The 534,640-nt window shown below is 40.3% G+C and overlaps 8 protein-coding genes and 1 long non-coding RNA gene across 49 annotated transcripts; 2 read left to right on the top strand and 7 right to left on the bottom strand.

Moving 5' to 3' along the window:
• Positions 1-6,332: 6,332 nt before the first annotated feature.
• FBXL22 (F-box and leucine rich repeat protein 22) lies at positions 6,333-13,476 on the bottom strand. 2 transcript variants are annotated; one of them, XM_064456698.1, is made up of 2 exons: positions 9,559-13,476; positions 6,333-6,706 (listed from the first exon to the last, which is right to left on the bottom strand). In XM_064456698.1, exons 1-2 carry the CDS (start codon positions 9,891-9,893, stop codon positions 6,361-6,363), a joined length of 681 nt encoding a protein of 226 aa, XP_064312768.1. In that variant the 5' UTR covers positions 9,894-13,476; the 3' UTR covers positions 6,333-6,360. The 2 variants fall into 2 exon arrangements, 1 of the variants encoding a protein (XP_064312768.1); XR_010373777.1 differs by lacking the exon at positions 9,559-13,476 and adding an exon at positions 6,902-9,542 and having other exon boundaries at positions 6,571-6,706.
• A 1,463-nt stretch (positions 13,477-14,939) lies between these two features.
• On the bottom strand, positions 14,940-90,050 carry USP3 (ubiquitin specific peptidase 3). Of its 8 annotated transcripts, none has more exons than XM_064456694.1 (15): positions 89,921-90,050; positions 41,539-41,599; positions 39,075-39,206; positions 31,779-31,862; positions 30,076-30,157; positions 27,389-27,471; positions 26,389-26,502; positions 25,595-25,708; positions 21,218-21,364; positions 19,164-19,270; positions 18,919-18,999; positions 17,852-17,970; positions 17,565-17,678; positions 17,382-17,449; positions 14,940-15,783 (listed from the first exon to the last, which is right to left on the bottom strand). In XM_064456694.1, the coding sequence occupies exons 3-15, from the start codon at positions 39,155-39,157 to the stop codon at positions 15,618-15,620; spliced, it is 1,362 nt and encodes a 453-aa protein (XP_064312764.1). In that variant the 5' UTR covers positions 39,158-39,206; positions 41,539-41,599; positions 89,921-90,050; the 3' UTR covers positions 14,940-15,617. The 8 variants fall into 8 exon arrangements, with proteins under 8 accessions (XP_064312764.1, XP_064312759.1, XP_064312766.1 ...); XM_064456689.1 differs by lacking the exon at positions 89,921-90,050 and adding an exon at positions 58,409-58,699; XM_064456696.1 differs by lacking the exon at positions 89,921-90,050 and adding an exon at positions 57,605-57,999.
• Positions 81,695-109,014, top strand: CA12 (carbonic anhydrase 12). Its single transcript, XM_064456701.1, has 10 exons — positions 81,695-81,999; positions 86,422-86,442; positions 93,075-93,254; positions 97,291-97,433; positions 98,267-98,362; positions 100,066-100,129; positions 100,591-100,748; positions 101,855-101,981; positions 107,850-107,934; positions 108,919-109,014. Exons 1-10 carry the CDS (start codon positions 81,810-81,812, stop codon positions 108,998-109,000), a joined length of 1,146 nt encoding a protein of 381 aa, XP_064312771.1. The 5' UTR covers positions 81,695-81,809; the 3' UTR covers positions 109,001-109,014.
• Positions 109,015-110,419: 1,405 nt separating this feature from the next.
• On the bottom strand, positions 110,420-121,088 carry LOC135314301 (uncharacterized). The gene is made up of 3 exons (XR_010373778.1): positions 121,016-121,088; positions 112,364-112,506; positions 110,420-110,741 (listed from the first exon to the last, which is right to left on the bottom strand). It is a non-coding gene; the product is annotated as an uncharacterized LOC135314301 (long non-coding RNA).
• Positions 121,089-123,897: 2,809 nt separating this feature from the next.
• Positions 123,898-159,837, bottom strand: RAB8B (RAB8B, member RAS oncogene family). Its single transcript, XM_064456699.1, has 8 exons — positions 159,463-159,837; positions 135,596-135,656; positions 134,355-134,415; positions 132,924-133,001; positions 131,736-131,825; positions 130,887-130,952; positions 128,592-128,642; positions 123,898-128,097 (listed from the first exon to the last, which is right to left on the bottom strand). The coding sequence occupies exons 1-8, from the start codon at positions 159,584-159,586 to the stop codon at positions 128,005-128,007; spliced, it is 624 nt and encodes a 207-aa protein (XP_064312769.1). The 5' UTR covers positions 159,587-159,837; the 3' UTR covers positions 123,898-128,004.
• A 6,401-nt stretch (positions 159,838-166,238) lies between these two features.
• Positions 166,239-170,668, top strand: RPS27L (ribosomal protein S27 like). 2 transcript variants are annotated; one of them, XM_064456700.1, is made up of 4 exons: positions 166,239-166,333; positions 166,895-167,003; positions 168,991-169,101; positions 170,159-170,668. In XM_064456700.1, exons 1-4 carry the CDS (start codon positions 166,328-166,330, stop codon positions 170,185-170,187), a joined length of 255 nt encoding a protein of 84 aa, XP_064312770.1. In that variant the 5' UTR covers positions 166,239-166,327; the 3' UTR covers positions 170,188-170,668. The 2 variants fall into 2 exon arrangements, with proteins under 2 accessions (XP_064312770.1, XP_009503188.2); XM_009504893.2 differs by lacking the exon at positions 166,239-166,333 and having other exon boundaries at positions 166,613-167,003.
• A 544-nt stretch (positions 170,669-171,212) lies between these two features.
• LACTB (lactamase beta) lies at positions 171,213-181,953 on the bottom strand. Its single transcript, XM_064456688.1, has 6 exons — positions 181,671-181,953; positions 180,803-180,869; positions 178,381-178,571; positions 177,669-178,014; positions 175,889-176,054; positions 171,213-174,673 (listed from the first exon to the last, which is right to left on the bottom strand). The coding sequence occupies exons 1-6, from the start codon at positions 181,926-181,928 to the stop codon at positions 174,130-174,132; spliced, it is 1,572 nt and encodes a 523-aa protein (XP_064312758.1). The 5' UTR covers positions 181,929-181,953; the 3' UTR covers positions 171,213-174,129.
• A 16,999-nt stretch (positions 181,954-198,952) lies between these two features.
• On the bottom strand, positions 198,953-219,339 carry TPM1 (tropomyosin 1). 28 transcript variants are annotated; one of them, XM_064456654.1, is made up of 11 exons: positions 218,972-219,333; positions 217,897-218,022; positions 211,498-211,631; positions 210,116-210,233; positions 209,611-209,681; positions 209,284-209,359; positions 208,111-208,173; positions 207,786-207,855; positions 206,454-206,532; positions 206,288-206,362; positions 204,767-204,976 (listed from the first exon to the last, which is right to left on the bottom strand). In XM_064456654.1, the coding sequence occupies exons 1-11, from the start codon at positions 219,083-219,085 to the stop codon at positions 204,973-204,975; spliced, it is 930 nt and encodes a 309-aa protein (XP_064312724.1). In that variant the 5' UTR covers positions 219,086-219,333; the 3' UTR covers positions 204,767-204,972. The 28 variants fall into 28 exon arrangements, 25 of the variants coding, with proteins under 25 accessions (XP_064312738.1, XP_064312731.1, XP_064312730.1 ...); XM_064456655.1 differs by lacking the exon at positions 209,284-209,359 and adding an exon at positions 208,720-208,795; XM_064456668.1 differs by lacking the exons at positions 204,767-204,976; positions 206,288-206,362; positions 206,454-206,532; positions 209,284-209,359 and adding exons at positions 198,953-199,884; positions 208,720-208,795; positions 218,200-218,325 and having other exon boundaries at positions 218,972-219,332.
• Positions 219,340-299,310: 79,971 nt separating this feature from the next.
• TLN2 (talin 2) lies at positions 299,311-529,299 on the bottom strand. 5 transcript variants are annotated; one of them, XM_064456646.1, is made up of 59 exons: positions 529,208-529,297; positions 470,746-470,834; positions 443,858-443,940; positions 420,408-420,578; positions 417,566-417,663; positions 416,779-416,908; positions 415,145-415,297; positions 412,238-412,380; positions 410,614-410,741; positions 405,352-405,415; positions 403,085-403,189; positions 401,079-401,234; positions 400,082-400,183; positions 397,430-397,506; positions 395,336-395,516; positions 393,287-393,400; positions 392,548-392,656; positions 391,648-391,856; positions 390,718-390,816; positions 388,196-388,363; positions 386,429-386,723; positions 383,953-384,119; positions 382,693-382,821; positions 380,980-381,093; positions 378,965-379,078; positions 377,487-377,621; positions 376,380-376,508; positions 375,641-375,743; positions 372,957-373,165; positions 372,033-372,152; positions 370,814-371,011; positions 368,446-368,585; positions 364,325-364,418; positions 361,336-361,425; positions 360,068-360,190; positions 358,982-359,125; positions 358,631-358,792; positions 357,358-357,498; positions 356,007-356,188; positions 353,736-353,868; positions 352,053-352,154; positions 349,175-349,345; positions 346,214-346,360; positions 345,256-345,357; positions 343,752-343,871; positions 341,096-341,242; positions 339,430-339,596; positions 337,889-338,072; positions 335,669-335,794; positions 334,869-334,985; positions 332,464-332,649; positions 326,994-327,101; positions 323,094-323,199; positions 322,172-322,296; positions 315,196-315,321; positions 311,854-311,916; positions 311,573-311,755; positions 307,068-307,193; positions 299,311-306,105 (listed from the first exon to the last, which is right to left on the bottom strand). In XM_064456646.1, exons 4-59 carry the CDS (start codon positions 420,541-420,543, stop codon positions 305,977-305,979), a joined length of 7,629 nt encoding a protein of 2,542 aa, XP_064312716.1. In that variant the 5' UTR covers positions 420,544-420,578; positions 443,858-443,940; positions 470,746-470,834; positions 529,208-529,297; the 3' UTR covers positions 299,311-305,976. The 5 variants fall into 5 exon arrangements, with proteins under 5 accessions (XP_064312716.1, XP_064312714.1, XP_064312715.1 ...); XM_064456644.1 differs by lacking the exon at positions 470,746-470,834 and having other exon boundaries at positions 529,208-529,299; XM_064456645.1 differs by lacking the exons at positions 470,746-470,834; positions 529,208-529,297 and adding an exon at positions 528,967-529,059.
• Between the last annotated feature and the right edge of the window lie 5,341 nt (positions 529,300-534,640).

The following is a 534,640-nucleotide window of genomic DNA, read 5'->3' as shown; positions in this document are numbered from 1 at the left end:
ATTAATTTAAATTCACCTGGGACAAGACTGGTCCATCTGAGTCTGGAGAAGAGGGTAGAAATTCCTGTTGTTCTCCCTCGTGTGATTGTTGTACGTTAGCAGGGATTGATAGAGAAACTTCCTGGTTGTCCAAGACTGAACTGGTAGTGTATTGCTGCCAGTTAATAGTGGTCAAAGGGCTGACTTGATAGATAAGCTGTAAAAATTTGTAGATCCAGGTTTTATCCGCTGAAGTTCTTTTGATTAGGACTAGTTGTTGGCTCATGAAAAAGGCATGACGAAGAACCAGACTGAAACATGAAACATCTAGTGGGGGGGCTTTCACAGTTGTGGGGAAGGGGAGACTTGGGCCTCTGAAATCATGCAGGCTTAGTTTCCTGCCTCATTATGTATTATGGTTCCAAATTGGACTGAGATTTTGATGTCCCATCACTCTGTTGTGGGAGAGTATATTCACATCTTGGTCTAAATTTGTAGGTGTAATACAGGAAAAAGATAAGGTTTTAAATAAAAGGGAAAACTCTAGGGGGAAACTGCTATATAAAGTCCTGTATTATTGCCTACTAGACTTCATGTACGTGTCCAAATTAGTGCTACTAATTTGTCAGTCTGTTTCAATCAGGCACGGAAAATAATAGAACTGGCCTAAAAATTAGTTTTGTAGACTCTGCAGTTGGCTTCTTGGATAATGGGGGCATTTTTGGAGGCAGTTTACAGTAAAGTGAAAGAGGATGTTTATACTGGTAAATACTGATGTTGATGAAAGGATTGTGCTTGATTGCTTTAATGGAGACTTTTTAAATTTATTGTGCTTGTCCTTAGAATATTCTATCTTAGCATCATTAAAACTATCAAGTGCTTAATTATTTTTATTTGATCCTACTCTTTGTTTTTACCATAATTATATTGTGCCTACCTTCCTTTTAACCTGATGATTGCCATTTTTCTGTTGCTCAGGCATCTGAGTGAGACTGGAATCGTGTTCAAGTTTCTTACAAAGATAAAGAATGTACAGCACTGATAATGTCCTACTATTCGAGACCATCTGAGAAAGATCTAACTTTATGTCAGTTTAAGGCTATTTTAGGTATGCAAACCTCTCTCTATATAGACATGGGAATAAGATTACCAGTGCTGTAGTGTAAGTAGGTCATAGGTGCAGTTATTCAGAGAAAAAAATACACAACTCTTATCTTGTAACAAACCTCCCAGTGGCAGCATTGTTGCAGTAGGCAGTTGGCTGTAGCAAGGTGGACTACAAGGGATTTCCAAACGTCATGCCTCATTTCCTTTCCGCCTTTCAGCATTGGATGGGACATGTGTGTATGACTGAAGCAGGGAGTATCAGGACTAACAAATGCATGTAAGAGGTAAGAACAAGTGTGTGACAATGCATTAATCTAGACCTGTTTCAAATTAATATAACATATGGAGGCACAGTAAGCATGGAAGTGTTGAATTCTAAACATAACTGGAGAAAACCAGCTTGAAAAGCTTTAGCTACAAAAGTAATGTGCTGGGTAGGTATTATATAGGAAAGCCCTTAGAAGCCAAAAGCCTGTGTTTCTTGTTGAATGTGACTACTATTTGCTGCTGCTTATTTTTTTGCGGTACATGAGTAGTGCCTAACCTTTTCCTTACACCTCAAATAAATCTCAAGAAGCACTTGCTCTCTCTGGTTTATAGGGCTGTTGCTTCTTGAAGCCTGTAATTTCTGTTTCTTATCCTGGTTTTGTCCTGGGAGTAGATAATTTCTTCCTTACCACCTTTGGTATTTCCAATTGCTTTTTCCTACCCTTTTACAGAGCTGGAATGTAGCAGTAGGTGGAATGCATGTCTGTCATGCTTAGAGGGGACTGGTAAGAGCAGAATGTGTTCTTGAACAGTAGTATTCTCCAGAGAAGAGGTGAACAAGTGATTGGGACAGGTCTGAAAGTTTGATTTAGATCTGTCATATAGCTCTTTTGACTGGGTGGTGAAGTTTAACGGTAAAAAAATACCACTGCTTCTAAGTAAGCAATTTTACTGTGCTGCAGGACTTTGTTTAACTTCCTTTTACCTTACTGCCAAGCTGAGCTATCTTATCACAGTTGAAATCTGAAGGGTCTTCAGGATGTTGCTTTTCCCCTTTTGTGTAGGAAAAGGCACAAACTTCTGATAACAAAGGCTTGTTTGCCACTTGCATCTGATAACCTGATGCAGCTTCTAAGTAGGCATCTTGGTTTATGTCACCTTTCTTTTAGTACTTAGATAAAATGATAGATCACAAGCCTTCCTCCCTCTATACCTGGTAAGTTAGAGTCTGTGAAGAGTGAAAAATGTTTCAGTAATATTAAGAGAACTTTGACAGAACTCAAACAGCTTGGAAATAAGGAAAACTGTTAACATGCTTCCATCCTTATGTAATATCCTAAGTAAAATGTAATAATACACTCAATTTTTCGGTTGGTTTGCTAAGTAGGAAAATGTATTATTGATGCTGAAAAAAATTACCAACACAACTGTGTTCAGAGTTTACTGTGTCGCTAACAAATATCATAATTCAAGGAGGGGAAGAGCAAAGTAATGTGACGCTGGGCATCTGTACACAAATAGGCAAAGAAACTGAGTGTGAGAGTGTTCCAAGGCCCTTTTTAGGCCTATAAAGTAAAAAACAACAAAAAACACACGACCACTGTCCCCCCTCCCTCCCTCAAAACAGTACTGATAGAAAACTGGCAAAAAGGTATAAATAATATGTAGACAAATGCAAACCCACTTACGTATCTTGTAGCTACTAGAAAGTCTATGAGGTGTTACATCTACAGAGATGTATCTTTCATCACAGAGTGCATAGAGAGCTGGCATCAAGAGAAGGTCTTTGGTTACTAACGGTTACTAATGGGACTGTATCGAATTCCTACTTTGGTTTGGCTTGTCAGCAACTGGTGTGTTTTCACCAGTCGTGTATCCAAGGTAAGAATTGCGTCAACGTCCCAATTTCCACATCACAGTGAGTTTGTTCAGCCCAACAATCTCATTTTCAAATTGTAAATGATGTTTTAGGATCGCTGTTTGCCCTTCCTGTGTGTGCTTCCAGTTTTATTCCTTACTTTGTAGTGCATAGGGGCCCTACTTAAATTTTAGGAATGCATTAATGAAATGCCACAATATTACAGTGTCATGCTGTTAAATATCTCGAAGTTGTGAAGATGCAATAATGAAATTGTTTTCTTTAGTTGTCTTCTGGGTAAGTGTTTCTTACGATACTCATACCGATCCAGTATTTCTCTAGAATTTCAGTTCTGTTTGACTAAGTTTCTGTAATGCGGTGATTTATTTCTTAGCCAAATTAGAGAGTGCCAAAGGGTATCTGTGGATCAATTAACCAAGATGGAAAGGAGGAGTAAGTGCATTCACTTAATGTTGAGAGCTGTAAAGTCCTCTCTCCATTTTTGATGCACCACATAAAGAATTTTTTCAGTTCATAGCTAGCTCATCATTTCTTGCAGAAGAATAAGCCGTAGCAATGTAGTCCATTAAAATATTTCCGCTGAGATTGTTTGAAACTTACCTTCCTAGAGAAACTGATTAGGAATACGATTTTACAGTACTACTCTTGCAGTAAAATTGGCTTCAAGTGGAATTTGATAGCGTGTTTCCTTTCTTTCTGTTCAGACATGAACAAAAGACAGTGTATCACTTGAAATAAATCTTTCTTTCAAGACCACCTGAGGCATCAGAGCCAGGTTCTACCTTACAATGCCCCAAGCTTTTTTTCCACATAATAAAAGGAGCAACACTGTTGTAAAAAGCATACAGTGAGAAATTGGAAAATCAAACCAGTTATTCCTAAGTAACTGAGGCCTAACTTTGGAGCTTTTTTTCTACAGCTTAGCTGCCAGTGAGAGGGGAAAAAGGTCTGCTTCACTTCAATAGTATTTTTTCACACATTCTTTTTGTTTTAGAAGTACTACAGTCACGCTCTCCTCTAAATTTAAAGGAAAACTTGTATCGTATTAGGTATTTGTGACAATCTGTAATGAATTGTTAAAAAGCAATTTAAGAAGTCGCAAATTGTATTCCTTAGAGGAAATGCTAGGTCTTGTAGTCCTACAGTTATATAAGATTAAAATGCAGGCAAGTAGTAAGTCTGCAAAGCTATAGCTGTAGATAAATCTGTTGAAATGCAACAAAGCTATCAGATTATTTTAAACCATGATAGTCTTGATATGCTTGAATTCCAGCAATGCAAGTTCCAGTTAATGTGGTTTTAACTAGGAAAGTTCATCAGTGTTCTGTTACCAGTGCAGTAAGGTTAGTTATCGACAATTGCAGAGCCCGTCATGTATATGAGAAACAGGCTTGCCTATGGTATATGCACGTAGATTGCTGTAGTGAGAGTGTCTTGAATAATTGTTCTGTAATGGAACAGGAATGTTGACTGACTTTTTGGAAATACTGTTCTATCCCATAAGCTAATATTTCTAAATTTGCTTTAAGGATACATATGCACACTCAGGTATTCCTACTCTGTGTAAGGTTTTAAGTTAAAGTGAAATACTTCATTGTGATTTAAGCTAGAACTATTCAGGATCCGCAGTTTGTCAGACTGATCTGTATGCAGCTTTCTGTTTGATGTCTAAGCTGAACTGACATCTGGTCCTCTAGGGAAAACTAAATTATCAATAGCCAGATAACCATCTGTCCTTCGAAAGTGTAAAGTTATTCAGGGGATGGTATTGAGTGGGAGAGGGATTTAAGGTAAATACAAGTTCAGCTGCAGAGTCAGTAATGGGCAGGATATTATGATGTGCTCTCTAGGAGACAGAATTCTGAATTCATGTCAGAATTGTTGAATAAAATGGAAAATAACAGAAAGCAGAATTTGAGGATATGCTCCCACATAGAGTAAAGCACAAGGTTTGAGACAGGGTGCTTTTTAAAAAAAAAACATGCTATAAAGAACAAAAACCTGTGAACTTGGTGTTCACAATGCTTTTTCTGTATTATTATGCTGAGGCAGACAACAAATAAAACTTTTGCCAGGTAACTGCAGTACAGGTGACACAGTAAGGTAGCACTCAGAAATGTGTGCCTTTCCTCAGGCAAAAATCTGTAAGTGCATAAAGAGTCTTGGAAGGTGGTGTCCTGAGTACGCTATACCATGACCAAATCCCAGTGTGTTGTAGCAAGGCAAATGTTATTCAGCAGGACAAAATTGTGCCAACCTTGGTGTCACATTTTGTAGACAATGCCATAGCAACCCTTCATTAAAAACAGCTGTTTCACCGCCATGTAACAGAGCAGCATGCAGGAAAGCGACAGCCTTGTGGTTTGGGATGAAAATAGCTATTTGTTTTGTACTTTGCGGCGAGAAACAGGTGTTTATATAGATCTGTACTGTAGTGTGTTCCTACTTAAGTATTTAAAGCTACAGGCTGTAAGTCACTGTCTTTTCCTGTAGGTTAGTTATGTAAACTAGCATTTGTTCATACGGCGCTTCCTTTAACATCAACTTTAAGAAATACCTTGGTGTAGCATGTCAAAGTCAATAATGCAAAGGGTCAGACTGTGTTTTGCGTGTCTCTGCTGTGGCTTCATGCCCTTTCCTGTAAGATAAGGAGTTTAGAAAGCAAGGGGTTCCACTCCAAACCTTGTGACTCAATGGGAGGGTCCTCCTTACTCTTTGTATCTCTACCATTAGACATAAACCGTTGGCCAAGTCAGAGACTAAAACTGGATCCAGCCGCCCCTACTCCATCGTTCCATACAGAGTTTAGAAAGCAAGGGGGTCCACTCTGAACCTCGTGACTCAATGGGACGGTCTTCCTTACTCTTTGCAGCTCCGGCCTATGTGTGAATCATTCTAGCTCAATTCTAACTCGGTTTTCCTTTGTGTGTTTCTTCCATGCAGTAATTAATAAGGTGAACATTGCCATCAAATGTACTGAACTTTGTCAACCCATTGTTAAACTTTGTTTAAAAATCCATCGAATTTATTGAACTCTGTCAAGTTATTTTACTGCCATAAACCATGGTGCTGCTTCTCTCTTCTGAGTGAGGTGCAGTCCACTCATCCATGACAAGTGGGTATAAAAATTGAAGTTTTCAGCCTTAATCAGTCAGGCTTAGCATTTTGTGACAGCAATGCAGGGTTTTCCAGTTTCAAGGAACAACCGACAGCAAACAGGTTTTTCTCCTTAAGAGCAATGCATGCCTTTTCCCAGTGCAGCCTTTACAAAACATAGCAACCATTTGTTTGGACTTAAACCAGAACGCATGAAAGTAGCCATGATTCACTGAAGCAATGCTACGCAGGAGGAGAGTGGAAGTAAAGTAAAACACCCATATTGACTGAGTTTATACAATTCATTGCACTTAAAGGTGACCCAATTTCCTTGATGCTTTTTCAAGCATCAACTTTTTTCCTGGTTTATTGTCTGGAATCATGGTAGCACTTCTCTCTGCTCTCAGCACTACCGAAGGACATTTTTCCCTGACTCTCTCTAGACCAGTTTGTGTTATGTTCCGGCAGAAATCCACGTGGAGCGTTTGCAGTGATCCTCCGTAGAGGGTCACTGCTTCTAGTGTCTGGTCAGTGATCCGCACACAGTTTTCCAGCTTAAGTGTCTTTAGGTTTGGGCAGTTCTTGAGAAGAAGCAAGATGCAATCGTCTGTAACATGGCCGCATCCCGAGAGGGTCAGCGATAGCAGGTTTGGACATCTGAAAACATGATCATTACAGGTGAGATGAGGGGAAAAATAACTAATAGAGCTTAGAGAAGCTAGTATTGTTAAGACTAAATATGAAAGTGAGGGAAATATCTATCTCCCCTTCCATCAGGAGGGCTAATTAAAAATGAGTAGGTGGGGGGTTATGTAGATCTTAATGCTCAGCTTTACTAATTGCAAAACTTACCTTTTTTGCTTTTTCTATTGGTAGCAACATCTGTAGCTCAGTTGGCATAGTGGAGAAGGGGACACAGATGTCTATTTAAGCTGCAGCTACATTGTTTTTCTTAAGGAGCTGCAAAGTGCTGCACTTCTCCAACTGCAGTGAATGAAGACCCAGTAGAGAAGAGATTCAAGCCAGGATGAATCTGAGGGCAATTGAGTGAAGAGGCTGCTGTGTAGACATGCTGAGCATGGGCGAGCAAGACACTTCCACCCTTGATTTTATGGGGATTAATGGGTGTATTTCAGCTCCTGGATTTACTAAATAGGTGCCCCTACTACCTGTGTTCATGTTTGAACCCCACGCAACTCTTAAACCTCCCTACAAATCATTGAAACTGGCAAGAACTCTAATATTAAACAATGATTAAGCAAATTTTAAAAAGCTTTTGGTTTTGTTGCTTGGGTAGACCTGGGAAAGTACAGAAAAGGCCTGTTCTAAGTCAGTGTGTTGATGACTCAGCCTAACTGGCCTTGCGCAGAAAACTGGAGGAGACCAGCTATTACAAGCTGTTGTGCAGACCAGGCATGTTTGCAAGGACCCTTGTGCACCAACCTGCAAAGCTTTTCATAGAAAGTGATGGGCTTCTGGCTTATGCCTCTCCAAGGTGCACCAGTTCAGCTAGCTATTTAGCTAAATGCAGCTTCATGTTTCTCATGAGCACCAGCGTTCTTTAGGCTCTGTTGTTGCAGGGAAAAATAGTTACAGCAATGCCACTGTTGAGCTTGTGACACCTTTGGACAGAACTATTAACTTGCCTCCATCCCATAAGAACCGCAAGGTGTCCATAAGCACTTCCATGTAAAGATTCGTGCTTACAGCCTGTATCAGCATTTTAGGTGTACAACAGCAGTGGAGGCAAACAAGGGGCGCTGCCATGACTGCAGCATTTTCTTTGGTCCTTAAAAACTGGTACCCAGTAGAATCCTCTTTCTCTACACCCCACTCCATCCCCCTGCAGCTGCTGCTTGACTTCACCTTTTGAGCAGAGGTAATAAAGTGAGATCATGTCAGCTACATGATCCTTTTTTCTACTCTTTTCCTTTACATATACGACCAGTTAGCAAGCCAAATGTTTTAAAGCAGGCCTGGTCAAGAAGGGCGCCAACCTGCCATCTCTTATGCCTTCATTAACAGATTAAAAGTACTCCAAACTCGGGGAGAAAAGCTGTGTATCTGTTTAATTTGCATTTCATTTTGCACAGTATGCTAGGAATTTTGTTTGGATGGAAATGCTTTCAATGGCTTGCTGCAAAAAAAAAAAAGGCAGGAACTTGTCTTAGGAAGGCTAAAATGGATGAAGTGCAGGGGAGGTAGCAATAAAAACTGTCATTTTTTTTAAGAGGTCAGTTGAACTTGTGGAAACAAGTCCATGTAAGGCTGAATTTTTATGGACTTTGCGATTGCTTACTACCCAGGCTTTGCTTTGAATTTTGTCCAGCAACCAGTTTGATGTTACGGCTTCTGCAGAGGAGAAAGGCACATAAGCCATTTCTGCACAGCTGTGTCCTCTTTCGGAATCCTAATTTGTGATGGCAAAAAAAAATGGAAACAAGTGTGGCTTCATAGTAGACAGTCCAGTGCCAAAATGAGAGAATATTTCCTCCTGTGCCTTCCGTTGTAGGCACAGATGTGCCTCCTAATGATACTTTGCTAATTAATCAAAATTTTTATCAGTTGTTCTAATAGTTACTTCTGAAATTTTGTACTTGCAACTTAATGTCCTGTTCCAAACCTACATTTCAGGCCTTTTTTTGAGGTTGCATTGTTGCTGGTTCTCAGCAAGACACTGTGTCCTGTCAGCATCCTGTAATTTCCTGGGTTTTTTAAATTGTTACTTCCAAAGAGAACTTTCTGCCTTCCATGTTGTGGCACAAAGCTGAGGGCTGGCTGCAGCACAAAGGTGTACCATTTCAGGATAGACACTGACTTGCCCCTTTCAGCTCTAATCTAGGACACCGCAGCCATCCTTGGTGTTACTAAAACAGTAGGCTTGGCTCTACCCCCTTTGCTATTAACTTTTTTTTTTCTCTTAGAGCTGCTTTGCTTTGTAGCAGTGAAGCTGTTACAAGATATGGTAACAGACCTGCTTTTCCATAGTGGTATTTCTTTTCCTTTACTGTAGTTTATGAAAAAGCTTTGATAAATTTCTGTATGAAAACAATACTTATTTCTTAGAATGAAACAAAGGTGGTGTTTAGTAACACATTTAATGAACTTGGTTTCGTTATGACATATGGTCACTATTTGAAAGCACGTCTTTCCTCTAGCCCCTCCCCCCCACACCCCCTGACAATGCTTTGTACTGCCAGAAGGGTACATGTCAGTTAAGCAGCACCTCAGGAGGCAGCATTGCACTTTCCTCTCCTAATTATTAATTTAAATAATTTTAAAAAAAAAAAAGACATAGTCTTAAGGAAAGTCAATATGAAGCATACACTATTGCCACTATAAAACCAACTTACTTACTTAACATGGTATTACAACTGTAGAGTCAAAGCACTCACATACTTAATGCTCCATTTCAGGTAGGCTGGATGGAGTAAATAGCTCTCAATTGTCTCATTTCAAGGCATTTAACCTTTCCAGTCCCTGTAAAGTTTCACACACAAAGAACATACCTGTTGCAAACGCCTAGTAAAAAATCATTGACAGTGTTTTCATGCCTGTTACAGAAGTCTTTCTGGAAATTGTTTTTCATCCAGTCCTCAATGTTACACACCTTCACTCTCTCTGAATACCAGCAGATGGATAAGTATTTTAAAGCAGGTCCCAGGAGAAAATTATCCTTCTTTAGTTCCGCTGGAGAATGAAAGTTCAACAAAGACCACAGTAAAGGATCCTGAAACACTTCTAGCAGCTTGTGACATGTTCTTGCTAGATTTTTCCTGCTATTTTTGTCCAGAAAAGAAAACAGATGTAAAAGACATTCCTGATTCAGCTGGGTTATATGCATTGTATGTCAGAGTGTGTCAGAAAGAAGACAGCCTCCTGGCCTTGTGGGGTAACAGCAGTCCTGGAGAGGGCTCAGAAGCACCAGAAGGCTGTTACACATATATGGTTGTGGAATGGTGTTTATTTTTGGCGACCAACTGGGGCAGAAGCTAAGAACAGGGAAAGGAAAAGAAACAGCTGTACATGAAACTTTTGTTGTTTCTACAAGGGAATGGAATGGGACTGTAGAATAGCAGCACTTGACTGTCACAAAACACTGCCTTAAAAGGGATTTCTTTCCTTTTAGTCACTTGTGAAGTTTAGCAAAGTTCTTGTGACATGTTATTGGGGGGGGAGAGGGGGCACAGAGCAGGGCATAGTTACTGCTGCACAGAATAGCTTTGCCAGCCTCTCAAGTTCAGAGGATTTGGCTTGCTGAGCAGAAGTTTGCTTTTGCAGTATATCACAATTTTAGCCTTGATTTGGTCTTTGGGGTTTTTTTTTTTTTTCCTAAGGTTGCACTCTTGCTTCATGTTGAAGGACTGGATAATGAACATTCACAACCAGCTTGTAAAATGAGTTTGGAAATTCCCTGGGCGCTTTGTGTTTGCCCATTTTGAAGTCTGCAGCTTCAATTTACAAGCCTCAGGCTTACGGGCAGTTTCCTGCACACTGTTATTTGAATAAACACTGCTAGCTGTTTCCCCACATATTGCATGAGGAAAGTAATGATAAGCAGGAAGAGCAAGTCTACAGTTGGCGGCCTGTAGGCTTGTGCTTTTACTAGATGTTTTCTATTAGCTGATGTTTTACAAGTTTTCTTGTGGTGTTTAAATTTTTGCAGGTTTAGTTGTTACTGTAGATTTGGCACTTTTGGTAGGAAAATGAGATACAGAAGTGGTTTTAGGAATAAAAGTGTGTGTTTTCCAGTAATAAGAGAAACTTTAGCAAAACTTCTCTCCTAAAAGAAAAAATAAAGCTACAGCAAATGACAGGTTGGAAGTAAAAGCCACAATGAACAGCCCTGTAACTGATGCCATGAAAAGACTCTCAGGTTTGTGAAATACAAATGCTTGACAGTAGTGTAATTCGTGCCTATCTTCTGGCTGGTGTTAATACAGGAAAATAATACATTTAACTAATGAGTAGATATTAACAGGAAAAAAGCCCTGCAGGAATTTCTGAAGTAGCTTGCACATTTTTAGTAGCTGGGAGATTTTATGTACCTATGCATTTTATTTGGGTTTGTTTCAATACGTGATAAGGTTGAAAAGAACCAAAGTTCATCTTTTCCTTCTTACCCTGAGAATGTAGTTTGAAATGCAACTCTGAAAAATAAGATTTGAAACTCATTTGCAGTCTGCAACAATTATTTTAGCTTCTTATCTGTGCTTGAGTAACGTGCATGTCTACACAGAGTGACTCAAAAAAATGGCAAATGCAGATCTGTTTAATTCTTTAGCGTTAGCAATTTTCTATCAATCATATACAGTAAACTGTGCTTAACAGTTGCCAGGCTTTTGGGTTTCATATCCTTGTCATTTAATATTCTCCTTGAAATGAGGAGATCTCTGCTCCCTACCCCTGCTCAGAAACAGGCTATGGACTATGGCATGAGTGCTTTCTGAAGCCACGAAAGGGATGAAAAGAATAGATGAATTCACATACCAGGTAAGGCAATCACTGGAAAACAGCTTAAATGGTGTGCCAGCAGTGGTTGTTCTTCATTCTCAGACTAACATTTGCAACACCCGCTCTGTCCCTTCCTCTTTTTCAGATTTTACCTTCATTTTTGAGCAGGTTTAAATAGTCAAGACTGCTCAGACTTGTAATAAACACAGGAGTATTATTTACAAAAAAAACCAAACAACAAGCAAACTTGAATGACAAGGTTGGTTACCGTTGTGAGGAGAGACACTAACCACACACAGGACACACACCACAATCTGACCCAAAAATTAACAGCTGTTGGGTGACAAAGCCCTTTAAAACTGAACAGCAGGGCCTCTTTGGGTTTAGATGCTGTTTTGGTAGAGGTGTTAAATAGTGGGAACACTTCAATTTCCTTTATTTTCTCCAGAACAAGCTAAAATACTCTGCCATCCGTGTTCATAATATTTACACTAGTGATATTCTGCAAGCCTGTGGAAGGACAAGAGGAATTTCATTTTCTAAGGAAAGGAGACACTTTAATGGCACATTTTCCATAAACACACTGTGTGAATGAGATATAATTCACATTCAACCTGGAAATGCTCCAGAAACACATAAGATGAGCACAGTCAGTAATCCTCACTGATAATTACACACTAGATTTTAATGGTAAAACAATTACAACTATGGCACTACAGTACTTGAGGTTATCCTAAAGCACACTGGAATCAGTTTTCAAGGTGCTGATGACCTCATCAGTAAGACACAGACATATCAGTAATGGAACGCTGTGGAAACCTTTGACCAGCACGTTATGCTTGCCATTGATTTAGCAAAATCCTTAGAAAAGTCCACTGTCCCTGCCTGCCTGGAAGTTTTCAGCTCTCAGGCAGACACCTGTCACCACCTGGCAAGCACCTTCTGAGAAGGAGCTCTCTTTGTCAGCGCCTTAGGGTTTTGCATAATGAGCACTTAACAGCTCCCTATACAACACACTAAAGCAGAAGTAGTCGGAGAGCTGGACGTCTTGCAGTTTTTTTTCTACATAGATCTCATCTCTAGTTGTATACCTGGCTAAACAATTACTAGCAAAAGGACAACCTTTGATCAGACAAATTTTGGTAAAAAATATGCAAGTCTCTTGAACTGTAGAGAGCAGTTGTTGCTTGCAGTGCAGTCACAAGCAAGAAAAAAAATTCTTGCCAGTTCATGTGTACTATGATCAGCAGTCAGTAGAAACAAAACATTTGGCTTAAATGAAATCAGATATTCCACACACACCCCCACCCCCCCAAGCTAGTAGATAAATATAGGCTATACAAGTAAGGTTAAAAATGTAATGCTAGACCAGGTGCAGTATATGTTACTGGTTCAGTGCTCAGTTTCTTTTTTCTTTTTTTTTTTTTTTTTTTTGACACCACACTGACTAGAATACAGTGGATAAGCAAAGTTCTCCACCAGGAAGAGAAATACTTGTGTTGCCACAACAAACTGGCAGTTTTGGGTTTGCAGTTGGAGAAAGTTAAATTAGGAAAGGCTTTATAATGTACTTGTTCCAGCAATGCATATGGCTGAGTCCTTACCACCACCTGCTGCAAGAACAAGACTGACATGATTGCATTGTGATCCCATGGCCATGTCTCAAAGGGACCATGCTGGATACCATTGCCCAAGACCTTAATGTTACAGAGCGAACGCTACTGAAAGGAAATTGAGAAGTAGAAGCTGCTTGAAGTAAGCAAATGTTGCTGAAGATTACAAATTTAAGTTTCCAAAAAATACAAAAAGGCACATTTACATCACTGGTTTGCAAGAACACTGCGTGCACCTAAGTTAAACTGCTTCTGGCCCATAGCTAGTTGCATATTTCAAGCTTTGTAGTCTCAAAAAACTAAAATTCTAAAGCAATCCAATTCAAGTAGCATGCAGATGAAACGCAGCTAACCCGACCAACTGAGCAGGGTAAGATACTTGACCTGCCCTGCACACCAATGAAGTCTGTCAAATACCTTTTTCAGCCTGTGGAAATGATAAAAGTTACCTATTTGGATTGGAAAAAAAGGCTCTCGCTGCGAGAAACAGAAATGGTAGGTGACAAACTATCTGCAAATCAAAGCAATGAATAGTTCTGTTTATTGTTCAACTTAAGTGAAAGAAGACATCCTTATATATGTTGCTTAATGTATCAAATAACAGTATCTTAACTAGTGTACAGTTTACATATTCATACACCATTAGCAATGCTGAATGCTTTCTGCAGTTTTATATTAAGCCAATTTCTGTCTTTCCTGGTTTAAGATGCTGTGAGAAAAGCTATGAAGAGTGACATTTTAAAAAACATCTGATTGTGATTTCTGTTTATACTTGTCAGCATACAGCTAACAGGTAACCCAGAGCAAAGAAACTGATGCGTACTCCATATGCGTCAGATTGAGCTATGGTACAATCTGTAGGGAAAATTTTTACTGTGTGGTACAATGTCTTTCAGAAGCATTAACTGAAACGAGTAATCACATCTTACTTGAGTTCTTGTGTGTTTTCAGACTCCTGTATTTTACTGTTATCACAACTTAAAAGGCCATGTTTGATTGTGTGACTCCACATGAAGCAAATTCTACTCTTACTGCCATGCTTTTGAGTCTTTAGGTGTGTGCAGTTCCTTGCTAGGCACATGGGGCTAGGTAGAAAGGATTGGCTGGGGGGAAGAGAACTGCAATGTAGCATTTGTCAAATTTGAGATTTTTTGGGGGACTCCTGGCTTCTGCAGTAGTGGTTTTCCTGTCCACCTTTTTTAAATCTTACTAGCTGAATTCCACTCTCCAGAACAGCAGTACAGCTAGAATTCAACTTTTTTTTAACAGATTACATAGCCAAGTTTTAGAAATTGTGCCATACCTCCAGTGTTAGTCTAGAGACCATAAATAAAGCTCCCCCACTGGCCAATGCGTAAATCTTACAACTACCTGAGTCTACTTCAGTCAACAAGCAGCCTTGGCTCATCAACTCCCATTGGGCAGGCTATGCTGTGAGACTGAGCATCCTCCCTTTAGTTCGCATCTGAACTGGTAAAAAAATTATCATGCGGAGCAACTGGAACACCAGTTCAGTTTTAAGTGAACTGCAGGCATTTAGTGGACAAAAGCTATATTCAGACCTACGACTCTTCTCACAAACCCCAAGCCTCAGGGCTGTACTCCCAATTCCCACCAGGAAGGAGGGCTGGGGTCCCACTGCCAGGAAATCTACAAGTTTTAAAGCAAGTAAGTGTTCATGATCAAATTTCAGGATGACTGTCTAAAACAAGAGATGTCTAAGGCAATTTGGGTTTGGTTAGAAAAACAAAATCTCAACACAATTTAGACAGGTATATATTGTAAGATATTTTTGGAAAAAAAAAATTTGAAGGGGGAGGGCAGAGCATTGAGGAATACTTTAATTCAACTGCAGTATAGATACAATTGAACCAACCGTTTATTTACAATGATTCCTGAAAGTCAGCAGCCTGAACACACACTAATATAGCAGCAATTACCTGGTCTATTTAATGATGTCACATCTCCTGTCTTCTGCAGACAAGGAATGATTGTTCAGAGGTCACTGTTTAGGTTCTTGCACGAGGGAAAACAGCACGTGCGAACAATTCCTTGATTTAAAGAGATTAAATCATATCTACATAAGAGCTGTAAGAACAGCATGAAGTTGTATTGCTCTTCATAATCAGAAGCACATTTATCTTGCTTGTAAGGGTGACAGAAAGCTTCTCTGATGTAAATGTGCCTTTAGAAAGTGAGAACTGGAAACATTAATATAAAAAAGTCATATAAGTATTTCATGAAACTATATATATAAAAATTGAGTTATCACAACTAAAGCAGCAAATCAAAATCTGCTGAGGTTTTCTGGTATAACTAAAAAAAGTTAGTTTGTGTCCAAGTTCAATAAGTCAAATGCTACCATCGACACAACAAAACTAAAACCCACAAGAGGAAATTGGAAAGTGCACAATGAAATTAATAGTCTTGGATCAAGTATTTATGGAAAAATGGAAATGTTCTGTCTAGTGAACTTGATAAGTGAGAATTAAAAGGAGGTATTAAAGTTTATCTGATCCAGATTTGGCTTGCCGTTCCACATAGAAGAGGATATAGGCCTTGGCCTTTACCACAGTCTCCTCGTCGGTCAAAGTTACAGTACTGTCGTTGAAATGGAACCAACGGCCTTCGTGAGCTGCATAGGCGGTGTAATGTCCAGAGCCGACGCTGTCAGCAGGGGGAGGCGAGGGAAAGAAAGGACAATCAGAAGACAACAGAGCACCTTGTTCTCTGATGCATTTTCTGTTAGTGCTAAGAGACTGCCAGGAACCAGAGGGAGAAAGGAATTGAGCCTTCCACGACAGTTTGTAACATGCTTCCCTTCTTAATCTGTGGGGCTCAAACGTTTATGTTAAGTAAAATATTCGCTTACTGGGGATGAGTCAAAAGACTTTTCTCTGTGAACTTACTAGCATTCCATAGCTTTTGTGCAAGCAAGGCTTCTTGCAACACTGAACTTCCATGTTTGCCTACGTAAATATCATGCCTATTACCTCTTATTATTCAAGCAGTAGCCATAAAAATTTATCTATGCTTTTTCAGAGATCTTCCCCCTTTAGGTCTAGAGAGAGACTCACATAGTCTAAATACAATCAAAAGCACTCACAGAAAAACTAATCCCAGAATATTTTTCAAGAAGAAAATTTTTCAAGTTCATCTTAAACAGATCCACATCTTGGAGCCATATTTCTTTAATCTAACATACCAGAACTACACGCCCATCCATGTTCCTTACCCTGTCACTCCAAGATAAGGCCTGCTTTTGCTTGCTTACGTGTTATAACACACACTACATGTTTCCAACCATCTAATTCCATTCTAATCATGACAGGCTTTCCTTTGCTGTCCATACATTTTTCCTATGACTTTGAAGCACCAGTCAGATGGACTGTTGTGCTGCAAGGGCTACCTTTAGTAGTCAAATCTTTCTAAGAGTCCAGACTACTCCTCAAGAGAAAGCAAAAGGAGGGGCTTTCCAGACAGAACTCTTTTGGTTTGTGTCTTTGAATTAAATTCAGGTATCAGCAAGGTTTTGATTAAGAAAACTCCTTTCACTGTTCACACCCAGAGTGTGATTCCCTAAACAACAATACCAGGTTCCTCTCAGGATAAACAGTTGTCTCGTCCCTACTACTGTTACTCTCAACAGACTGTCCAGGGCTGGGGAAAGGAAAAAACAAAACAAAACCACACCCAGCAACTTTACTTCACAATACCAACAGGAGCTAGCCTTGTGACATGCCTGTTAGCATTCACTTTGAAGTTCACTCCTGTAGGAAAGAAATTAAATACAGGGTAATTACTTTCACTATGCCCATCTTAACACTACACTTGTTCCAAACAGGCACACGTGCTCTTTTGGCATAAATGCACATGTGCCTTTCAAAGTGAATAAAAGGAAAAAAAAACAACAACACTTTGGCTTTGTACTAAAAATTTCAAAACAAGGCATTAACTTTGGGAAGGCCCCTTGATTCACTCTTGGCTTAGGGCTTTCCATCCCTAGGAAACTGTACAGTTTTCATTCCGTCTCACACTCCTAGGCATTACCCCCAAAGACTGCCAGTCGGCATTCACAGGAATAACTGTACGGATCTATCTGAAGTTAATTCAGCTTTCCTCCACATAAGCTTATAAGTTACTGCTTATTTCCACCAGTAAAAACACAGACATTCACTAGGGACTGAAAAACCTTAATTAACCCTGCATGTCCTTCAGTGGGGAGAAGGTGCCTGCTAAGAAGCAGGCTCGGTCTGGGTACTCACCCTGAACCATGATGCACAACAACAGCTGCAAGGTCATACAGGCAGCTTTCTGGGCCACTGTTTTCAGGCTGTGGGTAAAAAGATAGAAAACGCTTCAGATCCCAATAGCACCTACTACAATTTGTAACACAGACATATGTCATGGAACACATTTCTACAGAAAGTAGCAGTCAGTGTTCATACCTCTAACAAGTAGCATTTCATGTCTAGGCCTCGTAAGGGAAACTCAACATATGTATCAACCTTGTTTCTCAGATACGCTGTCCAGTGAAATCGTTTCAAGTGTAAGCATAGCACCTACAGGTTTTGAGAAAAAAAAAAAAAAAAAAGATGTATTAGAGGAAAAGCTTGAACTTCATGCTAAACACCTGCAATAGCCTATGGGAGGGTTAAGTGTTAGTCTACTAATGATGACATCGTTACTTCCTTTGATATAGTGTCACCCTGTTACTTTTCATGCTTACACGAACCTTTGGTAGTTTCTGAATCCAGAATTTTTTGGTGGACTTCTGTTTCTTTTTGCATTTGTGACACATATACAGCTCTGTCTCATCAAGTTCTTCCAGGTCTGTAAAACTGCGAAGACAATCTAAAAAAGCAAAAGATAAAAAAACCCAAAACACCCACACAAAGAAACCTAATTCAAGATGACATTGAGTGATTTTTATAACACGAAGTACAGCTATATAGAGAATGTGTGCACATCTGCTGCAGACGTTCTAGTGACTAAATACATTTGTGCAAAACACTGTGTAATAATGTTTTAATACAGTAAAACTTGTAACATGCAGCATTCCCTGTTCCTGAAAACACAGCTATAAGCAGTTCAAGAGAAAAAAAGCATTCACAAAATTTCCATTTTTCAAACAAGATTCTGTCCAACATTCAACACAACTGTTTTCAACAGAAACTAAATGGCTTTCTAACATAGCATATTCAACTTTTAAAGGTGATTTGGTTTTAGGCGCAAAGAAAACAGGAAATAATGGGGTTTTGATTAGTATTTCATAATCTGCAGCAAGTATATGCATAAATCTCTAAGAATTAAAATCCTTTAAAACAAGGTCAACAACAGTACTACTACCCAACTGTGCAGGATAGATTTATGTTGTTTAAAAAGCAGAACCCCCAAGAGCCATCCTTACTCTGCACAAGGGGGTATCCTAGGCACAGAGCCTTAGCAAATGCCAGTAGGTACCACTACAGATCAGTGATGGTTGGAAAGACTGTAATACATTAGAAATACTCTGACCATGAAGTAAAACCTCTGCTGGAATCCTCGTTCATATTTAGCTGACGACCTGAAGCACTTCTCAGCCCCAGTTTATCATAGAGGCGTGTGAATACACAGTGACTGGGGTAAAACCTGCGTAGAAAAATATTTTGGTGCTGCCTTCTACCACAGAATCCCATAGAATTAGGTGGCACGTGGTACCAAGTCACACCCTAGGTGAAAGCTTGGCTCCTCTGAAATAGCTACCCTGGAAAGTATATACTCCTAGTTCCAGCAATTATTTCATTATCCAAGCACTCTTACCTCGTAGTGTGCACATTGGTCCATTTTCTTGATTTTTAGTACGTTTATTTCTGAACTGACTTGGAATATCTAGTGAAAGGTCTAGAAAAAGAAAGATTTTTTTTAAAAGTTAGGGCTGAATAAAACAATGCCTAATTATTTCACGCTAAAATGCTGGTTCAGTCATGTAACATCAATATATCAAGTTTCAGATTTATTTTTCTGCCTTAAGTCACCCAGTGTTCTGAAAGCAAGAGGCACCTTACCGAGGAATGGGTCAAACTTTCTAGATTCAGTCCCACATATTAGGCAGTTGACTTCATTTTGAAGAATGCCTCCAAAAATTGCTGTGACAACAGTAGATGCTCCATTTCTAGACAAACCACATCAGAAAAGTAAAGTCAGCCAGAATGTCTGAGCTTAACTTTCAATACCTGTTACATGTTTACTGCTACTAGGCAGAGTAGTTTTGTCCATGTGTAACAGTGGCTGAGGTCAGCCACTGGGCATTCCATTCACCCCAGAACTGTACAGTGCAAGTGTTCAGCTGCTATAATTCTTTTGCTTTATTTTGTACCTGAAGAAAGCGTGAACTGCATATGCTCTAAGCAGATGCTCAAAATTTTGGCACTGAAAGTATTCCACTCAACTGCATTTCTGTAGTGGAAAGCTGATGCTCACAGGGGTACAGTACTTTAACCCTGCAATTAAGGCTCCTCATGAAACAAAAAAATTCTTCCCTCTTAGGTAGGGTAAGCATTTTTTTTTATTCTATACCCTTTGTTACAAGTAATTTTAATTTCATGTGTATTTCTGCACTTCACTTCCAAAGACACCTTAAGTTGCATTAAGATATAATAAACAATATGCATTGCCATCATCATTCCCCATGCTTTCGTTACTCTCAATCTTTTCAGCAGGTTAAGTAATGGACTTACTTCTCATAGTCCAATTGAAAACCAAAAACCACCAACACTTTTAAGTTATAATACAACTTCTAAACTTGCTCATTTGTGCTTGCAGATCTGACACAAGTCTGCAGAAACCTGCGTTCCTTATCTGCACTCCACCTACATCTTTACAGTTAACTTGAATGCTTCTTGTTGAGCGGAAGGAAACGGCTACCCAATAAACCAGTGCTCAAGAAGAGAGCATTCACAGTGTATCTATTACTTTGCTGTAGGCAGTTAAGTGTACATCACCTTAATCTGCCCTTGACAGAAGGCTTACTCTACCTCACCATGCACTCGAACAGCCATTCTAAAACCCAATTTACTGTAGATATGTGAACAAAGTTTAAATGCTCCTTGGGCTTCAACAACCAAAACATTGACAAAACAAAAATTGTTTAGTTTTGAAATACATTTTAATTCTAAGAACATTTTAGTATTCTTTTGTGAGATTTTTTTAAGCATCAGCAAATCAACATAAATGTGGTAAGGAGCACATAAACTCTAGGCTTTTCCTAATGAAGCATCTATAAAATCCTGCACCTTTCAAGACCTGCTTACTATGTCCTAATTGGTACAGGATGGGAAAACTCACTCGACTCACACAGAGAATCCAAGGACTTACAGACCAAATGTGCAGGCTGAACTGCCTTAACATTCCTTCGTGAAGCAAATGAAAATGTTTTCTCTCCGTGACAGTTTCAATCTGAGAGAAAACACACCTGGCACAGAATTCAGGAACAAAAGTATTTTGAGAAGTAAAGAAAGAAGAGTGAAACGCATGGATTTCCTCTGTTTCAAGACACACAGCAACATGGAAATTAAAATTACCAGCGAAAAAAAAAGCAACAGCTTTAACTGTGTCAAGTGATATGCAGATATAGCAAGATCACTGGCAGGTAACTTGATTTCAAACTGTAACTGCATTGCTTACTCATTAATCCAGAAGACCTGCTGACAATTGAAACCTACAAATACCCAGCTACCTTTTTTGCTCCTGTATGATTCAGGTCATCTGTCACCCTAAGACAATGCAATTGTCTGAACAAAGAATTCTATGTGGGTACAGGATAGAAAATAGAAGTTTGATCTTTTTATTTCTCAAATATTTATGAATTAAAATGTGTTTACAATTTTGCCTAGATGCTCACTCACCTATGAAAGATGTCCATCCTTTTGAAAGGAAGTATGTCCTATAGGATGCTAATCCTTTATAACCTGCAGCTTTGTAACTCCTAACATTACAGAGGCACAAAAGAGAACTTAAACAAGGAACCACGAATTTGAAATTTCAGATCCACCACACACAAAACAATACAAAGGCACCAAGGTTTTGAAAAAAATTAAAACAAAAAAACCCCACTTCTTACATGCAACATTTGTTGCTTGCAGACAGACTAGAATTTTCTTGCAAAATTACTGAACGTGAAACACCATTGAAGCCACCCTGGAGTTCCAGGTGTAGATGGTCCAAAAGGTAACGCATGAACTCGTGGGCATCCTGTTGCTGGTATCCCCTTAAGAGAAAAGGAAACAACAGCAACAAAATCACCAACTATACAGGTTGCTTTAGTGCCGACACACAGAGAGCACCAGGGTCACATGAAAGAACCTCTGCTTGTTTAATAATACTAAACAGACTTTACTGAGACATACATATTTGGTACCAAAAAAATTTGCCAAGTAGCCTTTGGAAACATACAGCTATGTCGAGACAAACTAAGCGACTTTGGTCCTTCACAGCTTGCACTGTCCCCTCTCTGTGTCTCTCTTATTGGGGATGGAGAACTATTTAGGAATGCACATTTGGATAGGAAGAGACCTTTCAGAAAACAAAAGGGAGCAGCAGAGACGTAACATTTGCTCATGTACTAGGGTAATGTTAATTGGCCTCACCAAACTCAAGTCTGTGCTAGTAACATCCTAGGACTCACATACATGTTAAAAATACACAGTGGTAGCAGTGACTGCCCCTCATTCACACAAAACATTTCTTTTTTGTTGTTGTTGTTGACTATATTTGGTTAGTACTTCTGCAGAATTGTTAGGAATCAGATTCAGGCGGCACACTATTCATCCCTACTTTGAAACTACTATAAGTTATGGTCAATATATTGACATCTGAAACCTGGTAAGATTCAAAAGAAAGACACTGCAAAATGTATTGTTCACATGGGATTCAGAGTCAGTATTTCCAAGTGGTTTTCATTCAGCTGCTGATCCCACTCACTTTGGCAGTTCCAGGCATTTGCTTGCCTGTTTGTTCCCCTCCCCACCAAAGCCAGGAATTTGATCTTTGGGTTTGTTTTCCACACGCATCTTTCAGCAACAATATGAAGTGTGAAATAATTAGGATAAAAAGAGAGATTTCTTTCCTCTTCTGGGATGAGAGCTATAGCCATGCTCAGAATGGCACGCCTCCCCTTCGTAACCCACACACCATTTGTTGGGAGAGGGAGGTAATGGTGGGGTATCTAGAGCACCTCTTGAGCATTTGGATTGGGCAGGATAGGGCTCCAGTCACAGATGTGTCACACCATCAGCAGCAATACTGCTCTAAGAGTCATCGTTATTATTTCACCACTAACAAACCTGATCAAAGGGCACAGTGAAGCCAACAGGGTAAAACATGCCTTTAAAGTTATTTAAACTAAATCATGCATCAAACTGAACGAACAACTGCTATTCACTTGCCATAAGATGTATACTGAGAAGTCGGAAAGCATATATAGTGAAACAGTGAAAGCTTTATACAACACTGACATAATTACCTGCAAGTCTTTGTAGGCCTAGTTACAAAAATCCCTACATAGCAGAGTTGGCTTTCACTCTTCCTCTTGTCCGTTCTTTTAAGCTGCTCTATCATGCCTCCCCTGCCCCTTTTCCTCCTCACTATTCCACCTAAGTATTGGCAGTAACTGTCACAGAGGAACAGCTGTCAAAGAATAACAGAGGTGTTTTTTACACTACTGCTCAGGGGAGGGAAAACATTTGTAAGGCTTACAGCACAGTACCAAGAGCTGGAGAGAAATGAGAACAGACTCGTGCAAAGGAAGTATGCAAGGTGAGGCTGATCTGCTTAGTGAAGAACATAGGTTCATCCTACAAAAGTATTGCTAGGAAGTAACAAAATAAAAAGGAAATAAAACCTTTTCAACTTGTAGAATTACAGTACTGGTTTCTTCCAAACTAGCAGCTTGAAAAGCAATCACCGAGTTTGTGTGTAGATCTTACAGCACTACCTACCTTTTACAACAGAAAAACTGGCACACAGAAACACTGCTGTGCTTCAAGAGGCCAGAGTCCTGTACAGCCGAAACTAGGATGACTTCTCCCAAAGTTGCAAAATATTATACATTAGTATGAAACATGGAAATATTATACATTAACATGGTAGGAAAACCTTCAAATGAAAAGGAAAAGCTTCAAAGCTTCATGTTAACTGTACACACTGTAGGATAATTTTGAAGTTGCTGAGATAACACAGGATTTGCTTAGTTTACTGAATATAGGTATCTTCAATTTAATAAACATCTAGGCAATCATAATAAACAGCAGAAGATGAAATTTATGGAAAGTCTTTGCTTCAGACACGTTTTCAACATTAAATTCCTAATAAAAGAGCTCTAGAGTATATGGTACCCTTGCTCTGCAATAAATTTGATGAAATGACCTTTGGAATCATTCCACATTGTTGGTTGTGTTCCTGGTGCATGTGTTTATATTTGCATATAAATATGTTAATTATCAATGGAAGATTCTTTGGATTTGTTAAAAAGCCTAAGCATAGATACAGATCTTTAGAAGAACATGGTGATCTGGATGACACACTGTTTAAAATAAACTATGATCTAAAAGCCCGTCAGCAAAAAGCATAGTTTCTCTGATAGCCCGCTTGTGTAATAAAACTCATCTCCATCCACCTGAAGCAATTCAGTTCAAGCCTGCCTCTGACATTCCTTTTCCTACTGGCAACAAGAAAGGATACAAACAGGAACAATTACTAGGAAAACAAAGCATACTATTCATACAGCATTAAATCAGCAAAATACACATCTTGCAACTCAGCATGAGGCTATAGAACTATCTCGGCACGCAGCGGAACAGCAGCAGCAGACTGTCCAACAGTCAAGGAGCAGGGCTTCCAGAGCAGCACTGGAGCTCAGAGGCACTCCAGCTGTGCTCACAGTAACTATAAATTATATTCTCTACTCCCTGTGTGCAATATGAGACAGAGGGCCACAGAGTGCATCTATAACCTTCTGTTAGAAGAGCACTTGGAGTCATTGGAGACATGCCTTTAACAACTAAAATCTCTTTGGGCTGAACCAATTAAACCATGTTCCCAACCATGAACATCACTTCAGGCTTCACAGCACAAGCCAAAGTGGCTGGTTTGCTGTTAACATGCTACTAGCTCCAGCTTTCTTTCACCTGTATGTCCATCTACCTCCTCCCAGTCTCACAAGAAGCACACAAGGCAGAACTAGATTTGTAGCATCATTAGCTTCTACAGGGTACAATTAAGCACTGAACAAATTCAAATTTTCTTCCTGGATCACATGGGAGCAGGGATCTACTGAGCAGCTGACTCTATTCTCCATGTGATTTAATGAGTTCTCTTATCAATTAATCATAGACATGTCCCCAGCTAACAGAACAAAAAGGGGAGGAGGAAAACCCCAACAAACAGCACTTTTTCTTTTGAAAGCTGTGATAAGACCCACAGTGCTGAAAATTTGCTTGAGAAACTTTCATGAACTGGTTTCTTACTTAGTCTAACAAGATTTATAGGGAAGACTATAATAGGAAGACTGGTCAAGGACATTATGGACTATGTTCATTTGCCTATAATGTTTTGGTCGCTGCTTGCAACTACTGGTATTAAACTTCCTTGATTCTCATAATCCAAGTGAAACGTAGTTGGCAGTGTGAAGAACAGAATAAATAGATTTGTGTTATTCAGGTTACTCGTTAAGCGGGTGTGTTCACAGCATCTTTTCAGCACTGCTGGAAATGTAACAGATAACTTACTACCTGATAACATGGAGCAACTTACCTTCATCACAATAAATCCTAACAGGTTTCAGTGCTCCTTTGAAAGAGGTTCAGGGGCCAGGACAGGGAGACCTTGGAGAGGAATGATACTTCGATTTACTCGGGTAACCTTCTTTTCCTTTTCTTTTTATTGTCTTATTTGTCAGTATGGGCACAAACTGCCTATTATGTGCAGGATTTTTTTTCTTATAGCCCTTATTTCATGTCCATCTGGTGACTACACTATTTTGAGAGAATCAAGGAAGTTTCAGCCAGTATGTTTGCATTTAGGACTGTAGGTGCTTAGGTGCTCCACCTTTTTTAATCTGACTACATCACTTTCTCATTGCAGCCAAGCTTGGGTTCTGTCAACACCACACACTTGGCACTTACCTACTAGTCATCACCTTGATTCTTCTGCCCTTTGGAGCACTGGCTCAAAGGTACAACTACTACTATTTTAGTATGTGAGATGTTTGTCCTCTCCAACAGTGCTACATGTAGCATGTGGTAGAAGGGTGGGGAAAGAAAAGTATTACTCATGAACACAAAGCCGTCAATCAAAGCAAAGATCCTTTTCAAAGCATATCTGTGGGCATATGGGGGAAAGATGCAGAGAGCACATCCGGCAGATTCAGCATGTTTTAGAGTAGGACACCAGCAACACAAGGTTGCAATCAAGAAGATTGTTCTTATTCTACAAAACTTACCTAAAATTTGGCATGATTTTCCAAACAACGTAAAATAAAGACTCTGGACTAAATGCAGTTTGGCTTCCTTGCCATAAAGCACAGAGTGTCTTTCTGAATTCTTCCACCAATGAACTGGAAAGAAAGTAAAAGCTGGTGATTAATGTGGGTTTGTGTTACAGCCCTTACAAGCTTACTAGCTCAGTGGTACAAATATCAGGCATTACTCTGGTTAAGATTGTAACGATTGGGTAAATATCCTTTCCAGTACCTCAAAGATTTTATGTCCAAAAACCTACCCTTAATGCTGGAGACACACAGGTTAGGAAAATTACATTTCAGATGTTGAGGACTCACCTGCAAATCTATCCACCTGCTGCCATTTTATGAAGACTCTGCTAACATCATCCCTTTAACACTTGCTCAAACAAGCAACAGATTGTGAATCGCTTACTCTGATTTTTTTTTTTTAATACATTCACTTGCAGACATGGCCCCATGACCATATTTTAGCTGTAATGAAGTAACAAAGTCTGTAGTACATGTAACTAGCACTTCTTAACCTTACTTTAAATGCAGTTAACCTCAGAAAGCACTGGAGTGATCTGACTGCTTCCCCCTGCAGCACCAGGCCTATAAGCCAACTGCAAGTGATACAAGTTTCTTTTTTTGTATAGCCAATTGTTTTTCTATGACTCTTTCCTCCCCAAATCATTTTTCTATGATTTAACAACACTGAAAGCTTATAGTGGCTCTACTACCCAAGCATTTGCTGTTTTCCGTAAAGATCAGTGCTAAAGGAACGTGCCACTTACACATTGTTATCCCCCTGGCTCCTGGTATGGTAAGTTCGCCGGCCTGCCGTCTTCCCATTCCTCAGCTCCACAGCAGGCAACTCTTTGAAGTAACAACAAAACTGTTGAATGTTACTATGGAAAAAGGAAAAATGAATGAAGTCCTTAAAGGGCAAAGAACAAAGAGCCTGTTCTTTGAAATGCAAACACAACTTCATGCAGTGATAGAGGATGGCAATCATGAACAGTTCAAGATACAAAAAATACTGTAGCAAATACTCCTCTTCTGTAAACGACTGAGTAGATCTGTAAATACCAGCATCACCCCAAATACCTGAAATATAATTATGTTTTGACTCTGCTTTGACTAAGAGATACCATGACAGGCAGAGGTATCAGAAGGCATTCTCTAACAAATCAGACTGCATCTGCTGAGGAAGTTAACTCTGTGCCTGCTGCCACCTAGCAATCCTAACCTCCGCTACCACAGTCCCAGTAATGGAACGTAAGAAACATGTGCCTCAACTCCCGCCAGTGAACCCTGAACAATGGAGAAGAAAACTGAGACCTATTAGTCCTGCTATAAACTGACTCAGTATCCTCCCAGTGAAGCAGGCAAATTCAGAAATGCAAAAGGAAAACTACAGAGCAGTGGTGGTCTTGGCAGCAATGAAATGAGGTCTAACATCTCAGCACTGCAGAAACTGTTCTCCTACCCACTTCCACGAGACCCCATCCCTCAAAGCGCTGCCTCTGCTTTCACAGCGACCACAAGCATCAACATGTTTCTACATCCTTGGCAATGGAAGGGCTGTCTCCTTTTCCACTGAGGATACAGCAGCCTTCCTCTGGAATGCTGCATCACAGCAAGTCCCTCACGATGCAAAACACAACTTTACGGTACCTGCACACACCCATTCCTGCGAATCCCAATATGCTTCCTTACAGTGGTAAATTCCCTTGCCTAATGCTACCGCACACAACCACTCTCGCAGTGGCATGGGGAAAGCTTCAGAGGTACCTGAGCGACTGAAGGATTGCGTTCATGAAACATGTATTCCCCAGGTTCCGCAGGCCTGTGGCACAAAGGGCAGTGGTGCTTCCCTGGAAATGAGAATGGTTAAGTTAAAGACTTGCTCCCCCGCTTTCTCCCTACAGAGCTGCTACTGTTATATCAGCGTAGGCTTAACAATAATATCTGTGCTGTTTGAGAAGTGCAGTTTCAAAGCCAAAGCAACCACCTCACCAGCACAAACTGCCTTAAAGCTCCATCATGTCATGAAACCTGTTTCTTACTCATTCCTGTCAACAGAAAACTATACAACATCTTTTCCTGTGCAAATAAATCTAGAATAGGCCAACCCAGAATTAATCACAGGCTTTTATTGCAAAGTATCTGTGTGTGCGTGTATATATGTTAAATAGTCACACTCCAACAAAGGTCAGCGAAAACCAGACTGCAATTTCCCTAAAGTGCCTTCAAAAAATGAAAATACCAATCCTTATCCATCTGGTCCCATGTCTAACATGCACAGTGCGGCAGCCTGCAGGTTGATTTTAAGTCACCAGCAGTAGCCCGCTGTCTTGGTGGGGTTCTGTGATGGCCAGGAGGGTTTTTGAAAGACAGTCAACAGCATTTATTTGGGAAAGAAACAGTCAAGTTAGGCTGTGCAAAGAAAAAGCAATGTGTTGAATGAAGAGAAGCAAAATATACACCATTTATAGTCTAGAAGTTTCAACCGGTTACAGCATGTTACCCACAGATTAGCTTCCTTTTTGCCAAATAATCTTCAGAGTGGGCCAGGAGGACAGGGAAGAAAAATGTGGACAGTGCTGCATTTATGATTTCTGGAATCCGTAACACTTGCACACATTCCATTGCCTACAAAATATCACACTGAGGGCTCATCAAATTTTGGGACATTCTTCATTGTTCTAACAGAATTTAAAAACTAGACTATCTTTTAGTAATAGTATCTCAAAATGAACATATTACATGAAAGACTGCATGCAAATCCAAGTTACCAAATACATATTCAGAGTGTTCCAATAAAACTTTTGGGGAGGATAAAATCTACCACAAACATCATCTCTGTGAAGAACTAATGACAGCAGGATATTTGTGTATATGTTGTTAAAAAAAAGTATTATTTACATAAGCAATTTACCGACTCAGTAAGATTTGTTTAAAGAGAGACCTGTTTTCCAGTAAAGGAAGAAAACTTTTAAGTACAAACACCACAGTGTCCTTAGCGTATTCTTTTCCCACTCTTGCCCAGGGTGAGACAGCAGGGTATTAAGGCAAACAGCAGTGCCCTGTCTTCCAGATAAGGATCCAATGCACCAAAAATAAAAAGATCCTCTATTGCCATGGGCAATATTCAAGTATTAATAAAACTGAGAAAACAGCACAGACTAAGAAGAATAAAAGCAGCATTAAGTTCATGTTTCTAATTCTATAATTCTGTCTTCTCTGTATCTAAATGCTGCCTAGTATTTTCCTTCTGGCTTCTACTGGCTTTGAGTTTTCCAGACAACGATGCTGTGTGTTGCCATAAAAACAAAAAACCAACCACCCACCCAAAACCTACTGTTTCTCCCAGACTTCCTCAATCACCCCAAGATTGGGACAGTACAGGAAGCATACACAGCACATTCAGAGGACCCTAAATTGACTGTAGGTAGTGCATTTTTAAAGTAACTAAACTCCTACAGGCTTCACAGAACAGCAACTGACTGCTTTGCTCTCACCCCACCCTCCGATTTCCATTCATACTCCTCTCAAGAACCTCTCTTCATAATCAGGTAATTGTTCCTCACAGCTGAAGACAGCCATTACTTCAGCTCCCCTTGACTACTACATTGCTGTCCTGCAGCCCCAAGGTCTGAGGAGGAATAGCTCTGGTCTACCACTGCTCCTGGGCAGGGGTGGAAATGAAGCAGTTGCATACAGCTGGGTCAGTATCTCCCCTCTCTCACCCTCCTTACAATCTGGGAGAAATTATGAAGATAAACTCCTTCAACCCAAACTGTGGAAAACAGAGACATTTTGTTTGGGGCATTCTTTGTCTGGAAGAAACTATGTAGCCCTTCAGCTATGTAGCAAGGGCCAGATCGTCCTCTCCTGGGTGCTATTCTGTAGACGTGAACTTAAAATAGGAAGAAGATGAGAGCGAGAAAAGCTTTCAGAATAGTCCACAGTTCCTTTTGAAAGCAAGTTTCCCAAGCTGTTTTAAAACTTAAAATTTTTTACTTTTTCTTGACAAATACTCTTATACCCCTAGAAAAAGACCACACATCTGCTTCTCTGTCTTCTCCACTGTTAAAAGAAGAAAAAAAGGACAAAAACCCCTTGTCTGCTTGGAAAAGTAGAGTCCTATGTCTACCCATGTTTTAATCCCAATAGGTACTAGCTCCTTCTGATTTCACTGATCCCACAAAGCTTAAAGTGCCCTAATGCTCCATCTTGACACAAAACCCTTCTTAAGCACAGGGAGGCTCAAAGTCTAGGTCAACAGCAACACAGCAGAGTATCAAACATTCTTTTGTGAAAAGGGGCTCAGCATGTGTGGTCAGCAGAGTACAAAGACAAAGCACACCAAGCCAAATTTGGGTAACCGAAAGTTATTTCACGTCTAGGCCAACTGTAAGCTTCAACAGGTTTAGAAAGACCCCTTAAACTCACTGTACCAGATCCGTCATACTTACATTTACTTTTAATAACTTGCTGTTCAAAGATGAGTTTTCCAATAGTTTTCGTTTCCTATGTCTGTCTGATGTAAAGGCTGAACTGTTGGAAAGTAATTAAAAGAGGTTTCTTACTATAAAAACAAAATGTTGTGTGAAACGGACAATAGATAATCATCCTAATGTTTGACATGGTGATTACATGTGCCATCAGTTGTCATTAAGACAGCAAAGAGCTTCCTGACTGCAACATACACTTTTCATAGTCTTAAAACAGACTGCATCTCCCGTATTTTCAACACTAATGTCCAAGTTAATTGCATTAAGTTATGCATGCTACCGCATGCGCCTGGAAGAGTGGGGCTTATTAGAGCAATACTTTAGATGAAAAGTAGCATGCTTTTTCCTTAATCAAAGGAATATTTAATACATAATTTCCCATGCAGTACTTCTGTCAGAAGACTCACCTAAGCCTTTAGAAAGACAACTTCAAAAAAAGTCAGGACAAACTAAAGTTGCCAAAAATTAAAAATATCTAAAGTGCTAGCACTTTAGTCTTACAGCTGACTTCTCTTACTTTGTGTAACACTACAAAGTTACAAGAACAATTGTTCTTTTCCACATCACTGGAAATTACTGGCCCCTCAATTCTACCAGTTTATAACTTCTTTCTAATCTAACAGCAAAACCATAACTTGTTCTAGATTTTAGGACTGGGTTGTTGGTTGGTTGGGGGGTTTTTTTCCACTTTATTAATTAAAAAGCCCTCCAAACATTCAAAACCTATCATTACACACAACAGAAGCCTCCACAGTATCATTTACCTCCCAAAAAGCTAAATCTCCTGATATGCCCAAAATACTCATGCACTTCTCATGCTTAAACATCTTTACATCTCATTACATACCTGAGAAGCCCATCAAAAAGAGAACGGAAAACAATGAAAATGTTAACATTACCAGAGTGACACACTTAACTCAGGGAAGACTGACAGACGTCCCAAAATCACAACAATTTCTTAGCAGGGGTCCTATTTGAACCTGGGGCATTCAAATGTCTTTGGAAGCACTGTATGCACATGTACTTCTACTTAGTATTATACAAGATTTCCAAGCAAACTGTGAAAAGACTCTTTGCTATCCAGTACTGACCACAGCATCCGCATCACAAAGACGGTAATATCTATTTTTCAGTGGAACAGTGCCAGATAAAGGCAGAGTAAAAACATGTCTCTTCTGTACAATTCCAAGTTCAGAAGCCTTCTTTTTCTTTTTGTTTGGAAACCAAACTATGCATTAACACGAAGACTACTTGCACCTGCATTTTTACTTCCCTTTCTCTTGTCCAGAAACTTATGCCAGCTTTGACAAAACTGTGATTCTGTTCTGAAAATTCTCTCCCATATATATGGAAAAAGGACATAATTATTGGCTAGGTAGCAAGACAGTTAATCAGCATCTAAAATCCTGTATCACCATACATACCTGCTTCTACAAGACTCACTGTATAAGAAACAAAACATACGAGATCAGCCAAATCCATCCATTCTGCACCTCTGCTTCTCAGTGATGAAAAGGATATTTAAACATACACAGTATCACACACACAGATAGACTAAAATATAGATATTAAATACATATATACATATAAACCAGAAACACCGCTTAAATGATGCGATATTACAAGTCCACCCAAAGCAGTCTGGATGTAAACAAGCTACTTACTTTTCCAAGTTCTGTAGGTGCTCTCTGACCTTCTGTACCAGGCCCAGCTTGGTATCATTGACTACAAAATCATCACAGCGATAACTGCAAGAAAAACATTTATCAGAACATGCAAAGGATTTCAATGAAGTACTCCAAAAGTCATGCAAGCCTACGTGCAGGAAGCACTGAAGTGATTCAGTGGAAGATTACGAGGGGAACAAGGGAGCAGAACACCTACACACTGAGCTTGGTTCCCCCTGAAAACTACCCTATAAACAAGAGAAGGTACAGGTACTGTCTTATTACATGTTTTTCTTCTAGCTCAGTTTTGTTAGAAATCAGAAGCATGATGTACTGCTTGCCTCAATGCAGAATCCCAGTTCAACAAAAATTCAAACATATGGTGTAACCAAAAGCAGCGTTAGTAGATAATCCACAGAATATTTATCAGAAAAGATCAACTGACATCAGATAGAGAATACAGAGGTTTTATTAATGTACAGCATAAATCTATTTGTTTTAATACTGTAAAGCTGTCATTATCTTTTTTCATAGCAGAAACTTTTACATTATGTGTGTGTCTGGCACCTCAGGTTTTAAACTAAGAGATTGTGATTTCTCCAAAGTCACACCAGAAGTCTGTGGCAACTCATATCTTGTGCTTTAACCACAAATATCCCTCAAACTCTCTCTATATATAAAAACTGTATGAAACTCTTATAATACTTAAGCTAGTATTTTGAGCTTTTTCAGGATAGGGTGCAAAAGTGAGCTGAAAAAGAGACAGCAGCTGATCCTCCCCCTGCCTCAAAGCAAATGTAAAGCCAGATCAAAATGGCCTCTCAGCAGAAGCAAAGGTTACGAACGTCTACAATCCTATAACATTCTACAAAGATCTCACACTTCCCAAGAAGCAAAGATGTTCACTATAATTTAATATTCAAACTGTGGGCTTACAGTGCACAAAGCCAAAGGTTACAGACCATTTCTAAAGGGGGGGGAGGGGAAGGGTCGTTTAGTGAATGCTGGGGAAAAAAAAAAAAACAAACCCACACCTTGTTTCACTGTTTTCCTAAGCTCATGTAAATCCACAGTGCACATGTCGATTTGAGGAAATGAAAGAGTTGCAAAGAAAGCTGTCACAAGGAAAACACTGTTGCAAGATGGCATTAGGTCTGCAGCTTTGCTGTATTTTAAGTCCCTTACACGTCTTGCCCTCACAAAAAGGGGGAATAGAGGTCCCAGATTGATGCGGACCCTCTTATTCACGCTCTTTTCTTCTGTTTGTGAAGGCAAGATGATGTCTGTATACAGGGGTGAGGTAGTGGAAAGGGGAGGGGAAGGACAAAAATCCCTTAAAACTAAGAAGTAGAAATGCTGCAGTCAGTAAGGAAGCCCAGCCCCACAGAATCCACACCTGCACATCGGTAAACCAAGAACTCTGTGCAACCTCCTCAAGTCTCTCTCAGAGGAGGCAGTCAGCAGAGCAGCACCGTTACTGCTGTGCACAGGAGCTGCAGGTGACATTTCACAGTACTCTCACAGGGTTAGCCAAGAGCTAGCTCAAGAAATAGATAACCCATATTCTGGGCATGAGAAACAGGAAGGTAAGAAAAGACTTAACACCACTTGCACCAGGCCTTTTGAGAGCACTGCGACAGAAAGGGAGCAGAGACTTGTCACAACTTCCTGTCCCCCACATCCCTCAAAGGTAACTCATCTCTGAGCAGCATTTGTCAGTCCTGTGCTTACTGTGAAGCATCAGATTGCAGCTTTGAATTCTGGCAGGCAACTGAACGCTTCCCATGAAGAAAATTAACTTACTTTGGGTATGTTTAATATCAGAACTGTAGCTATTTCTCTGCTTTTCCTTTGGCACAGGGCTGACTCAAATGCAAAATACATCCTCATCGTCTCAAGTTACTCCTCTGTTGGAATAGATCCATACTTTGTAAGTTAATGAAGGTACAGACTTCAGGCAAATCTGGAATTTACAACATTCTTTATTGTGTAACTCTGAGATGTAGTTCAAAGGCAACAGTATTGCTAGTGTTAATTCAAACACTGAATGCTCGAAGAGACTACAGAGTTGAAAAAGCAAAAGCCCTGCTACTGAAAGGAGTCTGTAAGACCAGTCTGTCCAGGATCTCTGTTAATTTTTGGCTCTGAGAAATTAATACGACTCAAGATTTCCAAACACTGAATACAGCAGTTATAGATACTCACACAAGGTCTAGAAAATATAAAGATAGCTATTGCAAGTGATAGATTTTTTTTTTTTAAAGGTTGCCACAGTCCTAGTTAGTTTGGAGGGGGAAGAAGTCTGTAAATGTGCTTATTTTTCAGCCATGTTTTAAGTAGTCCTGCTCAGCTTTATCAGCCACCTACAATTACCTAATGAAGTGTTCCTGCACTTGCCACTCTCACAGGACACCACACCTCAAGGACAGCCATCAGAGCAAACTACCCAGGCGAGCTTTGGTGTGAGGTAAATATGATGCAGGTGGATACAGTAAACTCAGACTCCTCAATACCACGCGTGTCCACACCCCCAGGTATACTAGCACAATTACACTGCTACCCCAGTTGTGTAGTTACTAACATTTATAAATGGGGAATAAAAGTGGATGCAAGCTCAATGAAAGCCTCTAAGCAATTTATTGCTGAAAGATGATTTAATCCTTGCTCCCATGCCCTAAAGATCATGCTAACCTTATTTTCAGCTTAATATCACACACCAGTTACATCTTTACATAAAATTGCAAGCTTGCACTTTCCCCAAGATGAAAGAATAAAACCAAATATATCATTAAATGTCAGGGTCCTTGCAACAGTGGAAAAGTCTTTAAGATTCACTTAAAAACAAGAGGAGCTGCTTCTATTTCTCTTTTTAATGGGCAGGTTTCTTAAACCACCTCCCTTGCAACAGAGGATTCAGCACTACTACCAATCTATTTTGGATAAATGAAGTAAAGAGAATAGGAAATAGTTTATGCTTTAATAGCTTAAAATTTGCTAAGCCCCCACACTGTAAAGGTAAACTGCTGAGACATTACTTCCTGTATGTGAAGCTGACATTCAAAACAGATTTTTAATTCCTGACCCTCAGGGTTATCACAAATGAACAATAAACCTTATTACATACAACAGTTCTACAGTGTGCTTTTAACAGCAATCATACAGAACAAATTCTATACTGTGGGGAGGGTCCCTTATGTGGATTAGCATAATATTTTCCTCTCTTTACACTTACTATTTTCAGCACCTCTGCCACCTCCAAGGCCCTGTCTTTTCTGGCCTCCTTTGCTGTTAAAATGCCAGCAAGCCAGTGAATATATGCACTGCTCTGGGGAACACTTATGCTTAGCACTGGCTGTTTCTGTAGGCTGCAAAATTTCATGCCATGTTTAAAAGCCCTGATTGGATTTGAAGAATTACAGGACAAGCAAAATTTAAAAAATCCCAATCCAAGTTTCCTTAGTTGTGCTAACACTTTAAATGAGTAAACTAAGAACTCTAATTTTACTGTCTGGATAAAAGGCATCATAATGGTCCTAAGCAACCTCTTTTTTGTATGTACATGCACTAGCACAGTAAGTCTGTTTTTTAAACAGAACCACCAGCACAAAAAGAAAGACTAAGAATTTTTTTGAAGTCCCTGGCACTTATTTATTTTTACATCAGCCCAGGGAGGGCAGCTGGGGGTGGACATGACAACATTAGCACAACCATGTCTCCTTAACAGATAACAAGGAGGCTAATGGGCCAGAAATCTGACCTGCAAATTGTGCCTGAGATTAAATGAACACGGGAAACATATTATGCAAATACATAAACAGGACAGCCTTTCTTCTTCTGTGCTAACAAACTGTCTGCGCACTAGCCCAGAGAAAACAAATTTTCAAGAGCCCTCTTTCCGGAAATGGTACTTCAGAAAGCAGGCTTCTTAAACAGATCATTTTACTTCTCGAGCACAGAAAAACAACCAGCAGAAGAAAGCATCGTATGATAGGTTGGCAAGAAAAAAGAGATCTGTAGTTCTTGTAAACTCTTTGTGCTTATTTTAGAACTAACTGAAAGGCTGATTACCTCCAAAAAGTGGAATTCAGGAGTCTGTTTTTCTAAGTGATTTAGTATTGCATCTACTGTCTCAAAAGCAACCAAAGAATCAAGAAGAGAGTCATACTCTCATAATAAATAAAAGATTAACACTCTCTCAACTTTTTCACTGTGAAGAGTGAACAGACGATAGGAGGACATAGAAGAAAGATCAAAACCCTCTGGAAAGCAAATCCCTGGCTGCCCAATACTTAATGATAACTCAAGCATGCCTGTATTTTTCAAAACATTACCAAACTCAAATACAATAAAAACCTCATCTCATAATTAAAAAAAAAACAAACCCACAACCACCGTCCCACCAGAACTGAAACATTTTCCTTTCAAAGCTACATTGAAAGCTTGTGATCACTTAAAAGAAAACATACACACCTGAAGAAAAGAAAACATACACACCTGAAATGCAATTACAGGAGCCTGCTTGATCTGATTCTGGTTTACAGCAAGATTGCATGCGAACTAGAAATAAAATTCAATAAGCTATGGTAGCTTCAACAGTCACATAGTAGTTCTTCCCCTTGGACTGACAAGAATAGCTAAGGCAAACCCTGGTCTGGCCTCTCATGACTGCATGAAAGTTTACGTCATGGCCAAAGAAAAGCAAAGGATTAAATGCCTTCTGCTTAGAAAAGAGCCCATACAGGCCTGTTCACTGCTATTATGCAAGCTAAGCAACACAGTAAATTAGGATCCATAGAATAAATATGGAACAAGAGTTTTCTACTCAACTCTGTAGTAAACAAAATTGCAAATAAAAATATAAAAGCCAGCACTGCATCAAAATATCTCCATTATTTTTACGATAGAAGTAGAATTCAATTAAGTCCTAGGATGGTATTTTAATCACTTTCGAATTATTGGTCACCCACATTGCTAGCATAAAATATTAACCTTTAAATAAATGTTCACTTAAAAGAAACATTATAGCATAAACATAGCACCGTCTACTGGATTCATGTCTACACTGAAGAAGCTAACAAATAACATTTCAAAAGTCTATCTCCACTGTAACTAGTTATGACTAATTCACCCAACTATTTGCTTTAACTGGCAAGCACTATTCGATAGCAGCCCCTACAGTACCTTCTGAAATAAAGGGGCAGAATTGGGTCTTTACACCTCTAATGCTTTCTGCTGCATCTTTACACATCTAAAATCATTTCCACTGGAAAAAAAAGGGGTGCAATAACAAATCCAGGTATCTTTTTCTGATTATCAGGTAGGAAAAACCTGAAATATCCTAAGTGACAGCAAAGATACACTGCTTTTGAAACTTGTTCAGCTTCACATTAGCACAGGATAGTTATAATTTGCTAGTGAATTATACACAACAGGAACACCCCAAGGCAAAGCTCTCTACCATTAGTTCCAATTCATCCATAGATGACTCAGCCTTCTACTTTGATTACAGCAAAGACATCACATGCTAAACTGCTTCTCATCTGTCCTACTACAAATACAAAGCTCACTGGTGTTTCACAGCATAAGTGCATGCCTTCCTGCTCCTCATAAGCATAGTTTCAGAAATAGAGCCCCCAGTCCTCAGTTTGGCTGTTGTCATTTTGCAATGCCCATATTGCATTTGGGATAAGGTCAGCAGGGTGCTCTGACTTGCCAGTATTACTCATCAAGCCTCAGCAAGTTGGGCACACTATTTGTCATAGTAAATGGAGATATAATCAAGACTTCAAATAAGCTGCTAGAATTCCTCCACACATTATTACCTTCAAAGTGACTAGAAGACAGGTCATACTTCAAACAAAACAAAAAGCCACAATGTAGAACTCAGTTGTTAACAGCATTAATTGGCAAAGTGGAATTAGCTTCCCACAGCTGTTCCAATGCTGGTAACCTGTGCATATGCATCACTTAGAAAAATTGTATGTCTTCACATAGAGGCAGATAAAAATGCTGGTTATTTAAATAAAACATAAATAGATGCAAAATCCCCATACATCACAAAGCTACTCAACCCTTTCTTCTACACTTAACACACGTACAGTTTTTGTCATTGCTGCACACGCCATCTGAATAATTTTTGAGTTCCTCCAAACAAAATTTCTTCAGGTGAGACCACTTAACTGTGATTTTACTAGCAGGGGATAAAACTGTTTGCTACAGAAGTATTCCTCATAAAACTGGATACCCAGACTTCAGAAAACAGCTTTTTCCCTGATGATGTATGCAAAAGATATCCAATTATTTGACCAAAATACCCATCAGTGGAGCTATATACTCAGTAATTTTACAAGACTATAACACGCATTTCCCTGAGATTTGCACTGTTCAAATTCTGCACTGCCACACCACACAAGTAATGACACACATGGGAAACCATGAAGCTAACAGGAAATGGGGAAGCAGCTGTGAACAGTTTTGCTTAGGGGTGAAGAGGACAGAAGATGCTGAACACACAAACATGTTGCTTTCAGCAGACTTCCAGTCTTAGCTCTCTGAGGAACAAGGAAGATCGGGAACCTGACATTATCAGCATAACTATTAAGTCTCCCTAAACGATGCTCATACGTCACTCTAAGAGCCTGATAGAATAAATCAGCCCAGGCCACTCTTCTGTTAAAAGAATCACTTCTGTGATTCTGCTAATTAATCATGCCAGAGGGTTGATGCTGCTTCCTGACAGGATCCATCACTTTCCCAAACAGGTTGCCCCAAATCTCCAAAAGAAAGAAGCCTTTCTTTCAGTGTGAAGAAAACAATTAATGCTGGAAAAGAACCCAAACAAAATACACATACACACCTCAAGTTCTCATCTCTTGGGCAGGATCTATAGCATATTACTTTACTTTCTGATATTCTGACAAATAAAGGATATGTGAAAGGCTCACCAATTTGATGGAAGGAGTAACTACAACCAAACAGCAGCTTTTGCAATTAAAAGGTTAGGTTCTCAAAATAACCCAAAGCAAACAGAAGCAACTCTAAACCACATAAATAGCATTTATTTCAAAAAGTTTCTGCTCAGCCATTTGAAATGCAGCAGTTTAGCTGCAATCAGTGCTACAATACACATGCAAAGGCAAGAGCGTTATTTCATTATTGTTTTTAAACAGCCAAGTCTGGAAATCAAGTGATAAAGTGCTCAGAAATGTGTGTAATATAATGCTTCACAAGAGTCTGAAGTTTTCACCTTCTAGTATATAAGGCGTTGTCAAATTACAGCATTTAAACCCTTACCAGTATGTACTGTAACTACTGCAATCCATACACACAGTATGCTGAACTTTCTCTTGTTTTTCTGTTTTCTTATGATTGGTCATAGGAATCTGTGCATCTTCATAATGCTTTTTTGCATGGCCATTCACATATCTAAAATAAATAAAAAAATTAAAAAAAAGTCTTACACTTTTAAACAGTTACTCTAACCAACATTCACTGAAAATAAAAAGTAAAAAGGCAGCCTAATATGCATCCACTATTTATACAGGCATTAAAATAGGAAGTTCACCTGTGTGAAAACATTGGTTAAACTGTCTAACTTTTAACCCTTTTATTCTCTTACATTGTCCAAATTAATCTCTCCATATCCTTCACAGCAACCACAAACTGACATCCTTGTACCAAACCCCTGGATCTGGCACCTGAACAGACCAATCCACCTTTGCAACTGAGAAAATCATTAGCTTCCTTTCTCCATACCTGTAATGTGTTTAGTTCTCCATATTGCTTTCCCATATACTTTTTTTATAGCTCTATGTTTTTCTCCACCCAGCGCTCATCATGTTTGTTATTACTTTAACAGTGTGCTGACCCCCATATGAAAGCACATTCATTCTGCAGCATATTAGAGCATTCTACGTTTTATGAATTTCATGAATTTGAGAGGCTCTAGGGCTTGGGGTCACACAACTTAAAAAGAAATCCAAAATCCTACAGCTCTTTTGCTGACACAATGAGCATTTTCACACTCAAAATTTAAGATCTAGAAAAGTAAGCACCTTTAATTAAAAAAAGTGTCATAACAAATGGAAGAACTCTTAAGTATGAGCTGAAAGTCATTAACACTTAGAACTGTGTGGCCAGACCTCAGGTGAATTATCTCCCCCCTTATTTCCTGCTTGTTGAATTCAGTAATGCTAACCAATGGGAACTCTGCACATGCTCACATGAACACTTGCTCTCACATGCAGGTGTAAACAGTTCTGATAACGTGGCTGTGCTAGTTAAGGCACTGTAGCCACACAGTTCCTGACATTGCTGTACTGGCAGAATCCTACAGCAATTACATCATAATACAAACAAGACTGTTGTTCTTGCAGGAGTTGACTTTCTGCTTAACAGTGCAAATGACAGGTTTATAAAGCCTTGCTCCCCCCCAGAAATGCTCTAGTCCTACAATGTGGTCAGTATGTTCCCAATGACTCTAACCTGTACATCCATACTTCAAGTGAAAGTCTGAAAAGCTTTATTTCTCTTCCTTTAATTTCAAACATTATCTGAACAGAAGAATATGCTGTATGCTTTCATGATCAAAAGTGCTCCCATTACAAGGTATATTACATTCTTCTCATTGTTATTATTTTCCATTCTAAGGATGGGAACAGTTTGAAAAGTCAAAACAAACTGCATAAATAACCGACTCAATGGCTACTAACTGTCCACAAGAAAGGTCCTATGTGGACAGTAGTATTTTTTTTAAATTGATAACAAAAATTCCAAACTATTTATTTCACACCATCACATAACATGAATTAGCTCCCCCTCTCCTAGCTCTCGGCAAGTATAAATTTATAAAATTAATGAAGAGAAAAAAGGGGTTTGTGCTGAAAACTGACAGAGACATAATTAAAATTGTGGCACATACTGCTGTACAGATTTAAGAAACAAAACCTAGAGTTTATTGAACCCACTTTAAAAGAGAAAGTCACTAAGTTTAATAATGCTTTTCCAGAACAAAACCACGCCAGCACAGCTGTTACCCTACAGATGAAAACATGTTCACATCTCAGATACAGTCTAAATGGCAATGCTAACTGCATTCTCATTAATACATGCATCTCAAACATTTATGTAGCAGTGAATTTTCTACAATTGTCCTGACATATAAATAACAGCACTGATTGTGTCATAGCTCTACACATTATTTTGGTGTACTTCAACTAACACAGACAAAAACAAGGTGTACTCTGGAGGAATTGTGATGGTAGCTAGTCCTTCTACGTTACAGCAGTAACTTTGTTCCAAAACTACACTACAATATACTTAAGGTATTTTTCTGTCTAAGCTGGACAGTTGCTGTTTTCCCTCAAAATAAGCTGTGCCAACTTTGCATTTGTGGGTTTCCAAGAATTCTTATTGGTTTAATCTTATTATGATAAAAACATCTTTTACAGAATGGAACTTTACAATAATCCACTGATTTAGCAGTTCTCCAGGCACTTTTTGAGCTGAGCAATCACATTCGCTGTACACTTTTCTTTGAGAGGAAAAAAAAGTTGAGTATAATCTATGGACTCTCATAAGGTAGCAAAGAAGTGTGTTCAGTATAAACATACAATGCTAAATGAGATCATGAAAGGTTTATTTCAGGGAATTATAAGGCATTCAGGAAAATTTTGAATGCACTGCCCCAGAGTTGAGCAACAAGAGAAAAAGACAAAGGTCTGATTAAAAGATTTGCGCACTAATGCTTTGTACCCACCTTCCACAATGGACACTTGAGCACGTCAGACAGACCCATGGACTTTTATTTGACCGGCACACTATAAAAGATTAAAAGAACAAAAAAGCATCAAATGAATTGGCTCTGATATTACAGTTGTATAACACATCCTGAGCACTAGCAATAGCTCTGATGACTCCACCTTAGCAGCACAGTTATATAAAATAGGTGGTCATGTTCACTAACCTATATTAGGGACTAAACTAAGACTGAGGACCTACTGACACTAAAGCACATTAGCCGCCTTCTGGCTTGGGTTTTAGTTGCAGGCTACACATTTATGTGTTACTTTCCATGAATAATTTTTTTTTTAATTACATCCACATGAGGTCTACTTGATTTTGAAATATAATACAGAAATAACAGAAGCACAAGTAGCAAACACACTGGTAAAGTTTAAAACCTTTTCTTTTGGCTTTTAGTAAGAAGTCCACCAAACACAGGAAAAAAAGCCACAGCACTTCACTTCTGTTTCGTAAAACTAGTTATACAGGAAGCCATTTTAAAGAAGATATTGCAAGAAAGCCTGGCAATCTGATAAGAAGTACACAGAATAGATTACTGTGCAATGCATGATACGCACCATCTATACAATACATATTTCTATGCTGCAGTGCTGGTAAAGGCTTTATCCATATATATTTTACACTTTTAGTCATGTCCAAGAAGCTGAAAGGTTAAAATGTAACACAGTGCTGTGCTTCACAATCCATTCAAGACACCAGAAGATGTTAGCTAATTCTTTAGCTGTCTTTTAAGTCTAGAAAACTTAAGTTAAATAAACATAGATGTTTTTAAGCTACAGGGCTTAAAAGGATAAAACAGCAGATACTGGAAAATTATGAAACACCATCCCAGGGTAGGGTCATAGAAACAGGATATTCCAACTCCTACCCCAACCCAGTAACAAACTCTGCAAATTCAGATCAGAAACAAAATCTCAATAAATACCCCATGTAGACAGAACACAGTAAAACAGGCAAGCAGAGCAAAATTTCCATTAGTCAAGTCAAGAAAAAGTATATGCATCTTTATAAAGAATAGGAATTTTGGAACTACAACTAAATTGTTACTGAACCCTCAAATTTTGTGAGGAATTCCCATTTGGATCATGTCATTGAAGAAGGGATGCTGAGATATACAACACAAATTTGAACAAAGTAAAATTGTAAACAACTATCCATTACCACAGTATTTACAGAAAGAGGATCACACTTTCAAATACCCAAATAATGTCATGAGAAAAGAAAAATTAAATGCTAAGTGCACTTCTGCAAGGGCAGAAAACAATAAGACAGTGACTTCAATTATCCCAAAAACACAAAAGGCTATGATGCCACCTAATTTTTCTATGTGCTATAAATAACTGCTTCTTGGCGCAGCCAGTTAAGAGTAACAGAGGAAAAATAAACCATCAGAAACACAAGGGTTTGTGAGGCCAGAGGGAAGAAGGGACAAAGAGAAGAGGATTAAACCCTAGCATACATGTAAATCATTTATATTGCTGTTTATTGTGGAAAGCTTAAGAACAGCCTTCTCTATCTGGAGTCACACCTTAGAGAAAGGAACTGGGAAAAATGAAGCATGTGCAGAAGCTGCTCCAGGACTGGATCACCTGAGCAGGCTAATTCAGGACTTCTAGCAAAACTCAAAAATACATTCACCAAGCTACAAACCATGGTACATATCAAACTGTTAAGATCAGAGGATACCAGGAAAAACTAAGCTAACAATAATAAAAGAAGTTTCTTTATCAAATTAAAGGCTAATTAAAAAGAAAAAGCAAGGAGGGGGTCAATTTTTAACCGGGGTAAAAAAGCAACTAGCTTACCTGTATAATAGCTGTTTCAAACTTTTCCACCATTAGAATTTGCCTTTTTTATTTAAATCAGATGGAAAATTAAGCTAGCTAACACTGCTTCTTAAAGAATTCTTTTCTGGATTTGAATTCATTATTACAAATAGCTGTTGTATTTCAATTCACAGGCCCAACCCAAGGAATGTTTAACACTAGGAATTTTACTATGTTCACCAGGAAAAAAAGCACATTCCACAGAAATATTATTTGAAGTAACTACTTTAAACTCTTTACTAAAGACTCCAGAATTGTTTTCTTCAGCTGCTGCAATTATTGCTTCACTTGAAAAACACATTTTCTCACATGATTCAGTTTTCTGGTTTTGGTTTTCCAAAACCAAATTTTCCTATTTCTAAAGTTGATAGGTTCCCACAACTGTGATGGTAATCTTGCAATAGTCAAATGATAGCCAGGTAGAGCTGTTTTGGCCCTACATTTCTAGTTAGAAAAGTGGAAGAAGTTTGTCTCATTTGACCAAAATGTTAGTGAGAAAACCAATGCTTGGCACTGGCAAACAGAAGAGAAAGGGAAGCCCTTAAATAGCCATCAGTTAAAAACAGGCTAAATGGACCACCAGTTTAACCTAATACAATTTTATTTTCCTGTATTACACAAACTGAAAGGTAAAAATTAACCAGAAGGAAACAGAAGCCAAAACCATTCATGCGCTTAAACACAGATTAAGTGCTGCATGAACAAACTACTACCCTACACTTTCCTTGCCAGGAACATGTAACCACCTTCATAGAATTAAAATCCCAGCAGAAATCTCCCACTTTGAAATAGCATTTTTTCCTTTCAATATGTTATCGTCTGTGTACAGAACTGGTTCTCAACCAGTAGGTCAAAGCATTACAATGTAAGCTCTTATTTTTACCTTCCACCATGTACCAGACAATTACAGTTTCACATTCAGGTGTTTTAAATGCCAGCACTACTTGCTTCTCAAGTGTTAAATTACACTGAAGCAGTGCTCACTCTGCAGAGTTCACACAAGGTTTAAGTGTTCTGCACAAAGCCAGCAAATGAGTCCACTAATTGCACAATGCCAAAAAGTTAGTGTCCACTAAAATGTTCCATCTTTCATATCAGGGAATAGGAAAAGATGGCTCATTTGTTTGCTTTAGCTTTTAGGAAGATTTTTGCTCCTATTGCATCACATTAGAAATGTGTAGTTTATATCTTCTGCACAAACATCTCCTCCCACAAAGAACTTGAATAACATCGAAGTGACTCCCACTAAGATTAAACACAGAAGCCAGTATTAAATTTGTGACCTGCAGTTGTTCTGTTCTGAGAGGATTACACAATTGATTTTTTTAAAGGTTGCTAAAGATTGCATTCTGTATTTCTCTGAGGTTGGCTCAGTAGATACCTGTATTAAAGCTTGGCTCTCTACGTATTCCTCAATTCAGATCTTGAAGCAGTTACCATCTGTTACTTGCTATTAATAAATTAGATTAGGCCAGGAGCTTCAGGCATTAGTCAGGACTCTAACAAAGGCAGGCACCATGGAGTGCGCAGCAAAAGCAGAGTCACTGCCCTGAACTGCTGATAATTTAAGTTAAAGGTAGACACTTTGGCTTCATCTGTAAAGAAAGTCCACATTATTCCTTTCAGATGTGGTACTGACATGAAGGCACTAGGCTTAAAAGTAGACCAGAAACAAGAGACAGATCCACAGCAAATCCCTTCTCAATTCAAAGCACATTACACAGCCCTAGAACTTGGCCCTTAAAACAGACCTGGGCTTTCAGGTCTTTCAGGTCAGACAGTTACACAGAATCATGAGGAAAGACTCTCAAACCCATTTGTACAGGTACGTATGTCTTCCCTCAATAATCAGTATTCCAATTGGGATTTGGTGGGGTTTTTTAGTGATATTTAAAAAAAAAAAAGGAGGAAGGGCGCACTTCCTACTTTGGAATAAAGTTATATTCAACAAACATCTTAACCACATTAAAAAACCTCAATTATCTGTATTTGTTACACTTTATTTAGTGGTATACAGGCTAAGAAACACTGGCTGCTTTCTCAGCTTGAACTAAAGTGGCTACTGCAATGGTTACCAACTGCCTCATTTTGCTATACTTTTAGAATCACTTGAAGCAGTTAGGCAAAAATGATACTAGCACAGTCAAAAGAAAAGGGAAAGCAAATCTGCAATGCCACAGTGTTGCCTGAAACAGTAAGTCAATTGCCATTTTACATCAGTATCAGCTTATTCAGAAGCTTATAAACTTATTTTTTCATTATGTAACAGGAAGGAGGAATACAATCTTTTACAGAACTACTTCCCTAAGTGAAATCTGAATACTCCTTTGTTATACAGCCTACAAAGCCCTCTGTAAAGGAAGAGAAGTATCAATCCATTCCCAAGAGAACAAACAACCAAACACCACTACATACAGACTCGTACATAACTATGGGAACTTTCTGAGACAACCCTCTCCCCTCCAGGCTCCACTCGCTGTAAATCATCCTGATAAATAATTTTCATCGAGTTATGCCAAGAAGAATCAGTAAGATATGGCTAAGCAGTTTGGCACTCTCATCACATGGCCCTCACCCCATCTTACTGTCACAATCGCTGAGATGTGTACTACTTAATCTTGACTTTATTTTTCGTATTGAAAAGTGACTCCAAGTGCAGTCTTGTGAAGCATGAAAATGCCTGGCAAACACTGCATTCCTTACAGAACAAAACTTCAGATTTCCACTGTAGGAAAGTTACAATTATGTAAAAGTATACAGACAACCGCTGAAACAAATAGTTCTGTTTAAATAGCACACTGCATAATTTAGAAACTGGCAAAAGAAAAAAGAAGCAGGAAGAGGAGGAGACCAACAGGAAGCAGCTTCTGTAAGGCAGCCAAGTTAAGAAACCTGCAAGATACAGTGTCCACCAGATATCTGGCTGTAGCAAGCCATGTGATCAATGCAAAGTGGCAGCTTTGCCGCTCACGGGAGCACTAGTGACCTGAGGCCATAGCTACTACAGAACTGTGCTTAAATCCAAGAGTTAAAATAGTCCTTTACTACATCGCTAAAGAAAAGCCCACAAAATATCAGCACAATAAGAGCAATACTTGGGTCCTTCTGTTAAGAGCACACAATGGAAACAAGATTAGGGTCATTAAAGTATTTCCAATCCTCTCCACAGCCTTTACACTTTGGACTTTGTTCTCAAAAGGAGCTGTACCAACACTACTATCTTACTTGTATAATTATATGGTTAAACTACAATAACATAATGACCTGCCCAGAAACACCCTTGGACTAAGTTACTTTATTCCAGTTCAGTTTATGTTAACATAGAAGGTCAGCTACACTGATACAAGCTAAACTGAAAAAGGCCGCTGTTACTCCACACAGCATCTGCACAAGGAACAATATTTATATAGTTGTGGCTCCACTGGTATACTGATGCTGCTCTGAGCAAACTGTCCCACAAATGTAAGCACTTGGTGACAGAACACATATAAGTGCTACATATGTATAGCATACTGTATGTGTAGCATGTATACACATGCTATGTGTGTGTACACACACACACGTGTATCTCAAAAAAAAAGCAAGAATATCATTAAAGTATTCTAGAGAAATAGATTTACTTTTCCTTTCTCATACCTTTAACTTCATTTTGCCTAACAATCCCTCCATGCCCTGTTTAATTAAGATTTGGTAGCAGGGCAATGTTACTCTACAGTTTGCTCCTAAAAGAACCTGACAAATCCAGCAAAAAAAAAAAGAGCCGGGCAGTCTCCATTAACAACATTTGAAGAGAAAAGCAGCAACAAGCAGCATACCAAAATGTGAAACCCCTGCTTTGTGAAGCACAATTCTTCTGTCTGTGACACACCAGGCCTAAGGAATCAGACTAAAAGCTGCCTCCTCCAAAGACCTGGGAGTAAAGGTGAGAGAAACTTGCATGCAAAAAATTCTAGGAAATGATCACAAGTGGTAGGAATACAAAACTCTAAACATCTAAGCAAAATTATGCAAACCCCTTTAGTAGCAACATCTCAAATTCAGTTTTTCAGTCACAGGATTCAGAGCATTTCTCAGAGATCCGACTCCCATTTTACAGACTGACAAATGGAGAATGAGAGATCAAATAATTTACCAAAAGAATTTTATCAGCATAGACCAGAATCAAGCTTACTAGCCCTAATACCTTAGTCCTTTATGTCATTTTACTTGCAGGTAAGGATAAGGCACCCCAAAACTCTACACAAAACTTATAAGGTCACTTGCCAAAACAGCTCTAAATTAAACACCTAGAACTTCCCATATACAATATACAAGAAGTATCAGGCATCTGAGAGAGTCATCTATCAAAGCCAGTACTCTAAGTATGGAATTGCTCACGTCATTAGCTTATGAGAAATATCAAGAAGACAAACATGTTGCATGTTGTCGCTCCTCTGGGCTTACGTGTTGGGGTTGCAAAAAGGCTCTGCCCACCAGGGGAATTTACAGCTCTGGAACTCCCTCTGGATGCAGGCACAATGTCTTTTCAAAGCCTGAATAAATCAGCTGAAGAGCTTTCTCCATGCAATACCATTCATTCAAGACGTGAATGCCTCAGGTTTAATACGCACACCTCGTACCCTTGGAAGGCCTTCCTTCCAGACTACTACTAAATGCTGAGGGAGGACTGACAGTTCGCTTTTGTTAAAGATGGCACTTCCCATAAATAAATAGTTACTCAGGGCAACAGTGAGACAAAGCAAGAGAGTACAACTTTCACCACACCTAGCATTTACAGCTTTTACCTAGGCTGCAGTTTCTGCAGCAATGAATATCCATGCGTTCTATATTCAAAATCCACGAAACATTCAGTCATTAGAATTGAGACTGGAACGAAGGATTTTCCACTTACAATGAACTGTCCAAATCACAATATTACAGAGCCATGTGTACTCATTCCTTCTGGCCCATAAACTCAGTTAGAAACCCGCACATACAATAAAACAGCTTCTCAGGGCAAAACCGAGAAGTCTTTCTCATCACAAAACTTCAGTCAAGACTGCAGAACGTCTGGATATGTGCAGAATCTGACACTCTGGCACTGAAAAAAACCACTTTATTAGCAGAATCTAAGAAGCCTAAAAAAACATAGATGTCCTCCAAGGTAAGTCAGCATTTTTACAGGCATCATGTAAAAATTCATAACAGGCAACAAAAGTTACTTAATACTAAGTACACATGTATTAACACAACTGATCATGTTCCCAGTTTTTGACTTTGCATTCTTTCATGTATTTAGAACAGGCAGTTACTACAAGCATACATGCAGGCTTTATTATTTGACTCTATTGGCTGTTTACATTCAGGAGAAATACAAAATACTGAAATTAGTATCTCAGCTAAACATATTGGTAAAAATCATAAGTCAGGGCAGGCATTAACATTCACAGAAGTGCACTAAGTCCAAGCAGAATGCTAACATTATTTTATAATCTAGAAGTAGGCTCCAGAACTCAAATACTGAGTTAAAAGTCTATGGTTGTTGATTATAGGGGGTTTTTTGTTTGGGGTTGAGTTTTTTTGGGGGGCTGGGGAATGGTGTGTTTAAACTGTATATGCATCTGGTAAAAGTATCTGCTCTACATTTTAAGAACTTAAGGCTAGTCAATTCCAGATGAGTAACTGTAATGAAAACCAGGTGACTGAAAAAGGAAGTAAATGTTAACAAGAGTGTTTTTTAAACCTTTGCACAGTTAGCCCCATTCTGGACAGAGAATGCAGGAGAAAGGAATGTTACAGGCTCTGAAAACTAGAGACTATGTTCTATACCTTACAAGCCAGCTGTTTTACTGTTTAGGTTTTAAAGAGTATTCCCATTTGTTTTCAAACTTCATTTCACATAAAGCACTTCTTTCTATATCCTATCGTCGGCCCCATTACAAGTGCATAAATGGACCGAATTTGTTCTAAACTGTCTGGTATTAGAAAAATATTCTATTTAACAATATTTTACATAAGTGTTATTTGGTAGACATCTTTATTGCCCATTTTAGAAAAACAGCATTCTAGTAAAAATGAAACCAGACAGAAGGGGAAATGGTTTTTAATTATATTATTTAAAATGTTTTGTTTTTTTAAAAAAATGAGCTAACACCCACGTACTAGAGGAAAAGATACAAAAAGATGAAATTTAAATTACATTTAAACCAAAGCAAGAGAATTTACAAGGAAGTAAGTTTCTTGGTAAGCATTACTAACACCACAAAAATTTTAATCATTCTTTTGGTGTTTCATACCCTCATAACAGAGAGATGCACAAGGAATAGAAGTCTCAACAGCATCAAGTCTTAGCCTAACTCAAATCACATTCAAATGTAAGAGAATTCAAACAGACTCTGAAGAACATTTAAAGGAAGAATCACCTCACCTTATAGCTATGGAAAAAAAAGCCAAACAGTTATTTTTTCTGCTATTATCTTTCAACCAAAACCAGAAAGATTAAGATTTTTTTGTGAGAAAACAATAAGTCATTTTGTGATATTGAATAAACTTATGAAATCAAGTAATATTTGTGCTCAAGTGTAACAGTGCATGTGGTTTCCTCCTTTTTGTCACTAAATAAAAGCATTGCTCAGTCTCACGTAAAAAATTTCAGATGGTTACAGTGAACCACTCCATTGCAATGGAAAACCATATATAATTCAGACATACTGAACAACAACTGAGTAAGAATATAGAACACAGGTACGTGAACAATTTCTCATAGAATAAATAGGTCATCGAAGTCCCCAACACATTCCAAACACTGAAAAATATTTGTCAGAGAACAATGTGATTAGCTTCATCTGCATGTAATTCACCAACCACATTGGCTTACAGTTCGGTATTTTGATTATGCAATCAGAATTCCACATTGAAAAACTTGGAAGTTAAAAAATGCGTGCTCTTTTGTCTGCCTATATTCTTAATTCAGTAGTGGAAAAAGCGGACAGATAGGTAAGAAACACTTCCTTCAACCAGTGTAAAGACATGTCAGTTCCCGAGGAAGTGGTTAAACAAACTGGGGGGAGGTGAGAGAGGGTAGAAAAAAAGAGGAGGAAGAAAAAAAGAAGGTGCAAAACCCAAGACAGATCACCTCTAGCAACAACGTACAAAGATACACAGCAGCAGCACAGCGTACTCTTTCATTATGGTAAAGAAATACGGTCACTTAGCACTACCAATCACACACAGAGATGCTCAGCTCTCAGGCTACAGTAGTGCTATATTTTTTGATAATTTAGTCTTTACGTGTCAAGTCAAACTTTAGGTCAAGAAATGTACATGGGAAGATTAACTGCTGACACCACATAAATCACATCCTACCTGAAAGCAACAGTGACAAAATATACATTATTTAGAAGGAAGAAAAAAAAAAAAAGGTAGTAACACATCAGGAACAGGCTTATTTTATGAATAATCACAGCCAAAAGCATTTGCTAAAAAATTATTGCCTCCATTTCTCCTTTACATTCTAAGAACAATTTCTAGTGGTTTGGCTACTTTGATAACTAGTTAGTATCTAAATTTAAATACATACATACACACACATTTCTATATTCTAAAATTAAATGCTTTCTAGCCCTCACTGATATTGTTCCTCATTCCAGTTGTAGCATGCCAAGAAAAAAAAGAAATTATTCAATCTCTGTTAGAGCAAGACATAAATATTCATTTTCAGACAGCAGCCAGAAAAAGCACAGCAAAGCCAACAGTGTAACATAATTTCTAAACCCTTAAGGAAAGGAATCTTCTTGAGTCAGTTAGCAATCAATCTCAGGTCAAAAGAGTCAAGCTAGAAATAGGAGGGAAAAGAAAGCAAGAAGGATTCTTGCCTTCTTTATATAACCTAGTCATTAACTTACTTTTTGTAGTCCCCACTATTTCATTCCTACTTCCCCAATACTAGCAAAAGACACATTACTAACTATCCCTGTCAACAAAAAAAATAAAGAAATGAAATGCTCTGTGGACAAAAACATTACCAAATGAAAAACTTATGAACCAAAGGTTAAAAAAAAAAAGTTTTTAAAAGGGTTGTGGCTATCTTGAGAAAATGCACCTGTATTTTGACATGGACAAGCAGATGCCCACTGTCACGCAGAATACTAAATGATGTTCTCATGAGTCAGCCCGTTTGGTATTGGTAAGGACCTCCAACCCCCACCCCCAAGCCTGAGTGTACCATGTGACTTTAAAGTTATAAAGCTGTCTGCCTGCAATACTTGGGAGGGGGGCTAACTTCCAGAAGAATCACCTTATTTTGCCAGGTTGCCTTTGGGTATTGCAATTAGATTCAAATGGGTAATAAAATCTATCAATGAAATTTCATAGCTACATTTACAAGATATTCCAAAGTGGGGGGGGGAACCCCAACTACTAGAGGATTGCTTTCACATACCACTTAAGACTGCTGAAAGGTAAGTGTATTTATCACATCATGTACAGTTTACAACACCCTCTGATAATCAAGGAAATTAATCATTAAGGACACAAAATCTTACACTGCTCCCATAACAAGAACACCATAAAGCAATGAATATTTTCATCAGCTATTATTCTAATTCACTCTACAATAGAAACTGCTTCCTCCAATAACCTCAACGTAAAAGTCAGAAAAGCCTTAAATATTTTTCAGATCTAAACTTCTGATTAAGCTGCACTTTCTAACCTCCATGGATTATTTTAATTAATGGCCTTTAACCACTTTTCACCTAGGTAATGAATGTTTGTTAAAACAGAAAGGGAAGCATAAGCAGGTTACTAAATGAAGTGAATGGCAATGATCAAATGAGAAATGGCTCAAAGCTTAATTCCTTTCCAAACATCAGGTATGAAACTTTCACTCTATGAACCTCAGACACAGATGCAACAAAAAAAATTAACTAGTCTCACTCTGTTGGCCTTAACACCTTGCAACAATCAGAAAAACAGAGTAGGAATAATGCAATGATCTTGTTTAACACCTGCACATCTTGAAGGGCTTGGGAAAGGTGGGTGAAAATTATTATCCTGCTTACATTTAAACCAGCTATAATGTGACTTGCACTAATCTGTGGATAAATCAAGAGTCTCTCTCCTACACAGTTGTGTGTGGCTTATATATCCCACTTCCCCAATGCCTCAGACTATCCTGTCTCCTTACCATATGGTACACTTCAAAGAGTCATTCCAAAACATTTTTTTTAATTAGACTATAAAATACTTCAAAACAGTGAGTAGTAAAATCTGTCCTTCAAAAATTTATCTTCAAAATCATCATGAACATTAGATCTAGTTTCTAAGCAAAGGCTATGTATTGAATGTCTGACAACTACTTTCTGCTGAAGTAGTCTTTCTTCAGCTAACCTTCAAGTTTTGCGACAGCATGTGATTTGTTGAGTAAAGAGTATAAACAAATACTGGGAAAGAGAATCTAGAAAATATTAATCACCAGCAATTTATGTTTACTGACTTTTAAAAGATCCAAGTATTTAAAAAAAAAAAAGACTCCCCTTTTCTGTAATTAAAAAGAAAATTAGGTCTAGCTTATGATACCAAAATTGAGACCCTCACCCCACCTCAGTAAACATGCACCTTCTAATAGCATCAGTTCCAAAGCACTACACTCTATCACACAGGCAAAGATAACTACTGCCCCCATGGCTGGCTCATACATCAGTAACTGATTCAAATGGGGAAAAAAAATATTAACCGTTTTAAGGAAAACAAGACTGAGTCTAAAAACACGCCAAGTCTAACAAGCTTTAAATTCATTCCCTGGCTGTCTTTTTAAGTAAAGAGGTATAACAAGCTATCAAGTCTGTAGAGTTACTAACAAGCATTCCTGCATTGCAGTGTCCCAGAGAAACAGCTGAAAGACTACCCAGCTTTGAAATTAAATTTAGGTGACTGAATAAAAAAGGTAAAAATTTTTACATACTTATTTCGTGGTTTAAGATTCAGAATAAATATGGTAATTTCCAGGCAAAATTCATTTTCCAGATGTAGGGTGACAAATAGCCCTCCTACATACAGACCATTAGGCCCACACACTGTTCATGAGCTTACCCTGAGTCTACATGCAGCTGACTGAAAAGAATTTTTCACGGGAAGAAGGTCCTACCTACCCCTCTCCAGTTTCAGTGAGTTCCTGCTCCTCCTACAATCTAGTAAGAACGGAAGGAAAGAGGAAATGAGGACTCACAGTAATAAAAAGGAAAAAGCAAAAGGAGAGAGAAATACTCACTGAGGTGGAAAAGAAACACTAATAAGGAGCTAAGATGGTTAAAGTCTGTGTACCTGAGCTTTCACAGTGTATTTGTTTTGGCACTGACTGCAACAGTCCAAGGCCAAAAAACAGTGTGGCAGAATGCTGTTACCTATCCCATGAAAAGAGAACAGTGTAACTGATTTAACTGAGAAAAAAATGGATGGGAGGGCAGGGAGGGGAGCAAACAAAACATCAAAAGCAGTGTAACCTAGTATAGTCATGTTCTTGAAAGTTCTGCTGGGCCCAAAACATTTGCTGTCACATATAAATAAAGCATTCAGTGATATTTGGGGTTAGTCTGAACTAACTGAATTTACCAAGTAATTTAGAAAATTACTTCAAACCCAGAAAAAATGTCATTAATTCAGCATATGGATTTCCATCATAATCATCATTCACTAGGTCTTAAACAGCTTCCTCATGCTAGCTCTCCTCTGTACTTTTCATGGTCCCAGGGTCATTTGCAAATGCCACAATGTATGTTTCTGGCCAACTGTGAAATTACAGCTCTTATTCAACAGAAGTCAGAATGCAAGAAACAGATGCTACACAAATATATTTTGCTTTTGCAGGAAATACCAGTCTACAGTCAGAATTGCTCTTCAATATCTAACAAAATTACATTATTTACGAAAAATATTTAGCCAACTGACAGTGAACTGAAAAGCAACAGTTTTAAGCATACTTCAGAAGTACAATTCCCCTTTAAAAAAAAAATCACTAAATCCCCATTTCGGCAGGTACAGTCCTGTCTACAGGTGTTCTTCTAAAGAACGAACTTCAGATTCTACATTGAACCACCAGTGAGTCCAGTGAGAACTAATGAAACCTCAACCATGCAGAAGAAAGAGCTGTAAAAACTCTTCAGACTTGCACAGGTATGCTTAGAAGATTGCAATCTCACTTAGGTGAGGCATGGCTCCCTGTGGTCTCATGAGTCTATGAAAAGTTGTTGATAAATACCACATCTGAGCAGTTCCAGAGTACTTTTCATAATTACAGGATTTGCACAACAGTGCTGAAGGTGCGGCACATCATACAAATTCAACTGATTCAGTCTGTGACACTGCAGTCTTGCCAACGCCTGTAACTACTCTGCTTCCAAATTCAGCAGAGGTTTCAGAAATTAAAGTGCATGGAAAGACTGCACTCTAATTGGAATTAGCAGACATCTGCGTGTAGTATTTCACATGGCAGCACTGATTAAAAGCCACTTTCGGTTTCTGTACAATTCCTACTCCTTATATTCATCTCGTCTCCTCTTAAATGCCCAATTACAACAACAAACTGCCTCTGGATCTGCAAAAAGGCATTCTGTGCTCTCTTTTCATAGTCTTAAAGCTCCTCAAAGCAAATGTGTGCTGCTTTCTGCATCGCTTACTGTACAGAGCACGCTTGACTAGATTAAATACTCTGGGAAAGCATACCATCTTCTAAACAGGAGTGCTTAAACTCTCAGACTTCCAAACTACACAACAGTGACATAACAGACATTCTAGAGACACTTAAAAGTGAACATACACCATTACTCTTTAATTTGGAGCAAAAATATTCGTACCTGAGTCAACACATTTGTTGTCAATACTTCCTCTTACTGCTTTCTAAGAGTATTCCTTCATAACAAGACCTCTATAACAACTCTGTCAGGTAGCCTCAAGGGGAAGAGATTTAGTCCAAAAAAGCAATTCAGGCTGGTGCACATGCTCTCCTAATCAATTCCTGACCTCAGTAAAGCAACTTTCAAATATCAGTGTCAAATGCAACACCCCTCCATTATACACTGACACAACATTCAGTATCAAATAACAATATTCGAAAGTGCCTCCATATTACCTTGTGAAGTTATTGCTGCAGTCAGGAGTTTTTGCAGAGAGGCGAGGAAAAGGTACTTAACCAATATGGATCACTCAGTCATCGTGACAATTCCAGCTCCTCAAATAGCAGAAATGCAAGATAATGATGAAAATAGCCACTGGCAGGCTGAACTAAGAACTTGCTCTCCAACCTATTCTGCAGTGTTTTGCTATCACTGGCAGGTCACATGGCTGCCAGAAAGCTTCCTTTATCAGTATCTTACTCTCCTTTTCTGGAAAGGTCAGCAGCAACTCAGCACAGGACTGATGACAAGTTCTGAGTGATTTTAAGACAACATGCTTGATGAGAGATGCCTCATTATTACAGACTGCAGATTGCCTTCTAAATATTTTTCTCCAACTGAGGCACCACCACCACCAAAAAGAACTGAGCTCACAGAACCTCAGCAAAGAGCATCAAAAGCAATAGAAAGTGCATTACATTTTGGCAACATATTAATTTATACATGGCATGTTCTCATTTTAATTTTATATTACCAAGTTGCAGTAAAACCAGCAAATAAGAAACAGTATTTATTATGAATTGACAGAAACCAGTATCCCATCTCTTTAAAAAATTTATCTCACTAAAATGAGCACAAACAAGAAAAAGACAGTACTCTACATACCATTAGGGAGTTAATGTAACAATAATCACATATTACTAATACTGGAACTGAAAAGGGAGACACATTTTCCTATACTAGTAGGAATGCAAACTCCTTTTTAAAAAGAACAATTTTCATTTGCTTTAAATTAACAAGAGCCTGATTGTTGGAATGTTTTAAGTTCAATGTACATACTTTTTTCTCTAGCCACTTGTTAAGAATCCAATAGTTATCTATGTGAGTACTGTGTGTCTTATTACCTTAATTTTCTTAAAAAGCATAGCAAACAGAGACACTCCCCTAGACACAGTATCTTCAACAATCTATTGAAGTTCCTCAAAGTGTCCTGCACCTTCTTCCTGCCTCTCAGCTGTAATAAATCAGTTGATTGCCCAGAAAATGGCTCTCCCTGTAAGTGTTGGTTTGGGACAAACACCTCTGAACAACAAAGAAAAATTGGTTCTAATTGCTGAACTTCTTTATGGAGAAACAGCAGACCTAACAGGGTCCTGTAGCTGTACACCGGCTAATTTTTGGAGAAGTTACCTTAATATTTGAGCATATATTTTTAGTTTTGGCAATTTTATCTTTCTAAACGGTGGTTCCCTACTGCCGTATGCTTCTGGTTGACAACTTTGCTTACCCTTGATACTCTGAAGATAACAGCTGGACCTACAGAGTTAGACTTCTTGTCATTAATTTTTTTTTCAGCAAAGAAACATTAGGGACAACAGATTTTCACATACTCCTCCTTCCCTCTAATCATTCTCCACATTATTCCACTGTAAAGTGTACCCCCTCTAAAATCAAAAGCATTACAGAGTAAAATAACTGGTTTTGCCAAAGGAAGCAACAGCACTACCACACCTTGGCTCCAGGAAATTGCAATCAGGGAAGAACTCAAGTAAGCAGCAGCCTTCCCACACGAAAGCACAAATACTGCGAGACAAAGGACAACCATTTTCCCTTTAAAAAAAGGAACACCTTAAAAATGTATCTAGCGTTTCAGTGCTCCCTGATAGCCTCATTCAGGAAAGACCTTTCTCCAGTGCCCACGGGCATAAAAGTCACGCTGCTGCTCTAAGTGGAGCCTACTTCCTACTTTAAATGTACTTGGTTGCTTCTACTTTCAAACCGAGCATAACTAAACACATTGCAGTTATAGCAAATAAAAACACGTACCAAAAATGACAGCAATCATTGGAGATTATCTGTGTAGAAGCATGCAATGATCTATTCAGAAGCTAAATTTAAAACACCTTGGGCACAGCACCTTTAAAGGGAAAGCCCCCCTGAACACGCAAAATCCTGCAAGGGACAGTACTGAAGACAGGATACGTTTCAAAGACAGTGATTTACATTATTAAATCGGTGAGCAAGTACTAAAAAAAGATGACCTCTACACTCCTACCGACCCACACAGCAGAGTGGGTGAGCGGGATTCCCAGACACCCCCAGAGACCGTTGCACGCAGCTGCTCCTTGGGTTTAAGAGGGGGCCCCAAGCGTCGCCTTTAGCCTCAGCAATCCAATTAAAACTCCATTCTCTAAAGTCCTTTCAAAAATGCACATTAAAAAAAAATATAATCTCAAACTGATTTAAAGAACACGCTGACACTGCAGCAGCCACCGGGTCCTCTCAGCCCCGGTCCCCGCGGCCAGGCTTCCCCTGGGCAGGGCTCAGCACGCCGCTCCTCCGGCAGACAAAAGGAGCAAGGAGCCCACGATCCCGCATTCCTTCGCGCCCGGCGGGGCTTGGGGAGCCGGCGCCCGACCGAGACAAAGTCTGCTGCCCGGCGCGGCCGGCAGCGCTCCCCCGCCGGACAAGGCTGCGCAGGCAAAACCGGGGCAGCGGTAGGAGTAGGGGCGGCCCCACGTCCCCCTCCCCGTCCCCCCCCCGCCTCCGAGACATGTGGCGGCCGCTCCGCGGCAAGCTGAGGGGGTGGAAGAAGCAGCGCCACAACACTGCCTGCCCGCCCCCTCCCCCCGCCCCGCTCCGTGCCCCCGGAGCGGGGTCCCGCGGGGCGGCCCCCGGCGGGGTGGGGGACCGGAGCAGCCCCCCTTCCTCCCCCGTGCCCTCCCCCAGCCGTAGGGCGCCCTCCCGCCAAGGGGCTGCAACGCCCCGCGAAGCCGCGGCGGCCGCGGGGAACAAAGGAGCGGCCGGCGGCGGCGAGTAGCGGCCGCCCGCCGCGGGAGGGCCGCGGGTCGGCCGGGCCCCCTCAAGCCGGGCAGGCCGGCGCAGCCTAGGCCGCGCCGGGCGCACTCACCGCTGCAGCACCAGGAGGAGGGCGAGCCCTGCGGGAACTTGGCCGAGTCGGGTGCGATGCAGACGCTGGAGCCGAGGTGTGGGCACTCCATGGCGGGCGAAGTGGCGGATCGCGGGGCGGGCAGCTCCTCGCGGCACTACAGCAACGGCGCCCCGCGCACAACAGCCATCTTAGGGCCAACCGCGCGATCCGCCCGCCGGGTTTTGCAGGCAGCCGCCCTTCCCGTCCGCGCCCAACGACTCCCTCACCCCGCCTCCCGCCGGGCTTTCCGAGGAGCCGGCCTCCCGTCCGGCACTCCGCATGCCGGGCTTTCCGAGGAGCCGCTTTCCGTCGGGGCGGGGTGGTACCGCGCCGCGCCCTACGGCGGGGGCGCTTGGCTCCCCGCGGCACCGCCCCGGTCACCGCCTTAATGGGTAGGGCGGGCACGAGAGGCCCTGCTCTGGCAAGGCCCGGCTGCCGCCGCGGGGACGGGCAGGCTGGAAGGGGCTGCAGGGCTGTTTATCGTCGTAGCAAAGGCCAGCGCTGTCCCCCCCCCATCTCCTCCTCCGAAGTGTTTCACACAGCACTCTGCCGCAGGTTTCCGGTCCGACGTGCGGTGTCAGACCCAAATTCTGTCCTAGTTAGTCGGGGCGTGAATGGCAGGCCAGAGCTGCTGGATCTGCCTGCGACAGGCCTGTGCCACCCACCCGCGGGCAGCACCCACGGCTGCACGGGTCCCCTGCGCGCAAAACTGCCACAGCTCTCTGCATGTGAAGGGAGTCCAAGTGAAACTGGTATGTGGTCAGGCAGATGCTCTGTTCAAGCAATCTCTTCCGTAAGATGCACAGCCTACGGCGCACACTTACTTCCCGCGCTCTGTCTTTAAAAGCTCCCTGGTTTAACTTCTCCCTACAGACAATGGGAAGCCATAGTAATCTCGTGTCTCTGCTGATTATTTGCACACTTTTTTAAAAGAGTCACCTGGCCTCAAATTTAGCTTGTTACTGAATTTCCTACTCTATGACTGTAACCTTTAAGTTAAGGGGTAATATAAGTACAGATGTTGTATTACACCTTTTCCAGACAACGCAGAATATCAATCTTATGGCTCAGCAATTCACGTGCTTATGCTGATCAATACAAAGGTTCTGTTGAAAATACTCGGTTCCCTTTCAAATGTAGCAAATAAAGTCCACCACCATAATATCTGAAAAAGTGGGGATTTTTTAAATCTAAGGAACTGTGACTCCTCCTGCATGTTAGAGTTTTAGACCTTTTCTCTTGCTATAACTAACGTGACAAATACAGTTTTGCCACTGGTTTTGCCTGTCATATGACCTGCATACAACATGAGAAGCATCTATCTCAATGTATTTTACATGGCACACCACTATTTGGTGGAAGATTATTTTATAAACTGACAGTTCTGTATGGATTTTCAGATTAGATACTTTAAATATTCATATTGCAGATGTCTTGGTGGTTACGAATCTCCTTCGCAGAACACTGTTCTTTACCTCCTTTGTTCTTTTTCACCCTGTTTACACTTGGGGATAAAACTCAGAGCATGAAAGATCCAATTTTCCACAGCATCAGAAAGTACTTCGACTACAGTCAGTGTGGAGTTAGTTTGTATTTCTAGCTGTGTAGTTAGAAGCAGAAGTAGCTCATAGATACCAAACTGTGAATTAAATGGCTGCAAATGTTATCTTGACACAAAACCGTGGAGCTATCTCACATATCCTCCATCCTTCAAAACTGTCACATTTGACTGATCAAGTAACATTCCCAACATATATTTTACAGGTTCTACAGAAAGCATGTATTTATATAGTTTTCTAACAAATACTGTATAAATAGAGCAAAAATTAATTGCGAAGACAGAATTTTAAAAATTGTTTCATGCAACACAACTTGGATATACATGTAAGAATTAGTCATACAAGTTTAAGGAGCAAAAAGGTGGTCCTGTTAGCATGTTTATATATTAGCCAAGGGGTCCTTTTGTTTCTTCACCCTCTGCCCTCCACCCTCTGCCGCAATGTATAATGAAGACATACATTAAATTAAAGCAGCAGTTTGACTGCAGTTGCCTTCTGTCTTTTCTAACCAATGCATATGTTTAATTCTTTTGTTGTACCCCACCCATCCTTACACAAACAATGAGAAAGAAACCTCAGTTGGATCTGCCGTTCTCATTTTTCCCTCCATAGTGTTGTCACTCTGCCTTCTTACAGTAGCATTTTGCAGCCAGAGCTTAACTAAAACAGCCCATTCTTATCTCACTGTGCAGATTATTTTAGCAGTGTATTTATTCTTTCAGAAGTAAAGAACTGGTTAACAAGGATTAAATATGGTAAAATAAACATGTTTAAATACTGTTGTTTATCTACTTTCATTTTAGCACTCCGATTCATGACTTTACAGTTGATACCTGGAGAGGAGAACTGATTCCTAAGTAAACAAAACCAGGGTCTGTCTCAGTATGGCCTTGTACAGTCACTGAACTAAACCCCTGCCAATATGAACTATTACACCTCTACTAAAGGCAATGTACTTAAATCAGGAGAGCTACTATACTTTATATTAGAAGAGTTTTTATAAGCATAGCGATGTTGGAAGAGTATCTCCTGGCAAGATACCAACAGATCCAAGTATAAGGTAAGAGTCAACAGGAGGCAGGCATCTTGTTTCCTCACACCCCTCATGGACTTAACAGAGTAACAGTCAGAACCGGGTAGCAGATGGGAATGAGTGTTACTATTTTGGGCGGTAGGGTGGCAGGGGGATGTAGAAGGCTAGTCATATTTTTAAGAGAAGATGAAGACGAAAAGGCATGATCAATTGCAGCAAAACTGTAATGAACATAACAGACTATGAAAGACATCCTCAGAAATGTCTAGAGATACAAGGCCTATGTACTGCTTTCTCTTAGAGTTCCTCTTTTTAGTCCGGAAGGCTGCAAACTTGCAGACTTCTCAGAGAAAAAATCCCATTACTTTGGTTTAAGAGGCCTTTGACCATCATCTATTACTTTTATTTTAAGATGCAACTATTCAACTTGCACTATTACACACAAAGAAAAATGTCCTCTCTCTATTGCTGTGGAGTTATTAAGATCCCCATAACAAAAGAACAAATGGTGCTTGGAACAGCAAGGAGGCTGGGAGGGACTGTGTAACTCTGCTAAGCACAGCACTTCCTACAATGACAGACACCAGCTATAACTTCTCTGAGCAGCATTTAGCTGTGAAAAACTACTAAATAAAAATGTGTCACCTTACCAAGATAGTCCCTTCATCTTCTATCCTTGATGTTTCCTGTTAGGAGCCAAAACCATCCACACTATGACACCTTGTTCCTTTGCAAGATAATAATGCCGTTTTATTCCTCCTTTCATTTGCAGGTTGACAGCCATTCAGGGAAACTCTTTACAGTGTAATTTTGCCCAAATAGTTGCATATTTCTTCATTTTAGTTGCCATGCCCACAGCAAATGTGGTAGCCTTCACATTTTTTATCTCTGGTTGCCAAGGTAAATACCTAAGTAAGGATGATTCAATCTGTTAGGGAGTCATGATACATAGCAGTTATCCCATATATGAGGATGTATAAGGACAATTTAGAAGAGCCGTAAATGTATCCGTAATGCAGCCTCTTTGCCTACTGAAAAATAATTGATCAATAATGCAACTCCGTGAGCACTTGGATCGCAAAAGCACTACTACAACAAGGGTAGTTTTAAGTGGCTTGCAGTGAGGTATACATGTTGAATGCAGAGCAAAACTGGAGTAGAAGCTCTGGGTATAACCTTCAGTTTGCTTTTTCAGTAAGATTTCTTGAGTACTAATCACTTGATTTGGAACCGGAGTCCTACCTCTTGCTCCCATCCTTCCTCAGATCAGAATAATTTAGGTAAGACCTAAGAGAAATCCTAAGGCATGCTCATAATGGGTGCAGTCAGTCCAGAACAGAGGCCTGTGAATTAGCATTATAAATTAGAAATTTCTATGTAATACAGCACATCATTGTCTCTACTACAACAGAGAGATTCCACACAACACCCTCTTGTGGGACATATGTAGTCATCCACCTATGCTATAGGCTCCATCTGAGAGTATCTGAGCTTAGAATTTGGCCCTGAACTGGTATTTTGCATATATATTAACAATTGACAGAGGGGGAGTTTGCCTGGAGGGTTCTGCAGTTCTGCTGTATTTCTCAGAAATAAAATCTGTGGTCTTAAGTACTTGAAAACATTAACTTGCCTCCCTTTTTTATGTATTATGATATGGTCTAATGACACAGTAGCAGAATTTTCCATGGCTTCCTTCAAAATCACTAGATGAACATCACTCAGTGGATCAAGTGAAGCAGACTGATGCCTTCCTTATTTGCTGTGGAAATTGGAGAGCTTGGAATGAAGAAGGGACGCTGGAGGAGTAGCATGAATGCTAACCTGAAGAACTAATTCGGTCTTTGCCAGACAATTCTTGCATGCCATCTGGCAAGTTATTTAAACCAATTTCTTTACTAAGTAGACCTCCATCTCAACCACAGATGAGTAAAAGAGGCCAGCTCTGCTCAGAGCACACATTAGAGTCTTCCTGTCTCATGTTATATTATCTCTGTGCATAAAGATAGAAGTAATATTGTCTCCCATGGCACGTTTCTTCTTTTTAAGTGGTAAACTCAGAATGTGTGGAATGAGATTGGGAGATGCCCTGAATACTCAACTGAAAAGGATAAGCAAGCCTTTTGCTCTGAACCCATAAAGCAGTAAACACGCTGAAGACACTATGTGCCAATCCAGACCTAGTAGAAACTTGATAAGTTGGGCTTTAACCTCTTATTTCCCAAAGATGTAGAAGTGAAACATTTAGATACGATGGCGATAGCAATGGAGACTACACAGAAACCCACCACAAGGAAATTAGTTCTTTACTCAGTGCAGATGCAACTCTGAGGCAGACAACTGGCATAGAAAATATCAACAGAAAGCATCAGAATATAGGTAAGTTCTAATACAGGGTCTCGGCTTAATAAAACCTTTACTAGGGGCTGGCCAGCTTTGTGAGTTATATGCCATCTCTGCAGCTGACAGAAGCTTAGATGCACGCATCTGTGTATGAAAGTACGCTACAGCACATTAAATACCACAAGCACATTTCTGGCAGCACGTTGTCTCATTAACAAATCTATTTCCATTTCCTGCACATCCTATGAAAATAAAGGTCACACACTTTTTCAGTGTTTGATCATAACACCACAAGCAACTCCCTTTACAAGGTTCAAGATTCTTCTCTAAAAGGCAAGATGCTAAAGATGAAGGACAAAAATTTAAACTAGGCAAATGCCCAGAGCAAGCATCTGTGACAGTATTTAGAATGTAAGATTAAAGCATGTAAATAGGCATGACTCCCTTCAAAGCATGTCCACGACACTTCTGTACACATACCTTGAGGGGGCGGTGTGACACAAAGTATTGTGCAAAGGTACCGGGTAGTGCCAAAGAACAGAAGTGTTCTTCATTCTGCCCCTGCTTACACATCACTGTAAGAAATTACCTGAAATTCTGCTTCCATAGGATTAATGGCTTTCTCCAGTGCTAAGGAGGGGTCTCTCATTTCTTAATGGGTGGCTTCTTGTGGGGAATAATGTTGACTACAGCAGTACAATTGTATTAGGCTGATACAGATTCCATCAGAACAGAAGATTACTCTTTTTTCTTTTTAAGTCTAATTCAAGTATGTATCTGAGATATACAGAGCAGCTGTGTTCCCTAAAACACACAGAAAAGAAGGAAACTGGCCAAAGAAATTGTATGCTATCAATAGGATCCATGTGGGCTGGATTGTGTGCAAGCATGCACACACACACAGTTTTTCTTTGCCTTGTGTATTTCTCTGTGTGTGTGTGTGTATGTTTCTCTAGAAGGATGTTCCTTCACAGCATCAGAACTATGGGTCAGATACCCCACGTGGTATACACTGGAATTGTTCTATTAACTTGAGTTCAGACTAGCTGAGAAGCTGCCTTTGTGTGTTTCTTTCAAATTAAATCAACAGGTTGTTTCACTCTCCTTTAAGCCCATGAGTCAGAGTGGGCCAAAGGCACAATATTTTAATTTGCTACGGTCAAAAAAGAACATGCAATTTTCCACAGTTTATGTTTGCCCGAAGAGATAGAGCATTTTCTGGGCCTTGACAACAACTTGGTATTCCATGAAGTCTGTTTTAACAGATTTGATTTTCCCATTGCTGAGCATGCCTCAAAATGGAAAATCCATTCAAATGAAAAATCCAGTTCCTAGAAGTGGACACTTTGGAGAGGGTCCTTTAAGGTGATGCAGCCCTCTAGACTGGATACTCCTCTGCAGAAACCAAAGAGTACTTTAGTATTAAAAGCTGTCCAAAATAATCTTGTCATTTGCAACACAGTGTTAAGAGTGCTAAGTAGGAATGCAAAAAGTGGGAAATCTGCTGCAGCCTGATCTCCCAGATGAGTGGGTTGAAAACCTGAGGACATGGCTCTAGTTCACTGTATTCTGAGAGCTGTAGCTGGGGAAAAGAGAGCAGTAGTAGAACGAAGAGAGTAGTGCAACAGAGAAGCAAAGAGCTGTAGTTTTTTTACCAGCATTCCCATGATCTTCTAGTGCTTTGATTTCTGAGAGCCTATGCTAATTTTACATCACTTTTCCAAGGATTCCAGAAGCATCTTACTGAACAAAAGCAATGGGCAATGCTTTAACTCTCATCCAAACTTTGCCTTGTCTCCACTATCACAGCTTGGTTACAGTGCGAGATATAAATAAAGGTGCATGTGACTATTCTGTGTGGTTGGTTTTTTGAACAAACCAAGGGAGATGTGAAAAATTATACAAATAAAGTGCATGCTTTTTAAATTCTCCCCATTGTCTTCTTAAGGTATTATTTGTACAGACAAAGGCTTATTTTTAATTCATGCTTTAAACAAATGCCTGAAAGTTCTCTTATATCTGGCAGCTTTCAACACTAGCTTCATCAGTTGTGTCCTCCAGAGTCTGTTCAATAACGCAAGTGCATCAGGGCGACATCAAGCAGCATGATTTCATGCCACTGGCATTTAGCTTCTACTGTAATCAATTATGTAAATTTTGTATTCTGTTTTTTCCAAATGCAGTCTTGAAAATATAATAATGATTCTGTACTTGTGCTTAAGATACTTTTAAGATTAGCAGGCTTTATTTCATCCTATCTTAATCAAAATAGAACATTTTATAGCCAACAAAACTAATTTCTCTTTACCACAACTGAACAAGGCTTACTTACTAATTTTTGACAAACAAGGGAACGCCAGGCATATCTTAAAAAAAAATAATAGGCAGATCAGTTTACATACTGTATCAGAGCACAGAGAAGAACCCCCAAGCATCCTGCTGAAAGAAAACATAGTAATACCTATTTGCCCGGAAAATGTGATAGCTGGCACCAGCCTATCCGCCTATCTGTTTGATCAAGGAAGGGAAAACTGCTCAAAAGCACTTGAGCAATTCCAGAATCTAAAACTCACCAGTACTATTTCTTATGTCACACAGGGCAAAACCATAGACGTTTTTAAGCCACAAACACTGCACGTTTAAATGACATGCAGGTTTTAAATTTCACCACTATGATTAGCTTATTAACAAATCTGAGGAAAATAGACAATAATCCAGCCACAAAAATTAAAAGAAGAATTGCTCTGATGCAAAAATTAAAAGAAGAATTGCTCTGATGATAGTCTGTGAGGATTGGGAAGAGAATGAGATGGTACAGAATGATACTATTTCAGATAAAAATCAGGAATGAGAATGTGAAATCTATTTGCCTGTGTAAAGAACATGTAAAGAAAATATTGTAAAAGAAGTGTTTAAGTTAATTCCTAAAGCCCCATTTCAAACACTTAAAAATGGTATGATGGGAAAGTCCCAGGATGAACTGGATGAACTAATATGACCTTTTTCACCTCTAACATCTGTTATTTCTATGTAGAATATTACCACAGTAAAAGTATCATATGAATCTGTGAACTGTAACTGCACACAAACTATATCACTTTTCCCTCTACATTAAACAAGACTGTTGATAGACAAAATACCCTACAAGCTATTTTTGCTTCTTTGTTTGCTGTAAGCTACAAAGGCATCCCACCTGTCTCTCTGCTGCACGTACTTGCTTCTAGTTTTGTACAAAGAATTTTGTACTGTACTGCACACATATTCTATCCTGATCCTACTTTTCTGACCCAAAGAACATAAATATTAACACAGAAGGTGGCAATGTCTCAGAGCATTTTGATTCTGAAGTGTTTTGACTCCAAAGCAAAGTATCCCTGGGAAAAACTTGCCATTGTACATGAAGACAGTATATACACTTCACTGATAACTGAGTTGAATGAGACTTGTGTTAGCACATAAACAACAGCATTTTATCCTGTTTGGAGATCAGCTCATTACCAGAGAAGCAGGAGTTCCTTGCCGTGTCACTAGGATTGTATTATTTGTTATTATGTTATTCTTCAGGCTCAGTTATTCACAATGTTGAGTAGCAATCTGAATTTGAAAACGCAGACCATTGGTTCAGATTTTTTTTCCTCACTCACTTTGTTTAACATCTGCTAATTCAAGGACTGAACAAGGCCAGCTGAAATTTTTCTGCTCTAGCTAAAACTTGAAACTGAGATGGCAAAATACAGTGAGAGAGAAAGATTCAGCTTATTCTGAAATAAGAAGCCACCAGGACACCCTATGAGTAGTACCAGATCTTTCAAAGCAGTGTTGCTAAGCTCCAAACACCAACCGATATACGTATTATAGCAAAAGGTAAATGTGCCAACAGCTATTCAGTGCCATAATCAAAGAGCTTCCATGAACTGCTGACACATATAGCCCTGAATTTTGAAGAACAGAGACGTAGCTGAGTTTTCTGGGATTTTTACTTGCTTCACACTAAAGGTCAGCACTCAAATATATCTTTAATCATTTAAATGCATGGCATTTTGTAGATGGGGAGGGTCAGGAAGTTAGTACGTAGTGTGATACAATTCACATTCAGGAAAACTATCTGAAAACCTTCTATAGAATTTTAAATATGCGATGCCTATTATTTTTTTCACTCAAGAGCCTTGTACAATTAGACTAAATACACCTAAGGCAACTATTTGAAAATATCTACAGGTCTACATTGCTACTGCTCTACCTGCTAGATTCTAGAATTTACCCAGGCTGATTTCTGTAATGCCTGTGTGGCCAGGAATTTATGGTGCACCACAAAAAATTATTTATTTGCACTCCCTCAGGAAGTGCAAAGTAACTCATCCACGCTCACATAATGCAACCAGCCCAATTCACTGTGACACTGTACCATGTTAACATGGACTTCTGTATGTTCTGAGATCTGTGTGTCTAAAAGAATCTAAGGTGACACGTAACTGCAGTAAAACCTTTCATTACCGTGATTCCATTTTGTTAAAAATGTGCTTTAATAGCAGGGACCAGAATAGATGTTCCAGTCAGTAAATGAGTAAGCTTGATAAGACCCGCTGCATTTTGTGGTCCCTCTCCTTGGCCCATCACTAGTCACTTAAAGATAGTTAAGCAGCAGCTGCATAACTATATTCTGATGTCTTTACTGATTAACATATCCTTACCAACATCATTCCATATTTCATTTGACCTACTTCCCATTGTTAAAACATGCAAGCAATGTAAAATAGGCTAAAACCAGTTGACTAATCACCATCCATCCCTACTGCATGTTAACACAGTTTTGTAAAGTAGCGAGCAGCTGAAAAAATTATGCAGGGATCTCATCATAGTGATCCTTTCATTAAATTATTATTGTTTCAGTAGATCACACTGAATATTCTATCATGTCCTAAAAATTACTGAAACCTAAGCAATGTGAGACTTCATTCTGTACTGTCTCTACCCAAAGCATGGTATTCAAAGTAGGTAGAGACACACAGGCCTGCATTTAGAGCATAATGAGATTTCACTCTTGTAAACATGACCGAGTATCCAAGCCCAATAGATTATTAAACTTGTGTGGCATGTACTGTAGTTTAAAAAAAGGGCTTTTAATACAGGGCACCCAGTTCTCGTTTGTCTCACTTAATGCCACTTCATGCAAGCCCAAGGGAAAATGGCAGGCTGAACATCTTTCAGGTACACAAGGGCCAAAACTTTGAAGTACAGGTTAACCAAGACATGCTTGCCAAACTTAGGATAATTTTCTTTTGATGGGTAAATGTAACAGGTGCAGTCGATCAAAAGGTATAAAGGATAATAGCCAGAGCATTTAGGTACTCATCAGCATGGCATGTAAACATGAATCTTGCTCCCAGATTCAGGGCTTAAGCTGTACACCATTGCTATCAGTATTTCTGCATGAAGGTAAGCTTCTCATTACAGTCTTTCTCCAAGTAAACAGAGGTTAACAAGCCTGACTTCTCATTACAGCTTCTCAACCACATAGACAACACTGAATTTTGCCATTCTTAGCATAAAAGGCTGGGACAGAGCCACTCCCACCATGAAGACAGGAAGGAAAGAAAAGAACCTGAAAACAGCAACTTCAGTGGCTGGGCTGCTGATCAGTCTGACTCCAAATTTTGCCATCCTGTCTCCTTCTGCCTAAACACCCACCATAGCCGCAATCAGACTGGTTGTCTAGGGTTGTGGCATAGGCATTTCTGCTGCCAGGAGGCTGCTATTCCAGGCAGCTATTTTGCTAAGGTCTACAGTCAACCCTGGCTGTTAGCTACAGAAAGAGAACTGGTACATCACCTTGTCACGTGGGAAAATGAGCAGATATTGTTGATGGTGCTGTAAACCCATTAGCAATATGAAACCACAATGTATGTACAAGGAAGGTATGACTTAGGACTATCTTCAGGCTTTACTTCTTCCTGCAACTATATGCATTGTGTACTCTTTGTATGTGTTGTTGGCACATGCTGCTTATATTGTTTGCAAATTATTCTGTTCTCAGAGAGACCTTCAAGCATGTCAAAGTTTTAGCAGCTTGAGGTTGTATTTACTTAGCTGGCTGCAAGTGGTCAGGGATTGTGAAGATGCATCACTAAGGGCTGAAATTAAGGGCTGAAATTAAAAAAACATCTGATTTACCATCATCTGGACAGATTTGTGCAGCAAATGTGGGAAAACTCTTCATGCATTGCCTGTCAGTGAGGAAGTCATTCCCATTCCCAGCAGCACCTCTATAAGCAAATGGTTTGAAGCAGTACACAATTCTGTAATAGGAGAGGTCATTCAGAAATGCTTACATCTACAGTGACAGTGCTAGGTTATGCTGGTCCCCTTTTACCCTATTTGCTATGATAATGTGGTTATCGCTATGTATGAAATATCACATTGCAGCTCTGGACACAAGACTGCTGTAGTAGACAAGCTGGTGGAAGAACTCCAACAGCCCCATGTTCTATGGGCTGCATGAAAAATCCCCTTGTGGGGAGGTTTCAAACCAGCAGCTGCACCACTGGTGCACTGCCCTCCCAAAGGGAGTACAGGCCAGGAGATGTGGACTCCCTGTGTTCCTGGATAATAGTTAATATTTTTAAAGATTTTTGGAACATATTATTAAAATATAAGCAGAATACATTCCATTTAAAAAAAACACCATTTTTCATGCTTTCATGCAAAGAACTGGCACCCATTTCCCTCTCCTTCCCCTGCCCCTAACTCCCTGGCTTTTGTGGTCACTATTAAGAGATTTACAATTTTGGAAAACTACAACACTGAATTCTTTCACATTGGCTTTTAAAGCCAACATATGACTGGCAAAGTGTTTACCAGCAAGACAAGCTAATAAAATACTGCTTGAAGCACAGCTTGCCTTGAGTTTCTACATAAGCAGAGCTCATTCTGCAAGCCCAACATGAGGAGATGGCTATTTTAATCATCCTGTAGTTGCTTAAGCATAGGTTCTTCTGTTGATTTAGAACAGTGTCAAGCCAGAACACTAAGCCATAAATACATCTGGAGCTGAGGCTGAAGAAGAGTTAATATTCATCTCTCTAGTTTTATTTTAAAATATACCTTTAGCTCTCTTGATGTGTAGCAGACATCAGTGAGTCACTCCAGACAGCTTAAAGATATTTTGGAAAAAGCTGTAAAGTGAGTTTTTGAGTTTGTTTTTCTTCCCCCCCCCCCCCCCCCCCCCCCCAGTCACAAGCAGACTTGGCTTAGTTATTTGGGTTTGTTTTGTAACAGAAGGAGAACTAGAGTTGCAAAGAAGTTAATGAGCACATAACGTGCCTCAGCCACATAGACACTCCAAGAGAAACAAAAGGACTCCTAGTCTGACTCTAGCCAGCTATCCTGTGTTGATGAAGCTAGTGGAGTGGTGACAAGGGGCCTTTGCATTCATCCTCTGTGCAGCAGCAGCATCCACTGTAGTGAACTTCTATGCTCAGAGCAAAGAGCACAACTCCACCAGTGGCAGGAGGAAACAGAGCAGTGAGGCCATTTTTCCAGACTTCCCCAGTTCATACTGCTTTATGGGTCTGGCTGGCTGCCATGTGGAAAGTATGCAGCATCTAGAGATAATTTACAAAGGTTTAGAGGCAGAAATTAAGCAGAAGGAAGTCAGCCACAGTCAGAAACTGAAATCCAGACTGGAGACTCCTGGTACCCTCTCTAGATCACTCCCTTCTATCCTGCCAGCTTAGAACCTACACAAGGCCAGAACTGAAAATGTAAGCATCTGAATGTGTCTTCCCTATAGCAAGACTTTTGTCTGGCTACTCTTTCAGTGTCTCACATTTAAGGTCTTGAGACAACACCATGACCATGTGTGGTGAATGAAGCAGACAGAGCAGAGGCCAGCAACAAAAATGATCCTGTTATTCTGAGGTGTATTTCTGGTAGGATCCAGGAGTGCAAAGAAATTAGGAGAAAGCTGTGTTCCATCTTTAGCAGAATGCCTCACTTTGCTGTACTCTGCTTCTTGACTTGTTTGCTTGAGTCTTTTTTTAACCACACTTTTGGGCTTCCCAGTGTGTGGAGACAGGACAAATATAGCGCCCCAAGTGTATACCTATCATTTAGTTGTTATATAAAGCCCACCTGAGAGCACTAATAATTCACATTTTAGGTTTGCTGGAAACTTTTGGTGGAAATTTGTTCTGGTCTGGTGCCACCTTGCAGGGGTCCCTTCTCATCCACCCCCACAAGCAAATCCTCAACATGTTTTTAAGGAAGTACAGAGAAACCCTGTTAGCCACAGCAGTGACCACAGAAAAGGTTTTGCCTTTAAGATTCTTTTGTTATTTCATACATCTTTACTAGGTAACCTTTCATAACATAGGATACCATTTGTGCTTTTCATGTGGTGGCAGGGGTCACCATCCAGGCAGGTGACAAGAAAATTTATTGGAGCCTATTTTAGATACCAATTCTTGTTGCACATCATTCACATAGTCATAATTCTCCTCCATTCCCCCATTCAGTGACTTAGGTCCTCAGCTCCACTCTAATGACAGGGAAAGATCTGAGTTCCTGATAAAGTGGAACCTATGACAGGCTGATAAATGAAAGATTGTAATGAAAAGAAGCAACTGATCTTTCTCTAGAGGTGTAATGCTGTTATTTGGATAAACACAACAGATGAAGAGAGCTAACATTTAATGTTTCTCCTCTTTTTGCCTTACAAACCCCATTTTAACATGCTTCAGAACATAATCACAGTGCAATATTCTCAGCTTTATGCCCCATCATTACTGCTTAATCAGTACTGCAATACAGCACCTCAGAAGAGACAGTGCTCTGAGCCAAAGTCCAAATTCATGCATCTCCACGCATCAGGCTGGAAAAGCAGAGAGGTACTGTTGAGTGAGCTCCCCTCCCTTCTGCCCCCAGCCATGAGGTAAAGACAAGTTGCATAATATAAAAAGAACATCTCTGCTTTTTTTCCAAAAAGGAAACTAAATGGTCATGCCCAGCATTCCTCCCAAAGTTTTCACATTAGTTTCTGGAAATTCTGCAAAGAACCTGGTGTCCTACTGAGGCATGCTGGGGAGGGGGAAAGGGCACCCTGGAGAATGCACTGATGCAGAAAATGGGAAGCAGGAAGGTGGGCACATGGTACCCCAGGCCTTAAGTTACCAACAGTTGGGATTGTAATGACTGGCTCAAGCTCATTAAAGGAGCTTATTGTTGAATTACTGGCAGAGAAGCAGGAAAACGCTCTGATGTGCAGAGTGTTGATTCCCTGGCCATGTCTTCAAAGCCCAGGATCCTCACCAGGCTGTCTGCCTTATTAGAGATGGGCTGCTTTTGGTTTAAGCTGACCAGTTCTGTCCTCAGTGTTCCCCACCTACATCTAGGCCTTCTGCAAATCTCAGGTCTTCCTGTTTTCTTTGCCAAACCCTAAAAAGGCAAACATTGCAACACTGCAGGGATGTAGCACAATATTAAAACATAGATTTCAATAGTAATGACTTAGGCTTAATGGCCTGTCTGCAGAGCTCATTTTTCTCCTGCCAGCTCCCTCTACCCCTGCAGTTCGCAGTTCCTAGAAGGCTGAATGGGTTTAGGAACCAACAGTATATTTATAAAGGAATACTTTGACTACAAAAGGCTAGAGAGGCTATTATAATTATTTTCTCTTTTCAAGCAAAAGCCAATCCCAAATATTGTTTACTGAAGATAGACAGCCAGCAGTTTTCTACAATCTTTGGGAAACTTTCCACAGGCCCACTGCAGAATGTTGCTGTTCTAGGGAATGACACACCTAGGACCAGTGTCAGTCACTCCCCTGAAAGGTTCTGGAAACTCACTTGCATACAAGGTGATCCTAATGTCTGAAGGGTGATATAAAAGAAGCCATACCCTTACAGAGCACGCAGCAACCATGGCCAGTCCCTACACCTACAGTTTATTATATATTCCCCACATGCAACTAAGTAGATACTTGACAGGTATTTTTCTCAGAAACTGAATGTAATGCCTTGAAATTAACTGGCAATATATTTGGACTTTTGACTTGCATGCCAAGATTAGATATACTTCTAACTGGTTATAGTTACAGCCACTGTAAATACAGCATTCATTCTGCTTCTCTTATGGGTGCTGCTTAACCTATTCTAAGCATCACAGTTTAGTCTGCCTGTATTTACAAGTTGAGTTTTCCAACAGCTGGGACCTGAGGCCAAGCTGCTTTGCCATCATGTTTTACTGTAATAGACTAAATTCTACCCAGCACTTCAAGAGAAATGAATCCTTCTGAAAACATACTCTGAACAAACCAATATATGTACTTGGAGGGAGTTTCAGTTCTGTGCCTGATGTGATCTTACATGCTCCTGTAAATCTGTTTGAGAGCTGACTTCAGGGAAGACTAGTTTGAACAGAAAAAAAGGTTGGGGAAATTGATTTGAATTTGTACAAGTGGCCACACACAGTAGTGCCTGGCCTCCTCATATAGGAAACACTGGAGTGCTGCTCTGCTCAGTCTGCCAGTTCCCAGCCCATTTAGCATATACTTCAGAATATGCAAGAACCCTTGAATCTGGCTTCATTGGGATATTCTGCCATAGCAGAAATTTCTTCCATATAATACTTCTGGGAGGGCAGATGGAAAATCATTAACATAAAGGCAATTTCAGAGAGGCAGAATATAATTTAGAGGACACAGCATCAGATTTATGAATTCCTGCCCTAACTCTGTGGCTTGTAATGACCAGTGATCAGTATCTTGGTTTTGTGCATCATCCCCAAGATGAAGGATTTTTAAAAAAGTAGTTCTTACCTTTCAAACTTGCTGATGTAATGAAAATGAGGCAAGAACAAATGAAAACACAGCAGAAAAATAATCTACCACTACACATTGTGCCTCAGGATGCACATTCAGTGGCTTTACCAAGAAAGAGGTTATCTACTGTCCCCACAGTTTATCTCATAAAGCAAGGTTCACTTCAAAGCCTGATCTCTGCCAATAAGGATCTAACATGCATTTATCTTTATTAGCTAGCTACCTAGTAATGAGTTTACCTTGATGTAACCTTTCAAAAAATTAAATTAATATGTCCATCTCCTCCTAGTTGTTTTATTACATATTTATTATAGATTCTTACTCTGAGACACCCAAAATATTATTAGCAGGTTGTTTTTTTAAGGGCTCCCTCTCATATACAAGTTTTCTGGGATCTCTTCATCCTCATCTATTGATTCCTAAGGTGAGAGGCCTAGTTCTACAGCCAAGAAGACTAAATACTCATTTCCAGGGATGAAATTACAGTTATCCCTAGTTCCCACTTTCCAAATGCCTTTTGAAGAGCCATCTGATGCCAGCAAGACCTAAGTTTTGGAAAAGAACAAAACAAGACATCTGCTGTTTCTGCAGGCTAATGGCTTGTCACTGGAAAACAAATGCAAGACTCAAAATGAATTTCTGGAACTTCCACTAAAATTCCTTTTTGTCCCCACTGGAGTGCTTCTGGGTTCATTTTTAAGTAAGAGTCACACTGAACTGCATATGCATGCCTGAACTGGAACTGGACATATGCATGCCTGTGTGACACTGAGCCATAGGATTAAAGCCACAAAAGTCCAACAGTAGAAACTATGGCGCTTAAGTTTAGGAGGCAGAAAACAGACCTATGATCTAATCAGAGTAAGCTGTGGATTTCCAAGAAAGCTAACCCATGGCTGCTCCTGTGTCTCCAGTTCCTTCCTGCCTGGCTGGTTGTGCCACACCAACCAAGACCAGGATTCAGCTCCTGAAATTGAGATATGTAGATCCAGGGCTTTGGGTTAATATCTCCTGAATCTAATGGACCATAAGCCCCTTAAGCTCTCTTAGATATGCTCCTATGGCCAAACATAAGTGTGGTTCAGGCCTTCACACTGGAAGGCAGGCAGAACTGGGATGGCCATACGTGACAATTGACAGTGTACAGTCCAGCATTTCCATCTATTATTGTATCTACCAATTCTGCTGCTCTCCCTCCCCTCACTCTTTGGTAACCCTAAGCATATTAATTTGTACATCTAAACTGCTCACTAAAGAGTAACAAGTGGTTCAGCAGCTGTCTATGTTTCCATAAAGAAGAACTTGGCTATCACAAATTGCTTCTGCCAAACATGTAGGAAGCACTTGTAACAATCCCAGCAACTGGAGCAAACTGGTGCCAGATAGTCCCATGGTTTTCACCTTGCCTGTGCACAACATTGTGAAGAAGGCATTCCTAGAACTAAGGTTTAGCTGTGAAAGGCAGACAGGCAATACCTAGTAGGGTTAACTATTCTCAGCTTCATCTGCTTGTCAAACAACTAACTGAAAGTATGTAACCTTTCAGTAAGGTAGAGATACAAGCAGAGATACTGAACAGTTTACTGCATTGCATAGTAATTTACAGATGCAGTTCTGAGAGATTGAAAGGCCTGAAGGAAGATCATGTCAAGGAAACAAGGAACTTGCCTGAGATAAAAATATCACTCATCAAATCCCATAACATGGAAATAGCCAGTTTAACAATAGAGTGTCCTTTCTACGGGAGCTAGTGTCAAAAAGAAGACAACAAATATTAGAGCTCTGAACAACCTGTTTTACCTGTACAACTAGATACTCCAAGAAGATGGACTTAATAATGGCAGTGTGCACTAACATGTCAAACAGAGACATCAAGGTTTATACTCCAGCATAGCTCAAGCATGAAAACAGGACTCAGTTTAAAGACTGCTGTCTTGGGTCAGTGATGCAAACTGCCTGACAGCCAAGACTCCTCAAGCATTATTAGGGTTTCTGAGACAACTAGACTACATCTGTCTGTCAGTGCTGTGCCCTTGGTCTCCAAAATTTCTCAGACAGTCCTGGGGTTAGAACTTTTGCTTACACACAGCAGGTTACCAGTAAACCAGCATGGGTTTGTATCATTTGTGCCACAGCAGGCTGCAACAGAGCCTTGCACCCACCCACTCTCCCTGGGCCTCATTGCCAGTGATCACGCCAACACATGCCAGCCTCACAAACGCGGTGGGGGCAGATGGGCGAGACCCCACTGGATGGCACTACAACCCAGACTGATTTTAGTTATTGCAGACATTGAGTTAATTTCTTATTTTGGATCCAGCTGACCTTGATTTCTTTCTGTTTCAAGTATGCATGATACTCCACAAAGAGTCTGTTTGTTCTGGCCACTTATCCATATGTCTGCTAAAATGTTTTTTAAAGAAAAGTACCCATGCAGTATCAGCACCTCCCCTGTCCTTTGACGCTGCTCACATGAAAGCCTTCTTTTCCATTTCATTTCAGCTTCATCTTTGAAGCTAAACAAAACAGGAAGAGCGAGCCAGGGTGGTCAGTCAAATAATGACAAAATTTGCAAGTGAAAACTCCAAATGTACTCCCTTATGAGAAGGCCTCATCTCATCCATTTAATGGGCAGGGAGTATCAAATATTTAATAGCATAACTTGTGCATACTGACTGATCAGCCTCCAGGCTTGCAATAAAATAGACAAAAAAAACATTCCCATTAACATTGCAGAGAGCTCTCATAGGCACTAGAAGTTAACTCTTCTATACCTGCTCATCAACTCATGTGTTGACACTCCTTGAAGAACACCTCAAAGCCCACATTCCCAATCTGATTTCTTGCTAGAATAGATGACTTTTCATTTGATTCCTGCATAACTGGGATGTTACGGCCCTCTTCCATGCTCTAGCATGGGAAACACTTAAGGAATTAATTTGTAAAAAAAAAAAAAAAAAATCCAGAAGACATAACAAGGTCTATACAGTAATGGCCATACAGCATTTACTCTGCAGGAAAAACAAAATAGGGCAAAGCACAATGAAGATAGGAAAAACACAAAAGACATTTCAGCTGAGCATATGTCGGATGATGCTGACAAAACTGTGCAAGCAATGCCAAAGCAATCATAAAGATACAGGGAGTACTTCTAATTTCTTGCAATCTGGAATTGCTGGAAGTGTATCAGCTTTATTTCCTTTTTCCAAAACTCTTGAGTCCACCATTGTGAAATGTATCTGTTTGACAACAGCAGAATTTGATTTAGTAAATAAATTTGGCAATTTGCATGTCAGAAATACAGATATTCCTGGCAGCCTTGAACCTCAAATGCAGAGCTGCTTTGACTTTTTTCCATATAGTTTGGAAATATGGCTGTTCTGGCTCATTTATAATATGAACAGCTTTCATTAAAAGACCTACACAACTATTTCATATATTGTGTAGTCATTAAAGGTCTATTGACATATTGCAAATGGTGACAGCATACTTGTTATCTACATTTTTAATTTCTTCTTCCTGTGTCTCATTCTTATACCTACTGTGATCATAGTAAATGGCATTGCCATGATGAAGTAGTTCTTGCAATAACAAGTACAAACAGACTATTTATTAATCCAGAAATGAAGGACAAATTAGAACACATGAGCTAAGAGGAAGTAGTTTCCCCGATATGGGAGCCAAGTGTCATTGTTATGCTTGTCAATCCATACCTGGAGTTTGGAGTTTGTTCTGCATGTGGTGTGTTACGGGCTGGACAAAATGAATAGATGGGAATGGGCTAATTTTGAGGAAAGGCCAGTGGGAACCCCAGAAGTCTTTGGGTTTGTAATCAGGTTAGCAGAACTCAAATGTAAGTGCGATAGAGCAGAATTTCCTCTGCTGATGAATCGCACAACATGTGCTGGACAACTAAATGTGCATAGCCCTTTTCAAAACAAGGATATTTACACATGAAGATGTTTACCCTTGTCTGTCTACTTGCAATACTCAGCCTGTGTGTCTACTACAACTGCTACCATACCGAAAGTACAAACATGAGCAAGGAGCTGCTCTTTCTAGCATACTTAAGCCTGAGCACTGCACAAAGCAGCGGTAATAATCTTGGCTGGTGGTCATAACAGTCTCAGTGTACTACATTCAACAGAGCTCATGTACATATCTCCTGAAGGACAGCACATGTTCAGATGTATCATGGAAACAACAAAAGAGTAAATCTTCAAACTAAATTAGTATTTTCTTAATCTAAGTTACTCAGTAAGATGGTCCGCAGTGAGATTGCTTCATATTTCCTGAGGCACAGAAGAAACACATAGCTCTTGAACCAGATATATTAGAGGGCTGACTTGGTTATGGACTTGGTTATAGCACTGCCCAGCTCTAATCATAAATCTCTCCACGCAGGTGTGTTCTTTTCTAATTTTCCTTACCTAATGGCCATTTACCCTATTAATGTCTCATTTCTATAGCACTGTGCCCTGGGAAGCAATGTCCTGCCTTTTTTTCTGTTCCCAGTTCTACACAGAGAGACTGGGAAGAAAAGTCAGCACAGAAGAATTTGACTGAAAGTAACTGTGCTGATAACAATGCATCTTCTGCCCTTTGAAATATACCTCAGTAGAGGGAATTATCTGTTTTTAAAGCAGTTCTGTTCATACCCTGTGAGACTGAGGTAGTGTTTAATACTTCATTGTGTTTGTCATGTTGAGGTCCCATAGAAGCCAAAGTTGCAGTGTAATGCAGAGAAAATCAGCCTGTACAGCAAACTCCTGGTTAGCTAGATCACAGTTGGATGGTGATAATAATTTTGTACCACTGCTACAGGGAACTCTTGTAGCATAAGCCAGCCAAGCTCCACCTTCTCAGCTGTGAACAGCAGAACTTAGTTTTGCAATTAACTGCTCTAGACAAAAACAGGTAAAAAACCTGAGAAGCAGTAATAATGGAACTACTGAGCAAATCTATATTCAGGCCAGACAGCACCCTGCACTTGATCCTGCTTTTAAAAAGGATTCGTGATCCTTAATCACATCAGGTGGGGAGTGCTGCCTGCTAACTGGGGCAGGGCATCAAACTCTGGGGACTGTATGCTCCATTTTTCTCCAACATTGGGACATTAGGCAACCTATCATTCATCCCTTGCATTCTTTTGTCCCAGCTTTAAAATGGGAAATCATGACTAGGAAAAAACAGGATATGGAATAATCTTATATTACAGTATAATTGCACTTCTGCAGTTCCATTCAGAAGGGACTCTCATAGCAACACTGAGTCTGTTCTGAAGCCCATGGTCCTGCTGGGTGGTCGTGTTTTGTTTTTTTTTCTCCATTATCCACATCATCTTTCACCTTCCCTGTTCTTAGCTCTATTTACTGCATACTGCATTGTAAACATGTATTTTAATATGGGAAACATCCACATTGAGGGAAGACATTTTTCAGCAATGAGTTGCCTTAAACTTGTCCTACGCACTTTCCGGGATGACTGTCACATTAGTCTGTATGTTACTGCCGCCTTGGTACCACAAACACCACTAAAGTTAAGAGATGGTGCAAGTTAAAGATTGATAAACCCACACAACAGAATTTCAACCTGACACTGAAACTGACACCACTTCCCCATTCACACTGGGCATCCACATCTACTACTTCTCATGAGCCCCACCAATCCATGAAAATCCTGCTCTGTCTCCACCTTGGACCGATGCTGACATGAAAACCAACCTAAAATTTCTTAAAGATAAAATAAAATGGCAAGGCCTGTGTGGTTTGTGCAGAATACAGGCAGGTAACTGCCGCGGAGCTTTTTTTCTTCCTTTTTCTGTGGGTTGTGTTTTGCAAGCAAAGATTCTATCCAGCTAGCATTGAAAGTACAAGCACTCCCACGGATGTGAAGCAAAACTATAGCAGAAACTGGGGAAGGAGAAGTGTACACTGTGAAAATGCAAGAAAGAGCTGAGGGAGATTCTAAGAATCAGAGCATACTTCAGCCTTGTTAGGTTTTCAAGAACACTGGCAGAAAAAAGGAGGGGAAAAGATATGAAAAAACAGTTTGGCAGATAGCTCAGTCCACACCCTCTTACACAACAGGGCCTTTTTGTAGAGGAGGTAATTTTCAACTGTATCTGGTACCAGCCTTAGCAGCTTGTCAGACAGGTTGCCAGTGATGTGAAGGCTGATGACAAAATAATTTCTTCTACAGAAACCTATAAAATTGTATTTCCAAACTTCTGGCACGTTAGGAAAACTCCTGTGTGCAGCAACAACTGTGTGCTGATAGCCTGCATCCTTCAACACACTCAGTATGTCCCTCTGTACGAACATGGTAGACAGCTTCCCTCTTTTTCAGACAATGGCACTTAAAAAGCCATGTTAAAAACATTTTCACTATAGCTCACATCCTCTCCCTCTAGATTACATCTGGCTGAACTAAAACAAGCAGAATGACAATCTAGGTTTACAAAATACTAAGAAGTATGAGAGAGGAACTGTACTCAACAACAACTGCTTTCTAAAAGGCTATAAGACATTAATTAGCTTTGTTAGTTATTAATTAATTAGCTACTGCTCTCTGCAGCCTGCCTCTGCATAGCTTGGGAGGATAGGGCTACAGATGAACAGCAGCAAGAGGCCAGAATCTTGTTCTACAGCAGGTCTCTGGGATCCTCTGGCATATAGACAGAAGTGAGCCATGTTCCAGCCAATTTTCCTTTCCCTTTATCAGCCTCATAAATGATGGTAGGAAAAAGTTAGCATGTCTAGTAACACTGAGCAATTAAATAGCAGTTGATAAATAAAGATGCTGAAAATAAAGTTCGACCAATCAAAACTAATACATGCTACAAAGCTGCTACTGAGATGTAGTAAGCAGTTAATAACAATTATAAATAATAACGTACTCAACTAAAATAGCCTCTCCAATCCTGCCCTCCACTCCACAGCTATCCATAGTGCCCTCAGTTTAAGAGGTTATTCCTCAATAACCTTCAGAAGAGGGCATTAACTTATACCCTGTGCTCCTCTTTATGCCACTCCATACATGTCCTGAAAGTAGTATTAGACTCTGGGTCTGTTTCTTCATTAATTTTCACTCCTTCCTGCTTCATGTGTTCTCCCAGTTCCAAGAGCTTTCAGCTTAAAAAAAAATCCCCTCCTGACAAGTTGAACAGTTTTCATGGCAAGTGTCCATGGTCCCTCTGAGTTATTAACAGTCACACACACAGCCTCACTTCCCTTCCCTCCAGTCCTCACAGTGGTCCATTATGCTAAATCACACTGATCCAAAAATGGGAGTTGAGGGAGACACTCTGAAATAGGCTAGAAAAACTCTACTGTGGTATGGCCCATAAGAGGACAGCTTTTTTAAGTGTTTGTCTCTCTACTAAATAATTGCTGAATTTCCACATTTAAATTCCCTCCCTAAGTGCTGGAGTCTGCCCTGTGAGGAGCTCACTAAAACTGAGGTAATAAAGGATATGATCCGTTTTCTGAGGGTGCTGTGACCTAGAGGCAGGTCTGATTACATCATTTGTTTAGGGTTGAGTCTCAGGAGCTTTATAAAAAGCAGTCCTAAAAGGAAGGAGAGCGCCAAGGGGACAGAAGGGCAGTAACTCATTAGCAGAAGCTCTATATGTGTGCATTCTGCTATTTGCCACATATCTACACAGGAGTTTCTTCAGAGTGCAGAGAAATCTGTGAACTGTCGGAATATTATAAGTCTTTCCTTGAGATGTCAGCCAAGAGCTTCAGTGTAGTCACAGTCGCTACTGTGCTTATTTTCTTCCTAAAGATACAACTCTCAATGCAAGCGCCGTTGAATGGTAAAGTCTTTCAGCTTTCTATTTTATTGTCATATGTAACTTAGGGCAGCTAATGTATGCAGAAAACTGGCATCTTTTATTTATTACTATTTCAGTAGCATGCTCAAAGTTGTATATTTTGCAGTCTGCTGTTTGGAGTTAGTATCCCTATTTCAATTTCTCAGAATAGATAACCTGATATATACAGAAAAAAAGAAATTTGTCCTCTGATTTAGTTTGTGTTACAGACTTCTTGCATGCTTAGTATGCCTTGCTTTGTGATGTTTTTGTTTCTCATAGAACGAAGCAGAAACTGGCTCTTCTCAGAGTCAGTGGAAGCATCACACCTTTCCCTCTGCCCTGTTTATTTTTAAACCAGAGGAAAAGAATACCTTCCCTGTGAAGTGCCCCATATACTAGACCTCATTCTCTTATATTTAAACATGACCAGTTTCAGGACATCAGTGCTCCTCACCCTCTTTTTAGCAGTTGATGTTCATCTATTCAAGCTGATTATAACAAATTTTCATCCATTCAAGCTAATCATAATCATAATCCATCTACTGTGATTATAGGATATGAGGGAGAATCATTGTAAAGCGAGATGAATTACTCAGCACATATATTCATGGGATGAAAATCCTGAAGGCTCAAGCATAATCCAGAGCAGTCAGCTTCATATAGAGCTCTGCCAAGACAAACATTTTACTCTATTTTTTGCATGAGCTACATAAGGGGTGGAATTCAAACTTTTAAGGTCACCACCTCATTTCAGGCATATATACTATGAAAAATGGCTATATTCTCTAACAGAATCTGCCACCTGAAGGGCAGAGGTTCCTAGAACTTGGTGCTTTCCCCAATAACAGAATAAAGCTTGGTGCTTTCCACATGCTTCCTCTGACAACACAGAAGGTTTGAAATTGAAAGGATGTGTTGAAAAGATATGTCTTACAATATGTCCTGAAGGGAATGCTGGAGAATTACTGTCTTAGAATTAGACACCCAGTACCAAGAAATGGCAAAAGCTACAGCATCTGCCTCTCACTGACATCTCCCAAGTCAGAGACACAACTAACATAGATTACCACAACTAAAACCATTCCCGCTTCCCCAGCTCCCAAGTGACACTGGAAACATACTTGTTCCCTGGATATCAATTTGTGAAACACAGGTACACTAGCTCTAGGAACCTCCTCTGCCATGCATGGGCATGTACCTGTGTTACTCATCAGCACTCATCCCAACATGAACAAAGAGGCAGGAGAGGGCTCACAGGTATGGAGCTGTTGATAGTTCCCTTCTAGATGTGAATCAGACACTGCATTGACCCTCCTCCAATTTTGGGAGACTGTGTGACAGTCCACCTCATCCTCACTTCATTATCATAGAATCATTAAGGTTGGAAAAGACCCTTAAGATCGAGTCCAACCACTAACGTATCACTGCCAAGTCCACCACTAAACCATATCCTCAAGCACCACGTCTACCCTTCTTTTAAATACCTCCAGGGATGGAGACTCAACCACTTCCCTGGGCAGCCTGTTCCAATGTTTGACAGCCCTTTCAGTTGCCCCTGGCACAGCTTGAGGCCATTTCCTCTCATCCTATTGATTGTTACTAGGGAGAAGAGACCGACCCCCGCCTTGCTACAACCTCCTTTCAGGTAGGGGCCAAGTACAAGGGCACGATCACCTCCCTGCTCCTGCTGGCCACACTATCCCTGACACATACCAGGATGCCGTTGGCCTTCTTGGCACACTTCTGGGCACACTGCTGGTTCATGTTCAGCTGGCTGTTGACCAACACCCCCAGGTCCTTTCCCTCCAGGCAGCTCTCCAGCCACTCCTCCCCAAGCCTGTAGCGTTGCATGGGGTTGTTGTGACCAAAGTGCAGCACCCAGCACTTGGCCTTGTTGAATCTCTTACCGTTGGCTCCGGCCCTACAATCCAGCCTGTCCAGGTCCCTTTGTAGGGCCTTCCTGCCCTCCAGCAGATCAACACTTCCACCCAGCTTGGTGTCATCTGCAAACTTACTGAGGGTGCACTCAATCCCCTCATCCAGATCATCAATGAAGATATTGAACAGGACCAGCCCCAACACTGAGCCCTGAGGAACACCACTCGTGACCGGCCACCAACTGGATTTGACTCCATTCACACCACTCTCTGGGCTTGGCCATCCAGCCAGTTTTTAACCCAGTGCAGAGTGCACTTGTCCAAGCCATGAGCAGCCAGCTTCTTCAGAAGAATGCTGTGGGAGACAGTGTCAAAGGCCTTACTAAAGTCCAAGTAGACAACATCCACAGCCCTCCCCTCATCCACTAAGTGGGTTACCTTATCACAGAAGGAGACCAAGTTAGTGAGACAGGACCTCCCTTTCATAAACCCATGCTGGCTGAGCCCGATCCCCTGGTTGTCCCGCATGTGCTGCATAATGGCATTCAAGATAATCTGCTCCATGACCTTTCTCAGCACTGAGGTCAGGCTGACAGGCCTGTAGTTCCCCAGATACTACTTCCAACCCTTCTTGTAGAGGGGCATCACATTTGCCCCTCTACAAGAGGGCGCCACATTATCAAGCAGATAAAGGGTAATAGCAACCTGTTCACAGTCTGAGGATGGCAGCAAATCACTTTTGCAGCTCCGTATGTTCATTCAGACAAAATCAAGAAGATTCTGCCATCTGGTCATCTATTCATCTCCTGATCTAAGTTAGATAAAATAAGTGTTAAATGTGCCTCAGCCCTGCCTACACAAGTTGCTCTTACTGTGCTCATCAGTAAAGTCAGAATGGTAGTGAACTGCAGATCATCGAAATGCTCACAGGCTAAGGAAGATTTCACTTGGCAAAAGACTTTAAGCTTTCATTTATTTTTGTTTCAATTGGAATAAATACCAAAAATTTTGAAAGTCTTTGACATTGGCTCTTTTAAGGTTGTTCTACATTATAAAAATCATAGTTTTGCCACTTCATACACATTTTAATGGGCATGAACAGAGAGTAGCTATTATAGTTAAGCCAATATTTCTTCAAACTCTGTTCAGATGAAGATGTGTTGATTCTACAACTTGTTGACAGTCACTCACTATCTTCATGCAAGTTCTACCTACGGAACATGCTGACCAGAGGACACAAGCACCTCCAAAACAAACTCAGTAAGAGATAATCCCCTGCAGAGAGAAGGAGAGAGGAGAATTATGTTTCTCATCTTGAGATCTAAGACAGTGCATGAATTCTACTACATGAGGAACCCGGGGACTTCAGCCAGGGTGATTCCACAGACCTTGTTTTGAAAACTCCAGTGTAAAAGAACAAGGCACATTGGTCCCAGTGAACTGAGAGCAGAGCGCTTAGTGTTCCCAGCACACATCAATACAAAAGAGCTAAGTGCAGCTGTTTTGCACATCCCTACAAATTAATCCCAAACATTTCACTTGACATTCTTTGGAGAAGAGCTGTATCTGTGACCACGCTTCAGAGTACAGAAATGCAGCCAAGAATCATGTACTGAACAGACATGTGCATGTAAGGACAAATATTTGCCTGCATGAATGCATTCATACCCAGGCACACTGATTGTTTGCAAGACTTGAAATTCACTACTGTTTTCTAAGCAGAAATAAAATTAAATTTGTGGAGAGTAAAGATCTGCATTAGCCCCATAACCAAAACTCTTCAGGTCTGTCAGGACAAGCATCTCTAACTACAGAGCAAGCTGAATGACTGTAAGTAGGTTTCAGGACAAAAAAACCCCAAACTTAAAAAGAGCATTTAATAAGTAAAGACATTTCCAAAGACACGCAGAGACACTGTCCCCAGTTCAGTTCCTTAAGCAATGGATGAATATTGATCATTTTAACACTCACTCAACCCCCCAGGATTCCCTGAGTTATATGGGTTTGTGTATCATACTCCCTTTTTTTCAAAGTCCATCTATTCCCACCTGTTTCAGTTGGAAAAACCCAGAGCCACTGTACAGAAATGATTGTCCATCATTTCTCAGCATAGCAACTGGCAATCAACCAGTGTTTTTCAAACTCCTCAACTAGGCGTGAGGGGGTTCATTATAGCTATACCCCATTTATATTCCTTAGTTTCCTAACCAGAAAAAAATCAGGGATGCCCCTACGTACAAAGTCTGTGGCTATTCCACAAAAAAAAAAAAAAAAGAAAGACTGACAAAAGTTTCACTTCAGGATTTAAGTGACCACAAAAAAGTCAAGCCCTACGGGCAGGATCACAGGTATAATTATAGTTATAACCTAGGTGAGAAGGGATCATAATATTTGAAAGCATCTATGTTTTGCTCAACATCTGGGTTTAGAAACACAGGTAAAATTATTGCAAAATCCAGTACATGGGTTTAAGTGGCAATTTGTTTCTTTACAGAGGAGGATCAATTTCAAATATTCACAGTAATTTTCCTTTGTCTTTAAACAGGGTCAAAATGGTCTTATATTGGTAAGTACTAACTAATTTGTACATACTAAGTTGTGGCTTTGTTCTGTATTTTAAGGACAACATGCCAAATGTATTCTGGTGAGAACCTGCTGGGTTCACTATCTTTACCCAGGTTTGGATCTGGCCCACCATCATTGAAATCTGTTATTCATCTATCAGGTTTCATATCTGGGTGATTGAGAGTCAGTTATTGGGTTCTAAATTGCCTTGCAGAATTACAGGAACTTCAGCAGACTAAGATGGGCCCTACAACTGCAGAGATTCCCCAAAGCCCTCTGTTTCCCCACCAGTCATGTTTCAGCCTAGTTCTGCAAAGGGCATACCTCTCCCTACCCACATGGGTCTTCATTTTTAAGTAGAGTCAGAGTTCAGCAAGTCACCCGTATCATGTTACTGGAGACTCAGCTCCCTGAAAATCCCAGCACTGACAAGGTAGAATAGATCACATTCAGGTAAGCAGTGTTATTTTGTACACTAGTCCTTTAAGTCAGCTATTAAATCTGATGGTTGCTCAGGGAGAATAATTATCTAGAGATTTTCTTGTAATTGATCAAATCTTCTGGCCAGTTATTTCCTCACTGAGTAGTGTTTTATATGCTACATGCCTACAGAGAAGCAGGCAGTACTGAGAATCTCAGCAAAAAATGCTTGTTCTTAAGCCTTTGGTGCTGCTCCAAGACAACACAAAGAATCTCTGAGATTGAACTTGCTGCTAGTAACTACTCCCTTTGGCTGTGCTCCAGTTTACCTGATTTGCTTCACAAAAGCAAACAGAAACTGTCAGCTGCATGTCTATAGGTATTAATCTAATTGCCAGTATGTGAACCTATACTTCACATTCTCATTAAGAAAAAAAGCACCGTTTGAATAACAAAAGCCTGGGTTTTCCACCGTGACAGAAGCCATCAGATGAACCTAACCCTGCTGGGAAGTAAGGAAAGCAAGACTTCTTTTACTACCATCGAAGAAGAAGTTTTGCCTTCCTTCCCAGGGTAATGCTTGTTTAGCTACTTCTCCCTTTCCGGGAATTTGGGTACCAGTGTTTATTTCAGGGTATGTTATTCTCAGTGCCCAACTTCATCAGTTCCTGTCAAGTGTTGCCATACTGCAGTCGATTTCAAACATGTACTGGAAGATAGAGGGAAGGTTCACAAAACAAATTCTTATTTTTTTCCTTCAACTACTGATTTTCAAATATATCTAGAAAAACATATAAAAGCAACTTCAAAAATTAAAGAGGCAACTGAACTTGTACAGAATAGTTCTTTTCATATACCTGGAAAAAAGCAGAGGTACAACACTGGTGTACACAGAGGAAAAACAGCAATTAGAGAGACTGCCATCAGCCAGAAAAGAGCCTCTCCATACTCTCCTACTGATCCTGGTTCCTTATAGCAGCCTACACCTTCCACCATTTACCTTTATCCCTGCAACACTTTGCAATATCTCCCACTAAAATTAAGTCAACGGGAAAGGAAAGGAAATTAAGCCATACGCTGCAGACTGATGTCAAGATGAACGTCAACGTAAAAGATTAAGGGTGGAGGAGAAATCCAGGTACGGATTCTCAATCAGAGTTTTATTTGTTCAGTATGACAACATGTAAAACCGAACGTTGGTATAGCACTAGCAGCTCAGGGCATGGTGGCAAAGCAAGATGACACTGCATGTGATCAGGCCTTGTTTTCAGCATAAGTTTTCCAAAGAAATGAGCATTTGGCTTGGCTATAATAGAAACAACTGCATTAGATATAATAAATAAAAAGGCTAAACCTCTCCTTTATTTGCCTCTTCCTTAGCCAAACTGCAGCAGTGGTATTTGTTCTTCCTGATTTTACTACTCTTGTATATAGCCCAAGAAAAGTGCCTGGAAGAAACAGCAGAGGCCAGTAAGCTGGGGCATGAGCCTTCAGACCCCTCTGACACAGGCTTGCTTTGTGTCCTCTGATGGGCTGCTCTACCTTCTGTAAAATGGACGAAGTACATTAAGTATATAATGAGAAAAGTGTTTTCAGTAAAAGAACTAGAAGAATTTTTCCGATGCCCATAGCTTATGACTGCATTTGCATGCAGCTTTTGGCCATGTTGCTCTGTGGCTGGAAGGTGGAAACCTGAAGTCCTTTGCCCCAGAAGAGAACTGGTAGAATTGGAGAGCTGGGCTTCAATTCTTTGGATTCTGGCTTTCTGCATCTGTAATATAAGAGGGCTGGAATGAAATCAAAGAACCAGAATCACACCTTGAGAGTGGACAAGCAGCTACAACAGAGAAAACCCGCTTTACAGCCAAGTATAAAGTAATAGTGCCAACGGAATTATTAGTGTGCTTTAGCATGTGAGGAGATAACTTCATGTTACATAGACACAAGAACTGTTGTGCCTAATGTCTAAGGCTAATTGAACTTGCAAACTCTTTCGTTTTACTGTTGCCAAATGCTCTATTTCATTTTAGTGAGGTGCTAACTACTTGTGCTAAGACCCCTCCACTTCCCCTTAGGAAATGCCAGCTTGAGTGAACACACTAGAACTTGCCCAAAATTTCTCATACAGCACTTGAATGGAGTAGCAGGGGAGCTACAGCCCTTGGCAATTCCTCTATGTTACAAGCTTCCCTCTAGACACATATGTGGAAGATGCACACATATTGGATATGTGTACACAGAATGGTATGACTGAGTTCTGCCTGTGCTCTGAGCCAAATGGAAACCATGTAGTCATGTTATTGCGGCCGGGAGCCTGGACTCTCAGCCTTCACTGCTAACTCAGCCCTGGGCTAACGGCAGCTGTGCCGCTTCCAGCTGGCTGAAAACAGGACAGAGCGCTGCCTGGCTGCAAAAACACTGCACATATTCCCTGTTACTCACCCAATGCATTTTACTACGTTAGTTTACTTCAGATCAAAAGAACTTGGATACCCTGTGAGAAGCTCAAGCAACATGAATATTAATTGGTCATCAGAGCAAAAGTCTGTTAGTAACACTGGTGTCTCATAGGCCTGTTTTCTTCTTTTTTTAAGTCAGCAAATGTACATATCCTGGGAGCAGACACTACTGTTATTTCTAAAGAAACATCTGTCCTGCATCACCCAGCCACACCAGGGCTGTGGGCTGGCTGAAGGCTTAGGCAAGGAAAGCTAAAAGCTGTCAAAGGATGTGATACAATGGACACATGCAGCTGTGGTGCTGAGGGTATTTTGCTCAGCTGACTGTGCAGCGGGGCAGCAACACTATCCAAAGAATTATTACTACTTTATTTACAGGCATCTCTTATAAAATAGCCATGAGGGCACAGCCAGGCTCAGGGTTATTTACAGTGTGGTAGGGGAACATGGCCCTGGAAACTCATGTAAAAGAAGGCAGCCCACCAGCTGGATATGAGCAACCTGAGTTTGCACTCCCTACAGCAGGAAGTGTTCATGGCTGCACTGGGAGAGGTGGTAGCAGAAGGGGTCATGCTTCCATCCATAGCAACAGCTCCATACCTTAATTAGCTCACTCCAACAGCTGAGTAGTACTGTTCAGTGGGTAGGACAGGCCCATGGCACAATTATTGCTCTGCTGACAGAGTCCTGATGGGGTCCTCATAGCAGCAAACATCATCTGAGATGCCTGGGTCTTGCCCCTTGTCACAAAATCTGTCACAAAAGCAGAAAATTAACTACTAAGATATTTTTGCAATACTTCTTAAGTTAATACCTTTTGGGTCTTGTAGTACAGGCCAATCTTCATATATGCACATGCTATTCTTTATTCAGTAGGTATCAGAGAGAACCTTTGTAAACACAATGTGATTTCCACTGAATTTATCTGAATGTGCTGGCACAGAAAAAGGAAAATCTGGTTCACAATCAATCATTCATTTTCAACAGAGCTAGCTGAGAAATGCCTTCCAGCTGTGTGGTTTATCTACTGTGGAAATCTCAATTTCACATATGCAAACACAAGATGCAGTGCAGGAGTTTTGAGGCACTGAAATTAGGAAGACTACGTGGCAGAATTTCTAGAAAAAACAGTTTTGTACCAAAAAAAGGTTTTTTGTTTGGTTGGGATTCTTTTAATTAAGCAGGAGTAAGACACAAGTGAAAGCTGCTGTAGCTTAGAGGCCTGTGAGTGGGGTTGCAGATTTATGTCAAGGAAAGAATAACTGCTAGTAAAGATCAAGGTACATAAAGGCTGCAGTAACTACAGCATTTTACAGAAAAGACAAAAACTTCCCTTCTGAAATGCTGATGTTGGGGTGGAGGTTCCCATACTCTGTGCCAACTCTTAAGGGCATTCAATTCATCCAAACATAGTACTGAAAGAGTGAGTGGTACTTCATGAAATACTTTCCACTGGCCGCGACTAGACTTCTATTTTATGCATCAATTAAAAATCACCTATTTAATTACCAAGTCTCCAAACCTATGATATGTAATATATTAAAGTCTTCTTGCAAATTCACTATCTTATCAGTGCACAGAAACCCCAAACCTTTTAAAATTACTGAAGTCTTTTTACAATAAAGGCTTCCTACCAATTTTTCTGACACTGCTGTAGTCTTGCTCCCTGGAAAGTGTTAAATTTCAGTGTCATTGTCTTGCACATCAAGTTACACCCTTGGGAAACTATCATGTCCTGGTATATCCTGATATATATTTTCCTGGGAAATATTTTTGTGTATGTATATCCCACAGTATGGAAATTATGCTCTTTTGGGTGGATTTATTATTTGCCAAAAAAATAGGTAAAGGGTAGTATACAGTCTTCCATAATGTCAGCATAACATTTACTAGCTTTTAAAAGCAATTTCAATAAATTTAAGATAGTACCAGGAAGATCTAAGAGGAGAGAAATTAATGTAACTGGCAGTGAACTGGAGTCAACAATGTAAATTACAGCAACATCTATCTATAGATAGATATCTATCTATAGATAGATAGATAGGCCTATCTATACTGAAAAGCACTGATCGAGCCTGAGTATCCACACTCCAAACAATGTCACATCCTAACCTGTGTCTTGAATAATCTTAAAGAACTTTAACAAGGAAGTAAGGCTGTCTTTGGGCACTAGAATTGAACTTGACATTCTGTGACATGCACTATGTTTAAGTCAGACTCACCTTCACTATCCGTATCCTTAGAAACTGTCTTTCACATAAGTGAGCCTCTAATAATATTCTCCTGACTGTTAATTTTCCTTCAGAAAAGATCTGAACTTGCTTTGCCACTGATGACCCGATCTAACATTAGATTCTGGCATTCATGATTCACAGAAGATGTAAGCATACTGGAAAGACTTCAGAGAAACCACAAGGAATATTATAGGTTTGGAAAAGATGCTTTCTAACCAAAGGCTCAAAGAACGCAATCTATTTAGTTTAAGAGAAGTGAGAAACTATGTCCTTTATGTTACAAGTACTTCAGTGAGGAACAGAGGTATGCTAACAGGAGGCTCAATTTCTACACAAAGGATTAAAAGCAATCACTATCTAAAGGAAGCCAAAGCTAAACAAACTCAGTGAAAAGAAAGTTGCCAAGGAGAGTAATTATCCATTCAGCACTGATGAAATATCTTTTACCTGCAGTGCTTAAAGGAAGAGTAGAAGTTTCTTCCCTTGTGAAAGACATGGCCTCTTTAGAGGTAGAAATTAATCCAGGGAGGTCCAATGGCCTGTGTGATACAGATCAGACTGGGTGATCCCAAAAGACCTTCCTGCCTTAGAAAGAATCATGATGAATCTTCAGAGTCAAGGAGAAACAAGTTTCAAGTACCTCTTTTGGTATTTAAATCCAAATTATCTCATCTTACAGCTTGTGGACATCTGTTAGATATTAATGTGTAATTAAATCAAAGACACAATTAAAAATCTCTTGATATTATCTATTCTTTGTAGATCCTACCTAGGGCAAATTACTTTGATGGCCTACCTAGGGCAAATGACTGCGATGAAGAAAAGTTTCACCAGAGTTTGAGCAAGTTATTACAGGTCAAATTATCATAACACCTTCCAATTTTGCAAGTTAGCTTTTCACTGTAAGTTATGCAATATTGCTAGATAGAGCCAGATAGTTTGTGTGACAACAAACAGTTTATAAGGGTCTGGCTTTCTGTGTACTGAAAAGTATGGAAGCTTTTCTCTGCCTACATGAAGTCACTTCTTTCAGCAATTCTCTTCAGAAGGCTAGAATAGCTGCATGGCTGTGCATATGCCTATTACTTCCATACGGAAAAGTAATTCATGTTAGTAAATAATCCAAATACCGTTACAGATCCAAACCCTAGTTGTCACACTTGTGGGCTCTGAAGAGAGACAATACCATCACAAGAGGGTCAGAGGCAATGTGGCCGGCTGTGGTGCTGCTGCCTGCAGGCCTAACCTGGTGAGCTACCAGGCCTGCAGTGATTATAAAAAAATCAAGGGGTGGTAAAGTGTCTCTCTGTGAGATTTTTGTTGGCATTTGGCCCTTTTCCATCTAATGGCACACTGGAAAGATGAAATAAAGTTAAAAGAAAAAAAAAAGTCTTAAAATTTCAGAAAAGGCTCCTTTCCCCTCCTTTTCCAAATTTTGGGTCAAGGCTGAAACAGGGGAGTTTTTATAATAATTGCAGAGTTAAGGCTTGACAAATGTGTGTCTCTGTTAATTTACACAGGTCCTGATGGAGAGAAGGCCTGGCCAAAGAAGTACCCATTTTGTGGAGGAGTATTCCAATCGCCAATAGATTTGCACAAAGATATTCTCCAGTATGATTCTAATCTCTTGCCTTTAGAATTCATAGGCTATAATGTGCCCTCCACTGACCAGTTTACATTAACCAATAATGGTCATTCAGGTAAGGGAGCTCAATAACAGCACGGGATTGTGAAGGAAATGGTTGCTGGAGCTTGTGATTTTTTTCATGAGTAAACTACTTTGGTTATCAGATAAAATTAAGCTGTGATGATGAAGTCTTCACATCAGCATACCTACATCTAGAGAACAGGCTAGGGAAACTTGGGAATGTACTAAGTACAAACAGACTCACGGTAAGCCAAATTGACTGTGGTTTTTAAATAAACTCTAGGCGTGTCAGAATTAATTCCTGAGCTTTTCTTATTACTTTGGTTGGAGTGCTCTGAAACAGAAACAGACTTTGTGATTCTGTTAAAAAGAGATAAATTGATAAAATATGGGTGCAATGGGTCTCTGTCATTCCAGTCTAATCACAACAGCTCAGCTGAATTATTTGAGGGAGGAGGGGAAATAAAATAAAAAAAGATAGGAGCACCATTCTGTTCCTTTGGCTTGAGATAGAAACCTCTTCAGTGTATGACAAGACAGGTAGAGGAAAAGACAGAAAAATTAGAAATAGCATACAAACATGCCCTCCACTGTAGTACTAAATCAATGTGTCAGTACAGTAGGTAAAAGCAGAGAAGATGCAGTCTCATAAAGGTCTACTATATTGACACAGTATACAATACCAGTAAACTAGTCCCACCATATTTTGTTCCTTCCTGAAACATTTGACGACATAGAAATAAGAACAGCCCTCCTTCTTTGTATCCTGCCCTATAGCATAAGCATCAAAAGAACCTGTGTTTTAAAATGGCCTCTGCTATTCTCTGGCATGCTTGGTTAAAAGATGCCCAACATGCAAACACCTCTTTTTTTCCTCACTCTTTCAGTGGGGTAAACCTGCTCTGTAGAACATCATAAGCCTATTCTTCAGAAAGGGCCAACCTCTGGCATGGTTCCTGGTTTTCCTCTTGACCAATTCCTCCATCAAAACCAGGCTGATTCCTTGTGAACCTTCTTTTCCTAAGAGCCTTTCTTGGTCCTGAGTGAAAGATTGTACTGTCACACTTGAATGCATTAGGCTGATGTAAGTGACAGGCAATTGGCAGAGAAGGAAACATTGTCATTGCGGACTTTACAGTGCCAGAGGGCAGGTGGAGACAATAGAACAACATTGAAAGCCTGTCCCTCACATAATAATCACACAGGTAAAAGCAAATTTGTGACAGAGCCTACATCATTAACATTGCCAGATCTTGGCCCTGAAACAAGAAGTTAAATGACTTCCTAATGAAGGCCAAGACAAAAACATACACACACCCCCCCAGTAAAAATGGGAATTCACTGCTAAGGTCAGTGCCCTCCTAGAAAGCAGAGGACATGAGACCCACTCTAGAAACCTCACTTAGATACAAACCTTAATTGATCTGAGTAATGAAAAATTAGCCTCTGTTAGAATGATCATTACGCCACTTGCTGCAATATTCTCTGATGGCTAGAGAGGAAATTAGTAGGATGCTTAGTATTGTGGTATGAGTCTTTCCTACATATAATTAATGTGCTTCACCGGCCAGTTAATCCAGATACAATTACCTACTTCAGCTAGACTGAAAACAGTAGAGCTCACAAAAAGCTTTTTAGGTTTACATAGGTTTACAGCTATGTTTACATAGGTTTACAGCTGTTCCTTCATTAAGGTTTTGAGCCTTCTTTCCCCTGCAATACATGTCTGGGACACTCCAGAAACAAATTGTATTCACAGTGGAAAATAATAAATTGCAAAGGAATTTCTCTGTTCTTTACATAACCCATTGCTTTATGAAGTACCAAACTTCTCAAGTGAACAACTCCGTTTCGGCTGAGTTGAGAATTATTACTGTAATTTCTACACAAATAAAATAACCCAGACTCTCTTCCACACTGGAGAGTGTTAGTGAGCAAAAGGGAGGATAATGCATACGAAGGTCTCCCTCCAGCATGTCAGGAGAGGAAACACTAGTTCTTAAGGCCTGTGATTATCTTGCTGCTTGACATCAATGCTCTGGGTTTTGGGGGAGTAGGGAGAAGGGAAAGTTTATTTGGTTTTCCCATATGCTCCTAAGAGAAGATTAAGAGGCAGAGGAGTTCAATATAACAAGAGTTTAAAAATACTGTGAAAAATATTAATTTATTAAGCCATTTTCAACCATTATAAGGGGATTGAAAGAAGGCACATGCACCTAATCACAGAATCACAGGTTGGAAGGGACCTCAGGGATCATCTAGTCCAACCTTTCTAGTAACAGCAGAGTCTAGACAAGATGGCCCAGCACCCTTGTCCAGACAACTCTTAAAGGTGTCCAATGTGGCCAAGTCAACCACTTCCCTGGGGAGATTTTTCCAGTGGTTGACTGTCCTCACTGTGAAAAATTTTCCTCTCGTATCCAATCGGGATCTCCCCAAGGGCAACTTGTGTCCATTCCCCCTTGTCCTCTCCATGTGACTCTGCGTAAAAAGGGAGTCTCCATCTTCTTTGTAGCTACCCCTTAAGTACCTGTACATGGTGATGAGATCCCTTCTAAGCCTCCTTTTCTCAAGGCTGAACAAACCCACTTCTCCCAGCCTATCCTCGTATGGCAGGCTTCCCAGTCCTTTGACCATCTTCGTGGCCCTTCTCTGGACCCCTTCCAGCCTGTCCACATCCTTTTTGTATAGTGGGGACCAGAACTGTGCACAGTACTCCAGGTGTGGCCTGACAAGCACCGAGTAGAGTGGGATAATGACTTCTTTGTCTCTGCTGGCGATGCCCTTTTCGATGCAACCCAGCATCCTGTCAGCCTGTTCATTCACGTTGAGCTTTCTGTCCACCAGGATCGCCAGGTCCCTTTCCACAGAGCTGCTCTCCAGCCAGGTGGATCCCAGTCTGTGCTGCACTCCCAGATTATGTTTTCCCAGGTGCATGACCATACACTTCTCCTTGCTGAACCTCATAAGATTCTTGCTGGCCTACTCTTCCAGCCTATCCAGGTCTTCCTGCAGAGCAGCTCTCCCTTCTGGAGTGTCTACTTCCCCACTCAACTTGGTGTCATCAGCACACTTCATCAGGCTACACTTGATCCTGTTACCCAGATCACTTATAAAGACACTGAATAACATTGGGCCCAATATTGATCCCTGGGGACTCCACTAGTGACAGGTTGCCACTTGGAGAAGGAGCTATTTATCACCACCCTTTGGGTGCGGCCTGTCAGCCAGTTCCCCACCCACTGCACAGACCACTTGTCCAGGCCATAACACAACAATTTCTCCAGGAGGGTGTGGGGGACCATATCAAAGGCCTTGGAGAAGTCCAGGTAGACAATGTCCACCGCCCGCCCCATGTCAACCAGGCAAGTCACTTTGTCGTAGAAGGCCACGAGGTTTGTCAAGCACAATCTGCCTTTAGTGAAGCCATGCTGGCTTTTCCCAATCACATGCTTCATTTGACTCGTAGTGGGCGACTCTGTGTTGAAGGGTACTGGGGCACCCATCTGCCAACCTGACAGGGAGTCACAAGAGTTATGCTGCCTTCCAGGAGCCAAGGTCCAAGACATTGCTGAGAGGATGCCACAACTCATCAGGAGAACAGACTACTATCCACTACTACTATTTCATGTAGGCATGAATGACACTGAGAGCCGTAACCTGGGTAAAATCAGGAAGACTTTCGAGCAAGACTGGGGGAGCAAGTAAAAAACATTTTGCGCCCAAGTGATCTTCTCTTCCATTTTGCCTAAGTTTTGCTTCAACACATCAATACCGTCTTGTCAATAAGACTGAGATAATTTTGCATTTTTCAGGGAGAAGAAAGATTTCCATTAGCAATAATTTTCACATTAAATATCTTTAAGAAAAAAAGAAAAAGGATATATTCTAAATTCTCCTGAATTGTCTAGAATGGGTTAAAGACAACTAAGGTGTTTATCTCCCTCCACAGACTGACATGGATTTGAGTTAAGAATTTGCTTTGTTCATTCTCCACACATAATATACTTAGACACAATAGCTTTATTTGCCCTGTGCTTGAAAGCTGTGGTATCATTTGCTCCCATCTGGTTTTGGTCTGCTTACAGTGAAAATGTATCTGTTGCCTACTATGTACATCAGAAACCTCCCATTTGAATACACTGCATCTCAACTTCACCTTCACTGGGGAAACAGAAACAAGTCAGAAGGCTCAGAACACACCATCAGTGGGAAGCATTTTGCAGCAGAGGTAAGACAAGCTCAGATCAGGAAAGAAACAAAGAAGGTTCGGCAGGTCCCATTGTTTCAAAGGGGGATCTTTACCTTGGGTACATGACTGTAAAAGGCTGCAGGGTTCTAACCCAAGTATTTATGATCTGAGTATACACTAAAAAAATGCATTATGCATGGCAGAAGGGATGGACTTAGATGTACTTTCATGAATATGCCACAAGTCAGGGAGTTAGAATTTAGGTTCTAAACTCAGGGCTGGCACTGAGTCACTTGAGTAATTTCAAGCAAATTGCTAGGTATTTGACACCTTGGTTCTTCTCTGTAAAACAGGTATATCTCTTAGCTGCACAGCATTGCTTCTCTGTCTACCTTTACTCACCTTCCTCTATCCAGTAAAGAACTATTTGTTATCTTTGAAAAGCACTACCAATCAGATATTTACCCCAAAATGATTACAAAATAAATCAGTCAGAATAATTTGCTTGCATAACAGCACTTTAGGAATACATTTCTTCTCCAGTTACATTCAACAGTGGGTTTTGCATTCTAAATATCAGAGAGCCCCAAGAGTGGTGAAATGTTACTTTTTTTAAAAAAAAATTTACTAGTACTACATTCAAGATGCCTTCAAGCTGAAGTGATCGATCCTCTTTCCCCCCCGTTATGTAGACGAGGGGAAGTAACTCAGCTACAGCAGGGCTAGGAGTGGGAGTTCCAAGACCTTTTGCTTTTCTCTAAAAAGAATCTTGACCTTAGCCTGAGGTGGCTGAACTGGTCCTTTTTAGCTGTCAACCAGAAATGTGAGCATGCCCCAGATGTTACCATAACATAATATCTCCTTCTTTGTAGCTGCATATTGTACATTATAACTCTGAGAAATATCCAGATATAACAGCAGCAATGGACAAAGCGGATGGGCTGGCGGTTTTGGCTATTCTTCTTGAGGTAGGATGCAGTACGGGTTTTTTTTTGTTTAGAATATGGTTTCAATCATTAAGTCATCAGAGACCTTTAACGGACAAAATTACCTAGGTTATTTAACGATGCTGTGACTGAATAAAGGTTCTTCCTCTTCTCTTTCACAAAAAAGGGCCAGATTCCAGGAGCAAATACATAAACAGGCACAAAGTTTAAGAAAAGAGGAATTCTGAATATTTCCTCATGTTTTTCAGTAAATTAACTTAAGCTACGTTAAATCAATTTTTGCATTCAGTTACTAACTAAGGATTGGTAGACTTTATCAAATAACAAGACAACAGTGAATTTCAAGATTAAAAGCTGCCTATTGGAGCATGAAGCAGTTTTAACATAGCAGAGAGGCATAGGAAGACACAACCCTGGCTTTGGCTGCTATATGAAATTGGGATTTGTACACAGTCTTCAGGTCACAAACTTCCTAGATTCTTTGAGTCATAGATTACAGTAAAGTAAATTCAGTGCCCTTTTTAAGATGACAGAAGGTCAGCTTTCCAATTTTCCCTTTAAAACATTACATACAAGCAAAGATAATAATGATGTGAAAGAAAAATTTTTAGAAGCTTGTACATATATAACTCTCCTTTTTCTTGAGGATTAAAACTCCTCAATATGATAACTATAAAGATTACTTTTAAATGTGAGGATTTTCTGCAGCATAAGAAAACACAAACACCTACATTTTCACATTTCCATCAAAAAAGTGAAAATGTTCTAGTTTGCAGACAAAGCTCTAATTCTCATTACTATTATCCAACTTCACTTTGTAGCAGCTCGAAGACTTTGACAATAATTTTATATTAAATTTCAGTTCATTTGGAAGTTGCAGCTATGAAAAGTGTCAGAATATTGTATATTATGCTGGGGAACAAATCTGGGATTATAGTTATTTCTAAGCAATGGTGTTTAAAAATCAAATAAGGGAACAATGGAGGTTAGGTCTTTGAAAAACATTCAGCCAGCTGGTGGCTATTACAGTTGATCTAAGGAGACCAGTTTACTATGTCTAGTTGTCAGAGGAGTTGCTAAGCACCAACTCTAAACAACTCATTAAAAAGGCACTGATTATTAGACTGAAAAGCTGCTTGTAGCAGTTGAAAAACATGGTCTTGTTTGATAGTTGAGTTATATCCCTTGCCAGATAGTTGAGTTATAGCCCTTGGCAGTGGTCCTGTGGTACCCAATAGTGTCATTTTTTTCTTCCTGGACTGGGAGGAGCGGTAGACCAAAAAATGTTTGTGGGTAGAAAAATGTGGCTTTGACTAGAAACCAGCAGATGATCTGAGAAGCCTGTCAGTTGAGAACTTATGCCTGCAATGTTCTCGGAGGAACTGGTTTATCTTCATTTGCATAGCACGCTGAACAGGCAAGGGCAATAAAGTCTTTCAAGTGAACACACGAGGTCTACACTGCAGTTTGTTAAGATAGCATTATGACAAAGCAGCTCTGATAGCTCTGGAGAGAGTAAGAGCATTACTGAGGTTCTGAGGAGAGAGTTAATGTTTTGAGTAAAAAGAGTACTTATGCCATTCTAGTATATGAATATTTGGCCAATGAAGACACTCGTCTTATGACAGAGGCCATCAAATACTGCTGTCTGCTGTGTGCAGAAGCAAAGATTCATATTAAGACTGTGGTGATTTGCACAGCTGTTAATAGTATGCTCATTACAGATCGGGCCCTTCAACCCATCCTATGAAAAGATCTTCAGGCACTTCAAGAATGTGAAATACAAGGGTGAGTGGTTATAAGCCTACAGTGGATTCAGAATGGCTATGAGTATCAGATGTCACCCTGAGAGGGATTGAACCGGCTGAAGAAGCAGTCCAGAAATCCCAGACAAACCCATCACAAACTGTAAAAGGCTTACAAATGCAGTGCATTTCTGTGAAGAGCGTATGGCTAGCACACACCACGTGTTTCTGACTGGGCCTTCTTTCTTGCACATAGTGTTTTTTGGTTAATATGGCCACAGCTTATCTTAAAGAATTCTGATTTGGTATCTAAAACAAGATTTGTACATAGGAAACCTAAAAAGCTGTATTCCTTATTAAACTGGGATCATCTCTGTTAAAATGTATTTTTCTTTTCCTAGTGATATGACTGAAAGCATCCTACTTACTGAAAAGAAAATTCACTTCACTGATAGGCTACCTGTGTAGTAATGATGCAGCATCTAACACGATATCCTATTTTAGATGAGATGGTCCAAGTCCCTGGTTTCAATATTCAAGAACTGCTTCCTGACAGACTGGATGAGTATTATCGCTATGAAGGATCACTGACAACTCCTCCTTGCTACCCCAGTGTTCTCTGGACAGTTTTCCGACACCCTGTTAAAATTTCACAAGAGCAGGCAAGTTTAAATACAGCATGTTTTCCTGATTGCTGTCTGCCAAAGAACAGTAAACACATATTCTCATTTCCCGGATTTCTGTTATGTTCCTGTAAAACTGAAAGATGACCATTGCTAAAATCCTTTAAGTGGGAAGAACAGCTCAGAACTGACATAAATCAATATCCTATTCTGTTTGTAGTTAGCACGTTTTCAGCTGACTAGAGTAAATGAAGGACAGACAACTGCATACGAATTGGTTTAGTATCAGTTTGAAAAATCACAGTCAAGTGAGATTAATTTCTGTTTTCACTATGAATTTATTCCCTGCTTTGAGACTTTCAGTAACCCACTTCCAGATCATTTTTGTTCAGGCTTCATGACTGAACCCTATTCACTAATTATTTTAGTGCTACTTTGATCCTGACTCACTTAGGTATGATAGATTGGGTAGATGTTAAGTTTCTGAAAAGCATGTAATGTGTTATTGGTAAATCTTGAATCCCCTGGCTTTTCTCCAACTTATATTTTTTTGTGCTCGACTAATCAACTTTTTTTGTTCTTAGGTGGCCACTTACATAGACTATAAACTCCCCATTACTACCTTCTGATTCACCTAATCATAAACACAGGGGGAAAATGTTATTAGCAAAATCCCTGATCAAATTACTGCATGCTCCTTCTCATGAAAGTCCATTCTTAACTTTGTCCGCTCTCCCAGACCACGCCTTTACAAAAGTAGAGAGTTCTTTCATAAAGCTGGAAAAGGAACATGTATAAATTTATATATGTTTGAAAAACAGCTTTTAGTACTTCTTAGAGGACTGTGCTAGGGAGAACACACTGCAAAGGGCCACCATGTTTCCTCCCATCCAGTTTTCCTGGTGGACAATTGATTAATTTTATCAGGGCGTAAAAAAAATACAGGTATGGGTTTGGAGATGTCACACTGCACATTATTATGTATTTGGGCTCATAGGCCACACAAGACTTAAGTAATACTTAAGTAATATGTACACTCTTCCCTTTGACTACCCCTTTGATTTCTAAAACATGTTCTCAATGATCATACACTGGCATTGGTTTTTCTGTATTCTGGGAGTTGAACAGGGTGCCTCCCTTTATAGTTACTGGCACTGGAAACAGCCATGTACTGCACAGAGAGTGATGACCCAGAACCCCTGGAAATGGTCAATAACTTCCGAAATGTTCAGGAATTTCATGAAAGACTGGTTTTTATCTCCTTCCATGAAGGTAAGTTGTATGAATGCTTCTATGCAATGAAACAGTGCACAGTGATTTGTGTAAACTTGAAATACTGAAGTGGCACTGTACCACTACAAAAATACAGCAATCTCACTTTCCTGCAGTTCCCTTTGTTCCCTTTTCTTCTCTTACTGCATTGTTGCATGGGCAACTGTATGAGAATAAGGTATTCAGACAGCATATAACAAGGTTTTTTTCCACAATGGGTATCAGGCATGGCCCACAACCCTTCTGATCAAAGGCAAGGAGATAAAAGAAGGAAGACATGTTTGGCCTTGTCATGCTAGGCAGAAATATTTGCTGCCACTCCAAGCATTAAGCAGTTCTCTACAGCTGAGCTGTTTCAGTCAGCATAAGTGCTTGAGCTGGCCTTGTCTCACTAGGGACATTTGCTGGTTCTCAGCAATATCAGGATTGGTTTTTATGCAGACCACACATTTAAAGGGAATCACAGCTTTGCCTTTCAGGGAGACTGTTTATGGGATATTACATAGAATCAGAAGAGGTCGCTGAGGAATTCAAACTTGACAAATAAATTCGTAACACTGGATTGTATGATCCAGTGTCACAAATGAAATAAAAAGGTAAAAATTGCCATCTTACGAGGAAGAACTGATTTAAAAGCTTGATTATGCAGCATTACACAATGACAGTGCATAGGGTTGGGGGGGTGGGGGCGGATGTTGCACAAAAACCTGCATCTGTGGTAAGAAGCTTAGCTGAGCCCCAAAGTAAGGCATTTGAGTATATTTTTTTGTGCAAAATGTATTGTTCCAATTTCTGTGTTCTCTTGCAAATACTCAAGCATTTGTGAAGCTGGTACATACACTGAAGGCAGATGAATCTAGGCAAGCCACTATACTATTTGAAATCAGGAGTGAAAGTTTTTTAAAGAAAAAGCAGACTTCACAAAAAAACATTGGCCAAGCAGTAAACTTTCAAATTAATAAAACATGTCAGCACATCATTTCAACTTTGCCTGCTAGCTTCTCCACTGTTTAGATAAAAGAATGAATAACACAGAAGTCTATATTGGGAAATTTCACACAACAGTCACTGCAGGGAACAGTTCTCCCTGCTGGCATACTGCAGTAGCTGTTCTTGCCATTCCCTTCTGCAGACAGCCCCTTTCATAATAAATCTCTTCTAATATAAATCTATAAAGGAGAAAAGTGAAAATTAGCAATCAGCCAAAACAAATGCCAGGCAAAACATTTCTCTGAAATCAGAGATGGTTTAAATTTGTAACCAAAAGTTGGCTGGTCTCTTTGTCAGATTAGCTGTGCCAAAACTCCCAACCAGAGCAGCGTGGAGCATCAGCAGCATTTGGCTCTTACTTGAAGCAAATCTCCATCCTTGAGACAATTTCAGAAGTCATTCTGTGGCTGGGGACCATTTCAGTTCTCACAGAAACATTTTTAAATTGTTCTAAAAATTCCCACAAGAGGAACATAATTCTACCACAAAGTTTCTTTTGAGTGCCTTCTCTGGAATTATTGCACATAGCTTAGTAATTATTTAAGTAAGTATGTTGATGCTACAGTCCTTGCTACTTAAGGACATTTCTCTCATTGAGTTCTAATGATTTAGATATTAATTTATCTGTATTTTTATTGGAGTGAAAAATATTTAACAGTTCAAGCTGACCAACTATATGGCTTGACCCACAAGCCATGACTTCCCATTCTCCAGCTCTGCATTACATCTCTACATTTCATAAGCTCCAAAGCTCAAGGCTACATCTCCTTAACTGCTGCATCTCTTGTCTTTTTTTTTATTAACCATTCTATCTGCAGTTAACGTAGTGGATCCTCAGGAGAAGCCTTATGGACCAGGTGTATAAGGGCAAGCTGTATAAGAAGGGCAAAGTGTATAAGAAGGGCAATAGTTCTTTCCAGTCAAGTGGCTGAAGTACTTTTCTGCTTTCATTGTCATTTCTCCATTTATCTCCTTACTTATGTGCTGCCAAAGGTATCCTATTGTCTTTCCCATTACTAGCAGCAGAGCACTAAATATTTAAGTCTAAACTAGTTTAGTTTAGTTATATCTTTCTTCTATTTAAAGCTGCCATTTTCGGTCTTGAATTACTGCTGGGAGAAGTTACTCTGATCAATTGCCTTTTTTCACATTTTAATTTGTTTATAGTTTGGAGCCCAGTTTCAAGATCTGACTGAAACAAAATACTGAGTACCACTGGCTACCAAAATTTTGTATCAGTCTGCACCAGCTCACATGTTAACAAAAAATAAGATTTTTCCCTTTTTGAAAGATCATTAATACCTTTCTGTTATGCATGATGAAGAGTCTCTGCAACCTCTGCTTATGTGTAGTTCTCTGCAGTAAGCAATAACCTTAATCTTAGTGCTTCAGAGTCAAGAGTAAGTAACAAAACAACCTCCCTATCAATTTATCAGCTAAGAAAACTGATTTGTTTGTATTATGTTGGTAACAAGTGGAAACCTTGACTGTAATATGACTCTGCTTTAGACAAAAGTTATTCCTGTGACTACATACAATTCACATACAGGGCATACACAAGTCACATTTGGGATTTTGCTGGTTCTGTTCCTTGATTTCTCATTGTATACTGTACAAAGCCATAGTCATAATATTCTATCTTCATGCTTCTTATCAAGTCGCGATGACACCACTTGCAGAGTATAATGGTTATAGAACAACGCCTCAATTTAATCTAATTTTAAAATGAGAATTACACTAGTAGTTCTCTTGTTGCTAGATTCTACCAAAACGTATAAGAAAATTACAAGTTTAACAAATCATCAACAGTCCTTAATAGCCCCATGATTAATGTACAAACTGGTTATTAGTTGCACAAACAATATTTTGAGTAAACTAAAAGGTGGCTAAATAGTGAAGAAGGAAAAGAACTAGAGTATGTCAGTCCTTCTTCTGCTTTTGTGGATTAGCCAACTAGAAATATCCCTCTCCTCCACAGCATTCTTACATGACCAGGAAGAGGGTTAAAACTTTCTTCCCAAACCTCTAATCTCAAACACTGGCTGCCAACTAGAGAACTAGTTGGGTCTTCTAGAATGGCTATTTTAGTAATCCCCTTCAAATTTCTGCTCAAGTCAGATTATGTATAATGATTTTAAACAACAGAATCAGGATTTGCAATACAGCTGCCAAGTTCCTGAGACTGTAAGGCTTCCTCTGCAGGTTCTGTCTTAAATCCATGCACAAACAATCTACTGTAGCAATGCCACTGCAGAAACACTTACTGAAGTAACAGAAGTTCTAGAGTGAGCAGCTACCTTACGTTTAAGACTGGTTCACTGTGGAATCCTAGAGACTGAACTTTTACTTTTTCTACCCTCTCAATTCATCAAGATTCAATACCTGGTGGACTTGGTGAGGGTATGCTGCTCATTGCTAGCCGCATCTTGAGCCAGTGATTTTCTGAGTCAGACTGGTCAGTCAGAAATTAGAAATGCAGTTTTCTGTCTGTTTCTAAAGCTGACCATTCGCACCTGACTAGCTTCTCTCTGTAAATCACATTCAATACTTACAAGTAGAAGGCAGAGAGTTACAATCCATGATCCCAGCAACTGAAAATCAGATACTATGCTTTTCATCCAGGAATCTCTAAACACTTCACAGAAATAGTGTAAGCATTATTATTTCCATCTATGGGGGAAAATTTGACCCAGATGTGACTTCCTCAAAATTGTTGCTGTGAACCAGTGCCAAACCCAAGAATAACATTTGGCTGTCCCTCTGCTAAGCCACATTATTTGGCTCCCATGCAGAGGTGACACGAGCTATAAATGCATTTTCAAAGTATCTTTAATGTTGGCATGACTTACCAGAGTTGAATTTTATGGGTTATTGCCCATCCTGCTGTTCTTACCCAAGAACTGGTCTCTATGGCTACGAAAGGCATTGCTCAGTGCTACTTTAATAGAACCCCCATTCAGTCTAAATACATTTAATTACAAAAGCTCATTGACTTTATCAGTGAACCACAGAAAAATGTTCTACCCCTTTCAAAAAAGGTATTCATCACCACTGTAATCTCATATTCCAACTACTACAGTCACAAAGGCCCCCTCACAGGTGCAGCCTCTCACTTCAAGGAAGGGAAGGAAAAAAAAAAAAAAAAAAAAAAAATAAAAGGAAGGGAAGAAATAAAAAGGTTCCTGTCAAGCACAATTAAAATGCACCTGGCTGCTGGCTGCAATTGCCCAGCCTGATGAAGCCAACTGTACTGCAGGTAGGAACAGAGCACACTTATTAAGAAGGAAGAAGAGGCCATACACAGAATCATGGCTCGGGCTGGGTGACCAGAGATTTCTGAAAGAAATTCTGTTGTACATACCCTAGACCCCTACTAAAGCAGTTTTTCAGGGCAACTTTTCTGCCTTTTCAGAGTTAAGACAGATGGCTGCTGTCTTCACCTGAGCACACATGCCACAAGATGGGTCTATTGAGCTATGTGTTGTATCAAAAATCCAAATGACTGATGTGTTTGGTCATCCACATTCTGATGCCAATAATTAAAATCTAAATTGATGCTGTTAAGAAGTGCTACATTTCAAAATGTCTCTAATTTTAAAGGATTATTCCTCAAAAACCAAACATATTTATAACATATTTTGCCTGTGAGCAATCTATTCCAATAAAAACAGCTTCACATACATGCAGCTGAAATTTATTATGATGTTCAAACCTCCTACTGCCCACAAGTTAAATGGGAACTGGTGTCTAGTTTTTATTATAGCACCATGCTGAAATACTATCTGACTAAACTGTGCAAGGTCTTATCTTCAAACAGAAATGCCCCTTACCCTTCCTCTTCAAAATACAAGCTTTTTCTACAATTATCTATTTGGTATTATATTTTGTTGTCCATTTGATGCACCTTTACTATAACAAAATATTTTTGTTATAGTAAGCATAAAGTAACATTTCGTTATATGTAAAAAATTTTTTAAAATACAGTTTTTCTTCAACTCCATGGATTGTAAGCTTCTTCTAGTCAGTTGGACTTAAAATTAATAAGGCATCTAATGGGTTAAATGGGATAAGGTTAAACCCCGAATTTTACGTTTCTGCTTTCTCAACAGCTGATTTAATAAGAGAAAATATTTAGATGGAATACATGGAACCTGTCAGCTTTACTCTGGAAGGGTTCTGATGTTGCTTAGAGAGAATAATTTGATAAAATATAAAAAACAATATGTAAATTAATTATGAAAATGCAGTTAAGAAAAGAGTGCTCATCTTCAGGATCTCTGGAAGGCCAAAATAAATTATTTTCATTGCCAAAAATATGTATGAATGTCATTATCAAAGGTGGCATTATAATGACAATGCTTAACATCTCAATGCAAACATGAGATCACTTAGTTCTTCATACTAATATCCTCAATTCATTCTTACTTTCTTAGATGCCTTTAAGCAATGTTTTCAGCAGCAAAGCTTATCAGTCCAGCTGTCCACATTTAGTGGTCGTTTTCTGCCTTGAAAAAACAAAAGGCATCAAATTTAACATCCTTACTTGCCTGGGTTGAGTTCTTAAGTTTTGCTTATGCTCTCTTACACATTATGGCACTGAAATCCAGAGTTTCTGATCTGCTACGCCTGTGCCTGCATGTTGGCTTTGTGACTTCAGTGGGGTCTAAATTCACAGGATTGTGAACTGTGGATCCAGTTGTGGGATTAGGACCTTCCAGTATACTATGCAAAGTTATCCATTCCAAAATTGCAAAAGGGTATAAGCAGGCTGTAGGAAAGTTGCAGATGCAGAATGCAAACATTATGACAGATTAGAGACTAACCTTCTCTCAAGTAAATGAAATTAACTGGTTTGTACATTCTCCCCTCTTCTCCTAGGTTTTGTTGTTTCTGTTGTGATAGCCTGCATTGTGGGAGTTCTCATCATTCTTGCAGTAGCCTTCTGGCTACTGAAGAGGAAAAGGTAAGATTCTGGCTGTCACATCACAGGAAAAGAAGTCAAACCAAATTTTTCTTCTGACACAAAGAAGTGCTTTTGTGTCCAAAACCTTGCGCATTTTTTGTAGTGGTAATGTTTGATCTGTTATAAGATACGATCTCTTCCTACAAGCTTTGATTAATCACTGTAGATGTTATTTTTCCTGTATCATATACTCCAAAGTTATTCTATTTTATTGCTAGCAAAATATGTTTATATGGCTAAAATGTCTCTACTTACTGTGACTTTGTGCCACAGTGGCCACCATTGTGCCACTGTAACCATATAAGGTTGTTTTTCCACAAAATAATAATTACTGGAACAGTGTGCTCATATAAACCCTTAAAAGATACAAGGACAGGAAATAGGGAATTTTATGTGAGTACCTGGGAGAACACAAACCCACTTTCCACTCTAGGTACTGACTGCTCCCACAAGCAGTAAGGAAATGAGACTCCTTTTCCAGACTAAGCAGGACAAGCAGGCTGGACTGATAACAGACTTATCCAGTTTTTCTCTGTCTCAGTTGTCATATGTTCTTTTTCTTGTTCTTTTTGCTAGCTTTACTCCTCCTAATTGTTTTTCAAATCCTTTAAATTTTTTTCATAGAACAGTAAGTGGAACAAGAGGGGAATGGAGTTTTAGAAAAAAACTCTCCCAGAGGTCACATAATTTAAGGGGAAGAAATCTATAGTTACAAGAGATCATTTAGCCAGACTGTTTGCCACCAAAGCCAAATTCCGGAAAAAGATTACAAACTTTCCTACAGGCTGACCCCTTTGCAATCAGCATTGACTCTGCAACACAGAATGTGCTCTCCTGAAATATTTGTAACAATAAGCTACTGTGACATTTGCACTGGTATGGAGAAAAATCATGTCATGCATGCATAATGAATCATTTTAAGTAACCAACGGTACTTTTCCTTCATTGGAATTACAATTATTTAATATATTTGTTTTATTTCAGCTGCAAAAAGGGAGGCGAAGACAAGAGGGGAGTCATCTACAAACCAGGCACGTACAAGGAAGAAGACATCTCCAAACTTTGACGCCCTGCTATGTCACAAAAGCCTCTTTTCACTCATAGCACTGATTTATTTTGCATTGGTGGAACACACCTCTTGTTCTTGGGTAATGATAAGCCTCAAGAGTGTTCTAAAAATGTACCAGCCAAGTTTTCTGTAGTCCTTGTTCTCTTGTTTTCCAGGGAGATATGATCAGTGAATACTCCTGAGCTAAATTCCTCCCCACATTCTTTTACTGCTTGCTGCTTACTGAGTCTGGGTCTTTTAATTGATTTTACAGTTAATCCTAACTCCAATTTTATGGTTTGTTTAACACAGATTTTCCCACAGGTATTCAAACCTGAAGACACTCATCAAGCTACAAGCACTCTTCCCTGCTAAATCAATTTATTGGTTTTAGCATCATGAATATAAAAAAGATAAAGGGCAATGTGTATTTGAGATCAGAATTTGAACTAGGTTGCTCAGTGGATACAGTTTTTAAAATCACAGAAAATAATGCTAGTACATTCACCAGTGGCTCTGTAACAGAAATACTAGCGGAAAAGACAAGTGTAAACGCAACGAGCACCACATGAATTGTTAATGGGGTTCAGAGCCAGGAACTCAGTGCTGAAATAACACTACTGCTAGAGGAACGTCTCACTTTCCAGTTATTACACAGCCTCACAAATCTGTTATGGAGGTCAAGCTCTGTCTGTTATTTGAATTAGAGAAGCATCTTGTCTTATTATCCTGCTGTTATTTATAGTGTGTGTATGGATGATGTGAAGATAATGCAGTTGCTGCCGCTTTTAAGTGGACTTGCCATTTAATTATGAAATCTTGATTGATTTTACAGTATATATTACAACTGCAATTATACAGTAGATGTTTCACTGATTTAGTTCTCTGAATTTAGTAATTTAATTATTAGAAAGTAATCAAAATTATATTTTCAAATCTCATAAGCCAGATGCTCTTCAGTCTCATTATGCATTTTTGAAAGTGAGAAGCATAAACCTAACTCTGTTTCCACTGAAGACAATGTGAAAAGTCATTGACTTCAGCAAGAACAAGGTTTAGTCAGCCTAGCCGCAGATGTGTACATAATTCCTCTTGAATTTGATATCTAAAGTGAAGCTCTGAAATACTTACACTTCAGTATAGAGGCAGAAAGTGACTGAGCACAGGCTTATACCTAAATAACTTCAGGTCTGAATGCTGCTAAACACTACTGCGGAAACTCGAGTCTGAACTTTACACTTAGATCCATTTTACATTCCTAGCACCACCACCACATTTGTGATTTTAAATAAATAAGTTATTTTATGTGTTTTCTCCTTTAAAGATGGCAGATGCATACTTATTTTTTAGATTCTTCCCCTTCTACCCCCAAGAAGACTGATGTCAAAAGCAAGCTTCTGAGTGAAAGGAGAAACAACTTATTAGTACTTACTGTACATTAAATTCAGGAGCATAATCTTACACCTAAGTACATGGCATTTGTCAGGATTTTTATCTCACATAAACAAGCACAGAAAGATTACTTGTTGAAATGCTTGAAATTACTTAAAAAGCAGCATTTGTGTGCTATGGGGAACATTACTTACTCTTTGAATACAGGTGTTTAAAGACAAGAATAGATAATAAAGTTTTATTATGTTTCTTCAGTTTCTCTTATTTCTTCTTGAAAAGTAACATTTTAATTAGCATTGTAACCTTCAGCTCAGCTGATTAGGAACTTTGATCAGTCACTCTCTTTTGCATGCAACATCCTTGGCATCTGTAAAAAGAAGCATAAAAACCTCAGCCAAGTACTATATGCTTACTGTGAGGAAAAGTCTCATATTACTAGCAAAGAAAACATGTTGCACATTAGGCAAAAAATATCTCCTTCAGAACTGTTTCTTAAGCAAAGCAAAACAAACTGAAGAGGGATTCACACAAATCATATTCCTGCTACTCACACTTGTAACACACTCTAATTTCATGGGGTCCTCCGATGAAATCCATGCTGCCTTTGAAAATGCAAATACAAAGGAATTTTTCCTTAATACCGTATAACCAGTTTGCACTGCCAGTGGTCCCTGAGCTGAAAGAATCTAAATGCACATATTTTCTGGGCTCTTTAGCCACTACCATTTAATAAACCTATTGAAGTATCACATTAATTTAATACTTTCCAGGACATTTCTTTTATCATTCTTAATGCATAGCATTTCAGATGCCCAGAAAAAATGAAGCATGATCAGAAAGACTGATGCAGTTAACACACTACCATAATAAATTAAATCAAGTTACAAAAATCACAGTTCGCTCCTTTTTAAAATGGAATCACCCATTTTTTGAGGCTCCAGTAGCAGAAATGAAGCCTAAATAACTTAAGCCAGAAAAGAAATGAGAGAGTTAGATGCCACAAGGGGTGTAGAGCTTCCCTTCCATTTCCTTGTGATATCAGGAAACCATTGCTTTGTGTTACAACGCACCTAGAGCATGACTCTGTAATCTCAAGTCCGAACTCAAGAGTATTCACTTCCTGAAAGCAAATATGAATATCCTCACAGAGTTGCTTTACTGACTGCCGTATTTCCTGGTTTAGTCAAGAACTTCTCCTCCCAGGAAGAGGTTATCTAAATAGCAGCTACCACGTTTTCTTTTTTCTTCAGAAAGGAGCACTTACTTTAGGACATCCTATCATAGTTTATATAACAAAGTTTGAAGTCAGCTTGGTACAACTTTGTCCAAACTACTCTGCTAAAAGGTGTGTACAGTGGGATCTTGATAAATAACTTATTTTTACATTTTCTCCACTGTGAACAGTGACGGGGTACAACACATTTTGCACAACTAAGTGTATTTCAAAATTTGCACAGGAAGCATTGAGTCACAAAAACTTCTGTGTGTACCATATGTAATGGACAAAGACAAACCCCAAAGGATTACTTTTAATATACATACCTATGCCCAACAAAAGTAACTTTTAACTTCTCAAAAAGTATGTTAAATACAGAAGCTTCAAAAAAAGGCTCTTGAATTCAGCTAAAGTGGTGGAAGAAAATGGAGGTGTTTTGCTATTGCAAAGCTTATTGTGTTGAAACAAAATGTTATTTTCATTAATTCTGTAGCAAGACCAATACATTAATTCTCATCTAAGTTTAAGACCTAGTCCTCAACTTTAAATCTGTATCCGTCATTAAACATATGAAGTTAATATTTAATCATTTGTGTTATTCTTGCAGAAAGCTACAGCTGAACTACTAAGTTCTCAGATGTGTGCATTTCAAACAGCTGTCTGACAAAAGCCAAGTTATAAAGTAAACAAATACAGATTTTTTCCTCCCCTAAATTCAAGACGGCATCAGTTGCTCCAAATGTGTAGAGATTATAGAGGATATTAGACACTACCTGGGGTGCTGACGAGCTAAAAGGAAGTCACTGTCCCTGTATAACAAGCAGTGTTGCAGATTTTGCAGGGAGTCACCTGCAGTGAAGAAAGTCTAAGTCCCAGTGAGGATCAGGGTAGTAAAGGAGTGAGGATGCAGGAAAGTCTGCAAAAATAAAAGATAGTTCACCCAAGTAGCAGGAATATAAGTAACATCCAGAGTTCTTCACATGAGAAGAGATGGTGGTGTCAAACAGCTGGGGAGGTGAAATGAAAAGGTGTCATTTTAAAGAAACTAGAGCTTTTAAAAAACCCAGAGTCCTCTAATATGCAGTGTGTTAGCAGCAGCTGCCTGTTCCAGGCTTTCATCCATTTCAGTGCTCAGGATCAGCACACCCAATAACCCCAAACTGAAGGAACACAGCAAACTACAAAGACACATGGGAAAATTAATTACATCCCACGGCTGCGTAGCTGGATACCCAGGACTGGACAACGATTGGGTAGAATATTCCTCTCAGCTTTCACACTACAAATAAATCAGTTTGTACCTCTGCTCATTTTATAGTGGCCTGATAATCTGCCCCACTTTCCACTTCTCCTGATGGCAATGAAATGAAACTGACAGGTGAACTCACGAGATGCAATGCCATCAAGTAGCTCAGAACAACCAGCACCACTGCCAACCATTGCTTTTTATTATTTCTAAGTAATCAAATTTTCTGAAATTCTAAAAGAAAACTGTAAACAGTTATTCTTACTCATTGGGTATACTTTGAAAAATCAGTTTATGACTTAATTGTGGTGTGGGGTTTTTTTTAACCACAAATACAGCTTGGGACACAAAAATTCAAAAAGAGACTGAGGTTTCTATTATTACCTTGCAAGGAATATTTAAATCTTATTAACACTTTCACTCTATTTTATTTTCCTTGTTTTTCCTTCTACTTAAAAAAAGACAAACATTTTTCTTCATCACTAGAAAATGTAAACTGGACCTTAACCTACTCCACAGACCTCTTTAAAAGAAGGTGATATTTATATGTTCTACATTTCAAAAATGTGATAATCAGGAACCTTACAGAAAAGTAAAATCTGACACTTTTAGTTTTGGCAGCCTATTCAACAAGTAAATGGTTACACACAGATTCCCTGTACTTTAATTAAGCCCAACAAAAGCAAACAAAAGACTTTGTAACATACACACACAAAACTTCCCACCATGTTCATCTTTTGGAGTTGATGAAAAAACACCAGTGACTGCTGGATGGCCTTACATGGCTGTAAAACACTTGAGTGGAGCTATCCAACTGCTAAGAACAGTGCAGGCTGACACAACTAAGTATGCAGCACCCGGATATGATATGCTGAAGTCTCAATTTCTTTAACATGAACTTTTAATAAGTGTTTGGCTCTTCACAAAATAAGTAAGAAGTGACAAAAAGATGGTGACTTGGAAGCCTTGGGGAACCAAGCAGCTCACACAACCAGTTAACTGTTTTGGTGGTACCGGTTTTAGATCATTTGATTACATTAAAAGCCTTTCTTGAGCGTCCCATAGTCCCTCTCACATGTTCTAACCTGGAATCATAACCCACCTACTACACAGCTTTAGACAACTTATGTATTCACTATTTTTTCCAAAACTTATAAAGTTGTTCTATAACTAACCTGACTCATTGCACCTTGTCCACTCATAAAAAGACTTTCTACCACAATATGGCAGCTACAGTTTTAGCACATTGTTCCTCACTGAGAAAAGACTACTGGCCCACAAATCAACACCTAATATTAGGATCATTCAAAAGAAGTAATTTTATTAATAAAAAGCATTCCTGTAAATGTTACTTTCTACTTTGCCGTTTTCTCAATTTGAGCTATTACAAAAAAGCATCAAAGCCATTTTCCAATAATGGTTTTGCAAGCCATCCTATTTCTGACCAGCTAAACAGAAAAGTAAGTGGTTAAACTTAGAAATAATACCTATCACTTGTACCTAACTCTTAATCAGTACACGAGTTGTGGCAATACACTAAAATACCGCATAGTTTTTTAATGTGAAATTATGAAACAGAAGTTCCCTGGACAGCTTTTAGGCTGTTACACAGAACTGCACAAAGTTGCTTCTGTGGTATCCTAGGGCTACAGTAAGATATATAAATGAGCCACTGTTACCTCTTTTCTTAATTCTTAGTAGAGTCATAGAGAAATACAGAGCAATTGTCTGTGGATGAAAATCACTATACATCAGCTGAAGTAATCCTTTTCATAATTCTCATTAGCTGCAGATACCTACCTAGACATCAGGAAGAAAAGGAAAAAAGACCCTCAAACAATTCTACATTTAAAACGTGCACTTTTATCAAATCAGGTCTCATTATTAAAATCAGTAAACTATATGTAAACAACTGCAAAACTGAAAGTTTATGAGAGTTTAAAAGAACAGAACTTGGAAATTTTTCACATTTTCATTAATACATTAGTTTTATTTGAGCAAAGTACATATATTGCATAGTCTCAAAGAACTCAGAAGTCCAATTATTTAATTTTCTTTTAAAAACATAAATAACAACTGCTACTGAAAATAATTTGCAAGACAGTTTCTGATTCCAGAGAAGTGAAATGGCACCATCTAGTGACTTAGAAAATCAAGTCAGGAAAGTTCTCACTTCCTCACAACACCATACATTCAAGTTTGGAAACAATAGCGAGAGGAAATGTAAAAATAAACATGAATGCTGGAACACTTATTATGGAACAAGGAATTGAAAGTCAAGTGCTATTACTCAAGGATTATTTTTCTACCAAACTAGGTACCTATAGTCTTTAGTATATTAAAATGTTTTTGGAGACACACACAATATAAATTTAATAGTCACATACTACTACTGACTTAGATACGTGCCCAGAAAAGCCAAACACTTTTTAAGCAATGGAAACAATAGCTTATTAAGGAGTTTTCTATCAATTAATGATAAGACACATAGCCACAAAAATTTATGAAAAAAAAAATCAAGTAACTTTGGATACATTTAACTTGTCACTGATGAAATCAAGTAAGGCAGCAGTCTCTTCTCTTCAGTTAATAGCAACACATCATATTTGCACAGGCACCATGATCCTATGTGTATATGTTCACTGATTCAATTTCCAGCAGATTGCCTAAAAACTGCCAGCATAGAACATTTCTAACCTATTTTTACAGAACTAAACTTTAACTGCTTCTGTACAGATTGTATACATTTTATAAAATCTTCTAGGGATCCATCCACTAGAAAAAATATACACAAAAGCAGAATGTTTGCTACTTTTTATATTTTTTCCTCTGTGCTTTTCTTAAAGGAATATATTGAAAAAAAACTTAGTCACATTTTTCTCAACAAGAAGTCATATGCCCTCTGGAGGACTATGATGGAGGGCTTCTCCTTTAGGAATTGCTGTACAAAAAGTGAAAGAGTGAAGGAGGTTGCACAGTGAAGATTCTATACTCTTCAGACATTTTTCACAAATGTTTCCTCTTTTGTTCTTTGTTTTCTGTGTGTATTTAATAAATACAAAGAACAGTTTCTTGCTTTGCTAGAAAAGTTAAGTCTCTAGCAACTCAAAAAAAACCCCACCAAAACCCACCACTCAACTTTTAGGGTGTCCCACCCTAAAAAGTGGGACAGGCTGAAATTATAGCATCAGAGAATTATCTTTTTTTACACACCGAGAGACTGAAAATACTTTATGAAGAACAATACAGTGATGTGTAGCTCTGCTGGCTTCTTGCTTATCCATAGCTCTTTGGCAGAGCAAAGAATACTACTCATTCCTAATAAAAACAAGATAAATAAGGTTAACTGTTTATTGTAACAGGGTCAAAAGCCATTAAGAAAAGCAACAGAAAGGAGAGCTGGCATTGCTCCATACGTTCTTCAGCAAGAATAATTAAAAAAAAAAAAATCATCAGGGAAATCACAGAAGAGCAAGCTATTACCAGCTGTTACAGGTATGGACCATATTCCAAGAACATATGGACAAAATCCTTTCTGTTTAGAACAAACACTGGGTCAAACAACTTAATTTTATCCACTAACTTCGACATATGCAGCTGGCCCAGATCATATTATTTTTCTATTTCTATGAACCACTTCATCACACTGATACCTTTTTTAGCTTTAGCAGAGCACAGAAATGTGTATTTGAACAGACCAACCTCCCTCTTTCATAACTGATTTCAGTTCAAGCTGAGATTTCTGCCTGCAAGAATGGTTTTCAGCTGACACACAGTAAAAATGGGACTTCTGAGACTACCTGCAGAGCTCACTTCAAAATTTACAAAAACCTGTATGATTTTCAAAATGTGACTTTTAAAAAGCTTTATTTGGAAATATGTGGCAGTATTATTTATAAAAATTGTCACTTGTTTTAACCATCATGGAGACAAACATAGTGGAAGTCCACAGACTCCCATTTGAAATTATGGATTTTCCAATCTCAGCTACAGATACCGTCATGGGACTAAACCAGCAAATGCTTCTGGTCACAAAAAGCAGTAAATAAGGAAAAGACACGCTAGAGTATCTTCTGATTCCAAAAATTTGTATGAGTACCCTGAAGGAAAAGGCATGCAAATAATTCAAATAGAATACATGCCTTTCTAGAACTAGCTGTTACTGTATCTGTCTTTAATTTGGTTGCACTAACTTCTGATAACCTAATATTTACCCACTGAATTAGTTATACAATTAAAAAGAGATACATTAAAATGCTCCCTAAAATTAAAAGGAAAAAAGATAATTTCTACTACTTAAAGCCTAAAAATGAGGGACTTCACTAACATTTAAATTTTAGGACCCTGCACATCTCAAAATAGAAGTAGCAGAAAATTTCCAAGTAAAACTTGCTTGCACTCTAAACCTCGCTTTTGATACAGGTGAACCTCTGCAGGAGACACTGAGCTCACTTGTTGGAAACCACTGCTCTAGATCAGGATTGACAGACTTGCCATGGAGCCTTTCAAGAGGCACTTAAGCACCTGACATCTCCTTTAAAAACAGAAGGAGCATGAACCTTTAGATCTCGAATTAGTGAAACTAGTGAGAGTGGTAGTATATTTATCAAGGTATGGGTGGGTGTTCAGCGACCAACTAAAAATTAGAAGCACAGACCAATTTTATTAAGAGATGGTATAACTTAAAATATTCTAACTACAGTAAACACAGAAAGATGATCAACACCTCTGTATGTTGACCTCAGCCACCTCTACAGCTGAATCTTTTATTATAAATGTAATCTAAGAATTGGCATAATTATCATAACACAGTCTTCATCTTGGTCACACAGGAAATGCTTAGGGCACTCTGACTGACTTCATACTTCTTTGCACGCTACAGACACAATCATGTCTCCACACAAGACATGTGATTAACCCACATGTGTCTGTCAAAAAGCTGTCAAAAGTCCAGTAGAACCAGGTATCTGATTCACAGAATCACAGAATGGTAGGGGTTGGAAAGGACCTCTAGAGATCATCTTGTCCAACCCCCCTGCTTGAGCAGGCACACCTAGAGCAGGGGGCACAGGAATACATCCAGGCAGATTTTGAATGTCTCCAAGGAAGGAGACTCCACAACCTTCCCGGGCAGCCTGTTCCACTGCTCTGTCACCCTCACAGTAAAGAAGTTTTTTCTTTGGTATGGAGAAACATACACTACTAAAAATCAGTGGTGGTCCCGTTTCCCCAAAGCAACAAGATTTTGGAAAGAATTTTAGAACATACGACACAGTTTACACTTGTTATTTAGAAACTGAAAATAAAAAAATATTTTTTCCTCTTGGTTTAACATAAGAAACCAACATCTTGAAAGATAACTGGCAAAAACAACCTCATTATTGTTTTGCAGATACCACCTCAATATAAGAAGCTACCCATAAAGGACATCTACTGTTTGGGTTATTAAAGATTACATTTCTGTCCTAAAATGGTAATTACAGGGTAAGGCAAGTATCAGAGAATGCTACGCATGCAATTCCATGTCAGTGAAGCAAGCTGTTGCTTTTGCACTCAACCATAGTCACTCATCTGACATTTTATATAGCAGTCACAAGACGATGTATCATGATATCAAAGGCTACCATATAACACTGCAAGCAACTTCTCAGAAAACTTACCTGACTCTATCAATTTCATGTTCTCATTTAGACAGAATTTAAATAAAGGAAAAAAACACTTTTAAAGGTCAAATTAAATATTTCATTCTATATCCTTAAGCAAAAAGCAGGTTGGAAAGTTTATTATCGTTTAATCACTTTCATCTTTACAGAAGGAGCTGCAGTGTAATAAGTTGAAGAAAACTGGCAGGCAGTAATAACAATAACTCATTAAAACTCCCAAATCAATGGTTGAAAGGCAGTTTGCTCTCACTAATACTAACTTTTAATGAAAAGCCATGATAAATGAAATACAAGCTACTTTGTTTAAAATTCTTTTTTTTTTCCAAGAGGTGGTCCTTACTATGGAAGGAAGTTCACGGGTTAATTATAGGGTTAACCCTATTAGCTGTGTTTGATCTCCAATTTGCATCACAGACTCAAATTTAAAAATTAAAGTTCCTATGTTTATTTGCTTTAAGGCTGCAATAATTTTATTTTCTATTATTAAATCTAACTCTTGAGAAAGTATGTTGCCACAAGAGAACTGCTGATATTGAATACTTTTATCTATTTTGTCCAATATGACTCCATGCTTAAGGAATCTCCACTGAATGGGAAATATTATACAGCTTACTTCAAAAGTCTGTCGTCAGTAAATCGTAATATCTCCTGGAGCAAAAAGAGAAAACACCACTCCAAAGACGTGCCCATTTTCCCATACTGATACTTAATGGCTACCAGCAATTTGCACAGCAACAAACCACACAAGGGAAGAAAGCAGCAGGGAGACCAGCCAGACGAAAGCCCTTGAATCAAAGAGCAGGGAAAAAACCCAAAGAACTGTTATTCATAGTGCATTTTCCACTAGCATCTGAAATTTCTAATGAGGATCTCCATGAGGCAAATAAATCGGTTAGAGTTGCAAAGTAAATACCACAAAAGAAATACATTCTAAAGAAGGGTGCATTTCCCATGACAGTAAACCTTTTTTTAATTTTAAGAAATATTAAACTAGCAATTATGTCTCTGATGTGGAAAAGGCAGTTAAAAACCAGTTAAATAACTCTACCCATTTATGCAAACTACATTACCGCTGAAAGAGGAAGGACTAGCCTAATTACACCATGTGAGAAAATACAGAAAAGCAGGACAAGCTTCTAAAAACACTTTTGATGAAGTCTGTTTCCTACTGTAGCTACAGTTCTTGGGAATACCTGCTAGGCACCAAAAATGAAACAGCAGTGAATTGAAGTTAATTTAAAAGTGCATATGAAAATGGAGAGCCTGCCTAAACTTCAGAGCTGGAACAGGCTCAAGCTGGCAGCACAGGGCTGTGTACAGTGGGAGCTTGGGGTCAGGTCTTCCCTGGGCAGATCACCCTGGGCACCACTGCAGGGCACACCAGCCCTCTGGGGCAGCTGGAGCAGGACAGAAACTGTACACCCCTGCACGCAGGGGGTCTCACATGCCCACTTACTGTAATACAGTATTGGGAGCTGCCTCACAAGTGCCCCAGGAGTAACTGAACCTCAGCCACCACCACGTAGAGCTCCCTGTTTTTTTACCCCCAAGCGCTGCAGGACAGCAGCGGGGTGTCCACACGGCACAGCTTGTACCAGGTAGCCATCCCCAGCGCTCTGGGTGTCTGAGGACATGGGGCACGGGTGTGACGCGGGGCTGGGGACATCCACTGCCAACGGGCGCAGGTGCTGTTGGGAGCCTGGGCCTGCGAGGCCATTCTCCGGGACCATGCGAGGGCTGGCTTTCTGGGCCAGATGTGCCCGGAGCCACCCGGCTGGTGGGCGTGGGGTACCCGAGGGGCGGCCCCAGAGAAACAGCTGAGGAGAGACCGAATGAACTGCCGTCGCCATCTCAGAAAACCGCTTCACCCACAGGAAGGGCCTGGCTGGGCGACGGTGAGACGGCGACACGGCCGCTACCCTGCCGCTGCCGGCTGCTCACGCCTCAGCCGGCCGGCAGCCAAAACGGGCCGGCTGCCGCCCAGGGCGGCCCCCGTCCCCGCCGCTGCGCCGCGCCCACCCGGCGAGGAGGGAGGCGGCGGACGGCTGCAGAGCACCGGCCCAAGGACGCTGAGCCCGCACCCGGGGAAGGCGGCCCCTCTTACAGCGCGGCGCCCGCCCCGACCCCAACAGCCCTTGAGGCGAAGGGCAGCTGCCGGCGGCTCGGCCTTGCCCGGCCCCGGGGAGAGCGCCCAGCGCCGCCCCCTCCCCCAGCAGCGCCGTGAGGCGGTCGGTGACTGACGACCGGCCCCACCGGGTCCACTGCCGCGACCCCACTTTACAGGAAGCCGTGCTGAGATCCCGACACCCGGCGTGTGCGCGGAAAGCACCGGGCTTTGTGCCAGAAAGGCGGACGTGCGGTGACAGCCCCGCCTGCGGTGCCAGGGCTGCGGCACTTGCCCCCCCTCACACCCTAGAGCGCGCCTGAAGACAGGTGATTCCCGCCGCCTCTGCCGGTACACCCACAGCTCGGGAGGCTCCCTTGCACCGGGTGAGTGCCTGCCCGCCGGGACCAACCTGCCGCCCCGGCCGCGAGGAGGGGGGGCGTCGGGGTCCCCAGGCTCCGCGGGATGGCGCCGCTCCCCTCAGGCGGCGCTGGGCAGGAAGTGCGGTCGCGCCACACCTACTCAGGGAGGCAGGGAGGGATAAGGGGTGCTGGTCTACCTTCCGCTTCACGGGCTTTTTCCTCCCTTCCCCTGAAAGAGGTAAAATAGCTGCAGAGTGATGTAGCAGGAGATAGGACACGGCACTCAAGGAATAGTTACTTAACTGAATAGTATTTTTAAAGGATTGCCCATCCTCACGCTTACCCATTTCCAAATATCAAGTACACTTACCCCGGCTCCTCTGGAAAATAACTTACAAACAGTATTTAAGACACATGTGGTTGCCTTCTCCCTTTATTTTATTGGTTCAGAGCATAAATATGAGCTTTGCAGAGTCATTTCAGGTGAATAAGCTCAGAAATAGTGTGCAGCAATGTAAGACACAAATCTCATGGACAGAACTTGCTCAGGCTTCTTGGAAAAATTCCATCCTTCATGTAGAATACATAGAAGAGATAGTAGCTACGTTGCGGGGAGGGGGAGAAAAAGTAAAGTAACACTAAGGATATGCAAACAGCCTTGAAAATAAACATTCGACTTTCCTTAAAAAAAAGGGGGGGGGCATTATTGATATAATTTGCACTTCACTTGTAGTTAATTGGGTAACTAAAGACTTCATGTTAGAGATAAGCACATTGCTAGTAGTCCAACAAAAGTATATATGTGGATGAAATAGTGCTGAAAGTATCACAAACTGGGAATGTAAGCAGTTGAGAAAGGTGCCAGCTCAGCAGTTCTAGAGCCTGCCATTTTCTATCCCAATGTAAGTACGTTCACAGTAGCATCATCTCTTTATGCTGTTCGGCAAAGGTGTTAAACCAGGTCAGAAAGGTTAGTGAACACAATGGTAACATTTCCCTGAGAAATCAGAAACCATTTTGAAACAAGTCCATCAATCTGAGACCACTGTGTAACACAAGGACTTGGAATACCAGTCATAACTGTGTATCATGGACATGCCTTTGGAGCAGTGGCATAAGCACAAAAAGTCACAACTACAGTATGTCATCTCAATCATCTACTCAAGGAAGGGGATTTAAGACTAAATAGTGTGAAATTCTTGACATTTAATATTTACAAAATCCTTGTTCACTTTGAATTCAGTACAATGTATTCAGCAGTGGAGTTCAAGTTACACATGCTTTCCACAATTCACTGAACATGTTAATTCCTCAGATGAGGAGAATGCTCGTATCCTGCTCAAAACTTAGAACTTTATTTCACAAATTGAAGGAACAATATGTACTGAATATGTGCTCAGAGGAATTTATGTAGCATTTGTTCACACCAAAAGCTTAGTGCTGATGTGCTCTGGAGAAGGCAGTACAAAGATTTTTAAGCAACTACAAAACATCCTAGAGCACTAAAAATTCCCTTCGGTATGTTTTGCATTCAATTCCATGCCTTTTCTTTAAACCTCTAGATGGCGAGAATAACATTATACAATATAAAATCTTCATTTATGTATCTCTTGAAGACTAGAATCTTTCTAAAGAAAAACTATTTTGAAACCTTACGTTATATTGATGCCTTCAGCATAGTTCAAGAATTCTCAAGAGCTGCTAGTCAACCAAGTTGGAAAAAGAATCATTTAGGAAAGAGGAAATCTACCGGATTGCAAAAGCTGGATACATTCTACACACATACCAACAACTTGCCTCTGGTCTACAAGTGTGCATTATTTGTACAGTAACTGGCTAGTCAGCAATCAAAAACAGATCCAGGAACTGTAATAAATCACCATTTTTATGCAGTGTAAGGATGCCTGCTATTTCCTTTTAACAAATGGAGAATGTAAATGTATTTTAAATGTTATTGAGATTCAGATGCATGCCACTAACTCCTGTGAGAACTGAAGGACGTGCAGAACTGGTTTTAGGACTGCTGAGCATCTAGAGCCAGTTCAGATCAAGGGGATCTGCAAGATAGTGTTTAAACAGCTGGTCCTAAAGCAGCACACTTGTCTGCCAGAAGCAGTCTGAAAATAAATACACAACAAAACAAACTAACACCAACAAATATAAATAAGGTGTAACAAGAATGTAACCCTACCCTTCTGTTGCTTAAGGTAAAGAGACAATGCATCCTTTCAGCTAAATACAGTTTATTAGATGAACATGTAAAAATCACAGACTTCAGAAACTACTTATGATGCATTTCCCATTTATTCCTTAGGGTACCCACTGGGGTGGCTCAGCCATTAATCTGCATTTCTCCTGCGCAGACAAAACCATTTTTTCCTTAGGTTTGCTAATTCTTATGTGAATTACTGCCAAATCACAATAATTTGGAAGTCAAGAACTATTGCTAATACAATAGCCAACAAATATTTCTGTCAAATCCCTCAATACTCAGTGTTGAAGGAAGCTGGAGCAACAATATTTGCTATATTAATTCATGGTATTTGTGCCTTGGGTTACTTAAGAGTCATACCTTTCACATAACGCTGATTTAAAACAACTAACAGCTTAAGTGAGTAGGTAATTCTAATAAAATTGGAGATTGTGTCTTACTTTTAGTGGCGTTGCTCAGAAGTTACTTTGGAAGGCTATTTCACCACACGAAATGACTGGATAAATGGTTCCTTATGAAGCTGACAGTCACTGAAATAATAGATTTAAGCAATCACTAGAGGAATAGAGGGTGTTTCAAGGAGCTACCCAAATAACAGTCAAGTAAAGCTTTAGCGATGCAACTCAGCTAGACACCTTTCCACAACAGATGCATCTTAATAGAGTGGAAATAACAACTGTATAAAACCTACACGGAATATTTCATACAAAATACTCCAAATACTTTTTGTTATATATCTTTTATTTGAGACACGCATTGTTGTAAAAAAGTTCACATGGAATAATAAAACCATTGCAGTATGAAGGTTCTTTTAGGGGTTGGATTTTTTGTCTCTACACATCAATACACAATTAATGATTAGGATTTACATGTTAACCACAGGACAAGTTCACTTATCTGCAGGAGCTTTTCACATTACACCTTTGTATCAGTGAGAAAATGTGTTTAAACACAGAGAGTAGAACACTTCTATTTCAAAATTAAGCATTTTCTCAAGGACTATATTTTTTATTCTGAATTTAGTAGCTATATAGAATTAAAATAACTGTAATTGAAGTTTTATTTGCAAAAATGTTCGTAAGGCCATAGGAATGCACTAATACACTTAGGTTCACCAGAAACAAGAAAAATCAATGGAAATTCTGCTTTTGTGGAAGAAGGAAATACAAGTTTTATTTATAAGAATGAGAATGGCATAAGCAGTTCAGTGAATGGAAGAGAAGACAGACCTATTATCACCTACAGACCAATCCTTATGAAGTTTAACATTGCAAAATTTCAGTTACATTAATAACCAAATAACAGATGCATTTTCACAAATAACACATTTATGCATTTTACATATTATTCATGTATTTTCAAATCATTATCCATTCACAATATTTTAACGTGATATGTATATTCAAGACTCCTTTATTCACTTGTGAAAATGATCCACATAATTCACATGACTTCAGCAGACTAGTATGGTAAAGGTAATTACAATGGGAAATGCTTTCTGTAGAAAGAACTACAGGTCTGAAAAGGCAATTAACATCTTTGAGACTGCCCTCCAAACAGAAACGTGAGCTGCATGAAGTTTCATGAGTGGTTTAAGCTTCAGCAATAATAGAACTTCCAGATAGTAAGTAAATCAAATATTCTATATACACTCAACAAAAACTCCTTGTGCATGTTTTGCTGAGCACAGACTGAAAGCTAAAATTGCAAAGCACTGAGACTGGGGTGTGGGGGTGTGGGGGTGTGTGTTTTAAACCATTTAGAAAAATATTTGTCAAGATATAGTGCACAGACATGGGGTTGAGGGAAAGATTTCATAAAACTCAATAGCATAAGCAGCATTTTTGTTTTATCCAAATCCACCAAAAAATGTCTGCCTTTCCTGAAAGGTTAATGGCAATTTCTGAAACAAAACAGAAATACATTTGCTGCTTAATGAATAATAATTATATGACTTTCATTCTAACGGACATTAGAATACTAACTAGTTGACTGAGGTATAGTTAAAAGTCCTTCAAAATTTAGATTATATAGTCTTGAGCAAAATAACAACAGAGACTGCACAAAACAATCATAGTGATATTAGGAAAGCCTGTAGTACCCAGCATGTGATGAGTAGGCAGAACCTACTATTTATCATCACCTGCCTGTCTAAAGGAAAATATAGCTAAAAAAATATCCCAGTAAAACATACAGCTGATTTGCACGCTAAGATACAGCACATTTTTCAATGTCTGACAAGGCAGACTGTACACAGAAAGAGGTCTACACTGACCAAAAGTTAGCACACCGATAAAGTGCAGCCACTCAGCCATTTAATACTGCCGGAGAAGAGGGATGGGGGCAAAACAACAAAGAAAGAGATAAATTTGCATTTTACCTTATCCATAAGACCACATGAAATTAGAATTCTTCAGTTTCAGCAGAGGACAACAAAATTGCATTAAATTCTTCTACAAATAGAAAAAGATGAACTTCACATGAACATTAAGCAAAGTGAAATATTTACTGCATTTACTGTATTTACCATGCATAAAGTGAATTACCTATGGTCTTACCTCACATTTATGTACAGTTTAGCACAGCTAAATGTAAGAAAATAGCAAGGTTTTTTTTCTCTCCCCCCTCCCCCCCCATACAGAGCAGATACCCCAATTCGCTGCTGCTTCAAGAAGCACTTCACAGACTCTACTACTTACAGGCCCTTTCAAAGGGAAGATCATGGAGACTAATATTGAATGAATATCTAACCACACAGCAAAGACAGGAAAACCAATACAAAGCGTTCTGTAAACGGTGGCAAACACAGAACATGTCAGTTTTGGTTTGCAAACAACCCCTGAGATAAAAATCAAAGTATTACGACACCAAGTAAGTCAGAGGTAAATTACTGAAAATAAACAACTTTCATAATTGGTGTCACAACACTTTCTGTATAGAAGCACTTTTTTTAACCATACAGAAAACAACTGCTTTAGCTTGTCCGAGAAAAACATCAAGGGTAGACAACAGAGCAGTTAGGGTTGCTTTGTTTTTTCAGTAAACCTCGTTGCCATGAAGATTTTTCTATTTTAGTGCAGCAACAGCAATTTATGAGATTAATCATCTAGTTACGATAACTATTTCTATTAAACTACATGTGGGGACAGGTTGATAATAATTTAAAACTTTATGGAACCACCTACTAATGTTAAACGTTTTAAAATCAGAAGTCTTTAAATCTAACACTATTGGCCTGTTCACTTTCAAAATGTTTACAACAGACCCAGAGATGACAAATTCAGTACCTGACACCACAAAATGAAGTGGTTATCTGTGGTAAAAAACAACTCACTGTTTACAACTCTAAACAAATGTAGTGAAGCAAAAGCAAGCACATCAGACATTAGCTTTGACAATGACAGAATGCACCTATCCCCTAATAACAAACATGCTGGACACAAACTTGTAGTTAAAGCTTACAATGGTCCACGTTTGGCACATCAACAGAACTAAAGCACCTCTTAATTGCTCATTGAGGAAATTTTTCAGAAGACAATAAAAGAGTAGTAGAACAAAGACTAGGTTATACAATGCTCAGTTGAGTAAAAAAGGCAACTACATTTCAACTCTGCTTCTAACAGTCTGGGTCACTGTACCAGTTTTTGATGAAAAAAATATCTTAACTGCTTGAGCAGACGAAAGAGGGCTTCACACATTCAGCATGAACTGCGTAAGTAATAGTACATCATAGCCCTAATGTGGCCAGTTCCTTAGTGCCAGAACTTGACAGATTTTAGCAACTGCACAGGAAGCTAGTTTTTGGACACCTCTGTTGTCAAGGGTCGACGCTTACAGACATTAACAAACCATCCTTAGAATTACAGTAGAAATGGAAGTCACTTTTAGAAGCAGTCATTTCTGAACAAATGAATCCACAAAAAGAGGTTACTCAAAGCTCATGCATTCAGCTTCCACAAGCCACTTAAGTGATAGTGATGAGGCCAATTTGTGACGATGATTTCAACTCCAGAGTGTACTTCTTCATCAGAAACAAAAAAAAATAGTGCAGGCAGTTTGAGCTAACAAAGAGAATTCAAGTGAGGAAAGACACTGTGTTTATTCAAATAACTGAAAGGTGCGTCTGTGAATCAGTGACTGGCAATTTGGAACACAACTTTGCTGAGTCTGGTAAAGAAAGAAAAGCAACATACTACATTCAGAATAGAAGCCATAGCTTCTGCATGAACAGATTTGTGCATCTAAGAAACAGAACCCATAGAAATTGTTAAATGCCAATTGTTACAGTAACTCTCATCACTAGAGTGTCAACATCCATACTGCAGTCATGGCCACAAATATACAGCATAGAGAATAATTGACAAGACTTTTTTTTGCCTGGGCCTTCTGCTTGAAAGTAAATTTGTTTAAAAGGAGAAAGAAAAACCTGCACAAATCTGTTAAGAATCTTACTTACAAGTCGAACTGTGCAAATACAAATGTAAGATTGTGCTGTAACAGGCAATAAGAGGCCAATATGGATGTGCAAAGTTAAAAGAAACATAGCAGCTTTTGCAACAGGCAATAAAACAGAAAGTAAAAAAGGAAAACAAGTTAACTCTTGCATTTGTGTCTCCACTTCATAGCTTCCATATCTGAGAAAGAAGAGCCTGACAGGTCAATAGGCTTAGTGAGCAAAATCCACTTGGTATTTTGTGTATTGCAGTCTACGTTCAATGGAGCTCTCAGCAGCAGCTTGGTGGTATTATTTCTGAGGCTTTGTGACCCTGTGCTTTCAAAGAAGCAGAAAAGGTTCTAAGTGTGCTGCAGTCTATCATTAGAAGTTCATCAAAGTAGCGTGCATCGAAAGAAGCTGCTCTTCTTAGATCGATTTTCTGTTATTTTTACTGGCCCACCTGCCCCTGATGAACTGTTGTCATTCTGAAAGAGAAGAGTATCAACATCATAAAATGCAGAAAAAAAATAAGTCTAGCTTTCCTAGTTTCCCTCCCTGCTTCTCCCCCTTGCAAAGCAATAACCAGGGCAGAGGTTTGTTGCAGCCTGAGCTCCTCAATTATCCAGACTCTGCTAATCACTCAGTAAAACTGCCTACTTTAAAAAGAAACATTTATCCAACTATCCAGATCTCAAGCATTAGCTGAAGGAGTGACTACGTAACCTGACAGTTAATAAAGCAAGGATCACACTGTTACATTTCAAAAGAACACACCAGTTTCAGGCTGCCCAATCTTAATGTTCATGCGAAATAAAGAACAACTACACTGATGGGTAATGAAGCGTGATAAAGCACTGTTTGCTCAAATTAGATCTAGCATCCACTGTAATCCCAAGTTTTTTGGTAGGGCTACTACTCAGCCAGTTATCACAGCAGTCATTTCATGTATCTAGTTTGTATGCCAATTGAAAATACAAACCATTTTTCTGTTGAGCTTTGTCATAATGTCCCGTGCAAGTGTGAAAAATGCCTGGGGAGGAGCAGAAATAAAAAAAGTTACTCACAATACACATTAAAGACAAGATAGATTTGGAGTAGCCAGACACATTAACAATACAGTACTCTGTAGGCCACCGCAGTTTGAGATGCAAGGCACTCTACATACAATAGCTGTTTACTTAATACTGCAATAGGCATGCTTTAGAAGAAAAACACTATTTTTAGACTCTATCCCTCCAATCTTTAAAGCAAACCAACAGACTTTCCCATCGCATACATCTTGGGGGGTGGGGTGGGGAATCTGCCAAAGAGAAGGCTGTATACATTAATACTTTTTTTTTTTTTGCCAAACAGTACTGTGCATCACAACTAGAAACCCACAGATAGGTTTGAGGATGGCATGCCTGGGAATTCACATTAAGGTTAGCTTGCTTTCTGCCCTCCAAACGTTTTGCTCCTGGACTATCTATAATGCCGTTTTTGCTTCCAATATCCCTATTAAAAACAAAATTAAAAAAAAAATACACAACCAAAATACAAAGTAAAACCACCACATAAAATACAAAATAAAACCACCAAATTAAAATTAAATTAAATTAAATTAAACTAAATTAAAAAAAACCCACTGGCAAATCTCAGCATCTCAGACTTTGATGTATGAAGGAGCAAAAGGAACTTCTGTAGCAGAAAAATTCTGCAGTTCTCCAGAAGCAAGAAAAAGCAAGATTTTAGGCTAGAGATATCAACAATCCAAGGACAGCTGCAGAATGTAAAAAAACTGTAAACATTTCCCCTCCCATTGTGTTTAGAATATATCCAAAAACAGAAACTCACTTAATGCAAATAAATCACAACAAATAAATTAATTCACTTCTGATCACAAGAATATCACAACTATGTCACTTCCCACAAGTTAAGCATTTGGTGGAAAGAAGACTAAATAGTTACTTGCTGAATGCCTATACCAGCTGCATTTTTTAAGGCTTTCTTCACTCATTCATGTGACAATTTAAAAAAAATATTCAGAGAGCCAAGTCATTTGGAGTGAGCACAAACTAATGCTGTACATTTAGTGACCTAGAGGAGTTAAAATGAAATTGCAGGGCATGTCATGAAAGAGCAAGTCAACCATCTGGAGGAACTAATGAAGAAGAATGGTACTTTTTATGAGGACACTATTGCTAACCACCATTGGCAATAGCTGCTAATGTTCACACTTCCATTGTCTGCTGTAAGAATCATAATAACACTGTGAAAATCAGGTCAAGCACTATTCCAGATGCAGCACAATGCAAGTAAGTCCACTCTAACTATATTGTATAACAATCATCCTGCAATCAGAAAAAAAAATGCTTGGCTGGCACGGCATCAGTCATGTTATTTTAAAGTAACAATCTCTTTAGTTTCTAGTTAATTTGCTAGCTGCATGATCTGAATTAAGTACGTGGTTTGAGGACTTTTAAAAGGTATCCCATCAATACACATGGAAAGACTTTTAGATCATTAGGTACAGGAACAACATTTAAGAACAAGTCTGCCTTATCTGAATGAATGAATGAATCTTATTGTAACTGCCTTTTGGTATCATAGGATTTTCTTGTCCACACTTTTCATAGAGTTAAGATGATCTTCTCACTGACAAAAGCAAATCATGGTAAGACAGGCTGGAGTCAAGCCACTCTTCCTTCTGATTCTATTTCCTTATGCTCTCATAAATAGGGATCTTGTGTTTCTAGCATAAAAATTTATTTGCAGGAAAACAGATTGCAAGTCTACAGATAGAGTATTATAGCCATCTTCCTCCTCTAACATCAGCTTATGACAGTCTAAGCTGATGTTCCAGGTTAACATCTTCATCTACACAGCACATACTTAGTAGTAACCTGAAGGCTCCTTGACACAGTAGCATGTTATTCTGAAAGTAAAGAACCTTGAATCCAATTTCCTGCACAAAGTATTGTTCTAAAATTGTACCTATTCCCTGTCCAAAAGTACTTGCAATTCAAGTAGCAAGGCATGGAAGTCAAAGGTAACTGTTTGCTATACTAATAGTAAACCATGCTGTTACCATCCATTTAAATAACTCTCCAGACATTACCAGAAAACTAGAAATGCTGGATTTTACAGTAGCTTTCTAAATATAACAAGATTGGTGACCCAGGAACACAGTTGGGACTTCAGGTTCCAGATCAGGTCAGAAAGCCCCACAGATCATGAAATGTACCTCTGCAGTGTAGTCCAAGAAACACATGTAAGCTTAATACCCATCTCTTACCTCTTCCACATTTATGCTGGATTTTGCACTTGTCTCCAAAAATTTGATTCCGTAATCAATTGCTAACTGGAAGAAAGGTTAAAGTTTTTCACTGTTTTTGAAGCTCCTTTGTAAGAGAAATGTTTCACATAGGCTCATAACAAAACAGATGCTGTATGCTGCCACAAGCTTTAAAAACAAAACTAAACAAGCTTCATTTCTACTTCTCTCTTGAAAAACATTAAAGTTACTGGAAAATTAGACAAAATATTAGAACAGGCCATACCCTCACGTAAATTCAAAACGACAAAGATATTAATTGCTCACAAAAAGACTTATTTAGGACCTAAAAGTATGTTGAGATTGAATCTTCATTGACTTTGATTTATGGACCAGATAACTACATACAATCATCCCATAAGTTGTGTTACTAGCAACTACACTATTTTAGCTGTGCACATGATAAATTACATAGTATACTTATTTGCTTGTTTGTTCTGTGGAACGACTAATTACTTCAGCTTTAGTAACAGTGCTTACAACAAGAGCAAGTAACCACCATTGTGAATCGAGTACAACATGATCAAACTATATACAAAGCTTTATACTGAGATTTAGCAAAGGTCAACATTCCTTACGCCATCTTCCCCTCAAGATAACAGTACCATTAAGTTTATTCGACTTGAAGACAGTCAAGTACTATTTAAAAAGCAAAAAACCCCAAACCTGGCATCCTATAATATAGAAAAGTTTCTGAAACAAGAGGTGTGAGGCCTATTATCTCTCACATGCCTAAAGCATACCGAATATCCAGCAGCTAAAATCCTAAGAAAAGTAGGCTTCTAAATAAGGTAAGTCACCAAAGCTCACCTTCTCCCCTTTTTCTTTTGAGACTTGTCTTTTTTCATTCATATCACATTTGTTACCCAGGATCATTCTTTCTACATCTGAAGAGGCATGCTGAAAGAAGGAAAAGTAATCTCTCAGAAACAAAGCACATCATTATTTAAAAGAAACTTATGTGGCAAACTCATCCACAAATGAATATTTTATTTTTTAAAAGTTATCTAATGTAAAGGCATTACTGAGAAAGAGACTGACTTTTGAAACAGGCAATTTAATATTTAATTATTAAAATAGGTTGGAATAAATCCTCTAGATTAAATTTGCCTGAGTATTTTTACAGATCAAATACAGTATCACGAGCTTTGTACCAGGTTGTGCACGCATTTGGCTATTCTGGAAATGTAACAGTACACACTTCACTTCAAAGTGGTGCATGGACACCTGGGTATTTGTTTGGACTATCATTATGTGAAACGTTTATAAATAATGTATTTTAAAAATGCAAAAGACTTTTTAAGTAGCAATCACTTCAGCAATAGATCTTCAACAAGAGAATTTGTTTAGCCCTGTCGCTATTAGATCAAATTGGTCACTAACACAGGAATTTTGAGTAAGAGCCAAAGAACAATACTAAAGAAAAACCCATGGATTATGTGTTTAAGGGAAAAAAAACCCCAGTAAAATTCTGTTACCTAACTACAGTTTCACTAAAATTGATGTTTATCCTCTTAACTTCATTATGGTCTATCCCTACTTGACAGCATGTCCCATTAAATAATTTACAAAATGTTAGCAGGAAGGAAGCTTACCCAAGACCAAATGAAAAGGTCAAAAATCTCTAATCTGACAAACACACAACACAGTAACAACTGAAATTAGGCAGATCTGTTATCATCTCAGCGAAAGGCAGACACCCTAAAGATCTTGCTCCCTCCCATTCCTTAGACACACACAAAAGCAAAAATAACAATAGAAGTCATACAGTAAGAGCAGTTTTGAAACATTTTATGATTACTTTTTAAACTTTTCTACCTTCTATCCCTAGATGAACAAGATAATATTGTCCCCATTAATAACCACTGTTGCATTCACTGCGCAGTCTAACTTGGCCATATATGCTGGCTATTGTAATGAAAGTGAATAATTATTTGATAATTATTTGTCCCAGAGAAATCATAAGATGGAACAAGAAGTATGTTCCAAAGCACCCACCTCCTCTATGTTTCTTATCCAGTTTTTTATGTTGTCAAAAGACTTTTCATTTGTGATGTCATACACCAGCATAATTCCCTGTATAAAATTAAGAAAATCTGGTTAGATGAGCTAGCACTATTGGTTGACTTTTGATATATGCACCTATAATTCTTTCTCAAAGCATTATGCCACTGCTGAGAATTTACCCAAAATATTACTATTTAACATATTTAACATATTTTGCCGCTGTTAGAGGTCAAAGACCCCGCCTACATGAAGTTTTAAATTATTAGCCTATAGTCAGCAGAAGTTTAGAGTTCTACTACAACAGCAACCAGGACTCAAATTTTGGAAGCAGCAGCTTTAAGAAAAGATGACAAACCTTTGAGATCCAATATTCTGGGTCCAGCAGACACTTAGAGCAAAGCTAACACTACGTGCTCTCCCAAAAGCTTTAGGTCTTTCAGACAGTTATGTATGCATACTAGTGTGGGCTCCCAACAATTAGCAAGGCATGGGAAACCACACAACAGCTGCATTAAGCACAGATTTCCAGGTTCACCTCCGTTCCTTATTGCCTTTCCAGTCATTCCTCATAGGACAAAGAAAAGTCTTTGGCCATGGACCAGGAGGTGTGGAGAAGACCATGTCACTGCCAAAACCTTTTTAAGTTCTAGAAAGCTCTAACACAGAGCCACAATCATTACCAATTCTCCCCATCTGCATTCTTTAACAAGTGGAGTTATTTGGACCCGCAGCCAGCCTATGAATGGAATGGACCTGTTCATACAGAGCAGTAAGAACATGTAGTAGCAGCATAGCTAGTAATCAGCAAGTTGAAATTAACAGCGTCCCAACATAAGGTATCTCAAATCATAGCATTAAGAACCATTAGAAGCAGTGGTACCACAAAGTATAGGCTCTAAGTCAGTTACTTGACCTCAAGTCATTCTCAGAGGAAAGAATAACAGTAGTTTTTGTAGGTGACTTTATTTCTAGCCCAGATTTTGCATTCTCTACTAGCTGAAGGAAAAACAATTCAGTGAAATACACTTTTAATATTAAAATCATTCATTACCTATTTTTCAAATATTTCAAACGTTTAAAGGAGCGGATTACATTAAAAAAACCTTTGCCTGGTTAAAGCTTGGCAACTTAGCTTATTATAATCTGCAGAAATTGTAATCATATTCAAGACAACAAGAGGACTTGAAGTTTCATCACAAAAACAGGACTAGACAAAGTACCAGCAGGTTTAGAAAATGAAAACAAACCCCCCCAAAAAAACATCAAACAAAAAAAAGCCCAACCAAACCACAAACTTAATTCCCTGCATCTCCAGCCACAATTATCCAGTCCTCCAGTTGAAGGTTTATATGATAAAACCTTAAGAACAGCAAACCAGTTACACTAGTCGTGCCTATTTTTTTTTCAAGTGAGAGCACTCACCATGGCTCCTCTGTAGTAAGCTGTTGTGATTGTGCGGAATCTCTCCTGGCCTGCTGTATCCCTAGAATTCAGTGAAAACAAGTATTTGTTGGAAGTCATCTTTACACTCTTCTGAGAGTACAGAAGATTTTTTGTCTTTTTAAATAGAGTATTAATATATTGTTACTCATTAAGAAAAAAATACCACTTAGAAGTTGTTTGCACAAGTTTCTTCAGCCCTCAACATCTTCCTCACTCCCAAGCTACCCTACTTACATCAGTGGTTATAGCAGCACCATAAATATGGCACAAAAGCATTTAAATTTTCATGCAAGCAATAAAACTCAGCACTACACAGCCTTCCCTAGAATAATTTAAAAAGGCAGCTCTGATGCATCCAAGTCCTGCATTGAACAAAAATTAAAACATGCAGCAGTAAAACATTTTAGGATAGTGCATTTTCACATACAGTTAGCTATTAAAATCAGCCGCTATACCTTAGTGTGCTGATATTTTATCCTAGATGACTTCAAAGCAGTATCTGTCTGTGAGTGAACAAGAGGACCAAAGCGTTTGGCTATTAGTCACACCTAGGGGGAGCTGAACCCCAAAGGCCTGACAAAAACCAGCTTTTTGACTTACATTACAGACAAAATTTGTAGCAACCACTTCTGGCACTTTACTTCTCTAGTCACAAGAATTCTGGCTTTCATGCAAGTATCACAACTATCTCTTCTAGAACTTGAGAAATTAGCAAGAGCCCTACATTCACCAGTAGCATTTAAAGAGTTTTGCATGTGTAATAATGCTACTCCAGAAACACTCATCTGCTGCTGTCAGGAGGCTCAGTCTCTGCTAACCCACCATGCAAGGAATGGGAGCATTATCACTCACCTGTGCCTCTGTGAGTACAGCTAGGTATCGAAGCATCAGAGGAGATTACATTTTATTAGGTCGCATATTTTACTTTACAGCTGTGAAATTAATACTCCTCTTCCACACTGAATAGCTAAAAGTGCATTTAAAAGGACAGCTTTTCATAAAATGGGAAGGCGCTATAATGTCCGCATGTGAACAGGCTATTTCCCGTGCTGCTGAAACAGAACCACTCCAAGAGCAAGCCAGAAGAAAGCATAAACCTTATGGAGAGTCAATGACTAAAAGGTATGAAACTTCTAGTACACCCAGGTTCAAAAGATATGAAGTATTCCTGCTCAAAGATTACGTCAATACTCACTGAAAACTTACTTTGGAATACTTACCATATTTGTAGTTTGATTTTCTTTCCCTCTAATTCTATTGTTCTGATCTTAAAGTCAATTCCTGCCAGAGAAAGAGATACTCTAAGTTTTGCAATAAATGAAAAGGAAATATTCTGTTTCCTTTTGACAATTTGGTAAGAGCAAACTTAGGCAAAAGAATTATTCTGAAGTTGTCATTTCTTCCAAACACTAGGAAGTGCTGAGGATGCACAAAGGTTTCGAAGGTTTTCAGCTGCATCCAACATGTCAAGGATAAACTCTCCTGCACAATGAAAACAGACCAAACTCAGACTCACTACTAGAGTTAGTCAAGATTATGAGAGGAAGAATTAATCCCAAAATTCTTCCATCTTACACCAATAAAGGTCACTAGTTTGAACGTACATTTTTCTCAACTTTTGACCAGCCCCTGCAGTTCACGTCAGTTCCCTAGAAACTCTGCTGGCTCTGAGGAAAAAAGTAGATGCTATGACCCCTTAGTTCCTTTCCAAAACTGGCATCTACTTTTGAAAACTGATGTTTAATGCAATCTAATCAGACACCACAGAAAATGGTAAAGATCACAAGAGATAAAAGCTATACAGATAGTTACTGAAGGAGCCTGAAGTAGATCACACATGGGACTTTTTCAAGAACACCAATTTAAGAGTAACTTAGATTTTCTAGGAAGCTCCAAAGGTATCAGGAAAATGCTTCTCTCCTTCAGAGGGCTTCATAATGTCTTTTAAGGTTTAAAGGGATCAAATGAATGTATAAATCAAGGCCAAGATTTCCAAACAGACTAGCCTTTACCGTGGACTATATTAACTTTCGTGTCTCTCAACCTATACTATTACATAGCTCTAACTGAGACTGCTCAAGTCCCACTACGTGACTGCCAGATTTTTGAATCCCAGGACAGCCACTGCCATGTACCCCCGACTAATCTGTTCTGAAACTAATGGCCCATTTTTTCTTCACTGAATCTTAAATAGTTTGATATTTAGTTATAGTTTGTAAAAGATTGGGGGGGGACGACACATAGTAGGTTATTTTGTTAACTTAATTTCTTCTTTTCTCAGATGTAATTTAAGTGACAATTATCAAGAGTATCTTAATTGGGAAAATGCTGTTTCTAGCTTTAAGAATTCATCTATCACTTAAACACGAAGCTATGTGATTTTTTAATATACTAAGTAGCATTTGAATATGAAATATGGACATTCATTAACTATTTGACTTTCATTCTTCTCGCATGTGATATTAATATTTTAATATACTGAAAATATCTAGTTTCATTCACTTAATCTTGATGTGCTATGGATACGTAGCTTAGCCCATTAGTTAGAATACAAGTTATGAGCAGAAATATCACATCAGTACTTTTAACAGCATATGAAATTAACTACATTAATTTAAAATGCTATGACTACTGCTACATTTGCAATTTCCCAGATTCACTAGTAGATTTACAGGCAGAAAGATACTGTCATTAATTTGCATTCTTCTAAAAATGACATAAGAATGTGTACCTTAAAAAAATCTTTATTATATGTAACAGAAGTTTGGCAAGTGTTTCCATTTTTCATTTGAGAGCATTTTGTGTCTCCCTTGTAAAGATTTTTCTCCTAACTAGGTGCAACACCTGCTGAAATCACAGGCAACTGTATTCAGGTCTGAGAACAAGTGACCTTTGATCTGAAAATATTTTCTTTTGGCCTTAAAGGTTATAAAGCACAAATACAGATTTTTCTGGAAAGGGTATTGCATCATAGACAATAGCAAATTAAATCAGTTTTAGAAGTTCCTTTGTGTCTAGGCCTGAAGTCGTAAAATTAAGTATAATAACTGTCGGGAAACCTAGGTTCAGAGACTACTGTAGTTTAATTCTGTGTGTACTGTCAACTACCGAAGCTAAGACACATCAGCATGAACAGTAGAAGACTCCAGTAGGCATGACTCCTGTAAGCAAGCTTACACTGTAGTTAGATATCTATGTGCACCAATCCATACCTTGCACAGACTGGTTTCCTGTGGTTAGTCATCTCCCTTGCAGCACCAAGACGATTTATATTATCATTCCTTTGATCACTTCTAAAACTCGGGATCTGCACAAAAAGTATCTTTTCAGAACTTAGGACTTCTAGTAGGAACTTCACCAAAATTCTCAAATAAAGATGAATTTCAAAGGTAAAAGAAGAATACAAAGGGGAAGGCCATAAATACTTCTGTTATGATACTAAGAAGTTTAACAAATGCAACTGCAACTTTTTACAGGCTAAAATGAACTAGAAACTGGTTTTTCTTTTGTTCTTTCACTTCAGTAACAGGAAGTGGTGAGCTGCAAACATTCGTAGAGCAAGCCTGGTGACATGTGCTACCACTTCCTGCAAAGTACACTTGCATGGATAAGTATGAGCATTGTTTTGGTTACTGATAAACTTTAATTACAGCATTTAAAACACTCCAGCGACTACAGCATTTAAGGAGTAATTCTTGACAGAAACTTTCCTTTATTAATTAATTCTTATTTTGTGAAGTCACACACTGGGATAGAAAAGTTTGAAGAGACACTTGGGTCTAATAAAGAAGAGTCATCTGTGAATCACACAGCTTTCCCAGTTTTAAAATGCAAGGTGCCATGTTGTTCTCCAGTAGGGAGAAAAAGCCCAGAAACATTGGATGTCCACCTAAGGTTAAGTTTTAGATGCCACACAGCCAAATTAATTCTTGCAATGCAAAGGCTAATAGGGTAATTGTTTTTAACTGCTAAAGCGGAGGTTGCTGCACAAAAGTCTGACAAACTGCTGTACACCTATGAAGTCAGCATGTATTAAATATGGATACAAGAGCATCTGTTGCAGGAAACACACACTTTCAGTCTGCAAGGATGAAGTCCGAGCTGAGACCCAAACTATGCGTTGGTTAGGACTGTAATTGCTTGCATTTCCCTTGCAGCATAGGGTAAAAGTAGCTGAGGGCTTATTGTTCTTCAAACCCCTTTTCAGATCCTTGCTAACTATAGGCCAGGGATGCATCCTCTCTCCTCACTTTACTGAGGCTATTTTCTCCCATAGCTTCCCACAAAACTCTGTCAAATAACACACCAAGCAGAGAAATCCACACACTAAGAAAAAGCCAGTGTCATTAGTGCCACACAAAGACTTACATAAAATGTGAGAGCTGCATGTTGCCATATTTACCTTGTATCACTACACAAAGCTAATAAAATTCACCAGCTAGGATATACCATTGTCCAGCACCATGTAGCCAAATATCAGAAGTCAGGGAGACTGGCCTCACCTAGGCCTCTTTTGGTTTAAGCCAAGAAGTCATGTTCATTTCACACACCAAAATCTCTTCTGCCACTACTACTTCTTCCACCACTCCACTCCCTAGCTACATGTTCCTTCTTATTCCAGCCAACCTAGGCAGATTTTACCCATAATTAAGCTGTAATGCAATAATTTGAAAGAGACATGAGGAAATGTTCCAAAGAGCTGCATTATAATACTAAATATACAGGACTGCCTGGCAGTAAATATTGAGAGGTTCCTTTTCCAGCTTTAGTACCAATGGCTTTCTACTATAAACCTTAACAAAACTAGTCGGACACAATTCTTACAGGAATGTAATGACAAACAGCAGAGATACTGAAACAGTTCATTTTGCTACTTTAGTTTTCAGAACAGTAGCTTACTCTCAAGGCATGACTGTTACTCTTTTGCTCTCCCCTCATCTGTGGTTTTAAGTCTGTAGTTAGAGCTAGTATGTCAGGTTTTTCAGTGCTACAGAATCAGTTTCAGCTAGGTCTCCTCTACAACTTTTCCCCACACAGCACCACTGTTGGGACTTGCAAATAGTCCTGCTCCTTCTTTTAAAGAAAATCTGTCCCAGAAAATGTTACAGCACAAAGAAACCAAACGAAAGTATTCTGGCTGGAGCACGTAAAATGTTACAACATTACCAGCAAATACTTCCTGAAGGTAAAGGTTTCTCTAGTCTTCACTCTACTTAGCGAAAGGTACTGAAAGGGATGTGTTCTTCAGTAATATAAGCAGTGAAAGACAGACAGAAAAGAAGCACCTACAAATTAATGCAAAAAAAAAAAATCAATTAGTAGCCACTGGCAATCAAATATTAGAATTCTTAATATTTACTTTTATTACACAGTTAACCAGTATTTTAAGTTAATTTTTCATGTAGCTCAACATTAGTTTCTCGCAGCTGGACCTTACATGCGAGAAAGCTGTATGATAAAATGACAATTCCTCTTGACTTTAACTCAAGGTGATTTAATAGGTTTCCCATTTCACTAAGTTCATAGACTCTGTATATTTAGTAACGTATTTCTGGTGAAGCTGTACCACGAAATCAGTCAGGAAATCAACCCCTTTCAGAATGCAAATAAATGTCAATCTCTGGTAGTGTACATTAGCCTGTCTATCTACCACAGTAGAATATTTCTCCATCTCTGGCAAAGCAATACTTTATTAAAAAAAAAAAATACTCAATGTACTAGCATTTTAGATGGTTTAATTTAGTTTTGTTTGGGTTTTTTTTTCAATACACAAGCCAAGGAAATCTAAAAAAAATATTAAACACCAAACATCGGCAAAGAACTTATGAAAAAATTAATACCCAATTTGCTTGCTATCGAAATAAAATATTTTTCCAGTGGAATTACCTGATAAAAAGAAACTTTATGGCACTTAGCACCATTGGACGTCGATCACAATAAAAAGGGATTTATTACAAAACAGGGAAAGGAGTCAAAGTACAAAGTCTCGTTACACTTTTCAGAGAAGCACAGAATCACAGGTTGGAAGGGACTTCAGGGATCATCTAGTCCAACCTTTCTAGTAACAGCAGAGTCTAGACAAGATGGCCCAGCACCCTGTCCAGACAACTCTTAAAGGTGTCCAATGTGGCCAAGTCAACCACTTCCCTGGGGAGATTTTTCCAGTGGTTGACTGTCCTCACTGTGAAAAATTTTCCTCTCGTGTCCAATCGGAATCTCCCCAAGGGCAACTTGTGTCCATTCCCCCTTGTCCTCTCCATGTGACTCTGCGTAAAAAGGGAGTCTCCATCTTCTTTGTAGCTACCCCTTAAGTACTGGTACATGGTGATGAGATCCCTTCTAAGCCTCCTTTTCTCAAGGCTGAACAAACCCACTTCTCCCAGCCTATCCTCGTATGGCAGGCTTCCCAGTCCTTTGATCATCTTCGTGGCCCTTCTCTGGACCCATTCCAGCCTGTCCACATCCTTTTTGTATAGTGGGGACCAGAACTGTGCACAGTACTCCAGGTGTGGCCTGACAAGCACCGAGTAGAGTGGGATAATGACTTCTTTGTCTCTGCTGACGATGCCCTTTTCAATGCAACCCAGCATCCTGTCGGCCTGTTCACCAGGACCCCCAGGTCCCTCTCCACAGAGCTGCTCTCCAGCCAGGTGGATCCCAGTCTGTACTGCACTCCCAGATTATGTTTTCCCAGGTGCATGACCATACACTTCTCCTTGCTGAACCTCATAAGATTCTTGCTGGCCTACTCTTCCAGCCTATCCAGGTCTTCCTGCAGAGCAGCTCTCCCTTCTGGAGTGTCTACTTCCCCACTCAACTTGGTGTCATCAGCACACTTCATCAGGCTACACTTGATCCTGTTACCCAGATCACTTATAAAGACACTGAATAACATTGGGCCCAATATTGATCCCTGGGGACTCCACTAGTGACAGGTTGCCACTTGGAGAAGGAGCTATTTATCACCACCCTTTGGGTGCGGCCTGTCAGCCAGTTCCCCACCCACTGCACAGACCACTTGTCCAGGCCATAACACATTAATTTCTTCAGAAGGAGGGTGTGGGGGACCGTATCAAAGGCCTTGGAGAAGTCCAGGTAGACAATATCCACCGCCCGCCCCATGTCAACCAGGCAAGTCACTTTGTCGTAGAAGGCCACGAGGTTTGTCAAGCACAATCTGCCTTTAGTGAAGCCGTGTTGGCTTTTCCCAATCATGTGCTTCATTTGACTTGTGAGGGCCCCCAGGAGGATTCGTTCCATAATTTTCCCAGGGACTGAAGTAAGGCTGATGGGCCTATAGTTACCCGGATCCTCCCTTGAGCCTTTCTTGTAGATAGGGAACATTTGCCTTCCTCCAGTCCTCTGGGACATCCCCTGTTCTCCATGACTTCTCGAAGATTATGGAGAGTGGCCTTGCAATGATGTCAGCCAGCTCTCTCATCACCCTTGGGTGGATGGTGTTCAGGGCCCAATGATTTGTAAGGGTCAAGATCCTGTAATAATTCACGTACTAACTCTTCCTTCACTGATGATGGGTCGGTGTTTGGATCAACCGGCAATTTCTTTCCTAAAGCCTGGGACCCAACAGTGTTGGCAAAGACAGAGGTGAAGAAGGTGTTGAGGACCTCTGCCTTTTCAGCATCGTTGGTGATTGACTCTCCTTTTCTGTTTAACAGTGGGCCTATGTTTTCCTTCTTTTTCTGCTTGTGGTTGACATGTCTGAAGAAACCTTTCTTGCTATTTTTCACGTCTACAGCCAGTGTAGGGGAATAGACAGGGATCGGCGACCGGAAGATTACGGGATGTGACGGAAAGATAGACTCCTCCCCATAGGAGTGGCAGGAACAGGAAGCGCAAGAGCTATATAAGCGTGTGACGCAGCTAAATAAACGGACATTTTGTATCCATCATATTGATGTCTGTGCATCACTGTCCCCAGGGTGGGTAGAGCCCTGTGTCCCGGAGATATGCGGCCCAAGATAAGTTCTCCCGTAGAAGCATACAGCTCAAAGCCAGTTTCAATTCAAGTCGGGCTTTTGCTTTTCTAACTACATCTCTGCACGCTCCGGCAATGCCCTTGCAGTTTTCGGCAGATAATCCTCCACTCCTCCATCTCTAGTATGCTTCCCTTTTGGATTTCAGTAGACCCAGGAGGTCGTGGTTGAGCAATGGGGGCCTCTTGCTCCACTTACTTCCCTTTCCTTTGTAGGGGATAAATTGGCTTTGTGCTTCCAAGAGAGAGTTCTTGAAGAACTCCCAGCACTCACTAGCTCCTTTGTCTTCCATGGAAGCTTCCCATCGAATCCCTCCCAACTGAGCCCTGAGTGAACTGAAGTTTGCTCTTCTAAAATCCAGAACCCTTGTCTTAGAGCTGACCTTCAGCACACTCAGCAGGATCCTGAACTCCACAATATTGTGGTCACTGCAACCAAGGCTATCACTAACTGAGATATTACAAAGCACACTTTCTCGGTCCAGCAGCGCCTCCTTCCTGGTTGGCACGTCTAACATTTGTATGAGGAAGCAGTCCTCTATGCATTCATTCTAGGCACTTGGTGGATGACATGCGTGCTGCCGTATGGTTCTTCCAGCAGATGCCTGGGTAGTTGAAGTCACGCATCAGGACCAGGTTCTGTTGGCCAGAAGCTTGCTTTAGCGCCCAAATATCGCTTTGTCGGCTTCGTCATCGTGGTTAGGAGGTCAACAGCAGATGCCCACTGTGAGGTCCTGCTTGAAGATGACCCTTTTGACTTTAACCCAGAGACATTCGATAGAGCAGTCGCAATCACCATAGTTGACTTCGATACATTCAAGGTGTTCCTTGATGTAGAGTGCAACTCCTCCACCTCTTCTACCCTGCCTGTCCTTACGAAAGAGCCTGCAACCGTCCATTGCGATCCCCCAGTCATTTCAGTTGTCCCACCATGTTTCAGTTACTCCTATGATGTCATACCCTTCTTAGCAGGCACGGAGCTCCAGTTCCTCCTGTTTGTTACCTAGACTGCGTGCATTTGTATACACACACTTGAGGTGATTCCTCTTCTGTTTCACCTCTTGGGAGACAGCTAAGGAACCTTTATCACCACAGTGCTTGGCCTGACATGCTGGCGTGAGCGTTTTTGCAATGGATCCCACCCCCTAAGTTCTTCAGTTTAAAGCCCGCCTCACCAGATTAGCCAGCCTACTGCTGAAGATTCCCTTACCCCTTTTAGACAGATGGATTCCATCCCTCCCTAGCATGTTGTCATCATTGAAGAACACCCCATTGTCATAAAAGACAAACCCCTCACAGTGGCACCAGCCACGTAGCCAGGAGTTGATACACATTATGCACCTGTTTCTGGCTGCTCCCTTCCCTCAAACTGGCAAAATGGAAGAGAAGATCACCTGGGCACCAATGTTTTTCACTTGCTCCCCCAGGGCTCAAAAGTCTTCCTTGATTTTACCCAGGTTGCGGCTCTCAGTGTCGTTCATGCCTACATTAAATAGTAATAGCGGATAGTGGTCTGTTTTCCTGATCAGTTGTGGCACCCTCTCGGCCACGTCTTGAACCTTGGCTCCTGGAAGGCAGCATAACTCTTGTGACTCCCTGTCAGGTTGGCAGATGGGTGCCTCAGTACCCTTCAACAGAGAGTCACCCACCACAAGCACTCGTCGTTTCTTTTTACGATGTCCACTGTGTGTTGCTGGTACAGTTTCCCCTTGCAGGGGACTTCGCAGACCTTGCTCATGGGTGTCCTCAGTCGTTAAGGCTTCATATCTGTTCCTGATTGTGATGGTGGAGGGTGCAGGCTGATGTGGAATCCTGCTCCTGTGAGTCACCAGGGTCCACGGTGCCTCATTCTCGGCGGTGTCTGCCACAGGAACATGATTCTGAAACCACCTGTCTATCTTTGCCTCAGCTCTTCTAATACTGCGCAGCCTCTTAACTGTTTCCTGCAGTTCAGCCTCCTGACGTAACAGGTCATCAACCTGTGCACGCCTCGTGCAGGTACTCACCTCATCATCAGGAGAGGGGTTTGGGCAGTTGCCGCAACCCACTGCCTGTACTGATGTGTCCTTTCTTACCAGACCCGTCTGGGTGGATGAGTCTGACATCTCGGGGGTTTTTGCTGAACGAACAGTGGTTTTAGCTCTGAGGCAAGTGCCCACCATTCCGCCTGAGACCAAAGCACTTGCCTGAGCTGTGGACCTACAAGTGGGCTGTGGCGTCCCTCCTGCTCGCCCTGCCTGTGCAAAATGCCGCGCAAACTGCCGTGCCACGCCCTTCTGCCGCGTCACGCCCTGTTTGCCCATCCTGTTCACCGCGCTCCCTAGGGGCCATTTAAATCTCCCGCCGTTGCTTCTGGCAGCGCCCCACGCCACAGCAGCTGCATGTCAGCCTCACTCGTGAGAGCTGCCTGCTCCTGACGGGTCCCTCTGCTCACCCTCGGGCTTCTCGGGTACAAGGAACCACCTTGCCTGCCCCGATCTAGCGCTGAGCCACAGGACTTGCCCTTGCTGCTGCTGTGCTCCTCGCTGACTGAGTGCTGTTCGGAGTTAGGCCGTGTTTGGTCAGCATCATCATTCAGAATTAGATGGGGTAGACAAATCTTTAGATTTTGAGTAATGCAGCATCAGAACAGCTGGAATTTATGCATTAACTTTCAAGCTGGGCTTGCTCCAGCTTCACAGCATTAGTCCTTCCTATCCTACTGTGTTTATATGTGGGGTTGTGGGGGCTTTCATTTTTTTCAATGGGCAGAGCTGGAGAGGGAGAAAATTTTGCAATTTCTCTACTGCAAGACACAATACACAAGACTTCTCAAAATACACAGAAGGACAGGAAATATTTTCCTGCAGTCACTTGGAGTTAAGGCTGAATTAAAACCACCTCAGAAATGAGCAAGCAGGTTTGTAATCCACCTTCAAAAAAAAGGAAGTGAGAAGAGGGGCATAACTGAAAATCAATATGCTTCACCTTCAGTTTGTTGAATTCTGGGAGAGGATTACTTGGAAAGTACTCCTCCCTATAGGCTTTGCTTCTTGTGAACTGGAAATGACTAAGTTGCATAGATGAACATCAGAACTCGCAAGCGGTAGTACTTCTATAGCATAGCTATAACAGCTGGTATTGTTCTGCTGTTTTCTCCCAAGCATGGGTCTGAATTTGAGAGCGCTGTCACAAGCCTGTAATCGCCAAAATACTGCAGCAGTAAGTGTTTCAGAATCAACTGCTGCCAATGCATTTGCTCTTCATTATACTTTGAAGAGTTGTAAGCAATAGGTACTGAAGGACACCAAAGCACTCTTTTACACACCTTGCTCACTGTAAAATGACAAACATGCAGATATCAGCACTGATCACACACACAGGCTTTGCATGGACACAAGTGAACTGAGCTGAAGAGTTTTAACATCTTCCGTGCAGATTCCAAGCATGGAAAGACCTATAGAACAACACTCTTCCAGAAACTTGTTCTTTTCCATACACATCCAACAGCTGAGGGACTTCAATTTGTTCCCATAGATTTTCCCCACAAGCTTACCCAGGGATCACTTTTTTTTTTTTTCTCTCAGCAATAGGTATTGCAGGATTTGGATTAAATACACAATTATTTTTTAGTGGTGTTTTTAAGCAAATATTTTCCTGTGTTACATCAGTATAATGTCTCAATCTGCAAAGGCAGATAAATGAAGCCTCAGAAATTTGCTTTTCTATTAGATCTTTCTTGAAGGGTTTCAGTAAACATAAATTACCAAGTAGGAAGCAAAATCAGTGTAAAAGGCAGGGTGGGGAACACTTGCAACACACCAGTGTGTCATACAGCTTCACGTAAAGGAACAAAGTCTAACCATTTTGAATGTGAAAGTTTGGCTTTAGCCTCTAGTAACATCTGCAAGGCATTTTCAGACAATCTCAGCAATGTATCGCTATGTAAATTAAAGATGCAGTAGCCTTTTATTGTGACCATTCAAAATACAGCAGATTAACATGAAGAAACACACCAGTGTGAAGGTCAGCATTTTTAAAGTGTTGCAAGATAAAATTTATTTTAGAACTATACACAAGTGCAACCAGATTTATTCATCCTTCCACAACTTAAAGGGACAAAGCTGTATTCTATTCCTTCCGGACAGCCCAAAAGAATCCATGAAACACTACTAAATTCAGAGTGGGCTGAATAGGCTCCTTCCAGTTATCTGCCCTTTCTTTATCTTACTATTCACCCATACAAAGAATGTAATACAAGTATCATATACAATGATAGACAGTGTCTTGCACCTTGAAAGATATTAATACAGTAAGGTTCTTCAGGTTTAAACACACTACACTGACAAAATAAATATATACAAATGGCTAATGTAGGTAAGTCAATAAAGAATGCAGGTGCCACATGTATACATATGTCCTGGTTTCAGCTGGGGTAGAGTTAAATTTCTTCGTAGTGGCTAGTATGGGGCTATGTTTTGGATTTTTGCTGGAAACAGTGGCGATAATGTGGAGATGTTTTGGCTGTTGCTAAGTAGCACATACACTGGTCAAGGACTTTTTCAGCTCCCCATGCTCTGCCCGGTACACAAGAAGCTGGGAGGGGACACAGCCAGGACAGCTGACCCAAACTGACCAACAGGATATTCCATACCATATGACGTCATGCTCAGTATATAAAGCTGGGGCAAGAAGAAGGAAGGGAGGATGTTTGAAGTAATGGTGTTTGTCTTCCCAAGTAACTGTTACGCGTGATGGAGCCCTGCTTTCCTGGAGATGGCTGAGCACCTGCCTGCCCATGGGAAGCAGTGAATGAATTCCTTGTTTTTCTTTGCTTCCGCGCGCAGCTTTTGCTTTACCTGTTAAACTGTCTTTATCTCAGACCATGAGTTGCCTCACTTTTACTCTTCTGAGTCTCTCCCCCATCCCACCGGGGGGAGTGAGCGAGCAGCTGCATGTTTAGTTGCTGACTGGGCTAAACCACAACAGTCCATTTTGGTGCCCAACGTGGGGCCTGAAGGGTTTGATATAACGACAGATTTGATTGGAATGTGCTAGATGGAATGTATAGCGGTTATTGCTGTTTAGGTATTAATTGGCAGGCTTCTGTGCTTGCTATGGGGCTTGCCTGACTTACTGTATGCCTTAAAATCTAGCGCTCATTAGTGGTGCTTTTTGCTTTCGCTGCTTGCTGTACTGCTTATCACCTTACCCTGCTGGGCCTTGGGAACATTCCGATAATACCCATGGCAATGCGCCTGGGCTGGCAGATGGCCAGGGCCCCGCTGCTGTGTGTGTGCTGCTATACTGGACAGGCTGGAACTCCAGTGTGAACTCAAGTCCAAGTCAAGGGGACTGTGACCTGTGGATGAGTCCATGTGGGAGCAAGACACCCCAAAGCATCTGTGTCTCTGTATAAGCCCATGCCAGAGCAGGTATATCTCAAAGCATCTGTGGCCTTGGTTATGTCTGTGCCACAGCAGGTACACCTCTGAGGCAATTGTGGCCCAAGGATAAATCCATCTTGGAGAAGGTGCACCTCAAAGCGTCTGTGGCTGTAGATAAGTCTGTGCTGCAGCAGGTACACCTTGAAGCATCAGTGGTGTGCATGAGTTCATGCCAGAGCACCTCAAAGTACATGGCCATGGATAAGCCCACAACAGAGCAGGCTTACTTCTCGAGGGACTGCAGCCATGGGGCAAAGCCATGTTGGAGCAGGTTTACTTCCAGAGGGACTGCAGCTGTGGGTAAGGCCATGCTGGAGCAGGTATAGCTCTGAAAGCATTGAGGCCCATGCAGAAGGCCATGCTGGAACAGGCATACCTCAAAGCGACTGTGGCTCTAGATAAGTCTATGCTGCAGCAGGTGTGCCCCTGGAGAGACTGTGGCTCCCAGGTAAGGCTCCACTTGGAGCAGGTACAACCCTAAAGGACTACAGTCTGTGGATAAGTCCACACTGGAGCAGGGGCAAGGGGAGGAGTTCATTACAATGTTAAACCTGATGGTCTGATCCAAATGGACCAGGAGCAGAGACTGTAATGGAAATACCTTTAAATTGTTCTAACCCAGGATTTGAGTTACATATTATGGAAATTACTATAGCAGAAACCCCTTGTTGCTAGCCAGGCTGGGAGCAAGGGGAGGAGTTCATGGCAATGTTAAAACCTATAACCTGGCCCAAAGGGGTCAGGGGTGGAGATTGTAATGGGTATACCTTTAAATTGTGGTAACCTGTGATTTGAGTTGCATGTTATAGGAATTACCACAGCAGGAACCACCCGAACCAATGGAGGACAAGCCTTTCAAGAAGCAGTGCAAGTGCCGCAGTGACCCAACCTGAGCTGGTTTTGGTGCCCAGTAACTCCACACAAGATACCACCTCTCCTATCCTGCGTGACCACAAGAACAGATGGAGACCAAAGCCATGGACTAAATGATATCCATGTATTTTGTCAAAGGATGGGAAGGGGGGTGGAGGTTAACGAGGTTGTACTGGATAGTGTGGAACCTGAGCATGATGTAAATGGTATGGAATAAGGGGCCACGTGTATACATATGTCCTGGTTTCACCTGGGGTAGAGTTAAATTTCTTCGTAGTGGCTAGTATGGGGCTATGTTTTGGATTTTTGCTGGAAACAGTGGCGATAATGTGGAGATGTTTTGGCTGTTGCTAAGTAGCACATACACTGGTCAAGGACTTTTTCAGCTCCCCATGCTCTGCCCGGTACACAAGAAGCTGGGAGGGGACACAGCCAGGACAGCTGACCCAAACTGACCAACAGGATATTCCATACCATATGACGTCATGCTCAGTATATAAAGCTGGGGCAAGAAGAAGGAAGGGAGGATGTTTGGAGTAATGGTGTTTGTCTTCCCAAGTAACTGTTACGCGTGATGGAGCCCTGCTTTCCTGGAGATGGCTGAGCACCTGCCTGCCCATGGGAAGTAGCGAATGAATTCCTTGTTTTTCTTTGCTTCCGCGCGCAGCTTTTGCTTTACCTGTTAAACTGTCTTTATCTCAAACCATGAGTTGCCTCACTTTTACTCTTCCAATTCTCTCCCCCATCCCACCAGGGGGGAGTGAGCGAGCGGCTGCATGGTGCTTGGTTGCTGACTGGGGCTAAACCACTACAACATAACATAGGGCAGTTTCCTGGTCATGAGACTTTGGAACTTACTACCAAGATCAAATCAATGCTCATAATGCGAAGCAAACTGCCGCTTCCTTCAGCATGTGTCTCCTCAGCTACGGCACAGCTACAACTATAAGCTTCCTTTCTTGAGATAAACTACTTTCTATTTAAAAAGAGAACAATGGATTCAGAGTACAACTTAAAATCATCAGAATTAGACCAACCTACACTTCGAAACATTGTTTTGACAGCTCAGTAACCTATAGAGTAATACGATTATCACGCTAAGACTTGAATCCAATGCTCTTCAGCCACTTGTTCATAAGAGTGCTCCTCTGAGTTCTGCCACCACAACTGTACATTACAGTCCTTCAGTGCCAACAGTGTACTACATCCAGCTCTGGACCCCTCAGCACAAGAAGGACATGGAACTGTCAGAGTGGGTTCAGAGGAGGGCCACAAAAATGATCTGAGAGCTGGAGCATCTCTCCTATGAAGAAAGGCTGAGAGAGTTGGGTTTGTTCAGCCTGGAGAACAGAAGGCTGTGGGGAGACCTTATTGCAGCCTTCCAGTACTTAAAGAGGGCCTATAGGAAATATGGGGCAACCTCTTTAGCAAAGCCTGTTTTGAGAGGACAAGGGATAATGGTTTTAAACTAAAGGAGGGTAGATTTACACTGGATAAGAATTTTTACACTGGGGGTGGTGAAACACTGGAACAGGTTGGCCAGAGAGGCCGTGTAGGCCCTAAAAACATTCAAGGTCAGGTTAGATGGGGCTCTGATCAACCTGATCAAACTAAAGATGTCCCTGCTCACTGCAGGGGGGTTGGACTAGGAGACCTCTAAAGGTCCCCTCCAACCCAAACCATTCTACAGTTCTATGAATCTATGAACACTAGAAAATCCTGCAAAGTGAAATTCTCTTTTCAGCATTCTGAATTCAGAATTTTCAGATTGCTTTCAGCAGCCTTTGAATTACATGATTTTGAACACCAAATACACTCAATCCAAATTTAAAGACTATAAAACAACACAATAGTAGAAACTTATTACTGCTTGACATGAGTAAAATTACCACCTGTCACAACAGCCCAACTTTAAAATGGCTGGGTCCCTGCAGAACATCTTTTTGAGTTTACAACCTCAGCACTGCAGCTCTGTGAAATTGCACAGGAATTAACCTATGTCTACCCCTTGTTCTATTTTGAATGTACAATTACACTTGGTGGTAACTCAGTTTCATGTACAGTAATTTTGAAATAGATTAAAATTGCACTACTGATACAGAGAGCAAAGTTTGTTTATTTTAAGGATTATTTATAGACTGACTATCTCTAAGAGGAATGCACTAACTTAGCTGCTTTGAGAATATATTCCTTTCAAGCCAACGTGCAACTGGTGAGCAGCAAATGTTAAAATCAGCCAACAGACTTGAGTTAAGGCTACAGTTTCACAGCTAGCTGAAACTAGGGTAGGTGCTGCCACTGAAGAGTCATGAGCAAATCCTCTTCTCTTTTGATCATGTTAGTTTTCATCTGGGCGAGTTCCATAATTCAGCTTACCATCATCTGTAATGACAACTGATGGCATAGCTTAGAGAACATGTACGCACAGTCACAGCTCTTCTCCCTTTGAGCAGCAGAACACAGACTCTGTTGAATCAATCATTAAAGCCCCAGTTAATACAAACCAAAAGGTGGCCCACAAATAGCTGCCACAAGCAGCTCCAGTGTGGATCCTACACCAGGATATCACCTGACCAGCTGCAGCTCCATGCTAGTACAAGAATTACTCTGTATTTCACACTCCAACTATGGTTAAATATGGAATAGAAACAGCTGTAGCAATATCCCAAGGACCCAGCCCCATACTCACTTAACCTGTAATGAGATTTGTGCACCTGTCATCTACTTTGAAGCTCCTCTTTCCCTCAGGTCTCTGTGATGTGCAGCATATGGCTTTCTACTGCACGAGAAACAAAAACTTTGCCACATGTTTTAATGGCTAAGGACACCAGACTTTCCCATTTAGGAGGTGCTTTATATGAGATGACATGATTAGTCTTTATTAAAATCATCATTTGATAGGTAAAACCAAAAAAAATTGAAAGTGGAACCCCCCCAAAAAGATGATCCTGAATCTCCTGCCTGTAAAGCAGATATGTTTGTAGATGTAGAAAACACAGAAAATGCTGTCTTTAACCAAGATTACTACTTTGCCACAATGATTTAAAGTTTATTGTTCAGTATTCGTATACTACACTTCAGTTGTGATGTAGGTTTGGTTTTGTTCAGTAATTTTTGGTCCAAATGAACCTATATGACTGTCCAGCAAGAAAAGGAGATGCCACTTCTTTTTTAAAAAGCCTCTTGAAGTTTTAGGGCTCCCACTTGATCTGCAAGTCTATACTGAACTGATTATTCAGAGCGAAGAAATAAAGACTTTTGGGGGCATACTATTGTCTGTTTAGAACAGAAGAGCTGCTACATGAAAAGCAAGCATACAGAGCGTCCCAGAATTCACAAAGCAAAGGAAGAATTGGTAAGTTACTGCCACTTAGATAAAACACCCTTGCACGGTACAATCACTTTGTACCTTTTATTCCAGCAGTACCTATGATAGGTACTGCATACATATCCCATCAGCTGCAGATTTAAGACAGGTATGGAAGACTTGATGGGAACAGTTAGTATGTACGTTATACACTTCTATAGCCCAACAACTTGGACTGCCAAGCACCTCCTTGAGAGATTCAGGAATATCAAGACTGGGTCAGAGGCAGAGGAAAAAAATAAAGTTAAATTGAATAATGTTAGACAGAGCAGGTATAAATTATGCATGACCACTATAAAGATAGAAATTATTTAAAAAATGAGCAGTGATGAAATTTTTCTAAGTTTTACAGGAACATCCCACTCATTAAACAGATGAGACTTCAGAAGACACAGACCTCCTAAAACTGGAAGGAAAATGGGTATTACCAGCAACATAAACAGAGATAAAAATGAAAAAAAAAAAGCACTCGTCAACAATAGTAAGACAGTTCATAGCTTTGTAACTGATACTCTGGCTGAAAGGATCTTGGTTATCTATGAAGATCAAAATGTCTCATCCAGTAAGAATTATCTTTGTTAAGATAAAACATCTGATCTAGGAATTTCAGTTAGAGTCTGAAATATGGTCATGTTTTAGAAGCAAGTGTGTAAAGTACCAAGTGAGGCAGCAAAATCAGGCCAAAAGTCAAAGCAGAAAGTTTGAAGTTGCCGAAGTTAAACATGGAACTTTCAACAGACTTTGGGAATATCATTTTTATCAGAGGCTTTTTTAAACCCATGTTTTTACACGGGGGTAAGTATGCGGGGATTTTTTTGTTTGGGAAGCAAAGGGAATGAGGGAAGAAGGCCTTCTCTGAAAGACTCTTACTGCCTAAATTAACAGGCAAATCCAAAAAACTTATTAACAAAGGCCATACTTTTATTTCTTGCCCATAACAGTTTTCCTACATTATGCCAGGTTCTTTTAATGGCCACTTAATCTCTTTTTCCTGCATTCCATATTCTAAGTACTCCTCTCTAGTCACTTGGGCTAAACCGGAGAAGTTCTCCCAGCCAGCAGTTACGCTGACTTACTGTATCTTCCTGCTTTCTTCCACACTTGCATTAACACAGATACCTGATTTCATCTTTAATCCCATCAGAAGTCACACCATACAGACCAGAAATTTTGTTTCGGTAAAGGAAAGTTATTTCCCTCTGGCAGATGAAACAAAGAAAGAAGGGGGGGGGGGGGGGGGGGGGGGGCAGGCAGGAAGCCGTGTATGTGTTCGCTTGCTGGCAGCCACTCTAGCTTTGCCCAATTTCTTCAACTCAACCTGTTCTTCCTGAGTTCCAGATTTGGTGCCAGACTCCTATTAGTGACCAGTCTGCTTTACACATTCTTAGATGTTGCCATACATATAAGAGAAGGTCACTGATATTCAGCATCAGTTTTTTTTCCACTGGTGCCCAAAACAATAGAGTCTGCACAGTAGCAGCAAAACTAATACAGATCATCTTAAATTTCATCAACTGTTTGCTCTCCCTTGCAGAAGAGAAGTGTTCTGAAACATGCGGTAGTTCAGTTGCCTTTCAAACTACATACAGTCTAATCAAAAGTGTCATAGCTTACATTTCAGAGGAAATCTTACTATAAACCACAAGATTAAACTGATATTACATGCAATTATTGGTCAAAAACCCTTTAAGAGGCACTAAATTACACCCCACTGCAACCTCTGTTGGGACAGGAAGTGGCTGCCTTAAGTTTTGAGTTGCAAGTCCAGCAACTAAAAGCCTCTGGATCAACTCTGCTTGTACAAGAGTCTTACACAGTGCAACTCCATTCAAGTTACTATTATTCATAGTTCATTCACATTAGAAAAGGATCAGATCTATTTTATATCTCTACAGTCAGCTTGATGGACTTGGTACTTAAGCTACCATAACATCTGGTTAAAGCTAAAAAGCAATACTATCCTTTGAATGACAAACACCTGATTTCTATCACAAAACATGAAATAAAGCACTTCTATAAATACTGCATGTATTCTACATCACCTATTATGAATTTCTGTTAAATTCTGAAATAAGTCAGTTCAAGATCTATTTCTACTAAAAGGATTCCCTATTGCAGAAGGACTAGGAAATCCTTCCCAAAAAGTAAATAAAAAATTCCCAGACAAAAGCTATGTCTTCAATACCTCTCTCAAAGCCTGTATCAACCAATCAATATATTTGTTCCTCCATTCATTCCATGTTAGTCTGTGTTCTTAACTTTGCATTCAAACTAAGTCACAAGAACAGCTCTAAGCTGCCCTCCTGTCACTCAAATAACCAGATGACACATAACCAAGACAGACCTCCATCTGCCAGTTAGGAATAAGCATAAAACAGTGAGACATCTGTCACACTGTTTCAGAGTAGCATGCAGAAAGAAAGCTCCAACAACATTTTTAATAAAAGCCAAACAATTTCAATTACATTGTTGGCCTGTTGCAGAATACAGTAGGGTAATACAATCTCATCGGGAGATGAAAATCAAAGTCTAAGATGTCTTTTGTTACTAGCTAGGTGTTAGCATCAAATTCAAGGTCACCAAAGACAAACTTTAATGCTTTTAAGGTACGATGTCTCCAACTACAATGCTTTCTGATCAGCATCAGGATAACATCTTGCTGACCTCCCATCACGTACCTTGAAAACAGAATCATTCTTCCAGTTTCATATTTACCTCCATAACGCTGTCTGCCCCTATTCCCATGTAAACCCTTGGCCTCCTTCTCGCACTGCACTGTGTCTTGGATCCTACAAACCTTGACCATGCACTTCCATATTGTCCCTATGAATAATGGTGCCACCTGAGACACTACCCTCAGTCACTTTAAAGTCTTACTTACAACTCATTTATTACAACAACCATTAATAAAGTACTACCGACAACACCTTCCTGACTCTTCCCTCCCTTTGCTCATCTGTCATTGACATGTGTTGTCTTCTACAGCTCCTACCATTTGGAGAAGCCCAAAAGAAATTGACTGAATGAGGATAAGGAATGCTGAAGCTTAATGGGAGGGTGAAAAGAAACCCAACAAACCAACAACCAATCTTTTGTCTTCCCTAAGTTTACTGTATGATAGAAGAGTAGAAACATTCAGTGAGGCATAACTTGACTTGAGTATACTAAACCAATTTCCATTACACATTATAGACATGGAAACTTCACTGCCAAAGGGAAGTTGATAATTTTGCTTTTCAAAGGATTTTCATCGAAGTGTTCAAAGGTCAGCATACATGTGCTTGATTGCCAGAGTGGTATCCTATTTTGCAAGATGTAGGCTAAGGAAAAGTTAGTTCTGTAAAATCAACAAATTGTTTCAGCTCTCAGATACAGCGCTATCTTGTGTGGGCAACTTCCTCCCAAATGCTGATAACATCTTGGACTGAAAAAATAAATACGACAAATTTTGTTTCAGAGTCAGCAAGCCTTCGTACCAAGTCAGAAATGCTATCAGCTACAAGATATTACTTTACTCTCCTAGCAACCAGTTTAAACAAAAAGTTGAAAGGAATGCAAAGAATAAACCTTATTATTATTTAGAATTATAAACCCAATTCAGTTTTACCAGACAGCACTAGTTAAACAGCAGGTTAGAAACTGCTAAATTAATGCCTCTTATTCTTGTACACTGCACTGAAACTACCAGCAAAATGCACAAGAGATACTCCAAGATAAGTTTTGCTTTAGGTGCTGCTGAAGTGTGAAGATGAGCTGACTCAACTGCATTTTACTTCCCATGCAGAGCTGTGCAAAAGCAGAAGTTTCCACTCAGGAAGCAAACTACACAACATAACCTTACGTAACACACTGCCATTTTAAAAAGGTTTTATCCCATGTTAACAGTGAAAAGCTGGTTCTCACTAGGGACCACAGCAGTATTATGACTTGCCAACCCTTTTAGAAATTTTCCAGAGCTACAGAGCTCTACATAAAAAATTTAAAGTCGCTGAAGGCAAAGGCCCTACCTTGCCTAAAGTAGCTGAAGGCCAATCTGTGTTTTCACAGACTGAAAACACATCACTTATAATAATCAAAAGGATCATCTTAGAGAAAGATTCCTGGTTCACTTCTCGTAACAGGTAGCAAAGTTTGCTGAAAGTATTAGTTACACCAGCTAGTCAAGACAAAGACAGAAAGACTCTTGCACCAAGAGTCGCCCAAAAAAAGAATAAAAAAAATATGATAAGTATATATGCAGTGTAATTTTATCCTACTTCTTTGGCAACTGTTGGCCACAGGACACCAGTTACTTACTGTCTGAATCAGTACAGCCATCATTACAGCTTGACCAAAGTCTTGAGGAAAAAGGTCAAGGGACCATTTGCAAACCTCCAAGCAATCTACAAGGATGTAGCCTTACAGGCATGTTTTGCATGACAGCAGAAGAGAAGGGAATCTATAAAGTACAACACAAGTATATCTTGCAAGATGACAAAGGAGCTACAATTAACTATTGACTCACTTCTATAGTATGAACACTGAGGCTATGTAAAACAAATATTCTATAGTAAAGCAATATTTCCATATCCCCTTCCTACGTTCTTTTTTCCCTTTTGGAAAGTGTTTCCATAGCTCTGGTGACTGAAGGGCTGCAGTTTAACCTACTAAACAACAATAGGAGTGGGAAATTATAAGAAAGATATTTGGTGCTTAGACATGATGTGGGCCCTTTCATCATGGCAACAGAGTTTGCTTTATTTTCTGGATGTAGAATCTAAGAAGGAGTTTAATCAGTTAAAAGTGTAACCCCATGTAGTTAAGAAGAACCTCTAAATTACTCGCCTCACTCACAAATAGCATTTACATATATAAGATTAAACAATAAAATTTGATGTCAACATATCTCAAGCCTTCTCAGACTTCTACAGTTAAACCAATTCTGATCTCGTTAGCAGGGAGACAGACCAGAGGAGAATTAGGGCACCACTAAGGGCACATGATATTGTGCATGCTAATTAAAATCACTGTGAATTGAACACACATTGTAAAAGTACCATCACACTGCAGAATCCACTTTTTGCAGAATGTGTAAACAAAACAGCCTGGCAGTTTATACCTCAGGAAGACTCAGTGTACTCAATTGGGAACGCTAATCTGGAAACCTTAAAACTTCAGCTGGCAGAGGGCCTGTTTTAGGAAAAGCATTGCAACCCCATGTCTCCCTCCACACAATGATCAGCTGTACTTTATTGGTCAAGAAAAAAAAAAAATCAGAATTGTTAAAAGTGGAATGCCCCATAGCTCATCAGACCTATCAGTTATGATTGTAAAACCAAGTAGTAATAAGCAGTCAGCATGCATTCACAAAGAAAAAAGCAAGCATGTGCATCTTCAAAAGCAAACAGATGAGATTTACGTGATTGACCTAAAAGTAATAAGCAATACATGAGGAAGACTTAAAAAAAAACAACAAGTATTTTTATTTAAGCATACATCAGCACTTTATGAACAGTTTCACTATCTCCTGCATTGTCAACTTTCCTGTTTGTAGGTCTTCTGCTAAAAAAATAAAACGGTTTGGAAGAAACAAATTTTAAGAAGGAAAACGTAACTGTGAAATCACAAATACTAGCTATGGAATCAGAAGTATGCCTCAATTATTCATAAGTTTCTTCAAGTTTAACAGTGTTGAAAATAAGACACTTGTGAAAGCAAATATAAAGGAAGGAAATTAGAGCAAATCTATATTTACTGAATAAGGTAAGAGAAAACAGCATCGCATTCACAATCCTCAGGACTTCAAAGTGAATCAGGGAGAAAAAGAAATATTGAGGGACTAAGCAGTTCAAGAAACTCTAAGAAAATGGTTGGAAGACAGATGCGTCCATTTGTGTTAGCTATGTCTTTAAAAGTAAAGAGATGTTTTGTATTTAGCACAGTACCAATGTAGGCTTTAAATAAAAAAAGCCAAACCCTATACAGCATTTATTAAAGTTTATTAAGCCTTTAAGCAGAAAAATACCTTTTTAGGTAAAAATGCTACTCAGGCCTTGATTAGCTGGTGTTACTAATACAGCATTTTGAAATTGGCTGCAGAGAGAAAAGTAATGTGCCATTTTAATTCTTCTGAAATCTTTTTCTGAAATGCAGAAAATCGGTTCCTAAAGCATTAGAAATACTAGCCATACTTCATTTAGTCAACCACATCTGCACCAAGTTCAGCACAATAAAATGTCTGAAGAGGATACAGCATTTCAGATTTCAATTCAGCAATATCTCAGTGAAGAACTTCAAAATTTTTCTTATGTTTAGCTCAGCAGAAAGTATTTTAAGACTGACAAATCCTACAGAAATATAAGCCACGGTAGTCTGTTTTGATATATCATACCTCATTGTCATTAACAGAGGTTAGCTGAGCTTTAGAATCCCTCTTCACCACCAAATTTTATAACCAAACTCAACTTTTGCCAAGGAGGTTCCTCTATCTAGTCGCTAAGGAGCTTCTAACTCTAGTCGACTAAGGAGCTTGAACTACTCCAAATCCCAGAAGCGTGAGCTACACGTATACGAACACATGGACACATTCAAAAGAGTTGTGGAAAGAAGAGTTAAATTATCTGCCGAGCGCGGTTTAGTCGCTATGGCTACGCGGCTGAGTACGAGCCACAGTCAGCTTCAGCAGCCCGAGCCCTCTTCCACTTTCTGAAAATCTACATCTAAACATGAAGCGACCGATAATAAAAGAGCGAGAAAAACTGTCAGAAAGATCATCCCGCAACTCGGAGAGCGCAACATGCCGGACTTCGCGCAGGACCCGTAACGGGCGCAGCCCTGGACACGCCATCTCTCACACAGCCCCACAGGAGCACCGCTTCCACCTCCAGCAGGAACAACAGGCGGGCGGCCCCGACGCTGCGCCCCGCCGGGGCCGAGACAACTGTTGCTGCCGCTGGGGCGCGCATAAAGCAATAGCTCTTCGCTGTCATTTTAAAGTGTTTCAGTAATGCAATTTATTTTTATAGTGCAGCAGGCCGCACCCTTGTGCTGCGGGTCCCTGGCAGGGGCCGCGCCGCCGAGCCGCCCCCGGCCCCGGGGACGAGCCGCCCCCCGCCCCGGCGCGGCCTGCCCACCCCGGGGCCCTCACCAGGTCCCCCACCGCCTCTGGGAGTGGGGCGTCCCGGGTCGGGCGGGCTGGGCTCCTGCTCCCCCCCGCGGCGGCCGCGTAACGGCGGCGGGGCTCCCGCCCACTCCCCCGCAGCGGCCAGGCACAGGCCGCCGAGCGCGGCCCCAGCCCCGGCGGGCGGCGCCCCCCAGCCCTGCCCCCCATCCAATCCCCTCCACTCCCCTCCTTCCCGCCCGCCCGGCGACTCCTCTCCCGGCGGGAGGGCACGGCCAGGACCCCTCTCGCCCCCGGGATGGCAGCGGCGGCCGGCCCCAGCCTCTCACCGATGGTGGAGATGAACGTGGTGTTGAAGGCGTCCTCGCTGAAGCGGAAGAGCAGGCAGGTCTTGCCCACGCCCGAGTCCCCGATCAGCAGCAGCTTGAACAGGTAGTCGTAAGTCTTCGCCATCTTCCCTCGGCCTCAGACTCGCCGCCGCCGCCGCAGGAGGAGGAGGAGGAGGAGGAGGCGGCGACCGAGGGAGGGAACGAGGCAGCGCCGCGCCGGAAGCGCCCCGGCCCGACGGGACGTGTAGTCTGCGGGCAGAGGCGGTGAGCGGGGCCCCGGGCGGCCCTGCGGCGCCTCCGCCCCCACCGCCGGCTGCGGCCCCCGCGGGGAGTGGGGCGGCACAGTCTCAAGCAGCACTGAAAAGGGGAGCATTCTAGAACAACATGGCTATTCTAGAGCACACCAATAAATACTTTTCCCCATCTTTTTCCACTGATAATTATCGCTTGGTGTGAAGCAACCTTATTATATATTCATTGTGCTGCGTTCCTCACAGGATGTCACAAGGCACTATAAAAATAAATAGCATTACTGAAACACTTTAAAATGACAGCGAAGAGCTGTTGCTTCAGTTTAAAAATCGTAGCCTTTAGACAAACTATATAAACAGAAATCTCTAACACTATGAATCACGACAACAGTTCTCACTTCCCTCTCAGGAAAATAAAAGAACCGTTTCCCCCAAATCGCTTATTAAGGGATTATCATCCTGCAAGGCCTGAGCCACCAGCACCCTTTGCAGCTCCCTCCAGGCTTCCCCCCAGCTCCGTGCAGGAATGGTCCGTGGCAATCGCTGACCGGGGCACCGCTCCTGCCGGTCACCCAGCGGGGCACCGTGTTCAACACCCGCCTGGAGTAAGGCAGGAATCAGGTGCACCCTTAGGAGGCCCTGAGGGCCCCTGTGATTTCTCCTTAGCCGCAAGTGTTTCAAGCACCTTCTAGATGGGATTGGGGGTGCAAATGTCATTCAACCACCCCTAACAGCAGTCCACAGATACCTGCACATAAGTACCTCTCACCTACAGCCAGATCTGTTAGTTATAACCTAGCCTACAACTGTAAAAGGTCCTTTCTCACTTTTTTTTTTTTGTTAAATAGGCAAATATATATGCTGAGTTTTATACAAGATGCGTTTTGAATATTAAAGCTGTGCCAAACATGGTTAGCCTCCATATTCCAAGCACACAAAAAAAATCACTCCATGACAATAACGTACAATTTGGTGGGGTGAAATAGGGCTAAACTGGCTTAACGCCTGGCTACTGCTGTATTTGTGCAAAGTATTCTGAGGAATCACTCCAAACAAATACCTTCAGGCATTATAAACCTTGGAAAAGCAAAAGCTGTTCTGCTCCAAATTATTAATTATTCCAAATCTTCCTTATTAAGAGTCTTAATTTGGTGGTGTTCCTGTCCAATATATGGTTGTGACAACAAACCATCAAAAATCCAATGACGGATCTGATGTGAAATTCTGTACAGGGTGAATTCAGTAAGAGCTTCTCATGAATGCAAATCTAACTTCCAGCTAATTTTATCAAAATCTAATTTTATATCATAGATACTGTGCTGTGATTCAAGTAAAAATTTTCATTGTTTGATTGAGACCTCTGGGAGACTAAGATATCATCTGACAGAGCAGAATCAAGGCAGTAAAACAAGGATGGGGCATAAATTGCCAGTTCATTTCTTATTTTTTTTTAACACACTTGGAGACCGCTGCCCAGTTCAGGGTAGAATTTGGAAACATGGCCAATTGGTTCATTTTTGTACTGTATAATTAGCAGTTGGGCTGTTCAGCTGTTAAGATGGGTTGTTACAATACTTATTACAAGATTTAAACTTATAAGTGATAATGGCAACCTGGCACTGAAGCAGTCAAACCAAACCAAATTGGTTAATTATTATAGCATGAGTAATCAGATTATAGGAAACTGCAAATGAAAAACTAATCTCTAAAACATTTCCCTGTATCTGTATATTCAGAGACATGAGTTGCTATGTAGTGTAATTATGGCCATACTGAAGATTACTACACAATCATATTTCAGCATTGAAGAGAGTAATTTTGGGGTTAATATTTATTCTTGAGTTTTATGGAACAAATAGGCTTCCATATGTCTCTGGAGCAATATGTTTGTGATTGCCATCTGTTACACAAGAGTAAGTTTCATACAAAAAATAATGCAAATTACTTCCCTCTTTAATTACACCGCTGCTTTGCAATACTGTGTTCTGTTCTGATTTGGAAAAGAGCCAGTTTGCCAGATTCAAGGGACAGATGTTTACTTAACCATCAACTTTAAAAACAAGATATAAAAATTAAGAGTTATATTTTTTTATTTTCTACAGTATGGAAAAACTGTAATTGTACAATTGTATACCTTGCAATCTGTTAGTAAAACTTTGAGGAGTACTGTCAAAGCTGTTAAAGCTCAATAACCAAGCCACTAGGATACCTGTTCCATGGAAATACTTTGAAGCCAGTCTTTGTTATTGTACTAAATTGGAAAAGGTAACATTTGTTTTATATTGCACTACAGTCAAATAGATCAACTGGAGTTAAACATTTCCTTTTCTTCTGACATGGGAGAACCACTGAGGGGAACACTGAACCGGTAGGAAATAGAAAATGTTTGATTCTATGGTTTACCTTTTGTCACTATATAAAAGCAGGTAGCACTGTAGCAGTGTGCTGCTGATTTGTACATTTCAAAAAAGCAGAATTTTAAAACCCCTTACTACCCCTACATGACTGCTCTAACAGTTTTGCCCAAATATCACAGTTGAAGCTCACCAAATAAACAGATATTGAGTCCCAACCAAGATACGGCAGAACTGCATTAGTCACTCAGGTGATTGTTAAATCACTCAGTTTGAGAAAGGCACTAATATGAATAGTTAAATGCAATTACTCCCTCTATTCATATGCAATAAATGAAATAATCTTTACATACAAATTAAAAAAAAAAAAAAACCAACAGAAATACTTGTGACTAGTTTACCAACACCTACATTTTTAAGAAAAAAAACCACATTACATTGCTACTTCATTCTCACTCTCATTTTTACTTTTTCTAATGATAGACATCATTACTTCTGGCTTTCAAAAATGCTTTTTTTCCCCTCAGTTCAAAGGTGAGACTGGTTAAGTAAAATGAGAACTGTGTGAAAATCTCTCTTTAATCAAGCTCTTCTGTTCAATGCATACAAAATTGTAGGAACTTCTACATCTTAATTTTTTATGTACAGGGTTTCAAAGAAGCAATAGAATTTAAAACATGTCAGTAGAACCAGGATCCTGTTATTTTGGCACTAATTGGAATCCACAGGTCCAAGTCCTACAAAAGATCATGTTATGAGGCAGTCTTGTTCTGAATGCCACCTAACCGCAAATCATTAACTTGAGTTTTGCTTCTCAGCTTTTGGACTCTGCTACCTAATGTGATAATATTTTCATGCATATCTTTAACAACTCTGATTTTGGCAGATGCCCCTGCTATTTATTACTGTTTGATGACCATCATGTGACACTCCTTTAAAAAAAATTCACTTGTTCCCCAGTTCCAGTAAATAGGTCTTTTACTGCAGAGAGATATTTCTACGTTCATTCTACACTTTGTCTTACTGCATGCGCTATGTCACTATGTCCTGCTTTTAAGTCCTAGTTTTAAGAAGATCAATGCATAGGTTTAATTTTTTTGGTCTTTACAAAGAACAGTACTTTCCCTTATGCTAGTGATCTGAATGTATGAATTTTCCGTATGTATATGCTGTAGAACTTTATGTAGAAGAGGTTAAATCAAGTCATCACTGGAAAGAAATTGTTTAAAATATGTACAGTTCAATAACAGAAGGGAAAATCACTCTAAGTCTCTTTCCTATAAGTTCCATTAATTTAAAGATTTGCTAAAAGTGCTAAAAGTGGACCTTCTTCAAGTTCCAGTGCTAACCTAAACTACCTCAGCACAAGCATATTTAAACCGAACAACTACACGCCATGGTTTACACCATTAATTTATAATTAATTAGAATTATAATACTTAATTCTGCAAAACAAGCAAAACCACAGGCAGACTGTGTTCCAGATCAAACATACCACTTGAAGCAAACCTATTTGAGTGCAGCTTAGAGCTGGTATGGAAATCTAATGGTCTTAATGATAGTACTACAGATACACCCATCCACATTTTACTACAAACATTGTTAGGGTGAACTTGTTTTTTTAAAATCCGTCAGTACTCACTTCCTCAGTGACCACAATCAGTTTAAACAAGGTTTTGTAGTAAAACCCCCAAAAAGCCTGTATTCTTACACCATCAGATAGCAAGTCCTAAGCACCCACCCAAACCCAGCTGCAGAAGGCTACAAGTGGAGCAGAACAGAGTAGCACTGGGTGTCAGCAGGTGCTCTGCTGCTACCTCCCTGATCGCAGGGAGGGCTTGCTGTCTGTACCAGCCCAGCAGGAGACCACCACAATGCACATCATCAGAGACAGAGATTCTGCTTTTCAATAGCAAGAGACTGCCACTTGCAATGTAGAAAAAAACCCCCAACTGTCATTATGTTGGTATTAAACATCTCCTGATCAGCTTTTGGAAATTTTCTGTTGTCATTCTAGCAGACAAATAATGTTTCTTGCTCTTTTATCTAAAATGAGATCAAAGTCTTCATTTGCTGGGAGAAGGCTAGAAAGGGGAAGTCATTCTCTTAGACCTGAATCTATCTCTGCGTCTAGGCCACACCACTGCAGTACAGATTGCATTTCTCTCCTCGTTAACTTGAAACTTAAACTCAGTGCTGCATTTCTGTTTTCTAAAGAGTATACTTCAAAAAAAGTGTCAATCATAAGATTGAAAGTAATGCATTAGACTTGACTGATTCAGCAGGTCACTGAACTACAAGCGGTCATGAAAAGGAAATGAATCTCCAAGTAAAACCAAAATAGAGAACCAAACAGAGGAATGTTTCCAAAACACATCCTGTTTTCAAATCATCCTGTGTGCCCCTCCTTCCACAGAAACCAATTTTTAATGTAAACCATGACTCTAAAGTCTTTTTTCAAGCACCAGAAGCTCCTCGCAGGAAAGACATTTAAGAAGGAAAAGCTAGGGGCAAGAGGTGAAGGAGGATGGCACTACAGAGGTTCTGGGTTTTTGTTGTTGGTGCTTTATACACTGTGAATTTCTTTTCTTAAAGAAAGACATAATTCGCCTTCAGATTCTGAATCAACTGGCTTAACAGATTCTCCCATTTTCCTTCTGCTTGCAGATAAATAACATACATTTGAAAAAGACTGAAAGCTAGTAGAAACAGCTAAGACTCAAGAACTGACTACGCTGATAACCGGTTTATGTTCCTGGCTTCACAGGACAGCATGCAGGGGAAAGTATGAGTCAGAGCTTTCCACATTGAATTCCCCATGATATAACAAGAAATACTTCCAAAATACCTCTATCTCTGTGTCATTGCCACTCCAGCGCATAAGGGAAGAATGCTAACATAGATTACAATGTTAAAGACAATGGTTGTGATTTTGAGAAGAGGAAAACCAATATAATGGCTTGGAGTACTACAACGCATGGGTCTATTCTTGCAGAATAATGTAGGGTTTTGGGGTGGGAAGAAAGTATTTTGAAAGTTGTGTACAGTGTCAGCACTGGAGAGGCCATCCCAGCTTTGAGAGTATTGTTGTCAGAAAGATATACCTCTACATAGCTCACAGCTTCACTTGTGCTCTTGACAAACTTTTAAAATAATTTTTGCTAAATGCATCAGTTCTTGCTTCAAAAAGGACCTGGCTCAACATGCTGCCCTTTGTATCTTTTGGAAGACTTTTCATACTAAGCAATTTCCATGAGGTCTGTTTGTGCCACTTAGTGGACTTCTAGTGAATTACACTTTTAAATGTTCCAGGCTTGATGAAATAAACTCCAAGAATCTTTACAGATTATATTTGTGATTATTTTTATTGACTTATGGAAAAAAACACTGAACATCTTACTAAAAAAATTAAGGAAAATTTTTTTTTCATTCCCACTCTCAGCAATATTTTTGTTTCTCGTAGGTTCTCAAATTGGTTTAAACACATAAATGATAACTGAAATTCTTCTGCATTTTTCTTTCAGACTGGGGTGGGAAACCGCAAAAGAATATGCACATAGGTATGGCTTCACGTAATGTGCCATTTAGTATGAAATGACATATGAGGGACAATTTAGTCAGCACCTGATGTAAAAGCAGATGGGTCTTCTAGATTCCATTTATTACCTGAAAATACCTGTGATGTGTATTAATCTGTTAGAGGGAAAAATGAACAGGTTTTCTGAAACGAGAACTGCAATCATATTAAGACTCTGTCTTTCTCTGTGCTTAATCAGTTTTGGAATGCCCGTGAGAGACTGTATCGTGGTGCTGCCCTACCATAAACACTGTACCGGCCATTATAAAAGGTCTCACGCTGCTTGTTCCTGTAAGTGCCATTTTGTCTATGAGAAAGCAGCAGACGCGTCGCTGCCGGCTCGTGCAGAAACCGTCTCCAGGAAGGTGACTGAAGGCACACATGCTCTCCGCACCAATTTCCTCATCAGCTAGAGCTAAACAAATGAAGCGACATGCGAGGAAAAGGTACGATGGCATTTTTGCAAGTACCGCAAAGAAGGTGGCGATGAGGATGGGGCTCCCGCCCGGTTTCTGGCGGCCCGTGAGACACCGCCAGCGGCGCCGCAGCAGCCTCCGGCCCGAGCGTCCGGGTGTCCCGCCGGCTAGCCGCCGCCCCCGCCCCAAGCCCCTCCTCCCGGCGGAAGCGGGCGGGGAAGGGGCGGGCTGGCGGCGCAGCGCGGGGCCGGCAGGTCCGCGGCAGACATGCCTGTGAGTTGTTTACCAGTGGCGGCCGGGCCTTTCGGCGGGGCAGGGACTGGGTCGGTGGCCTAAAGTCCCTCCCCGGGGGGGCCGCTGCCGGCCTGCCCTCGGGCCTCCTCCCGTGCGGGGGCACGGCGTGAGGGGAGCCGTCCCGGCACCGCGGCCTTCGGGGCGGCGGGGGGATCGGAGCTGAGCGAGGCCGGGCCGGGCGGAGGGGGCGGGGCGGGGCGGGGCGGGGCGCGCCCGCCTGCGGCCGCCGCCCCCGGAGGGACCTGGGGGCGCCGCGTCTCGTGCCCGGCGGGGATGGGCGGACGAGCTGCCGCTGGAGGAGGGGGCGGCGGCGGCTGGCGCTCAGGTTTCCCGCGGCCTGCGCCTCCCGGGCACGCTGCCGGTGTAGCGTGGCCGGAGGTGGGGGTCTCGCCGCCCCCGCCAGCCTCACCCCGCCGGAGGCTGGCTCCAGCGCCGCGGCCCTGCGCGGGCGCAGGCTGCGGGCGGCTTGGCGGCACCCGCTTTGCCCGCCGAGAGCGAGCGCTCTTTAACACGCAGTGCCTTTTTCCTCGTCCTACGCAGCTGGCTAAAGACCTAGTGCATCCCTCCCTGGAGGATGAGAAGAGAAAGCACAAAAAGAAGCGACTCGTGCAGAGCCCAAACTCCTATTTTATGGATGTGAAATGTCCAGGTAAATACTTAAAATGCATCTTACAGAAGGAACAGAATGAATCTTTTATGAGGGTCTGCTTCATAAAAGGTCTGATTTTGTGGTTTTGTTGTTTTTTTTTTTTTTTAAAATCTAAATGTCTTTTATCTGTTCTGTAGGGAAAAAATGTGTATTGGTTTGGGTATTTTTAACAATAAAAGTGTTTTCAACCTTTTTCAAAAGTTAAACAATAGGCTTTTTGTTTTCTTTTCTGGAGGTCTGGCATGAGACTTTTTTTCCTTTATGAAATCCTGGCAAGTAGGGGAAAAAAAACAAACCCCCAGAAGTGCACATATGAGAAGTGAGATGAAATGGATGCCTTAAAGTATCCATGGCATCACTTTCAATTAGAAGACAACATTGTTTTCCCCCTTTTGTAAGTCGGTTAATTCCAGAAGAACAACCAGAAAAAATTTCACAAGGATATATGCATGCATGCTGGGACTTAAGACAGTAAAACATGAACAACTGCCTTTTTCACGTGTTGCTGTTTAGCTCACATATAAAGGAGTTATATTTAAGGTGTTGCCTGTGTCCGCTTTTCACAGATTTTTCCATTACTTTGGTCATACAGATGTTTCAGCACCAACTTCTCTTTTATAAACTAAAACATGGGATTTTCTAGCACAATTACAGGAGCATGCTCTACCAGTGAACAGCTTCTTCAATCAGCACAGCTACATCTGCATCGAGGCACAGAAATTGTCAAGTGTGGTAACTTATCTCCTAGAAACTACTGCCCTATAAGAAGATCATAGCAGTAAGAAAATGCACAGGCTTACTTACAATAGCAATTATCCTGACTAGAAGCAGGGAATGGTTGCTGTATTTGGGTTTTCTTGTTATGTTATTCCTTCTTAGTAGCTTAGATTTCTAAGAAGCTCTGAGACATTTTCCCCCATCTGAAAGTGAGGTAAATTAATTAAAACTGAAAGTAGAGTATGGTTACTTTAAAAAAAACATGGCTGAAGGCTAAGCCAGTGGTTTTTTTTTTTATTTTCTTCAAACCAGTGTCCATGCATGCATATACTAAGATACAGTTAATGTGAACATAGGCCCATAGGTCATTGGCTATCTTCATTAGTGTTGGATTAATTGGTTACTGAGTTTGAGGGATATATAGAACAAAGCAGGAGAGCTTCAATAATGAGAAGGTCCTAAGCATGAGGCGCTGAAAAGATCAGATGGCTTTATGCATGGTTCAGCGTTGGAAGTTGCTGCCTAGTTACTGAAATGGATTGGGCTCCTTTCCCTGCAAAATCCACAAAATGAAAAACTCATCAGTGTAGAAGTTCACATTCATGGGGGAAAACAACATTTGCTATGGTTACATTTTAGCTGCTGGCAGTTTTTTGCAAACAAAGATTTGTGCAGTTACTATTTGTGATTTAAACAAAGCAGAAAACTGTTATTCCGTCTAACAGGAGTTCTCTTTACCAACCAGTTCTCTTGTGAGAGAGCTTTCTGAGGACCATCCTCACAACGAACATTCTATCTTATCTTTCTGGTCCACACATGCTGAAAATGGAATCTATGCTCACTTTTATCTAGTTGCCTAGTTCCTATATCCACATCTAGATTAAGTCTTTCACAAGTTTTCTCTCTTCAAAAATTCCTCTTGACTAATTAAAAATACTTTACAAGGAAAAGAATGAAAGCAGTGAAAATCCCTTTGTCTAAGCCATTTATGAGAATGATTTCTTGGCAGCCATCAGGCTGTGCTGATTTTCATATGGGGAGTCATAATAGTTTCAGTTAACTAACTTGCTTTCATATGCATGTTAGTAAAAGCAAGTACTTCAGACCACAGTTACAGTGTTTTGCTTTGTCTTACTTGGTATGCTGTGTAATGAGCTAGAGATCCATTTTTGGACAAGTGTATTTAGAGGATCTGATTCAATTACACAGACAACTAAAAAAAGTAATGCTAGAAATACTCAATGGAAAGCTTAATAATGCTGTTTTCCAGGATGTTACAAGATAACCACTGTATTCAGCCATGCTCAGACAGTTGTTCTGTGTGTAGGGTGCTCAACTGTCCTGTGTCAGCCTACTGGGGGGAAAGCCAGGCTCACAGAAGGTAAGGGGCAATGTTTAGCAGTCTAAATATTCCATTTAGATAAAGGCATCTATGTATTTATAGCCTGCAAATATCTTAGCTTTGATTTTGAAAACTGTTGGAATGCTTGTTTTACAAATTGCTTAGAGTTGGCTAGTAAAAGCAGTGTCAATGGGCCCTGAATTGCATTTTTTGTTCATATTCTTGTTTTTAAATGGCTATACAAATATGCCAGGCAGGTAAGCTAAGCTACATCTTGACCACACACACTTGATTTTAGGTGCTTTGACTTGTTGTTTTCTTTAGCCTATCTGTAATAAATACTGCCTATTTGATTCTGAGCTAAGTTTAGACCTTTAAAGGAGTAGGGTGCTTTTGCCAGGCTAAAGAGATTCTGTGCCACTCCTAGTCAGCGGTGGCTTGCCTGTTTGTTTTTAAACAGTAGTAAAGCAAAGCAGTTCTCTGGCTCATGTTACTTAATCAAAATTTGTTTTGTATAAATTATAAGGGAACAAATAACTAATGGTAATTATATACAGATAACTGGCGTAGCACCAGTATCTTGAAACACAACAGTGTCTGGGGTTTGTGAAAAACGTTGGAAACACTTGAGGGTTTAAAAAAGAATTAAAAACCAAATTCAGATTTTATTAATGTAAATTCAGGACAAAACGTAAATAAGATATGCAAATGACACATATTAGTGCTTATACAATATGCTACTGTATGGGATGTAGTTTATGTGAGGACAGAACACCTGAAGTAAGGCTGTTGAGTAACTGAAAAAGTATCAACACTCCTAGCAGCTGTTTCAGTCTGGGCTTTGTATCACTAAAGGATTGAGCAGTAGACCGAATTTTTAAAACATCTGGAGGAAAGAAATAGTAAATCTTGTATGACAGCCATGTTATTCTGGTTGAGTTAGAGAAGACTCAAAGTGCTACATTTTCACCTCTTGTGGTAGATGAAATTTACATTTATTGCATGGGTTTTTCTCCTTAAGTTGGGTGGGCAATTTCCAAGGCAGTCTAACAATTTAAGGACTATTCATATCTATAATCATGTGATTTCTTTACAGGCTGTTCATTTAGAAGAAAGCAACACTGAACACTTCAGCATGTGGTTCTGGATCTGTGTTCCTGAAAGCCTTACCCATTTAAAAATGCCTGTTAATACAATATGTAATTACAATTAATTTTGTAAAAATTATGTGCTACTGGTGACTAACGAGCTGCAATCTCTTTTTCAATAAACGAAGTACAAGTTTCTCCTGCAAGTTTGCAGGCAGCTGAGCTTTATCTTTATAATTTTACTTTAAACTGCCTTGTTAATTGAGTGGTGTCATTTAATGTAAAAACCTTGGACTGGCTGTGTTCTTCCCCTTGTTACTCACCAGCTACAGAAGTGTAATGCATATAGTGACAGCAACTGCTATAAGAATGTATTTTGTATTCCTTACTACTGCAGCTACCCTAACTGTAAGGACTGCAAAATCTAGACAGATTTAATACTGCTCATTTGCTTTCAACATTGCTTTAGTCCCTTTACCATGTTGAATAATGTAGTGATAAATAAAAATATAAAGTTACTCACTGATGTCAGTTGTTCTTCTGGAATGCATGGTTTTTTTCCTCCCTCTACTCTGGTCTCAAAACTCCATTTGATACTCTATACTGACATTTCTATAAAAAAAAAAAAAAGTCCCTTGGAAAACACTGAAAGCATTCAGTATAGAGAAGGCATATGGTACATAAGCAACCCTAAGTCAGCAAACTATATTAACAGCTGTAAATGGTATCCAGTTTTTAAAAAGCAAGTACAGCAAAAGCATGCATGTTTTCAGTAATACTTACTTTTTTTGCAATGAGAAAGCAGGGCTTTTGTTTGGCTTTTAAAAGCCATCCTTTTCTAATTGGCTGTTAAAAAGTGGATTTTTTTTTTTTTAAACCATGAGAAAACATTCAGTCTTACAAGTAATTTTGCTCAACAATATCTTCAGTTATGTATCAATGTCTTTCAAAGTATCAGGTGTCTTGGTGAGTTAATTACTGTTGGGAATTTCTATTTAACCTGTATTCTTTTTATGACTTTTAAATGTTTGTCAAGAAAAAAAACCCCAAACCTGAAATTACAGTTTGTTGCATTTACAAGCTTTATTTCAGTTAATTCAAACAGTGAACGCTTAAAATTACCATATGCAAAAAGCAGGTGTTCAAAACAAAAATAGACACACCAATTTAGTATACAAGTCTTTTAAGAAAAGTACAGTTTTTATGTCCGTGCCATACTGTGTTTTCACAATAAAGGTTGATTTAAGAGCAAGTTTATCATGAAAGCTGCTCTTAATTGACAAGACAGTTTCCCACACTTAATGCCAGTCCATCAAATAACTTGTTTCAGAACAAAGATCAAAGTAGCAATATTAATTCAGTTGTGACCACGTGTATTCAGGTGAGGCCAGACTAATTTCTCTGCCTTCTCTTCTTCCACCCTAAAAGATAAGAACTCATGATTAAGTGAATATCAAATCAGAGAAAGTCAGTGACCCATTTTGTTCCATGTACTGGAAGATGAAATTTAGATATCATAGCATCTTCAATACTGTCCATGTGACAGAGTGGTTGGGTTGTTTTGGTGTTTATAAAGCCTGAAGTTACAGAAGATACAGTATAAATAACATGGTATGCACATAAAAAGTTGGTGACTAAACATTCTATGAGGGGAGTGAGACACTATCATTAATATCTTGGTGTTAAGAAATGCCTTAGGCACTTCATTATTCACTTTCACACATACTACAATTATTTACATTTATTAGTGTTTGGTCATATGCAGACAAGCATAATGGTAAACCTATACCTTCTACATTCTCTCTCTTTGCCTAAATCCAAACACAATGGTCAGTGAGTGAAGCCTGCTTTGTCTCAAGTATGCAAAATGGTTTTCAGGAATAAATACTGTTTGTAAAACATGCGTCATACAAGAAAAGTATGTTATAAATCCTAAAATAAGTGTTACTTTTCACATTTTCTATGTTTAAAACACTGTATTTGGTCTATTGTTATTCATGTATTCTTCAACATGAAAACAACTCAGAACTAATTACTCTTGTTACCTGTGTAAAACAGGCAATGACTTCTGCTGCTGCATGTTTACCCAGATAGCAGGTGCTCAAGAATGGAAAAAAAATTGCTGCTATTGTAGAAGACACTCACCTCCAGTACTTTAGTATTGGAACTGTCAAACAATATCAAAGACTTCAGTGGAAGAGTAGGTAATTTATTTCCTGACCAAATCAAAGTTTGTTCAGAAAGGTTCTCTCTGTTGTCTCTACTGATTTGCTATTACTGCGATAAAGACAGCCCATTATTAATTATTTTAAAAAGTGAGGTTTTGGTGAGTGGGCTTGAAAACCTAAGCAAATAGTTTAGGTGTGAGCTTTTACTGTTTTAAGGCACAAGAATGGTTATAATTATGACGAGTACTAAACCAGTCCTGCTAGCGTCAATTAAAAATGTAGGTAAAATACCGACACCTCAAAACATGAAATTTTCTGGTTTGTCACTCTTAGGTAATAAGTGTTATTATAGGCAAACTGGTAACAGACATGATAGGATGTTGTTTCATCACAGGGCAGGTAACAACTATGAAGTTAATACTAAAAGCACTAACTTGGGAAAGAGGCAGGTAAGACTATCTTCTGCTAGCTGTGATACAAGACATCTTGCTCCTTAAATTCAGAGAAGCAGAGCTGCTAAAGAGTGCAGGGATACAAGTATTCAAACCTTTGCTGAACGGTATTTTGTTCTGCCTCAGCCTGGAAATACTGTCTGATGTAACTGCACAGGAAGTGGGCTGGGGTTAAAACTTGGCAATCATAGAGATCTTCCGTGCCATTATGGAATATACAAAATCAGCAAATTCAGATGTTAATGTATTCTTATAGTAAAACTGAAGATTAGAAAATGCTTCTTTGGAACTCTTATCACAATTTCTTGTTCAACCTTGTGCAAAACTAACTCCTTGAGGCAGGTCTCCAAATGGAAAAAAGGATAGTTTTCAAAATAACCTCTCAAAAGTCTGCAAGACTTCTGCTGCTGGCTTCAAGAACGGGCTTTAAACGTTACTGCATTGAGTTCATATATCCTGTATCTAAAGCAATATGCACATTACAGAATACAGCGCCATTTCTGTCTACCAAAGTTAGCACGTGTATCTCTCAAAACCAATGAGACAGTTTGACAGCTCACCGTGTTGTGCTGTTCAGGCACGTACAACTGCGGAAATAATACCCTTATTTCACAGTGAACTAGTTTCACACATTCTCTGTGTCCAATAAAAATGGAAGAGAGGACATCTAAATAACAAAAAGAATTGTACTTACATTACTTTAGCTTCATTCTTTCTAATAATTAACAATCCACAGCTCTGACAAAAACATACTTCCAGTATAAATCTGCATTCTGGAGGTAGCTTCAAGATTTGGGTTTTGTTGGTTTGGGTTTTTTTTGTTTGTTTTTTTTTTTTGCTTTTTAAGCAAATAAGAAAAGCACTATGTGAAAATATAAAAATCAACAAAATTATTTTTCTTTAAAAAGTAATACCGAACAGTTTTGGCAGACTGGAACTGTGAGAATAACGAATTATGTCTTTGTGTGCTCAAGTCAAGATGTAACATTTTTCAAAAATTTAATATTTAAGGTAAATAATTCTGTTGTTATACTTCTCAGTGCAAGAAAACAATGTTATTTTTTTTAATCTTGGCCAAGTGCTTGACTGGATGAGAAAAAAACCCAGCTAATATAATTTACACACGTACTACAGGAAGTCAAATTTGACTGTTACATTCTCCTTTCCTGTAAGTTACGGACTTCCCTGAGGGATGAATTCCAGTTACACGTAAGTTTAGCACCACTAGCAGAAGTTAATAAGTGAATTTTTGATGCTTTTTGTTCACATGTTCTTAGTGATCTTAGCCTCCAATTACACCCTTCTCCATTTGTTTTTCATGTTTCAGTACAGTGAGTTTAGTTACATGTATCTTTTTTTTTAATCTATATATTGTGCCCGTTTTTCTTTATCAAATTCTCTTGCAATCTTTAAGGCAGTGCTGTTGAGTGATACTGACTGCATATTACAGATAATACTAACAATTACTCCTCTAGGTGGTGCCACTAGTCCAGTATCTATAGCTTCAGAGTCCTGCTCTTCAGGAAGAATTAGGAGGACACTACTTGCCCCCACTGCACCACCTGTATGAGATGCATAGTGTCTCTGCTGTCTGCAACAGCCATATTGTTGTTTTTTCTCTACTACAGCCCAAGCCATTGCGTATTTACCATCCCTGTCCCACGATACTTCCGTTTTTGGCACTGGGGTCCACATCATTGCAACTGTGTCTGGTTTGAGGTACCCAGGAAGAAGTTTGCCATCAGAGCTTTTAAATCGTCCAGCTTGATAACTGTATAACAAGGCATTTCCAAATTTCAGAAGATCACCTACTGATGACACAAAGCCACCACCAGCCCACTTGTAAGAGTTGTCCACGTACGGTGCGTTTACCAGCCGTCCCTTTTTGTTGTAAACATAACACCTAGAATTCAAGAAAATTCAACTTGTCATTCTCAGATACTATGCACAACTATTTTAGGCTGCCATACATTAGAAGAGCAAACTGAGCACGCATTAGCTTGTTCTCATGAAACATTGGAATTTTTAAAAATCTGGTTTTTTAAGTATATTTCTTGCAGAAAAATCAACAAGAATTTCAGACGGGAAAACAAAAATTAAGGTGACTTCTGAGGTTTGAAGCTTAGTTTCAATAAAAGTACTAATCATTCTACTTATTCTTCAGATATACTAAGAGTAAAGGCAATATACAAATGTGACAGAAATCTATAGATCAGCTAGCACCAGATTTTTCTTGAATTGCCGTACTAGATCTAAAGTGTTTTAAGAAAGAGGAATCCTACTACTACCCTATGATTAACAGGCACTGAGCTGAAATTTCACTGAAGTCTTAGGTGACTGCTCTGAGACAGCAGTTTCCATTTATGATTGATTTACCCCCAGTGCCCCATTTCAGTTGCCATATACTATGACAACTGAATATTCTGGAACTACCAAGAAAGTGAGAAGCATGAAAGTCTTGCAAAACCTATTATTAAAATACAAATTAGAAACTACCAATCAGAATTGCAGAATGAACTATCGGGAACAACACAGCAGGAGTGCAGACTGCATTAAGCTTTTGAAAGAAGCAGTCCAATCATGACTGGATTCCTTTTCATATGTTGCATGAAATTTATGTTGAGTAAGTATATAATCTGATGAATTTCAACCTTTGGCCTTTAGACCACAAAAGGTCCATGTACTACTTGGAGAGCTGTGAAAAGGAACCATAAAGAAAAAAAAAGGGGGGGGGGGGGGGGGCATGCAGGCAGGGCAAGCCTACTATCAAACGGTACAGAGATCCATTCCCTATCTACTCTGCACTTATACTGGAAAACTTTTAGGGAACTTCTGAAAGCCATAATGCCGAAAATCAGAAGTTGGCGCAAAGGAAGAGAGCTAAATGGTCCATCATCACCATCAGCTCTGCTAGTGACTCAATTTTCTCAGTGTCCCTACAGTCAGTTCTTTTGATCACAATAAAACCTGTTATGACACTAAAATGCTTGGCTTACACCTCTAGAAGATCTAGAACATGAATTTTTAAACATTTTCACATCAGTGAAATATAGTATAACCAGACCATTAAACAAACCACAACATGTCAGTATGTTCTAATTTGAGGCACCAAGTTTACCTTGCTCTGTTATAGATCATTGCTTCATTGTCATCTAGTACAGTCGATAGCATATCCAAATCACGAAACATTTTTAGCATATAATCTGTAAATTTTTGTCCCGAAGCTCTCTCCACAACGGCACTTAAAAGAGTAAAGCCATAAGTTGAATACAAGAACTGACTACCTTGAAAAAACACAAGAAAGAAGGGGGGAAGAAAAAAAGTTAGACACGTGAGGCTTAAATGGAATCTGAAGAATAAAATATAAGTAATCACATGTGCAAATAAAACTATATATAGCAATGAATAATCAATTAAAGGACTCCCCCCTCTATCCCCATTTTAATATGATGTGCATCACAAGCTTATGATACTGGGCCCTAGGAATTTCTGTTCTGCAGCAGACACAGATGCTTCCTAAGTGCAGATAGCTCTGAGAACAGCGCTAAAAAATTTTCAGGGATCTCTATGTACAGCCAGGTTTCAAGCCAAGATGTGAAGACTGACATTTAACATCCTTTCCACAAGGTTTACTGTACCAGTTCTAACAAGAAAGTCTAGATTTGGAAAGCTGAAGCAACCATACCATTACTTCTTAAAAGATGCTCACCTACCGTGACTTGTTTGTGTGTCTATATGCTAGAGATGGAATGAGAAGGGTAGTACTCGCTCAAGGTTGGCAAAAATCTTGATCACTTTTATCAGTGTTTCTAGTTCTAGTTTTCTAGTTCTAGAATATCCTGAAAGATTATATGAGCACTAACATGCATATTATTTAAGATAATTTATAAAACAATGTTTCTTTTTTAAAAAAATCTCATTCTTGTGCTAACACCTCTCATGGAACATGCTGAACTGCCTCCAGTTGAGACATCGCTTACTTGAAATGGTTCCTAGAACATTACAAGACTATGTCATTAACTTCTCTCCCTTCCTACCCTTTTCCCCCTTAAATGCACGTTATTTACTCTCTATTAGCAATGTGCATCATTTGCCTGTTAACCTAACTCATATAGAACTTAGACATGAAGCTCCTCAAAGTCCTCTCCAGAATTAATTTAAAGAATTCCAAGAATAAATAACCTCAACAATTCTGTGATTCTATGGTCTTTCTGTAGAATTCTTTTAACTAAAAATTTTGCTTTTGGTTTGTATCTGGAAGGCCCAGAGCATGAATACAGCAGGTTCGTATCTGCTTACAAAATACTTTGTAGACACAGATTTGTTACCAAAATCATAATCTGCTTTAGCATTTATAAATTCAGTAACTGGTATGTTTCATAGCACATATTGCACTACCTAGAGCTCATGGACAAAAAGTCTTATTTCAACCTGAGTCCAACTTTCTCTTCTCCCCTGCATTACCTGGGACTCTTTGTATTACTTTAAGTCTTGGTTACATCACATTTTGAACCTGGTGGATTATGGTGCAGATACAGCATTAGAAGGTATCTATATAAGCATAATTCTTTAAAGTCAATAGATTGGTAGAGATATCTGTACAACACTGTTATATAAAATTGAACTGATAAAATCCTGATCAGTTCAGTCTTCAAAAGTTACATCAGTTTTAAGACAATTACATAACCAGATGGTTTGTACAGAACAGCCCAAATACTTCTCCATTGAGCTTTTCAAGGGGCACAAGAAGACAAAAAGCGGGGGAGGAAAGTAGAACAAAACAAATACCCACACAAACACTCTTTACTGGGCTCTACTTTCCTTGCTGCACGTAAATCAATTTGAAACAAAAATTTCACTAGAAGAGCACATTTTGGTCTAAATTAATAGAAACTCACCTGGTTTAAAGAATAAAGGATCATTTTTAAATATCTTCAGTGATTCAACCACGCTTTCAAATTTTTCCTTCAAATAATACTCCTCTTGCTCAAATTCCTTGTCTCTCCTGCCAGGTTTTAAATTTAGGCTTTTTACCTCACCTTCATGTTCTTCCCTTGGTTTGACAGAATCCATCTTTTCAATCCCTTTGCCTTCTTTTTCTTTTTGTTCTTTATCCTGATAGGGTTTTGTTAGTTTAAATGCTCTGTTTGCCTTTTCCTTTTCTTCCTTTACTTTTGTAATATCTTTTTCATAGTGACGAATCCCACTTAAGTGTGAAACTAACTGTCTGGTAGTAATAGCGACCTAGGTAGAAAGGACAATATTTAAATGTGAGCTCTTTCACTAAAGATCTGATGCACACTAGATCACGAGAAAAGTAAAATTCAACATGACAAGGAACAAAGATATAAGACCTTTTATATATCATGTATTAAACCTACTTAAAATATATACACATGTATGCACACACTACACACTTGATATAAAACTCTGATATAAAAAGATCCAAATTTCCAGCATTGATTTTTCGAGCAACAAATAACAATACTTGTCTAAATGATCTGTGATGTTTTACAGGAATAGGTCCAGATACAGGCACCTGTACACACATGGCTATGCAATGACAGGAACAAAAATCCAAAAAAGTGTTACCAGTAAACAACTACATACCTTTTCACCCTCGTACACTTTTTCTGGAAATTCAGGGACATATTTCTGCACCGGGGCATCTAAATCCAGTTTCCCCTCTTCCCACAATTTAGCAACAGCCATCATTGTAAGACACTTGCTAATACTAGCAATTCGCATGATCGTCTCTGGCTTACATACTACGCGATTCTCTATGTCAGCATAACCCAAACCTTTAAGAAAATTAAAAAAACTGTGGTAAATATTTTGCAAAGAGACATGCTGAATTAATTATGTGCAATTAACTTGATTTTCTGGCTCTTTAAAATGTTTTTCCTCTAGCTAAGCTGGGACGTGAAGCATTGGATTATCCCTGCTCCTGCTTCAACTAAGTTAATAACATTTTAATGTAGTAGGAACAGTTAATCAAAGCCCATTGTCTTGGCCAATGGCATCCCAAGTTACTGATTAAGGCTAAAAAACAAATCTAATGATAAATGAAATTGAAGATTAAGTCAAAATTTACACTCCTGAGGTCAAATATTCAATCTAGAAAAACAAGAGAGACCAATATCTAGACTGTAAAATAACAGACCAACAGTCATAAATACTCCTTTTACCATTCTGAAGTAATGGTTGAAACAGTAAAGGGTCTTATTTTATCAATACAGAAATTGAGAATGGAAATCACTCACAAACTCATAGGAATTACCTAAGCCGTAAAGTTTCACAGACCGGTTATGTTTCAACATCACTCAGCATGACTTCAATTAAAAGACAGCCTAATGGCCTCCGTACCAGTGTTTTCCTGTGTGACCAACTCACAAGTCTCGTAGCAATAATCAGAATTAATAAGGCATTATGAAGTTCCCACACTAGTCTTCAGTTTGAGCTAGGTTTGAAGAAACTGTGCAATTGATGTTGCAGCACAAAAAGTAATGGAATGAAATAATGACATATTTGCAGTTTTCAGTACAAGCAAGGCCAGCAAGTAATGCATGTCTGGCTATATGAAACTGTAGTCTCAGTTATGAACTAGTCAGCAAAAAAAAAACCTTGCCAAAACACAAGAAATAAAATAGATGATATGTCAGTTGCCCATGACACTTTATTTTATGTAAAGTTGCTTCTCAAGTGCTTGCATGATGCTTGTGAATGCAGAAGCTGTACCCCTCAGTGAAAATACCTTCCAAATCTCAAATCACTCCCACCAGTTTAGCAAGAAAGCAGGTTTAGTACTGTGGTCACAGAATGCATGCAACTTACAAGTGTTCCTATTTTTTTCCCCCCCATGAAAAAGGGAGGAAGACAACAAAATGAGCCAGAAGTCTGCTAGAGCAGTGTTACCCATCTCCCAGCTGCTTTACTCAAGGCAGTGTTGTTCTCTGTATCCATATGCAGCAGGGTACAGAAAGTTCTGCCATACCTATGCTCCCACATATAGTTGTCTTGCTACTGGATCTGGCAGTCCTGGTGATAAACCACAACGCTGGCACTAGTTCCCTCAGGCACTTTCCTGCATGTCAAGGAAGGGATTCTGCAGAAGTCTTATAAAAACTTCTGCTTTCATGGATAGGTAATTTGAGACCAGAAAAAGCTGTCTGATTTGAGAAAGTTTGTGATTAAGTTTCTAGCACGATTTTCTTATTAGGTCACATTACTAAAGGTACCAGAGGCTATCCAACTCACTTCTCTCATGACGAAAGAGAAATGAAAACCTATAATCAGAGTTATATATACACAAAAGTTAATGCAACAACAGGCTGTGTCAGAAGAAAGTCAGAAACAATCTTACAAAGATTTTTTTTTTCAAATTCTATGAAGTATGTTGCCATTTACTACTACTACTTACGTTGTCCAAAAAACCCAAACCAGATTATGAAAATGTTTCTGAAAAAAGACACACAGGTTGGATGTTTTTCTAAATAAACAGCAAATCTCTACATGATACGAGCAGTACTAACGGGCTCTCTGAACTGTGTAACCAGAAAAATCACTTCCAATTTCTGGAAGGATAACACCTGTTAAATCTCAGCACCTTCCCAATAAAAATCTACACCTCGGTCCACAAATGGCAGACAGATGACCAAATGTGAGCCATTATTACTTTGACTATTAAGCAAGTTCCTGTGGGGAGAACAGTTTTATACCTTGTGTATACCATTCCACCTGACCACTGTACAGCTGTATGCCTAGAGTGTAAGTATATTCAAAGACCAATCTGACAAATTAATGGAAGAAAGGTTCTTAAACATAACTGCAGAGATATACTAGCACATTCAGGAAGTTAGTAAATTACCGATCCCTGGAAATTATTGAAGTTTAGCAATGAAAGTATCACTTCATACTCCCCAGGCACCTGTTTCTGGCCACTGTCTGGAGATGGGACATCCAATCGGTGTGTCAAAATCGTTCGTTCATTGCTTCCAAACAGCATGCACAACTACTACTCCCACATACTAACCTTCTGACCAGACTTCCTTTCCATCTACAGAAACTCCAACTAGTATACCTGGGATTCCTGCTTCATCCTGTCAAAAAATGGACATTAGACATTAAGAAGGATCTTCACAGTTAAAAAACATCTTCTCCCAAACCCTAAAAATGCAAAAGCAATCCTACAAAATACACCTGCATATTGTTGTCACATTACAATTTAAATTTTGTTAAATACTAGTTGGGTTGAACTGATATATACTGCTTTTGAAAAGCAGACATTTTAATCCAGCAACTGGGAAAAATACAACAATTTAAATAAAATAATTGATTTAATGGCGCAATTATATTAGCAATCAGGACATGTAAGGAAAACGGCATAGAAACAAAACATTATTAAGTTAATATGCAACACATAGACTGCATCATCTATAAGCAAGTAGAATTTCAAAGGACCTGCAGTTAGATTTTTAAGGCAACTATAACGTGCTTTTTAAGCACTCCTCTTGCCTCTCTCTCCTTCCTACAGCCTTTAAGGCCTTCCCCGTTCCCCGGTGCCCCGGCACTGCACCCCACTTCCACCAGCTCCCGCACCAGGCTCCGCCTGGCCTAAGCCCCCCAACACCGCCGGCCCTCGCTGACACTACGTTAAGAAGAAAAACATGGATATATTCCGTAAGACAGCTCCCGTGACACCCTGCGATCCATCTGCGACCGCTCAGCGGGAACCCAAGGAGCACCCGCCAGAGCGGGTTTTGGGGGTTTTCCCCCCAAAAAACGTTCCCCTCAGATAACGCTTGACCGAAATCTCCCGCAGCCGCCGTGTGGGAAGGAGACACAAGCCCCCGCCTCTGAGAGGTGAGGGCTGGCTCCCCGCCAGCCCCCCGGCTCAGCACCTTAACCCTCCGCAGCAGATCCCGGCTCCTCTCGATGGCGGCGCCGAAGCCCCGAGGGGGCAGCCGCGGATCCGCCTCCGCCTCCTGCCCGCCGCCAGCCCCGCAGCCCGCCGCCGTCGGCACCTTCACCCCCAGCGCCAGCCCCAGCGTCAGCCCCCAGCCCCAGGACCGCGCCCCGCCACCGCCGCCCCCTCGCCGTGGCGCCGTGGGCCGCCCGGCCGCCGCCGCCCGCCGCAGAGTCCGCGCCAGGCCTTGCATGGCCGCGCAGCGCCTCCCGCCGCCGCCGCACCGGAGTCCTGCCAGGCAGCTGCAGCCGCTCCCGAGCGCTCGCTCCACCCGAGCTCCGAGCGCATCGAGCCAGGGCGGCCGCTCACCTTAGAGCGAAATCCCGAATCGGTCAAATCCCTGCGAAACCTTTCCAAACCCTTAAAAAGAAAGAATCCTTAAAAGGAAAGATGTTAAAGCACGACTCCTCCCCTCGGCCGGGTAACTGGAGCCCCAGCGATCCCAGCACCGCCCGCCCCACCTCCTGATGGAAGCGCGTTTGTAACTGCCGCCAGCACGGAGGCGGCGCCGAGGGAGCCAGCGGGTTTTGACCAGCACTTTCATTGTACTGATGTATACACAAGAAGGATAGAGGGAAGACGAAGGATACTTCAAGCCACGACATGATTTCTGATCTTAGCTCTGCGCTCCACAGCAGATGACTGCGGGATCAAATTTAAAAAGCCTGTTGTTAAATGTGTGCCAGGCAGAAGTAAAGCAGGGCAAGAGAGGCTAACACCAAGATAAAACCTTTTAACTGCAAGATGAGCATATTTGATCTAGATTAGTGAGGAATTACTTACAAACGTTGAATTTTCCAATGCTGCTTTATAGTCAAGTTCCAACCTAGAACAGTGCTGAGGACACAGCATGCATTTGCTCGCAGAAATAATTTTTCCATGTAGTTGCTCTCTTTAGCCCTAGACCACAGAGAGATGACAGTGCCATCCCATCGATACTTTTAAAATATCTCAAAACCTTCCACATATTTGGTTTCCAATAAACTTTTAATAGCTCTCTCTAATGGTTTGAATGTTGACCGAGCAGCAAGCTAAAGAGACTGAAGAGTGACCAAATAGTGATAATATTAGGAAGGCAGAAGGAAAGAAGGATCTTCAGTGCATCAGCAGATTCAGACTGACACGTAGGCAGCATGTCAGCTAGGTCCAAGTCCCATCCAACGACACGTCCAATAACCAGGACTCTTGTGAGCTTTGCCAAGCGGAGGATTCTGCAGATTTGGGATCCTCATATCAGCCTTCAATGACAAAGAGATCATATGTGCCTAATGCAAAGGCAAATCCAGAGCCACTCCATGCTGTCAGCAGAATTGTTAGTCCACATGTCTAACTGGAGCATCAAAATATCTTCATTAGTATGAAGATACTCGGTGATCCCCTTCCTATATGTCATTGCTGTGAAATCACTAATTGCTGTAATGCTAGAGCAGATGGTTAGGTCCAAAGAAAGTAAAAAAAAAAAAAAACCTCAATAACAGTTAATTTCAGGGGGTTTTTAGCACTCTTGTTACACTTCTTTTGGATTTCAGATTACCTAGTCGAATAGTCCAAGTGCAAGAGGGGAGAGCTGGGAGGGACTAGTTTATATGAACTAAGCAGGCCATGGTCCAAGACAAGTAGAAAATTCTAGAGGCAATACCAAAAGCACCAGAGCCCTTGGCATACTATGGAGAATGCAGTGGCACCCGAACAGTTGAGAAATGTTTATAGTAGTCTTTCTTTTTAACTGTTCAAAGTCAGACCTCTCAAGGGAATGCCTTAGACTGGACTGTTCTAAGGACCTTAAACCCTGCAAATTACAAATAGATTGTTTAGGATGTAGCATTACTTAGCAATGCAGAAATCTCCCTGTGCAGAAAGCTCAGAGTGTCCAGTTTGATGGATTGTGCAGGGGTCTGCCATTTCATTCTTGGAGATTTTTCTGGGGTATTTAGCAAATGGCTTAAAACCCAATGTACACATGTTGAAGGATTTTTGAACAACAGCTAACAGCCTTGAATAATGTCGACTCCATAAATGTTATAGATGTTGACAGAGAATACAACAGCTTAAAAGAATGCAAAAAAATGAGCCATACTTGTAAGCAAAAGTGGGAGTCTGTCTTTTTAGAACTCCACATATGCTCTGCTAGGAGAAAATTTTGAGATGCTAACCTAGGGAGTTCAATCTCCTTCATATCTGATGAGCTAAAAAACTGCAGGATTTGGCAGGAAGTCAGGCCAAATAGCTTTCATGCATGAAGTCAAATGCAGACCAGATGCTACACTTTTCACTGCAGGCATTTATTTCTCATTAGTATTTTCTCAATAAAACTCCATTGCTTATCACAGTACAACTTCATACTCAGCTGGTACAAGAGGCTGTATTTACTTTCTCGTAACTCACTTTCACTGTGTTAAACTGCCTCTGGAAGCATTTTGCAGAAGGATTCTCTGCATTCTTACATTAACCTACTTAGTAGGAACACTCTTTGACATCACACTTTTGAATGGGCCTAATCTAGAAATGGATCTTACAATTTTTCTCTGATTGCCTTAATGAAGAGCTTTGCATTATATCCAGTAGCATACCATGGCCTGCTGTTATCTCTTCTAACTTCCTCTAAACTGCTGGTTTTTTTAACTTTGAGTTGAGATATCAGGCTTATATGGTTTTGAGAATTTTCTGCTCCCACTGACAGCAACAGAAAATGAGGACAGCAAGCACTAGGCTAATACAACTCCAAATTTAAGAAACCCCCCCAATGTTTTTCTTCTGTCCTTATCCATCGGTCACTTAGAAGTACAGGCACAGACTGTCAGCTATAATCCATCTTCCTTATGTAACACAGCCAGAAAAGTCCATCTGGCATGGTGGAAAAACTCCACACGGTTTAGCACTAAACAAACTGACTTTTCCTCTGGTCTGCCTCCTTGCCAAGTTGTACTTACCAGATTTGAAGAGCCTGTTGTCGTGGTTTAGCGGCAGCTCAGCCCCACACAGTCGCTCTCTCACTGCCCCACCGGTAGATGGGGGAGAGAATCAGAAGGGTAACGCTCGTGGGTTGGGATAAGAACAGTTTAATAATTAAAATTAAAAGAAACAACAACAGAAACGCAATGTAAAGGAGAACAACGAGAGGCGCAAAACCCCGGTGGGGGGGGGGGGGGGAAGGGGGGACGAGCCGCCGAAACAAACCTCCCGCGACGCAGCCACGCGCCGCCCGCCGACCCGACGCCGCGCCGCTCCCGACCCGCAACCTGCCCCTCCTCAATATACTGGTCACGGTGTCACATGGTATGGAATGAACCTGTCATTGGCCAGTCGGGGTCAGCCGCCCCCACCACGGCCCTGCCCCTCCCAGCCCCCCCCGCCACGCGGCAGAGCGCGGGAAGATGGAAAGGTAGCCGACCCCCACAGGCACTACAGTGAGGAGAATTAACCCCTTCTCAGCCAAAACCAGCACATTCTCCACCCCTTATTCCATACCATTTACACAATGCCCAGGTCCCATACGATGCAATACAACCGTACCAACCACCACCCCTCCCCTTCCCATCCTTTAACATAATACACAGACATCATTCCCTTCATTCCCATCATTATGGGCTGTAGTTGTACGCTTCTACGGGAGAACTTATCTTGGGCCGCATATCTCCGGGACACAGGGCTCTACCCACCCTGGGGACAGTGATGCACAGACATCAATATGATGGATACAAAATGTCCGTTTATTTAGCTGCGTCACACGCTTATATAGCTCTTGCGCTTCCTGTTCCTGCCACTCCTATGGGGAGGAGTCTATCTTTCCGTCACAGCCTGTGGTCTTCCGGTCGCCGATCCCTGTCTATTCCCCTACATTGGGCCTTCCCTGCAAAATGTCCATTGAGTTCACCCAGTCCATGACTCTGGTCTCCATCTGTCGTATCAGTCTTTCAGGTTGGGAGAGATAGTGTGTGGCGTTGGGTTGCTGCATACCGAGTCAGTCATCGTTCCATCACTGCTGCACGGCTTGTTTCACAGTCTATCTTCCATGGGTTGGGAGGCTCGTACTCTGATATCATTGAAACAACACAGAGGTGACACACAATATTATATAGCAGTTTGCATTGTGCCATTCAGTTCATTGATTGTTTTCACCCAAAATCAAATCCTCTTGAGGCACACATCGGATTTCTCCATCCTCCCGCATCACCCACCAGGTGCACCCAGGTCCTCGAGCAAAAGCAATCCCATGAAAGGGTTTGCCTTTGCCTGAGGCAGGAAGAACCCAGACTCTTTTGCCCAGCATACTTTTTGTGTGCACTACAAGGACTCTGTCCCCTTCCACAGTATGTAGGATTTCTGACTGGGCAGGGCCAGCTTGATTGGCAGATCTCCTCGTGTTGACTAACCATGTGGCTTTTGCTAAATGTGTATCCCAGTGCTTGAATGTCCCACCCCCCATCGCTCTCAGTGTAGTTTTTAACAGTCCATTGTACTGTTCAATTTTCCCAGAGGCTGGTGTGTGACAGGGGATGTGATACACCCACTCAATACCGTGCTCTTTGGCCCAGCTGTCTATGAGGTTATTTCAGAAATGAGTCCCGTTGTCTGACTCAATTCTCTCTGGGATGACATGTCGCCACAGGACTTGTTTCTCAAGACCCAGGATAGTGTTCCGGGCAGTGGCGTGGGGGACAGGATATGTTTCCAGCCAGCCAGTCGTTGTTTCTACCATTGTAAGCACATGGCGCTTGCCTTGGTGGGTCTGTGGGAGTGTGATATAGTCAATTTGCCAGGCCTCCCCATATTTATATTTCAGCCATCGTCCCCCGTACCACAGAGGCTTTACCCGCTTCACTTGCTTGATTGCGGCGTGTGTTTCACATTTGTGGATAGCCTGTGCAATAACATCCATGGTCAAGTCCACCCCTCGATCACGAGCCCACCTGTATGTTGCATCTCTCCCTTGATGGCCTGAGGTGTCATGGGCCCACCGAGCTAGAAATAGTTCACCCTTATGCTGCCAGTCCAGATCCACCTCAGCCACTTCAATCTTGGCAGCCTGATCTACCTGCTGGTTGTTCCGATGTTCTTCAGTGGCCCGACTCTTGGGGACGTGAGCATCCACATGACGTACCTTTACAACCAGGTTCTCTACCCGGGCAGCAATATCTTGCCACAATGTGACAGCCCAGATGGGTTTGCGTCTACGCTGCCAGTTGCTTTGCTTCCACTGCTGTAACTAGCCCCACAGGGCATTTGCCACCATCCAGGAGTCAGTATAGAGATAGAGCACTGGCCACTTTTCCCATTCAGCAATGTCTAAGGCCAGCTGGATGGCCTTACCTCTGCACACTGGCTCAATTCACCTTCTCCTTCAGCAGTTTCTGCTACTTGTTGTATAGGACTCCATACAGCAGCCTTCCATCTCCGGTGCTTTCCCACAAGGCGACAGGACCCATCAGTGAACAGGGCACACTGCTTTTCATCTTCTGACAGTTTGTTGTACAGTGGGGCTTCTTCAGCACGTGTCACCTCCTCCTCTGGTGATAATCCAAAATCTTTGCCTTCTGGCCAGTCCGTAATCACTTCCAAGACTCCTGGGCGACTGGGGTTTCCTACTCAAGCCCGCTGGGTGATCAGTGCAACCCATTTACTCCACGTAGCATCACTTGCATCGTGTGTAGAGGGGACGTTTCCTTTGAACATCCAGCCCAGCACTGGCAGTCGGGGTGCCAGGAGCAACTGTGCCTCAGTACCAACCACTTCTGAAGCAGCTCGAACCCATTCATATGCTGCCAATATCTCTTTTTCAGTTGGAGTATAGCGGGCTTCGGACCCTCTTTATCCCCCACTCCAAAACCCTAGCGGTTGACCTCTGGTCTCCCCATGTGCTTTCTGCCAGAGGCTCCAGGTAGGGCCGTTCTCCCCGGCTCCAGGGTAGAGCACATTTTTTACATCTTGTCCTGCCCGGACTGGCCCAAGGGCTACTGCATGAACTATTTCCTGTTTAATCTGTTCAAAGGCTTGTCGTTGCTCAGGGCCCCGTTTGAAATCATTCTTCTTCCGGGTCACTTGACAGAGGAATGAACCTGCCATTGGCCAGTCGGGGTCAGCCGCCCCCGCCATGGCCCCGCCCCTCCCAGCCTCCCGCCACGCGGCAGAGCTCGGGAAGATGGAAAGGTAGCCGACCCCCCACGGTGAGGAGAATTAACCCCTTCTCAGCCAAAACCAGCACACCTGTGTGAAGAGATATGCCTTATTCAGATGATAAAGAATGGAGCGACACAATGGGTCTCAATAAAGCAGGGCTGCGCTCACTCATCTCAATGAGGGCCAGCTTTAGAGTCTCACCATAAAGAATCCTTTAAGGCTTTATAGCCTTTGAGTAAGACAAACACTAAAGGTTCAGTAACACCAGACCTTAAAACAAAGTGCTTATGTATCGTCCTAGTCATCTTGCTCTTGCAGTTGTATGCTAACTGCTTTCAATGGCTTTTTCAGAATACTATTACTGAGTGAGCTGCGGAACAAAACAAGGTAAGCAGTAGCTTTTATACTGTTCTGCAGTGGTGTAGTCCACTATCAAGAGGTATAATATGCTCATTTTGCTGCTGGTGATCAGCAGGATGTGGAAACATCAGGTATTTGCAAATCATAGAATCATAGAATCATTAGGGTTGGAAAAGTCCCTTAAGATCATCGCGGCCAACCGCTAACCTATCACTGCCAAGTCCACCACTAAACCATATCCTCAAGCACCACATCTACCCTTCTTTTAAGTACCTCCAGGGATGGAGACTCAACCACTTCCCTGGGCAGCCTATTCCAATGCTTGAAATCATGAGGCTCCATCAGTATATCCTAAAACATGACTCTCTAAAAAATTAAATGTACAGGCATTTAGAAAAACAAATTTAATCACTTCTGTCAGTCCTCCTCCATTTCTGCAAGTGCTTTTGTGGATCCTGATGTCTCAGCAATGTTTAACATGTTATTATGGCCACCTCTGCATGTAGGTCTGGACTTTGCTGTCAGTATTTTTGCTGTGATGATCTTGTTTGCTTTTCTAGCTCACCAATGCAGCAAAATTCTACAGTTACATGCCCCCAGATTTAAGATTTCAATTGAAATTTAGAAGATGGGTAATTTTTTTAACAAACAACAGCTAAGGTTCGAATAATAGGAAACAAGCAATGCCTATTGGTATTCCCCTGATAAAGGGTTGGTCCATTCTGAAATCGTGAGCCCAGCTCTGCGCTTTCATCCTATTAAGTACCATTTAGAACTGCCACAGACCATAACCAAAGCTCGCGGGTTGAGTTTATAGGAAGGGGCCTTTAAAAATTTAGGAAGTAGCAGTGTAAGGAAAACCCTTTGTTTTCTTTGTTTGGATTTATTGTGAAACAATTAAATGTTCCGTTAATCCAATGGTCTCCAATTATTCCAACTGGATTCCAATAATTAAAGATTGTAACTTTTGTAAAGACTTCTAGATCTAAAAATATTGAATCTAATGCAAAATAACTAACAGTCAAATGCTAAAATTGTCAAAAGGACTGATTTGTATTTATGCTAGATAAAATGAAGAAAAATAGGAAAGTAGCAATTAAAAATATTATCTATGTTTGTATGCATAGATATAGGTGAAAGTGACATTGATGGAAAATGCAAAGAGTAAAGGGATAATGGTTCCCTTGATCACACCTGATGTTTCTACTCTCAGTACAGGAAAGATTTAAAAAAAAACCCAACAAACATATTCTTTCTGAATTTGAAAAGACGAAAAACAAAGGGAATGTTAGATGTAGAGAGAAATCAAGCTCTGCTTTTTCTCTCTCAGAAGCAATTTCATTTATTTGAGAACCAAGAGAGAGAATTTTTATTCTCCTTCAGCTTGAGGCATTCTTACAGTAGATGGCAGTAAGAAACCTTACCAGTTTAGCCCGTTGATAGCAAAAGGGGTGGTTCCACTGCAGTGGAGTATCTCTTGGTTGTCACAGTCTTACTGAACTGTGTTGTTATTACAGATTCCTCACCCACGTACATTTTTTTGTTTGGTCTTTGTCAGTATAGTGGTTCTCAGAGTATTATTATTTGCTTATCAAGTAAGGTAACACCTGCATGATTACAGCATCTGTACCATTTCAGTAACAGTGCTAACCCTACCAATGTGCACCAATAATGTTCTATGTTAGGACAGTTAGACCCAGCCAAAACCCAGGCATCCCTTCCCCGAAAGGTACATAAATAGGTGCATACTCAAAGCTTTAAGAGTAAAATCTTCCCAGAGTTGTTTTGTTTTTCCTAAACTAAGGTCACGCGGGGGTGAATTCTCCAACAACTTAGCTGAGAGATATTACTTAGGAACAAATCTCTAAACATGTAAGGTGTTTGGACCAGGAGAAAAAGGTAGCATTAAAAACAGTAGGTTGTTAGACACTGACATCAACGTTTTCATCATCAGCTCTGCTTTTTCATTTCAACAAATTCAGATATTTGTTAATTTTAGCTTCTTGAGGAGTTTAGTTAAACATGATTTACTTTTTCTACACTACACAGGAACACTGATCTTGTGGTCACACCAGCAGCACAGTCATGCCATGTCCCTGTCCCCATCACAAGTTAACAGACACGGCAGCAGCGGTGGTCCTCAAGCTCAACTAGGAGCCCAGCAGGGCTGGCCCTGCCCTCCAAGCAGCAGCTCATACCTGGAGACTTGTGCAGCACCACAGGCTGGTGGCTTTATAATCCTCCCCCCCAACACACACCCCATACAATGAACATGACTCTCCTTAAATTACTCAACTTTCTGTGTACTTGGAATGTGTCGCCTGCCAATTGTTTACTTTCAATAAAATAGAAAGGGTTTTATAGTGCCACATTGTTACAGTCTTAGTTTCACAAGTTGCATACAGTCTGACACAGATCCTAGAAACAACAGGATGGGAGTTTGGGAAATACTTTGCATGTCAGGGAAAGGAATGCTGAGAAGAGCATGCTGTGGTTACAGACCAGCCAAAGGGCGCACACATTTCTTCTTCTTTGCAAAACATTAGTTTTGAAACTCCAGTTTCTCAGTGGTGATTTCCTCATGCTTTTAATTCAGGGCCCACTCAACCTCTTGGGACTCAGAGGAAGAATAATTGTCACCAACTGAAAGTAAGTACTGAAGGAACATTTGTGAAGTATATGAGTGTAAAATAAAGAAAACCACCACCCCCACCAATAAAAAAAAAAGAAAGAAAAAAACCACCCATACAGAATTATTTCCTGTTTTTCCAGAAGTTACTCTCCAGAGAACAATCTCTTCTGGTAGAAAACTGAGCACAGAGAGGACTGAACAATTTTGTCCCTGAGAATGGCTTCACATTTATCATTAGAATTCAGTTGCTGTGTATTACCCTCTCCGGCTTTTCTCCCCACTCAGTACATAGAAGTAAAATATGCCATGGAAAATGATGACTTGCATAACCGCTACTCACAAAATGCTATAGGTACCAGACAGCATCACTGTCTTTGACTTTTCCAAGCGTATCTTTTCAGACTGAAGTATGTTGCTTCAAAACAAGTAACAAATCATGGAAGGTGTAAAACATCTAAAAGATTAAACATATTAACCAGAAGGTATCATTCTAAAGCTCATATGCCCAAAGATACAATTATGAAAAGCAGAGGTTAACCTCTCTTTCCACCCTTTCTCCCCAAAATATAAAATGCAACAAAATTAAGAAGTCCCAGATAAGTATGCATGAAGAAATGTGGCAGTGAGAACTCTGACTGCCTGACACAGACTTAACTTACTTGGGAAAGAAGCAGACCAAACAACTGCATTCAGTCATCCTGAAGTGCCAGGGTGGAGTGCCACCTCCACAGCAGGTGTCTACAAGTCAGGAGGAAAAACAACAAGCATGTTTCTTTGACAGATTCAGCAGCAGGAGGAAGAATGTGTTTCCAAATTTTGTATGTGAATCAGCCAGCACATCCCTGTGTGAAGAATACAGTCCTGATTTGCATTTACTGACTTATCTTTTCTTCTAGATAGGACACTGGAGATCCTTCCCAGTATCTATTTTTCTAGCAGTTTTTCCAAAACATTCAACAGTATTTGAATAATAATATTTTGTCCAGCATGTGTTTTTACTGATAACTACTGTCATAAGCAAATGCTTCTCTGCAGTTCACACCAAATACTCACCCAGCTATATGTGCATGCTGATTGCCAGCCCCTTTTCCGCACATTCACTGCTATGACTATCTGTTCTAGTGTGGTTTCACGTACCTGTGCTGCAATTACACCTTCATTTTGCTCTGCAGACATGTTGTGTGCCACTAAAAGTTCTCTTTGTGAGAACTGAGCACAGAGAGCTTGAGAAACTGCACAGGCTAGTAAAAAAAAACAACAGGAAAAGGCCTCTTATCAAATTAGTAACATCTCGGACATTTGGGTGGAGGCGTTTGGCACTGGGTTTGTGTATTCTTATGGGAGCGAGCCCATGCATACTACAAACTCCATTCCTTTGCTTCATATTGTTGTTCCCAAGTTGAGGCATGTTTCTGAAGAGCCTCTCTAAAGATGTGTAAGTGCACAATTACCATATGCGACACAGAGCAGTAAAAGGGATTTTACTCTATCCCCTTTCCATACATGTAAAATCAAGTTAATGACATTTACACAGATTTGTGCTGCAATAGGATCATTGCAAAAAGTAAGATAGGTATTTCTTTTGTACCTTTGCATGCAGAGCCTCTGGAAACAACTAAGAAAATTTGAAAAAGTTCACTACTGAGGGAAGATGACTGCCTGGGATATCTGAATTCTGCAGTAAGCACTAGTGTGAGACAGTTTGTCCCTCCTGCTGCTTGGAGTAACCCACCAACAGCTTGAGTTGGAAATACTATCATTTATTTCTTTGACCTTGAACCAAACTAAAACCATTTTCATGTTTTAGATGCTATGCATACTTTCTGGTGTATAGCAGTGTTTATCAGGTACACATACACACACTTGCAGTTATACTTTAGCATGATTAACATTACTCAGAAGAACAGTTTTACTACCTGCATACTCATTTTAATGTCTGCCACTCAGCTTGGATTCTTTTCATCCCTTCATCTCCCATAAAAACAAACTTGTAGTGAGATGCTAAGCAAGCTGTTGATGCATGAATCAGAAGAGCATCAAGCTCAAGGTGTACTGATGCTGGAGGGGAAGCTGTGCTCTACTTAATGGATGATGACATTTTTTCCAAGTGGTGTAATGAAAGCTAACAAGTTCCTATTCGACTCGGTGCCTGTCAAATTTAAACAACAGGTGTGAGTAAAAAGCATTTTCTATAGACATCTGGTGTTCTTGTAAATTGTCAAACAGGAAAATGAAATATAAACTAAGAGAAATCCTCATGTCATCTGAGAAACATATCTGTAATTGAAACAAAGTGACACAGTTTTGCTGTTCATACTGCAGTGGAGAGAGTAGTTTCTTCATTATTGCTGCAAAGGCAAAACAGACATGGGGAAAAGAGGAATGGGTAAAACAAATTTCTGAGCTTTCTGATTTTACAGTAGGTTATATAGGGATTCTGCAATATCATCTTTAATACAGTACTCAGGTGTCTTACTCAGATCAAAAAGAACTGCTCAGCACCTTTGAACATCAGTTTCTTTAGAAACTGAAATAAAGCATTTCAATCCGTACTGGGAACAGCCATTTGTTTTTTAAACCTACATACCAAATGTCATAGCAGCTAAAGACCCAGCAGCTTTGACGCAAGAGAACTCCTCATTGTGCAATGACTCTATAAAGCTCGATTCTACAACACTGAGGCTTTGCTCTAATGGAACTGTTTGTTTGACTAAGGCTTAGTCAAACTGGCAGGCCTTAGTTGTATATACTCCATATACGTGTATGACCATAGTTGTATATGCACTTTTGTGGTTTGGTAAAATGATAATCTTTAAAACAACTTAGCTAAAATGACACAAACCCTATACAATCTGCACTCAATTTAAACCTGGATTTTTTTTTTATTTCCCTTAATTAAATCCAAACTGTAAATAGCAAGTGATTTATAAAAATAATGGATCCAGAGTAAACCCTTCATATCAGTTCTTTTGCTAGCTGCAGTGTTCCTAGTGCTAGCAGCACATACACTGACGGGGAAGCAGAGGGAGGAGTCAATAACTTAATTGCTCAAAACGGCAATAATTTCTGCTGCACCTCCACAGACAGAGGAACATATGCCTGTGTACTTTTCATTTCAGTTTACAACAGTAAGTCTCAGCAGAACACCTCCCATGGATTAACAACCAGTTTGGGTCCTTTGGGCTGCCTCTTGTATCCACAATCCTTCCCACCCAGCTGTTAATCTCCAGGAAATGCCTTGCACTCAGACAGGGCTGCATGTGAATGGAATAAAAGCACACGCACATTTGCTACATGTTTGCTAACTGACGAAAAGCAGCAAAAAGTGGTGGATTTGTCTTTTTTTTTTATTTGTAATAATTTCCTGGTTAAGGTAATCGATAATAAAGTCATAGCATAGAGAAGTTTCACCCAGATTCTGTTGGTGTGGCAAGAACCACCGAGAGAAAGAATTTTTATGGGAAAAGCTCCTGCATATTGTACTTTAAACCCAGATAAGGAGTGACAAAGAATCCGCTGCTACCTGGACTTTGCCAGTCACCTTTCTCTGTGGCAGAGGAATGTGGTGGCTGCAGGAACACAAGTGGAGGCTACAGGAACAGGACAAAGTGTAACTACATGGTAGCATTTAGAGGAGGAGAATTCACTGTTCTGTAGATCACCTTCGTGCTGTCTATACCCTCCTGACTGGCCATTAGCCTCCGTGCACAAGTATATCTTATTGTTTCACTTTTAGCTGCTTTCTCACTTAGTTGTTCTTCTACATACTTTTTTTTTCTGGACAGCCTACACAAGTTACCTCATCCCTTTTGCCTATTTTATAGTCTATGTGTGTACAATAAACAAATAATCTGGATTGCTACACTACTTCCTTAAGTGGGAAAAAGTCTGGTACGCTCCTTCTTGCTGGCTACAGAAAACCATAACGCAGAAAAGATTTTGAAGCATTTTCCCAGGCTCTTTCTCCAACCAGTATTCTTGTCAAGAAAAACATGCAAACTACTGGTGGACCCGCAAAGAAATGCTATATTTTAAAACTGGAAACTACACAGATCTCCATGTTAATATCAATACCAGTGTGTCCTAAGCAAGTTAGAACTTACCAGAGCTTTGCAGTTGCACCTTCCTGATTATTCTTTCACAAATTCTACTGTAGAGACACCAGACCTGCATCATCTTCCTCGGTGGCATGGACAACTATCACTAGGTGTTAGGCCTTCGCAGGTTTTACTCACATAAACACTGACTGCCATGAGCTTTGGCTGAGACAGATCACACAGACACCTCCTTGTAATTTCTGCTTCCATCTCAGGGCAAAAAAATGAAAACGACATTGATTAAAGGAATAATCCTGAGAAGTAGATCATGGTCAGGCCCTGGAATAGATAGCATTCAAAATACTTTCCAGAATCACAGCCCCAAACATATTTAATCCTTTTATACCCATGATCCATATATGCTTGCTGCACACAAGTAAGAAATGTTCCACAGTCATGCATGCCAGCATGTTATGACATGTGGTACTGTCAGTGGCACCTAGGTCTGCAGGAACTGTTCTTTTTTTGCTGTCGGCTCTGGTTTGGTTTTTTTTTTTAATTAAAAAGATGCTGTTTAATCTTTATCCAGCCATTCCTCAAACCAACAAAGAGATAGGAAGAAGCCAGTGCTGAGGTGCCCTTAAAGGCCACAATATAAAAATCTTAAATATTTTGTAATGCCCCTTCATTTCAGCACATTATGAGTCAAGAAATAACAAATGGGAAGGAATAGTTTTTTTATGTGTCTGTAAGACCTCTCTCTGCTTCTGTTTCCCATTGTTTCTACTCTCATGTAAATTAACTAAGTGGGATATCTAGATTGCTCACTAAGCTGCTGTCATTGTGAGGGGTATTCTGCATTTATGCAATTCTCAGCAACAGCTTATAAATTGGCAAGGCTGACTTACAGAAAACCAGATAGGTTCAGAACTGAAGCCAAGATGATTATGCAAACTTGTACAGATTTTCCATACCTTGGAAAGAATACAACACACACTGAAGAAAGTAAGTTACACAGCTTCCCTCTATTAAAAGGAACTATCCCTTTGTGCATTTAAGAAAAAATTCCATGAAAATAAAAAGCATTATTCTTGTTTTCTCTACTGCCTTGACCATTTTGCTGTAATTCCCTCTTAATCTTTTTACTGATGCTCCTGTTTTATTATTAAAAAACTCAGAAATTAAAAAAAAACCAAACAAAAAACAAACCACCAACCACCAACATGAACTCCTGAAGAAAAAAATACTCTATTTTCCCAAGTGCTGAGCCGTGTAAAAAGTATTTCCCCACTCTTTGTTTTTAAATGTTTTAGCTGGCTAATCACTTTCTTCTGCTGCTGCCACTAACAGACATTACAGCAGTCACAGACAGCCCAGTGTAACAGATATTCCTACAATATTAACAGTATAGTGAAGTTTGCCAACTTAATGCAGATTTTGAGTAGCATCAGTGACAGCAGAAATTGGTTAATATGCATAATACCTTCCAGATTCTGACTTCTCATTCAGGTGTTAGAGCCCTGAGAGACAGTGCTCTATAGATGCAGGCTACTGCTTTAGCCTTGTTTCTTAAAGAAAAGGGACTTACATGTCATTTTTATCTCTATCTTGCATCCCATTCAACAACTCTTGAACTGAATGACTAGCTTTGACCACGTAACTCTAAAAGGAAAATGACATTTCTGCAAGTTTTGCAAATGTAAGGAACCATTAAGATAGAAAGCATGCCTATGAGTGTCCTGATGGAAGGAAAAGCACACCCTGCAGCATGCCTTGCATATTGTTAGACATCAGAGAAATCCCATGAGGGAGCAAGAGACAACACAAATGTCTTGGTATCTGTAAAAATCTTCATTGCAAGTTACAACCAACCACGAGACATGAATCTACAAGAAGGCAGGTTTTGTTAGTTCTGGTGCTCTCAGAACTACTCATTTCATTGAGAGAGAACAACTCAAAAACCAACCAAGACTGTTACATAGCATGGCTGCACAATAATGGTGTATTTCAAACAGCCAAAAATATTTTTGCATTGAAGAAAAGGGTGAATAACTCTCCAAACCAGGACACACATCTCAAGGAATGCTGAATGACGCAGGGTTCTGTAATTTAACAAATTTTTAGAGTTAACATTACAGGCAAAGTAGCTGCAAGAGGGAAAAATTCTGATTTGTTTAGAATAGTTAAATCAGAGCCCAATTTAGTTTTACAAGCCAATGCTTTCTAGCTCTACTGAGTTTTGCCCAGCTAGGCATTACATGCAAAGAAGGCATTATGGGTAGTGGCTTATGATATATGGTAGAAACAGATTTTCCTGCTTCAGCAAATACATCATATGCCTATTTCTGTCTGTTGCTAGTCAGCAAAAAAAGCCACTTGGTGTGATTCACCATTATGTTCACTGCTCCCTTCAGCTCTCCTTGGAAATGGAAAGCCTTTATTTACTTATTATGAAGCTTTATGGATTCATTTCCAGCAGTGTACTTTGGGGAAATCTATTCTACAAGTTGGTTGTTGTTTTTTTTCAGATTAATTCTTATCTTCTTGCTTGCATATGCTTGCCCTATTAATGGTGACATGATCTCATTACGAGACTTTAAAACCACAGCCTCCTCCTTACCCTTACACGCAGTAAGAGGTGAATTCAGATTCCCCAAACGACAAAGCAGTTTGTGGTCTCCTGGAAAGCAAGCAATTTTAAGCAGCAAACAAAGGGTCTGAACTCACTCAGACACATTGTTTAGGAATCCAAGCACAGACCATGGGACCATACAAGCAATTCAGTGGAGCAGGCAGCACACTCAGCTGTGTAAGGCTCATGGCCAAGTGCCAGGAACTCCTCTGTTTGGCTCTCAGCACAGCCTCCAACTCTCTGGGTGGCCTCTTGGACCCTATCCTACAAACCATAACTCAGTACAGCACTTCTTACTGGAAGCAGTCCTACTGATTCCAGCAGCACCATTCAAACCCCTGAGTACATGGAGGCTTGAAGTCTTGGAACCCAATTTCCTAACATTTAATTCTTGTGCTAAGGAAGGAGAAATATATTAGAATAACTTACCTCTGCACAACTTAATTGGAGCTTTAGACTGTCACCCTCCAGTACAAGCTTAACGTACTGTAGCAGCCTTGTAACATACATTTTGCTTCCCAAAAACACTTAAAGGGAAACATGAAGCCAGGGATCACCATGATGACTTGGCAGCAAGCAAAGAACCATGCAAAAGCTTGCAATGTTACTAAGTTCTCCCCTTCATAACACAATTAAAAAAGCCAGGGACTCATACCAGTACATCTTCAGTCTTTGACTCCCATTTAACCTGAAATTATTATGTATTACTTTACCCTTTCACCACTACACCAGCTATTGAGAAAGTCACTTGTTTTCAGTTGCTTGCTAAGGGTCCACTAGTAGAGACTCTTTGGTGATCTGGAAGGTTATCTATACCTGTCTCCTACCAAGCTCCTTGCTGCTAGAAGGATGGAATAAGAATTATTTTTGAAGTTCTGAACTTGCTCATTGACAGACATTGTAATCCAATAAAGATACCTACACATGTAGAAATTAGCAACCAGTAGTGAAAATTGGGCGAAAGGATCTCTCATGAACTTGACACATCATTTTGGAAGGTTCATCACTGTATTGAAGTAAATTAGCAGGTTTATTAACAGGTAAGATACACAAATACATGGTAGCATTTCCAAGAGCACGGCCTTTAGGGCTCGTTCCTACAGAAGTCTATGGGAGTTCTGCAACGATCTTACTGAAAACAGTTTTAGTCAACAATGAATAATTTTGGAAAGCTCCATCGCCCTTTAGAAGATAGTTGCATTCTGCACCCATCTGGGAATACAATCAAGTAACGGGGACAGGTTCCTGCAATATGGCCACATCAGTCCGAACCACTGCCTTTCACTGCATTTTTATACATCAGCCTAACAGCATGGAAGAGACTGAAAGCCAATGTGTTAATAGTGTATCCCAATGAGAGACACTGCACATGTGCATATTTTACTCAGCAGTAACACAGAAAGCTAATGTGATGAAAAACAAATCACAGGAGAGCAAAATTTAAAAAATGTCCTAAAATGTGCATTTTATTCCATATCATTATACAATGTTTACATACAGGTATACTTTTAAAACTGCTCAAAGAAAGTGTGAAAAAAAAGTGAGGCAAATATTGATTTATAAATTCCTCCCCCTCCCCAAAATCCACACAAATAAAATACATTTTAAAACAATCTCTTCCAAATTTGTTTTCTCCTGAATTTATTGAATCTTTCATTTCAACATGAAAAATACAATCAAATGAATACTTAAGGTGAAATGCTGACCTACACTTCTGTATTGAGTTGCAAGAACACAATTTAAAACCTCCAGAAGCCTTCACTTTTCTCTGTTGCTTACATACCTTTGTTTTATTGAATTAGAAGGCACAGAAAAGCCAAATCCTCACAGATCAATAAAATTCTGATAAAAATAAATTACTGTGCTTGACAGCTCCTGACTTGTCTGATATCAAACAAAAGACTTCAGTAGAATGTTTTGTTCAAAATAGCACCATTTCACCCGATCTCTCTTGAACATGAATTATTCTTCTTGTTAAAAATTGCAGTTGGCACTTGAGGTGGGACACTTTCTGCCACAGCCAGGGTTCTTGACTAAGCATACTGAACTCCTGAACTCTCTACAAAGTGTAGGTAACATTTTTGTTGGGCAATGGCACATTTAAACCATAATGTAGCTTAACCCGCATATGGCTTGCCCTTTTTGGTGTTTCCCTGACCCCTGCCTGATAATTTAGCAGATGTTCTTGTGCATGTGGTGAACTAAAATAAAGACAAGTTTATGGGGTTTCATGGCAAGCAGGTGTAAAAATAATAAAACAAATAATGTGGTTGCTGCTAAGAAGGTTTTCACATGTTGTTTAACTCCAGTAAAGTTTGATCCAGCATCTGATGCATACTAAGGTTTTCTTCTTTGGCATGCGCCACTTTCTCTGTTGTGGAATTAGAAAATTAAAACATCAATAGCAGTTCTTTGGAGGCACTGATTCTCAGAACATAAAGGCATGCAATCATCATTTCTATTGGAGGGTTTAGAAAGTTAAGAAACGTACATGCTCATAAATACTGATGGCCTCAGATAACACAACTAGAGAGAATTCCAAATTAATAAAACAAACAGCAAGTAATATAAGTTTAGAACTGTTTACAGCTGCATTTGTTAAAAAAATGCACTGCCATCAGAGATGCAATTCTTGCATGTTTTGGAAGCTCTTTGCTTATAGGAATGTGGGATGGTGATTTTTTTTTTAAAGTAGGGCAATAAAGAAAATAATGAAGTTCTTTGCAGATTCATACTTTTAAGATTCATGTAATCCAGAATTTGCAAAGAACAAAAAAATTACAACCAATCTCTTCAGTGAAATGACCTTTAAGAAATCTATTTCTTCTAGAAAATAAATAAAACCAAAGTTGTTAGCATTATGTGGCATGCGCACTTTTATAGGACAGTCATTTAACACACTTCTTTGATACAATAAATCAGCACAATGTTTTAGAGCTGCATCTACCAGAATCCAGTAATAGTAACTTCATACTAATGCAAGCATACCTTTAAACTGACCAGGTATTTTCAGATGGAGCTCCCAGTCCTAGCCTTTTTTTTTTGTTGTTGTTGTAAGTCAAATACAAGCCCAGTTCATAGTAACACAAAATTAATGCATTAAAGTCTCCAGAAAACAAAGCAGCTATAAGTATTCTTTATGTTGGTTTTGAAATAAGGAAATATGAATCCTGGTGAACATTTTTCTCTCATCCACATTCCAGTAAAAATCTCAGGGCCAGTTCATGATGTCATGTAAACTGTCTCATTTCAAGACAGGCTGTTACTGTTTGGATACTGTTAGCTAAATGCTGTAGCTGTTTACTGAAGAGGAAAGGAGCTATTGCATAGCCAAAGAGCTTACTGCTCCTCCAAAGTAGGTCTGCATACAGATAATTAAAAGCCTCATCCAGAAGAAGCATTTTCATATCTTTCCAATGGAAACTGAGAATCTCATCCATTAATTTGCCACAGAATCAACAGCCTGAAAAAAATAAATTTCTAGGTTTCTTGCTTACTTCTACATTTACTCATTCTTAAGGAAATTTGGAAGAAGCAGTTTTTAAACAAGGTAGCAACATAATCACACTCTAAGTTTAATCCTCATTCAATGCCAGCTTTAGTTCATTAGTTAGGCGACTGTTTTGCTCAAGTTGCTGGTAGAGTTGGTCTGTACGGGCAGCAAGCAGGTTAGAAGGGAAAAAAAAAGAGGCAGAATGAAGACAGATTAGACAGAGAAAACAGTTAGGTAAGAGTTAATAAAGAAACTGGTCACACCACAGACAGTTCAGTAACATACAGAGAAACATTTTACCTTTGTTTCTAGAACTCTAGTAATTAAATAGCTACTCCAAGGAACAGCTATTATAACCTACGAGGAACAGGCTGAGACTCCTGTTGCGGGGAACAGCTGTGAGACAGGTAAGTGGGAATAGAAATGGAAGAACTGCAGCTATATCCCTGGAAGAACAAAGTCCTGCTTCAATCTTTATGTACGTGTGGAAGATGTTTTGAGAGCCATTTTAATTTGTAAGCTATTGTAAGATGTGGTAGAATGTCATCTGTCAGTGGAGGGAAAGCAACTGCATCACAACCAGGGTAAGTAACAGCAGGGGAGATGCTGGTAGCTAATTACTAGTAGGTCTGACTCAGTCTGCACTCATTTCCAGGGGAATCTGACAGCTGAAATGGTATTTTTGGCAGGGAAACATATTTTTGTTACTGGCATCAACATACTTCAATACCTTTAAATTGTCCAGTTGTACTTCATAAGAAAGCAAACCCAAACATTCAGTGAAAATGAAATGGAAGCATGAAAACCCATGTTGCTCAGATACAGCAAACAGGATGGTTCACATTCACAGCCAAAGATAACAGCCAACAGCTATGTTGTGCCAGTGCATTTAGTTGAGAATTGTTCTGCGGAGTGAAAGAACATTCCGTGATAGTCTTTGACTGTCTTGTTTCTCAATTTGCCCATATTCTTCTCAATAGCCTAGATTCAAACTGTACTCCTGACCTCTTGACCCCAGATTATTCTCCTACAGGAAATGACTGTTTCTGTGGAAGCTGTTAAGAAGCTCGTGGAAAAGAGTCAGAAATCCTCTTCCCCTGCAGGCTCTGCACACAGCAACGGCAAAGCTATGCAGAGATGGTCTGTAGGACATACTTGTGCGGTAAGCAGCAACTCCTCACAGCTTCCTCCCCAGCCCAAACTCCAACAGCCAGCTCAGTAAAACCAGGGCACATTTCAGAACTCATCCTGGACCAGTAACAACTGGGTCTTTTCTCTCTTATCAGGATAATGTCACATATACGTGGAAGAAATATTGAAATCTTAGAGTAACTAAAAATGTCACTTTGTTTGGCAAATTGTATTTAGTTGTTATTCAAACATGACAACATAATTTGAACTAAGAACTTGATGCTTACCTTCATCACAAAAATCTTCTCTTTAATTGAAGCAAATATTTACAGTATTTCTCAACATCCAAAATGAGACTAAAACCCCCAGGTAAAGCATGGAAAGCACTTACCGAGTGTATAGCCAGCTCTTGATTACCCATAGGCAGTCTGTCTAAGTTGCGATTTACCATAGAGGTAAAGCTAAGGGCTGGCTCTGTAGGCAGCCACGTTAGGCTAAGCAGGGAGCTCAAGCTCTGGTACAGACCCAGTGAGGCTCAGCCTTAGCACAGCAGAGCACTCAGGCACATGAAACATCAGAGCCAGCCTTGCACTCCTGTCAACAAGCCTCATGTACATGACTACCCACACAAGGCCAGACCTTGTGGGATGTACAACATAATGCAGAGGTCAGGCCCAGAGATAACAAGAACACTGAAATATGCTGCTGTGGAAACCACAACAGCTCAGTGTATAGGAATTCTGTACAGATACCTGGGTATCTGCATTGCATTGCCCATTTCCAGTAGTCAGTCCAGCAATTCATCACCCTACAGTGCAGAGCGCCAATTAGGTGTGTTTGAAGGAAAAGGGAAGATTTAAATACTGATGTTCAAAATTATTGTGTTAAAAGTTACCAGGTTCCTGCATTGGATTTTGCTTTTTTAAACTTCTCTTAAGAAACAACAGTATTGCAAGGAATTGAGGGGCAAAACAACAGTGCTGACACAATAAACCAAAACACACAATACATTAAGAGGTTGGAGTTGCTGCAGTGCAAGTTACTCTGGCTCAGCTGACAAGTGACAGCTGACCACGTGCCCCATAACTCTTGCATTTGTGAAGTTAAACATGTTAGCTTCAGTCATTTTACAGATGCTCATCCCATTATATTTGGTTAATCTTCACCCTAAAAATTTTACTTTTCAGTTGCAATACACACAGCGTATAAACCCACTTACTGTATCTCAACTGATGAATAGTAAGTTATTGAACTTTATTATCTGGACTACCTGTGACTGCTAAAACATATCCTGTCCTTGGGCTTCTCCCCATAGTGAGTAACATTAGGACATGTGTCATGGGATAAAAACTAGGATGAGACAAAATTATCTGAGGACAGCAGGGGGGAAGATGATGCATCCATTTGCAAGCCTCATTTGGAAACCAGGTTTTGAAGAGGGGAGGAAATCTAGCCTGGACTGTACTGCTGAATAATCCTGAGGTTGAACAAGAAAGCCACATTTACATTATTCTACAAGCAAACCACTAAAACTCAGCTACACTATGATGAGCTTATTTTAGCTGTGGTGACTTCAGAACTTCAGCAATATACACAGTAACAGGCATAATCAGAAATCCATCCAGTTAAAACTGATTCACTTTAATATGAACTGGGAAAGAACTTCTTTCACTGTGAAGCAAATGAAGTTAAAATAATGCAATAAACTCTCTAGTTGCAGATAGCAGTACAAAAAAGCAAGGTGACAGTATTTAATGCTTCCTCCTTAATTAGGTACAACCAAACCAGCTGAAAGCAATGTTTAGGCTTTCAAACCTGAAATCTGTAAGTTCTCCTTTGTAGCACAATCATTTTATTACTAGTGTAATGATGAATTTCCCAACTCCAGTTCTGAAACATTTCTTATGAGTCTGCAATTCACACTCACAAGTCTGAGTTAAGCACGAGAGTGGAAAGCTATTGAAATTTCCCTGCTGAACTTCCAATCCTACCATGCCACTCAAGAGAATTATATTACAAAAAGTTATCAAGCAACATCTTTGCTAAGTAATCGAGGTGCGAAGGAGGGGAAAACTTTTTTGCAAGACATTTAGAAGACTGGTTTTGGGTGAAAAAAGAATTCAAAGTTTTTGATATTGCTTCTTTAAATCTGTCTTAAATATTCAAGTTAACACACACATTTGTGTGAAGACAGGAAGTTTGCATCATCAAGCTAGGAGAAAATTTCAAACTTTAAAGTGAAAAATCTGGTATCAGGGACTTAACCGCTCTCTCGGCCATGCTCCCACAACCAAGTGACCCCAAGGAAGTGGTGTCTTTGCCGATTTTGGCCTAACAATGACAACTGAAAAAATTCCCATTACGTCTATTTGTCATTTTATCTGCATCAGCTTTTGAGAAAGGCTAAGATTGTAACTGTCAGTTTTGACCTCAAAATACCAAGAGTATTATTCTCATCCCATAGACTGCTATCACTGGCTTTGCGTTGTCAACATTCAGGCAAAAGTGTTTGCAGAAACAAATAGAAACGCCAAAAAAATTTAAATCCCTAATGGCAAAAAAAGCAATTTTTATTAATAACTGAAATAGTTATTTGAATAAATAAAAGGCAAGGGAATAGCAAAAGGGATACAGCTGGGATGTTTATTTTACATTGAGAGATGTAGAGTTTCTGTACAGCAGAGCACAAACAGAGCATGTTCTGAGACAGGTGCCAGAGGAATAGAATCAACTAAGCTAGAAGACAGGACAATGAACCCATGAAACATCCAAAGCTTGGAAAGATGTTTTATCCAACCTGATGAAGATGTCTTTGGAGAAGTGAAGCAAAGAAAATTATCTGCATGAAAAGAAAAAGTGAGATAAGGTAGGAAATAAAAAAGGTGCAGTAAAGACTTCCAAAAAAGCAGCAACAGCACAGCAGAGCCTAGCATGCCAAGATGACTACTAGAGAAACACCACACCATGCTGGGACTGGAATGCTACAGTAATGTCCTCATGTACCAGTAGAGTACATTTTAAAATGTTTTCCATTTAGAAATATCCCCAATTGAAGAAATACTGTAATCTCTGTACACAGAGGAGGAAAAAAAGAAATCCATTTGCTTGATAAGCCACTGAGCAAGAACATATGTTGGGGGGATGGTGGGAATAATGATTTAAAAAATGTTAAAAGCATACAAAGCAGACATTAGACCCCTACTAAAAAGTTGGGGGAGAGAGAGAGAGGGAGGGAAGTAATGAACAGATATAGGGCTGAAAAAAAGCAATGAAAACACATTTAAAATACCAGTGCATGCAAAACACATTTCAAGCTCTGAGCAAAGCTTATGCCTTGCTGAAAGCATGCTAGCTTCCAAAAAGAAATGCTGGGACTAGGCATCACACTTCATAAGCACCTGAGAGCCACAACTCTTCCTCTTTCCCATGTCAACCCTACAGGGTTCATGCAAGTGAAAGGTGTGAGCATGGGAAGGTAGATTTAGCATAGCTGACCTCTGTTCAGGGTTTTAAGTTGATGGAATAAGAGTCAGTTTGCATCGAACACTAGTCACACCTTACAATTGATCACACTCGTACTTTCCTGCTGCCTAATACACTCTTTATTTTTCTCCTTATTACTAAAGTTGATAGTACCACATTTCTGGCCTATGCAAATTAAATTACTACTACCCTCCAACAAAAAAAAAAATGCAGAAGCAACCTACAATTCAGTTGTCACTTTTATGGCTTTAAATGACAAAATATTTTAAATCAATTTAACTTAATTTAGTGATAAAAGATGAAGTTATCAGAGCAGTTGAGAAAAATTTAGATAAACACTTTCCACTGTCATTAGTAGAAAATATAGCTAAATCTAAACTTCTTTGAAACTTTTGTGGGAACTTTGCCAAAGAAAAACTGTGACAGCAGAAGACTATGCTCTGAATGCAACACGCACTGAGGCAATTTTCTTCGGTAAACTGAACATGATATGCCTAGTAGACAATGCTTTAACAGAGGTGAACTGAAAGGATAAACACAGAGCTACAAACAAAGGGCAGCCACAAGACACAAGGATTGCAGATACAGAATGAAAGAGTAAACACAAGCTCATTAGGCAGCTTACAAAATCACCATGAGTATTTACCAGGCTAGGCACAACACTCACCCACACTCTGCCACGGTAAAGAAATTGTTCATGGTATTTTGTACACCTAGTCTCACTAAAGGAATGCGTCTCCCGCTACAGAGGGAGTATAATTTCACAAGGCTGGAACCGTGCAATCAATGAGGGCAGGGAAGCAGGTGCAGGCACAAGCTGAGGAGACATTTACATGGAAGTCATATCGTTGAGAGCGTGGTCCAGCTCCTCACTGATGGCTTTGTACTTCAGTTTCTGAGCATAAAGCTCATCTAACATTCCCCCAAGGGAAGGCAGAGGTGTAGCAAGGAAATTGAATATGATCACGGGATGGAAGGTGAAGGTGGTGGCATGGGATACCATCCAAAAGCCGTAGGAAAGGGGAAGAGCACACAGAAAGGTGGTGTTGTGACAGACAAAAAACAAACAAATAAACAAAATCAACAGTCAATAGTTTTATGTGGAAAGTTCATTAACTGCGCTGCCAGTGGGCCAACCTCTAATATAGACACAATGAAGGAAAGAGAGTGTACAAGAGAAGTAAAATCCATGTTTCGCTGCCCTGGATTTTTGTTTTAACACACATTGGGAGGGCACAAAGGAGCTAGGAAGAAAAGATCTAAAAATACGGCTCAAGGAGGATGCTACCATTTCTTTTCTACCACTTTTTTTTTTTTTTAAACACCACTCTGGTTTTTGTGATGTCATAAACTCAGTTTCTTACAGCAACTTTTGTTCCTTCTAAACACTTATCTTCCTTCTCTGTTTCCTTCCTGAGTCAGTGATCATAAATTTTCAGCAACTACCTAGATATTTCATACCATTTATGCAGAAGTCAGCATGCCATGCCAAGCAATCAAGCTTCTTAAAACCCTAACTTAGTGTAATGCATCTAAATAATAAAGTCCATATAACTTTTAATTACAAAGCACTACTGAATTATTTCTCTGGAGGGAGAAAGCACATTCTATGATTCTACTGCAGTTCTGAAAGATTTATCAAAACCTTAAAACAAACTCTCAGAAGTTAAATAAGCTGTCCTGATTATGTATACAATCCATTAGCTCTACTGAAAACCAGCAACTGGTCTATGTCACAGAATGCCTGCCTTGACCCACACTTATCACAGTAACAAATTAGGTTAGCCTACTACATTCCTATTATCACAAACATAACACAGCTCTTCAGCTTTTTAGTAGAATAGTACTTATCATCTAATAATTTACCCTATACATTTATGTACCTCCAAGTCGAAGAATATAAAGAAGAAAGTGAAAGGAAGCTTGAGAACGTGAGAGAAAAAGGAACAGGCAAGAGCAAAATACTGTTCACCTGAAGAATTTAAGTTATTAACCCATTTCAACCAGAAAACGTTTTGCCTATTTTACTCTTTAGGCAGACCCATTTATATAAGCAGGACAAATCAGGTGAGTAGAACTGGTACTGAAAAAAAGAATCCCAAACCCCAACAGGGGAATAAAAGATCTGTATTTCTACAGTAAGTGAGAGAAACAAAACCCCATACCTTCTAGGTCATCAATGCTCTTCTCCAGCTTGGTAACTGACCTCTCAGCAAATTCAGCACGGGTCTCAGCCTGAAGTTGAGACAAATACAGCCTACTTTAGGAAACACACACATAGTACTTACAAATACAGGAGCAACAATTCCAACGAGGAGAGAAGTACAACGAGAAGAGGCAAATAAGGCAATACTATTTTTCAGGAGAGACATTTAACGCTAAACCATCTTCAAAATCACGTGTTCATCCTTAAAGCATCAAAATAGTGTTTGTATTAAAAGAATCAAAGTTGCATTGAAGATCCATTGTAAAGAGCAGCTCTAATTTTACCTCCTTCAGTTTGTCAGTCAAGACTTTAATCTCCTCTTCATATTTGTCTTCTTTCTGTGAGTACTGTAATTAGAGGATCAGTCATATTAGACAAGGTATTCTAAATATACCAAAAATACCACATTTGAGACTCTCTAATAGATCAACTGTATACAAGAAATTAATATGTGTATAACTTAATTAATTCCACTTACCAGACTGTAGAAATACACAGTTTATAACAAGGGCCAAACTTCCCTTGAGTTACATTCCAGTGCTATACGGTAGGAACTTTGAGTAGAAATTAGTACTACAGTTTTAAAGAGGAGTGGCATTTGGAGAATTTTAATGTTAGCATACAAGTGCCATTTTGAGGGACATTCTATAAATAATATTTAATCCTGTCAGACTACTTACAGAACATGTGTTCAAATAATACTGACCTATTTGGAACTAGAAGGAATGCTAGGTTCTGATAAGAGCCAAATACAAGTTGAGCAGTAAGCCCAAATGCTTCTACTGAAAACGGCCTTGCTGAAATGCTGCAAAGTGATCAGCATATAAAAAAAAACCCAGAGGCCAATCCGGATGACAGTGTAAGGGACACATTCTCACATGTCTCTAGCCTACCTTCTCAGCCTGAGCCTCCAGCGACTTCAGGTTGTTGGTCACAGTTTTCAACTCCTCTTCAAGCTCAGCACATTTGCTGTTATTTCGGAAGGAAGGCAGGAAAGGGGCGGATGGAAGATTCAGTCAAGCAAAAGAAACAGGAGTAAATAGGGGGAAAAGATAGAGAAAAATGAAAACAATTACAGAGCAAAAGAATGGCCTCAAAAGCAGCTGAATCCATCACAGATTGAAAGCAACTCTTTACAATGCCCAATTTCATTTCAAGTGTACATTAAGACGATGACCAGACAGAAATTACCTACAGCCCTTGGCTTACACAGAAATATTTACATAGCCTTTACATGTGAGACAGTTCAGCTTCTTTTTGGCCACACAAGAGAAGTTTTAAAGGTAAAAAAGGATAAATAAACAAAAAAGACCAAAGAAAACCATTGAAGCAAGACGCAAAGACAGTAAAGAGCATAGTGAGGGCATACTTGTTACGACTGAGTGAGCTAACTGGCTATGGAAGCTGAAAGACTTGCGTTGCAGTTAAACCTAAAAACTGTTTATTAGTATCAGTACCTTATCCTCTGCAGCCATTAATGCTTTCAAGGTTTGATCCATTATTCTTAACTGTTCTTCCAGCTGTCGGACTTGGCTGTTAGTGAACACATGAAATGCACAAAAGCCATTCACAAAATCAGTGTGCTGGTACAGCATGCAGTGACAAAACACACGCGCACACACATATGAACACATTTACTTCGGCATTGACCATTTACTTCAACCATTAGAGTAAATGAGCAAAACATAGCTTTGAGCTGAACAGACAGTGTACTGCCAATGTTTCATGCTGTTACAGTTGTCTCGTAGCACCTCACACACATCTTGGGGCAGTCCAACACTTACCTTTCTGAAAGTTCAGCACGTTCCTCAGCCCGCTCCAGGTCACTCTCAATGATCACAAGCTTACGAGCCACCTATCAGAAAGGGCAAATGACAGTCAGGGATATTGTGATGTGTGCTGCAGCAACAGGTTTCTAGAACCTACAAAGCAGGGAGTTGGGCCTCTCTCCATTTTTTGGTCAATGTGCCAGTTTTGATTATGTGACATCTTCATTATTCATTTGAGTCTTTGTTATCTGACATTTTTCATTCACCAAAAGGCAACCTAAAACTCTTTTTGTCTCTAAGAGACCAGGGAATACTCTCAACCATTTTAGTGCAAAGATCTGAGCACAGATCTCCTGCCACCTTGTCCCCTGAGGTATACAGGTGCCCATTTTTCCTTCTACAGCTGAGAAGAGTGGTGTTTATGATCTTTTGAACTTAAAAGGCAAAGGAGAAGAAACAAAAAATTACAGGCACAGCCTAAAGGGCTTTAAAAACAGATGACCTGCACTCAAGAACTGACCTCTTCATACTTGCGGTCAGCCTCTTCAGCAATGTGCTTAGCTTCTTTAAGCTGGATCTCTTGGATTTCCATCTTCTCTTCATCCTTCTGGGCTCTATTTTCAATGACTTTCATTCCTCTGAAAGACGTGAAAAACAGCAAATTCAAGGATCAGGGCTTGTCATTTATCTCCAGCTCTGCTGCTACTGGAGTGCGACTTTCAGACAGGTGTATTAAGGTGAATGAAGCAGGTCAGATACTTGATTCTTCATACCACAGATCTAGTCCTGTGCATTCACGCTTCAGAAGTTCAAAGGAAAGAAGCGTGTCTTAGGAAGAAAGAAAATTTAATTTGTTTAGCTCTTAGCAGAGTTCAGTTGTACTATTCTTTTTCATTTTAAATTGAAAGAGAACTGATCTTGTAGAGAGGTAACTAAAGGGTCTTGCTCCTGAAGACCTAGTAAGACGACTAAAGACATCTGTGCTTTTACACTCATTGTGAAACAGCATGTTACAACCCCTGCAGGACTGACAGGCGTTATGTTTATGGGCCAAACAGATACCTGTGAGTTTTGTCATGTCAGAACCCTAGGGCACTGAAGCTCTCTGTGCTCTGCAAACGCAAAATTTAACTCCTTCATAACAGGAAACATTGCATATTGACACTTCTATGCATGTTTGACCCAAATTCTCTTCACTAGTTCACAATGCACTGTGAGTCTCAAGCGCTTTTCTTTTGAACAGGCTGCATCGTTAGCAAGGTAGAAATACATATGCAGAATATGTAGGATTCTTTCCCAATAAAAGATAATCATCACAGATATAAAATACAATTCATAGAAGTAAAAAGATAGTATCTTCCAAAGCCACGAACCTTGAGTTCCTAATTTACATTAGGAGGACTTCTGGAAATCCCAGCCTAAATCTGAAGGGATTATCATGCTCTCTCTTCCTTTGCTCACCTTCATGTACTAATCTCGCCAACAGAAGAACCAAAGCCTTTTCCAGCACTTTGCTGTTCTCCAGGTGATATTTTCTACCCACAACGAAATCAAGAATCACCAGACAGTACGAGAGTGCACATCACCCTCAAAAAGTTGTCATCCAAATAGAGAAGCCTGGGCTGAGCTAAGCAGTTTTCCCAAGATGTGGCATGATACATCAAAAACCCTATCCCACTTAAATCTTATCTTTGCGACTGAGATATGAAAAAGAATTCAAGCCTACACATTTTGGACATCTCTATAGAAAAGCTGTAACTGAAGTCCATGTAGGTAAAGGAAGAGTGGATTACACATGTTCAGAGACATAGGAGTGGTTTAATTTATTTCCCTAACCCACACCCTGGCAATTATCATCTTTGTCATAAGGGTAAAGATCCATTCAAGAGTAGCCCCACCCACCTTTCGCTCTCATCTGCAGCCTTCTCTGCCTCCTCCAGCTTCTGCAGAGCAGTAGCCAAGCGCTCCTGAGCCCGATCCAACTCCTCCTCAACCAGCTGGATGCGTCTGTTCAGAGAAGCTACTTCGCTCTCAGCCTAGGCACAGGAAGTACAGAAATTAATTCATAATAAGGCACACACCAGCTCTTGTATAAGATTATCCCATGTACCTGCTAGTGCCATTTAACAGCACTTCAGTAATCATCCACTAAAAAGCCCATACACAGAGATATACATGTCCTTATTAAATTGTGAAGTTATTGCTTAAACAGAGGAAAAGCTATTAATGATTCCTTTAAACAAAGCACATTAAGGACTGTACAATTTGTACTAGGAAGAACTGCGCTGGAAGAATTATGCATCATTCCCCAAATATTTTCTGTTATTGTATTTGCAGACAATAACCAGGCATAGTCCCCCCACTTTTTAAAAATCAAACTAATTACCCAATTCTATGTTATCCCAAATCCTTTATTTATGACCGTCTGCACTATTTTGATAAGAATTGTCCCAACTTGAGTTCCATAAGAAGGGTTCAGCATAAACATGCAAAAATACACCTAGATCAGCATTTGCAATGAGACAGCTGACAGAGAGAGAGCATGAGAACATTTAAGAAATGCCCGAATACTCAAAGTTTTGTTTACAGGCAAGCTATGCAAGAGCTGACAAAGGCGGCACCAGCAGAGGCTACATGTCGGAAGGGCCCTGGTACAGGCAACAATCATTTAGAACAGCTGTTTCTTCCCCCCCCATACTGCCATCCTTAAACTTCCCCCAGATTTACCCCTCTTGCATTACCTGTTCAATTAATCTTCCGTGTAACTCTTGCAACAAATCCGCCTCTTATCATTAAAAGCTTTTACTTCTGACATTCTCAAATCTACCCTTGCTTAACATGCAGAGTAAGCTCTAAAACACCCTTCTCATAGTAACCTCATTATTAAACTTTTTCTTTCAAAAGAATATTAAGTGCAAAATAGATATAAAAAGGTCATTATTCTAAAAATTAATTAATTCCAAGAAGAACAGTTACTCTTAATTAGTACTGAAAACAATCTTACTATATATGAGGAAGTAGACATCTGAATTTCCTATGATGCCTAGTGGGGGGCAGGGTGGAAACCAACTCTCTATCAAAAGCAGAAATCAAAACTATCCGTCTGGTACTTTAATTAAAAATTTAAGGGATTGTTATCTGTTGCTTTTACTAACCAGAGGCAGCTGGATACAGTTGGGCACAGCTAAAATTTTGTTGTACATAACACAAGGAAGAATAACTTACACACCAGGCAAGTAAACCAGCCTTTGACATAACAGTAACATTGCCCCACTAGAATGATTGAATGTAACACAAACAGGGAAGCAAATATGTATTTGGACATCAATGAGCATTGGCAGTGAACATGTAGAACCAGGAGTACAAGAGACTTCATCCTTAGAAATCCACATTAACCCAAATATAAAATCTTTAGCTATGTAATCAAGCAGTAGTACTCCAAACCTGTACTTTCAGACTTCTAGCTTTAAATAGTAAGAAGTTGAACATTCTGATTTGAGAAAGAAAGCAACCTTTCATAAATGTTACCCTTGGGAAATCTGTAATGTTACAAGTTAATTATTATCATGTCAAGACTCCTCATCATGATAACAGCATACAATATGCTTCAAAAACACAGGGTGACTGAAGTTCAAGTTTTTACTTCCTGCTCTGGTAACTCAATAAGGGTTTACCAAGCAGCCTTATATAGCCCAAGTTATTCTTCTGCGGAGCAGGACTTCTCTCCTTATATGGTAAGGAAGGAAAAAACCCCAGTGACATTAAGGGGCACTCCCACAGCTAACAGACAAACATAGCCTTCTACGTTTTTGCCACACCACTTATATGCCACGTATTTTTACAATGAGCGATGACATGGATAAGTTACCATTGGGTGTTAATCATTACTGTTGTAAGAGAGATTCTGTTTTCCAGAAGAAGGAAGAAAAGTGCATTCTGAAAATGTGATTACCCACAGCCCTTGAGATGCATGCACTCAAAACAGAAGAGATTCTTTTTTAAGGCAATGGCTGCTAGTCAGTCTTGAAACTTTTAACAATCTGGTTTAACAATCAAAAGCTGTTTGCTGTGGTATGTTTTGGCCACAGCTTTAGCTTTTTCATTGTTTGCATATCTGTACCTTCCACAGGAAGAAAGAAAAACCCAAAACAACCCTAGCTGGTCAGATGCTATACATGTAAGGCATTACACTAGGAGAAAGGTCAGATTCACACCTCAGCTTGTTTGTGGCAATGTTCTCAAAGCCTCCCTCCTCAAGTATGCAGAAATACAGCTGCATCAATTAAAAAATTCCATACATAGCTAGCATTATAGAAGAGGCACAGGTCTACATGTGCCTGTGAGTTCAGTTTTCTGCCTCTATTCACCCCAATGCTGAACCATCCAAACACAAACTTAAATACCATTAAATGTACTCTGCAAAATTCCACATCATCCACATAAGCAAACTTCAGGAAAGAGACAAATGTTAACCTTTAGAATCATGAGCCTTATAGCAATGTGGATGAGCTCTAATGGGAAGACTTCACCAGCAAGCTGTAATCACTCTTCCAGCACTACTCCTTCTGCCACAAAAGGTAACAACAAAGCTTCCCATTTTAACAGGAATCCCTTAATACATTGTTTAGAACAATATATATTACTGAAAGTAGGAAAATTGGTGTCCTTTACTACACAAAGCTTAGAAAATGAGTAAATTTTTTTCTAAAAACAGAAACCCTTATGAAACAAGTTACTGACTGTGACATGATCCCTCACTGAAAAAAAAATGGATAAGTGATTTGCAAGAATGCAGTAGTTACACAAGCAGCCATATTTTGCTCCTTGGGAAGATCACCTGCAAGTAATCAGAAGGCTCTTCCTTTGAACTTGCTGCCCAGAATATGCACAAAGCCCCTTATTATAAGGAAATGCAATAATCGGCATTTTTTTCTACAGTAATAAACTACATGAATACGAATTTGTTGTTTTGCGTCACTTCTATGCAACCAGTGAAGACACTAAAACTGCCACAAAGGACACTATATGTTTTATAGCAGGAAACATTAAGTTACAGCTGCTAGAATTCCCCAAGGTCAGTGGTGAGGCAAACAACAGCCCTATCAGTTTTTTGCTGTAGCTGCCACCCATAACCACATCTCTCCACCACATAAGTCTGTGCTGCTCACACCTGATCTTGCGTCTGCCTAAAACCATGCCTACTGTTCTTTTCCCATCTTGCCTAGGAGTTTTGACATACTGAGCATACTACAGATGTAAAGCGACTGGGGCCATATAATCACATTAATGTGGTATTTCCAGGTACTGTGGATAAGTGCTCAGACATGGCCATCTCAGATTCAGTCCCAAGTTCATAACCTCTTAACAGTCAGCATGCTGACTACCGAGAGTTGAACTGCGTTGGATAGGATAAGCAAACAACTAGCACTTGCAAAAAAAAAAAAAAAAAAATCACAAAAGCTTGCTCAGAACCTAATACAAAGCACCTAATCTCAAACATCTCACCCAAGTTCAACCTCATTCCAGCTCAGCATTTTGCTGTTGGCCAGCAGACCTAGCGCGATTCACTTACACGCTGCAGCTCCGTCTGCCCCACGCCCCGGTTGGGCACTGAATCTGAGAACACAGCACTCCAGGCCGAAGACCGCAGTGACCCCCTCTTCACCTGCAGCCACGGGCCTGCCCGCCGGGAAGAGCGGCCTCTGCCCGCAGCCCCGGGAGGGCGGTGCCGCAGCGGCCGGCAGGTAACCATTTTGTGGGAGGGCGCCGAAGGAAGCAGCCGCCCGACCCGCCGGCCGAGGAGCGGCGAGGGTCAGCCGTCCCCCGGGGCCCATGTGCGGCGCCCCTGCCCGCTCCCACCGGGCCACAGCCCCCGGGCCAAGCCGGGCCCGTCCGGGCCGAGCCGGCGGCCCTACCTCCTCCCGCAGGCCCCGCTCCTGGTCCACCTCCCGCTGCAGCCGGCCTGCCCGCTCCTCGGCAGCATCCGCCTGCTCCTGCAGGCTCCGGATCTTCCTCCGCACAGCCTCCAGCGAGCTCATCGCCGCCATACCCGCGTCTCTGCCGGGCTGCGCCGCCTCCCTCCGCCCGCCTCAGCCCCGGAAGTCCCCCCGCGCCGCAACGCACCGCGCACCGGGGCGGGGCTGCCGGCACCGGACTGGGAGCGGCGCGGCGCACCGGCGGGGCGGGCAGGGAGGCTGGCCGCGGGTAGATGCCGGCCGCAGCCGGGAGAGGGCTCTGCGGCGGGGCCGGGCCGTGGGGACCAGCGGCCGTGGCCAGGTGGGCGCGCTGGGGCAGGAGCGTCCCCTGGCGGCACAGTTCCCGCGGGGAACTGCGCCGCCTCCCCCCAAAAAAAACCGCCCCGGTATGAGCGTAGTAAAGCGACACCGAGCAACCTGCCCCCACCAGCTGCTGCTGCACCTGGCCTAGCTCCTGAGACACGGGGAGGGGAGAGGGAGCTACGGCTCCCTCCTCCCGCGGCGTGGTTCTAGGGCTCCGGGGATGCGCCCGGCTTTTGTGAACTAAGTAATATTGGCGAGGTAACGACTCCTCATCCCCTTGTGTGAGATGAGTCCACCCCAGGGAGCCGGCACTCCCATCCTGCCCATGCCTTTTATCCTAAGGCTTGGAACCATCCAAACCAGTAGAGCAAATACTGGGTCAACTGCAATGCCCCCAAGATAACTCCACATCGCCAAAAAAATAAAGACATCCTTAAGATGTCAGACATGTTCCTTGCATACCATTAAATACAGCATTTACCTTGATGAGAACAAGCCAGACACTTGCCTACCCTCCGCCCGAGGGATGACTGCAAATAAAATTGCCCTCAACTAGCTTCCAAATGCTGTTTTCCAGCACAGGAAAATGGCATGGGGATTGGTTAGGAAGATCTTTCATTTCAAAAGGCAATCTAGCAGCATTTCTTCTGCCTTCATCCTAGGCAAGCTATTTCCAAATAGTCTGCATACTTTTCCTTATAAGGAATATCTCCCCTGGATCTATATGCAGTTCCTTTGAACAAGTTAAATAAACGTCCTGCTAGGAAGCTGCCTCTCATCTACGCAGCCATGCACAGAAGACAACAGACATCTGATCCACATTATACACAAAACCCCTCTCTCCTGTTCCTATGCACATTTATGTTTGTTGAGTTCTCTTTCAAAGCTATACAACTTAATTGCCATATTGAAGTTAAACCTTCTTTATGCTTTGTTAATTTTAGAAGTAAAATAAGATAAAAGCACATTGTCCTTCATGCAAACTTCGTTTTTGTAACATTTCCCCTTCTAAAAATATCCTTCCTCCCCCTGAAATACTTTGCTTGCTTCATCCGTGGCAACTCCTCTTTTTATTATGGCTTTGGGGTTAATTTTTAAAGCTGAGTTGTAGGGAAAGGATGCTCATTGCTTCAGAAATACTGGGGTTTCACCTAATCCTGTAATTCAGACCTAGGATTCACTCAGAGAGAATTGGATTGTACAGCAGCAGCCATAGAGAGCTGGATCTTAACTGCAGAGACAGTAAACTCACATAGTTCCATGCATGCAATACATGAAATGCATGTCAGGGGCAGACAGGTGGGTGGGATGTGGGCTTGGGAGAGGCACAAGCTCTTGCATTATTACCATATAAAGTGCTGAGCTATATATATCTCCCAGCTTGCTCCCAGGATCCCTGTCCTCTGAACTGCAACCCTAGCGAGTATCACCTTCCAGACAATTTTCTCTCACATGAGACAGAACTCTTCTTTGACAAGTGAAACAGTTCCAGTGATTTCCAGGAAAAAAAAATAACCTAGGAGAGGATCTTTTATCTCTGGGACCAAAGAGTGAGCCAAACTACTATCTAGCAGCAGTTCTAATGCATGCATGCCTAGGAACAGCTCTCTTGAAGACAGAGCTAGCAGCCCTTGCTCTTCTGGATCTCCCTCTCCTGGATCTACTTGCTATTAACTCTCTAATTCTGCTTCACTATCAATATAGTGTTGTTCCAACCTGAGCCATTTTCCCCATAACCTGAACAGACAATCCACCCTTTCTTTACTTCCACATCTAGAGAGCAAAGTATACATGAAAAGCATGTGTCAAGTGAGCAGAAACCCAATCAAAGGCCTCTGATAGTGTGCAAACCTCATGCAAGGAGGTAGTGCTGTGCTTCCCACCTCCCTGCCCAGGAGGTGCCTGGACCCTGCCCTCAGCAAAGCTTTGGAACGCTGCTTGGTAGGAGTCCTGGCTGTCCTGTGCAGAGGGAGTGTGTGGTTTCTGTACTGGGGTGGTGGCAAAAGGGATGGGGGTAACTTACATCTGTGGCCTTTTTGTCAGCCAGTTCCAACTTTTCCTGTGCATCTTTAAGGGACTCGGAGTATTTGTCCAGTTCATCCTCAGTGCCCTTCAGCTTCTTTTGTAGAGCCACCAGCTCGTCCTCCAGCTGTGATATGGGTGGAAAGTGGTGGAGAGGGGAGGGCGGGCAGGAAAAGGTGCAGCAGGCAACGTGATCGTGCAAATGGAGAAGTGTGAGTGCAGAAGAGACAGAAAAGGACAGACGGACAGAGAGAGAGAAGGAGAGACAGTTAGATTCTCTTTGCTTGTGGCAAGGGCACGATACCTTGGCAGCATTCTCCTCTGCGGAGAGGAGGCTATCCTCAGACTTGTGAAGCTCTTCCAGCACTTGGTCCCTTGCATCCTCTGTTACATGCAATTGCTTTTCCAATTGCACAATGTCATCCTCTAACTAGGTGCACAAGAGGAAACAGAATGCACAAATATGTTTCTCCCTGGGCTTAGAAAAGTGGGAAGTTAATTTTTAAATCCCTCTCCCTTCCGCCCTCCTCCTTCAGGATCTCCCAGAAACGTGCAACCAATGTGCCCCCCTCCCCCAAACGAATAAAGCCTCAGGTGTAAAGGAGGGGCGTTGGAGAAGGCCAGGAAAATGGGACACATCTGGAAGGGGAGGTGGGGGCAGATAGAATCGGACAAGTCTGCTGGGTGGTGCTGGTGGGGGTGAACACAGCTTCAAGTGGCCTTTACCAAATCACAGCACGTGTACCTATTGCTAACCAGATGCTCGAGGCAGCCTCTCCCAGCCATGCCCCTATGACAAAGACACAGAGGCTGTGCGGCTGTCCCAGGTCCCCGCTCCCCAGCAGGGGTGCTTGGGGGAACGACCTCCTGCCGGGCCCCTTGGAACCTCCTGCCAGGGGCTGCCAGGGTGAAGCTCTGCTTTAGGAAAAGTTCAACTAGTTCTGCGGGTGGAGGCGGGGAACGGTGGGTAATACAACAAGGTACAACAAAGAGGGGGGGAAGGAAAGAGAGAGACAGGAGTCGTCTAGAAAGACGTGCGCCCCGGCGCTGGCCGCGCCCGGGTCCTCGGTGCAGACCTGCTTGCTTCTCTCCTCCGCTGCCTTCTTGTCTGCTTCGGCTTGCTCAGCTCTGTCCAAGGCGTTCTCCTTGTCCAGCTTCAGCATCTGCATCTTCTTCTTGATGGCATCCATGGCGGCGGTGGGCTAGGGCGCGTCCCCGCGCGAATTACAACCGAAAGCAACAGTTGAAAAGCTGCGGGACAGCCCCGAGTCCGAGACCCAGCCGCGGCCCCCGAGGGAGCGGAGCGGAGCTGCCGGGCGGCGGGGCTGATCTGTGCGGGACGGGGCGCCGGCGGAGTGCAAGCAGCGGGCAGGCAGCGCCTCACAGATATGTACTTTCCCAGGGGGCTGACTGCATTCCTCAAGACATCCAATACTTTTTTGGAAAGGGCTTTTTTTTTTTCTCCCTCCCTCCTCCGTTCGTCCCTACCCCTTTCCCTCTCTCACTCCCCCCGTCTTTCTTCGGAGGTTCAGCGCTCCCATTCGCTGCTGCCTGCCATTTGACCGTACATATGACTATATATGGGATGCGATGGGCGAGGTAAGGCGGGGGAGCAATTTGTTCCCATTTCTAAATAGGCAGGACGGGACGTTTCGCTGCTACTCCTGGGAAGAAAAAAAAAACAAAAAAAAGGCAGCAAGGAGGAGCCGGGGGGAGCGGAGGGGGCGGCCGTGCAGGCTGCTTGGGGCGGGAAGGGACTCGGGGTGACACCAGCCCCGTGCTGGAGCCGTCCCCACCCGTGGAAATCAATCCGTTTTAAAGAAGGATGGTGGCGGAGCCGGCCGCGCTACGCGGCAGGGGAACACGTGGGGCTGCTGGAGGGGCACTAAGGCGTTAACTGCATGCACGTACGGAACGAATGCATTTTAAGACCTTCCCCCACGGCAGCCAGAGGCAGGAGAGGAGGAGGGGGCATCTCTACAGAACGGTCAGGCTGCAGCAAGTGCGGGCGGCGGGGTGCTGGGCTGACTTCTACAGCGCCGAGCACGAAGACCAGACTTCGCGGCGAGGCCGTGGCCAGGCTGCGCGCAGGGCAGGGCTTCCGCCGGGACCCACACCGAAGGGGAAGGGGCTGAGGTGCGACCCAGATCCCCGGGGACGCAGGAGGGCTCTCCACTCCTCCCCAGGCAGTGCCGGGGCAGAACAGAGCTACCAGCGGCTGTCAATGCTTCCCAGGTCTACCGACCTCCTCTGCAGCACAGCGCTGGGGCTTCCGGCTCTGCAGGGAGACGTGTCTCATTGCTGCACATGCATGGGGTGCAAACACTGAACTGGAAAGGGAAGTTGGAGGAGAGTTAACAGTGCCCCTCAACTGGGGCAGAGGCAGGGCAGCTGCCCTCTTGGGGGTAGCCGGAGCTGAGAGGGACGGCGCCCAGGAGAAGCTGGGACAGAGAAATTGGCTAGAGAGCCACCCTCAACCTGCAACACCAGCAAGAGACAGGCAGCAGAGAGAGACAATTAACAAAATAACATATAATTAAGTGGAGACCTGTTTTCACTTCTGGCGGGTCTCTCCCAGTCTCATCAGCAGAACCAGCAAGACACAACATGTTGTGCCCCATGATGCACACTCCCTTGTACAGTGCAGAAAGTACAGATGTGCACAAGTGCCACATGATTTGGGTTGCACAAAGAGAAAATGAAGCAGCCTCTTTGCACTTGTTACTTGCAGCAGAAAATTCCTCCCTAGTGCTGTCACTGGATCAGATGAACTGATGTTACTTTGCAGCAGAAGGGAACGTCCTACGGCTTCCGCCTCCTGTACTTGCCAGGGCAATAGGGGCTGGATTTGCAAAGCAGCCTTGGAGGCTAGCTCCTGGAGAGCTTAAGCTGCAGCATGAAGCTTCAGCTCTACAAGATAGCAAAGCCCTCTGACCAGAGTACAGACCAACAGTCATCTTCCCCTACTCCTGAGAAAGGCCATACTCTGGATTCAGTTAGGAACTGTATGAAGTTCAGGCAGGCTCACAACTAGGTGCAGGGTTTCATGTGCATTGCTACTAAAGAGCATGGAAGACCACTGGGAAAGCAGAAGTTTTCCTTACACCTACTTAAAGCGTAGAGTATCATGGCTGGGAATTCACTGAGGTAGCTCTTCTGGCTTTGGGAAAAGCAAGTGTCTTGCGAAATTAAATAAACAGTATCCTGTCTGGCTAATCTGGGAGTGGTGCTGATAGGCTCTTAAAGAATTCATGCGCAGCTCCATTTTTCTAAAAGAATGTTAGTCACAACATGGGAGCCTCTGGGATACATGAGAAAGTATGAGATCTAGGGAGAAGGAAAGAAACTCAAAAGTTTTTTAAAAAAATACCTGGAGGATGCTATCACCTCCATAGAAAAATAAAATCTTGAGGTTCCACTTACATGAAAATGTTCACTTAGTAAGCTTTGTTTATATCCAGATGAGCATGTACCCATGGGGCTGAACTGGCTGATGGTGATTTAATTTTTTTTTCCTTGTAGAGAGAATATGAAAAGTACAGACACGTGTGAACATGCTTGCTATAACTTTCATTAATTATTTCAATTGCTTGGAAATTTCTGTTCTAGCTGGCTAAGAAAGATAGGCTTGGAAATCAAATAGCTTGTATAGTCTCTCCCTCTTTAATTGATATGTGAAGAAAGATTGTATACAAATTATTTTTGCATACTGAGAAAAGTAGGCAGCACCAATTTTTCTTTTCTGACATAATACCAATTCTGTAATGTCACTTGTTACCTTTTTTTGTTTTTCACCACAGCAGCTATCTCATCTCCCACTGACAAATGGTGCAGGAACTCCCTAGCAGCAGTTTTACTTGCTTCTGGGGAGTATCTACTGCACTCATTTTGAATTCTGTTAATTTTATCAGGCTTTTTAGAAAATCAAGGCAGCCAACACAAAGAACCAGAGAACAATATCCTGTTTTTGAGATCCACTACTTCTCCTGTGAGTAGGTGATGTTGCACTTCAGGCTTACTGGCAATATGGTATTGTTTCCCAGAGTAAGGCTGGAACACATTTATATCATGATGTTTCTGTCATGTCATATATCCCTTGACATAGGCAGAAATTTGCCTTGAGAAGGACCTGCTTTTTCGTGCATGATCTGGTCTGGTCAAAGGGGTTCACACTGTTGATTCTGGTAACAGACAAAAGGGTAGGTGGATACATTCATTTGGAAAAACTTCAAACATACCCTTGGAGTTACTTTTCAATTTTTTTCTGCTGCTTTTTTTTCTTTCTAAAGGAATATGCAGGAAATGACACCTAACTTTATACTACATGTAACTGGTTCTGCCAGTTCTACGAAGACATGCCTCTTAAAAGGTGATTAAGGATTCAAATTAGGTCAGTCAGCATGAACTCATAGGCCTGTATGTGTAATCTGAAAAGTGGAGTGTTCCCCTCATAAGGAGGCAAATATAAATGAAATACAAACTAATTTCTCAGAGGTCTCTGAGACTTCTGCAGCCCTGGTAAAACTGGAAGGTCCATTTTGGACAAAGGTAGCAGCAACATGAATGTGGCATATCATCAAAATATAGAAAATTGAAAACATCTGTATTTACCTGAAAAACAATTAAAACAATAGATACTGATGAAATTAGGCAGGTTTTACCACTACAGTTAGAGTATTTTATCCTGTAAGGATCTCTGAGAGCTTTCCACTAAGGGAGCTGAAGGACAATATTTCTGAGAAGTGTATAAATGGCAAAACTTCCCCTGAGGGAATTGGTCATATGCGCTCCAGCCATAATGCAAAAGAAGGCACTAAAATAGAAGGTAGGAATCCTGATGGTCAGTTCTCTGCACAGCTCAGTAGGCAGCAGATGAGTACAGAAATACCCCTGAACATGCCAGTCATGCTTAATAAATACATGCTGTAACTCTGTAGAAGGTTTTCCATAACATTTCTAAGGTAAGTGTGAAGAACATTTTAGCTTTTGTGATTAAGAACTATGGGATGACTTGTTGGAAAATAAAGCTTTAAATTCTTCTAAAATTATTTTAATAATTTTCCTCGTCAGAACTACTATGTTTGTGTCCGGTTTGTCATTCAAGAAATTTGTGAACTCCTTAGGGGAAAAGTATTTATAGTACAGTCTTCTGCACCTGCCCTGATCTATAATCCAAGGGTCTACTCAGATACCACACCAAATGCTAAGAAGCTCATGACCTACTAACTCATGACCTAAGATCTTATAATAGCTCTGAGACGGTCTTTTTTTTCTTTTTTTTTTGCCAAGACTCCTTTCACCCTAATTACACTACTGTTATTCACTACTTTTCAAACATGACTTCCAAGGTTTTATATTGTGTTTCTTTTTTAAAGCAGATTTGCTTTACCTGGTAGTTATGAATCACTAATGTACTTCTCTGAAAAAATAATAAAAAAAAAACAACTAATGGAAAGACAAAAAAAATTTACTTTTAGTAAAATGTTTTCCCACCTCCTTCTTTTTATAGCTTCAGAGAGTTGTAGGCCAAAAAATATATATAGATAATTTAAAACTGTTTGCTTGTATTTATGCATTGTTGTATTCATGTTCCATTCAGTGAAGTCTCTACTGAAGTCACTTACTTGAATTTGACTACAGTAATCTGGTCTTTAAAATAAGTCTTGCAAAAAACCAGCCAGTCCAAAAGCATGCTATCATGAAAAGAGAAAAGAAGAGGACAAGTAACAGGAACGGGCAAGTAATATGTAATGTGGGGGAAAGAAAAAAGGAAGACTAAAATCAAGTGTACCCAAACACCAAACTGAAAAGAACCATGAGTCAACAAACCCAAAAGGAAGTGACCTCTCCTTGTGAAAGAGCCCAGTCATAACCTTACACTGGTGCAGAAATTGCATTAAATTTTGTGGATGTCCTTTGATTTACACTATGCCAAATGATATCAGACCCAGTTCTACTGAATGCAAGGATAGAAAAAAGTTGTAGAAAGACCCACCAACCTGGACAACAAGAAGCCCTATACCTTCGAAAGACATAGCTCCATCCTTGTTAAGCAGTTCGTTTGCCAGTGCTTTGAACTATATATAGACAAATACACTACCGTTGTAACATCTACTGCCACATCCACACGATTACAAGCTGTACTGAAGTATAGCTTTGCAGTTTTGTTGGGGATTCTTTTTTTTGCCTGGCAGAACAAGGAACAGTTACCATTACTTATCCGTAACAGATTTATGTTACTGATCTTACTGGCACAGCAACATATGATGACAGTAGATAGTGGAGCAGAGCAGGAATATGAAAAAGGAGACAAGAGATGTAATGATATTTCTGATGCCTACCCCTTCACACAACAGTACAGAGGGAGATGCTGTAGAGACATGTCAGAGCAGACAGCTATTTCCCTTCTCTTGGCTGCAACAGAGGAAACTGAAAGTGTTTTAGGAATGTCATGAAATCATATAGCAGGAAAAGTACAGCAGTAGCTACTCCTGCAGTACAGAAGGCTAGAAAAGAAAAAGCTGCTCTATTAAGTGAATCGGCAAGAGGCTGTACATGTGAGCACTCCTTTCCTGCCAGGAATTAGTATTTGGTTTGTGGAGGTTCTCAGCTGTCACACAAGGCATTAGTCTGAATTTGGACAGGATGTAGGAAAATATGTCCTCATTCATGCAGCCTAAATTCAACCTACCTGCCTATGACCGATGACCTAGGGAACTAGATAGAAGTCTTCAGGGATTCCTAGCCAAGAAGAAATACCAGCATGGGGAATATCTGCTGTGTGAGTCTGGCTCTGGGAAAAGCAAATTTTCTGATAGCAAATAGAGCTATCGTTACACTTGCTATTCAGCAGTTATTCCATTTCAAACAAATGTTGTATAGCTCAAGAAAATAAGCGAGTAATTAAATTGTCAAAATGCATTATATAAGCCTACAAGGTAAAGAGGTTCCTTCTGGAAGACAGTAAACTTCCTTATCTGATCTGAATATTCACCGTTCTGGTGGAATGGTCCTGACAGCCTAACTGACTGTGCCTTTAAACTGTAATTTTTGTCAACAGCTAACCCCACCAGATCTGGCCAAAGTTTTCTTATTGCCATCAAGATTACACCCACTGTGGAAAAAAAAATTAAAAAATGAAAGGAAAATTCTCTACTGAAACCTAGAGAAGTTTCTTTTTTTTTTTCTCTGATCTCTTCCGAGTCTTTTTCTGGGAGGGAAGAAAGATGCATTCAGCCTTATTTTATAAACAGTCATTCATCATATAGCAGAACAAATAATACTTTATTCCTTTAATTTTAGACCTTATATTTGTACAGCCTGAAACTTGCTGCCACAGCAAGAGAACTGTGAAAGTGTTTAGTCTCACTTCAGGAAATGAGTGTAGCCCAGGTGCTAACTCTATCCTTCCCACATCTATCTCCATGCATCCCACAACCGTAGCTTGTTCTTTCCTTTCTTCCATGATGGCAAACATGCATTTCATATCACCAAGGTCTTTGAGCTGGCAATCTGACATGTTATTAACATGACAGATGAGATTCTGCAGTAGTAAACACAATAAATCCAATCCACTGGAATAACAAATACATATTAATCTGTCCTCTCATTAGTTCCTTATCCTTTTTCTTTGTGACTCTGAAACCTTTCACTAATTACTTGGTAGTTAATGCTTTTCTAATTAAACTTACTTGATGTTCCCATTAGTCTTCATTCTGTTTTTGCTATGGAAAGCTGTCTGGACAGACTTCATGGGTCTGTATAATTTACATATATACACTCCTCCTTACCCCAATGAAATAGAAAAAATAAATTCCCAGATCATTTTCCTGGAATGAATCCCGATTTGAATGTAATTCCTCAAACCTCAGAAGACATTTATGTCCCAATGTAAGAACCAAATTACCAGATGCTGAGGGAGTATCTGAAATAACAAGTGGTCAAATTCAATGAAGAATACCATTTTTCTTCATGTAAAAATTATTTTTTAGTTAATTAAAATTATCTCACGTACCATGATGGCAAAATGAATGGCTTACCTTTACTTGGGAAAGATACACAAGAATGTTGGATACAAGACTGCCACGGGATTGCCATACAACAGCCCCTGGGTAATAGCAGATCAGAGCAGAAGTGCCTCTGCATGCCCATCTCAAAAGTACTGGAATAGTTAATACAGTATATCACATTATTAGAGCTCACAGCTCCTTTTCATTCTGAGGGTAAAATAGCCTCCATATTTCAAACCTCCAGATCAATCCTACTGAGCAACACATTGCTTTGAAATCTGTCTAGACCCTGGTGTCACACCTCTTCCAACTCATCAGTGGCACTGTAACAACAGTTAGCCAAACAGCAGCTTGCAGGTGTCAACAATAAAACCATCTGAAGTGGTAATCCTCTGCATGTCCATGTGTTTAACATCCATCTCAACCATCCCATGGTCTGCATGAATTGTTAATCAAGTAGAGTTGAAAACTGGCACTCAAATGGCATAGCTGCTACAGCTGGGTAACAGGCTAGGAGCCAGCCAGAAGCTGAAGTTTCATTAGAAGCTATTTTAACATTAGTCTACAGGGACAACAGGCTTAGCAAACAATTGCGCTTTTACTAGAGCCCTCTACCAGAGTGACTCTTGAAAGTTCATGGCTGAAGTTAACATTTTACAAAGAATCAACTACATGCTTTTCCAGTGCAGCCAACAGTGAGCTTAAACAGAGGCAGAATTCCCCAGTTGCCTTTTTGCAAAAGTTTTACTTTGTTGATTACAATTTCACTTCAGCTGTTTATGAGAAAGGATGATAATTTCTAACAGAGGCTGCATGGCTTTATGTTCTACTTCTGACACCAGCATATCAAACACAAATCCTGTAGAAGCTGAAGGCTGCTCACAGCTTTTCTTCTTTAGCATGCAGCTGAAGAGTAAAGGCTTCAAAAATACAACTGCTGAGACTTAGTGAGGTTTAAATATTCTGCACTTATTCATCTGGGCTGTAGAGATGAGTGGGACTGCACATTCTGTCTCATTTCATCACTAACAGAATGAGGTTCTGCATGCCAACAGCTATTCCTTCTAAAGACCTTGTTGAAAACTGACAACTGCTATAAGTCTAAGCTGTGTAAAACAAGATGCAGTTTTTGGGTCCCTGACAAGTTGCCAGTTCAACTTTTGTATAGACAGATTTTAGTTTTTGCTATTGCCTCTGATAGCCTGAACAGTCCTCGAGGAAAGATCTGGCCAGCATTCACTCACCTTGTCCCACTTGTATTAATGAACCTGGTAGCACAGCAGATATGTAACATGTGCACACTGATGCCAAGTAAACACTAAGGAAAAAAGGGTCAGTTTTTAAACATTTTACTACTGTATTTGAATTTGAGCATATAACAAGTAAGTTGCATTTTAAGATCTGATGGTTTGCTGAAATAAATCCTGTGTCAGAAGCTGGGGTTCATGGTGAGTAGCTAAACCTTAACTTGTACTAGAAAAACAATCTGCCATGTTTTTGTAAGGGCTGTTGGACAAAACAGAATTGTTTCACATTATTATCCTTGCAAAAGCAGAGCACTGATTTAATTCTGTTTTTCTCCACGACCACTTGAATCAGGAAAGTACAGTGTACACATCATACATGAGTCCTTCTTGTTCACACTAAGTACTTTCCAAATTACTTTGCTGTAAAGCAAGATAGAGCTGCCCGTTTCTATAATACTCCAGGGTATACATGCATTTCCTACTCAAGACAATGATACATTTAAAACTTACTAGTATTGTTATTATTTTTTTTCCCTTCCCACAGCATCACTTACTACCAGGTTCACTTTGCAGATCCTTTGGGCATATACTTATCTCATAATGAGCACCTTGTAAAAATCCCCAAGCAAGTGTTAAACAAGTTAGTGTCAGAACTGAAAGAAGTTTAGCTGCATTAGTACACAAAGGTATATAGGCTAATTAGCACTTAGAGCACTGCCAGGACAAAACTATGCTTAGTATCTCTGTTTTCGCTAATTAAACAGGGTATCTGCAGGACCTCCTCTGTTCTGCAAAATACAACCTCAGGATGGATGTAGAGGAAAAATGCCTAGCTCTGTCTGTTGAGTGCTCTACAAACAGGGAAGATAATATACTTCTGTACCATATGTTAAAAATAGAAATAATAAAAGATAACTTGGTCTGAAGTGTTATGTATGTATGTTTCATTTTAGTGAAAAATATATTTTAAAATAGAAACAGTGGGATCCTTCTGCCTCCAATCTGAGGTGAGGTAATTCTTAGTATTAGTGTAGGATCTTGGCATTGAGAATAAGTTCTCTGTATTTCTTTTTATCCTTTTTGAACTTTGTATGACTTTCAATTTCACTCTTCCCTGCACATAGTTTATTTTAACAACTGGTTTTCAAAGCATGAAGACCTTAAGCTTTCAAGAATTCTGACAGAATTGTTGGGGCAGAATGTGTGTGTGGGTTTCCCCTAAATAAACAATGTATTCAATAAATGACAATGTCAGTATTTGTAAGAGCTTTGAATCTTGTTCTTTAAATTTAAATATGGTAAACTAAGGTCAAATGTAACTGTTTTGATGGATTGGATTCTAAAAATATTACATAATTTTCTTAAGTGAAAGAGAAGTTTTATAAAAGCTCATGTAACATTGCAGGGATCAGAAGGAAGGAAGGAACCCTATTCTAAGTCAGAGCTTGTACTGATACCCAGTTGGTGGCTTTGCTGTGTCACTTATCTGCTTTATGCCTCTGGTTCTGAGTCTGTGTACTGTGAAAAGGTTTGAAACTGGTCAAAGAATGGCTATTTGTGAAGCACTATGGGAACTGTACACAAAATAAATACATTGCTATCTTCCACTACACTGCTTGTTATGAAGGATATATCCTAACTATGTCTAGCAATCTATAGAGCACATCTTAGCATCAGTATCAAGAGGGAGAAAATTGTACTAAAAATTAAAAACATCAACATGAAGTATCATTAAAATAACTGGAACTAGAAACCATATGGAATCACACCAGTTCCTTTAACAGAGTCTTGTCTTTGAGGTAATACATCTGGTGACAAGAGGCTTGGACTAACAAGGCATTAGACTACAAGGCCAGACCCTGGTCAGCTTTGCCACAGACTAGCCGAGCAATCACTGACAAAGCAAACATACTCACTCTGGGTCTCAGTAAAACAGGGAATACAGTATCGCTCTTTCTCTTTTATGATTCAAATATGATCACACATCCCTCAGTGCATTTATTTCCCCAGATCTAAGGGCAATAGAGCCCCATGTTGCACCAAAGACAGCAAAAGAGTAATAAGTAATACTGTGAGTTCAGAGGCAATGTACAAAGCAAAACTCAGACCCAGAATAGCGGATTCTTTGTTACCTCATGGCACATTTTTTGTTTGAACTTACAAAAAAGTCTTAGGGTTTATGTTACTCAGTACTGGAATTCTGCATAGAACCTACACTGCTTGTTTTTAAAGCAAAACTACACACTCAAGATAAAAAGAAAAATTAACAAGTCACTGAGTGATTTTTCCCTGCCAGTTGAGCATTTTGCAGCTCACAAAATCTTGAGTGAATTATCCATTTGGGGATTCTTAATTTATAATTAAGAAAATTTCCTAATTTTCTTTTTATTAATCTCTCTCTAAATTAAGAAGATATTTTCTTAACATTCTAAAGATTCTACCTCTTCCTCTTCTGAGTTCCCTTGTTATTTTCAATTAAGTCATGAAGTATTTGCTCTGTAAAAGCTAAATTCTTCTTCCCCAGTCTTGCAGAAATTTGGCCGTAGATACATGGCTGTAAGAGCATTGGGATTAGATACATTTCTGCTGCTACTGTCTTCACAATAGGTTGTTTACTCCTGAAATAGCTGAAAACCTATCTATTGGAAAGCAGTTATGATGACTGGGGAAAGACAATTACTTTCATGACATCGTGGGGTGCTCAATTTATCTTACAGGTGAGCATAGAAAGCACTCACTGAGGACACAACAGATAACCAAGATGTAATTTTCCAGAAGTTCCCAAAGAAACCCTCCTCAACTGCTATCAAAAGTCAACAGGCATAACCAGTCATGGGCTTTTGCCAAATACCTAAATGAATGAAAGAAAAAAATGAGGAAGAATAAACCTACAACTACACTTTCATCTGTCCCTATCATAGGCTGTGATAAAGTGCAAAAACATAACAACAAGAAATAGGTTTGCTGAAGAGAGGCAGAATGGGGGCAAGGTAGGAGGCAGAGAACCGTGGCCCCTGTTAGTTCCATAAATATTCCCTCTGAAACCAGAACTATGTTAGGAATCTCTACCTTCAAAAACACAAAGTGTTTTTCCTACTTAAAAAAGGCCAAATGTATTAAATTCAAATTTAAGGAAAAAAAAATCCTGGACTGCATCTTTTAATGCCAAGTTTCTGCCTGGAACAAATTTTTGTGGTTACATATTAATCCCCTAAAAACAGCATAGAAATGCTGACAGCTGTAATAATTATTCATACTGGTCTTTTACTTCCACAAAGTTGGCAGAATCTTATATTTAATTATCCATGCCCACTTATCATGCCAAAATTAAAAAAACCCCAAAATTCCCACTCCATTAATTTTCAAGAAAAACACTCAGTATCTGTCTATTACACCAACATGCATGATCTTTGGCCACAGACCCCCAAGCTCTTAATCAGTGAAATGCAAAAATGCAGGACTGGGTTCAGGGATGCTGGTGGCACAAAGACATCTTGTTCCACTGGGAGCCAGCTGCTCCCAGTGGAAAAGGGGCCTCACTGCTCTATTTCTGCCTTTGAAAATTTGCACATGACCTAATTCAGCATCCAGGTGATGACTACATAGAAGCTTGTGGTATATGAATTAGCCTAAAATACTGCTGAAAACAACGTTCAACAGAATAAAGGATTCAAGACACTACAAATTTTTGATATGAAAAACCCAATGTAAGTCAATTTTAGCCTATAGGTGATGGGGCCAGATTACATTTGATTACCAGCAGGGAGTTCTCCAAGTTGCTGACATCCCCCTCGAGAATAGCTGATTCAGAGTTCTTCTTAGATAAGGTTTTGGTGTACATCACTAGAACTGCTTTAACATATGCCACTTATCTGCTATGTTGCCATTTAACTACACAGACTGGTAAAACAAAGTATTTCTTTACTTATCATATGTGGCTTCAGGTTAGAAACAGGAAAATGAGTGTACAGTGTTAAAGCTATTATGCAAGCAAGTTTAATAAAACAATGTGGAGGGCCAGGAGTCTTCCGTTCTTTATTATTAACTCATTTCAAAGCACACCCAAAGGAGCAGGGGATACAGAGCTTATACAGAGAAACTGCATCAGTGTCCATTAGTTATGGGGATAGGAATTTCCAGATTTCAGGCTAAGCTGATACGAGAAAGCAGGAGCAGGATGGGGTAGGGATACACCTACTGGAAACAGTCTGGGATGTTAATGGATAGTGTGAGCAAACCACATTAAACAGCTTCCAGCAGAAATCCAGTAATGGTAAGTTAATTTTTTTCTGAACATAAGCTACAGACGATGCAGTGAGGGTTGACAATTCAAAACCTTAGATGTTATAATTCCTAATTGTAGAGTACAACAGAATATACACTGTTTTAACTTGTATTTGTTAACACAGAGCAGTTAGAGTAAAACAAAACCAAACCAAAAATTAAGCAGCCCTCTCTTGGTGGAATTGTAACCAAACTTTTTACAGAGGAGGTTACCACAAGATAGTGCAACTGAAATCTGAAAGGTCTGCAGGAATATATAAATTATTAAAAAATAAAACTATTTTCTTCCTGTTTTCCATTGTTATTTTAATACCACCAATATTTTACAATATTATGAAAGATCATCACTATTTCTTTTCATTCTGCTGGAAATTTCAAAATCCCCCTTTTTTTGTCCAATTTGATTATTCTTTTTACTTTGAAACTTTTCTACAGAACAAAAAATTCTATAACAGCATTTCTGTTTACAAACAGGCTAACAATGGTTCCAGTTTGACTGTTAAGGGAGAAATCCTATTAAAACAGAATTTCAGAAAACAGATTGAAAAATTAGGGAGCTGATAATCAAAGAATACTGATTCTGAAAAATATGAAATTATTGTGACTCATAATCCTGAATTCAGAATGATTAAAAGCCTTTGGATTCAGCTGCTTCTACAATGACAACTTATTCACATAAATCATCAGAAATTATTAAAGATATCCCAGCTAAAGGTTCCCTCCTGTAATTTTAACTGGGTAGAAATGAGAAAAGTGGACAGATTAACATTCTTTACTTTTCAGAGAGAAGTTATGGGCTTTGGAAAAAATGTTCTGGATTTCACCTATTAGTAACCAAGTATAACTGCTCATAGGGGCTAATGTTGACAGTTCTGTTAAAATTTCTGTTCATTGGGCTGATGAGGTTCGAAAGGTTAACAGTCAAGTGGAAAAGAAAATAATTACAATATTAAAGGGCTATTTGAAAGTGAAAGGGGTACCTTCACCTGTATTAGTGGCTTCAGTTCTGGTAAGCAAGCGGGCAATAGCAAAGCTGAGAAGAGAGACTGGTGAAGGAACTAGATGAAGAAAAGGAAAGACTTCTCTTTGGAAAAAAGCATGGATGAAAGGAATATAAGTTTATTTTAGGAAGGAGACTAACAATAATTAGGCTATATAAAAATAATAAATGGTGCAGGAAAAATGACAGGAATTTCTTTTTGGCTACTCTCATGTTAAAAGAAAAATGAGACATTCAGTAAGCAACTGGAAGACAGAAAATTTAAAATGGATGAAAAGAAACCTTGGATAAAATGTGGTTAATCCATGAAACTTACTGCTGCAGATAAAATTGAGGCTAATACTTCAGCAGATACAAGTTAAGACAAGTTATGAGATCATCAGGAATCCAAACACCATGGGAATTCTGCACAGCACAGTTTTTTAGCTCTCCAGTCTGCCCCTTTCCCCTCTTCAAAGAAACAAAATCAAACAAAACCCAAACCAAACGGAATATAAAGGCCCATGCTTCAGGAAGGAAAACCCATAATTAAAAAGAAATCTAAGGTTATGTCAGAATTGTACTTTACAGATTTTAGGTATTCTCTTTGAAACATCTGGCTCAGGCTATTGAGACAGACTTCTGGACTACGTTCCTCTGAGCTAGCATGGCAAGTTTAGCTTTTGCCTTTATATTGTGTGTATTTTGCTTTCCTGTCTCCCTATCTGTTAGAGACACAGTCAAAGCTTCCTGTGTTTATGGAATGTCTGCAAAACTACTAGTTTTTTGGGTGAGGAAAACTGACCACAAGTGCTAAATGTTCAGAAGTTGTCTCAAAATTCATCTGATGATTAAAAACAGGCTTTTGGAACAGAAATCTCTCTCCCTTCCTCCCCCCAAATCAGTGTGCTTATTTAAATGCATACATTTTTTTGAAAGGAAGATGAGTGTTTGGTGGTGTGTTTTTTTGTTGTTTGTTTTTTTTAAATAAAGGAAAAACAGAGGAACTTTTTTTGCCTAGTAGCAAGAACTTGGATTGTGTCAGCTTTGAACTTTGCAAGTTCTGTTTCATTTGTGTTTGGATCTCAGTTGGGCATCTTCTTCTCCCACTGTGCACATACATGCAAGTAATCTCCAGCGTTTTGTGTGGAGAAGGAGAAATAGCAAGCAAAAACCCAAACACCCTCCCACTCTGTCCAAAATACTCACCAACTCTTTGACCAGTCCTCTGAAAAAGAACCACCTCACCAGCTCGGGTCTCTCCCTTTCTTAAACTCTCTGACCAGAAAAGTGAGAATTGAGTGAAGTCTGGAATAGCATTTGCTACAACCACAGTCCAACATCCTCAGCAAAAAAAGAGGAGCACTGGTGCTGCAATGATTCCTACCGAGTGGATATCCCCTTGAAATCAGAGTGAGCTGGTATTCACTATAACAAGCTCTAGCAAGGCAATGCTGTTAGTAAGACTGAGTAAGACTAACTGTAAAACTGAGGAGTTGAGGTGCAGAAAAGTAAAACCACTTGCCTACTATAGAAATTCGCCTGAGAGAAGGGACTTCTGCTCAGGTGTTCTAAACATGAAAATAGTGATCCAGTTGCTGGAACATCTCTTACTGGAAATTCTATTCACTCCCTACCTTGCTTTCATGACTTCTATATTTAGCTGAAGACTCCAGCCACATACAGAAAACCTTCATGTAACAGAATCACAGAAGCACAGAAGCACAGAATGGTAGGGGTGGGAAGGGACCTCTGAAGATCATCTTATCCAACCCCCCTGCCTAAGCAGAGACACCTACAGCAGGGTGCACAGGAACACATCCTGGCAGGTTTTGAATGTCTCCAGGGAAGGAGACTCCACAATCTCCCTGGGCAGCCTGTTCCACTGCTCTGTCACCCTCAAGCATTGAAAAAATAACCATTCCTCTTTCCTTTGTACTATTTTTTTATGTAGTGGCAAAAAAAGAAAAAAGAGAGAAGCCATTTTCCTTTGTAAGCATTTGACAATACAAAGCTCAGCACAGAAGTGCTGTAGGACAAATTCTGATGAGACAGTGAGTCCAGTAGCTTTCTTTCCTCATGACAGTTGATCACAAAACAAACCTCAACTAGATGCTGCCCAATGTATTTCTTTCTCATTGCAATGATGTTGTGTGTTAGACTCTATACAGAGCCATAGGGAATAGCACTACAAACTAAATTTATAGGGACAAATATTGTCCAGGTTGGATGGGGCTGTGAGCAATCTGGTCTAGTGGAATGTGTCCCTGGCCATGGCAGGGGGGTTGGAACTAGATGACCTTTAAGTTCCCTTCCAATCCAAACTGTTCTATGATTCCCTCTCTCCTCTTTCTCAGAGAGGTTTGCTCATCCAAACAGAGCTAAGAGTTGGCACTTGCCATTTGGCATTTATGGGCTGTACAATTTAACTTGGGAAGTGAAGAACATGTTCAAAGAAAACTATAGCGGAATTTTAGGTGGGAAGAATATAGTTACAGTAGACTTCAGCTAGAAGACTGGAGTTATCAGCACTTGCTGATAGAAGGTAGTAGTAGTAAGTAGCTTATAAAGAGATATTGTATGTGACATGAAACAGAAGTCTTTCAGAGTCTTCAGTAATGACATGCCAAAGAAGGAAGACACAGGAATTTCAGCTTCACATTTGTTGTTGGCTCAATTTTCCAACTCTTGCTATTACTGTCTTTGTTTCTATAAAAAACCCCAAACCCAAACTTTAAAAGTGGTGGAGTACAATCAACAAAGTACACAAAATCAGCAGCAACAGTAAAAACTCTGGAGCCGAAGTAGTCTAGTTCAATTGCTCAAAAACAGAAGAGGGCTTTGGCACATAAAGCTTACCCTGAGGGTAAAGTAATTTGTGTAGGGCCCTCCTGCTAGGATGGTTCCATATTCCCTTTAACAGCTTTGAAAAAAAGGTTGCAGAAGCCAAAAGTATAATTTGTTAGAAGCTAAGGCGAAAGCAACTTCGATTATTAAAGGGTGGAGTTAGGAGGGGCGGGGGGGAAACAATCCTTCCATTTTCCAAGTACTGCTTTTTAAAAAATCAGTTTTACTAAACTCCAGGCATTGCTCCCTTAGCAGACTGCCTGTGGAGCCATTCACTAACCAAGAGTATTTTGGAGCAGCTGGTTTCCTTTAATACGTGCATGTGTAAGAAATTGGTGTTACTCCCTTCCTTTCTCACTGCGACTTGTCTTTGAGCTATTCCCAAGTGCCTCAGCCAATTTAATTAGTCCAGTCAGTCCAGGCTCATTTCTCTGGCACCAGCATTTAATAGCTCTGGTCAGCAGTCAGATATCTGGGGGTAGGTTTCATGTGGCTTAATTTTGAAACAATGAGAGAGGGAGATTAAAAAAAAAAAAAAAAAGCCAGGCTAGCCTGTGGAGGTGGTGCCATCCATCCATTTGAGACGTAAGCAGGATACACAGTGACTTGATCCCATACTTCACACTTTCACTCCCATAATGCTAGAGCTAATGTGACAACTGACAACAGTAAGGGTTGTGTTTTCTGCAATAACAAACTGCAGAATAGCAGTTTAGTTGGAGATGTGGAAAGAGACAACAGTCATGGAAGAGTGTTCTTAGGCTATGGCATGCCAGTAGATGCAATGCTGTTTTTTTAAAAGGCATGAGCTCAGTAGAGTAATTCTTCAACTGCATGAGCTACCAATTTATTACATTAATTTTATTTCCCATTTATAATTATGTGAAAGGACAAGACAGAACACACCCTGAAGATCACAGATATTCCACAATGGCCATGCTGTTTTACATGGAATATGTTCACATTCTGTGGTGATGGGCAGCAGCATAGGCCTCTAATAACTTAATATTTTTTAACACCTTACAGCCTTTGTTCTTACAAACATATTTTTTAGAATACAGGCATTCTTTCAAACACTTGTGCTTCTGGAAAGTATAAGGAAAGAATAACAGAATCAGATCTTTAAACTGATAGGCCTTCACAATGGGAAGACAGATTAAAATAATGAGAGGTTATACTTCCGGAACAATCACCAAGGGTAAGAAAGAGAAACCCATGAAAGAAGCAGTAATGAAGAAGGGCTAGGAAACCAACAATAGGATATATTTGTGGTGATGAATTTTTTAGACACTTCAGTTAGATTATTCCCAAAGAAAAACTGTCTGGTAAACAAAATTATGAGTAATTAGATTATCTCATGATAAATTCCTGTTGAAAGAAACCAGTTCTGTAACTCAATTAGCAATGAAAAGACAAGAATGGTCCTCCCATCTGTGAACCAGACAGGTTCCACTGAATTTGTCTTCCAAACACAAAACTCTTTCCTTTTAGCTGTTCTGAGGGCGATGCTATGTTTTCAAGCACTACAAGTAATTTATTGAAATAGCAATGGGATTTTGTGCCAGACAGCTTTTAGTAACTGATGGCTTGAGCAATACAAGGAGGGAAATTATGAAGCCACAATATACTAAAGACCTAATTGGAACATTTCTCTTCTTCAAATATTCAAGTGCAAAATTCTCTTTTGGGATTCAGAGATTTTTATGCCATACTGTTGACCTTAATGACAGACTATAGTAGGCAGAATTATTTCAGTTTTCTCATTATTCTTTGCATATATAAGGATAGTGCAGAGCAAATACAATCAAAAGTTCTTTGCTCTGACATTGACTGCAGTACTGTCAGCCACTGGGAGACATAACAGGTGAGTCAGAAAGAACACCGACAAAGGAGACAGAAGTGGAGAATTTTTCTAGTAATCTGAAAGCACTCAGAAGCCTTCAGGCACAGAGGTCTCTATAAAATAACAGGGTATTACATTCAAACTAGAAGCTACAAGAATGTGTATATTTAAAATCCTGCTAGAACTGTTAAAAGGTTTTACCCCTAGTGTCTTTTGGATATGGACTGCGTGATACGGTGTTTTATCAAAATGTAAGCCAGTTCAGATCTTGGAAGTGATAAAACTTGCATTGTCCTGAACCACACCAGCTAATAAACTGTTTCTCTCACCACAGCTAATACGCTTGGAGGAGTGCAGCCTTCTTGTGGCTATATTGCATCATCATGCTGTGTGGGTGCATCCTTTACCTCAGACAGGCTGAACTTACGAAGGAGAGAACAGGAGTTTTTGCACCCAGCTCACAGAGCAAAGTGGACAATGCCAGAGCTGGGACTCAGAGCTGTGCCCCAGGAGAATCTCATTTCCACTGCACTGATTTCTCTCAAGCCAAACCCACACTTTGATATTGCTTTTTAACACCAGTAGGTTGAATAAAGTGACTTTAGGCACATGAATGTGGTAGCTAGTTAATTAATGCAGGCTTTAGGACAGAGAACAAATTATAAGGCAAGCTACTGTTCCTTTAAATCTTGTGATCCAGGTAACCATAAATGAAGTTTCACGTGAGCAAGAACAGTGAGAGGAAGGCTGGGGAAAAAAGTGTGTAACGTTTCTCTCTTCCTCCCTCCACCCCAAATCTAAAGTTAAGATTATAGAAATCACTTGAAAAAAGCACAGCAAATGTGCCAGTTCTCTATGAATAAGGTACCTTAAATCAAAGTGCTATAAAACAGCGTCTCCTGTAGAAATGTCACAGCTGGATAAGAAAGATATATCTTGCCTGAGGCTCTTCCTGGCTTAAGACTTTCTAGCAATCCCAGCACTTGACACAGTGATCCTATGAGTTTCCCACAGCAGGCAGTGGGAATGACAAACATTCTTTTCAAGGCTATCCCCAGCAGTGGACCCCTCGTACAGACTGCTAAAAACAATCCCTTAATCCCCTCCACTCAATGCTGACCTAAAGGAACAGAGGATCAAAACCTCTGGAATGTCCTTAGCTTGCTCTGTAACACCTCACCAAGGGCCAGAGATGCCAAACAGCTCCCCGCGGGCCCTTGCTGTTCTCTAAGGAATGTGCTTTTTATCAGATAATCAAGAAAGCTCCTTTATAAATATGTAACTCACACACATAAGGACTAATGGACATCTTCTTTATGAGACCTACATGCAAAGCAGAAGGCAAAAATTACATGTATACAACCAACTTAACAAGGCCACAGTTATTCAATGCTTACTGCCTAAATATTCTTCAAATAATTTCTGTAATTTCTCAATTTCCCAAAATGTAGCAGAAGACACTGAAAAAACACCTGCACAAATCTGGAGTTGAAAAAAGAAAACATCTCACATTTGCAGCAGCAGCAGCAGCAGACTGCTTAAATGTACTGTTCTCCATTTTTAAGCCTTAAAGACATGGAATAATGCCTAGAACACAAGTGCAGAGGACTCTATTTCTGTATAGTTGTATCATATGAATGACAATATGTATCATTCTATACCCAGAAGACAACAGAGAGAGATGCAGATTTCCTCCTGTTCCTTCATGCATGGGGTCAGAAGAGAGGGAGTTAATTTAAGCAGTTTGGTAAATATAACTAAAATGGCTCTGGCAAAAACCTCTGTTCAACTTGGTTGTCTTGAAGCTAAACAAAGTTGATTCACTTTTAGGAAAACTACGAAGAAGCTGTTTGATTAATTATCCCATTAATTATGTCTCTCTCTAAATTCAGTGACAGCAACAGAGGCACATGAATGTGGTGGCAAAAATGCTTTACTTATTCCCTTTGAGGTATTTAAGTTAACTTACTAGGTATTTATGGCTTTGAAGATAATCACTTATCTTTTGGCATAATTTTCTGTTACATTGTCAGGGTTCTCTAGCAAGAGATTTTTTTTACTAAAGACATAAAAGAGAAAACCTGGATCTTTTAAATCAATTATCAAGATTTTGATCTGTTTCAGATAGTTTATTGCATACAGAGCCTGTGACAAAGCTCAGGTAAATGAGCAACTACTGCACTAAAAAAATCCCATACCTGCATGTGGAAGAACTCCTCAGTATTCAGACTCCATTCCAAAATGGAATTTGTAGGTAGCTAGAGGGACTCAGGGAGACAGACAGAAAAACAGAAGTTAATTCTGAAAAAAAAGAAGAGGAATGGAACTAACATCACTGAAAAAAAAAAATCTCAGGAGCTTATCACTGCTCTATTGCTTATCAGGTTTCTTTTGTTTATCACAGAAGCACACTTTTACACCAGTGCTTTTTAACCCATATTCTCCAGACCACTGGCAGTCTAGGGTAGACAGGAGAAGAAAATCTGCAAAACAACGGGAAGAAAAAAACCCACAAAACAGAATATGCACATGCTCATTGCCATGCCTCCTTACTTGAGGGAGGCACCAAACAAAATCAAGAGCACTATAAATTACAGAAGAACAGTTCAAATTTAGCCTCATTTTTAACATGGTGACAGTGTGTTTGTTGTGTGAGATGGTCCTTCTGTTGTTTTCAAAACAAATTGGCAGTCTTTGGACAAACAGAAAAACCTGCTCTAGAGCGCTGTTATGTCCTAGGATTTGCCAGCATGGTGGGGAGATGCAGCTGAGTGTACCAGGTACTCTTTGTATATGGTGTATGTAATGCCAGAGCACATGGCTTGTTTTGTCAGTTCAAGGGAGTGTAGAGCCATGCTGATTCTGCTGCACCCCTGCAGAGGCACCAGTCATCTACCTGCTTGATGTCAGTCTTTACTCCAGCCCTACAGGCAAAAGACAACAATTTCCACCTGGATCTGTCTGCTGATCACCAGAGGACAGATAGGCTGTAGTATTCCTTTCTCCAGCAAGTGTCTCAGTGTGACCAAGGAGATTAAAGCGAATTCACCATGATGCAAACTAAAGCTTTGGAGACAGAAGATCACAGAGGGGTCTTGTATATTTTTCATGGCTTACATATTCAGGAAACATGGAGATGCAGTGTGGAAGTCATTTCCACACAGTTTGCAGAGCAAACCTTTAAGGGTTCGAAAGCAACTAGGCGAACTCATAGGAAAAAAACCCTGCTGTTACTGAACACAAAAAGCACTGTCTTTGATTAAGGTGATCTCTACACCACAAATTACTGGAGACTGGGGAAACACCTGGGAAATGATCTCTACAATTGTATCTTGTTCTTCTATTTTCTCCCAGGTATCCACTATTATGGAGAGGACCTTAGGCTCAAGGTTGGAAGAGTGTGGCCACTCTTCCACCATTATTACAGCAAACCACAACTGCTGACCAGAAAAGCATTTCTAGACAAAGGACAACCTTGGTGGAATGTAGAGAAAGCAGGGAATGTCAGTATCTTTTGAAAGGAATTTCCTTTGCTACTTCCACAAAGAGTAAGGATAAAGGAAGCTGTTAGTGGATTTGGAATCCTGCTGGGATATTTTTATATCTTTATTAAAACAAGTACAGAGCCTCTTTAAAAATGGGAGGGGGTTATATAAGCACATTGAGCAAATGGTCGTAGAACCCACCTTGGAATTAAGATATTTATATCATCTAGAGAAGATTATTTCAGATTAAATCCGGAATATGAACTGGCAATAAAGAATGGAAGCCCAATGCAGCTTGGCATCTAATTATCTGCCATAAACCCAAAATTCATAAAAGGTCAAAGCAGGGGGAAAAAAAAAGGCATAATTCTAAACTACAATACTAATCATCCCAAAATTTGCCCTGGTAAGCCACCATTCTGTTATTTACCCTGCCTGCATCTTTGGCTACTGTTACAATAAACCTGAGGAAGAGCTGTTATATAGCCCATACAGGAGAGTCTTCTCCTTGGCCAGTTCCTGGGCATCACTCTTATCCAGATTAGAGGAATAACTGAACACTTCATTTTGGCGTGACGAGACTTTATAAACTGTTTCCATAAATAACCAATGATGGTGTAATGCAGCACAAGCACTGCTAGATACAAACTTCAGCATCAGATAAAGAACAAAATGCTGCAACAGCTCTATGAATGTGATCAAATATTACATTATTGCACAAAAAAAGGATACCCCAGCCTTCCTGCTAATACTGGGAGAGAATGCTTAAGGCTCCAGTTCTACCTGTTAAGTTGAAGGAGAATAATTTTTTTACTGTCTCAGGATATGGGATGAGGTGGACAATTCTGATTCTAGTCCATAAGGAACAACAAAGCACAATATATCATTATGCTACAGAATGATTGAATGAATGAATAACAAAATCTGAAAGTTTTTCTTTCTTCTCAGCTCACTAGCAGCTAAGCAATACACAAAATCTTCTCAGTACAAAATGTTTGGATCTCTTGAACTCTGTTCAAAGGACAGGAGATTGACATAATAGAAAGGGCAAACATGCTGTATTGGACACCTAGAGCTGTGAGGTTCACCACTAAAACAAAGAGATCAAGGGGAAGTTTCTGCCTGTAGGATTTTACTGCTCTTCCACTGGGGTTTCTAGTAAAACAAACCAATCACAAAGACCCCAGCAAAGCCTACAGCCTAGGACTTGTTCCGTGCTCTTACTATCCCTATCATGTTTTCTAGAATAAAACTAGTTGAGATGAACTGTATAAAAACTATATTAAAAAAAGGGTAGCATTAGGTTTGTGTCACTGCTCTGGCACATCCTGCTCTCTTCCAAGTATGGATATATTTGCATTGACCCAAGAAGCAGAAGTCAAGGAATGCTAACCTTGACCCTGGAAAGCTTTCAAGGCTTCCAGAGCAATTCCCTTTTCTATCACACTTTGGTGTCAGAAGGAATTTAAAAACAGATCACCATGTCCACTGGACTTAGGGTCTCCACTGGCAGAGTAGCAAATAGCATAATCTACCTCCAAAAATCAACTTCTGGATCAGCTGACAGAACACCAAGGGGAGCTGCTGCTTTAGATACTGTTGCTTCTGGAGATGGTGCAAAGCTCTGCAGTCAGGCTGGGCCTGCATATCTGAAGCGTTTGATAAGATCAAAGTCCAGAAGAGTAAGGTAAAGAACATTCCAAGTGCAATATCAACTTATCACAAAACTCAGCAATCTGAGATGATCTGACTGCTGATCATAAGCCACTGGAATAAATATTCCTGTGTTGCTCCTTCCTACCTGATTATATGCCAGTCTGAATTTACTGGAAGTCCTAATTTAAGATCACATTTGCATCATAGCATTTTTCTCAAGTCAGGTTACTTGTTTCTGAAAGAGGCAGTTGCCACTAGACTCAAGAGCTGCTACTTTCTTCCCTTAGTCATGCCAACTCACAACAAACAGAAGAAATTAAAATCTAGATCTTCCTCAGCAGCTCCCACATGCCTTATCTTTCTGATGTCCATCTAAGTCCAAAACCAGCTGGCTTATTCGCTCACTGACTGTGTTTTGAAGTGCTGAGTGGCCTCAGAAATATTCAGGCTATTTCTTGGGATGTCTTGTTTGATTCACTGAAAGGACACTGCCTGTCTGGCAGGGAGGAAGCCTGTGGGCTATGTTGCCATCATTCCTATGGCATCAGTTCCCACAAATACATCTGAGCTAGCTTGGTAGTGCTGTTGCCATGGTGGTACGAACCTAACTGAAGACCATGGCGTATGTATTTAGCCAGCTTCTTAAATGGATTTTACAGCCTATTTTGCCTTAGCTATAGTACTCCCAGTGGTGAAAGAGCCTGTTTAAGGACAGAAGTATTAAACCTTCAGGCACTGCCTTCCATTCTAATTATATTTTCTGCTCTAGTCTAGTCTCTGGAAGGAAATGTCTCCAAGAAGGCCATTTTCTATGCATTTTCTTTTTAAAATATAGAAAGCAGAGATGGAGAAGCAGAATCATGCTTAAAGCAGCTTAGAAGGAAATGCTGGGATCCACAGAGGGGCTGGGAAACATGTGGGTTTGGGATGAAAAGAACAAAGCCAAGAGCTTGCTGGCTACTTCCAGCTTTCACACCATAAATTGTTACATTCCTTAATGGCCAGCCAGCTTTTACATGTAGAAAGAAACTGAAAGAAACTGAATACAGTAGGATGTATCAGACAAGATACAGCTTAGTCAAGGGCACACTGTATCACGGGTCCTTTCGTACTCTAGCAGCAGCATAAGGAAAAAACTGGCACAAGGCCCAGCATTTCTGTAAATCAATACAGCTGTTTATTTAAACCAAATGCCTGGCAAGGATATCAAACTTTGATTGTTGTAGCCATTTCCAAAAGGAAATTAATAACATTTCAGGAGATGACAGCAAACCCATGTAAGAACAAAAGAATTCTTTCCAACTAAGTTTTCATTCATTATAGGGCATGCTTTCTGTTCACTGCTTGAAGCCCAGTAACAGACAGCACCCATTATTAGCAGAACTGATTATCGTAAAACCCAACAGAAGGCCAGACAGATATTCCTCTCCAGGTGTTCCTGACAGCAGAAAGTTTCTAAATGTATTTGTAGTAATGAATGGCATGGGTTTAAGCTTCTTGGTAATGTGTGGGAATCAAATCCCTAGATTTAACTGCTGAGTGTATTAAAGACTGGCATAGACATATGCTGCTGCAATGATACATAATCCATTGGGTGAGAAGCCAGACTTGGCATGACTTTAGCCCAATGTTCTTTCTGTGTACAGGGGTAACTGCAGCAAGAACACTAATTTTCTGCAATGTGATATCTTGCTCTAATCCATTTTTTCCCCTTTGTGGCCACAGCAGCATATACATAAATCTCTCTGCTACAAAAAAGTAGGAAAAAAATGAGAGAGGAGAATTTGCATCTTTAACTTCCCCTCCCACCCTATCCTGGATCACACAAATGTTGGGTTTTTTTTTGTTGTTATTTTTTAAAGAGATTGCTTTTCATTGTACAGGTTCTCCCTTTCTATCTGTTTTCAAGATTGTTATTAATTTTTTTTAATAACCTAAGAGATGGAAATAAATGCTCTTAAAAAAGCTATGACCTTTGACATTTTTAAGCTATGTTGTCACACTTCATTGGAAAGAATTTAAGATGACAGGGCAGGATAAATTTGACAACTTCAAGTGAGCACTGGGAACATGAGACTAAAGTCTCTTCTTTTTTACACTGTACACTCCTTGACCATTGATAATTAAGTGCTAGAGGATTTCTAGTTTGAGAAGCACTGAAAGAGTGAGAAAGCGTGTATAAATTTTTCTTTAGCCTGCATTTTGTCATAGCTGTTGCAGAAGTCACAGATTCCAACATATTCATATAATTTTTTAAAAAATCTGTAATTCTGACACACAGGATGCTTTGCCTATGAATAAGGTAGCAGAACTGAGGTATTTTCACAAGAGGCCTCATGAGCTGAAAGCAGGCAACATTAGGAAGTTAAGAACAACTACTATAATAGCAAGGGCCAATAATCAGCTCTACAGAGACAGGATTCCTTTCATGCAGTGCTAGCCCACTTGATCAAGAACCATGAGCACAATCTTACTAATTTTAAGTCTGGTTTTGCAGAGAAATAAAACCTATGTGGCTGAGGATTGCAGACTGCTAAAAGATGGCAGGAAAAAAAGCTCTTTGACACTGTATTGTGGAGATTTGTAGGGCATAACAGCCAACGGGCAGAGTTAGGAAGTTAAGTGTTTGGTAGTTCTGTAATTCGCTCCTGCACTTTCATATATTGCTGGAGCTTCTTGGACACAGTGATGATCCTACATTTGGTCCTTCAATTCTCAGTAGAAGATACTTACAACTTAGATGCAACTCAGAGACTTATGGTGAGAGGTGCCAGAGAAGCAGTATTTTGCTCTGCATTTTTTTCCATTACTGTAATGTTATTAGTAGAAATTTTGGACAATCAGTACAAACATATTCCTTTGGCATTTTAAGCTCGATTACAGCCAGGGTAATCTAAGAGAGAAGGAGCACTGAAGACTTTCCCATAGGTGAGAGTGCTCCAGCTAGCAGCCTGCAGGACTCTCTCTAACCTGTCCCTTTCTCTTGCAGAAGCTTCTGCATCCATACTGATGGGCAGATGCCCTACTGCACCTGTGCACAGCTAAGAACCATCAACCGCTGTCTCACACAGGCTGTAACTGAGGTCTGAATTCCATCAGTAAATGATTGTTCTGCCCTACATAACACACAGTCCGCAAACATATGCACTCTGTACCACAAAATCTTATGTTACATCTTGCCTTCTCTAATGCTTCAGTCACGGATTAATCTTTGTCTGTTTCAAGAAAAGAAGCCGGAACAGGAAATAAGCCCTATGTTGCTTCAGGCACTACCTGAGCTTGTACTCAAAATCACAGTGCTTACTTAAGTAAAGCCAAAACTGTATCAACAAAAAGAGATCAGAATATTAAGCGATTAAGAACAGAGATTCAGAATCTGATTTCAGACACCACACCATCAATCTGGAAATGAGTGAGATTACTCCCTTACTTGGCTCACAATAATAGTAATGCTAGGCAACACAAACCTTGTCGAGCTTCATGGTAGAGACTGTAATACCTTCCCTGCCCAATACAGTAATGCATAATTAAGTACAATAGTGCATAATTATGTTTTGTATTATAGACAGGAAAGCAGTCTATATCTCTTCTGGGTTAGAAGTTATGTCCTGAAGAATCTGACTATTGCTTTCAGAAGTCTACTCCCTCAGAAAAAATGTGCTTGTTCTGGTCTTTGGTGGGGCTGTTGCAGTACTCTTAACCCTATAATCAACAATGAAGTACAGACATAACCTTACTGCTCGTCCGAAGATATGGACTCATGATACTGTACATATGATAAAGCACATGCAAAATTCTGCTTCTCAGTATCCTGAAAAGTACTTACAATCAACAAGAACAGAAATTATATATATAGTACCAGGAATATTGAGTGATCTTGGCCACTAAAACACTGAGTAGGTCCTCACATTTAACTTTTTCAACTCCTTTCCTAACAATGATTTTCAGAACATGTCACATCTACCATGCAAGGGTACTTCAATTACAACACAACAACTTGGGAAAGATCACATCACTCCAACAACTTCAGTCTCTGAAGTCTAAATCTCAGGATCTGACTAACATGGTCAAAACCATACTGTGATTACAAACCAACAGCATAAGGGTAATTCACAGATGAAGGACATTCATCTTTCAGTGTTTAGACAGCACAGGGGGAAAGATGGCAGGAAATGTTACCCACGCATCTTTGCATCGAAGCAAGCACATTGCTTCCACTCAAACAGGAGAGAAAAAGAGGAGGCCTGGAACATTTCAATATACATATTCTTTAACAAAGGGACCATAGGAAATTTTAGCCCAACTCTTCAGAAATCCAGTTCTAAAAGTAGCATGAGCATCTGTCTTGCTGTACATGTGTGTCTTTTACGCTCAAATTTCTCCTGATGTTTATGCTAAGGATATGATATCATCCCTGCAAGACATCTTGTAAGGATTGTTACAAAAATAAGAGCAAAGAAGACTCTTAGTTCAATTCTAACATGTTTTCAATGGAAACAAGCTCATTCTTACACCCATTGGGCAGCTGAAGTTAAGTACTGTAGCCAAGAGCAAAAGGATGCTATCTGCTTTTTAACTGTACAAAATGCTTCAGGGTTTGGCAAGCTCTCTGTTCCTATTTCTATCACACCTCTGTATGCTTTCTCAGTCTTTCATCACTTTAAAGCTGAATGCCAACAGTTACAATGTGAAACTCAGAAGTCGTCAAACATGGGTATTCAGAGGCATGGGCTGTGCACACTATGCAAATAGTTATTTTCATAAGAAACATCAAGTAGGGGCCCTGCCTCCCATCCCAGACAAAACAAGACAGCATTTTCAAAGGCAACAGGTAGTAATTTGGGTTTCAACAGCATGACTTTTTCAAGTACTACAGAACACATGGAAGACGTATAATGTTGCTCTGCCTTCAGGAAATTCCACCAGTGACGAATGGCATGCTGCTTCGAGAAGGGGGGAGGGGAGGAGGGGAAGAGTCAGAGGATAAAAGAAAAGAAGAACAGGAGCTGGCTTCGCAAAATACTGTTTCTGGATTCTACACTAACAGATGCATTAGAACCGCACAACTGTACTGGAGATGTGCGCATCTGAACACACTCTAGCTTGAGAGACGTGTGGGAAGTGTACAGAAACTGTAAAGCTTGATTTTGAAAAAAATGGAAAAAATAGCTCATGTCATATTTTCATAGTATAACAAATAAAAACATCTGTCATCATTTATCTAGAAGGTTGTTTAGATTTCCTAAACTTTAGTAAGAATCATAGAATCATTAAGGTTGGAAAAGACCTGTAGGATCACCAAGTCCAACCATCAACCCAAAGCTACCGTGTCTCCTAAACCATGCCCTGAAGTGCTGCGTCTCTTAAATACCTCCAGGGATGGCAACTCCACCACCTCTATGGGCAGCCTGTTCCAATGCCTGACCACTCTTTCAGTAAAGAAATTTTTCATAATATCCAATCTAAACCTCCCCTGATGCAGCTTGAAGCCATTTCCTCTCATTCTATCACTAGTGACCTGGGAGAAGAGACCAACACCCACCTCACTACAACCTCCTTTCAGGTAGTTGTAGAGAGCAATAATGTGTCCCCCCAGCCTCCTCTTCTCCAGGCTAAACAACCCCAGCTCCCTCAGCCTCTCCTCATAAGACCTGCTCTCCAGACCCTTCACCAGCTTTGTTGTCCTTTTATGGAAATGCTCCAGCAACTCAATGTCCTTCTTGTACTGAAGGGCCCAAAACTGCATGCAGTATTCAAGGTGTGGCCTCACCAGTGTTGAGTACAGGGGCATGATCACTTCCCTACTCCTGCTGCCCACACTATTCCTGATACAAGCCAGGATGCTGTTGCCCTTCCTGTCCACCTGGGCACACTGCTGGCTCATGTTCAGCCATCTGTCAACCAACGCCCCCAGGTCCTTCGCCTCCGTGCAGCTTTCCAGCCACTCCTCCCCAAGCTTGTAGCTTTGCATGGGTTTTTTGTGACCGAAGTGCAGGACCCAGCACTTGGCCTTGTTAAACCTCATACAATTGGCCTCGGCTCATCTATCCCGCCAGTCCAGGTCCCTCTGTAGACCCTTCTTACCCTCGAGCAGATCAACACTCCCGCCCAGCTTGGTGTCGTCTGGAAACTTACTGAGGGTGCACTCGATCCCTCATCCAGATCATTGATAGAGATATTAAATAAGGCTGGGCCCAACAATGAGCCCTGGGGAACCCTGCTTGTGACCAGCCACCAACTGGCTTTAGCTCCGTTCACCACAACTCTCTGGGCTTGGCCATCCAGCCAGTTTTTTAACCAGCAAAGAGTACACCTGTCCAAGCCATGAGCCGCCAGCTTCTCTAGGAGGATGCTGTGGGAGAGAATATCAAAGGCTTTGCTAAAGTCCAGGCAGACAACATGCACAGCCTTTCCCTCATCCACTACACAGTTCACCCAGTCATAGAAAGAGATCAGGTTGGTCTGGCAGGACCTGCCTTTCATGAAGCCATGCTGGCTGGGCCTGATCCCCTGTTGTCCTGCAGATGCATGTTGAGCTCACTCAAGACGAACCACTCCATAACCTTCCTCAGTACCGAAGTCAAGCTGACAGGCCTGTAGTTCCCTGGATCCTCCTTCTGGCCCTTGTAGATGGGCTTCACATTGGCAAGCCTCCAGTCATCTGGGACCTGCCCTGTTAACCAGGACTGCTGGTAAATGATGGACAATGGCCTGACAAGCTCCTCCGCCAGCTCCCTCAATACTCTCTGGTGGATCCCATCCAGCTCCATAGACTTAGTGGAACAATTGATTGTAGTTATGAAAAACAGATTTCCATGCTTATGAAACTAGTATTCTCAACAGGAAGATTTTCAAATCTGGAGTTAGTTCTTGCATTGGCAACTGTGCTTTCTTTTTGTATTTCCTGTAGCTGAAAAAAGAAAGCAGCATTCTCTAGACCAGGGCACTGCTGTGCACTAGTGTATTAGGGCAAAGTTTCTTGCAAAAACTGGATTTTTTCTTGAATTAAACATTTGCACCATGCTTTTTGAAAAAGCTGTTGATTTAAAAACAAAACAAAACACCATTGTTTATCCCTTTATCTCTTGCCCGACGCCTTTTACACATGGCTACTCCCTAGCCTATTTACTTGTATTTCCCTTCATAAATCCAGGAAACAGAAAGACTCATGTTGAGCTAATGATCAACTAAGTCTGATGCTTATCCCCCAAGCTCCCTAACGGTTAAGCAATGATCAATACAAATGGTTGCATTATTGCCCAGTGTCATGGTTCAGCCTCAGCTGGCAACTAAACACCACACAGCCGCTCGCTCACTCCCCCCCACCCCTGTGGGATGGGGAAGAGAATCGAAAGAGCAAAAGAACCTGTGGGTTGAGATAAGCACAGTTTAATAATTACAATAAAATAATTATTATAATAATGATTATGATAATAATGACAATAATGTTAATATAATAAAATGGAAAAGGAAGGGAAAGAAAAAAGCCGGAAAAAACCCACAGAAACAAGAACGATACAACCGCTCACCACCTGCCGACTGATGATGCCTGTCCCCGAGCTGCGATTGCTGCCTCCCTCCCCCGGCCAGCTCCTCCCAGTTAACATACTGGGCATGATGTTACATGATATGGAATATCCCTTTGGTCAGTTTGAATCTGCTCTCTTAGCTGTGCCCCCTCCCCTCCCGGCTTCTTGTGCACCCGGCAGAGCATGGGAAGCTGGAAATGTCCTTGACTAGTACAAGCACTACCCAGGAACAGCCAAAACATCTGTGTGTTATCTCAACATTTTTTTTCATGCTAAGTTCAAAGCACAGCTAGAGTGAAGAAAATTAACTCTATCCCAGCTAAAACCACGACACCCAGTTACTAATTTAAAAAAAAAAAGAAGAAAAAATAGAGCAGCTGAAGATTCTGCCAGATCCAGCTCAAGAAAGAAACAATTCTCTGGTCTCCAGTGCAACATAGCCTCGAAGATATTTTGGATCTCAAAGCAAAAACTGCATAAATACGTTGTGACTTCTACTGTCTTTTGACAGGTGTTGTATCAAGCTCTGCAAAGTTATCTTGGTGCTTTGGGATTTGGGCCATAATGTTTGGTGGCAGTCCTTCTTAACATCTCCTTCCAACATTATCACCTTTATCTTTCTAGATGAAGTCTGTGACTTTTTCACCAATGTATCTAACTCAGTCTTCACACAAAGACACTACAGACTTGGTATTTGGAGGTGTCAAAGAGAGAAAACAGAACTGTTTATATTTGTTTTCAGTATCTACGTTCACACTGCTTTAGGCTCTCTAATACGGGCAGCCACAACAATAAAAGCTAAGTGCCTGGAAACAGAGCTGTAAATTCCACACTAACTGGTTTGAAAGGAAAGGACACAGGCAGCTTAGTCACATGTGTATAGTTATCTTCTTACTCACAGATGAAATAATTGGATAGTTTTTGGCTGAACATCCACCTGGTCACTGTTAGAGAGCAAGAAAGACACAGATACCAGCAAATGGCAAGGGCGATGACAGGATTCAGCAGCATGCATCAATAAATTTTATAACTTTTTGACACAGCAGTGATTTAGGTGATGCTGATGAAAGCTTTTTCCTACCACTTCATAACCATTCGAAGCACTTCTGGTTATGGAAGATCTAAGCTACAATACCTGCATAGAGAAAAGATGCCTTACATGTAATGGTATTCTGCCTCTTCTGATGCTCTGGCTGGATATAATCACAGAATCACAGAATGGTAGGAGTTGGAAGGGACCTCTGAAGATCATCTTGTCCAACCCCCCTACTTGAGCAGGTACACCTAAAGCAGGGTGCACAGGACCACCTCCAGGTGGGTTTTGAAGTCTCCAAGGAAGGAGACCCCACAACCTCCCTGGGCAGCCTGTTCCACTGCTCTGTCACACCCTTACAGTAAAGAAGTTTTTTCTCATATTTAGGTGGAACTTCCTATGTTCCAATTTGTGCCCATTGCCCCTTGTCCTGTAGTTGGGCACCACTGAAAGGTCTGCCTCCATCCTCTTGACACCCACCCTTTAGATATTTAGAAACATTGATAAGATCCCCCTCAGTCTCTTCTTCTCCAGGCTAAACAAACCCAGGTCTCTCAGCCTTTTCTCATAAGAGAGATGCTCCAGTCCCCTGATCATCTTTGTAGCTCTCTGCTGGACTCTCTCCAGCAGTTCCCTGTCTTTATTGAGCTGGGGAGCCCAGAACTGGATGCAGTACTCCAGATGTGGCCTCACCAGGGCAGAGTAGAGGGGGGGATAACCTCCCTTGACCTGCTGGCCACACTTCTTTTAATGCAGCCCAGGATACCGTTGGCCTTTTTTGGCCATAAGGGCCCATTGCAGGCTCAGGGTCACCTTGCTGTCCACTAGCACTCCCAGGTCCTTCTCAACCGAGCCACTTTCCAGCAGGTCAAGCCCCAACCTGTACTGGTGCATGGGATTGTTCCTCCCCAGGTGCAGGAACCTGCACTTGCTTTTGTTGAATTTCATCAGGTTCCCCTTGGCCCAGCACTCCAGCATGTCTAGGTCTCGTCGGATGGCAGCACAGCCTTTTGGTGTATCAGCCACTCCTCCCAGATTTGTGTTATCAGTGAACTTGCTCAGGGTATATTCTGTCCCTTCGTCCAGGTCACTGATGAATATGTTGAACAGGACTGGACCCAGTACAGACCCTTGGGGAACACCGCTAGTTACAGGTTTCCAACCAGACCCTGCGCTGTTGATCACAACCCTCTAAGCTCTGCCCTTCAGCCAGTTCCCTATGCACCCAGTGATCTAACCCACACTTGATGAACTTACCTCTGAGGATGTTATGGGAGACAGTGTCAAAAGCCTTGCTGAAGTTGAAGTAAACAATGTCCACTGCTCTCCCTTCACCTACACAGCCAGTCATGCCATTGTAGAATGCTATCATGTTGGTCAAGCATGATCTCCCCTTGGTGAATCCATGTTGATTGCTGCTGATCACGTTCTTTTCCTCTACATGCCTAGAGATGACCTCCAGGATGAACTGCTCCATCACCTTTCTGGGGATGGAGGTGAGGCTGACTGGCCTGTATTTTCTTGCCCTTTTTAAGGCTGGAGCGACACTGGCTACCCTCCAGCCCTTGGGCACCTCTCCTCTCCTCTATGACCTCTCAAAGATGATGGAGAGTGGCTCAGCAAGAACATCCACCAGCTTCCTCAGCACTCATGGGTGCATCCCATCAGGGCCCGTGGATTTGTGAGGATGCAGTTTGCATAGGAGATCTCTGTCCCAGTCCTCTTCAACCAAGGGCAAGTTTTCTTTTCTCCAGATTTTCTCTCTCACCTCTGGGGGCTGAGGTGTCTGAGGGCCAGCCTTAGCAGTAAAGACTGAAGCAAAGAATGCATTCAGTAACTCTGACTTCTCTGCATCCTGCATCACCAGGGCACCCATCTCATTCAGCAGTGCGTCCACCGTATCCCCAGTCTTTCTTTTACTGCTGGCATATTTGAGGAAGCCCTTCTTGTTATCTTTGACATCTCTTGCCAGATTTAATTCCAAGCGGGCCTCAGCCTCCCTTGTTGCATCACTGCATACCCTGACAGCATCCCTGTATTTGTCCCAAGTGGCCAGTCCCTTTTGCCACATACTGTGAACCTCCTTCTTCCATTTGAGTTTTTCTAGAAGCTCTTTGCTCATCCATGTGGGTCTCCTGGCTCATTTGCCGGGATGGACCGGTCCTGAGCTTGGAGGAAGTGGTACATGAATATTGACCAGCTCTCTTGGACCCCCCCTACCTTCTAGATCCCATGGGATTCCCCCAAGCAGGTCTTTGAAAAGGCCAAAGTTAGCTATCCTAATAATACTGTCATCTTTCCAGTCATTGCAAAATTTAAGGGTGGATAGCCTAAGCAACCTCCATTTATATGGCACACGCACACATCACAGGACTCCACCTGAGTGTGAAGCAGCACTGAGAGCAGTCACTAACACATGGTAATAGTCTAGGTTTTATGAAACACTGTGTAGTGTTAAAAGCATTTCCTTTGTCCACAGTGAACAACAATCTGCAAGGTTATCACCTCTGGATATGAAATGCATGGAGGCTTTTAGCCCTGGAGACCAAAACCCCTATGACAGTGTAGCCATCTGTCTACCAACAAAGGAAGCCATTAGAATTGTGTGCACAATTTTCCATCAAACTGTCTGGCAAGAGCTTAAAGTTTTAACCCCCTCTGTGGGCACCATGTATATGTCAAGGAACCAAGTATTCCTTATGTGACCAAAACAGTGCCAAAGAGTGACAAAGTAGGGAACAAAAGAAAAAAAACCAAACAAAAACTGTCCTAGGGGAGAAAAAGGAGAAAGACACTATCAGCCAACAGAAATCTGCTGAGTTGCAGCCCAAGTGGCTTTCAATTACAGCAAAGCAGGGCTTTTTAAGAACTCACGTCCCAAGTTCCTTTCTTTCAAGAACATGTTGTCTTTTGATAAAAATATTATGCATGTCATATCTGAAGCAGTTGAGAGGATTGATTTTTCTGAAAAATTTCATGTTTATATTTCAGAGCTTTATAGAGCTTTATATTTCAGAGTTTATATTTCAACAACTAAATTTCTGATTATACTACATCATAATCAACAGACAGTCTCTATAAAGACCTGTAAAGAAGTCTTTTGTGTAATACAACCTGCTAATTTTACTAAACTACTTTTGCTCTAGTAATATTGATCGTTCTGGAAAGTGGACTTAATTTCTTGGGGACATGCTAGCTGTCCAGAGGGACCTGGACAAGATCAAGAAGTGGGCCCGTATGAATCTCATGAGGTTCAATAAGGCCAAGTGCAAGGCCCTGCACCTGGGTCAGGGCAACCCCCGGTGTCAATACAGGCTGGGGAATGAAGGGATTGAAAGCAGCCCTGTGGAGGAGGACTTGGGGCCACTGATGGACAAAAAGCTGGACATAAGCCAACAATGTAAGGTCACAGCCCAGAAAGTTAACTGGGCTGCCCCAAAAGAAGCGTGACCAGCAGGTTGAGGGAGGTGATTCTGCCCTTCTACTCTGCTCTGGTGAGACCCCAGCTGGAGTGCTGCATCCAGCTCTGGAGCCCTCAGCACAAGAAGGACATGGAACTGTTGGAGCGGGTCCAGAGGAGAGCCTCAAAAATGATCTAAGGGATGGAACACCTCTCTTATGAGGAAAGGCTGGGAAAGTTGGTGGTGTTCAGCCTGGAGAAGAGAAGGCTGCGGGGAGACCTTATTGCAGCTTTTCAGTACATAAAGGGGCTTATAAAAAACATAGGTACAGGCTTTTTAGTAAGGCCTGTTGTGAGAGGACAAGGAGTAATGGTTTTAAGCTAGAAGATGGTAGATTCAGACTAGATATAAGGAAGAAATATTTTACAGTGAGGGTGGTGAAACACTGGAGCAGGTTGCCCAGAATGGTTGTGGAGGCCCATCCCTGGAAACATTCAAGGTCAGGCTGCACAGGGCTCTAAGCAACCTGATTTAGTTGAAGATATGCCTGCCCACTGCAGGGGGTTTAGACTAGATGACCTTTAGAAGTCCCTTTCAACCTAAACTATTCTATGATATTATGCTGAACTTAAACTGTTGTGTGAGCTTAAACTGTTGTAGTAGCAAACATATAATGAATTAAAGGAAGCACTTCACAGATTCTCCACTGAGGAGTTACCTTGTTAAAGGCTGGAGGGAAGACACAATGGGGAAAAGACAGATATAATTCTTGTGTCCTTCTGTCCCTGGACACATCCACCTTTTATTCAGAGGTAGGAGGCCACTCTGTTTGATAGGCCTTTTGTTTCTGACACAGTAGTCATGCTGGCTGGCACTCTGCATATTGAACGTCAAGTCTCCCAAACTAAACACACGAGCTACCACAACCTGAATGAAGGAGCTAACACTTTCTGGCTGGGGCAACAGCTGACTAATAACATTTTGTGGGTTGGGCACAGAGGGAGACTTACACCACAGCCTCACTGACAAGTTTCATTTGTACAGTTTTTTAGTTTACTGCTGGTAAATCTACATAAAAAGAATGTGCTGAGGAAAATTTCTGCCAAGTTGCTGTCGGTAAAACCAGAGCCCTTGCAATAAAACCTGAAGCTGGAGCAGGCAATGTATATTCCAGTCTAAAAGCCCAGTGAATTTTCTCTGTCATCCTTCCAGCCCAGTCATGCTACAGGCATTTATTTTAACATGCAGCTTGAGATATACATTTAAAACATGTATTTGCCTCAATCAAAAATTATGGGATCAAGGCTTCTCATTTAATGCTGGGGAATGACTCATTGTGCCTTAAATGTTTGACATGTTGAGGCATTATTTACTAAAGAGTTGTAACTAGTAACACTATATAAATACACATATGAATTACAAGAAGTGTTTGCTCTGCAAATGCAGGGAGGGGTCTCAGATTTCCGGTAATTCCCCTCCACCCAGTTCTACATGCTCACCAGGTCTTTATTATTACAGCTCCAGGGATTCCACACATTCAGACCCTGATAACAAGAGGATGGGTTAGTGATGAGACCAAAGAGAGGTGGAAGCCAGTGTTCCAACATGCTTCTCTGCTTGGGGCTAACATTAATTCTAAAGACTTGGTATCAATTAAATCACGTTTTTAAACACATAGGTAGCAGCATGCTAGTTATTCCCCTCCAGAAAGCTCTTCTGCAGTCTGCCTGCTGGTCACAAATGCATTAATTGACAGGCAATATATTGATTGCCTCTGACGCTTTTCCATCCTACTGGAGAACTCTAGGTCTACGAAGGGGGCGCTCTATGTGTGTTATTTGGAAGCTGCTCTCTAATGGTTTGCTAGATCTTCAGCCTGATGAACTTAGCTCTAAACACAATTGTTTTCAAGGTTTTAATCAATTGATTAGTATTTCCATAGGCTCTGTCAAAGCAGTATGGCAGGGATCCTGCCCTAGAAGCAGTAATGCATTTTGTCTCTGGGAAGATCTCCAGATGCCAGTGCTATAGATAACAGTAGTAGGCTTTTAGAAAAGGATCTTCCCCTTGGGTATCAATATGTGCTTATAGAAGGCCAGATCAACCTGAAATAATTTGCTTTGGTAGTCTGAATATGTTTGCACAATGCCTATCTACATTATACCTGGCTCATACCAACACAATGAGCTACTTAGTTTCATTATCACTAAATACATTACCAAGCTTGAAAGAATGTAACTGTTGGAAATCAAGGAGGATCCCATAGTGCTCCTCTGTCAAGAGCAATACATTTTCCTCTGCAAAGCACCTCTACTTTTTTTAAACCTCAAAACCCAGAGCCAGCCTGAACTGCGATAGGGGAAAGGGGATGTACAACACGAAGCCAATACAATTAGGCATTAGCAAACACCATTCACACAGGCTTGTGAACTGGAAGGCTGCATTCATTCTACCTGCCAACTCAAGCTTCCTAGCTTGCTTCCACAAAACGTAAAACTCATCTGCCGAAATCTTCTGCAAGGGTTATGTCATCTCCATCCAAACATCACCTATTTCCCATATTGAGCTTACAAAATTCCAAGAATACCTGAACATTTCAAAGGCAAGTACCTATTTCAACACAAGTAATTAATGAAAGTACAGGTTCTAGACAAATAAGTTGAGAGTTATATATTCAATCTGTTTTGTAATTAGCGTTTCCCCATTAACAACTGGCCTATGGTTTACTTGGTCCTCAATATATTTAAAAGGTTTGCCACCCAAACGTCTTAAGGTAAGTTAAGTCTATGACATGTTTTTAACAAATAGTTATTTGTGATGAGGTCAGAAAGTGTACTTAATTCCTGAGTCTTTCTGTACATGGAGAAAGACACAGTATATGATATGGCATCTATTGTATCTGGCACTGAACTGGCCTGATGAAGATCTGGACTCCCTTCCTTACTTGACTGCATGCCTACAGACTGCATCACGTCAGTTCTTCTGCCTATTAAGTAAGTTAAGTTTACTGGTGTTTGCATAAGCTCCTCTAAACTCAGTGTTTCTACAGCCCTGAAGTGAAGGGTTCTCTTCCTTTGTAATTGGTTCCTCTGCATGTAACCATAAAGTAAGTAATGTATGACTAGTGACCTTGCAAAAACAGATCGAGGCAAGACTTGTAGAGTGTATTTCGTCCTCTCATCTGTTTTTGAATGACTTCACGTACCTGAAGAACAGATTCAGTGATGGACATACATTCTAAGGCTTTCTAAAGAATGGAAGGCAGTTAACTCAGTTCTGATTTTCTAGATTGTGGACTAGCTGTGCACATGCACCCTTCCCTTCTACATCAGTCTCATGACAGATTTGTTTAACATGATTTCTATGTTTTGCATTATCTGGGTTTTTATTTGTGTGAACCTATATGCATCCTAAATAAGAGTGGGCTGGATATATGGAAAAGAATTAATTGCATGAGATTATGGAGATATTGTTGATCCTCCTAAATCATGACTCAGACTCTCCCAAAGTGGTGAATATTCTAATTTCTAATTTCTACAGTTTCATAGAAATAATAAATTGATGTTGGGTTTCTTTCCAGATTCTGAATTTACACGACACTTCCAAGCCTTAATTTAAATAAACAATCTTACGCTTTCCCTGCCAAATCTGAGATTCTCACACACTCACATTAACTAACCTAGAAGCTGGGTCTTATATCCTCTAGCAATTGGGTCTGACTGAAAATCATCCTGTAATGCATGACTCATGCTCAAACTGAGCAAGCTGGGAGACCTGGTACAATAGGGGGAAACGGTCTATGTTTCAGCTGTGCTCTTTATTGCTTACTGGTCACAACAGGCTATGAATCTCTCAACACGGGTTTATTACATACTGAAGAAATAGGAGTGTTGCACTGCTATTTCCACGGGTTGTGAATGGGACCTAGACAAAAAATTGGCATCCCAGAAACAAGCAGATCGCACGTTTCCATGTCAGAGAGGAGACCTCTGACATATTCACAGCATGCAAGTGCATTATCCAACATATCAGTTTATTTCGTGCACTGTAATTATTTGGGAGATTTCACTCATGGGAATTCTGTTGTTTGTCATCCCAGGCATAAAGGGTATTAAACAAAATAAACAACTGAATGAGCTCAGAAATACAGGATGCTTTATCACATCAAAACCACATATTGCTGTAATTATCTCTCTCAGAAACAACAAAAGTTTGTCTGTGAACATTGCAGGTGAAATACCAGTGGAGTGGAGATTACGTTTTAAAAATTCTTGGACAGAGATCTGATAGGAATGTTTCCATTTGCTATATTTTTTTTTTCATTTGTTATACAATTATTTTACTTTTTTTTAATAGAAGGTGCTACGAGGGTTCATCTGTTTGCTCACTGTTCACTGGGGTCACGGACACAAACACTGGTTAGACTTCAAAAGCAGTAAAGCAGCACTGACTTTATTTCCTTTGAATACATCTGGAAATATATGGAGCAATTTCTATTTCCTCTGCAAGTGTGAGATCTTGCAATTTTGCCACTCTGAGCAAAACACAGGGTTTTTTTTACCATCGCTCAACGCAGACAAGAAGTCAAGTAGAGCAGAGATGATGTGCCAGAAGGACAAGAAGCAACATACTTAAATACCTTATCCACTATAGTCACAGTGGTGTTCATGAATACATAATCACTAGCTAGCTCAAACTTACAACTGCCTGGTTTGCTATCAACTCAGTTGTTCTTGAACTAAGAACAGGTGTGGAACAGTGGAAGCCTACTCACTTAAAGAAAAAGGGGGGGAAAAAAGGTAACTTTCAAAGGTGTGAAAGGGAAGCTTAAACCCCCATATTCATATTTATTCTTATCTCTAAGCAGTGCTATTAGCTCATTTTACTAAGCATTCACCTTGCTTGAAGCAATGTAAATAAACAAGATCCTCAAACTGCATTAAGGCCAAATTTTCATTAAACAATTTTTTTGGTCCTTATTTAACATCCTGTTCTGCAGGGTATAGGTGTGGCTGCCTTCCCTCACAAAAAATATTGTCACCACATTCTTCATTTTTCTGCAGTCCTTGCACCATTACTCTGGGGTCTGCTAGCATTAACTAATTATGAGTGTTACTGACTGTGATTTTTGTAATTACAGCCCTCAGCGTTTAAATTTTTAACGTGAACTCCAGTGTCTGAATCAATCTTAATTCCTACTGTATGAAACAATTGTGGCTTTGTAGCATACTGCAGGACACGGTGCCCATTTTGTTGAGATTAATAAAACCAGGTATGCTTTCCTGGTTATCTTCATTCACCTGCAGGAATTACCACTTTCTACTACAATTCTAAGAGCCTTCCTGACTGCAGTGACTAGCTCTACTCAGCGCTGAAAAAGCACCATAAATGTGATTCCATGAAATAAATCAATACCTATTCCTAAAATATTTGCTCAACAAATTTAAAAAAAAGACCTCAGCAAAAAGCAGTCCTCTAGACTTAGATGGAAAAATTAAAAACTGTTGAGAATTGGGAAAGTCAGGGCCTCCCTCACTAAGTCTATATTTTGCTGTCCTTACTCAGATACATGATCAAACTACATCAACTCTGTAACTTTTTGCTCATCAGCTGAACCATGGAGACTGTCTGTAGTATCTGGTTTTAGCCTATAGTACACAATTTAAATTAAACATCATACATTGGCCAGGTTTGGTGTTGACCAAGTCAACAGCTGCAGGGCAGCTTGTTAACTTGCTGCAGCTTGATTGTGGAGCTAAGCCTTACATAGCAATTGCGTATGGGAGAGTTATCTATCTGCCAAGGAATTCTCTGAACTCTGCAGAAGTGGGCCTTAAATCAGCTTTAATAACAGTAATGAAATAACATTAATAAAAACCAAGAATGGGAAGAGTAGCAGCTAGCACTTATGTTTAGAGTAGCTTAGACAAAGCTTAATCAACAAAGCAATATACTCCAAACCAAAGAACAGTTTGCTGTCATAAAGTGATCACAGTACAGGACCGAATTCATTAAACCAGCTATCCATGGAATTGTGCTGACACTGCTCCTTATGACTGTAGCATTTTATCCTCCAACTGATACTACCAGCATCTATCGCACAAGGTTCATTCTCTTACTCTGCCAGGTACCCTTATCACTCTGGAACTCACACACCCAGACTCCACTGGTAACTAACTTGATGCCAGCTGCTCCACAATTCTGGCCTCCTTAAGAACTTTTGTAAATAGCATTTAAACTGTAAATGTATTGTTTCTAGTGTCTTCTCTCTTGTGAAAACAAACACACAACGGAAAAGCAAAAAAACCAAACCCCACAAACCCCCAAACAAAAACCTCAAAAAAGCCTTGTCACAATATCTGAAAAAGCCGTACTTATTTTAACAACTATCATCCTGAATCAAAGTTTGTCTTACTGCATCTACTCAGTGCTAAATTGTACCTCTGTGTTCAGAAAAGCAACTCCTATAACTGACCAAGATGATACAGATGGCAGCACTGGGTACCAGCAGCATACAATTTACATTCCAAATCCCTGGGGAAGGGGGCTGTGAAGGGTAGAGACACACTCGTCTCTCCTTATCTCTGACTACCTTTAAATTCAGAATTTGTAACTGAAATATCACAAGAACAGCTAGAGCTAGTCATTTACTGGTGTTTCATTATTTCCAGCTGAGTTCCTCTACTGCATAGCATGAGCAGAAAGCTTCCACAAATTACCTGAAAAGTGAGAGTGTGCAGATTTTCATCTCATACATATTGTACAGAGAGGTGTACCTAAGTATCGTACTTTTCTTGTGTATAACTGATGATTCTGTGAGTTTTTGTTTTTGAAGGGCAGAAGGAAGAAATACTAAACATGCAAGAGGGTCAGATTCTTCTTCCTGTCATGCAGAATAAGGATCCCAATCCCTTCAGCATTTTTTGAAGGGTGACAAGGAAACTCATGCCCAGCTCCTAAAACTCTTTCTGGATCTAGTTTCCAGCCTGAAAAGAACATTTTATATAGCTTTATTTTGCCTGTCTCTAAAGATCTTTAAGTACTGTTTCTACCACAATAGAACCAAAGTGACAGAAATTTCATAGCCCCATCTCATTTTCTGTTTGGGAATGGAGTCTCAAAACTATATCTGAATTTGTAGGGTCATCAGATCTGCCATAACTAGCTCCCACCTTTGACCTCATCAGCTACTCAAATTCCTGTCTGAACACTTTCTGGATAGTTTGCATGCATGTGTAGAACTTTGTTTCCTGTTAAGTACAACACAGAATGCAACTCCCTCTTATATTTGATTACAGAGAGCTGCACGCATGATCACAAAACAAGAAGAAAAAAAACCAAAACAAAACACCAAAAAAACAAGTACAAGTGATACTACAGCCCTTTAGTCTTGAACAGAGTGCTGTTCACCAGTTTTATCTGCAGCTATACTAACTGGATTTAGTTCCCCACACTGTGAGATTTAGAAACACTTATTTCCTTTGTCATTGTTGAAGGACTGTCACTGTCTGCAATTCATAAATGCCAAAAGCCAAGCTCCTCTTGCTTCTAACCTGCCCCATGGCATTGAAATTTGCTCCTCAAACTTCTGAAGAAAGGGAAGCTCCCAAAAAGTCACTTAAGTTCTGGAAGATGAGTGTCTCATTGATCCCTTCTCCTGTTCCTCATCTCAGAAAGCTTGTTCATATGGCACTGCTCTGAAAGACATGAAGCACATACTCTACATGGTCTCTTACATTTGGCTAAGGCTGCTAGGACCCTGTAGAGGCTTCTGTTCCCAGTGACTTTCATGCTTTTCTGGATCAGGAAGTTAGAAGAATTGACTCCCTCACTCTTCCCCTTGGTTCCATCAGCCCTGGAACCAACTTTTTTGCAGATATTTAGAAAAACTGATGTGTTGCTTTTACGTGACACTCCAATGCAGTCACTGTGAATCACATTTCATCGGAGTAAAAAGCTATTGCAAAATCCAATGCACAGCATTGCACTGAATTATTTTGATTAAATGTTAATGATATTGAACTATTGCAATGAAATGCTCTGATATTTCTTGTTTCAAAACCAGCATTCTGCACTAGAGGTTACTGGAATACACAATCTAAAAAAAATGAGATTGAACACAGTGTTTCAATATGTTCATAAGGATCCTTCATCATCTTCTCTCTCTAGCTTCTCAACAAAGCGTTGTGGGGACAACACTACTGGATAAGCCTAAATCCCTAGATAGAAATGTGTCTTCATATTTCAAATGATAAATAGAGGGTCACAAACATATGAAAAAAAATGTATTGTCACTTCAACTGCCTGTCTGCAGTTGCAGGTATAGAATGTCAATTTTTCACTCAGCAGTGTTTCAGACATCCTCCTTGGAACATCACACTTGTTTTCTGACCACTGCATGAGTATGTTTACTTTATAATGCTCTGACATCTAAATTGTGAGCTACCCTGGAGCACAAAATGCTCTCTGAATTACTCAATCTTGTTCAGGTTTTCCTAGCATGACTACAACAGCAGTTCAGGAACCAAAATGTCAAAGCATATAGAAGTCTTACTTCTAGGGAAGGAAGTTACTACACCAGAATAATACGCATTTCTTATTGCATTCCTGGACAGGAAGCTAATCTGTTGCTGAACACGAGATACATTGAACACAACATGACTTGAAAAAAATCCTGTTTTCAAAGGTGAAAAAAAAGAAGCAGGGCAAATTCTGGCAGATTCTGTAAGACTTTAAAATCTGTCATGCCCTGCAACTTTCTGCATCTTCTACAGGGGAAAGGCAAGAATGGAGAATATTTCAAACTTTGTCCAAGTTACCTCTGTGTTTTCAGCCTTTTTAACTTCACTGATGCAGAAGCTGTAAAACGTCATAATTTCTTCTGGGAACCTGTGCCTACTTCATGTTGACGCTAGCAGATAGAAATAGCCGTGAGCTGTATCGATAGCTATTTTCAGAATGGATAGAGTCAGGCATAGTGGTATTAATTCATGAAAGCAGGAAAGGGAGGCAGCATAATTAGCCCAAATGAAATATGATAAATCCTTCATGTAAGAAAGGCTGGACAATGTCTTGTAAGGAAAAGCTGACCCATGCAACTTCTCATAGTGAGGCAAGATCAACAATTCTGTCTTGAATCCCAGGTCTCTGACATCACCAGCTCTTTAAATCACAGCGAGCTGAGAGAAAGTAAAATGCTGGCAATGCTTTCATGACATCCTTGAATATGGTTTCCTCTTGTGACTTGCCTTCCCTAAAGCATATAGAGGACAAGACTCATTCCATTTTAAAAGAAGAATGCTACATTCCTATCCACGTCCTACATTTTTGCTTTCTCCCTTGAGAGCAGGCATATATATAACGACTCCTGCTTGATGCATTGCTGAAACAAACTCCCAAGTTCTGGTTCAGCAGTAGTTAGTATAAAGGCTGAAACTTCCACAGAAAGCCTTCTGCTCCTTCCTCACATTTCCCCTAATTCCTGTCTTCTTTCAGACTAGCAATACCTGATTATGGTTCTGTACCTCCTAGTCAGAATTTGGGAGGACACAGAATTAAAAGGTCCTGAAAGATGAAAGCTAACTGAATGTGGCTGACTTGAGGTTTTACTTATGGTTTCTGAATAGTTTTTGTTTCAATTATACTCCATTGTTTGTTGCACAGTGATGCCTACAAATGCCAGTTCAGAAGTCAAAATCCCACATCATGGCTGGTGTTGCCTCAGCATATATGAGTTTCTGCTCAATACTGTTTTAGTTAAAAATGAAAGAATCAAGCAGAGATTTAGTGGTATTAGCATGCAAACACTAACATTCTCATGCTATTCTCTACTTCTGCCTTGCTGCAGCAGAAACAAGATTGAAGGAGGTAATTAGAAAGGTAAATCAAAAGGGAAAAGTATGCCTGACATACTGCTGCTTCTGAAGCCTGAGAAGCAGAGTACTATTTTGGCACAAATGATGTTAACCCAATAGACTGGTGTTCATTGCCGCGTTCCGCCTCTGCTTGCGGTATTGGGAAGGGCAACAGGATGGATGTGGCAGGGAGGCAAGAACAAATTCCCAGTCCTAAACCCAGTTTTATATCAGCCTCAGTAGCCCTGAGAGCAGCCTGATGATGCTAACTCCCCAAGGGCTGTAATCACAGGGGTAGTTAGACTGGAGATACTGTCCACTTCTCTCACTTTTCTCCCTAGACAGCAAATACAAAGGCATAGGACCAACTGTGCTGAATCTACGTCCACTAAGTATCTCTGGCATGTGGTAAGTTTGTGCTTTGAGATGTTTTCAAAATATATAGCTGGAGGAGAGGTGTGGTTTGTACATCATTGAAAGTGGTCTACATATCGTTTGTGCTGACAGATATTGGACCTAAGGAATTCAAACTTGTTTACCCATCTACATCAACAAATTTCCTAAATTTTCTATGGATACCTCTACTTTTATATCCACCTTCTACATTCTGCTTTACTCAGTTTTTCAGTTTTTCAGCTGAACACTGAAAAACTGTTCTGTAATTCCCTGTGTATTCCAGGAGCTTGCTCTTTAATCTGCAGAAGCAACAAAAGATGCAATACATTTTTCTCTAAGGCCATCCCCAGAAAGCTGGAACAATTATAGAGCCATCTCTTCAGTCTGTTTTATACAGCATTTAGCACTACATAGAGGTCTCTCTAACCCCGTTCATGCAAATTAATGACTGTAGGAGAGCTAAAAAAGATGTAGGATACATTCCATGCAGCCTCTATGCAGAAAATAGATATAGTATTTATGAAGTTTTCTGTATCTACCCAGCAAACCTAACAGAAGGTCACAAAATAGTTGAAAGTTTCTGTCAGGCATAAATTTTTCTGTGCATCTGTGACTATGTTCTGCTTCAGCAAAATCATTGTAAATGAACTCCGCAAAAGCTAAGTACAGACAAAGCAATAAAAGCATGTAGCAGAAAAATCAGGTCAGTAGCTTCTTTCATCAATACTTTCAGGGATACTGTGGAAAATCAGCATCTCATAACACCATCCCCCATCAGCCTAAAAAGGAATCCCCAAACAAGCTGGCTGAGAGCAAAATAACAAGAGGCTATGCAATTTAGACCTTCCAAACATCCTGGAGAACTACTTGACAGAAAAATGTTACAAATGTCATTGCCACTGAGCTTGTCCGCTTTTATGTTTGTCACTGCAGTAAAGTGGAACTCCCAGTGAGTTCCTGAAGATTTATGCTCTGTTTGGGACAAAGCAGGCTAATTGCTTGAACTACTCAACTCAGATGCCCAGAAAACAATAGCAACTTGTGCAAACAATTACCAGGAAACAGGTGCAAACTGTGAATATCTGGAGATCTGTGATGGTCCAAAAAAATACAGATAAGATTTCTAACATGTACCCACAATGGAGGCCCAGAAATAAAAATCATACAAGACACCAAAAATTATTATTGTCATACGATTTACAGACAACCTTACAGGACATTGTCTTTACTTGAGTAATATTGACTGCTTCCCTATGTTTCCTTTCCATTACTGTTTACTGTCTATATATTATAGAGATCAATGTCTTGATGCTGTTTGTGCTGATAAATAAATTACACGTGGTTCACCTCTGATGACCTACACCATACAGGGTAACAGTGTTATGCTGCACTTCAGAGATATACAGAGAAATAAAAAAAATCCTGTAAGAGTCCAAACGGACTGTGAAGCTGGAAGTCATTCCACATTATCCCTGTAGTTACATGCTATCCTAACCTATTTAGCTGTACCAAGGGTTCCTTTCACTGAAGTAAAGGAAAAGCAGCACAGCACCTATCATCGTCTGGCTGAACTTAACAGTTCAGTCACAGAAATCAGAATCTTTGTTCTATTCTATACCAGTGATTTATACAGGATATATTCTACATTCTATTCAAATATACTGCACAGAATATTCTATTCTCTACCATATTCTATGGCAGTGGTCTAGTCAAGTTGTCAGTTCTGTTCCCTCATGGCTGCACAGCTGAGCTCAGGGAACTCCTCCTTACTTCCACATTCATCCATAACTTGAAAAGACATAGCAAGGAGGCCATTCAAAAGGTTCACTAGCCAGGGCAGGGAAAAGAAAAATCCTAACTACAAACCATTTCCCAACCCTTTCCTCAGGGTCTACTTCCAAACTCCATATTCAAATCTAAACCAAGCCAATTCAGAGGGCAGAGCAACAAATTCCCTCACCAACCCTTCCTGCCTAGTGATCTGGAAGGAAAGGGGAACACCCTTTTGATAACCTCAGCTCCAGCTTCCCCTCTGGCCTTACAGCTGGGCCCAGATCTGCCAGGTCACCAGCAAGAATGGTAACTGCTTACTTGCCAAAACACCTTTAACTTGACTATGACATACAGCACACTGACTATTGGCTGTGAAGCCACTGGCTTAGGTCCTGAGCAGGAATACAAATGCGTGAATAATATCTAGGATCTTTAGCTTAATCATTCAGCCATGTAGACACAGCATCCTTACAAGCAAACCGTTCTGGACAGAGTAAGAGAGGAGACTTAATACTCTTCTTTCCTACAAACACAACTAGAGATGTTTCCTCTAGAAAAATGAACATTCTTGCCTATAACTAGAACATAATACAGTAATTTTTATTTTTGAAATTAATTTGTATGGTCAAGCTATAGCTTTGAAAGGAAACCTAATCCATATAAGGTTAGGAAAAATGTGAAACATAACGTAAGAACTTTTTCCAAAGCAGAGGCTAGATCAAAAGAGAAATTCTCCAGGACAGAAAAAGCCTGTGAGGAATCAGTGGTGATCCATGAAGCAGCTCAGTTTGATTCATTATGTACATATCATAACAATACTTTGCAATTCTGGCACAAGGATGAAATAGCATTTTGCAAATTCTGACTAATAAGTTTGAAAATACTTAACAACAACACAGGCATGTAACAAACTGGGGGTCTGAAGTTTGTTTTGTTTTGAAATAAACTTTTCCAAACTAAACAAGGAATCTCTGGAAGGGAACTTGGGAAATCTGCTTTGGTGGCCCCAGTTTGAGATGGCCAGCATGACCTCTGCATTGTTTACATTTCATATAAAATTATGCATTTGAAAAGAAATTAAAGCTCTACCTGAAGAAAAAAAGAGAAGTGAGAGAACCGCTTAATTACAAGACATGATGAAAGAGTTAATTAATCCTGCTATGTAGCTCTGAAGAAATTTCAGTATCATTACTATCCTAATTTACAGATATATCTCAATATATGATCCAAACCAAACCATTAATAACTAAACAAAAAGTATTCCAAGCGAAACTCTCTGAAAAGAACTAAAATTCTTAGAGCCAAAGTAAAGAAGTGTCTCTGGAATTTGAGGTTTAATTTATGAGTCTATTACCATGTTATGAATTATTGCGTATGCCTCCTGAAAAGAGGATAGACCTGTTACACCCCTAGTGATAGGACAGAAGCATAGCACATTAGTAGTCATTCAAACAGAGACTTGTCATTAACTATGCACAAACAGAAGCAGCTAACCTAACACTGACACACCTTAAGGAAAATCTGTGATTCACAGATGAACTATGATGCAACCCCAGCTGCTCTGCTCCCAGTTCATAATGACAGTCTCAGGTATACTGCACAAAAATGAAGTCTAGTATCTTGTTCCACTGTTACTTTTTCAACTCACCATGGTTTATAATGGTAGTCCTGGAACAGCCTCAGGGCTGAAGAACAGGCTGTTACAGATGATGCTCTGTCTACAACAGGCTTTCTAGGATTTACAAGATTTTGTCTTGTCTGTCTGAGGAAATCAACTGGAATAGATATTTGAAAAGAGCTGACTGACTGTGAACTGATGAGTATCCTACACAGACATTAAAATAGCTCAATTATCTTATCCTAGGATTTGAAGAACAGGAAGAATATCAGTCCAAAGAAGACTGAGAGGAGGTTAACCAGGCATGAAGAATTGGTAGCAAGGGGGCTAAAAATTTTTTTGCTGTGTAGTTTTGCCTGACAGTTTTCACTTAAGATTCTTTTTCCCAGGAAATCCAAATACACATACCTTACCTCCTCTATAAGTGTCAGCAATTCGAGTTGCTTGCGTGATTTCTGAAAGCCTCCCCCTTTATCCTTCTCAACTTCCACAATACAGTATTGATGTAGTTTGAATTAAACCTTCTAGATAGCATTTAAAGTTCTCTTTGATGCAGAGCAAGTCTTGCTGATTATATTTTAATGACATCTTGTAATTTCTCTAGGTGGCATAAGTGTATTTTTGATTCATCCATTTGTTTATTGGAGTTTCGATCTAAGCATGGAGTAACTGAACTTGTGAACAGAGTAAACAAAAGCATATGCCTGTCAGGATTTAAAGGCACCACTGCGCTCAGCAAATGTGCTCTGCCTTTCTCCTCTTGTTTAATATTTTTAAAAAATTTTTAACAACTGGTCTTCTACCTATAAGCTAAATAGAGGCTCTGAAAATAAATATTTGGGAAATTTTGATCCATTTTAGGTCCATCTCTGCCCACACCTTACTTTTCAGATGTGTCATAGACATTAGCTATGACATTCTAGGTTCCCCTCTTTCCTCAGTGAGAGACCTCTGAAGCTGGTGCTGTACATGTACAGCAGCCAGGTCACTACACTGACAAAAGACACCAGCACCATTCATACCTTACTGCGGAGCCGCATCCTTTTAACCAGCCCACTCGCTTTTAGTAGGGTGGTTCAGTTCCTAGTCAGGCAACAATGCTGCCTGTCTTGGTAATTTTTCTGCTATCAATAAGGCCTCCCTCCAACTGCTAACCTTATGCCAACATTATCCACTCACTTTTCCCTGGAATGTTTATCCTCTGCCATTGCTTGGAGCAGTAATCCATACTCCCTACAGGCTGAGAAAAACAGATCCTAAATCACTGCTCCTTGCTGGCAATTTCTGAAGGTGTTGCTTAGCATCGAACAAGATATACCAGTAAGCTGTGCTCGGCACCAAATCTCAACAACTGACAATGGAGGAAAACGGACATCTCATTATCTTATCGTTTTCTTTGAATTTGAGGTATGTCAGAACTCAAATAAAGGGTTTCATTCCTAGAAAAATAAATCAAGTGACTTGCCTGACAGCAGATCCTGATTCTATGCTACTTTTCCTCTACAAAAATACTCCCAAGCTCACAAGCACACTGGATGCAGGGTTGTATGCAGCCCACTCAGCTAACTCATTCTTGTCTTGCTTGGGACAATACATTGGGAAGGATATTATGGCGCTGAGCCAACACACAGCCTGCTGTTATGAAGGATATGTACTTAAAACTATCATCAAGATCCTCACCTCACAGCTCAAGGGAAAAGTGCCCGCCCAAATGGCCACTTACTAAGGAGAGTGGTATGAAGTGTACAACAGGAACAATGATTCAGTTCCCTGATGTCACAGCTTTGAGGTTGGGTTTAGTTGGGGTTTTTTGGTTGGGTGTTTTTTGTTGTTTTTTTTTTTAAATAAAGGGCAATTGAAGAGCTGCAACCAAGCACAGCTTCTCTGAATGCAGAGCATCAATCTGTGACCATGGCATAGCAGAAACAGATGGGACAGCTTTCTGTTCAGGTCATAATTTTCCTTTTAATTAACCATTTGTTAAGAAATCTATTTCCTACTCTGACTCAATGCACCTTCAATCAGTAACAAAATCTTTCACTTGTCTTCAGCAGACTGACCTCAACCTTATATGGAATTTAAACAGCTCACAAAGAATGCAGTAAACCTCCTGCTCCTTCTTGGTTTGAGGCAACTGTTTTTTAAGTGCTTAGCAGAATGATGCTAGAGATCCTTTAAGAAATGCAGGAATTTCAAGCTCAAGCTACAGCCTGGTTTGTAACTAAGAAGGGAAAATTCAGTTCTAATGTCTAGGAATTTTTCCAAAAGTGTACTTTTTACAGTGGTAAATAAAACTTGTTTTGAAATACTAAGAGGACATGACAATTTATTCAGGGGCCCAGTAAAATTAAGTTTCATGGCCTAAGTTTTAGTAGTACAAAGAAGATGACCTTGAACATCATTGGGTTAATCTGGGAAATAGACTGTAGGCTTCCTACACAGCCCAACACAGCACATGCCTTTTGCATGCTGAATCTCACAGAAGCAAGATCATGGGGCTGCTCACTCCAGAGACTTCCCCAGGAAATCCCTGACCATACAATTCATTTCTGCTAACAAATGGGGTCATCAGCAGACTAGACTTTTAGGGTTCACCTTTGGCAATGGTGGGGCTATCAAAAATCCAGGCAATTTAAGTGCAGGAGCTGGCTGCAGGCTGGTTGGACTCAGCAGATGGACTTGGCAGGGGCAAGTACTGCCTGCTGCCAGGAAAGGGGATCCCATTTCACCGGTCTTTGCAAAAAGACCTGTCACAGCCCAGCTGTATGAGCACTCTGAAAAAAAGTTAGGGCAGTCAACTTCTACCCAGACATTAAAAGAAGAGTTTGGACTGCAAAAAGCTCAACCAAACAACCTTTTTTTTGTGTGGGTCCCGTCCCCCCGTCCCCCCCCCCCTCCCCGTATCAGAGGTAGCTTTTGCAACAAAGTGACCTTTCGGAGCTGGATTCATCAATGCATTCATACAGAGAGTCTAAGTAATCCTATGTTCACCCAGAACAACTCCTGCCTTACCTTCAGTGATAGAAGCAAGACGTGGGGTAAGCAAGCCTGATTTAAACTAAATACTGACTCTTTTCGGAAGGGCATTTCACAGCAGGGCTTGTTTGGACTGCATGTTCATAAGCAAACTAGAGGTACAAACACTCAAACCTTAGTTGCCAGATTAAAACTTACATTTCAAAATAGAATGAAGGTGGAGGTAAAAAGCCTCAATATTTATGTTCCACAGTAAGAGATGCACTGGCTTGTGTGACTGTTAAAGGATATGTATGCTTGATCTGTAGATAGAAAATTTCTGAAAATGAAAGGAGGCATAGGATAGTCTTTATAAACTTGTGACAAAAACATCTGCCTAAAGCCTCCCCTTTTCAGCCCTTTCTAACAATTAGTCATTCAAACTGAAAATCCCCTTTGCACTTTGACAGCCTGCCTATGAGACATTGCTTTTCACCACCTTTCAGTGATCGGTATGTAGCAAAATGCAGTGTGCTTGGCAGGTCTGTGGGAGAGGGAGGTCATTTTACTGAGGAGGCTGAACACACATTTCAGATATGGCATTCTGAAAATCTGCAAGTTGCTTTGGAGATGAGAGAAAAAAACTTCACCTCTTTGTCCAGCTGTTTGCCCTGCAGGTAGACTGATAGACCTTCTAGGGAAAAGCTGCTCAAACAGTGGATGGGAGGAATGAAGTCTAGGATTTCTGGCACTGCAGACCAGTCCTTCAGTTCGGCCTGCCTCCTGTTAAACAGGCATAGGCTTTTAGAGCTTCTGGCTGATACTTAGGGGGCCACTCATAGGAAAGGAAAGTAGAAGCTTGACAGAATTTAATTTCAAGGCTCTCCCAAAACAAACACTTTGTAAAGAACAAGACCCAGTGTAGAAAGGTACTTAGTATTGACTCAGGAATGTTTTTTCTCTCCCCTTGTCACATTCCAAGATAAGTGAAGGCACCCCGAGAAAGAGGGCCCAATGCAAACTAGAAGATCCTAATCAGTCCGAATAATTTGGAGGGAGTTCTGTAACAGAGGGTGTGCACAAATGCTCTCCTGTGAGCTGTCTGTAACACTGAATTTTTATCCTGTCAAAGCCTACCATCCACAGAAGACCCAAAGCAGTGAAACAGCTTAAACTAGCACATTAGGAGCAGGCAGAGCTCCAGAACACTATATGACACAAGAAGGAAGCAGGCAAATAAACCAGCAAAAAAGTGCACTATATCAAGGGTAGGGATGGGCCAAAAAAACCCCAATTGAGTCTTACAAAGATTCTGACACTATCTCTCAAAAGATATAATCGTACTGATTTTTCAGACCCTTAAGTCAGACAAAAAGAACAATGGTTTGGGGGGGCACTTCTGTTCAGAGGTCAGCTCGCATGATTCTCTTGTCAGAAGCCTGTGGTGTTCAGTCAAAGTCTGATCTCACCAGGGAAGCTTGCAATCTTGTTCTTCAGGACTATGCTGCAAAGCAGAGGATGTGGAACTGCACCTCCCATTTCCCTAGCTCTCTGCAGGATGGGATCTCCAGGCCCAAGAACATCCATAGCATGGCAAAGTGCCTAAGCACAGAAGACCTCAGCTGGCTGGAGAGAAGGGAACACAGCAAGCCTCCAGCCTCTTAGACATCACAACTCTAACAGGAGGCTGGTGGCACTCAGCCCTAACATCACAGGCAGAACACTGTAACAATAATATCTTTCTGTTTGCTATTCTAAAATTGTAATTTTGAAATTGATAGTACATACATTCATTCAGAATCACAATATCAGCGTGGTCTTAGCACCACTATTAAGCGAAGTAGAATCATGAGACAGATACCCAACCTGAAATTTACTCCACCCAACTAAATTACCTCTCATCTCCTCCTTACAAAAGGCCTATTCCAATGTCTACTGAAATCTGCCAGAGTCTTTGCTGTAGCTTTGAAGGTTTCATAATATTTCAAAGCTTCCCAGGAAATCTGTATAAGAAATGTCTTAACTGTAATGGAAGCTGAAAGTAAGCTCCAAAACTCAAATCCAATTTTTAGGAAAAACTCGGTGCTGGGAAATGTTAAGAACTGGGGTCTTTACCTGGGGCCTGTTTGGGTCAGAACATGTTTGGCAAAGGAGAAAAGAGGTGAAGAAAAGGTGGCTTGGGCTTGGCTAAGATTTGGGCTTGGTTTAGGTCCACTCCTGGTTTCAGGACTTTTCTATTTCTCCTCAAAAAAGTAAATTCATGTATCAAACCCAGGATGGCACTTCAGACAAAACCCACAGTTTAAATATAATACTGGAGGTGCTTCCACTGAACAATACATACTGAAAATGCATTTCTACCTGCAAAGGCTGCCAGTGCAGGCTGCTGCTCTGAACCCAAATCAGAGACACTGTTTATTTGGCATGAAGTCACTGCTCAAGGTTGTTTTAATTCTTTCATACAACTTCATTTTATTTGGCATGTGATATTTAGTGAATCATATGATATTAATGGTATGAATTCCTTAATGGGGAGAAGGGGTTAGATCAGTACTGGAACTGCTCTCCAAAACCAGCCCTTACCAAATGGAAAGGGCACATGTTTCAAATACAGCTAACACTCTTCACTAAAATGCTGTTAAGTTAAACAGTATGTATTTTCTTCCATTAGAAATCATATCTTCCTAAAGCTTTGATAAGGTAACAAAGGAAGATAACAAGAGAACAAAGAATGCCTTGAGTTTTTCTCTTCTAGGCTTTCTCTTCCAGGAAACTACGTAACTTCTGCCTTCAGAAAGCCACTCCTTTTTTCCTTATATAACTAACGTGTAACAATTAAAGAGACACCTGCCTCAGTAGGAGTCTGCAAAATGACTTGGACTATTCCTCCCTCAACTAGATCAACACCTGTTAAGAGGGTGGAGAATTTCTGGTAGCCATAGCCAGCCTGTTACAGCTTGTTATCTGCTGGTTCAGGGACCATAACCAAAGAGCAATAAGTTTGTTTCTGTGAGAATTTCTGCTATGGTACAAATCCTGCACTGCTCACTCCTGAAGTACACTTATACTCTGGAACTCCAGGGACAGTGCAAGTTAGCACACCTCCAGCATTTGCAGTGAGTGTGCAAGAAACAGCTCTAGCCTAGAAGTAGCAGAACAAGTCACAGTGCAGGGAAAGAAGTCTTCCTCATAGCAATTCCAAGCAGAAACCAGAATTGCTTTGCTAGTGCCCTGGGTAGGGATTTGTGTCAGAAAAGAGCAATAAATATCCTGTTTTCACATGGTAAATCAGGCAGCAGTAAACAGCTCTGCATCTGACAGTTGATCCTATGTTTTCCTTTTATTCTTACCTTCTGTATTTTACCAGTTCAGTGTCTGCTGCACTCCTTCCTTAGGGGCCTGAATTTGCTCTGTTGTGAATAACAAACATTCAGCCAGACAGGAGAGCAGCAGCAGCCTCCTGTAGTAACTTTACTGAGTGGTGTGCTGCTCTTTCTTTATGCTCTTTTTTTCTGTTAAATTACATAAAGTAAGTAATCTATGGAACACCTTTATAATGGCCTCAGTTCACCGTATGCCCAGTTTGTAGAATAGGGATCTGCCTACAGGTGGGCCTGGGCTTAGGAAAACCCCAGCACGCACAAACTTAGAAATCAGCTCTGCCCCAGTAGCCCACAAAAGTGTTAACAGTGCCTGCCACCACATACAAAAATCCCAGTATAGCATTTTATTAATCAGAAGCCTACCCTGATCCTGTAAGGCTGATGCACCTGGGCTGTTGGGCCAAAACTTGCCCTGCTCAATGGCAGCCATTTTAGGTGTACAGCCTCCGTGAAGCGAGCTGGGAGGACTTTCTCCCCTTTCTTCACAGGAGCACTGCAAATGCCGGGGGTGGAGAAGACGACAGGTCTGCCAGCTTGAAGGGCTCCCTCAGGAGCTGGAAACCGCAGAGAAGGCCAGTGGGTCAGCAAGGAGCCAGCCCTGCCGTCCTGGGGCCTCACCTCACGCCTGCCCTTCAGCTCGTGCTGTGGAGAGGCCACTCAGGTGAAGGTGGCACCACCTGTCATGCAGCACCGAGGTGGGAATGAGGCCTGATACCCTCCAGGCTGGGCAGCCCTTGAGTCTGGCCGCCTCCTGCTGCTGCTGGCAGCTGTGCTGAGAGCTGTGGCATGGAGGGGCACCAGCGGCTGAGGTGACCCTGGATCCCCTTGCCGTGCACCCTCCTTTTTCTCCTGTGGTTTCTGCCCCACCCTGAAAAGGGAGGGGAAAGCGCTGAATCCAGTCAAGCAGGGATATAAAAGGTGGGAGGAAATTGTGGCTCAGCAAAGACTGTTTTTCACCTCAGTAAGAGAAAAGGAGAAAAAATCTGGGAGAAGAGGTGTCAGACCTCTTTTCAGTGAAGCTTGAAAAGAGATTAGAAGAAGGTAACTGCTGCCAAATCCCCTTCCTCACACCAGCAGAAATAACGGAGCGTTTGACTGAGGAGCCCTGGGAGGCTGGGTACACCATGCCTGTGGGCAGCCAGTCCTCACTGCCCTGTCTCACGCCCCATCCAGAGCCTGCCAAAGGCAGCACCGGGCCTATGTGCACACCTTGAGCTATGCGAGCTGTGAGTAAACACCAAGGCGTTTACATACATGCCTGCATAGTGACATTGTAGCATAATGTAATTATATTCACACAGAAAGACTGGCGTGCCAAAACCCACAAAGGAAGGGGGAGTGAAAGTGCCATTTTGTTCAGCAACATGTGGGTTGTATTATACAGTGTGAGCCACAAAATCTTCCTAATGTGTATAGATAAAGCAGGCTATTGTGCTGTTTTAAAGATCAGAGCTCAGTGGCACAGGGAGGTTATGAAATGGACCCAAAGGCTTTGACTGCGGCCCAGACACTCTCGCCACAGCTGTTTGAAACATTATCAGCCCCATCCAAGTGCCCTTCCTCCATGCCAGCGCTGGCATCCCCCACAGCATGGAGAGCAGATAAGGAGAGATGCTCCTGAACTTCAGCAGCTCAAGTACGTAATCCAGCCTAGTTTACCACAAAAATGAAAGCTGATGGAACAACAATACCAACCTATGCAAGGAAAGGGCTCAAGCACAGCATGTTCCTTTCTGATGGCTCTGTCATGAGGGCAGTAAGCTTTAGCAGATGGGCAGAGTGGACAGCAGGAACAATCACCGCTTACAAGGCTTTAGTGAGGTGTGTCCTTACCTTGCTTTAGTGAGATGAGTTGATGCTTGCCTAAGCTCTCAGTCAGGTAAAATATGCCAGGCCTTGCAAGGAGCAGAGCCACAATGCGGCTCACCTGGAGTCACCTCTGAGACACTTACTTACCTGCAGGGAAATAAAAGCTGAGGTAAGATTTTGAATTCCAGACATAAAAATCCCATGATTTGTTCCTTATAAACTTGAGACAGTGGCTATAAGCCTAGCTTATCTTCCCTTTCTCTGCTCTGGAGTAACTTCCTTAACTGTGTTTCCTGTGAGGTAGGATAAATCTCACCTTAAGGGTCCTGAACTTGCAGAGAGTTTTGATCATATGTGGCAGCTCAAAAAGTTGTACTTAAATCATCTGCTTATATCAGAGCAATATGATGACCCACAAGTTTATATTCATCTAGCTGGCTAGCTTAGAGAGAACAGTGATGGGTCCTCAGAGTTGGTAGGATAGACATTGAAACAATATCAGGTATTTATCTGCTGGCCACTCTGCAAGTCTGAGTAAAGACTTTTCTAATGTCAGGACCAACAAAAAATAAAGCTTTTCTATAATATATTAGGGTTACTAAAACCAGTATCTGTGCAGAACAGAATAATTGTCTGGTATCTGTAGAATTACAGAATACAAAACCTCCTACAAACATAGGGTAGGCTAGAGTTTTAACACCAAAATGCAAAGATTTTTTTCATTATTAAGTACAGTTTTACAAACAGTTTTGCCCAAACATGCCCACATACAATTTACTAAGTAAGAGGTAGTGTGACTTACAGTGTCATAAAAAAAAAGTTGTTAGAGCATTATGTGAATATAACAATACACTCACATATTTCTCAAGTGAGGCAAGCAAACAACTCTAGATAAGGGCCTGTTAGCCTTCTGCATTCTCTCTTTTAGTAGCTGGAAAAGCAGCAGCACACAATGTGTTCAACCTTGCTCCGTGCAAAGTTTGCAAGGGGAGACAGGTTAGCTCCGTTCTTAAAAACCCTTGGATAGCCTTCTGTCTCACAGAAGCATAGGGGTAGATTCAGCGAGACGCTGAACAACCTCTGGGAGAATTGCAGGTTATGTATACGGCAGAGATAACAGACAAGGTGCCAGCAGATGGCACTCAAGAATGTGAGCAGCACTCCTGGGCTCATCGGAGCTGCAACACCACTGGTTGTGTGATGCACTCCAAGGTACTTGCATGCAGGCTGTAACAAGCCCAGTATGTTTCTAGACTGAACTCATGCAAAATAAAAAGTGCTTTCAGTGTTTCACATTTTTCATCAGGGATCTAATTCCTGTCTCCAGTTTAGGAAATCTTTGTGTGTGTGCTGCATGTGACCAAAGTACTCCATAAAATAGCCTCTTTCTCGCTTTAGATTAGGGCCAAGTTTTTTTTGCTGTGTTACTGATAATAAGCAGACCTGCTTCTTGTCTTCCCCCCCTCCCTTTTCATTTTCTTGCCTCTTCCTTGGGTCCTGGCAGTTGGGTTAAGGAAATGGAACTTGAATGGTTACAGGTTAAGAGCTCTTTTTTAAACGAAAGCTTTAAAAAAGCCCACCATTCTTTACTAAGATCACTGCAGTACATTACTCCTACTGGTCTCAGGAAACAAGTCAATTATCTTGTATAGCTGGATTTTAATTAACAGCACTAGATAGGCTCTGTCCACTAGAATTTTACTATTGGAGTCTAGGAAATGCTTGAAAGGAAAAATCGGGCTTTGCCTGCTTACGTCACTGAGATTAACCCTCCTCAGGTCTACCAGCCAAACTTCTACTTGCAGGAGCTAAAGACATCAGTTGATGTGGAAGATAAAGTAACACCTTAGAAGAGAGACTTTAAGTAAGGAAGGGAGTCTTGTTACTTCATAATTCATGAAGTTAGCCTCTCAGTATGCTGACAAGAACTTTGTTCTATGATTTATACCTGGACTCTAGGGAATTAAGAGGGCTTTTTCCCTTCCTTTTTACACCATGACTGTGTTGAATATATCCAACAGTCTTACACTCTGGAGTTTTCAAAGTGCCTGAGTCATACTTTTTGCCAGTGGTTCTTTGGTCTAATATGGGCAGGTAAGAAAGAAGAGTGTCACTGCCAAAAGCATTTTCCAGAACTCTCCCTGTAAGGCTTCAGACTGAATATTAAAATCTGGGCTGAAGTCCAGCACACTGAATCCACAGACATTTCATAAGCTAAATGGAAGAATTAAACAACATTTCTGCAGTTTCAAGTATATCCATAGCACCATGGGACTGAGTGTGGCATGCATCTGAAGCTCTTTGAAAGGGTCAAATGCAATTTCCAGTATAAATATAGTTGTACAGTGGTTAATAACTTAGCATTTAAATTGTGTCTGCTGAAAGCTTGGTATACAAGTTAACATGACAGTATTTTTCTTTTGGTCTCAAAAAATGGTTTAAATTGGTAATACCATTTCAAAATATTTTTGTGGCTTATTTTGTGGGTTTTTTGTTTGTTTAATAACCCATGAAAGTGGGGCTTAATTAGGAAGCTGATATTTGCATACCGATCTGTTCGTCCATGACAAAACCAGAGAAGTGAGATCTCTACATATGTATGCATGCAAACACGCAGCAGCTCTGGCTTCTAGCCCACTGTGACATGAGCTGGCACAAAAAAATTTATTGCCAATTTCTAGAGATTTCATGTGCTACTCATTAATGTCTTAATTATTTGGGTTTAATTACCACAGCTCCAGTTGGGATACACTTGTGTGTGGCTTTTCATCTGAACTGTGCAGCTGTCCGGATTGAAGGAACAGTGGTTCAAAAACAAGGGACTGAACTAATTACCAGAAAATAAAAATACATAGCTGAGAATGACATATCTATGATTATACTTTAGTTAATAGGTAAGATAGTGGCCTGGAAACATTTGCACTGAGATTCAACTCCAAATCCAGCTTTCTGCTTACCTTCTGACTTTTAGCAAGTCCTGGTTCTGAGTTTTCTTTTCCCCATCTGAGTTTTGGCTGGTAGTTCTAGTTAAACCAAACAGATTTACTAGGGGTATTCAAAAAGCTTTTAAGCTCTTCTGTTAACATTGGTTTGTGTAGTACATATCACACAGAATCGTATGGGTTGGAAAAGACCTTTAAGATGATTGAGGCCAACTGTATGCTTGTATTACGCATTACCGCCTGTGCTTTGTGGCTCCAAGGCCCTTATAGTCAGATTGAGAGTTAAAACGGCCTCTGTCCTGAAGACCTGACCTCTCTTGGAGGCAGCTGATCCTTGTGGAGCCTCTAGGACCACTAGAATGCTAACACCAGTTTTGATGCAGTGTTAAACAGAGACTTTCAAAAGGAAGTTCAGGGCCTCTGTAATGTTCAGTTATTTTTCTCTCTACTACTTCTGCAGTCTTGACCTAATTTTTCTCTTACAATGAGAGTCTTGGTTGAAGCAAAGGCAGTAGGTGAAACAGGAAATGGAGTGGAAAAGTAAATGAAAAGCCAGAAAAGAATGGAATCTCACTTGGTAGATGAAGATGGAAGAACTATTAGATAGACATTGAAACATAGATACACTTTGGCTATAAGAATGGAGTTTTAGGACAGCAATGAGAACTTATGGGTCTCAAGTGGAGAATGTATCTATACTAAAAATCAGAAACATAGAATGTTAATGTTGAAGGTAAGCACTTCAGGGCTATCATGCAGTCGGGGAAAAGACAAGACAAAAGAGGGGATGGAGTGAGATATAACAAGCACAAGTAGCGATACGAACAGGGCCAGTTAAGAGGCATGGCGAGTAAAGCTGCAGCAATAGAAAGCAAGCAGAGAGGACCAGATGCTGCTCCTGAAAGGGCAACCATCTCTCAGAATGTGTAACACCACGATTGTTGCCATTAAAGGAATAAAAGAGCATAGAAGTTCAGCCAAAACTTGCTGAGAAAAGCAAAATGTTTTGTAAGTCATATTGGATTCTGTAGAAGAGAAACAATTCATAGAAATGGGATGCATGTTCCACAGTGGCAGGAAAGGAGACCTGCAAGACAACTATATGCATGTTTTCCCAAATGCAATTCCCTTGCATAGTCAATAATCACATGTAGTCTATGGATTGATCTTTAAGGATTTAGCCAAAATGTCACTTAAGGCAAATGATAGCTTGACTGGAACTCATAGTGGACAGGAGGAGTCCAACACTTGATTCAGAAGCTGACTCGCCCTGGTCTAAATATGAAACAAGCTAATTATTTCCTAAGGTAGAAAAAGAAATCCAGGTCTTTCAGGATGTTTGCTTGAAGCAGAGTTTTGCCCTTGTTTTCATTTTACTTCCCTTCTGAACTGAAGTATCTCCAGTTAAAATGCCTTAATGACAAAGGAAAAGTCTTGATTCTGATCTGACAAGCCATTTCATGCCAGGATGACTTCACAGACTTCAGCTGAATTACTTTCAATTATACTTGGGTAAATGACTTTATATTAGGCCCAGGGTGTCCATGACTTCACACTACTCTGGGATCCTGAAGATGCAGGTTTTGTATAATTGACACAGGTATGTGCAGAAGTTGGAACATACATGGAGATCTCTCCCACTTCAAAACAATTGCTACAGTGGAAGAAGAGATTACAGACAGCCATGGGTCATTCCACCTGTGTGTTCTCCCCTTTCTGAAAGCTAAAAGGTGCTTGCCTACATTAAAGCTGCTGTTGGCTGCATACATAATTCAGTGTTACTTTAACTAGAAATGGCAACTTACGTGATCATCAAAGTAAGTGAATGTCAAACGTGCACATAAGGGAACAGCATACTTTGATGGAATTCTGTCTTAATGAGACAGCCAGGAGTCACACAGCCCTCCATCTTGCCTCTAGGACACCAGTGTGATAGGTCTTGGCAGGCAGCTTCTGAAGAGAGGCAAAAGCATCAGACTGAGCTCACAGCTGCACTCAGTCCTGGCAGATATGATTTCATAGCCATACTTGGGATTTCTCACTGGGTCGAAGTTCTGGCTGCTCTCTCAAGCTGAATAAGGAAGAGTGAGTGAACACTGTCCCACGTTACCCTTCTCATATTGGGAGTATTTGAAATGTCAACCTAGACAATGACAGGACAGGTCAAAACTGTAGCAAAATACTGTGATGGAAATTTAAATTTTGACCACTTTCTTTCTCTTCCTGTCTGAAATTACTTTTTTGAAGGTATTTCTCCATAGTAGTTTGAGCAGAAAAGCTGTAAATATCAGAGAAAGTTAGACTACATCCAAAGTTAAACAGGTATCCTCAAAACCTGCTGTTGTGGAAAACTTCAGGGAAAGCAAGACTGTGGTCTTCTGTCATTAACCCCATTTATAAATTGCAGTCTCGCACCTTCCTAGATCTCCTTTTCCCATGTTAACTTCACTTTTAAAAGGATAGTGAATGTGCTCCTATTCATGTAACTAGGCACTAATGACAAATATTAGCTCATCTATTTCTAACATCCCACTTTGTGAGCTTTATTTTTAATATGTCCCTTAATACGGAAATACTTTTATTCCTTCTGAAGGTTCATCTGGTATTCCTGTGACAGGGTTTAATCTTTGCATTACTTTTTGTATACAATTAAACCATTTAATGGGTATTTTTATGAGAGGTTGAAGAAACATTATACTGAACTACCCATCTCAGTCCACGTGAAGAGATGGACACCTACACACTCTGCATTCCACCTTGACATGACTAGCAAAGAAGCAATCAGAATACATATTTCTCTGCCAACCACATTCTTTGAATTTAGGTTTCCTCAGCTTTGCGATTGAGAATCTTGCTACTTAGAACAGCTCCAGCTATCTATCCGTGGACTTGCTGCAGCACATATTTTGAAGTATATGGAACAGTAGCTGACTATAAAGCTACTGTAATATTTAGGAAATACTATTTACTGATAGTAGCAGGTTTCAGTGAAACGGAACTGACTTGTGCTAGCTAGATATCCAACCAAATAAATCTAAAAGCATGATTAAGGAAAGCTATTTATATACGTACATATACATATATGAGAGTGTACTGAACGTCAAGTACAATTGTACCTACATTAGCAAGCAGAGTGGTGTAAAAGTAACAGATTTGTAGAGCAAATCATTTGGTACTAAGGACAAAGTTTGCCCTATATACATTTTAGGGAGTTTTATTTAAGTTTTTCTCTAGTCTTATGCGGACTGAATGCCTATTTGTGGTCTGATCACATCTTCTTGCTTCATCTGAAAGGTACACAGTTTTTGCACCTCAAAGCCACCCAACAAAACAAACAAAAGCATAGAAAGTAAGGTTAACAGAACTACAATCCTGAACTAATCAAAATTGCAATGAAGATAGGTGTTATGTCCCATTGGCAGTGCCTAGTACAAAAGGGTGATGCAGTCAGTGCTGTACCATTCTTCTGATAACTGTTCGCAGAGAAACCTTGAACACCATTAGATGTCTATACCAGTAATTTCTCTTACGAGCATGCAGCCTGACTTTTTCTTGTGCTTAAATGCCATTTTGAGTTTATTGCTTGCTAGCGTGGCTTTATATCATGATTAACTTTCTTGTGGCACCTGAAGCTTGTAATACCAACACCACAAATGTACTGTGTTGCCCATTGTCTGCAGAGCTGAGAAACTGTTTGCGTCCCATTTTTTTTTAATGAACTGTCTCTAAGTCATTAGTCAACTTGGTCGATCTCTATTTTCCACTGGCCTGTAAATTAGAAGGGAAAATAAAATATGCTAAGTTGATGCTAAAATACCATGACATACTTCACTGATTTACTAGGGAATAAACAAAGGACAGATCTTGCCTTTTATAGATGCAAGCTTCTCCGTGCCAGAGTCGTATAATCTGCCTTTGCCAAAGTTTCATCACAAAGTTTGTGGGCCTTTGGAATCACAACCTCAGTTAACTTCCATCAAAAAATAAATCTCTGTTTAAGTACCTCACAGAAGAATTTTTCCATCATGGGCAGACTGTCATAAAGGAATCAACTGCAAAATAATATATAACCTATGAATACAGATGGTCTGCCTCCTCCCAAGAGACAGTATATATATGTAGACATTTCTGATCCATCATAGCAAATACCTTGCTCCATCAATCACAAGGACAGTAAGATAAATTCTGATGCCCAGGGCTGGCCTGATTATTTAGAAAAGAACAATGAATTCCAAGATGTCAAAACTGCCTGAATGCTGTAATAGTCAGGATCCACAGCAGTTGGGACTGGGAAGAGAGGGATTATCTGAAGTTACTTACACTGTAAGCTCAGGACACCACAAACACAATGGTTTAGTCTAGTCAGCATTACTACCGAGCATCATAATGCCATGTACTTAGGTAAACTTCACACACGAGGATGCCTGGTGTATGTCAGAATGCCATAAAGCCCTGTTTATATTTAAAACAAAAATTAAAAAATAACTTATTCAGTAACCTTTAATCTAAAGGTACACATCAAAGAACAGATTATCTCTCCTATACACGGCCACTCAAAATTAAGCGGTTTCTGCTCCATTTGGCAAACATTTCTTCTTATCACCATTCTGCTTCAGATACAGATAGAACTGAGGCTGTAGTTTAAATTTAACTATCCAGGCTTCCCAAGCACAACACAGGCATTGCCAAAACCCTCAACTGGTAGAATTTTCCAGGCCAGACAGAGAATTTTTGGGCAATTTGAGTAGCTCTTTTTTCAAATGCCTCTTTCCCAGCTCCCTGTATAGTCATTTGGTGGCTGCCACCAGCTACTGAAGAGGACCGAGGTTTGGCTGTTCTGGAGGCAAGTGGCAACAGTAAGTAGGATCTGGCTGATAGCTAGATGATGTAAGTTTTGGAGTGCTGCTTTCTGGCCACTGGAACAAGCTAGAGAATGGAGCTTTAATCAAAACCCACTAGTCTGGAGCTATTTTAAAGCTGCCTTGCCAGCTCACCTGGCAACAGCCTTACACATATGCCTTATTATTGCAAAACATATTATCCTACTGTGCACTGATTGTGCCCACAAAATTATGGTGATAACTATCTCTGTTGGATTTCTACTGCTGAGGCAAGAGCACAACTGGAATGCTAGCTGTGGAGATATTAATGAAAGACAATCTCTGGGTGATGCCGTCTGAGCTATCAAAAAAAGATTATCTGTTTTATAGAATTCCAATATATTCTTGAATCTGGAAGACTCTATTTATCCAAACTGTTGTTTTAAGATATACAGGCCCCATTACTTAAAATGAGAATCCTGGCTGCATTGCTAGTAAAGCTAAACAGTAGCTAAACATGTTTAACTCTCCACGTGATTTCACCCAATCTTGTGCTTACTGGTTATAGGAATTTTACCCACTGAGGAGCTGCCTCCTGCCTTTGTTCACATCAGTTCCAGTGGAATTTAAGGATATTGGACTCTCATGCAGGATAGAAGCCAAACGTTACAGGAACTTGTATAGCAACAGATGGTGGTGCAGTTTGGATGATTAGCCCCCAGCTCTGTCTGGCCTATGGACATGAACAAGAAAAAATATGTTTTTGCAGATTATTTGACATTTCTTGCAGGATAACACTGTGTTGCTGAGCTCATGGTTTATATTTACATGCCTATTCCTGAGGTCAGACATCCATACTTGCCCAGGAATAGCCACTGACTACTGACATTGAAAACTCAGTTACAAGACCCTGCACTATTGGAATCAGCTGGGAATTTGAAGCTATGTCTCCCACATCTGAACTGACTGCTCTAAATACAGTGCTGTTGACTGTATCATGATTTTGACCTTGCGATGTCAAAGTAGTTGCTAACCACAAAGAAAGAGTCCCAACCTGAAAAATGACAATGTATGTATGAGAAGGAGCAGGGGAATTGGAAGAAGGTGGTGATAAGCATAATTTATTACAGAGCAAACCAGCTGCTTGGGAGGAAACTCTGTAGATTTCAATGCATTTCTGAAGGCATCAGCTGCGCTGAGAGAAGGGTACATTTGGTACATTGCAGAGCAGGAGGTGCCAAAATTTGAATGTTGTGCTGTATCACAAGTTTGCATGGTTGCATTTTCTCTATTATTGAAACTGTTTCTGCCTGTCAAAGAAGCGAGAGTTACCAAATTTGGCCAGTGGCCCTGCACTTTTCTTCATACCCCACTAATGACATGGGGGCTTGAACAGATTTCATCTTTATATTTTTCCAAAATCTGATTTATATTTTCCTTTTCTCTTTCAAGAGCAGGTACTAAAGGACTGATTCAGTGGGTCAGATCTCCAGGATGGCATAAACTAGCATGACCTGTGGAAGGTGATTCTAATGAAGCCATTTCAGTTTACACTGGTTGAACGTCTCGCCAAAAATCTTACCCCAAAATAGGCATTATTTGATTTTGGCACATTTGCATTCCTGTGCTCCTCCAGATGGCTAATGTTGGTGTGAGGAATTGGGGAAAGGAAGAAAAACCATCTGACTACCTCTGTTCAAAACTAGACATTCATAACTCGTTTATGTTCCCAAATCACTCATTCTTGTAGGGGCAGGGAATTTTCCTTGCTTTGGATTCTTAGCCTTGTGGTCTAGAACTTATTGTCTAAAAATTAAAAAGCAGGGAACCAGGAATGTCATGGCTTCTTGTTTGTTGGTACTGGGCAATGCAGATCCCCTATCCTGGCAGAAGGGACATATATCTCAACAGAGGAAACATGCAGACAATCAGTAGCCCATAACATTTACAACTAGCAGATTAGGTACTTGCTGTCCCCAGTAACACATCTGAAGCACTTGACACAAGCGAGTGCCAGACAAAGTGTGTTACTGCCCTGTGGATGATAAGTGTATCTCCAACAGCAATAACTGCTGTAACTTACCCAACACATTCCCATACCAATTAACGTCTTAACTGCACACGCGTTGCCTAAAGGATATAGGGAATTTGATGAGGGATTAGCTTAGATAACTTGGCATTATTTTTATGGTGATCCTACCAGTGTTGTATCTTCCCTCTATAAAGATATGCTGAACAGTGTTGTCTGGTAGGGAGAAAGCTTCAGTTTCTTACTGTTGCCTCCAGGTTAAGTTTTTAAATCTTGGCAAGTGGAAATGGGGACATTTCTGAGTAATACTAATACAGCAGTCCGTTCCCTCACACTGACCTGATAGACATTCAGTGTGCTGTAGAAATGCTTCCAGTAGAGATGCCCAGATAGAACTGGGCTGGGATGTCCTTTCCAATCCTGTTTACCTGCAATTATCTGTAGAGCTAAAAACATGACTACAAGTTAGAGGCTGCTTTGAACTCCTTCATAAAATGTGGACAAACCTTAAACAAAAAGGCAAGTCAACTGTCCAGCATGGTCCACTGGGGCTCCTCTTCTGCTGGAGAGTTGGTTGGTGTCGTTCCAAGTTAGATTCATATTCACACTCCTGCAAAGCTCTCTAGGAACTAGACCAGCGAAGATCAAAGCACCTCTCAGTCTTAGTGCATTTAATCTTGCCATCTATCCTTGTAAGGTTTATGTGCAATTAGCCCATTTTACAGATGGGGTAGAAAGTGTAGAGGCTAAAAGACTTGACTAAGGTCATACAGGAAATCTGTGGGAGGATGAGGTATTGAACTGGCTAACATCATCTCCTGAGTGAGACACCATTTCCAGTGTGGCACTGGAGGCTTGCCTTTCTCACTGCAATGGACTCTGAAAGGACACAAAGAGAATCTCTGCTGACAGTGAATGCATCTACGTGAACACATAATGGGAAGGAATGAAGGGAATTGTATGGGAGGGTTTACAGCTTTGATCAGTTTGTGTATGGTGCTGTGATAAGATGTTAGTAGAGAAAAGCAAATCTCTTTGGGAAACTTAAAAAGAATGCAGCTCCTCTCTCTGCCATGATGGGCTTTGAAACCCCTTGGGGTGAAAAATCTTAGTTAAAGCTGTAGAATATTTATTGATTAAAAGTAATAGCTGATGCTTTTTCAGTGCCTTTGATTCTAATACACTTTGCATGCTAGTGCTAGGAGTGATACTTCTGACATGCTGATACTTGAAGAGTTCCATGCAGAGCAGCATGCCACACCACTCTTGCTGAGGGGAGGAAATGTGGTGAGAATTAAGAATGCAATTATTCAGCTTGGAATTTTGCCAGAATACAAAGAACACCACCCAGGTTCTTACAAAAAAAGAAACCCATTAGATCTTTAGTTACAAAATATGGAAAGATTAAAAAACCTTAACACAATAAGCTTTTCATACTTCAAGGCAAGGACTGGGAATTTCTCAGAATGTAATAGCTATTATGAAGACTCATTCAAATTTATCATTGTACTTTCAGAAGTGCTACCCTATGACACCTCTAGGCCAACATACAGCATATCCCTCAGTCAGAGGCACCATCCCTTAGTTTCTTGCAAAGAGAGAAGAGTATCCAAGTCTTACGTGTGACAAGTGTTCTGTTCCTATACTCTTCCTCTTCAAAGCCTGTAGGCCTGTCAGTCTCCTGGCAAGAGCTGCATGGAGCTGTGGAGCACATCCTGAAGCATCTGTATCAGACTGGGTAGCACAGGCCAGACCAGACTGCTCACAGCTCTGGCACCAACTCTGCCTTCATTCTGGGAACTGAGTGAAATTGAAGACTTAAGCACTGGTGCACCATGTTACTGGAAATTTCCCAACCCTGCTGGCATTTCTATATAAAGAGGCATGACATGGTTTCAGATTTATCCATGTATCTATCTCAATAACAAGGCAATCTTACAAATGTCTGCTTCATTGAAGTGGCAGGTTAAAGCTTGTAGATGGCCACAAAACTGAACATTGCTGTGAGATGACAGGATAACATGCGTCACCTTTTCTGTGGTGAATTAAGAATTCCTTTTTCTGTGGTCAGCCTTTCCCTATGCCTGAAGAGAACACTCTGCGTAGTTTTTGTTTAGTTTAAAGAAAACCAAACCGACCAAATGAGAAACCCCAGCCCTTCAAACAGTGCTTTTATAGGCCCACTGCATCTTTTTGTCTGGTCTTTAAGGGCGCAGAATCTTCTTGGAAAGCTATTCCCTAGCATCAGACTACATCATCTACTCTTGCAACCAGGAGGCTTTCAAAACTGCTCTGGATTAGAAAGGCAAAGAAAGTCATTAGTCTTTTCAACTGCATAGCTCTTAAGAGAGCCAAAACTTTTCAGGTATAACACTGAAGCTACTAGTGCTGCCCTGTAGCTTTGACTCAGCCAAGGGAAATCCTATCGCAGAAGGTGAGCAGTGCAGATAGGAATAATGTTAAATTGCTGTTCTCCTTCCTTGTGAATCACAGATGACAGCACAGAACCCACCCCAAAAGAAGGAAGGGAGTCAAACATGCTCACTTACATTGTTTAGTTCATGGAGAAATCACCAAAAGATTTCTTTGTCCTTCCTCTGAAACATGTGGAATTGGCTGCTGCCTGAGATGTGACACCAGCCTGGATTGAGGAGATACCAGGCTTGATTGAGATGTGCAGTTCCAGAGGACTGAGAAGGGTTTGCATCCTAATGGGAGTAGGGTGCCAGACAGGGACTCCTTTCCCAGCACTGTACCCTGGAGCAAGAGAATTGAGATGTACCTCTGTGGTCAAAATCTCTCCCATTCTTTCAGGAAAATGCTGCATTTTTATTCATGTAAAAGATGACAACTGGGGCTCCAGGGAACTACAGCAACCAATAAATAGCAAACAGGTACTAAAAATGTGGCTGGTATGAATATTGGCAAGTAGACATTTATTTCTAAAGCTAAACATGAATTTTAAAGAGACATCTCATGAAATTACTGAGGAAAATTACTTGGTCTATTAAGCGTAAAAAAAAAAATCTATGAGATTAAGCAAATCTCCAGCTTTGTTTTCCATTAGATTTTAGGGGCAGATAAACAGATTTATATATACTTGCTACTTACTTTTCTCTGCCCTGTCTCCATCACTTACCCTTTTTAGCATGGAAAGCTTTAAGACTGCTGTAGTTAAATTCTGAATTTTCTGCTTTCTTTATTGAGCACTTTAGGCACACAATATGATGCTCTGTTTCCTAGCATACACCCTAATTTCCTCAGGGATTTGGTAATCCCAATGTGTTGCTAAAAATGTTTCTTCAAGGCCGTTCAACATGACATACTGCTGCTCCAGGCCTTCCCCTATGACAAGCTGCTCTTGTTGAATGACACCCTCTTTTCTTTACACACCAAATTTACCTGGGATGGAAGTTTAAACTCTCAAAACAATGACGGAAAATTACAACACTTAAGAATAGTTTAGCTGCACAAACTGCAAAGTATCCTGGAGCTCAGATAATTCAGAGATTACTATGCACTTCTGTCATTTGGAGCAGCCCCTAAAAATGTTATGTATGCAAGCAAATATGATACACACAAGTACAAAGCTGAAAAATGAGAGAACATATTATCTGGGTGGGAGAAAAGTGCATAGAGACTGACTTAAGTTGTTTTGAAAGTCTCTTTTTCTTTTTCAAAACAGCCAGCATCTCTTTAAAGCGGTTTGACAACTCTGAAGATTGAAAGCAGAGCTTTCTAATGCACGTTTAGCAGCAGTCTGGGAATGCTAGTAGGATGCAAAAGCCTTCACTGCAACCAGACAGGGACTATGAAGAGAAGTGGCCAAATATGGTACTGCTTCAGCATCCAAAAATGCCTTTGCAGATACATGTGCCTGAGTAGCAGCAAGTTTTCATCACCACACACAAGAACTGGATTATAATAGAGAACCTTTTTGATGCTGGATTTTTACTGCAAAATCTGAAAGTAGTTCCCCCCCCCTTTTTTTTTTTTAAATTTAAGATAGTGGCTCCTAAAGTCCTGGTGTGGTAGCCAGAGAAGGCTCCTTCAGCACTAGTGCAACAGAGCCCCTGCCAGAGGATCTGTCTGATGGCACGTGTGAAGGAGCAAGTCTACACAGCCCTGCTTTTGGAAGGGTTTCACAGCTTGTGCAGAGCTCCCTGGTGCTGCAAGATCACAATTGCTTGCATCCAAGTTGGCAGTTAAAGGCCATTTGGAGTGGTCAGTGCTTCACTGTGGGCATATCAGATACATTAAATATGGACAGAGGAGGTGTGTTGTGGGGATCGCAGTTCCAGTGATTCTGACAATGGAGAAAAGAGTTAACAATTTCATTTTTGTGTACAAAGTGTACCTCTGCCTGCCGTATCACAGCAATGATTTGTACCTCAAAGAATTATCCTGACAAGAAGGAACACATAGACTTGGTGTAAGCTTATTCCATTTGTAGAACTCAATTTCTCACAGCAACATAACACAGAGGTAGTCAAATTAGTCCTAAATGAGAGATTGGACACTAGAAGCAGTCATATGAAAAATAAAATACTTCCAAGGAATACCTTCCCTTCTCTTTGTACAGCTAATGCTGCAGCTTACCACGACTGAGAAATTTCCCCTATTTTGTTTCCTTTTTGTGATGAGAGTAGTTGATTCTGCACCAAACATAGCAAGAATAAGAAAAACTATAACAGTTCAGTTAGAATTTGGGGGAAGGGAAATGGGAAGAAGCTTGCTATCATTTCACGTTCTGGGCCTTATGCCTCTGTGCAGTACTGTTCTGAATGGATTTTATTTAAAAATGGTTTAAACAGAACTGTCTGCAACAATTTGAAACCTAAATTAAGAGAAATTATTTTGTTGACCATTCTTACATTGCAGTTCAGTAGTGTTTTGTGCCAAAACAGGTGGTTTACCCCAAATCCTACTTACCTTAGATTCCTGAAGAAGGATGTTTCTCTAATTTAAAACAAACAAACAAAACCCCAAACAAACCAACCTTTTCCCAGGTTATAGGAGAAGTTCTCCACAGGGATGTGAAATAATTTTCCTATCTCCCCATGCCTGATGGGTACTGGTTCTACTTCTTGTGCTTCTGTGGATTTAAGAGGTGTGAGTAGAACTCTTTCCACAAGATGGGGGCAGGAATGGTGCTGAGCTGTGCTGCTGGTAAGTTTGGGTTAGTGTTGTGCTGGATCTGAATTGTGGCTATTCCAAGGAATGTTTAGAGATGATGATGGTCATTGGTTGATCAACTTCACCCAAATGTCTTTAGGGGATATAAATAAAGAAGCAAAGTAAATTAAAAGATGATCTAAAAAGAGGTGAAATTAGCATTGACATTTATCTCATTTTTCAGATTATTATGTCATCATTTTTATTTAAGAACAGTTTAGAAGCGATGCCAAAGTAACTCTTTGCCCAAGTTAACCCTAAATATCCATCTCTACTGAGAAAAATGAATGCCATTATCTACATTCAGTAAGAAAACTGAGAGAAAATTGCCAAGAGTGATGTAGCTCAATGGTAAAAGAAATTCAGCTCTCAGGCTCAAGGGCTATAGATCATTAATGGAAGTTTTGAACAATGGAATAGCGAAAGTACAATTTCTGCTTAGTGATAGTGACAACAAGTATGGGGGAAAGTTTGGCATATTAAAGCAGATGCATGAATTCCACCCAGCTCTTTGTTCTTTTGTTTCCCAACATTTGTTGAATTCTTCCCACTTTCCATGGTTTATTTAAGAGCTCTTGCAGATGTTTTAGATTTCTTCTAATCACAGTTAAGCACTACTTACATTTTTTTAAAAACAATATGCAATATATAATTTTGTATTAAGCTCCATTTTCCAAAGCTTATGTTCCCCTGCGCCTTCTGTTCCCAGATGTTACCCATTATAAAAATGGTCTTGTTAACCAGAAATTATTCCACAAATATTTTCAAGCTTTGATCATTCTGTCTATAGACATTTCATCTATCTCTGCAGTACAAGGATACTGTGTGGAATTGTGTTCACTAGTATATTTGCAGTTTCACATTTTGCCTGAAGAAAACCTGTGATACAGTTCAGCATTGCTTGATGAAGAAGAAGTGAACAGTAGTCATGGTGTGGGATCAAGTGATGGAGCACAAGCAGCAGCTTTTCTAGGCATAGAACCAGCTGACATTGCAAGACCCAAATGGGAGAAATCAGAAACACTTCCTGGAGAAGACTACTCTTATTGCTTTCCACTGCATAGCGCTACAGCTGGACAGTGCAAACAGCACCTACACTGTGAGTTAGCTGTGCAGAAGCATCATACATCTCTGTGCTCCCTGTCTAGGATGAAGCTCTACCGTAGCCCAAACCCTGCCTTGAAGACTCTGCAGGCTTCAGACCACCTTTGTGCCAGCGAGGTGCTAACAAATCAAAACAGCTTTAAGAGGAGGCAAGAAGCCTGGAGCAACATTAACAAAGCTCATTTGGCTTGTGAGGCTGAGTTGGACTGTGAAGAGCAGCTGGGAGAAAAAGCCTCCAGAAATCAATCATATGAGGAGGAAGTTTTCCTACTTTCTTCCTTCCTCCTTCCCTTCAGTCTCTCAACTACTTTCAAACAAAGCCCAATTAAGTGGTCCCAAGCACCAGTATGCCAGAAACACCAGTTAGAATTAATAGAGCTTTTCTCTTATGTTCAGTCCACAGGCAAGGAACAAGTGGAAAATGGAAAAGTGAAGCTTCACCCAAAATCACTTCCTCATCAACGCAACTCTCTCCTGTGGGCAAAGAGAGAGTGTGAACAGATGAACGTGAGCAGGAAATGCTTTCCAGTCAAACGCTCCCACGGTGATCAAGTGCAAAGGCAGCAGATGTGGGTCATTCATGCAGGCACAGAGGAACTGCCAGCACCAGGTAAGCACAGCTGAGTAAACAGGAGCTCTGGAGAAGACCTTGGGAACAGCCTCCAAGCTCACAGTCAAATCATCGCCTGAGCAAGTGGAAAGAGAGCCTGAGATTGCACAGTGCAACTTATCTGGGTTTCTGGAGTGACAGCACTTTTCTGCTATCAGTAAGTTGAATCTTGTCTGTGATGGTGTTTGCCCAGTAGGTGTGAGGTTTCCTTAAATACCAGGGTCCGTTCCCTGGTGAAACGGTGCAAGCCAATTGGAGAACAAAGCCATTGAATTGTCCCTTATGGTCTGGCACACAATCCAGAGAAAGCAGGTACTGTTCTGTCCCTCAAAAGAAAGGACTCATATACAGCACTCGCAAGGGAAGAGGCAGAACTGTTTTGGATGAAGTTTCAGCCATACCTGTACTCCAGGGTGCAGTTTGCATGTAGACTAAGTGACTGTGTAAGAGAAGTTTGCCTGACATATTCTGGAGGCAAACAGGATCAAGAAATCTTGACACCAATTTTTCTCCATTTAGCACAGGCCCATATGTTAAGAAAGGTGAGTAACAAAGCTAAGCTAGTAGCAAAGTCATCTGGACTCTTCCTCAGCTATTTCTCTCCATGGTTCCTGGAAGCAGCTGGTTTAAGTGATGTTTACAGAGAGGTTGTGCTGCTAACTCATCCAACCGGTAGGCCTCCTGCAAACTTTTAAGAGGTCTCTGCTTGTAGCAGGCATAATTTTCCAGACCTTGTTAAATGTTATTCTGGGCATTCATCTATACCCTTGGGAAATTCCTTACTGAGCAGATTATAAGGGCAGCCAGTGACCCAATGACCTTCATTTTCCTGGAATGATGCAATGGCTGATTTATGATCAGGAAGTACAGAGGGCTGAGCAGAATGTGAAATGAGCTGCTGAAATTCCCAAGTCAGCGTTTTGTTTCCATGCCATCAAGGGTAAGATTTCAAAGTGCAGAACGGTCCTTTAAGTTCTCTCTTTTATGAGGTCAAGCTAAATGCTTCCCTTTTATATATGAAGAGAGGGGGATCTTTGCCAGAGTCCACACTGGGTTAGCTCTTGTTTTGATTTCTGCTTTGGTTGAGAGCTCTGCGTAGCAGGAAATGCAGCTTTCAACAGCTGTTCAGACTTTGCTGGAAAGTGGCCCCTGCAAGAAACAGTGGGCTGCAAAAGCATCAAAGCAATTTAGCAGCAGCCGAGAGACTCTGTGCTACAACCACATTCTGTCTGCAGGCTCCGACACTCAAATACCCTTCCTTTCTGCCCAGTCCTCAACTTCAAGACTCTACGTTTGATTTGGGCAGTGAATAACATGAATGAAGGAATAACACTGAAAATCTCGGAAGAGTTGGCCATGCTGTGAGAGAAGGGTAAAGATTTCAGCATAAACCTGATTGTGAGGCAGTGAAGGGCAGGTTATAAACACCTAGGACTGCATGAGAGGAATCCTGTAAGATATTATATAGTCCTATTTCCATCTTCTTCATTTAATCAAGTACAGTTGACTTGACAAGAAAAAAACAACTGCCCAAACGGCCTACAGGGATCTCCAGGAAAGCATTAGAAAGCATATTAAAACTAGTAAATTGGATGAAAGCACTGGAAAGTGCTCTATATTGGTAGTACTTGCAATACCAGAGAAATTAACTGGATGAACTAACACACTGTACATGGGTTGGCTTGACTGCAGACACAAGCAGGGACTTGAGGTCTGTACAAGAGTGCTTTTAAAGTACAGCAGCCAGCAGAAGTGGCTTAGACACTAACTGCAGCCATGACGAGCCATAGTTGTATCTGACCTTACAGTATCTCTCACATGATACACGCTTGAGAAGCATATCACAGTGAAATACAGTCCTACTGGAGAAAACACAGCATTGTGCTGGAACACAGTTCCCAGAAAGTTCAGATCAGTTTCCCCAGACAGCAGTAGTCTGGGCAATTGTTTAGATTAAATGGTTCAGACTGATTAACCTGTAACCCTAGCACTGGGTTCCCATCACAAATTTCAGTAACACTTTGTAAGGGACAGAGAGAGAAGGCCCCTGAGGCCAAACCCTTACTGTGACTGTATAAGCCTGTTTCTCATTCTTGATGTCAAAAGCGGGTGGATTGCTACTCCCCTCTAGTCACACTTAAAGACTAGTCCAGAATTGCCTTCCTGCCTAAACTAATTCAGGACCAATACATACCAATTCCTCTTATGCCAACAGTGTTGTGAATTTAAATAGCTCCCTATCTCCCAAATCTGCACTTGCCTTCTTGCCATTTTTTATGCAGAGGTGCCATACCTGCTCTCAGACTCAAGCTTAAACAAAACACTTCTCCCTTTGGCTCCTGGGGACAGACTCTCCTTTCCTTTCAGTTTCAGAATTTCTACCCTTTGAAACGCTGTGCACTTTGACAGCTCGAGATTTCAGATCACAGAATAGTTTCTGTAAGGGGAAAAAAGCCATTGGGCATTCAGAACCAGCACCTAGAATTAGTTCTGCAGGAACTAGCTTCTTTACAGAGCTCCCTGGGGCTCTGTGGAAGCAGTTAGGTTGAAGAGCTGCCAAGTGCATTTTCAGTGAACAGATGCCTTTTTCTTTGAAAATCCAAATGAAACAAGAGGAACCCGCTGCTGATGGAAGGGGCTGGACATGAGATTGGACAAATACTGCTAATGCAGTCAAATTTTCTAGGGGCCATATAACATGTGTGGAAACAAAGCTGCAGTGGGATGCATGGTTTCTCCTTAGGGCTGCAACATTAAGAATAGTCTTAGTCTACAGGGAAACAAAATCAGAGGAATTTGATCCCAAGTAGTGAACCAAAAAATGCTAGGCATTTTCTGGATGTCTGTGTTATTACAGGGACCAGCCAGGGATGAATTATTTGTCTTTGAGCTATACAGCTGTTAAAGTTCTAAGAAATGAAGTCATGGCTTTCAACATGCCCTGGTTATGGCATGTATTTCTGTTTGAACACTGACGGTGGCCTGGACTCTCAGAAATGCATTGACATCTCAAAAGCCACCACCTACTTGTCTGCAAGATCAAAACGGACAAAAGCAACATCTGAGTTTACCTAATTTTAAACATGATTCTGTAATTCACCATCAATAATGTCACTGCAGGTCTGACTTACCCTTTCAACACTACCATTTTTACTGGCAGGTAGCAACTACTTGGAAGCAAATATCTGAAACAAACCTCAAGTGGTCTGCTTGCTGTCTCAATTTATGTATTTTCAGAGTTTTGGTAGGAATTTGAAGGTAAGCCAGAATTCACCTGTTACAGGAAAATCCAAGTATAGCCCCCCCCAATCCTTATCCTGTTTCCCTTTTGCAACGCGGTAGAGATGCAGCAATATCGTTCATTGCGTCTATAAAGAGGTGGAAAGCTGTTATCTCATGTCTTGTCCCCCTGCTCTTGCTTACAGTGAATTTTTTTCTCCAGTACAGGATTTAGACTTGCTTCTGCTGTGGTGTTTGGCCAGCCCCATTTCCAGTACACATTCACATATATCCAAAGCTGTGCTGGAATCTCAATTCCACGCAGTAATGTGACCCACCAGACTTAGAAAGACCTCTCTGCAACTCCCAAAGCCACTTCCTAACCTGTGCCTTGCAGTCCCAGAAGAATAGGCAACTTTGTAGTCTGTATCCAGCAGCTCTCCCCTCCACTCAAAGGCAATTAGTATGTTAGGAACCACCCAGCATGTTAAGCAGGGAGGAAAAAGGATGTCAAACAACAAAATAAAAGGGAATACCTGTTATTTTCATCAATGGACATTACAAATCTACTCATTATGAATCTATATGGGGACCAAACAGTGTGAACTCTGCTGCTAGCAAATACTTTTGAAAAAGGACTATAGGTTGAAGGTTCTCTTTCTAGTGGGTGTTATCCTTAAGATAGGGAAGAAGATCTGAATAGGCTCTGACCTCTTCTGAGATCGGTGCACTGGCAGCCTGTTTTATTTTACAAAGCATTTAGCCTCTAGAAGATATTCAGCATATCTAGGAGAGGAACAGGACACCCTTAAAGAGAGATTTTTGCATCTAGCCTTTTTTCAGAATACAAGACCTTGGACAAACCAAAATATCAGTGATCTGGTCATGTAATAAAGAGCTACTCCCATGATTTGGAAGAGACCCGAGATGACCCATGAACAGTCAAGAAACTAACCAGAAAATTCTCTCTGTGGCTTAAGTTGTGGGCTACAGGATCTGGAAGCATCACAGGCATGTCACAGCAGTGGTTTGGCTTGAGAATTACCCTAAACAGCCTTATTATCATGACCAAATGATGGAGGACGGCAACTTGACTGCAAGCCAAGCACAATGGAATGACCAATGAAGCTGTTTTTCTGAGGTCATATTTTTAATTCATATTTTTCCCCCCCACAGTTTTCATATGTGAAATCTCAGTAACGCAAAGTCCCAGAGCAGAAGAGATCAGCAATATAAATGAGATCAGCAAGAACAGCAATGTGTTCATAGTAAAGTTCTCACTTTCTTTTTTTTCTGAGGCAAAAAGAAACATACTCAAAGTTACGCTGGCACACAGACATTTAGCTAAAATCAATACTGATTTAATGAAGCAAAAGTTCAGTCTAGGCTTGAAGAATATATCCGATTTGTTTCCTAATACTCCACCGTTTGAAGTTATAACATGGATATTCCTACAATGTCTGGTTGCTTGCACTCACTAATTTTCAAATCTATTTAAGAGAATGTGATTATTCATATTTATTGACCATATGTATGAGGACACAAATTCAGTTCCTGTACTGTAGTTTCATGAATTTAGGGACTGGGTGTCCTGTACTAATGACAGTTGATAAATACCACTGGACAATTTGATCTTGTTTTGCAGGAGACACTGTTCCTGATTTTGGTAGTAAATCTTTATCTTAAGACCCGTTCTCTTCATAGATAGACACAATTGTAACTAAACCTGCACATACTGAAACATACTGACTTTCAAGGAAAAAAGACCGCCATGAGCAGATGAAAGAAGGAAAAACCAATAACCAAAAAGAGAAAAGAAAGAAACATTTAGCTGAAGTCCCCAATGATTTCATGACACAGAAGTTCAGTCTAGGCTTGAAGAACATACCCATTTTGTTTCCCAACATGCCTCTATCTTAGGTCATAACTCAAACATTCCCACAGTGACTGTGTTGTTTCAACTCCCTAAATTTCAAATGACAAAAAATAACAATCTTTAAATCATTAGTAAAGCAATGCACATTCCCCCTCAGTAAAAGATAAAAAAACTGTCTCAAGTATAAGCGTTTAATATGCACTCAAGCTACTAGAGGTTTCACACCAACTTTGCCATGCATGCCACCTTTTTATTCTTTTTTAAAAAACCCTAACAATTTACACAGAAAAAAGAATTAAACATAATCCTCAAACTAGATCTTGAGAAACTGTGCTAACATTTTAGAAATATAGTGTAATTTCAACTCATTTATCATTAAAAAATGCAAACAAAAGATGAATATTTAGAAGAGACAAAATACTCATGCTTATATAGCTGAAGGCAAAAAGTAAGTAATTGCAGACAGACCGGAATCATTAGTCTGGCGTTCTCAATGTCTAAGTCTCATGTAACTGCAGATGACTAAAGGCATCTCTGAGTAAACTTCAAAACTGGTTTCATGGCTAAAAGTGTCACGCTAAAGGCTTCAATGCCTCAGGATTTTAATCATATTTTGCAGGAAGTTTTGGTAAAACAGGAGGCTGATTTAAATAAGCTGCAAGAGCTTTGTGCAAAATATTAAAGCTGTCGCTTCTCTTGCAGAAAAACTCAGAGAGAAACACTGTGTTAAGTCTGTCCTTACTGGAAGAGAACTGAGGCTGGTGCCTTAACAGAAGTGGTTACAACATAAGGCAAAGTCAAGGCACTGAGCAGAGATTCGTGCAGATTAAATTAAACTCTGGAAGACAGAATGTTTGCCTAAAGCACTGGCAGTGAAAGATGGTTGTTCTTGGCACTAATCACAATCACTGTTTAAGTCCCTCTTCTGTGCAGTTACTGAAAAAGAATGCATTTGATTTCTTGGGAACTGAAAGAGTACAGAAACATTAATGCAAAAAATAATGTAAGCAGTGACTCAATGGGAATATAAATATTAACCCTTTCCTGCTTTCCTGGATATGGCTACTACTGATCTAGTTCTTGGATCACAGGAACTTGCCCAGCTATTACATTCAGTCCAGCCTGCCCTGTGGATTTGAACAAACTATTTCCCTTCTTGCAACAAAATTTTGCCATCTGTAAAATAGAAGTGACTCATTTATAGTGCTTTATCAACCACAAATAAGAAATGGTTTCTAAGAGCAGAGTGTTCTTATTAACACTTAAAACCCACTATGGTGATCTTGGAATGAATATGATGGAGAAGGTGGTTCTAACTAGTAGCATGAAGTAAAGCATATGGGCCGTGCATTGCCCAAGTGTCTGAAACACTCTCATTTGACAAATCCCTTAAGCATGAGCTCAATCCCATTTAAGTCAAGTTGAGGTAAGTATTTTTTTAAGTACTGTAAGTATATGCTACAGCATTTGGTGATCTGGCACATAAATACCTTTTCTGTTTCAGAAGCAAGGCTGATAAAACTAGTATCTGACAGTACATCCTTAATAAAATGCAATGTATTTATTGTCAAACTGGAAAATGTACAAGACAGTACAAGCATGTATTTATAATATCTGACCACTCTTTCAAAGACTTAATCAGGTCAACAGTTCAGTGACTTATGTTCACGTATTTTAATAAATAACTTTGAATATACAATGCAATTTTAATGCAAAGATCATCAACTATAATGCTGGAAGAAACCTTTTTACTCAGTAAATTCCACCTTACAAAATACAAACAGCCACAAAGATGACTGATTTTGAACCATATTCAGAGAAGATGGAGCATAGTACAGGCAATTACTCTAAAACAAAATGGTTATATTAACAGCCTAGCAAGCACTGAATATGAATATTGGTCAGTGTGGGGCTGAAAATTTCAAGCAGTATTATTAAATTCAGCACTTTAAGAGCAGAACTGTATGAAGAAAATAGCCAGCAGTATTTTCTCACTGTCCTAATGCAATATCGTTCCCACAGACTTCAGAATGCTTCCAAGGCTGCTAAATTAACATTTCATTCAGTACCATGACTGAATTTTCATCTTCAAAAGTTCTGAACTTCTGAACTTAATGTTCCATGCATTTTTTTTAATAAACAGATTTTGACTTTATAGCAATACCAGTTATGGGTCAACATGCTGAAAGAAACCCTCTTCACCTGGGATAAACCCTCACAGTGGACATTCTAGGATGTTAAGAAGTCACCAGCCCCTACTATCCTTTTTAAAAAAAAAATCCAGTGGGAAAATAAAATCATGTTTGTTATATAAGCTTTACATTAGCCAAATTAGGCATGGATAAACCCCACATATTAGTATTTCTCTTGCCACACTAAACATAACTGACTGACTTGCACAGGTGGAAAACTTAGTGGATATATTGTTAAAAGATGCTTGAGGACAAGAGTCCAACTCTCATAAATGCTCAGAACAAAAGGGAAAGGGAAAAGCAAAGGAACTTGTAGCGAGATAAAGTCAAAAGGGACCCAAGCATGACAAACATTGTGGTTTAGTTTTCAAGTCTTTAGGCATTACTGTGCAAGCACAAAGAATTAACTTCTCTAGAGTCTCTAAAGTAGTGGCTAGAATGTTTTCAAGACAAATTAAAATTGGGCTGCACAGAAAATAAGAACAGACAGCAAACTCACCAAATGTTTTTTTCTAGTAGTTTAAAATATCTATTTTAAATATCTTAATAGATATTTTAAAATATTTTAGCCTAAAACATGCCTAGGGCCACTATAGCCTCCATTTAAATATTCAGCTAATCAACCCTAAAAGAGGAGCTTTTTCAATCTTGTTTCTGTTACGGAGAATACACGGAAGAAAGCCACCATATAATCAGAGACATGATATGCACATCTGGTGATGGATCCACTTGATGAGCACACAGAATGCCAAAAAGATCCCACTTTGACATGAATGCAGTCATGGCAGAAACAGCCCCTGCTGGTAGCAACATCAAACTAGTTATAATGCAACTGATCAGTAACAATATTTCTGGTATAGATTTCATATGGAGAATTGAAGTAGTATGTACACACAGAGTTGTATTTGACATGGAAAAATACTGAATGAAATGGAAACAGTAACATATATATAAAAGCAAAACTAGCCTTCCCCCAAAAAAACACCACCAACCATCAAACACACTTGACTAACTGCTGTTTGACTTCTGTATATATTTATGTGTGGTTAACATGTGCTTTAAGGATATTGAACAGCCACTGAAATACATCAGAAAGTAAGCATTCCTGGTTTCGTCTATGCAGCAGAACTTTAAATAGAGCATTCCTCTTGGTCACCTGGGAATTCTGCCTTTTCCCAGCCTTGCAGATAGGTACAACTTCTGCCTTACTTGGTTTCAGGAGCAAAATGATCCTGTGCATGACCACCAGTGCAACAAAAGTCACAAATACCTACATGCAGGAAAAAAAAGAATTTCTTCAAGGACTTACTGTTGGTGAAGACAAAAAAAAAAAAAATTATTTATTTATTTTTGTGGCCAGATAAATATTATACATGAGTGTGTGGCAGCATGACTACAAACTTGTTTGTGCCTTTCTTGGGTTTAAAACTTTAGCAAGAAGGGAAGACATTACAGTTCAACCCCCTAGAAGCTCCAGTGCAGAATTACAAAACTGTCTTGAACAGAAGGTTCTTCCACTGCAACAAAGTGTACTAATTTGGGAGAGAAGTCTTTACTGCTTTATTATTTTGAAAAAGTTAAAAAAGAGACAAAATGGCACTTCTTTGTAGGTCAAGAAATGACAGATAATAACCTTTAGGCAAAATGACTCATGTTGTCAGATGTGAACTGTCATGGGTTCAGCATTTCCATACTCTAGAGCTCTGCGTTGCTTCAGCCTTCCCCTTGAACTAGGCCACGTCTAGTTTAGCTTGATTCTCTTGTTGTTAAATTTCTCTGGTGCTCAAATATTGCAGCCTAGAACTTTTCTGTAGCATCTGCTTTCTGCAGTGGCTAGGCCGATTACACAGAGTTTGGCATAATCTTTACCATGCCTTCTGGACACCTCTCTAAAGCTCACATGCAACAGGCTGAAAACAGCAATATACAAAGTTCAGCACTGTTGAGTTTGTTGACTCCAACCAGGAAGTACCAGATTCAGGGGCTTAATCTGATATCAGGCAGCTGACATAGGTGATACTCTGCCAGAATTACTGAAACTACCAGCTACTGAAGAAATGAATGCTGCTTGTGTTGTGCCTCACTAACAGGTCCTCCTTCTGCCCAGTGCTGGCTGAGGCACTGTGAGTTTGGCAGTGTGTCCCCCTGGCTACTCTAATGGAAGTAATGATGTTGCCTCTTGGGCTGAAGTACACCTGTGTGCTCTGCCCAGTGCTGTGGGTGCTCAGTGCCATTCACTCAAGGATCTCTGCATCGCTCTCCACTGAACGATGCACTGTGCCCAAGGACAGAGCTCACCCATTAAAGGAAGAGTAGCTCATGAGCCAGAACCAGTCTGCGCATCTGCCTACCTCCGAACTAATTTATCAGACTTCATTGCAGGAAGTATGATCAGGCAAAACAGCAATTTGTAACAGATTTGTAACTCACATGACCAAACAGTTTCTGCATTTGGTGTCATAAACTTTGTGCCACAGAAATGTGTCATTCCATTAACATTAACCACCACAATATGTTTGATGTATACTACGCTGGATACGGAAAAGCAGGTATGATGACAGTTATGGGAAGATAACTCTCTCTTTGTTAATCATGATGCAGTCACATAAGGACAACACTTTTACAGTATAAGGCAACAACAACAAAAAAACCCCAAACCCAGAGATTAAAAAAAAAGTAGGGAAGATAAATGTAGTGATAGCACATGCCATTCTCCTGGGGTGAATATCAGTTTGGACTGATTAAAAGCAAAAATGTGATCATGAGCAAAACATATTTACGTTGAGAAGGTTCCTAGATTATGTATTCATCCCTTCATTAGGAATTAAGTAATGAAGATGCAGAAAAATCAAAGGGAAAGGGACAGATCAAACAAGAGTCTAGCCTTCAATTTTTGTTTTAAAACTTTTCTCACTTTGAGGCTTCTGATGTAGAAAAGTTTAGACAAATGATAAAATGTTCAAAATAATTTCTGAATAGTTGGGGAAACAACACTAGACTATTTGTACACAAACAACTTCCAGGCATTTTGCTTTTAATTTGCATACAATTCCTTAAAGCGGATTCCACATGAAGAACAGTGGGATACAACAGAGCTTGTTTACCATTTCACAACAGAACAAAGTAAACATCTGTCCATCTTATCAACTAGCTTCCATCCCTTACTCCAACTTGTCACTTCCTGCTGCAAGTCTCCATGCCAGATAGACACAGACACATGGACTAGTTCCAAACTCCACAGACGTTATGTGGATTTCAGTGGTATTGCAAATTAAAATAGCAAGAAAAAATTGAAATAGAAAGACTATATATGAGCTTATATTCTCTTAATGTTTCCCAAATGAAGACCCAAAACTCAGAGTAAACAAGTACTTCAGTTGTTCAGCTCAATTACTCATCTGACTGTAGTTCCTCTATGGAGCACATAGCTAAGGAGAAAAAAGAACACTATTTTCTGTCAAATAAGAGGGGGGCATTAAATCAGAAATAGAGAGGTCTCAAAATAACTGTGGTAAAATGGACTTTCCAAACAAATTTATCTGGAACATAAAAAAATTTGAGCATGCTCTTTCCTTCTACATACCAATAAAGTTTTCTAGCTATACAATTTCCATACGTACTTGCATTTGACCAGGCTTTTGGCTTCTTTCAAACTGGCAAATACCGACCTGATCAAAATATATTACAACATTATACACCTACAATAAAATACTGGCATGGTGCAAAGGACAGCATCATCTTTCTTCATGCTTTAATGAGACCAAATAATGGGTTAAACACGGGTTGAAAGGGAAGCAGTAACAAATCTGTCTTGCAGATCTTTCAAAAAAAAAAAAGATGGGAATGTGAGGCTTTTCCAGGTAAAAAAAACAAGAGAAAGAGCCATAAGTTCCAAAGAAGCTGGGCCTATCAACAGCAGCAGCAAATCCCTATCACTGCAACTGTCTTTAGGTCTTACAGCCTTCTGCCTAAAAATTTAGAGGAAGCCTTTCTTTTTCTGTAGGAATTCTTAACATCGAGATCCTGTGATGCTGCTCACAGTGTATTGAGTAAAAAAAATCAATTGTGCTGAAGTGGAAATTACAGATCTCGGTATTGGATGTCTCTGCTAATAAGGGTTTGCATATGCACACAAGCCTCCACATCACAGCACATCTGTCAATGCCGGGATTCCATTTGGGATTTGCCAATTTTTTCCTCTCACGAGTGCGGATTCTTCAGCAACTCTACCGAGTCTGAAATACATCAGTACCAGAGAAGAGACTTTAACAATAGAAATCTTTGTACACTTTAATATTTATTAATTCTCTACCCATTTTTTCTATATATTTAACACTAGTGTGACAAAATTCCTGATAATTATATCTCATGCAGGTAACTTAAATGAGGAGTTAGCACTATCTAAACTGGTAAACCTACCACTAGGGGGTGTTACTTTTGAGTCTACAAGACAAGTATTTCTGCAACAATGACAACTAGGTGGGTATGCATATAACGTAACAGGCTCAGCTGAATGTACTTGGCAAGTATCTAAGTGACAGCACAGTCTTCAGAAGGACTGGAGTGGCAACATCCTTTGACCTAAATAGACTTGGCATTATTGTTTAAGAGGGCTTGAGTGGAGTTGAAGGTGTGTTGGAAATTGTTAGGAGAGGTTGTGTTTCTGTAGTTCATCAAATAGTTTAGCTTTTGCTAGTTAAAGCTGCTGTGAATTGTGTTCTTTCTTTGACAGGGTAAAATGTGTTACTCACTTTACCCATATTGCTATTGTTTAGGTCACAAGAGAGATATTGAGAGCATACTGTACTTTTCTGCAGCTGAAGACAAAGATTGCTGATAGATCGCTGCTATTCCTTCTCTGCAATTCCTTGGTGAGCACATTTTCATCAATACCAACTATGAAAACAAACTCCCTAGAGTCCAGATTTTTAAAAAATATATTACAGGAAAAGTCTACTTGTAAATCACTTATTCTTTTCTCCTACAATACCCACAGGTTTCAAAACAAAATAATTATAAATGAAATTATTAAAAGATAACAAGAGTTGTGATAGTCTTTTGTTGTACTGGGCATTTCCCTTTTTAACTAACATACATTCTAACAGAAATCCCACAGTACAAACGAGATAACTTCAATTAGAAACAAAATTAAAACTGTTCAGTCCAATGTTAGAGCATGTGTATGTGTGTATAATACTGTAAAAGTAGTCACACATTAGAGGTATATAATTGAAACAGCATTTTCCTTCATGAACCTGCTATTATTGAGGCAGTGACAAGGTTTCCATTTCTTTGTTTTCTGAGCTCTTTAAAGAATGGCTATTGCCACATTTTGTAAACCTAAATACTGTACAAGCAGAAGCTTGTTGGTATCAGGTAAGGAGTAATATTACTAGTGCAAACAGGTGCAGAGACAATTCCTCCAGTTTTGGGGTGAACCAGCTATATAACACTGAAAGAGGACAGGCATCTTCTTCAAACCCACACTCATGCATGTTTCTCCACTCAGACATACATCCTTCTCTGTCTTGGTCTTCTTTTTACAAGGGTATATGGGGGAGAACCACCAGCTCATGTGATATTTATCATATGACAGATTTCTTGACTGTTTTCCTATTAATATTATGAATGTTTTATAACAAGTCAAGGAATGATAAATACCTCAAACATCAGGAAATTTACAATAACACTGACTTAGTATCTTTAGTAAAAAGTAAAACATTCTCTCCTGAGATATAAGTCAAGGAAGGAACAGGAATGATGAACCTAACACTCTACCATTATTTGATCATCAAGCACCTCAGCTGACCAGATGAGAAGGAACAAGTGTTTATTGCCCTCTGCTCATCCAAAGCTATGACAGGCAGTTTATTTAGGTAAGTGCTTGGCATACCAGAATGTTGTCAGAGCAGTTCTCACTGTACTGTCCCCCTTTAGCTTATTTCTTTGAAAGAAAAGGAAAAAAAAAAAAAAGAGGGAAAAATAAAGGGGGGGGGGAAAAAATCTCAGCAGGTTAACCCTCATCTTCTCTCAGCTCTGTGGGTAGGAATTTGTATTGCTGTTGGCGGATCTGAGCCAGTTTTTTCCTTGCCTCTTCCAGCTCTCTTTCCTTCTTCAGCATTTCTTCTTGGGCTGCAATGATCTAGAAAACAGAAGCATGAATTATGACAGCGAGGAATACTGTCTGTAAAACAAGACTTTTTTCTCTCTGACACCAGTCACAGCTAGGTCTTGAGCATTCTCCACAGAAGGACCAAATGTCAATTACTTTGTCAGGAAGTGTTCAAATTTTTCCAGGTTCCAGGACTATGCCATTAAGAACAGTATTGTTTTCCCACTTGTTAAAGTGGATTGAAAAAAGAAGAAAAGAATCTACCAGCATAGTTTTACCATACAGCCGTGATGGATTTTATAATGCTGTATACCCCCAACATTCATTGGGGTGAAGGGGTAGAACATGCAGGATAAGCCCCATGTATTAACGTGATGTTTGAGTGACAGTAAAATTGAACACTTATTACTGCAGGTATCCACAGTATTCTCCTGCGTCTCAGAATGCCAAAGGAAAAATGACAGTACTACAGACATACAGAAATGATAAATTTCAGTATCTTTTAAGTAGTGACCACAGTATATGGTGCTCCTCATTCATAACAGTGAATCCAGAAGTTGGTACAACCTAAAGCCTTGGAATCTATTTTTAAATATTGTTATTATTTCCCCATATTTATTATGGTTACAGTAATACAATGTCATCAGTTCTTACCTTGCACTATTTCTTTGATTATATACATACAAAACTAGTATTCCATTAAGATTTGGGAATGTTTAAAGTACCATTAACTTAATCAGAACAATAATAAAAGATATTGGACAACGGTAACTGCTATTATGGTAAATGCTCAATGAAGAAGCATAGATATCTCACAACATATCACTTTGCTGTTATGTCAGTGGTTACCTAACAGTGAGGCATCAAGTACTTCATCATAGATTTCTACATAGATTTGTCCAGCCTGCAATGCAGCAGATGGACATTGTAACACTATGCTGCATTTCTGTGATATTTTTTCTCTCCTTTACTTCTTGTGTGATTGTACCAACCTGAGCAATGCCACCCACAAACTTTGTTTTGACCACAACATCATCGTCTTCTGGTTTCCCAAATGCTGCTTTTTGGGCTGCCCTGACAAGATTGTCTGATGCTCGCTTGACAGCGTTTCCTGCCGCCTTTGAAAAATACAAGAAGGTTAGTAATAACAAATATGCATCACCAACATGGATTCATCTGAGCATAGAAACTGAAACACCTTTACTTGACTACACAGGAAAGGTGTTTTTTGGTTTGGTTTTTTTTTTTTTTTTTTTCCCAGTGAAAAGCAAATTAATCGTTCAAAATCAATGGTACAGAGAGGAACTATTTAAGAAGCTGGAAGTTGGGAAAGGCACAAATGAGATTTCTTTTCCCTACAGTTTGAAAAAAACAGTGAATGAAATTGCAGATTATGTCACGCCCAACACTGATCAGATTTTTTTTTTGAGGAAGAAGAACAGAAAATGAAAGCTAGTGTATAAAGAAACATTTTAAGGCAATGAAGTGTTAAAATTAATGGACTTTCATCAGGGCAAATTAGGCACTTACATGGCCATGATTATCTCACATTTAAACTTTTATTTACTTAAAAATCTCTGATTTCTAAAAGCAAACAAACATTGGTAATACATCTTTTGCTCCTTAAACTGAGTAGTGCATCAGAGCAATTGTGCATCAAAAAGAAAAAGGTAACTAAGCTACCTGCATTCTAACATTGACTAAGCTATCTTTGCTATACTGAAATACAGTTGGCAGGGATTCCACACTGCATGCTCAGTAATGACTGTGTCCACAAGCACTGGTTTAATGGTTACAGAGGACAGTACCAGAGGAGTGGCCTTGGAATCTCCTACTGTGATCCCCATGGAGATGAGTGGCAGAAGAGTCCTTGTCACAAACAGAATGCAAACCTCTCTTCTACTAAAGCTAAAAGATGGAGTTGGCACCTTTTTTGAAGCACTTGGTCTTGAGGTCTTGAAGACCATTGGCTAGGAAAGACCCTGTGCAGACAGGGCTCAGCATAATAAGATCTGGCACTGAATTTGCTCCGGTGTACTAAGATCTGGTGAAAGTGGTGGAAAGCTGGCCCTGGGAAAAGAGTGATCCATGGTTTAATGGGGTGCACTTGGAGGTGTGAATGAGATCTTTTGCATACCACTGGCAGTCCTTCAAATTTGTTAGTCCCAGATAAGTCTTACGTCTGATATTTTGTATTTTAAATTGGTTGATACACCAAAATTTGACCTACGCCTCCTTCTTGGTTCTTACTGGAATCTTCCTCCTTTCCACCTCTTCATCTATTCATCAATGTCAGGACAGAGGCAGGAAAAGAAAATTCTGGGCTGATGTAGACTTAGCGCTAAGAAGGGTCATGGGTCACTCATTCTGAGGGACTGACTGGGAGACCTAGCTATATGTTTTCTACCCAATTATACATACAAGTATTGAAAGGTGGGCCCCCAAATATATTTCAAGTGCTTTAGCAAAGAAACAACTTTAGAGAATGGGACAGAGCACCATTCAAAGATATTTCCACCCCCTGAACAAGAGGAACACCTAGATCACCTGTTACCATGGGTAAGTCAGTCTTCAGGGCACAGTGAAATGCTATGGAGAGATATCTTCCTTAATTGTGAAGAATTTAGCTGAGATACCAGAAGCAAAGTGTTATCAACACTCCTGCAGTAACATAGCCTGGTCAGGGTGACATGAACTTATTGCTACTCAGACTGACTTCCGTAATGCTGCACAGCATGACTTTGTACCAGGTACTCTCAAGCGCAACTGAATACATCATGAAGAGAAGGATGTGAATGGTTAAATCTTGCTAGAATCCCTGCACTGGGAAGGTGCCTATCCTGTAATTGACATTTGAGACCTGTGTGCTACAGCAGTCGATTTGCATGTCATTCAGCTATTCATACTGACTGCATTTAAACCAGCAGAAGCAGGTTGGAACCAACATAGGTACAGCTGTCCTAGCCTAATCTGCTGCCAAAGAAGTGTTAATTAGACTCTATAAGTTTACATGGGTTCAAGGAGGACTGCATAAATTATGAGGAGAAAACCATTGAGGGTTACTAAACATACAGAATCTGCATCTGACTTGGAAAGTTCCCAAGCTGAAAATGTTGGGAACCTAAGAACATAGCAAAGAATAGTATCATCATATGCTTACCCTGTTCTTACTTGCTTCTGTAAGCATTTCCTAGTGGCCACTGCTGGGATCAGATTGGGCTTAATGAACTTTTGGTCTGATCCAGTAAGACTGTTTGCATATTAAAACCTAAACCCCAGTATCTAACAGCAAATCAGTCAACATCACCAATAAACAACATTAATGCTTTCACAATGTGCAGAAAAATGGTAGCTACTTGCAGCATTGTGACAGGCCATGAGAGAGAACAGGAATAGAGTTCTCTGTCCCATGGTTCCCAATATCCCCAGGTGTCATGTGTGCTGAGAACACTCGTTCCCACACAGGCCACTGGCCAAGACAGCCTGCTCTTACGTGCTGGAGACACACCGGCACTCGGAGGGAAAGCCCATGGACCAGCACTGAACCTGGCCCCCATTTCCCCCCCAGTCCTATTCCATATTTCCAGCTTTGTCTCTGTTTCAACTTAACTCTCTTCCCACCTGAAATGACCCAAGGACATATTATTTGAAATTTGCTCTGCTCAGTCTGGAGCTCATCCAAAGAGAAGGGAAACATTCCCATTTGTTTCATTAACTTTTGGAACAGACTCTGTAAAAGTGCATTCCAATTCAGCATTCATGGGAAACACAGTTCAAATGTCTTCTCCCAAAGCTTGCAGTTGTTTGTGGGGTAGGAAAGAGAAAACCAATACACTCCAACTCCTGAACCTAAGCTATTGATTAAAGCTATGTGAAAACATTTGTACTGGGGGCAGAGCCAGCTGAAAAGCCTCAGTTTTTGGCAAATCCACCAGTAAAAATATTTGGTAGACATCAACCTACCAGATTTTGCTATGGTAAAGGACATTATTTCCAAGTGCAAACTGCTTTTCCCTTCCTTATTAATTTTGGGACTAATATGAAGCTCGGTAAGGTGGGAAAGTTCAATTCAGTCCAAGCTTGGGCTTGTTTCCTTTTCACATTCCCTCCCAACTTTTCACATTCAATGTCTATTTAGTAATATTTGCCTACAGTGACTGAGTACCCTGAATTTCCTGGCAGAGATGTGAAAACACTGTCTCTAATACTTTGATTTGGTTCCTGTTTCTATTGTTGTTCTGCATTTAAAATTCCTTCAGACACATCCTGGCATTTAGATACTGAAGTGCAGCTTGCATTACAGTCAGGACTATCTTCCAGTTACTGATACCTCCCCCCCCAGACCCTTGACAAAGTCAATCTACATGAATCCACTATAAAGCACTAAAACCATCTCAACCCTAGAGATAACATTAACACACCACTGTTTTCTATGGAAACAAACACATTTTTCACACGCTCATACATTTATTTTTTTCCTCCTAAATATTTAACCCACTCTTCTACTTTGAAAAAAATGATAACATCAATTCCTCTTACTCAGATACTTAAGTCATATGTATGTCTGTTGGACTTGGTTCTACCTATCCATACATGAACTGTTATATTGAGTGTCCATTAGTAGCATCCGTGCAAAGAAGAGACAAAGGGGAAATTTCACTATCACCAAAGACACTCCATGTTGATGGTATGAAAAAGGGAGCTGAAATAGTTCTTTCATTCCAGGCTCAGCCTGCAGGACAGGATATCAGAGAAGGCTGTCACCATTTTTAAAATGAAAACCCTTAAACAAAACTTCTGGAGACATTAGATTTTATGTGCCATAACACAGTGTTAATTCAATAATAGTTCAGAGAAGCTCAGCATGAATGGACATTTCATGTATAAAAGTTAAAATCAGACTTCAGTTGAGATGTTGCATCAGCTTCTGTTCTTGTTTTTGTCGGGCAATGATTCTCCATTTTAGACATGTTCTATCTACAATTGCTGTTTCTTGAACCCTAGAAACAAAGGAAAACTGACCACAACCCAGGCTGGCACTTAGGCAAGTACTTTGTTTGTATACATAATCTTGCAGAGGTCAGGAGGATACTCGTGTATTGCAGAGAAACCAACTATACTCAAGTTGCTATAAAAATGCATGTAGTAAACATTCTCAGCTCATGTCTTCCTGTGGCTTATTGTGAATACGAATCTACCATTACTGCACCTAAACCAGGGCTTGGCACAGGCCAGTCAACATTTGCATCTTGCAACATCTTTTAAAAAAGAATAAAACAAGCGATGAAGTGAGATGTAGCCACTGCTGAATAATAAGAAATGCACAATCACTTCACCCTTGATGTATGAAAGCGCCCCAGAATCCCACAAGAAAGAAAAGCTGAACAGAATTCTGAAAATTCAAGAAATTATTCCTAAAATTCAGGGTTTGTTCACGCAGCGCTAAAACAGTGTTTACATAGCACTAAGGGTTTTCAGTAATTAAGAACACAAGTACCTGTAGCCTCCTCATGGCTTCAGAGTCATGATCAGCCTTCACTTTGCAAGCCACAAGCAACTGTGCTGTAGAAGCTGCCACTTGTTTGGCAGATGAGATGAGCTTCTCTTCACTAGCGTGGCCTTGTACGGAGGCATTAGCTGCTTCACAGAGATTGCTGGTTGCAGCTGCCACCATTCGGGCCTAGGAGACAGTAAAAAAAAAAAGTCACTGTGTATTCTCACAGGATATTATTTCTTCAGAGAAGGCGCTGGTTTTCTTTAAGAGAAGTAGTTACTCACAGCAGAAATAAGTCCCTGAGACCACTGTCCATCGTCAGCTGCATTTGCAGGGATTGCTCCAACCTGAGAAAACAGTTCAGAGATGGCTTACAATGAAACAGAAAACACAATTGCTTTGTCTCAGATTTAGACAAACAGTAATCCATGAAAAAAGAAAACACCTGAACCTGTGACTGTGCCCAGCACATACAGGAGCAGAAAATCCAGCTGAAAGTTAGTTGTCAGAGTAAGTGTGCTTCCAGCACACATCTGCCTGCTCATGTAGTGTCCAGCTTGCTATGCTGCTTGACTTGCCCCATCCTTGGAACATGTGTAGAAGTCCCAGAGCAATGACTGTTGCAGCTGAGACTTTGGCCTCAGCAACAGTTGAAGCAGTAGTTCCTAATCTCCTGGGCTTTAAAATAACTTTTTTCTGTCTCCACAACACATAATTTCTGAATCTTTTCTGATTCTGGCACTATGGGAAGGTACAAACCAGCAAGCTCCTGGGAGGGAGTTAGGGAAGCCCCCTAACTGCCTTTGTGCCTAATAATGGCATTTGAGGAAAGCAGCCCATTTTTCCGTGTGGCTCATCCACTGAAGCGTTCATGGCATCAGCAGTACTGGCAACACCAAGGAAACAGTTTTCTTCCCACATCAGATGAAAGTAATGAAACAAAATTCTACAAGTTGGTTGCCAGGCCCACACCCCAAGCTGCCTGGGTCTGGGAGTTTTGGGGAAAGAAGTTGTAAGATATGAAATGTAAATATAATCCAGAAACTTGTTGTATTTTTAAAGAAATGGAAACAGGGATTTGTGCATAATGAGGATTCCAGGGATCAGAATTGAATCCTTATGTGTAGCATCAACATAAGCAGAAGGTGTGCTCTCTCATAGCTATGGTGACACTTTTGTATAACTGAGAAATCAGTTATTCACAAGAACGCACCAGGTCCCCAGACTCTTCGGGTTTCAAGGTCTTCTTGCCTAACCATCCCCAGAATATGTATTTTAAGTAGACCACAGATGCAGGAGTCTTGTTAGCGGTGTCTGAATTTTGCATAAGTGCACGTGTGAGTGAGTGAATAGGGGAGTGGTGTGGAAGAAGATAGATCAGGTCCAACTTCCCAGACTTCATCTATACTACAGAAATAGAGATGGTTGCCTAACATCAAATTAATACTTTTATAACAATTCCACAAGGGAAAGTAGTTTCACTTAAAATTTCTTTAGCAAACTCTTCAACAATATTGCACCAATTTGCCCTATAAGATGGTTTCACAGCCTTTACCAAGTGGTGTTGGAAATTTATATGGGGCAAGATTGTGCCTGGTTCACACACATCCATGTGGTTGGGTAAGAGTTTCCCACTGCCTCCATACCAAATAAAAAGGTCAGTGAGGAATCTAAGCCAACAGTCAGTACTAAAGCGATGGATGTGGGACAGATCAAACCAGTCCTTCCTGCCTACATGCCAGCCATGCTTTTCTGGAGTCCATACCACATGCCTCAGAAGGCTTCTTACAAAAGCAAAACACTTCCCCCAATATCAATAATGTAATCCTCCCACCAAGCAGGTTGGAGATATTCACTGCGGGCAAGAATTTTAGAAGCCAGCTTCCTGTACTTCAGGCTGACCTGGAGATACAGGCTACCACAGCAGTCAGAGGATACCCCATAGTGACAATTACCTAAGCACTAGTAAATAGTAAAGAAAGAAGGAAAATGGCTTAGGGCTTCATTATTTCAGAAGTATCTTTAATGGCTTTATTTATTTGTGAGAAGTACATAATGAGTAGACGTGCCTCAAACAATTCTGAAGTTTGATGTTTCATTAAATTTTGACTTTGGTTGGGATTCATTCCTTCTCTTGAAGACCTCAGTATTACCTGCAGATCCCCCAAGCAGGCAAGAAACTATCAGTAAAAGCCATTCACTGCAAAAATTCCTGATCTTTCAGCAAGTTACTATAGAATAGTGATGGATAAAGCAAAACGGCTAAATTCAGTAAAGCAGGCTGAATAGATCTGCTAATATGGCACTTTGACAGGTGTGCCCCTATTAGAATAGCAAGCTAAAGCTTTCTTCAGAGAGACAGATTAAAGTGGTTTTAGCAATTATCTGAACTTGGATGGAATAGGATGCAAGCACTGTTAGCCTCAATTTGAAAGATGCAAGTAGAAAAAGTAGCTGTGGGAGCAAAGAAGCCAAAACTACCTGAGGGAGATTCAGGGCTAATACCAGGATAGAAATACATTCTGTATAACTTTACAGAGGTGGTGGTGAGGAAACTAAAGCAAGCTGTATGTCATAATGAAACTAAATAACAACAGGTCTTATCACGTAAAAGCAGACCGCACCATAATCTAAGCGAAGCAATAAGGTAAAAATTCTCATTTTTTTTGGACTGTCTCCACAGCCAGATTTCAATATCATCTTGTTTTATGCATTATTGGTAAGTTCCATAGCGACAGCTTGTGGTGGGTGTTTTCAAACAGTTACATCACTATTGTTCTGAAACAAGTCTTCTGTGCTCCTACTGGAACTAAAAGGACAAGCTCCCGGGAATCCTAGCTGAAGTAGGCATCATAGAACTTTTATGACAGGATCAATGACACAGTCTGCTCAGAATAAAGAATTAGGTGGAATTGGAAACCATAACTATACACAACAATGATCCTATAACAAATCGTTCTCACATCTGTTTGATGTTCAGATTTTAAGTTTCAAAGTGTATTAAAAGTGGGGGAAAAAAAAGCAGTGATGGATATGAAATGAATTACAAAGACCTCAATCCTGACCAGACCAAAAGGATGACATGTTATAAGCACTCTTTCCATTGGTCCCAGCAATAATTACAAGCACACTCACTTAAATGTACTCAATTTGCCTGCAGGACTGTGTCCCCATTGAATCACACTGGAAAACATGGAAGGCACAATTAGAGAGGCTCTTTGCTATTCTGGTCCAGAGTGGCATTGTATACTGTGACACTTGGTTTTGGATCCCCAAGCTGTCCTGTGTACATTACTAGCTTGAATCACAGATCTTCACAAAATGAAAAAAAAAAAAACCAAAAAAACACACGACAACCCCACAAACACAAGAGCTCTCCACAGCTGAAACATCTGAAGAGCCAAATACTTCATTACACTTGCGAGGTTTAAACAAACATAACTGGGCTTTTTTTTAAACAGAACCAGGCCTGGGCCATGTATTGTGATGAGTAATGAAAAGCTTTACATTTTCATTAGTCATTCCCAAGCTCTTTTCCTACTGTCTTAACAGAGAACAGTTAAGAGACTAGATTCCATTTTGATTCTTCCCCCCCCTTACTGTTGCTACTTGTCCCGTTTACCCACCTTTCCCTGTGCCACCAGTTCTCTCTGGGCTGCTGAAGCTGACTTCACAAGGGCACTGGTAGCAGCTGCAATGGACTTAGCTGCTTCCAGGATCTGTTCTTCAAAATCCAGAGTCTCATCTGCTTGCTATAACCAAGAAAGAATATTGTCACACATTATTCACCTGAAAGCAGTTGTATGTTCAAGATTGAGGACATATATGAAGTGAGACAAGAAGATTTTGGAACACATCAGTAAATTCAATGAGACCTACAACATAATTTTCTGCAAAGGAGTTTCACATGGACTAAAGCTGGGAGTCAACATAAGTGAATTTAAATATTGAGTTGCCCTTGTGGCTGCTCGCATCTGAAACTGAGTATCACGCAAGATACTTAAAGGCTTGCCTTCAACTTTCTAATACATTCTCTCCACTGGGCTACTCAAAACTACATTCAGAAAAGTGCAGGTCTGAAAAGAAATTCTTGTTTTTCCATATCAAGATTATCTTTGTAGTGCTATAATACTGGCTTCCAGGATTGCTAAAGTAGGTAAAGCATTTTCTAATACTTAAAGACTTAGAGCATTAAAAAAGAACAGTGATAAATGTATATTGTCTCATTCACCTGTACTAAGAAATATAATGTTGATACCAAGCAAGTGCACAGATTTAACAGCTTTTAAGGGCATTGTGAAGCAGTCCATCATCTTGGAGTTATGAATTTCCAAAGGTCTGGAACACTTCAGTTGTCCAAACGTGTCTTGCAACAAGCATGTGCAGAGAGATCAGCTGTTCCTAATGAGGTTTCTTGCTATTTAAAATGCAAATCTATCATTCCATAAAACGACAACTTCCCTAACTTTCTAATAATTTAAACAAATACTGAGAACATTTATCCATCGAAGCACACTTACTAGCTTCTGAACAGTTAACAAAATAGATAAAGAGTTATTGTTATTTTAAACAAAACCTGGCCTGGGCCATGTATTGTGATTGGTTTTTATACAAAAGAAAACAACAGAAGGTACTTTTTTTATGATCAAATCACAAGCCTACCAGAATCCGATGCAGTATGACCAATAGGGCTAGTGGATACAATACCAGAACAGACCACCTTATGAGAGATGAGGCTTTTGAAATACAGGTTTCTTCCAACTTATGCAACCATGGCATTGTTGTGTCAAATAACTAACTTTAGGCACACCAACTATATGGGCTTTGAGTTAGAAGATGGAGCACTTCATTTGCAAGTTTAAGTGCATTCATCTAAGTTTAAGTCAGGTTTAGTTCTCCTGTTACTGCAATCTGATGAAATAGTAGTCAATTATAAAATAATAAAAGATAATTATGAGTAATGACAAATCATTACAATATGGCACGTCAAGCACTGCTCAGTCCTACAGCAATTCATATAATTGCCATGTAACTAGAAAAAAGTCCTGGAGATGAAACCATGCATCCATAGACACCAGCAAAACTGAATGATTTGGAAATAAAAACTGATGTGTAGATGAAGTTGTTGGCACTTAAAAGTTTTTCTTATCCTTTAGGAAAAGCCACCTAATTCAAGGGAAAGTATTTGTCTTGCCCTGCTATTGGGCTAACCCCATCAACTGAAGCATATGTCTCTGTAATAAGAGTATAAGAAATTGCTTTGTAAAGTGAGCAAATCATGTTCCACATGAATTTTTGGCAATGCTTGCAATGTAACATCATGACCATCATTATATCTAAGTAGTAATCACTTTGGTCCTAAATTTATGCAAAAGGCCTCAAGTCTTATTTATAAAACTCTTACTTCAATCATGACATCACAAAACCAAAATGACTCAATGGAATTCAGTATAGTCACTATCAGATTTCTCTTCATTATGAGAATAGATGCATTGTTGACTTTGACTGAAGCTGATTAAAGACTTAAACTGAAATATCAACAAAAGTACCACTGGATGATAGTCAATTTAACAGACCGTTACTGCACTTTTACTTTTAACAGACTGTTATTGCGTTTTTACTTTTGTCCAAGGCTCCCTGTTATTGAGAGCTTTTAAGTTTTCATTTCCAACAAAACAAAATATATTGTGTGTCTTTTTCTTTATATGTCAGTGTTGTTAAGAATTCAAACTCAAGCGAGTGAGCATTTCAGTATCTGCTTATTTATTATAAAGGAGGCGTCATTCTTTCATAAGTTTAAGAAAATGCCCATGGCCATACCATGACCTGTTAGGTAGCTGTGTACGTGCCCAGTTGGTATTCAATTTGCGAAAATCCAGCCACCAGATAGAGACTGGAGAAAAGCAGTTGTTTGAACTCAGTTCAGCTTAGTGAGTGGACTAAATATTGCACATAAGTGCTAAGCAAAAATGACTAATTTCAAAGGGAATGCAGAGAAATAAAATCTTGCGTTACTGAGAATGATATTATACAATGGATGGATTAACTTCTACCATGGAGCAGCAGGTAAAGCTCAGCAGGAAAATGGATAGCTAAACCTTAGTACCTCATCAGATAATCGATTTTTTTCCCCCCGTGTACCAAATTAATTTCTTTCCAATTATATTGAAATTTGGGTAGTGGGGAGAAGAAACCACTGAGTTTCTCAAACTTCCAAATCCTACATTTCCTGTCATCTCATAACTTCTTTTATTTCTGGAAAAAAAGAAAAAAAGTTTTCTGTTGACAGTTGATCCTTTCTGTGGAAAATTTATTTCTGAAGCAGCCCTACATAGCATTCAGAATGTGGAACTTCTGTTGAGTTGTCATATTTCTAACAAATCCTTGTTTTCTAGTCCTTCCCTGCAGTTGTCCCTTCAGCATTCTCAGGTATGACATCTAAGGGCTGGTTACTCATGTTTGAAGTGGGGAAGTAGGCACAATGCTCAGTCAGTGCTGTGGGTACATTTACCTGCCTGTACTCTCCAAAGCGCATTCCTTAGCAATAAGGACATGTAAGAGTCCAACCTGAACACAGCAAAGTGCCCTAAAGGAGAAGTAATTCTTCTACCCATTCCCATTATTAAAGAGTGTGTCCTGAACTGTCTTAAGTTCATACTCATCAACACTACCCTCAGAACATGTGTCAGTTCACAGCCTTCATGAACAAAGTTGGGAACAATGATGTGATACATGGCAGAAAATGTCACCTTGTAAGATCCTAGTTAGCCCTGAGAGGGCTACTTGGGCTTCTTTAGAAAAACAGATCTATGAGACAAGTGACTAGCTTCTCCTTCCCGAAGTAGTCCCCCATGAAGATCAGTATCTTTTTTTACACAAGCTTAAACTAATAAGCTGTTATTGACTATGTATGGGTATAAATGGATTGGAAAATGAGGTCACTGGAACAGACAAACCAAAATTATTAAGCTAGCTACAAAGTCTGTAACATGAAATATCCTGAAAATGTTGACTGTGCCATTAAAAAAATGTAATTTGAGATGGTTTTGTACTATATTTTAACCAGTTTTCTATAGAATCTCCATTGTTAGGGCAGCATAAATAAAGCCAGGGTTAACAGGATAACAGATGAGGCCCCAACCTCATTGGTAAACAGTAGAAAAAAAAACCTACAAAAGACGAACCATTTTATTTTGAAGCAGCTCTCATCTTCTGTTTCATAAAGAGAAAACCAATATGGGTGAGGTACTGCACTGAGCCATGGAAAACACAATAACCACTTCAGTGAAAGTCAGTTCTTGGCACAGCTGCTGCTCACTGTCGTGCAAGGCCCTACACAGTTTAAAAGCATCTCCAAGAGCAACTCTACTGATAAAGGAGCCCTTCATATATATACTATAAATCAGATTAAATTAGGAATCTGCAGGAAGTCTTCTAAACCTGCTTGTGAGTGAATGTACTCCTTCATATTGCCTTCAACTATGTTAAAACCCCCGGAGACAGGGCAGGACACTGTAGGAATATGTTTGATATATAGTTGGATTAAATAACAACCTAATATATCAAACATATCACACAGAGTCCTGCAGAAAAAGGCATCCAGGTTTGATTCATCTTGGGAGATAAAAAAAAGGACAAACTGCTGAAAGCTAACAGCAGGGAACTCTTACTGACTGCTGAAGGTATAAGCCTGCATAGAAGCATGAAGAGCATACCAACAGAAAAGGGTAGGTACAGCAATGCTCTCTGCTGTTGTACCTCATCTACCACACCTTCTTCCTTAGAAGTGGGGTTTTTCCAGTATTCGTGAAGCATATAGGTTTGACTAGACAAAATGTTTTTCTTCTTAAAAAAATTACTAATTTGGGGGGGTTGTTATTTTACAGGCAATGGCATATTTGCATAACAGGAGGAATATGTGGCTGCATTGTAAGACACTTGACCCTCCAAAAATGGAAAACAGAGAAAAAGTCCACACTCAGGAAAAATACAATTGTATTTCAAGGAAATATGACAGCCAAAACTTGCTTAATAAACAATAAAGATCTCATTGCGTCACAGATCATTCCCCACATTGAACACTGCAGTGAGAATACTGAACAGGTTTTATGTTATGGGGAGGAGTAACAACACCTACTTAGGAGAGTCCTTAAGGTGCTTGCAAGACATAAGCTCAGAAGACAGATATTAACAGGGTATCAATGGGGCAGTGGACTAGAGGACTAAGCATTTTAGGAGCACATTCACCAGCAGCCAAATGACCAGGATTTAGACCAAACAGAATATGCATCATACAAGAAAACATGGGCAGCAGTTAGCAGGTCTGTGTCTTATTAGAGATTGTTCTCTGGGATGATTCCCGGTAGTGGAAAATGAAGACATCTTACTCTGTTGGTCTCAGTCGAAGACATCAAGGGGGTATGATAGGTGCAAAAATATGAAGAGAAAACAAGGAAAAGAAGAGTTTAAAAAAAAAAAAAGCCAAAAGTATATAAAAAAATTAAGATAGTGGAACAAATGAGAAAAACCCTACCTTCAACTATTGATTTTTTTCTTTAGAGGTAATAGGCAAACTGTAACACATAAAGACAAAATTTCAAGCCTAAATCAAATGACTCCCGCTGCCTGCCCCAATAACAGAAGCTTATCCAAAAATAGAGAATCAGCTACCAATTAATAATGATGAAGATGATGGATTTCCTGCAGGCATATTTTCTAAAATTACCAGCTAAGAACTTCTCTGCAAGTTCACTTGATGATGATTACTGTTAACCACAGCAGGCGATTGGTCTAGCTGGACCAGCAGTCTGTTCCACTGTAGAAGATAGCTCCTATTCCTGCATTTCATAGACTAAGCATAAAAAAAATCAGTTGTATCAACCCCCTTACCTAGTCTTGGCATTCACACTGCAACACTATGTATGCTGTCAAAGACAAGCATCAGAAAGACAGAGACTGTTCAAAGCAGGAAATCCTACTCTGGGAGGATGTGAGTTACAAGTCATCAGCAGAAAAAGTGGTATTTTAGCCACTCTGTCATCTTCCTAGTACCTTTGATGTGTATGACAATCCATATTGTGAAAGGGATTAAACATCTAAAACAGGATGTAAAGTCTGTTTAAATCCCAAATTAAGCAAAGAGTTGGATATGAATTTCAGTTTCAGAAAATGGCAAATAAACAGACCAATAAATCACAGGCAGACAGGATACTCAAATTAACATGTTAAATGAGGAGCAGGTGTGAGATCTGTATTCACTGGGAAATTACAATGACCCTGGAGTGGTTTAGATGTTGAAGGAAACTGCTCCATGGTTACTAGGCAACATACATATGCTATTGTGCAGTGATTGTATAGAAAAGGTGATGGAGGACTCTTCCTCTCCTCAGACTCAGCCTGTGTCCTCTTGCTCTGTAGAATTGCATTATAAAGGACCATTTTTCTTTATAAACAAAATGGATGTACTTGTTAAAAAATGCAGGACAAAGAGCATTTCTTTTTCATGAGCTAATTTATTCCCATCACTGAGCAGGGGGGGTGGGTGGGTGTGTGGGAAGTCCTCAAAGAGTGAAGCTACCAAGAACTATTTCATCTGATGTTCCTGAATGACAAAATACCACCCTGCACTGAAAACAATCATCCAACACTGAATGTTCTTTAGGCCCTGCTTTTCAGAAAGACTTCTTATTAGAAAACAGTTTTGCACCTACAAAGGAGCATAAAGAGAGAAATAGATACATAGTCCTTTCCTGAAGGGAATTGCCAGCCAAAGCATGATTTTCATTTTAAAGAGATGCAATCCTGGGCAACATGGTAATTTCTTCTAAAACCTGCCTGTTACTCCACACCAGGCAAAAGGTAGCAATTCTCTGTGATCCAGTCTTGTGAGCTATGCATACAACCATAGGTTACAACAGTTTCATATATTCCCTCTGTACCATGCATGAAAACAGTTGGCTTAATTTTATATAATATATTCAGAGACATGTTTGAAATGACCTGGTAACATGCAGCACTACTTCCTTTCATAATGAACTGTAATTTATTTTCCCTCAGAAAAATTAAACAGAAATGGTCATACTACATATCTGATTTGATACTGAAGCAGCTAGTCTTCTAGCAGGGCATAAAATGCTATACTTTTAATCTTAGAAAATCCTGAAGGTCTTTTGCATTTTGCTGAATCTCTTCTGTGTTGCTGCTGCTTTCTCCTGCTATACTATACACATTCAGATGAGAACAAAGGGTCTTCAAAGGAAAGCAACCGAGAATGACTTGTCACATCAGTGAGATGTGTTTGGAAACAGGAAAGAGGAAAGTAAATAATCAACAGTAATGATACTGTAACTCTTAAAAGCATTTCGCTTTTCTTCCTTTGCTTGCTCATGGCTGGTGTTTGACTCACTCCCTGAAAAGCATTTTTTAACCTTCCTCCTTCAGGGCTAAGTCCCATCCAGTGCAGTGTCTAGTGGCACTGAGACTGATGCAAGGCTTGATTGTTTATACCATTATCATGGACAGTACGAAGTATACACCACTATATGGGCTATATGCATCTTCTGCTTTATTAACTTCAAAGAAACAATGGGGATGGACACTCACCTTTGGCTTGGCTCTTGGTTTCAGCTGCTCTAACTTCTTTGCTGCAGCCTCAATTGATGCTGCTGCCCCTAGTAGCTCTGTCTCTGCAATGACTGTTGGGTCTTCTGGATCCACCCACTCTGTCCCTGAAATTAATGGAGACGAAGACAATAACTTCAGTGCCTCTGTGAGCTGCCATTCAAACAGGGTGATTTACAATCACACTTCAAGTGTCAAACATGGAACGCACATCGTAGAAATCTGATTTTAGTACCATAATGGCAAGAAACCACTGTAGTTTATGCAACTGAGAGCAAAATGTCACAGTGAAAAAAGTATTTAGCAGGATTATTCTGTTATGAAAGTAACTTAATTAAGAAGTGTGTAAGCAAAGTAGCTTCAAAAAGGATACCATCCATACTGGGAACAAAACTAGCTGTCACTCAACTTTCATTTATCAGAGCTCTTACTAAGATGGTTTCTAACTTGAGCAAGTTGTAAGGTACATTGAGAAGTCTGACAGAATGGTAAAGAGGACATGTTATAGACAACAGATAATCATCCACAGCACACTTCTCAGAGTCTCATTTTTGGCAGTGGTTAGAGATGAAGCTAGTACTAACTGATATTGTATTTTGTTTTCTGCTACTGTGGCTCTTGAGTCTTCTGCTTGATGGTTCCATCTTCAGAGGCCACATGATTTACAGATGACTTATGACCAAGCATAGGAAGTGGGAGAAGGACAGACATGCTTACCAACACTGTAAACAAGTGAATACCAGCAGAGAAATTAAAAGAATGGAAGCAAATGGTACCAAGACACCTAGAACATACCGAAAGGAGTTTTGTTAGTTTTGGGGTTTGTTTTAAACGACCAAAATTACAGACCACCATCTCTGGAGTGAAAACCACACTGTACTGACAGCCAGGCTGCCCAACTCACCTTTCATTGCTTCTGCTGATTGGATGAGCTCTGTAACAGCACCAGCAACCCGCTTGGAGAAAGAGGCCAACTGATGCTTTAGTTCTGGAGTTGGTTTTTGAAGGATCTAGAGAAAAAGATAAAATGTAATAATGCATATTAGTAGGGATTCCAGAGAACCCTGGAACATTCCCAAGTGAAAGATTTATTTTATACAGCAATCGGCTGAGAGAAGTCCAGTGAGAGAAATACAACTGTCAACCAATCACTAGGAGCAAAGGCTTACACTGCAATGTCTGATGTATACTAGGAAAGTGGCACTGCCTTGCATTTCTATAGGAACTGACAATATTGTCTGGAAGTTCTCAGTACTAAAACTAGGACAGAATTCTCCAAAGCAGAGGCGGATGTGTGAATATGTGGGAGCAATATGCAGCTTTAGCACTCCATTCTCAGATATTATAGTCATTATACTTATGTATCAGGCTTAGTCTTTCTAAACTGCTAGAGGGGAGCTGATTTTCTAGTATTAACAAACTGGTTGGTCACTATTTCTAAGAAATAGAATTATAGAGTTCTGCAAGCTGGCGCTAGCTGCCTGTTCTGGAAAAAATCAGCAGTAGTGAACACCGTGGAAATGCCAACCCTGGGCAACACCCTTAAACAGAAGGGAAAGAAAGACACCTCTGAACTGAATTTGCATCAAGTGTTAAACTGCTGTTAATGGAAAACAGTCATACATTCAGACAGTGAGGTTGAATTCTGCCCTGAACAGGAACCACATTTGCATTTTAATTACCATTTTGTAAGGAGAAATAAGATTAAGTTCTGGAAATTCACATATACTCAGAAACTACTTCTGAGAGGAGAGTGACAGATATACAGAGAGATTTAAGAGCAAAAGAAGAGGTTGAGTCTCGAAAGTCACATTCAGGTGTGCATTTCCTTAATGTTTTAAAAAACTCCCCCACAAGGCAGCTCTAAAAACTAGGTGCACGTTGAAAATACATTTTATCTTTTTGTAAGCATGTTTCCCATTTTGCAGTCAAATGCCTAACCCTTTACTCTGACAGACTAAACTAAACTGATTTTTTTTCTGAACTTTGCCTGGTGAGAACTCTGCCACACAAGAATCCTATCTCTGTAGAACTGCCATGTCAATATATGGGTGGACTGGTGTCCTGCTTCCTAAAGATGGTCTTTAGTCAACTAGTTTCCGTAATAAACAGAAGTACACGAATCCTCAATAGCTAAACAATCTGCAATGCTAACAAAATGTAACAGCACAGTTATAACCAAGGTTTGTACACTGCATAATGCCTTAGTATGGCAGAAATTGAGCATTGAACATCTCAATGGTTATCTTCCCACACAAGCAATGATGTTGAAAAAATACAAGAACGTGGTTAAGACTACAGTAAAGTATGACATTTTCTGCTCCAGCAACTGTGACACTAGTGCTACCTATGATAGTGGTGACAATGTTGGAATTGAACAAATGTATGCAGATCTTAAAAGTAGGCAATTTACAAACTGCACTATTTTAAAGCCAATTTAGAATTCACAGCAGATCCTCATCCCCTGCAGAGTCATGTACAGACATGGCATGAGAACAACAACAAAAGCCTCAGACTTCCCCTCAACTCAGAATGCATCAATACTGACTGAGATGGACCATACGAATACATAAGAGGGCAGGTCAGTCTAACCTTGCTAAGAATACAGCTAACAAGTTGTTTTATATGCATTTGTGCATACCCAACAGCTTTAATCAGTGCGTTCCCGCACCTTACTCCTAGCTAGGTGATTAGAGGAATATTCCTTTGAGCAATCAAGTCAGTTTTGTGCCGCTTGCCCAACACAACCTCTGCACAAGTCAATATGTTGTCTTAAGAAATCTTAGCTGTTGCATCTCAACTCTTGCACCTAAAAAGTATCATCCTCAAATAAAGATGGCTGCTGGATAGTACTCCTTGGCACCCCTGTGTTGAAGCGCCCATGCAATCATCCCTAGCCTGACTACCACGGGCATGACTGAACTTACTAGCAACCATATCACAAGGTGCCACGTGGACTAATTAGAGATTTCTAATCTGAGATGATCTGTGTTTCTGGAGGTTATAAATTAAATAAGGCTGTAGACCTAGGGGTTCTAAACTACCAGAGTAACAGGGATTGTCTGATGCTGAAACCATCTTACTGTCATTTTCTTTTATCTGAGCAAAACAAACCTGAGCTATGATGTTAAGTTAGCAAGATTGTGTATGGCAGGAGAACAGCTCAGGTAACCACAGAACAAGCAAACAAATCACTTGGATTACATCTAGACTGTGTTCTGCTTCTGCCACAACTCACAGGAGTTAGAACTCAGGGGAAAGGGGGCAAAAGTCCCTAGAGCAAAAAGTCTGTCATTTACCTAGTTGAATGCTCCTCCGAAAGTGATCTTTTCTTCATCTACCTTCCAAATCCTGTTTACATTTATGGAGTACGGCATGGATGTATTATGTGTGTATGTGACTAGTTCTAGACAGACTTCAGCAAAGAGTCAAAACGAAATTATCATTCATTATATCTTTTTTCCATGCAGGCATTATGCTCTTCAATTGTGGTTGTAATCTGGGTCACAGTCAGTTTTCTAAGGCAGCAAACATGGAGTGGGGTGGGGGCGGGATTTTCTCATGGCTTTAGAGCCCTGAAAGTAAAGCAGCTGAAGGTGAGGAAGGCCTTTTCCACCTATTGAAGGAACAGGCCTTTTTCACCTTAAGCTTCTTTCCTTAAGCAGAGAGAGAAAAATAAAATGAGCAAAAATTGAGTCAAGTCCTTGGTCTGTTCTGGCATATAATCTGAAACAAGTACTATGACTGAGTTTGGGAGACCAAACCTGAAAAGTCCCTGAAGTACCTCTAAACTAAAAATGGATCACACATCTAAAGCTAAATTACTGATTGCTATGCCGCTCTAGAAATTACATTGACAAGTTCAGTCGTCTTCAACTATTTTCTCTGCTAGTGACAAGCATAACCATGACTTTAGTTCTGTGTTATGTGTATTTCAGGGAGTTGATGTAAACGATTAGACATACTGTATTCTCAGCAGTAAAGCTGACTTGGATTTCCTAATCTGTAATTAGTGGCTGCAAATTTCAGTTTCAGATACTTTAATATGTCAGCTTAAAGCCACTTAAAAGAAATCTCTGGGCATCCAGGAAGCTGATAGTTGATTTAAACCACCTTCAAACACTTTAGTATCTCACAAATGGTAGTTCGAGCCCACATTATTGCTTCCTACAAATGTAATAGCAACAGGAAAACTATATATTTATTATCTAATAATTATGTATGGTCAAGAAAAGCCAACTGAAAGTAGGATTCATGAGTTTGGATTTAAGTGGAGAAGTTTTATGCAGAACTTTGGGGTTGTCATGTCTGGCATGAGTTGGAGAGCTCTTTGTGAGGCAGTGCTGACTTGGGGTTTTGGGATGGCACTGAGTAGGTGACTCTTATTTTCCTGGAATGAGGACTGCAAAAGGCATGTAAAAGTGCTTTAATAAAGATTTTGTTACCTCTTTGGTCCTGGGGACAGGAGTGTGCCTAATATGTCTAATGCTTATAGTGGGCTTAAAGAATACTGATGTGTCTTATTGTAACTTCTTTGTCAGGGACAATTTTTAGGTCAGGATCTTTATGGCCTCCAAGATCTGATCCAGAATTCAGTCCAGTTTAAGTACTTCCAGTCTTCCTTCTCTCTCGCAGTTTCAGCTGAAGTATTGAGTTTATTTCAGCTTGCTTTTCCTAAATAACAAAACTGTTCATAATCTTGTGAAAACCTGATAAAAACATGCCACTATCAGCCACTACAGAAAGAGGTCAGAGAGATTATTCTTGGAAGGGATCCAGTATGTGCATGCAGATGACTCCTTACCATGAGAACATGTTCCAGGAGTTCCAAGTATCCCAGGGTACATTCTGTTCCAAAGCGCAGAGCTCTTTCTCGAACTTCTTCGCTCACATCTGGGTGATATGATGCTTGCTGAGGACGCAAAACAACATTAGTATTCCAAAACCGCTCCTACAAGAGGAGGTCAACACAGAGAAGAAAGAGAAGGGAAGAGATTTTTCATAGCAGGCAAATGACATATGAGTTCGAGGGCCAGCCGTTTCTGTTGTAAAGGTGTAAGCAAACTGTGCTCAAAAAGCAGAAGAGCTCCAGTTCTGAGAATGCCACTGTGAACACTTTTGCTTTTATCAGCACATCCTCCTGTCTGGGTGTGCGTCTGCAGGCTTTCTTACTGTCCTTCCTCAGGTATTGACAGCAGTAGTACTACTTCTTTCTTCCAGTTGAGAACATGAGATATTTTTCATGAGAACATGAGATATTTATAACATTCCAATAGAGAAAACCTTGGAAAACAATCTGAAAATACAGGAGGATTTAAGATTTCTTCTCATGAAAATATATCACTTGGAAAACATCTTGGGGATGGAATGGGCTCTTGGATTATGTATATATACTGTTCTACAGTGCAAAGATTATGCTACTGTGGCTCTTCTTTTTTACTGATACCAAAAAAAAAAAATTGTAAGTGTAGTTTTGCCACGCACAAATGGCCATTTATATCTTACAGGTTAGAAATATGCTAAAACCAGTTTTTACTATAAGCCTGTACAGCCTACCATCATGGAATGAACACAGAAATGGCCATCTGGTTTAGAGACCAAAGCACAGGGCTGGCCCCAGAAGACTTTGGGCCAATCAGAGACCAACCACCAGCCCATTGCGTGGGTTAAATGTGGGTCTCTCACTTTTCCTTCTCCATTCCTCAAGACAAAGATAATGGCTTGCTCCCTACAGAAAGTTTTGCAAATGGCAGATGAAAAGTGCTATGGAAGTACCAGGATATGGTTACTCTACCCAAGAGAGACAAAACCCAAACCAATCAACCAACTCACCCACCCACGCAAAAAAGCATTAGCTACTTCTTGTTATCTGGTAACACATTGTATGTAAAAGCTTATTAATGGCTTTAGTTTGACATAAGGATTTGACACAGCAATAGGCAGTGCTGGAACTATCTGTTTAAATACAGAGAAGCAGCAGCAGAGTCAGTTCTTTGACTCCTTAAGGATTTCTACTAAGTATAATGTCTGACATCTGACATAAGCCTAATTCAACCATTTTATTTTTAATAAAAAGTAAAAACTGCAGCTTCTTCCTTTTATTTTCTAAAATAAACATATAGGGAACTTTTTTATTGAACAGAAGTGCTAGTTGTTGACTAGTGAAAGTTCCTAAAAATTTTTAAAATTAGTATTTCCTCTCACAGAACAGGTGCTTCCACTGCTGCAGCCTCATATCATCCACTGGGACAGGGGATTATCTCACTGCTCGCTCATTTTGAGCCCTTCCTGCAACCCTGAACATCCCGAGCAAGCGCTGCTGTCAGCTGGGCCTGGAGCTGGTGTCTGGGCTCCCTCTGCTGGGAAGTTCAAGATCAGCAGAGCACAAAACCGGCTCTCACCAGCCACCTCCTTCTTCTTCATCTTGTCAACAAATAATCTGAAGGGAAAGGAGATGGGAGAAAACAGGACGGGATTCTCCCCATCTCCATCATACTTCAAACAAGCTCCAGAACAGCTTATTTTTAATTTTCAAATAGGGCAGAAGGATCCCCGAATGTTTCATATGAATACTGTAAGCACTGCAATATGCCTCTTCTGCACTTAAATATTGTTATACACGCATTTAGAGCAAACATGTGTAGGAGAGAAATACAGACTTTATTTTATGCGTTGCATACATAGCCAAGACTGATATCAGAATATTTTGGGAGCATTTTTAAGGTTCAATGAGTCTTAAAACAAACCACATACTTCACAGCAGAGTAAAGAGGTGATAAAATCATTTTAGGAAGACATTTTTGTAACCCAGAAACATTCCAAGAGAAATGTCACTACACCAGTTAGGACTCACTGCAGAAATGTTTCCTTCTCCATATTTGCACAGAAAGCCTGCCAAAGCACCTCAAACTGAAACTTGTGTCTGAAGAACCGGAGTACACATTTATTTCCTCATGCCGAGGCTTCTCTTCACTATCAGCTCTTACTTTATCTTCATGTGCTTTCAAAACAGTAAGACAGCAAGCACTACTTGACCATAGTACTACAACTTCTAGCCCACTAGCACTGGTGGAAGTATAATGTACTGAGACAGTCAGAGTCAAAAAATCAGCGCTATTTGAAGGAACCTGGAGAGTTCACGTAGTCCAACCTCCTGCCTAAAACTGGGTCAACATTACATTCTAACGAGATCACTTAGGTCTTTGAAAATCTCCAAAGATGGAGATTAGATATCCTCTTTAGGCCCCTGTCCCAGTGCTTAAGTATCCCCACAGTGGAATAATTGGAAGTTGCTATGTTTCAATTTTTGACCGTTGTGTTTTGTTCCCCTGCCATGCCCCTCATGTAAATAGCCTGACCCTGCCTCCTCTCAGCAATTTGCCAGTAGGTTTTAGAGGGCTGCTGTGAGGTCCCCTCAAAGCCATCTCTTCTCCAGGCTGAACAGACAGTTCTTCAGCATCTCCTCACAGGGCCTGTGCTCTAGCCCCAACTGTCTGGATGGGCCCTGCTGAGCCTGCTCCAGTTTGATCAGTTCCTTTCTTCTTTTGGGGAGCCCAAAACTGGACATAGTATTCTAGATGCAGTCTGATGAGTGCTGAGAAAAGGTGAATAATTGTTTCCCTCAACCTACTGGCTATGTAATGATTTAAGTCATTATTCACTTCAATTATTTTCTATGCTTTTGACGGATGTTTCGACCTGTTTCCTTTTCAACAGCAATCTTTAAAAATTGTGATATTATGCACAGGTTACTTACTGCATAGTCATTATTTTATACAAATAGGTAATAAAGACAAATCGTTATTATCTTAGGGCCTGCTCTAACCTTCAGTAAATGTAATTACAGCATTTCCACTGACTTTAATGAGAGTTGTCTTAATTCGTTATATCCCACAGTAATCAACCTCATTGTCTTTTGAAATGGCATCTACTTATAGGATAGAATTAGTAATGACCACTGTAAATTCATGTATAGCAGAACAAGCACGAGGGTATAAATATAACTGCTAGTAAGTCAAATCCCTTATACTACTTGCCTTAGGCAGCTGGCAATGAAATAAAACTTAAATTTAAATTCCTGACACCAGGGAAGTCTGAGCTATGTTCTATACTATTCTACCATAGATCACATATACGTACTTTTGTCTTAGCCTAAAGGACATCAAAATCCGATTATTTGTCAGTGGTTATTGTACAGACTAGCTTAATCACACTGGAAACCCCTCCAGTATTTGTCAAGTATCACAAAACCCAAGTTGCATTGCATTGCACAGCTTTTATGGCATAGTGAGGCTAAGACTGCTGGTTCCTATCCCTAAAATTCATGGTATGTGACTTATGAAATACCATGTACAGTTTGTAGAAATTAATTGCATAAGATTTTTAAGTCTCTGAGCAAAATTTGTAGAAGCAAGATTTTCTAAATAAAGTGTGGTAGAAACTGTATATTTAAAAGCTGTGCTAAGTTACATGGCTATTTTGTCACACATTTTAGATAGTGCATCAAATTAGTATACCTGGAGACTTTTATTCCTGTTTGCCCAATAACCACTCTTGATTTTAGGAAAGCTAGACAAGACAAAATTAGATTTTACTGCTTGTCAGTGTACCATTACAGGTAAGTAAAATGATTCCCAGCCATCTGCCATCCATAGATTGCTTTCTTTGTGAAGGTAATTCCCTGGGAGATCACAAATGCTTTTCCAGCATCCCACACCTCCACTGTGCAGTTTGCAGGAATTTTCATCACGTCGTCCGCTTGTAATGCAGGAACTCTGAAACCATTAAATTAACTGGGAGCAAATGTAAACATAAAAAGATGAATGTTCATAATTAAATGTTCAAAATTACGTATTGGGCTGTATACTGTGATTGTGAGTGCGTTTGTAACATTTCTGGAAACAGAGGATTCTGTTTCTGAGCATTTGCTGCCTGTTTGGAGAGATCAGAACAAAAATGTGCCTGCAATAGCCACTGTCAAATGACAAAGGATGTATAACGTGCCTCAGCATCTGAATTCATGCCTGAATTGATTTGTCAGAATGTTGCACAACTCTGAACTGTTCTTAGCCTCCCTGAGAAGTTTCAATGAACTGGATTGTACCTGAGACATACCAGGCTAGGGTAGTTCTCATATAAGTAGCACAGTTGTTTAATTTTCCCATGCAAATTAGAGCTGCGTTGTTTTGTTGACCTTCTGAGTTTATGAAGCAGAGAGAACAGAATCAAAATCTGAAGCATGCAGAGCAGTCAAGAACTGTCACATACTGAAAACCCTGCCAGCAAACTAAGTCAAAATAAAAAGTTTCATTCAACGTTCTGTATAAATCCAGTTCCAAGTTAAATTAGAACTTGTACTTTTGCACGAGGAACATTTTAAAAACAAAATTAACCCTTCCACCTGGGCAGGATTAGGCTAAATATTAATCTGTGACTGACGTAGGCAGTTAGGATTTGACCAAATACTGAAAATCAGACACATCTCAGAGAGCACCGTTACTTTACTGTCATGTTCTGTCCATATAAAGGCAAAAATCAATAAATATCATTTACAGGCAATGGCATTTTTGTGTTACTACTGAAAATCAAAAGGAATGAGATCTTTATAGTCCCTTTTTAAAAAATTTATGCCTAGATTTTTTTTATCATCAGAACAAAGCCAAATGGCTTAACTGTAATTTATACAACACATACTTGCCCCCCCCAGTTTTGCAGGGCAGTATTTGAAAGTTGTCAAGCTCAAGCAAGCGTAAGAAGCAGGGTACCAATATTTTTAGGGCAAAGGTAAAACATAGTTTTGCAAACCACAGAAGAAACTGACCAAACTGACAGGTTTGGTTAGGGGGGAAAGACCCAAGTGACTCCTTTCATCATTCCTGCACTGTTCCTAGGAACAGTGAAATCATATTAATTTATTTTTTAATATTTATACGTATTTATTTAAATTATTCATATATTCTACTACTTGCACAGATTGTTTATCTTCCAGTTTAATAGGAGACTGAAAAGTAGCAAATTTCAGGTCAAACAAAACTTCTCTTTTTCACAGAAAGAAAATAGTCAGTATTAGTGCTGCTTCTTTTTTTGTGCATAGCACAGAAAATCCTTTCTGAGATGTTCCCATAAAATTATCATAACCATTAACTTTATAATCTGAAAAGTAGACCATTAATACAAAGAAGCTGAACAGAAACTATAACAACTGAGGGATTTAGAGGCACACACACCCCAAAAAAAGAAAAAAATCACTTTTAGGCAACAAAGTGAATCTTTACCTTACAAGCTGTTAGCATGTCAGCTACTGCTTTGCGGCTCAGATTTGCTGTAGCAATCACATCCTCCTGTCTGCATGAGTTCCCAGCTGCAACAGCTTTTGCAGTTGCCATGGTGATTCCTTTCGTCATCCGGATTGATTCTTCAGGTGATGATGTCTTTTCTGGAACCTCGCTTGACTGAAACACCTAAAAGTGAAAGCAGAAGGAAAGCCTGATACCATTCAAGTCAAAGCAGAACAATCATGAGAAAGAGACAGCAAGTGGAAGCAGGCTTCGAACAGCAGGAAATCAGAAACATATTCAGAGTACTTGAATAGAATCCTTGCTTGTTATAAGCCTGGTCCTGGTAAACGTGCTCACCTACAGACAGCAGAGAGAAACAATAAGCTGAAGGAAGCATACGAGAAAAGGTTAACCCATTCATCTTATCTGCCATTTAACTGACTGGATGACAGTTTATTACAGGCAGCTATTCCGAATGTTACAGAATCAAAAGAATCACTGTTGCTTTAATTATATTCTTTGTGTCATCCTGACTGCTGCTTAGGCTGGCCTACTCACATGAGGAGATCCTTTCCCTGCAAAGGCTGGGCCCAACCAAGCCCTTATTGATAGCACAGTGCAGGAGAGACTGAAAACATCACTAAAATATTCCAATGTCTCTTAAAAGAGTGGAGGTGGAGCATTGTCTCTTACACTACACTTAGTGTACCTTAGAAACCTAAAGATATAATTTTGCAGTGTGAATCATGTGAAAATAGTTCAAATTATCTGACAGTACACACTGCTCCCACGAATACTTGAATACATGAACTGTGGTAAGATTTAGGTAATAAGAGCTACACTTTTGTATTTCCTTTTCCCAATCTTTAGTCTGCATTTGCTTGCCATTCTTTTACTGTGCAGGGGCAATATGGAGTACACAATTAATCAGGAGAGGTTTCCTGCCTACACACAATGCAACATAAGCAGACTAGTGGTTACAGATGCAAATGTCTGGACAGAAATGAGCCTGGTCTATCCCACGCTCCCGGTTCGTCAGTTTTCCACTTCCTCTTTCCAGAAACAGACGTGATGTTAAAAAATAAAGTCTAGTTAAATATGTGAAGGACATCCTTCAATGTTGCTCAGGTTCAGTCCCTGGAGTTCCAAGTCAAGCTTGATGCATTTTTTTGAGCACATAACGTGCCATCCTCGGTTCCTCTCAACCCTCTCCTAGGACTCCACTTTTCTCCCCATGAGATGACAACACCATGACCGCAGACCCATTCCTAAGCAACGCTGACAAAAAAAAAAGGAAGAGGTGGGACATTTCAAAGAGATACCAACCAAACAGAAAGCAGATGTGATAATGCACAATCCTTCAGTGACAGATCTGGACAGGTTTTAGATCAGAGTTATGGGAAAGAATGTAACTTAGCCAGGCCTTCATGAGGATACATGACAGTAATGTGCATTAGATATCATACAGCACATTACTGATCAAGAGTTTTTATCACTGCAGATGCTGAATGAATTCCCACCAACTATATACACATACTAAAAAAACTAAACCAAAACCAAACTAAACAAAACCCAAAAAACCAAGAGTTATTTCTTCATTACAACAGCTTTGCTCACACAATGAAAACACATGTTTTATGGAGAGCACTTGGCAAGGCAGAACTGTGCCAGTGCAGTTACAGTGTAAGAATTTCTAATCCACAGACTATACAACAGAATATTTTCTGCTGAAGACTGTGCCTATACGTTTTTAATAAAAATGGACTGTAAGTAAAGGAAGGGAAAAAATCAGGCTCCTACACAAACATGTAGGTATTAATTTATGTCACTGACTAGCGTACTAGTGAAAAAAATAACTGAAAGCTGCAGCTGGAGGCTATACTTTTATATCTTACAGAACAAGGAAAACAATTGTCATGGTTTAACACTTAGTTCGGGAGAGAATTCCATGCTGTTGTTAATTCCTGCTCAGACAGAATATCATATAGGAGGCTATGGACCTCTGGCAGTATTGTTTCATAATGAAGGAAAAATAGGAACAAGATTAAACTGCAGGTGCAATATGGCTATGATGCTGAGGAGACACTACCAAAGCCAGAATCAAAAAAAAGTGAACACTATTGGACTCACAAAAGAATATCTGTAGCGAAAGCTTAATGTCTAAAGAACAAAGAAGCTGTTGCTTCCAGATTTGTACATGACAGTATCTCAAATCTCAAAGAGGGCACTAGTAACATCTGAAAGTAGATAGGCTGAAGTGGCAATGTAATTGTCCTTTCAGAGATGACCTGCAACTGCATTGCATGCAATGCACCACCAGGCAGTAAAGCACAGCTTGAGGAAAAGAGCTTGGGCAAGCTGGTTTCAGTGTAAGAGCCACGTATGGCTATTTTGTTCTGTACCGTGAGTTCCTGTTTGATGTACTCAATTGTAGCCTCAAGAGCTCTTGTCCCTCGAGTAGCTTCATCTTCTACTGCTTTAACAGTCTTCAAAAGCGATGTGACATTTGTTACCATCACCTGAAGAAGAGAGAGGTGAAGACAAAAATAAGTGATTCCTTCCTCCCATTTTTCAGGGATATCAGAGTGTGAAGCAAGGCAAATTAAGCTAGGTAGCATTATTACTTCTAATAGGGCCTAAGAGGCTTCATGAACTGTACCTGTTATGGGACTAAATACCAGCTCTCCTGTCAGCCAGTTTCTGAAAGCTCCCTGTAAGTTGCAGAAATGTAGCACAACTAACTGTGGAGCGATGCCATCTTAAGTGTGAGTGTTCTGGCAAAAATTTTACAAAAAATTTCAAAACTCACAACATTTCCAGGGTACTGGATTCAGGCATTCTGAGCATATGTTGTTGATTAGAATGCAGTATTTAGGTACCATTTTATATTGGATAAATTTTAGTCTATAACTTTATTAAAGGAGAACCTGCTCTCAGACATGGGCTTGCAAAAGAAAGAAGTTTCTCTTCAGAAAGATTACGGTTCTTTCATCAAAAGTCATCTGACAGCCTACAAAAATGGATAGCTTCATGGAAACTCAATAGTGCCTTCTTATTTTTCCGTATTATCCCAGGATGGTAATGAAACAAAGAAAGAGACGAGATTTCAGGCAATCAGAAATTGCTGAAATCCAAACTTAGCATGTCTGTCAAGTGTGATTGCATAGATACTTTAAAATAAAATGTGAGAATAAGGTTTTACCTTGGCAGCACCTTTCAGCTGGTACATGGATGGATCATCTGCTGGTTTGCTGGCAGCTCCTTTGGTAGCACCAATGAGATCAGAAAGGGCCTTTGCAACATCCTTGATAGCATTGATCAGGACAACCTATAGGAATGAGAAATAGCTGTAAGACTCATGCAAGAAACAGTAGCCTGGATGAGGGCGTGATTTTTAGGACACACACAAAAAAAAAATCTACTACTGGTACACAAATAGTACTGCTCTCCCTCCTCCCCAGTAAAACACATAATATTCTAGAAGAGGAGAAGCTGTGTTGATAGCTACAGTATTTCATACAACCAGTCAGAATCTATAAAAGTGACTATTTCCTGTGAAGAAATTGAAATGCTGATTGCAGGTAGGATTTCCTTCTTCTGAGCTTCCCTAAGAGGAGGTTTACTCTTCTCCATGTTCTTTACCCTTTGGGTGAAAGTGGCATGAGAGTAAGAAAAGAGACTGATTATAAGCTTACAGACTAATGCTACACCTAAGTACCAATTCTGAAATCACCTGCTTGAAAGAACAAATGTACTTGCTATGGCTAGGTGTTAGAGGGAGACATTCTTTCAGGGAAAAGGAAGTTGAACCTCTGTGGAAGGCTATACAGAATTAAATGCTGAATAACCTGATTGGCCTTAAAGTCAGGAGAAGTAAAATCTGGAGATATTGTCTCTTAAACCTGAGCTCAAAGACAGAAGTCCTAGACAAAACACAGGCACTACAACAGGCTTCTTAATTATTTTAGGGTATTATTGGAATAATTCTCTCCTCCAAAGCCTTCTCCTTTGCTCTTTCCATTAGCAGAAAAATTAAATGGTTTTAATATTTTGCTGTTAATTCAAGAGAGTTCATTTTAAGGAAAATGTTGAAAGATGCATGAAAATTGAGAAAGCTCAGGAAAAAAAAAAGGTGTGGAACAGAACAATCACTTCTCAATAACTGCATTTCTGTAGCATTATAAATAATAAGAAAATAACTTCATTCCTTAATGTTTGTAGTTCACTGTAACTTATATAGAAGCCAAGTCTTTGCTTTTCCTGAAACGTTTATTTACCTTTTGGTAGGTCAGAAGTTCTTTGACCATGGAAATAAGAAAAAAAACCCGAGACTGATGTGATTGTTGTCCAACTGCCTACATTGTGTGGCAACTTGATGTATGAGACGTCTGAAACTGTATTGCACCAGGTAAAGCAAGTGTTGCTGCTATGGAAAAATCATATGCTGAAGTATCGTGTACAGAAGCTATTAGAAATGCTCCATTTAGGACACGTGATGCACCTATGATTTCAAACTGGCAGTATAAAATTGCTCCAAATAAAAAGTTACTTGTACACAATAGGGTTTATTCTAGGTACTGTATTTTTGGCCTTTACTTATAGAGAAAACCAACATATGATAAATGTTTTGCAAATGTTGCTAGTTTATGAAAATCATTCTGTTTAAAAACAACGACAACAACAATAAAAAAACCCAACAAAAACCAACCAACCAAACAAAAAAGACATGTTAAAAAAAAAAGCGCTTCCAGCAGTATTTTCCTAGGGAGGACCATCTTGGAAGTTTAGTCCATCATACAGGTCAGGCAAAACAGAACACGCATCTCTTTTCAGAGCATTATGCAAATGAGCAGGCTTTTTCAACCTAATTTGGTACCACCACAGGCACATCTGCAATATGCTTGCCAACCTCCATTTCACCAAGATCCAAACAAACAACTGAACAAATATTTTACATAATCGACACTGAAGGCTGAAGTTACTGATTTAAATGAAAATTAACTCAGATATAGCTAGAGAATGGCAACAGCTTGTTAGCTTACACAAGGAACACATAGTGAAAGCCCAGCTGCAAGCTGGATAAGTAGGTTTAAAGTCACACAAGCTCTTTAGAACAAAATTGGGATGAGTCACAGGTCCAACCACAACTTAGTAAAAATGAGACAAATACTTTGCCAAAAGCATCCCAGCCAGAACACACCCATGAAATAAAAGCAGAAGTATTATACAAAGGCCTGTCTAGTTCCACTCAATGGTTTAACCTCTTGATTGTTTCTAAAAGGAGAGTGATGTCTGAGTAAATCCAACAAAGTCCCGGAAGAGATGAACCCTACTGTGTTGCTTAAAAGCAGAAGTCTCACAAAGTCTTATCAATTGAAAATAGTCTCTGGTTTCTCTATGAGAAAATCTTAAAACATCTCACCTGTGTTTCAGGATCATCGGATCCCAAGCTAGCCGCTCCCAATTTTACTACCTCAGCAAGTTGAGTGATTGTATTAGCTGATGACTGAGCTGCTTGGGCCAGTTTGTCCTGACTCGAGGCAGCACCAGAAACCAACAATTTTGTGTCTTCAACTAAAGCTTTTGCTGTCTTCAGGATATTTTCCCTGTAGCAAAAAATAAAAAAAGGGGGAAGCAGGGAAGGACGTGGAAAAGGAGAAGAGGAAAAAAACGTGGTTTTTAATGTTATGGTGACTAACAGCTACGTAACAGAGCTGATGTAAGTCATCACACCAGTGTCTATTAAAATGGTAGTATTATCTTTTGGGCTAGATGCAAAGCAATTTATTAAAATGACCCCATCTTGAAAAGAAATGAGGTAGGGTAGTAGCAGAAGAGAGCACTGCATTTTAACATGGAAAGAAAATCTGGCTGTGCTGTGAGGAAAGTAACAGCTGTCAAACCTCCATCTTAATTAGCATATTGCAAGGAAACTAAAATAATTTTTTGTGAGGAAGGCAGTAGCAAGAATGGCAAAAGGAACAGACAATCTGACCTAGTCATAGTTCCCCCCCACCATATACATGTTTCGATGTGTCAGGACAACAAATCCAAAGCAACATTTGGGTAAAAGAAGAAACCATTTTGACTATGCACTTCACAAATAAGTCGCATTAACTGAGAACTAAAACCATATTAATGTAAAATGTCAGCCTGGAAATTAATGGCACTTGTATGAAAAACCCAGACTTTCAGTCTGCAGAATGGCACCAACTTACACAGCACTGCATCTTTCCTCTTTCTTGGGCAAATGGCAAGGCAGGAAATAAATGCTGACCACACAATTGCCACCTAGGCTGCGAAGCAGTAAGTCATTGTCTTGGCTGTGAAGCCCTGGATTTTACTGCAAAGGAAGTAACAATCAGACACTGCCAACCTCTTAACGTGGTGAAAAATGCTGTGGGATTATTTTGTTGCAGATGCTACTTGAAGGGAAAATGGGCTTATCTCTGCTGAAGGGGAAAATGCGTGGCATAGCTGGGCTGTTTCTATCACTGCTGTCCACAACAGCATTAACCATAAGCACGATTTAGCAAGACAAATAGCCAGACAGTCGAGACAGCTGTTGGATAAAAGCATACAGAAGATTCCTCTTCAATGTCATGGATAGCTAATTTTTGCAACTGGAATAACAGTGCATGGTGGTCTGTGCAATGACATGGCTTGAATAAAACAAAAAAAAAGCCAAAATAGTGCTACAGTTGTGGTCTTCTGCTGGAAATGCTCTCGGCAGATGTTCCCCAGCTTTTTATAATTCTTTCCTCATAGAAATAACCAATGTGAAGTGTGCTGTCCTCTATCAATATCCCAATTTTCCTATTTCTCTTCTCACTCCTCTGCCTCATTTAATTTCATTCATGGGAATCTAGAAAAGTAAAAATTTATCCCCACATGCCAGTCACTTCTGCCAGTTCTACTGTTCCCCTGTGCACGTGCTCTTCCGTCCTTTTCAGTTACACCGACCTGTGGTCTGCAAATGATTCGTTGTTCTCGGCATTAAGGGTTCCAGCAGTAGCGAACATGATAGTGGTGTCTAGATCTGCAATTATCCCAGACACAGCACTAGCTGCAGTAATACAGGCTTGCGTGCCTTTGTTTCCTGCTTGAAGGGCAGATAAAACTAAGGAGACCTGGAAACAACATAAAGCAACACAGTGGTCATTGAAAGAAAGCCTCATTACGGGATGTTGAGTTAAGCAAGCTCGTTAACATGACAAAACAACAATGGAAATTTCATTCCACAGCATCATTTTTCAAACTTTAATAAAACTTTCTTTCCCCTTTCCCTTATTTGCTCTCTTTGTGCAGCATTCATGATGATGACTAAAGATTGTCTCAAATTAAAGGGGACTTCAGGTGGGAAGTCTACTTTTCAGACAGAATGAAGTGATCTGTTCATCATAGGATGACACACATCAGTTAAAACTTCTTTGAAATACAGCCAGAGATAAAGTAGTGAACTTTTGTCAGGATAAATGTCAAAGCCAAGAGCTACTGCTTTCTCCCTAACACTTGCAAATAAACACTGGCCTCAAGCACCCCAGGAGGCACGTACAGTACATGGATATAAACTTTAACATCAGAGAAATAGAAAGTATAGATTCTCTAAATCCAGATACTAAATATTTATAGAAAATTATAAATTATATAAAGGCAATATATGGCTTTATATCTAGCAACATTTCTGATAATTAAAAAAGCTAGGAGATGTCCATTTAATCTAATTAACATTGTACTTGCAAAGCTCCACAGCTGGGATGCTGTTCTCATACCAGACTGTGGTCCTGAATTCTGCTTTTGCAAGATATATGTATACTGACTTCTAACAGTACAGTTCTTCCTGAGGTTCTGTTCAGATTCAGAGTTGTCACCGAATAGGTTGTCCCTGTGATCCATTATTAGTCTTCTTACCAGCTTTAACTCTTCTTACAAGATACTGTCTACCCCTGCCTAAATTTGAAATTGCTTATATTCCTGGCGCATGACACAGTGGAAAATCTGTGCAGCTGAGAGCACACTAACAAGGCAGAACAAGTGAAGTTTGGTGAAATCTGAAAGTAACTGACATTTGACTCTCAGTGTTTGTCCCCAGCAAAAGATGAGAGAGGCCACAAAAAAGGTTTAGCAAAGCCAAACTACCCAGGCCATCTGTTTCAAGTGGAAGTTTCCAAAGACCAAGAAGCCCCAGACAGTTTGAAGATGCAGTTCCAAGTGCATTAGCTTGGCCCAGTCCTAAAAGGGGAGGACATCGCTACATGAAATCACGTGTCATCAACCAACCTCATATCAGTAACTGTGGCCATATACGTGGACTTAGTATTTCCAAGGGAGTGCCTCATAAGGCACAAGTGCCATGTCATGTCTTAGGGATTAGCTATCGACCAGTCTCCCCCTGATATGAGGCTGAAGTTTTATTATGAGACATGAGAAAGGGCTAATCACAGGCTAAGCTAGCACATGAAGTGCATCAAACACTTGAAAGAAAAGTAAGAACTTAGTGTAATTCTGCCAGTATTGTACTATAATGGGAAGTTAAAAAAAAATAATTCCTGAACCCAAATAATTTGCCTGGTGTTGCTCCCAGGGGAAGCTCACTACATAAACACTGTGGGGCAACATAGAGTCTCACCTTTTCTGTGACAGCACGAGCACATTCTATCAACTCCCTTTTGGTGTAGCTGTCTGTAGGGCAAATCTGGAGAGCTCCAGCTTTTTGCACAAGAAAGATACAGCCATGGCCAAGTTCTTGCACCCGAGTCCTGATCTGGAACCCTATCTAGATGGTAAAGGAGTTACAGGGAGAAAGGAAACAAGATCAAAGTGAATAAATAAATGTCATGCTGGCACATTGTGTCAACACAAACGGAAACATGGTCACTCTGTTGATTCTTTATTACCAATATTCTGCCCATCACTATGCTCTCTACAGAGATCAAGAAAAAAAGGACAGATGTAATACCATCTACTCATGTAGCATAGCTGATGAAACAGGAGCACCAGTGAAACAGACCCTGGGAAAGAGAAGGCAGAAAGTGTGTACGTAAGTCAAGCATATGTAATTCAAGCACACACAATTTCACCATGCTCGAATAATGCTGCTTCATATCCCAGAACTGTACCGTCAGCGTCAAACATATTCAAGGTATGCACAATGTGAAAAGTATGCATTTATTCTACACTGCTGAAACGGTGTCAAAAAGTACATGACTCTGTTTGTTTTTGAATCTTGTAGAGAGTCTCAGCTCTCCAGAACTGGCCACATACATGCAGAGCACTGAAACGTGGAAAATCCTGCCCTTACCACTTCTGATTTATTAATAATCCTACAGCATAATCTGCACAGTCCCTGTTTAGAAACGTGAAAGTTTTAGTACCTGTGTGTACTTAGATTTATAGGTGTGTATTGGGATTAATAAATAAATAGGAATCACAGCCATTAGTATCACAAATGGAATTATTTCAACTTCAGGCAGAAAGCAACGTGCAAAAATGGTAATTCAGTTTAACAATATCAAGCTGAATGCAAGCCATTGCTTTTCACGTAGCTACTAAGCACGAAACACTCAAGTAGTCTAACAGCGGCAGAACATAATAAAAGTCAAAAACTCTTTGAAGATCTAGATAATCTGATAGATCTGCTGATGGTGAGATACCCTCTCACACCATCTCGACAAAACTTGCCTACGCTCCATAACCAGAGGCATGCAATGAGAAGAGAGAGGTGAAAGGATTTCTGTAGTTGTGCTCAGAGAATATGAAGCAGCTACTCTAACAGGTTAATGCAACCAAGGCAAATAGTCTGTATTCCTTTGTTAGCATGTGGCGTGTAAGACTGAATGTCCCATCAGCAAGAGATACTTGTGCTCCTACTGGTTGCCTGCATCTCACTATCAGGATGGCAAGTTATACCTGAAATTGCTACAGGCTAGATAAAAAAGCATATATGTATTTGTAATTCATCAAAACACATGAGATAGAAGGAAAGCTATATAGTAAATAATTAAAAGTTTTCTTTGTATTTGCAAGTTGTCTGTAAGCGAAAGCCCCAAGTAATTTAAGGAGGTTCTATCTTGGTCTATGGAATTACCCACTATAATCACAAGCTGCTTCTTTCTGAGGCTGGACTGAGGTTTTGACAAAAGGTAATTTGATTGGGTAATTTTGTAACAAGGCTTATAGCATAAAAAGCCGTGCTTACGAAGTAAAAAGTTACATCTTTTGCATTGTCCCCAAGTGTTGTTAAAAATCTGCTGGTTCATAGCACTCCTAGCAGAAAACTTGTTCCGTAGACAATTCACATGTATGGAGAGCAATGAAAGGGCTGAAGAGACTCAGGAGCGAAGCCAGTTTGAAGTTTTGAACATTCACTGAAAAAATTTTGCTGTAAATCCTAACTCCTACTGTTATACACCCGTGAATGTGAGCAGTGGTAAAATTGAGCCGTGTTCTCAGTAAACATGTACTCAGTAGTACTATGTGCAGCTCTGCCCCAACTGTGAAGGCACACTGAATAGAGAGTATATTTGGAGAAGGGAAAGCTTGACATCAAAGCCCAAAGACGACATGTCTTCACAAATTTTAAGAAGGAAACTGTACTTAATGATAGATACTCGTAAATAACTTGATATTTTAAGATTTCACAGCATTTTGAAAAGACACACAATTTCACTATGCTCACCAGTTCCTTTCCGTCCAATGAAAACAAACTCAGTAGAGTTTTTGTCTGGCTGCATATACTTTGTGTCTTTAAGACTGTTTTTAGTGAAAATAGAAGAACATTGTAAAACAGACAGATCCGTATCACCAAAGTACACCTATAACGTTGACCCGGTTCATGTCACAGATTCAATCAAGTGACAGCAGACCAAATGAAATTCTTCTGGGAATAGATGCGCTGTCCTGTCCCACATTTCAAGTGTCAGTGGGCCAGAGGTAGCACATCTGTTTGACTATTAGACAGAGCACACATAGTATAGACAGTGCTTTGTGTACAAAAGTGGCTAATGAAGCAAAGGCAGTAGAAACGCATTCACTATGTTTGTTTTAGAATCACTGTAAAGACATTTGAAAGAAAACCCATTACCCAATGGTTTGAAACCAATTATCCATTTGATCATACAAGGGATGTATTGCATTTGGCCATGGCTGCAAGCATGTTGGTGCAACCAAGCGAAGTGAATACTCCTTGTCACTTTGCTCTCTATTTATTGTATTCTCTACGGTAAAACAATACCCATGTTGACGCCACCGTGTACAGAGAATAAAGAGGTCTAAAAACTGCAGACCTCCTCTGGTTCTGCTGTAGCTGCAGCCATTCGGCCCTGGAGAGCCAAATGCCCATAGTCATTGGTCATTTGTGATGCAAGTCCTCCCAACTCTTCTGGGTTAGTAACCGACTTAGTCATCTGAAAAAAGAACACAGGCAAGAGAAAAACAAAAATGACAGGCATGAGAATAATTTGTTAATACACTCCAGCTTAGAAGCACGCTTGTTTGTTTGGCCACACTGATGAAATGGGGTGAACCACCTGCCATGTAAGGGACCTGTCCTCCAGCAAGAATTCCATGAGGAAACTCAAGCAAACATGCTTTATTAGAGTCACGGTAACCAGGCACTCACAGAACATACGAAGTAATCAAAGAGCAGCAGTTAGAGTTGGTAATTCACTCTTTGACTCAGCGGGGTGTCAGGCCAGGTACACAGTTACTCAGACCGGGTGGGGAAGAGGTTTTGTGTGTTGCAGCCACCTTATTTTGTCCAAAGTGAGCTAGCCTACGTCAGTCTCAGCTGGTGTGGCACAGGAACACAAAAATGAAAAAAAAAAAATAAATCTGAGAACCAATGCAAAACATGTCTAAGATATGGGAAGGGGACTAAGAAGAAATACGTAGAACTATGCAGAACGCCTCTGTAGAATGTCAATATATCGAACTAAATTTCTCTTTAGAAAAAAACCCTACCCTTTAACAGAGGTATTTCTTCTGTCTCCAATTTATGCTAGAAAGCCATGGAATTCCATCCCTGGGGCAAAACTAGTTTTAGAGAAATTTATACTGTTTGCCAATAAACTGCAATGTCACAGATAGCAGAATTACCAACCTGTCTTGACTACAACAGCAACCAAGTTTTGTAAAAAATCCTGTCTGTAGCATACGTAAATAGTCCCCTCGCCTCTCAAAAATGAACAAGTAATGGAAGTACTCTTCAAAAGGCAAACATTACAGTAAGCATTACTGTGAAACATGAGTTAAAAAAACCTTGATTCAACTAATGTCCTTTTTCCTTTTGTTAAACCCAAGTGAATCACAGGAATGTAAAACGAGAACACCTTGAGAGGTTATCTGCATTCATTCATAAGTATTACAGGGATCTGAAAATATTAATGTTATTTCACAAGCTAAATGAAACAGTAAGGATGAACAAGTAACCTGAAGTCACCAATAAATATAAGATGGTATTTCAGTTAACAATTAAACAGGCTGATGAAAAAGCATGTAGGTGAAATGTTTTCCTTTTATTTCTCATAGAAAATGAGCCACACAAGTTTTTCTGCAGAAAAGCCACAGTACAATTCAGCACTCCTGCTGTAGAGGGCTACCCTTACGATCACGCCACCAAGATCCCAAGAATTAAATTGACAAAATTGTTACTTCCTTTGCTCCATTACCCCTAAAGAGAAGAGTTTATTGAAAATCAGCATTATCAAGAGGTTTCACAAGACTGCTAAACATTCAATGTTCCTTATGTACCCAAACACATTTGCACTTAGTTCTAATGAAATATCTTACCATTTCCTGTGCTGTTACAGCAATGGCTTTAGAATATTTCACCACAGTAGTCTGATAATCGACAAATGTTCCCTTGGGATCTGGAGGCATACCTTCATCCAGCTGCAACAGAGAGGGAAACATACAGCAGAAATAGTAGGTCATAACCAATAACATACTTTATACATATTAATGAAACGGTGTTAGTAATTTTTATAATATCCTCTCTCTCAAAATATGCAAGTGAAGACCGCAGCAGTATGTATGAAGAAGCTCAGAAAATACTTTAACCCATGTTATGAGCATTGAAGACACAGAATTTACAGTACAGAGTTTTCAAGTGCAAGATCAACTTCTCATGCAACGACAAAACACCTGTTGTTCTCAGATAATGTAGAAAGGAAAGTGCAAGGTTACAAAACAAAATGTTCCTGCAAGAAGATAATGTAAGAATCCTTTACATGGTGAAGGCTTCAATCCTGCACACCTTTAACTTGAGATAGGAAAAGCTAATTACTGGGATTGAACTCATTTACACTTTGCAACTATACGTTTCAGTAGAACAGTTTACAATGCATAGCAGAGCACTTCAAGCTTGGAAATCTTCTCTGAAACTAGTTTGCTTCAAGGTTGGCCTGCTGATCATTTAACAGACTAACATGATAGATAAGTAGGAAGAGAAAGCAAAAACAAAAGGCCCATTAACCTAAGCTCACAGTTAAATACCAGCACATTACTAAATAAAAATATTTTGTAGTAATTCTACCAACAGGTACCATGTAGGCTGTTAACACAAGCACCACCACCCACATCAGGTTGATTTCACAACTTGCAAATCAAAGAATCTTTAGGTTTCCAGTCATAGCAGCCAGTTACCAGCCATCGCTGAAGTGAATCATCATCAGCTCTTCCAACCCCCTGCAATGTGGACTGGCTTTCAAGAGCAAAACAAAATGGGGGTCTGCAGTTTTATGCTCACCTTGCTCATTGCCTCTGCTATTGAGTCTACCATACCTCCAACCATGCCTACTTCACTTGCAGCTTCATTTAAGGTAACCATGATATCATCTACAGCCTCTTTCATCAGTTGAGCGGCCTCAGTGATTGCATCGTGTGTATGAGATGCCTGGAAAAGAGAAAATGAGAAAACAGAGATCAGAGAACATTCTGTGCACATATCAAATATGTGAATTAAAAGTGTAATTAATGAAGACTATAAAATAAGAACTTTGAAAATCCCCTTTCAGATCAAAGATGACAAGCTAAATCTAACAACAATGTCGAGAGACACATCTTGCTTAAATGAGAAAACACGTTGACTACAAAGTGCTTACAAAAACAACAGGACCTTTACCAAAAAAAAGGAGAGATGAAAACAACTTATACGTAACAGAAACAAAGATAAGGGAAGAGATTAACACCAAACAGTGAAACAGTCTACTTCTGTACCAAACCAAAATGTTCAAAAAAGACACACGTGGACATATGACTTACAAGAGCAATAATTCTGCCATATAAATGAATAAACCACACCATCACAATCAGATAATATCAGTTAAAAAGACTACAAACAAATAACACTCTGAATAAATGAATTCACAATGATTTTTCTAAAACAATTAATAAAACAAAATAACAAATGCAAAAAATCCTATCTTCAATCAAAAACCTGCTTCAAAAACATCTACTTTGATATGCATATAATAAAAAAACCCAAAACAAAAAAACCCCAACTCAAACCCCAAAATAAACACAAATAACAATTAAAGAAACCCCACATGAACAACACTGTCAAAATAAATGAGGCACGAGTGCCGCTCAGAGAAAGGTGTCAGAAGCAAGCCAGAAAGAAAAGGTTGTGTGACAATGGCTTTCTAAATAATGCTGCACGGAGCGCACCAAAGAAGAAGCATCATGTGCCAGCAGCTACCAACAAGGGCACACGAAGTGAACTAGAAGAAAAAGGCTTTGCATGACAACTGCTCTCTATAAGGATGCGTGAAGAGTGCCAGAGAGAAAAGGTGTTGTGACCCAACGGCTCCCTGTAAGGGTGGACGAAGCATGCCAGAGAGAAAGGCTTTGTGTAACAAGGGCTCTCTATCTAAAGATGAGCAGAGCATGCCAAAAAGAAGCTGCACATGCCAATAGCTACCTGTACGGGTGCGTGAAGCACGCCAGAGGGAAAAAGCATCATGCGCCGACAACTCTCTGTAATTGCATGCGGAGTATGCCAAAGGAAGAAAGCATCCTCTGACAAAGGCTGTGTATCAGGGCACTTAGAGGGTACCATAGATAAAAAGCATTGTGCGCCAACAGCTCTCTGTAACAGCTCATGGAGCATGCCAGAGGAGAAGGCGTTGCATGCCAATGGCTCCCTGTAAGGGTGCACGAAGCATGCCAGAGGAAAAGATGTTATGTGTCCATGGCTCTATAAAAGTGGGCGGAGCACACAAGAGGGAACAGGCATTATGTACCAATGGCTCTCTATAAGGGCATGCAAAGCACGACAGAGAGAAGAGCTGTCGTGGGCCAACAGCTCTCTAAGTTTGCGCTGAGGGCACCAAAGAAAAAAGGCATCATGCGCCAGTGAGAGTGCATGAAATGTGCCAGAGAAAATGAGCGTTGCGCGCCAACATCTCTCTTTAAGGGTGCATGGAGCGCAGCAGAAGAAAAGGTGTTGTGTGTGCCTCTGTCTACGAGGGTATGCAGAGCGTGGCAGAGGAAGAGGGGGTAGCGAGCCACTGGTCCTCCATGAGGGCACACAGAGAATGGCAGAGGAAGAAGGCGTCCCCTGATGACAGCTCTCTATGAGGGTGTGAAGAGCATGCCAGGGAGAACAGGTGGTGTGCACCAACGGCTCTCTGGAAGGGCACACAGAGTGCACCAGAGAGAAAAGGTCTTGTGTGCCAGCAGCTCTCTATAAAAGCACACGAAGCATGTCAGAGAGGAGAGGCACCAGGCGCCAACGGCTCTCAATAAAAGTGCATGGAGCACACCAGAGGAAAAGGCATTGTGTGTTAACAGCTTTTTAGAAAGATATACACAGCATGCCAGAGGAAGAAGTGTTGCTTGCTCGTGGCTCTCTGGTTGTGTGAAGCATGCCGGAGAGAACAGGCATTGCATGCCAACAGTTCTCTGTCAGGGTGTGCAAAGTGAGGCTGTAGAAGAAGGCATCCCCTGAGAATAGCTCCCTATCGGGGTGTGCAGAAGGCCAAAAAGGGGAAGACCCCATAGTTGGTAGTGCCGCAGGCCAGCACCCCTTGGCAAAAGGCACATGCATCAGTCAGTGAAGGAAGCAGTGCCTGGTAGCATCCCCCAGTGCGAGGCGTGGGAAGCGCACCATAAAATGTCGGGAGCAACCCTGCAGGCATGGTACTGCTGGAGGGGGTGAGACACATGTATGCACAGCTAGGGCTGTGCCCTGTTGTGCCGTTTTTTTAACGGCAGGGGATGTGGTCTGTCACACCCCTGGGGAGCAGGACAAGGCACGGATGGCCACCCACCCACTGGGAGGAGGGATGAGATCTGGATGATGCACACTTCTTGTGCTGTTGCATGGCTTGCAGGATGGTGCTCGCTTCCACATGGAGCTCATCAGCAGAAAGCATGCCCTGTCCTTTCTTCTGGGCAGTGTGGAGCGTAAGGCAGATGGGCTCTGTCTTTCAACCTGCTGCTGGTTGTAGTAGTGCATAAATATTTGCCATCAAACCCTGACTTTGTGTCCCTTGTGAAGATGCTGTGAGCCGGACTGGAATCCTATCTTCCACAAGTATTTCCACTCTCCCCAAGAGAAGTCAGGAGGACCGTCAGTGGCATTTTCACTTCAAAAGCATTCCTGAGGCGTGCAGTAGGTAGGTGCTGTGTTCTCTGCCCTGCCTGCTCTCTCCCCTCATATGCCCGCCCTCTTCAATAATCCCTTAGTTACACACAGCAACTGTACCTTGGGGTTTCCTCCCCCTTCTTTGGCAGCGTACAACATCTGTAAGGCAGATTCTGCGAGTGTCTTGGTCTGGTCCAACACTGTCATCTGTTGCTGATGATCTAGTGTTTTAGATGCCACACCAACTGCAGCTAAAACCAAGGGTTCAAAATAACTTGCCAGCTGTGTTACCTAGGAAAGCCAGAACAACCACAGAAAGCCATTAACCCCATTTCTCAGGTGTGACTGAGAGGAACAATATTTCCATGATTACCACCGGACAGCTCAAGCAGCACACTGTCCTAGTGCTTCTGCGCTATACAGTGTTTAGTTTGTATTATCTGTCCATGTAATTCTGTGTCCCCTCACCTTCAAATTCCTTGATAAAGCCATGTGTCTCCTTCAGATGTACATGGTCCCATGAGGTCAGATAGAAATTGCTTTTGAAGATGTCACAGGAGCTGCATGCTGCTTGGGAACACCCATGACAAGCGTCTCCTCCATACATGGGAGGAACTTCTCAACCTTCATTGTGGATGACAGATAACAAATGGGACTGCATTGGATTTGGACCCCTCTGTTCACCTCAGACTGCTTGTATTCGCAACCTTTGCTCCCTAAGATCTCAAACGCTCTTCATCAGACTGCAGTGCAGACCTTGATGGTTCTCTGCTGAGCAAGACACCAGAGCGGGCACAAGTCCTAACAGTACCTCCATAGTTCATTACCGCTGATGCATGAACACTTCCCTAAGACAACCCTGCAGTATTTCTTGCTGCTAAAAAGAAGACTAGTGGTTAAGTCCTCGTCTGCAACCCAGTGGCTGGTATAGGCCAACAGGAATACACATGCTACAAAGACTGCATACCAAGCACACGGCATTTTTGCCTCAGTTAATTACTTGGGCTTGATACAGTGCTTGGAATATCTGAAGACACAGATCTGCTAGCAGCTTCTGTTGCTGTATTTTAGTCTTCAGAAATACATGCAGTCAGTCTCTCTGTTTTCCCCAGTTTCTGATCTGACTTACACTTGTTTTGAGGAACATGTATCTTTTCTAAGAAAATAAGCGGGTATTTTTATATGAATGAATATTTTTACAGTATACCTGTCATCTGACACATCACCTACAAGACCAGAAGAGCGCTTGGTTCCTGTCAGAAATCTGTGAGACACCGCTTTTACCATTTTTACTGGGTGCAAAAACCCTGTACTGCTTTGGCCTGATTACTCCACAGAACATGCACAAATAGCTCGCTGCAGCACTGTCTAGTACACCTGAAACCTCAGAAGTTCAAGTGTAGGTACATTTGCAGGGGCTATAAGCATAGGCAGCTTTTGAAAGCGGTCATGGGGAAAAAAATGGCAGTACTTCATGTGCAGGAAAAGATATTGAAAGGTTGACTCCATCTAAATGATGATGTGGATAACCAAGAGCCAATAAAATTTTAAGACAGTCAGACTTGTTTTTCTATTTTGCTTCTCAGGGGATTAAAGCCAAAAAAAAGGGAAAAAACCCTCAGTAACAGGAACAGTTTCTTCTGCATTCAGCAGGAAAAACAGGCACCAGAAAAGTGCTGTTGACTTTGGTCAACATTTACCTAACATACAGGTGCAGGAATGTGACTCCCTATCTACCTGTATCTTCACAATCCTGATCTGTCGTGTGCCTCAAAGGGCTAGGTAAACTGACAATCAAAACTGCAAGTAGTTGAGACGTTATCAAATATTTGGTAGTTATCCCAAGCTAAACAGAGTTACTTGGGTACAACTCTGGAAGAGCTCTCACACTAACAAAGTGATTCCTCTCCAGTATTAAATGCACTGACACAGAAAACTTGTATCCATTTTTCTCTCAAGAATATATTGTAGGATAAGGAATTGCTACCTGAGAAACTACTAAAAACTTGTAATAACCACAGTAAATAACACACACTTCTGGTACACCCGTTGTAACATTTAATTTTTGGACAGAGATCCAATAAGCTCAAGTTCTTCCACACTTACACTCAACATAACAGAGGGACATATTAACACAACGCTTGCAAAAGAATGCAAGATTTTTATAAGCCTTTCTTCCTCCCCAAGCCCTAAACATTTGCAGCAGGGGCTGAAACTGAGGGTAGTTCTAAATCACTGATTTTTTCCTAATTGAGCTAACACTCCCTCTATAATCAAAGGAGCAGAGCACCTCCCTCAGAAGATGGAAAGCAGGCAGATCACACTCCTCCTCTGAAACCACAGTCTAAATCTCCCTCTCCTCAGACTGCAGAGGCTGCTTCAGGAGATGGGCCTCCATAGTCCAGAGGTAACCTCTGTGTATACCTCACACCTCCTTCTCTTTGTCATGAGCTGGCCAAGAAATAGAGTAGCGTGCTTTATGCAAGGACCTCAGATCAGGATAGGATCTGACAGCCTTTTCCAGACTTCATCAACTGGCCAAATTCTGCTATATATACATATTTGACTATAACTCTGTGACCTGCTGAACAAGCCCGGAGTGTGATGGGCCCCAGGTCCTGCGGTCACCTTTAGCACAGCACAAGAGACAGAAGAACCTACACATATGTACAGTGCTGGCTGCAACAGCCAGGGGTAGGGACACCTATAACACAGGTCTCCATCCTTCCATCTTTGCTTTTCCCTCCCTTTTCTTCATTTGCCCTTTCTTTGCAAACCTGTCCCTCACCAAAAAACCTCAGTGAAAATATCTGATGGCCCAAAACATAAATGGGTTTATTTGGTCTGAGCTTCAAGTATTTGGAAATCCCAGATCTATCCTTCTTCCACATGCTTTCTTCTGCTCTTTCATAGGAAGTGAAAAAGCTCCTAAATCATAGTCTCCCCTCATGTCCAGCTGTCCAAGATTTCAAATACCTTTGCAATGGTAAGACAGTACCTTGTGCCCAAGCTGAGCTGCCTCTCCCCGAGCTGCAGTAGCTATGGGATCAATGAGGTGGCCAATTTCCTGGACGACTGATGTCAGCTGCTCCTGCAGAGCCTAATATAAAGAGAAATTGTCAGTTACTATCACAGCTGTTCTTTTATCAACTTGTACCATACCATAACAATCACCCTCAGACCAACCAACATATTCAGAACGCTGTTCAAATGATCCACTACAGTAGGATGCAGATATCCATGCTGTCAGCTTTCTTTATGTACCTGCTCATTTCTTCTCCTTTAGCCTGTTTCAATAACAAGAACCCTGATAGGCCTGCTCCTCTTTAGATATATATGACAAGCCTGGGGAGAGAGGGGGGAAGATGGCTCCCTCCTACTCCAGCTGACTGAAGCAAACTTGGCAGTAGGTGTCCTTTCTCACTGCAATGTGACAGCGCCCCCCTGCCCACCTGGCAACTCTTCTCACCCTTCCAAAGATTTAGTATCACTGCACCGATCAGAGAAATCAGCAGGAGCCCCTGGTTTAAATATGAAGAAACATTCTTCAAAGCAGACAATACAGCACAAGAGCAAAAAGCTCTGCTTTAGACTTTGAAGCTAGCAGGAGAAATTCACCTATAAGGAAAGACAAAATAAAAATATGACATCTCTGACGAACAGAGATGTGGACTGACCTCCTGAATACCATTTGCAGGACAGAAGCATAAGAAAAGCGTATTTTTGGGCTTGTCAAGACATAAATACTGGCTTTTAATTCAGAGCCACTTAATGTCTTACCAGCTGCTGGAATTTAGCTCACTCATTAAAGACAAGAGAAAATAAATACTATATTTGCACTCTGTTAAATTCCTGTACTGCTTTATAAATATCTGCCATTTTCTGAAACGTTTATTTCAATTCATCATGGTGTCCAAGATGACTTCATTATTTAAATAGAAAATAATTATATCTATGACATATTTCCCGTAATTATTTTTGTATAACTTCATATTTAGTCTGAGATGTTTCCGGTATGCAGTGTTACAGCCCAAAGAACATACTAGAATACACAAACAGCCATGTAATTTCAGGAAGCAACAGTACAAAAAGACACTAAACACCAAACTGAGAATCTGATTGTGAGTTGCTGACTTTTTTTTGGCAGTCTGGCATGACAGCCCTTCCTCAATTAGATAAAGGCTGAAATAGCACGATTGATCTACATTACCATGGGGCGTGGCAGGGGGGAAGGGAGCTTTTTTTAATGAGAACATATCAACATTAACTCCAGATTTCACTTATTTAATGACAAAATAGGCATTAAGAAAAATTACATTGACATTTACATCACCAGACTCCCAGTAATAGATTAATTTCAGAAACCTCCCAACTTCCACATGGCAAGGCACCAGAGAAACACTATCAGTCAGTCATGTCAGCACAGGAAGTCAGTAATATGTGGGGGGTGGTTAAAAATAAATACTTTCGCCCCTACTTTTGCCTGGTGATTCTGGTATCTTTCCAGAAGTGATACACTTTGGCTGGTACATGATTTTGCCTAGAAAGATTCCAGTAAGAACACTTCTCCCCTCACTGGTAGATTGTGCCAAGTGCTCAGCTCTGAATCTTCAAATGGAAAGAAAAGCAGCATGGTAAGTGAGGCTGCTTAGCATCACTGTTCCTGTGCTATCTCCCTTACCTCAACTGAGATGTCATCCCTGGTGGCCAGACTCTGACTGACGGCTGCAAGGGAGGCCTGCTCAATGTCTCTGATGCATCTGTTGATGCCATCAATGGAGAAATCACATTCTCGCTGGCCTGGGGCCTTGTCCCTGAAACACAGAGGTAGTAAGCTGAGCATGGTGGGAAGGAGGCAGAGTCTTTCATGAGTGCACACAAGTGTACTTCATTACCTGACAATACATAAAGCACGTGGAAGGAGAGCGACAAGGACGAAAGTTAGCTTTGTTCTACCTATGGGATTTTGCTATATGTACAGAGTACTCTGCACGCTTACATACACACACACACATGTATCGCTCCTCTCAACGATTAGACAGAAAAAAATTTGTTGCCTCAGAAGAAAAGTGCAAATCCCAACTCCTCAGGATGGCCAGACCGGCCCAATAATAAAGGCCAACATGATAATGCAACAAACACCATGAAAAATATTCACATTTCTGTACAGTGCAATCGCAATCGACCGTCTCAGAAAACAATTCCTTAGGAGTTAGGTGTTACATTCAGTCCAAGGTATCTTTTAACAAAGGCTAGTTTCTGGGTAAAAAAAACTGGCTGGATGGCCAAGCCCAGAGAGTTGTGGTGAATGGAACAAAATCCAGTTGGTGGCTGGTCACGAGCAGGGTTCCCAGGGCTCAGTGTTGGGGCCAGCCTTATTAAATATCTTTATCAATGATCTGGATGAGAGGATCGAGTGCACCCTCAGTAAGTTTGCAGATGACACCAAGTTGGGTGGGAATGTTGATCTGCTTCAGGGAAGGAAGGCTCTACAGAGGGACCTGGACAGGCTGTATCGATGGGCCAAGGCCAACTGTACGGGGTTCAAGAAGGCTAAGTGTCCAGTCCTGCACTTTGGTCATAAAAACCCCATGCAACGTTACAGGCTTGGGGAAGAGTGGCTGGAGAGCTGCACGGTGGAGAAGAACCTGGGGGTATGGGTTGACAGATGGCTGAATATGAGCCAGCAGTGTGCCCAGGTGGCCAAGAAGGGCAACAGCAACCTGGCTTGTATCAGGAATAGTGTGGCCAGCAGGAGCAGGGAAATGATTGTGCCCCTGTACTCAACACTGGTGAGGTCACACCTTGAACACTGTGTGCAGTTTTGGGTCCCTCAGTACAAGAAGGACATTGAGTTGCTGGAGTGTGTCCAAAGAAGGGCAACAAAACTGGTGAAGGGTCTAGAGGACAGATCTTATGAGGAGAGGCTGAGGGAGCTGGGGTTGTTTAGCCTGGAGAAGAGGAGGCTGCGGGGACACATTATTGCTCTCTACAACTACCTGAAAGGAGGTTGTAGTGAGGTGGGTGCTGGTCTCTTCTCCCAGGTCACTAGTGATAGAATGAGAGGAAACAGCTTCAAGCTGCATCAGGGGAGGTTTAGATTGGATATTAGGAAAAAATTCTTCACTGAAAGAGTGGTCAGGCATTGGAACAGGCTACCCAGAGAGGTGGTAGAGTCACCACCCCTGGGGGTATTTAAAAGATGTGTAGATGCGGCACTTCAGGGCATGGTTTAGGAGTCATGGCAGTGTTGGGTTGATGGTTGGACTTGAGGATCCCAGAGGTCTTTTCCAACCTTAATGATTCTATGATTCTGAGTGCTTTGTTGATTTCAGTACAATCACTATCAAGATCAACAAAACTGTAAACACTCCTTAATTCACTGTTTTCACATCATTTTGATCTAATCAATATTAACAGGTTAAGTATAGAACTACACTTTAAAATTTTCAATAAGAAAGGGGTAGACAGGTTTACTCCAAAAATAAAAAGAACATTCACTTCTTGCTACGCCATTCTTGCAACTAAACCAAGAATACTATAGTAAAGAATAGTAGCAAAGGTAATTTATCTACTGTCTGACCCACCTTAAAAAAAAAAAGAAGCTGTTTTCTACACACTGTATGTTGGTACATGATTTGGATGGAAGTAATATTAACTACATATTTTTATTCTACAGCATTCTCCATTACATTTACCTTAAACTTAATTGGAAGTGGAACCAGGGAAGGAGAACAGTATACGAAGAACAACCCTATACTGCAGAGGGCTACAGTCATCCATTATGATTAAACACCTAGCATAACTGGGGAAATGATGTGCAACACAGAATAATTTCCATTAGTCAAAAATACCACTGTTCTAATAGCCATAAGATATTATTCTTTATGAATGGCTGCTCAATTTTTACGGCTTAAATGTGGACACAAAGAATTTACTACAAAAGACATACCTGATAGAGGTGATAAGACTCTTGATAGAATCTGAGACAGTATGGGAATGCCCAGCTAGCACAGACCACGTAGGGGGGTCTTTTGGATTGATAGCCAGAGAACGAGCAGTTTTAATCAATAAAGATGAGCTCTCCAACATTGTTTTAGCAGACACTAAAATTGGTTCCTGTGCTCGCGATCCCTGTGGTCAGAAAGGTATAAGAACAGAAGAACATTTAAATAATTCTTTGAGTTTGTCCACACTTTCTGCTCCTAAAAATCTATTTAATTAACAATATTAAAATGGCGTTATCATTTCTCATATCATACTACTATATTCACATATAGTCAACAAGGAAATAGTGCTAAAATCATTGCAGTCCAACTGTTTTCTCTGTAACATACTTAAGAAACACTTTTCAAGTTTAGAAAGGCACCATCCAGCTGAGAAACAGGAGAAAACAATGATGCTTGTCTAATAATAGACTATGGAGACATCATGGAAAAGAAATTTAATTGGCCACAAAACTTGGAAGATCCAACCAAGCGTGCTCTTTTCCCAGGAATTACTTGGACTACAACATTCTAATTGGGTCATCGTCTCCCTATCTTATTTTATCACCAGTACTCTGGTAAACTCAGATACCACAGGCCTGGAGGACAGGCTTAGATTTCAGTTACAGCCCCACAACGTTAAGATTACAACATCATCTGATATTGCCACCTGGAAGGGAGGCTGCCAAAAGCAGGAAGGAGCGGTTGGAGAGTCAGTAACAATACATGATCTCTACTTCAAAGCTTTTATGGAGCTTGAAGGTTTTTTTTCCTCCTTAATAAAAAAATCCTTTATTATTACTTTAAATACTGTTCTGTTGTCATTACAGGGGTTGAGGATGGAGAACTCAGGAAAAAATACAGAAGGACCACAGAAAGTTATTCTTCCCAGAAAACTGCTTCTTGTCACCATGACTGCATCATTTTTGGAAAGGTAAAACCCCTGCAATCACCCTTCAATCCCTTTCAGAACTACTTAAATTCCATTTGTTAAAGCTGCTCTTGAAGAGAAAAAAAGGGATATTTATTACTTTGTCACATGGAAGAACCCAGTAACAAGACACGCGAGTCACCTGTACTGTACCATTTTACTAATAGGACACCGGCAGTGCTTACTGCAGCCTAACTAGTTTTATCCTACTGGTGCAAAATTCGAGGTCAGAGGTTAAGCAAAAGACAGCAGAATGCCCTATGAATGGCCAGGAACACAGAGACACATTTCGGGGTCAGGTCTTTACACTCACTTTCCTTCTCCCGACACATGATTAATTCAACATTTTCAACTCTTTAGGGTGGAAGTGCAACATCCTGCTTTACCTCAGTGCTGATCTGTGCTGGTATGCTGACAAATTCTGGATTTGAAGCAAATGCTGTCAGATTTTCCACAGCCTCTATCAAAGGTGCAGTAGCAATTCTGCATTTGTTGCGGTTCTCTTCAGAGAAATCACCATCCAGGGCCTGGAAATGATATCACGATTGAATTCTGTCTGAATGGGTTTCTTTGCAAAACTGAAGGGAGATGGTTTAAATTCTTCTTAGTTTTAAACTGTTGTGTGCTTATGACAAGTGAAAGTTCCTTCACAAACAAGGCTGATACAAAGAATGTGATCCTTTTAAGTGTGTGTTTCTTTACTTAGCTGGTTATTGACCCTAAACTTAAAACTACTGCTTTGCTTCACAGGACTAAATAATGGTTTTCTATCATTGCACTCTGATGACTCTGATAGATTGTGTCTCAGCATCTTATGCTCCAAAGGATGGAAGTAGCTAACAAGGTGGTTCTTTCCTATAAACTGATAAAAAATTTTTTTAAGCAAACCAACAATTTATTGCTCTTATTTTCGCCCGAGCCGACTGATCTCTTTCATAATCTCATAAGAAAGATTTCAGTATGAAGGACCTTCTGTGTAACATAATAGAACCTCCAAGTCCTAAGAGCCTAATTATTTTAAGAGACCGTCAGTAGCAGACTAGCCAATGGTTTCCAGAAGGGTTTAGAATCATGAGTCCTCTGTAGCTTAACAAGTATTATTTCTGCTTGTGTGAGAAACAGCTACCTCCTGCCCAATTGCAGGCAGGTATCTGGAAAATAGAAGATTACTATTAACATGAGACTATTAAACAGCAGCAACATAAATGGCTTCTATTTGGTCCCCAGTATTATTTGTTTCTTCATTTTCCTCTTATAAATATGGTAAAGCTGTCAGAAATACCTCCACAAACCTCCAGATATTGAGCAATGTAACACCATTAAAAACCTTCATATTTAGTTGTTTGCAAATTTTTCTCATGGTGCAATCTCATTAAGTACATCAACACAGAGATGCCTCATACTGGATGGGCCCACTGCCTCCCCTAACACTATTATTGCCCAATTCTTTCTACCTTTCCATCCAACAGTGGCACAGTTATACCACTGAATGTGTTTTCCACTTCAGGTCTTCAAAAATATAATTAATGATTTCTTAAACCATACATATCACAGAAGGTAAAAAGATACTTCTAAACTGGTTCGATTCTATCTCAACAGAAAAAAAAACCCACAAAACCCACAAAAGAAGAAGGAAGCACAATTAAGCTCCATTTGTACCTTTATAGTTTTAACCAGGTTAGCAGTGCTGTTTGCAACTTCTTTGGCAGACTGCACAAAGTGTCTCTTCGCAACAGGATTTGCTGTCTTTGATGAAGCAATACGACATGCATTGCACAAAGCAGAAGTATGTTTGGCCACAATTGTAGCAGCTGACAGTACCTGTAAAAATAGATGGCACAAAACAAGCCGATCGTCAAAGGAGCATGACAGTTACTATACTCCAGCTCTGCAAAGTCACAGTTCAAAGCCATGCAACACTTTCAAACCAAAACTCCTTTGCTTGGTCAGAAATAAAGTGAAGACCCATGTCCTAACAATGATAGTCTTACTGCAATCTTCCGGAATCACCTGTGATGGGCTGCTTGATGGATCTACCAGATTCTGGCAAGCCATCTGGATTGCTTGATTGGCTCTGGCAAATTGAATTGGGTCAACAAGACCTTGCTGACCAGCCTGACTGTTTGGATCTGAGATGCCAACCAGGTAAGCGGCCTAGAAATGGAGAAAGGAAGAAAACAATCCTAAAAAACAATCCTAAACCCATCTTGCTTCTTTGATATGCTTGCCATAATATCATAGCACATGGTGGTCAGAGGTCATCCAGAAATCATACTGTGAAGTACTGTTACCATTTTTTGTAGTAATAAATCTCCAGAAGACTCTGAAACCAAGAAAACTTACCCTTACACATATGAAATTTATTTAGTCAAAACAAAACTCTCCACTGTTTAAGTAGTGGTATCCCTGAAAACATTATTTTTCACCTGTATAGCCAATGGAAAGAGCTTTAATGGTCACAAACATCAGCAAATTATTTGCTGGATTAGCCACAGTTGCAGGTGGTGAGGGGTTTTGTCAAGCCTCAGTAGAAAACCAATTCACAGCAAATGCACTACTGCTGAGTGTAGGACCCACTGCAGCTCAAGATGTCCAATGGTCAAACTTTCTTTCTTTCTCAATTAAATAAAGGTTTCATGCCTCTCAACAAGGAGAGATTGTCTGAACTGTCAAAACTGTATTTGAAGATTTCATGATGAATTTCCATTACAGATGGAATTATCTGTCACCTTGATAGGCCAGTAAGGCAAAGCAGGGTTAGAGGTGGAGGAGATTAAGTCTGTATGGAGACACTCCATGTTTGGGCAAATCAGGAAGCAGTCTCCCAGTCCAGAGCACGATCCCCCACAGCCAAAACATTCACTGATGATGCTGTATCAGCTCTCAAGAGTTCAAGTCACACAGTTAACAGACTAGTGAGACCACAGCGACCAGTTCCAGACTCCAATTTCTGTGGTTCTACACAGAGCACACTGCACAGCACAAGGTCATCATTTGTTTGGCCACAGGAAGTGAATCTCAGATTTACACATGCACAACATGAGCTTTCTGACAAAATAAAAACATATTCTTGCTTTAAAGACTTCAGTAGCTTACCTGAGCTGCTGCCTCTGTCAGGCCACAAAGAGCCTTCGATGCAACTCCAACACATTCTCCAAAGACTAAAAGATCCCCAGTTTTTGCGTTCTGGGAAATGCCCGCCATTGATTCTCCAAGAACCTCAGAAATTAAAAAACAAAGTTACCTTGCCAATATGCTTCCCTACCACTCAACGGCAAGTGATTCCTGGCCTTAAGTCAGTTCTAGCCCCCAAACCTCTTTGACTCAGCTTCCAGAAATTTTAGCTAGTTAACGACTTCACTGAACTGGGCACATTCCTCTGTGTGGCGTAAGGGATAAGGCATGCAGATCAACACTGGACTGTCAGTGCCGAACATAAACACTATTATAGCGCAAATAACTACAAGGATACAGAATTGACCCTCATTATTTTTGCTATTATCCACCAGTGATCACAGCTAGCCTGGCACTAGGCACATTTCACAGATTGCAGAACATGACAACCAGTCCCACTGCTACTGTCGACACATCTGGGATCTTTGCCCCCACATTCACTGAAATTCAGCGGAAATGAAATAGCATCTAGTCTGCTGGAACCATGTGAATGTCAGGATACATATTCATTCCCACAGTGTCTCCCACTGAATTCAGTTTATTTTCTTTTAAAATTCAAAATAAGACCTGACTGCAGTACAGCATTAGATGCAAGATGACATGCACATCCATTAAGCACTTTCTTTTTCTTTTAGAGAAGGAAGGATCTGGGACAATTCCAACACATCAAATAATACAAACACCAAAATCAAAGCTTCAAAGAAAGATGTATAGCATAGCGTGTTTAGAAATAAGATCTTTCATACAGATTTTCTGATGTGCCAGAATATCCAGACTGCTCAGACATTTCTCTAAGCTGTTTTGCACAGAACAATACAATGATATTTCATTGCCAAGCCTCCCATTTACGCTTTGGGCTGTTCTAATATAGCTGCGGTCAAAATATATCATGAAAGTATGACATGCTGTCTAATACACAGAAAAGGAAGGGAGAGAGGGGGAAACTTTAACAGCATTGCATACCAATCACTTAATTAAAAATGTCTTACCAAGGCAATACACCTTCTAAATGACCAAAAACTGAAATTACCTGTAAGAGACCCATCTCAGGCTGAGTTTTATCAAGGAATGCAGCACGCATTTTAGCTATAAACACTTTACTGTGTTTCTAATGTTTGATATGCACATGGAAACTTTCGATAATCAAAACGCACTTTACAATTGGCACAGAGGTGGGAAAAGAAAATTACCTTCGAGTTTTCCATTACGCCCTCAATACAATCAAAATATGAGAGGTCGCTCACAGGTTCATTGGGGTTATCCAGCATTCCCTTAACTGTCTGAAATAATGAAAGATACTCTGATTATTGACAGAGCCTGAAATATTGAGCTGAGAAGAACACAGATCATTACAACTATCCTGCTTATTCAAGTGTAATCTTGCAACTTTGTCTCCAGGAGGCAAACAAAACTACACACTCACTGAGGCCTCACATACTGATGAGCAGGCTACACATGATATGCTACCCTACGTTAACTGAACTGCAGTAACATTTGTGCACTACAAATATGTTGAAAGTATAGGCTAATATGGTTTACCTTGTGTTTGTGATGAGTGATCTATGGTCAGTTAGCGATGCCTGGCTGACATAAGGTAATCTGGTTTTCTGTCAGCTGTCAACAATCTAATACATGTTTTCAGTACTATTTTAAATTTAATAAATGGAATTACAAAAATGATAGGAAAACCAACTACCATTTGTTGAGTACTGTCTAGAGACACAAAGGGCTACCCAAACTAAATGCAAGTCAACCACCTGCCTGCCTCTTAATACTGACAACAGATTCTACCAACATAGCTCCCTCTGCCAGGAACTACATATATTAGTGGTTTTTAATTTCTTTTTCTGAGGTGATTCTGATTCCTGGAAATAACAGTGTGAAAGTCAGTCATATATTCATTAAGAAGAATCGACACATTTACATAACAAAACTTGTAAAAAGCTGTAAAATGCAGCAGACATTCTCTTACATGTAAAGAATCTGCAATAAGCCTTTTTACAAGTTTGGAAGAACACGATTTTCTACCAATTATCAGGTAGAAAAGACTTATCTTTCCAACGAAAGCAAAATCAGGAAGTATGGAAAGGTACTAACATCTGTATCTGACATTTTCCTTCCACCTGAAGGAAATATAGGCATGATTTTAAAGCCTTAGACTTTTCTCATAACTAAACTCATAACATTAAGATACCCCTACAATATTTTTAACAGCTCACTATTGCTTTTTAAAAGCTATAGTCTAACTTAAAGCCTTACAAGAATTAAACTGTGAGAACAGGGGATGTGAGGAAGAAGTCATATCTAAAGAATTGTTTCCAAGTTGCCTCTAAACTCTTTCCCAGTTCTCAGAGACAGTGCAGCAACTCTTCATTTTTGTGCTCCATCTTTAAATAACAACTTGCAAAGCAAAGTGTTCCTGCAGTATTTGCACTACCATGAAGACAAAACCCCTCAGAACAGAAGGAAACAGAACAGGGAAACACAAGCCAGCACAACTTCCCACTGACGTATATTTGCTATTACTAGAACACCTTTGTTAAACCTTTCAGCTGAAAATCTGAGAGTTTTGCTATCTCATTGGAGGTAATACAATAAGGTCCTCTCTAAACATGATTCTCCAGACTCTCCACGGAATACTATAGATCAAATCCCAGCTGAGACATACTTGTTCTACAGAAACAATACCTTTTAGCACTTTTAAGAAGCCTTGGGGAGCCTAGAAATAGTAGGTGATGAATTGGGGAAATGAAGGGAAGAGGTAAGAGCTTAAGCACTGTAAAGAGAAATTGAAAGTTAAGACTACTAAGAATGCTTTCCCAAAAATTTGATAGGTTCCTCAGGTTACTTGGATACTAGTCCCCCAGTCTGGCTTCAGGACTGTGTGGTTTTGCTTCAGTTTCCCTTTTCTCAGAAATTAATCTAATTTCATACACCCTGGCTTTTCTGACTTGCTGTCCCTCTCAGGCAAGTGTTTCCTGAATTTTAAGATGCAATCTGTACAAGCCATGCTATCAGCACAAAACCCTCTGCAATGGCTTCTTAAGGCTGTTGTGCCCTATATTTCTCCCCTAAGCTCTCAGATTTCTTTGGCTTATTAGCTGGGAATTCTGACCTTTTACATCCCTGCTGTTTTGCAGATCACTCCATTAGTCTTTCAGGAGGCCCTGAGAAATGGCACTTCATTCCCTCTGCTTCCTCCACTCCTACATTCTGCGGTGATTTCAGGCAGGCATTACATTACAGCCCAATTTCCAGTTTTCTCCTATTATTTGGACTCACTATCACTCCCTTTAACCAAGAGAAGAACACTTCTAAGCTCAAGAAGCTAAAAATTTAGAAGTACAAAGCAGCTTCTACGCAAACTCTTACCAATATTTTGGGATGATGACTGTGGACTTGCTTATTACAAAAGCTCACAATATCCTGCAATAGACTGCAATGACCTTAGTGTCCTTTTGATATCAAGGGGTAGAAATAAAAAGCTTGAAGGTGTTTTATGTTCTCTACACAGGCCAGTCATCCCTTGATGTTCTGAGCTTGACAGCAAACATTAGGTTTAATTAAAAAGATGCTATTTCCTACTATTGTAAGCAGCTATCTTTGTGGTCAGTGCACAGCTTTAGGATTAGATCTTTCAACTGACCTGCTATCCTCTATTTAGCCAGCCAAACATTTCACTCATGAACGAGAACACTTGCAAAAACCTGTATTGACACATGTAATCAGCTTGGCTGTCACAAAGCAGGTACAAGGCAAGAAAAATCTAAGAAATGGCAGGGAGCAACAGGGTAAAATATGGTAAGCATCATGCTCAAGGGGGTTGTCAGTAACAACATTCTATAAGCAGAAAAATCAAGACACTGCAGCTCACTCTAGTGCACTGCTGGTAGTGGGAATGTCCATCTCATCACAATTCTTCCTTAATTCACACTGTGAATAATAAGGGCTAAACTATACCTTTTGAGGGGACAGAAGAGGAGATCGGGACAGGGCAACAAATTTCACTCTGGCTAAAACAACAAGGTGTTCACAGAGGTTCTATGCTTACCTCATATGCAATTAAAAACCCTGCCACAGGTATCAAGTGAGAAGACAGTGACAGCAGCTAATCAGACAAAGGAAACAAACATTTGGGGCCCATTTTTATTTATAAAAACTTATGAAATGTGCTGATACCTCCAGTTCTCTGAGTGCATTATCACATTCCTTCTGCCCGGGAGCTTGCTGGGTGCACAGTGTGATGAGCTGGTTTATACTCTCAGTCACTGCTCTAGGGAGAGTAGAAGCAAAAAAAGGTATATTTTGAAGTTAAACTCTTCCTCTTATTAAAAATTTTGTTTCATTAACTGTAGACTGCATAAAGATTTACAACTTCGGTGTTCTACTACTTTTTTTTTTCCCCTTTTCAGTATTTGGGGTTTAATTGTACGTCAAACAGTTCACCTTGAGACCACTTCTTTAACAAGCTTTATCAGAGCAAAAACTTTTCACTGAAGCATTTGACAGTGAACCACCCATGAAAATCTATCTCATCAGTGTGGACAATTGAGAAGTTAGTCCAGAAAAAACTGAAGCTTCATCTCACAGCAACAAGTGTATTGGGTGCCTGCAGCAAGGTTTTGACTGCAGGGGTGGCCTCTGTAAGAAGAGGCCAGGGGCTGCCCCATGCCAGGCACAGCTGGTCCCAGATGGCTCCAACAGACCCACCGCAGGCCACAGCTGAGCCCAGCAGTCAAGCTGGTGGCACCTCTGGGAAAACATCGTTAAGAAAGGGCAAAACACCATCTAGCAGCAGGCTACGGTCAACTCACTACACTAGCACAGTGATGTAAGTTAGTTGCTGAAACGGAATCATTTCTCCAGTAGCACACCAGAAGTCTTAAAAGACATGGAAATAAGTGGCCAGTATGTCAAAAAATGTTTGAATGTAAAGTTATATTATATAACCTTTGCTAGCAAAGTCCTGTGTCTTGTCTGTCATCCTGTATTATACACACAAACATTATATATAATCTTGCTTTATATTTCCATAGTCTGTTATCAAATTGGTGTTTTTCCTCTAACCAATCATTGATATTCTCCAAGCCAACATGCATTGTCTCTCTTAGGTTTAAATCCATAGAGAACAAGGTATTTTTGCATTATGTTTCTATGGGAGTTCACAGTTCTGATGCTCCTGAGCACAGGCTGAACCTGACATACAACATAGTCACTATCTGTGATTCCAATGAATGCTCTGATATTAAGCAAAATTCATTATAACTACATTCATTTTAGACTAATGGCTAACCACCCATAAAAGCAGCTTCTAGGAGAAGAGGCTTTGCAGGAGGAAGTAGAAGTCTACTATTCATTGTCCTTAATCAAAGATCACTTTCTGTAGCTGGGCATTTGTCACCAAATTGCAAAAACTTAGCTTGTATTGTGACATTACAGTGGAATGCAAGTTTTTTGTGTTGTTTCTCATGGCAAATTAAAAAATTAGTGAAATCAAAGTGCATGGAGAATATGCTTTCCTCTGGCCTTGAGAACTCTGCATGGCATTTGGATTATTTTCTCTTTAAGAGAACCGGCAATTGATAACATGATTGGTAACATCAATAACATGGTTACCTAGATGGATGGTATCATGCTGTTACAAAAGGAAAGAGGATGTGCTTATTACATATACAAGAGGTTTTATGTTTAATTCCAGGGCAAAAAGAATGGAAACTAATAGATGTATTTCTTTAACTGAGACTCCTACCCTTTTCAGTAGCTTCAGTGTCCTTGTGGAGCCATTTTTCCCACCTTCCTCTGTCTTTTAGGACTGTTACATACATGTGTGCCTTGGCTCCTGTCTGGCATACTGCATTATACACACGTAGTCCTGCTATATATTTATGCAGTCTGTTATCAAGTTTGGGGTTTTAATTTAAGTAACCCTTGATATTCTCCAAGTCAATGTGTGTGTGTACATACAAATATTTTTGCAATTATTATCTATCTCTGAAAAACAACATCCATGGCTTCAGCAACATAACATCAATACAAATGATGGATCCTCAGCCTTCGGAACATCAGTGATTTGTATGCATCCGAAAAATGTCATTGCATATAGACATATGAATAGATAGCAAAAATGGAAGGTTCTATTCACTCCCAGAGAAACTTCATGCAAAAATATCTTATCTGCTGTTGATTTTAATCTAAGAGAGACAATGCATGTTGACTCAGAGAATCTCAGCGATTAAAGAAAAAACCCCAAACTTGATAACAGACTAGATTTCTTATCTTTGTAGAGGATGCAGTGTGGTCTCATGAATGTCAATACTACACACCAGATACCTGTATCCTGGAATATACCCAATGTACAAGCATTACTTTTAAAACTATTTGGAAGCAGTAGAACCAGGAAGATGGCCCCTCAAACACCAACCCCAGACTGGAAGAGGACTGCTAGGACTTTAAAACCCACATTTGTTTTCACGAAATACAGCATATAAATACTTCAACCCTGCAGGGAACTCAGCCGGTGTTGCAGTCCTATGAGACTGTCAAAGAAAGTAAAGAAAAATGCCTCCACAAGGAGGCCAAAGCTACTGAAAAAGTTGGAATGTTTATTATAGGTGCAAAAAAGGGGGAAGAAAGGGAAGAAAACACAAGATGATTAATCACAGTACCATAGGAGATGAGAGAAAAGTGAGATAAGCCATCTTATAAACAGGAAGCAAAGGAAGCTGTGCCTCGTTTTTCACTTTCATGAAAAAAGAGAAAGTAAAAATACTTGACCCTGACCATATCATACCAGAGAAAGAGAACGGAGCCCTGTGAAGCTCATCACAAGCAGCCTTGGAGGATTTGCAAAGGGAAATACAGTCTCTCCTTAGCATTTTAAACACAAACTGCGAATTGATACAGTATTTACTTTTCACAGTTATCTGATGCCTATGTAAAGTCTTACGCATGCAGACACAAATACACATGCTAAGACCATGGCAAAATAGAACATTTAAAGGCTCTACATTGCTTGCCTCCCTTTTTTAATTACATGCTCCTACAGAGGGAATACCAGCCTGGCAGAAACTAACTGGGCTTCCCTGGGGACACTACCTTCCTCTATGCTCCAGGGACTACCGCTCCAAGCCTATAGCAGAAATCTGCAGCAGTCTGATACTGTGGCAATAACAAAAGTTCACGCAGCTCCTTCACTTTTAAAGCAGTGTGCCTTTGATTCTCTAAAATTTTCCTAGAAGCTGGGGGTTTTTTTGGGGGGAGACAAGGTGGATGTCAGAATTTTTTCTTTGTTTTAACAAATATGGCAAAGTAAAGTAGCATAACTTCCTTAAGAAGTCTTTTAATAAAGGAGTGGATTAATTTTTTTTAAATTAAAGTTATTGCTATTAGAAAGGGATGATTCCAGTGTCCAGAACAAACATCAACTACATTATCCCCAACGAAGTAACATCTTAACTTACTCACTTCCTCTTAGGCTAACTGTTGTGGGTGCAAATATTTTGGAAGAAGATATTGTAAGTCATATCCACACAATCTCAGATGCTCATCTGATTTAATGTTGACATTTCTATGAGTGATGTCTATCTGTCCTTCAGCAGTCCCCTTCCAGTTTGATATTCGAACATTCCATTTACAGACTTAGACAACTGAATAAAAAACTAAGTCAGGAAAAAAAACTTGTGAAAAAGATTTGACAAAGTGAAGAGGAGGTCATTATCCAGTCAAACAGTAAAATGTGGTGTTATTTTTCACATAAACGCTGAGCACCTTGACTGAGAAACAGGGTCTACAAGATGAAATTCAGGGAATGGCTGACAGAGTCGTTAGAGTATCTTCCAATAAATAAACATCATATCTAACCCTTTCAAGTGTTCTGAATCATACACACATACACACTGTTAGTGATACGTAGCCACAACATGATTTTTAAGCACATTCTATAGAAGAACGTTATCCAATTTCTTTTCTTTGTCAGGGATTGAGAGGCTTACTGTTAGCACTGCCTTGTCAGAACACAGATGGTAAAAAACCACTAGTTAAAACACACTAGTCCCTTTCAAAAACCAGGCCCACTCTTCAACTGCTGGTTCTTATTTCCACCAAGGGTAACAAGTTATGCCAGTTAAGGAACTACTACAAAATAAGCAGTTTTTCCTCCAGCCTACTGTCATTTAAATAGAACTGCAGGTTCCAGCCACTCAGTTAACTGTCAATAGCAAAAGAATATATAAACACATTACAAATACCACAGAGAAAAGCAAATATCTTAGGAAAACCTGAAGCAAGCAACACATTCTTACCTTGCTGCTGCTGCTAAGAGGTTCTTGGCATTAGGAGCTCCAGGATCAACAGAGAGAGACTTGGCAGCTAGTAACAGCTTGCTGGAAGCCATAGAGATGCTCTTCAGGTTACCAATTACTTGAATCTGGTCCTCTTTAGTCTGAAAAGCCATAGCAGTGTAACATTAAGTACAGAGTTCACAACAGAGTGTGCTAAAACAATTTCTGGAAACCCAGTTTGTTTATCTACCTGAAACCTCTGACACCCAGAGGACCATAGTCCAGAGAAGGACATGGACTCTGTTCACCCTGACAGGTGCCTCTAGCTTCACTTACGTAACAGAAAAAGAAACCCATCTAACAAATAGCTTCATTTCTAACAATGGCAGTAGTCACAAACGAGCAATGGAGAAACTTTGTTACTTGTTGGACAATGCTTTTGTTGTCAAGACTCTCATGCATCTCCGCCTGGCACAACCAATCCACATTATTCAGTCAGTGTACACTGTCGGTATTCTGGCATCCTCTGTGTAACCCACAGGCTCTGTAGCATCTAACTGAGATTACTCACACAGAAAGATCCCTCCAGAAAGTCCTCTATTCCAAGAAAATATGTTTCTATAAGCCTACTTTGGTAAACATTCTGACTTGAATGTTCTATTGCTTATTTTAAGCCACTGCTTGAAAAAGGAAAACCTGCCTATACATACAATTAAAGAGAAGTACTGCGTTATCACAGCAAATAGCTGTGACTAGCTGCTTCTGTCAATGATTAGTAGAAGTGAATCCATTCTTTCTAACAGTCTGTTCAGGGTTTTATGTAAAGAGGTTGCATATTAATTAGCTGATGTGAATAGCTTTTACTCTATATCTACATTCTGCTCCTCCCCCCCCCCCGCCCCGTTTTGCTGGGCATCCAAAACACCTGGTATTGCTTCTGTTCTGCCCAAATACTACACACAGACAGAAAGCATTCTCTTGAAAGATCAGCCATTAATAACTGAGATGGTTATCATCCCCTGTGTCAGCAGGATAAGCAAATTGGCAAGGTCATCAGCTGGAATTCTCTTTTCAAGTAGCTATTTGCAGTATCATTTCTACCTTTGCCTTCACTGAGTTGCCTCATACAAAACATTCTAGAAGTCAATGAGGCCCATGGCTAAAAAGGTAGTCATGTACCTAACTCCTACTCAATATCAGAGAATCAGCTGATATTCGGTGCCTAACTCATGGATCTGGAACCTGAATGATTAAGTTTTGATGGAGAATTATCAGCAGTCATTGTCTGGTCTCTCTACTCAGCTCTATCTACAAAGCATCTGCTCTATCAAGACACTTCATAAGTGACTTCAGAGGACTAGCACACTCAAGACTTTCTGGCTAGTTTTCTTTCAGCTATCATTTCATAGGTTTGCAAGTTCCTCCTACTAACCAGGGCAAAACAGCCTGCAGATTCTTTTTTCTGTGAGTCCTCCTAACTCTCCTGGTACATGGCCCTTTTTTATATGTTGACATTTACTATGTTTAATCATACGCAAATGACCATTAGTGTAATTCAGTACACCTAAACCCAGTAAGATAAAACGAAGGATATATCTCCAACTTCAAATGAGTACTTAGACCTCTAGGAATAAGCTAGGTAACATGTGACAACATTCCTGATTGTTACTGAGTTCATCAGAATAGAACTCCGCCAGATTTTAAATCTCTAAACAGAAATCCAGGTGCTTGCTGTCAGATCCACGGCATTTTAGTCAGCCCTCTTCAAATGTTTGCTCCACTTTGTAGCAGGCCCACACCAGCACACACCATAGAGCAATATCACATCTGGATTTTAAATGCATCTTCTCCTCCCTCTAATTAAAGCATTTGAAAATTAGCAAAGAAAGGTGCTAAATTTTGAACAGCGTTCACATAAATTATGCTTCATGATAGTTTAACCAAAAGAGAAGCAACCCTTTCCATAAGCTCTGAGAGGTTCAGAACACCTTTGTATCCTCAGATAGTTCAAATTACTTAACAGCCCAAACTAGACAGAGGAGTATGAAGTAATATTTCTGATGCGACGCAGGAACAAACACCAGTATCCTGCATAAAATGCAAATGATGAGTTAACTTCGCTCTGGGTAACCAGTTATGGATGACTGCTTCATAACAAACATCCCCTGTCATATTTGAATAGGCTTACACTAGCATATTGTACTGTGCTACAGATAACCAAGATACTGCCCTGCAAGATGCTATGCCCAAGATAACCCTTGGTCCCAATTAGCAAGATAGTAATAAACAACCCCAACCCCCACTCCACCCTCCAAAAAACAAAAAAAATACCTCAAAACCCACCACCCCAAAACCAAAAACCAAAACCACACAACAAAAAACCCCTTACTTGTGCTTGGCCAGCCATTTCAATACCAGCATCAAGAAATTCATCAAAATCATCACTGAATTTTCCAGATGCTACAGCCAGTTCCCCACTTTGGCCCCGTGTAGCATGGACAACTTCTCCTGCTGACTGATTCAGGTCTGCTGCTGCCTGGTTCAGTTCACTCTGAGCTTCTTGAAATGACTTCGAACTTGGAGGTAGCTGTAAGAGACAAAGTGCCATATTTTATTGTCTATTGTGTCACATCAGCCCTTCACAACTGGAAAGTTCAACACAATTCAAGAACACTATCTGCAATACAGTTGTGAGCTTCACATAGAATGGAATACTGCAAGTGGACTGCTAGTGATTCAGTTCTGAATGCAGAAGAGTCCAACTATGGGACAGGTATTAACCAGAAATCTATGAAACAACCTTAGTCCTGCTGTTTTTCAAGGGACAGATATGACAATAGTTATTTTATGGTTCAACTACAAAATTCGAAGTGATGAACTCAGTGGCAAAAGTTGGAGAATTTTGGTCTCCAAGTCATCACTCACTTCCACAAACAAGCTTTCCAAAACACCACACAAATACTGGCAGCTCTACACAATTACTCTAAACTCCTGACCTCGTTTTACCAAAAGGCATTCCACAGACATGTCAAAATACAATTCCTCCTTCATTCACAGGGTAGGAGGATCACCATTAAGTGCAGAAAAAAGTTGTTAAAATCATATAACCTCTGGCAAATTACCAGTGCACAAAGGGGTTTTTCTGTTTGGTTGGGTTTTTTTGACCTAGACACAGTTAAACAGAAATGTAACAATCCTCCTTGCACAAAATGACCATAGATGCACCAAATATTTTTTGAGCCACTACAATGCTCCTTAAACTGAACTGATCACTTCTAGGTGGGAGATGGATTATAATTTTCAAATTTTCATATTCTTCAAAATGTTAAGTCACAGTTGGCATTTTCAGAAAAAAAAAAAACCTAATGGTAATCTATGACAACTTTAATACTGCCTTCATAAGCCACAGACACATTTTACCTTTTCCATAAACTAGAAGAGCAGCATCTCAGCCAAAGTAGCAGCTACTTAAAGTTGCTTAAACTTAAACAAAACTTATATGAAGTATACTTTAGGGTACATTTATTATGTAATAATTTGACACATGGGGAACCTAGATCTGCTTTTCAGTTCTCTGAAATTTATTTCTATGTTAAAAGACATCTCACCGTATCAACAAGGAGCTTCTTGCTAGATTCCCCAATACTCTTCAAGGCCACATCCACATCCTTTTGTCCAGGCAGACAATTCACACAGTTATTCAAGGAGTGAGACACTGCTTTTGCCACCTACAACACATAAGTAAATACATCCACATCAATAAAGGCTTAAGTGGTCATTTATCTAATAGGAGGCATATTCTATAGCCAGCAATTTCTACATTCCAACTGTAACAAGTCCTTTTTTGATCCTTCTGACTTTATTGGTTTGCTCACCTGTAGTCTATCGGTAGTCGTTATTTACACTCACCCATTTGATAGGATAGCGTTGGCAGGGCAGCTCCACAACTGCTCCTGGCACCTGGGTTAAAGGCTGGAGCACTGCAGATAAGGGAATGCCCCTGAAGTTAACCATATACTAATCACAGAAATCCTTTGCTTGCTACTTTTTTCAAACAAAATCCTGATTAAAAAAAAAGTCTCCTCATCAGAAATTATTTAAAATACAGGCCAATTATAGAATTTTTCAAAACAGTAAAAAATAACCTGTTACTCCTTAAAGTCTTTGAAAGCAGTGGTGCCACATGTGTTGAAAACTTGCATTCACTTTTTGAATAATATGACTACAGATTCTTCATCTGATAATCAGTTTAACAGTTTCATTTTTGCAAGTCAAGCAGCCTACTCAAATATGTTATGGGTCAATGCACTTAAATGCATCTTTGTGTAAGCTTATTTTTCTAAAAGATGACTAAAATCCCTACTTCCCACCGACTGCATTGTTTAACATAAGCATGATACCTGAGAGCTGCTGGAAGGATGAGAAAGCTGACGTTCTTTGCAGCCTTATTTTCAGTTGTTCTCTCTCATTATTTAACACTGCGTTTCACTGGGTTTTTGATAATTCATGTAGCTACTCAAGTTGCAACTTACCTGGGCTAACCTCTGCTGACTGTCTGCGTCCCCTGGTGCAGCCAGGGCCTGCTTCGCCTCCTGAATAAGCATAGCAGAGCCTTCCATGACATCCCTTGCTGAATCCAACATTGCATGCGCTGCCACAGGGTCAGTAGTAGATGCTGCAACCCCTCGTGCTGCCTGAGCCAGTGTCTTCAAAGCCTGAGCAGTTTCTCTGGCAGCAACTCCTATATTCAGATTTCAAGGATTCTATTAGCATCCTTTAAGACTATCTTTGTATTTCGTGACAGATGAATTTGCAGGTGATGATCCCATTGCAAAAATGACATTGCAAATGCAGTTTAAAAGAAAATCTTCAAACATGAACACATTTAAAATACACAGCATCATTTGCTTAGAGAAATGGCTGTAGTGAAGCCATAAAGTAAATATTATACTCCAAAGAGCACATTCTGAGCACAGCTCTACTTGAGTGACTAAATCTTAGTGAACCGCTTGAAAAGAAGAAAATCTAAAGCCTGTAAATGAAAAACTCATACTCCAAGCTATGGGGGAAAGTGATTGTCTGCAAGAATGGCGTACCCACTTCTGAAAATGCAACTTTGAATTTTTTTAGAGAATACACACATCAATAGTTTAAGTTCAAGCAATTAAAAAAATTAGAATTGTTGGGGTGATACAACTTGCTATAACCTGACACCACTGTAAGTACAAGCACATAGAAATAACTGAATGAAGTCATGGAGAGGATGTCAAAAAATTAATTTCTGTGGTCTGTCTGGCCAACATTGTAGCGTTAGAGCTGATGAATGTCCTAAGGTGTACAGCTGTAGCACTGAGACGTACAACTGTATGAATAATGGTCCCATTCTTCTATTTTTGAAACTTAATTCAGCCCATAATGAAAACCCATATAAAATAGTCTTCTAATAGACCATAACTGGCACATAGTCTAGTCAACAACATATGCAATTAATGTAGGTGGTATATTTTGAGTCATAATGTTAAAATGATACTATTCCTGTCAAAAGAAAGCTATAGGAAAGGTTCACTTCTGCTGTACAAGACCTCTTGATTATCCAGATTTAGGTACTAAAAATAAGTAGAATGTTCTAATATCCCTATTGGAAATGTTTAGAAAGCTGGGACATCAGAAGCCACAAAGGAGCCTCATTAGCATTTTAACACCAGTGCCTTTTAACATTTTCTCTTCTGATCAGCTGAACATTTTTAAACACACAAACTTTAGAAGATAATGAAAACCAAGTGATATTATAAGTCAAAGTAAAGCCAAGCTAGGCAGAGAAACAGTACTGCCTACATTGTAGTTGCAACCTTTCTATTTGGCAAACCACAGAGAGCTTTCTACATTCTTAATTTAAAGAAAATTTCAGGAGAAAAACCCCACATGTTTTGCCTCCTTTATTTAGAGTACCAGTAAGTATCTTTAAAGTTTGACAATTTATCACAGCACCGCAAAATAAAAATGTCTGATTGTTTTGCTTTCAATTTGGTGCTGCTTTCATCCTCTACATTGACTTTCAGTACAAAGTGAAAAGAAACTTTCTGTGACAGTTGCAGACAAAAGGGAATTATTAAACAGTGTATAGAAGCTGTTAAGTATATTTATCACAGAGAAACAGCAGAATGTCATAATACCTGCAAATACTCGGTGCTTGCATGAGCACACAACAGTTTTTGCATAACCAGACAGTATGAGACAAAGGGACTCATTGCTTCGTAGGATTTCCCAACCAAACAGCTCTTATAGCTTGATGTTAAGAGAGCTACTACATTCAATTATTCAATATCAGCTGCAAGTATCTGTATTCCTTTGCCAGACACCCAGTGCTATGCCCTGCATAACTGATAGAAACATGAAAAACACCTAATTCAACTACAAATGCTTCAAATGAAAGCAACTGTAAGTTATGCAGCCCTGATGCAATGATATCCAATGAAGTGGTAATTGCCATAATGCATTTTATCAGTAACATTTTTTAAAAAAATCCTACAGTAGCATTTGCCGCAACAGCTTTAATTTCTTACAGAAATAAGGAGACATAACATTTTACCATCTAAGAGTAAACCTTCCCCTGCCCCTGCAAGGAGCATTTTCCTTATTAAGGTGTTTTTAGTTTCTAAAAGTATAGGTACAACAACAAGTTGCAGAACCTGTGTGCCCACATTCCCCATTGGCTTTAACTCAAACTATGCAAATGTGATCAATGAGTCAGACACCAGCTGCGTTATACATGTAAACTGGTAACATCTAGTAAGAGATGCAGTTTTATACATCACAAGGCTATGCCAAGTTATGTTTGTATCCTGCGCTTCAAAAAATATCCGAAGACCCTTTTAACCTTCTGAAAGGACATAGAAACATTTCCAGTGGCACTGACCTTTAAATTACATTGCATTTCAGCTCTGTCTTTCACAGAGTTTGTGGCATATATTTACAAAAACAACAGATGTCTCAGTCTATCCAATCATATACAGACACAGAGCAGGCTGCAACACTATCCTTTTATCAAGCACATTATTTACACTAGCAATTCCTAGTAACTTCCCACAAAATTCACTCTCAGCATTAAAAAAAAAAAAGTACGCAATTCCTTGATTTAAGTAGTCTGTGATATGAAAGCCTCCTATCAGGTATGGAAAGGAGAGGTTTCACAGAGACATTACAAATAAAAGGCTACCTGTGTAGTGCTCATTGCCTTGAGCAGCACAAGTTAACAACTGGGCCATTGACGAACCGACTGCTTTGGATGTACTTCCCAGGTCCTGAGCGCATTTCTCAAGCTGTGAAAAATTGCAAAGGACAAAATTCTTTGTTTAAGCTCAACTAAAATACACTTGTTTTCTAAACAGTATTAAAAAATTCCTCATTCCACAAAACCCAAGCTTTTACCACAGCTGCTGAACACACAGTTTCTCTAAAACCTGATTAGCATGTTTTCCCTGTCTGAGATGACAGAAATTAACATATCAGATAATACGAACAACAAAACTATTTTATAATTAGCAATGGAAATCAATACCTTCATCTGAGGAGAAGTGGGTTTTTGCCAAATAAAAGATTTCACTTTCTAAGCCTCAGAGGATTGGTAGTCTTAGAACTATTGAGTTCTTATCTTTGATACTACTGAAAAGAAGTTCTTTTTGGCAAGAAAAGATTGAAACGTTGCTGCTACTAAATTGTAATTTGTACAATAGAGAAGGAGGCCCTACAGTCCTAAGAGTAATTCTGCTACAGAACATGCTTCTGGTGTAGTAGGAATATATACTCTTTTTAAGTGAATTAGTGCAAAATCCTATCAGTGTCATTATTATCCAAAGCCTCACAACTTGTTTTGCCTCTAATACTTAAAATACTAATACTTTAACAGCTAACTTTGTTTGTTTGTTTTTAAATGAAGAACATCCTTCCTCAATTACAGTTTCTCCTGGGAGAGGTTTTAACTGTCCGTCCACAGCTGCCATCTTCGCATCTTGCAGTTCATTTTTGAGTGTCTGGACTGTATTCAAAGCAGAATCAATTTCCATGGGGCCACACGCTTCATGAGCCTATTCAGAAATCAGAGCAATATCACTGTTAGGAGCTGTAAGCAACTATCAGCAAATCCTTCAGATACAATCTCCCCCTCCCAAATTATTGCTCTCATGACTTTAGAGGCCATTGTGGACACTTTAAATCTTACACATCATGGATTCCAAACGCCTGCACAATATTCTTAGCTTGAGAATAGAGTAACACACTATTAAGGACCTCCAAGGGAATGAGAAGCACTTTGCTTGCATACAGATACATTCACGCTAAGCACTCCAGGTACTCAGAAAATAACTGCTACAGTCTGGACTTCACGTTTGACAGATAGCCTAACTATGCTTTGTGTCTGAAGTCCCACTGAACGCTCTGATGTGGCTGCCCACAATCATCAGTACCTGAATTGGAAATTTTCATGTTAGCTCAGGTGTACTTACCAATATGCTACAATTTGGTTTTAGGGCCTCAGTGTACACACACGCAAAAAAAGCTGACTTTCCCAATACTTTTGTTTTTTTTAAACCCATACATAGTTTAGAAATCTGTGTGTGAAACACAGCCTCTGCTTCCCTGAATTTTAGGGATTACAGCTCCAATTCACAATCACAACACTAACCACAGAAGTGCTGTATCTGGGTTCTCCCCAGCTTGGCAGGTGCATGAGATATGATCCCCTTTCCCTGCTCTCCTTCAGATGTAACAGCAACTCAGTGCTTTGATGTGCTGCTCTGTGTATACCCTCCTCCTGTCTTTCTAGTGTGGAAAAGGCAGCACAAGCTTTTTGGTTTTATTGCCACTTCTCCCTCCCCTTTCTATTAAGACACAGAAGCCACCTGGGAGACCGAACACAATGTGCACAAAAAGCAACAATGAGAAGTGAACACTGCCTGAGAATGAGCTATTCCCTTGGGGGAGACATAGGGGGTCAAGTAGATGTGAGCCTGTGACCACCACCCAAGCCATCTTGCTTTAGCTGATTAAAACTAGTATTTACCTACCTTCTGGGAGGCGGTTCGTAGCTCAGCTAAGCTGGTAGCAAGATTCTTTGCACACTGACTTAGCTGCATTGCTGCTGCTTGATCAGTCACAGTGGGGACTGCAGCTTTAGCAGATGCCACCATTTTACTTCCAGGCTGTTCAAAGAAGAGCAGAGAACACAATTGGTTTTACTAGCTCATTTTCTTTAAAGAATGCTTATGGTTCAACAAACTGCTTCCTCCATCTACATACTCATGAGCATTCTAGATCTTCTGTAATGGCCATTTCATGCACTGCCCTGCTCCTTAACCCTGCACCTTCTAGATCCCAGCCTTCATATGCTGCACCCTGTCATAATCCCACATTGCAGTAACCTCTGCAGCAGGACTAATTTGTGCTTTAGTAGTACAATGACTACTTCCTTGGTACCAATATATCAAAGGCCTTTGAGTAGTCGGGTAGACCACTTAAAAATATTTCAGTGCTCAGTTTTGCCGTTTGGCATCCATGTAGTATGAGCCAGTCCAGGTGGCACAGATGGCAAATTTGTCTCAATGTTTCTAAATGTTAAGCTCGGCCAAAATTCTATAATTTGAAAATTATAATTCAAGCAATGACCCTTCACAGGGTTTGCTGCTAATACAATTAAAGTACTTTGCTATTCTCACCACCACCATGGTACACACATACAGCCAGAAGGGAGCTGGATCTTTTTAATGACTCCAGAGGGAATCATACAGCAAAACACTCAGAGTGAGAGCAATGTTTGTGATACCTCTGCCTACATGGGACCATAAAGAACCTGCTAACAACCATGACATATTTAAGGCAGGACTAACTGGTGCCAAATAATGATCACATCATTACATGGAGAACTGATTTCTTCTGTTTGTTTCTTGTAACATCAACAATAAGACCAATCATTTTGTTGTCAATGCTCAATATTTTATCTACTTTTTAAAGATGTCTTAAAGATGTTTTGGAAGAAGCAGAGAGTCAAATTTTATCTTTTGTTCAAAACTTAAATCAAGATCCATTACATATGCAGGCTAGTATCTAAAAAACCATGGTAATATACCTTTTTATTTTTGAAGAATTCTGGAGCTATTTTGCTACAACGCTAACTTTACTTTCACTAAGAAAGGTGACAACAGCATCTCACATATTCAGAACTCTGCTTAGAAAGATGCTGGATTATCCCCATCTTGTTCTTTAAACCCTTTCCCAGAAGGCAAGTGTCACAGCAATGAATGTTTCTTCTCCATATGTTTTAGTTTTCTTGTTGCTTTTATCTGCAACTTTGGCAGTTGTCACTCTCCACAGATTCAACATGCTTCAGCCATCTGACCTGAGGAATTAAATCTCCCAGTCAGTGACAAACTTCTTTATATGGTTCTTAACTGTTTACTGCTTATTTATCACAAACAAAAACATACAGCGCTAAAAAAAAATGTTTTTTGCTCTGATGGAATCTACTGCAGTGATTGATTCACTTCACCTGAAGGAAGTTCTGGCTGGAATTTATTAGAGCAAGCTGGGCACTGAGGTCTTCTGCCTGAGCTTGACTTCCTCTTACACCCTGCACCAACTGAGGAATGTGGTCTGCAACATTCTGTAACAAAGGGAGAAGCTTTTAGTAGATAAATAAAAACTCCAAACCCTCTGACACTAAAGCAAGCCCTCTCCCCACCTGCATTAAAGACAACCTGTAGTATTCACAGGTACAATACTCTTGTGCCTTCACAGAATTTGTTTAGGATTCCATGGAACTGTATTAATATATGACAGAATTTTTTCAGAGACATTCTACTTTTACTTAAGAAATCTTTATTCAAGCTACTCATTAGTTTAAAGATCCTCCAAGACAATCTAAGATTTTTCTGCAAAATTATGTACACAGAGTGTTTTGAATTACTTCCTATTGCATGTTCCGATACCAGCAGTGGAGGTGATGGATTTTTCAAGATAATGTCTTGCTTTCTGAATAACATTGTTTGCCTTTCACACACAAGCACCTCAGCCTACTTTTCCTTGACTTCTAATACTGCAAACCTTATAGTATGGCTGGATCATTCTGAAGTGTGTATTGCTAAAGCTTTATTTCTGGGCTGCCCAGATTCATGCTCCTTGTCCATCCATTTCAAACACCACTTATTTCAGCAGTGCAATACTAAGTTTCTCCCTTCCCCCCCAAGCTACAAAATAGGTATCAGATCATCTCTGCTCTCTAAAAAATCATCATCAAAATCAAATTAGAATGACCTGTAAGCAATACAGTGATTCAGCTTTTTTTTTTTTTTAAATTCATACTGAAATAGCAGCTGCCTACAACACAATCTTAAGATGTATTTGAGCTACCTTATTTAATTCCAACATTTCTTAGGAATATCACTGTGACAAGAAATAATTGCTGAATGTTAATGGGGCTTTTAACGATGCCTTCTTTACTGGTTTTGTTCTTGTTCCCTACATAATGGCTCTTCCATCCAGAAGAAAACCCTTTTGCATTCTGTGTCTTTTTCAATTTTTTCTTTAAATGCAATTTCTTTAAAAAACCTGAAGCAACATTAGTCATTGCTAGAAATTAAGCTGCCAAATGTAGCTTAAACACACAAGAAAACAGCTTCTCAGACTCTTAATTCTAGCTTGGAACCATAAAAATGTGCTTGACTTCAGGCATACCTTGAAATCTGTGGTCTTGGCAGCTTCAATTTCAAGCTAGGAATCATGTCAACCCCATAGTAAGGTCTAAAAATTTTTTTTTACAGTGACATTTAAGGCCCCAGTTGCTTGTAGGTTGAACATCAGAACAGCAGGATCAGTACTGCTAGTTATATAATCTATTATGTAACCCATATATTAAATAAGGATTTCACTCCGTTATAGTATAAATCACTATTGCTACTCCATCATTCATTGTGGAAAATTTGAAAGTTACCTTTATTCCAGAGCAAACCTCCATCCCATTTCACTGCATGTATCAACAGCCTGTTTTGATGTTCACACTACTCACCTGGATAACATGCTTATGCACTGAATGCATGGCTAAGACTTCTTGCCAGTGTACAAATTTCTGAGCAACCAGACCCCTCCTCACAGTGCTTCTAGCATAGCTCTGCATGTACAGTACCGCTGACTGATTTGCAGCAAAACTTTTACTTAAGGCACTTGCTTTAGGTGAATTGGTTGTTACTCTACAAACACACACTGAGGTATATAAGCCTGTCCAGCCTTTCCAGTAAGGTGTTTGCATGGGTATTTCTAACAGGCAAGTACTACATGGCACTTAGAGTAGCTCAGCTTTTCAAAGCTCTCCGTACAATATTGCCTGGAAACTCTGGATAATACCAGAATCCATATGGATGAACATGTGTGGTGTTAAGTTTGGGTGCATGGTTTGGTTTTTTTTTATCACCTTTTGCAGTTGCAATAGTATTATTATAGAAGGTGACCTTCAGTTCCCCATAAAGCAGAGTTCAAGAGTTACTTGTCAGTGGGTTGTGATATGTTTACCTTACAGCTCTGCACAAGTTGCTGGTGGGCTGCTGTGTTCTTATTTGAAACAGCTGCATTCTGAGAAGCTGCAATAGTCTGAGTAGCAGCAGCTGCAGCTTGTTTAGCTGCAATCTTCAGAGAAAAAGAAACAGAGTTAAATCAGAGGTAAAAGTCTGAGCAATTCAAAGGATGAAATACATATTATAGGTAACTTTGACAGTAACAACTTCGACAGATTAATACATTATATCCATTGATTAATTTTATCTGCCTTAAGGAAACTCAGGATTGCTCTTCTCTCAAGGTGAAAATGAGCTGAACACTGTTACCCATCTCTAACTTGCCAATAAAGGAAAAAGTGGAACTAGGAGGACTCTAAGCTCTTACTCCTTCATAGTTTAGGTTGCAACATGACCAAAAGAAGTCAATTACAGAGAGCAGAAATGGTCTAATCAATTAGCTCTTTACAAAGAAGGTTAGAGAAAACAGGTGAAGTAGATACAGTGCTTCACACTTCTACATTAACGCCTCTGACCAAAGACTCAAGGGAGCCAACTTCTATGGAGATTGCTCTATGGCAAAAGCAAAGATACTAAAATGATGCAGAGGTAAAAAATACTGGTATTACTGAGTCTAAAAGCACTGCGAAGACCTTCTTCAAATATCTAGGAGTCTTATTATCTATCTCTCACAATTACAAAATTAAAAAATCAGGAATTTATCCAAAATATTCCAACATGTACAATACTTTCCTTTAACTGGCCCACTAAATACAGCCAAGCATGAGGTTCGTTCTCATCATACACATTTCTCTCCTTTGTAAGGCAGTATATGTTATAACAGCAAAACAAAAAATGTCCTTTGTAAAAAGCTTTCTTGCATGCAGTTAGAAAACTGACATATCAGCCTTTATTTCCTGAAAATACTCTTGACTTTTGGTTCTAGCCAGGTACAGTCATTTAAATGCACTTTTGGAAGACAGTTACCTACTTAGATCTTGTTGTTTGTCTAACCTCATTGCATTTGAATCAGACTACTGTAAAATCACAGTTCAAATCTAGGAATTACGAAAGGCTTAGGTTTTTTTTTATCTGTCTTTTCTACATTTTAGCTGAGAATGGGAAGATCAAACCTTGCCTACAAGACAAACTTCAGAGATATTTTATTCTTACTGCACAGTAAATTGCCTTTCTCCCCCATGGCTGTGCTACCAGCTATGATATATCTTTCCACTTTCTTCTCTGCTTCTTTGATTCTCTGAACAACTTAGCAGTTTAATTGGATATGGTGCAATTCAACATATCTTTAGTACAGAAATTTACATGAAACTCTGGCAGATAAACTAGTAAAACCACCAAAAGATATTGTCTGTAAATGACAGATCATACAGATGAATTAGAACAGTAATTAAGTAGTTTCAGCTCAGCTGTTTGAAACCTCAGCTGTTCTAAGCTTATGACTAAGCCACCATCAAATGCCTTCTGAATCAAATTCTTACACCAGCTTACTACATCAGTGATACAAGTTGCTCAGTTTTGAGGATTATGGTATCATATGCTATGCTGGCCTCTCTAATTCCTAGGTGTATACTCTAGAACTGAGCTTACAGTGCTATCATTCTATGCTTAGCACTTTTCCTGAAATATGCATTTCTAGTTGCTTGAAATTATCTACAGATACTAATTATCAAAACAGAGTAAACTGAAAATTCAAGAGTATCTAGTTTCCAACCTCTAATCTGTTGACAATTTTCTTCTTGATGGCATTCTGTGCAGCAGCATTTGTAGCAACCCGCAGTCCCTCTGCTGCTTCTCTCAGACGCTGCTGTTGATCCTCATTTTCAGGATTGGCTGCAGCTCCCTGCACAAAATTTCAGAGTAGAACACATGAGCCTCAGTAAAAGTTCCTGGAGAAAATATAGATGAACATCAAGGCTTTAGTTCCAGACAGTGTCTGCTACATCAGCCTTTATTTTCCTTATATTATCTTAATTCAAGTTAGAAGAACATTGAAATGTTCCAAGACTTCGAAGCAGAAAATTTATTGCTAGTGCAAAGTTGTTACTGTATATGTTAAGTACTTTGAGGATGCGAGTTTAATATATACTTCATACACTACTTCATGTGCCTGGGAGAACAACCCTTGTAACCCCAGTAAACTGCTTCTGCTATGATCAGTAATAAGGTACTTTGATTATATGAATGTAGGTTTTGGAAAAAACCAGTTTTTAAAATTCCCCATTCAATATGCCTTTCAGTAACTGCAGTCCACACCTTGAGGCTTAACATAGTAGGTTTTCTCCATTTGAAGTCTAAGGAAGTGCTGGAAGGTCAAGGACATGCTCTGCGGCTGGGCATATAGGCCTTCTACAGCCCTAGCAGAATGGCTGGCCCTGATCTGTAAAAATCATTTAAGCGCAGGATCTGGGAAACAATTAAAAGAACATATTTCTCCCTAGTGGTTTCTAGCACAGAAAGGAAAGAAAAGGTTAGATATTTGCCTGTCTTGTGAGAAGGGGTGGTGTGTGTGTGTGTGTGGGAACAACCCAGGCAAGATGCCCCAGGTTGAAGAAACTGTTCCTGAGACAAACAGAGGCAGAGTTGCTTTAACAGCTTTACAGCTTTTCTAAAAGATATTTGTAAGAGATTGCTATGGGTTTGTTGTTCCATTTGTATTGGTAGACTGGTATAAGACTTTGCATCACAATGGTTATGGCTGCTGGTGACTGCCCTAGATGGCTTGAGTCATAACAACCGGGCAGACAGGTGAGCAAAGTAGTGCAAAAAACATTTTTAAAACAAATAAAACCAGCTAACTAATAAATTGGTTTTTTTTTTCTGAACGTACCTAGGATAAGTCATTAAATGCAGAATATTTACAGGATAAGAAAAACCGTCCCTACTATCAGCCAGATCCTATGATAGCCCACATATCATCTCTTCTTTGTGCATAACCACACGATTTTAAGCTGACAGCTCATTTTCCTGGTACCTTTGCAGCTTCAACCATGCGGGCTGTAGAATCTGCCAGGAGCTTTGCAGCAGCCAGAAGCTTCTTAGAGTTGTCCATGTCGATTTCTGCTTCAGCATCTGACCTCATTGCATTGACGAGATCAGAAGTGGCTTGAGCCAGCACCCTGGCCTGCCGTACCATTTCACCTGTGGTATACAACTATATTTTTTACTTTCCTTCTCTCTCCATTTCAGTTTTGGTTTCAAAAGTCAACTCAACAAGATGAAAATAAAATTGCATTTGCTGAAGTATTCTTTTGACTTGAAAATGCTACACAAATAGTTCATAACCTAGAACCTTCATAAACTAAATCTTGAATTGCAACATAAATGAAGGAAACCGCTACGGTGTAGGTTAAGAAAAAGTGTAGTATTTGCATTCTAGACAGCAAGACAAAACCAAAAAACCAATGCTTTAAAGGTAATTTTGAATATACAGTTCAGGAAAATTCCTGGCCCAGTGAAGACTGATAATTTTGCTCTCAAATTACAGCCAAAATTTCACTGCTTCAGTAAAAACTACCCATCTTCTACTTATTCTTCTTTTGGGGAATTATCTTCTGTCTAATATAAACTGAATTAAGAACTCTGTCAGAAGGGACTCAGCGCCAATTAGGTGGCTTTGGCCAAAAGTAAGGTCTATATTTAAGATACTGGAGTCCCATTTTGGACACAGTGAAGCACAGAGAGGAAACAGCAATGCTTCTGACACAGATACATACCCTTTCTAGAGCAAATTCATTTGGTCATTAAAACATATACTTGAACTCCTTCATGACAGACTTGAACCCATAAAGCCTTTGGCTTTCTTTAGGTCATCAAACCATGTAAGATGTGCTTGGCTCTAAGGCCTCATCCTTTTCAAATGCTCCTAAAAAATCATGGGGAAAAAAAACCAAAGGAGCATTTTTCTCATGCTTTAAAGGTGACTTGTGGGCACCAGAATTAAATGCCTTCTTACCAGGCTCCTTTGACAGGCATAAGCAAAAAAATTTCAAGTTTTCTAGCTGTTATCAACTCTTTCCCAGTATACAATTTTGCAATTAACATTTTTACCAATAATGACTAACTCAGCTCCCAGTCCAAATATTCCACTTGAAAAAAAATCCCTTTAAATGCCCTTTCTTACAGTATTAAGCCAGTAAGTCAAACAGAAAGAATAACCTGCTTGGGCAATAATACAGCAGTCACAAGCTATAGTCTCTTTGCTGTTAGAATTGTGACCGCGGGAGTACAATGGGAAGTTGGAAACACCAATCGGAATCTGAATGCCTTCTAATAAAAACTAAGTACTGCACACGATATTTGACTGTGAACAGAAAATAAATGCTATCCAAGATAATCTCTTTTACAGCATCCTTCTGCACAAAAGCTGAATAATAATTGACAGCTAAACAAAACTTAACATGCTTTCCCGTGCACATCTACAGTAATTAAATTCCTTAGAAAAGCTACAGAGCATTAGAAAACTTTTTCCACAGCTTTCAATTGGAAGGCTAAGAGTGGCTTAGCAGACATTCCTAGGCATCTTTTAAAAAATTTAATCACTCAGAGTTCTCGTAAAGGAGATTCTAGGGTCAAAATACACTGAGAATTTCCCTAACTACTTCCCTGTACATATTCCTCCAGAAGATTACTGCACAGCTGAAATGACAGTTCCTTAAAAAGAGAAACATCTGAAAGTTTTACCTCTTAAATATAACAACTAAGATGACTGTACTAGAAAATATTAGTTTGTTCATATCAACTGTAAGATGAATACAGCTGTGACTGAAATATTTACTGTCCTGGCCTTGTGTTTATATAACATGAAATAAAAGACCAAAACCACATTATTCACCATAACTACTTTTAAAAACTGATCCCATTTTAAACTTTCTATGATTTGTCTTGATTTCAAGTTGATACTGCCCCTTCATGGTGTTCTACTTCGTAACATTTATAACTATTGAAATGTCACCATTCAAAGTTATTTACTGGTTCTTTACTAAAAATTCATACTGGATCAGTGAAATGTTAGGCATCTCAAGTTTTGGCTAGTTCTAGAAGCTGTGTATTTTAGAAACGTCATATGAAAAAGTATAAGTATGTTTCAGAACCTACAACAAAATCTAAGCATAATAAAATCAATCACTGGGAAGTATTTGCTCAGATACCTGTTCATTTTTTGAGATAAGAAATTGCTACACAATTCTGGACTGAAGCAGTGGTAGAAAACACAAAATACTACAGTGATCCTTCAGCATGATATTGATTGTTTTTCGAGAATATTAATTCTATCTAGCATGCAGCTACATGTATTTTGCTGACTTAATATTATGGGTTGAACAGCTACTCATCACGACAGCACTAGGCTAGAAGCACAGTACCTTTCAGAGAAGGTTTTTTACTTGCATTTTTTGAAATGTCCACATCACTGAATCATGGAAAGCTACTGTCCCATTAGGGAAACTTACCAGCATCTCCCATTGAACTGAAAATACTCTCTGTGACACACATGATGGTATCTGTAGCCTGGTCATAGCGTCCAATGGGCTCTCCCCTGCTTGCAAACTGGCGGACATGCTGCAAGAGGTCATTCAAGGCTTGGCTGACAATGCTGGCAGCTGCACTGACCTGCTTCAGTAATTCAGTGTCATCTGTGGCAGCCTGACAGGCCCTCACACAGTTCTCCACTGAACGGTCTACTAGTTTCCCTGCCTCAATCAGCTGTTCCTGACACACCGGAGAGCTGATGGTGGGACTCACAACCTGCATGGGGAAAGGACACAAAGCATTCAGAAAAAGGGCTATTTGCAAATTACCTAACTACTAACAAGTGAAACATCTACTACATTAGCTTTAATCTTTAACTTATCTGTTTTCCCTAGACAGAAAACCCTGAAAGTAAGTAGTTAAACAGGTAGTTTCAGACATCTGTATCAGGAATCAGGGCTCTGCATACCGTTAATTTAATCTCAATTTAGATTCTGAGAATGTAGGCCCCCAAATTGTTTCATGCCTATTCAGCAGCTACTGAAATAAGAAAACACTAGACAGTGGTTCTGGAGGGCAGGCATGGGCCAAACTCCTCCAGAGTAACTACGTTCACTGGCAGACTTCTGTACCCTGGAATTCCAAAGAAAATGAAATCTTAATTGCAATTGCTCTTGTAAAACCTTCTTAAATCAACCTTTTGTTTGTTTGTTTAAATAAAAGTAGCGATTGGCCAAACAACATTCTACTTTTGACGCAGCAAGACAAGTAATAAACACTGTAACCTACAGATTAGAAACAACCCTCCCCCATTTTTTTCAGGAATGTCCAGAGAGCTTTTAACAATGGGAAAACTGTGCATATCTTATGAGGAAAACAGGATGCCACTGGCTCTCTTATGCCATATTGAAGAAATTTACAGGCAGTATGAACATCAAGTCCAGGTAATGAACACTGATACATATGCATTACAAAAAGCCCTTGCAGCCAGAGAAATCAAGTAGAAATATAGAAAATTTAATACCTAATATTGGCTATTAATTTTAATACAAACCTTCTGGTTGTTTCACAACAGTTGAACACTCATTTCCCTGCAAAAGATGACACTGCAGACTTCAAAAGCAACATTCAAGTAGGAAATGCGAACTGTGTAATTTTTAAAATTAAATTAGTTTATTTATTTTTAAGGAAAAAGGCTGCAGACTTCAGAATCTGACATCTGATCTCAACTTCTTTGTTATCTGCTTAGACTGAAAATCAGTAGTTGGCCGAAAGCAATGGATCTGTTAAAGCAAATGGGCTACTGAACATTAGTGCAAATATATTCAAAATCAATGACAACCAACTTGATTTTGTTTTCAGCAAGAGCACCAGCTTTTAATTATTTAGCTTTAGATGAGATGAACCATCCTAATTCTATAGGCTTTATTAGAAGACTTACATAGTCCAAGGCAAGCTGTGCTTCTTGAACTAATATTTTTTACTTTCATATTTCATCAATACTAGTAATTCATCAGATGGGCTCTGTTATCTGTGGCACCTTCTCTGGGAATTACAGCAATGCCTCACATCCTCTGGGGTCCTGATTGCCACCTTTATGAGTGATGATTTATTAATCAACAACTTTGATATTGCATAAATTTAGAGCTATGATATTAACACAGTATATTGCCTGAGACCGTTGGAAACACACAGAATCATACACTTGAAACAATGTCTTGCCACCTAACGAACACTGCTAGCCTCACCTTTGCACAAGCCACAAGCTGGGAAGTAGAGAGTGCGCACTGTGTGGCAGCAGCGATAACCCTGTTCTGCAGGACTGTATCCTCAGCGACCTGTGCTACATTCTTGGCCTTCAGTACTAACATGGCAGCAGCATTTGCAACAGCTTTGGCCAGACTCATCAGAACATCCTGGTAAAATAAAGGGAAAACTCAGTCTTATGAACAAAAATTTATATCCTTTGTTTATATTAAGATTGCATTTCCTGAAGGTAAGCAGTTCTCCTGTATCAAAACTTAAACATTTTGTTTTGTGTAAAGCAGCAAACACAGCTATTAACACAGCTACAGTTTTCTGTTGTTAGTACAACCACTTCTCTATTTACATTATCAAGTTACTGGACTGAATGAGTATGAACTGACAAATTTTGAATTGGCTTAGAGTCCATAGGAACAAATGTAGGTCCCAAACTGCAATGTGCTTATCTTCACTTCTTGAGAATACACTATTAGTACAAAAACATCGAGTTCCCCACTAAATATGCAATAAATATCTGCAATAAGGATGACAACCTCAAGGACAGAACTGCTGAGGACAGACAGTACTTGAGTTAATACTAAATGCAAGTACTTAATTGTGCTTAACAGTAACAAGTGCCACTCCATTTTTGAAAATGCCTTTTCAACCACACTATTTCCTTGTCCATGATATAAATACGGCCCTAATAAATAACTGCTCGAAAATATAACTCAGAACAGGTCTTAATCCCAGAACATTTGCCCTTGTACAAAAACAATTTAGTTAACTCTGAAACTGTGAAATTAAAACACACTCGTGTTAACTGCTGCAATGAAAAAGTTCAGAAAATTTCTTCCCATTTCCCCACTTTAAAATGCTACATTCCATAAAATTCAGGTTTTTAGTGGGATGATGCCTCCCTAATGCCGGTACTGTTAAGATGACCTGGCTTTCCTGTAAAAAGACACTACAGATACACTTATGCACAATTTTAACTTCACAGTAGAAAGAAAACCTTGGATTTCAAAAATAAAGAACACTAGTTTTCATTTTGTTCTTAGGATATGAAGGCATGATAAACCATCCCTCTCCTTACCCACCTTCTCCAACACATGCCACAGCCCTTATCAAAATGTTTAGGTTATTCCTCTTACCCAAGAAAGAGAAGGATGCAATACATACTCAAATAGGAATACAAATAAGAACTCTGATGAAATTTGTAGACAAATTTACCAGTGGATCAAGTCTTTAAAATGGCCTGTAAATTATATTAGCAGACATCTTGCATACAGTGCACTCCAGAGGTCTATCTGTTGCTGTAAATTACTTCCCCTTTGTTCTGGTGCAAACCTATTCTTGACATTGAGTGAAAAAATCCACACGTTTTTAACAGAGCATTTAAGAAAAATTATTTTAAACTGCTAATAGCTAGCACTTAAGTCATGCAGGCATTATGATTTGATAATACAAACATAACTCCTTTAAGATGTTTAGCCATACAATAATTTTCATCTACTCAGTTTACCAAAAGGTTGTGTAAACTTTTGGTTTACATGCACGCAGGCAGATGCGGCAAACATTTATATGAAAACTGCTATATTTACTGAGAAGAAATACCTGTTATTTATCAATGAACATTAACTCAGTCTTCAAAAATACATGGCATTAGCTTGCAAAGACAGTGAAACACAAGGAAGGGCAAGGACTAAAGTTGTCTGTGTGCATGTGCAAGTTTTAATACACTGCTTCCCACAAAATCCCTATGGCATTCAGAACAATTGTTTAAGACTATGCATGACCCCCTGGGAAACTCAGCTATATTCTTGCATCTGACACAGCATACTTGGTGAATATAGGCAGAGATTTTAAAAATAAACTGTTTGCTGTTCCTTATTTTCTGTGTTTGACTTGATACCATGTGATGTAACTTGCACTCCGCTGCAACTGAAGCAAATGGGAACTGTGATTCAAACATATCAAGTGTGACACAATACCAAGAATTTGAGAGATCAACAGGTCATAGGGTATCTCAAATTAGGAGATCTCTGGACTTCTCTGCCAAATTTTCCATCTGTAGAATGGAATGACAGTTCTATATCCTACAGGAAAGTTATAAAAGATATTTTCTGTGCAACACTGAGGTACTGAAAGTCACCATAAAAGAAACCAGTGATGAACGTAGCTGTGAAAGTAAAAAGCAGAGTAGAATTTTAACAGCAGGAGTCTCACCAGTATGCAAACAGCACAAGCCATGCATTTTAAACACTGAGGGGAGTACAGTGCAAACAGCTCTCAATGAAACAAGAAAGCATCTGTATGATGCACAAAATGAAGTAGGGGTTCCTGTGGTATCGGCACTCTGATTGTGTAAGTAAAAACAATTTCCTAATGGATTAACCTCAATTAGCATTGAGAAACTTCAAATCTAGCACTTCCTAACCACACTTCGGGAAGCCTGGTTTTATGCAGTAGCCTCCTTATTAGAAAGCTACACAGTTCTGACAGTGACAAGAAACCCCCTCATTACCTGGAACCTTTCATCTGTTTCATTCTCTCCAATTTGTCTTAGTAGCTCCCCACTTGCTTGCCCAATGCTTCCAGCTGCAGTCAAAACTGTCTGTCGAGGCTGGAAAAATATAATGGTAAAATACATTAATTCAAAGAGAATGAGCTTTACTTGAATATTAGATTTCCTCAAGGAACTTCTGCATTAGCATGCAATCAATATCACTAAAAAAATATTTCACAACAGAAACACTTTGGAAAAATCTTTACTTTTCCACATGCACAACTGCACATCCATATTTCGGGAGTTTAGTCTGAAGTGCTCCCAGAGAGCGTGTGAAGAATTTTGAAGAACCTAAATAGACACTATTGTAATAACTCCAAGGATTATTAAGGATGGACAGTCAATAAGCCAACCAATCTGAAACACTAGGAGATTATTTCATGTTCTTCAAAACATAAATACTTGAAGAGATCTAAGGCAAACTGGCTGCAGACTCCAAGCCATAATAAATTGATCAAGATAGTCTATCCTGGTCAGTACTACTCTCATTTCTGGAAAACTACAACAGAGGGATTAACTTCTCATTTTGTATGTCAAAGTAGACGAAGACAGTAAAGAAAAAAATAAATCTCCACTACTTAGTAAATTGAGTCACAGTACTGTTTGAAATTTGCTTCTAAAAGAGAATACAGTACCGAGATAAATTAACTATTTATTACATAAATCAGTTAACCCCTGCATATAACTCAGAACATTCTAATACCGAGGTGCAAGACTTAAAAAGGCATAAAGAGAGAAAGATGAAGGAATAAACAGTAGTCAAAAGGACTGCTTGCACAGGGAACATTATCTTGTACTGAGCAGACGAGGCTTAGAAGCTAACATGTCTCAAAAAAGCCAAAGCTGTGCCCTTCAAAGAGGGAACCTGAAAAGTTTCCATCTATTCACCTCTCCTGAAGTAGGCTGCACAGCCTTCAGCAAGTCTGAGACAGCACCGGCCAATGTTCGAGCAGCTTTCAGGAGGTCTTCTCCACTTCCAACTTCATCATCCATGAGAGCAGCAAGCAGTTTCACACCTTTAGACATCTCAGTGAGGTTGGATGAGATGGTTGTAATTGCACATCCCACAGCAGTGTAATCAGTGTCAACTGGGTCCCCTGTAGAGCAAATATTTTTTCATGATCAGAATGCTTTAGTGGTTAAAAGGGAATAAGAGGCAGCTACGACAAGCTACACTCTGGTGAGGCACAAAAGAAACATTTCAAGACAGCCAAGCAATGTCTACTAAGGAATTTAATTGTCACATTAAAAAAAAACAAACAAACAACAAACCAACAAAAAAACCCCAAACCCAGCTATAATTTTCCTGATTTCTACATTTCTTCTACAAGAATTTATCTTCTAATAGAATTTCTCTTCATTTAATGCAATTTGCTGAGCAGCCCACAGTTTCAGCTATCTTTCAACATTGAAAGAACACAGGTAATACCGTATTGACCCCTTTAAGCCACTCACAGCTCCTTCAACTTGTAATTTGCTGAATTAAAACCCACCGTCAATAAACAGTAATAACTGTCAGATCAATAATGCTTTGCTTTATTGAATAAACAAGCTACATTTTCTCTTCATCAATGGTTGTACCTTTAGTGTAAGAGATAAATTGAAGATACAAAAATTGTGTTGGGAAGGACAGAAAGCAAGCTGTTTCTGCATGTCAATGCACTTAGCTACCGGAGTATTTTGAAGAAAATTTTTCCCTAGCTGCCCTATACTTAGTCCCTATGCTACTTGAATTAGACTGATAAATAACTAGGAGACTGCAAGGAAATCCTTCCCTTTGAAATTTACCTGCTGTAAGGTTAACAACTGACGCAGTTCCTGCAGTGATAGCATCAACCTGAGAGTGTATTTCATGTTTTGATTCATCAACCTTGTTTTGAACCCATACTCTTGATGCCTGAAGAGCAATAATGACAACAAGAATTAAGGATTGCAGCGAGGTTCTGTAAGAGGAGACACTGTAAATCTCTCGTTCCTTCGTGAGCCTTTAGAAGTGAGGCAGAGGACAACAACCAAGACATTAAAGTGAAATATGAAAGCAAGCATTTTCTTTTGCTGAATCATTCACTACAAAATCGCTATCACATTCCAATAGCTGCCCTTTTAAGGCAAATGCCATAAAAGTGCACCTATGAAGGCTAAACACTCTTGACTGACAGTTCCCCATAAGCAACAGTCTCTTGATCTGTCCTCCTGCCCTAAGCTGTATCAGGAACGACAGAATCTTAGTTTGTTCTTATTTTTCAAGTGTCTGGGAGGTAGTCACTCCCACCATAAATACTGCCCATAGTTTGTGTTTAATTGTACATATGCACATGAAACAAACTGGATTCCAGACACAGTTATGCAAGGAAGTCTGCTACAGCTCATCTCAGAAGACTGATTAGAGTGAGGTGGATCACTGTACACCAATTCCTTAAAGAGAAAACAAAATTTTCATCTCCTTTTAAAAGCTTTAGCAATACCACTTTAGATCTGTAAACATCCCAAAGCATTAAGAACCATACCAGTGATTAGAAAAACTCACCATGTCCTGCCCTAGAGGTGGTAGGTTATCAACTTCACTGAGGTCAGCTTGTGCCTGTTGAACAGCATGCATACTGGTATTAATAGTCCCCATCAAGGCCTGCTGAGCTGAGGTCTGAAAGGCAAAACAAGGAAATGGATGTGTGTTATGTTCCAAATGGCACTTCAAGCAGATGTTACACAGGCATGAAGAGACAGTGAGTGAACAATCATATCAGGCCATTTCAGATAGCTAGCTTTTTCCTGGTGCAATGGAGAAAGCAAAGCTCTCTAACACTCCTCTCACACAGTCTTGATTCTGCCTATGCCGTTATATACTCTGTACTTGCACACATTTATAAAATGCTGAACTTTCTCAGATCAAACAATGCCCAACAGGTGCACAAAAGCACCAAGCTGTCTTACTGACTTGCATTCTAGGAACATGAACATGAAAACCGAAGTTGCTTCTAGGATATCTTTACTGATTTCTTGGAACAGCATACCAATGTAATCAAGGACGATTCTAAAACTAAATGACAATCAATATCCATAAGCTAACAGAAAACTGAAGAGTTTTAGGCCGAGCAGGATGGCTATCTGTATTGGGTGCCTGCAGCAAGGTTTTGACTGCAGGGGTGGCCTCTGTAAGAAGAGGCCAGGGGCTGCCCCATGCCAGGCACAGCTGGTCCCAGATGGCTCCAACAGACCCACCGCAGGCCACAGCTGAGCCCAGCAGCCAAGCTGGTGGCACCTCTGGGAAAACATCATTAAGAAAGGGCAAAACATCACATGGCAGTGAGGGGTAAAAAAGTTCAAGAAACAACCCTGCAAACACCAATGTCTGAGAAGGATGGGGAGGAGGTGCTCCAGGCAGCAGAGTAGAGATTCCCCAGCAGTCCACGTGAGAGATCATGGTTGGGCAGGTATTTCCCTGTAGCCTGTGGAGAGGGCCATGCCAGAGCAGATATCCGCCCTGCAAGCCATGGAGGACCCCACACTGCAGCAAGTGGATATTTTCCTGAAAGAAACTACAGCCCACACTGCAGCAGGGTCCTGACAGAAACTTCAGCCCATAGAGGACTCATGCTGGAGCAGGCTCTCCTGACAGGAACTGCAGCTCATAGGGGACCTACACTGGAGCTGGTTTATCCTGAAGGACTTCAGCCCATAGGAAGGACTCACCCTGGAACTGGGGAAAAACATGAGGAGGAAGGACAAGCAGAGAGGGGCTGTTACGAACTGACCACTTGGGAGCAGAGAGTAGAATAGACAGAAATGAAGGACTGAAGTTCAGTCTGGGTAAAAAAAGGGGGTGGTGGGAAGGTGGCCTAGTTTTTGTCTGTTTCTCACTATCCAACTCTATTTTAATTGACAATAAATTAAATTAATTTTCCCCAAGTTGAGTCTGATTTGCTCATGAAGGTAACTGGTGACCTTCCTGTCTTCATCTTGACATAGGTCAAGATAAAGGTTTTTTTACGTTATTTTCTCCCCCTGTCCCTGTCCCACTGAGTAGCAGCCGTGGGCATTTGGCAACCAGCTAGGGTCAACCCACTACATATACTACACTTTTAGTGGTATGTTATCATCTTAGAGCATTGATTATATTCTCTGCAACCTGTTTAGGCCTTTTGATAGTCTTTTAATTTAAATGAGAAAACTCAGCATCAGCTTTAAGCCTACTAAAAAAAATCTAAATTGGTGGGCTAGTGATAACCTAAATGTAAGGTTGTTTTTTTTTAATTGCTTACTTTTGCCAGTCTAAGAAGCTTTTTTTCTGACCCCTGAATACTAGTTTAACTACTTAGAAGTAAAGAGAAGGCTGGAAGAAGCGGCTTTAAGGAAAATGAGTAAATAAGTCAAAATGTGATACCCTAAATATTTCAGGGACGCTCAAAGCTTATGGTCAGTAGGACAGCCAAGAAGTCACACTCAATATCCTCCCCCTGCTCTCAGTAATATGCATAACATGCTACTTCTGACTACTTGCAGCACAGACAAGTTTCAAATTAAAAAAATGAAGAAAAAACAAAGAAGTTTTCAAATACAAAACAAGTAGGTTCCTCACAAGGGGGGGCATATGTCCTCTGTGCATCTGACCAATTGTGACTTGTTGCTGGGGAGAAGGCATGATGCCAATGTTGAAAGTCTCTGGGCCACTGGACCCTGAACGCATAACAGCTGGTAGTGCCACAGAGCCATGCTCCACCTTCCCTGTTCGGTTGAACTGCTGCTGCAAGATGGTAGATCTGAAAAAAAAACGAAACAAACCAAACCAAAACAAACAAACAAAAAAAACCCAAACAAAACCACCCCAAAAACAAACAAACAAACAAACTCAAACAAAAACACAAAAAAGAAACAAGAAAAATCCAACACAGAGAGAATTAGTCAGTTCCTGCAAATCAAGTCTTGCCGGGTGTTCTTTTAGGATTTTAAGTTGCATTTCAGAACACTTGGAAAAGCTGGAAAACTTTCCAGTCTTTTTTTTCCCAACTATTTTCTAGCATATTATTAAACAAAAATCATCTGGGGCTTTTGGTAGATCAAATATTAATAGCACTAATAAGCAGGCACTAAGGAAAGAAGGCAATGTGCAGTTTTGGTATATGTGGTACAATGGCTTTACCCCTGTAAGATGTGTGACAGACAGAACCAGAACAAGATTTACTGCATAACAACTGCTTTGTTTCAGTTTTATCATAGGCTGATCAATAGAAAAGAGAAGCACGAACCATGTGGAGATGCCTTTTGCAAGCAATCTCTAGATTTGGGATAAAAACTAACATTCTTTCTTCCCTCTTTATACACACATGAACACACAGTACTTGCTAATAATCTGGCAGTTTATCAGATAATGGACTGGGAGGCAGGATCCTTTCAAGAATAATAAAGTTAATGTCATCCATAGTCAGGAGCCACTTTGCCAGATATACTGCTCATATTTAAATATGGCTCAAACTTTAACAGCTAGAATCGTTGACAGGAATTCTGGCTTTAACAACGATAATCTGCTGGGGAAAAAGTAATTTCAGTTGTGAAAAATCTTGTATTCATCTATTACAAGTTTTGGGTTTCTCTGCACACAGCACTTAGCTAACACTATATTCTGGAAGTGATTTAGAAAGGGGAATGTCAAAAGAAAGCATATCTGAACATGTGTGATCCGTCGAAAGTTGAAATTTCACATAAGGCCACGTTAAATATCTAACAAGTCTGTCTCCTATAAACCATATGTTGAATAATAAATCAAATAGACTTTTCATATACACACTGCTGACACAGCCATCCTTACAGTTCCAAGAGAAGACTTGAGTGTCTCATTACAGCTTATAATGTCACAAACCTCATTCTATTCCTTCACTGCAAGGAAAGATTTACTATTGCTTTTCAGGAGTATGGCCAGCTCTATAATTCTCCTTTTTGCTATATTCAGTTACTCTCCTATCAGAACCATAGCCTGACCTACTAGTACCAAAACCTTACCACTACCCACACCACACACCTGACTGGTTTGTCTAAAGTGGTTTGGTGAAATAAGCCAGCTCTATTCATGACAGTGTACAATTCACAGAATCACAGAATCACAGAATCACAGGTTGGAAGAGACCTCAGGGATCATCTAGTCCAACCTTTCTAGGAAGAGCAGAGTCTAAACAAGATGGCCCAGCACCCTGTCCAGATGACTCTTGAATTGAACTGAGTAATTGTTCAGCACAGTAACTGAGCAATAAAATTGAGCCAAATTTACTGGAAACCACAGACCTAGCAGACACAAGCAACTAAGACCTTGTAAATCCTAGGTGTTTGCATGAAGATCAAAAATCTAACATGGCATTTTCAGCTCTGCATCATTACCTCCCCCACCCCCAGCATTTTACTGATTTACAGCCTGAATTCCTTTATTCAAGGGTCAACTTTCCACACAAACTGGTACCACTGCTGGTTGCCTTAACCAACAATTTTAAGAGAAGTACCTGCTTTTCAATCCTTGAATGAAGCTAGGAGCTAGGAGCCTGCTGAATTGCAGTATTTCCTTCTACTGAAATACCCTGTAGAAAATTATTCTTTAACAGTAATTACTATATCATTTGAAAAAAGCTGCCACAGCTAAAAGGTGTCTCTCAAATAAAAAGCATTCCCTTCTGATGTATACACTCACTTCTTAGGTGAAACAGATTCTTCCAACATGGTTGATTCCTCATCACCTTCAAGCCCAAATCTATCTTTACTTTGTTTCTGGAGTGGGGGGGAAAAGGGACAAAAAAAGAAGAAAAAAAAGTTAAACAACATGTGTCGCTTTTTGTTTTCTCTTGACCATTTCCTTATCATTTATCAGAAACCTAGTCAAATCATTTGCAGAGTTTTGTCCAGCGCTGAACACCACACTTTTTGGCAGTGTGTGACAATATAACCTACACCTCAGAAGAAGTGCCCTTCAGCATCTAACAGACTAGGTTCTAAGCCCCAGCATAAAAGAAAAAAAGCCTACTGGTACCTTTTAGAACAAAGTGGCATAAAGAAAGTGCTGAGATACTGTCTTTTCTCACAGGAACAAAAAAACATTCTGAGGACTGAGTGATATGCAATGACAGCAAATCCCAGCACAGATAGGACATGTACCATTCCCTTTCCCATTATCTTCTAACTCAGGAACATCAGACTGACTCAGCTAACTAGAACTCAGCTGCAAGTCATATTTAGCATCATGAAAAGTGCTGCCTGCCACTAGGAAATACATATCCATAGGAAAGATAAGTTTAATATTGTATGCAAGTTATTTTACCATAGTTCCTTCAAACTTCTGGACTGTCTGAACATCTGACTTTTTGAGGCAGTTTTTATAGTGGTACAAGGGAGGTAAATATCCACAAGGAGTGTAAGTCTAAACCACTAGAAACCACAGGAAACTACCAAGAGTCATAAAAGTAGTGCCTTGTAAAAACAGTCTGTTTCTACTTGTGACCTAATGCAAAGATAGTGTCTGTTTTCCACCTTGTTACGTGATTTGTAGTCTGAAAAAATACATATATACACATAGAGATATATATATGTATGTATAAATAGAGAAGCATCCACTATGACCTTGGGTACAGTTAACAGGAACTCTGCATGCACATTCATACACATACCTCCCCAGCTTTCTCCAAAGAATTTCTTACTATTGTAGTTTGAGTTCATGCTTGAAATGAAATCGCCTATCTCTAGTCAAGATTGTGCTGACTTCCATATTAATGTTAAGTAAAAAAATGCATCTAGATCAAAAAATAATATAAGTTAATCAAGTTCAAGGTTCCCTGTCAACTGATTAATGACCTATCACTAAAATTGCAGGACAAGAGGGGTTGGGGGGTGGGGAGAGTTGCACCAATAACACTTTAGCAGAAAAAAAATGTGCCACCAATCCACATCGGCACAAATAAGTTGGAACACTCCAAACCAAACCAAAAATTAACATTATACAACTGAGAGTGATAAACCATACTTTGAGGCATGTATCACAGAGACAACTTGGGCTTGACAACTGAAAATTGCATGGTTCTCATATACATCATGAAGCATCATGCGTGTTTATTACTTAACCTGTTCTTAATTCATTCCTTTTAAAACTGGCTGTGTCAGCAGACTGTAAAGAAGAAATCAAAGGACTGGAAGGGAGTGGAAATAGACACATCTGTGTTCTATCAAGACAGAAAGGCTGCTTTCATTTGGCATTAGAAAGCAATGCTACTTTTGAAGCTTAAGAGCTAGAATCAAGTTTTAAACCATCTATAGAAACCTGCACCTTATTTAAGATATATTAAATCTGAGACTGACAGCCTCAGAGGAAAAGGTTCTGGCATCTGAATGAATTCTGGCAATCCTCCTCAACCTCTGATTTCATAACATTTGATGTTACATCCTACATTGTTCGCATGAACAAAGGCAATAAATTCTCCTCAGCTGCTTAGCTTTTTGTAATTTTTTTTACTATTAAAACCTATTACAGCAAATAATGATGTAGTTTGGTTGAACCTTAATAAAGTAAAAATTTGTCAAGCAGCAACTAGTGCTATTTGCCTAGACTACATGCTTAGAGTATGACCATTCAGCTCCATGTTCGTTGGCAAACAGGTATTTTTTGCTGTTGCGCTTATCTACTTGAATATTTTGAATGCTAGAGATGCATATCAGCCTCTCCTCTCCCCTGCCAAGCACACTGCATAAAACCAAGTTTCAACACAGCCTAGCCTCTTCACACAGTTTTTATCCCTCTGCATGAGATGTAAGTCTTGCTTAACTGATCACAGTATTTTTTAAGCAATATAATGATTTTTAACTTTTTTTTCTTTTAGTTTTGCAAAAAAACTTTCTCTGCTTTGATGTATTATACACCGGAGCTGCTGGACAACTATTGTGTAGTCCTTAACGTAGTTTTAAATACTGCTTCCATGGGATCATGTTTTCCCACTTGATTCACCACTATGGTCCACAGTTTAAAATCCATAGCTGAAGCTTTAAGCTCTTCTCTGCATACACCCTCATAGCCAGCAGTTCACCTTCCAGACAGAAAAAACAAAGCCCAAGCATGCTGTACTGAGCCTGATGCATACTACCCCTAGAGTTAACAGCCCCGATATTTTCCAGAAGCACTCATTTAAGTTAAACAGAAAGAGCTTATATTACTTAAAGGTAAAAGTTAGTAACATCAAAACATAAGATACAACACTGACTTCATGAGAGAAAGAAAACTGCAGCTTGCACACATTTGAGCTTTTGCACTCTGACAGCAATTTTGACTGTGTTTTTACTACATGTCATCTTAATACTATACCTTCTTTAGGATGATATCAATGTAACCTGCAATTAATTGAGAGATCTGTTCTCCTTCAGTGGTCTGTACTGAGTAATAGCTTTCCTGATATTCACCAAAATCCTGAAGGAAAAAGAGGGGGCGGGGAGGGAAATCTCTTTGAAAAAGGAAAATAATAAAGAAATTATACCAAATATGAGTGAGATAATTCAAATTTCAAGATTATTTTTATAGACATTCTATTATACCCAACAGTAAATGAAACTGCTCCAAGATTCTAAACAACTCGATGTGGGGGGTGAGGGGGAGAGGGGAAGGATTCTTTTTATTGCAGCTTAATCACAGACATTTCATAAATTGAAATGCCAGAGGACCTTAGTCTGACTTTATGAGACTCAGTTACTGAAGGATGGAGAAGAGTCTTTAGAATTTTATTCTAAAGCATAATCACCCACGGAATTGGAAATTAAAGTGAATATGATCTTTTACCCACTGCCTCTTGCTTTACTACTTTAAACAACATTTTCATATCCAAAACACTCTCGTTGCAGTGGTCTCTTATGGACCAAATAATTACCAAAACATCACATTCATGAAAATTTTTGAAATCCATAATTATCATATATGTTAATGAATCATCTAGCTTTAAGTTCATACCTTGCAAGTCACAAAGTGCATTATGAATGACAAGCACCGTAAGGATTTAAACAGGTGTGAATAATGATGTTTTCTTAACTGTTTTAGTGGCTTGGCACAGAACAGATCTAAACAGTGTTTTTTGAAAGGATTTAAACAGTCCTTTCAGAGAACTGGTCTGTCTAGAAACATCGAAATACAGATTTTCCCTAGGCACCAGTATGGGCCAGTTTATTAGTTTAGGACTCAGTAACTCTATATAATACTAGAAAATTACAGATAGAAGAAGTTGCGTTAACTAAACTGTTCTGAGTATGACTCCATCTTCCTTTCTCCTTGCCACATAGATTCCTCTTCTTCTGAATATATACGAAAAGATTACCAGAGTGAAGCTTTTAGGTGAGGCAGCCCAGCGTTTCACAGTTGTCAGTGGCCATTCCTGCAACACTTCCTTGGTCTTCTCATCCACACGCATCACTGAGTCTTTGGTGACACCCAGCAAACGAGGAACCAGCTTGTTTTTGCCTTTCATTTTTTCCTATAACAAGGTGTGAAATATTGTTTTTCATTCAAATGGAGCTTGCCGTATGGGAAGAGAAAAGCGTGATGGAACATACTGATAAAGAGAAGCAACTGGCATGCAGATGAGGACAATTTAAAAGTCCAGGCTCAGTTTGTCTGGTCACAGACAGTGATTTTCAAGCAATGCAGTAACATTAAGAAGCTCTGGTCTTCACTATGCTGTTCAAAAGACACTCCCTCTTTTCCCTTCTCCAGGAAACAGAAGCATTTTTAGGGACTGTGCTAACAAATCTTTGGAAGTTACTTAAAAAAAAATTATGGCAGTCCTTCTAGACACAAGATTTCCTCTGCAAAACCATACTAGAGAAGCTGAATAAGAAACTGGCATCAGGAGGACTAAGAAGTTAGGTTGTCCTCACTACTTCTCTCTAAAACTTCTGGAGAGGTAAAGGAAAGGAAGGCCCATTGGGGTTGACAATTAGGCAAGATCAGCCATAATTTGCCCCACATTTTGGATTTAGTTGTCTTACTTATTTTCAGTTCATGAGAGCATCCTAACCCATGCAAATATCACAAGGGGGCTGCCAACTGATGTCTCCTTATTTGTTGGACATTCTGCCTCTTTGGTTTTCCAAGGTTGTGGAGCATATGCCCAAGCTAACAATTTGCTACATGAAATCCACCATAAAACAGAAATGAATCCACATGTCCCATTCCCTTGAATTTAGGTAGGCTGCAAAAAATCAATTCCTATTTACACAGTAGGTCATTTAACAGACTTATAAAAAAACTTATTCCTTCCAACAGAAGTTTCATGACATGGTTACTTGATTCAGTTACTGTTTGCTTTAAGCTATGACAAAATAAAGCAAGACATTAATGAAAAATACAAAGATATTTTTACATTTTACCATATAGGTCAGCTACATTGTATTAACAAATCCCTACTGAATTAGCAGCTTGCTCTAAACATGCACGCATGTTAGTTTTAATTCTTTAGTTACTGAAAACTGCACACCCTAACTTTAGCATAGCTTTTAATACACAACTTAGCTCAACAGCTCCATTAGAGAGTTGAGACTCCTTTCACCATCAACGCCTAACAAGACATTTTGCCTTAAAGGAAGCAAGACAAGGTAATTCTTTCAGAGCATACTGTATATTATCCTCTGCACGTTTTCCATTTTATTTTCATCTTCTGTCTGCTTCACTAGAATTTGTAGATGACTAAGTACTTCAGGAAATTACAACCTATTGATATTCAGCTACCTACAAAGATTCTGTACTGTAACTGTGGGAACCTAAGAATGAAAACATTTGCCTAAGTTTAGCCTCCTTTCCATTCTATGTCAGCAGTTACTGAATACTCAAGCACTAATGCTTCAGTCCTGTTTTCACAGCAGAATGTCACATCTTGGTACGAGAATGTTTCAACAGCCTGAAGACCATGACCTGTTCTACTGTAAGTATTAAGAGAAATTAATCATGTAGCTGATGAAGTTTTTCTTCAAATGCAGTTTTTCAGCATGCAATTCATGCTATCATTAAACTTCTACACAGGAACAAGTTACGAGTTCTTTGTCAATGTTTTTCTGAACACAGTACTTTGTTGGTAATCAAAAGAAAAAAGAAAAAAACTGTCTATTTAAAGAAACTAAATCATGAGAGACTCGACTTTTTTTCCTGGAAGCAGTATGACAAGGATCTAAACTGAAATTATAATTCTGTCCCATGTAGTAATTTACACTTTTTTCCAAATGCTACTTTCAGGAAGAAGGCTGAAAACATCTTTGTCCTTTGCGTAGTGCAGAATCTGAGGTAATACATAACCAACCATACAATTATGGTCAACAAGATCTACATTACCTTAACAAGAAAAAATGACACTCCGTAAGTCCGCAGGGAACGGGCTAGCTTCACATACTTCACTTTGGCTTCTATTTCAGTCATCTCACCACAGTTTTTGTGCTCCTGTAATGAGAGTTCAGTATCACACTTAGGCAGAAACTATGCTTTCTGGAAATAAATGAACAAAAAAAGGGTAGAGCTTTTATCTATTTAATGTTTGATTAACAATCATTACAATTTGAAAGAATACCATCTAGATATGTTAGTAGAACTGTATGCTGTAACTACTCAGATCAGAGAACATAAACGAACTATGCAAATGGAACACTCCTCTTTCACCATCATCCACTCTATCTGTGCCTCAGATCGAGCACATTCAAATCACTTCTGAAACAGTTTAAAATTCTAGGCATTGCTGCTATTTGACACCATTAAGTTCCATACAATTAACACCTCTTTACTTGGCTTTTTAAAATAATTTAAAAGTCACACACCCATATTTTTTTCCAGGAACATACTATTTATTCCTGCTTTGTGCCCAACACTTCTGATTCATGAAAGCCTCACACCTTGTAATTGACCATTTCTCATCTCTTGCAGGTATTTCCAGTGGGCTTTTTTTGCCAGTTACACCATTATCGACAATTTTTTCATCACATGAAAAGACTTCTACAGGTGAGGAAGAAGCAATGACTCTTCTAAATTGTTCATCCTGAAATACTTATCCAGGTGTGTCTTGTAACTTAATTTCTATTCATTATTTAAACAATTTACACATTAGTAAACTTCATTACCTGTAAGTAATGACAACTACCAATATTATCTATTCAAACTTCATCTCAACATCTGCTCTCCTACCGTGGACCTTTCTGCTGAAAATCCTATCTCAATGTCTTGCTATTTAAATACCATTTGTGAGAATTCCTATCACACCCCATCTACCCCTCACATTCTTCTGAACTGCTGGTTGCCACCTCTTTCATGCTGACTGATGGCAGCAGGGGAAGCACCAAGAACATGGGAAACACTTTCCTACTCCAGTTTAAGTTACCATCTTGACAATGTTCCACAGAGCAGCACTGGGAAGAGCAACCGCAACTCTCAAAACCCTTTTGAATCCCAAGGACACAGGCTGATCATATCTGTCAAGTTTAGCACAGAGAAAAACAACCAGGATCCCAAAAGAGCCAAAAGTGGTCATTGCAGATGGTATATCAGGTGAAAACCACCTGCCAAACTCAAGAATTTTATAACACAGAGAAACAGTTGATTTTTTCAGAAAGACAGCTTGCTTGTTCTACCTTGCTGTTGTATCTTTGCCCAGAATCAGTGCCCTCACTGATGATCTTCTTGTCCATGCACTGAAGTATGTAATGATTGAAACTACTCATAGATTATATTTGACATGGGCAAAAATCACATGCTATGAATAGCATGATAGTGATACTCAGAAGTGAATGAATCTTTTTTTTTTTTGCTTAAACTGCAACAACACTGCCACTACCTAAAGGTATACAGAAGAGCATTAGACACCCTCATCTATGAGGAAGTACTACAAACTCCAGATAGAACAAACTTACTAAGTTACATAATTCCTAGACTGGGAGTGTAATAGACATAAGAAAGTATGTGACCTGTTCCTGCTCTTCAACTTGTCTCCCAAGCTGAGATCACAGACCACAGTATGTCCTTCCAGAAACCCTATGACTTGATTCCAGCTGTTGACCTCAGAATTTTTCCACTTACATTGTATCATCAAACTTGTACTTCAGTAGGCATAGATATTTAGTGCATCTATAGTACTCAAACTGAGACTACTTCCAACAGTACCACTACATTTTATACTCAACTGCTTCAGTCTTTTACAACTGTGTGACTCCCAGACACATCACGAAACTCAAGCACTAACTAGCAGAACTCCATATTACTTGAAGCTCATGCTTGAGTAATGAAGGCATGAAATTAAAAACTGGTTTTCCTAAATGTGCTTCCATTTTAGTACAAATACACATCCTTACATTTCAATGCAACCGAGAAAGAGGTCTTAAGAACATTGAATATTCACTCTCTCCCCTTCAAAAAGTACAGTGAATAATCATCAATAAAGAAAAAAGGATCAGGACAATAAATCTGCTGAAGAAAGAAAAGAAAAGCTGTCAGACTCTTTACACTTGATTTTCTGATAGTTATATAATTCAAGTACATACAGCACATACACCTGTGAAAGCTTGTATTTATCTTATAAAGGAAGTGAAACTATAGTAGGTTTTCAGCCTCACAATTACCTGAAATATTCTCTTTTCAGCCCCTCTTTGTTTGGTATATTCTTTAGGCAGGAATTCTTTTAGGCTAGAAAAAAAAATCCATAGTTAATGATGCCTTTGTGAAGGATGCTTTCCATGCTCCTTTATTGGCATTAATTCCCCCAAACTTCTTAAAATAGGAATAAAATACCTATACAATGAAACAAAACTCTGGCTAAGTAGGGCAAGAGCAAGAGGATACTTTGCATAATTAGGTAAAAAATTTAGGTAGATCCCCATATAATACCTCTTTGTGTTTTGAAAAGTCATAAAAAGTAAATAATAGCTGGGGCACTTTCCACTCAAACTATGTGATGTCTCTCAGCAGCTCAGAGGCTTCACAACTAAATCCAAATACACTCATTGTAATCTGGGGGAAGAAGGGACATCAAAGTTTGAGCCAGCTCTGTGTCTGAGTTCAGACATTGCTATTACTTTCCAGTAGCACTTTGATTTACTGACATGCAGGACCAAGTCCTTCCTTTCTGTCTTCCAAGAAATGTTAGAACACCAGTATTTTACTGAAAAACTGCAAATACATTTAGGTGGATACTTAATACCAGTCACTACCTCAAAAACAAAGTCATAAATAACCAGTCCTACTTTCTGTAGCAGTCAGATACTAAGCATCTCAGAATACAAAGTAAACTAAACAAGTTTAGCCTTCATGACAGTTTAGTCAGAAAGAATCTTTAAAAACCTTACCTGTACCTCCTTGCTGTACAATAAAATACACCCTTTTTCAGCCAAACATCACCCCGACTTGAAGACATATCAACATTATGCTTTAACAAACATCAGTTCTTTTCTGGATTGCACCTTCCCATCCAGAATACCCTACTCTGATGAAACTATGTCATATATTCAACAATTCATTTTCAGTCTGAAGAAACTTCAAAAAATTGTTTCAAAGGATGCCCCCTGTTTTGGACTATTAAGAATCACAGAAAAAGTATGACTGGAGAATCTCCTCCTCATTTTAATTTAGTCAATAAGCAAGCACACTATTAACACAGAAAGCTAGAACTACCTACTAACATGTTACAAGTTTTGAGTTACACGTTTTGAGAAGGATGGATTTTTTTTAAACAAGATTGGCAAAAAATATCCTTGGCTGTTCAGTGGGGGGTTTGGTTTTTTTGGGTGGTGGGTGTTTGTGTTTTTTTTTTTTTGTTTAGTGTGCTTATTTTGCTTTTGTTTTTAAACAGAGAAGCCTGCCATTGCAGACAACAAACAAAATATCTCAACAGACTAAATCAGTACTTTGTGCTTTCCTCAAAAATACTATTCAGAAGTGAGATAATTAATTTTGTTCTTTCCATGAAGCTCTAGCAATATAAATCAAAGTAATAACAACTGTCCTTGCTAATCTTTCTTCCAATGCTCCAGTAGTTACATCTCACTAATACATGATGATGATGAAATCTCTTCTCAGGACTTATTTACAGAGGCACATCATGGGGTAATGAAGGCTGGAGAGCAAAATTAATTTTGTAGGTAAGGACTGAATACAGCTTATTATCCTAAAAAGCTGGTGCCTTTATTCTGAAACAACAGGTGCTTTTATACAGAATATTTCTTAGGCTCAGAACTAATTTCCAAGGCAAATGGGGAAAAAAGCCCAACCCAAACCTGACTTAAACCCAGTTTAATTTTGGAAATGGCTTTATATAGAAAAATTATAGTTATCAATGCACTTCCAGTTCCCATCTTTCATTAACTAGAGTTAATTTTCTCTCCTATCTGTATGTAGACAAACTATCAACAGCATTACATTTTTAATCTTGTCTACTTACTTTGTTAACTAATATACACTTTAAGAAGACATTGCTGAGCAAACATTATCTGGAGCTTCTTAAGCAGCAACAGTTAAGAAAACAACTTTGTGCTTTGTCCGCTAAGCACCGATTGTTCTACTCTTGCATGTATAGCTGGCGGTTATATCAGATGCTTTTCCCTTGTATCACTTTCCATTATTTTTCAATCACTAGAAAAGTAATCACCTCAACTGAAAGGGTGAAATGCTAGTTATAAACAGACTGAAATTATTTTAATGCTACCTTTCATCAAGATACTTTCTTTATGATGCAACAAACAATAGTTTCACTTTATTTAGCAGCTTGTTTATTGGAGTTAGCAAAACCACCTGGAATATGTTTTCATTAAGTCTTCTTTAATCTCTTTAATTATACATTATTACAATGTACATTGAACTCAGTTAAAAAAAATCTAATAACAAGCAGTGTTTATTTAACTTCATTTGCTGTGAGTTTGTTCCTACAATTCTTGAAGTTACACACAGGTGCCAACATATTGTTTTTCATTAGCATAAAGGTATATCCAGTGTTCTTGATAAAGACAGTTTAAGACAGTAAAACAGGTTAGATTAAAGAATTGAGCTCACTGGTCACCAAGCGTGCTTGGAAATAAAAAGCTGAAGTGGTAAGTTTTAGCTGCTCCTTTCCTATCTGCATATGAATGGTACAAGTTCTTCATTAGATATTATCTCAGCAAATTTAAAAACAGTGTACCTCTGTAGGTGCAATGCAAAACTTCAGCTGTATGAGGAAGAGCATGAAGAAGGGCTATTTGCAATTTGATAGTTTAAAAGCTTTCACAGTTTACTTTGGCATGAGCTTCAAGGAAATTCCAACAACCAATAATGAAGAGTTAACAAGATGCAGGCAATAATCTTCATCTGTGCCAAGAATAATTTATCAATGTCAAAAAAGGATACAAAAGATCTCTCTACATAAACATACTGCAGACAAGCAAACTAAACTAAGCTGTTTCAAAACAATGCTATGAAATACTAGTACTACTCTGTTTCATGCCGTTTTCTGTATGAGCTGACAGATTCTCCTTAAGGGAACCTGTGGCACGTTCAGGTTTCAGTGGTGAGTTAACGGACCCCTCTCAAATGTACTTCACATACTGAACTACAGCATACAGTTTATATAAAACATAACTACTTTCATATTTGAAAAGAATGAATGTTCATCCACCAAAAAGTAGGAAATAGTTGGATGAAGCTTTAAAAAAAGCTCAATCTTTTTCAAGAAAAAAAAACTAAGAAGTTTTTCTGAAAGGACAAGAGATTAATTTTCAGGGAAAAAAAATATCAGCATTTATCAATACTATATATATTGTTCACAATGAGTCAGGAGCACTGAGCTTCTTTAGACTCACAAAACAAAAGCATAAGCATGAGGTTTCACAAAAAGGCTGTTATGAAGGCTATGTACAGCCAACACTAAATTATGAACATATACACTTGAAATCAGAAGGCAATGACTAGGGACTTTCAGTTCTGGAGTAGGCTCCTCTACAGAGGGCAAAAAAAGAATTATTTCTGTATCGGATATCCTTAATTTTATGAAACTGATTATACATGAGGACAGCAAGCTATTACACTTAGTGACCTGCAAGGCTTGATCCTAATACAGTCAAAGCCCGTTTAAATGAAAATAAAACAATAGTAAATTCCCTGTAGAAAATAGCAAGGTTCTAAATTTTGGAATTCTGGTTCCAAATGATTTCCACTGGAATAATGTTCTCTTTCTAATGTACAGTTCAGTTATTTATACCTTTCATTCCTATTAGGATGAAAAAAATTAACACACTTTATATGTGTGATGAGTTATTCTGTGATGGACTTCAAAATATCTAGCATTGCATATGAGGCAGAAATATCAGCCAGCCAGCAGTTTCAGTCCACCTTAAAACACAGTTACTATATGGGAGCTTAAAAAAAAAAAAAGAAAAAAAATCTTAACATCAAGTAGAACACCTAGAAAACCCTAGAAAAATTTAAGCAACTGAACTCTGCACAGCAGTTTGCTTTAAAAATAAAAAAACAGCTATTGCTGGGAACACCTAACTCTTGAAATCATTACCATGACACAATTAGCTTGTCATGACGTAATACCCTAGTGGTTTGCTGCAGGAACACTTGAGTGAGTGGAGGGAGAAGGGAAGAGTAAGCAGACAATGGACAAATCCCAGAGGAAGATTATTGTATGACTGGTCACAATTCTAGGGAATAAGGAGTACACTGAAGCTATTGTACTAGGTCCCCATAATTCTTAGAGACATCGGTAGCTCTATTAGGAAAGGTTCATGGGCCAATCACTAGCAGGCAAACAGACAGTACAAAGAAAAGCTGATTATTAATGGGAACTGAAGGATGTTTGTTCACGTGGTTTGTTTGCGTAACTGAACTGCTCCTCCCGGAAAATCTTTCATAAGTGAAGTGTTTCAAACAACCAGTGTTGCAGCATTGCATGTTCCAAGGCAAGCCACTATTTTAAAGTGCTTCCCTGAGATACAGTAAACCCCAGACTCAGGCTCACAAAGGAAGTACAAGAGTCAGCACTGAGCACTTGGCCAGTGGAACAGGACAGAAGCCAAATACGCACCCATTGTTTTGTGCATCACATTAAGGTATCTTTGAGCCTCATGTGTAGGCAGGGTTTAATGGACTGTGCAGTAAAAAGCTTGCTTTTACCTTCCTACATTGCTTTCCTCAAACACCAGCCCTCAGTTAATTCTACTGCAGACAAACAAACCAAAACAATCAAAATTGGTAGAAAAATAGGACATCTACATTTCAGTCAAACTGAATTTGCCCTGCTGATAGCAGCAAAGTAAGTATCACAATAAAGGTTAAAGGGTGGGTCACTTGTAAGCAGGATGCCTATCCATGTCTGAAACAAAGAGCACAATTCTAGATCTCCATTCATACAACGTCATGAGAAGGTGAATCTGAACAACTGATTAATGCCACTAAGAAGTTTGGAAAATTTAACCTCTGCACACAGCAGTATTACTTTACTCAAATGACAAAGCATCTTTCCATTCACATACTTTCCTAGCAAATCAAACATCGTGATATATACTAATGTATGCTTAATTTGCACAGGGCGTTACTAAATGCAGGCAGAGGTAGACTTCTAAGAACAAAACCCCATTTCTCCCACATCATCAGGTGGCTGGGGAATCCAGCTGCATACTTAACTGGCACCCTGGGGAGAGCTTGTGCCCTCAGTTGTCTAATATGCCACTGACAAAGGTCCTCTCATCAGCTGGGGTTGCTGATTTGTGCAATAAGGCTCCTTTCACAGGGAGACTGCTACAGAAAACACACTAAACCTCTGCTTGGAGTTCTAAAATGCATTTAGTCTATGACCACTCAACATTAGTCACACTTGAAGTCACCCAAATTTATAAGTTAGAAGTGTTTACTCTAAAAATCCAGGTTTGTGTTTGTGTTCTACATGAGGTCCAAACTGGATCTGTGCTTGAAAGCCTCCAAACTCGCAGGCCTTCTCAAAGGAGACAGGATGGGAGCCATTCAAAATGTCATCACGAGCCTACAGGAGATAAGCAAAGACATGTCAGTGACATCCAAAATAACTATTACATCTCTGAAATTCCTTGAAAGCTTGAACAAAGCCCAATAATCCAGCAACACACTCTTCTGTCTGAATGTCTACTATTCCATTCTGGATGTGTTTATGACTAATAAAATAAAAAAGGGCTAGATTATTTTCTGGTGAATATCTAGAGAGACTTTTTGAAGCTACAATTGTAATAACTTTCATCAAAAAGAGGACTTGACGCCCATTTCCTGCTGTACATGTATATAAAATAAAACATATTTATATACACTTATGTGCATGTACACATATACAGAATACAGATATATATGTGTGTGTACATACACACATGTAAAAACTCTTATCTACCACCCTGGTTAGCAGGGAAAATGATTTGCATATCTAGTAAGTAAAAACCAGATTACTAGTATAGAAATGGCAACAGGAGAAGGCAAACAGCATTTTTCTTCCTTTTGTTTAAATTTAGTGGTCATAGAAGATGATGGATATTATAGCTCTGGCAATAGAAGGCTCATCTATCCATAGACAAAACAATGACAAAGGAGTATCAGCACATACTGTCATAACAGTAGGCTGGAAGAATTATTTAAGTGGCAGAACAACAACTGAGTGTGATATAGTCTTCTAAAATAATTGAAAAATTTAGTGCAGTCTTACAAGCAATGCCATCTTTATCTTTTGCCTCAGAGTTTCAAAATGTAATTTAGAGCAATCCTATTTGAATAAGTTGCATATATAACAACTGAACATTCCATTAAACTTTACTTAAAAAACCAACCAAACAAACTTACTTCAACAGAGTGTTTTAAAGCCTAGTTTTTTCAGACTGCATTACAAGCAACTGCACTGGAGCCTTCAGTTAAACAGTATCTTCTGCATAAAACTCTTAGATTTGCTAAGGTAAGTGTAGTACCTCTAACAGTGTGGGGAACCTGGCTAGGTGGACTCCCACCATGTTACATGATAAGGTCCATTTTGAACATGAAGCCTGCCTGTCTTGCGTGCTGTCTGGGTTGAGCCCTGGAAAGTGAGTGCAGAAGCAGCTCTCTCACTGATCAAGGAGAGGAGAAAAGAGATGAGAAGCAGAAAGCTGTTTGCAAGACTAACTTGAGCGTTCATATTACAGAGAAAGCACCACCTATAGAAGAGAACGGGGAGAAGAACTAAAAAGAACTTAAAAGACTACAGACATTCATGAATTTTAAGGAAACCAGGAGAACTACTTGAAAGTCAGTGGATTTTTTTGTTGAGTGTCCATTACTCAGGTGAAAGTATTTGATTAAAAAGAATCAGTAAAGCATCTGTACTATCACATGTTCTTGGAGGGAGAGACAAAAAAGGACAATTAAAGCACATCCAAAACTGGAATTCTAGAAGATTGAATATTTCCGCAAAAGCATTTTTCTAATTAACCCACACAGGTTTCCTCAGACAAGGTAGAACCTGTACTTCTGGTCCACATACTGTACCTGAACATAAAGCAAATTAAGTTGAACAGGATCTCTTGAATCTACGTTCTGGTCTGAATAAAAGAACTTTCGTCTCAACAGTAGTGTTTCATTTTCATCAACTCCTTGCTCTCTAAACGTTCGGCTGTGATCTAGCCAATTTACTGTAACAGAACCACAGACATGCACAGGGTTAAATATGCAGTGTTGCCAGTGTTAATAGCTGTTCTGAAAATCATGTGATAATTGGCATGTCCACTGGAGGGGAAACTGCAAAAAAATGTTGCTTTCATTTCTGTCTCTAGTCATCAGTGTGGACAGTTGCTACAAATGGGAACCAAAGAACAGCACTGCTGAGAAACAAGAATTTACTACAGCATAAAAGATGATTAATATTGTTGAAGAAACAACTATAATAGCTTCTTGCAAAATTACTTAAAAGTTTACCACATTTTCCCCCTAAAACCAATTGTTCTGCTTACTTTTCTTATCCCTGATACGTTTTAAAACATCTTCCTGCCAGTCACTGTTAATCTTAGTGAGTTAATGTAAAACAGAAAAAAATGGTTCTCATGACTTTACACATAAAATGAATCAAATAACGTCTTAGTTCTTTGGTAAGCTCCACTGCTTTCGGAAGAAGGGGCAGGTAACAAATGAAGAGTAATGAGACCTCGTTAGGTCTTGCAGAGAGAAAATTAGGTAAGCAAAACCCTAGCTAGAAATTAACCTGGTCACTGCTGTAGGGGATAACAAAAAATGTTTTTAAAATACATCAACAACAAAAAGAGAATCTCCATCCTCTATTGGATGCAGAGGGGAACACTGCAACTGAGGATGAGGAAAAGGCTGAGGTACGAAATGCCTTTTTTGCCTCAGTCTTTAACAGAAAGACCAGTTATCCCCAAGGTATTCAGCTCCTGGAGCTGGAAGGCAGAGATGGATCACAGAATAAACCCTCTATAATCCAGGAGGAAGCAGTTTACGACCTGCTGCTCCACCTGGTCTATGACACGTCTATGGGGCCAGATGGGATCCACCAGTGAGTATTGAGGGAGCTGACAGAGGAGCTCATCAGGCCACTCTCCATCATTTACCAGCAGTCCTGGTTAACAGGGCAGGTCCCAGATGACTGGAGGCTTGCCAATGTGAAGCCCATCTACAAGGGCCGGAAGGAGGATCCAGGGAACTACAGGCCTGTCAGCTTGACTTCGGTACTGAGGAAGGTTATGGAGTGGTTCATCTTGAGTGAGCTCAACATGCATCTGCAGGACAACAGGGGATCAGGCCCAGCCAGCATGGCTTCATGAAAGGCAGGTCCTGCCAGACCAACCTGACCTCTTTCTATGACAGGGTGACCTGCGTAGTGGATGTGGGAAAGGCTGTGCATGTTGTCTACCTGGACTTTAGCAAAGCCTTTGATACTGTCTCCCACAGCATCCTCCTAGAGAAGCTGGCAGCTCATGGCTTGGACGGGTGCACTCTTCCCTGGTTAAAAAACTGGCTGGATGGCCAAGCCCAGAGAGTTGTGGTGAATGGAGCTAAATCCAGTTGGTGGCTGGTCACGAGCAGGGTTCCCCAGGGCTCAGTGTTGGGGCCAGCCTTATTTAATATCTCTATCAATGATCTGGATGAGAGGATCGAGTGCACCCTCAGTAAGTTTGCAGATGACACCAAGTTGGGTGGGAATGTTGATCTGCTTCAGAGAAGGAAGGCTCTACAGAGGGACCTGGACAGGCTGTATCGATGGGCCAAGGCCAACTGTACGAGGTTCAAGAAGGCTAAGTGTCCAGTCCTGCACTTTGGTCATAAAAACCCCATGCAACGTTACAGGCTTGGGGAAGAGTGGCTGGAGAGCTGCACGGTGAAGAAGAACCTGGGGGTATGGGTTGACAGATGGCTGAATGAGCCAGCAGTGTGCCCAGGTGGCCAAGAAGGGCAACAGCAACCTGGCTTGTATCAGGAATAGTGTGGCCAGCAGGAGCAGGGAAATGATTGTGCCCCTGTACTCAACACTGGTGAGGTCACACCTTGAACACTGTGTGCAGTTTTGGGTCCCTCAGTACAAGAAGGACATTGAGTTGCTGGAGTGTGTCCAAAGAAGGGCAACAAAGCTGGTGAAGGGTCTAGAGGACAGATCTTATGAGGAGAGGCTGAGGGAGCTGGGGTTGTTTAGCCTGGAGAAGAGGAGGCTGCGGGGACACATTATTGCTCTCTACAACTACCTGAAAGGAGGTTGTAGTGAGGTGGGTGTTGGTCTCTTCTCCCAGGTCACTAGTGATAGAATGAGAGGAAACAGCTTCAAGCTGCATCAGGGGAGGTTTAGATTGGATATTAGGAAAAAATTCTTCACTGAAAGAGTGGTCAGGCATTGGAACAGGCTACCCAGAGAGGTGGTAGAGTCACCATCCCTGGGGGTATTTAAAAGATGTGTAGATGTGGCACTTCAGGGCATGGTTTAGGAGTCATGGCAGTGTTGGGTTGATGGTTGGACTTGAGGATCCCAGAGGTCTTTTCTAACCTTAGTGACTCTATGGTTCTATGATTTACACTTAAAATTCATACCTTCAAAGACAAAACTACCTTTTGATGGCTTTTAGTAGGCATCAATAGTTAAATATCCAACTTTAATGAGGGAAGATAATGGTCATTATGGAAATGACCCTTCACACTTAAGTCATAACTCTCCTATCAAAAAAAGTAAGAAAAAACCACTTTAAAAAGTCTGCTATCTCTCATAGCTAGAGGCAACATCTTGTCCATTTAACTAATTTTAAAAATTACTCAATACTAGACAACGTTATATATAGACAAATGCAAAATATAGGTACACACTGAAGATGCTAAAAATGCATTCCTGTATGGTTTTCTTGCACTATAGTGTGGAAAGATACTCATCAAAGAATTATCCTGGAATATACTACTCACAGTCATCATCGGTATGAAGCTTCGCCTTCAGTTTTTCCATTTTTCTTTCATCACGCAACAATGTCCTATCTTTCTTAAGTGTTCCTGTACTCTCCTCTTTTTTCTCTTCAATGCTCTCCTGGATTAAGGAATATTCCTCATAATTTGTTATTCCTGAAATTATAAATAAATCCAGTGTTTGTAACAATAAAAGATAATATGTTTTAGGATCCCATATATTAATACACCAATGACTAATTTCAAGTAAAGATATTCTAGTTGAAATGCTAAAACAGTGTATGGGGAAGGAGATCCCAATAACAATCAATAACTTCTACATTCAAGGCATCTCTGCAATATCCAGCATTAGCCTTGAAATACATCATTCCTTCATCATATGCTACATTTGCCACTTTCAGAAAGATACCTAGGGTTTTCTTTGATATCTAACAAGACAAACTGCCAGGTTAAAAACATGATGGAATTTAAAATAGCAGTAAATTCCAGAATGCAGACACAGCACAGTAAATTCCTTTCATGGATACCTACAATTGCTTCCTGAGAACTGAGTAATTTCAGATTGCCCATGATGTGTAGAAGAAATGTGGCAGTGCAGACTGAGGAACAGAAACCAAGTGAATCATATATGTTATAGTTTGTTTTGGTTTGGTTTTGTTTTTTTTAAAAAACTCAACTCTTCCTATGAATTTTACATGAAACAATCAAAAATCACTTCACAACTTCTAGCATATGTGCTAAGTTGCTCTCATTTCCTTGTTCTGCTTGGTTTTTTCCACTGTTTGGTAAAGTATATTTATGTTATACTGGAAAGCAAATTAAATGCTCACCTATATGACCACATTCGTGAAAATAAATTAAACTAATTTTTCAAGTAAATTAGTTATAGCATATTAGAATCCAGCACAGAAACACTCAAACAAAATTGAAATGGATTAATTTAATTTTAGCTGAATTTACTAATTTACTTTCCAGGTAAATTAATCTAAACCAAATTAAGGCCACTTTAATTGTAAACAAGAATTAAGCAAGGGTTTAAGATGGTTCAAACTAATCCATGTTGGATGCATGTTTATAATTAAATATTGATTAGTTTTCCAAAATGTCTGTTTTATATAAATACAAAGACAGACTATAACCAATATGACACATTTTTGACCAGCTGCTCTGGATGGCTTCCATAGGTTGTTTCACAAATTATATGGTACTGTGATCAGCTCTTAATCGTAACAACTTAGAGCCCTATGTTTAGGTATATTTTAATGTTAACAGTATTTATCTTTTGTCTCATTAAAATTAAGTATAAATTTAGTTCTAATTCTCTACCACATAGCAGGGAAGTGCATGTAAAAGGTAACATACAATAAAAAAAATTATAACTATACTCTCAGATAACTTTGTGTCTTCAACTGCTAAATACTGAAGTTTAAGGATATAGCTAAGTCTCTACTGACTTTCATAAAACCCGGATAACAGATTTTGAAACAGTGTTTGCTAAAGGTTAACTGATAACAAACCTAAATATTTTTTAACATATGTGCCATTTTCTAGCCAATAATACAGGTAACATCCTAAAAATCAAGATGCAAATATGGCAGAAAAACAAATTCTTAAGTATGTGGGTCCCAAAATCTTACCTATCCTGCTGCAAATGGTAACCAGCAATTCACCAACTGTTTTAGAATCATCCACCATGACTGTTTTCACTGAACCATCCAACATACGTATTTTCTGAGGTCTCTGTTTCTTTTTGTACTCCAATATATCCTAGGAAGTAAACAATACTGTTTCTAAATGCTTCTGGAAGCCACTGCAAGCCAACCCACTAACTTAGATGCCTAAACCAGGACTCCCTCCCCACCCCCAAGCTGGAGTTTTCCTTTGTTATAGTACAGGCAAACTTATTTGTGTAACAAACTTGAGAAGTGACTACTTTTAGTTCCGTCAATGTCATTTTTCAAGAACTTGTCCTAACTGGCAAGACCAAAACCTTAGACAGGGCAGGACAGACCAAAGTACCTTTGTGCTGCAAAAGACTAGTTTAGAATTTAAAAAGGATAGCAATGCATTGTAGTTGTAAGCAAGCTGGCCATAATGTGAGCAAGTATGACTTCATCATCTTTAGGATACAAGAAACCTACACTATAATGCAAGGTCACCTCAAATGTAAAGCTTATTACAAAACCTTTTATCTTTCTGTTAGTCATTCTGTGAAGACACCTTCGGCCACAGTAGCTCACAGTCACAACCAGATGAAGGAAAAAAACTGACTACTGACGCACAGCAAGGAAGAGAAGCGGGCCAATTTCAGGAACAGACTCAAGACCCTCCTACCGCTCCAAATGCTAAACATTCTTCTTGCTACTGGGGAAACAAGTTTTCTAAAAATGTCTTGATGAAAGAAGCAACAGACTAGCACCATACCCCATTTCTCAGCATGTAATAATCCAGCGTTCTTCCAGCCTCCAGCCATATACCTTTTCGAGGATCTTCATCTGACAAGAACAATCCATAGTCAGAGGCTGTGGAACAGAAGAGACAGAGACTCATTGAAAAACATCAAGCCTAATAAAGCCAACAGATTTTATACAAGGTTATTCAGCTTCAGGGTTAAGCTTCCATTACGCTACCACCCATTCTTAATGAACTTGGATTGAAATTTTTTTCTATGCTTCAGAAAATATTTAGCTTAGCAGCTGATAAGCAGGGTACATAAGGCTTTATAGAGGACTTGAAGAAAAGCTTAATTAAGCAAGAACATGTCACATCTACTGTGTAATTTGTATTATGTTTGTAATTAATTCTCTTCAAGATGACCTTTTTTTAAATGCTCATAGGCTTTGGAATTGACTAACAAAAAATGTTTGGGCTTAAAGATAGTATACTATTTCAAGCAGTAGTTCTATTTAAAAAAATACATATATAGTTTGTTTTCAACCTTTCACATATTGTTTTTATGCTAAACTTTGGAATCTTTTTGGTAGATGATTCAGGCTTAAGCATTCAAAAAAATACAAGGCTTCTAGAATTACATCCATAATAACAATCTCAGGAAAAACTTGCATCTATTGCAGGCTAAACACATGCCAACTGATTCTTTCAGAATCACAAGTAAATTATAAAACTCTCATTGTCACAGAAGAACTAACCCAGGCTTAGGCTTCAAAGACTAAACTCCACATATACAAAGTGAAGGACCATGACTGTCAACTTAAGGACCTTCCAAAGCATCTCTCTTGATAAACATTTGCATGAAGAATTGCTAGAGTACACTTCACTATCACAAACAGTGATCACTAACTGTTCATCATATAGGCCTGCTCTAACTGCAGTTCTACAGTTTAAGCTAACAGGTTTTTTTATACAAGCTGGCCACTGTGTGCACACAGCCTGTTAAAACAGCTTGGTGCAAGGACAGTACCTTGCTCACTTTCATCCAGGTGTTGGGACCCTCTGATCAGAAAGTCAGGTAAAAATAGCTACAATTTTTGGACAAAGTTGCATCTTTAAACATCACACATAGCAGCAATTTACATATAAGAGCATTTACATAAAGAGCATTTACATTAAACATTGTTACTCATGCCAGTATATACAAGAGCTTACACTTAGTTACAGATACACAATTTCAAAGGAAGAACCCTTCCAAAACCAACTGAATAAGAAGAAAAACTTTTCCCGCTGACATTAATTAATCATTCCACTGAAAAGTCAAGTGATCCATATGTACAGAGATATTTAAGACATTAATTCAGTACAGAATCAGTTAATGTAAAATTTCAGAATTTGTGCCTATAAATAGGTTGTGACCTTTAGAAGCATGTAAAAGTGCCTTGCACAGAGCACAGGATTACCAAGGAAGTACAGACCGTTCTGATACTCATTTCTGGGGGATGCATCCTAGTAATAAAAAAATAGCAGCTGTGCAACTTGCGTGTTATCATCACAGCCACCTTTGTGCCAGCACGCAAGCTTGTTGGAGAAGTGAAATGTGAGTGGCTGGCAGTCATAATGCAGAAAAATTGTATTTTCTGTTGTGGATGAAGTAGTTTGATCAGTCTGTACTGCACCTCTGAGTCTTCTGCACTAACAGGCAAACGCACATTTTAACAGCAACAAAGAAAGGGAAAGGATATGTTAGTAACCTTATTTTTGTTCATCACTCAACTTCATGAAGTTGTTTGAAGTTCTTAATTTCACTGCAATCACGTATAAAGGAAAAAGCCCAGCTGTATAACCTGAGGAGAGTTACTAGGCTTTTCTATGAGGTTCATGATGTTTAGAGATATTTATTGCTCAACTTCTCTGAATTCAACAGCTGTTCAAAATAACTGCCTTGAGAGATCAATATGGTAAAAATGCACAGCTTTTATCTGAAAAATTGGAGATGTATTAATACACCTCCTAAGTACTCCTGCAAAGGAGAAGCATTTTGAAGTATAAGTAATAATGTCCACTATTGGTAAGTTTTTCTAGCAGTTCAGACAAGGTTTTTTCAAAACAGCTCTAAAGGTTGACAGCTGTGCATAAAACTCAGTAAACTATCTGCTTTAAGAATTACATTCCAGTGGCATTATATACAGTACAGCACCAAAGGATTCTGAAGAATCTGCATTTTTGGACAACATTGACTACACTTAAACCAGAGCTTTTGACCAAATGAAGACATATTTCACATTCTGCATTCATCTAATTTGCTCAACAGTACAGAGACAGTTACATTTGATGTAGCAGCATTCTGAATATGGTATGCATAGCATGGTCATGCTTTTATATATTAACCACTTCCAAACATTTCCCTTTGCACATTTTGGAGATGTCCAGCCATTCTTCTGCAATTCTTGTTGTTCCTTCTTTTGCCGAGGCACAAAATAAGTCAGCCCAGATTTCCCTAGAAAGCATTGCCACGAACATTGCTTTAAAAAGGTGCTATCACAAAAATTGCTCTCCAAGCAGGGAAAAAAATAATCTTTCAGGCAAACAAGCGATTTATTTAAAAAGTCAAAGTTCCACAAAAAAATATCCTTTCTAGAAAAACCTCTGTCAGGACAGACAAAAGAAAAAGAGTGCAGCTACCTTCTGTCACCTAAAATCTGCCTGCGCTTTGTGCCTTTCACTTCAGAGCCTTACGATCTAAATAAAAAAAAAACCCAAACCCTCCAACTGGAAAGATAAATGGAGGAAGAACACACTGTAAAAAAACCATGGGTCTGGGTTTATTTTCCACCAGCCAATTAACCCATTAAGGACAGATATAGGAACTCACCTTGCCCTGTTTGAGCCTCTGGCACTCGTTCACGAATAACTCGACAGGCATCATACACTGCAGTGGATGGTTCAAACTGCATTGTCTTCACTACGTTGCATTGGCGGACACAGATCTTCAAGGAAAGAGCTACCATGGTGTCAAGTCACTTGCAAGTTCCTACTAAAGTATCTGAAAAAGCAGTAATGGCATTATTGCTTATATTTTTCCATTTAATGCTTTAATATATTCAACTTTCCGTTAAAAAAAATTAAGTTAGTTCAGTAGAATTATATGTATTCAAATGCAGCTCTATAAAAAGTCTCATTAATATCATCAAGCTAGAAACTATCCAAAACATGTATTTTCCTTGGTATATTGGAAATTCATTTTCCAAAAACTTTGGAGTTTGATACTTCGTCTGAGGTACGTCAAAACGATGCATCGGAAAACAATACACTTATTGGGTATATTGCCAACATATTTACTACTGACAGAAAATTATTTTTCTCTCACCACAACTTTTTATGAGACCATTTAGATTAGCCGGTAACTAACAGCTTAGAACAACTATTTAAAAGAAAGCAGAATTTTCTTAATACAAAACTTCTCCTTTCTGAAAATTTAAAAATGTGCAATATACCATGTTGTAGTTTTTTCTCAAGCCTCCACATAGATCTGCTAAATGTTTTTATCCTGTTGCACAGCTACCCAGAGCTTCAAGAATGAGCTATTTTTCATTTCAGTTCTATTTCAGAAACTTCACTGAACTTGACAGCATTTGTCTACAGAAACAAGAAGCTACAGATGCTTTTGGTTTTATTTAATTTTATAGATAGTCTGGGTTTTGTCTGAAGTGTCTTCCCTTGCTGTCCTAACACTCCAAACCACTCTTCCATCATTAGACTTTCCACAGTGATCTCCAAGATCTCTTCAGAACTGAAGTCTCTTCTGCATAAATACAGAATCTACTAGAATCCCCAGATCCTTTCTGCATAAATTCATATATGCATATTTTAAATAGGAGGATGTGAGATTCTATGGACTACTGCCACCGATGATAGTTTGTGCAAGACAAATTCCAATATTTAAACAAAAGCTTAAACCCCACTTGTGCATGTTTTACAGCCCAGATACTCAGTACAGTACTGTTTGGCAAAGTCACTTTAAGGAATAAGGAGGAATGACCATTTACATTTCAACAATGCACCGATGCATCCCTTCTGAAAGACACAGACAGCAGACAAATAATTTCTCTACCAGTAACACTTAGAAGCAGCTTTGGCTCCAAGATGCCATCCTCCTCCATATTTTTATGGCAGACCATCCATCTGCCTTTCAAAAGCAATTCATCCTACTTCAGATTTTTTAGTACTTCCAAGACCACTCACTACCAATACAAAATACTAGATACAAGACTATCTATCTGATAAAGGAAAAGGGATGAATGAGTGAAAAAAATAACAAGAAACATTAATGTACACACCTCAATGCTCTCCTAATCTATCGGTGTCTGTTAACAAAACAATCTGTATTTTGAACCAATAGTTCAAGGCAGAGGTCTGATAAATAAATGAAGATTGCTCCCTACTACCAAATACGAGTTCCTAAAACCCATCCAAAAGGTCTTTACACTTCAGAAGGAGGCTCCTTCCCTGGAGACATTTAAAACCTGTCTGGACGCGGTCCTGTGCACCCTGCTTTAGGTGTACCTGCTCAAGCAGGGGGGTTGGACAAGGTGATCTCCAGAGGTCCCTTCCAACCCCTACCATTCTGTGATTCAGTATAGCAGCAGCACAAAATAAACACAAGACAAAAAAATAAATCTCTGCACAGAGATTCACCATAATTGGGTTCAGTTTAGCACTTTATCATTTACACATAAGCAAACCTCAGAGCATTACAAAAACAAAAATATCCCAGGAAAACACAGATTGGAACAGTTTTTCACCATCCAGGATGGTCCCAGAAAGAATAATTATGTTCATGTGTGCTTATGTGCACTAATTAAGAAAAAGAAAAAAATAAAGGTGGCACATGGAACAGCAGGAAAAGAGACAAATCAGCTTGGAAGGCAGTTCTAATTTGCAGGTGACCTCTGAAACCTGGCTGTCAGCTTACGGTGTGGTAAGGCGAGCCACAATTCCTGCTTGCTCCTCTGTCTGGTCAGTGCGTCAGAGCAGGGCCATTACAATGCAAGCCTCCAAACTCTCTCTCCCCACTATTTCCTACTCCTCTTAAAAAGACAAAATGATATAAAGTGACACCAGTGAATAGGTAAGTTCTAGAAAAAGCCTTCCTTTCCTCGTAGCTTTCCATTGCACCTGAGGGTAAGAATTGCAAGCCACACACATCACATCTTCAGAGTTCATCTGATTATCTTGTCTTTTAAGAGGCAAAATAGATACTGGCCTTTTCCTATCAACATTCCCATGAACAAGCTACAGTCAACTTCTGGTATGAATGACTTTGGTTAAAGGAAACCAGTCATTCAGAAAAAGGTGTAAGCACATACATCATCTTTTTAATAATTGAGTAGAGGCATTAAAAGAGGTCTCCTCTTTTCTGCTAACATATAAAGGAGTAATACAGATGACTGAATCTGTATTTTGTGACATTAAAGCAAAGTGAATACAATACAGTTGCATGAGCACATTGCAACACCTTCTGAAAGACTGAACTAAACTTCTTCTAAGGTAGAAAATAGGATCCACCTGAAAGATCTTTGTGTGTAATGATACGATTGACTGCTTTTTGGTACAGAATACTAGGCAAGTGACTGAATAGTCAGAAATTAGCACCTGTCTTGAAAGTTTCATGCCATAGAAATCCTGTAGCACCAGCACTGACAGTAGTGGGTCTCGTGTAAGTTACAGTGATGGAACACTATACTTCCTATTTATAGCTGAATTTTTTACCATTTCAGAAAATAAGGTTTTCTTTTAAGGCGAAGGGTCACAAGGTTATGGCATGAAAATGGACACAGTCACTGCAATCAGAAAAATCTAATTAATCTTTTAGTAACCCTTTTATATGTAACACTCAAAAATGGATTTTTAAAAAGGGCACTAACTCACATCAAGGAATGAAGAAAAAGTGTCAAATTAAAAACAAATGGTGAAGACTAACCATGAAACTTTAACTGGAAAAATGAAAAATAAATTGAAATATTCTGGTAAAGTTATTGTGATTTTGCAGTTTGTACTGTTGCTTTTAATAGGTTAGCATAAATTTAGCAAACCAGAGAATTCAGATAAAATTTGATCTCACCTGTGAGATCCAGAACAGAGCAGGTCAGAGTTAGAAAGCAGTTTAGCCAGTACAGCATTGTGTCACACCCTCGATAAGTTGAAAAAGAAGCAAAGGCCCCATTTCTTAAAATTTAGATTTAAAAAGTTATTTTAAAATACATTAAGTAGTTTCTCCGCTTGTTAATATTTTCACTTTGTCATTGTGCACCACAGAAACAAAAAAACATGTGTGTCGGAAGGAACCTCAAGAGGCAGCCTAGCCTAGTCCCTTGCATTGCAAAATCATTCCTCCCAAGGCTGTCCCTGACAGATGCTCATCTAATCCATTCTGACAAAGCTCCATTGAAATGGAGTCCACAACATCCACAGGGAAGCTGCTCCATTTTTCTTTTTCCTACTTCTACATTTTGGGTGGTCCCCCGCTACCCACCCAGTTTTTCAACCTAGGTATTCCACTCTGCCAAAGAACCTTTTTGCCCTGCCTTACATAAACTGACATGGCAAATTGATCCTCATCATTTTTAACACAATTCTACAAGTTGGGAACCTGTTACTGTGTCCTTCCAATGCTCCTCCTTTTTTTCAGGGTCAAATTCAACTCTTTAAAGAAGGAAGGACCTAAATACATCAGTGGTCTGGTCTCCTTCAACTCAGTGCTTTGGATTTCAGAGACCTCAAAGGATGCTTCGTTCAAAAAAGAGCTTATGAAAAGAGCCTATGAGTTATCAGCTTCCTCCAACACTGTGTTCTCAAACTTCAGAGAAAGGTTTACACCTGCCTCTTCCAAATTACCCTCAGGCCTTAAACATCCCCACTTGGCTTTCAGTAGTAACTAGGACAGACAGTTTCCATCTCCTGGGTAACAGCCAAAATAGGACAGCTGTTTTTTTCTCAAAAGAAATAAGAACTTGGTCAAGAAAAAAAGCTGAAATCACAGAGAAAAAAAAGGGGAAAATGTCTTCTGTGTTCCCTTTACTATGTTCTATACATTGATTCACATCACTTTTAAATACTTCTCTGTGCAGATAATGGACTGTTGCTGCTCCCCAACGTCACTCAGCCTCTGGAATGGCTGACCAAAAGTCAAAGGGTTCCTGGAAATTAAGAAGATTTTGGAAGGAATGGTTTGCCTGGTATTAAGTCTAATGCTCTGTGAGTAATGAAGTAGGTGATTTCTAAATCAGACTATGACTGATCTGTGCTTGCAAGGCTGGAGACTGAAGTAATAAATTATGCATCTGACAGGTCTGGGAGAGGTAGCAGCAGCTCTGAGCTTTTATTAAAAAAAACACAGATCATCAGTGAGAGAACCAGGTGCCTGCATTTAGGTATCTTGAATGTGTACATCAAGGCCTCAAGTTGAACCATCACAGTGCTCAGGTTCTGGGAAATCCCAACAAAACAAGATTAGAACCAGTGGTTGAATCAAAATGCGCAGGCTTCTGTGTGCTCACAGAGATACCTTAAAAACAAAGCAAACAAGGAAAAATATTTCAAATATATAAACCCCAAGATACTATCAAGTGCTAAAAAATAAGACATAAGAATGAGGCAATATTAAGGTTCTTTAAAGTAACTTCAAGCTGGATGAACATCTGCCATTCTGCCTGCACTTGAGCTATGGTGTAACCACGGCAGCAACCAGCACCCCTTCAGCTCCACAAGTTAACAGTTCCTCTCACAGCTGTCAATGTTTCTGTGTGCATAATCACCATTCTCAACCAATTCTGACGCTTTTTTTGGCAGGGTGGGGGGTGGGGGGTGAGGGGGTGGGCAGTGGCCTTTGTGCATTTGTGAAGAATCTTTCCCTTACTTTTTGACAGAACTGGGTTATGGAGTGATTATACACGATTTGCCAGAACATCCAAGGCAGCAGTACTCTCCAGCAGAGGAGCAGGAGTAAGGTAAGGAATGGTCACTATCCCAGCTGGGTCACCATAGCCTCTGGTCACTGGGTGGGATAAAGCTTGCAGCAGGCACCTGCACTTCCATTTGCACAGCCTTACTTCAATTCTTAGCTGAAGTTACTGTATCCTTCCAACAAACTCCCTGCATAGACACATTCTCACAAAAGCTAGAGCTAGGATGCTGTTACAGGTGTGGCTTTAGAAGCAGATACTTACTCAGAGAACAGTTAAAGATTTTTCTTTGACAATCTCTGCATTAGAAGAAATTTTCTGAAATTCTAGGGACCAATATTTCCAAAAATAAACATCTCTTCATCTCTTCTTCTTTGCTGAAGTAGCTATATAGATCTGAACATCCTATTTTCCCTGAAACAAATTTGTAAAATGCTTTTGTATCAATTTTTTGATACAAAATAAGCCAGAAAACAAAGGTAACTATGGACAGCAAGTCACAAAATAACAAATCAAAAAAAACCTTTAATATTTATTTGTTTGAGACATGCCCCCAAAGTAACAGGAAGAAAGTCGATGTCAAAGCATACCTGCCCTTATTTTCCATTGGAAATTAATTTAAAATTGTTTTTCCTCCTGGTGTCATTCGAGAGGAGCAAACCAGAACTATCCAACACCTAGCAGTATGCCCAGAGCTGAGTTACACACTCATTTCCTCATATCATACTGCACCTCTTCCTTTGTCAGTCCTAACGGTAATTTCTACACGCTGTGCTACCACAGTAAGAAGTAAATAGCTTTTGCATGGATTTACTCTCCAACTTAGTCCTATAGCTTGGCTGTCTCCTGTTGAGGGACATCAATATAACTACAGAGCCAGCAGGAAATCTACTTTTCAGACAAACATTCAAGAGTGATTCGTGGCCCAGTTCTCTTTTCAGCAGAAGCACAGCATTCTGTAACACATGGCAAAGCCAACCTACCTAGCATTTGAATTAAAGCAATAACAATACGCTACAGCTGTTGGAGTAACTATATTATAGTGTGAAATCAGTAAATAATAAAACCAGAAAACATCAACTGGAACTTTAACTAAATTGGTGAAAATTAACCCCACAGTTCAATGATGCCAAACCAGTGCTGTAATAGGATTAAGGGGTACCCAATTTTAAGTATGTATAAATGCTGCATGGTTACAGGTGCTCTTTAGTCAGGCCCGTACTGCAATCTCCCTTCCACAACTATGAACTACAGGAAACCAAACTAGTGGGACAAGAAATGTATATCTTCCAGATTCCCCCCAGGTGCTCTATATCTCCCCTCCCAATAGATGACTGGCACCAACTAGCACCAACAGTAACTCCCCCTCTTCCTAAAAATGTTCCTGAACGTGGATAAAGCAGCATGTCAAGGATTGGCACATCCTGACAAACATGCAGGTCCTTTGTACTTACTGGAATAGTTTGCATGAAAACTACTAAAAAGTAGTTTACAGAAAATGCGTTGTCTAATTCTAGCTACCATATTACGTCAATACATTGCTAATAAATCTGGATGACCAGACCTAATGTTTTACAACACTTACTGTAGTTGCTGGCTCACTCTGCCTACCAATTAGATAAGCAACACAGCATCAAAATACAATGAAAAAAATACAGATTTCCTAGAAATGTCAGCCACAGTTACTTGCAGTATGGGATAGCACTAAAATATTCTAAATAGTTGGCTTTTAACAGCGATGAAGTTGGAGAATTTTTTTTTAACTCACGATGATACACCAAAGGTTTCCCAAATCGCTTTCAGCACAGTACTAGATGTGCACTGCTGATGTATCTTCACTAATTTGTTTGTGCTACTCCATGGCCAAAGTGTTTTCTGTTAACAATAACAAGAGGTGGAACAGGTAGCTATAGTCCCTTTTCTCCATAATTTCTTCCTTCTTTGTACAGTATGCACACCTTCTTCTTAGCTTGTGCACAAAAAGAGCTCATGGAAGTGTTTGGGACCCTAAGGAGCAGCCTACCCAGTCATTCTCAAGCATATTTCAGGAAAAACTCTACATTATTTCTCTCCTGGGGAAAATATTTCTAGAGCAAATGAAGTTCTAACATATCAAAACTTGCTTGGAGAAAGTTTCTTTCCAGTGACTCCAGAAGTCAAGGTGAGTATGTTCAACTTATTCCATGCTTCAGGGAGGTACCTCACAGGATTTTGTTCAAGAGGTACCTCACCAGGCACTGCAAGGAGGGGTACTAGAACCCAAGCTGGAAGCAAGGAGGGGTACTAGAACCCAAGCTGGAAGCATCTGCTCTAGCAAGAAACTTCTCAGTCTTTCTGAACATGAGAAGAATCTACAGGAAACCAAATGGTACCACTAAGGAATTTGAGAATCCTTTAGTTGTTGGTAAACTTCTCTGCTACTCCAACAAATTACTTTCCCAACCAGCTCCTAAAAAGACTTCTATAGCAGTACATAATAATGAGTTGTCTGCTGCTGGTGAATCCAAGTTAAAAGCATTAAGATGGATGACACCCGTACTGATCAAGTTCAGACTCGCCCTAGTTAGAAAGCTTATATGATTTTCATCGGGCTCATTAAGTGACTGCTGAATCAGTGCGGGATCCAATTCTGTGCTACTTTAGAAGTTTACAGGTCAAATCAATACTATGGATGTACATCTCAGATAACGTACAGTACATGTCTGTCCAACAACATCTTGCTTAGCTTAACCAGCATAATAAAATGACAATTACAGAAATTCCACAAAAGATTCCCAAAAAACTTAAATTGTACCTGAGAGCCCAGCTCTGCTAGACTAGGAAGGTGGCACTTACGTTACAACTACCTCACCAGCTGCTGTACGAAGAGATTGACTAAGGCAAGGGGGAGCAGAGTAATCTCGAGAAGCATTTTACAAGGACTCTCAAGTGACATGTAACCCGGGTTAAAAGGCTATGTCTCTGAATATTGACGAGGAAAGAAGTTTGCATTATATTATTCCAACAGGAATCAACGATCATCAAGCTAAAAGCATACAATAGAACAGCAGAAGAATGGCTTACTGGATGCATGGGAGAAATGAGATTTAGAGGGGAGCCCAGTTAGTAAACACTAACCTCCATGATCATTCAACACTGACATCCCTGATTATTCACATACCCACCTGGCTTAATTTGTACTATTCCTACCCTAATATCTGTCGTGTATGGCAGCTGATGGGGCCCCAACATTATCTGTATTTTTTTAACTACACTGCCAAGCAAACATAGAATGCAAAATCTCAGCTTAATGCTATGAGGATATGAACACTTCTCTGCCTTCCATTTCACACCCTTGCCAACAGAGCGTTTGAAGTAAAACACAGTCCAAAAATATCTGCATTTCTAAACTAGGCAACTGTGGAACAGCTAACACTGACACTGTCAAATATGGACTACACCCATGCAGATAAAGGAAAGTTGCCACCGCCAGTGCTATGGTTAAAAGGAAAGCTCTGCTATGATTTAGTAGAGATCTGTCTCCCTGGTTCGTTAACTGGTTCATTCAGGCTTGAGCGAACGCAAATCTAGGTCATGAGACTGTCGCAGTCTAAATGCCTGCATGAGTACATGCTACTATAGGCAAAGCTACATATTTTTATACTAGATTAACTTTGTAAGAAAAACCAGTGGGACAAAAGTTCTCTATTCTTTTCAGTACTCCCACCACCCACCTGCTGGCAGAGGGCACCAGCAAAACAGGACATATTACATTTTCTGTTTTTCATGATGGTTGAACATCTAATTCTACTGCAATATAACAAATACTTGTTTAGTGAATTGGTACCTGGTAAGACCTCCTTAAGCAATAGGCACTCAAAAACACAAGCCTAGTTGTACCAATAGCTATGTTTGGTATTTCCAAAATTATGAATGCAAATGAAAGCATCATCCTTCAAAATCAAGTATGATGGAACCACAACGCAGGCAAGTGGGCAGGTGATTGCACAGGCATGGAGGGTAACAACACACATTTTACTACAAACTCATAATGGCACTTAAACAAGTTGTTCTTTACTACTGTTGGCATCTTATGTGCTTATGTAAAAGGTTACACACTCCTCCTTTCCCAGGAAGATTGCCCTCTCTTTAGTGCTCCACTGCTGTCAGTTATAACTCATTTATACTGCAACGGTCCTAAAGGTGCTTAAGGGGTGCTACTAATATGCTTTCCTAGAACACTAGGCTGATTCTCTATCAGAACATTTGTTAGGAGCTGAATGATCATCTATGGGTTGTATGCCTGAAACATAGGCCTGGTATGTCATAGCAAGGCCTTCATCATCAACTCGTTGATGGGCAAGACACTGAAGATGTCATCATTGGTCAGCTGCTTTGCCATTCCACTGAGAAAAGTGCAGATAGGTGCTTCAGGGACAACTACCACTGATGTGCAAATATCACACTTGTAGAGACTGGGCTGGAAGTTCTGTCTTATCAGTATAGAAGGAAGCAGTATGCACTCTTCTGGTGACCAGAAGGCAGGTAGGGGGTGGATCACAAATTTCTCTCTAATTAGCTCAAAGATGAAGAAAAGGGTAGTAAACCAATGGATGAGAAGTTGATGTTCTAAACAGGCAATAAGTACAAAGACACCAGCTTGGGGATTCCAAAAGTAGCCTGACGACCTCAGGTACCACATGCTGTCTGGGGCGGCTAGTCAGAACTCTTGAAGCTTGAACAAGCAACAAAAAAACATATAATCCTTATGTCCATCAGTTATAATACAAGGAACTTCACACAGTAAAGCACAAAACATTGTTTACTCCACTTATAAATGTGCACAGACAATTAAAATGCAAGACCTCTTATATGACGCCCTCTGCCCCAAGAAAAGCCCTACTCAACCACAATGCCTGTACCACGCACACCACACATTCTGATAAGCAAGTTTACAGTTAAAATCTTCAGGCATCTCAGGAAATATTCACAGCATTTATCTGTAGCATGCAATACTGAATCTGAAAAGCAAACTACTTGAAAAGCAGCAAAATGAAGGTAAACTAGGGAAAAGTTTGAAATGCTACTGTGAAGAGTATGCTTTAATCATCAGTATTAATCATGCTGTTCTCAGTTCACACATTATAGTTGTACAGGAACAGCATCTATTTTGCTAAGAACCCAGCAAGGAAGTACCCTCAAGCAGAATTATGTAAGAGACCAAAATATTTGAGTCTAATTAAGAGTTATTTATAGGACAGTCAGCTTATTAGCAATTCAACTGCAGTTTGCTTCTTAAATCAAAAGGCATATCTGCAAACTAACTTGCATGAATATATCTTCAAAAGGAAGTATGAATTACAAGGGACTACAGGAGGAATGTCACTGTTCCAGAATTGCAACAGCTTTTAGATAACAGAGGCAAAGAGCTTGACTGGAACTAGTTGTAACATAGAAGTCATTAGCCTCAGGAGCAGGAGCCTCCAATACAGCAGTTAATGACTAAACTCTTTGAAGAGGCACCTTCCAGGCTTTTGTTCTTACTTTGCAAGAACACTGCAGGAGAAAGCTGAAAACAGGTACCATGAGTTTCTGTAGAAATCAGAAGTGAATCAACATCCTTTTGCTAGGTTCCTCTCCAAATGAAGTGTTTCTGTTGTAGAGACAAGACCTTTTAAAGAGAGTCCTTGGGAGGACGGTAATAAAGATGTTCACAGATGCTAGGAGTATAATTAAAAGAGTATCTGAGACACAGAAGATATTTTTGTTTGGTGGGGTTTTGTTGGGGGGGATGGGTTTTCTTCAACTGAATAGAACCACTTCTAAGGTTAACCTAGGTCCTTCACAGGAGCTGCAACTTGCTTATAGTGGGATATATACTTATACAGCTTCAAATATATTTTATGATTTCTGGTAATTTAAGAGCACACAGGTAAATTATAAGATAAAAAGAATAAACGCAGATTACAAATACTTTCTTTTCTGCAGAAGAGTTAAGCTTATATGAAACTGATTTTTGAAAGCAGCAGATCTGAGTATTTGAAACATTTCACCCACAGATTCTACATTGTGCTAACAATAGTAATAGGTTGAACTACCAAGTGGGCTGTTAAATCCAGGCTTGCACAGTTCTGTATATTCAGACTATTTTCAACTGCTGAAATGCTACAATGTTTTGACAGACAATTTTTGAGCTTTTACATCATGGTTTACAACCTCTGAGCACACTCACTTCAATGCTTTTATTTCACTGAATTAATTCAAAGCCACCACTCAAATTCTGAACTACGTCTGCCATTCTTGGCAACCGCCCCAAGCAGGTAATCAACCTCTCTAAGTTGTTAATTTAGTCATTTAGTCATTATATGACACAGCTAGGATATGACCTCTTGGGTTCACCCTCCGTGGTCTAAATATTACTCTGCATTTCCTTTTTTTTTCTTTTTTTTTTTTTAAAGTAACATACATAGGCAGAATTTAGAATACATTATGAGTTATGTAAAGTAATATTATCCGCCCATTCAAAAGAAAAATCAGGAAATCTTTCTTCAGGTACAGAAACAGTATTGCTAAGTTCCAGATAAAAGTGTCATGATAAATCATATAAGGATTCTTCTGTTGCTTTCCTCCTATCCTCCTGAACATCACCTGATGCTGCCCAGGAACTTATTAATCATTTTCTTTAAGGATACTGCTGTGAACAGTTACTTCACACATACTCCATCTGATTACATACCTTAGGGGACATGAAGGCAACTAATGGTCTGCTCTAGTTTCATATGACCTTTATAAACAACCTTCTTCATTCATTATGAAAGCTGAACTACTAAATAAAATAAAATCCACTTAGCTATTAAAATCACTGAAATAAATCCATCTTGATGATTTTCACAGAATCACAGGTTGGAAGGGACCTCAGGGATCATCTAGTCCAACCTTTCTAGGAAGAGCGCAGTCTAAACAAGATGGCCCAGCAGCCTGTCCAGACGACCCTTAAAGGTGTCCAATGTGGCGAGTCAACCACTTCCCTGGGGAGATTATTCCAGTGGTTGACTGTCCTCACTGTGAAAAATTTCCCTCTCATGTCCAACTGTAATCTCCCCAAGAGCAACTTGTGTCCATTCCCCCTTCTCCTCTCCACGTGAGTCCTACTTGCAAAAAGGGAGTCTCCATCTTCTTTGTAGCTCCCCCTTAAGTACTGGTACATGGTGATGAGATCCCTTCTAAGCCTCCTTTTCTCAAGGCTGAACAAACCCAGCTCTCCCAGCCTATCCTCGTATGGCAGGCTTCCCAGTCCTCTGATCATCTTGGTGGCCCTTCTCTGGACCCCTTCCAGCCTGTCCACATCCTTTTTGTATAGAGGGGACCAGAACTGTGCACAGTACTCCAGGTGTGGCCTGACGAGCGCTGAGTAAAGTGGGATGATGACTTCTTTCTCTCTGCTGGTGATGCCCTTTTCAATGCAACCCAGCATCCTGTTGGCCTTCTTGGCTGCAGCAGCACACTGTTCGCTCATGTTGAGCTTTCTGTCCACCAGGACCCCCAGGTCCCTTTCCACAGAGCTGCTCTCCAGCCAGGTGGATCCCAATCTGTGCTGCACTCACGGATTATGTTTTCCCAGGTGCATGACCGTACAATTCTCCTTGCTGAACCTCATAAGGTTCTTGCTGGCCCACTCTTCCAGCCTATCCAGATCTCCCTGCAGAGCAGCTCTCCCTTCTGGAGTGTCTACTTCCCCACTCGACTTTGTGTCGTCAGCAAACTTCATCAGGCTACACTTGATGCCGGTATCCAGATCGCTTATGAAGATATCGAATAACATTGGGCCCAATATCGATCCCTGGGGGACTCCACTAGTGACAGGTTGCCACTTGGAAAAGGAGCTATTTATCACCACCCTTTGGGTGCAGCCTGTCAGCCAGTTCCCCACCCACTGCACAGACCATAATGCATTAATTTCTTCAGGAGGAGGATGTGGGGGACCATATCAAAGGCCTCGGAGAAGTCCAGGTAGACAATATCCACTGCCCGCCCCATGTCAAGCAGGCAAGTTACTTTGTCATAGAAGGCCACCAGGTTTGTCAAGCACTATGTGCCTCTAGTGAAGCCATGCTGGCTTTTCCCAATCACGTGCTTCATTTGACTTGTGAGGGCCCCCAGGAGGATTCGTTCCATAACTTTCCCAGGGACTGAAGTAAGGCTGATGGGCCTATAGTTACCTGGATCCTCCCTCAAGCCTTTCTTGTAGATAGGAGTAACATCTGTCATCCTCCAGTCCTCTGGGACATCCCCCGTTCTCCATGACTTCTCAAAGATTATGGAGAGTGGCCTTGCAATGATGTCAGCAATTAATTTAATTTGATTTAATTAATTTAATTAAAATTAAAAGAAACAACAACAGAAACACAATGTAAAGGAGAACAACGAGAGGCACAAAACCCCGGGGGGGGGGGGGGGGGGGGGAGAGGGGGAGGGACCGCTGAAAGAAACCGCCCACGACGCAGCCGCTCACCGCCCGCCGACCTGACGCCGCGCCTTCCCAGAGCCACAAACTGGCCCCCCTTAATATACTGGTCATGGTGTCACATGGTATGGAATGAACATCCTATTGGCCAGTCGGGGTCAGCCGCCCTGGACACAGCCCCGCCCCTCCCAGCCTCCCACCGACACAGCAGAGCACGGGAAGCTGTAAAAGTACCCGACCATTACAGTGAAGAGAATTAACCCCTTCTCAGCCAAAACCAGCATATCCACCAGAATAATTCACTCATTTCTTCAGCAGTTGCATTATCCGTATATCTACATATATCCACAGCTATATCCATTGGAACTACCCCACAGGCTGAAAAATGCATGGGAGTTAGAAGCCAAGACACTGGACACTTTGCTTAAGACTAATTAGAATACCTTTGAATGTTTTTTCAAAACTTGAACTATTACTTTCTCACTCCCTCACAGTAATCCGACTAAATCAGGTTTCAAAAAAACAAGTACACAAAAGTATTGAAACAATCCATATCAAGTGCAACAGCTTAACAGTTGCTTTTTTTTTAAATTAGCGTTATATAGTTCACTACAGCACACTTTTCTTTCCACCTAATAATACTTATTGGAGAGTTCAAAACAAAGCCAACCGCTATTTGATTCTAAATCATAATTAATTCAGTTATGTTTCTACCTCTTAAATACTCTTGTCTTGATCCCATCTACCGTACTATTATCCAGACAATTTTTGCTCACAAGCAATCACAATTTGCAATCAATACGAGATTAACATAATTTCTGAATAAATCATGATTCGTTGTGAATTTTCTTGTCATGGAGATTGGAAGGTTTATAGAGAAGTAGTAAAAATCAACACAAAATTTGCATGTCTGCAAAGACAGCAATACTAATCCAACATACATCGCTCACTAGAAAGGTGGTCACATAGAACTGTGATAATTTCATCATATCCTGGCAAATGCTGGGCAAGTATATGCAAGAGTTTACACACACTCTACGACTCAAATAATGCCTTTGTATAACATGTCAAATCAAAAAAACAGCAGATCATGCAATCTCTTTCCAACACATCTAAATAACTACCAAAAAAAGTGCTTTTCCTGCTCTTCCAACCTCCATCACCGACTTGAGAATTACTATGAATTCAGTTACCATAGTTTAACAATCTAGAATACCAATGAATTTGTAGATGGTATTGCACCAAGCTTGAATGAGCTTAGTGCACGCTCCTTTCACTTACTGATGCTAGCAACTGAAAGAGGAGGAAGAAGGGAAGAAAAAACAGGGTCTCAGTACCTAACCGTTTCATGCTGTCTCAAAGGGTGAATGCTAGTTATAGTGGTTTTTGTTGTTTTTTTTTTTTAAATCAGGTTTCTGGTAGAGACATTGGACTTCTCTGTGCTTTTTGATTACTGTCTTTTTTTTAGTTTGGTTGGTTTTGTTGTTGGTTTTTTTTTTTTTAATATGAACACTTTTTCAACAGAAAAAAGAAACAGGGAACAGCTAGTCAAAAGAACTTTGAGTAAAACATTTGGAGAAAAAAAGCGTAGATGAGGAAAGCAACAAGACCTATAGCAATAGGCAGAAGGCTCAGTTACTACCAGAATCACCGATGTTAATGAAAAACAGAAAAGCTGAGCAAGGACAGAGCACTAGCACTGTAAAATCAGCATCTCTGACACAGCCACAAAACAGGAGAACATAGGACTGAGACACATGAAAAAGCTAACGTACATTAGAGTGAATGTTTCAAGCAAGCAACACAGCATTCATTTCACTCCAGCTTTAAAAGTACTCATACCCCCAAGGTAAAAAGCTCACAACTACTGGATAAAGAACGGAGGAAGTTACAGGTTGGTGTAATCCTTACAAAAATTTCTGAACGTGTTTAAGTTTGAGAAAAACCTAAATCTCTGAAGAGACCATGATCAAACCCCAAAGCAACTGTTACTTCTAAAACAGAGACAGAAAGGAAGAGATCATAAAACACTGCTGAACTTTTAACAGGGTGTAACAGTGTGTGCAAACATTACATGTCAAATAGATTATACTTAGCCTAGCACACTGCCAACTGCATGCTAATCTAAGGTCAAACTTCCTCCTACATCAAATGGGCTCAGAACAAGACTCTGGCAGCAACCTTACTGAAAAGCTCGAAGTCAACTTGGCAGACTTCAAATGGTTGAGAGCCTGAATTCAGATATTCCATTATTTTGCTTAGCAAAGCCTATTTCAGGATGTACCTAAGACACTGAATGATTCTTGTGTCTTGTAACTATTAGCTCTTGTGTCTTAAAATGCGTTATGTACACAGAGCAAGAATATACCAGATATATGCTATATATATGCAAGAACACACTCATTCTACATCTATATGCATAGACATGTGTATATATATGTATATGAACACACACACTTGCACATAAACAACTGAAAAGACAGGATGTCAGATAGGCTACTATTTGTGACATAGGTATAAATTCGTAACAAAAACAAAATGCATTGAACTCCAGTTACCACTGTCATTTAAAAGGCACTATCCAGAAGAGGAGTGCTGAGTACATTCTCCACAGAAACCATTCCTCCAGAAGACTCAGTTTCTTAAGTCAGAATAAAATGGACCTCCTCCACCTCAGTTGATTGTCAACAGCATCGATGTAGAATGCAGTTCAGTGGGGAAATTCATAGATCAAACAGGACCACAAAGGAATCAACACCATCTTGGACCATTACACATCATTCCTGTTTCATTGTAATGTTCTGCACTACATACAACCTCCTAAAAGATTTAAGCAACCACTCTTTGCAATGTACACAAAAAGACCAGAAAGCAATAAGAAAAGTTACTGCACAAAAAGAAGCGCTTGTTTTCCAAGTGCAGGTGGGAAAAATAGTCTGTCATTGTCACTGCTTCTGTTGATTATAGCCAGCAGCAAATGGGAAATCAATCTGAGAATCAACTTACAACTACAGATATCATTTCCTGCCTGAAGACATGAGATTCCAGCTAGGCCTTCCACTTTTTTCAGCTGTGATCAACATTTGACAGTTACTATTTTGGCTACCTAGAAGATACTCACCAGGTAGCCCTCTACAAGACTAAGGATTTTTTACTTAATGACTATTTAGTTGCGAATCAGAGGAATGTCTTAAATGCAGATAGTCAGAAGTGTTTGAGGTGGTCCTGCAATGCAAGCAACTGAGCTGCAAATCAGGGACGGACACTGACTTACTCTCCCTAAGGGGTTTCTACCTGCAAACAGATTTTCCATTAAAAAATGGTCTTATGCTAAGGGAGGCTACAATAAGTAGAGCAACAAGATTTCCCAGTTGGAAATTTCACAGATTCACCAATGATTTTAAATACACAGTTTGAAAATACCTCTTTCTCAGAACACATCCTTAAAGGGAAAAATCACAACAAAGTGACTTTCAGCAACTTGTTTAAAAGACTTACAAGTAACAGCCGAACACCTCTTTTTCACTCCAATATAATTAATGTTTCTGATTTCCCAGCTTCAGGGAACAGTTCAGTGTTAATTTTGCAGACAACATCATACATACAAATTGGCAGAGTTTTCATTTTTATATACTTTCTAGGGTGTTCCCAGCTCTTACTCCTGTGCCAAAACTTTCATTTTTACTACTGACTTCCACAGTGAGTTTCAGGCAATTCTGAAAATAAATCTATGAAACAGACAAAATCTACTTTAAAAAAACCTATGAAATATAAGACAAAAAAATATGACAACACTTGGATAAATAACAACATAGGGGACAGCTGTACATGGAGATTTATTCTTTCCATCACTCCAAGTAGCTACAGAATCACGGAATTCTGCTTGTCATGAGACATTGGCTCAACTTGCCACCCAGCAAACGGGCCTTGTCTGGAACCAGCACTTCTGAGAAAGAGAAGACTGTTCACAAGGTCCTGATGTCATGCACTAAATTTTCTGTTTATTTTCTTTTAAGGGTTTAAATGAGTTTTAAAAACAATTCCTAGCTCAAAGGAATAATAAGTCCAACAGAATCCCTAAGTCTAAGCTGCTATTAACACCATGAAAATTCAACAAGGTATTTAAAATTATAGAGTATGTTATTAATATCTTCCCCTTAACTTTATACTATAAAAACATAAGGAGGGGTTTATTTCTAAATAGAAATCCCTGTCTGATCTCATCAAGTTTATCTTCTTCTGCACACAGTGCAAAGCACTGGATGTTTTCAAGCACACTGTTTCTGTAGCAAACAACGAAACCCAGTGTATATGGGCAAGAGGTTATGGCAATACTTAATGAAGATCTGTAAACTATTTTGGTATCTATTACCACCTGAAAAGGAACAAATAAACCACAACTGTAGAAACACATAGCATGTTCTCAATCAAACTATTTGAGAACTCAGCTTTATTTTTACAAACACTTGTGTTAGTAACAAGGTATTAAAGGGATTGACATGGTAAATAACATGTTTAATGATACACCAAGTGTCAATTTTAGAAGTACTACTTGGCTTTGATATACTATTTATATCTTTAGGTGTGTGCATACAAACATACTAATGTTACATAAATAGAGCATATTTGTGTGTGCATGTATGATACAAGCGCATGCACACATACATGCCCAAAAATCATCATGGCTTTTAAGCATTGCATATCATTGAGATGGTTTCCAATTGAAAAGGGACTGAAAAGGAATACACAATTCCCTAATATGCTGTCCAGTGCAATGAGTGCAGTCAAGGTCAAAACCCTCCTCCTACTCTTCCTCCCTCCACTATCATCACTGACTGGCTGACTACTTTAGCTGTAAAAGTAAAACCTTAACAACATGCATCAAGCACTTAAAATAGAACCTCTTTATAGTTACCGGAGGCTCAGCATTGTTAATCAACTCCAGTTGCAACAGACTGCTCATTGGATTGCTCTCACTGAATTATATATTTACAGTCTAATACTGCAATACTTCAAAAATTTGAAGTAATCCTATCCATGGACCAGGAGCAGAAGGATATAAAGAAAATATTCAATGGAAAAATTTGAAGTTAAAACTTCAGTATAATTGCTGACACTAGTAGCATTACCCCACTGTTTTTTTGGAGGGACGGAGCCTACTACCACAGTTAATAAAAGAAATGCCACGAAACACTGATTTTTACAAGATCTTTATCTAAACATCTTTAGAATTAAGCATTGTGCTAAATCTTATATTATGTACCTAAATGACGTACAGCATTCATCCAGCATTACACAATTTAAAACTACACTAGAGTTCTTCAGCATAAACATCAGATTAATTGACATACTTTTTCAAGTCTTCTACATTCCTCTTACTCTTACAGAAATGTTCCATTATATGGAAAAGTCCTTTTATGCTATTGTAATCTAATTGCTTGTGCAACTCCAATCCTTTCCCTCTAAAGCGTACCTTACTGTAACAACTAGGCAAGACAAAAGTCAAATGTTTTCTTGTGTAACACTTTTCTTGCTTTCTACAACCTAATCCCACACCACTATTTCCCAATTCACCCCATATTTTGCATTAAAACATCAAATAGATTTCCTCACAATTCCAAGTTCTATATACATCCTATTCTCTTGGTAAAAAACATACAATTCATTTTAAAAAGGGGGGAGAAAGCACCAAAATAGTGAAATTAAATACTGAAACTCACCACGTAAGCCAAGTATTAAAAACAGGAATCTAACCAGTTTTGGGAGGAGTCTCAGTTTTATTGCAGTTTCCTACTTGCTTATTATGTGCTGTGTCACAACTGTTCTCCGCTGGAGTGCCTGTTTCTTGTGGAAAACATGCTACATCAGTTGCTTTAAGTGCAACTTCATTGTTTAAGTGGTTCTATTAACAAAACCTGAAAGGAACACCCTGTTTAGGGTTTAGGACACTGTTCAGGGAAAGAGACATGGATGCTGCCATTGATTTGCCTAGATCATCTTTCCCCTGAGACTCTCTGCTTCCCCACCCATATTTGACAGAACCAGCACAGGCCTTCAACAACACCTTCTTCCATTAGGCAATGCTTTTCTTGAACTATGCTGTCGTGGTTCAGCCTCAGTCAGCAACTAAACACCACGCAGCTGCCTGCTCACTCCCCCCACCCCTGTGGGATGGGGAAGATAATCGGAAGAGCAAAAGCACAAAAAAAAACTTGTGGGTTGAGATAAGAACAGTTTAATTATTAAAATAAAATAATAAAGATAATAATATTATGATAATAATAACAATAACGATAATATAATAAAAAGGAAAAGGGAAAAAACAGAAACACAAACAATACAACCGCTCACCACCCGCCGACCGACGCTGCCCGTCCCCCAGCTGCAACTGCTGCCAGGCCCCCCCGGCCAGCTCCTCCCAGTTAACATACTGGGCACGATATTACATGATATGGAATATCCCTTTGGCCAGTTTGAATCTGCTCTTAGCTGTGCCCCTTCCCCTCACGGCTTCTTGTGCACCTGGCAGAGCATGGGAAGCTGGAAAAGTCCTTGACTAGTACAAGTGCTACCCAGCAACAACTAAAACATTGGTGTGTTATCAACATTGTTTTCATACTAAGTCCACAGCATAGCACTGGGCCAGCTGCAGTGAAGAAAATTAACTCTGACATATGTGAAACTAAGTTTAAACTACTTAGGAGCTTCTCCCATTCAAGACAACAGTTATATTTTGCTAAGCCTCAATAATCTTAGCACTGGCAACTTAGGAGAGTTGAATGAAAAATTTCAAAGAGAAGTTAGTTATGCACTGCTATTTTAATGAAAGTAACAAGATTAAATATTATTTTCTTTCATTTATGCTGAAGGGAGCTAGAAAACTTTTCACCTGATTGTTTATTTCCCCTAAATAATGGCATCAATAAGAAGTTGTAATTTCTTGTTTGGTTCACATACAAAAAAGATGAAGGTGTCTCTGAATAAGTAATTTTAATAATAAACCAGTTTACTGTATTCTCACTTGAGCAAGTTCTTCCAGTGCTGATACAGCAATTCAGAAAGCAGTCATTAAATAGCCTTTTGACCATTTTAATCTTTTTCCATGTGTTCCCAGAACTGAAATTGTATACATCAGCATGTTCTTGTACTTACAAACTCCACAAAGCCTTTTTTGAGAGTTTTAGCCCACAGAACAGAAACAAAGTAAATTAAAAAGCTTTCCATCTTGGGGTGATGATTTTGAATATTCAATACACACAGTACACAGCAATCCCCTTGATCCAGTGATCAAGGATGGGGGCTTAAAACCAGCTCACCATTAGTGATAATGTGGTTTACAGAGACTACAGTTACCGCACAACAGAAAACGGTGACTAATTTAAAACACTCCCCATGCACCACCACCACAACAAAGACTCAGAATGAAGGGAGCAACACTCCAGAATTCTTGCAGCAGAAGACCTAATTCTGATCTGCTTGCCCTATATGACTAATGGCTGCAATAGAAGTCATAGGCTGACATATGACATATGTTTGGAATAAGTCCATAAGCATTTTGTGCATCATGGAATCAATATTGCCTTAAAAAAAGCCATTCAACTATTGCCACCATTAAAATAACGTAAATGGTAAAGCATACTAAAATGAATGTGACTTAATTTTCTTCCATTTCATAGAAGGAAACAGCATATTGTGGTGAATTAATCCACATGTAAAACACGGTTTTGGTGCTTTTTTTCTCTCCTTTAAGAAGTAATGTTATATAATATGGATTAGGACATGGAGGCACATTTTCCTACAACAATATTTTAGAATGTTTTCCACTTTTGGAAAAGAAAAAAGTAAACAGAACAATTTAGCACACACACCCTACTTTTTCCCTTTTTTTTTTTTAATGAATATGTTTTACTTTGCTGACCACCCAGTGCAAACACTTGTTTGGCTCTGCTGTTTTACAAACTGATATGGCTTTTAACTAAATTAAGAAAGGTTAAGATTTTCTTCTCGCAGAACTGCTAGCCAATCTACACAAGAGCAACAACACAAGTAGCTTTTAAAATTCATTCAATATTGAAAAGGGAGCCACGCTATCAAAGCCGTACAAGGGCAAGTTTTCTTTAACATCAAGTTTCTCGTGTCTTGATATCTGAACGACCTGATGCAAAAAAATACACTGAATTGTGGCAGACAGGCAAAAATCAGCTTCCCTGGCCATTTTTGTGTTAGTCAATTCCAAGTAAACACATGCCATTAACTCTCAAAAACCGTTCTAATGAATGGGATTTCTGCACAGTCACATAACATATTTAAGGCCGACTGGAAGAATTTTCAGTAATGTTAGGTTTTGTTTTCATTCCAGTGTATGCATGAAGAAAAGGGCTTGAAGCATTCCTTACTATTCATATTCATCACTAGCAGTGATTCTACTAGTGACTATGGTTACTTTTGTTACTACTGGGATATCGTTCCATCTATTAACCAAGATCCTGTGTGAAGACGTCACTGAATTTCTTGAGTACAAATTCACTCCTACCATTCACTTACAAATACAACAGCACAACAGCCAGCAGCACCGACATATTGCCAACAGAGAGGAAAGAAATAATTGTGGACATTGAGAGATTCATTCCTGAATCAGGCCAGCATGAATGAATTGATGTTTCCTGGGGGAAACCTCCTTTCACAGATAAGAAACCAAAGAATATTCCCAAAGGCACCTGTTTTGTCTGATTAGTATGTAGTTGCCAACCCAGTTCTATCAGTTGTACAGCCAGACACAATTGGTCTAACTACACAAAGAGATAATACTTTTTCTAAAATCAAATGCTAATTAAGATCTTTAGCCATGGTACTTGATACCACAATTGATAACAGTGATCTGACAGCAGCATCAGTGAAACGAGGAAAACAGAAACATTGCAAGAGAGGACTTAATGCAGTGTTAATTCTTAAATATACAATAGTTACAAGGTTCCTGCTGACAGGCTTGATTATAAGAATGTTCTATAAATATTTAGCTCTAACGGTAAAATAACAAGAACAAAATAGTGTTACTAACCATCTAGCCTTCTCAAGATTTGCACCTATGATGAAATGTGTATCCTAAATAACTATTTACTCTTTAGTGATTTTACTTCATTTAACATTGCCTTTAGACATATCTGATGCACACTGACATGCTGCTTTAATTATAGGCTGCTTTGAAAGTTCACTAAGGACATTTTTCAAACATGGAGAATAGCAGGACAAAACTCCGTTAGTGACCTTTCAGTATTACAAGCAAAATTTCCAGATGAGCAGTCAAAGCCAGAGACACGTTTAGAACAGCAATGTGTACAAGGTCAAAATAACTCCAACATATTAGGATCTGGACCAAGATTTATCAACATTTTACCCAAAGCCAGCCTTACCACTTTGTGACATTCTCTTCTCTAAACATTACAGTATAGAAATGGTAATGTATCTGTGAAGTTATTCTAGCAATGATTTTTCCTTGTTCTTTTCGCCACCTCTTAACATGTATTAAGATGAAACAAAGTTAAGTCATCATCTCAGCTATTTGTTCTCATACCAATGAAAGGCATGGCCCTTTCTCCTAAGGCTTATAGAACTCATTTATTATATGATCATATTCTTCAGTCTCCCTGGAAACTGTTTAAAAATAGTCAATAGCTGTAATGGCCAGGTTAGTCTCCCGCTTTAATGGCAATGTTTACTTGGAGCTTCAATATTCATGCATGACATTTATTTTTCAGCTTGATTTCTCTCTTCAAACACAGCCACAGCTGTATAGATTTAATGTATTCTCTAACAAAAGTATTACACTGATATATACAGGCAGCAGATAAAAGTTTTTAATTACTGTAGGACATTTTTTGTCATTATATGCAGAACAAAGGAAATTCAATAGAACCTTACCTCAAAATTAAACTTCATTTAATAGAAAATAAGCTTGTCTGAAAGTACTGCTTGACCATGTGGAATGCTTCCAGTAACCAGGTCTGTAACACAAGATACAAACAAGTTACTTTCTTATCCTCAGCCCATTAATCTCTAGTTTTAAAGTACATTCTGCCAACACACTGGAAAGGAAGCAACTAAGGAAGTTTTAAGTTTCCTTTTCTCTTTTGGAGTCAGAATTCACATGCCAAAAAAAAGAGCTTTAAGTTCAAGAAAATAGAAATCAACCCAGGCTTTTAAATTACTCACACTTAAAAGGTCATAATAAATTAACTCTGAGTTTATAGAAGTAAATACTTTTAAATTGTCTAGTTGCTTAACAAAAAAACTTGCAGCAAAAGTCTGGGGGTTAACATAAATGAAACAATCACACTGACTTCTCAGAGATGTCTATTTTGCATTAACTGCTTTTCTATGGTTTACAGTCTGTGTGTGGAGTTACTTGGTAGAAAACAACGCAGCACAAGCCTCTCCAGGCAATTTCCCTTCACAGTGAACCTCCTTCTGAGAGTATGATTGCAGGAAAATAGTAATAAAATTAATAGTTCTGTTTTGTTTTTAGAAGTTGACAGAAACTTATTTCAAGGTTTTGGTTGTTTTGAGGAGGTGGGCTTTGTTGTTTGGGTGTTTTTAGGTTTTTTGTTTTAGACTTCGTTTTCTTTTTTCTTCCTAGGATTCTTAGGATCATTTGTTAGTTTTTACTCTAAACAAAAGCTAATATAGCATACAGGTTTAATACTAATCTCATGAGCATGGACAAATCAGTTTGAACACTGAAATAAATTGCAATTTATCAATTCCCACCCCCCAACCCCACACTCCTATGAAATAAACCCCACCTTTTCTTCAAGCATCTTAAAGTTTACAAGACTGATCACTTCTCCAGGCACAGTAATGTATCTGGACAAATAGAAGATGGCCTAGATCTTGCTGCTAGCAAAGGCCTGTATATGTTCTGTGTGTGCAGACTGTAGTTACCCTAGGCTTTTATCTCACTTTTAGATCTCTCAGTGCACCCTCTTACAGCAACCAAAAAATTCAGATTAAGTTCTGATCCACAACAGCTATCCAAATTTGAAACTAGTTTATGTATCAATTTACAAAGACAAGGAAGTTAAAGTTACACATGTAACAAGGAATACCTTAGTATACAAGTATTTCTATTACAGTAACGTGCCAAAGTCCTGTTCAGTACAGCCCATGAGTCACTTGCAACACCAATACCTTCCTTCATTTTCAGTCCTTTGTTGACAAAGACATCAGAAACCCTTTCAAATTCCCAAGTTCCAAGAGGACCAAGTACCAGCTGGAAACATCTTCACCTCTACTCAGAGCCTTCATCAATTAAGACCGACGCTTACCAGACTTATATCCAAAAAAAGCATGTCTTAAGAACATACCACATCTAGGGGACAACAAACCTGATGTAGCAGAGAATGAAGTGACCATCTCAGTATTGCTTCTTTCTAGTTATACCTAACAAAATAAATTTGCCAATTCAAGTCATGCTGTTCGTTTACCATTGTTGTGATTTAAATGGTTAGGAAACAGCTTTGAAATCTGCTCTTTTCAGATGCAGTTCTATAACAGAACTGTTCCTTAGAAAAACAACAAGAAAAATCAGTTCTCGTTTTCAAGGTATAAACCAAATATGGTGAACTAGAAGTTTATTTTTCTGTAGTCTATCAGGAAGGTCTATCTACTCATATAAGTGCTCATCAGAGATGTGACTGGGAAGGGAAAAGGTGAAGGAACTGCTCTCAACATTTTACATTAAGGGAAGGAACAAAACAATGCATTGCATATACTACCAGAGCAGCCTAATGAGCAGCATACCATGTTTCAAAATTACAACTTCATTTAAAATAGTGGAATTTCAGTTATCTGAATGTTTAACAGTAGAAAAATTAATGTATCTTGTGGAGTCTGACAAAAACAAAAATTGCTTATACTATGTTATATTTTAAGACTAGCTTGAACAAATGCAACTGTGGAAGGAACATTCATTTTCAAGTGGGTTAATTACTGGTGAAGTAGCCATATAGTTTTTATTTACCAATTGGAGCTAAAGAAAACCTAAAAACTATTAATCACTGTTTTTCTATTGTACTCACTTCCTGGAATGTAGTCAGAGATAGAACTCAACTGCCCAAAAGCCCAGTCAGCAAATCCGCTGCCCTGAACCCTGGATTTGTTCACAGCATGAGCCTACTTACTAACATTCTTAACCTATTGTAGGGTGGGAGCAATGAGTGTATAAAGCACCTAATTCTGGAAGTTTATACAAAATTTAACAGGGCTTTCTGAATATTTTGAGTTATTTTTTAGCATAATCCCTCCCCCCCCCTCTTTTTTTTCTTAGCTGGTTTCTATGTAGCTACATTTTCTATGAAATGTTTCCAGTTGTTTTTTTAGCTGCTTTCAATGCAGCTACATTTCTATGACGGGTTTTTTGTTCAAGTGCTAGTGATATTATTTATAGAAAAAGACTGAATAGAGAGAAGCGCTCAAGTAGAATATGCTTTCTCAATTCTGTTGCAGAATCCTATGTTATGCGGTAAACTATGGTTTTGCCTTTTATAGATATTTCCTAGATATTCTGCATTCTCAAAATTCTTGGTGATAACGTAATTTAATTCAGTAGCATCTGGATTACAGGCTCACTGAGATCACAAGGATAAACTCCAGCATCCTCTTATACTACGTTTTTTGAATACGGAAAATATTTCTACCCATGTATTTCCTTTGCATTTATGTGCATTTTCCTATAATGTCTTTTGTGTGGTGTCTTATTGTTTGGGTTTGTTTTGGTTGGGTGGTTTTGTTGGATTTTTTTTTTTTTTTTTGGGGGGGGGGGGTATGGGGTGTGTAAGTTTTGGAGGTTTTATTTGGTTTTATTTATTTTTGTTTTCTTCTTGTTGTTAGCCCAGCATTGCTGTAAGAACCAAAAGCAAATCTAAATACAAGGTCCATTACACAAAGCATGGACTCCTATGTTTTAATCCTGTTGCCATTCATCATCACATTACTCTATCACCCCTGCTAAATGAATCTGCTAATAGCTTAATATTTTGAGCTATAAAATGGGAAATTTTTTCCCTCTGCCCAAGACATTGGGAAGTTTAGTTCTATGATGTATGTTCCATGCTTCAAAACTTTATGTTCCTTGCACACAATAAAGGCATCAAATGGCCATTTTAAGCTGGTACTAATTTATATGTTTTGTAGCATGTGACTTTCAATTCTTAGTTCCTCCACTTATCTCTTTTCTTTTATTATTTTCTTAAAGACTACAAGAGAGTAAATTACTACATGGATATGAAATATGCATTATGAGGCACAAGATATTTTAAGCATTATCTTCAGAGGCTGAATCCCTGCTACCAGTCCCATCCCTACAAAATAGGGCTGAACTCCACCAGATTTAAGGAGAGGATGGAGAAATATGGTCTATGCAGCCACTCACAGTACACTGCAAAGAACATATTCAACAGGACCCACTATAGTCCCCAAACTATACCCAAAACCAGGTTCCCACCTTCCTTCAAAACTCTTCTCAGTAACTTCCTATTTTGATTCCTTCGCATCCTGAATCTGGATTTTGGCTCCATATACTAAAAATACCCACATGAATACAGCTCCTATCCTCCTTTTAAGTGTTTGTTCTGTTCTCTTTTTCTGACATCTCTCTAATCCCTAATCAGCGCAACAAACAAAATACATTCTGTAAAACAATATTCTGAGAACACACACCATTACGTACGCTCCACATGGGAGGGTCTGCAACATGCTTAGGTAAGACACACTGCACTCAATGAGCATTTAATATTGCAGAGTTTGCAATGGAATTGCTTTCTGTCAACTCTGTACAACAAACAGGTAGCCTGGAAGGTGAAGCAGGAAGAATCTTCACTGGGCAAAGATGACGTACTGCCCAGTACAGATGAGTTCCTATATTCTAAGAACCCATATAGTTATAGTACAGAAAAGATGGCTTCAGAGCATGCTAGTATGAACACAATTTAAACAGGACGTGAATATATCAGAGGAATAATTGGCAAAACTTAATTCTGTTATAATACAAAGGTCCTTATTGATGTAATGCTTGACAAAATTTCTACCTTTACAGACAAGGATCTTCACCACTTTATTTAAAAACCACACACATGTGAATGCTAAAAAAGAATCATTCTAGAGTTTGCCTCACAATGAAGGCTGCCACCAGGCTTCTAGACCTTGATTTCACATTCTTATTGTGTAAAAACGTTGAGTTACCTTCTGCTGGCAAAGGTAGCATTCATGTAACAACATCAGGCCTACTGATAACAAGATTATAAGATGTTAAGAAAAAAATACTACAATCTTAAGTTAAAATCTTAACTGACTATTTGGAGGCGCCAAGTAACATGCATTTATGGTTCCATTTCAAGACAAAGGTGGCATTCAGCTCAATAGCACTGGGAGGTATCTTAATCACGTGAAGAAATGGTGGGATAAGACACCACCAAAAATGCACTTGAAAGCTACAGTAACTTTAAGATTGTCTGAACACTTACCGGAAACAGCCATATGCCTGAGTAAAACTGAGCTTACATACATCTTTACTTATCACATGGACATTAAGAACTAACACTCATGTTTTTGTGTAGTAGATCAATATAGGATTTTTCACAATCAAATCAACCTTTGACATTTACTACATTAAATATTCTTGTAATCAACAATATTTTTGCAGGTGATTTCTGAGAACAGATATGCTACCTCCTCCTAAAGCGTTGCATAACACACAAAAAAACCCAGATGGATTAGCAACACACTGAGTTTACACATCTCGGGTAAACCCACAGGCTAACTACAGTCATACATGGGCTTTCCTTTCTTGAGGGCAGACTGGCTCAACTAGCATAACACAGCAGGAATCAGGTGTATCCAGTGGGGCGTTCTGAGATCAAGCACATGGGTATATGCACTCCATGCCTGGACAAGTGCATGAAGAGCCCGTAACAGAAACACAACCAGAGAAAGACAGTGGTACCCTTCTATACACTGTGAGCCATTATTCACAGAGTCTAACAGAGAGCCAACAGAAATCTAGTTGAAGAAGGTCTCATTTTAAAATTTTTCAAAAGGGTTTGTATTAGGTTTTAATCTAGGTAACAGTTCATTACCAAAAGCCATTTTGATAAAGCTTTAAATATTTTATATAAATGTTCCTCTAAGATACTATAACTACAATAACTGTGAAACAATGAACAATCATAGCACAACCATTACTACACTCCTCTTGGTTAGTGAGGAAAAGCTATTAAATTATGACACTTTATGCTTGCCTCCTTTATGCTGGCAGCCAGGTTTCAGCTTCTGATTTTTCAAGTTTTAGGCATTGCACTACCTTGAGACCAGCAAGCTTTTCTAGCTGCAGAAGGTAAACAGAAGAGCACTGCATATAAACCCAGAAATTCTGCATTTAGTTTCATCACATGTAACTTGGACAACACAGAACACCCAAATGCTTTGCTAGTATTCTTACTATTTGTGAAGGATAAAAACAGGATACAAAGGGGAAAAAATGACCAATAAGTACCCTATATCCCAAAATGGCTGCTGCAGGTAAACCAATTTTTAATAGTATGAATTGAAACACAACATTGACCTTTGAATACAAAATTCAATTTTAATTAACTTTCCCTGTCCCCCTGCAAAGTATTACAGGAGATGTTCACTATAGTGGGAAATCCATTTTAGAAAGCAGAACAAACCGATATGCAATGTCATTTCTTGCCCGCCCTTTCCACCAGACACACATGATGTATCATTTACACTTTAGGCTTGAGAAACTACCATTTATCAGATCGTAATACAGATTGCCCCACTCTCCCTAGATAACAGGCCACTCAGGTTGTCTCTGCTCCAACCATCCGATGTCCAAGACATCCAACACTTCTGGGTCTTTTTGCCTGACAACAGTGACTTCAAGCAGATTAACTGTTCAAAATAACCAAACCAACCTCTTCTTTATTGATTATAATCAGCAATGTATACCAGATAGTCTATTGCTGTGTCACAGACTCCATAAATGATCAGAATTTCACCTACTGGAACTAGGTATTCAGCATCTAGGCAAATTCAACTATCCACCCAGTGAAACTAAACTCTCAAACACAATTCTTCCCTTACACTTGGAACTAAACATTATTCCTTTAAAATTGTGAAGTTTATGAAAATGGTGCTTCAGCATGAGCCGAGACATTCAAGCTAGTCTTTCTTCCTTTGTAGCTCAGCCCTGCACAGGTCTGCCAAAACTCGACTTGCATCCTGTAAGGATCTATTACTGTTTCACTCAGATCTTAACTACTGTTTCACAGCTTCTATCTGTCAATCTTTACAGCAACCTGCAGGCATGGGATGATAGTTTTGAGGAGGTCTGAAAAGCTACAACAGGTAAATTCTGCAACAAGAGGAAAGTATGGCATTAATTTTTTCTCAAGGATCATGTTTGTATACAGCAGAACGAAGTGCCTGTTGCGATCATTTAAAGTCAACTATACTCTGCTATATTTTCAAAATTATGTAAATCTCATTTTTCTTACATTATGAGGCCTGAGCCAACTCTCTTTGATTAATATGAGAGAGAAATATCTTCTTGTGTTTTCATGAATTTGAAGCTTTTGTCAGGCAAATACTACTTTCCTTCCTACTCAGGGCTCCTCAGTACCGGTAGACAGTTCTCCATAAAGGAGCAGTTATTACTCAAACACTATCCTGAACTGCAGCTTCCTCTCTAGGTAAGTCAGAAAAAAGGTTCTAATTTTGTTGTCTAGTAGTGTCCTGGTTTCAGCTGGGATAGGGTTAAATTTCTTCATAGTAGCTAGTATGGGGCTATCTTTTGGATTTTTGCTGGAAACAGTGGTGATAATGTGGAGATGTTTTGGCTGTTGCTAAGTACCACATACACTGGTCAAGGACTTCTTCAGCTCCCCGTGCTCTGCCCAGTGCACAAGAAGCTGGGAGGGGACACAGCCAGCACAGCTGACCCAAACTGACCAATGGTATATTCCATACCATATAACGTCAAGCTGGGGCAAGAAGAAGGAAAGGGGGGACGTTTGGAGTGATGGCATTTGTCTTCCCAATTAACTGTTACGCGTGATGGAGCCCTGCTTTCCTGGGGATGGCTGAGCACCTGCCTGCCCATGGGAAGTAGTGAATGAATTCCTTGTTTTGCTTTGCTTCTGCGCGCAGCTTTTGCTTTACATATTAAACTGTCTTTATCTCAAACCATGAGTTGCCTCACTTTTACTCTTCCGATTCTCTGCCCCATCCCACCAGGGGGGAGTGAGCGAGCAGCTGCGTGGTGCTTGGTTGCTGACTGGGGCTAAACCACGACAAGCAGAAAGACAAAAAATCTTGTTTAATGTGAATTGTTATTCCTTTTAAGGTAAGCAAAAGTTAAATGGTAACTTATTTTTATTATTATTATTGCTACGACTACTACAGAAAAAGCTACAGCAAATAGTCACATTCAGTCATGCTTGGTAAGTTCTTTGAAACATGTTTGCCTGGCACAGTATGTCATCCTGGCATCAAATTGCAAAGCCTATCCTTTGACAAAAGAAAGTTTGGCTGATTCACAGGATTCTAAGTATAAGGCAGTCCTGCTTTACTGCCCTCCTAAGAAACCGTGCACTAGAAAGGTGCCATGTGTCAAACCCACCTATTCTTCTGTCACAATGTGAATGACACTTGCCCTCTGAGTACTACTACAGGAAGTATCCAGAGAATTACAAGTACCAACCACTACTAAGCATGCCAGACTTGCAATGTCTGCAAGAAGTTAACTAGAGCCATCAGCAATGGTTCTTCATTTATTATAAAATCTCTGGCCCTAGATTTGAGCATACAATATAGTGTTTAAAAACAGAGCTAAATACATCCTTTTCAATCATGTGATACCATACATAGTAATTGAAAAAGACAGGCAATGATGTGAAATAACAAGTCTTCAAAAATCAGTATATTGCACTTTCTTCATCAGGGTACCATTCACACTAATTGTAATCTCTGACCTTTTACAATTTGGAATCTACACTAACATTATCCTTAATTTCCAACCAGACAATCTGTAAGCAGATTAACAGCTGTAAACAAGATGTTAAGCCTATTTTTCATGAGAACAGAAAGTGTAGCTTGCCTTAAAACAGTTGCAGTTCTCTGCTGGATATTAATATCTGAGCAGTGAACAGAGCTCCATAGTATCAGAAAAATTCCTCAACACAGGATCTATTTTCTTCTCATGCTGTGGTGCTATACACTCAGAATATCCAAATGTGTACTTGCATTCAGGTAAAAATTAATCAGATTTCTCATCCATTTATGCTGACATACATTACATCATCAGTTATTCAGCAGTGGATTGCAAAGATTCACTGGTTCAGTGGAAGCTACTGAACCTCAGCAGTTCTATGGCAATATAAACAAACCTCAGTGTATTTGCATCACCTTTATGAAAAAGCATGAATTCAGCTGTCAAAAGTAAAAAAAAAGTAGCAGTTCCCATATTTTTTTTTATGGTACTTACTTATAAGTCATGAATCACTCAGGCCTCAAACACTTCCAAATAAGCACCTTTTCCAGTAGGTTCACATTTTCCTTCAGGCTACTCATCCAAAAAAGGCAAAACAATCCCTAGCCCTGCTCCCAACCCCCAGTCAAGCTTTCCTCTTCAGAAAAACATATTTAAACTTCGTTTTCACCCAAAAAACCCAATTAGCCTAGGCTTACAGTTGGATCAAAGAGGAATTTACAGCATAAGGCAATTTAGAAAAAATCTAAAGCCTTAGACAATTGACTGCCTATTACGATTGGCTACCACTTCTTCGTTTCTTTTCAAAGATTTAAAGAAAATACAAGAATATTTTAAATAACTTGACTATGTGCGTGCTAGATTTTAACCCTATATAAAACTATTACCAGATACAGGTCTTACATTAAAATCCCTGCAGGAAGGGTAAAGGTGGTTGGTTCCAAGTACAGTCAGTTAAGCTAACTGAAACAAAAATATCTACTGCATTGTCAATATTAATTTCAATATGTCACTTTCAAGAGATACTACAAGGTCATAATCAAATTATGAGGTTGTCTGTAATGTGAACACTTCCATCTTGAATGATGACATGAAATTCATACACAATTTTGGCTGCAACAAATAAACCTGCAAATAAAGTCATTGGCAATATGAGTATCAGTTTTAGGAGTTGAGATTTCCTGTACAGGGTCGGTGCATGAGCTGAATAAGCAATAAAATAATAAAATCTTTCAATAGACAGGTAAGGGGGTGGGGGGAAACCAACCCCAAACCAACCAACCAAACAAAAACCGCAAACCACAACAAAACACAGAAACACCACAAGGTTTTTGCTGTTGGTACAATTTCTTCACAGTATGTTACGAAGACAGGAAACCTTCCATTCTAACAGTGTAATTCTCAAGCTGTCTAATTAGCCTAAAATTTGCCAGCTAAATCTGTTCACAACAGAACTATGGTCCATTTACACTGTAGCAGACAAAGCACACAATTTACCTCTTTGGCATGACTAGCGGGAAGTTTGCCAACTTTCCAAACATATTCCTCGAAAGCTAAACTGCTTTACATTTGCATCCAAAGGGTTGGTATAGTAATGGTTCAGAGACTCCAGATACAAAGTGTTAGAAATCCAACTTCAATAGAAACAAAGCTTGGATTTTTCATTTTTATATTATCCTCACTGTTTTACTAAACTGAAGGGATTCTTTTTAAAAGAACAGTGGTTTGTAAAATTTCCTTATCTTCACACCAAGTTATTAAATATTTTACTTAGGCAACACATGAACTACCCTGACAGTAAGAAACGTACTGAATCACAAATACATTAAACATCCAAAGTTCACGTCAGCCTATGAATTTATGATGTTTGGAAAAAATTTTGAACTCAAACCAGAATGATCCAAACTCACCAAAACAAAACAAACTTAAATTCCCACCCAATCTTTTTGTCAGTATGACAACAAACCTTTGATGTACCATCTTGTCCAGGTCTATGTGCACTACAGAGAATCTCAAAAAAAAATGGAACTGGTCCTAGACTTCCTCAGAATGATGGCTGGTTCGCAAAGAAAATGTGCTACACTGAGATGTGGAGATAAATTATTCTGGGCCAACTCCACATACTACACACATACACGTATGTGCATATTCGCTATTATTACTTTACACATGAGAACACCCATGGCCTTAGAATGGCTTTACCTAAGAGGTCTTCACACTACACTCCATCACATAGGAACAGCACACCCAGCATTTTCAACAACCAAAGCCAGAAGTTTCCAACAGAAGCAATTCTATTGCATTTGAGGTAAACCCCAGCTTAAAAACCTAATCAGCAGTTTAAAAATGCACAACTCTGGAACACCTTCCTTAGGCCCAAAGAGAAATTGGAGAACATCCAGTGAGCCATTGCTGGGGGAGGTAAGTCTTTAGAGTACTCACCGAAAGGCATACCTACTGTTTCTCCTAGTTCAAAACAAAAGCTTTACATTGGTCTTGCCAATGGTTGTAACTTCTTACCTTGAAAAGCTCATATTATAAAGCAGGGAGTTAGAAGTCTCACTGTATTTTGCATTATATGCACTATAAGAATATTCCAATCTCTATTCAGATGATTTAGATATTTTCAGAACAAGAGTCAGTCATAACTTTAGTTCTTTCTTAATAGAATACTGTATCCATGTAAATATTTTATGCCTAGGAAATTCAACAGTTAAAATTCCATGAACATAACTCTAGCTATCATTCAGCTGTTAAAACTGCATGTATTTCTGAAGAGCTGGCAGTACACAGACCTATGCTGCCAAATTCAGAGTGCTGAAGGAGGGAAGAAATACTGGATTTTGTAGTAATGGAGAAAATTTATGCCAAGATATACCAACCTGCTAACAAACTCCACAGAGGTGCCCAAATTCAAGTAATGACTATGAAATTGATTCATTCCTCTATTCTTGTGTTCCAGAAAACTATTCTTAAAGTCTCAGTTCCTTTAGAGAAAAATTGACATACCATGCATGATCTTTAGACTTCACAGCTTGAAATAAAATTTCCTAAAAAAAAAAAATCCCAGTGAAAGGCCATTAATTTATCAAGACATCTTGAAAGTATTATTACAATTTGCTTTCAAACTGTGTAAATGAAAACTGTCTTCTAACAGACCACCCAAGCAGGAGGCTGCCCAGGGCAATCAGGTAGCAAAATGCAGTTCTGGAAAGCAAGATACAACTTTCTCTGTATGTTTACCATTATAGCTGTATTACTTACAGAATGACATCTTAAGACCAGTCATTTGTAATGGTTGTGACTTCTTAAAAGTCTTGGAATTGAAATTATTTCCCCCCAAAAGAGTTTGATTTTCAAAATTTAGTGGTAAATACAGTTCTCCCTCACAATTTCTCTCTACAAAAACAGCCTTTGTAGATAAAGTAATCTACTTCTGGAGATCAAACTACCTCAGATAATTAGGGAGCACACTATAATATCATTTAATGTCTGAGTTTCACATCACTTTGGAAAAGCTAAAATTTCAGGAAGTCTCCACACTTACTTCTGCTACACAAACTATGCAGGTGTTCCCTATCTCAGTATTACATAACTTTCCCCTCTATACATTTGCCTAACCACATGCAGAAATTAAGCTCAAACATCCCCCCCCAAGGAAACAATTTCCTGAAGTTTATGTTAGTAAGATGACAAAAGAATTATTAAGTACTTGAAAATTAGTTCGTTTTAGTCTGCTACCACCTCAGTAATCAGTAATGAAAAAAGTAAACCCAAAACTGTTTTCTATAAACAGCAACTGCTAATTCAACTAGTGTGTATGCTTTAAATTGCTGTCAGGAGTCCAAAATGCAATCATACACATCCACCCAAGGCCCATGGACATCTTCCATCACTCCAGTGATGGAAGAGGTTGTCACTCCGGTCAAACTCTTAAGATTGTAGAAGCTGAGATCAAAAACAACTGGCATTAAAAATTACCCAGAGTGAATGTGGTTGCTGCCTGGCAGAGAAGGACCTGGGGGTGTTTGTCGACAGCCAGCTGAACCACCCAACAGTGTGCCCAGCTGGCCAAGAAGGCCAAAAGCAACCTGGCTTGTATTAGGAATAGTGTGGCCAGCAGGAGCAGGGAAGTGATTGTGCCCCTGTACTCAACACTGGTGAGGTCACACCTTGAACACTGTGTGCAGTTTTGGGTCCCTCAGTACAAGAAGGACATCATTGCCCTTCTTTGGACACACTCCAGCACATCAAAGCTGGTGAAGGGTCTAGAGGACAGACCTTATGAGGAGAGGCTGAGGGAGCTGGGGTTGTTTAGCCTGGAGAAGAGGAGGCTGCGGGGACACATTATTGCTCTCTACAACTACCTGAAAGGAGGTTGTAATGAGGTGGGTGTTGGTCTCTTCTCCCAGGTCACTAGTGATAGAATGAGAGGAAACGGCTTCAAGCTGCATCAGGGGAGGTTTAGATTGGATATTAGGAAAAAATTCTTCACTGAAAGAGTGGTCAGGCATTGGAACAGGCTACCCAGAGAGGTGGTAGAGTTGCCATCCCTGGGGGTATTTAAAAGACACATAGACGCGGCACTTCAGGGAATGGTTTAGGAGACATGGTAGTGTTGGGTTGACGGCTGGACTTGATGAACCTAGAGGTCTTTTCGAACCTTAATGATTCTATGACTAGACTGAAGTGAAGCACTTCCTGACACACTAGCTCAAAGTGAATCCCACTGCCATTAGCAACTGTTCTAGATCTCTCCAGAGGAAGAAATGTGCTCCTCAGAGTACATTACCAGTAATAAAGTTTTGTGAGAATTTCCAAGACAGTACTTCTTCATTTTCTTGTATGCTTGAAGCTCATCGTAACTGCACAATGACTTGGTATCAAGCTTCCTATACAGTATTTCAACCATAGCAAGCTATGATTTTTAAATTACTTTCAATGCACTCCCCTCTCCAAGTAACACCTATTTATGCACATGAGCGAAGCCACATCAAACAGACTAAGAAGCTGAGTGGCTATCTCCTACATTAAGGATTTGTTTTCTTGTCAGAGGTGTAAGTCTTTTGATATGACTCAGGGTGGGGCAAGGGGTAGGGAGGAATTTATTAGAGTTCCTCAGTGACTGAGAATTTAGTAGTTCTACAGAGTGTACACGTAACTGTTGTTCACTACACCAGATACACATAAAACAGTTCTCTTACTGCCTGATTTGTCTTGGGAAAACATTAATGTCTCAGAAAAAACAACACATCTTTAACTATGTAGCTGCCAAATCAATTCTTTCTGATTAAAATATACTTTGAATTTCATAAGCTCTTCCCACAGACATAAATCTTTCAGTTGCAAGCACTTCCTGTCATTTTAATTGCTTCACTTCAAGTCCCCTGAAGAACAAAAATGATGCTTTGAAGCATTCACAGACAGGTTGAACAGTACTCATAGTGTCCCAGGGGAGAACACTGTCTGGAATGGCTATTTAGATGGGGAAGAAGGAGGGGCTGAATGCTGAAAAACACATAAGAAATACATGCTGTTTATACTCTTTATTGAAATCAAACATATGAGAAGCTCAACTTCCTCCTCATCCTCCCCCCCCCCCCCCCCCCCCCCAGTTAAAGGAAGAGAGATGTCTTCTCTTTACAGGACTAAGCTTTCCAAGCATGTGTTTTCGGACTAAGCGTCCAAGCTATGTAGGAGAACATGAAATAACCTTTTCAAGATGCTTTTACTACTTCTAGCTATGTGGTCTTACACCAAGGTTTTTTAATATATGTAATATATATGTATTCAATAGGGAAAAGAGCAAGAAGAACTCCATCACACTTCTGCAATGAAACAGTCTTGAACCACATCAGCCCTCCAATTGTGTAACACGGGTTATCTAACCCCAAATACTATTCTTTTCAATCACTCCCCCTACTGAGGCTGCTTTGATTTCAAGTCTCCCTTCCTCATTATGGTTCACCTTTGAAGTTAGCTCCTGTAAGTTTCCTCTATATATCAGCCCAGACTTCTATAATCTTTCTGTCAAGAAACTTAAATCAGGTCACCTCAAATCATTTTGCTAGACAGAAAGCATTGTTTGCTTTTGCTCTCAAATAAGCTACTTAAATATTGCAAAAACTTGACTAACAATCTTAGTCAGAGCTGGTGTCAGTTAACATGTTTGTAGAACTGCAACACTGCTGCTGCAGACACAGACAATGCCCTTTACCAGCTACTGAGAAGTACAGTTAGCATGGTTGCCACTGTACAGCTGCAGGCTGGTAGTGCTAAAAACAAACAAAAACAATCACAAAAAAAATAAACCCAACCCACAAACAAATCAAACAACCCACCACCACCCCACTCCCCCACATTTCAGCCACAAGTCAACCTGATGGTATGGAAGAGTGGACTGACTCCTAGCACTTTCAATAAGAGACCCCAGAAAGATATATTTTCACTGATTTTCCACTCATTGTCCCACAGTTGAAGCCAAAAACACTTAAGTAAATCAAGCAATTTTCCTATCTGGTCTTTCTGGAACAGGTCACTGTGACACCACCTGCACTGAAGAACTAAGGCTTTAGAAAGGAAAAGGCAAAAACATGGCATTCTTTGCTCCAGTAAGCATATAGCATTTCAGTATTTTCAGACAATCATAGAGTTGATATCCAAAGTTAATTCCAAAGGTTTTTTCATACGCTGTCTGCCCAAGGGACTGATTCCACTGCATTTAGAAAGCACATCTGAAGTGTTTATTGCTTCCAGATTTTGAAAGAGGAAATTACTGTTATAGCTCAGCTGGGTTGCTTAACAGCTCTGCTAAACCCTCTCTGGTTTTTATCCCAGAGTCTCACTTCAGAATTAACACATTTCCTGTGTATTAATTCTCCAAGCATACAAAGCTCATATTCAAGTTTTAGGCAGAACAATCCATTTAACAAGGAAGACAAACAGAAAACCTGTATTGCAGGCTGCTTATAACACACGCAAAGTATTTGAGAACTTGAGTTGCTGCATATAACACTCTCTAACCTTTTTGCCAGTCTCTGCCAAAAATCTGAAGCACTACATTCAGAATTTGCACTAAAAGCAAAATTTGATAATCACAACCTATGTCCAACTCTTCACTTAATGGATTAATTGGATCAAGCTAGCACATAGGTGACAACTGACCTAACCGGCCCAGATAAGTGACTTATGTCATATAACAAGAGCAACAGCTAGCACAAGTCTACTCAAGTTAATGATAAATGAAGTTGATGTGTAACATCCAGATCTGAAGGTCTAGCAATGTAACACCCCAGCTATCAGCTTGACCCTAGTGTTCAGGGAACGGTCACTAGTCATAGGTACAAAAAGTCCAAAACTTCTGCCCAGCTTTTGCTGTCACAAATCACAGAACTTGAAATTAAAATAAAAGAGTCGAAGAATACAACTGACTGTTGGATGCAATAACTAAAATACCTGCTTAGGAAGTTGCTTTTGTTCACAGACCATGGGAATGTAAGAACTAACATTAAGTAAATGATTACCACAAAGCTATGCATATGCCATTTGGATGAAGACAGGAAGGGAACACATCCATGAAAACTGGTGATATAATGCAAATGTATTTCAGTAGGTAGCATTTAGCAGGTTAATAGGCCAAGTGACACTGTCAGAATTCAGCTTCCATCTTTATTGCTATGTTTCTAAATCTGCATTTCAGTTATTACATGGATTTTGTCATTAAAACATTTAAGTGCTCCTCATTATGCTTTTCAGTGACAGAACCAATTTCTATCATAGAAGTAAATGCTTTAGAAGCAAAGCTCCCGACTTGTCTGAAAATTCAGAGGAGCCTAACTCAGGGATACAGTGCATACAAATTGAGAAGCTAGCAACAATTCTGACCTATTACTGAGCCCAGTATTAGACAATAATTATCCACCATGTAAACCATAAACAAGCCCACACTTAAATAGTACGCAAGCTTTTCTGAGCTACCATCTTGAAAGCAGGCACTTCAAAGAGGCATAAATGTTTCTAGAAATTAACTACCTTTTTATCAATTTAATCCAATAGGAAGACAACTACAAAATATCCTTTAACATCAAATTTTAGTTTGAGATAATTCAGAACTATATTCTGGATTGACTTTCACTCCAGCTGCTCTCATGAATGGTTAACACTTGAGTCTCCTACAACTATGTGCTATTGGCTTCTTGGACAGCACTTAGCTGTACGAACAGACGGACAATAAGCTTTTGGAAGCACTTCTAGCCAGAACATTCAAGCCAAACCCTCTTTCTGGACTCACATGGGGAGGGGCACAGGGGAAGAACAACAATTCTGATTTTATTTATATTTATTATATTTAACACTCGGCATGTTGCCCTGAACTTGCAACTGACAAGCATTTAGGAGGGGCAACTTTTTTCTTAGTGAGAAAGCAACAGGGAACACATCAGTCTGAGGGCATGGAAGATGACAGATCAAGTCAAACTTGGGAGTACCACTCTAGGATTAAACAGAAGACTAAATGCAGTATGACCTTATTGTAGTTTAGACAAATAAAAACACAATAGGCAGAGGAACAAAGTTTTATCCTGGAAGTTATTATCTTCCATTGATATCCAATTCTTCTGAAACATTTCTGAATTGCTGGGGCGAGGCATGTGCATGTTTGTCTGTCTCAAGGAAAAGAACAAGGATACAGTATCTTAAGTCTGAAGAAAACTCCAAAATTGCCTAGGACTTCTCCAGTACAATTGAGAAAAGGCTGACCTGTTCTGACATGGTGTTCTAGCTCCCTGCATCTTTGCAGCTGCACAAAAATCTGGGAAGATGGGGAGTAGTTTCCTCAGATTGCAAAAGTCCCTAGGGACATGGATGCAGAAATCAAGGCTTAAGAAATCTTAGCAGCAGAAAAGATTTTTCACAGCAACCAGGTAGTTGGCAAAGCAGGTAAAAAGCCCTAAAATGGACAGTCTGTGTCTCTGAGCTTTTATGTCTTCTATCCAAAGGACACACATGCATAAAGTGACTGAATTATTGTAATTAAAAACTATGATACTGAAATTCTAGTCACAGGGAAAGCAGTAAAAAAAAGATGGAAGAAAAACCACAGAGGCGAAGGTTTCCCTTTTTTCTTCAATGACCTACCTTAGCCATATAAGTATAATCTTTACAGTCCTAACCTATTCGTGACACAGGCAGCGGAGAGGACATTCAACAAATGAAAAAACAAAAGTCGACAAGTAATACCGACACACAAAAAATAAGAGTTTAAAAGAAACTGCCTCTGTATGAATGAAGTATGTATAAGGCTGCCATACAACTATTACCAAGTAGAATTTTTTGAAACAAATACGCTGCCATTTACAAGTAAATCAAGGTATCATAAAATATATAACATTAATAGCTATATCTGCAGGGAAATGTGTCTGAAGAACTTTCTGCCTTGACAACTGTGGTTCAGTTGAACTGACAGGTCACTTGCTGCTAGGCTTCTTCACACAAACTGGGCTTCAGGGAACAATGGGACATCTAGCCATGCTCATCTGCCCAGCCGTTATAATTCTGGGACAATAAAAGAGATCTTAAAAATTTCAGAGATGGAGGGAAACAATACCTGCAATACAATGAGCTGTGAATAGGGCCAGTGTAAAAAACCAGGACCTTGTCAACTTTAGAGGTTTTCACTACAAGGGAGCCAAATGTACCCTCACAAAAATACAGCAGCTTTCTTCAAGGTCATGAGGTAGTTTATCATTCTCCCAGAGACTTCTATGGTGTCTCTCTCCCTAAAGCCCATTTTCCCTCAAGTTTTCCTCTTCAAGTTGCAAAGGAGTTTTTTTCCCCATTAACTTCCATTTCCAGAAGCAACTGCTCCACAATAGCTTTCAAATTCTAACCACCAGGCCCTCCTTTTAAACAACCAAGTCTCAGGACATCTTCCAAGGCCTCTCACCCTCCACCAGGATTTACGAGCATTGCCAGCTTTGCCATTGGTCCAAGAAATAAGCAGTTGTTTCTGCTGTGTGGTCTATTTTTACTGCTTCTTGAATGCAGTCACGCCTCTGATTACTACAATTACTAGTAACCTATCAGCTTCTTAAAATGCTGACAATTACAGAAGATATGCTGTGCTGGTTTCAGCTGAGAAGGGGTTAATTCTCCTCACTGCGGGGGGACAGCTACCTTTCCAGTTTCCCGCGCTCTGCCGATTCAGTGGGAGTCTGGGAGAGGCAGGGCCACGGCGGGGGCAGCTGACCCCCACTGGCCAATGCAGGTTCATTCCATACCATGTGACACCATGACCAGTATATTAAGGTGGGGAAGTTTGCGGCTCGGGAGCGGCGCGGCGTCGGGTCGGCAGGCAATGAATGGCTGATTCAGGTGCGGTTTCTTTTGGAGGTTCGTTCCCCTCCTCCCCCCACAGGTTTTGCGCCTCTCGTTGTTCTCCTTCACATTGCGCTTCTGTTGTTGTTTCTTTTAATTTTAATTATTAAACTGGTCTTATCCCAACCCACGAGAGTTACCCTTCTGATTCTCTCCCCCATCTACCGGTGGGGCAGTGAGCGAGCGACTGTGTGGGGCTGAGCTGCTGGCTAAACCACAACAGTCTTTTTGGCGCCCAACGTGGGGCTCAAAGGTTGGAGGTAACAACAGCTGCTGGTCACAGCACCATGTTGTCCTTTTTGCAGTTGGTGTTAAAGATTGGTGTTGGTTTGTTTAGTGTGCTGTGTTCTGCTGTGATTAGTAACGTTTTGCCTACCAGATTTGTTATGCAAACACTCGTTTTCAGCTTTATCTGGTATTTGGGGTTTTTGCTGAAACTGTTACTGTACTTTGGATACCACCTTGTTGAGGCAATTAGCAATTATACCTCCTCCTCTGAGAGATTTTATATGGAGGAAATACAGAATAGTATCTCTGCAACTTTGTTCTATAATGTCTGTGCCTTTATTACAACAACCATTTTGTATCTTGAACATCCTTGGGTGGTTAAGGTGCCCTTATTGTTAGTTTTTGGGCATGTTGTTTTGGTTTTGACTAAGCAACTTAAGAATATCACCCAGAAATCTGCCCCAAGGCTTGATAGTTACGAGTGGCAGGGCATGTGGGATAGCATGGGCAAATACCTAGGGCAGTGGGCACCCCCAGTGTTTTGGAGTTTCATCCCCGAACAAGTGCAGAATCCTGAAAAACTAGTAGAATACTTGGAGTAAGTATGTTGCTATGCTGGGAACTCCAGAGAGACACAGATAACTGCAATGTGCTGGGGCCTGACCCATGCATTCAGAGCCCTGCTCAACAGTATTCAGTGCCCCCAAGGGGAAGAGAAGGTCTCTGGATTGAAATGCAAAATGACTGGCACTGTAGACAATCCAGCCCTGTCGACAGGCACTGCAGCCACTCAAACCCCACAACAAGTACCGGAGCTAGCTCAGAAAATAAACCCGTACCGGTATCAGTTGCCCCCATACACAAGACAAAATCTTGGAAGCAGACGTCAACTCGTTTAGAACGGGATGATGAAGAACCAGGGCCATCGCGGGGAGAGGAGGGAGAAGTAATAAATGAAATAGAGACCACCCGATCCCTGTCCTTAAGCGAGTTGCGAGATATGCGAAAAGATTTTGGCCGTCATTCAGGTGAGCACATTGTCACCTGGATGCTCCGATGCTGGGATAATGGGGCCAGTAGCCTGGAACTAGAGGGAAAAGAAGCCAAAAAATTGGGATCCCTTTCTGGGGAAGGGGGCGTTGACAAAGCAATTGGAAAAAGAACACAAGCACTCAACAAGTGGAAAAAAACCACAAGCACTCTCTACAGCCACTCAAACCCCTACGACAAGTACTGGAACTGGCTCAGAGAATCAACCTGTACCAGTACCAGTTGCCCCCATACACAAGATGAAATATTGGAAGCGGAAATCAACTCGTTTGAAATGGGATGATGAAAAAGAAGGTCAGTCATATTGCCCATATCGCCCAGGAAAATGAACAACTATGGAGAAAGGCATCCAGTATCTAAGGGAATTAGCTGTGTTTGAGGTGATTTATGGCGACCTGGACGATCAATGGTCATCCAAAGATCCAGGTGAAGCCGAGCGCACACGACCCATGTGGCGGAAGTTTGTACGGAGCGCACCATCTTTGCATGCAAACTCATTGGCAGTCATGTCCTGGAAAGATGACGAGACACCAATGGTGGCAGAGGTGATTGATAGACTCCGGGATTACGAAACAAATCTCTCTTCCTCGCTACTCTTGGCTGTGCGGAAACTATCCCAAGAGGTCCAGCAACTGAAAGAAGATCTGTCCTGCTCCCCACCTCGACAGAGTAGTGTCTCAGCTGTTAGGAATAAGCGTCCTTTGGCTCAAAGGAGAGGATACACACCACAGGCCACCCTATGGTTCTACCCGCGTGACCACGGAGAGGACATGATGAGGTGGGATGGCAAGCCTACCTCGACGCTAGAGGCACGGGTACATGAACTGCAAGGAAGAACAGTCACTCAGGGAGGCTCTTCCAGGAAAGTTGCTGCTCCGGTTTCCAGTGAGCAAGTCCCCAGACAGAGGAGTAGAAGCGCAGATTTTATTGCTAAGTGTAATAGAGGGACTCCTGATTCACATTTACAGGAAGTGAGTTGTGACTGCCGTGATCAGGACTAGAGGGGCCCTGCCTCCAGCCAGGTGGAGGAAAGGGATAACCGGGCTTACTGGACTGTGTGGATCCGATGGCCTGGCACATCCGACCCACAGGAGTATAAAGCTTTAGTGGACACTGGTGCACAGTGCGCCTTAATGCCATCAAACTATATAGGGGCAGAACCCATCGGTATTGCTGGAGTGACAGGGGGATCCCAAGAGCTAACTGTATTGGAGGCTGAAGTGAGCCTAACTGGGAATGAGTAGCAAAAGCACCCCATTGTGACTGGCCCAGAGGCTCCGTGCATCCTTGGCATAGACTGCCTCAGGAGAGGGTATTTCAAGGACCCCAAAGGGTACAGGTGGGCTTTTGGTGTAGCTGCCTTGGAGATGGAGGAAACTAAACAGCTGTCTACCTTGCCCGGTCTCTCGAAGGACCCTTCTGTTGTGGGGTCGCTGAAGGTCAAAGAACAACAGGTGCCACTCGCCACCGCAACAGTGCACCGGCGGCAATATCGCACCAACCGAGACTCTCTGAACCCCATCCATAAACTGATTCACCAACTGAGGAGCCAAGGAGTGATCAGTAAGACCCACTCACCCTTTAACAGTCCCATGTGGCCAGTGCAGAAGTCTAATGGAGAGTGGAGGCTAACAGTAGACTATCGTGGCCTGAATGAAGTCACTCCACCATTGAGTGCTGCTGTGCCAGACATGCTAGAACTTCAATACGAACTGGAGTCCAAGGCAGCCAAGTGGTATGCCACAACTGATATCGCTAATGCATTCTTCTCAATCCCTCTGGCAGCAGAGTGCAGGCCACAGTTTGCTTTCACTTGGAGGGGTGTCCAGTACACCTGGAATCGACCGCCCCAGGGGTGGAAACACAGTCCTACCATTTGCTATGGACTGATTCAGACTGTACTAGAACAGGGAGAAGCTCCAGAAGACCTTCAATACATTGATGACATCACTGTGTGGGGCAACACAGCGGAAGAAGTTTTTGAGGAAGGAGAGAAAATAGTCCAAATCCTTCTGAAAGCTGGTTTTGCCATAAAACCAAAGTAAGGTGAAGGGACCCGCACGAGAAATCCAGTTCTTAGGAACCAAATGGCAAGATGGTCGTTGTCAGATCCCAATGGATGTGATCAACAAAATAGCAGCCATGTCTCCACCAACTAGCAAAAAGGAAACACAAGCTTTCTTGGGCATTGTGGGTTTTTGGAGAATGCATATTCCAAATTACAGTCTGATCATAAGCCCCCTCTATCAAGTGACCCGGAAGAAGAATGATTTCAGATGGTGCCCTGAACGACGACAAGCCTTTGAACAGATTAAACAGGAAATAGTTCATGCAGTAGCTCTTGGGCCAGTCCAGGCTAGACAAGATGTAAAGAATGTGCTCTACACTGCAGCCGGGGAGAATGGCCCTACCTGGAGACCCTGGGAGAAAGCACATGGGGAGACCCGGGGTCGACCCCTAGGGTTTTGGAGTCGGGGATACAGAGGGTCCGAAGCCCGCTATACTCCAACTGAAAAAGAGATATTGGCAACATATGAAGGGGTCCGAGCTGCTTCAGAAGTGGTTGGTACTGAGGCACAGTTGCTCCTGGCACCCCGACTGCCAGTGCTGGGCTGGATGTTCAAAGGAAACGTCCCCTCTACACACCATGCAAGTGATGCTACATGGAGTAAATGGGTTGCACTGATCACCCAGCAGGCTTGAGTAGGAAACCCCAGTCGCCCAGGAGTCTTGGAAGTGATTATGGACTGGCCAGAAGGCAAAGATTTTGGATTATCACCAGAGGAGGAGGTGACACGTGCTGAAGAAGCCCCACTCTATAACAAACTGTCAGAAGATAAAAAGCTGTATGCCCTGTTCACTGATGGGTCCTGTCGCCTTGTGGGAAAGCACTGGAGATGGAAGGCTGCTGTATGGAGTCCTACACGACAAGTAGCAGAAACTGCTGAAGGAGAAGGTGAATCGAGCCAGTTTGCAGAGGGAAAGGCCATCCAGCCTGCCTTAGACATTGCTGAATGGGAAAAGTGGCCAGTGCTCTATCTCTGTACTGACTCCTGGATGGTGGCAAATGCCCCGTGGGGCTAGTTACAGTAGTAGAAGCAAAGCAACTGGCAGCATAGACGCAAACCCATCTGGGCTGCCACATTGTGGCAAGATATTGCTGCCCGGGTAGAGAACCTGGTTGTAAAGGTACGTCACGTGGATGTTCACGTCCCCAAGAGTCGGGCCACTGAAGAACATCGGATCAACCAGCAGGTAGATCAGGCTGCCAAGATTGAAGTGGCTGAGGTGGATCTGGACTGGCAACATAAGGGTGAACTATTTCTAGCTCGATGGGCCCATGACACCTCAGGCCATCAAGGGAGAGATGCATCATACAGGTGGGCTTGTGATCGAGGGGTGGACCTGACCATGGATATTATTGCATAGGCTATCCACGAATGTGACACATGCGCTGCAATCAAGCAAGCGAAGCGGGTAAAGCCTCTGTGGTACGGGGGACGATGGCTGAAATATAAATATGGGGAGGCCTGGCAAATTGACTATATCACACTCCCACAGACCCGCCAAGGCAAGCGCCATGTGCTTACAATGGTAGAAACAACGACTGGCTGGCTGGAAACATATCCTGTCCCCCACGCCACTGCCCGGAACACTATCCTGGGTCTTGAGAAACAAGTCCTGTGGCGACATGTCACCCCAGAGAGAATTGAATCAGACAATGGGACTCATTTCCGAAACAACCTCATAGATGCCTGGGCCAAAGAGCACAGTATTGAGTGGGTGTATCACATCCCCTATCATGCACCAGCCTCTGGGAAAATTGAACGGTACAATGGACTGTTAAAAACTACACTGAGAGCGATGGGGGTAGACCATTCAAGCACTGGGATACACATTTAGCAAAAGCCACCTGGTTAGTCAACCCAAGGGGATCTGCCAACCGCGCTGGCCCTGCCCAGTCAGAAATCCTACATACTGTGGAAGGGGATAGAGTCCCTGTAGTGCACACAAAAAGTATGCTGGGCAAAAGAGTCTGGGTTCTTCCTGCCTCCGGCAAAGGCAAACCCATTCGTGGGACTGCTTTTGCTCGAGGACCTGGGTGCACTTGGTGGGTGATGCGGGAGGATGGAGAAATCCAATGTGTGCCTCAAGGGGATTTGATTTTGGGCGAAAACAGTCAATGAACTGAATGGCACAATGCAAACTCCTATATAATATTGTGTGTCACCTCTGTGTTGTTTCAATGATATCACAGTACAAGCCTCCCAACCCGTGGAAGATCAGCTATGAAACAAGCCGTGCAGCAGTGATGGAACGATGACTGACTCGGTATGCAGCAACCCAACGCCACACACCATCTCTCCCAACCTGAAAGACTGATACGACAGATGGAGCCCAGAGTCATGGACTGGGTGAACTCAATGGGCATTTTACAGGGAAGGCCCATAAACTAAGGGAATGATGCCTGTGTATTATGTTAAAGGATGGGAAGGGGAGGGGTGGTGGTTGGTACGGTTGTATTGGCTGGTATGGGACCTGGCCATGGTGTAAATGGTATGGAATAAGGGGTGGAGAATGTGCTGGTTTTGGCTGAAGTTAATTATTCTCCATCTGTGTGTGGGGGTCGGCTACCTTTCCATCTTTCCGAGCTCTGCCGTGTGGTGGGGGGGGCTGGGAGGGGTAGTGACATGGTGGGGGCGGCTGACCCCGACTGGCCAATGGCATGTTCATTCCATACTATGTGACACCATGACCAGTATATTGAGGGGCGCGCAGTTTGCAGCTCGGGAGCAGCACGGCGTTGGGTCGGCGGGCGGCAAGCGGCTGTGGCGCATGCGGTTTGTTTCGGCAGTTCATCCCCCTCCCTCTCCCCTCCCCCGCCCGCCCCCCAGGTTTTGCGCCTCTCGTTGTTCTCCTTCACATTGCGCTTCTGTTGTTGTTTCTTTTAATTTTAATTATTAAACTGGTCTTATCCCAACCCCCGAGCGTTACCCTTCTGATTCTCTCCCCCATCTACCGGTGGGGGAATGAGCAAGCGACAGTGTGGGGCTGGGCTGCCGGCCAAACCACAACAGATGCCCTGGCCCTAAACTACCCTTTGAAGATGACAGCGTATCTGCAGCTAAGCAATACTACCTATTGTAGAATAAGGCTGAGCGCTGACAAGTGACACCAGCAAAAAATTACTGAAGTTACATTCTACTTCCATGTCTTCCTTCGAGCTTAAAAAAGCCCTGCTTTAATCCAGTTCTCCGGACCAAATTTGCACTATAATTTTGGAGCTTTATTTCACAGAAGGCAATTTGCACAGCAACACAAGCTCAAGAATGACGAAAGAAGCGATTGTCAACAACCAAAGCACATTTCAGTCACATTGTCAAATTCCAATTGTGACCTTCATCCAGTACACTGCAGTGGGGTGATATGAAACAACACAAACCCTCAATTTAGCCCAGAGAATGAAATCCATGTTTCTGTAGCTATTAACTCTTAAAATTTTTAAAGGTCACTTGCTCCAAATTAAATATTGCAGCAGCAAGGAACCTCCAATAGCAAGACAGTTTGCAGAACAGTTCAGTGTACTGAATTCCTCCTCCTACACAAGCTGCAAATTTGAACGATATTCAAAATAGTTGTTATTCTAGAATTTCTGCAACTCACACTATGACTTGTACACAATATTTAAGTCAAAGGGTTCTTCAACAAGTAAATTTACAAATGAAACTATGTTTTAAAAACAAAAGTAGCAATTGCAAGATAATTACTTACTGTGCTATCTGATACTTATTAAAGATAACCGGAAACTTAATTTCTTCTACTAAACAACCAGGCATCCTGATATTTCTCTCAAGTTTAAATCTTAGGAATCTATGATGTTAGAGTAACAGCTGACCTAAAAAGTCTTCCTTTGAAAGAACTGTTTGCAAGATGTTTTTTTGATATTACTTGGGGGGTGGGTGGGGGGTGTACTTTGTTTCTTTTACTTAAATAAAATTGTGGTGAAATTTATTTCTTCCTTACAAAAATTTCTTTCTAAAAAAACCAGTGTGTTTTGAATTAGAAAATAATGTTTTCACTTGACATCTTGGAACGCACCATGTAAGGTGTGGTAGTTCGTGTGCACACTCAGATAACTGGTAAATAATTTGATTTAGCTGGGCCCACAGTGTGCAAGAAAGGGGCATCAGATCTCCATCTACTGACTTTATAGCAGCTCTGCGCTGTTAGCTGCGTTTTCTACTGAAGTGTAAACATTTCTTGTCACATAATGTTTTCATGCAGGGGGAAAACGACCCCAAAACTGGTATGCTCTAACAAAAGGAATTAATTTTTGAATCTGTTAATGCTATGCATGCTTTCTTCACTATTTTCAGATTCACTAAGCAGGTAATTTGACATCTATATTGTTCAAAGCCACAGTTTAATCACTTCTGATTCCAGCATGGTTCGATTTGCCCAGTTGCAGACTGAGCATCATGTGTTTGAGGTCAGGCAATGCCAGTCACTCCTAAGGAACCCTCAATGCATTTAATAAGTCTCATGTTTGTTCTTGTCTCTTACCACTACACTGAGCCACTATTTCAGCTATCTTTTTAAAGCACCTGAAAACTAGTTTCTACATAAACACACACACCCCCACCCCCGCAGTCTTAAAAACAACTCCATGGTCTAGGAAGCTTTGTACTTAAAGTCCAGGATCAAAAGGCACCATTGTTTTACACCTTTTAAGGTTCAGTTGTGTATTGCAGAAACTGCTATGTTATACAAGTCATCTTGGGCCTCGATAACAGACCCTTGTGGCCTTCCTACAAAAAAAAGTAGAAATGGAAGAGAGTAATTTTGGACAGGTAGCACACTAGACTTATCTACTGCCTTTTTGAATAAAATAATTGTGTGTCATACCTTGCAATTACTTCCTTTGCACACAAACAGGCAACTGCGAACCTGCTTGTGTTGACCGTCAACAGTGACCATCAAGACAAGTCACCTCTGAAAACATACAACTCCTTTGGACTGCTAATTATTCTCAGTATCACAACCCATTTTGAATCCTTTCCAACAATTGCCACAGATTCCTCCATGTATACTCTGGCACCCAGTGTTTTACCTCGCCACATATTTCAGTCCCATGTGTTCCAGGTAAGCTTCTCACAAGGCTTGCCATCAGCTTGCTTGATCCAGCTTAGGAAGAGCCTGCTGAAACGGAATTCCCAAAGCAAACAGGAGAAAGGTGAATATCTACATCTTTAGTACTATTATCCAAGAGACCATTTTTGGGCCCACTTTCTTATTGTCTAAATGACAGCCTAGCCAAGCGGAGGGAAAGGCAGAACAGAGTCTAAACGAGGACAGAACTGACAGTTGTCAGTATGATGAAAAGACAGACAAATGCTGAAGTCTAGACCATGAAATACGACCTCATTTACAAGCACTGGGTTTCTGGAAAGGCATACACTCTTGGAAAACGAAGTAGCTTACAGTTAATGAATCAGAAGTTACCACTTCTTTCCTAGCATTCTCAAAGAGAAAAGAGTATTTTCAAACCATATGAAAAACGAGTAAGCAAGAGACTCAACCAATATGGCTTCACATCACGCTCTCCATATGGTGAGATTTCCAAATATGACTACTGTTTACTATTTCTAGTTGTCCTCAGTCAGTGAAATCCAGTTTTTAAAATGTTCTTAGCAACATTCAACTATTTATCTGCATCATTTCTAGCCTACCTGATAAATAACCTTGACTAAAAACAGCTTTACTTGACATTATTTCTTTATTGAGTGGAAAACCAAAAACAACTTACACATGCCGTAAGAGGAAGCTGGCATCCTTTTCCCTTCCTATTTGCTGCCTCATGGAGATTACATAATTTCTCATACCAGTCCACTATTTCTTATAAGCATCTGTAACTTTGCTAGAACTGTCTAGAAAAAGGCTTGACATCCAGGCCCGTTTCTGGGATGCTGATTTGCATCTGGCATATATAAGTGCATCTGCAATGCAGAAAAATCCAATAAAGTGTACATTTGCTGTCCAATCAGCCAAAGTCATTTATGCTAGTGACATGACTATATGGGCCTCATCTGTAAAATGCAGTTTGCAAAACTGCCACTTGCTTTCTGGCTGTACAGTACAAAACGTAATATGCTCAGTCAGGAGATCCCTACATGAAAACTGCTATGGTTTAAAATCCAAGCACAATCCAGCTAAGTCAGGTAATTTTCTTACCTCTGGATTACATCATCAGTTCAACAGTACAACGATAACAGTTAAAACTTCAAAAAAGAGCAGAGGCCAAACACCAGTGTTTCTTTCATTTCTGCATTTATGTATTATCAAATGCATGAAATTCAGCTGTGACCATTCATGCTTTCGTAAGAGTTAACTTTCCCCCATTCCACATTTCTTACGACTAGACAAAATTGAACTGCTTAATTAGCATATAACACTTCATGCAATAATTACACAGAAATCCACAATGACCACGCATTTCCCCATTAACATTCAATTAACACATTCCACTATGGAAGCTTCAGTACAATTTCAACCATTTCTGCCATCAAATGGAGTAATTTTTTTTCATCTTGTGCGTCCAGTGGCATTACATGACAAATGTGTCAGCCACCTACAACTACTTCAACTCTGACACCTTCGTTCTTACGCATTTGCACAGCCTCTGCAAACTGAACATTACCACCTAGCCTAAATTGATTTGTTTCACATTACCTTTATTATAGCAACACCTATGCACCTAACAGTATCTCAGGAGAGCATACAAATAAATTAAAACTAAGTTATACTAGCACATGAAAAATAACTGTTTACTTGGTGTAGCTGTAAAAATATCAAAGCCCTTATTTGCAAAAATTAATTTCTGAATGCTGGACTTTTGGGCTATGCTATCAGGATATATTTAGCTGCTTCACTACAGCTCTCACCTCAGATTACACTACTAATTAAGTCTAAAAAGCAATTAATGTGCTCATGAGAACATAAGAGTAAACATGCAAATCCTAATGGAAAGTCTATGTGGATTAGGTTAAGTCATATAGTGATATAAACGAGAGGCATTTCATGCAAGGACTTGGACATCTTGTTTGTCACACTTTTTAGCTCTTAAAGGTACCTACGCTAACCCCTCAATTTAAGTTGGGAAGAGATTAATTGCTCTCCCTATTAGTGGAGAAAAGTCTTTCCAAAATTGAGATAGTATGGTGTCCCTATTTCTCTCAACAACTCCCAGGTCACAGCTTAGCCCTGTGGTTTCCAAGCCCTTTACCCTTGAAAGCACAACAATACACAAGCCACAATAGGAAGAGGATCAGAACTGATTATTCCTTTTGTGTGCCCAAGCTAAGAAATCTTTCACAGCTTAACACAGCAGCTCAAGAGCTTGAGATTAGTGCAGCTGCCTCCATTCTCTGGCTGTAGAGTGGCATAACAGTGCCCTTTCCAAAGCAAACATACAGCCTTTAAAATGACCAGTAATGAACATGTAACCTGAAGGCCAAAGGGCAGAAAACAGCAGGCTGAAGGTGAAAGATACTGCCAAGAGTTTGGCAGCAATTCCTCCTTCCATATAGTGCTTTTGAAAAGACTGCCTGTGGCATCCACATTTGATGGTAAGAAGCTTGAGAACAGTAGCTCAACCACAGGAGACTGAACAACCAGCACACCACAGTTTGTGGCTGTCAAAACAATTGCCTTATGCAAGTCAATCCACCACAGAGCTACAGCTTTTGCTGCATTATCACCAGAGCCCCGTCCAGTTTTTTAATATTGCAGAAAAGTCACCAATTTGCTGACCAATGTTCCAAGCTCAGACCTGTGGTTGAACCAACTTCACTTTGATGCAATGGGAAGAAATATGGCCCCTCACTTGTAGCTAAATGAATGCTAGCAGTATCAAGCAAATACTATATTTAGTTCCCAATAGAAAAACTGACCAAAACCACATGCATGACACCTTTAATTACTACCAACTCTAAGTAACAACAGGAAAAGTACTGTGAACATAGAAAGCAGCCAGCAAGACTGAAAATGGAAAGGAGGAAAAAATACTTCAAGTAACAAAAAAATTACAGAGTTGTCATAGTAAGGAAACTTAACACCTATGAAGTTGTTCCCTCAGAAGGCATCCCATAGCAAGCAGGCAAAAACCCAAGTCAGGCCACTCAGGCTGCAAAAATTAAAAAGCTGACAGCACACAGGTGAAGACCCATCTAAGTGTGCTACATGTGGAAGCAACAGTGGACACTGAAGACAACAGCCAGAATCACAATAGTTGCAATGGTTTGTAAAGCAAAAGGTTGCATAGGCATCTGTAGCATTAACAGAATAAAAGCATCAAATAAAATCTGAGACACCTCAGCACCTCTCATTCCAGTTAACTCTATCCACCTCAAATGTTCAAATATGATCCAAGTATGGATTTCAACAATTAAAGAATTTTACATTTGTTTCAGATTGTTTGGCAACAGGGAATGGTAATAGCATTGCAGAAGAAAGATAAACAGGACACCAAGGTACATCCCAGACATGAAAGCAACCCCTGGAACTAGACCCTAGTCAACACATGCAATTCAAACTCCATCTGATATTTCATAATCCTGTTCAAAATAAGAGATATCTAATAATTTAGTCAAAGGCAAATAATTAGAATTTAAAAATCATCACACAGTACCTGCACACATAGTTACTTAATAGGACGCTTGCTTTATTTTGCATAATTTCTTGTTGGATGTACTGGATTTTTGAGGTGGTGGCATCTTTAAATGCTTGACTGCAAAATAAGATGCACAAGTACACAAGAGCAATTTATTCCTCATTTTACACTGAGCTTCCATGCAAGAACCTTACAAAGTACATACTAGTTTGTTTACCCAGGCAGGGAATACATTTTTTGATGACCAACAAGGTCTGTGGCTGCAATGCAGACTCTGTTCTAGGTTTAAAGTTTTCTAAAAGAGTTTCGCAAGATCTTGTAAGGATCTGATCACAGCAGCTGTTTATGAAGTTCCCACCCATCAAAGGAACAGTTGCAGAAATATGGAAAAAATCCTAAGCTGCAGAGCCAATCCCCAGAGCTTCTGCCCTCTTTAGCTGGCTGCCTCACATGCAAAGCAACAAATCACCAATCTTGCAAAAGGACAAAAAACAACCTAGTTCTTGGACAGCAATCAAATCTGCAGTTGAGAAAGGGGGTAAAATGCCTTCTGCTACAGTGCTCTTTTACACATTATAAAGTTTGTTCTATAAGGCTAAGAGGGAACATGCATAAGGCACTCCCATTTCTTGAAAATCCTTGAACTCCTGAGTATTAAACTCCACGAATAGCTTCTTTATCTTGCATAATTTCAGACAAAAGCTAATTTATATAATGTTGAACATTCCAAGTCAAGAAAGCACAATTTTAACTGTTCCCTTCTCTTATCTAAATATGACCTTTCTTTAAAGGACCCTTCATGAAAGGGCCCTATATAGATGCATGTGACCATTTCAAAAATCACAGCCAATGACCTTCTGAAAACTGCAAGCTGTTGCGAGTTTCCTCCTGTTAGCTGCCTTTCTGGCTCCTGTACACCTCAGATTCCAGGAAAAGAGCTATGTTGTTACGGGAATACAGTGACAATGTAACAAAAAATTTTCAATTATGCACTATGTATAATAATTTTGTACTATAGTTCCAGCATACTTGGTGGCTCAGTGGCTCGCACAATTAAATAGCACACTAACTTCCCACACAATTTTAATACTCCTGAAGCAGTACATTAATATAAAATGCAATTAAAGTTGCACTTTAGAATAAGATAATTTTTTCCATCATAAAATTAAACTCTAATATTAAAGTTACGCATCTTGGACACATCAGGATATCATACCTTTGGATTGGATTATTTCATCACCTCTAAAATCTTTAAGCTTTCCTTCTGCCTCCCCGCAGCCTTAAAATCCATCTTGTTCATTTATTTAACTTTGTCAAAGCAGCTGTTTTGAGCTCAATATTTCTTTATACATTTTCAACAGATAACTAACTTCTATTTATTTGTGAAGATAACAGCTTCTGGCACATCTTGAAATTCACCTGCCAGAACTGCTTTCCTATTTATTTGATGTATGGAAAGCATATACAAGGAAAAATATTTAATAGAACAGAATATTTAAACCAAAGTTCTCCCAAAACTTAGGAAAGTGAAATAAACACACTCTTTCCCACCTCTCAGAAAACAGATATTCTCCATAAGCCAGATCTCAGAGTCATAAACATTTCTAGGAGAAAATATAAATCTAAACCACTTGAACTGCTCTCCACTTAAAGCAGAAATCAATGGGCCATTTAATGAGCCATTAGCAAGACCATCAACAGTTTAAACATGAGTTATAAACCCAGAAAGCTGTCAGAACAAACAGAATAAGCAGCCTGGACCTGCCGCAGAAAGTGCTGGAAGGCCACCCTACAAGGGTGTCATGGTTTAGCCGGCAGCTCAGCCCCACACGGTCGCTTGCTCACTCCCCCACCGGTAGATGGGGGAGAGAATCAGAAGGGTAACGCTCGGGGGTTGGGATAAGAACAGTTTAATAATTAAAATTAAAAGAAACAACAACAGAAACGCAATGTAAAGGAGAACAATGAGAGGCACAAAACCTGGGGGGCGGGCGGGGGAGGGGAGAGGAGAGAAGAGGTAGAACGAACCGCCGAAACAAACCGCATGCGCCACAGCCGCTTGCCGCCCGCCGACCCAATGCCGCGCAGCTTCCGAGACGCAAACTGCGCGCCCCTCAATATACTGGTCATGGTGTCACATAGTATGGAATGAACATGCCATCGGCCAGTCGGGGTCAGCCACCCCCACCATGTCACTGCCCCTCCCAGCCCCCCACCACCACACGGCAGAGCTCGGAAAGATGGAAAGGTAGCCGACCCCCACACACAGATGGAGAATAATTAACTTCAGCCAAAACCAGCACATTCTCCACCCCTTATTCCATACCATTTACACCATGGCCAGGTCCCATACCAGCCAATACAACCGTACCAACCACCACCCCTCCCCTTCCCGTCCTTTAACATAATACACAGACATCATTCCCTTAGTTCATGGACCTTCCCTGTAAAATGTCCAGTAAAATGCCCATTGAGTTCACCCAGTCCATGACTCTGGGCTCCATCTGTCGTATCAGTCTTTCAGGTTGGGAGAGATGGTGTGTGGCGTTGGGTTGCTGCATACCGAGTCAGTCATCGTTCCATCACTGCTGCACGGCTTGTTTCATAGCTGATCTTCCACGGGTTGGGAGGCTTGTACTGTGATATCATTGAAACAACACAGAGGTGACACACAATATTATATAGGAGTTTGCATTGTGCCATTCAGTTCATTGACTGTTTTCGCCCAAAATCAAATCCCCTTGAGGCACACATTGGATTTCTCCATCCTCCCGCATCACCCACCAAGTGCACCCAGGTCCTCGAGCAAAAGCAGTCCCACGAATGGGTTTGCCTTTGCCGGAGGCAGGAAGAACCCAGACTCTTTTGCCCAGCATACTTTTTGTGTGCACTACAGGGACTCTATCCCCTTCCACAGTATGTAGGATTTCTGACTGGGCAGGGCCAGCGCGGTTGGCAGATCCCCTTGGGTTGACTAACCAGGTGGCTTTTGCTAAATGTGTATCCCAGTGCTTGAATGGTCTACCCCCATCGCTCTCAGTGTAGTTTTTAACAGTCCATTGTACCGTTCAATTTTCCCAGAGGCTGGTGCATGATAGGGGATGTGATACACCCACTCAATACTGTGCTCTTTGGCCCAGGCATCTATGAGGTTGTTTCGGAAATGAGTCCCATTGTCTGATTCAATTCTCTCTGGGGTGACATGTCGCCACAGGACTTGTTTCTCAAGACCCAGGATAGTGTTCCGGGCAGTGGCGTGGGGGACAGGATATGTTTCCAGCCAGCCAGTCATTGTTTCTACCATTGTAAGCACATGGCGCTTGCCTTGGCGGGTCTGTGGGAGTGTGATATAGTCCATTTGCCAGGCCTCCCCATATTTATATTTCAGCCATCGTCCCCCGTACCACAGAGGCTTTACCCGCTTCACTTGCTTGATTGCAGCGCATGTGTCACATTCGTGGATAGCCTGTGCAATAACATCCATGGTTAAGTCCACCCCTCAATCACAAGCCCACCTGTATGATGCATCTCTCCCTTGATGGCCTGAGGTGTCATGGGCCCATCGAGCTAGAAATAGTTCACCCTTATGTTGCCAGTCCAGATCCACCTCAGCCACTTCAATCTTGGCAGCCTGATCTACCTGCTGGTTGATCCGATGTTCTTCAGTGGCCCGACTCTTGGGGACGTGAACATCCACATGACGTACCTTTACAACCAGGTTCTCTACCCGGGCAGCAATATCTTGCCACAATGTGGCAGCCCAGATGGGTTTGCGTCTATGCTGCCAGTTGCTTTGCTTCTACTACTGTAACTAGCCCCACGGGGCATTTGCCACCATCCAGGAGTCAGTACAGAGATAGAGCACTGGCCACTTTTCCCATTCAGCAATGTCTAAGGCAGGCTGGATGGCCTTTCCCTCTGCAAACTGGCTCGATTCACCTTCTCCTTCAGCAGTTTCTGCTACTTGTCGTGTAGGACTCCATACAGCAGCCTTCCATCTCCAGTGCTTTCCCACAAGGCGACAGGACCCATCAGTGAACAGGGCATACAGCTTTTTATCTTCTGACAGTTTGTTATAGAGTGGGGCTTCTTCAGCACGTGTCACCTCCTCCTCTGGTGATAATCCAAAATCTTTGCCTTCTGGCCAGTCCATAATCACTTCCAAGACTCCTGGGCGACTGGGGTTTCCTACTCAAGCCTGCTGGGTGATCAGTGCAACCCATTTACTCCATGTAGCATCACTTGCATGGTGTGTAGTGGGGACGTTTCCTTTGAACATCCAGCCCAGCACTGGCAGTTGGGGTGCCAGGAGCAACTGTGCCTCAGTACCAACCACTTCTGAAGCAGCTCGGACCCCTTCATATGTTGCCAATATCTCTTTTTCAGTTGGAGTATAGCGGGCTTCGGACCCTCTGTATCCCCGACTCCAAAACCCTAGGGGTCGACCCCGGGTCTCCCCATGTGCTTTCTCCCAGGGTCTCCAGGTAGGGCCATTCTCCCCGGCTGCAGTGTAGAGCACATTCTTTACATCTTGTCTAGCCTGGACTGGCCCAAGAGCTACTGCATGAACTATTTCCTGTTTAATCTGTTCAAAGGCTTGTCGTCGTTCAGGACACCATCTGAAATCATTCTTCTTCCGGGTCACTTGGTAGAGGGGGCTTACGATCAGACTGTAATTTGGAACATGCGTTCTCCAAAAACCCACAATGCCCAAGAAAGCTTGTGTTTCCTTTTTGCTAGTTGGTGGAGACATGGCTGCTATTTTGTTGATCACATCCATTGGGATCTGACAACGACCATCTTGCCATTTGGTTCCTAAGAACTGGATTTCTCGTGCGGGTCCCTTCACCTTACTTTGGTTTTATGGCAAAACCAGCTTTCAGAAGGATTTGGACTATTTTCTCTCCTTTCTCAAAAACTTCTTCCGCTGTGTTGCCCCACACAATGATGTCATCAATGTACTGAAGGTGTTCTGGAGCTTCTCCCTGTTCCAGTACAGTCTGAATCAGTCCATGGCAAATGGTAGGACTGTGTTTCCACCCCTGGGGCGGTCGATTCCAGGTGTACTGGACACCCCTCCAAGTGAAAGCAAACTGTGGCCTGCACTCTGCTGCCAGAGGGATTGAGAAGAATGCATTAGCGATATCAGTTGTGGCATACCACTTGGCTGCCTTGGACTCCAGTTCGTATTGAAGTTCTAGCATGTCTGGCACAGCAGCACTCAATGGTGGAGTGACTTCATTCAGGCCACGATAGTCTACTGTTAGCCTCCACTCTCCATTAGACTTCTGCACTGGCCACATGGGACTGTTAAAGGGTGAGTGGGTCTTACTGACCACTCCTTGGCTTCTCAGTTGGTGAATGAGTTTATGGATGGGGATCAGAGAGTCTCGGTTGGTGCGATATTGCCACCGGTGCACTGTTGCGGTGGCGAGTGGCACCTGTTGTTCTTTGACCTTCAGCGACCCCACAACAGAAGGGTCCTTCGAGAGACCGGGCAAGGTAGACAGCTGTTTAGTTTCCTCCATCTCCAAGGCAGCTACACCAAAAGCCCACCTGTACCCTTTGGGGTCCTTGAAATACCCTCTCCTGAGGCAGTCTATGCCAAGGATGCACGGAGCCTCTGGGCCAGTCACAATGGGGTGCTTTTGCTACTCATTCCCAGTTAGGCTCACTTCAGCCTCCAATACAGTTAGCTCTTGGGATCCCCCTGTCACTCCAGCAATACCGATGGGTTCTGCCCCTATATAGTTTGATGGCATTAAGGTGCACTGTGCACCACTGTCCACTAACGCTTTATACTCCTGTGGGTCGGACGTGCCAGGCCATCGGATCCACACAGTCCAGTAAGCCCAGTTATCCCTTTCCTCCACCTGGCTGGAGGCAGGGCCCCTCTAGTCCTGATCACGGCAGTCACAACTCACTTCCTGTAAATGTGAATCAGGAGTCCCTCTATTACACTTAGCAATAAAATCTGCGCTTCTACTCCTCTGTCTGGGGACTTGCTCACTGGAAACCGGAGCAGCAACTTTCCTGGAAGAGCCTCCCTGAGTGACTGTTCTTCCTTGCAGTTCATGTACCCGTGCCTCTAGCGTCGAGGTAGGCTTGCCATCCCACCTCATCATGTCCTCTCCGTGGTCACGCGGGTAGAACCATAGGGTGGCCTGTGGTGTGTATCCTCTCCTTTGAGCCAAAGGACGCTTATTCCTAACAGCTGAGACACTACTCTGTCGAGGTGGGGAGCAGGACAGATCTTCTTTCAGTTGCTGGACCTCTTAGGATAGTTTCTCCACAGCAGAGATGAGCGAGGAAGAGAGATTTGTTTCATAATCCCGGAGTCTATCAATCACCTCTGCCACCGTTGGTGTCTCGTCATCTTTCCAGGACATGACTGCCAATGAGTTTGCATGCGAAGATGGTGCGCTCCGTACAAACTTCCGCCACATGGGTCGTGTGCGCTTGGCTTCACCTGGATCTTTGGATGACCATTGATCGTCCAGGTCGCCATAAATCACCTCAAACACAGCTAATTCCCTTAGATACTGGATGCCTTTCTCCATAGTTGTTCATTTTCCTGGGCGATATGTAACATCTTCTTTAATGGGATACCTTGCCTTCACTCCGGACAGGAGTTGCCTCCAGAGGCTGAGGGCTTGTGTACTTTTTCCAATTGCTTTGTCAACGCCCCCTTCCCCAGAAAGGGATCCCAATTTTTTGGCTTCTTTTCCCTCTAGTTCCAGGCTACTGGCCCCATTATCCCAGCATCGGAGCATCCAGGTGACAATGTGCTCACCTGAATGACGGCCAAAATCTTTTCGCATATCTCGCAACTCGCTTAAGGACAGGGATCGGGTGGTCTCTATTTCATTTATTACTTCTCCCTCCTCTCCCCCTGATGGCCCTGGTTCTTCATCATCCTGTTCTAAACGAGTTGACGTCTGCTTCCAAGATTTTGTCTTGTGTATGGGGGCAACTGATACCAGTACGGGTTTATTTTCTGAGCTAGCTCCGGTACTTGTTGTGGGGTTTGAGTGGCTGCAGTGCCTGTCGACAGGGCTGGATTGTCTACAGTGCCAGTCATTTTGCATTTCAATCCAGAGACCTTCTCTTCCCCTTGGGGGCACTGAATACTGTTGAGCAGGGCTCTGAATGCATGGGTCAGGCCCCAGCACATTGCAGTTATCTGTGTCTCTCTGGAGTTCCCAGCATAGCAACATACTTACTCCAAGTATTCTACTAGTTTTTCAGGATTCTGCACTTGTTCGGGGATGAAACTCCAAAACACTGGGGGTGCCCACTGCCCTAGGTATTTGCCCATGCTATCCCACATGCCCTGCCACTCGTAACTATCAAGCCTTGGGGCAGATTTCTGGGTGATATTCTTAAGTTGCTTAGTCAAAACCAAAACAACATGCCCAAAAACTAACAATAAGGGCACCTTAACCACCCAAGGATGTTCAAGATACAAAAAGGTTGTTGTAATAGAGGCACAGACATCATAGAACAAAGTTGCAAAGATACTATTCTGTATTTCCTACATATAAAATCTCTCAGAGGAGGAGGTATAATTGCTAATTGCCTCAACAAGGTGGTATCCAAAGTACAGTAACAGTTTCAGCAAAAACCCCAAATACCAGATAAAGCTGAAAACGAGTGTTTGCATAACAAATCTCGTAGGCAAAACGTTACTAATCACAGCAGAACACAGCACACTAAACAAACCAACACCAATCTTTAACACCAACTGCAAAAAGGACAACATGGTGCTGTGACCAGCAGCTGTTGTTATCTCCAACCCTTGAGCCCCACGTTGGGTGCCAAAGAGACTGTTGTGGTTTAGCCGGCAACTCAGCCCCACACAGTCGCTCACTCAGTCCCCCACCAGTACATGGGGGACACAATCAGAAGGGTAACGCTCGGGGGTTGGGATAAGACCAGTTTAATAATTAAAATTAAAAGAAACAACAACAGAAGCGCAATGTGAAGGAGAACAACGAGAGGCGCAAAGCCCCGGGGGAGTGGGGAAGGGAGAGGAGAGGAGAGGGATAACGAACCACCTTAAGAAACCGCACATGCGCCACAGCCACTCACTGCCCACCGACCCAACGCGGCGCCAATTCCGAGACGCAACCTGCCCCTCCTCAATATACTGGTCATGGTGTCACATGGTATGGAATGAACCTGCATTGGCCGGTGGGGGTCAGCCGCCCCCACCATGGCCCCGCCCCTCCCAGCCCCCCCCCCCCCCCAGGGCAGAGCTCGGGAAGATGGAAAGGTAGCCAACCCCCACAGTGAGGAGAATTAATCCCTTCTCAGCCAAAACCAGCACAAGGGGCAAAAAAGAAGCAAGGGGAAATGAATGGAAAGCCATCAGCTCAAACCAAACCAACAAAACCACACGTCCCCGCCCCAACCTCCACCCCCCCACCCCAAACAAACAAACAAAATAAAACCATGCCGCCACCACCCCAAAAAAACAAACACCACACCAAACCAAGCAAAAATACTCCTTGCTGTGGCTGCCTTGGGAAGTACAGGCCCTCTGGAACTGAATCCAAAAGCTGTTCTGGAGCAGGTGTTAGAGGGATTTTGGTGAGGAGAAAGCAGGGAGAGACTGGCATACAAGCAGAATGCTAAGGCTATATTGGGATATGCAAGGATATATGTACGTCTTACAACAGTTGTAGAACAGGGGGGAAAGAATTACATCACTGATATGCAAACTGCCCTCACCTTGGTGATACTGAAGTAAAAGCTTGTAACGTTCTAAAGAAGAAACTGTTGATTTTGAGCAGTAAGACTAGCATGGTTTCCTGCAGTCATAATGCCCTTCTAACACTTTTCTCCCCAATAACTAATTCCTTCATATGCTACTGTGCCCCCAATAATTTTAATTCCTTCAGACCCTACATCCCTGTGACATCTTTCTCTTCCTCCAACAAGACTTTGCAAGTGCTTTGCATAACCTGAAGCTCCACATAGAGCATGAGCAGCCAGCTACAAATCATTTCAGATAGTACACAAGAGTGAAAATTTGTTATAATATTGTGATAATGCTCAATAGATGGCAGATGTCAAGACAAAAAGTGAAATTCAAACAAAATGGAAGATAAAGCAACTGAAAATACACAGAACTAAGAAACAAAAAAATTTCTCCAGATATTGCCATAATAATAACGAAGATGATCGATTGCCAAGTCTCACAAAAGTCCAATATAAATTTCAAAGCCATATAAACTGGATTGTTTCTCTTGAGAACACTGCACAAAGGAATCTAAGGGAAAAAAGGAGAGATATATTATACCAGAGTTGTCTGTAACAACAGGAATAGGAATAAGAACTGTTAAAATTTGGACAGATGCAAAAGCGCCAAGCCCTCCTACTTAGAAGTACATTAAGAACTAAGAGGTTCAGAGCTTGTGAACGAGTGTGCACATATTTGAAATGCATACCATTTAATACCTGATTAACTGTCATTTCTTTTTTTAATAAAATAAAAACAATTCCTTATAGCTTTAACTTCAGGACAAATATTTCAAAGCCTATTTCAAGGAGTCTTTCCCCACTGCCAGAAAAGGCAAAGGAACACCCATTTAGCTTTACAACAGCCTACACAATTTCTTACAAGCTTTACAATACCTCAAACATGAATTGACATGACTTTCTAAACTCAGTCACAGTACTGAAGTTTTCTTTATTATGCTGTACAAACTGGCTCAGCATCTCAGAGTGCAGTTTATTATAACTGAGCAGTTCTCACAAAAATTCAATATTCACAAAAAACCTTTAAAATCACCTTTGAACGATCGGCCCCTTTTAAAACACTTAATCAGGATAGGTCAGCACAAAAATATTAAACCAAAAGTTGCACATTTTGCAGCCATAACATCCAGCCAACTATTGTACTTGCAAACTATGCTTGTCAGCAGTATACAAATACATAACCTGAGGCTGTAGTAAGTTTTTGAAGAAGTTGAACAATATTGGCAAACTTCCTAGAATTCAATTTGAACAGATGTCAACAACACTTTGGCACCACTGTGGGATTAGTGATATAGCACAAACCCTACCTATAAACAAAGAATGTTTCAGTTGCAACTTTAACTTTGCTTACGATTAGCTTTTACAAGCCAAAAAGCCAAGTAACTTGGGATGCTCTGCCTGAACGGAAGTTTTGTTGGACTGGTGCAGGTTGGCTAGCTTTGGGTATGTCAGGCTGAACATTCCCTCCTCTGTAGGAGAGGCAATTTTATAACACTTTCCTCCTCCCTAAAAGCAGTTTCGTTTTCCTCAAAAAAACCCCACACCACAACGCAACAGGAAGTTAGCATATAATTAAGATTTGCTACCGCCTATTTAAATAAACTAAGACTATGGGCTTGGAGGAGTTAATCTACAAATATGCAAAGGAAGAGAAGGAAAGTAAACAGAGAGAGTAAAAGATACCATTTTCATTCTTTTGCAATATTTTAATTGTCTTCAAATCTGGAAAATTTAAGTGCTTCTCAGTGGCCAGAGCATTTAAAAGTTAAGAGCTTTAACCCAAGGTTTCAACTTCTTTTGAGACTCAAACTGCCAGAGTTATTTCCTATTTCCACAATTAGTGTCAAAACCTGAAGATAATTTAGTGTCCACCTGCAAACAGTGGAGCAGTTCAGTCAAATAAACTGTTCTTGACTTCACAGTCCAGTAGGAAGAAGAGCTGGAGTTTTTAGTTCAGAGACACACAGCATGGCTTATGTCATCCTTTTTTTTTTTAATGAATTACTATGACAATTATAAAGCTCATTAGCAAGCAAGATCTACAGTCAAAATTCACTGTTTCACTATCCAACATGAAGCATTTTTAAACATGTGTTTACATTCCCTGTACAAAAGGCCAAACCTTCCTCACAATAGCTGTGATCATTAACGTATACATAGTAACAGCTCCAAACAGGAAGGATAAATATCAGCAGGGCAGCAAGCAGCTGAAGCAACCTTTAGGGGTGAAAATTCCAGACAAGTGTGAGCATTCAACTTCAAAATCAAGTCAGTATCAAAGTCAAGTTAGTACTCACACAATTAAATGTAACTGATACTAAGAATCAACTGTATTGACACAAGAAAGCCATGTCAATGGTGACAGGAATGTCAGTGGGAGGAAAAAAAAGTTAATTTTATTCACACCTGAATGTTCTTGTGCCTGGAAATAGCCTCAAACCACTGGGAAAGCTAAGTTACCACGCCCCTCTTCCTAAAAAAAAAAAAAAGTAAAAATGTTCATCACATGAAGAAGAAATTTTGTTTTCAGAGCAGGACAACTGATTAAAACATCAACAGATTCTCTGAAAGGGAGAAGCGCAGTTTCCAGTCACCACATTTGAACCACATCAGTCACAACATCTGAACCACATTTTGACTGAAGTGTTTTCAAGTTTCTGCCTCCAGTCATAGAAAGTTGAGTTGATGATAAAAATTAATCTAGCATTTCACATTTTTGAACTGTCACAGTATGAAATCCTTGCAACAAAACCAGTTCTTCCTGTTCAGGTGTTTCTCTAGAACCCAATTATTCCTGGATGACAGGTGTTTGAAATACCATGTAGTGTTTAGTATGGCATTCCCACTAAGGAGCACTTGATTAATTGCTCTTAAGACACATTTTTCTTGCTAGAACATTTATTTCAGCAACCATTATATTCACTTTCCATTTCTCTACAGATAATATTATTTCCTCCAGAGTATTTGTTCAAATACGGTATTCCTAGTCTTATCCATTACTTTGCCACAACAAAACAATGCAAGGCAGCAAAGGCACCCAACTAGTCCCCAGAAGCTGCTCTTATTATGGACCCGCACTCAGTTTTCCGAAATAAGAGACACGAAACATTACATTCAGCTGTTCATTGACAAAAATGCACATTGGAGATTACACCCCTTGTATAAGCCTAAACTAGGAAGGCCTTTTTAGCATGCCTGCTAAAGGTCCAGTTACACAGGTGGCCAGGAGGGGAATCAGGCAAGAACAAAGAGAACAGAACTTGCTGAGTGTGAGATCAGTGAGGAAACCAAGTTAGCCGCTACAGTTACAGTACTTCAGTTCCTCAAGCCAGCCCAGACATCTCAGCAGAAACACTTCACCTAATGGGGCATTTGCTGGGCATTTAGAAAGAATGCTGCTTAGAAGGCAAGACTTGTTTCCAAACTAAGCAACTGCAACAAAAAAAACTACAAAGCAAATCTTTCTATGTATTTACCATGTACCAGTATACTAACAACTCATCCAAATAATTCACATGCCAAGAACACTGATGTAAGGTTAAACATCACATACCATACACTACATGATGTCCTGTCAAAGATGAAAGTTCCTAGTAGCAAACTCCAGACTGTCAAATTAAATCTTACCATATTCACTTATTTTGATTGCTTCCCTATATTCTTCCTCCTCCTATTGATACAATTTTATAGGTTATGCAGTCCCAAGATCTTAAGACTGTAAAATAAGCCTTTGAGGAGACATACATAAATAAAATATTAAATGTAAAAAAGCAGAAAATTCTGTTAAAGGGATAAAGATGTAAAATATAGTTTCAAGACAGCAGTGCCTAAACCTTGATGATTGATCAGCTGCATGTACTAATCACTAAAGGCTAAGTGGTATAAAATGAATGCTGCCACTAGTCACTTCGTTGTAAGGCTTCTTAAAACACACACACCACACTAACTAGAAGTATTTATCTTTGAGGTATGCAGAACTTTAAATGACAGTAAAATACTGCCCCCATACCATTGTACTTACTGGTTCCTTGCCACCAATCTGAGATCTTAGAATACTGGAACACATCAACAGGACAGTCCAGCAGCAGACAAGACCTAGATGTTAACTAACAGCAGAGTACTGTTGCAGGGGCGGGGCGGGGGAATAAATGGCATGGGGAGAAAAAACATTTTAAATATTCTAACTAAGCAAAGAGGTTAGTGAAAGCAACAGCATGTTATGACACTGCTCTTCAGAATAAGACACACCAAGCCAAATAACACACAAAAAAAAATCCCCAACAGCTTGAAATGTGGCAGCAAAGCAACTCGTACTCCAGTCCTTCAGAGTGAAGTTAATAACAAACCAGGGCAGCTCATATTGCAGAATTTAGCTGGAGTGGTGTGACAGCAGCCACTGCTATCCAAACATACATGAGCTACGGCAAATCATTTGATCAATGCTCCCAAGAGTGCGCATATTTGACATGTGCAGAGAAAAGGAAACTCATGACAGATAATTTTTAAATCTGCAGTATCACTATTTCTGTAACCCGACACTTATTTGTAGACAAACTATCATTATTTGCAAGATAACTGTGGTAAAATACTATGGCAAATCAGTGACTCTTCAGGCACCTAGCTGTGAATCCAGTTTCTTTTTAGATACCAAAGTCACTTCTTCTCACTGACATCTATGAATCTGAAGGTCACGGTCTGAGACTGTTAAAAACTACAGTATTTTGGCCAAATCATAACAGGGTACCTTTAAGAAATGCCATAATTTAAATATGAGATTTTTAGAAGGTATATAATTCTCATGCAAGTCACCCACCATTCAACACTGACATCTTTAGGCTAAAACTTCATAACAAACTAAAAGAGAGTTACACTAGAGCCAGTAAAGGAGCAAATATTGCAATCAAAAGCAATCTTTTCAGTCTATATGGATGTTAGAACACTGGTGTTAAGTGTTAATTTAAGGAGAAATGCACCATCTACAACTGAAATGCTTCTTCCTGGACCTGATCTGCCGTTCAAATAGCTGAAGTTCAGATTACATGCGTCTAACAACTTTTCTTATTTTAATAATTGCTTTTGGAACTTGCAAGATGTTCAAGTTTTTAAGAATTACTCACAGTTTTTAAATGGAACTTAGAAGCTGCTGATGGTGTTAACTAGTGATGCAAATACACCTGTAAACATACATATGCATGCACATATACAAGATATGCAGTGTACCTTTTACTCCTGACTGGTTTCATTACTCCCAGCCTCAGTAATGCCACTACAATATGCTGTTTGAGGTTCCAAGCATTATTTCACAAGTGATTAGCTTTTCACACACACAAACAAAAAAACATCTAGGAAATGAAGTCATTTGTTGGTTTTGAAACTATAGCAGCCATCATTATCATTCATTTTAGCACTGCTGCTCATCTATGTATTAAAACTGGACACTTCAAAAGACATCAGTTGTTCTAGCATAAGCACCCGCCTGCTTGCCCTCCAACACAGAAGGGTAACAAAGTCTACTATTCTACAACTACTCAGGGTAACCTACAAAACTTATGAAAGTAATGTAAAACATTAGCTTTTCCCCTTTAATTTAAAAAAATCTGAAGTGTTTTAATAGATTTTCTTCAGTTTTAAGGCTCAGCAGAAGGAGGTACTTCATAGATGCGGACAGTTTCCAGATAAGGGCTATGATAATTATTTCTGGCATGTCATCAGTTTTCTTAGATAAAATTGGGGATTCAAAACAAACCTACACTGTAATCTAGTCTTAGGTAACTATCTTACCTTTAGTCCTTACTGGTACCATCATATGCCTACTGACACCAGACAGAAACCTTCCTTTATTTCTTCTCCTGCAAATTTCTCTGTTTCATGGTTTAGAAACACAAATGCAAGGTGGCACAGAGAAAACCAAAACTAATCCTAAAAGATTGACTCTCATATACGAAATAAATATCTGCAATTGTAACTGAAAACTGCATGTGACTTGTCTACTAGAGTAACATTAACTACAGATCAACTTACAGCTCACCAGTTTCACATTTAGTATTATTTCTCCATGCATCAATAAAGACATTTTGCATCTTTTGATGATTTAAATGTTTAAGGCAGATTGGATCATCCCTCACCTCTATACTCAACTCGTGCAAATACTGAGCCAAGGCTCTAAATCCTTCTGTGCAACTGGGTTGATTGTGTACATCAGCAGAAGCAGCTCTCCTAGAAGCGTTGTCACTTAATTTCTGTTCTGGAGGAATAACTAATGATACGTTCTGAAGGTATTTTTGGCCTTATGAATGTGTACCATATTAGTGCTGCAAAAGGAAATTGTCAGTGCATCAGTTCTCTTAATATGACTGGGAATGAGAGGAGGATGGGGGACAGTCTAAGACTGGAATGCCCCGATCCCCACATAAAGAAGTGGCTCAACAGGAAGCTTGTCTTTTAAAGGATGTTAACAGTTAAGCCAACCCAATCAGAGTTTGCCCTATATCTGCAATTACATCCCTATTTTACCAAAATGCAACTGTTTTCTTTTAGTAGCTCAACTACTAACAAACTCCTCCTGAGCAGCCAAAAGTGTTGTAAGAAGTATCTTCCACTCTCACCATGCTTTCATTCACAGCATTTTACTGGTGCAGACAAAGATCGCCAAGAAATGCCACAGCAGCGGTTAGTGTTGCTTCTCCTTTGCTCAGCCACACTGAATAAAAGTTCGCCGCTCAAACTGAGTTGAACCATAGCTTCCCCCCCCCCACATACCCACAGCAGCCCACATGTTCATGCACATTCATAACTGATCCACAGTAAAACACATTTCTGCACCTGCTTGATCTTGAAGTTGCCTTTCAGACTGGTCTGCTAATAGCAAGGCAGGTGAAATTTTCAGTGCAACTTCTTAAAGGACTTAACTGGATATGTCACACTGAGATATCCCTTTTAGCAATGCCAAATAAACTTTATGTCTCCATGTCACAAATAACAAAATTATTCCAAGCACAGGAAATACATTTCTGCCATCTTCCAGGACTGGAATTCATGGTTTCACGTTTACTTAAAAAGAAAATCCTACGTGATGAACTAATTAGGGTTTCTTTTCCTCCTGATTTATTTGACAGCTAACAGCACTAACTACTGGCTTTTCTACTGCAGCAGAATCTTCTAGGCTGCCAATAGCCAATCTTGAACATCTGCCTTGCAGGTTATTTGCTCAGGCTGACAGCAGTAGGCACACCCACTTGAAAACCTGCTCGAAGTGTTCAATTCTCCAAAGACTTTCCATTCCAACCCCAGAGTTAGTCTATCTTTCCCCATCAAAAAATAGTTATAGAAAGCAGCTGTCACTTCCATCATCATCAACAGAAGCGACTCACAGTAACACCTCTGAGAAACTTTTCTGTAACATTCAGCTTGCAAATATGGCCAGTTTGAATTCAAAACATTAAGAACAGCGTTCTGAAACCGTGCTATGAGAGTTTGTCACTATCTTTATCTATAGCCCAGGTAAATACTGATGACCTGTCTGAGATACTGGTGAAATAGTATCTCAGAGGATCAAATGCCATGGTGAATTCTGAGGTCTCAGCACTGCAGCTGTAAGACTTCAGTGATCCACTGGATGAAAGCTTTGGAGAACGCAATACTGTTGTAACGTTGGGTGAACTCGCTGCACTCCTGCAGAATTCTTACAAGACTAGTTGTTCCTAAAATGGGAAACTATGACCTCTGTATTCTTAAGATACAGAATGTAGTATTATGCTACAAAATTCCACAATGAACATTCAGAGATACCTTCACCTGTGTTCCTAGTGCCCACCACAGATCAGGGAACAGTAAGAACTTGTAGTCTTTCTGCACTTGGGTATTAGCAGCAGGCTGTAAATAGCACTGAAAGAATATTCAGATTCTTCTCTATGACAGCTAGGTTGAAGTTAAAGATGCTCCAGTTTGTGCATGTCAAAGTCCTTGCAGTATTGAGCAAAAACTACTGCTCAGACCCAGCTTTCAAATGGTTACATAATCAGAGCATGAAAACATTGCCAAGGTACTGAATATCGATAAGTAAGTCACTCAAAAATAATTAGATTCATCTCAGTGAAGTGCAGATGGATAACATAAAACTGATCCTATTTACATGCAGTTCAGCTAGCTTATTATATTTCTCAGGTCATCCTAGACAGATATTTACACAAATATTCTGATCAGTTGCTGTCTTCCTCAATAACAAAAAAATAGCTGATGGTTGTTACTACTTCTAAATTTGATGACCCTAAACTAGCCTCGTCTCAAAAGATAGCTGATGCTCTGTCAAGATAATTATACATTAGTAACGAGCCTAGCACTCTACTATCTCCTGCAGTTTCATTTAGGATGCATTAGTTCTTGAAATACACAATTTTATGCATGGTGCATGCAAGCAATGTCATTGGCTGCAACAGAATAGCCATGCAAAGAAGGAAGAGATGAAGTTGAGTAGCTTCCTTCGTGTATTTTATAGACTACTGCTGAGCACTGAAAAAACCACAACTGTAGTTGTTTCTTAATCTCAACAATCGAAAGCAGAAATATTCCTCTCTCCCCCTTCATGTCAGAAAACAACCTTCTATCAGTGTAATGGATTTGACTTCCATGTGGGTCCAAGATTTCCTAGGACAATCTAATGCAATCTCGTGCCAACCAGCATGGTCAGCATTGCCAGAACAACATACAATAAAATGGACTGGAAAAGGTTCTGGGCTGTTGTCCTGGTTTTGGCTGGGATAGAGTTAATTTTCCGGTATAGTGCTGTGCTTTGGATTTCGTATGAGAATAACATTGAGAACACTCTGGTGTTGTAGCCGTTGCTAAGTAGTGCTCATACTAAATCAAGGACTTTTCAGCTTTCCATGCTCTGCCAGGTGCACAAGAAGCTGGGAGGGGACACAGCCAGGATAGCCAACCCAAACTGGTCAAGGTGATATTCCACACCATACGCCATCATGCTCAGTATACACACTGGGAAGAGTTGGCCAGGGGACAGCGATCTCTGCTTGTGGACTGGCTGGGTGTCAGTCAGCAGGTGGTGAGCAACTGCATTGTGCATCACTTGTTTTGTATATTCTTTATCATTATTATTTTCTCTTCCTCTGCTGTTGTATTAAACTGACTTTAGCTCAACCCACAGGTTTTACTTTTTTTTTTTCCCCTTTCCTATTATCTCCCCCATCCCACCAGGGGCAGCAGTGAGGGTGAGAGAGTGGCTGTGTGGTGCTTAGTTGCCAACTGGGGTTAAACCACGACAGCTGTGTGGGAACTTTAAAGAAACCTGCAAGCTGTAAAAGATGCTTTAGTTAGATCTTCTGCTATCATTTCAACCCATCTTCCATGGCATCCAAGAATAACAACAGGGCTGGTAAGTGCATACCAGGAAAACTAGACAGGACATTACAGCCCTAGATACATGCATGTACACATGTAAGATGCACTTGGCAAGCTGTTACCCAGTTAATTCAGGTTTATTAATACGCACTTCAAGGCACAATGGGTACTAGCATTAATGACGCTGCCTGTAAAGCACTTGCATATTATCTTCTTAGCCTCTAGTGGAATAGGTGTGTTGAAATAACATGTCACAGAACTGGATCAATACTGGATTGCTTGTTTCTTCTACTGACCCAAGGCTTGTACTGAAAGCGTACGTGTGTGAAACAGATATAAAAGTAAGTCATTCACACAAAACTGGCCCTCAAGAGCAGAAAATAATGCTCAATTTAATTAGTACGCTGGATGTTTCCAAATAATTTCAACAGAACGAAAGTCAATCTATATTTGCACAGCCTGATGTCTTAAGTACGTTGCACAGTAGTTACCCAAGTTATTAAACATCTATTAGACACTTCAAAGAAATGCTACATTAAAGTTAAATTAGGTAGAAAATTCTGCCCATGAATTTATGTCAACTGAGGTAGCAAAGCTCAATTTTAAAAAAAGTTAACTGCTTAGAACTTCAATTGCATCAGCAAATTTGCAGCTACTCAAATTCTGATGTGCAATACCAGCTGCAAAAGCCTTCTGCAGTATCATTTGATCCAAGTATGTCATACAAAATTAACTAACTGCAAGACTATCAAGTCACTTAACTAGACCTTAAACCATTGTTTCTAACCTTACCCAAATCAGAAGGCTAAGTTGTAATTGGTACCGTAACAATACCATGAGCATATATAGTAGTCCATCAAGATAGACCTTAAAATACTCAGCCAGCTTCCCCAACAGTGGCCAGTACAAGTCCAGGCAATGAAATACTCTTCAGAAGCATGAGCTCTTCAGGAGCAGACAGACACTGGGTGAACATCACAAGAAGATTCAGAGAACAAACTCTTGAAATTTAGAGTGCCCTGAGGCAATACTTTAATAGTTATCTTCTTGTACAGCATAACATTCAGGGCCCAGAAACTCCAAACATAGCAATAAAGCTACTGTTACTGTGACACAAATCCTTTACACTCCCACGGGCAAAGTATGCAGAAAAAAATGCAAGACTTGCTATTGTTTCTATGTCTTCTATTAACAGCAAAGATCAGTAGGTTTCAAACAAACACTCTTGCAGTTCTAACTCAGTTGTTCTTGCAGCTTCACTTCACACACTTCTGCAGTTCTGGACATCCGACTATCATTATCCTGCTCATTTCTCTCAACAGATAATTTCTCTCTACAGCACATAATAATACCACTTCTCCAAAATGGCACCATGCTTCTCATATTGATTTGGCTATGACTCAAAGAAAGCTCTTAAACACTGGGTGGTTTGATTGCTTCATATGATTTTCCTTTATGCACATCAAGTGAACTCAGCCAAGATAACAGCTCAGTCAATGCCTCAATTAACAAGCTACCCACTGGTATTTAAAAATCATTTCCATCAAAATCATTAGTGTAGAACTGTGGTGTAACAGTGACTGCTGAGTCCTTTCCCTTTGCATTAGCACCCAAAGCAGGTGCCTGAAGTCCACTCTTCCCACCTTCTCCTCCCATCTGCTGCCTCTATCTCTCAATGTGACAAAAGTGAAAAGCACAGAGATTCTCAGAGCTGCACCCAGAGCAGCAGATGTCAGCCATCTGGATGGTTTTATGTAGGGCTACAGAAAAATAATTTTGTTTACTTCTCAGACAACATGTGTTTAGTACCTTGTGACAAGAACTTCCATCACTGTTACAGTGCCCATACAACTCACCACAGGTCAGCAAGCTAGTGAAAGAAGGCTTACTCACAGTAAAAGATATTTGAGAGTTGTTTGTTATTCTCCTATTCAAATTGGCCACAATAACAAAATGGATACAATATAACCTTCAAATCATTGAAAGAGCTAGCTTTTCTTCAGCTGAAAACAGATTTACCTTTTTGCAGGTAAAGGACCCTGTCTTTTCCCATGTTTACTGGAAAGAGTCAGGAGAAGAGGAAAGAAAAAGGTAATACTGAAGAAAACAAGTGAAACAACATTGATTCAGAAAGTCAAGTTGTTATTTTAAAAAGCCCACAAACTTATACAAGATACAAGGATGGCTAAGAAAGAAATGTATCTCCCCCCAATAAATTTGCTCCCACATGTGGTTTTTTCCCCCGCTTCAAACCTATCCACTCACCCCTTCAACTCTTACAAGTTTTAGGAGAGATGCAAGTATCAGGAAACACTATAAAAGAAAACTGTCCATTTAACTGCATACAACAACTTAATTTAAAACAATCACACAAGAAATTGAACCATGGAAACTGAACTCTGCTCAAATAACTATTTCCTTCCCAGAAGTCCACTGCAAGAAGATAACCAGACTAATAACCTGCATTCAAGAGCTGAATGATGCCAGCTGTAGTCAAGCAATGCTGCATAGTCTAAGCTCACTTGAGGGCATTAAACCAAACTTAACATCCATAATTGTACTCCAGAAGAAACCTTTTTAACCAACAGAAACTAGAAGCTCATAATGCTGAGGGATATTAACAATCTCACCCCTAGCAAGTGGAACACTTCTACTAAGAGAACTAGATTCCCTGGGGGTGCTGTCCCCTGTCTCAGCACTGCAACAATCCCATCCTTTCCTTTACCCCCTGTCCAGTTTTTCCCACTCCCACCTTACACTGGCACTCAGCCCTGCCCATAGCAAGGAGGTACAGGGTGCTTAACTACCCAACTTTGACTGCCTCCCCCCCCATATTAGTTTTCAACCAGGCTGCAATTTCCAGTCTAGCTCTCTGCACAGTCAGGCCAATGCTAAGATTGACACAAGGGAAGAACAGAGGAAGAGCAAGACAGCACTAACCTTTATTGAATCTAAACAAACCCACCTTGGAATTGCACCCTTAGAGAATTGTTTCTACATAGGTAAACATTTATTATATACACTATAGGCTTCCTTCCACACACAGTGCTTATCAATATACAAGTTTGACACCTGAGGGACTCACAGTAGCAGAAAAGGCAAAGGTCTTCTCTTCACAACAGTCACAGTATCTGTTCCATCACCAGGACAACATGGCCTACAGGACATCAACAGAAAAGCCAAACTTCTCTTGCTCTAGATGAGGGAGGAAGAGCATAGCAGAATAGATTTTGCAGTTTAATGGTAAAGGTACCAGGCAGGCCTGCCCTGCTGATGAAGCTTTTTAAATCCTTTATGAAGAGAAAATCCCCAAGCACAGATGCTCCAGAAGCAGTAAGAAATGGCTCGAAGAGATTCTCCATCTGATTCAGTTATTGTTAGAATATATCAACAACAAAGGAGTTCAAAGTTAGACTATCTCTTTTGTTGTTTTCACAGTACTGGAAAAGGTAAATTCTCATGTGTGTGTAATTTTGCACAAGAACAAGCCTTTTCAGATTCTTATTTATGTAAATCTGCCTGATAAACAGGTTTTTTTATCACAGCTTTTACAACACCACAACCAGCATTCAGTTTATATTCCAAGTTAAGAGCAGCATTTATGACAACTTCTGTCAAAAGCAGATGGCACAAGGTTATCACCTTTTTTAAACAAATCATCATGCTTATTTACTCGAAAATTCACTCATTTCACCCATTTCAGCACAAACCATTTACACTATATAGCTAATAGGATGAGAGGGATAACATTTAACAATTAATTTCCATACGGATTTCAGGTACTTCATTGCAATGTTTGTAGGAGACTACAAGACACATGGAATTGTGTATTTTATTAACATCAGGTTGGATATGACAGCCACACCTACTTTCTACATTTTTGCCCAAGAACAATATTCCACAGCTAGGTAGACTGCATTTTCTTTCTCAGCTGTAGGGCTGGAACAACGTCAGAGAAAACCCTTGTATCTTAGCAGCTAAGGCAGCCATCTAAAACATAGGGTAGCAAAAGTTTCTCCTTCCTATCCTTAAAACATTTAGTATGAAAAGCGTTCGCAGCATTGAAACAACTTAAATTTCCCAATTAGCTCATGTCTGGCTAAAAATTGGATTCATTGTGTCTTATTAAGATGCTTTCTCATAGCTGACGGAGCAATGAATATGTGAGTTCCCTGAAAACACAGGAACATATCTTCTAGTTTCACAGATGCTACAGCTATCAAAGCTCCTTGAAAACGTAAGTTTCTAGTTGTCGTGGTTTAGATGGCAGACCAGCCCTACACAGTCACTCGCTCACTCCCCCACCGGTACATGGGGGAGAGAATCAGAAGGGTAACGCTCCGGGGTTGGGATAAGACCAGTTTAATAATTAAAAGAAACAAACAACAACAGAAACACAATGTAAAGGAGAACAACGAGAGGCGTAAAATGGAGGAGTGAAGGGTGAAGGGAGGGTAGAAGGGAATTGACAACCGAAACAAACCGCACGCGCCGCAGCCGCTTGCCGCCCGCCGACCCAACGCCGTGCCCCTCCTGAGACGCAAACTGCCCCACCCTTAATATACTGGTCATGGTGTCACATAGTATGGAATGAACATGCCATTGGCCAGTCGGGGTCAGCCGCCCCCGCCATGGCCCTACCCCTCCCATCCCCCACCACCACACGGCAGAGCTTGGGAAGATGGAAAGGTAGCCGACCCACGTACACACAGACGGAGAATAATTAACTTCAGCCAAAACCAGCACATTCTCCACCCCTTATTCCATACCATTTACACCATGCCCAGGTCCCATACCAGCCAATACAACCGTACCAACCACCACCCCTCCCCTTCCCGTCCTTTAACATAATACACAGACATCATTCCCTTAGTTTATGGACCTTCCCTGTAAAATGTCCATTGAGTTCACCCAGTCCATGACTCTGGGCTCCATCTGTCGTATCAGTCTTTCAGGGTGGGAGAGATGGTGTGTGGCGTTGGGTTGCTGCATACCGAGTCAGTCATCGTTCCATCACTGCTGCACGGCTTGTTTCACAGTTGATCTTCCATGCCTTGGGAGGCTCGTACTCTGGTATCATTGAAACAACACAGAGGTGACACACAATATTATATAGGAGTTTGCATTGTGCCATTCAGTTCATTGATTGTTTTCGCTCAATATCAAATCCCCTTGAGGCACACATCAGATTTCTCCATCCTCCCGCATCACCCACCAAGTGCACCCAGGTCCTCGAGCAAAAGCAGTCCCATGAATGGGTTTGCCTTTGCCGGAGGCAGGAAGAACCCAGACTCTTTTGCCCAGCATACTTTTTGTGTGCACTACAGGGACTCTATCCCCTTCCACAGTATGTAGGATTTCTGACTGGGCAGGGCCAGCGCGGTTGGCAGATCCCCTTGGGTTGACTAACCAGGTGGCTTTTGCTAAATGTGTATCCCAGTGCTTGAATGTTCCACCCTCCATCGCTCTCAGTGTAGTTTTTAACAGTCCATTGTACCGTTCAATTTTCCCAGAGGCTGGTGCATGATAGGGGATGTGATACACCCACTCAATACTGTGCTCTTTGGCCCAGGCATCTATGAGGTTGTTTCGGAAATGAGTCCCGTTGTCTGATTCAATTCTCTCTGGGGTGACATGTCGCCACAGGACTTGTTTCTCAAGACCCAGGATAGTGTTCCGGGCAGTGGCGTGGGGGACAGGATATGTTTCCAGCCAGCCAGTCGTTGTTTCTACCATTGTAAGCACATGGCGCTTGCCTTGGCGGGTCTGTGGGAGTGTGATATAGTCCATTTGCCAGGCCTCCCCATATTTATATTTCAGCCATCGTCCCCCGTACCACAGAGGCTTTACCCGCTTCGCTTGCTTGATTGCAGCGCATGTGTCACATTTGTGGATAGCCTGTGCAATAACATCCATGGTCAAGTCCACACCTCAATCACAAGCCCACCTGTATGATGCATCTCTCCCTTGATGGCCTGAGGTGTCATGGGCCCATCGAGCTAGAAATAGTTCACCCTTATGTTGCCAGTCCAGATCCACCTCAGCCACTTCAATCTTGGCAGCCTGATCTACCTGCTGGTTGATCCGATGTTCTTCAGTGGCCCGACTCTTGGGGACGTGAGCATCCACGTGACGTACCTTTACAACCAGGTTCTCTACCTGGGCAGCAATATCTTGCCACAATGTGACAGCCCAGATGGGTTTGCGTCTATGCTGCCAGTTGCTTTGCTTCTACTACTGTAACTAGCCCCACGGGGCACTTGCCACCATCCAGGAGTCAGTACAAAGATAGAGCACTGGCCACTTTTCCCATTCAGCAATGTCTAAGGCCAGCTGGATGGCCTTTACCTCTGCAAACTGGCTCGATTCACCTTCTCCTTCAGCAGTTTCTGCTACTTGTCATGTAGGACTCCATACAGCAGCCTTCCATCTCCGGTGCTTTCCCACAAGGCGACAGGACCCATCAGTGAACAGGGCATACAGCTTTTTATCTTCTGACAGTTTGTTATAGAGTGGGGCTTCTTCAGCACATGTCACCTCCTCCTCTGGTGATAATCCAAAATCTTTGCCTTCTGGCCAGTCCATAATCACTTCCAAGACTCCTGGGCGACTGGGGTTTCCTACTCAAGCCTGCTGGGTGATCAGTGCAACCCATTTACTCCATGTAGCATCACTTGCATGGTGTGTAGAGGGGACGTTTCCTTTGAACATCCAGCCCAGCACTGGTAGTCAGGGTGCCAGGAGCAACTGTGCCTCAGTACCAACCACTTCTGAAGCAGCTCGGACCCCTTCATATGTTGCCAATATCTCTTTTTCAGTTGGAGTATAGCGGGCTTCGGACCCTCTGTATCCCCGACTCCAAAACCCTAGGGGTCGACCCCGGGTCTCCCCATGTGCTTTCTCCCAGGGTCTCCAGGTAGGGCCATTCTCCCCGGCTGCAGCGTAGAGCACATTCTTTACATCTTGTCTAGCCTGGACTGGCCCAAGAGCTACTGCATGAACTATTTCCTGTTTAATCTGTTCAAAGGCTTGTCGTCGTTCAGGACACCATCTGAAATCATTCTTCTTCCGGGTCACTTGGTAGAGGGGGCTTACGATCAGACTGTAATTTGGAACATGCGTTCTCCAAAAACCCACAATGCCCAAGAAAGCTTGTGTTTCCTTTTTGCTAGTTGGTGGAGACATGGCTGCTATTTTGTTGATCACATCCATTGGGATCTGACAACGACCATCTTGCCATTTGGTTCCTAAGAACTGGATCTCTTGTGCGGGTCCCTTCACCTTACTTTGGTTTTATGGCAAAACCAGCTTTCAGAAGGATTTGGACTATTTTCTCTCCTTCCTCAAAAACTTCTTCCGCTGTGTTGCCCACACAGTGATGTCATCAATGTATTGAAGGTCTTCTGGAGCTTCTCCCTGTTCTAGTACAGTCTGAATCAGTCCATGGCAAATGGTAGGACTGTGTTTCCACCCCTGGGGCGGTCGATTCCAGGTGTACTGGACACCCCTCCAAGTGAAAGCAAACTGTGGCCTGCACTCTGCTGCCAGAGGGATTGAGAAGAATGCATTAGCGATATCAGTTGTGGCATACCACTTGGCTGCCTTGGACTCCAGTTCGTATTGAAGTTCTAGCATGTCTGGCACAGCAGCACTCAATGGTGGAGTGACTTCATTCAGGCCACGATAGTCTACTGTTAGCCTCCACTCTCCATTAGACTTCTGCACTGGCCACATGGGACTGTTAAAGGGTGAGTGGGTCTTACTGATCACTCCTTGGCTTCTCAGTTGGTGAATCAGTTTATGGATGGGGATCAGAGAGTCTCGGTTGGTGCGATATTGCCACCGGTGCACTGTTGCGGTGGCGAGTGGCACCTGTTGTTCCTTGACCTTCAGCGACCCCACAACAGAAGGGTCCTTCGAGAGACCGGGCAAGGTAGACAGCTGTTTAGTTTCCTCCATCTCCAAGGCAGCTACACCAAAAGCCCATCTGTACCCTTTGGGGTCCTTGAAATACCCTCTCCTGAGGCAGTCTATGCCAAGGATGCACGGAGCCTCTGGGCCAGTCACAATGGGGTGCTTTTGCTACTCATTCCCAGTTAGGCTCACTTCGGCCTCCAATACAGTTAGCTCTTGGGATCCCCCTGTCACTCCAGCAATACCGATGGGTTCTGCCCCTATATAGTTTGATGGCATTAAGGTGCACTGTGCACCACTGTCCACTAACGCTTTATACTCCTGTGGGTCGGACGTGCCAGGCCATCGGATCCACACAGTCCAGTAAGCCCGGTTATCCCTTTCCTCCACCTGGCTAGAGGCAGGGCCCCTCTAGTCTTGATCATGGCAGTCACAACTCACTTCCTGTAAATGTGAATCAGGAGTCCCTCTATTACACTTAGCAATAAAATCTGCGCTTCTACTCCTCTGTCTGGGGACTTGCTCACTGGAAACCGGAGCAGCAGCTTTCCTTGAAGAGCCTCCCTGAGTGACTGTTCTTCCTTGCAGTTCATGTACCCATGCCTCTAGCGTCGAGGTAGGCTTGCCATCCCACCTCATCATGTCCTCTCCGTGGTCACGCGGGTAGAACCATAGGGTGGCCTGTGGTGTGTATCCTCTCCTTTGAGCCAAAGGACGCTTATTCCTAACAGCTGAGACACTACTCTGTCGAGGTGGGGAGCAGGACAGATCTTCTTTCAGTTGCTGGACCTCTTAGGATAGTTTCTCCACAGCAGAGATGAGCGAGGAAGAGAGATTTGTTTCATAATCCCGGAGTCTATCAATCACCTCTGCCACCGTTGGTGTCTCGTCATCTTTCCAGGACATGACTGCCAATGAGTTTGCATGCGAAGATGGTGCGCTCCGTACAAACTTCCGCCACATGGGTCGTGTGCGCTTGGCTTCACCTGGATCTTTGGATGACCATTGATCGTCCAGGTCGCCATAAATCACCTCAAACACAGCTAATTCCCTTAGATACTGGATGCCTTTCTCCATAGTTGTTCATTTTCCTGGGCGATATGTAACATCTTCTTTAATGGGATACCTTGCCTTCACTCCGGACAGGAGTTGCCTCCAGAGGCTGAGGGCTTGTGTACTTTTTCCAATTGCTTTGTCAACGCCCCCTTCCCCAGAAAGGGATCCCAATTTTTTGGCTTCTTTTCCCTCTAGTTCCAGGCTACTGGCCCCATTATCCCAGCATCGGAGCATCCAGGTGACAATGTGCTCACCTGAATGACGGCCAAAATCTTTTCGCATATCTCGCAACTCGCTTAAGGACAGGGATCGGGTGGTCTCTATTTCATTTATTACTTCTCCCTCCTCTCCCCGCGATGGCCCTGGTTCTTCATCATCCCGTTCTAAACGAGTTGACGTCTGCTTCCAAGATTTTGTCTTGTGTATGGGGGCAACTGATACCGGTACGGGTTTATTTTCTGAGCTAGCTCCGGTACTTGTTGTGGGGTTTGAGTGGCTGCAGTGCCTGTCGACAGGGCTGGATTGTCTACAGTGCCAGTCATTTTGCATTTCAATCCAGAGACCTTCTCTTCCCCTTGGGGGCACTGAATACTGTTGAGCAGGGCTCTGAATGCATGGGTCAGGCCCCAGCACATTGCAGTTATCTGTGTCTCTCTGGAGTTCCCAGCATAGCAACATACTTACTCCAAGTATTCTACTAGTTTTTCAGGATTCTGCACTTGTTCGGGGATGAAACTCCAAAACACTGGGGGTGCCCACTGCCCTAGGTATTTGCCCATGCTATCCCACATGCCCTGCCACTCGTAACTATCAAGCCTTGGGGCAGATTTCTGGGTAATATTCTTAAGTTGCTTAGTCAAAACCAAAACAACATGCCCAAAAACTAACAATAAGGGCACCTTAACCACCCAAGGATGTTCAAGATACAAAATGGTTGTTGTAATAAAGGCACAGACATTATAGAACAAAGTTGCAAAGATACTATTCTGTATTTCCTCCATATAAAACCTCTCAGAGGAGGAGGTATAATTGCTAATTGCCTCAACAAGGTGGTATCCAAAGTACAGTAACAGTTTCAGCAAAAACCCCAAATACCAGATAAAGCTGAAAACGAGTGTTTGCATAACAAATCTGGTAGGCAAAACGTTACTAATCACAGCAGAACACAGCACACTAAACAAACCAACACCAATCTTTAACACCAACTGCAAAAAGGACAACACGGTGCTGTGACCAGCAGCTGTTGTTATCTCCAACCCTTGAGCCCCACGTTGGGTGCCAAAGAGACTGTTGTGGTTTAGCCGGCAGCTCAGCCCCACACAGTCGCTCGCTCACTCCCCCACCGGTAGATGGGGGAGAGAATCAGAAGGGTAACTCTCGTGGGTTGGGATAAGAACAGTTTAATAATTAAAATTAAAAGAAACAACAATAGAAATGCAATGTGAAGGGTAACAACGAGAGGTGCAAAACCGGAAACCGCACTTGAATCAGCCATTCATTGCCTGCCAACCCAATGCCGCGCCACTCCCGAGCCGCAAACTTCCCCACCTTAATATACTGGTCATGGTGTCACATGGTATAGAATGAACCTGCATTGGCCAGTCGGGGTCAGCTGCCACCGCCGTGGCCCTGCCCCTCCCAGACTCCCACTGACTCGTCAGAGCGTTGGAGGCTGGAAAGGTAGCTGTCCCCCGTGGTGAGGAGAACTAACCCCTTCTCAGCCAAAGCCAGCACAGTAGTGCATGGTACAGTTAAACAGCACATGCCTTCACAAACACAAGGAAACAAACAGTTTGGGTTACAATAAACCCAGTAATTTTTGCAAGCTACATAGCTTTGGAATGATAGCTGCCTTGTCCTCCTCCCAATTCTCATTTAAGCCTTTACCCTTAATAAAGGCCACAGATATTGCGGCCTACTTTATTTAGCCCCCATTCTTTTTTAATAAATAGAGGGTTTGTTTACATGTTTGAAATACAGAAAGAAGGCCTATCCCACACACTTGACAAACAAGTAATCTGGAATGCAACAGCATAAAGGTCTTTTAGTGACTTCAATTTTACAAGATATGAGGTTTGCAAAGGAGCTGTCAAAGCTGAAGAGTTAATACATTAGCAGTTCTCCACCTTAAGAAAGTACTGGATATATCACAAATGTATGTACTAGCAGCATATAACAGATACTTTTAGTCTACTTGACTGTCAGGTCAGACTGTCTTGCAGGCCAGAAAGCCAGTCATGTCCTGGGCAGCATAAAAAGAACCATGGCCAGCAGGTTGAGGGAGGTGATTCTCACCCTCTACTCTGCTCCCATGAGACTTCACCTAGAGTAGTACATCCACTTCTGGGGTCCCCAGTACAAGACAGACAAAGACCTGTTAAAGCAGGTCCAGATGAGGGCCATGAAAATGGTAAGAGGGCTGGAACAGCCCTCCTATGAAGAAAGGCTGAGAGGGTTGCTCAGCCTGGAGAAGAGAAGGTTCTGGGGAAATATTACTGCAGCCTTTCAATACTTAAAGGGAGCTTATGAGAAAGATGGACAGAGGCTCTGTACCAAGGCCTGTAGCGACAGGACAAGGAGCAACTGTTTTAAGGTAGAAGACTGTAAGTTTAGATTGGACATAAGGAAGAAATGCATTTGTTACAATAAGGGTGGTGAGACACTGGAACACCTTGCCCAGAGAAGTTGTGGATACCCCATCTTGAAAGTTGGCTGGGGCTTTGAGCAACCTGATATAGTGAAAGATGGATGTCTCTGCCTATGGCAGTGGGGTTGGACTAGACTATCTTTTTCGGTCCCTTCCAACTCAAATGATTCTATGATTCTATAACTTATTAATAAGCATGTTGAGATGAGCAGCTTCCACTGCATTGCAAAGAATGAGAAAAGCATGAATACCTAAAAGGTTACATCATCTCCAGGGTTTTTTTCCATGTTATTCTGACTACACCATAAGATTCAAAGGTTTTAGTCTTGTTTCTTCTGACCATTTAAAAATTCCCACTAACACTTCCTTAAGGAATTGATTGTTCTGCAAAAAGGATAATAGAAAAAGGTCATACTTCAAATCTCAGTCAAGTACACCTTCCTGAAGCATGAAAGGCATCTCACTGCAGTACTCCAAGTGACATGAAGCGATCTGTTCCATTGATGTCAGCTCAATGTACTAGACAGTTGCATGCGAAATTCCTAAATACAGAGTCTAAAGAACCAACAGCCTCAATTTTTACAGAAGCATCACATTCAAACATATTTCATCAAAGAGTAGATAATGGCCTCTGACCTTATCTTACTTTCCTCACACAAGATACATGGGTTCACGGTTTCTTTATCAAGCCATTTTGCACTCACATTTGTTATTCTCCTTTCTTTAAAGAAAAACATCAGTAGAAGTAAGCTGAAAGTAGGGCAGAGATCACTGGCAGAGATGGGAGAACAACAAGCTGACCAACACAGCAATTAATTTCCTTAATTAATATTTGCACTCAGCACTGCAAAAAGCCATCCCATTAAGCTGAGCTAATACCACCTGCAGCACCACTACTTCTCCAGTTCCACTGTTTTGAATTACAGCTTATCTTAAGCTTAGCTCTACAATTTCAAAGACCACTTAGAAGGTGGGAAAATGTAGCCAATGGAATTGTCGCTGTATAAAGAGGAACAGCTGCCAGGCTGTCCAACTTTTAGAAGCTAACCTATGCTAGAATTTTATGGCTCAAAACATAGACACCTGTAAAATTCCCAGGCTTCCCACTCACTAACTCTTATTTTTAAGACACTTGCTCTTCTTCAACAAGAAACATACCTGGAATCTTTGCATAGCCACCACAGGAAAAACACTCTCCATCTACACAATACCTTTAAAATCCATAATCCTTTCTTGGAAAGATGAAGAGCTAAGATCTCCTGGGGGAGAGGAAAGAATTGGCTTAGGAGAAGCGTAAAAAGAAAAGATTCATTTCATTCAGCAACTAAGAGAGTTGGGAAGGGGCAAGTTAAAAATAACAGTCCTGGCTTAATGGCAAAGATCTATGAAAACATGGGCTGCACACAGTAACAGGAAAAAAAAGTGAGAAGAATTTCACCCTGAAAGAGAATTTTGAGTGTCTGACAATCTTTCTGTTGAGGGCTACGTGAGTCATTCAAATTTATGAAATACTTTTTGAAAACAAAGACTGCTATTTGACCAAAAAAAAAAAAAATCAAAACCCAAAACAAACTGTGTTTACTATTTTGGTCATCTAATTTTAAGTCCAAAAGCCTTAAAGTCATCGCATTTGTCTGCATTTTGCCTACATTCCAAGCATTTAAACTTGAGGCAACAAATCAGGTGAAACAGACATTGGACCGCATCTTCCACCAGCAACCTCTACATCACAACCATGGACTAATTAATAAGACTGGTATCTGGCACTGCTTGACACTGGGACTTGGCCCATCAGGAGCTCTGATCAAAAGTATCAAACATTTCTAAAGAGATCACTCTGCTGATTTTGTTACTTTACCAATGGGTATAAAAGTTGGTCTGACATCTATCACCATAATCCCTGCTCATCATTTAGATAATGTTATCTCCCCCAAGAAGTCCCTTCCTTGACAGTGCTTTAGACTTCTCCTTTAACAGCCCTATTCAGCTCACACTGCAGGTCACTTCTACATATTGCTCCCCTCTCCTCTGTAAGACAGGGAAGTCTGAGCAACCTCTTTCCTCACTGCACTCCTACCAGAGATGCCTTCTGCACTGCAGTTCATACTTCACCCAAGGTAGGTAGGAATCCAAGGGCATGTAAGGAGGAAGATGTAAACCTCCACTTTTGAGCCAACTTTTGCCACAAGCAGCTTCTTCCTTCTCATTACACACCACCACTGACTTTAGATCCCTTACATTTCTGTCTTAAGGACACACACACCCCCCAACACAAACTCCTCCTGTTACACAGTTCTGAAGTACACAGCATTTCCGCCTTCATTCACACACTCAAGAAACACTTCTGTGAGAAAAGACAAATCCATAGATACCAAATAAGTGCCAAACTTGTGTTAGAGTATTATGCTGACCATCCTGACATCTGGGGAGCCTGGTAAAGCCCAAAGAAGAAACAGGAGGAGCAAGGAGATCCAGTTTGTCAAACTACCTCGCTCTTTCATAAGGATTTCTACAATTACAACCAACAACTTGAGTATAACAGCAGTCAGAGAACCCAGCAACTGCTTGTTAGAGACAGACCAGCTGCGCACACACACATTTAAGGGAAAATTGTAAACATATCTCTTCTGACCTTAAGGACCAGGAAAACAGAGACATAGACTTTTTTAAGCCACTTGAACTACTTAAGGTTTTCCCATTATGTTTTCAATTATGCAGCAAGGGTTTCCCATCCAGAGAAAATTATTCAGTCTTCAAACAGCTGACACACAAAGAAGCTTAAGTTCTTTAAACTGCAATGATAATACCGCAGATGCATTACACGTGACCATGGACATAGGCACCAGAACTGGAAGAAGTTCTGGAAGAGAACAGCCAACAACCACTGTTTTAGGTTTCAGTCACTTGAAATTGAGCTGATGTCAAGTTAACTAAAGCACGAGCAGGATGGCAAGTTACAAAATAATGCCTACAGAGATATTCAAAGCTAAGCTATTAAGTGTTGTATGGTTTCTGGGCAGGTCTGTTCAGGTCCTAACCAGAAAGATTCTACAATTTGTCTTAGATCTACACTCAGCAAGTCTGGAAGTTTTTTAATTAAGCAGCACACATTCTCTAGGATGCATTTAAGGAGGCATTCCTTAAAAATCAACTAGTTGTAGATTTTAAATTTTTTTCATTATTCAAAGGAATGATACTGGTCAAGCAGCTGCATGCATGAGGTATTAGTTATTCATGAAGACTACATATAGTTGGAGTAAAATCCAAGAAAGTGACATGAAAGATTCAGGGCTCTTCCTAGTTGGTTTCTCCACCAAGAACCCTATTACTATTACATATTACTACTAATTATGTTTCACAACCTGCAGAGATACTGCCTGCCTCACTACCCTAAAAATAACTTTGCTTATGAAAGTCATCAGGACATCATAAATTATCCTAGGTAGACACTTCTAGTACATACCCCCACTTTTTCCCACTCAAACTGAACTGAAGCCAAAAGCCAGACTTAATGAAAACCCATCTGCTCAAAACTGAAGATATGCTCATTAGCAAGACCTGAAAAATGAAAATTATAGCTCTTGCCACTCTAATGCCTTTTTACATGCTGAAGTTCTTTTGAAGTTGACTGCACTAACCTAGGACTCCACTAAAAAATGTCATTCCCTCAGTGTTACTCTCAAAGTACACGAAAAATAAGTTAGACTATTGAACAGAAAAACAAGAACAGAAAAAAAAGACAAAAAAAAAAAGGCAAGCATAATAAACATGAAGTCATTTCACTATTAGGAGGCAGTTTTCTCACATAAAACAGAAATTAAAGGGTAACTAATTTGAGCATGGGTTGTCCCTTAGAAGCAGAACCACCAGAAATTACTGCCAGCATAACTTTAGGGAAAAAAAATTCTTGCTAGTTATCACTGACAGCATGAAAACCTAGAAACTATTTTGCAGGTAGAGTCAAAGAATGAGAATAGAATATTTCAGTTGGAAGGGACCTGTAACAATCATCTAGTCCAACTGCCTGACCACTTCAGGGCTGACCAAAAGTTAAAGCATGTTATTAAGGGCCTTGTCCAAATGCCTCCTCAACACTGAACAGGCCTGGGGCCATCAACCACCTCTCTAGGAAGCCCATTCCAGTGTTTGACCACCCTCTCGATAAAGAAATGCTTCCTAATGTCCAGTCTAAACCTACTCTGGTGAAGCTTTGAACCATTCCCATGCATCCTATCACTGGATACCAGGGAGAAGGGCTCAGCACCTCCCTCTCCACCACCCCTCCTCAGGAAGCTGCAGAGAGTAATGAGGTCACCCCTTAGCCTCCTTTTCTCCAAACTAGACAAACCCAAAGTCCTTAGCCACTCCTCATAGGATATTCCTTCCAGCCCTTTCATCACCTTTATTGTCTTCCTCTGGATGCATTCAAGGACTTTCACATGCCTCAAATTGTGAGGCCCAGAACGAAACACAGGACTCCAGGTGAGGCTGCACCGATGCTGAATACAGTGGGATAAACACCTCTTTAGACTGGCTGGTTATGCTGTGTTTAATGCACCCCAGGATGCCATTTTCCCTCTTAGCTGCCAGGGCACACTACCAATGCCTACTGAGCCTGCTAACAACCAGCACCCCTGGACCCCTTTCTGCAGGGCTGCTCTCCAGCCACTCCTCTCCCAATTTATACTTGTGCCCAACAACCCAACAAATGTTGCAAGGCACAAGTATAAATTGGGAGAGGAGTGGCTGTTGTTGAATGAGTACTAAAGACAGTGGAAAGGATGATATAAAACAAGGAACACATCTAAAAGACTGGTTCCTCATTAACTATTTCAGCAGTCCTAGCTCCAGCATTTTGAATTGCATGACAAATGTTACAAAAATCAAAAGCTGTTAAATTATAAAATGCCCGATCTCTAAAAGAGAACTAAAATAGAACAAACAAATGGGCAGTGGAGGGAAACACACGAGACATGCTGTGAAGAAACAATCACCACTCATAACCTACTTGTGTCAATTGTGGAGAGGGTGAACCAGACAAATCTGGTTTTAGTTGGTCCAACAGGAGCAAAAGGATGGAAGAGGACTGACAGAAGCCTATCTGCAGCTCATGTTTTTCATACTAATTCTATCTTCTCCCACAGTTTTGCTATCTTGATTTGGGAAATTACATAAAACTAATAATAATATCAAATCAATTTAACTAGGCCTTCAATTAAGTCAGAAGCCAAGCTTAACTTCATTTTCCCTTCAAAACTAAATCAGGGATGTACAAAATAATGGTATACCACTTATTCTGCTCTATCATGCAGCTAACAGATACAGAGCATTTTACACTGTGTTACAGGAGTTCAGTGTTTTTCATTCAATCCACTAGAAATCATTGAATTAGGAATCACGTGGTCCCAGAGGCATTACTTTCAAGATCAAGTATCAATCATATAATTACATTTTAAGTAATCAACTGCTCCCTCCCAACACACCAACACTTAGTGCATTGCCTATTTTGAGATATAAACAGTATGACTTGAAGCTGAGGTGTAAACTGAATGCCAGTACCAACCTACATTTGGCCAAAGATGTATTTTAGTAAGACAACTGATCAGCTAAGTCAGCCACACAATATATGTAATTAAATGGTTGAGAACAGTTAGCACTATTAATATTTAATTGCCTTATTAAATAAAGGGTGTATTTTTACTAATGCTTCATATAACAGTTTTTAGAAGAGGTTTAAATATGTTGTCTTAAATAAAGAACACACACCAAAGCATTACTAAGTTATTTTACCATTTATTTCAAGTGCTTAGCTACAGCTACAGTACAAGAACTGTAGCCCCATAATAGAAAACCATATGAACAAAGAAAAAGCATTGTCCTTTCAAGCTATCATATATATGAAGATTTATTTTCTTCAAATTTCAGCATGGTAGTGTTTCACCATTAGCAGCTTCTTAACACATGATTCAACATAGCTCAGATGAATACATAAAGCACACAAAATAGCACATGGCAGTGAATTATCAAAACGGCATTGTTTCAATAAGTATTGTGGCATCTCTAATTCTACTACAAAAAAAAAAAAAAAGCACTTGTATCACAGCAACTTTACCTGTTCATGACTTCAAGTACATAGTTTTTGGAATACAAAATGAAAGTTGCAGCAACATGTTGAGGGCTGGAAGTCAAAGTGCATTGTAAGACATGGTTTGAATGGAAATAGAAAGCCATGAATGGGCGTTGGCAGCAGGGGAATCCCCTTCCTTCTTGCTACTATTTATAACTGAAGGCAAGTAAGGTCGTTTCCAACTTAACACTCAGTTCTCAAAGCAACTTTTTCTGCAGGGGAGGGAAAAAGAAATGAAAGGGACAAGTATTTCAAACACAACATTCTAGGGCAGTGATTGGAAAGCTTCATAAGCCAGCAAGATAGAATTTAACCATTTCTACAATGCAAATGACTCAAAGTCAACATTTAGAGTTCTGGGTATAACTTTTATTTTAATGTCAAATGCAGTGAACTTGTAAGTATCTGGCACTGAAATGAGGAGTAAATAAGGAAAACTAGTACTAGCTTTCCTACAGCTTTCCAGCTGTGGGAAAGAATAGATTTTTCATTGGTTAGGCTCATTTGAATATTTGGTTCAGCTGCAAGTCTGTTTTACAAAGCAGACTTTGATCTTTGGAAACAACTTATTTAAAGGGAATCTCCAGCTTCTAGTGCAACCCAGAAACAGTGTGGAAGATTAAATACATCATTATTTCTTTCCCCACAACAAAAATATCAAAGCACGCAGTTGATCAAGACTTCTGTCCTACTGTCAGGCAGAATCTGTCCTAACATTGACAAACAAATTTACATTTCAGGTTATTAACATAAGAAAGCATTTAATTTTGAAGGCTGAGGAGAGGAATCAACTTGCCAGGCACACTGGAAGTCAATTAAGTCTTCTGTCAATACACTGCCCAAATATTTTTCTCTAGGTATTATACTACAGTCCGTTTATGTTACTAGTTTCTGGGAAAACTGAATGGTGGTCACCAGTGTAGTTAATCATGTCAGGAAGCTAGTTTGTAGTTGTTTCTGCACACAAGAGATCGTAAATCAGTTTGTTGTGCTGTTGGAAGGGTCACGAATTCTTCACAACCACAGTAATCAGTGGAGTGTTCTGCATTCTCTTTGATCACCTGAAGCAGGAAACTGGCTTTGGAACCATGTTTACTGGAGTGCTTAACACAGAACACTGATCAGAATTCTGTTCTTCAAAGTTGGCATGAAAACTTTCACGCCTTCTGATAAGCAGCTATCACAAACTGGTACCAACAGCAAACCAATATAACTTTCCTTGAAATGAAACAAAAGGGCTTCCAGACAAAAACGTGCATGCAATTATACTAAGTGTTGATGAGATTCACTTTAAAACAGCTAAAAAGTGGAATCCAGATTAAGGGACCATGAAGATTTACACTGGTTGAATCAACATCCTCTTGTATGGATATAACATGCTCAAAGTCTTTCAAAAACTGTATTTGAGAAAAAGATGACAAGTCACAGCCATTCACATAACACAAGCATCTCCAGCTTCACTGTACTTCCTGTGTGCACTACCACACACAATGTGTGATCTCCACAGCAAGGTTAGATTCCTCACCAGTTTGGAAACAACTATTGCATGTCTCAATCCCACCTCTCAATGTGATGATTTGACAGCAGCACTTCTGCAAGACTCAATACATATCAATCCATGAATAAGATCCCCATCTTAACAGAGAATATAGAAAACAGAGAAGAAAATTGTATTAATGACAATTATTCAGTACGGATGGTGCACCTCTGTAATGCTGGAACTGCTTGTAGCCAGCATTCCTTACAAAGATTTGGAATGACCTATTTGTTGCCAACCACATCCAACACATAAAAACAATTGTCTTTCATGTTAGCACCAGGCAACTGGAATAGATGCTCCCTAATAAGAGTGGTTAAGGAAGAACCAAATAAGAGCAAGTGTCTGTCCTCTCATCTTTCATCCCTTCAAAGAAAGAACTGCTTCTTATAGAGGCCACGTGGTCTATCCTCAGTAACTGGACACAGGAAATTATTTTTATGGCATTCATCTGAAGTATTGAGAACCAAATCTAGTTAAAGAGACATTTTTCCAAAGTCTTAGCTTTAATAAAATAGGATTGGCTCTTTCCAAGATAGAAACATAGCACAGGACACTGACTCTAGTAATGTATAGAACAATAAGTGCTTGTTATGCAGGCAGACGCTCATCTTCCAAGTAATGATCCCTTTATTGTCAAAGGCTACACTCCAATAGTATTTCAGTAGAGCTTACCACAGCAGCAGCCTGAGGAAAAAAAATTGCCCAAAAACCTTGGGGGAGAGTAGAGAGGAAACAAATTTAAGAACCAAAATCCAAGCAGCTTATTTTCAAGTTTTGGGATAAATAGTAACAGATGGTAACTGAGAACGGATCCACTTTTACCTTAAGTATACATGGGCTCTCACATTCCAGGTGCAAGTCAAGGTTAGCAAGATCTTACCATTTCCTCTTTTTTACCATTAGAAACCAGCAAGAAACTTAAAAGCACAGACTTACCTGTACATCTTAATTTTAATTTTAACCAAAACTTGCAACATCTAAAATCCTACACAAGGCACAAGCAGAAAGCAAGCCAGAAGCAAAAAATCACTTTACAAGTTCTTCAGCTAGTGGCATTAATGCTTAGGAAGCTGGAATACAGTGTAAGTTACATGTCACTGCAAGATAGGGTCAGTCATGCTGCTTTGAGTACAAAGAGAAATATACCCCCAGGCAAAACGGATCAAACACTTTTAACCTTTCCTGAGTTGCTGACTGTCTCAAGACAAAATATCATTAAGTATGTAACATAGCTCAAAAACATAAGGTTTAATTTTTAATATTCACTGTAAAAGATGGCAATCCACTCATCAAGGACAAAAGGTGCACTTGTATTACCAAAAATAACTGAATTTGTCACTGTACAGCATTGTCAAAAAAATACTGAAACAAGTGTTTTCAGAAACGGTTTTCAGATTATGCCAGTCCCTTGGATATCCAAGTTTATAATACAAGGACATGCTTCACATGTTCTTATCGTAAAACACAGTGTTAAATACAATAGCCTTGCTCACCTATACTGTTTATTTTTATCCTGCTAACTAATAATAGAAAAATAATGTTGCTACATTTTAATCATAATTGTGGGTAATTCCTGTTCAGTGATACTATAAACACCACTGGACTCTGAGTATCAGCTGTACCTGAAACAAACCCCTACAACAGTAAGGTTAGGCATTCATTTGTTGACTACACTTAAAGCAGCATCTATCAGTCAGCCAGACCTCCAATGGGGACCTCTGGAAGTTGCCTTTTTTCTTTTTTAAAATAATGCAACAATTTGACTGTATTAGGTTTCCTTGAAAAGCACGTACCTTTGCAAATTAAAAGCAGGCTTTTAACACTGATGTGCAAAATCTACTCTCCAAGTTTCTCAGGTATCACCAAAATACACCAATTCAAATTTGTTATTTCCATCATGCTCAATGAGTATATGAAAGATTCTTGGAGAATGGGATGTGAAAGAAGGGACAGAGAGATGCAAGTTTAACAAAGTCTCAAACTCAACCCGTAGGTCAAAATAGGCCCACAAAGCCAGTACTGCAATTTAATTTTTCAAATCCAAACCTAACATTTGGGCTCAGGAACTCAATTTCTTATGACACAGTTACCTCCCCCTTGCCCATCAAGGTCTCTGCCTTCACCCTTTGACAAAGAAATTTCATTTACCCTTCTGAGAAGGGTAAAATCCTGATCGCTCAGCCAACCCTATATATGCAATGCAAGGACAAAATGGTTCCCCCTAGGCTCTCAACTTAAATTGTGCTGTTTGTGGCTGAAGTTGAGGACCTCTACTGTTGCATGCGTAACCACATCAATCCCGCCCATATGGCTACCCAGCTCTGATCCCCAAAAGTGCCTGAGTCCACAGATTGGCTACACGTTGTGTGAAGAGAATGAAGTATCAGATGACAGAACTTGGCCTTAAAGTATCAAATCCACTTTTCTCCAAGAGAGAATGCAGAAACCAAAAATGGATGCCAGTAATTCATAGATACAGGGTATGATACATCATCAGTCTCTGTAAGAGAATGCTATGAAAATAGTTCCAGATTTCAATTCATGTCTAGACACTTTGGCAGCTTAAGCACAAAGACTGGTCCTTGTCTCTGATTTACAATAACCATGTTAAAGCATTCAAAATCAATACCATGTACTCTTGGGTCTTTCTATTTACCCTTAAAAAGGCAAACAAATAATCTTAAAATTAGATTATTTCCATACTTCAAAATAAATGAATATATAGTTCTTTCTGATCATGAACACTAATTAGGTGGATTTATTTTGATGTGTGGGTTGAAATATCTTCAGTAGTCAACTACCAGGACCACAGGCTGTGTTGGTACCCATTCAGACAGATTCAACACATCATATACATGTTTATTTTACACACACATTCCGTCATAGCCATTACTCTCATGTACACAGATTTCCATAGCGCTTCAAAGGCTTTGACTTGTGCCTCTGTGTATAACTGAAAATGTGTTCAGCAGATTAGAGGATACCAAGTATATGCCACAGAAAACACAACTTCACCATCTCATTAATAACTTGCATTGTTTTCAAGTGTAGTAACTGTCATAGAACAAAGTTACTCTTTTGATGCTTTACAGAGGCAGCCCAAACTACCATGCATAAAATGCTTTTGGAGTCATTTATAAGGTGCAATTCATCTCTATAAACCTCCTCAAAAAAACACCAGAAAATCTTTCTTTACTTGAACACTAGCACAGTCCCCCTGCCTCATAACTACAAAATTGTGCTTTCTATTTTATCTTTTATGTGCAGTTTTCTACATTGCCTAAAGAAGCACTTTTCTAAGCTGTAAGCCTGAACCCATACCGTGTATGGTGTGACCTAGGGCCTTGGAAAAATCAAATAGATTTTCTTTAATTTTCAGGATGCCATGGTCACCACAGAGACCTAAACAATAACTATCTCTGTTTTGCATTTCCAGCTTACATGATTGTTAACACCACCTTAAAAAACACTAAGTGCAGTCAAAGCAGTTGCTTAGGTATCTCAGTGGGACAAGAATGTGAAACAGCAGCTCAGAAGATGCAACCACCTGATTCAATGTGAGAAGGCATCAACATTAACACACATTTCGTATAGATCTAGAAGTGTGCAAACCTCTTCCTGTCTATACTTTGTTTAATGTAGGACTAAACATAAGTTCCTATTTATTTGGAATCATTAAACAGCAGACACTAAAGCAGGACAACAGAGCTTGCATGGGAAAAGGAGAGCACAAGTGGGAAAACAAGATTCCCCCCCCCCCCGCATTCAAGGATTTAAGAGTCAAGTTACTAGGAATTTCCTTTTCTCCACCACCTGGTAAGCATTGCCTTCTGCCTATATATTATTTTCTCTCAAATACTCAGGAAACACTCCTCCCTGTTCTATTGCAGAAAACAACTATTGCAAATTAAGGACAGACATTTAGAAACCGCTAGCTACCAGTATAAACAAACTGAAATGAAGGTCCGCTCCATCCAGTGCACCTCAGAACAGTTTAACACATCAGCATAAAAATCAGACTCTTCTAAATACTTGTTTCGCGTGCTTTTGTTGTTTATTCATTCCACTAGAAAGATACAGCACTGTATCATTCATTTGCAGTACAACATCTAGGTCAGAGAATCTTAAGCAACCACTGTTCGCTCTGTACCAGACAGATAATTCAAAGCTTTGCATAATAGAAAAGTCTTCTTTCACAAAGCAGATATTAGCAAAACCCTCCTAAAGGTATCCTCTCAACACAAAGGATCTTGATGGGTAGCTTTAGAGCACCATACCGATTAATGTTTTCCACCACAAAAGAGATGGGAAGCTTTTCCCTTCTGTGTGCCAAAAAAGACTTTCAAAGTAAGTATATCCTAATATGTAGCAACAAGCGCAGGAACCTCTACATATCTAGCCACATAAGCTGCAATCTGGAGCCATCCATGTGCCCCAATACCAGACTTCACTATGAGGTCAATGCTTGTTGATGGTGTCTCTGATCTCTACTTTGTTTCTTGAATAAGCAAACAAGCCTTCAATGGAAACAAAGGGATGCTGGAAACGCACATTTTCAGTGTTCAAAGTTCTCCTCTAAATCCACTCTTTAGTTAAATATTAGTCAGGATTTCTGTCTTCCACATGACGCTAAAGCTTTTTTGCTGAACAAATTCCTTATTACAAACTTGTACCAAGATAGCGCCTACCGCTTGAGTTTCATTTCATTGTTCCCAAGACATCCATTACTGAACCAGAGTATGCCTAACAATAACCCAGATACACCCATTTACATTCTTCACCAAGCCATATAATTTTGAATTTTTTCTGCAAATACTTCCATTTGGCCTCATTTTGCATCAGCTGCATTCTGGAGAATGAGCTGGTTTTGTGCAAGGATTCCATCTCTAAACAACAAGAAACATTAAAGAGAAGCAAAGACTAGCCTCTGTCCTACTTGCTGCAGCTCCTCTATCATATGTGCAGCTGTTTCACTATCTAATGGTCACTGACACATTCACACTGATAAAAAGATTGTTGACCAACACTTGTCAAAAGACTGCATTCCACTCACTACTATCAAGACAGTCATACTCCTTAGGCAACCTTGATTATACAAATATTAGGTTTTCATTAGCTTATTACTTAAAAGAACCATAATGCTATTGCTTAGTTGAATATCCCCTGAATGTCATCAGAAGAAAGCTTTTCTAATTCTAAGCTACTTGGAGATATCTTGAGTACCACTTGCTTAAATTTCAAATGGCAAATTCCCAACAAGCATAAGTATTACTAGCATCTATAGATTTACCAGGAAGAAAGAAAATAACTGACTTATACTAAACACTACAGGTCCAAAATGTAGATAAATTTTACTTGCACAAGCCTCCACCATCCTGATTCACTTGTCATGTGTCATGGGAGAGTTAAGTCTCATAGAATATACATAAAGAAAAATGTCCCAAACAAAAGAAAGCTAAATTGGAGACTCTTCTTAAGGAACAACTTACCTCAAGACGGAAAAACCAAAAAAGTTCTATTAAACACATCAGAAAGAAGTGTTGGTACCAAATATTTACAACTGTTCTAGAAAGTCTGTTTCTATGAAGAGATGGCTGCTTTCTGTATCTGATCATGGTAGTACAAAGACTATACCACAGGCAGTAAAGCAATTTTGGTTTAAATCATGGAAGATACACCTTAAGCAAGAAGTCCGAAATGCGTATATAGTCCAGAAAAAAAAATAATTAGTCAATACAACACTACTGCAAACTCTTCAGTCTTTACAAAGCTGTAACTACAGCTTTTTAAAAAGACACTTCTCCTTTTTCTTTTTATTCTTTTATTTTCTGTCATCATTCTATATTTTTTCCCTTGGTTTTAAGAAGTGCCTTGTAAACAACTTTCAAAAAGTAACTCCCTGCTTTACCTTCCCTTTTTACCCAAAGGACCGTTATCTGCAGTCCCACCTTGCTTTTGCATTTTCTTCAGGGCTGAAGTTGTACTTCATTCCTTACAACTCACAAGACAGCTACGGAAAGCTGAGCTGTACGTGAAGAGATACACTTATTGGGTGGGTACCAAGACAGTCCTGGTGCCTGATAGCAGATGCTTAGCAGGTACTTTAAATTTATCTTTAATGTGAGACGCTGTAGCCTCAGGCAGGACGAGAACTACCTTGTGTTGGCCACTAAACAAACTGAATAAGAATTACTGTCCCTTCTTGGAAGTCTCAGAGGGGAAAAAACCCAGCCAAACCAACAAAACTTCCATCATTTAAGAATGCTTACTTCTAAAAGTTTAACTGGCATGACCTAAGGCTACAATTCTCAAAGGCATGCTCACAAAAATTTGCATGCTATCACAACACAAGTAGGTCACATTACTAAATACAATATTTAAATTACAAGAATGTGACGCAAGTGAAGACAAGAAATTTTAACCAGGGAAATGCACAAACTGTTTAGGGCCCCGTACAGTTGCCATCTTGCTCAAATTACTTCTGACCCTGCACACTCCGAAGTGTTACATCAGATACACAGATGCCATGACAGATTTTGCTCTTGCTTCAAAATCCATGTGCATCAACTGATCTCCTACCCCCAGTACAAACTCCTTGTCAGACGTATTGTGAGGTGAAATCAACAATTAATCAGATCTGGCAAAAAGTTAGCCAAAAAACTCTGGAATTATGAAGATTACTATTTGAAATATGCATTTACATCATTAATGATGAACCTCACATTAAGTGTACTTTGTACCTTGAGATATTAGTTAATGATAGTATGAAGCCAACATGATTAGCAAGACATTTAAAAACTAAGCACCCAGAACACGAGGACAAATCTCTATAATTTCTTCAGCAGTGGTTTCAAGTGTGTGATACTCAATATAGTACTTCACTAAAAAAAAAAAAAAGAAAAAAATCACTGAACTTCATAAATCTTCAGAAGCCTCTTTTAAGATTTCTCACTTAACAGCAAAAGAGACAAAGCCACATACCATTGGGAAAGGACTTGGTCATCCTGCTGCAGTAAAAGGGGGCTGAAATAATATATGGAAAATATGGCATTCCTTTGTCAGCAAATACTGCTGGAAGATGCATAGAAAACACCCAAAGATTTGAAGAAACTGTAACCAAAGTGATGAAATTAATCAACCAGAGATGTTGTTATATTATGGGAACATGGAGTGTATGAATCAGTGTATCTGTTGATCTGTATTTTAGTCCCTAGGTAATCATTAATGTGAACAAAACAATAGACAACATGCTTCTGTCAGAAAAGGATGACAAAATGTGGTTTCGTGTAGTGGACTGAGAAAACTGGCCAGGACTGCCAAGACTAAGAACCAAGTAGGTAAAAGGTAATTCCGGCAGGGGGAGATTGTGACCACCAACTCATGGACCACCAACCCAAGTAATACCACCTACTCAGAAGAGAAAAATGGGAAAGGACAACTGAGCCTGCACAGTAATTTACATGTGAAGCGAGCAAGTTTGTTCCAATCACCAAAGAGAATAATATTGAATATGTATGGATAAAATGAATGTGTATTTTTAGTCTATATAAATCACATGGGAAAATGTGTAAAGTATGCACGTTAGGAGGAGCAATCCCCCATGCATCCAGCGCCATGAATAAAGAATGCCTGCTCTTTAATACTAAATTGGTGTTAAAGAGTTGTTTCTGATTTTACCGCGTTTTTCAGTAACAAAACAAGTATTAGAACTAATTATACAGTGTGAGAGATTTGCCATACTGTTGGCTGAAAGTATGGATGTTTCTAATATGTCTCATCTTACGGTATATGCTAGATTGTTTCAGTGATGAAATATACTGGGAACTACTTTTTTGCAAGTTGCTACAGGAAAGATGTACTGGAGAAGACCCAACATATTCTCAATGGTAAGTTATTCCTTTAATAGAAACAATGTTTTACAGGAAAACTCTGCAAGTGTAATCACTGATGGAGAAGCTGCTTTGATTGGAATTAAAAAAAAAAAAAATATTCCAGTGTAAAGGTTACAGATAGAACCACATGTGAAATTCTTTCACTGCATCATTCACAGGCAAGCTATTGCAGTAAAGTTGGAGCCAGAAGTGCACGAAGTGCTACAGGATGTCACTGATACGGATAATTTTATAAAAACAAGATCTTTAGATAGTAGAATCCTTACAATACCTTGTAATGAGATAGGGAGTGACCATGAAAGTCATATTTCCACACAGAGGTTTGCTAGGTATCTGTGGCAAAGTGCTTAAAAAGAGTTCTTAAACTTAAAGATGCATTATACATTTTTTTCCACAAAGACAACTGTTCAAAATTTGCTGACCTTTTCTGTGATGACAAGTGGCTGTCAGTAGTATGCTACCTAGCAGATATTTTCAAAAGAATACACACTTAAGGTATCCCTTCAAGGTGAAGTTGACATTTTAAGAGTGAGTGAGCAAAAAAGCAACTGCTTTTCAAAAGAAACTCACTCTCCATAGATTGTTTTGAAAACAGATATTCGGAAATGTTTCCATTGTTAAGTTATTTTGTTGCTGAAAATTATGTGTCACCTATAAAAACCTCTCAAATCTGTATGCTTAAAAGACTTGGAAACAGTAATTCCCAACCTGTTTACAAATCTCCAGAAAGAAGAGTTTCAGGGGGTTTTGAATGCTTTTGTTAAAAACAGAAGAATGCAACACTTTCCCATTAGTTTGCAAGATCAACTAAGTGACATCAGGGGAGATGAAAATTTAATAGATTAATTCCAAGACAAACTTTTCCATAATTAGCCTATGGGAGTGGAAAACAAGTATCACTGTTGAGTAAGCACAACCAACAATGCACTTCTTCCATTTGGATCTACGTATCTTTGTGAGGTGCCTTTTTCAGCTATGATAGCCATTAAAACCCAGTATTGAAATAAACTGAACTTAGAACCAAACCTTCAAATAGCTGTACCTAAGTTTTGTTAAACCAATATTTAAAAAAAAAAAAGTGAGGCATATTCAGTCACATAGCTCTCACTAAAAGATTTTTTTTAATGAGCAAAAAGGGTTTTAAGAAATAAAACTAATCTTTATCTTAAAAAGTGTTTCTCTCATCCTTTCTTAATTTCTATTTTTTGTTTTATACAGTATATAATACTACTACAGTAGTATATGTGAAAGGGGGAAGGGGCTTTTAGGATGCAAAAACAAGTTAACTGTTCTATTGCTGAATGCTTATCCAGCTGAAAGTTAATTGTTGCAGAACGCTTATCTAGCCGCTGTGTAAAATAATTAGCAAGGAGGCCTGGAATCCACCAGCGAAGGACAAATTCCTGATAAGGATAGAAAATTGTCTCAAGAACCAGCTAAAACCAACTTTGCAGTTTGGACAAGTGTCAAGAGATAATTGAGTCTGCGCAAAAACAAAAGGTTACTAGCGGTGACGAAGAGGAGCCAGCAGCCTTCATCTTTACAACCCCCTATCACCACCACGAGGAGGCACTGCGCAAGCTCAGTTGGGAAAGATTTATGGAAATAACTTTTTTTGGCTAATTTTAATATGAAGCAGGGAAAGATCATGCATATGTATAGGCGTGTTAGGAAGTCTTATGTATATGTAATGCTTTACTGTATAAATCTAAGACAAACTATCACGCGGGTGCGCACGACTTTGCTGGGACTAACCCCCGTGCTGCCCAGCGCTGAATAAACATACCTACTTTACAATCTTACAGATTGTGGAGTCTGCTTTCCGCACATCATATGTGTATAATTTATAAATAAATATTCATATTTTGGGGATGCATGCTCACAAATCTTTACTGATAAGAATGCGTGATAAAAAATAATCTTTGGAAAGTATTGCCTTAAATGACCTGGTAGGCTGGTAATACTATCCCAAAGAAATTAAGGCCATTGCTGACTGTAATAAGATCCACATGCATTTCGGTTTTAATTTTTAGTAACAGGGTTTTTTGTATGAAGGCAAAAATTATTTTTAACACTTCAAACTTCAAATTATCTTTGAAAAGGAATGATAATTTCATTAGGTAGGAACACATTTTTCCTGCACAGATATTCAGAGTCATTACTGGGTCACTTGCATAGCCTGGCCTTAAGAGTTGTTTCAGTAGTGGTCTGCTTGGTTCCTCAGGGTACATCTACCCTTCTAATTGACTGCAGGTTTTGTTTACCTGTGTTAAATAATCTCTAAAAACTGCTGCACTTAAGTAGTTCACCTTAACCACACACTTGTACCACAGTCAAAGTATTGTTCTGCCTCATCTCTTTGCCACTAAAGCCCTGCCATTCTGTTGGAGTGTCCTTACAAAGTTGGCCACAGTTCTGACATGAAAACTTTAAGAATAGCTTTTCCGCTCAGGTCCTCCCAATATTTAATGCTTTGTCTTGTGGGATTCCTTACAGGAAAGCAAGAGAATTGTGAAACACAAATCCCACGGTTTCTTATTTCGTACATCTTGCTTTTTATTAGACAGAATGGATTAAGATTTGGCTAGCACCTTGACCATCATGGCAATCAATACAAAAAGGCTGCTGAAAGCATTTGTTTTCAAAAAGTATGCAAGTAGTAAAGAATTATAATTTTAAGAGTACTGTTCAAGGATAAGTCATCTGAGAACAAATACCACTTCCCTAAATCTTCTCATGGAGTATTTTTACTCATGAAATATATGAATTATTGATGGTTGCTCGGGCAACCATCAACTGTTGGGATGGATGGGCCTGTGCTGCAAACCTAGCAGCAGCAGCAAAAAAGTTGTTAGGACAGCAAAAGTGATACTTCCTCCTTCCCCCTCAAAAATACTAGCAAGAAATTTGCATACTTGAGCTTTCTAACTACTGTCCCACTAGGCAGTCACCTACTGAACGTAACTGTTCTTTTCCTCAAGATCATCAAGCTTCAAACAGTTATTTTCCATGGTACTAGAAAGGCTTTGTGCTGATGTTGGGTGGTTTGCTGTGACCACTACAATGGGATTTTTCAAGACTGGACCACTTTCTTTCAGGAACAGCCACACAGCATTGGCTAAGCATCTCCCTGTAAGAGGTAAGTATCTGCGTGTTCTGGAATGAGGTGGCCATTTTGAACAAAACAACAGGCAGTGTACAAAAGGAGAGGACAAAGACTGAAGTGTCTTCAGTCCTCCAACTACCCACAGCTGGTGCAATGGATACAGGTGGCACTACTAACAGACTATCTTCCAGCTCCTGGGAAAAATTCATTTTGTTTAGCCAAGCCTCTGCTTTCCTGGCTCTCTAAGGACAGAGAAAGAACAAAACATCACTCACCCATACAGCATCTGCAAGCCCATTTGAACTGACTCCTTACATATCCACATCCTCTAAATTCAAAGGCCTCAGACACGGCCTGTTAGATTCACTGCAACCCCCCTTCTCTCTGTGTCTGGGTTTGTTCTGTACTTAATCCATAGTCTGGTCTGTCCAATCTCAGGGGCAAAGTTTAGTTAACTACCCATTCTTTACAGGTTTCAGTCTTCTGTACATTCAGTTATGCTTCTCCTCCTCAGCTACTTTTAAGTCTGGTTAGTATCACAGTGCAGCTGAACAGGCAAGCCAGCTACAACCAGGCTGATCTGGATCTTACTCACAACCACAAATGCAGCCACTGATTTTTTTTTAATTAAAAACCAAACAAATATTTTTCAGGGTTGGTACATACTACAAGATCTTGGCTTCTCACTTGGGGTCTGTATATCCTCAGCTGTTGCACATACCATTTCCAAAGAGTACTTTAAACATCACAATAGAGTGATCTCATTTCCCACAGCCTTTGTGTTTTTAAACTGAAGCTGGACATTTATCTCTTCCTCCCTGTAATAGTGTCTTTAGTGATACCCTGACCCAGGAGACATGCCACTGGTTCCTTCTGCTTGACCCTGCATTCCTGCTGTGCAGCAGTGGCTCCCACTTGATCCTTTCCCCAGATAGTTCAGATACCTCCTTGCCAACAGGAGATGTTTCCTTATACCGCAACAAAAATTAATCTAAGAAAATCTTTTAGTCAAAAATGGGAAAACTACAAGGAAGAATTACAAAACTTGCAGGCTACAGGGAACTGTAGCATTCAAGTTTGACTTCCTGATCTCATTTATTCTACATTAATTTGTAGCCCCACTGCTAAATTTTGACTCTGTCCTGGTATTTAATAATTTTTAGAGTGTCTAAACATTATGTGCTTCAGTCTTACACCACCACCACATTGCTGCCACAATCCCTCTCATTAGATTATCTAGGGCTTTTCTTCTGCCAGACATTCATAACCTGCCTTTGAAGCTTCCATTCTCTCTGCCAAGTGCCACTTTCCTGCTATACAGCATTTGGCACATTTAAATTGAACGAAGGTAAAAGGTACCTGCCATAAATGTCTTTAAGGCTAATTAATGTTTCCACCTGTACAAATTCGAGCCTGATTTTTTGGAACTGTTTTATGCTCACATATTTGTGTCATCTATACCTGAACTTTAAATCTCAACTTCCACAAAAATCACAGCTTTCCCACTATTACATACCACCACTGTAAACCAACTGTAACAACCGTTACAAACAACTGTAAACAAACCACAGTATAAGCTAGACTTGACGTAGCTGAAACAAAGGGTTATTTACCATATTGCAGATATCAATTTTCAAGAAAGATAAGAGATAACATTATATGAAAATAAACAAGAATATGTAATAAGGAAAGCATTACACAACTACTGTTTAAAAGGTTCTCACACCGCTATGCCAAACACTTCAGCAAAATGCTAAGCACTTTGATATACTATAGTAACAAATCCCTCTGCCACAGCTGACAAATGTATATTGTTATTCAACTTGAAAAACTAAACAGCCCATGTAGTACCATTGATTCTTTATCACCTCAATTGTTATTTGCTGCCATTTAGACTAGGAGCCTCCTGCTTATTCCTGCATTACATGTCACTTTTTGATGGAAATAAGAAACCTCAACCTTACAAAAGCTGCCAGATAGAAAGATGCAAGGTTCAATTACAATTCACTTCAGTTCACACTTTCTTCCTGCTGCTCAAACACAGAAAGATGAGCTACCTAGTAAGAATGCAAGGAAAGCAGTTTCAAGTGCCAGCCTGACCCATCTTGGCAGAAATTCAATGGGTTGCTGCCAAGTTAAAGGGCTACAAGAAGTCAGCACTGTAGTACTATACAAATATTTTAAGGCAAGATTTTTTTGCTGTATGATCACCCTCACCTTGTGAAGTCAATCAGTGCGTTTTCTAGCTTTATGATGATGCTTGGTTAAAAAGGGGCTGGAGCTTTGAGAATTGAGGGGGTGGATCTCTGGGGATGGAACCCCAGCTTGCAACTGGAAGGGGAAAATACCAAAATGTATCACAATTGCTTCAAACACGCAGGCTAATTCAAACTCAATTCTAAGGTAAGCGTGTGTGCACAAAACGCACCCAGGGAAATGGTTCTCTAACACTACTGTGAAATGGGTTTTCATCAGCACTAGCAGGGACAGAAACATAGAAAATTCAATGTATACAGTTACAAGCCTGGCATCAAAACTAACCACAGGCTCCTCGCCACCTCATCCCTAAGCATACCAGTCTCACTCAAAAGTTATGTCTTCACTGCACCCAGGATAGAAGACCACAATTCTGTAAGGACTGATCAGACCCAGGATTTCAGCATCCTGTGGATCAGCCTAGCACTTACGCATCTAAGCGCCTGGGCTACCTTCAAGGCAACCAGACATTCTTTTCGAAAAGGAATGGATTGTTTAATCACAACAATAAAAATAAGGTATAAAAGAGCTTAAGACACAACACTATGTCTGTAATCACCACAATCTCATCCACAGAGTTGCAAAAGCCTAGATTATTCTGCTTAACACAGCCTCTGGAACTTGGGAGCCAGGGTACTCTGAAAAAAAACTCTGCTTTATCATCTGCATCTCCCCTGCCCCCAAAAGTTTTTCAATTCAGTTTATTTTATACTCTTATAACCATGTGTAGTCAAAAGCAGAACCCCAGAAGCAAAAACCTGCATTCCCCTTCAGGTCCCAACAGACAGGACTATCTGAAACTACAGTTTCCAGCTATATACCAGTAACATTTGTCCCAACTGACACACTAAAATCCAAAAGTAAACAAATAAAACCTAATATGCAAAATACTGCTTATTAAGACAGCCTCCCCCCATTTGCAACAACACCCACCATTTTGCTTGCTATTCTTAATTTGCATCAACATTCTATTGTCTGCAGAAACACGCATAAGCAGACTTGCCAAACCTTTTAAAGACTCAAGAGCATGGAAAAAAAGAATTTTTGAAAGCTAGATACAGTAGTCTGTAAACACATTCACACTACTTTCCTAATTATGGCCTAGTGCAAAGGCAGCATCTGGATAAGAACTTCTTAGCAAGAAACTCTGCATATTTAGAAAAAAAAATTAGGATGCCTACACATTTGGCAGTTTATTGAAAACTCTAAGCTTCAGACAAGACTAGGAGCTGAGAATCACTTCAAATGGCGTTTTCAGTGCTTTAATGCTAAAATTATGGACTGAAGTGATGCTTCAGCAAATGGTATTGCTCACATTTCATGAACATACAACACTGATATCCCAACAGCTATGTGACGCTACAAAGCCCTAAGAAGAAATGGAGGCGAATGTCTGTACTCTTGTCTAGTGGTGGTGACTAATTACGTACTGGCATCTTTGGAAGCTGCCCAGACCTTGCAGTTGCACAGATTTAATAGATAAATATTATATAAGTAAGCATATAAAGTGACAAAATCCAAATATTAATGCTTCAGAACATCCTTGCTGTGCAGAGTCAAATCTTTGTAGAAACAATACCAAATAAGAGGTTTTCATAGCAAAAATTTCAAGTCCTGATCAAGATTATGCAGTTCAAGCTATGCCACAGCCAGATAGTTCTTTCAAGCCCACTCGTCCCCCTCCAAAATAAAAGACTTGAATCTAATATAGCAGTGTTTTGTACTAATCAGTTATAACTATAGATGCATTTCCTAATGTAAGTAGAATTCAGTGGATTAGCTAGCAAACAATGAAAGAAGTCTAAGTAAAACTGTGCAACAAACCAAGCTCTGAGTAAAATTACTTAATCCTTCACAGTTCCAATGCAAGTTCAGCTTTCTCAGCATCACCTACTCATAACCAATCTATCCATCACATATACACCAAAAAAACCTCTCAGGCACTACTACAGTGCAAGGACAACATTTCAAATCAACTTAAATTAGGCTGTAACACATTCCATTACATGATATCATGCAACAGATGTTACTCTAAGAACACATAGTACAATTATTCAGAGTAAACTGTTATAATTTGAATGATAAAATGAATGGTTATCGTATATAAAACTGCTACAGTCTTCATCAAATTTTATACTGAGATTCAGAACTTAAATATTGCCCAAGTTTGTCACAGTTAACCCAGAGACTTAGACTGGCACCCAGAAAAAAAAAGGATTCTTATCTTACTTAAGCTCAATAACTTTGCCACTACCAGATAAGCTAGACGAAAATTCTACTTAACCCTTTAGTTCTGCAGTGACCAGTGAGTTAAATGAGGCATTACAGAACCTGCATGAAATGCACTTCCCAGAGGCAAGAGATTCTGCCCCCCCAGCTGTGTGGCAATCTTCAATTTCAAGGCACTGCCTTGAAAATTTCACATTTTGAAAATTAAAGCAGAAAAGGTAGTTCAGCCCACTTAATTCACAGTTAAGTTAGTAACAGCTGCACTGCTGGAAGAACAGCTGACCATCATCTCAGATATGAAAGCTTTTCATATACTACAATTTGTAAGGTATTTATAACTAAAGCTGCCAGCTTGCACTCATACTTGCAACACACTGCCATACACATATGAGTAAGTGATGTTTTACACAAGCAAGAGCAATCTCAGAAGCATGTTGCACATCTGCTTTTTAATCATACAGACATTTTTCCATAGCTATTGGGCTCTCTTGACAATGCAGAACTCCTGATGCCTTTAAATAACATACTTTCAAACTCAGAACTGGCTTTCTGGGTTGAAACTTAGTATGTCTGAAATTTGGCTCTAAAATACAGGACTACAAAATAAACTTTTAAAAGATTTGGAGGGGACAATTGCTTAATCTGACAGAGGGTTTTTTTTCAGTCAATCTACATTCCCACAACCTTTGTAACTAGACACTGCTGCAGCGTTTTAACGCACGAAAAGTAGAGCCTAAATAAATTGAAGTGGCTGGTCACCAGAACAAAAGTGCTGCAGAAGGTGAGCACAAAGACAGCAGAGTCCCCAGGTCCCAGACAGGTGCTCCCACACACTGTGGCACTGTGTCGGGGCCCTCTACTCACCCGAAAGCAAGACTCTGCCCTACACCCCACAGCCATCTGCTAGGGTAGCATGGAAGAAAGACAGGTGCCAGGGCACGCAGGGTTACCCCATCCCACAGCACGGACAGGCCCTCTGCAAGCACACACCGCCACCTCCCACCAAGGTAGGTTTTGCGCGTTGGCACGAAGCCCCGCTGCACGGGAGCACGTAACCCAGAGCCGTGGGCCGGCTGCACACTCCAAGGACGGCCGGGGAAGGGGGACGCCGCCGAGTAGCGCGGCTCACTCGCCCACTCACCCATCCCCGTCCGGCTGCGCAGGGCCGGACGCTTCCTTCCCTCCCCTCCCCTCCGGAACCGGCCTGCCACCCGTTTCCAACACCAGCCGTCCCACGGGTCTGGCGGGAAGAAGCGGACATACACACAGATGGACACAGATACACGCGTATACACACGCGGCACGATCGTCCTTGGGAGGTCGTCGCCTCGCAACATGTTGCGAAAAGGGGTATTTTTTTTCTCCTCCATCGTGGTCGCTCGCCGCTAGCGCCCAACGGCGAACAGCTCCGTCCCTCGGGCAAACCCACTCGCCGGCCCGGCCACGCCAAGCTCCCCCGCTCAGGCCGAGAGGAGCCGGCCGGCCGCCCCTGCACCTCCCTCCCGCACCAACCCCATACGGCACAGCGGGAAATCCCAAAGGAGCCGGGGATCCCTCCCACCCCGGCCCAGCTCCTGACGAGGGGAAGGTGAGCCGGGGCTGCTCTCCCCTTCCCGGGGCTCAGCCCGCTCGCCGGCGGAGCCCCTACGGCGCCGCGGCAAGCCGGCTCCCCTCACGACATCAGGCCGGGCTATTGCCATCTTCCCTGGAACCGGCAACTTGTTGGGCGGCCAGCGCTCTGCGCGGGCGAGGCTAAGCCGGACGGCGCAAAGCTCCCACCTGCCGCCGGAGGGCCGGCGACCGCCAGCTGCCGCCTGCCTGCCAGGATGGCTGGGGCCAACGCGGTGTCTACATGCGAAACCCAGTGGCAGCTGAGTCGCAGCGGGCACGGAGCGACTCCGCGCTCCCGCCGCTCAGCCCTGCGCGGAGTCTTCCCCCTCTCGGCGGCTCCGCACAGACCAGACACTCCATGCAACGTGCAACGGCAGGGCAGGACAAGGGGGTCCTCGCGGGCTCCTACCGGGAAAGGCGTTACTGTAGCATTGCAAAGCGCCTAAGCCCCGCCGCTCGCTCGCTTCTCTCCTTTCCCCCCGCTCGCCTGCTGCCCGCTCCCGCCTGCTCCGCCGCCGCCCGCAGCCGCCACCGCCGCTGCGGACTCCAGGCGCAGACCCCCGCCGGGGAGGGCAGGAAGCACGTCATCACTCCGGGACCGCTCCACCGCCCTTCTCCCGTCCTGGCCCACTTTGCCGCCAGGCCCACGGCGCGGGAAGCCCGCGGTCGCCTGTCCGCCCACCGCGAGTGGCCCGCGGCTGCCGCCCACCCAGCCCTCCGTTGCGCCGGGAGAGGAACCCTGCCTCAATTGGCTCGCCGGGCCGAGGGCTTAGGGCCCCCTTTACCTGGGCGTGAGGGAGCGGCACCTCCGCCAGCCACGGCCCTCGCCGAGGCGATGAGGTAGCGCTGCTCCCGCTCTGCCCGCCCAAGACAGCCGTTACCGTGGGCTCCTCAGTGAAAAGGAGATGTAGAAAGAAGGCCTGAGGAGTCCAGCATTTTTTTAGCGCGGGAAGGAAAACAAAGCTGTAGGGCACAGCGAGCCCCGGCTGGGGAGCGACTACGGACGGAGCGGCCGCCGCTGGCCGCATGAAGCCGGCTGTGGGGGCGCGAGGTGCCCGCGTGGCCTCGAACCTCCGGCCGCTGCAGCTCGTGCCAGCGCTGGGCGGGGCGGGCTCCCTGTCGCGATAGGCGGCTCGCGCTCGTCCCGGGGGCTCACAGCGTGGTGGCAACGTTCTGCAGGCATGCTTGGAGCACATCTGGGCTCGCAGCCCAGACCTGTGCCCTGAGCCTGGGCAGCTTTCCCTCCTAAACACCTGTGAAGCGCTGATGTCACCCAGGCTCTGTCACAAAATCATAGAATTATTAAGGTTGATAAAGACCTCAAGGATAATCCAGTCTGTCAACCCAACACCACCATGCCCGCAATACCATGTCCCAAAGTGCAACATCTACACAATTATTTGAACATCTCCAGGGATGGTGACTCCACCACCTCTCTGGGCAGCCTGTTCCAATGCCTCACCACCCTTTCAGTACATAAATTGTTCCTAATATCCAATCTAAACCTCCCCTGATGAAACTTGAGGCTATTTCCTCTTGTCCTATTGCTTGTTGCTTGGGAGAAGAAGCCAAATCCCACCTTGCTGCTAACCTCCTTTCAGGTACTTGTAGAGAGCAAAAAGGTCTGCCTTCAGCCTCCTCCAGACTAAACAAGCCCAGTTCCCTCAGCTGCTCCTCAGAGGACGTTTTCTCCAGACCCTTCACCCGCTTTGTTGCCCTTCTCTGGACAGGCTCCAGCAACTCAATGTTATTTGTTATATCGTAATATATATTACATATAACATAATGACAATACAGTTAACTGTCAGTGCTATCCAGATATACACAACTCCTGCTCGTTGACCAGAGGCTTCAAACAAAACTCTGTGGGCAGAGATGGTCTCAAAGTTACAAAAAATACATAGATACAGTCTGCACACTGTGAAAGCGATCCAAACTGCCCCGACACATTTACTATCTCCTTTTCTACCCAGCTAGTGACTTGATTTGGGGCATAAACCAGCTTTTCCCGCCTCTGTTTGTATCATACCAAATACAAGGGGGTCTAAGCACACACCTTTGTTCTACAGCAACAATCCATTACAACAGTATTACAATAATAAATGAGATATCCTGTCAATCTGTCGTTTGAGGATACAGCTTTTGTTATTTCAGTAATGAGAAATATCTATATTTTTGCCACAGTACAATGCGTATAGAGAAGTATAACTTCCTGATTCCTTTACATTATTTCAACTTATCAAAATTTGCAGATAGGTGCATTTCCCTTGAAAAAAAACAGTCACAGTATAGATGACTCTGAAAGCACTTACTTCAATGTACTCACATAATCCAAAACTTCTTTCTCATTTCTACAGAAGTTTTGGTCTTTCACTTCTCTTTAGTCTGCCACTGTTTTCGTGGAGTATTGTTAAACTGATTATAGCAGTCATAGCTGCACATGGCATAATAATCTCTGAGATTAAATCAGACTCCAGGTGCAGTTACCAGCTGTGACAGGTGATGTTTATGGTTTGTTGTGATTGAGTGGGAAAAAAACATTTTTTTAAAAAAAGAATATAACATTTCTAGACTTTATATATATAACATTTCTAAAATTAAGATGTTATTGGGCGTCTGACTTTACTGCTGAGGTTACATTTTCCTTCCATCCCATCTGTTCTAACACTTTATCTTTCCATCTCCTAATTACTAAACCCCAGAGCTTTAAGGGTAAGTGTGCTTTGTCAAGAGCAAGAACTACAACAACCTTATGTGCTTTTATGAAGAACAGTTTGGGAGGCAGATGTTAAACAATCCCCCAAAACAGAGGCATAAAACATCTACATAAGCTATCCATAAATGTTGTCTTACTTATTCATAGCCTTCTGTTAATCCTTGTACTGGAATTATTTTATGACTTTGGTACTTAAAATAGCCTGTGGATGACAGCAATACTGGCATATTTACTGATGGTTTGGGTGAACTAGAACTTAGTCGAGTGTGTGTGTGCAGGGGCCTTCAATGAAGTATGCTATAAACAGTTTTCTCATCTGTCACTTCAAATACATTTTAAATCACTGTCTCAGGCAGGTCCATTAAAAAGCAGCATAAATCATACCCAAACATGTAAACTAGATTCTGTATGTGTTTGCATGTGTGACCAGACTACTTTAATAACTACATTAAAAAGCCTTGAAACATAAATTTAAGACACAGGTATAAAAAATGATATTTATAATGAGTCAAACTTATCCTTAATGAGTAGTGTAAGGTGAAAATCAGCACTGTCATTATTACTTTTGTATTAGGAGGCAGTAACATTATAATGGTTCTGAGTGCACTAATAGCCCTTAATTGCCCTGACCAACCTCACCTGGGGCCTCCATCCACACCCTCTCCCCACAGGCCCAGGAGCTCCATATAAGCTCAGCTCTGGGCCTTTAGCCACTGTATGAGCTAGGTTGTAGGGTTGTTTGTCTGTAGTTATGGGCTCTGCTGCTGTAGGCTCTATTCTGTAAACTGGGTTTCTAGTCTGAATTTGAACCTGGTTTGTGTGTGTAACTGTTCTAGAGGTCACTAGACTGTGACTGACCTTGGTTGCCTTCATTAGGCATCATCCTGGCTTGTGGACTGACTTTCTGGCTGTGCCTTGGATCTGCTTTATTGATGTGAAACTCTAATGATTTGGGTTCTTTGTTAAGCCTGTTTGCTGTCCTAATACCTGTTTTGTTAACCTTGCTTGGGTGTTGTTGGAAGGCTTCTGCTCTGTTGGCTGTGTTATTGCAGCAGCTGTGTATTGAAGCAGCTGGTCCTTGCTGCTTTCTAGCAAATACATACTAAGGTACAAACTAACTTTTCTTGTTGTACTTATGAATTCCTTAATATTCTAATAATCTTGTTATTGTTTGTGTTACTGTTGTAGGATATCGAATTTTACTAGGCCCTAAGCAAACATGGAATGAAAGCTCACTCCTTGCCCTGAAGAACTTTCTACCTAATTATGCTCTAGGGAACAGCGGGCTGAATAATACAAGTGGAGACTGTAAGATGTTAGTGGCCAGCATCACATACCTCTGGTTCCAAACATCAGTAGCCAAAGTTATTGTCTGTTACTTTAAAGCACTGTAGTAAAGGGAAGTTTAAAAGATATGAAAGAGACCAAGCAAATGCTTTCAGAGATATCTGAGGTGTTCCTGATAAAACGCAGGGTGATAACAAATTGTATGGTCGTAAAAATGTAGGGCTGAGAGAAATCCAAGAAAACAACTTTCTGTACAATTGCAAGGTGTGTAGCTTTTCCAGGACTGCTGTTTGCTTAACCTCTTTGTTAAAACTATCAGGCCAGGAGATACTGCAGCATCTCTATGTAGCTGGCTCTGGTGTTCCACCAGTCTTACTAGGAAGTTGCTTTGAGGACCCGGTCCAGATTTGTAGTGCTAATTCAGATGATTTCTTATTGTACTGTTCTCTTTAGTCATGGTAAACAAATGGATCATGATTCTGAATTTATATCTGTTGAAATTGTAACTTTATAATTGGAAGAATGAACTTTTTCTTCTGCTTGACTAACACCTACTTAGGTGGTCCTGAAAAAACTACTAATTTCTTTAGGATTCCTGCAGTTTCTGGATCACTACAATTTTATGTATGCCTTTCAAAATCTGGTGAAGTCCTCTGTATTGGCTTTTTAGCTCTCGTTTGTAAACCAAGTTATCCCTCTAGATGATTTCTGCTATTCTGATACTAAGCTGATTATTTTCTGATGGGTATTTGTGTGGGGACTTTTTCTTTCCTCTTTGAACCTCTCCCTGCCAACTGAGTTTCTCAGTATTGGCCCATTTCTTCAGTTTATTCTGATAATTTGGGGTTCTTAAGACTAACTGCCAGGAGTATTCACAGGTACTTTAAACTGCAGAGGCTACCTCTTCTAGTTTGAAGAATGCACGGTGTGTCTCTTTGATACCCTAGTGCCTGGTATTGTGGGCAGTTCATGAGCTTTACAATGACTATGTAAGCATCTCTGCTACCTTGAGTCACTGCTGCCATTTGTATTGGAGTCATCACCCACTCCCTGCTGTCCTTGAGCAACATCCTAGGATCTCCCTGAGCTGAGAGGCAGTGGCAGCAAAAGGCCCTTGTGTGTGGAAAAGGCATAAAGGAAGGGGGATGGTTCTGATTTTCTTCCCCACTATTCATCTCTACTTGTAGATGTAAGGTATCCACCAGTAGGTGTAAGATAGTGGATCTTTCAGTGAAAATCCTAGGTATGTGAGGGAGGGAAAGTGGAATTTTGGATAACAATTTTACTGTTTGCCTGGTGTAAAGGCTACTCCTGTATCTTCTTGTTTAGACTAATCCACTTATCTATTCCATACCACTGCACTATACAAAAAGCACAGCATCATTGCGTTACAACAGTTGCACTCTTGTTTTGCATTGGCTTTTCAGTCTTATAATAACCAGACCTTCCAGTAAACTTCTCAGTGGTGCCACTTAATGTGTACAGACCCAATTCTGTAAGGAAATAAATTATTTTAAAGGGGCATTGTAGCACTGCAGAATCTTACTCTTCAGATTTGCACAGTAACTTCTATAAATCAATTAATTAGAAAAAAAAAATCTCTTTGGACTACTACCCTCAAAGAAATTAAGTAACTGAAGGGATCATCTCCCTCTCATCTTGTGTTAGGAGGCTTACAGTATTTAAGGTCATGCACAGAGTTGTAGCAATCTTGTCATGACCTTACCAGTTTTTGTCAACTCTGCTAATTTTAGTTATGATGAAAAGACAGGGCATGACTGATGCCTGTCAATGTAGGATCAGCTGATATTACCAAATTCTTTTTTAGCTCTGTGGTTA

This window comes from Phalacrocorax carbo, chromosome 7 (genome assembly GCF_963921805.1).
Source record: "Phalacrocorax carbo chromosome 7, bPhaCar2.1, whole genome shotgun sequence".
Lineage (NCBI taxonomy): Eukaryota > Metazoa > Chordata > Aves > Suliformes > Phalacrocoracidae > Phalacrocorax > Phalacrocorax carbo.
Note: the sequence above shows the minus strand (reverse complement) of the source record. Positions and strands in the feature narration are given on the sequence as shown.

Bases quoted from the DNA above. Each gene is read 5' to 3' on its own strand.
- FBXL22 (XM_064456698.1), bottom strand. From the start codon at position 9,893: ATGCATATAACCCAGCTGAATCAGGAATGTCTTTTACATCTGTTTTCT. The intron at 6,707-9,558 runs GTATGTTCTTTG...TCATGTTTTCAG, and splicing joins TTACTAGGCGTTTGCAACAG to ATGTCCAAACCTGCTATCGC.
- USP3 (XM_064456689.1), bottom strand. From the start codon at position 58,499: ATGGAGTGCCCACACCTCGGCTCCAGCGTCTGCATCGCACCCGACTCG. The intron at 39,207-41,538 runs GTGGGTACAAAG...TATTTATTTTAG, and splicing joins TCAAGTGTCCATTGTGGAAG to ATATGTGAATGGCCATGCAA. The intron at 31,863-39,074 runs GTAAGGGTTTAA...TTTTTCTTGCAG, and splicing joins AGTAGTTACAGTACATACTG to TTATCGCTGTGATGATTTTG.
- CA12 (XM_064456701.1), top strand. From the start codon at position 81,810: ATGTGTGCATTCTGCTATTTGCCACATATCTACACAGGAGTTTCTTCA. The intron at 86,443-93,074 runs GTAAGTACTAAC...TAATTTACACAG, and splicing joins GTCAAAATGGTCTTATATTG to GTCCTGATGGAGAGAAGGCC. The intron at 107,935-108,918 runs GTAAGATTCTGG...GTTTTATTTCAG, and splicing joins TGGCTACTGAAGAGGAAAAG to CTGCAAAAAGGGAGGCGAAG.
- RAB8B (XM_064456699.1), bottom strand. From the start codon at position 159,586: ATGGCGAAGACTTACGACTACCTGTTCAAGCTGCTGCTGATCGGGGAC. The intron at 133,002-134,354 runs GTGAGTGCTCTC...AATTTTATACAG, and splicing joins CTTACTACAGAGGAGCCATG to GGAATTATGCTGGTGTATGA. The intron at 128,098-128,591 runs GTTTGTATTTTC...CTTCTCTTTCAG, and splicing joins CAAAGCTCAACAGAAAAATG to AATGACAACAGTTCATCAGG.
- RPS27L (XM_009504893.2), top strand. From the start codon at position 166,628: ATGGGCGGACGAGCTGCCGCTGGAGGAGGGGGCGGCGGCGGCTGGCGC. The intron at 167,004-168,990 runs GTAAATACTTAA...GCTGTTTTCCAG, and splicing joins TATGGATGTGAAATGTCCAG to GATGTTACAAGATAACCACT. The intron at 169,102-170,158 runs GTAAGGGGCAAT...ATTTCTTTACAG, and splicing joins GAAAGCCAGGCTCACAGAAG to GCTGTTCATTTAGAAGAAAG.
- LACTB (XM_064456688.1), bottom strand. From the start codon at position 181,928: ATGCAAGGCCTGGCGCGGACTCTGCGGCGGGCGGCGGCGGCCGGGCGG. The intron at 180,870-181,670 runs GTGCTGAGCCGG...ATTTTTTGACAG, and splicing joins ATCTGCTGCGGAGGGTTAAG to GATGAAGCAGGAATCCCAGG. The intron at 178,572-180,802 runs GTTAGTATGTGG...ATTTTCTTAAAG, and splicing joins AAAGGAAGTCTGGTCAGAAG to GTTTGGGTTATGCTGACATA.
- TPM1 (XM_064456668.1), bottom strand. From the start codon at position 219,085: ATGGATGCCATCAAGAAGAAGATGCAGATGCTGAAGCTGGACAAGGAG. The intron at 210,234-211,497 runs GTGGGTGGGGCT...CACGTCTTTCAG, and splicing joins GCTGCAGATGAGAGCGAAAG to AGGAATGAAAGTCATTGAAA. The intron at 207,856-208,110 runs GTAAAATTAGAG...TCTCAACTTCAG, and splicing joins TGACTGACAAACTGAAGGAG to GCTGAGACCCGTGCTGAATT.
- TLN2 (XM_064456644.1), bottom strand. From the start codon at position 420,543: ATGGTAGCTCTTTCCTTGAAGATCTGTGTCCGCCAATGCAACGTAGTG. The intron at 371,012-372,032 runs GTGAGATGTCTT...TGTCTCTTACAG, and splicing joins AGAAGCTCCTTGTTGATACG to CTACCTCCAAGTTCGAAGTC. The intron at 332,650-334,868 runs GTACAGAACAAA...TTTCACTTTTAG, and splicing joins ACATCAAACAGGAACTCACG to GTGTTTCAGTCAAGCGAGGT.